Source organism: Sceloporus occidentalis, unplaced genomic scaffold (assembly GCF_023333645.1).
Source record: "Sceloporus occidentalis isolate IW3139 unplaced genomic scaffold, rSceOcc1.0.p SCAF_3, whole genome shotgun sequence".
NCBI classification, from domain to species: Eukaryota; Metazoa; Chordata; class Lepidosauria; order Squamata; family Phrynosomatidae; genus Sceloporus; species Sceloporus occidentalis.
In genome coordinates this window covers 93,966,753-94,482,954 of record NW_028316983.1, presented here as the reverse complement: position 1 = coordinate 94,482,954, position 516,202 = coordinate 93,966,753, and the positions used below count along the sequence as shown (strand labels likewise).

The following is a 516,202-nucleotide window of genomic DNA, read 5'->3' as shown; positions in this document are numbered from 1 at the left end:
CGGAAGTGGCGCTGCGAGGGGCGAAGCGCGCCCTCGGAGCGTCACTTCCGCCACAACACGTCTAGACGCTATGTGTCCAAGACGTCAAAATGGCAGTGCCCATGTGGATGGGCGCCGCCATTTACGATACGCTCCGCGCGTGTTGGGGCCAGGGCCGGTTAGGAAGGGGCAACTGTTCCTAACCGTACCACACCCCTTCCTAACCCTAGCACGCACGGAGCGCGTCGTAAGTGGCGGTTTGTAACCCGCCTTAGTTTCCTTTTCTGTCTGGAAATGGAAACATTCTGTCAGTCTACAAGTCCTTTCTAGTGAGTCAAAAATTTCAGTTTCTCTAAAAATCATTATTTGTATATGTGAAGAGCAGTATATGGATACTTTTGCTTTCTATCAACAAGGCTAAGGGTTGAATGAAGATAATATTGATGCTCAAATCTCAACACTTTAGGAGCTCTCTGTCAAAGCTATATGAGTTGTGTATCTATGCTCTTTGGTATAGCAGTGATGGGGGACTCTTTATCTCCAGCTACATATTCAGCTCTGGTGAAGTTATAGGAAGCATATATGGACAGCCCTCTTCCACCTCATTGTCGTTAGAACCAAATTCTGTAATTATAAAAGCAACTTCATTTTTGGAGATGATACATTATTTTTTTTTTCAATTGCACGTGACCTGCAGTGAGACAACAAGCATTTCTGACAGAGGTTACACGTGTTTACAATGAAGCTGCCTGTTAGATGTTACAAACTGCTGATCAAGCTTCTAGACAAACATATGTTAGTTCATATCAAAGAGAGACAGTTTCCTAATCCAACCATCCGTCAAAGTTATTTTACAGTGGACCCTTCCCTTACGTGGGGGATCTGTTCTATAACCGCCCCCCCCCCCCCCATGTAAGGGGAAAAGTGCATATGTTCACACTCGATTGAAAATAATGGGGCATGAGCCTGCAATGCATTGCGTGTAGTGCAAGCATGCATACCATTGTTTCCCCCTGTGCAGCCTCCGCATAAGCTGGAAGAAAATATTTTGTAGCTTCACAGTGTTGAGTATCTTCTGTGCATCAAGTGATAACACAGACAGTTAACTTCATTTCAGTTCCAGGCTGTAACACAACAAACAGTAGGAAAATCAAAGGTGTGTGTATGTGAATTCTTTTGCAAGGCACTGTAATGGTTGTACTTGAATAGGAGAAAATAGGATTTATTCTTTGTCTGTCAAAAGAGTGACAATGAAGCCTGCTTCTCTCTACATTTCTTCATTTCCATAGTTCTGCCTTCATTGTGTCTGTTGGTCATGCTATACTGTTGATGAATTAGCTTTTTATAGGGAACGTATTTTGCACTTGGAAACACTGTTAATATTTTTCCTTTAGACCTCTCAGGATGTTTTGTGTAAAAGGTAGCACATATAAGTGACAATGCTGTGTTAAAAGAAATCTTTTAAAAGCTTCAGAATGCAGAGTATAATATCTTTTCCTTTAAGGTGTTGAAGAAAATTGTAGCATTTGCCAGATAAAAACAGTAAAAAAATTCCATAGAGTATGTTTCAAGTATGCTAAAGAAAGCTGGCTATATACTCTGTTTTGCTTGTAAGCTACCCATGCAGCCAAGCATCTTTGCTGAAATAATTAATATCTTGATACATATTTAAACCAGAATATTAAATTATTTGACCCTGGAATATGTATAAGTGGCAAAACAATCAGCAGATTTTTGTATGGTCAGTGTGGAAAAGGAAATTTGTTTCTGTTATATAGTCCCTCTTTATGCATTATCTTTCAAAACAAGTTTTGAATGGCAGGTCAGTTTCTATGGGAAATTAATCCATTTGTTGCTTTAACTGTGTTGCATGTATTTATCTGTGCACCTTTCTGTAATATACTGTTTTGAGCCAGGATGTCCTGGTCCCCATAGCAACTGATCCCTCTCTTCTCTCCACCTCCCTGCCTTTCAAATGATAGATCAAAAAGAATCAAAATGCTGCATAAACTGACATTTTTACATCTTTGGGTCCTTCATCCCAACCAGAGCAGCAAATCTTCAAAAGCAAGCGCAAGCTTTTTGATGAGATTTTTCAACTCTATTAGTCAAACCTCCTCTTTGCCAGAATTCTAATTGCTCTTAATTCTGTAGATTAAATGTCAAAAATGAATCAAAACCACTAATTAAAACTTTGGTGGTGTTCAAGTTATGGGCTAAATCCTATGCTTCACTGGTAGATGTAGCAGAATTTTCTTCCAGTCTCTGCTTCAACTCCCGATACAGTCTGAAAACCAGTACCAGGGAGGTTTCCACCTCCTGGTCAAAGAGATTTTTAGGAAGGTGTTGAGGTTGTTGTGCAGAGATGGGAGGGACTGATTGCCTGCCTGTTGGATGGACTAAATCCTCCTTCTCTACAAGCAGTAATCATTACTACGTACTGCACTCTCTTTAGAGTGTATAGGATAACATCTCATATTAAGTCAACTTCCTTCTTATCCACAAAAAAAAAGGTAAAACAGTATTCAGTAAAAGTAATGCATCCGCTCTACCATGAATTTAATTTAAAGTAGAAGTGTTCTAGGGGGATGTTATTACTGAAATAGAAAACAGAAGCTCAAATAAAGGAGGCTGAAATTAAATCAGAGTACAGTTCATTGTCAGAATTGTGTGACCCAAGCTTTAATCAGAATGTAATTTTAATTTACATCATGCAGTTAATTGTGTGGAACTCAATATGTGTTTGAAAGAATGGAATCATGAGTTCATGTAAAAGCACCTTCACTGTCACAGTAACATTCCTGCAGTTCTGAAGGCCAGCTTTTCAAACAAATCAACCACTTCCGACTATGAAACCTTGCATATAAAAACGAATCAGAAAGATAGTTCTGAACTGGAAACAGAAGTTCTAACTAAATATTACAGCAAATGTGATGACTTGTTCTTCCACTGCCCAGACGTACAAAATGTGTGATGGGATATCTTATTGTCTGTTGATGGATTGCTACCTGTATTTTGGATTAGTATTTAAACTACTACAACAGAACATATGAAGAGCTTTACTGAACCACACTTGAGGCTTCTTCAGTTCCATCATTTATTTGCAAAGTGATCAATCAGCTATTTATGGGAAGCCTACCATAAGGACATGACGGCAACTATATCCTCTTATGTTCTGGAGTGCAGCCTCCAGAAAAAGCACTCCAGCTTAAGGCTTAAAAGATGGACCATTTCCAATGAAGAGAGTAATTCAAGGAAACTTTGGCTCACAGATGCCACATTGCATCTTCACAGTAGTGCTAAACGTAACAAGGCCAGAGTCTGCCTTTGAGGACAAGATACAGAATACAAGGTTGGAAGAAAGCCATGGAAAATGAATCATCCTGTGCAGATGGACTAATGGAGAATGTTAAAACATAAGACAACATCTGCATTATTCTGAATTAAGAGACGCTATCTCTTAATTGTCTCCCTTGGTATGAAATAGTACAGAAAAAAATAGCAGTCAATAAAAGTTCTAAAATATTTCGTGTCAAAGAAATTATGGTATATTTAAGTGTATTGTGATTCTTTTTACACAACAATGTTGTAACTCCACAGAAGGAATAATTATTATTTTAGAACAGTTCTTAATTTAAATTAACTGTTTATTTTTATTTTTACATTCATGTCAGTCAGTACTGGTGTTGTTATGTGTGTCTCTAATAAGATCCTATACCATGTTTCATTTTTAAACATAAAACTACTTTTAAAAAATCCATGGTCTCTGCTTTAATTAAAAGTTGGATGCAGATTAATGGTCACATGGCTGGGCAGTCAGTAGATTATTTGAACTCCCAGTGCTTTATGTCTTTTGAATTTTAAAACTTCACAAAACCAACTAATACTGTAAATTTTGGTATATTAATTCTGTATATACTCATGTATAAGTCTAGAAATTTAGGTTTTAAAAAGTGACTCAAAAAACCTGAGTCGACTTATCCACCGGTCAATGTAAGCACTGTACTTTAAATCATATATATACTTGTCCCTTCATATTCACTAGGGTTAGGGGCACAAAACCCCCATGAATATGGAAAAACCGCAAATAACAAAAACACCAAGAGAGAACACCTCTCTAGGAATCTCTAGGTCCTCCAGGGCAACTCTGTGGTCAACATCCGACAGACACTGACCAAAGAACTGCACTGGAGGAGCTACAGAGGCCTAGTAGAGTATTCTCTCTAGGAATCTCTAGGTCTTTCAGTGCAACGTTTCATTAAAATTGACCATAAAGTTGCACTGGAGGACCTAGATATTCCTAGGGAGAACGTATTAATCAAATCCGCAAATATGGAGGGATGAGTGTGTATATTAAACCATTCCCTGATGAAAGACAAGAGTTTAATCTGCCCTGGAAGTACTGATACCTTTCTACTCTTTCATCCTGCCAGCCTTTAGTATGAGCACAAATAGTTATGACTGCTGGGATTTTGTTAGTTTGCTGGCATTGTTTTCCTTTGCTTTATCATTTACATCCTTCATTACATGCCACTAAGTTTTACCCCGACTTATCTATGGGTCATATAAAAATCCATAATTTTGGCCCCAAAATCTGCCCTCAACTTACACATGAGGCTGACTTATAGTCGAGTATATATGGTATAGAGATTTAGTGGGTGTAATGTAATAAGGATTAAAAAACAGTTTTAGGGGTGTTACCAGAAACAAACCATCTGGTGAATCTTTGCTTGGAACAAAGGATGGGCTGCTGTTGAAATCTCTCTGCTCAGATTTGATGCTTTCAGCCCCAAGGTCAAGATGGAGAGACAAACCACATTTTTAAAAAAAGATACTGTTGCCTCCCCCCACCCATACACACACACTACAATTTTCTTTCTTAGTTTAAAGCCTGACATGTACTTGCATTTAAGGTTGTTTTATTTTTAACTTTATCTTTGTTTATTTTTGGACATTTTTAAAACATTTTCCTTTGAAAATATTTTGAGTGCTTTTAGGACTTTGAATTTTATTTTATTTTATATTGCTGGAACAGTTTAAAAACCCTAGACAGTCCATGAGAGTAGGACATTTACCTTTATTTCACAGCTGGAATTTAAATATTCTTACGTTTGTTACACTAGAGTGGATGGACGATTAAACAGGTTCAATATTTAATAATCTATTTTTTTTTAATACTATTTGACATCTGTTATATTTGATAAAAATTTACTATTTGTTTACATGCTAGTCAGTCTTAACTGCTTAATTACTAATACTATTATGTTAGCTACATATCTATTGCTTTAGTTGTTGCGCTTGTTCCAGAGTTTCAATTAATGATATTCAAAAAATGCATATTGCAATATGTCAAAGGTAGTGGTAAGATTTTGAGATGTTTAATTGATTATATAATGTTGCGTTATACATAGGGTTGCCATAACCCGGCGGGCCCCGTGCCATTCACGGTTTCGGGGGGCCCCTCCCGGTCCCGGTCCGGTTTGGGCCCCCACCCGTGCCTTGTTCCCGGTTTGGGGGCCCGCTCCGGCCATTGCCGCTGCTGCTAATGCGGCTGCTGCAGCGCCAACCCACCTCCTCCTCCGGCTCCGCCTTCCTCCCCTTCCTCGGCAGGCGGCAGAAGCGCCGCCGCCACCGCACCCCCACTGGGAGGGCTTGCGCGCCGCCCAGGCCTCAGCAGGGGCCAGTGGCAGCGCGCGCCCTGCCCCATTCCCTCCGCACGCGCGCGCGCCTGCCCTGCTTGCCTCCCCCCCGCGCGCGCGCCTGCCTCACTTTCCTCCCCCCCGCGCCAGCCATCAAAAGGAGGAGGAGGGGGGAGAGGAGGAAGAGGAGGAGGAAGGAGCTGGAGTAAGGGTGCCTGAAGGCCAGGGCAGAATTGGGCCGGAGGAGGAGGAGGAAAGCTGAGTCAGTGGCCATTAGGTCTGCCTTGGTTTTTTGGGGTTTTTAAATTATATTTAAAAATATAAAATACTTATTTTATTTAATTTTTTAATTTTTATTATTGCTTTTTATTTTTTATTTTATTAATTTTTATTATTGCTTGTTTTTGTTTTATTTAATTAATTTTTATTATTGCTTGTTTTTGTTTTATTTAATTAATTTTTATTATTGCTTGTTTTTGTTTTATTTAATTAATTTTTATTATTGCTTGTTTTTGTTTTATTTTATTAATTTTTATTATTGCTTGTTTTTGTTTTATTTCATTAATTTTTATTATTGCTTGTTTTTGTTTTATTTCATTAATTTTTATTATTGCTTGTTTTTGTTTTATTTCATTAATTTTTATTATTGCTTGTTTTTGTTTTATTTCATTAATTTTTATTATTGCTTGTTTTTGTTTTATTTCATTAATTTTTATTATTGCTTGTTTTTGTTTTATTTTATTAATTTTTATTATTGCTTGTTTTTGTTTTATTTTATTAATTTTTATTATTGCTTGTTTTTGTTTTATTTTATTAATTTTTATTATTGCTTGTTTTTGTTTTATTTCATTAATTTTTATTATTGCTTGTTTTTGTTTTATTTCATTAATTTTTATTATTGCTTGTTTTTGTTTTATTTCATTAATTTTTATTATTGCTTGTTTTTGTTTTATTTTATTAATTTTTATTATTGCTTGTTTTTGTTTTATTTTATTAATTTTTATTATTGCTTGTTTTTGTTTTATTTTATTAATTTTTATTATTGCTTGTTTTTGTTTTATTTTATTAATTTTTATTATTGCTTGTTTCATTTTATTAATTTTTATTATTGCTTGTTTTATTTCATTAATTTTTATTATTGCTTGTTTTTATTTTATTTCATTAATTTTTATTATTGCTTGTTTTTATTTTATTTCATTTTTATTATTGCTTGTTTTTATTTTATTTCATTAATTTTTATTATTGCTTGTTTTTGTTTTATTTCATTAATTTTTATTATTGCTTGTTTTTGTTTTATTTCATTTTTATTATTGCTTGTTTTTGTTTTATTTCATTAATTTTTATTATTGCTTGTTTTTGTTTTATTTCATTAATTTTTATTATTGCTTGTTTTTGTTTTATTACATTAATTTTTATTATTAAATATATACACCCCTGCCTTGTTTTTATTTATTTTTTCATTATTTTTTATCATTAAATATATGCAAGTGCATTTTCTGTGTATTTATGGCGCTTTGAATGCTAACAAGTCTGCCTTTCTTGCACAATTATAGTGGTGGTGGTGGTGGTGGTGATGATGATGATGATGATGATGATGATGATGATGGTGGTGATATTGATATCAACAAGCCTCTGAGGCATGGCCAATGTAACTTGCTGTGATTTTTACAAACTCATGCGCAGTGAAGAAAAACCACAGTCCCTTGACCAAGTACACACTTCTGAGAAGTACAGTTGAACCCGAGGGCAAATACATTTCTGCCATCTGTCTACGAATAATGCCAAAATGTCCTCCATTTTGATCATGCCTAAAAACATACATTTATATTAACATTTTTAAAAAAAAACCTCAATTTTTTGCGCGTCCTCCATTTTTATAAAAATGTGTCCTACATTTGAAAATGTTGTCCTACATTTGTCCCGGTTTGGAGGTCCTCACTTATGGCAACCCTAGTTATACACTGTCATCTGTTGTTTCTCACCATTTTGTCCATCATTTCAATACATTTATTTATTTTGGTGTGTGTTCCTGCCTCCACTATCATTTTCCAGTGTGATCTCTTCATATGGTTATCAGTCTGCTAGGCTACATGACACTAATTTGGAAACACCACTTACACCACTTCTTAAAGTAAATAAGAAAGGATACAGAAATGTTCCTTTTGCATCAAAGACAAGGGTCCAGAATACACTGCAGAATTAATCCAGTTTAAGACTGTTGTAAATGCCTTGGCTCTGTGCTAGGGAATCTTGGGAATTGTAGTTTTGTGAGACATTTAGCCTTCTTGGTCAGAGGACTCAGGTCTCACAATAAACTACAATTCCCAGGATTCCCTAGCACTGAGCCAGGACAGTTAAAGCAGTCTCAAGACGGAATATTTCTGCAGTGAGTTTTGGAGTAAGGTGGTCTACTTACATCTTCTTACCCTAAGCTGATGTCTCCCTAATGAGGTGAGCTACTGAGAGTTTTAGTCTAGCACATTTGAATAGCACAAGGTTGGGGAAGGCAAATTTATGTAATTCAGCACTATTTCCAGGTTGTCAGTCATGTCTCAACTCAGAGGACAAAATGGAAACAGCTGCACCCAGTTCATCAGACCTATACTTAGTCGTACTGCCTGTATTAAGTTAGGCCTGTCCTCCCAAATCACATGTTTCTTCTTGTTGTTAACTACCTTTGAGTCAATCTCGACTCAAATGGATGAGACATCTCCTAGACCCTCTGTCCTCCCCTGTTCTGCTTAATTCCTGCAACCCCATAAAACCCATGACCACTTTAATAGAGCCCATCCATCTGGCATGTGGCCTTCCTATCTTCCTACTTCCCTCCACCTTTCCCAGCATTATTGCCTTTTCCAAGGAGTCCTTCCTTCTCAGAGGTGTCTGAAGTACAGCAGCCTCAGTTTGAACATCTTGGCTTCCAGGGAGGTTTCCGGATTTATCTGCTCTAGCTAGGACACATTTGTTTGTTCTTTTAGCTGTCCATGGGACCCTCAGCACTCTTCTCCAGCACCACATCTCACATGAATCGATTTTCTTCCTATCATCCTTCTTAACTGTCCAGCTCTCACATCCATACATGGTAATAGGGAGTACAATGGCTTGTATGATTCTAACTTTTGTGCTGAGTTGTATATCTGCATTTTAGAATGTTTTCTAGTTCTTTCATAGCCACCTTCCCCTTAATCTGATTTCCTGACTACAGTCCCCATTTCTGTCAATGTTTGATCCCAGGTATAGGAATTCTTTTACTATTTCTATTTCTTTGTTGTCTGGGTTGAACTTGTGAAGGTCCTCGGTGGTCGTTATTTTTGTTTTCCTTATGTTCAACATTAATCCTGCCTTTGCACTTTCTTCTTTGATCGTCCTTAGTAGGTGTTCCAGGAATGTGAGGTTTTCTGCTAGTACGATGGTGTCATCTGCGTATCTTAAATTTTTTCTATTCCTTCCTCCTATTTTTACTCCTCCTCCTTCTGTGTCCAAGCCTGCTTTCTTTACAATATGTTCTGCATACAGGTTGAACAGATAGGGTGAAACAATGTAGCCTTGTCTGACCCCTTTGCCAATTGGGAACCATTCTGTTTCTCTGTGTTCTCTTCTGATGGTAACCTCTTGTCCTGAGTACAGATTCCTCATCAGGACTATCAGATGTGTTGGCACTCCCATGTCTTTAAGGGCATTCCATAGCCTTTCAGTCAAAGGCTTTGCTATAGTCTATAAATGATATTGCGAGGTTGCATTCCAGCTCCTGCCTCCTAAACGGAACTTGGAGTAATGTTTTCCCAGGATGAATAATTGCCAGGACAAATAATGTATTACCAGGATAGTTAATATACAATTGCAGTCACAACATAAATCATTCAAGACTTTTCATCAAGAATGGTGTAATTGAACTTAAGAGTAATTGGTTTGGCAAACTACCTCTGAGTATTCCTTGCCTAAAAAAACATGAAATGCACAGGGCTGCCATAGGTCAACAGGTGACTTGAGGGTTCATAGGCAAACACAAATTGTTTGGCAATCCATTCAAGGTGACTTGCTGTGTGTATATGTGTCTGTGAACTGACTTCAGGTTGGACTCAACCTATGGTGACCCTATGAACTAGACATCTCCAAGACACCCTATGCTCAATAGTGCTATTCAGGTCTTGCAGAGTTAGGGCTCTGCTGAGGGAGATACGTGGCTCCTGTAATGCTTTAAAAGCAGTTTCTGACCCAAAGAGTCCCACTTTCACAGCCTCAGAAGATGGCTATAGCAAAACCTCTCTGAAGAAACCAGCCTCGAGAGGGTTGCCACAAATCGGAAAGATGCCAAGAAAGCTCCATGATAGGGTTGCCTTCTTCTCGAAGGAGGCACACAACAGCAGAGGTAGTCTCTCAGCCTCAGAGGAAGGCAAAGGCAACCCTTCCTTCTCTGAAGAACTGTGCCAAGAAAACCCTGTGATAGGGTTCACCTTTATTGTTGCGTTCAGGCCCAAAGAGGCCAAAGTAAGACTACTTTGGGTCACTTTGGAGGTATGCTGTTTTGTATATGCATCTTAAGAGGCCAGAAGCTGCGCTCTTGTCCCTAGGACTGGAGAGTGGCTTTGACGTGGCTTCCGACCTCAGGACGCACACATCATTTAAACAGCATGCCTCCAAAGGGACCCAAAGCAGCCTTATTTTGGTCTGTCTGGGCCCTTCCCCCTTCAAGAAGAAGGTGACTCTACCATGGAGTTTTCTTGCCATGTTTACCTTTGCCTCCTTCCTCTGAGGCTGAAAGAGCGTGACTCACCCACAAGGGTGTCATAACCAAGCAGGGATTTGAACCCAGCTCTCTTAGTCCAACATTGAAGCCATTCCAAGGCTGGCTCATTTTAAGTAATAATAATTTTATCACACAAAACCCACAACCCGGTGTCCCTACTCCAAAGTCACAACCATTCCAACGCTGTACACAATAATAATTTTAATGCCTTTTATATACGAAATTGAGTGCTTTTAATGGGTCGGGGATGATGGATTGTCATGATTTTACTGTATTATGTACCGTATTATGTATTGTATTTGTACATTTGTTTTTGGGAACCCGCCTCGATCCGAAGGGAGAGGCAGGCTAATAATAGGAGACAACCAGCAGGCGGAGCTGCGCAGAGGGAAGGGGAAGGGGAAGGGAACGGAAGAGCAGCCTCCGCCGTCGACGCTGCTCTCTGTGAGGGGAACTGAGAGCGGGCTCTGTTTGGTCGGCGTGGGGGAGGGGCTGCAGGCGGTGACGTCACTGACTGAGGTTTGAGAGGAAGCTGAGGGAAGAGCAGCGCGCGCTCGAGAGCCCAGCGGGACCAATTCGTCGTCCCTCAGCAACCAGGTCAGGCCTCTTCTTTTAGGGACGATAGATAGGTGGGGAGGGTTGAGGACCCGGATGATGATGAAGTGAGCTGGAGAGGATGAAGAAAAGGAGGCGTGGTTTGTGTGGTGACGTCGCGTTCAGTTTAAGCAGCTGGGATTCGAACAGGCCGCGCGAGCTCCCCCGCCTCCCGACACTGACGTCACCCCGACCCCTCCTCTGATCTTCTCAGCCAATCGCCGCCTTTCCCGTCTGAGCGCTGTTGGACAACGTGCCGCGCGCCAGTTCTCGCGCCATGTTGGTTCCCACAGAGGGAGGGAGGCGAGTTCTCGCGAGGTCAGGCGCTTTTGTTCCCGCGGGAGCTTGGGATCCCGAGGCTTGGGATGGCGGCGGCGGCGGCGGCGGCGCTGAGAGTGATGGGTAATAATAACAAGAACCAGGGGAACGGGCGACCGGGAGGGAAAGGAAGGAGGAGGCGCTGTAGCGGAGAGGAAGGGAAGGGAAGGGAAGGGAGGAGGGCGGGGAGGGGGAGAGGCCCAGGAGGAGGCGGCTGGGGCAGGGCTTGAGGGCCCTGATCGTGGCGCCCCCTGCAGCTGCCTGGCCACTTCCCCCTCTCTCATGCCAGTCTCTCTGCAGGGCTCAGCCCAGGAGGAGCCAAGGGAAGTTCAGCAGACCCCGAAGTAGTCATAGTCACAACAACAATGATGATGGTACTCTTGGCAGACTCTGCGTATAAGTGGAGTGGCAGTTGCTCCTGACTGTTCAGGAGGGGCCAGAACTTAGGCTCAGGAGGAGGTTGAGGTCGCATGTAATTGGCTTTTTGCCTGCTTCCTTCCCTTGCAGCAGCAGCAGCAGCAGCAGCAGCAGCAGCAGGTAGCCTTGTATATTATGCCATGCTGGAGGTACTTCCCTCCCATGTGTGCCTCATGCATCTAGTAGAGTGGGCTTTTGCCTCCTTCCTTCCCTTACAGCAGGCACCATGCTTGAAGTGCTTCCCTTCCATTCGTGCCTCATGCCTCTAAAGGAACTTCATTACATTACAGCAGCTAGTTTTGTATATTATACCATCTGTGAAGTAGTCCCCTTCCATTCGTGTCTCATGCATCTAATATAAGTACTTTTGCCTACTTTTTTCCCTTACAGCAGGTAGTCCTGTATATTATGCCATGCTTGAGGTAGTTCCCTTCCACGTGTGCCTCATGCATCTCATGCAGTTGCCTTTTGCCTCCTTCATCCCTTTACAGCTGGTATTATTGTTTATTGTACCACGGTTGAAGTGGTTCCCTTCCATGTGTGTCTCATACATCTAACGAAGCGGGCAAAAGCCTCCTCCATTCCCTTACAGCAGGCATTACTCTGTCTTTTTCCATGCTTGAGGCAGTTCCACTCCACGTGTGCCTCATTCCTCTAATGAAGTAGCCTTTTCCCAGCCGAGGAGAAAGCAGAACTATATGGAAATCTTGCTCTTAGGTGGGCGTTAGAGTGGCTCTGGACTCTGAGCCTTTCTTTGGCCGTCTGTCCATACAGAGTTTCCAGGAAAAGAAAAACAGTGGGCCCAAACATTGTAAGGCCCTGAATATGCAGAAAGCAATTGCTGGCCCTTCATGTCAGATAGTTTGTGACGGTACACCTTGGCAAAGTGTGGTGCATAGAGTAAAGCAATAGTCCACTGTAAAGTTGTTTGAATACCTGTTGTTCTTCTGCCACAATGACTCAGCAGATTAAAGAACTCATCATGCATTTAGATTTTGACAAAATCTCTCTTTCCTTACAATTTACATCACTTTGGAAGTGCAGCTGCCAGAACTGACACGCCAAAGAAAACACTGCAGGCCTTGTGTGTTAATGGCAGACAATATGAAAGAAAGTATTTCCTTTTACCATTTTCAGGAGGGATGGGTGCCATATTAGTCTGTTGCAGTAAAAACAACAAAGCCTTTGTGGCACCAGAAAGACTTTACATCCTATTAAACATACTGCATACTAGTTGCAAATGCCTTTTCCTTAGAAAAAAACTATGTTTCAATCAGTCCTGTGCATGACTGTCAAGAAATTCCTTTTAGTTCAATAGGATTTATTCCCCAGGATGCGTATGCAAGATTGTTTTTCTTGTGTTCCTTCAAGTAGTTTCCAGCTGAGGACAACTCTAAGGGTTTTCTTGACAGGTTTCTTCAGAGGGGGCTTGCCATTACGCTGTCCAGATTTTAGTTATTTATAAGGATAATTATAGCAGTGAGGATTTGTAAGGAGAATTATAGCAGTCCCACGTGGAAACACTTGGCAAATATTGTAAACATTGTTGAAGCAACTGTTCAAGAGAGAGGCCAGTTGTATGTTAGAATACAGATCAGTTGAATTTTGGTTTTAGGAATTTGAAAGCTAGCAAACATCTCAGTAGGCTTTTCCCACACCCAAAGAGTTCCAGAGCCTGGTTTTGGAAACAAGTAGTGAATTTTTCTCACTATGTTATATAGTAAATAATCATTTCATTGATTTTCCTCTAGTCATTTTGTTGTGTTATGCTTAAATGGGACTGAATAATGTGTTAATCAAATGAGCTTTTCCCCTCCTTTTCCTTTTAGTTCTAGTGAAGACTTATACTAGCTTTGAAACCAGGGAGGCCAATGTCACGTTACTTCAGCACTGTACTCAAATTATGCCGTGTGCTAATGTGCTGAGAAAGCAGTTGCTTTGCTCCATCTAAGTAGGTATTTCCTGGTTTCACACATCTAGGATTGGGTTGCTGTTGTGTTTCTTCTTCAGCTTTTTTTATAGGGGTTTGCTGTACCCTTTCCCTCAGGCCTAAGGTTCCCTTAATTTAGCAGCTCATTCCTAAATGCTGTAAAGGTACCAGGCCTCTGCTCTTGGAAGCTAAGCTTTGTTAGGATTTGGATGGGAGACCACCAGTGAATACCAGGTGCTCTGGGCTGTATTTTGGAGAAACTGTCAGAGTATCCCTTGTCTAAGAAAACCCTATAAAATTCATGATGTCACATAAGTCAACAGGCAACTTGAAAACACACACACAAGAACGCCTAAAATTGCCAGCCTTCCTTCCAAGTAAACTTGCCTTGCCATCCATCCACCAGAGTTTCAATTAATGATATTCAGAAAATGCATATTGCAATATGTCAAAGGTAGTGGTAAGATTTTGAGATGTTTAATTGATTATGTTTACTATTTGCCACATGATGGAAATATTTTCCAGGGTTTAAACAATCTAAATCTATCACAGGCAAAAAAGAATAGTAAAGCTTCACTCTAAAATGCCAGAGTACAAATCAGCTGTATAATGGGGCTGCTCTAGTGTGTGTGTGATTTTTCCCCCTGAGAGAAAGGAGCAACTATTTAGACTTTTCTTAGGGTCCTGTTCTGATCACACAGACAAAATAACTTCTTTATCTCTCTTGAGTTACTCATACCTCTGTATGCTTTATTCACACACGCATGTTTAATGTAACAAATTTTGTGAAACAGTTGTTGCAGTGCCGTTTGACCATCATACCTTCGTACTTTTATTTTCTTACAAGTTACTATTTGTGCAAATAGTAGGATACTGTGAAAGGTCTTTATAATTTCCTAATTTCAGTAGCAAATACTTTCTTTCACAAGGCTCATATTTCCAGAAGTAACATTTTAATTCTATGTGCAAAGTAATTTATAATTCTTTCAATAGCTTTCAGTATTTCCACTATTCTATCAGAGAGGCTTTCACATTTGTTTATCAATATTTTATTTACTTAAACAGTTTAGAACTACATTTTATGCAGTATTCCATTTTAAGTTTTATTTCTTTGTCCTTTTTGGAACATGTGAGGGAGTCTTAATGCTGAAAAATGAATTTTTTCATTCTGAAAAATTTAAGACTGGTTTGGAAATTTTGGGAAATCCAATGATAACTATAGTTTGGGGAGTCTTCTGATTTTTGATTTAGTACAGATTATGTTGCTATCCTTCTTTTATCATGTATAAGATCTAGAATAGGTTAAAGGAAGAATAAGATTCTCAGTTCACTAAAGTGTTGTGGTGGTGTGCCTTCCCGTTGTTTCTAACTTATGGCTATCGGGTGGGGGGGCTTCATGGAGTTTTCTGGGGCTGAGAGTATGTGACTTGTCCAAGGTCACCCAGTAGATTTCCATGGGTAATCAAAACCTGGTTTTCATAGTTGTAGTCCAACTCTGATGCCACTATACCGCACTGGCTCTAATTTAAAACACTAAAGTTAATCTATGGTGGGTTACAGACCGCCATAAAGGACGTCCTTAGGACGTCCCATTTTGAAAAAGGGGCATCTCTTCCAGACGCCCCTTACCCTATCACGGGCAGAATCCGTGACAGATGGCAGTGGCCATTCCACACGGCCGCCGCCATTTTGATGTAGCAGACGCTCTGCGTCCGCACGCCGCGCAGCGGAAGTGACGCCGCGAGTGCACCCTTTGGCACTCGCGGCGCCTCTTCCAGGGCCTGAGAAGGAGCGCGATTTCTGCGCTCCTTCTCTGCAGCGTCCGGGAGCCGCACCGTTTAAAGGCTGCGGTTCCCGGACGCTGCAAGTGGAGGCGGAACCAGACCGCCGCTTTTTGGCAGTCTGTAACCTGCCCTAGTATATTTTTATAATAGGCTTTGTCCTTGCATTTTAGAACTTGGTTTCTGTTGTAAGTGCAGAAACCTCACTCCTTTCTTACCACCACCACCACCCATAAAATTTAGTAACACATGCTTGAAATGTGTTAAATTTGGTATAAAATGGTGCAAACGGTATTTGGTCCTCTTTTTTTCTCATCCTATATACTTACCCTTGGATTTCTAATTTCAGAAGTGGGTTTTCAATATCACATCTACACAGATGACATAGTACCATATGGAAGTCAATGACAGACTGCCTGTTGAGTGTGTCTCTATAGATGACAACAAACTGTCTTAAGGTGAAGATGGGTAAATCATAGATCCTGGTGTTTCAGCCTGATCGCCCAGTAGCCCCACTTTTGTGCCCTTCACTATGTTTACAAGGTTACACACTGGCCTGTCTCAGTTGCAAGAAACCCTTATAGGTTCCCCCCCACCCAACACACACTGGCTAGCAGTTTGGTCCAGGGCTCATTACAAGCTTTTGGTCCTGGTATTTAAGGCCCTGCTCTTTAATGCCCAATATCCCTTAGTATCTGGCAGCTTGGCTGGCATGGAATGTATCATCTAGGAATCTAAGATCTAGAGGCAAAGGATTATTGCAGCTCCACCAACATATACAGCTCTATCAAGCCTTTCAGGATGTGGCTCTGCATTGGTGGATTGGTCTTCTTTTGCACCTCTGGCTGGAGAAGGATCTTACCAGTTTTTGCATAGGGCTGAAGACCTTCCCCCGATTTGCCAGATTAAGCTGCTGAGCGTGCCAAAGGTGGCCAAGATGGGTAGTGACATGAGAATTTTGTCTTTAGTACATTAGTACTGTTGTCCCTCCATTTTCGTGGAGGATCTGTACCAGACACCCTCCCCCCCACACACAAACAAAAATGGAGGCTCACACATGTTCAAGGCCCATATGCTTGAATGGGGTATGCGTACTGGGTGCTTGCACCATTGAAAATAGCGGAGGTTCACCCTCTGCTGATATTCAAGGTCACGAATTTCAGATCCACAAGTTAAGAGGGGTGACTGTATATTATTTTAGTATATTACAGTATTGTGTTTTATTGTTTTTTGCTTGACTATATATGTCTGGTGTTCCATCCTTTGGTAGAAAGGGTGTTGTAATCAAACATCATCATTAAAAGTCATTTTAGAAATCTTAATAGACTGTACTGCAAATTTTCTTGTAGTCAAAAGTAAAATTCAGAAAATAGGGCTGTAGCCAATATTTTTCCTTGAATCTGATTAGCCAGGGTGCACCAGAATAGTTTTCATCCACATCAAGCCAGAATTAATTTGAATTCTAACTTGTGGTGATGTCTGTTTGGAGGCAGTATGTTGCCAACTGACATAGTGGCAAAAGTGTTTTTTCCTCTCTCTCTCACACAGTAATAGACTAGCAAGGTATTGCTCTTCTATGGTTGCATTATTGTGCCACAAATTTGTTTGGTGATAAGAGATGTTGAAATAGGGTTATGAAATAAATAGTTGTTCTGATCTAGAAAATGGCTTTCTGTGACTTTCTTCACTCTTTGAAGCTAATCCTGAGAGATGGTGGCTGAGCAATGAATCATAATACCTATAATGCCACCTCTTCTTGTCAACCATTGCTTTCTCAGTGTGTTTCTAATGATGGTCATTCCAGATTTGTAGAACATGGTTCAATACCAGATCACCTTGAGATCCTTTCTGTTCCCAAAAAGTGTGATGTATAATGTATTGTATTGAAAACTGGTCATGGTTGTGTTTTCCTTGTGTACCTCAAACTCACATAGGATAAGGGTTTCTGGTGTGTTTGGCCCAGCATAGTGGTGTATAAGAGAGAGGAAGAGGAAGAAAACTATATGACAAGATAGATGAGTTAGGGGGTATTTGCTTACTTTTGAATATAGAGGGATGGCATTTCTGTCTTTCATGTTGCAAACTAGAAGCCCATATTTTTCTCTTTGATATATTACTTTATTTATATCCTGCATCTTTATTATATATTTCTGTTCTGAAATTGCTAATAGAAGTACAAGTTGAGTCTCGCTTATTTGAAATTCTGAAATGTTTCAAAATCTGTAATTTTTCTAAAATCAACATGACAAGGCAGCAGTAGGGGCAGTGACAAGCTGCAGCCATGCATTTTTCAGTTGGAAGGTAGAAAGATAGCACAGCTGAATTCACAGTAAAACTTTGCACAAGCAGCAGCCATAGAAGCTGCTGTTGTTCCTCCCCCATCACCACCATTTGGTCAAAGAAGTCTAGAGTGGGATGCAGCAGTGGCTGCTGCTGGCAACCATCCCTTGGCCTAGAGGAGAACCCCATGCCCCCCCAAAAAACCCTCCTTGCCTTTCCACCACTGAATTCTGGATACCAGTCAAAAAAAAAGAATATTGCTTTGTGTCGAAATCAGAGATTCTCAAACTTTGGTCTTCCAGATATTTTGGACTTCTACTCTCAGAAGCCCCAGCCAGGTTGGCCAGTAGTCAGGAATTCTGGGAGCTGAAGTCCAAAACATCTAGAGGACCAGAGTTTGGGAACTGCTGACCTAGATGAAAGTAGCAAGGGTATCAGATGCTATTTCCTTGGGAAATACATTCTATAAAGGTAAGAGGCATCAATGAAAAGGCTTTAACACCTAAGAACAGATGGGAAAGGGTCCTCAATGGCAATTTTATTTATTTACATATTTAAGGTGTCTTTTTAAAATTACAGTCGCCCCTCAAAGTCTGCAGACTTGAGATCTGTGGGCTTGAAAATCCATGGAGGGGCAACCACCATTAACGTCAGTGGGGTACACACCCGCTTGCATGCACCCCATCCAAGCCTATGGTGCTTGATTATGCAAACATTTTGCAGATTCCCCCATTGGTTCCAAGGGCCAATTGCATACTTTCCAAATGCTCCTTGGTAGTGTGGTGAGCAATTTTGCCACATTTATACCCCCAGGCCACTTTAGGTCCAGGAGAGGCCTTCAAAAAAGTTTTCAAGTTTTATTTTCAGGGGTGTGTGTCCCCTCCCCCCAACCAGCATAATTGAAGATCTGCTTTAGTAAATGAAGACAATTTAGGACTCAGGTGTTTATTCAATATCTGAACAACCTTATTCAGTATCTTGCAGAAATCCAGCCACTTGCTTGGATTGTCTATCTGAGGCCTTCATATCTGAGTCCTAAATTTCTTTGAGTTGTTTCAATACATTAGAGTTGTTTCAATACAGACAGGATGAGTACCTTTCCAGTCCTTAGCAGTCTTGCTACATTGTTCTGGATTGGCAATGGCAAGAGATTTCATTGGACTTCACAATCTTGAGCTTTTTAATGCTTTGTTGTGAGAAAATGTGCAGCTTACCTTGAGATTTACAGGATATTTCTGAAGACGCTTACAGGATATTGTGCATTAAAAAATACACACAAAATGCTGCGTATTTTACACTTTGAGTGGTCAAAATGGATATAATTGTCAAAAGTTTGAAAAACTATTAGTAGTCAGAAGTTATATTAGTTACTTAAATTTTTCAGTAAGTGCACGGATGTGGAAGGAATGGGAAGAACATGCAGGCAGAAAACATAGGCAGTGGTTTTTACATCTCTGTTCTGGACTAATTTCATTGGCAGCCCCATGTAAAATGCATTGCAGTAATCCAATCTGAGAGTTAACAGGCTATACATAACTGACCAGCCTGATTAAAATCAGGCATTCTTGGCACTACATGAACATGCTTCATCCCTTGACTTATTTTGAGGAATAGAAAGTCACCAGATTAATAATTTATCTGAGCATTGCTTCCCAAAGCAAGTGCGGTTGCATATGGGTTCTCTAAACAAAGCACTTTGTGCCCTTGCAGTTTCTGAGGGGTTGTTTCCCACCCTTCCCCCTTCTTTGAGGAGGAAGAGACAAGATCGCATGTGAACTCAGAATGAACTTCTCTGCTTGTTTGAATAGTAAAGGTTGCCTGCTTCATGGTATGGAGTAAGGGGTCTGTTGTGGTTGTGGGTGAGATATGGGAGATTATTGCTAATGGTTGTGTGATGCACACATTTGTGTTGTGGAAAGAAACTTCCAAGAATAATTCATTTATCATGATAACCTGTAGAAACTGAAAATCTGAAATGTAATTTTAAAAATCTGTAAATGTTGGCTGGATATCACATGAAAGCATGAATATGTAATTTAAAAGTTGCCTGTTTGATATATACATGTGAATGCATTGTAACTTCATCTTTGCTGAAAAGGACAGAAATAGTTCAGCTTTGGTTTGTCTGTTCAAAGTGTGGCAATTGATTATTTGTGATGGTCTTGGCACAAGTTACGTTCAGTCCTTCCGCATTTGCAGGTTAAGCATTCTCAGATTTGATTATTCACAGATGATTGTAGTTGCAGCAACTTCTGTTGCTTCCCCTGACTGGAAATATATGCTCTCTCTAGGCATTCCTAGGTCCTCCAGCATGATTCTGCAGTCAGTGTCTAATGAGATTTTCTTCCAGGATGGGAGTTTTCATTTCTTCTTCTGTGCAGCTTTCTCTCGTGCTCAGTTTCATGCTTTGATTTTGCTTGAGTCCTGATGTATACAATTTCTTCTAAAGCATCTTGGATTTTTCTTTGCTACTTGAATCAGTTGGGAGGCCAGGAATGGGCGGGACTTTTGGCTGCCTACAAGTCCCAGCAGGCTTTACGGCCAGAAGTCCCGCCCCTTCCCGGCCTCCCAACCAACTAGGGAGGCCGCTGAGGGAAAAGGGGCAGGACTTCTGGCCGCAAAGCCCTCTGGGGCTTGCAGTCCCGTCCCCATCTCCCCGCAATTGCCTGGCAGCCACGGGGAGAAGAGGAGGAGGCGGCCCCCACCTGTCCCTTCCTCCTTGTGGGTGTCTGCACCTGCGGGAGGGAAGGCAGAAGAGGAGGTGGCCCCCAATGTCCCTTCCTCCTTGTGGGTGTCAGCGCCAGCACACGCAGGGAGAAGGGAAAGGAGGGAGCCCCGCCCCTTTCCCCGCACGGTGCTTGCTCCAGCGCCAGCAACCACGGGGAGAAGGGGAGGGGGGAGGCAGGGGGATTCCCAACCTGGTGACCCCTGCTCTAGAGGGTTCCAACAATACACTGTACAGGCATGGATAATCCTGTTTGTGTTTGTTCACAGATGACTACTCTGAAGAACAATGGTTACAGTTAAGCATCCTGTCCTTTTGGCTAGATTTTAAAAAGTTGTCAATCAATTTGTTGACCAATAGCGCAGAAAAGCACTTTATTAACACTTGTTATAAAATCCAAACTGGCCCAAGAAATTTCAGAAGTACTCTCCAACCCTATCCTTTTTTTTAAAGCAGCTGTAACATTACTGGGTGAAAGTGATACAAAGGTGAAATACAACTTGGAACAAAGTTTGAGGATTTCTGTCTAAATATTTTCCAGTCACAGGAAAGTAAACATGTTTTAAGTTCTGTAGAATGTAGTCCTAACTTAATCCTTTTGTATGTGAGAAAGATAAGGCTTGTTAAGAACGCCAACAAACTTGGTAAGAAAAGGAATCTATGTGTCATTGTTGTTTCTATTACTATAATTACATTTTTCTGGGAGAGTTAGAATTAAGCCTTTTTAATGCACTTTTACAGAATACTTTCAGAACTGGCGGCCTTTTCTACACTGAGAAATGAAAGGGTGTTTATCAATTTACATGCACTTTAACTTTCATTTGTATTATAGTCTTATCCTGAATAGGTTGGCTGAGCTGTGTCTAGTAACCACTTTGGAAATGGAGTTGGTGCTGACTTGTCCTGATTGTGTCAGCCTGTGGTGAGCTGCTGATTGCTACTTCTGTCCTTAACTGGATGGTTTTATATTCCCTAACACCCTACTTTTTAACCAAGTTTCTGTGAAATGTATTTGGAAGAACACTGCAGAATTACTGCAGTCTTCTCTTTAACAGGGAACATTTCAGTAGTTATCTTGATTTGTTTCCCATGCTTTAAACTTTGGAAGATGGTACAAAGGCCCTGATGAGTTACTTGTTTGTTTTCATTACTACTGTATAAGGAAGCAGTATTCATGTTACATTTTTTAAATTGTGCACTGGTTTAGTGACTGGGATTTTTCAATCAATTTTATATTTCTGGCACATAGTGCAGTTTCATATTGAGAGAATATTTTAGTGTGGGTAATAACCTCATTAAAGTATAGAAGCTGAAATTGGGTGCTGCGACTGTGTTTATATGTTGTGCTAAATAAAACTTTCTCAAGATGGTGCCATCACTATGTATTGGAACACAGCACTATGAGCCCAGCCAGAATGCCAATTATAATACTGTTTTGCATAAAAAGAATGAGTAGCAGTGAGTCTTCTCCCCCTGAGCAACTAGGATGAAGAGTTCAGAAGCATTTGATTCAATTTAACATAGTTTATGTCATCTGGAGCAAGACATTTTAGATAATGTTATCTAGCGTTACTTAACATTTGTGTGCTGTGAACTACAATACAGAAGTGACCCCATATGATTTAGCGTGTGTGGCTTCTGCCTCTCAAACTAGAGAGTAGCAAGTGGAGAGAGAAGAGATAAATGCTGGTCCAACTCTAGGTGGCCCCATATTTATGTCCTTCGGTGTCTGACCAAGTGTGGCACGAATCTCTATTGCTTACAGTACTATCAGTTCTCTGGAATGATTTTTTTCCAGTGTCATTTTTTTTACTTTTTTAAAAAAATTAAATGTCCCAACAGTGACATAATTTTAACTGAGACTTTTAATTAGAGTTAATTAAGTATCCTGTGGAATGGCCTGCTGGACAAGATCCGTCAAATTACCCATCTAGATAGCTTCAAGAAACCTGTTAAGATGGATCTCTTCTGGCAGGCCTTCCCAGAATAAACTACTCGGCCATGTAATGACCCCCCCACATAAATGTGATGACTCTGCCCACCTTTATTGTTTAATTGTTTTTATGTAATACAGTGCGTCCTTCTTTTATGCAGGGAATCCATTCCGGATCCCCTGCGTAAAAGAAATAGAGCATATGCTCGAGCCTCATTACAAGTAATGGGGCTCGTGCTTGTGGTGGTGTGTCAGAAGTTCTTTCGACATGGGTTGATGTAGTTAGTGATTCCTTTCACTATCATTTGAAATACTAGGGAATTCAGGGTCCCGTCTCACTAATCCACGCTTTGTCTGCTTAGCTAATTGGCCCGACAATTAGTTGCCCCTTCAGGTACTCTGCCCTGATTGACTGAATGTAAGTTCCCTGCCTCACTGATGAGAGCACACAACTTGTTTGCCCGTTTATTTGGGCTTTGGTGGTCATCCTGCCTGTCCAGATCATTACATGTTTGCCCTGAACTTCCAACTGTAGATTAAAAAGTACCAAACACACTATCCATGGCTCTACCCAGTTGATACTGTGTGTCCTCTTGCTGGGAGATCACAGGCTCTGCACCACCTGTCTATTGCAGTGTGCTCCCAAAGCCCACAAACTGGCATTGGGTATGGCACCCACTCTTCTTGGACTCTGAATTGTTATCCCTTCCTACCTCAGCTACCAGTGTTGAGAAACCTCACTGATGAAACCGTCAGATCTAGTTGACACTTCGAGAAGCTTTCGGGGCTGACAGTTGCTTGTTTAGATTCAGTCCCTTGGGCCAGATTCCATCTGAGAGAACTACCATGGTTTCTTCTGCTCTGTTAGGACAAGATTGCTCAGAAGTGTCAACTAGGTTTGACAGTTTCCCCATCAGTGAAGGCAGAACTGGGTAAAGGTGGGGCTGACTCTCCCCTGTAGGGTGATGGTTTTTGATTGACTGATAACCAAGTTGTGAAGCATTAGAAAGGACCCATACCCCAATTGAAGGCTTACCTTTCCACACTCCTGAAAAAGAAATTATTCTTAAAGAGATACTATAAATTGAAATATTTAAATATTAGTATTAAATAAGTTGGTTCCATTTGAAATACAGTGGTCCCTTGTCTTACGCGGGGATCCTTTCCAAACCCTGGCGCGTAAAGCAAGTTCCACCTATGCTTGAGTCCCATTGAGGATAATGGGGTTCGTGCATGTGGTGGTGTGAGTGCAGCGAGCGTGTGCACCATTCATTGAATGGCACGGCACTTCCAGCATAAGCTGGAAGCTGCATAAAAGGCGCCCACGTATGACGCGGGTGCACTGTAGTCATTACCATCATTGTTTGCAAACTAGATTAAAAGGCTTGTAAGTATATTTCATACTGTATGTAACATATAGTAAATACTCAAACTTCTTTTTATAAATAAGATGTGTCTTTTCTTTAGTTTCCTCATGAAAAGAAATGTAAATTGCTCAAACAAGGGCCTGGATTGCATCATGGACATTAGGAATGGTGACTAATACTAGTGGAGCTACATTGAAATTCCTCAGAACCAAGAAAATGAATTTTCTATTCATTTTTGCAATGGCAGGACGATTTAAGTTACTTAAAATATTTCTTGTATCATCACATCTTTTTAAAATAAAAGGGATCACTGTAATGGCCATTTTAAGACCAAAACTATTCACTCATAGGATGAATTGTCTTTCATCTGAGGTACACGTAACTGAATATATTTGATACTTTGAATCATTTCCTTCAATTTTGAACTTGGGTACCATTATCGCAAGTAAATTGTACGTCACCTAGTAAATCTGGACTATGATCTTGCATTGAACTTTAATCCTAACCCAAGGAATTATAAAAAAGGAATGCTACAGCACTCTTTTCAGAACAATTGTGTGAGTGAATGAGAGAGATGCATGCATATATTGTAGGACTGGCTACTCTGTGATATCGTACACTCTTTCTTTGCTTGAGCAGTTGGCTTGTATCTTAAAAGAATTGAATCTTTAGCCCATATATATGCATATATATACAGTATAGAAAAGCTAGTCAGTAAGAGATCAGTCTGTTAACTGGGGCTAAGCAAAAGGATCATATAACTGTTTTTTCCATGTCTCATTGGGTGACTGTTAGCTTTTGGACCAAATTCATGATGCTGTCTTGCTTTTAAACATCTAAGAAATTGATTGATTATACCTACACCAGTGTTTTATTTCTCATGAACCTACACATTTGCTGAATTTAGAGGTCCTGTTTATATTCTGTCTACTTAGGCAGTTACTTGAGTTGGTTGCTAAGTCATTGGTTCATCCTCCCTTAGATATGTTCTTATGATAATTTTTCTGGTATCACCTAGCCCAAGGTTCACAAATATTTTGGTACTGTGGACACATTTGGAAACTTGAGACACTGTTGTGAGACCTGCAAAAAAATGCTGCCACTGAAGATTTTGGTTGTCCTGAACTTACTAATTATAAACTATTTGAGGAGTGGATTTGACCTATAGAAAATTATTTTGAATAAAATAAAAACAAACCACTCTGATTTTAATCAGTATTACTCTCTGTCATGGCAAACATGAGAATTAGTCATATATTTTTTGATATGTGTTGATTATTAATTTTCTATAGTTCCTTGGCTTGACAAGTGCAAGAGTGATATTGCTAAGAACAGTATGCTGGCACATTTTGCTAATTTGAACCCTTTAACAAGTAGTTGGCACTTAGTGTATATACCAGTGATAGCAAACCTTTTGGAGACCAAGTGCCCAAACTCAGAGACGTTCTTGCACCGGTTGTTACCCAGTGTTACCCAATGGGACTTCTGGGGGATGAGACTTCTGGGAGCAGGACTTCCCCGGAGACAGCTAAAGGCCTGGGAAGGTGGGGCGGGGGGGAAGAAGAGGAACAGGTGCATGCCTCTTCCTACTCTTCCCTCCCCCCCCCCCCCCGTCTTCCCAGGCCTTCAACTGCCTCCCCGGAGATAGCTAAGGACATGGGAGGGCAAGGGAAAGAGGAGAGACATGCGTGCACCCGTTCCCCCTCTTCCCCGCCCTCCAGCTGTCCCTGGAGAGGCAGCTAAAGGCACCTGTTTCTCTTCTCCATCTGCCCTTCTGCCTCTCTGTGTGCCCTAAAAATGACTTTGCATGTCATAGGTTCACTACCACTTGCATATATTTGTGTATAAGTTAGAAATTTTAGTCAAAAATTTGAGCCCCCCCCCCCCCAAATGATCAAGTTATCCATGGATCAAAGTACTGTACTTCTTATCAAAGTACTGTAATTCTTATCAAAAAAGTAACCATCCCCTGATGGAAAGTGAGAGCTTAATCCATCCTGGGAGCACCTAATAGAAGCACTGGCCCTTCTACTTTCTCATCCATGCAGCCTTTAAGGTGAGCACAGTTATGCATGGTGGCATTTTGTAAGTTTGGCATTATTTTCCTTTGCTCCATCCTTTGTTACATGGCCCCCAAGTTTTACCCTCAGTTTATCCATGGGTTATATCAGAATCCATAATTTTTGTCCCCAAAAGCTGCCATTGATTTATACATGAGGTCAACCTATAGTTGAATATATACAGTTATAGCTTCTTGTTTTTTACTTTTTTGTTTTTAGTTAAAGGTTTTCAGAAATGCCAATACATGGAGGCCATGATGAACAGCTTCAGACATTTTGGTTAACTTTCTAAAGCAATAGTGTTCAAAATCTGTGACACTTTAATTTGTTGCCATATGTTTATTAGCAGGAAAGTATTGTTTTAAGATAACAGCACATTGGAAGTTTCTTTCTTATGAAAACATGCCATGCCAAGATTTTATCTGTTTTTCTTTTATCTGCTAATTTATTACCATCTCTTGTCTTCTTATTCCTCGTCCTCTTCTTTTTCTTTTGGGATCTGGTTTGCAACTACAGTCATCCCTCCATATTTGTGGATTTGATATTTGCGGATTTGTTTATTCACGGATTTCATTAATATGTTCTCTCTAGGACTGTCTAGGTCCTCCAGTGCAACTCTGTGGTCAACTTTAACTAAATGTTGCACTGAAAGACCATTTGTAGCTACTCCAGTGCCATTCTATGGTCAGTGTAAGTTGGACATTGACCTCAGAGTTGCACCGGAGGACCTAGAGATTCCTAGAGAGGTGTCCTCTCAGGTAAAAACACTGTTTTTGTTATTTGCGTTTTTTCCATATTCACGGGGGTCTTGTTTCCCTAACCCTAGCGAATATGGAGGGACAACTGTAGTAAGTTTATCCTTGAGTCACTTTTTAAAAGGGGTTGGAAGTTAAGGGCCAGGTATGTATTTTCAACATGGATAAATGCCAATATTGTCTTTGGCTCTTTTTAACAGGCAGCAGGAATACAAGCAACTTGGATGGAGGAATATGAAATTAATGTGGCATTTTTAGGATGTACCACATTGTATAGGGTGTATATTCGTTATACAATGCAACTGAGCTGAAAACAACATGCCTTACTCTTCTCTTTTTGGACTGGTTGGTGCTATCCACCTGCCCATGATTGAGGTATACACTTAATGTTTTTTATGCAACTTCTTACATAGTATTACATTGTGATACATGCCAGCTTTCCTTGAATTCAAGATTAAATATCCTGATGTGGTTGCAGTCACCTCCCTCTGATGTGGGGAACAAAGTTCCCAGGAATGTCCAATGGGGCAGCACCTTAGAGTTAGTCAATCTTGTTCATACCTGCTTCTTTATTAATTAGGCTAAGCTTATCTTGTTTCTCCAGACAAGGAGATAAAGGGTGCATACTTGCAGGCATGAAATATAGCTGAAGCTAGATGGCATCCATCAGGGAATCAGATTTTGTCCCTAATTAGCCAACTGTTGAACTTTGTGTTATCTTTGTTCATAGCAAACTGCTACAAGTAGTTCCCATTATTTAGCTTCTTCTATTCTGGCCTCCTTCTGCGAAAATGTATGTACATGATAGTTGTTGGGTGTTTTTTTTTATGTTCTCTGTATTGTTATGCATAAAACCTTTTACTCCTTTGTGTTGTGTCAAACCCTTGTTCTGACATCTGATGATGTGCATGCTTAGTAGTCACAGAATTGAGTATACTTACTGTCTGAAGAATATTATTACGGTAGTTAAAAAAAGAAAACTGCTTGTTAGTGGAATGCTCTGCTTCTCAACTGTGTGCTCTCCGGACTCTCTTCTTTCAGAATAGAAATGGAAGCTCTTTTCGTTGCCCTTCATCTTCATCCTCTTTCTTTGACCTTCTTCACACTACAAAATTACAACAATTCTGATACTACATTGAAGTGCCATGGCAGCAATTTATAAAATCCTGGGATTTGTAGTTTCATGAAGGACTAGAGTTCTTTGGCTGACAGTTCCAAATATTTTGTGAAACTATAGATTCCAGTCCTGGAGCCATGCCTGTTAAAGTGGTATGAAACTGCTATAATTACATGGTGTGAAAGTCTTTTATGTAGGATATTCACTGTGTAAACATTATTTCATTTGAGTTGTTATAATCAATGTTGCCTCTGTGTTTCCAGTCCTTCAGACTTTGGAATTAAAAAAACAGCATGTCAATCTAGCTTTAAAATAATCATTCTTTAGAAAGTCGCTCTTTTGTCTCCCTTATTAGGTTTGTGCTTGGAATGAAAACAAAATGTATAGTTCATGCCTTATACTTTTGTAAGGCTACACCTTTGAGCTTTATAAACAAGTTCTAATTTCTGCAGTTGTCTGCCCTGCTGTGTTTTATAATTCTGGAAGGTAGCACTGGCTGTGCAAAGCTGATGATACTCCTGGGAACTGGGAATTGTTGGATGTGGTGGCTGCTGCTTTCTCAGCATTATTGTGTCACACGTTTTTGCTTTTGTCTTTGTTAATAAGGAGATAGGGACAGAAATTGCTATTCATATTGCTATTTCTGTGTGTACATGCCAGACATTAACTGCTTTTACTTTTTAATGCACAGATGTGCAACTTGTAACATAAACAACTGTGCAGCAGAAGGATGTGCAACAGAACTGTTTGTAAAACAGATTTATTTATTTATGTGACAGTTCCAGTTTTCTGCTGGTAACTTTTCTACATAAGGTACTTGTCCAAGGAAAATAAAAAGCTTCTTTGTATGCAGAACAGGCTCTCTAGTTTGCACCCCTAGTGCTAAATGTAATTGGGTCATAAATAAAAAATGTGTTTTAGATTCTTAGTCGCAGGGACCTGAAACTTTGTCACCACTGATTTTAACACTTATGTGTGTCAAACTTACAGCACTCAAATATTTTAGCCTAGCTTTTCATTTATGCTTACATTTAATTCCAAAATTAAATTGTTTATTTCTCTGCTTCCAAGTAGTTGAGGAGCCTTTTCTTTTGGACAATGGGGTTTATAAATGGGTGGCTTCTTGAGAAGGGCAGCATTGAGATCAATGTAAATGATAGAGCACTCCAACAAACATGGCTGGTTTAATATGAACTGTTGTTTCTGATCAGTAAAGCTGGATTTCGGTTTGGCCATGTATCTCCATGATTATGATAGCTTCAAAAAGTCTTCATCAATCATGGGAAGTGAAGCAAATGCATGTAATTCAGTCAGTTCACATAATGTTAGTCCTTCTGGATGTTCTGTGCATATGCATGGAGATAGTTACTATATGTCCAAATTGTGTGAACTTGCCCTGTATATAGTCCAGTGAACCCTGTGGAATATGAATGGTTAGTTTTTCATTATAGCATTTAAATATATTTAAGTATACGTAGCTTTAAGATCCTTACTAGTTTCTTTGTGTCAAGAGAATTTTAGTGTGGTCAAGAACAAAGGGCTTTATCACACACTGCTTTTAAACCACGATTCCCTTGGGAAGGAGGCGGCATTAGCAAGGATGATCACATAACATAACTTCCCTCCTGTAGCTGCCTTGTCCCTGACTCATCCGTTTTCATTCAATGGGGAAACACATGAATAAATTGCCAGTCATGCAATTCCCGGGGCATTTGCACAATTGGCAGTCACGTGGTATCATTGTCCCCTCCTCCGCCTCACTTTAATTCTCTCTCTCTCTCTCTCTGCATGATTTTGGAGCGCCGCAGCCTTGCAATTTATAAAACGGATTTAAAAAGCTTAAATTGGGACTTCAGAGCTCTGTAATTGGTATTGTGCTGTTTTACTTTGGGTTGCGGGTTGGTTTATTTTGTAAAAGGAGCTGGTGTAATAATTCTCAACATAAAAAGGTAAAGGTATTTCCCTGTTGACAGTGTTGTCAAGTTGTGTCAGACCATGGGGATGGTGGTCATCTCCGTTACTAAGCCAAAGAGCCAGCGTTGTCAGAGACTACTCTGTGATCATGTGGCCAGCATGATTGTACAGAACACTGTTTACTTTCCCACCGAAGTTGTAGCTATTTATCTACTTCCATTTACATACTTTCGAACTGCTAGGTTGGCAGAAGCTGGGACTAGTGATGGGAGCTAACCGCATCATACAGTACTCTGGCCTCAAACTGCCAACCTGCCGATCTTGCAATCAACAGTCAGCCAGCCTATCACCCTTGTGGCCTCTTGCAGGGAGAGCACAGCAATTTCACAAGGAATATAGCAAACAAATACAGTGCACCCGTGCTATAGACGGGCGCCCCATATGTGGTTTCCTGCTGACACGGAAGCCACGTGATGGGAGAGTGAATGGTGCACAAGCCTGCGGCGCACATGCTCTCCCGCGCCGTGAGCACAAGCCCTGTTCAATTGAATGGGACTCAAGCTTATGCGTTTTTTGGCTTACACGGGGGCTCCAGAATGGATCCCCTGCGTAAGCCAAGGGACCACTGTATTTGAGCTTAGCATGGCTTATTTTGTTTTAGTACATTCTCCTGTTAACATACATTTTCTGTCTGAAGTCCTATTTGTTTTCTTGCCTTTCATGTTTTGGAACCTAGTCAACAAAAGTGACTAGAGCTGAATTCTTTGGATCTTGCTTAATTGCTGCTTATCCGCAAATATTTCTTTGCACAACTTTTGATTACTTTTGATTACTATGTCCAAAAACTGCCAGTGAAGTAAACAAGAATGCTAACTTTTAAAAGTGTATGTTTATGATATTTTTCCAAATTATAACTTTGGTTTAGCTGAGGGAGAAGTTCATATTTTTCTGTCTTCAAAATTAATCTTTTGTCATGCTTCAAGTGTAATAATTGAGGATAGCTTTGATCCAACAGCTATTACTTCCTTATACAATTACTTGCTTATACAATACAAATGGATTTCATTTTACACAACCAAAAGTTCTCATGGTCTTTGTGAACTCATATACAGTATACAGATCTTCCTGTGCAGAATGCTCAGTAGTCTAGATCAGAGCAAGTATCTTTTGGCATGCCAGGAATATTCCCTTCAATTTTTCCCCCAGTTTGTTTATAGTCACCTTTCACATAGCAGTATTTCAGAAACATTCTGTTGGTTTGCCAAGTGTTCCTTCATTTTCTTTTTATCTAGTTTTTTTAAATAAGAGATTACCAGATAAGAGTTTACTATTTATTCCTTGTGATGTTTTTACTTTGACGGAGTTGCTGCATCCAGCCAGCGTAGCATTTATGGTGCCAAAGTTTTTAAGACATGTTTTGACTGCAGAGCTAAAGTGGCTCTGACTGACAATCGCTCTAAATGTTGTCTTTATAAAAACTCCACATCATTGAGCATTTCTAGCCTTCATACCATAGAATAGAAATAATCAAGTGGTTAGATTACTCATACAAATTTGCAGTAATTTGGTCTTTCTCGCTGAAATATTTGTTCAAAATCAACTGCCAAACCCTCTTTCTATCTGTTAAAGGCATCTCTATACATAACCTCAGCTATTGGATGACTCTCAAAGATCACATCTTTCTGTTGTATCTGAAACAGAGCACAACACAGTATCAAAAAATTCCTTTCACATGTCTGAGATGGTACTCAGCTATCATCTGTAGGATTCCCAGCAACATGCTGTATCAAGGATCTTCTGCTTCAAAAACATCTAAGCCAAAATATTGTGCTGTGTTGATGTCAACAGTTTGTCAGTGAGTTCAGCTGGCTTTATCAGATCATTATATATATAGATCAAAACAGCATAAAATTCAGGTAGAGAGATAATTTGTAACAGATAGGCAAAATGTGACCCTCCAGATGTTGGGACTGCAGCCATCAGCACTCTTCACTTTTGGTTGGGCTAGTTAGGGCTGATGGGAATTGCATTCCAGCAATTCTTTCTACATTGAGGAAAATATAATTATCTTTATAGGATGCAAAATGAAGACTGTGCTTTTCTGTTCCAGGATCCTCCACTAAATTCTATCATTGTAGATGTAGTTCAGGAAAGAGCTAATAATAGATGACACTTTACTCCTTCTGTCAAGAAAAGGAAAGAATTGAACACTCTATTATTGTTAATTGCCATCAAAGGGACTTAATACAACCTTGTGAATGAGAGACCTCCAAGTCAACTGTTATCAACAACCTGCTCAGGTCTCGCAAACCCGGCCATGGCTTAGCTGATTGAGTTTATCCATCTGTAATGTGGGCTTTCTCTTTTTCTACTGCTTTCCATCTTACCACACATCTTTTTTTTATGAGTCACTTTTTTATGATATGTCCAAAGTACAATAGTCTCAGTTTAGCCATCATACTAAGGAGAGTTCAGGCTTGATTTGCTCTGTGACCCATTTATTTGTCTTTTTAGCAGTTCATGGGATCTGTAGAAAACTCTTCAAGCACCACATTTCAAATTAATAGATTATCTTTCTTCACTGATTCCCCTTCCCCAAAGTTGTTCCAAGCATTTGTTGTTATCTGCTAGTAGTATGGTGCCATCTTCCAATTGTCCAGGTTGCATTTTATCACTCTGTCTAACTTGTATGTTCCAAAATATAATATGTAACACAGGATTAGACTCGAAGGAAGGGGCATGAAAATTGGAGGAAGGAGCAGCGACAATTAAAGATATCTAGATAACACCATACAGTGTGTCCGCATCATACATGATGTGTCATACACAGCTTTCAGCATACACTGAAAGTCATGCTGGGAAAAGGGGCGGTGCGCCCCATGATGGGCGCATGTGCCCGTGGTGCACACGTGCCACAGCGTACATGAACCCCATTAATTTAAATGGGGCTCGAGCATACGTGGAATTCCCCTTATGTTGGGGGGGGGGGGTCTGGAACGGATCCCCCGCATAAGGGAAGGACAGACTGTACTAAAAAAACTTGGAATAATCAGTGATGAAAGTCAAGGAAGAAAGTACAAAGGCAGGTTTGCTGTTGAACATAATAAAACAAAAATAGCCACAGACAATTTGCAGAACTGTAAAGTTGACAGTGGAGACATTAAAATAGTTCAGTCATTAATCAGAATGGTGCCTGTGGTCAAGAAACCAAAATAAGACCTGGAAGGACAACATTTGAGATGTGGTGTTGGAGAAGAGGTCTGTGGCTACTGTGAACTGCTAAAATAAATAAATAAATGAGTCCTAGAGCAAATCAAGCCTGAACTCTCCCCTAGAAGGCAAAATGACTAAATCAAGGCTGTCATACTTTGGTTATATCATGAGAAGAAAACATGATTCACTAGAAATGATAGTAAAGATGGAAGGCAGCAGGAAAAGAGGAAGACCATGGATGAACTCGATCAAGGAAGCAACAGCTCAGAGTGTGCAAAACCTGAACAGTGTGGTTAATAATGGGACTTATAGGGCTCTCACTCATAGGGTTGCCATAAACTGAAGTCAACTTGACAGCAGTTAACAATTGGCCTGCCATTATAGAGTAAACTTTGACTTTATATGTTCAGCATTAATCCAATCTTTAAAGTGGATTAATCTTATCAAAACTATAGAAGTTATGAAGCATCGAAGAAAGGATGCTTTTTTCAACCTCTTGAACTTACTATCAGTTAAATCTTCATAGCTACTTCTTCCTCAAAAGTTCCTTGGTATAGTTTTTAATATAGACTGTAGCAATACAAAACAAATCTCAACTGGATGAATAGAAAGAGAGTCCTGTTTCTTTTATTTGCCAAGGATTACATTAGCTGGTTTTTGATGTCATTGTTTTCTTTGGACACATATGGCAGATTGCTTTATTGTGTCCACAATGTTCTGTATAATATATAATGAAACAATATATCAAATTTTGACTCTTGAAATGCCTGTATTAAAGTTATTATATCACATAGGTCAAAAACATTCTTCAACTTCTGTTTCCCCAATATTTCATTCAGTTAATGGAAAAACTGAGAAATGGTTTTAAAGCTGCCTGCCAATTGTCCCCATATTGATGTCAGTAGACTTTATTTTACATTTGTGTTCACCACTGTTTGTGTCAGTGTGGAGACAAATAATTTAATTCTCACTAAATTTATAAATGTCTGTTATTACAAATTACCCATAATATCTAGAGTTGACTTAATAGTGATCTGGTCTGTTGCCCAGAATGGTATATTTCTTTGGCCATTAAAATTTCTTAAGTAGAGGCTTACATTCTGTTCTTGAAGACATTTTAAATGCCAAATAATATTTTTAAACAATGAATGAGGTTCTGGGTTCTTACAAGGTTTTTTGTGTTTTTTTCCCCCTGCTTCAAATATTCCATTGCAACTTTGTGCAAAGAAAAATGAAGAAAAGTCCTCCTAATCACCAGCCTATAAAGTACTATGTTTAGGTTCTTACACATTACAATCCTATAATGTAAAAACACTACAATGTAAAAACTTTCAAAACAGACCATTCCTCAAGTGGTTTGACTGTTTCACCAGTTGTGTAGGGGGATATCTAATACCTCCCTTTACAAGGGGAAGTCTTGCAATGGCAATAGACCTCCATAAGTGATAACCTTTCTTTAAATGTGTCAGCTCAGAGGACCCTAAATGCATTGATGAAACTGGTAGCTCTTGAAAGAGCCAGCCCCTTGCTGGAGGTATGCGCCAGGCAGTCCAGTTTAGCCTTCTGTGGGCATTCTGTGCTACTAGTAGTTCTTTCATAGGCTCTTGGTCCAAATTTTTGCCCTTTTCAACCTAAATTGGGAACTGAAGTATAAAAAAAAATAGTTGTGGTGCAGTTCTGTGCATTTCTTACTAAGAGATAAGCCATGCTCAGATCATTGGGACTTACTTGCCGCTCAGCATTATAGCCTCATTTGTTTCTTAGACAAGATCACAGTATTTCTGAGTTCAGGATGCTTCTACTTCTGATGTTTTTGAAACTGATATTTTGGGGTTTTAGGCCATCTCCACTTTTAATCTACAGCTCCCCTTGATACCAATGCAGTTTTCCAAAGGTTCTTGGTTTTTGATATCAATCCAGTTTTCCAAAGCTTCTTGGAATTAAATGTGGGGTGTAGTCCCTCACATGGTCATGGTCTTGGTTTTCTCATGATATCCTGATCACTTAGGAAAGAGCCAAGCTGCTGTGATTCCTGAGTATGAAAACACAGCTTAAGAGAGATGACTGTGAGATTCAGCATCAAGAAGTTACCTTCATAACGTTAGACAAATATCTGTAAGGCATGTCTTAACACAGCTCTACAGAAGCCTGGCATTAGCAGTGAATTGAAATGGTCTGTGACTACATAGTGGCATGCAATCTATCTCTAGGTTATTTGCTTTACACCTCCATCTATCTGAATTGCTGCTGAGCCATAAGTTTTAAAAAAACACTATTTGTTGTCAGCATACTGTATTAGTTGCTTGAGGTGAACAAATTGTGTTATGTCAAATAGAAAATAATCATTTTTTTGTCTGTATCATTTGCTAGTTATCTCAGGGGAGGTGTATGTGCAGATCACTGCTTTACTCTTAGACTGATGTATCTTTGGATTCTGAAGCTTGAATCTCCAGATGTTGCTGGATTGCAACTCCCAGAAGCCCCAGCCAGTATGACCAACAATCAGAAATTGTGGGAATTATAGGCCAACAACATCTTAGACTCAAGTCTGGAAACCACTGTGGTGAATAATGGTTTCATTGCTTCATATATTTTTCTCTACAAATGTTAGGTGCTGTTTCTGAATCATAAGTTTAAAATAGCTGTTAAAAGCTGATAAGAATTTTGTTATCTTCTTAAATGCATGAGAAATCCTTCTTTTGCTTATTCTATGGTAGAAATAATGATTTATGTTAATATTTCAGAAAAGCCTTGTCTTTACTGTTAAAAATTGTTTTCATTTTAGATTTCTGAGTTAGTGTCAATATATATATTCTGATCTTTTGATGTGTATGTAAGTAATGTTGTTAATATTAAGCATCTAGTTCTATGATAAGAATAATTAGATGACTGTCTTGATATCAAAACAAGGAAACTAGAGCAGTAGAAATATTATTTTAGTAGTATAATTAAAATGTTAGCTTAAGTGATCCTGTAGGCCATGCCTTTTCTCATTGTTTTGTCTACCTTTCTTTGAAGGTCTCCGAATGAGTGGATCATGAGGAACATACTTTAGGGACTTGCCATAGTATGGCTGCTTCTCGATCTACTCGTGTCACAAGATCAACAGTGGGTTTAAATGGTTTGGATGAAAATTTTTGTGGCCGAACTTTAAGAAACCGTAGCATCGCTCATCCAGAGGAAGTTTCTTCTCTTCCACAAGTAAGATCAAAATCACCAAAGAAGAAACCAGACTCTCTGCAGACACAGAAGGGAAACAACAGTGGGCGAACAAATGATGTGAAACAGCAGAATTCTAGAGAATCATGGATAAGCCCTAGAAAGAGAGGACTATCAGCTTCAGAAAAGGATGTTGTTGAGAGACAAACTGTGGAGAGTTGTGAAAAGAAACAAGTGGAACCTGTCTCACCAGTTGTAAAGAGAAATAAGCGTTGCCTACGTTCAGAGACACAAAATAGTTCAGAAGAAGTGCTGCCTTCTAAAACCGGGAAAGAACGATTGGAACACAAAAGCTCAGTATCTGACAATGTTGCGGTCACTCCAGGGCCTAAACGAGCTTGTCGATGTCTTCTATTGGACGATAGTGATAAAAGGGAAGTTAAAAAGGTGAATGCTTGTGCAGAAAGATTTAACAGTTCCTCAGTATCAGAAGAACTTTTAGGTTGTAAGTCTGTCAATGGGGTTGATGGGAGAAATTCAGATGCTTCAAGATGTGATGACTGTCAGTCTGATGGGAGTACTACACGGAACAATGCTGATTTCTGTTCATCAAAGGAAAAAAATGTAACAGAAAATGGAAACACATTGGCTCGTTCATCGTTTGGTCTCAATAGGAGTAAGGAGGACAGTTTTGTAGACCACAGTGTGCCTTGCACAAATTCACAAGAACAGGTAAAATTGGAGGACCACAACCAGTTGAACAACTGTTTGCCTGAGGAAACTGCTAATCAGGCACATGGGTCAGGTACGGGTACAGGGTCCTTTTCTGAAATCCAGTCATCTTTATTAAGGGATTCTGAGGAGGAAGTAGATGTGGTAGGGGATTGCAGTGCCTCAAAGAAACAGTCTGAAAATACCAACAATAACCTGGCCAGTTGCCAAGACGGCACATTAGTCTCAGGTGAACCTGAACCATCAGTATTGGACTGCATTCCATCCCAAATTATATCGGCACCAGAATCTCAAGAACACAGATACACACTGAGAACATCACCATGGAGGGTGTGCCCTACAAAAGGTAGCCCTACAAAACATAACTCCCCATATAGAGAAAATGGACACATTGAAGAGAGCAATCATAGTGTACCTGAAAAGAATGTGGAATCAGGTATTACGATTATCAATCAATCTACTATAAAGACAGACATTATTTCAAATGAAAAAGAGAGAGGTTGTGATTCTGGGGACAATATAGATGAAGGACTAAGTAGACCACCCTCAGAAGCTAGATTTGTTATTGGATCGCTACCATCTGCCAAAGAGAGTGCCAATCTTCATGCTATAGAGGATGAGGAGGAAGAGCCTGATGTGTATTTCTTTGAATCAGATCATGTGGCATTGAAACACAACAAAGAGTATGTGTAACTATGGTAACCATGGATTCTGCTTTTTGTTTGTTAATCGTATCCCTGATTTTTCCAAAATTCTATTACCTGCTCTAGAATAATTCCATATGAATAATATTTCTTTTGGGATGAATCTTACATTTATTCTGTTTTGGAAAGTAAAACTAATGTCATCTGTATGTTATAATTAGGGAACGTTACTTAATCATATAATTTTAGGGCAAAAATGGAATTTAAACACTTTTTTCTTTTGAAAGCTAGTGCTGAAGTAAATTTTTCACAATTTAGTTTTCTTGTTAAAATTTTAGTGAGGGCTTTTTGTTTAATTAGTATGCCAAATGTGTTCTGTTACATTGTGATGCTAGTGTACATAGCGGAGTGTGTAAACTGTTAATTTGCTATTATGGCAGTTCTGTATGGTATTGCAAAAGAGATTAATGCAGGGTTGGCTTGTTTAAACCAGGTTGGTTAAACCATGGTTTAAACATTGGTTTAAATCAAATGACTTTTAAAAAATCATTCATTTTTTAAAAATCGATTATGTATATATGCATATTTACAAATCTGACTATTTTAGTTATTTTCTAATCTCTTACTGGAACAACAATGACTGCTTGAATTTAAACACTTTAAACATTTTAACTTGAACAGTTTATTGTCAGTTGTTCATTGTCAGAGCAGTATCCAGTGTCAGTTGCTTCTTTTTAATCACATTATTTTATAGTGGAAGAAATGCTGTTCAGAAACAAGTCCTTCAATTAACATAGGTTTGACCAAAACAGCTGACTTTAAAAGAGCAGGATTGGTTGTTTTTGTTTAGAATTATTGCTATGGTCATAACATTTGAATTGCATTTTGCTTAATTTTCTGATTTAGTCTTACATTGGTGTAGTCTACCCTATACAGGCTACCAACTTGTCAATATAATTCCCAAAGTTTTACTGAAAGATGTAAATCATATCAAATCCTAGCACCTTTGGATTGATAGTTAGAAAGCATTAAAAAGTTTGATCAAGCTTTCTAATACATAAAATAGTGTTTCACAGTATTAATATAATAGGCTGAATTCAGTTTTTAAAATTAAGACATTAATGCAAAAAGCAAACAAAACCTAGTTTAATCAAAAAGAGCAATTGATTTTTTATGTTCATTCCGTCTCCCCCCACAACCCTGGATTAATGTACATACGTTTCCAATTAACATGGCCCATGTTACTAAATTTTAAATTTCTTCTAAAGTTGTTATCTACAACTCATATTTTTGTGTTACTTGAACGCTAAAAACCCTTAATGATCATAAATTAAAGTTTATATGTATTAGTTGTACAACTATGATACTTGTCATTTTGAGAGATGGAAGCTGCAAAGTTTGGGACTGCAAAAAAACCCTTAGATGTCCATCCTTTGGCATGAGAATCCATAATGGGTAGCAGAAATAGTACAGTGTGTCTGCTCCATCCATGGACCTGCCATCTGCGGATTTGAGCTTCCACAGACTGCAACACCCAGCTTTTTAAATGGGTGTGCATGCCACTGAAAACAGTACATTTGAGTATCTGCATTTTTTGCTATCCGTGAGAGTGGGGTGGGGTCCGGAACAGATCCCCCACTGATAGCAAGCGACTACTGTATTGTCTTCACCCTGTCTCAGCCTCTTCCTACATTGATCCCTTGTTGTGCACAGAGTAGGGTGATAATGCAGTAGTTAGAGATAATGGGTGCATCTACACTATAGAAATAATGCAGGTTGATGCCACTTTTGACTGCCATGGCTCCATCTTACAGAATCCTGGGATTTGTAGCTTTGTGAGGCACCAGCAGCCTTTGGTAGAGAAGGATAAATATTTTGTAAAACTACAAATCTCAGGATTTCATAGGATGGAGTTACAGCGCTTAAAGTGATATTTTTTCTACAGTGTAGATGTGTCCAGTAAGTCCCATGATCTTTATGAACAGCACATATACAGAGATTTCAGTTTGAGTTAGAAAGTGAAAAGCAAGAAAAACAGAGACACAGGATTAATATAGCAGTAAATTTCAACAGAAATAATTGGCCTTATACATTCCACTGAATTCACGTAGCATTGTGAAGCAAAACTTGTAGATGGTTTCATTGAACATTGAATGTAACATTGCTTTTGAAGCCACATGATTTCCACTGAATTTGTTCATTACTGGTTATGAAAATGTGCTTTGCATAAAAGCAGTTTGAGTAGGAAAGTGTTTTTCCTGGTAACAATTTTGTGAAAATCACTGTTGTATAGTAACAATAACCCAGTAATCCATTTTTTGATTCCTAAGAATGTGAATCGTTTCCCCAGTTTGCCCATATTTTTTAACATTCCATTTTCTGTTGATGTATATACTATTAGTCCATGACATTTTCTTTATTTATGCAGAATGCCTGTATTAAGATTTATAAATCTTTGAAATTCAAATTCACTGTACTGAGTCAGAGGTGGACCAAAGAACATGTGCTGTACCTCTTGTAGTTAGAGCTTTGCTTACTGTTTGTGTGTTTTTAAACATTGTTTTTTAAAACTGCTGTTGACAAACTGCACTAACTATCTCTGATACATGTTTAAGATTAGAAGTTTCCTTTCCTTTTTTAAAGAAGAGAGAGACTTGGTCCTCAACAGTTTTTATGTACATCACTGTTCAGTGAACCCCCTAAAAGCTGAATGCTTGTTTCAAGCCAAAACATTTGAAAAGAATATCTTGAGTGGAGCTGCTGCTTTCATATTTGATTACTGTGATATCGCTAAGAATCTACATGCTTTTCCATCACATCTAAAAAAAGGATGGGTGTGGGTGAGTGCCATGATGTGGTAATGTGGGGTTCTGTCAAATGGATTTATGCATGGTCTATTATCCCCTGCCTCCTGAATCACTTACGTAGAATGTAATGTTTGAAATGTTTATATTGTGAGGTTTCTGTATTGAATCTTACTTCATCAGTGGAACATGTTCTCAGTGTTGTGTTCGGTGTGCACTAGATGTATGTGTGTCTAAGAATCGCTGCCATTTTAACACATTGATGTGCTCTTGATTAAAATAACATCTGATTAAGCTTTTCAAAGTTACACAACTAACGACACTCAACAAAGTTTGTAACCAAAGCACATCAGTAACACCTCTGTAACTCTTGTCTGGTTATTTCTTGAATGATATATTTTAATTAATTACAACAATTACTGATATTGTTTACTTGGTTCTTATACAATGCTGGATGGATCTTGTATGCCCAATTGCCCATAGATATGAATATCAGCTTACTTTTATATGTCATGGAGAATTGTAGGTTTAAAAAACGTTAGTAGTTCTGTTCTTAACCAGCTTACCATATAAGGAAATCAAATGATGGGGACAGGGGGAAAAAGACAAATTAGAATAAAATTGGCAGTTAAAAAATTCAACTCTAAATAGCCATCCAGAGATCAATACATTTTACAGACAATTGCCTGCTAAATTCATGTTTGTTAAAGAGATGTTGCAGTTGATTGGCTGATGACAGAAAAGAGATCAGTCTAGGTGCCTCTGGAATCCTGCCCAGAAAAATCACTATGTAGCTGGTAAATTTCTTAGTCTGCTTTCACAATTAGTGTTCTGAGATATTCTGACTCTATCTGGAAGGTATTGGGTTTTACAGTTATTTATAAAGTAAATATTATAGACCCAGTATAGGTACTATTTGTAGATGCTTATATGGTCAGTGACATTCTTTTTATAGGAAAAGGGGGGAAAGATTCTGGTAAATCAGGGACAGGGGACATGTTTCCTAATATATGTTATTGTAGTTCAACTCTCATCTTCCCCAGCCAATATGGTCAGTGATCTGAGAGTATGAGAATTCTTCATTCCACTTCAGAAATCCCATAGTACATTGTGGGCTGGGGTAAGTAAGTGCCAGAAGTTGGGGTTCATTGCCCACCAAGGACCCCCACGGACCATCCTATCGGCTGCCTATCCAACCCAAAAACATCCCCAACAACCTTATTTGCACCCAAAACCCTCAGTCCCTCTTGTGGGGCAGTTTCACCACATGTTGGTTCTCTTACTTCTGTCCCCGAAAAGGGAGTGAGGGTTTGGGTGCATAACAGAAAGTGATGAATAGGGCAGTTTCCAATTAGAAAAAATACAGTTCCTAAGCTTATAATTGCGTATGAACCATGAATACTTAAACACCACTTAAGAATCTTTGTATTATCTACTAAACGAATGCCTAGGGAGGAAATGTTGGTAAAGAGTAGAATTTTAAATAATATTGTAAATTGTAAATGATACAATAAATGAAACCATTTAAGAATATAAGTGGAAGACCTAATACTTTAATAAAAATTTTAATATGGCTATGTACATTTATATAACTAAGCATCATAACATGTCCTGTTTAACTGAACAGAGAATGTAGCTTCACTTTGAATCTCAGAAAGTAAAGCTCAGAGTTTAGATTTGCTGCTGCTGTAACTGAGGTCTTCTCAGTTCATGCACAGATTTTCTGGTAGCCCTTGCAGTATGTGGTGGTGGTTGTATTTTAAATGCTTGGATTCTAATTTTTCATGCTGGCAAGATCTTGTTGTGTTTATGAAAGAAAAGCATTAGTAAATTTTAGATGCTGATGTTATTCTGTGTAATATATGCTGCCTTTTCCCAAGATGGGATTCAAGATTTTAATTTGATTGCTTTGTAATTATTACATGAGATGCCATAGCTCCATATATGCTAAAAAAATTTAAGAGTTTATTGTGAGATTTGGTTGACAGTTGTACTGAAAAACAGTTTTATTATGTCATAGATATTTATTTTAGTATTTTTAACCACCCTTCACCTATATTTCCAAGTTAATACAGTTGCTGTTGTCAAACAAAGTGCAGGAAGAATTACTGTTTGTACTCGTGTATAAGTTGGCCTCATGTATAAGTGAACGGCAGGTTTTGGGGCCAGAATTATGGATTTTGCTATAATCTCTAAATAAATCACAGGTAAAACTTAAGGGTATGTAACAAACAAGTATTTTCCTCTCCTTTTAAAAATGTATAGAGGTAACATACTTTGGAAGAGCTAAAGAGAAGGAGAGGATCTATTTATTGTGGTGGTGGTGGTGGGGGGGGGGGGGGTTAAAAGGTATTGGTGGTTTTAAAATGCCAACAAATACAGATAGGAAAAGGAATATAAATGTGGCCCAAAAATGGGGGTGGGATTAAGGAAAGCAACCTGCCTCTATTACGAACCCAGCATGAAGGCAATGACAAGAGGCAGAGGAGAGATGCCTCTCTAGCCATGGAAGCAGAGCCCCAGCTTCATTACTTCTCTCTTGCAATCAGAATGGCATTCAGCAGCAATGTGGGGGACCCCAAGAATGCAACATGACCACCATTTTGTCCACTGAATGTGAAGCATAGCTGCAGCAGTGATTTTTAATTGTGGCTTACTTTATAAGCCTCTCTGTAAAGATATTGTCAAGCTTCATGAGGCTTATACAGTAAGCTCATATTAAAAATGGTCTCAGCAGAGAGGCATATACAGTAAGCCACAATTAAAAATGGCCACCTCAAATCCACCTCAAGGGACCCAAATAGCTGGCACACTGCATTCCTTGGGCTCCTCTGCGTTGCTGCTGAATGCCACATGGGCCACAAAAAGTGAGGAAGGAGGGAGGACTATCTTTCTCTGGTTTGGGCAAGGAAGGAGTAATGGGGTGGGAGCACTGCTTCCCTGCCCCATTGTGATATGAGGGGCTTCTCACCTCTGCCTCTTGTCACTACCTTAGTACTGGCTCCCTTTTCCAGCACTGACCCATCTATAAGTTGACCCATTATTTGGGTCAATTTTTTGTCAAAAATGTTCAGTATATACTTGTGTGTATATGGTATCAATATTGTTACAGGTGATTGTCCTTAAAAGATTTTGTATTGTAAGGAGTTTTATCCAAAGCATTTAAGCTGTCAATGAAAAAAATATAATTTGAGAATGATAGCTGTTAGCAGATAATTCAGTGTCATGATTAATAAAATGTTGCTCTGCCAATCTGTGATGGAGTAGTAAGCTATTGGCAGTCAAAGGTGGTATAACACTGTTGGATAAGAAACCCTACTATGTCATCAGGGCAAGTTGGTGTAAAGAAAACTGGAAAGAAGCGAGCTTGAGGAAGAAATTGGAAAACAGTAGAATAGAAACCAGCCAGGAGGCAGTTCCAATAGAAGTTGAACTGTCATTGAAATGTTCCTTGTTTTTCTGGTTAGATGGTACATAATGACTAAAGCATCATGCATGTGTGCACGTAATATGATTGGTTTATGTATTTTGCTTGATAAAGTTTTATCAATAGTTGTCTAGGATATTAGCAGCCCAAAATATTTGTTTTAAACTTGATAGTATTATCTGTGATTGCTTAGACATTATCTGCTTCAGGAATCTGCCTGAAACTTCTGGCTGAGATGAGATGACCTATCTCATGGCCTGCATATATGGTATCAGTATATAGACGTCACATATAGAGAAAGGAATGTTGCACAAACAATGATTGTTGAAATGAATTCCATTTTGGGACAAATGTGGGATTCAAATCTCATAAATGAGTTAAAGTTTTTACCTCTGTTAAAGTTATTAACTGTGTGTTTTTATTAATTTTATATGATTTTAACTAGCTAATTTTAATTGTCTTTTAAATTTTTCAAGTTTTACTGTGATGTTTTATTACTTTTTTATTTTGTGAGCTGCCTTGGGTCCTTTTTTTTGGGAGAAAGACAGCATAGAAGTGAAACAAATAAATAAATAGATTGTTGCTTCTGCAACGCATGGATTTTCACCACCATGGCGAAACAAATATTCTGATAACAAAAGCCGAAAACGTTGAAGACTGGTTAATACCATTTTAGATAACACACATTTAATTTGAAAGCATAACTCATTGTCTTATTCCCAGTTGAGTGTGCCACAGGCATATGAGAAAAGAACACCACTGGTGTCACTGCCCATTAAGATGGATAGTTGATTTTTTGTTGAAGATGAAGAAAACATTTTTCCTCTGCTCGGGATTACTGAAGATCTCCTATTTATTTAGTAATGGCAATTTTTAAATAAAGATATCCTCCAGAAGAATGTGTGTACATTTTGGTGTGTGTTTTGGTTCCACATTTTGATATGGAATAGCCTGATACATTTAAGAGAATAGGCACAACTGTGACTGCTTTCAGCCCATAGTGCCAGTGATCCTAGGACATACAATATCTACTCTAATTCTGTTTGTAGGTAAAGCAAATCAGGAAAATGGTTGTTTACTTCAAATGAGTTCTGGAATTCTCACTTTCTAAGCAGAGGCTACTTATCTGAAGGCACTGAATATAAACTAGTGTGTACATGCACACTCTTGAAATGCTTTAAATAATGACCATATACTCCAGTCATTTTAGTTATTTGCAGTTTATCGTATGCAAGATAGACTCTTGTCACTTCAGGAACCAGTTTTCATTTTAAGACAGTGATTTTTGTTCTATCTACTATGAAAATCTTGTGAATAACAATTAGTGTGGTAAGCCCTGGTGTAAGACTGAAATTGCTAATAGTTCTGAGACTGATGAAATTAATTTTAAAAAGATAATTAGATCTTGTGTATTTTTAACAGCTTTGGCAGAAATACAAGAAATGTATTTCCTTTTGCGTTGCAGTCAATTCCCATTCTGATTCCTGTTAGAAATGGTGTGAAGGCACCTCTTTCTCAGTTTGGTCTTTTAAATTGTTTTGGTTATTAAAATGATTTTAATGGCTTTCGTGTTTTAAAACTGTTTTTAGAAAAGTTTGTTAGCTGGTTTTAACCTTGTCCTTAGTGGAAAGTTGAGATAAAAATGTAATAGATAATAAAGTGGTGGTTGAAGCCCAGTTATCATCTTCAGACAGAGATTTATACAGTCAACCCTCCATAGCTACAGATTTTCCCCCATGGATTTAAGCATCCGTGGTTTGTAAATATTATATACATATATTTCTTCTTCGTGGTCTCAGCGTTGGCCATGAGGATTTTAACCCCGCACTTTGTGCTCCTCCTAAAGGAGGCCATGGCAAGAGAAGTCCGTTAGGTCAGAGAAGTGGTCAAGCCGAAGGAGAGTCCAAATGAATGGACAAAGAGATTCCAATGTAAGAGCAAGCGAAATGCTAGTGAAGTTCCTCGAGCTGCTTAGCGCGGCGGAATGAAGGAACTGAAGAGGAGCGGGCCACCAGGGGCCTTATATATGGGTGGGCGGGGCTACCGCCAAAAAGTTGCAGAAAGATACATTGCTTTCTGCCTGGAGATTCCAGAAGTTTCCGAGGATTGCTGCGCAGGCGCAGAATAAACCCATTTGTGTGAATTTGCAGATGACCACTCGAAGAAACACAGTTACAGGTGAGCAACCTGTAAAGCAAAACTTGATTTTGCAATTTTATATAAGGGACTCCATTTTACTATGCCATTACATTCATTGGGACTTGAGCATTCACGGATTTTGGTATCCATGGGGGATCAAGTGGATACCAAGGGCCCACTCTAGTACTGTCTGCTGTAATTTTTCCAGTCTTTGGACTAAATTAGTAGAGTCTTTGGACTAGATTATGTTCCACATAAACTCTTTTGGGGTTATGGCTCCCTTTAAGCAGAAAGTTGACTCTTTTTATTCATATTGTGTGCCTTCAAGTTATTTTTTATTTATTGTGACCCTAAGGTGACCCTGTTCCCGGGTTTTCTTGACAAGATTTGTTCAGAGGGGGGTGGCTTTCCCCCCCTCTGAGGCTGAGAGTGTGTGACTTGCCCAGGGTCATCCAGTGGGTTTCCATGACTGAGTGGAGATTCAAACCTTAGTCTACAGAGAAGTGGTCCAACACTCAAACCACTACACAACCTCTCTATAACACTCAAACCACTGCACAACCATTCTGTAAACATTGTCATTCTTAATATACCGCAGGCAGCTTATGAAAGAATGGTGTCAGCATTTACTTCTCAATGAGACTGGCCAGGTTGCCTGTTGTGATTTCTTAGGAACCAAGAAAAAACGTAGCTGCTTTCTTAGTCGAATGGTTGCCATTGTTTTAAACGGTTCTCATGTGTGCTAGTCCTGATATATTATGCTTGTTATGATTTTGTTTTTGTTACTTGTTATTGTCCCATCACTGGGAGTAATACCTTTTGTGAGGATGTGGGAAAGGGCCTTCCCTCTTGTAGTGTGGTGGTCGTGATAGACCTGTGTGGTAACAACGTGGACTTTATTTTGGTGCCAAGTTGACATGACTTTACATTAACGGCTTTGGAAACTAATGATTCTATCCAGTTTTTACAAGAACATGATTTAAATGGGTTCAAATTGTTTTAGTGAATGATGGATACTGTAATGTGTTTGACTCAGTTGATAAAAAGGTTTAAATAGTTGAGATGATGAATTTTTGTTGTTGTTAAATTACCACCTCACACTTGATCTCACACTTGATCTTGTGTCTCCACATTGCCCCTTAATGGTAATTGTCCTTTAGAGACATAATTCTGTAATGCCTCTACCTTCTAGCCTTTCACTTGATTTCATGTACTGCAAGAACAGAAATTATTCTGGGACAGGCATATGTAACCCAAGCTGAATAACAGTGCCTCACTATCCTTTTGTAAGAAGAGGAGAACAGGAAGTGAGCTCCCAGGTATAAAACTGGGAGTAAAGCTTCAAAATGTGTCTCAAGGACAAGGTTTTAGAAGAGACAGATCTTTTCCCTCCCTGTGTGATAGTATTAGCTCTGCTGCATTCCAGAGGCACAGAGAAGCAGTAGAATAAGACTTTTCTGTTGAAAATAACTCTTTAAAAAAATTCCAGAGATCTGCAAAAGATATTTCTCAGAGGTCAAAGAGAAACTAGAGTATAATTTCATATCCCATCCTTATCAGGGATGGCCTTTCTCTAAACACTTCATTATGACATGATTGCCATTTTCATAATAATCCATGAAAAATCTAGTGGATTGGTATTGGAAGGCGAGATTTTACTAATCTCGGTTTTAAAGTAAGGATGAGGAAGCAGCCCCCATCCCCACTCCTGGAGTTCAGGGGAAGTAGATCCTGAGAAAAATTCTGATTTTCTAACAAAAGAAACTAGAAGTGTGCTAAAGAAGTGCCACAGGGGCTGTCAAGAAGTTGTGGGGGGCCCTGCAAAATTACCCACTGGTATGTACCCACTTCTGAGAACGTGTTCAGAAATTCAGCTTTTTAAAATGCGCTAGAGTGCTAGAGACACACTGTAAGTTTTCTTCTCCTTTTTTAAAAATATGCCAACCATTGGATTCTCTTTCCATAAAATGTAAGCCTGCTACCTACATCTGTTACTGGTTGTATTATTTTAGGGGTAAAGGTGGTAATATTTGATCAGTTACTTCTGTAGATGTAAGGGGGAAGATACTTTTTGTAAATCTGTGCAGGCTAGCCTTATGAATTCTTTCGGAGCAAAACAGCTGTTCTGCAGTTGTTGGTTATAGAAGTCAATCACCAAAATATTAAAATCAGCAGAACTATGTCATAGTAATTAGAGGGTTTGTATTTTTCTTTTAGTGTGAAACTATTATCTTTCCATCTATCTAAAAAAAAGGTGCAATCCATAAAACAGTAGTTAAGAGACAACTGTTATTGCTTATGTAGTAGCAGACACTGTTTGCACAGCAGCAAACTGTTTCAAAAATGTCTCGTTCCCCTGTAGGTTATGAGGATAATTCCAGTATCCGGAGGTCTGATAATATCGTATATGTGATACGGTCCTTTAGGGCTGAGCATTGTGGCCATTGGTACCCGCAGTGCTGAAAATGGTTAATTGGCCTTTGGGGCAATATGAAATTATCAGTGCAATGAAACGAGTTTATGGCATAGTTGGGCTGTTGGCTTTTTTGGCAGAAGGATTACTGTTGTAAAAAGCAAAGTTGCATGATGGAATACTAAAACTACAATAGTGCAGCAGAAATTACTGGAACTACTGAGAAATTGATTTTCTGATTCTGATTCTCATTTTGAAAACCACTGTAGAAATTTGAATGCAAGGTAGAAGTTGTATAATGTTTTTAATTTTAAGACAAGATAAAAATCTAAAAGATTTCCAATCATTTTTAATGCATCATACATGTCTCGGAGCAGGGTGAATGTTATAGTGAGTACTCTGACAAAAGATATGCAGTTGCCTCAAGAGGTGGCTTCAACAAATTCTGTGCTCAGAGCCCTCTGTGTAAGCATTAATATGGAACTTCTGTCATGCTGTATGCTGTACCAGATGGATAGCAGTCGTAGACTTTTGTTCTCTGTTCCTGACCAGTCCCTCTTCCCAGGTTTTCTGTCCCTCTCTCAGAAATGTCTTACAGTCAAAAACTGAACATGTTTTCCAATCTCCTAGGTTGCTCCTCTCACTTTGGAGGGAATGACTGATCAAACTAGGGAGTTTCTAGTTATTGATTGTAAATATCTCGCTGAATTTTCTGAATTAAATCAAGTGCAAATTTGCAGGTTTATAACCAAATTAGACATGATCTTACATACGTTTCAGTCCTGAGAGAGGTTTTTGTAAAGACATGGGAGTCCCAGTGCAGAACCCAAGTGGGAGAGCAGTAATCTTTTCTTGCTACAATACAGTGTTGCCTCTCCATTTTCGCAGACTTCAGATCTGCAACCCTTGCTTATTTGCGAGGCGCAAACAGAGGGGGCTAAAATAGGGCATGCACCCCCCATTCAAGCCTGTGGGGCTTGAATATCTGTGAGTTTCCATTTTCGGTGTGGGTGTGTCTAAAATGGATCCCCTGTGAAAACGGAGGGCTGAGTGTAGTTCTGATGTGAATCACCCTTGTGTGCCTTTGCAAAGTGTGAGGAAAGCTTCCTATTGTAAAGAGCATAGGAGTCCCTGTTTCAGATGAGGCTTGTGCTATGGGGCAAATGATTGGTTTTCTTTTTTAAAAAATTAATTACTGTTGCAATTCGGTCAATATGACAAGTTTGTTGAGAACAGAAACAAAAGTCGCCCACACAAAGGACAGAGAATTTAATAATGTCTTGTCTATTTTATAGCCAGTTATTTAGCAATAGCATTTACATTTCTCTACCACTTATCAGTGAACTGAGCACTCTCTAAGCCACTGGTTTTCAACCTGTGGGTCGTAGCCCCTTTGACACATATTTCCGATGGTCTTAGGAACCGCAATTTTATGGTTGGGGGTCACCACAACATGAGGAACTATATTAAAGGCTCATGGCATTAGAAAGGTTGAGAACCACTACTCTGAGTGGTTTACAATCTGTAAGCCAATTGTCCCCAACAAGCTAGGTACTCTTTTTACTGACCCATGAAAGGCTAGAAGGCTGAGTCAACCTTGGGACCCTGGGATTGAACTCACAACCTTGTGGCTGCAGTACCAACATTTAACCACTGAACCACAAGGCCTCCTAAATCAGGGGTTCCCAACCTTTTTGACTCATGGAGCCCTTTTTAGAATTAATTTCTGTGGTGGAGCCCCTAAGAGGTCTACCCTATATCTTACAAGTTAATGGTGTTTAGAGGTAGTGTTACTTTTTGTTTCTTATTCTTTAATTTAATTCAACTTTATTTCTTTCATTTTCCTGGGAAGTATGTGTGGAGCCATAAGAGCTTCTCAGAGCATAGGTTGAGAACTGCTGTCCTAAGTAGTTACTTACTACTGCTTGGAATGAGAAGTTGATGCATGTGATGCTTGACTCCATTGTTATGTTTCCTAACTACAGGGGTGAGCTAAGTGTGTCCCATGGATTGCACATAACCCTTAGGTCTTTCTTTTTCTTTTTTTGCAACCCATAATCTAATATCAGAACCCTTCCCATAGGCCTTGCAGCGATAAGACAATGATTATGATTTGCAGTAGATATTAGGCAGTACATATTGACTCAAGGTTTACTTTTGCGACAGAAATCAGTTAATTAATTTTAACTATATGTGATAAACTAATTTAAAATTTAAAACATCAGTTCTGCTGTGGTAGTTGCTACAGTGAATTGCCTAAGCACAAAAATATCTGTTGTGTTCCATGGCATAAAAATCTTACCGTACCACAAAAGGATATATAAGAAAATTTCACTCGATTCTTGTACTCTTTCCTTCTTGAATCTGGTTATTTAAGTCAGTCTCCCATAATTTGTAATTTTACTGTGGTGAGTAGCAGTTCCTGTTGAATGATTTCATCTGGCAAGATCTGCAGTACTGTGGGGAGAAACTGTGTCTTTTTTGTTCTTAAAAAGCAGTTTAATACCAGACTGGAGACATGAGGCTGATTAATATATTAGGTGATATAAGCAACTGCCACTGCTTCTCTCCTTCTCCTGTGAAGATTGTCATCAGAAAAAAGGAGAATTCAAAGCTGTAGTAGCACGATGGTTTCTGCCATTAGTCCTCTTTGGGTAGCAGGAAAGGTGTATAGGAATCTGCTGGTACCTCGCCTCTGGAAAACATGTAGTTTGTCAGCATATTTCTCTTTCCCTCCTCCAGTACAAGATTGAAACAAAATTGCACCATAAACCATTTTGAGATGGAAGTATTTCATGTCTCTAGTCACAAAAGAAACTGAGTATTTCCCTTGTGATACACTTAGCATCTTTAATTTTTAATTAGTAACTTCAAAAGATAGTTCTTTTCACTGGCATTTAATCCCTGTTGAGATTGAGTTATCCTGCATTTAAGAGTTGGTTGTACAGAATTCATTCTCCATTTAAATTCATTCTTCTGTTGCTTCAGTGTTGTAACTGTTCAGTTTGTGCTAGCTATAAAAAGCTTTTGCTCTCTATGACTGTTTGCTAGTATTGTCTTTTAAGTTATTGTTAAAACATATTAATCCTTGTGTTAGTATATTAACACAAGTGCAGGGGTTTTGGACTTGTGGGTTTGTTGTTGTTGTTGTTGTTATTTGTTTGTTTTGGCTAAATCACATAGTGTAGCTAATAATGTTGTCCTTTAGATAGCCAGGCTACTCTTTAGTGCTTCAAAGGTTTAAACCAACATCTTGAATTGACTCCACAAAATAATTGTTAGTGCAGGTCTTTCATGACCTGAGAAGTATGATCCCAGTATTATGTATCACTGCTTTATTTTGCACCAATGCAAAAATTGTCTGGGTTCTTTTTCAAGGCTAACTCGACATAAAGCACATTGCAGTGTTACCAAATTAGATCAGCTGAGGAAAAATGATGGCCGGCATAGGAAACATGGTGCAAGTTTATTATACTGGAAGAGGGGAAGGAGGCCCTGGTGGCGCAATGGTTAAATGCTGGTATTGCAGCCACAACATTGTAAGTTTAATACTAGAAGAGGGCTCCAAGGTCCACTCAGGCTTCCATCCTGTCATAGGTTGGTAAAATGAGCAATCAGCTTGTTGGGGGAAATTGGCTTACACATTGTAAACTGTTTAGGGAGTGCTAGTTCACTGATAAGTGATATAGAAATGTACTTTCTATTGCTTTTGTTACTCTCATGTGAGAATCTACAAATAACATCGGATTACAGAGCACTCAAGAATTACCAAAAAAAATACTTTAGTGGGAGTATAAACCCTTTCACAATTGGTGGAATCCAACCTCTAAGCTTGAATCCCATTGTGGGAGAAAGGTAGGATATAAATCCTTGAAATACATAAATACTGACACAAGTGCACCTTATTTTTTGCTGGCATTTAATTTCAGCTCATTCAGCCTTACCAGAGTCATTATTGAAACTGGGCAGTATTCAGGGTCATTAACTATTTTCTTGTTGTTAAGTAACAAAGAGCAGTAGTACTAATCATCAGCTGCATTTTGGTGGCACTTCATCCTCATACTCCAAATAACCTTTTCTGGTTGTTTTCATGGAAATGAACAATAGCAGGAGACAAAACCCTGTGGGACACAGTCAGCCAATGGTCATGGTGCCAAACATTGGTCCCTGAGCACTATATCACACAGACCACTGCAATACCTTGTTCCAAATTACCAATCTTGCCAAATGTTCCAGAAGAACATTATCTTCCATAATAGAAGTTGCTGGTTTAACAGTATAATCAGTTGATGTGGGGAACCTACATAGCCTTCTCTTAGTGTCTGGTTGGGCTGAGAATCTTATGATTTACATTATTGTGGAATTTTCACTTAGACTTTCTCTGAGTTTTTTTTTTAAACTAAAATCTAGTTTTGGATCTGTAGGCTCTTTCTTTCTTCATTTTATTTTAAATGGTATACCACTCGTCAAGAGTAGTAGGTATACTTACAGAAAAAAGAAGATATTTTTTCTTAATACAAATAAGAAAATAACAAGTGACAATGTATGCATTTGTATATGTGAGAACAGTTATGTTCAAAGTCAGATTAAGGTGGGTAATGGAAATAGTAGCCTGTAGGTCACATGCTAACCCCCCCAACTCTTTTTGTGCTGCCTCTTCCTCCAAGAGCCAGACCCCCAAATTTTCAAAGAAAAAATGCCTAAAAATGTCAGCTACTGTTCTTGGAGCCTTCCAGCACCAGTGGATTTGTTTAAAACATATCCAGCTGGTCAACATTGAAGAGAAACTCTGGAAGATGCAAAAGATACATACAGGTGGAATTGGTCCCCACCCCACTTTGCCCATCTTAAAGAGAAAACAGTACTGTTAGGAAGGAATTTTGTCTGAAGAATAGAATAGGGCTATGTTTTTGCATGCAGAGTAAAGAGGGCAACTTTCTTCATAAAGAATGTAACCATATTCAGGCAGCTTAAGGCATTCATGCATTTTCATTTATCCAGGTGTCATAGTGATACTGATCGAGTATGTTAGAACTATATTAACTGTGGCTGGTAGATAGAAACATATCTTGAAGCAAGAACAAAAGTCGTGGCTTTGTGGCATATACAGCATCCAGTTTCTTGTGATTCTGTTTTTAAAATTAAATTGTCAGTTTTCCAAAATAGCAGTCAATGCTACCGCCAGTTAAGATGAAAGGAACTCCTGGCACATGTTATATTGTTCTTTTAAAATTATTTTTCATATATGCATTCCTGCTAAAATAAAATGCTTTGCTTGACTCTTTCAGATGAGTGTGCTGGATGCTGAGGTTTTATTTTGTTTGCACTGGTTATTGTGAATAGAAAACTATAGTGAGTTGTTTCCCTTTGTCTCTGTATAGTTATCAGAGACTGTTACAGACGATTGCGGTACTCGAGGCTCAGCGTACTCAAGCAGTGCAAGATCTTGAGAGTTTAGGCAGACACCAGAGAGAAGCACTGAAAGATCCCATTGGATTTGTGGAAAGTCTTCAAAAGAAGGTATTGCAGTGGAAATTCTTAAGCACTCCTGAGAGATGTGTGATAACTAATAATTCATCTCCTGTACACAATGAGTGTAGATGGTAGAGTTAGGGAAGCAAGAGGTCTCTCTCAAGGGCCCAAGCCATTACACATGCTTAAGTCTGTCAACTTGTCATTTTGTCTTTCAAATCTATTTTTGTCTTTTGTTAAAACCTGTGTTTATACAGATAGAGCTAAGGGCCTGTCAAATCTGGTGGGTTAACGATAGATACAAAGAAATCAATTTCTTTTCTCCCCTTAATATCCCCTTCATGTCCCCATTTGGGTCTGGGTCTTATGATGTAACTTAGGGCCCGAAAAGACAGGCCAAATAAAGCTGCTTTGGGTCACTTTGGAGGTATGCTATTTAAAGGACACATGCATTTTAAGAGGCCAGAAGCTACACCAAAGCTGTGCTCCAGTCCTTAGGATTGGAGCATGGCTTTGGTGCGGCTTCTGGTCTCTTAGGATGCATGCATCATTTAAAAGGCATAATTCCAAAGTGACCCGAAGCAGCTTTATTTTGGTCTGTCTGTTCAGGCCCTTAGTTTCTCTTGTTGGAATGGTTTTCCAGACCCTGCCCTAATCTTAATTTGCTTCACAGCTTCTGTTATTAGTATAAACCCATGCTGACTATGGAAGGCACCACTGTATGAGTGAGAGACAGAGTAAGCCAGTTTTCCAGAGTTGATCCTATTCTATTCAACAGTGGCACCTTCAATGCTTACTAGACATCTTCACACAGTACACAGTCAGTGTTCAGAAAGAAAATGTTGATCAGAGTCCTTGAAAACCCTAACCCTTTTCATACATTTTTCTGGGATGACACTGAAAAAATGTGGAAGATCAATGTAAGTGTATACCTTCTCATGCACCCATTTATCTTTTGTACCAACATTGTCGCTGTTGGTAGCTTGCATTGTGAACTGGGTCCTTCCTTTGAACTTGATCATAGATAACTAGATTGAACAATTCCTGGAGAGAAATAACACACACTGAGACTCTATATTATCAGATGCTCATTAATTCTCACTAAAAGCTCTCTGTCAGTAAGAAATGGGTCACATACTTATACAGATATTTTACCATGTTTCAGTGTCATTCCAACAGAGTATACAAACTGGGGTCTGCAACTATTACTAGATGTCACTGAGGATGAAGTTGCTTGTGAATTTTGCTGAGTGAAGTGGATGCTGCTGCTCTGAGAACTAGCAACTGAGTGTGTTATCCAGTCATGGGAAAGCAGCAGCACCTGAGTTTGTCCATAGATGTGTTTGTAGAATTTAATGTATTATTAAGTCTATTAAGTATGATTTTGAAGGGTAGCTACACATTCTGACCATTTCTTTAGTTGAAGATGTTTTTGTTCAGCTATGATGTGTTCTGTAATTTCTATTTTCTGGGGTCCTCTTAGTTTCTTTTATTATGATATACTTATTATCTTGTTAAGTTTGATGGAAAACATTCTTTTAAAATAGTTAACAAAGGACAGCATGAGGACATGACATTATGAAAATATGGTTGTAATTTATATCCAATAAGGAATCATTCTCTGTTCCCTTACATAATGTATATGCTGTGCTGTGTATTATTCTTGGATGAGATCCTTAAAAATGTGTAGGCAATATATTAAGACATGACTTGAGACTGCCTTTAAATAGCCCCAAAGTTATGTGATTTAGTATCATTTGAGATGGTTCTGTCTGTATATTAATTTTTCTTCTTAATTTCAATTCTTCCAGGTTGATGTAGGGCTACCAAATCCACAGAGAGTTGTCAAGCTGCCAGAAATATCATGGGACCAATATACAACAAGTCTTGGGAATTTTGAAAGAGAATTCAAAAACCGAAAACGTAACAGTAGACGAGCTAAGCTTATTTTTGATAAAGGTAAGTAAGTGGATATATTGGTTAGGAGGGAAATTAGCCAACTGCATTTCAGTAATTATTTTCCATTACATTTAATAGGTTTGCCTACAAGACCAAAAAGCCCTTTAGATCCCAGAAAGGATGGAGAGCCTACTTCTTATTCTGTGTTGCCTTTTAGTGATTGTCTAGAAGCTTCAGCAAATAACCGTCCACAGGTAAATGTTATCAAAAACAAAAAAGAGGCCACATCTGTGTGGATTTCTTAGAATTCTTGGAGAACAGGAAAAATCTCCACAGATTGGGGGAGGGTGAATGTTGTCCCCATCTTCAAAAAGGGGACCCAAGTACTCATCCTAACATCAGTAAAAGCAGGTAACTAAATAGACGGTTTGTAATTACTTAGAAAACAATGATGTCATTATTAAGAGTCAACATGGGTTTCTTAAAAGCAAGTCATGCCAGACTACTCTGATCTCTTTTTTTTTTATAGAGTCACAGGCTTGATAGATGAAGGGAATGCTGTAGATGTAGCATATCTTGATTTCAGTAAGGCTTTTGTCAAAGTTCACCATGATATTCTTGCAAAGAAGCTAGTAAAATGTGGCCTAGACAGTGCTATTGTTAGGTGGATTTGTAATTGGCTGATTGGCCGAACCCAAAGGGTGCTCACCAATGGCTTCTCTTCATCCTGGAGAGAGGTGACTAATGGAGTGCCACAGGGATCAGTACTGGACCAGTGCTGTTCAACATATTTATTGGATGAAGGAATTAAATTTGCAGATGATGCCAAACTGGAAGGGAGGGGTTACTAATTCCCCAGAGGGCAGGATTAAAATTCAAAATGACCTTGACAGATTAGAGGGCTGGGCTAAAGATAACAAGTTGAATTTCAACAGGAAGAAATGTAGGGTCCTACATCTAGACAGAAAAAAGTGAAATGCACATATATAGGATGGGAGACACCTGGCTAGACAACAGTTCATGGACAGGGATCTAGGAGTCTTTGTAGACTGCAAGCTGAACATGAATCAGCAATGTGATGTGGCAGCCAAGAAAGCCAACGTGATTCTTGGTTGTATCAATAGAAGTATAGTGTCTAGATAGTTCCACTGTATTCTGCTTTGGTCAGGCCTCACCTGGAATACTTGTGCCCAGTTCTGGGCACCTTAATTCAAGAAGGTTGTTGACAAGTAAGACCATGTCCATGTCCAGAGGACAGAATGGAGAAAGGTCTGGAAGCCATGCCCTATGAGGAGCGGCTTAGGGATCTGGGAATGTTTAGCCTGATGAAAAGAAGGTTAAGAGGGGACATGATAGTCATGTTTAAATATTTGAAGGGATGTCATATGAAAGAGGTAAGAGGCTTGTTTTACATGGCTCCAAAGACTAGGACAACAAGCAATGGATTCAAACTATAGGAAAGGCAATTTCACTTCAACATTAGGAAGAACTTCCTGACAACAAGAGCTGTTCAACAGTGAAACACAGTCCCTCAGAGAGTGGTGGAATCTCCTTCTTTGGAGATTTTTAAACAAAGCTGGATGGCAATCTGCTGGGGGCGGGGGTTGATTGTGTATTCCTGCATGGCAGAGTGTTGGACTCGGTGGCTCCTGTGGAATTTTCCAACTGTATGATTCTGTGATTAGAAAACCACTGCAGCAATTTGAAGATATATCGTATTGTGTATCTAAAAGGTTTATATCATACCTTTTTGAACTGATGATCCCCAAAAAGGCTTATTACATTCATGCATGCTTCCCACACCCAGCAGTCCTTGGTTCTATAGCCCAGTGGCGATCAATATTCCTAGTTGCTCTATCCAAAAACTGGGTCACAATATGATATGTAAAGAAATTACTTCTTTTTCTTAAATGGATAATTATATATATATATATATCTGTTATTATTTATCATCTACAGTAAGTTGTAAGAACATTACTAACTCCAATAGTATTATTGGAAGTAAATGCAAAAACAATAATTTGTAGTAGACAGATAAATACAAACCCGAAATAGTATTATTGGGAATAAATGTTACTGCTATGATGATATATTTTGCAGTCTGTATAAACATTGTGTATTTTTTCTTAACTATGGTAAGCTGTTTTATGATGTATGAGTATGTATATAATTATCTTAGGTAATTTAAAGTACATGATCTGTCTCCAGAGGGAGAAAGTGCTAGTTGATTGGTGATTTGCTGGATGTTGGAAAAAGTGTTTGAAAACTAGTGGGTGACAGTTGAGATACAGTTTGTTGTAGCTGTTGCGGTTGTTAGGGTGTGGATATTAGATAGAGTTGGGTCTGTTTGTTTACTGTTTTAGATTATAAAAATGGACTTAGAATAGGTAGATTTAGGTGGGTAGATTAGGCAGGTAGTTGTATATATGAGCAACAGTTGTATATATGAGCAACATAAGAAAACGGTTATCTAAAACAATTTACTTATGTTCACTAAATAACTATAGAACGTTTATTTAACTTCTATTAATCATAAAAGTAAAGCAGGGGTAGGCAATCTTTTTGAGCCGGGGGCCGGGTTGCTGTCCCTCAGACAACTGGGGGGCCGAAGCCAAAAAATAAATAATTAAATAATTTTTTAAAAAATTAAATATATAAATAAACCAGGACAAATGTAGGACAAAATTTTCAAATGGAAGACACTTTTTTTAAAAAAATGGAGGACACGCGAAAAAATTTGCTGATTTTTAAAAAAATGTTAATATAAATACATGTTTCTGAGGCTTCTATAGACAATTGCCCCCCAAAGGCCCCGGTGGCAATCGGCGGCAGGACTGGGCTGGGGCCGGTCCCAAGGCCTCGCCGGGCCGCATCCGGCCCGCGGGCCGCAGGTTGCCTACCCCTGAAGTAAAGGTTCACATATACATGTCATTATTCTGACCACACAGTGTAAATGTTTTCAGATCCAGTATTATCTGTAGTGGCAGTGGTGCAGAAGGAGTGTACAAATCATATAGAAGGAACCCAGTTCATAGTTGTAAAGCATGTGTGTGAGGAAGAGCATAATTACAAGAGAACTGGTATTATTTCTGAGGTTTGTAGCAAAGTAACTCCACTGGCTGCCTGTTAGTTTTTGAGCACAGTACAAGATGTTGGTTATTACCTTTAAAGCCCTACATGGCTTGGGCCCAACCTATATAAGGGATCGCCTATTTCCATATAATCTGCCCCATACTCTCAGGTCCTCTGGGAAGAATTTATTGCAACCTATAAAAACTAGATTGACTGCAACTTCCCAGAAGGCCTTTTCTGCAACCGCTCCCAGACTGTGGAATGGCCTGCCAGACGAGATCCATCAAATCACCAACTTAGCTTCAAGAAAGCTATCAAGACGGATCTCTTTCGACAAGCCTTTCCAGAATAAACTACTTGGCCATGTGGTGATTGCCCCCCCCCCCATATATATATATATATATATATTATGACTCTGCCACTTTTATTGGTTTTAATTGTTATGTAATTGTAACATTCTATACTGTTTAATTGTCTTTTAAGGATGGATATTTTGTATATATGGATGTATTTTAACTCTTGTAAGCCGCTTTGATTGTTTTTAACAAAAAGCGGGATAAAAATAAAAGTTGTATTATTTATAGATAAAATGTTGTAGTTTGTAAATACCCACCTGTATTGGCATTTATAGTATTGCCAAATCTTAGCATGATGGGATATTAGATTATTTTCTTTGTCCTTCTTTGATAAAAATGTTGTAAAACATTTAAATTGTTCTTAGTATTTATTTGAATGACATCCACTAAATACTACCTCATCTAAATTTGTTTCCCATGTTATATTTAAGCAGATGATAAGAGGACGACTTTGTGATGAGACCAAACCTGAAAGCTTTAACCAGCTGTGGACTGTGGAAGAACAGGTAATGAAGAAAGCTAGACTACTAATACATATAGCACTTCAAAATTATAAAATCTGAATCACAATGATACAGTTCTATAATGTTCATTTGGATTTTGCACTGTACCTTTAATGGCTGGTAGAAATTGAAATATGAATTGGTTTTTTTGACTTCGTTTTAGAAAAAACTTGAACAATTACTTTTGAAGTATCCACCGGAAGAAGTAGAATCTCGGCGATGGCAGAAAATTGCTGATGAACTGGGAAACAGAACTGCAAAGCAGGTAGAAGGTTTACTGTGTTCTGTTTGTTTCTAGAACAGTCCAGCAGATGAGTTCTCCTCCAGAGTATAGGAAGCCTTGGAACATTCTAGCTGGAGAACTGGTCGTCGTCGTCCATTCATGCTTAGTCGGACCTCTTATTTTACTTGTTGTTTCTGGAAAGAGATTTGGTTAGTAGTTATGTAGGAAGCAAGATGTTTTGAGGCTCCTGACTTTTTAATTTTGTTTTGAATCAACAACAACGTTCAGGCTGAAATCCTGCATAGAAGATGTTGCTATGATGGCAAAGCTAAGACCCATCTCCCAATCTGACCTCTCCCCTTAAAATCCACCCTATGATCAGACAGCCACACCAACCCAAAGGAGTTCTGTGGGATTGGTAAGCAGAACACTGAAGAATGATGCAGCCCTTCCCACCATCAGGTCATGGTGCAGTGAGCTAATTAAATGGGATGAGGGAAGAATAGGCTGAAAACTAGACAAATAGTACACCTTCAAAAGGCATTTGTAATGAAATTGTTCATAATATCGGATTTAAATAGGAGAGTAAAATGTTCTCATAAACAGAGAAGAAAGTAAATAACATCTGTTAAATGTCTATTAAAGGTTTAGAGTACCATTATCAAATGTCATCCTTGCATATGTACACCTTTATAATGGAAATCATAGTATATAGATTGCTTCTTTACATTCAGAAATTATAGCTACCTTTTTTTTTTTCTTTCCAGGTTGCCAGCAGAGTGCAGAAGTATTTCATAAAACTGACTAAAGCTGGTATTCCTGTTCCAGGCAGAACTCCAAACTTGTATTTGTACTCCAAAAAGGTAAATTGCGATGCTTCATATTTATTCTGGCATTTAAATACAGACATATTTATGGAACAAATGAATAGTACTCCACCAGTGTTGCACCAAGTCACATTTTTATTTGTGACATCTGCATCAACATAGCTACGGTGACATTGCATAGTTAAATGAGAACTTGTATGTTAGTTTCATTTTTACCAAAACAAAATACCTTAATTCATCTACTTGAAAAAGTTAATTTAATGACTTTATTGATTGTGATAATAGTATCTGCAAATAATAAATCTGAACAAAAGAGCTAGCTTGTAAGAAAAAATCTGAATCTGCAGACTCAGTCTGTGAAGCTTCTTCATCTCCCTCGCTGTCTAGAAATTAATTGAGGTTGGTGGTTTCTGCCCCTAATAGCAACAAAGAAGTTGTGATCTAGATAGGACTTTAATCCAGAAGGAGGCCAAAGCAACTCTTTTTTTCTCAGCAACCAAAAGCATCTGCCTTGCTCTCACTCAAGCAGTCCTTTGTATGGTTGCTAGAGTGAGGACAGGATGAAAGGCCATCATCACCAATATTGCAAAAGATCACTGGCATGGGGATTAAGCTAATGCCTCTTCCCCATGTGTTGTATTCACATGCCTGTAGCGCCTGACCCCACCCGGAAGTCAGATGAGGGTCTAGGAGCTGAAAAGATTGTATTCTGCTCTCTTGGATTATCAAAATCAATAGCTAAAAATGTTGTTATTGAATGGGGGTTGGGTGGGGGGAGAATTGGAAGTTCTCCTTATTTCTTTGTATCACTTCCTCCAAGTACAAATCACTAGAGATGTGCAAACATTTTAGAGACATCATGAGGCATTTAAGACTTCTCAGAGATTTGGGTTGCCTTTGAAACAAGGTGGTTGTCTTTCAAAGAGATATAAAATGAGACAGTCTTGTGCAAAATTTATTGTTTATTATTTATTTATTTCATTTGGGATCCAAGGTGGCTCACCGATTAAAAAAAATTTTTTTAAGAACACTACAGTAAAAATTCAGAACAGTTAAAATAATCTAAAAACAATATAAAAACCACATAAAAATACACAAAAGCTAAAAGGCACAACCAAAACCCACCCCACACAAATGCCAAATTTTCATTTTGTTTAAAGTTCATAATGTTTTATGAGGCCTACTGTTGCAAAAACATAAAACATTAAGGCAGGGATCGCAACCTTTTAGGGCCATTGGGGCATTTGATAGTGTTGTGGGCATCATCACAGAATATGAGAAATAAGAAGAGTATTTGGTTGTTTGGTTGGAGAAAGCATCAGGTTATAGATTGTTTCCTACCTCTGTCCTGGATAGGCAGTGATTTTATGATCAAGATTTTTCAGCACAAGGTTTGGTATTTTCTTCCTTTGTTTGCTCCTAATTAATCGATTCCTTCTTCCTGATCTAATTCCTTCATGCTTTGTTCCTATGTGTGTCACTTTTTAAAAAAATCCTCTGATGACAGAACAGTCAGTTAAGGAGTCATGCAGTTCAAGGAAGGTGAAATAAAACAGGAGTATAGTTCGCCCTCTGTTTTTGCACAGGATCCATTCTGGACCCCCCCCCTCCCCGGCATAAAAACAAAGGCTTGCACATATTCAAGCCTCATAGGCTTGAATGGGGTGCACCCCAGCTCGTAGTTTGGGCACGCACACCATTGGAAATAGCGGAGGTTGTCCCTCCGCTGATATTTGAGGGCGCAGGTCCCAGATCCGTGACTTAGGAGGGGCGATTGTACAATGCAGAAGTGGAGGAGAACAAGAGTGCCCCAAATTTTCTGACTTTCTTACTAAAATAAAGTACAGTATTGAGAGGGTGATGTTTAGTGCCTTAATGGATTTGTCCACCAGATGGCAATGCAAACCAAATAATATGGTACTAACATTTTCCAAACTTCTCGAAGGGACAGAGACCTATTTAATAGCAGTTAATCAGAAAATCAGAATGACCTGTCCCTCTCCATAGCTGGAAAAGAATCCAGCAATGACAGAAAAAACAGAGATTCTGTTCTTTCCTACACAGTGGTGAATCTTGAAAGTACCTCTTGGGGATGCTCATCCAGCAGCCTTTTTGTTATGAATCATCATACCTAAAGGTAGCAGAACTCCACTGCAAGATTCAGGAGAAAGATGGCCAGATGTAATCTTAAATACCTACAAGGCAACAGCCCTGGCCTAAGGCTATCCTCCAATCCAGCTGAAGATTCTCTGCTGTGGGCAGAGAATCTATAGAGGCCATCCATAGCATCAGCTGGTTTGATCCCACATTCCCTAGAGAAAGCTAGAATATAAATAAATAAACAAATAGCTGGAGCGAGATGTGGTCAGCCTCAAGTAATTCACCACTTTAATTAGTCATCCTAGGGAAGGCCAGCCATACTTTAACACATTAACAGACAGAGACAGGACCAAGTCACACATACACACACCCATTGTAGTTGTGTGCCTTCACGTCATTTCTGACTTATAGTGACCCTATTACTTGCCAACACATCTTGACAAGATTTGTTCAAGACGGTTTGGCTTTGGATTCCTCTGAAATTGATAGAGTTATGACTTGCCCAATATTGTCAGTAGGTTTCATGGCTGAGCGGGCATTCAGACCCCGGTCTCTAGAGCCATAATCCTACACTCAAGCCACTACACCATGGTGGCTTTGCTACCATAGGTGGCAGCAACTTTATGTTACTGTAGATCAGGGATAAGCAACTGTTGAAGGGTAGGGGAGATGTATCAGTCCCTCAGACCTTGAAGGGCCACACCACTGCTGCACCCACAAAAACAAAGAATTCTTGCCTCTCTAAACACCCTCTAAGAATCAGGGGAAACATTTTACCATGTTTTGGGGCCTTCCCGGGCCCTTTTAGGCCCAGGAGAGTCCTTTTTTAAAACCAGAAAGTGAGCAGAAGTCAATTCCTGCTTGCTTCCTGGTTTTGTTTTGTTTTTAAGTCTCTTCTGGGCCTAAATTGACTGGTGGGGTGCAAAAGGTGGTGGAATGCTCTCAAAGAGGTATTTTGGGACAAAAAAACTTGTTTGAAAAGTTTTACAAACATTTTGTTTGATCCTCAGAGGGCAGGGGGCGCCATACAGGGTGGAAATGCTCTCCACGCCCAGTCTATAGAGTACTTGGGGATAATTTTAAGGAAATTAAAAAAGTAAACTATCATAGTAATAAATATTATTATTATTATTATTATTATTTATATCCTGCCTCTTCCTTTGTGAGGATCGAGGCTGGTAACAACATACCAAATGCAAATGCATAAATAATAACAAAAACATTCTTTATTCTGAGGGGCCTCACAAACAGCCGGGGGGGGGGGGCAGGGGGCTGCACTTTGCCCACTCCAGTTGTGGATAGTCAGTGGATTAGTGCTATGCAAGTTTGCAATCGCTTCTGTCTTGTATTGGAGGAAAACTGCATCCAGTTTTCTGATCATGCATGACTCAGTTTAAAAGCTCCAATGTTGTGTTAGTTTTCTTCATCCTGTATGCTATCTGGGATCCAGATTTTTTTTTTGGAGGGGGGGGTTATAGAGGCCCAGAGTTGTCCATTTATATCTAAGAAGATTTTGCAGCAGACACTATAACACTCTGGGCTAGTTAGGAATAGGGACCGTCAATCAGCTAATGAGGATTCCAAGGAAACTACCATCAGACGTTCCTGTTGGCCTTCCTAAGTGTGATGTTTGATGTAGCAGAACCAAAGTAGCTTCTGCTGTGTTTCTCCTACTGTAACCATGCCACAGGTGAGATGAGGACTGTGGGAGGGGGGGTCTGTTTCTCCTTCTTTCTGCTCTCATAATACATGACTATGTCCTTGTCTGAAGTTCTGTGAGGATCAGCTGGTTTCTAACTCTGCAAGCAGCCCCTGATGGGAGTTGTTTGCAGAGGTGCACTGGAGAGAATGTCAGAACTCCACACCAAAGAAACAAACCTTTCTCCTACCCATTTGGTAGTCGGACACGATTTGACAACCTTGTCAAAGAGAAACCTTTACCTTTAGGGGAGATACATTGTGCTCTGGTGTTCTGGTGTTCTCCCTTCTCCTACCCATTTGACCATATCAAAGAGTTTTCTTTGAAAGATTTAATCCAAGGTGGTTTGCCATTGCTTTCCTTAGCCTAAAGCTTATGGTATTCACTGGTAGTGTCTCTTCCAAGTAGTTACAGGGCTTGATTTTTGCTTAGCTTTTGAGGTCAGATAGGAACTGTTGGTTTGATGACTTATTTTTTTCAGCAGTGGATGGAGAGTATTCTTTCCTACACTTTGAGATGGTTAATGAAGGTTCAGATTGGGTCCTTCTTCAGAGTTCTTTGTTTTTGGTATTATGGCATATGCAACCAGAAAACTGAGTGGAGTATTCTCTTATACAAGGTAGAACTGGGTAGTAATTTGTATAGTACTGTTTCTGGATATGTGGGAAGAAATAAACCTGTTTAAGCTACATTCCATTTGCTGCTGAAAAGGAATTTCTCCTGTTTTAGCTGGAGATCTCATGAGTTTCTGGGGGAGATACCCATCTTCCCTGCCAATTCTTCCAATTTTTGAGAACAAGATGGAATAGGGAAATCACATTATGGTGAACAAAAGTGACAGAAGGCATAATTGTTCACAGATAACATGGATGATTTCTTTTATCTTCCCGGTGGGGATGACAAATGGGCAATAGAAGGGAGTCTCCTCCAGAGATACTGTATGCCAGTATTGGACGTTCATGCTGAAGGTTTTCCTCCATTAAAATAGCTCTTTGGTCTGATGCAGCATGGTTTTTCTTATAACTCTTTCTATTGCCATGAAATAAAAATACATACCTAAGCCAGTCCAGATCACTTAGAGCATCAGCATTTTCAAGTAGTGTATCTGTCTCAGAAACTTGTAGAGACACCATGAATACAGCATCATACACATTTTCACTATGATACATTGTTTTGCCTCTTGGTGGCAGACTTTGGGGGAAGAGGTACAACACATTCTTTGTTTATAGTCTCAACCACTTTGTCCCTTCCTACAAATGGTGTTAGTGTATGCACTTCCCACTTTTGAATTCCATCTTTGCTCTGAATAGACAGAGGATTGGTCATTTACAATAAGAAAGTTCCTTTTAGTTTGATGTGATGGAGGGATCCAAACCAGACCCTAGCTGTCCCATCATGTGGCCCAGTCTGAGATTCTAGACTGTGGGGATGCTTGATCTATCATATTCCACTATGTGCTGTGCCCCTTGTGTGGTTGGAGACAGAGAATCCCAGTTTATGTTCTGTCTTGATCTTGTGGCTACAAAATGCACGTAGAGAAGTCTATCCATTTCAGATATACTCTAGTTTGAAACTTACTCCTACTCTAGAAAAACAGGATTATGTGACCTTCATCTTTTCTTGGTAGTAAGGGGAGCTAGCCCACTATTGGAATACTCCATTTTATCAAAGCAGAAAGAATCTTTGCTATACATGTCCCATGTTCAAGTTTCTTTTAATTATTTAATCACATTTCCTGAGTGAATCAAGTTTCCTGATTAGAAGGGAAAATAGTTTTTCTTTATGTAATTAAAATATCTTGTCTTAGAATTCATTGTATTTCAAGTATAAGAATGAGAATATCCTTAAATTACAGATTAGGCTTCCTTTGGATATAAAAAGAGGTAAAAGAAAATATATGTACTCTCCCCTGGGGTGATATAAAAATGATATAACACTGACTTTTCATTGATACAATTTCACTAATAGACTCTTTATTCTATTATAGTCCTCTAATAGACGGCAGCATCCTCTGAATAAACATCTCTTCAAGCCCTCAACTTTCATGACATCCCATGAACCTCCTGTATATATGGATGAAGATGATGACAGATCCAGTTTTCACAGTCATATGGCCACTGCAGCAGAGGAGGAACCATCGGTCTGTTTTCCTTTGCAACTAGATATTGAAAATAAGTTACATATGATAACAGCACAATGTGGAGCTTTTAAGTTATATGAAGTGGGCTTATACTGTGATGAAGCAAAGCACTGGTTCATATAGCTGTATCTTCATGCAGAAGTCTCTTTTAAACTGTTAAAATCCTCTCCCAGAATCAGATGGTCCTTTGAGGCAGCATCCCATAAAGAAATTGCCATCAAAGTAACATTTGCACATTTTGCTCTGGAAACAAACCATTCTTCCCAAAATTGTAGCAGATAAAATTTGTTGTAATATATATCTAAGGTGTTTTTCACAAGCAGTTCTTTCATTGTTCTTCAGCAAGCTGCATTGATTTGGATCACATCCGTAGGATAGTAACAACAATTGTTTTTTCTTGCCAGTTCCAAAACCAGACCAACAGCATTACCAGATCAGGGTTTTTCTGTCTGTTAGCAAAGCATTGTTTCAGAAGAAAAGCTCAGTCCAAACAAAGCAATTGTAGCAGTCCCATTTTAGCTGAAAAGGTGAAAATCTCTGATATGTTAGAGACTAAGGCGGGTTACAGACTGCCTGTTTGGGCGGCCTGCACCCGCCCCTTTCCCCGGTGTATCGGGGCCTCAGCTGCCAGACCGGCAGCCTCCGAGGCCCCGATCCGCCACTTTGCAGGCTGTGGGGAAGCGGCAAAAGGCAGCTTCCCCGCAGCCTGGAAAGGAGTGTCCTTGGGGCTTCAAGCCCCAAGGACACCCCGCGGTGGCGGGGAGGAGGAGAAAGGGGCCGCTTGGCCCCTTTCTCCCTTGCGTCGCTGGGCGCAGCCATCTGAAGGCTGCGCCCAGCGACACAAAGCAGGAAGGAGCTCCGAAACAGAGCTCTGAAACGGAGCTCTTTCCGGGGTCGTGCGAAGGGCGCCATAGGCGCCATGGTGCGGCCCCAATATGTCACAACCGCACCACTTCGTTTGGAGGTGGCGCGGTTGTGACGTATTGATGGCGGCGGCCGTGTGGAATGGCCGCCGCCATTTTGTGCGTGCAGAGAGCGTACTAGGGTTAGGGGGATGCGGAAGCACCGCCCCTTCCTAACCCTAGTACGCACTCCGCGTGCACTATATGGCCCGTTTGTAACAGGCCAGACTTTTCTAGTAATCCTATTTCTTCTTTGTGGTCTCTGTGCCTCTCACAGATGGGCTACCCTGCCCCTGCCCCTGCACTGTTTGTAACCTTTTAGAATCTTGTAGCCCCGCCTACCTCCAGCAACCCTATGTAAGGGATTTTCTGCCAAAACCATTAGTCACCTGTTACAGCAGTATTGTGAAGAACTACTCTGTTGAGCTCCTTTAACTGTTCATTGTTCAGTGCTGACTTTACTAGTATCTTCAGATTCAGGTGAGCTCTGGTGGTGCAGTGGTTAAATGTCAGTACTGCTGCCACTCACTCACAAACCACAAAGTTATGAGTTCCGTCCCAGCCAGCAGCTCACAATCGACAGCCTAGCATCCTTCCAAGGTCACTAAAATGAGTACCCAGCTTGTTGGGGGCAATTAGCTTACAGTTGTAAGCCGCTTAGAGACTGCTTAATACAGTATGAAGTAGTATATAAATGAACTGCTATTGCTATTCAGACCTGCATGGTCTAGCATTTGATGGTCAAAGCCACACTTGTCTTTGGGGCTATACTTATTACTGGCATCATTCAAAAAGTGCATCCTTTGTAGCACCAAAATTCCTGGACAGGATAGACACTTGAAGTGCCTAAGCTGTTTAGGCAAGGTTTGTGCGATTGCTGCTTGCATCCGTTGTACAGCTTTCATTCCACAAGTGAGAAGAAACAGGGAATTGCAGCTGAAACACTCATTTATGAGCAAGCCCTCAGACCTCCTATCACTAACACTGAGATCATCCACTCTAAGGAGATGAATACCCAGATAATTCGTCTTGACCATCAACATCAGCCTTTGTCAGTATCGATGACACAGAGATACCCAAAGTCACTTTCCATCCTGTTGGCGAGTTCCTCCACTCAGCTCCTCTCTGAACTAAGCCATATATTTAAATGGAGGTGGAATCTAACATGAGATAGAAATAAATTATAATTTCAAATTTTTTGAGAACTATCAAGATTTTCAGTTATTATTTAGGCATTATCAAAACAGTCTTGTACAACCAGAGGAATCTATAGTTGTAAACTGAATCTTTGCATAGCATCTCATATTTGTTGAATGACTTGATAATCTCCCAGATTTGTCCATAAAATTACTTTTGTCCTATTTAATTGGTAAGTACGGAAGTCCATGTCAGAGACTTCCGTTTATGTCCTTCAGACAGAGATATAGTTCTTTTTCCTACAACTCTCTGTCCATTTGAATTAATCTGTGAAATGTTCTCTTATTCTGTACCCCAGACTGGGAAAACGTATTGAAGGATTAATCTTCCTGAAAACAGGCCTGCTCTTTATCACATTTTAAAGAACAAATAAGAACACTTACTGTAGATTTTGCCTTGGTTGGGTCTTTGCCTTCAGGGTGTGTTCTGCTTTTTCAAGTCTCAGTCATTCTTCTACCTTTTCTAACCATATTTCCTTCTTTTTTCCCAGCTATGTGATTTTAGATTATGTCTAGTGAACACACACAATATTTGCTGCAGTTGTGCAATTGGAAAAATAATACAGCCAAGGTGTGAGATGGAGCACTGAAAACCTTTTAGTCTTCCAGGATGCCATGTCACTGATTTCACACTGTTTACTGTGGAGGGCCACATGCATTTCAAAGGGAGATACATTGTGCTCACAACACAAGTCTTCAAAATGACTTGCTTGTTTTTCATTAACTGCATACAGGCAAACTGGGGCCTCTCAATTGTTTACAATTGGATGAGACTTTGAGGAAGGGAAAGTGAGAAATAGTATTCACCACAGACCAAGATAAACTCCTACTGAAAAAGATACCTAGAAAATGTAAAGGGATATGTACATTTCAGCATGTATGTAGCACTGTCTCATATGGTATTTCCACATATTTTCTGTTTATTTTACAAACAGTGGAGTGGAACAGGGAAAAATAATTTAAAAGTATAGAAAAGAAAGGAGTGGATGTCAATACTTCTTTTATGGAAGATGCACAAGGAAGATTACAATTGATTTGTACATCACTGATTGTTAGAACTCTGGAAGCACTTTTGTTTGACCACATACTATAGCTGCATATAGGTAGTGGTGGGCACATTTGTTGACATCTGGTGATTGTATTATTTATAAATTAGAAGTCTGGAAACAGAAATGATGTAGAAGCAAAAATATGCTCATATATTTTCATTGGTATCTCGTAAGGAGGCCATACAGATGCTTATGGATTTTTCGCTACAATTTTAAGGCTATGAACTTTGTGGATCTATTTACATAGTTTGGCTTTTTCAGTGTGAATCTTCCTTAATGTAACTTTCAGAGTGAGAATTCTTCCCCTTCTGTCTTTAACAGGATGACGAAAGTATACCTGTAGCATATCGAGAATTACCAGAATATAAAGAGCTGCTCAAACTGAAAAAGCTGAAAAAGCAGAAGTTGCAGCTGATGCATGCAGAAAGTGGCTTCATTCAGCATGTAGGCTTTAAGGTACTAAAGATATAGGAAGACCATGTCTTTGGTGAGCTGGCTGGTGATTTCATTGGAAGCTAAGGTCCTTGGCAGTGGGTGTACCTCACAGTTTCCAAAGCAACTTAAATAAAACACAAGAAATCAAAACTACTATAGCTCTTTTTCCAGTGGTGAAATAGCCTCTGTTTCCATAGGTACTTCTGTTAGACCGAAGAAGACAGAGAATAAATGCCATTTTAAATTCCAAGGGTTTCTCAACAAACAGAAACCTGTTTCCCCCGTATATAAAGTTTTGTTTGCACACATTCAGACTGCACTCCTATTCCTCTTTGGCAGCAAGAACTATGAAACTTTGTGGGCCTTACTTTTGAGTAGTCTTGTGTAGGATTTTACTATTACTGATACTTCAAAACAGGATAATTTGAAGAATATGAGAAGTTTATTCTCTTGATCGTTATAAGAGAATATTACTAAATCATTATAAGCCATTCCCACAGATGCTAATGATAGTGAAAATTATACCTGTACTGGAATCTATTCTGCACAGTGAAAATATGTGTTAGATTTGAACACCAGTATTAGGAAACCAAGCTAGCTCATATAAGAAACTTGGGAGTCACTTTTCCCCACTCTGGACTAAAACTCAATAATCATCTCTGGTCCTTGGCCATGCTGGATGGGACTGAAGTAGTTCAAATTATTTTAATGGCTCCATGCTTGGGAAAGCGGTTTTGAACATTTTAATACTCACTTGGACTAACAAAAACTTTTCATTTTCACCTCAGCAGTATTTATATTGAAAGGATGGAACAAAATGGTACACAAGTGTTCGCCTCTTCGTTACATCACAGGGATGGCTACACTTTGGCCTAAAACACATATAGCTTCCAGGAAGTTCAGGATAGACTCCAGGATAATAGACTTATCTACATAGAGAGATCTTCTAACACCTTTGAGGTCTCTCTGTGTACTGATTCTATAGACTAATGGCTATATCTTTGAATCCTAAACTTAATTACAGTTGGACATTGGTATCTGTGGGTGATACATTCTGAGCCCCGCCCCCCGCAAATACCAAAAACTTCAAGTCCGATTCTTCCTAATGGTGGTGCGACGTGCGTGCGGCCATTAGTGTGACCATGTGTACATGCCATCATTGGGGACAATGGGGGCTTGCCGTCTACAGATGGTTAAATCAGCAGATGGCAAGCCAATGAATAAGGAGGGCACATTGTATTCCTTTTCTCTTGAGTCACCAAACCATGGAGAAGGGAATAGAATACGAAAAGACTATGGTCCTCCATGTAGTGTTGCCCAGCAGCTCCCATCCTTCTTAACCCAGAAAGATAGTGGTGGGAGATTCTGGGAGTTACAGTCCAACAACATCTGGAGGGCTACTGTTGCACACCCATCCTATAGTGACCACGTCACTGAAGTAAGGAAAAAGTGACACCTATGAGATTAAAACTAGAAACAAAAGTAATGAAATTAAACTTTGGCCTAAATACAGTCATCAGTCTCAATTAGAGTAGACCCACTGACAATATGTTGTCAACACTAGTACATTCCCTTGATTCATTGGGCCTACTTTAATTGGATTTTGGTCTCTGTGTGGAAGAATTATTGGGAAAACCAAAAGATGGAATGATTTGGATGATAAAATTGGGAGCATATTTATCAAATTTGCAGATGACACCAAATTAGGAGGTGTAGCTAATACCCCAGAGGACAGGATCAAAATTCAAAATGATTTGAATAAACTAGAAAGCTGAGCCAAAGCTAACAAAATGAAATTCACTATGGAGACATGAAAAGTACTGCACTTCAGGGTGGAAAAATGAAATGCATAAATATAGGATAGGGGACACTTGGCTGAACGAGATTACATGTGAAAGGGATCTGGGAGTCTAAGTGGACCACAAGTTGAACATGAGTCACCAGTGCAATATGGCAGCTAAAAAGGCCAATGCGATTTTAGGCTGCATCAATAGAAGTATAGCATCTAGATCAAGGAAAGTAATAGTGCCACTCTATTCTGCTTTGGTCAGGCCCCACTTGAAATACCACAATTCAGAAAGGACATTGACAAACTGGAGTGTGTCCAAAGGACAACTAAAATGGTGAAGGGTCTGGAAACCATGCCCTATGAGGAACGAATTAGGGAGCTGGGGGTGTTTAGCCTGGAGAAGAGAAGGTTAAGAGCCCTGTTTAAGTATTTGAAGGGATGTCATATTGAGGAGGGAGCAAGCTTGTTTTCTGCTGCTCCAGAGAACAGGACCTGGAACAATGGATGCAAGCTCCAGGAGAGGAGATCCCACCTCAACCTTAGGAGGAACATCCTGACAGTAAGGGCTGTTTGACAGTGGAACACTCTCCCTCAATGGAGAGTGGTGGTCTCCCTCCTTGGAGACCTTTAAACAGAGGCTGTATGGCCATCTGTCAAGTATGCTTAAATTGAGAGTTCCTGCATGGCAGGGGTTGGACTGGATGGCCCTTGTGGTCTCTTCCAACTCTATCTGCTTTATGACACTAGGGGGCAAACAGGATTTAAACGAGAGTTAAACTAGAGAAAACCAGGAAATGTCCTGTGATAAACATCAGGCATTTGCTGGTTTTCTTTCATTTAAATCTTGCTTGCCCCCTAGTGTGATAAAGCAGATTCTATGATTTGTAGAGCTGTTAGGAAGATAAATTTAAGAGAAATAGGGCCATGTTCTTGGGCTTAGAAACATCTTTGCATATCTTTCGCCTCCCTCAGTCCCTGGTTACATGGCTTTGTCTGTCTTTAATGTTTAGAATGTGGGGCGAACATTCCTTCAAGAGGAATGATTTAATTTTGCATTTTTTTGAAGATTACTTTTGTATATCTCTTTACTGAGTGCTCTTTCCTGGTTTGTTTTCAGTGTGATAATTGTGGAACCGATCCAATTCAAGGCATTCGATGGCATTGTCAAGATTGCCCTCCAGAAATGTCGTTGGATTTTTGTGATTCTTGTTCTGACTGGTAAGCAGTGTGCATTCATGACAGTTGTTCACAATGTATATTTGTGTATCTCTTTGTGTTTACTGAATAACTAATCCATAGGTGAATTTGTTTTGCAACCTTTATGATATTTTGGCATAATGGGTGGTTATGCTAGCATATGTTACCAACAGCTTTGGGCCTCTGTGCCTAAAAGAAAATACTTTTGATGAATTAGTTACTCATGTATATGTTTATACAAAAAGTAGTTAAATGTTTAAGTTTGTTTTCCAAAATGTAATCCCTTTTCGGAAAACAAACGTAAGCATTTAACTACTTTTGACATGTGGAATTAACTGCTTGTGTATTAAAAAATTACTGTGAATTATTGACTAATTTATGAAGAATGTTATGCTTTTTCCTTGTCTTTCAGTCTCCATGAAACAGAAATTCACAAGGAGAATCACCGGTTGGAGCCTGTGTACAGAGCAGAGATGTTCTTAGATAGAGACTATTGCATGTCTCAAGGCCCCAGTTATAATTATCTTGATCCCAACTACTTTCCTGCAAATAGATGACATGGGAAGCATACCTGCGGCCTGAAGCTTAGTATCCTCTTTGAAAACCCAACAGTGATGGCACTGTCATTGATTTTGTGCCCACGTTGGAATGGCATTGACTTTCCCAGAAATGTCATCCACAGCATGAGAGCTTCCCAGGTGCTCTCGTCAAAATATCGCTCTCAGATGTATCATGATATCAGATCACTGAACAGAGGTTGAACATTCCTAGTGTGCAGGAAGCTTTACTGGGAAGATTTCGTTTTCACCATATTGGTCATATTGTTTTTTGAGATGGTGAATCTAAAGAGAGGAGTTACAAAAGTGTGGCCAGAAATGAAAGCACACATTAAAGATAGTCGATTCCAAAGGCATAAAGAAGTTGGCTATTATGAAATGTGGAGGTGATGAAGTACTTACATTAAAAACAGTTTAGTAGTTTGCAGTTTTGTTGTGAAATAGTTTTCAGTACAGAAACTGACTTCTTTAGGCAAAGTTTTAACCTATGACAGTGTTTGCTTCTAGAATATACTTTCAAAACAATCACTGTCCCCATGATGGTCAGTCATAGGCCTTGGAGCTGCTTAATCTAATTGATGTTTCTTTACCTTTTTATTTCTTTTTCCTTTTCACCACAACAGACCTTTTAATTTAGCAACAGTGAAGCACTACAGGAGGCAATTGTGGCATTGTTTCCTTAACCAGCTCATGGTGTGTGAATATTATAAAATTGTCACGCAAATATATTTTTAAATGTAATGTTATATAAGATGACCATGTGATGTGTACAAAAATATGGTGAAAAGTGCCAGTGGTAGTAACTGTGTAAAGTCTCTAATACCCAACATTAACTCCTATAAAGTAAAATACACAGCCTTCTGCCTCTGTATTTGGAGTTGTTATTGCAACTCATCAAAGAAAACTGCCTAATATAAATCATATATGGTAATAATTTTCCTCTTTTGTAGTATGCACAAGATCCATGAAAGATTGTATTTTTATTACTATTTAAACAAGTAATTAAATTTAGCCTGAGCAGTGAGCAAAGGTTCACATGCATTCTTTTATACTGCTGGATTTTGTTGTGCATCATTTAAAACATTTTGTATGTTTTTTCTTATCTGTGTATACAGTATGTTCTTAAATAATGTTCATTTGTCAGGAGAACTGTGAGAAATAAACTATGTGGATACAGTCTGTTTATATATAGAATGCTTACTGTGACTTTTTTCTGAGGAGGTTTGACATTAGAACCAGCAAGTTGAGAATGGCACTTTGCCCATCTATGAAAAGGATACCTGATTCTCTTAAGAGGATTCAGTGTGTTTTGGTAGTCATCATCCAGATGTCTTATTCAACCTCTTCTAGGATAATACCCCAACAATCTGATGTTAACACACCAGTTCACAATCCTGTGTGCACTCTTGACTGGCAGAGAGATGACTTGTGCATCTGCTATTCTGTTCAATTTGATGGAGGAAGCAAATTAGTTCAGCTAGAAGACTGCTCACTCAGAAATTCTTCCTCCTTTGAAATGAATGGTTCTGCACATCTGAATTTCTAGGTCTTTAAGAAACCCCTGGATCAGTTATGTTGAAGATATCAAGTAAGGCTTTCATGTAACTTGTTTATCACTATGATGTACATTAATCTTTTTTTTAACAGTCCCCCTCCCATTAAAAAAGAAAGGCATTTGGTACACTTTCTTAGCCTGAAATGAGCAATGATTGAAAAAGCTTTGTAATATCTGCTATATATTTTTAGCTAATATATCATTTTGATATGTATAACCTGTGATTCAAAAATGTGGTTTATTTTAATTGTAATAGATTTCCACTTGCTTAAAAAACTTGAATTTTCATAGTGACTTAGAATATATGTTTACCTTAAACTCTGGCAGTTAATTAAATAACGAAGAATTAGCTGGTGCATTCGATAACAACATTAATTTCAGTTTAATCACAGTGTTAATTTTCACAGTTTGTTCAGGTGTAATCAATTTTTGTTAAAGGAGTTTCTGCATTTTAAAAAATATATTGAGTAGATGATGCAGTACCGTTTCTAAATGACTGAGCAGTATAATACATCGTCTGTAAGCATATCTCATTCTTTGAGAAATTTAATAAACCAAAATATATATAATGTTAAAGAATACACCTGATGTATTTCACTTTTCTCTTCAATTAAGGCAGAGTCATACTGATTTGAGAAGAAAAAGAACTAATCATGCAAATATAAGAGAAGTTCATTTTTATTTTACTCAGATTTTATATTTCCTCTGTCCAGATAATTCTTTCACATGCAGGTTATAACCATCCTCCTTTGTTTCTGATGTGGGCATGGTCTACCTGTTTTCTTGCTGTAACATTGGGAGAAGGGATTGGCTTTGAATGCCACCATATCTGAGTTAGCACTTCCATAAGCAGTGCATCCAGTTAGATGTTGGGTCCACTCTAGCGTTGTCACCTCTGATGGATCTCTTAGTGTGGCAAACACACAAATTCATCCCATGGTGAAGAAAACTGTCTAGTTTCACTTTATAAATAAATGTTTGATGTATAGTCAGCCCTCTGTATTGGTGGGCTAGTTATCTGCAGTTTGGTGCATCCATGGCTAGCCCAACCCCACACCAATGTGGATGCACAAATGTTGTCATCCACAGACCTATATGGACTTGAGATCCCATGATATTTTGTATCTACTAAGTATAGGGCAGGAACCAAACCCCCACTGATACAGAGGGCTGGCTGTATTCACAATTTTCTTATCCCATCTCTTACTAAGGAGTCTAGGTCATGCTTCAAGCCCCCTGATACACATGTGTGTCACAGAATTTGTGAAGATGGGCAATGTTGTATACAGTGTGCTGTATGGATCTCTACAGGTATTTGAAAATCTGATTTTGAGGACTTTGATGGAGATCGCACATCCTGTTCCTGTCTGGAAGTAACAAAGTGCGCGTACATTTAAATAGGCAAAGGCAGTTTATCACTAGATTGTAAAATCATGGGATTGTTTATGCAAATCTTTAATTAGCAGCAAAATTGTCAGTTTTAGATCAAAGTGCAAACCAAGGTTTTTAGTGTATATGGCTTTCTATTTTGTTTTCAAGATGTTTTGATAAACTACTTACATGTGCCTGACCTGCTTGTCAAGCTGTACAGCCATAATGTTTCATAAGTAATTATTCAGGAAAATACCAAAAGGGAAAGAACTGAAACCACCAGAAATCCATAGTTCTAAATAAATAAATAAATAATCTCGTTATAGGAAATGCTGTTTACAAAGCAAATTGTATGCAAAATGAGAAACATAGATGTGTCAGTAAGGATACAAAAAATATTAAAATCTCATTGTTAAAATTGGTATTTTATTGGGCTTAATTGAGACTAAAAGCGTGGAGTAAAAATCAGTACTCTTTTATTTGTTCATACGTTTTATTTGTATTACATCTTCATTACAAGAAAAGTAACCTGAAAAATACAAATCTGTCTGAAGTACTCATTGATAATGCAACTCACAGAAATATCAATCATGCAAGCAGAAATAGTGGATAGTCCAGAAGAAGAGTGCAGCCCCTTCCTAAGAATACAATATGCTTTTGCCTGCTCACAGTCATACAGAAAATCCCCAGTATTTTAACTCATGTGTAAAATCTCTATCATATTATTTTGTACAAAGTGTATGAGAATATAATGTAATAGGCTGTGCGAATGCTAGCTCCATACATTTTCTCCTAGCATAAACTTGAAGTAATGAAAGTTAGTTTAGAATTTACAACTGCCCTGTTTATTTGTAGGGCAGGTAGTAACTATATAAACTGGTTACCTCCTGCCCTCTCAAGTGCATGTATCTTAGGTATCTCACCATACATAATTTTGCACTCACCTACAGTTAGACCTTCATATCTATGCATGCTCAAGTCCCATTTTTCTTATTGGCAGCATGGCCATGTGCACATGCCACCATTAAGAAAAAGGGGGGCTTGTACTATCATAATTTGGTTAGGTGTTCACACATCTCAGGTACACCAGCATTATTTGGCACTGGACTGGTTTTTTTTTATCAGACAACGATATTCATATGTTTTCATTGTAATATTTTTAAACAAATTATCCCTTGCATTTGTTCAAGCTTTGCTAAACAACTAATCTCATAATCACATTTGTTAACGAATTCACATTCAACTTTACTGTATAAAGTATTTACACTACACTTTGAGAATTTTCAGATTTCCACTAGTTTGCATAATGGATTGCAACTTGAGTATTGATGAGGTCCACCAATAAGATAAGATGGCAGAAACAGATTTTTCAAACACTATAGAGAAAGAGCAAGCTTTAGTAGCCTCAAAAATGAACTGTTTACGAAACAAATAAATACATGGTTATGTCAATTCTCTCGACTGGGATTTCAATGCTTGACAGTATAATATATCAAGTAATAGTTTAGTGCAAGGCATGATCAGAGCTGCTGTTTATCATGCTGCATCTTAACCTGTGAAGTGCAAACAGTATGACAGACAACCTACAGTACAAGTGTGTCATAACTGTACCGTATGAGTTATGGAGTTTTTTGCAATGTTTACAACATGCACTGATCTTTCAAGGCAGCAGCTATTGCTTTGAACAGCATTTCTGAGGACCACTGGGACTGCACATGTGGAGGAGAGAATGGCAGTTACACTGTGTCCACTGAAAGAGGAGATGCTGATCCTTCCTTTTTCAGAAAAGCATCAATCGAAGTACATGCTTCAAGAAAAACTTCTTCTGGTGTTCCTTCTGCATTTATCTGTTTTAAGAAAAGAGAATTGGTATCACTAACATCAACAGGGAAACCATTCTGACAATTTAGTAATTCCCTCCTAACTGCAAACAGTGAGGAGTACCTACAGCAACATGCTAGCCAATGGCCATACTGGGCAGAATGACCAGATGTCCTCCTCTTCCAGGACATGTCCTACGTTTCAACCTTCTGCCCAAGAGGCTTTTCAAAATGTCCTCCATTTTGAGCATAATGAAGAAGCATGAATTTACATTTATGTGAGTGTTTTTAGCTTTTAGTTTAACTTGTATGTTTTTCTTGAATGCCCTACATTTTAGAGTGCCTTGTCCTCCTTTGGGGTTGTGATGTCTAGTCACTCTGATACCTGATTGATGGTGTTTTACTCTACTTCTGGAGGGCACCAAGTTGGGGGAATATTGACTTATGGGACTCAAGAGCAAATGGAGCCAATGAGCATTCCTGAGGGAATGCTCAAGGTTTACAAAAGCAAATTAAAGAGGGGTCAGAGGATAAAACAGTACAATTGAGACTAAGCATGTTGGATAGTAATGGGACACATGAGCAGGAAAAGAAAATCAGCAGGGAAGGGCATCGAGAACGAAATGCCCTGCCTGGAAGTAATATCATAGATGATGCTTTTCATGTTTTCTTGCAGGTCAAAGATTAGTTGGTCTATAGTTGAGTGAATAGTCTATCAATAGTCAATAAGTCTTGTATGATAATAAACTTGAAAGTGTAACAAGGCAGATGTGGTCCAGGTTGCTGCAGACTAAAGGTATCCTGTTCAGCAGCTCTTCATTGGGATTTTTAAAATTATGCCTGCCAGATTCTGGATAAAATCTCTCATACAGCTTTTGGAACATGATGTTTAGACATTAAGTAGTGCAATAGGCTGTAAAGGCCTGCCAATGAGTAAAGCTTCCTCCCAATATAGTATTTATAGAATTTAATTTATTTTACCTGGGAATACAAAATCAGGATAACTGAACATCAATGTGAAAAAAATACTGGAAATAGGAAGGAGGTTTATCACTGTGCTGATAAACCCTTTTCTCTTCAGCTGAGCATTTTGAGGTTTGAAACCTCACACATTTGTACAGAAAGGTCTCCCAATATTCAGAGCATAATTTATGCTTTCCAAAGTAGCTGAGTTAACAGTCATAATAGCAATGGCAAAAAGGGTGGGATGAAGGAGGGGAATTAATATTTTCCCCTGTTTTCTCATTTTGAAGTATTAGCATAAGGTCACCTAAGGATTTTTCAATCTCAGTGTTGTAGGGATTTTTGTCTTGCAGACCAGATGTTCGAACTCATTTTTATTCATTTCCAGAGTGGAATTTTGAGTGGCACTTGCAGAGTACTACAGTGGGTTATTCAATGCTTTTAGTTAAATGAAGAATAAAAAGAAGGGAATTCCTATTACAAGTTGCAAAAGTGGTGTGCTTATTCGTGAGTTCAAGAAGCCCCATCATTTTTGTACTTCAGAAAAGGAATATTTATTTTAAATGTTTTAAGCATTGTATCTTTCAGTTTTTGGTTTACTCTTCTTATCCTCTCCTACAGTTACTGCTCAATTGAATTAAGCGTTTTTCATCTTAGGCTTTTCATAAATAGACAGTCTCTCCATATAAAGTGGAAGTGGGTTATTATAAAAACTGTGTATTGGAGAGAAAGAGATGCAGTAAATATCAGTCAAGAGCCAAAGAATCCCTATATGGACATTCAAATGTTTTGAGCCCCACTGCTTCATACCACTGTAGCCTGTGTTATTCCTTGAAAATCTGGTCCTGAGGTCTGGGGGTAGCTTGCAGTGGCATAAATAAAGAAACGTGATGGAGCATGAAAGACAGCAGGCAGAAAATAATGGATAAAACCTTTCATGTGTGTGCAAAGCACTTTCCAAAGCAGGCGCTTTGACAGTTTAGAATATGCAAATCTTTTTTCCTGGTTCTCTGCCAGTTACTATGAAATGAAATGCCTTCATTGACAAAGAGAATCCTTATGAACTCTACATCAGATTTGGTCATATTTCTTTCTGTTTACTTGGATATTTTCTATGGCTCTACTACATCAACTTGAACCTCAAAGTTGTTAATTGTTTTCAGTTTTAGTAGTGATAAGAAAGTGAAAGTTGGGTGGTGGATTGCATGTGCATGAGAGAGAGAGAAACGAACAGCTGCAAAAACATATCTGGAGCACAGATTTTCTCAGTATGGTTCATAGTAGGATTACTATGTAGCTGTAATGCAGGGGTAGGCAACCTGCGGCCCACGGGCCACATCCGGCCCGGCAAGGGGATAGGACCGGCCTCCGCCCTGTCCTGCTGCTGCCGCCGCTGCTGCAACCTTTGGGCCATCCGGCAGCCTCCTCCTCCTTTTCCTGCGCCTCTATGTGCTTTTTCTCCGGGGTCGGAGTCAGCTCGCAAAGAGCAGCTCCTTCTCTTGAGGGAGCCTGGCAGGGGCTGGCCAATAGCAAAATGGCGGGGACGGGGCTGTTTCCAGCTCCACTCTGCCACTGGACAGCCTCAATGAGGAAGAGAAACTTGGGAAGAGCAGGAGGATACGGAGGAGGAGGACCTCTGGCCCAGAGGGAAGGGAAAGAAAGGGCCATTTCCCAAACCCTTTGGCTCTGAAAATGAGCAACAAGAGGAGGAAGAGGAGAAGAAAGGAGGAAGGTGCCATTTCCAATATGCATTTCCCCCTGGATTAATTTTCCCATGTACGTTTCCCTCTGGATTAATTTTCCCATGTACATTTCCCTCTGGATTAATTTCCCCATGCTCCTTTCCCCCTGGATTAATTTCCCCATGCTCCTTTCCCCCTGGATTAATTTCCCCATGCTCCTTTCCCCCTGGATTAATTTCCCCATGCTCCTTTCCCCCTGGATTAATTTCCCCATGCTCCTTTCCCCCTGGATTAATTTCCCCATGCTCCTTTCCCCCTGGATTAATTTCCCCATGCTCCTTTCCCCCTGGATTAATTTTCCCATGCTCCTTTCCCTCTGGATTTAATTTTCCCATGCTCCTTTCCCCCGGGATTAATTTTCCCATGCTCCTTTCCCTCTGGATTTAATTTTCCCATGCTCCTTTCCCCCTGGATTAATTTTCCCTTGTACATTTCCCTCTGGATTAATTTTCCCATGTACATTTCCCTCTGGATTAATTTTCCCTTGTACATTTCCCTCTGGATTAATTTTCCCATGTACATTTCCCTCTGGATTAATTTTCCCTTGTACATTTCCCTCTGGATTAATTTTCCCATGTACATTTCCCTCTGGATTAATTTTCCCTTGTACATTTCCCTCTGGATTAATTTTCCCTTGTACATTTCCCTCTGGATTAATTTTCCCATGCTCCTTTCCCCCTGGATTAATTTTCCCTTGTACATTTCCCTCTGGATTAATTTTCCCATGTACATTTCCCTCTGGATTAATTTTCCCATGTACATTTCCCTCTGGATTAATTTTCCCATGTACATTTCCCTCTGGATTAATTTTCCCATGCTCCTTTCCCCCTGGATTAATTTTCCCTTGTACATTTCCCTCTGGATTAATTTTCCCATGTACATTTCCCTCTGGATTAATTTTCCCTTGTACATTTCCCTCTGGATTAAATTTCCCATGTACATTTCCCTCTGGATTAATTTTCCCATGTACATTTCCCTCTGGATTAATTTCCCCATGCTCCTTTCCCCCTGGATTAATTTTCCCATGCTCCTTTCCCCCTGGATTAATTTTCCCATGCTCCTTTCCCTCTGGATTTAATTTTCCCATGTACATTTCCCCCTGGATTAATTTCCCCATGCTCCTTTCCCCCTGGATTAATTTCCCCATGCTCCTTTCCCCCTGGATTAATTTTCCCATGCTCCTTTCCCCCTGGATTAATTTTCCCATGCTCCTTTCCCCCTGGATTTAATTTTCCCATGCTCCTTTCCCCCTGGATTAATTTTCCCATGCTCCTTTCCCTCTGGATTTAATTTTCCCTTGTACATTTCCCTCTGGATTAATTTTCCCATGTACATTTCCCTCTGGATTAATTTTCCCTTGTACATTTCCCTCTGGATTAAATTTCCCATGTACATTTCCCTCTGGATTAATTTTCCCATGTACATTTCCCTCTGGATTAATTTTCCCATGCTCCTTTCCCTCTGGATTAATTTTCCCTTGTACATTTCCCTCTGGATTAATTTTCCCATGTACATTTCCCTCTGGATTAATTTTCCCATGCTCCTTTCCCTCTGGATTAATTTTCCCTTGTACATTTCCCTCTGGATTAATTTTCCCATGTACATTTCCCCCTGGATTAATTTTCCCATGCTCCTTTCCCCCTGGATTAATTTTCCCTTGTACATTTCCCTCTGGATTAATTTTCCCATGTACATTTCCCTCTGGATTAAATTTCCCATGTACATTTCCCTCTGGATTAATTTTCCCATGTACATTTCCCTCTGGATTAATTTCCCCATGCTCCTTTCCCCCTGGATTAATTTTCCCATGCTCCTTTCCCCCTGGATTAATTTTCCCATGCTCCTTTCCCTCTGGATTTAATTTTCCCATGTACATTTCCCCCTGGATTAATTTCCCCATGCTCCTTTCCCCCTGGATTAATTTCCCCATGCTCCTTTCCCCCTGGATTAATTTTCCCATGCTCCTTTCCCTCTGGATTTAATTTTCCCATGCTCCTTTCCCCCTGGATTAATTTTCCCTTGTACATTTCCCTCTGGATTAATTTTCCCATGTACATTTCCCTCTGGATTAATTTTCCCATGTACATTTCCCTCTGGATTAATTTTCCCATGTACATTTCCCTCTGGATTAATTTTCCCTTGTACATTTCCCTCTGGATTAATTTTCCCATGTACATTTCCCTCTGGATTAATTTTCCCTTGTACATTTCCCTCTGGATTAATTTTCCCATGCTCCTTTCCCTCTGGATTAATTTTCCCACGTACATTTCCCCCTGGATTAATTTTCCCATGCTCCTTTCCCTCTGGATTAATTTTCCCACGTACATTTCCCTCTGGATTAATTTTCCCATGCTCCTTTCCCTCTGGATTAATTTTCCCATGTACATTTCCCTCTGGATTAATTTTCCCTTGTACATTTCCCTCTGGATTAATTTTCCCATGTACATTTCCCTCTGGATTAATTTTCCCTTGTACATTTCCCTCTGGATTAATTTCCCCATGCTCCTTTCCCCCTGGATTAATTTTCCCATGCTCCTTTCCCTCTGGATTTAATTTTCCCATGCTCCTTTCCCCCTGGATTAATTTTCCCTTGTACATTTCCCTCTGGATTAATTTTCCCATGTACATTTCCCTCTGGATTAATTTTCCCATGTACATTTCCCTCTGGATTAATTTTCCCATGTACATTTCCCTCTGGATTAATTTTCCCTTGTACATTTCCCTCTGGATTAATTTTCCCATGCTCCTTTCCCTCTGGATTAATTTTCCCACGTACATTTCCCCCTGGATTAATTTCCCCATGCTCCTTTCCCCCTGGATTAATTTCCCCATGCTCCTTTCCCCCTGGATTAATTTCCCCATGCTCCTTTCCCCCTGGATTAATTTCCCCATGCTCCTTTCCCTCTGGATTAATTTTCCCACGTACATTTCCCTCTGGATTAATTTTCCCATGTACATTTCCCTCTGGATTAATTTTCCCATGTACATTTCCCTCTGGATTAATTTTCCCATGCTCCTTTCCCTCTGGATTAATTTTCCCATGTACATTTCCCTCTGGATTAATTTCCCCATGCTCCTTTCCCCCTGGATTAATTTTCCCTTGTACATTTCCCCCTGGATTAATTTTCCCATGTACATTTCCCCCTTATTTATATATTTCCCCCTTATTTATTGATATCTGTCAGCTTTTGAGATATGGGCCTGAAGCCGAGAGAGTGTGACTTTCCAAAGTGTCTTTCTGTGCGTTTTTTGTCCTTTTAATGCTGCCTTGTTGTGACAATGATGGTGGTGGTGATGATGGTGATATTGATATCAGCCAGCTTCTGAGGCACAGCCAATGCAAGTTGCTCTGATTTTTACAAACTCATGCCCAGTGAAGAAAAACCAAAGTCCCTTGACCAAGTACACACTTCTGAGAAGTACAGTTGAACCCAAGAGCAAATCACTTCTTGTTAAACCAGCTTGACATGTTAAATATGCATAGGGACCCATGTTCAGTGTGAAACCCAAAGAGTTTGGTTATGCAGTAAGCCTCTGAAATATGCAAGAGGCCATCTTGAGTAAAGCCATGTTCAGTGCCCAAATGTGCTGTTTGGAATGGGGGGAGGGGGGTTGGCCAAAAGGAAAGTACATTTCTGTCTGGGAATAATGCCCAAATGTCCTCCATTTTGATCATGCCTAAGAAACATGCATTTATATTAACATTTTTTAAAAAGCATCAATTTTTTTGGCATGTCCTCCATTTAAAAATGTGTCCTACATTTGAAAATGTTGTCCTATTTTATTTATTTATTTATTTATTTATTTATTTATTTATTTATTTCGCTTCGGACCCCCCCAGTTGTCTGAGGGACAGCAAGCCGGCCCCCGGCTCAAAAAGGTTGCCTACCCCTGCTGTAATGAGTTCAAAATGAGAAATATGTACCATTCTACCTAGAAGTTAGCTTTTCAAAATGTAGCTGTGAAAAAGATATGACAGTGGGTACATTATTGCTTTGCTTTGTAGGGTGATCTTTAAAAAGCTATTGATCGATACATGGAAGTAAAAGTTATTTCACTGGTTTATGTAAAGTCCTGTATCTGTATTCTTCAAAACTGTTTAACTCTGTTTCTCTTATCCAAATATTTTCTTTTGTGCTGCTCAAAATTAGGGCCACAACTTTTATTTGATTGGTTGATTAATTTAAAATATTTAGAGTTCTCAAAATGCCACGCACACCTCTGGTCAGTTAATTGGTCAACAGATTGTATTTTTAAAAATTACAAGTACTTGTTAAATACGTGTACTTTTGTACTTACAATAAGCTTAAGTCAAATGCTAACATTAAAGAGGCATTTTCTAACAACAAAGGGTTGGATCTGGACCAAGTTGCATTTGGTTCAAAGTAGTATATTGCTTCTCCCATTCATTTCAGTGGAACCTATGTTCAACCAACAGTGTGAATTGATGGGGACTGGAATACAGAGGTGAGAAGTGTCAGGTCATGCACTCTTTCCATACTCTGACACCATGAACCAGCTAATGTGGGTGGTAGGAAGAGAGACTGGCTTTTTCTTGTGCTGCACTGCTTCATTTTCTATTCCTGTACCGATGTGACATGACCAGGTTGGTACAGAGGGATAACTCAATTCATGGGCATTGACAGGAGAAGGGCTGCTTGGGAGCCTACTGATCCCTGATACTGGCAGATACAAAAATAATTGGCAATCCTAGGTGAATGCCCCTAATAGCACCACCTCTCCACTTGCAGAAGATGACCTCCATTCCATCCCAAACTAAATCTGTTCTTTTTTTCCCTTTACAAGTATTTCCCCCCCTCTCAGACCAAATTTATATACAGTTGGCCCTTAGGATCTGCAGATTTTGAATCCATGGATGCCGATGCAATAATATATTAATCATCCTGCTCCATATTATTAAATTGTGGTAAAGTGAACACAGAAATGCTAAAGCGTGCACATTCACATCACTGCCATATGAGGTGCAATAATCCACATTTTTTTTGCATTTGTGGGAGGTCCCGGATCTGAACCATCATGGATCCAAAGGGTCAACTGTAGATCTAAATGTGTGACAAGAATACTGTTAGCCCTATATATCCACAGATTCTGCATCCATGGATTCAATGGCTTGAAAATATATTTTAAATCAAAAAAGCAAACCTTGATTTTGTCATTTCATATTAGGGACATAATTTTATTATGCCGTTGTACATAATGGGACATACCAAGGGAACATAAAATTGACTTCAGAGTTCTTCAGTTAGGTGATGGACCTACTTGCATCACAGAAGGGTTAACATCTATTTCAAACTGTTAGATCTAACCTTGTTCTGCTTGTGACTATTTGTGGTATTCTGCCTTAAATAACTCCATGTGCATGCTGACAAATGTATGAGAAAAACATACCTGAAATAACTGTCAGCTTCTTGAACAGAATTTGTAAGGGAAGGAAACAAAAACGGTCCAGTTCTGAAGCTTGGACAACTTACTTTAAACACTGGGATTCTGTTTTCATAATACATCATCACTGGCTCAGCTGATTGGTAGTACGTTTCAATGAGCTTCACGATAGCTTCAGAATTATCATCAAGGCACTGGCTGCTTTGACTTCTTTTCAGAAGGCGACTGCTCATTGTCTTTGAGGAACAGTCCATGCAGAGCAAGAGGGATGGGTCCCCAACCTGAAGGAATTAAGAACAGGAATTGTGTCAGAGGTTTCCAAGGCTAGATGCTCCCCCATTTTACTAAATATAATAGCTGATTACAACACAGTGCTTGTCCTTCATGGGTTCATTTCGGTATGTAAAACATAACACAGATTTTTTCCAGACGTGATTCAGACACATGGCTTACTGCCTGCATCTGTGTATAAATCTTCCCCCAAGGCAAGTTTGTCGTTTTGTCCCAAGATGATGGTAGTGTGCTCATGTTCACCCTCAAATATCTGAACTCTCCTTCCACATTTTGTCTTCACAATAACACTGTCAATCAAGTTGAGAGAAGTGACTGAGCCAAGATCACCTAGTTAACTTTATGGCTCTGCATGGATTTGGAAAAGTGGATTTCCCAAATTCTCTGCTGACACAGTACTCTACTAGCTTTCGATATATGTACCTGGTATCTTGTGTGTATGCCTTCTCTTGTGTAACAGCACACAACAGAACTGTGACTCAGTAGTAGTGTGATTATACATGTGAAGTGCTAGAGAATGGGATATCTCTATTAAGGTAGTTTGCACATTTAACCACAGTCTCCAAAATACAATCAAAGATGGCTTCAGAAATTCATGCTTTATTAACATTACTTGCCAAGCCACCTGAGCAATGTGTAGCAGGCTACAGCTCTCAAATGAAGAAACCAGTTTTCCTGTGAAAACCTTCCCTATCTTTTTAAGTAAGTATGAAGAAAATAAAGGAGAAAAAGTATATCGTGACACAATTGTAGCTGTTGGTGGCACTGCTTCAATTTGATAGTAAATCTGGTTCAGGAAAATAGCTGCAAGAAGTTTTTTGTTAATTCAAAAGGCAGATAAGAGAATAAGGGTTCAATCTGTGCATTCCCCTTCAATGGACTGGGTTTACTCCTGGACTTAGCCCTGAACTTGGATACTCAGGTGTCTGCAAAACCCATTCCTAGAGAGTGCATGCCTTGGTTTCATTCTGATTGGCCTACTGTAAAGCCCTCTATGGCAAGCTGACTTTTAAAACTTCTGTTTCAAAATTAACTATCCCAAACTGATGAGGACACAAGCAAAAACAAAAAAGTATTTTTTATTCAAAACCACTTGGGAATGGCTCTTAAGCAGGAAGCTCACAATATATATGGAGTGGCCACAAAAATGTCAGGCTGAACAATATGAGGCCAGTTTTGAAAGCTGTCTTGAGGAAGGGGTACTGGAAGAATTTATAGAAAAGAGAGTAATGATAGCTGAATCTGACCAATGATCTTTGATTTCTGCTATGGGCAAGACAAAAAGGGAACTCGGTGGAAAAGAGTAGTCGTAAAAAGTGATATAATCTAAGCTGAATGCAACTCTAAGGAAGTTGAATATAAATTGGGCACACTTTTAGCACAGTAAGTCAGAGAATCTCAAAAGGGCAAGTGCACCCAGCTGAAATTGCACCATCAAACAGCAGATATGACTGAACTGTATCCCAAAAAAAAAAAAAGGCTTTGTTATCAAACTTTTGAATACATCCAGCTGCGTGAGCATTTACTCTGTTCATTTTTAAAGAAAAACATTTTTAGACTTGCCTTTCATTCCACCAAAGTTAGTGCCTTCCTAAACTAAAATTTTATGTGCTTCGACTGTTCATCTCCTACCATCCTCCTGTGCAATGAAGCAATATAAGCGTTTAACTAGAAATTCAACAAGTGGAGCTTTTCATGTTGAGGATCTGCATGCTGAGAAAAACATCATTTTGTGATTTTCTATTTTTCACATGGCAGTTAAAAAGACATAGAAGCCCTGCCAGGGGGGAAAAAATAACTGTATATCCTACTGTAGACTGATAATTCCAAGACAGCTAAAAACCAAGTTCTTAATTGACTTTTTAAATTTGTTGCCTGCTTTACTTTATTGTACTCTTTCCTGTATTGTTATGTATTATGTATATATATTATGCTATTATTTCTTATATTGTACGCCATGGGCAGGTTTACTTTATTTTATTGTTTGTATATACAGCGCTGTGTAAATCTACAGCGCTATATAAATAAAGCATAATAATAATAATAATAATAATAATAATAATAATAATAAATTGGAAGATAGGAAACTGCCTTAACAGAGTCAGACCACTGGTTTACCTAGTTTGGTATTATCTATATCACAGGCAGGCAAACCTTTGCTTTCTAAATGTTTTGAAGTACAACTCCCATAACCCCACCAGTATGGCCAGTGCTTATGAGTTTTGTTGTTCAAAACATCTGAAGGGCACCAGCTTGATCGACAGTCAGAATGTCAAACAGGAATATTTTCCAAGCTCTTGGTAGAGAAGCCAAAGAATCAAACCTGAGATCTCTCACAGCTCTTCTCCATTATATGTGTGCTTACCTGGTTCTCAAACTCTTCTGCTTGCTTCATCTCCTGGGGAAAACCATCAACCAGGAATCCTGTTGTATCTCCCATATTGGGAAGTATAGCTTCTTTCAGGAGCTCCATAACAATATCCTTAATTGAAAAATGTTTGTTTAGGGCCCTCTCTGAAAGGTGACATGTCTTAGTATGAAACACAGACCCCATATCCTCATCCCCACCTATTCCAGCATTATCTCTTCAAACACATACTGTGTGCCCATCTTAATCTTCTGAAGCTGCTCCAAAGTCCTCCAAACTACTACTACTCAGCCCAAACATTTTTACAGACAGAAACATACTAAAAGGCGATAGTCCCTAAAGCGCTACTGTATGATTAAAAATTTAGATCTGAGGCAAGCAACAACCCATGGTCTGGAAAATGCATAGGCCCCTCACTGGACATCACAGAACCACATCCCTCCACGCCCACAATTACTTTTGAGAAAAAGTTTACAAATTTTCTTTTTACTCACAATGCCTCTGCCTTATCTGCATGGAAGCAACTTTACCATATCCTCCCAGGTTATTTTAGTCCAAGAGGGGCCCCTTTCAACACCAGAAAATGTACTTGAAGTTTTGAAGAAAGGTCTCCATCAACTTAACATAACCTAGTAGGCCCCAAATGTACCATCCCCCCTCACATTCCATGGGGGATGGAGGTATTTTAATAATTGTTTAAAGCTTAAAAGAGGAGGACTTGGGTGGCATAAAAATAGTCTTGGCATTTCTTATAGCCTGCAATATACACTTTCCTTCCCTATGATATAATAGGCTAACATTACAGGATCCAATAAAATAATGCTACAGAGAACCTCTTAAGTAACCTTTGTGATTACAACAAAGAATCCTATTATGCCTTAAGGGCTGCTATACTTATTTTAACATATCATGAAGGTGCCCAAGGTATCTTTCCCTATTTGAGATTAAACTTCTGAAACATGTTGTGGAGACAGACATATCATTTCCCTGAGATATGGTCATTCAAAAATGTGGCAAAAGCAGCTGAACTATCTTTCCCAACTTTTCCCATCTGCATCTTCTCTGCTTCCATGTTCATTTGTGATGAACAGGTTCTCTATCACAACCATCTCATCTCTGGAATCACAGCTTACCCCTGGTACCAGCTTGCCAGTTTCCATGGAATCTCGGATGATCTTACTCCTTTCTGTTAATGATGACATTTCACGCTGGATGAGCTCTTCCGTGGACAGATATGTGAATCCATATTTCTGTGCTAATTTCTCACACTGTGTTCCTTTGCCAGAGCCTGGGCCACCTTCACAGGTAAGGACAAATAGAATCAGATCACTACAAGGCCAAACAATGGCATGTAAATCAGTGAGACTGATGATGGGAATCCCTTGTGGATTCACCAAGCCTTCAATGTTTTGCTGAATTATTAAAGCATTTGCAAACTGTTTTTCTTTTTTCCTTCTTTGGAGGAAAGTGAGGAAATAAGGATAGGAGTTGTTTAGAACAGCTGGGAATGGTGAGGGGTGGCAATTTTTGTGTAGGGGATACAGAGGTGTTGAGTTCATAGTCTTACTTTGCCATAAGAGGACCTATGAAGAGAGCAGGTAAGAGGAAGGGCAGGGTGACTACCATAGCACACTACACACATTTCAATGCTAACTAACCCCCATCCTCATGAGGGAGCCCTTGAGCCGTCCATCACATCCTTCTCTGTTTCCCACACTATATTTCAATGTTCAATCACATGATTATCTATTCTCCTGCTGTACCAACTTCTTTCTTTCAGTTAGTCTCAAAGGTGCTACAAGATCCCTTTGCATACCGATCTTCTAGGCCAACAAGGCTATGTTTTTTTAATTCCATCACAGCAATAGTTAAGGCAAAATTAATCAGATCATTTTCCTACTTTTAAAAAATAATCTAGAGCTTGGAAAAGTTATATTTTAGGACTACAATTCTCAGAATTCCTGAAGGATCCTGAGATATAAAGTCCAAAGAAAATCTTGGCTGGCATTCTGTTCAATAATTACATTTACTGACACTATAATTATATAAATTCATTTTTACAACCATTGCACTATTGAAATGACCTAAAGCACACACCCCAAACTACCTTTTAAACCACACACTTACCCAACGATAGAGGAATTTCTGAGGTACTGTAGAGTTGGGTAGTAAGCAATGGCATGTCCAGCCCTCTCACAGTAGTAAGGGATGGTGTGACAAGCAGCTATGGCAGGACCTTGTAGCAGTCCTACAATGCCAGGGGTAGGCCACCTTTTTGAGCCGGGGGCTGGGTTGCTGTCCCTCAGACAACTGGGGGGCCGAAGCCAAAAAATAAATAATTAATTTTTTTTTTTAAAAAAAATTAGATATATAAATAAACCAGGACAAATGTAGGACAAAATTTTCAAATGGAGGACACGCGAAAAATTTTTGCTGATTTTTAAAAAAATGTTAATATAAATGCATGTTTCTGAGGCTTCTATACACAATTGCCCCCAAAGGCCCCGGCGGCAATCAGCAGCAGGACCAGGCTGGGGCTGGTCCCAAGGCCTCGCCGGGCCGCATCCGGCCCGCGGGCCACAGGTTGCCTACCCCTGTACAATGCTCTCCAGTGCTTCAGAATTTCCACCGTTGCATGACTTAAAAGGTAGATTTTTGAGGAATAGCATTGGGAGACATCATAGTTACATGCATCACCCCCATCAGAAACCTTAACATAAGCTTTCAAATAGCAACCTCCTTGTGGCAAAGAAGAACTGTTTCTAGGCAAGCAGTTTTGCAAACTGGATAACTGAGAGACCATTATCTTTTTCTGTTTTTTCCAACCTTAGGCCTGAATCCAATTGCTATTCCTAACTAGAGTAGACCCACTGAATGAATGGAACTTAGGAAGTCACCACTCGTGTAAGTTCTATTAATTCAATGAGTCTACATTAGTTAGGACTAACCACTGGACTTGTCCCGGAGTGATTGACCCTGGTATGCATGGACAAGAGGGAACTTTCCTCAACATATCTCACATTAAAACATGGTTGTACAATCTGCCATGCTTAGAGATGCCATTAGTGAGTTCAGGTAGCACTGTAGCAAATGTGTCACAAGAGGCCATTGCTGACAGACTGTTTAGGAGCAGAAGCAGAGGAAGAGAAGCATAGCATGCATTTAGAACAGAATAGGATTTTTTAAAACAATAAACCAAATTGATTGCAGTGGAATGGAGATTGTTGGCTGTAGACCAGCGTGGGAATGGCGACGCACTGCAGATGTTGTTGGACTGAAACTCTCAGCAGCATTAGCATAGCTAATGGTGAGGAATGCTGGAAGATGCAGTTCAACAACATCTGGAGGCCACAGAATTCCAGCCCAGCTGGAAACAATGGCTCAGTGTAGTACCTTTCAAACCAACAAAACACTTGTCCATTGGGTTTGTAAACCTCTCTACAATAGCCTTCATACTCGTCCCTGGAAACAAATCTACTTAATAATTTATCCTGATGGCAACTATTTCATATGGCAGTTAGCAAAAGGATAGATTATTATCTTTTGTGCATTTATTTGTGACCAATAAGATACTCATTCTTTAACTACCAAACACTTGCAGAGAAATGACTGTATAGGATTGATGGTGGCAGGTATTGTCCACTACTGTCTTGGACACCTATATTGTAATGGAAAGCCAGAAACTTGCAAGCATTTGAACAAGAAATGGAGAACAACAGAGAGGAGATGGTTAATTCTCACCTACTGCATGTCTTTATGATTGTAAAAAAAATGTCTCTTTTATAGAAATAAGGAACCTGATATAAAGCAAGATCTAACAGGTTTTTTAATGCTTCTTTCATATTTTTCACAATAATGACAACTTGCATTTTACAAAAAAGGAAGCACAAAATACGTCTGCTGAGTGATAAAAAGCTCCAGAGCCCAACCAGTGCTGTAGTATTATCTTCTCCTTCTAATTCCTTTCTTATTCCTCAATGTAACTTTTCTGTTAGAGAATACATTTCCTATTGTTTCAAGAAGAAACAAAAGATGGAAACCAAGGACAAAGTGAAAAGGCTTTCATGTTCCAGTATATAAAGTTGGACCCCAAGGTGTGTTGACACTGATGTCCATAAGACAACTGATGTATTCCTGAGGCCCACTCAATTCTGTCATCCTTTGCTGTTTTACTCTGCCTTGTTGCTAAAGGATCAATAGGACATCCCTTTTCTTTCAGGGAGCATCTTGAATGAATGAAATGAAATTTTATTTCTATACTGCTATTCCTTGCAGATCACAGCGGTTTACAAAAATCACCATCAAAAAACACTTCACACATCAACCCATAACCCAATAAATACAAAAACCCACCACATCAATTTAAAAACAATACAAAGTATCCTAAAACATTTCATACAATCATTAGCAATCTAAAACCAATTAAAACAATACAACAAATTAGCTGGATCAAACAATATGCACAAGGGAGAGAAAGGATAACATCAAGGTACATGGGGGAAGGCTTGACAGAAAAGAAAGGTCTTCAGATTTTTCCTAAAGAGATCTAGGGAGGTTGCTGAGCGGAGCTTGTCGGGCAAAGAGTTCCAGGTCTGGGGGGCCACGATGGAAAATGCCCTTTGTGAAGAAGACACAAACCTTGCCTTAGGAACTCTTAATAGATGTTTTCCGCCCGATCTGAGAGTGTGGGACGGACTGTATGGGGAGAGGCGGTCCTCCAAGTACCCTGGGCCCAAGCCATTTAGGGCTTTATATCTTAACATGGAATGACATTTGAGTGCAATCTACATATACAGTTCCACTGATACCCAGCAGGACCTACTTCCAAGCATTCATTCAAAAGAAATGAGTATAAATAAAACCTGGCCAATATTCTGCTTCAGAACAACACCTACATTTAGGCGGAATGAGATTATTGCCTTAGGCTACAGATGCTTGGGATGGGCCCAATCTGCTGCTAATGTGATGGAAGCCGCCTAGCTGTTCCTCCTTAGCTCTCTATATCTTCCCCCCTTTTGTTGAACAGGACTCAGTATGCTGTTCAGTTTGTCTGTGCATTCTATACTAGTCTGCTGCCTCAAGTATGGTGGAGGACACCAGCATTGAAGTAGTATGTGCATAATGTAAGTATATTTCAATATAGCTATGTGCTTTCATGTCATTTCTATCTTATGGCAACCCCATTATAGCCTGCTGTTGCTGCTTTTGCCTTTAAGTCATTTCCAACTATGGTGACCCTATCATGGCTTTCGTTGTTGTTGTTGATATTGTTGTTTTGGTTGTTGTTGTGAGATTTATTCAGAGGTGGTTTGCTCTTGCCTTCCTCTCAGGCTGAGAGATTACCTGTGGGTTTCCATGGCCAATGGGGATTTGAACCCTGCTGGCTCATAGTCAATTATTCACCCCCTACCCCACACCTGCCAGGTTATGCATATCCATATAAGCTCTACAAAGCCAGGAAAGTGAAAGCTAAGGCTATGTGTATTTTGCCTCTGTTTTTCAAGCCCACATTCAAACAAGGAAGAGTGAGCAATATTTCAATATCATTATCATTATGTCCCCCACATGGATTGTGATCCCCAGATAACTGCATGCAGCAAATTAAGCGCTCTTCCTTCTCAATAAGAGAACCATCCTTGACGTCGCTAATAAAAATTTCATTTTGGAAGCTAAGCAAGGTTGAACATTCTTGTTACATGGATGGAAGCTCACCAGGGAAGCAAGGACTCTTCAGGTAGGGCCAGTAAAATAATTATATGCCTGAAGCCCTGGAGAGCCACTGTTGCCAATCAGAGTTAACAACACTGACCCAGGTGGACCTTGGTCTCACTTGGCATAAAACAGTTTTCTATGTGTCTCTGTTCACTGCTGTGCACCTGGTTCTCAATATAGTTTCAAAACTACATGTGCTTCTTCTTCATAGTCTCTGTGAATCACATTATGGCTTGTTTTTTTTAGCTAGGCAAGATTTTTGGTGGTAGCTCTGCCCACCCTATATAGACTGAAGATTCATGCTCATTTACCTCAGTTCCTTCTTGTCCACCGTGTTAGCAGTATCTTGGAACCTTCACTTCAATCTTATCTACATTCAGTTTTGAGATCTCATGCAATACTCACTTGTATGCATATGCACTTGTTGCATTGTAATAATCCCCTATAAAAATGGCTTGCATTTCAATAGGATATATGAAGTTTCTAAATGTAAAAATATAAAACTGACCATATTGTTCAGCATACATCTGATAGCTGCAAAGCATGAGGAATCCCATAAGACCATGTTTCCTTTGCAAGTATCAGACATATCTACAGAGAATACTAAATGTAGAAGCTTATACAAGAGCAACAGGTTAGTGGAGGTAATTGTATGAACTCATACTAGGAATGCTGCTGCTGGGAGACTAGTCCTGAAGCATGAATAGGGCTACCAGTTGTCTGCAATTTAACTCTTCAGAATATAACTCGTTTGCACTAAGCCTGGCACAGTGGAGCCTCCAACTGCTCCTAAAGCCTGAACAATAAATAGCATACAAATGTTCTGAAGATTTAACTCAGCTGGCGCACATCTCCACATGAAGGAATGGGAAATATCCTTTCTTAAATGAGGAAAAGGCAAATATTTATTGCAGCATATAGATTATTATCCCAGCTAATCCAACAGCTCTGAGTGGAAATTATTCATTGAAACCCAGTTGACTAAAGATTTAACACACACATCAACAGTAGGAAATTACAAATGGGATATCAAATTCAGTCCTGTGTTTAACATGATTTAATGTTGTCACCTATAGTATTATGTTGTGGGTTTTGTGCTGTTTAATAGTTTTAGGTTGATGTTTTAACTGAACTGGGTTTTCAGTTCCTATTGTAAACCACCTTTTAGGCCAAAAGTCAGCATAAATGTGCTTTTAATTTGATTTAATCAGCCCTCACTCTCCGCTTTCATCATCTTCTTCTTGGACAAAACCTAGTCTACAGACACAAGAAAAGGTGTCATTTATAAAGATAATTGCTCCTTTGGCTGCTTTTCAGAGCAAACATTGTGAAGCAGTAATCAAGAACTTGTGGCCCTCCCAATGCTGTTATACAGCAATTCCAACCAACCCTCTCCACTGGTCATAGTCAGAGTTGATAATCTAACAACTGGAAAACCATATATGCCCATTTCTGTTTTTCGATACTTTCCTTATCTTCTCTCCTATGGTGTCTAGTTAATACATTGCACTTTGGCCCTTACGAAGCTGTAAATCTGGGGCGGGGGGGAGGGTGTCCTATGGCCCTCCAGGTTCTGACGAACTACCATCATGCCTTACCATCAACCAAGCTGAAACAAGTTTTAGCCAGGCTGAGAGCTTGGTTGTAGTTCTTCTCCTTATAGTGATGCTACAACCACATTAATTGAATCAAGACCCCATTAATTTCATAGGGTTTCCTTAGGCAAGGAGTACTCAGAGGTGGTTTTGCCAGTTCCTTCCTCTGAAACAGCCTACAGCGCATTGGTGGTCTGCCATTCAAGTACTAATCAGGGTTGGCCCTGCTTAGCTTCCATGATCATAGAGGATCTGGTGACTTAAGGCTCCTTTAGGCGCTTCAACAACATATACACATTCCATCACCTCTGACACATCTGCCTCCTAACACTATGCAAAATTGCTTACAAGCAACAGCTGCTGAAATCCCTTCTTCTACACAAGAATTAAAGGGATTAGACCCTTTCCCCTTATTTCACCTGGCAACCTGCCCTCAGCTGCTTTTTTTAAGTGGGGAGCTGCTAAAACATGTTTGTGTATCATGTCTAATTCTACTCTCAGTCAGTTCTCCATGTCTAAAGACAGTCCAGAGTCTAGAGCCCTATGCTGTTTTAAATCCAAAACCATCCTTCAAAACATATGCATGTGATCAATAAAGCAAACATGAAAATATGCTCCCAGGAAGATCTCTCTGCATTGCAAACAGGGACAGCTTTCCTGTAGCTCAGTTAACTAGATGATATTCTATTTATTTATCATCCATCTGTGCTCAAAATCTGAGTCTCCTTTCATAGAAGGATGGAGATGCTGCAATGAATGTATCTCCATAGTGCATAATGCTCAAGATTGATTTTCCTAATAACACAGCCTTGTGCCTCTGGCAGCAAAAAGGAAGCAATAGACTATAAATGACCCCACCTGGAATACTTACAGATCTTCATGGAGTATAATAGTGCCGTCCTAGCATTTAGTAACTTAAGGTCCCTTTCACATTATTTTAGAATTATCAAATCACTTACAGCAACTTATGAAGTTGATTTAGATTTCCTGCATGGCAGGGGGTTGGACTGGATGGCCCTTGCAGTCTCTTCCAACTCTATGATTCTATGAGTCATAGGCCCCATACAGACAGGCCAAAATAAAGCTGCTTCGGGTACTTTGGAAGGACTGGAGCATGCCTTTGGCACGCCTTTCAGACTCTTAGGATGCATACATCATTTAAACAGCATATTTCCAAAGTGACCCGAAGCAGCTTTATTTTGGCCTGTCTGTACAGGCCCTAAATTATGGACACTCACACTTTTGAAGTTGCTGTCAAGAACAAGGTTCAACACCAGCTTTCTCCACTGTGGTACCCTAATGTTGGAATACACCCCCCATCATCCTCTAGTCAGCATGTCAGAAATGATGGGAACTGCAGTCAGGACACTAGTTTAAGGAAAGGTGTTGCACGTTGTGTCCTAAATCCTGCCCGTATCTAGAATCTGTTTTGCAGATAAATTAACCATATTGACTGCATCTCAAATGCCAGGTTCAAAGGGTTGGAACCTTTTGACTAGCAAGGATGCTGACACACTCTCCCTCACCCCCAGATTTCCCAGGTTTCACTGAGCTATTGTCTTACAATAGGTTGGGGGAAAATGTTCACAGCAACAACATATTTTTTCAGCTATCCCAGCTTATTCAAAGTATCTGGGGATGACTTTGTCAGGGTATGCCAGTTTGCATAGTAAGTTGTGACTGAATGAGGGTGTAGCAGAGTGACAGGTGAAATCCATGATGGTAAGTCTGCACTAGCAATTAGTGATGCAATCAGGCCATTGGGCCAGCTGGTTATGATAGCCACTTAGCAGAGTTTTGTGTTTTGTGAATCTGCTTGGTCTTTTGAAAGTGTACTGCTCTCCATGCTGGCCAGGAGCCTGTTGCTCTCCATGTTACTGGGAAGTATGTTTTTTTTCCTTCCTCCTTGCTAGGAAGTTGTAGTACTGCTAGCATGTAGGAAATTATGGTATGCTGATTTATTTTTGCATTGTGTATATTTGTACTTAGCCATGTTGGTATATTTTTGCTTTGCTTATTTTGTTCTATGCTTTGCTGAATAAAGCTCTATTTTTGTTGATATTCCTCCACGACTCTGCTGTGATCTCTTTCAACACACCCCAACAGACTTGGTCTTCCATGGGCAATTAAGACTGACTAGCTATATATTTTGTTGGGAGGTTGTGGCTCAGTTAAGATGCTGACTCTGACGATTGCAAGATCAACAGGTTGGCAGTTCCAAGGCTCTGCATGATGGAGTGAGTTCCTGGTACTGGTCCCAGCTTCTGTCAACCTAGCAGTTTGAAAGCATGGAAATGTTCAAGTAGATAAATAAGTGTCGCTTTGGTGAGAAGGTAACAGTGTTCTATGCAATCATGCTGGCCACATGATCACAGAGTTGTCTTTGACAAGGATGGCTCTTCGGCTTAGTAATGGAAATTATCACCACTCCCTACAGTCAGACATGACTTGGCAACCTTGTTAAAAGGGAAACCTTTACCTTTAGCTATATAAAAGAATTCCTCCTGGTGTAAATGAAAATTGCTAGAACTGGTTTGCTGATATAGATCAGTATAGCTTCCTGCATGTTTGGACTCCCTCATGCCTATAGCTATGGGGACTGTCATGATGAGAACCTGGATCTCAAAGGGCCTGAACAACCAGACCAAAATAAAGCTGCTTTGGGTCACTTTGGTGATATGCTGTTTAAATGACACATGCATCTTAAGAAGCCAGAAGCCGCACCAAAGCTAAGCTCCTGTCCTTAGGGCTGGAGCGTGGATTTGGCACAGCTTCCAGCCTCTTAGGACGCATGCATCATTTAAACAGCATACCTCCAAAGTGACCCGAAGCAGCTTTATTTTGGCCTGTCTGTACAGGGCCAAAATTTATCTCTACACTGTTGACAATGGTGCTAGCTTTGCACTTTGATTTGCTTTGGACAATGCAGAAAATCTTTGATCCTAACTGAAAAGAAAGCATGTAAAACCCCTATCAGTTCGAGATAGTTAGAAATATTTCTTGTTTGGTTCAGTCATCTCTAGCCTTTTCAGAGCTTTAAATACCATACTTAAATTGTAGTTTGTATATCCAGGGGCTGGAAATAACTGGGAACCTACAAAATATAAATGAAATTTCCACTGCTACATAATAAAGTGGTCTTCATAGTGATGTGCTTTCAGCCCTGGTATTCCAGGGCCCAAACTGGTTACCCGATTGCTTCTGAATTCACTTCAATGTGCTACCTATTAATGAAATCATGTAGAACTTCTGTTTTAAACTCACTGCTAGTTTGCCAGATTATTGTATCATTGGCCAGCAACCTGGTGTTCTTGCCACCAGACATCTGCCTAGTGTCAAGAAGGGTAACCAGATCTTCTTTATAATTTTGTATAGAACACTCCTATACAACAGAAAACTGACACAAGGTGAAGGCTCCAAGAATGGTTGCTTTTGTGTGCCTTCAAGTTATTTCTGATTTATGGCACCCCTAAGGCGAACTATCACAGAGTTTTCTTGCAGGATTTTTTCAAGGAGGTTTACCTTTGCCTTTCTCTGAGGCTGAGAGAGTGTCACCCAAGTGGGTTTCTATGGCTGAGTGGGGATTCAAATGCTCACTTGAAATCAAATAGGGGATGGTATCTCTCTGCTCTATGATATTAACATTTTTAGAGTAGTTATGACAACTAATTTCATTTCAAATATTCTCTTTTTCACAACCTAACCTTGAATATGTCCATCACTTTACTAACTCTCCTAAAATACTTTTTTGCTAACCTCCTAAAACCTCAACTGATGCCCCTGACTGAAGCTTATTCCATTTATAAGTGTTAATGATAAGAGTCTGTTATGAACATGGTGATAAAGCAGAGCTTGGAAAAACCGTGGCAAATTATTGATGTTGGTGAATTATGATGGCATGAGTCTGCATTAATGCCTTCACAGCTCACTTTTTTGATACCGGTAGTTTCAGAAGTCAGAATTCATTACTGGTCATTCAATGACCAAAATCCCCACCCTCATCCTATCTTTTCTCACTTTTAGATCAGTGGAGAGGGAGAAGTAGACAAGCATCCAGCTCTATTCCTACAACTGAATGTAGAGCAGTGATATCATCTGCAGGACCACTGGAGGACCCTGTTGGTGCCTGTTGCTGCAGTTCATACTGCAGGAAAATCCCCAGATGTCTGTCTGCTGCTTCCCCACATTCTCTATAACCAGGAAAGGATGAGTTCAGGAGGCTGTAGCTAGAAAAAGGTGAGTGATGGGGGTTGGACAGGAGACTTAGCTGTCTCCTGATGCAGGATTGTGGCTATTACATTTCTGAACTACAGCTCCCAAAATCCATCAGCACGAATATGCATGCTGGTTGGGAAAGTTGCAGACCAAATTGGTAGCTTTTCTAAACTCTGAAGCCACAGATGCATGTGTGTAGTTTTTCCCCACTCTAGTCCTTGGCACAGTGCCTTCTCTGCATATATACACAAAGTGTCAGAAGTCTGCATGCGATACTTAGCAATATGCTGAGCTTAGTCTTTAATTGACTTATTAACAAGCTGAACAGCTGACAGTGAGTCACTACTGACTGCTTGATTCAGCTTCTGATCATTTAGATATAGAAAGGCAGTGGCAGCAACTGCAAGAGGACCAGCAGATGGAATTTTTCTGAACAAAATTATCCTCAAACAGCCTGTTCTCTAACAAAAAGCCAGTCTTGACAGATTGCCCCCAATGCAAGTTTTAAACAAGGATATTTCAAATGACTTTGTAACAGAGCTTGGAAAAGTTAATTTATGGTTTACAACTTCCAGACCATTTCAAGATGGTCTTAATGATCCCACCAGCAGTAACCCCAAAAGGCAGTTTTCCCAAGCTCTATTTTTTAAGGCTGTTTCTAAAGAAGAATTGCCTATTACCTAAAGTGAGTGGGGCTAAGCACCAACTGAGTCCAGTATCTGCCCCACAGCTGAGCAACAACACATAGAGGACCATCAGAGAGGCAAAGAGACCGGGGCAAAACACCAACTGAGCCACCAGAGGACCAGGCAAGCAAGTGAGGGAAGAAAGAAGGCAACCAGTCATCTCTGTCCTCCCTCAACCAGAAAGAAGCGAAGAAACTAAAGGAAGGAGGGGGCGGGGATGAGGATGGGCTAAAAGAGGGAGGACACAAGGGAAGGGAAGGAGGGAAAACCAGGGAGGCATAAGGGGATGAGTAGGAAAGTAAATAAACAAGAACAGGAGGAATAATATAGGGAGCAGTAGTGGTGGATGGGCAGGAGCAGTAGTGGTGGGTGTCACTGAGAGGAATGAATTGTGATGCCATAGCTAGTACTGGTTGGCACTGCGTGCAGAGAGGTGTAGGTGGCCCTCCTTGTGTAACCCCAGCACCTAATAAACCCTATGATTAGACACCCCAAGTTAGGCACAAGCAGGAACAGAGCATAAACAGAAAGGGAAGGAGGGAGAGATAAAGGGATATCACATTTGCAAAATTAGCCAAGGGCACAAGAAAGATGCCAAGACAAATAGCAGACACCCTTAGGAAGGCAAATGGCATCCAGAGCAGCATTACACATAAAATAAGGACGTGGAATGTGAGGAGCATGAGCCAAGGGAAACTGGACATAGTAAAAATAAAAATGGAATGCATGAACAGAGCAGTACTGGAAGTGAGTGAGTTAAAATGGACAGGAATGGGCCATTTTGGATGAGACAACCACACAGTGTTCTACTCAGTGAATAAAAAGACAAGAAGAAAGGGGATGGCTTTCATACTAAGAAAAGGTGTGGCAAAAGCAGTCAAGAGAATACAATGCAAAATCAGACTGAATCATTTCAGTAAGGCTCCATGGTAAACATATTCAAGTATATGCATCAACCTCAGAGGCAGTACAGGAAGAAATTGATACATTCTATGAAGGAGTATAGGAAGAAATTGACAGCACACCAACACAGGATGTCAAGCTGATCATTGGAGACTGGAACGCAAAAGTTGGTGGCTGATGAATTAATATGAAAGCATTTGTTATCAACTTTCCCATGACAACAGTAAAAACATCTGAAAGTTTCATTCATGTTTTTAAAAAGGCTCTTCACCCAAAATGCAGAATCTCAAAATCTCAATGGCCTGTGAGCCAAGATAGCTAATGTGGCAGTTCAATATTTTAGTGCCTAGAGATTTTTAATTCCCAGCACAGCCCAATACAGTTACCCCTCTATTTTCATGGTCTTCAAATCAGTGTCCCTCACCAGTTTGTGGGCAGCAAACTGAGGGGAACAAAATGGGGTGCACGCCCATGGGTGCACACTGCCATTCAAGCCAATCGGTCTTGAACACCAGTGATTTTCTGTTTTCATGGGGGGGGGGGGTCCAGAACCAATCCCCCGCTGTATTAGGGATTATGAGAGTTGTAATCCAAAATATCTGGAAGACACCAGATTGCCCCTTCCTGGCCCTGAGTGTGCGTCTTACACTATATTTAAAATCTCCAAAATGTGATAAGCAACTGTTACTAAAATTAAATGCATGCTAGTATTATTCACAGAATTAACAGTGCACCTAGGCACTAAAGAACAACTTAAAAAGGGCAGGATTAGCATTCATTAATAGATCCACTGGCATAATTGCTTGTTACAGTGGGCCTTTGGTATCCAATGGGGGTCCAAAATCCATGGATGATCAAGCCCCATTATATACAACGGACTACTAAAATGTTGTCCCTTATCTAAAATGGCAAAATCAAGGTTTGCTTTTTTGAATTTTTTTAAAAAAACATTATCAAGCCATGGATGGTTCAACCCATGGATGAAGAATTTGTGGATACAGGGGGCTGATTGCACTTACTGAAGACATGTTTGTTCAACTTTACGGTCAAGAGTTTATGCTTGGATATGAAGTGTGAATGAAGTGATGATTCTGAGAAAGAAATGGTGTTATAAGTCTTTGATAACACTGTTAGCGCTTAAATGTTGGGAGTTAATTTTTTTAAAAGCCCTAAACTGCACACTCTTGTGATTTGTTGCTGATTGCCATAGCAACTTCATTGTCTTTTCAGGATTTCATATACAGCAAAGTATTACATTAGGAAGAGGAAAAGGCTGAAAGTTGGGGGAGCTTCAGTATTGATGCCAAGCCATGTCTTTGGAACATAATGTTACCAGACTTCTTAGGAATGAACAACTGGAACTGGACTATCATTTTAGTCCATGAGGATGGACTAAAAGAGGGAGGACACAGATCACGTGGCAGATCACAGCTGAAAATAGTTCTTGGAAGTGACAGGAAGCCTACTTCTATTTTTTTTTAACCTTGGGGTGGCAGTGGCCAATGTTCAGCCAGCTTTTGATGTTATGTGGTGGGGTTGGTCATGCTCCACCTTTTGGCAGAGTGGGTCAATGATTTAAGGCAGCAAATGTTTGCAGGAAGGAGTAGGCACAAACTCCCACGTATTCTCCTTCACTGCAAGGCAAAGTTATGTCTGTCACACAGCCTCACTCATTCCCCTAGACTGCACTACTGCCACTGTTATGGTAGAGGATGCTACATCTTCATTAGCACGGACATAACATCCAGCTGCCAATTCAGTTTCCTATGCATGTGGCATGAACTGGTGCTGAGGTGTACCACTGTTCTTTTTTGCTTTAGACAGTAAGATGAGCAACCACAGATCAAATACTCCAAGACAGAGTTACAGTAGCATCTACCATATGTGCCTATGAGATGTTGAGTAACAGGTTGCTTACCTGTTAACATTAGTTGAGTGGACATCTATGACCTCACACAACTGGGTCATTCTATGCTTGTGTGGAGATCTTCAGAAGCTTCTAGAGCTTCATTTTGGCAGTACCCCACCCCTTGTCCACACACATATAAGCCATGCACTCCTGCTAAAACCCAGTTCCAAGTCCCCCATTGAGAAACCTGGAAAAAGGAATGGCATAAAGAGGTTAGGAGAGTGAGTCGTGTAATGTGCAGTGTGAAAGGGTCTCTAGCTTCTTTAGCCAAACTGAACCATTTCCTCTAGAGTTTCTTTCCATGAATGGATGCAGGAAACAAAGAGGGGACACAGGGGAGATCAGTATGCTCCTGAGTGGAAGGATCCAACAAGACCAAAACTTTTGGAGGAGGGAGGTTGGAGGCTGGACCTTATCATCCTTTTCTTCCTCCTCCTCTGGCTCTGCCAAGTCTCCTTCTTTGGAGGTTTTTAAACAGAGGCTGGATGGCCATCTGCCAGTGGTGCTTTGACTCTGCTTGGTAGAGGGTTGGACTGAATGGCGCTTGTGGTCTCTTCCAGCTCTATTATTCTATCTGAGGCTTACATTTCTAAAATATACCCTCTATCAAACACCCTAGGTTCCTTCACTAAAGATTTTCAGAAACTGGTTTGCTATTAACTGTCGTCAAGACAACTTCAACTCATAGTGATCCTATACATGAGAGACCTCCAAGTTACCCTATATTTAGGGTTGCCATAAGTAAAGACCTCCAAACCGGGACAAATATAGGACAACATTTTCAAATGTAGGACACATTTTTTTTAAATGGAGGACACGCAAAAATGTGATGATTTTTTTAAAAAAATTCATATAAATGCATGTTTCTTAGGCATGATCAAAATGGAGGACATTTGGCATTATTCCTAGACAGATGGCAGAAATGTGCTTCCCTTTCTGGCCAAAAACCAGAAGAGGAGGAAGAGTGGAAGAAGCAGAGGAGGAGGAAGAGGAGAAGAAGAAAAGGAGAAAGAAGAGGGGAAAAGGAGGAGGAGGAAGAAGAAGAAGTAGAGAGGAAGAAAAAGGGGAGGAAGAGGGGAAGGATGAGGTGGAGAAGAAGAGGTGGAGAAGAAGAGGAGGAGGAAGAAGATGAAGAAGAAGGGGAAGAAGAGGAGGAGGAGGAGAGTAAGAAGAAGAGGAGGAGGAGAAAGAAGAGTAAAGGCTCTTTCCCCTGCCTGGCCGGCGGAGGACGCGGCAAGGCAGGGGAAAAGGGCCTCGCTGAGGCGAAGCCCTTTTCCCCTGTCAGGCCGCCTCCGTCGCCAGCGGAGGAGGCCAAGCAGGGAACAGGCCTCGCTGAGGCGAGACTCCTTTCCCTGCCTAGCGTCCGTCGTGGGGGGGGGATCCCGGGCCGGGGCCAAACTGGGGTGGGACCGTGCGGACCCGCCCCAAACCGGGAAAGTCCCGCCCCCCCGGCGGGATATGGCAACCCTACCTATATTCAACTACCTTGCTCAGGTTTTGTAGACTTGGAGCCATGATGGACTTGATTGAATCTATCCAACTGGAATATGGTCTTCCTCTTTCCTTGCTGCCCTCTACTTTACCAAGTATTATCATCTTTCTAGTGAGCCCTGTTTTTTCATGACAAGTCTCTAGGGACTTGTCCAGTGTAAGTAGTACATCTCTAAATTTCTGGACCATGGAAGAAGGCTTAGGAGCTTCCTTCTGTGTTCGAACCAATGGCTCCAATTTGTTCTCAATTTGAGAGGGGCTGAAGGAATCTGGCTCAGCAAGCATTCCAGCTCCATGGCTGAAAATAGGCGCAAGCAGATAGCCATGGAATCTGTATGTAGAGGATTATTCTGGGCTGCAATCATAAAGGCCCTTTCCCACTGAATTACTTTAAGATGGGAAGCTTTGTTAGGCTTTGCTTGCTGCATAAATGTTTGCCAAAACAGGCATGAGTCAACTGCATGTTCCTCATCCAGGCAGAGGAGACAGTACACATGACCATCAGAAAAAAGGATCTTTGTCCCACAATCTGGCTACTTTGGGGGTGTGGCATTTAGATGATGCATGCCCCCAAAGCATTTGAAAACTGCTCCAAGGCCACCAAAGATGGCCTGAAACTGCCAAAAAAGGGAACAGATATAATCTGCTCCCGAGTCATTGCAGTCCTGGGCCAACTGCAGCCCAATCACAGCTGGTCTTGCCACTCGCCTGCTTGGGGCCAAAGAGCACTATGTGCTCTACGTGCATATATGACTTAGGTGCATTACAGACGGCCCAGAAGGGGCCATCTCGCGCTGCCGCCGATTGCAGCGTCTGGGAACCGCAGCAGCCAAACGGCGCGGTTCCCGGACACTGCCAAGAAGGAGCATGAAAATCACGCTCCTTCTCGCTCCCCGTAAGAGATGCTAGTCGCGCACTCGCGGCGTCATTTCCGGGGCGCGACGTGCGGAGGTAGAGCGTCCGTTACGTCAAGATGGCGGCGGCCGTGTGGAATGGCCGCCGCCATTTGTTACAGACTAAGTCCGTGCTAGGGTTAGGGGCATCTGGAAGAGATACCCCTTTCTAACCCTAGCACGGACTGAGTCCGTCCTAGGGTCCCTGTTTATAACGGGCCTTAAACTTCATTCTGTGAGTCTGAAACAGCAACGTTCTTTATAAAAAACCTGACCTTCTTGCTCTTCTTTAGCTTCAATTTAAAGTTCATGATCCTTTTGGTACAGAAACAACAGACTTCATTCTTATGTAACAGAGTGGTTTGAAGAGAATTGGCTTTCCTCCCTCCTTCTCACTTTATCTCATGTACAGTTATATTTATTTTCTTTTATGATTAATGAGCAAAGTGTATGCAATCTTTCTTTAAAACCCAAGAAACAGCATGCTGAAAAACAATATGTTTTGTTTTTAAGATAGTTTTGAAATGACAGAAATCTGTTGTAAACTTAACTAATGAAACTATTATCTTCTGTCACATCAACAATTTCTCTTTACAGTTTAATACAATAGAAGGTTGGAACAGAACGGCATAAAAAGCCAGCTTCAAGCCACCTGGCCATTTACATGTGAGCAGGCTTTCAGGTGCTTCAGCAGCATGGCATTTATATGCTGCATGCCACGATGGGGCAAAAAAGCTGGCTTTTTGCCAGCACAAAAAGAAGTGGCTGTTTGCCGCTCCTTTTTCAGTCAGCAAAAAGGTTGCAGTTGCCATGACCCCAATCCAGCTTTGTCAGGGGCAGCTTGAAGCCGCCCCCTTCGAGGTGGTCTGTTTCACTCCAGTTACATTTTGCTCGACAATTTTCAGTAGGTTTAGGTATGTTTAAGTTGAATAGGATAGTTTAGGGCCAATGATTTTAAACCTGAAAAAAAATGCAGATTTAACTTTAATTACCTATGCAAAATTTTGTAGATGCTACCGGGAAACATTTTTTATGTGGTTGAAGCTGAACATTATTTTCTTTCTAGCGCAACATAACAGAAGAATCCCAGCTAAAGTCGTCTGTAGTTCTTACTTACCGACTACAAAAATGATGTGTGATTTCTTCAGGTCTTCTACAAAATCTAAATTGAATTTAAAATATTTTTGAATACTATTAGCAATAACCTTTAACACTTACATAACAGTGTGAACTATACTATATAATCATGTTACACTATGATCTCATACATATTGATTAAGCAATAAACATCACAAAGTTTAGTGGAATTTACTCCCATGCAGTGAAAGGACAGGATTACATTTAAGTCATTACAAAAAGTATCCCTGAGTCTTCAGCTGAAACATTCTTATTTTGATGCAGCATTTATAGGCAAGGTAGCTATCCAACATACAGCTATTAATATATTCATAATAAATACATGCCAGAATCTTGTTGGAGAGTTACAAATGCATTAAGTACTAGAGTACTCCTGTCCTGATCCCCCAACCCACTTACTGGGTAGCAGCCATCATGGTCAATAAGAATCTGTTCTTCTGTCAATTGTATGGTCCCATTCATTCCCATGAGCAATCATGAGTGTGACCCCATTACAATTCTCCCTTGGGACTGGAGATCACTTTCCTAATAGGTTGGGACCATTTCCCAAACAACAGGGGGACAGACCCCAACTGATTGTACTGGTTGCTGTTCAGTATGTGAGGCTTGGAAGACTCTTACAGACCCCATTTATCCCCTAAATTAGGGATTATGTAGAGATCGTGAATATGCAATGTGATGACCGCATAACTTCAGGTTATACATTTGCAGCTGCTGAACAGATTTTGGACAATGTATTTAAGGTAAAGGAGTGTGTGTGTGTGTGTGTGTGTGTGTGTGTGTGTGTATGTGTATGTATTAAACTCTTCTGTCTCTGAACTAAATATGAAAAATTATAATAATGTTGTTTGAGCAAAGTATCTTTCAAGAAAAAATATTCTGCATTGTATGCCTCATAAAAACACATAAACAATCTCACTTAAAATTGTCAAAATCATTTACAACATTTAAGCACATTCGTATTTGCATGTGTGGGTATGTACATACTTCAAGTTCAATCTGAAACCCAGGTCCCATTATGCAGTCCGTGCATGTAACAGCAGTGTAGGGGCAATGACCCAGACAGAACAGGAATTTGCTTTCCTAAGCAGGAAATCCTCCACTCAACCAAAACAGCAGCAACAACAGCTGTTCAGTAGAAAAACAAGTCCAACTGAAAGCAAGCCTATCCATATGTTGTTGTTGTTGGGGCTTATTTTAACACAGGAGTGGGGAGGTTTTGGCCTTCCAGTTGTTTTTGCCTACAACCCATATCAGACCTGTACAGTATAGCTAACATGAAGGAACTGTGGGTGTTGTAGACCAGAACATCTTGATACCAAATGTTATGAACTAGGTTATTTTTAAACACAGACCACTTTAACAAAGACCTGAATGCTGAATGGAGCCATGATTTTACTTTTAGGACCCTTTCATACTACATAATGTTAACAGTATGATTCCACTTCAACTGCCATGGCAACATCCTATGAAATCATGGTATTTGTAGTTTGGTGAGGTACTAGAGTTCTCTGGATGAGAATTCTAAATATCCTCCCCTAAACTGCCAGTCCCAGGATTAAATACGATGCTCCCATGGCAGCTAAAGTGAAACCACAGTGCCATAATTGGTTAGTGTGGAAGAGCTTCTAGTCCCTTTAGTCAAATTGGAACCTTCTCAGATGATTCAAAACATATTTTACTGCTGCATTATTTCCTGCACTAAAGCTGTGAATGCTGGGCTCCATTACTACATATTCCTCAAGCTGCCTTCTCATTTTATGAGTGGTGGGATAGGACAGGTTGCTAACTTAAGTATACTTTTAGAGTAGGGTTGCCATTCATCAGGACCTCCAAACCGGGACAAATGTAGGACAAAATGTTCAAATGTAGGACACATTTTTTTTGTGTGTCCTACATTTGAATAGGAGCCTCCGAGGCTTTCCCTCTGGGCCTGGGCCCCGCCCTCGGTGCGGGTGGAGCCCAGGAGGGGAGGGACTCATCCCCTTCAGGGAGGCTTTCCCTATGGGCCTGGGCCCCGCCCTCGGTGGGGGCGGAGCCCAAGCATAGAGGGACTCCTCCCCTTCAGGGAGGCTTTCCCTGCAGGCCTGGGCCCCGCCCTCAGCGGGGGCGGAGCCCAAGCGGAGAAGGCCTCCTCCCTTTCAGGGAGGCTTTCCCTGTGGGCCTAGGCCCCGCCCTCATCAGGGGCGGAGCCCAAGCAGAGAGGGACTACTCCCTTTCAGGGAGGCTTTCCCTATGGGCCTGGGCCCTGCCCTCGGCAGGGGCGGAGCCCAAGCGGAGAAGGCCTCCTCCCTTTCAGGGAGGCTTTCCCTCTGGGCCTGGGCCCCACCCTTGGCAGGGGCAGAGCCCAGGTGGAGAGGGACTCCTCCCCTTCAGGGAGGCTTTCTCTCTGGGCCTGGGCCCCGCCCTTGGCGGGGGCGGAGCCCAGGCGGAGAGGGACTCCTCCCCTTCAGGGAGGCTTTCTCTCTGGGCCTGGGCCCCGCCCTTGGCGGGGGCGGAGCCCAGGCGGAGAGGGACTCCTCCCCTCCAGGGAGGCTTTCCTTGCAAGCCTGGGCCCAAGCGGCAAGGGAAAGCCTCCCTCAGCTTGCTATATCTCGCCCAGGAGCAGGGGCAATCCCGGGGGCGGGGCCAAACCGGGCCGTGACCGTGCAGCCCCGCCCCAAACCGGGAAAGTCCCGCCCCCAGGCGGGATATGGCAAGCCTATTTTAGAGAGGCCTTTAGAGTATTTTGGATCTTAGTTAAATAAATTTCATACAGAATATTTTACTCAATACACCTGATACAGAATACTGGCCATTTTTTTTTAAAAAAACACACACAGTTAAAACACAAAAAAGGTCCAAAATACCCCAAAGTCCCCTCCAAAAGAAGCTATTTGGGAGTATCAAATAAATACTACTCATTCTGCTAAAAATATAACATTACTATTGGTTTTTATATTCTTTTATAAAAGGAATATCATTATGCCCAGGTTACCTCAAAAGGTAACGTGTAACATGTTGCTTTCAAACCTTTCTTCTTTTATATATGAAGGAACTGCCCAGTTCATGTTAATCCAGGTAACATAGCTGTAACAGAGCCAGCAGGCCTATCCAGTTGATTTTTAAACTGTGAATTTTAAACTGTGGGTTGATTATTTTGGTATGTACTGGTTTTATATCTTCTTTTAAACCATGGGTCGGCAACCTGCGGCCCGTGGGCTACATCCGGCCCCCGGAGGCGCCAGAACCGGCCCCCGCTCGCTCCTGCCGCCGATTGCCGCCGCTCCGACCGCCATTTTGTTTTTTAAAATGGCGGCGAACTCTCGCGCGACCTTTCTCGTCGCACGAGACTTCGCCGCCATTTTAAAAAACAAAATGGCGGCGCCCATCTAGGAGGCCCGGTGTGCTCCCTGGAGCCCTGTTCGAGGGCTCCAGGGCCGTGCCAGGCCTCTGAATGGGCGACGCCCTCCTCCCTCCTCCTCCTTCGCCCTCCGCCCTCCTGGCCCCGCCCTTTGCCCTTCAGGCTCCGCTCTCCTGGCTCTCCCCTCCTCCCTTCTCTCTCCGCCCTCCTGGCCCTGCCCTTCACCTTCTGGCTCTGCTCTCCTGGCTCTGCCCTCAGCCCTCCCCCCATGGAAGAGCGGGGAGGGGGGAAGGAGGAGGCAGAGAACGAAAGAGAGAGAAAGAAAGAAAGAAAGAAAGAAAGAAAGAAAGAGTCAGAGCCACTACCACGCAAGAGAAGAGGTTGGTTCATTGGGGGAGGGGGGTTATCGGAAGCTAAACCTACTACCTGTGCCTTTGTGGTTTGGGACACAGTGTGCATGCATTTTCCCCTGTTCTGTGGCCTTCAGGTAGCTTCCACATGCTAACAAATATTGTTATTCTTATGCTTACATCCCTTGGTATTCCCTTTGCAAAATCCCTCCACATGGGCTGGCTGTTTGGGTTGAGACATTGTGCATGCATTTGATCTGGATTTCCTGCATGGCAGGGGGTTGGACTGGATGGCCCTTGCAGTCTCTTCCAACTCTATGCTTTCCCTCTGCTTTCTGACTTTCAGGTAGCTTGCATGCTGCAAATATTGTTATTCTTATGCTTACATCCCTTGGTATTCTCTTTGCAAAATCCCTCCACATGGGCTGGCTTGCCCCTTTCTGGATTGAGACAGTGTGCATGCATTTGATCTGGATTTCCTAATTTTTATTTAACTTTACTTGTTCTTGTTCTTCATTTTGAATATTGTATATGTTCCCATTTTGTTTTTTACTTCATATAATGTTTGCAGTGTGTGTAGGAATTATTTATTTATTTATTTATTTATTTATTTTTAAAAATATTTAATTATTAATTTTTGGGCTTTGGCCGAAGGATGGGACCGAGGAGGAGAGGCCAGGCACATGCCTACTTCTCCTTGCGGGACGTCGATGGAAGCTCTGCCCCTGACATGTGGCTCCGCCCCAGAGGGAGGAAGCTCTGCCCCAGCATGCGGCTCCACCCCCAGAGGGTGGAAGCTCCACCCCTGGTGTGCGGCTCTGCCCCCAGAGGGTGGAAGCTCCACCCCCCAGCTTCGGCCCCCCAGTTGTCTGAGGGACAGCAACCCGGCCCCCGGCTCAAAAAGGTTGCCTACCCCTGTTTTAAACTGATGTTATGTGTTTTAACTAGTTCATATGTTTTTGACTGATGCTATGTTTTTGTTATACACTATGTGTTGTGTTGATCTGTTGTTTTCATCACCTTGATCCATGGGGAGAGGCAGGTAGGAAATAAACATTATTAATTATTAACTGCTGCTGCTGCTGCTGTTACTACTACTCTTAGTACTAATATTACTCTGTGCACATGAACTAGTGGAAGAACCCACAAACATTTCACATGTGTGCATATCAGTGCTCATGGGATTCTGGATTTGGCTGAATGGGCTACAAACTGCATATTCCATATACCCACAAAGAGGATGGTTATAATAGTCTGCACCAAAGCTGGTAAAAGAGGCAGTCTCTGTTGTAGCTCCCACTATGTAGAATAGTCTCCCCATTAAAATCCTGCTGATTGTTTATGTCATCAATGGAAGACCTACCTGTTTATCCAGGTAGTCTGTAGTTGTTAACTCTACCAGTTCTCATTGTTTTTATGAATTTTACTTTTCTATTGTTTTATATTTTTATCCTTTTAAACAATGTTTGATTGTATCTGTTTCTATTGTGAACCACTTTGGAATTTTCAAAACAAAAAGGGTATTATACATGCTAGAAATAAACAAACCAGAAAAAAAAAACCCTTACCTTCTATATTCTCAGGTCTGCAAAGACACGACTGGTCATATGCCTGTTAACAAAGTGATCAACATATAGAGAAAGAATTACAGTCGGCCCTTCTTATACACGAATTTTTTTATACACTGATTCAAGCATCCATGGTTTGAAAATGTTAAAAAAAGGTATAAATTTCAAATATCAAACCTTGATTTTCCATTTTTTATAAGGGACACCATTTTGCTATGTCATTATATTTAATGGGACTTGAGCATACACAGACTTTGTTATACACAAGGGATCTTGGAACCAAACCCCAGCGTATAACAAGGGTCCATTGTATTAACAATTTGGTGCATTTTCACATATTCCCATCAATATTACTGCTGGCTGTGTGAAAGACAGACACTTGAAAAAAACTTCTGCCCAAAAATCTAATCCTGTGCAACTGTCTCCTGAGTCGTGATTTTTGTTTTTATTTTTTTGGGAGGCTGGTGGTGTGAGTACACTTGAGAAGCTCCCTCAGAGGAACTCAGACTGACAGCATACATTCATAGGTTTCTGCAGAGCAATGAATGCTGTGTGTCTCATGTTGGAAATTTCAGCATACCAATTAAAGTGCAGCTGACTGGCACTGAGGCAGCCAGTGTAAATATTGAGACAGGTCCCTGAAAATGTTAAGAAAAAGCTGTTTCCAGGTCAAATGTTCTATATGGAAGAGCAAAGCGTGTGTTATGAAGTTGAACACTATACCATTCATTCACAAGACTTCACAAGACTAACTTTGATCTCTTCCCCCTTTAATAACTAATTGAGAACCTATTTTCTAACGGACTGCTCTTGTTAATCACAACATGGAAAGAAAACCCCAAAGAGCTACCAACAGGATTCTTGATACATATGGTAAAATTAAATTCATTGCAATATGATATGCAGTCTATGCCAATTAAGAAGATAATGCAAACAAACCCACAGCAGTAAGTAGTTACTGATGATAAACATGGCATGTGATGACAGAATAACAACAAGACAGAAGATAAAGGCAATGTAATGGTGAAATACAGAAAGCAACAGGTTAGGTTTTGTGAAATTATCTCATTTCAGCTAAAAGCTCTGGATTCAGCTATTTTACACAATTTCAACATTTATTTCTAAACTTTTAAAAAATCATAAACCCTCAAAAGTTATAATATAATTTGATTCTGGTTACCACTTAGAAATTAAGCTTGTTTAGAGATATTGGCCAAGATCTAGCCTCACATTTGTAGTGAGACAAATGTAGCTATCAGTGTCTAAAGCAATCAAACCCCGAGACCCACCTTAAACAACAGGGAGCTGCTTCAACCAATGGAAGCCTGCAGCACAGTTGAATGTAGTGCTTCAGGATGGTATGGTCAGTTTTCCTCCTGCCCCAAGTCACAGTGCAAAGGCTCCCCATTACACCGCAACTCAGGGGCAGGTGAGGGTTGGCTGCATGCTCTTCAAATACCCCTCTCAACTGTGCCACACACCTTCATAGCTCCCTGAGGGAGTTGTAAGGAACTCCTTACAGGGCACTTACAAACTGGAAAAGAGAGGAAGGTGTTGAGGCTTTGACTCTATGTAGGCATGGTAATGTGTAACTACCAGTGAAAAACAGCATTCTCAAAGCTCACATTGTATAAAGCTGAAGAGATGTGGAATAAGTAGGGTCTGAGATTTTTTAAAAATCTTCTTGTTTTTCAGGAGTAAACTTAGCTGAGGAGTCTACAACAGAGTTCTCTTGCTTAAGTCACCAAAACAGCATTACTGATGCACAAAAGGGAGCTATTCGCAAGGAAGAAGAAATGGAAAAGGAAAAAAATATTTTTAAGGGGGAGGAAGAGCATATCATTGAAGCCTGAGTACTTTGGAGTAGGTAGGATGGAAAGTGGGTGGGAAGGTGGGGATGAGGAGGATACAGCTGACTATGAGTGGAGCAGTGAACAGAAATATTTGTGCTGCGATATGTTGTTGAAGACCCCTCTGTCTCTCCATTTACAATACAAATACAATACAAATCAAGTACCCATGCCATAACACTATAATTCCCATGCCTGATCATTTAGTGAAAATAGACAAAACTCTCTGGGGAATACTATACATTTCATCTCAGACATTACTGCTAATCACCTTGGAAGTTTTCGCTGAAAGGTGAGGTTTACATCTGAAAAATATTTGTCTAAATAAGCATAGGAAGATGACACTAATAATAATGGGACAGAGGAGGCTACTTGCATAATGAAGAAGCAGATCTCTTGTAAAAGCTTGTTTCAGTTATCTGCAACAGCTGTGTTATTGCTACAGACACATCTAGAAAATGTTTCTGCTATTTTTTTATATTACTTTCCAGATTTGGTCCAACTAAAGAAAAATGCATTAAGCAACACACACTAAGCCTACAGAGTGCCCACTCATGACAATTACACACAGTTGTCAACCAATTCAAAACAGTAATAATCACAGCTAGCAGATCTGGGAAGGTGGTAAGCAGAAAGCATTGAAAACATCATAAGATCAATTTTTTCCATAAATGCTTAAACAGACAAAGTTTATTTTGCTGTTTTATTATTTTGCAGTATAACTGACTGTAGATTGCCCTCAAATCCTAAAAGAGTGAAGGGTAACATACGGATGTTTGAAACAAATAAAAAATCAGACAGCACAGTAAGCCAGAAAATGTTTTTAAAACACGAGCCGTGCATTGACTTTATAATGTTTATTTTTTCTTAATAATATTATTTCTAGTAATACCATTGTAGGCAAAGATCCTACACATGAATGGCTTTATGCAGCTCATGATTCCTTAAGGCAGCTGTCAAACCCTGGAGTAGATTGCTATGACTATTTACTGGAAACATTGGAGTGGGGGGAGGAAACCAGACAACACTGCAACAACCAGGGAAGAAAAATGTTCTCCGAGATCTAGGACAGTGAACTAATTTTTCCTCTTCCCACCAGCTACAAATGTAGCCAGGATTGGCACTGCCTGGGCCCACTCCCACCCCATGACCAGTAAATGGCTTCAACAGGGCTTAACAGTTAGTTGACTAGGGGTGGGGAGACTGAATGCTGCACAGCTAGTGAATATGAAGTTGAAGGCTTTCATGGTGGGCATCCATGGTTTTTTTGCAGGTTTTTCAGGCTATGTGGCCATGTTCTGGAAGAATTTATTCCTGATGTTTCACCTCCCTCTGTGGCTGGCATCTTCAGAGGCTAATGGCATGGAAATGAGTAGGATACACACACACATGCGCGTGCACACAGAGTGTGACCCTTGGTTGAGAGGAAATGATTTACATGTTAATCTGTATGTTGGGTCTGTTGTGGAATGGCAAGGCCTCAGAGTGGGAGGATATACGGAAGGATATGTGTGTCTATCAACTAGCACCCCCCCCCCCCCCCCGATCCTAGATGATGTTCATTTGCATGTACTGAGTCTTGATTTTGGTGTTTTTCAGGACTGGTAATCAAACTCCTGTTCACTTTCAGGGTCCATTACCACAGTGGACATTATGCCACTCATCCAACAAATTCTTCTGGAAGACATCACAGCTCTGTTTGAACATTGCCTTACCACAACTTACTTCCAGTGGGACAATGGATTCTATGAGCAGAGAGATGGGGTAGCCATGGGAAGCCCTCTAACACCTGATGCGTTCCAATTTGTGCAGCTTGATGATGTGGACAGGTTTCTTGGAGAGGTGAGAGCCACCACATGTGTGTAAGACCCTTGTCCTTCTTGGCTTATCAAACAGGCCAGAGGCGGAGTGGCAAAATGGGTAAAAGGGGTAGTCAATGCCTCCCTACAACAAGGCAGCATTCCAACTTACCTAAAGGAGGCAATTCAAAGGCCTTTGTTGAAGAAGCCATCCGTGAATCTCACTATAATGTATAATTATTGGCCAGTGTCCAACCTACTATTTTTTGGGCAAGGTATTGGAACGTGTGGTGGCTTCCCAACTCCAGGGGTTTCTAGACGAAATGGATTATCTAGATCCATTTCAATCTGGTTTCAGGCCTGGATATGGAACAGAGACAGCCTTGGTCACCTTGGTGGATGACCTATGCAGAGAACTGGACGGGGGAGTATGTCCCTGTTATTTCTGCTGGACCTCTCAGTGGCTTTTGATACCATTGACCATTGTATACTTCTGGGCTGCCTCTCTGGGATGGGGCTTGGAGGTACTTTTTACAGTGGCTCTGTTCCTTCCTGGAGGGGTGAACTCAGAAGATGGTGCTGGGGCACTCCTGCTCGACCCCCTGGCTATTGACCTGTGGGGTCCCTCAGGATTCTGTATTGTCTCTTACACTGTTTAACATACACATGAAACTGCTGGGACAGGTCATCCTGAGTTTTGGGATGAAATGTCATCAATATGCAGATGACACCCAACTCTATTACTACTTTCCACCTCAAACCAAGGAGGCTGTCCTGGTTTTAAACCAGCGACTGTCATCAGTAATGGACTGGATGAGGGCAAACAAACTGAAACTTATTCCAGACAAGACAGAGATGCTCCTGGTGAGATGGAAAGCAGATCAGGGAATGGGATCCAGCCTGTGTTAAATGGGCTTACATTCCCCATGAAGACACAGGTTCACAGGTTCTGAGTACTCTTGGACTCAGCTCTGGACCTGGAGGCCCAAGTCTCTGCAGTGACCAAACTTATGTGTCAGCTACACCCATTCCTTGAAATGTCGGATCTGACCTTGGTGGTACATACCTTGGTTACATCCCATTTGGACTACTGTAACACACTCTACTTGGGGTTGCCTTTGAAGTGTTTGAAAACTTCAGCTGGTGTAAAGAGCTGCAGCCAGGCTACTGACAGGGGCAGGTTACAGAGACCACACAATGCCCCTCTTGAAACAGTTCCACTGGCTGCCAGTTTGTTTTTGGACATAATTCAAAGTGCTGGTTATGACCTATAAAGCCTCATATAGCTCAGATCCAGGCTATCCGGCAGACTGTATCTCCCTGTATGAACCAGCCTGGGCTCTGTGATCCTCAGGAGTGGCTCTTCTCTCCATCCCACCACGATCACAAGCATGGTTGGTGGGGACATGAGAGAGGGCCTTTTCTGCGGCTGCCCCTAGACTGTGAAACTGCCTTCCCAGGGAGACCAGAAATAGCCCCTTCCACCCGTAGGCTAAGATCTACCTGTTTAGACAGGCAGTTAAAACAGAAAGTTTTTAAAGGATGGGCTGGGGTGTTGTATTGTTTTAAAATATTTTTAACATTTCTAATTTTTTAATTGTATTTTATTCTTTTAACATGTAACTTGCTTTAATATTGTAATAATTTAATTCTATTGTAATGTACTATTTTTGTACCCTTTTTATGATACTGTTTTTTAAGTTGTGAGCCACCCTGAGTCCCAGTTTTAGTGAAAGGGTGGGGTATAAATAAATAATGAAGATGATGACGACGATGTCATGCTGTCCCCACTTGCCTCTCTGTCCATCACTTCTGTACCTTTCAAGTTCACTTCCAAAGGCAGTTTGTTAAACTCAACCCCCTTTGCATTTAAGAACATAAGAGGAGCCATGCTGGATCACACCAACATTCTATCTCATTGGTATTTTGTTCACATAGTGGCCAATAGGTAGTCTCCAGGAAGCCCAAAAGCATGATACACATGCAACAGGACTCTCCTGCCTACGTTCCAAACAACTGGCATGAAAAGGCATATGCGGATAAGTCATGATTAGCACCTACTGACATGCCCCAAGCTCTATGAATTTGTCCAATAACTTTTTAAAATAATAAAAGTTGGCAGTCATTGTAACATCTTATTGAATTATATTGTTGGAGAGTCTCTGAACATGTTTTTTCCAGCTATGATCAACCTTCCCATCCCTTCATTAAACTCCTTTGTTAATTTTAGTAATCTGTCTACAGATTTCTCCTTGATATCACCTTGCTGTGCTTTATACATTCCAATAAAAACCAATATGGCCTTAGATTTACCTGCATTTGACTTCATATCAGTACACATCTGTGGGAGATTGACCCTAGCAGCTGTTATAAGTTTGTTTCCAACACAGCAATTTTATCCTTCTTCTGAGGATAATTACGCAACTTGGAGGATATTCAAAAAACCCTGTGTCAAATATATAACTCCTGCCTCTTTTCTCCAGATACCTTTCAGTTAGAGCAACCACAGTTTTATCTTGCTACTTCACTGTTTATCTGCCTATTTGACCTTTCAAAAGAGAAAAATCCTGGAGGGGTGGGAGGACCAAGTATAGTCCACTGATTCTGCTCTGTTCTTTGCTCTTCCATTTGTTTGACTCCTAATGTTCTCCTTCAGTATCTCTTGCCACCTGTCTAGAAGAAATATGGAGAAGCAGCATTTGTTCAACAACCATAGTTTTTCATAAGTAAATGTTAACATTACTTATGCAGCAGAGTTGTTATCCTCTCCAGCTTCTATATTATATCACATATAAATTATTGAATTATGTGAAATTTCCTGGATCACAAGGGTGCTACTCCATCTCAATCCTGCTGCAGTTGAGGTGATGCTATGGAGGTCTCCATGTGATCTCCTTTCCTCTACATCATCAAAACCATCAATATATTATTCCATTGCTTCTGAATGTATGTATGCTCTACTCTAAATGCAACCAACAGCAAAGGCACCCCTAGATTGCCACAATATCCTAAAAGCAATGCAAAAATTCAAACACATCAAAGGCACTCCCTTCCCCCACAAATCCACCCAACTCTCTGAATAACATTAAAGGCAACACATTCTTCAGGCAAACTACAGATCTTTGCATCTATAACAGATTTTTTTTAAAGCTTTTAATATACCAGTTCCCATGGTAACTTAAGATGAACAGATTGTTTGCAGGCTTGAAAAGATTTCTGTTAACCATCTTTTAACATTCCAGGGCATGGACTGTTTAAAAAAAATCCTGATGATATATTTATAACATTACTTCATCTTGACTGTCCCTGAGGATATATATATCTGTTATAAATATTTGTGAAAAATAAACACTTGTGAAATCTAGAGAGCTTTACCTTTACATATGCCTAAAATCATTGCAGCTGCAATGGAACACAACCAAAAAGGCTTAGAAGATGTGTATGTATGGCTACAGACCAAAAGACTGTGCAACAGACTTCCATGTACAGTGTGGCTTCTAAGCACTTTACTTGACACTTGGGGGGATTTTGAGAAAGGCATCCAGTGCATGCCAAGAAGGTGTGGTCTGAAAAGCAAGCCTAAATCTGGGCACAAAAACATATATTTGTATGTATTACTGGGCTTTGGGTAATCAAAATCTAGAATGTCTGTCTCTATGTACTAGTACTTTTACCACATAGTATATGTTTACAAGATCATGCATTCTATGAAATGCAAACATCTGTTATGGTATATACTCTTTATAGTTTACCACACATGCCCCCATTCTTGACACGATTACACTAATGAAGGAAAGTACATATATATTGATTTGAGCAGAGCTATAGAATACAGTTTAAGAAAGAAAGAAAGAAAGAAAGAGACAACAAAAACAAAAACAAAAGTTCTGCTATAGTGAAGTGAAGGAGAGGGAGGAGTAGATATTGACACTACATGACTACATAATCCCAGAACTGCTGTGGGAGTAACTTAATTCATCTGAAGACTAGCACTATACCCTCACTATTGGGATCTTATTGATGAGTGTTTCCATCAACAGCAAGGTGTAGGCTAATCATATTTCAAAGAAAAAGGAGTAAACAGAGGAAGATGGTGTTGTGTGATAGTATGGCTAAAGGTGCTATTATCTAACTTGTATGGCAATTTAAATGCCATGTGTGATAAAGTCATCTGAAGACTAGCACTATACTGAGGGGTAGGGGTCTTGAGCCATGGGTTCCAGATCCTGTACCTTGTTTCCTGTAGCACCCCTATCCTGGATCCACAGGAGCCCAGGCACACCTTAGGTTTAGGTTTAGGAGAAAAGGTGCTTTCTAAACTACCAAAAAGTCAGCTGAGTCTCCAGCCTGAACAAGAATGGCTAAATCTCCACACTAATCAGAATACCTCTGCAGCGAAGCCAGGTATGCTACTAGTCTGAGTAACTTGTCTTGACTGGAGGGTTTCATTTATTAGTCTGCATCCTTTTCTTGAATGCTCCTTGGACTTTACCCCAGCCTGCCTTTGATCCCACATTGGGCTCTGACCTCATTAGTGATCCTTGGAAACTGGCTTTGCCTTTCTCTAAACTAGCTTCTGGCTGCCTGTTGGTTATCTGAGAGCTCTGGTTTCCAGCTGTCTCTGCCCATGTTCTATTCCCTTTCTGTCTACACTTGAACTGGATCCCAGCTACAGCCCATTCTGGGGCTAAGCCAAGACTGCTGTCACTGGCCAAGAGAAATAGCTCATGACATGGCAGGATCCTATTTAAGCCTTCAGTGAACTTTTTCATTATCAATTCTGTTGTATCCTTCTCTGGAAGGATTCCGTCAGTGAAAGATGATTTATACATTCAAAAGTCTTTGAAGAAGAAAAGCCTACTTCCATTGCCTGTGATGAAAACACCATCCAATCAATTTAGTTCTATAGCTTAGTCTAATACGTAGAATACACACGTAACTTGTATGGAGTTATGTTGGCTCTCAATTGATGATAAGTTGCATCATGCCATGTGCTTTGATTCAACATTTTTAGAACGGTCTTCCAGGATATCATGCATCCTGTCAGTCAAAATATGTTTCACACTATTTAAAGGAATATTATATTATAGAGTATCCAAAGACTGTAGGTTGGCGAACAATCTGTATTTAGACAAAATTCAAATGAAAATTATTTTAACTTCATTGATGTCTTTTGTACTTCATGGCTTTTATAACTACTACCTCTTGTCATTTCTTTTTCTATATTTAGAAAAACAGTTATGTTTTTAGATTGTAAAGGAAATGTTCTCATCTTTAAGTCTCATCTTTATTCTTCAGTAATCTACTTTTCAGTAACCATAGCACGACATTAATACATCTTTCTGTCTATGTATTACTTTCCCCTAAAAACTTATCTTTCATGCTTCCTTTAGGAAGACAAAATGGAGCTAGGGTTTCTTTGAAGAATGTTCCTAGGGAATAATACATTTTAATCAACAATTTATTTTTTTCTATCTAGCAGTGTGAAATACTCAGTAGGAATCCTTCATTTCTCTTTTTCGATCTTTTCCTTTATGTATTGCCTTTTAAAAAAAGTAATCTTGGACATTCTTGAATATCAACCCTTATGTTTTCTTTAGGCGCGCGCGCACACACACACACACACACACACACACCAAGTCCTGTATTGCCTGTGTTTTAGAGAATATGTTCGACTACATTATAGCCTTTAACCTCCTCTTACTTACTGGAGTCCCACTCTCTCCTTAAACTGCAGATTTATTTCTAAAAATGAGAAATCTGACACAATACTAGTCATGCAGAGGGCTTCTCACATGCCTAGGTCTGGCAGGATGTGCATTTGGGATGGAATTGATATATGCATTCAAAAATAATCCTTCTGAACTAATGCAGGAGGAAGAAACTAAATCCATACTTGAATGTGCATTTCAGGGCACATTATGATGTATATCAGTTTATGCCTGTGGTGCTTGGTCTGGCATGGGACATGCATGCAGCAATCCAGATATCTATGTCCATCTCCTTTGATGCATCAGAGTGGCTGGCTGTATTTACTCTAAAGGTTAGGATTACAGAATTCAGCTTAGGTAGCTCAATGTGGAAAAATACTTCTAAGCGCACTGAAGATATTCCTGAAATACTGTATTAGTCACCTTTACTCCAACTAAATAGTAAACAATAACACCATTGACATTTATTATTATTATTATTATTATTATTATTATTATTATTATTAATTTCTTACCCACCTCTCCCCATGGATCAAGGCAGGGAACAACAACAATTAACAGACAAACAACATCAGCTAAAATGATGTCAGTTAAAACAAACATCCATTTAAAAGGACAAATAAGACACATATTGAAACAATCCACATTTAAAATTCATCATTTAAAATTCAGAATTGAAAAATCATCTGGATAAGCCTGCTGGAAGAGCCTGGTCTTTAATGCTCTTTTAAATTCAGGCAATGTATTCAGCTATCAAATCTATTCCGGCAGATCATTCTATAGTCTAGGGCCAACTGAAGAAAATTTCCTGATGTTACTTAGAATTTGGACTGTAATTGTAACCTGTGACTTCCTATCTCATATTCAAACCCTGGAAAAAAGCAATAGTATATGCGCACATGGGTGTAAAAAAAAAAAAAGAAAATTAAAAGGCTTAAGATTTTGTAACATAGAAGCAAAACATATCAGCAGTTTGGAGCAGCCTCTGGCTGCTTCAGCCCTGGTCAGCCCCAATTGTCCTGGGACCTCAGTGACTGAATGCTGTGATCCCAACGCAGGCAACTGCTGTAGTCCTCAATGGGCTGCCAGCAAGGAGCTTCTTTTTGATGCTCCTTTTCTGACTGGCTTTGGGCTGCCTTAGGGGGCTTCAGAATAGCATCCGGCCACATCGGAGGCATGAGCCATCTGCACACCTTGCCCCCAAGGTGGCCAGAAGCCACATTTTTTGGCCCATCTATTTTGGGCCTTAGCTGACTTTTAGGTGAAAACCAGTTTTGCACAAACTGAAGGTAAACTTGTTCAACAGATCCCCCCCCCCTTCTTTCCAATCTCCCTACACACCTTGAAAATTTCTCCAGGACGTAAGGAGAAGCTACTGAAAACTGTGGTCTGTGAAGCCGCAACAGAAGGAAGGAATGTTGGGCAGAGTGAGCAAGGTTCCTGATTTGGACATTTCATGTAGATGGCAGAGGAGAAGGAAAAAAACAAGTGTGTCTAATGCTTGCTCAGTGTTAAATTTCACCCTAGTGTTTAAATAAGATCAGCAACCCAAAAGAAAATCTTCACTCCACAAGGAAGGATAATATCCCAAGAAGGCCTACTACAAAATAGCTTTTTATACCCCACACTTAGCGCGGGAATAAAAGCCAGTGCAATAAAATCATAGAGTTGGAAGAGACTGCAAGGGCCATCCAGTCCAACCCCCTGCTATGCAGGAACTCTCAATCAAAGTATCCCCAACAGATGGCCATCCAGCCTCCATTTAAAGACCTCCAAGGAAGGAGACTCCACTACACTCCGAGGGACATGGTTTCCCGACCCTTCACTATTTTAGTCGCCCTCTTTTGGACACGCTCCAGTTTCTCAATGTCCTTTTTGAATTGTGGTGCCCAGAAGAGGGCATAGTATTCCAGGTGAGGCCTGACCAAAGCAGAATAGAGTGGCACTATTACTTCCCTTGATCTAGACACTATACTTCTATTGATGCAGCTTAAAATTGCATTGGAGTGAGTGCATTTCTGCTAAATTTTGCTCCTTGAACCTAAGGTCACTTGATTCAGTTTCCTACACTGTGCAATGTTGAAAATAGACACCTTAAAGGAGTCCTCTTGCATGACTATCATCAATGTTATTACAAGCAGTGTGCACTCTGAACATGCTGTACTGCCAGTTTTTCCACAGTAGTAGTCTTCCTACTTCTCAGTAGACCTGCATAAATGCAATTTTTGTACTGTTCTGCTTCTTACTTTTACTTCTGAGCAGACATGCTACAAAAGGTATAATTTAGGGTGGCCTTATAAATTCTCTTAGTACTTGCTGCTGTGTTCCAAATACGTACTTCTTTTCTGTGTGGCTCTAAGGTATCATTTTCACATTTCTACATACTTAGTTTTGCAGGTATACATTCTGCCTCATTTTCCAACAGACGGTTGTTTTTGTTTTCAACATTTTGTGCATTACTTGACTAAGAAAGAAATGCATGGAATCAAGCTGTTAGTTTCACTAAAGTTACAGGACTAAAAATGGCTCCTATATTGGGATTTGTGCACTTCTGTGCTTTAAGTTCTATGCCAAAAATCCTAGAGTAATTAGTACATGCTCAAAGGTGGAATTATTTTAAGTTGTCTTTCCAGGGCCCCAGTCACCTCAATTAATCCAGGTGTTCATCCCAACACCCCCATTTTATGCCCAAATGATAACTGTTGTCCCCAGAAGCCTCTTGGGGTGTAATTTGCTATCCCTGAGACACTTTTAGGTCTTCAAAAGTTTTCTATAGACTTATTTGAGGCCACTGGTAAATTTACATATAATAAGATGTAAAGACTTGGTTCACAGTATTTAGAAGCTTATTTGAAAGATACTGTGTATAGGTTTAGAGACCACATCTAAAAAAAAAAGGATGGATCTGTAATTAGAAGCATATATTGTGTCCCTTTCTTGTAGACTGGCACAATACTAGATTGCCACCCTGAGGGAAAGTTTCCAGTTGAGTTAATATACATAAATAATTTTGTAGGATTTGGTGACTACCACTCAATGTTTATTGTGAACATCTCAGGGGAAATCATATCTTCTCCAGGAGCCTTGACACTTTGGAGTGAGGAAATCAGATTTTTCCCTATATCAGCAGGAGACACAGGTGGACATTCAGGAAATTTATCTGAACTCTGGGTCATAATATGCTGTATTGTTGCTCACAAAGATGTGCCTTATAAGAGAAGCCTCTCTGTATCAAATTCTAGAATTTGGTTTCCTTGCCTTCAGGCAGAGCCAGACCCAAAGATCTCCAGTTGTTATAAAACAAGCTTTTTCCCCCTAAGAAAGCTTCTATTGTCTCTCTACTGTTGTTTTAGAAAAGAAGTGGCATTAGCAGTGCCTATATGTTTCATCTGCCTTGTTTTCTCAACTCCTTTTCTTGGACTTGCATTCTCTACCTAACCAGGACTGAAGGACCACAGATATTTTTCCTGGCATGGCAGCAACCACATAAGGTCTAAAAGCATTAATTATGTCCTGATAAATCTCCCTGATATTGCAAGACCCCACAAGAGCATATTGAAATTTCTCTGTTCCTAGCATCTGCCTGAGGTAGGCATCAAGTGTAAGAGACTGTTAAAGCCATTTTTCACTTTCCAAGTGGTCTGACATTTTAAGATCTGTCAGAGCCCCAGAGTGAGTTTCTTGAAATCTGAGGGACAGCCTAAGAGGAAAGTGAAGACTTTCAGTTTAATCGTCAATTTCAAATGACTGTACATAAGGAATAATAGCATCTGACCCTAAGATATAATCAACCATATTGGCCTCTTTGTCAGTTAAATATGGTCTAAATAAGTATAGTTAAGGCTGATGAGATGAAAATTACAAATTAAAGAGACAAGAGCTTGACCATTCTTATTAATTCTTTTTAAAAGGCTTTAAAAAACAGGTAGAGGGGCAAATCATAAATCACATACAGGTCATGCTTCTGGGGGTGTCCTTTCCAGTGGGGATGTGTGTGAAATTTTGAGTAGAGGGGACTGGAGACAGGGGTGCACTTGAGATACTGGGATTTTCTGCAGCCCACAAGCCACAATTTGATCACACCTGGTTTGAACAGTGTGGCTTTACCATGTGCAGCTTTTTATGCAACAGAAGTACAAGTGACCATTTCTGTTGGTGGTGACAGCACACACTACATATTTGTACTGTGTCTTATATATAAAGGAGAAAATTTCTAAGGTAACAACAGAAGTGTGCTGTGAATACATAATGCATTGTAGCTCCAACAAAATTAACTTTCCATCAAATAATACAATCCCCCAAAGGAAATATTTCTCAGTGGATGAAAATGGCACAAAAAGCCAAGTTGCTGTATAACAGCTTCCTGAAGATGTATTTTAGAATTATAAATTTTACTGACTTGAGGTCTTTCTTCTGGTTCAGGAGACTTATGCAGGGAGACAGGTTTTTAAAACCTTTTCCCCTCCAGTGATTTTCTGCTAAAAATCTCTCTCCTTCCTTTAGCTGTTTTCTTCCCCAGGAAGATAAAGGTATACAGACTGATGTGTATTTCCCTGTATTGAAGAAAAATAGCTTGTGCATGTGAATGTGTGTTGTGCATAGCAAAAACCTCCCACAGGGAAATATATATCTTCTGAGGCAGAGTGCAATCTCGGTGTATGTTTTTTAAGTAAAATAACACTTCTTAGAAAATATGACCCAATTTGCATGTTCCAAAATATCTGAGTAAATGATTCTTTCATGCACCTTTCTGATGGAATTCTTCTCTCTTGTTAAAGGCAAAAGTTGCAGTTTTCTGAAAGAGTGTCATAGGAAGAACTCATGATGGGTGTTTTAAGGGACAAAACAGTAACCATGACAGTGTAAATTCAAGAGGTATTTATTTTTAATGATAGTTTCCCCTCCAAAGAAGGAAGTCATGAGGCTTAGGTCCATTTTGACAGTTACAGATTCTTATCTCTTACCAGATTAAATGAACCCGAAATATGCAGCTGGTTACATCCGACTGTTATTCCTACACAGACCAGAAAATTGCCAGGTTGGCAGTAAAAGGGTTTTGTTGTCTATGTGGGGGAGAAGAAGCTTGACAGAGAAGGAGCATCTGTCCCAGCTTTATGCAGCTTATTGATAAAAACTAATTATAAACGTCTCAAAGCTAGCTGGAATCTCTAAAGGAGGTACTGATCCAATAAAGATGCTCTCCATTCTGACGTTTTACAACAAGACATTCTGCTTTCCTTGGGGAGGGAGGAGAAAATATTGCTTCTTAGATATTGCTCCACATGACTTTCAGAGACCCCCCCCCCCCTTTCCTTGCCTTGCCATGGTTCATACCCTACATGCCCCAGCTTTCTGTGTGGTATTTTCCAAGCCTAGGGAGGCTGCTCACTGCCTGCAAGATTATTTACTTATATTTTTTCCAAGCAAAGAAAAAGTTTTTTTTAAAAAAAATCAAAAATGCTTACTGCAGAGATGGAGAAAGTCATTTTGTGCCCTGTGCATCCAGTTTGTTTTTTTAAGAGCTATATCTTCTAGGAAGCATGAGGGACATTTTTGCTATGTTTGGGGGAAGATGCTGTGCCATTCTAGGCACAGAATAGAACTTTTTAAAAATAGGAAGTGAATAGAAATGTGGGACAGAAATGTGGGCACCCGATTTATTCGGCTCAGTAGGAGAAAGTGTGGAAGAAGAGAATTAAATATTCAGTTTCACAAAACTGAAAAAGAACATTTCTATAAAATGTTCTATCATTAGTACATGACACCAGAAAAAATTTCTATGATATATAAAAAAAACTGATAACAAGCGTTGGAAGTGAGTTGATACTTTGGGAATTTTCTTCCACTGGTGGACTTGCACAATGGCTAACAGATATTGGAAAAGAGTAAACGAAATTACAAGTTCTATTCTAAATGTAAATATACAAACGTCAGCAGGATGCTACCTATTAGAAATCTTTGATGAAAAAACAGAAAATAAATACAGTAAAATATTACATTACTTAATAACTACAGCTAGAATGACTTATGCTCCAAAATGGAAGGCTAAAGATATCCCTAAGGAAGAAGAGCAGTTTCTAAAATTATATGAAACTATAGAATTGGATAAACTAACCCAGTTGTTAAAGGAAAAGCTAGGAGATTTAATTTATGATGAATGGAAATCTGTTTTAAAAAAATTTCAAAAGATGTAGGATCCGATATCAATTATAAATTTCCCAACATAGATAGTAATATAAGATGATCAGTTAGATTAAAAATGAAATTTCTGATGTAAAAGATTTGGATGATCAAAAGATATGAATACTGGGTAAATTTTTAAAGTGGTAGATTAGGAAGTCTTGAATAATTAAAGAAAGAACCAGAGAAGGCAAGGGAGGAAGTCAAGGTGTGAATGGTAAAGTAATGTGAAGTGAAGTGTAGGAAAGTAGATGAAGGTCTGAGCAAAGTGAAGAAAGGTAAGGAGGATGTGGGAATGAAGGAGAAGAAGACAATGACATAATGAGGAGGTAGAAGGATGAATGAGAAATGTGCAAGAAAGATAGAAGTGTAGGGAGTACTAGAAGGTATCTGCATTGGAAGAGAGAGTTGATAAAGATGAAGAAGACATAGATGGCTTAGGAAGGGTTTGAAAAGGAGGTAATTTGAAGATGAATTGTGGATGTGACTGTATGTAATTTTCTCTTTTCTAGCTGAAAGATATAGTTTATATGTAACTGGAGGATTGGATAATTTGATGTTAAGTATTTGATATGAATTGTGTGATATTTATAGAGATAACTGCATGTATGGTGTATGTATGGTAGGTTTTATATATGTGAAATTTCCTTATTTTAATAAAGATATTTAAAAACAAAAAGGGAAGTGAACATAAGTGTCCCCCATGTCTTCTAGAGGGCCTTTGCAGACATTGGGGGCAAAAAAAAAAAAAAAGATATCTATTTTGGGTGAGAGTTTGTTTTTCTGAGAGCCAGTGCAGCCACCTAACTTTTGACAGTTGCCCATCCCAAGTGTACTAGCTGAGATGATGCATGGTTGGACAAAACTGGACAACAGTTAAAATTGGGAGAGGGGAGTATGGGCCAGTTATGTCTTTTAAAAACCCTTGCATTTCTTTTTTTGCACAATAAAAACTAGAGTAAACTCAAATGTCCCCTGAGAATGTAAGAAAATGGAAGTACTTTAAGCTTAAAAGCTTGCTTACAATACCTGAGAATATTTTGAGGGTGACAAAAGCTTAATGCTTCATTGACTTTTTTTTCTGACACATGCAGTCTTCGAACTGTGAACTTCTCCCAAGCACTTCTCTGCTGTGAATATCAAGTAAGGAGAAGATGTGTATCTAGGTATCAGTGTGTCATATGGAGCTGAAAGTAGATAAAGTGCCTGTCAGAGAAATGGGGCCAGAAGGGTTAGGTTTCCAAGCAACCATATGCAGCTAGGAATCAAGAGCTAGCACATATTTTGCAGAACACTTTGATAGCCTGCTGGAGGTATCCATGAGTTAAACTCATGATGTTTTGAAAGATCAGTGAATGGTCTAAAGGTCAGAAATGTCTAGTCTATGAATGATTCCTAAACTGAACTGAAAGATGCAGGTTTATCTCCCACTAAGACTGCATCCACATTGCAGAAATAATCCAGTTTGACATCACTTACGACCATGGTTTAATACTATGGAATTCAGAAATTGTAGTTTGGTTAGACATTTAGCCTTCTCTGTCACAGAGTTCTGGTGCCACAATAAACTACAATTCCCAGAATTCCATAGTACTGAGCTATGACAGTTAAAATTGTGTCAAACTGGATTATTTCTGCAGTGCGGATGCACCCTAAGTCTGGGCAGTGGAGCAAAGCCTCTCTGAAAGAATTAGGGCCCAGGTTTATGATCAGCAAGATGTCTGCATAGGTTGAGCCTGCTGAGCAACTACCAATCTGAATGTTCTAGTTTATAGCCATTATTGCATTTGCATAATAGTGTCCTCTATATATTTTTCTTTCCTTGACATATCAATTTTATGCAGAAACAATTTTATAATGTTTCACTTATTATTTTGTCACTGCCTTCATGGTATTCACACTGTTAACTGCTTTAGCTGATGGTACTATTATTATTCACAGTGTTCTGTGTGTCTATTGTTTTGTAAAAGCACACATGCAAATAATGTATACAAAATTCACAATGATCTGCTTGCCAGTCTTGAGGCACTTCTCACCTTTTAAAAATCTTAGAGTCCCTTACTGCAATGTAGAGCACAATTTTAGGGTTATTGATAGTACACTGCATGTTCTTGTTGAAAGGCAACCAGCTTAGAGATCCCTTGAAAGACTTCCAAACTAAAAGCATCCACAGATTGAACAAATGATTAAAGCAACCTCCTACATAGAGAGGACAACACATTTTTCATGGCTTACTGGACAGCCATTAATTGTAGTCCCTTGAAAGGTCACAGAGAAACTGAATGAATGATTTGAAGGGCATCCGAAGTCCTTCTGGATAATGATTTGACATTAATGGCTTATATAATTTTCCCTGAAATGTACATCAGACAAATGTGTTCTGTTTAGAGAAGAGATCCCATACATTACAACTACCACATAAGCAGGGCTCCCCATATCTACTTAGCAGACAATCAGTGGTAACAGTCCACTCTCAGGCAAACATCTCAGACCTCCATGATTGCAGAGAAAGACTGTAGGTTTTTGCTTTCTATAGACTTTGCAAAAGCAGAAGACACAGATAATGTTACAAATGGGAGATGGATCACAACTTAATGGTAAAACCATTCAGAAAACCTCCTTGGTTGGAACACCTCAGAATACCCTCAGAAAGGCTGCTACTTTATAGTATTTTGGGGTGGTGGAGTGGGCTTAGATTAAAAAAAATCACATAAGCATTTTAGATACATTTAGATAATATTGGCTGGCTTTCTGAACATGTGGCTTTTAATTACTTCATTTGGGTTTTTTAAATATTTATGTTTTGATTTATTCTTATGAAGAAAAATATACATACATACATACATACATACAGCTTTCTTACAAAGAAGAATGTGTGGACTGATTTATTCATTCTTATAAAAAAACATTAAGAATTTGACTGAAGAGCAAGATATAACATAGTCCCTGCCCCCAAGCCCTCTACAACCTGTGTAAAAGACTCCACAGAAGTCCTTCACATCAGGCTTATGTGACTTAGCCTAAACTGGTACAAACTGAGTATCCCTTATCAGAAATGCCTGGGAGCAGAAGTGTTCTGGATTCTGGAATATTTGCATATGAATAATAAGGTATATTGGAGATGTGACCCAAGTCTAAACACAAAATCCATTTATGTTTTATTTACACCTTATACACATACCCTCAAGCTATTTTGCTACTTTCCTCTCCCCATTACTAAAAGCACAGGGAAAAGATGAGACTGTGAGAGAAATTCATGGTATTTCTTTTTGTGCTCCAGAGTCCAGTACATAATGAACACATGCTTGCCTTTCATAGAAGACAGCTTGGAGTATGTTTTCCTTTGTTCTTGGCTTTGTAGAAGACAAAAAAGACATAGCATGTGCCATTTCAATCTGTACAGCATTTCTGGGTGGCAGTTTTGATAGAAGGAATGGCTCTGCATAGTAGAGCCTTAACTGGTAAAAGATGAGTATCCCTTATCCAAAATGCCTGAACACAAAATCCATTTATATTTTATTTACACTGTATACCCATAACCTGAAGGTAATTTCATACAATATTTTAAAATAGTTTGGGGCATGAAACAAAATTTGTGTACACTGAATTGTCAGAATGCATAAAGGTCACTGTCTCAGCCACCCATGAAAATGGCTTTTTTGTTGAGAATTTTGGAATTCCAGATAAGGGAGACTCAACCTATACTAACTGCCCCCCTCCTTCTCTGTCTCTCACTGTACTAGGAACACTGGCCACTCTATCTGCTTCCCTAGTGGCCTGCAATATAGGGCAGCTAGGTCCATAATGGCTATGGGCAGCCTCAATGTGCCTGTTTCACAAAACAAAAATCTAGGTCTTGTACTGATGCAGAAGACTTCTAGCACATCCATTTCTGAAATCCTTCTAGATGGAATCCTTTTACCTCCCCTGCCCCCCTTTCTGTCTTTGGCTGTTAACCTGGGGTTTTGAGCACACCCAGCCACTGGACATTCTCAGTAGTCCCCCAGCTAGGAACAGAGGGATCTTATGAGCATGCCCAACTCCCAGTAATTCTCAAACAGCAATGGTGAAATTGGTGACTGAGGAAGGGACTGCAGAAGAAGAAGGTCCAAACTACACTTGCCTGCTACAGGAGTGGTTTAGGAGGGACCTGGAGCAAATACACCAACTATTGATAATTTAGTCCTGGGGGATATTGGAAGAGGGGTTGTTCAAAACGATAGGAAACTGTTCAACCCACTCTAAATAAAGTATACTATACTTCACTTTTCTCATAAATAAATGAAGGCATAGTAAACAGATTTTTTTCAATGCCCTGAAGGGTAATGATAGATGTGAAAGCAACGTATTTATATGCCCATTCTTAAGAATTGTTTCCCAAATACACTCTTGCTATCAAACCACAGCAATTTCTTAAATGAATGTAAAGCCCAATACATAAAGCTGAATACTAACAAAACAACAGATCAAAAGTTAGGCTTTGAGGCTTTAACAAGTTTTCCACCATTAACAAAGCTTTTTATTCTCTGAAGCCAGTAATTGGGCACAGCTCTAGTAATTTCATGTTCTCACCCACTGATTATTGACCTTGCACTGTTCAAAACTAAAATTACAGTCTGAAGATTTAGCAACTTGTTTCAGTTTGATGTTAACACATTTGTTTGAAGAGTAGAAAAATCTATGCTGCTTCCTGTTTTCACTACCAAACAATAGCAATAACAATAGGAAGCACATTTCTATACCAATTATCAGTGAACATAAGCACTCCCTAAGCAGTTTACAATGTGTAGCCTAATTGCCCCCAACAAGCTGGGTACTCATTTTAGCAACCTCAGAAGGATGCATCCAACTGCAAACAAGAGGAATTTTAAAGGATCTACTGTTGAAAAACCCAACGTCTAGACATCTGGGTTAATGAGAAAGAGCAGGTGAATACTTGAAAAAGTCATACAATTGTGAGTAGTGTCAGTTGGCATTTTAAGGAGAAAAGAGCAACCCTGGAGATGAGAACATGCAGGAGTCTGAATGCAAGAATTAAGGAAGAAAGCAAATTTTAAAGAGGAATATTGCGGAAGAAATCTAACAACGATCTTAACTGAAGGAAAAGCCTGCTTGTATTTAATTTACATCAGTTGGAATAGTTTTTGGGGAGTAGTGCAATATGTCCTTAATGGACCTCAGAATAAATGTTGTTGTTGTTGTTGTTGTTACCTACTGGGGATGTTACTGTGGAGGGGGACCCACAGACTGTTCTGATACAAACTGACAAGAAAGCTCTTCCGTACAGGATATGAGGTTCAAATGAAACACAAGCAAATAAAAGAGAAGAAAACACAGTGGCTGAAGGGGGAAAATCTTGCTTAAGGAGTATGTTCACACATTCAAAAATTAATTGGATAATTCTGAGTACAGATCTATATATAATGAGATGTTTGCTCAAAATTAAAACTAATTTCAGTGTAGTGCTATTGAAGCCGCCAAACAAATCATTTTGGATTATATCTGTGTGTGCTTCACATTAAACTTATCTTGCTATTTACTATCAGAAGAGGAAGGGATAACTCACAACTATCTAGGAGCAAGTGTAATCTGCAATAAAATGTTGCAGCAGGGAAGGCTTCCAGGGTTCAGATTTTACAAGAGACTCCATTCCATCCCTCTGCATCCTTTATTGATTATTTTTGGACAGAAGATGTTGCTTCCAGGAGCCGCCTTCCTGCCCTCATTTTTGGTACTTCTGCAATCCTTGTGAAATCCCTGAGCCTGCTGATACCTTCCACTTGTTCCAGTAGTGCAATTTTGGTTACTTAAGAATCAGAACTTGCACCATGATGTTGACAAAGGAGAGAATGATGACAAGACAGACTTATCTGCCATGACTTCTAGTGCTATTCTATGCACACAGAAGCAAGTATTCCTGAACTGATTGGGATTCAGGTAAATATATCTAGGATTAAAGCCTGAATGAGACTGTTTGCAATGCTTTGCAGATTTTTTTTTAAATGACTGTTACGGAGAAACATTTAATGTGAACCTGCTTTCAGTACTGTTGATAGTACTCCCCCCCCCCCCCCGATACTAAAACAATTTGTGTAATACAAATTTGAAATTTCTCTGGAAATGAAGGAAGCCTACAACTGAAAAAGATAGACAAGAAGGTAACACCTAGGCACCAATAGTATGTTTAGCCTGGACCAAAAAAAAAAAAATCCAAGAATTGCCATAAAAGCCATCTTTAAAAATCTTAATGGCTTTTATGGAGAAGGAACAAGCTTATTTTCTGCTGCTTCAGAGAACAGGAATGAAGCCAATGGATTAAAGTTACAAGAAAAAAGATTTCAGATTAACATCAGGAGCATCATCTGTAACGCACACAACTACGTTTTATGGATGACAGCACCCTGGGCCTATTTATCCCACTGCTGCCACCAATGTATGTGACGTCCAGCCACAAGTCTCTCCTCTGATGGACAACACCACTCTGTCTACTGTTTGGGTAGCAAAGTTTGATTGTAAAACACCGGCCACATATTTCTTAAATAATAACAAAAGTTTATTGTAAAGCAAGAAAGTAAACTGTAACTTGGTTTCAAAGTTGTTACTGTTGACTTCTTACTTTAGACTTGGTTATTTAGTTACAAGTTGCTATTTGACTCTTAATATTATCTCAGCCACAAAGGCACTATTATCTTTCAGAATACAAACTGACCAAACTCTTATTTCAGAGTCCAGCTTATACCTAACACCGTCCCACTTATCAGACCTTTCCGTGGTCTATCAACAACTCTAATCTGTTCCCTCAGGAACTCCCGGAACACACCCCTCTCTCAGGCTTAACTGTTCCCCTACAACTCTCAGAATCCTCACCCTCAGAATTCTCAACCCTAACTGATGTTTTTAAACCAAAACTGGATGCCTACCTGCCATAGATGCTTTTGTTGGGAACTCCTGCCCTGGTAGGGGTTGGACTAAAAGACCCTTGGAATGCTTCATTTGATTCTATCCCAGAAGCCTTTAGATATGTCTTGAATAATTAAATGCAATTACATGGGGGGTAAAGAAAAACATTATCTCAAGTGTAGTGGAAGCACACTGAACAGAAATTTTCTGTGTTTCATTTGCATTTGTCTTGAGACAGAGAATGTCTGTGTCCAAGCTATTTTCACAACACTCAGAACAACTTCTTTCCCCCCTTGAACTGAGATGTTTCATTAAAAATATTTGCCTGTAGCGACAAGTACTGACCAAGAAAATCCCATAATATAGTCATATTGATCTTAGAAAAAAAAAGGAAGAGAAAGCAATTGACTTAAAAAATAGTTAATAAACTTATTAAACGAGACATTCATTTTACTCTGTTTAAACCATTACCTGGTCTTCAAAGTCGAAATCATTATCAGCAAGATCTCTGGTATCAACAATGAGATTAAGGTCAAGTTCACGTGGCCCTAAAAGAGTAAAGGAACATGAATTAAAACTAATAGGTTTCACTCTATGTCTCTGTTTGTGTGCGCACACTGCCATCCAAGGGAAGCATTTTTGCCTACATATTCCCCAGAGGGATGTTTTAAAAGATGGAAAGCATATTTCTGTTCATTCTTTCAGGTTAGCAGTCATCTCCAAAACTGAAAATGATTGAACCCAAAAGACAGAGAAAGTACAGGGAGGAGGAAGAGGAGTGTTTCTATAATTACTGAAAGGAATGTGAATAGTTGTGGATGGTCCTATATGACAAAAATTCTAATTTTAAACAAGCACTGAGTCATATTCAAACAGTCCTTTAGTTATGAATCCCAGTGAAAGCTTTTGCTCCCTAACAGTGTACGGCTGCAGCATCATATCATAAAGGGTGCGCCTACACTGTAGAAATAGTGCAGTTTGACACCACTTTAAGTGCTGTAGCTCCATCCTATGGCAGTTAAAGTGATGTCAACTGCATTACTTCTACAGTGTAGATGCACCCTTCAGTGACAGTTAGGTCCATTGAACCTTGAGAGAATTGCATCGGAGGAGGCAGGTGTAGGCTTATACTTTGTGGCCTGTATTCAATGAACTCACAGCACTACAAATCCTATGGTATTGTAGGATTGTATTGTATCCAGCAAACACTGTACACTTTCAGAGTCAGTGCCAGGGCACAACACAGTTGCACAACTGTTTATGCAGTCCACCACATCAGATTTTCACTTTGCTAGCATGATTAACAGTGTGGATTTGGATGTAAGTCTACTATGGTTATACTCCTGAGCACAATAGCTTGCACTGCAAGACAGGTGAAATCAGGCACACCAATCAAGTATTCCAAAGATATTAAAAGCAGCTATTGCCACTTTGTATTGTACAAGAGTACAATACAAAGCACTCTAAAGCCAGACTTCTGAGCAGGTTGCCCAAATAGAATTTTACCAAAATGTCTAGCAACAAAAATACAGCATTTTTCATTTTGAGTTGAGTTTCAGACAGCTGCATAATAATAAAAGGATATGGAACTGCTATTTCCCAAATTACGTCACTCTCTTGAGCTTGATATTTTGAAGGAGGCACTGCAACAATCCTGGTTTAAAAGAACTGTTATAGCGCAATTGGACTGTAATAGTGTTATTTTTAAAAAAAGGTAGGAGGAAATTTAACAGAATATCTAGCTACAGTAGTTGAAATAATTTCACCTGTTTTATATACACTTACATAACAAGCATATTTTTAATTTGTCCATTATAATGGGTATTTGAATATTTTGCAGTGACTCAGCTCTTGGAGGGGGAAAATGCACTGTATTCTACTACTGGGGTGAAGATATGTGGGTTAAGAAAGAACACATTCCTATTGGGGTATACTAGAAAAGAGTAGTAGAAATCTGAATCCAGAATAGATTATCCCAAATTTGGAAGTATGGACTAAATGTAATGTTAACTTCAGCTAGAGAAAACCTGTTGAAACCAATGGGACTTAGGCAAATGATGACAAACCATGCCATTCACTTAAATATTTGATGAGACTATCACCGGATTCAGCTGTGTGGTTCTACTGCTCTTGGCAACTCAGATGTTAGCACCTTAGTACAAAAAAGTTTTTCACATCAGGTTGGACTGACATCCTGAATGGACAAGGGAACCTACAAAATGTTTCTAACTTATGTTGTAATCTCTCATATCTGATTTAAAAAAATGTTATTGGAGATGTTAGGAATGAGAATGAGAAAGAGACATTAGGTAAGTGGGAAGGAGGGAAAACAAAGGAGTTGGGGAAGGAGTATAAGAAGGAAAAGGAAAATGTGTTGTGTGGTATGTGGGTATAGGTAGATATTAAAAATTGGAAAAGAAATATATTAATACTGGTATGTCAACATGTATGGGTCAGTGTATTTTGTTTGTTTTAATATAAATCGAATAAAATATAAATTAAAAATCTACTGGAAAAAATGTGAGTTCAACAAAAGTTGAATGTTGTAATGCTATCATATCTGAATTTTGCTCAGTCTTTTTGAATAACTTCTCATAGCTGCTTCTGGAGGTGTAGGATAGAAAGGGGAGGTGAGGAAGATAATTTTGGATTTGAGAGACTTTATACAGTTTTTCAGACATTAAATGTTTCTGCAGTTTCTGTAACACTTAAGATATTGTATTGTCAGGGGCTGGAATATATATTCAAATATATATGGATGATGTGTGCCATTCTGCATTAGGGTGAAGAGCAAAACATGTGTTTGATAGTGTATGTGTGTTTATACAGTGGACCTTCCACATCTGCTGGGATTAGTGGCATAAGGCTCCCATGAAAATTGGGGGGGGGGGGGGGCAAATGAAAAACTACTCTTTTTTCACCTGAGAGAACTGATTTCTAGGAATCTCTAGGTCCTGCATCACATTTCTATGGCCAACAATGGTAGAGGTTGACCACAGAATTGCACTGGAAGACCTACAAATGCCTAAAGAAGTGTTTTCTCGATACATCTCTAGTCCTCCAGTGTGACTCTATAGTCAACCCCTGGCAGAGTTGTGCTGGAGGACCTAGAGATTCCTAGGGAGAACATAATAATCAAATCCATGAATAATCAAATCCTGAAATGTCAAATCCACAAATGTGGAGGGCCAACTGTATATGCATATCTACAGTGACAAAGCAAATGCATTTAGTTATTGTTATTCATATTTTTATTTTTTTCATTTGAGCTTTCTGCTAGAAGTAGAGCTCAATGGCTAATAAGCACAATTAAAACAAATACATATTGTGTCTGGTCTCATTATTTCATGGTTGGCCAACAATCAGGTGCAGTAGCCATGTTGTTAACACCTAAAGGAAATATGTTTCTGATTTCAAGACACATGCAACGAAGCAGGAAAACTAAATGTGGGTAGCTATTGCCACTGTTAAATCTAGTTGCATGTTGTGGCTGCAATTCTTACCTTACTCTTCCTTAGTTAAGAAGAAGTCCAGTTGACAGACTGAGATAACACAATCTCATGCTAGCTCATTCAATCACATGCTTTCTTATTCAGACTGTATGTGCATTTTATAACTGGAGTGCTTCAAATTACTATCACAAAAAGTTAAGCAAAACCAAGAGTTTTATAGGCCATTCCTTTTAAAAAGCCTTTTCATTTGCCTGTCAATATTATCCAGAAGAAAATAGTTCCAAATGTAGTGAAGCACAAAAAGTTGCTCTTTAGCATTTCCATTGGTTTCAAAGGAGAACAGTACATATCTTTGAAAGAAGGGGCACAATAGAATTGTGATTCAAAGTGAAAAGCAGAGGCTCTACCAGTAAATGCATCCATAGCCTCAGGAATGTTATTCTCTAGGTAGGATATCTTTCAATACTGATTCTTCTTTCTATTTATTAAGAACTGATTTAAATTTTTTTCCTTCAAAGGAAAAGAAGGCATAAAGAGTAATTTCAAGAAGAATGGTTTGCATAAGATATGTCATTTTTATTTCTTCTTCTATGCTTGTGAATCCTTATGTTGTTATATTGTTAAATTTACTGATTGTGTTGATAAACTGCCTTTCCTCCTGTTTCATTAAAGCGGTGTATAGGGCTCTGTTCCTCTCCGTTTTATTCTTAGAACAACACCATGAGGTAGGTCAAGCTGACAGAAAGTCACCCAATATTTTTTGCTTCACTCTGCCTCCTCCCACAACTTGGTTCCAAAAACAGAACCCCACCTGGGAGTAAAACACACACATACAGCCAGCCTCAGCGAAATGGCGGGTTGCTGAGGGGAAAACAGGAAGCATGCAAAAAATGAACCATTCCTATTTCACAATCATCCTTCCTCTGCAAGTCTTTTCAGATTCACCTTGAAAAACACAGAAGAATGCAACATTTGCTGACATTACAAGAATTTCTGTCTACAGCAAGGAGAGTTTAATTTTGTGAAGTTGAAAGCTTTCATGACCAGCATCCATAGTTTTTTTTTTATTTTTCGGGCTATGTGGCCATGTTCCAGAAGAGTTTATTCCTGACGTTTCGTCAGCATCTGAAGATGGCAGCCACAGATGTGGTGAAACATGAGGAATAAAATCTTCTAGAACATGGCCACATAGCCCAAAAAACCCACAAAAAATTATAGAGTTTAATTATTTTCCCGTAGACCACAACAACATTTTGTGTGTGTAGTTTACTCTGGTTCCCATGGAAGTAGAGTTTTCAACTCTATCTAATTTGTCCATGGTGAATCAGAAACAATATCATAATCTGTGAGAGCAACTCTCACACTGATATGTATTTTTCATTTATGAGATATGATTTGATGAGATCCATAGAAAGTTTCTAAGCTATCTGTTATTTGAACAAAGCATGCTAGAAAAAGGGTTTTGAAATTAAGGATCAAGCAAAATAGTTTCTTAAGATAAAATGATTAAGGACTGGGTTTGGAATGAAAAACAAACTGTTTCATTTTCATCCTCAGGTATTTCTAACAGAAAAAAACCTACTGAATCCTTCAAGTGCAAAAATTTATATCAAGCTGTTGCCCTTAGCAACAACCTTATTATTACATGGTAGGCAGCAACAATGAATAAGAATATTTTGTTGTCTATGGAACCTGGAAATAGTTCTTTTTAATTTCAATTTTCTGCCTATTAGTTACTGGAGTGTAAGTTGCAATGACTGTTGCAGGAATAGGTCAAAGTCTGACATGCTATATACAGATTGTGTTGGATACACAGAGGAGATACACTGAAAGGAGAAATTACATAGGAAGTGGAAGTGACCGTGAAGAGTGATTTAAAATGCTACTTTGCCAAAGTCTTTGAGTAAACAAACAAAAATTGTGACTCTTCATCCTTTCATTCAGGTTTTGAAAATTTTATCCATTCTAACATTTTTTTAAAAAAATATGATCAAGGATTTTACTGTTATCTGCTTTCCCATATTTAGAGATAGATAGATAGATGATAGATAGATAGATAGATAGATAGATAGATAGATAGATAGAAGCACAAAAAAGAAGGTAGGGGATGAAACAATAGCTGACCACCTTCTGGAACAGCTTTTAATTACTTTCTTTCACATTCCACATTTCACATTTCACATTTCAGGTTTACAAAACTGAATACCAGTCCGGCCATGCATATTCAAATTTCAATACAGTTGGCTCTGGTTCTCCACCTTGAGATCTGCAAGAGAGACTCTTGTCTCAGATGCACCATCTTCACAGACATATCTTGTGGGCATGTGAGACAGGTCCTTATCAGTGGCAGCCCCTAGGCTCTGGAACTCCCTTCCTAGGGAGATTGTCTTTCCATTGGTAGGCAAAGACTTTTTCATTCCAAAAAATGTTTGAGAACTGAAAGTTCTTGAAGGAAGGACTTTCAATTGTACTTTTTTTTTAAAAAAAAAAAAATCTGTTTTCAATCATCTTTAATTGTAATTGCTACAACAACAACAAATTTTAACATCCTTAGAGCTTGAAGATTTGTAATATTCTGGAACAAAAATTGAGCCTGTTTTGCAAAACAACACACAAACAATTTAAATCTCACCTGCTACAGATTCCTGGGGAGGAAATAGTTTGCTGTCAACTGCCATGCTTATGTCATGGAATACTTCTTCTTCATCTCTGTCGGCATCAAACTGATAACAAAAGAGAGGACAATCAGACATCAGGAGACACAAACAATATTTATGTAAATAGCAAATGTCACTGAAGCATGACACTGAGGACTTTTATTCCAATATTAACTATCTGTAGATTAATATATTGATTTTTCAAATATACATGCTGAAATATTATTACTATTTATATTTGTAACATGTCCTGTCTACAGGTCACTATAGGTGACAATCGCATACTCTAGTATTATGTGATTTTATTCTTACACCAATACTATGAGGTAGGTTAGGTTGTGAGACAATAAATGTACAAAATTGGGACCATGTATAAAGCGTCAAATATTCCCTCATTCTTACCTGCACTAAACCCTTCCTTTGTCACCTTCCATTATAATGAATATTTATGGATGATTCCACACATTTATTTTTTGTGCTTTGAAACTAATTAAATAATTGTTTAGCCGTTCTCTTGATGAGGCTAAATGCTGGTTAGTGGCACTCACCATCAGAGCTTGAACATAACTAGTTAATTTTGACTAGTTGCAGTGCCTTCCAGAAGTATTCCCTGCCCCCTGGACTTTCCCACATTTTGTTGTGTTACAGCCTGGAAATGGAGTGGATATAACGGTTATTATTACCACATGATGTACACAGAATGTTCAACATTGTGACAGTGCAAAATATTTTTAAACTTTGTGGAAAGCCTAGAAATGGGGAGGTGAGGTGGAGGAGGTGCTTGATGGGAGGTGATTGAATTTCCTGTTTAGACATAGGTCTCATCTCAAAGATATCCCATTATGTATATGCAAATATTCCAAAATCTGAAAACTCTGAAATCCAAAACACTTCTGGTCCCAAGCATTTTGGATGAGGGAGATTCATCCTGTAGAATCTAACTCTCTCTCGCTCCTTTTGCCAGGCAACAAATACAAAATGCACAAGTAATTGTCCATAGGAACAAAGAGAACAAGGAGCTGATACATATGCTTGTCCCCTGAACAACTTCAATATTTTTTTACCTTGAGCTACAATCATATGTGTATTGATTTGATAATAGGTTCACTGAACAAAAGTAGCAAAATTCTAGCAACACTGGAGATTATCACATGAGGGATGGGGCATCATTGTCCTGTCGCTGTCCAGTCCTTCCCACCTGATAGTGGGAAGGACTTTCACACATGACCAGGCATTGACCTGACAGGGAAGTGCCAATGAAGGTGATCACGCAAATCACTTTCACTCGCAAGTGTGCTGAACCCATCATTCAGCTGCCTGGGAACCGCAAGTGAAAGTGATTGTGTGAATCACTTTCACAGGAAAGCGGTCTGAAAAGCATTTTCAGCCATCAGCTGAAAGTACTTTCTCCTTTGCAGTCTTTTGTATTAACGGAAGAACCTGTTAATACCATGATGGCAGAAAGCACTTTTCATCTCGCTTTTATATGAAAGTGATTTGCACTATCACTATCTCTTGGGTCAAGACAGGTCACGGATGGGATAAGGATAGGAGAGTGATCCCATCCCTATCCCATCCCCGTGTGATAATCTCCTATGCATTGGACTGGGCTGTTAATCTTGCATATCCTTCATTGTTGATAATGCTTTCTCTCTCCTTAGATGAGGCAAACAAAAATTACTTAGTTTTAAAGCAATGATGAAAACTTGTCTAGAGTTCATATGTTCATAAAACCTCTATCCGATGCCAAGCTTGTAGTGGTTAAATTTAGAGTTGGCTCAATTTGACAGAACATCCCACAATCTGGGATTATCATTCATTTGGGAGTAACATTCCTTCCTATAAACAGTTAATCCAAAGCGCAAACACCTCAAAACTCACACTTTTAGCAGATTTTTAGCATTCCATAGAACACTTGACCCAAACTCAGTGTCACCCCATGAAGCCTGGCTTTGTTCAAAATAGCAGAATGTGCAATCTAGAACAATGGCTCATTCTTCTTTCTAAAAAAAAAATGCCCCAGCTATAGTTAATGAAAGCAACAATATATCAACTGGGGGTTATCACTACAGGCCAGCTGCTGTATCTACATCAAATGTGGGACTCATGCAAGCCTCCATATATTGTTGAACTGAAACTCTCATCATTCTTCACCATGGGTTATATTGACTAGCATTGCTGGAAAGTGAAATCCAAAAATATCCAGAAACCACAGGATTTCACTCCTGATCTACATACACATCTCTAAGTCAAGGACCTATGTTCCAACACTTCTTGAATTAAGACAGGAAATGTCTTGTCCACTGTCATCTAGTCTCTTATTACAGACCACTGCTTTAGCCACAACATTCCAATTGTACGTAGAAGGAGAATCTCTGGCATTCATAGCATGTATTCTGCCACTCCCTGTCCTTCATTGTTTTAAAAATAAAGGCATATGTGTTCTTTTGGCTTGACACAATACAATAATATGCCTCTGCAAAGTTCACAACCAGGACCTGAAGTACCCTATCCCACTGTTCCTCAACAATAAAAGAAAACTTATGTTTGGGGGCTATTAACTTCTAGAATTCCCCAGCTAGCATGGCTCCTGGCAGTGCTGTCTAAGAGATTCTAGGTGTTACAATCCAAGAAAGTAACTTGGAAAAGTAATTTTTCAAACCAGGCCAATATTCAGTCACATTTGGCCTCTAAACTAGCAAGTTTCATTTGGATATCACAAATAATATCAATTAATCAAACTGTGATGTCCTGCCAGGACTATTTGAATCTCCCCCTGCATTTTCTTTCATGTTGGTTCAGGCCATAGAATATTTTAGTGTAGGAAAATTCATTGTGTTAGTTGTGGGAGGAGCTGTAGGATCCCCTGCATTTTTCCAGGTTTGGTTTGCCCTTTCCCAACATGCTCTGTTGTAGCTAGAGGCTTTTAGTTTGAGGCAGTCTTTGCTGTGAGCAGGCAGAGAGCTGTCTTTTGGTGGCAAACAGGCCCAGGCAGCCGGAAAGGGCATTTCTTACACCAGTTAGCCATTTTAGTTACCAGTAATTAGTTAGCCAAATCAGTTATCAAGAACAAGTTAGCCAAATCACTTAGCCATTTTAGTTACCAACAGCAAGTGAATAAAGGAATTCAGGAGCTGAAAGACCCTGCACCAGCTCCATTGAGAGAGGAAAGCAAACCAAGATCAGACCCAGAAAGATGACACCCTGAAGATTGCTGAAACTGTAAAGTATCTTTTATCTAGAGCTGGGGAGGAGAAAACTCTTTATTTTTGTCCTTTAAATTAAACTTTCCCCTTTTTGAACTTTACACTCAGCTTCTGAGCTTTTTTGGGTAGAAGAGTTTGATCTCACCAGGGTACCAGCGTTGCACACCCAAACCTGCCACCACCTTTAGTTGGGTGTGTCTTCACACAAACTATCATCCATGATTATGTCTATAGAAGCATAATTGGAGCTATATGCAGCTCCAATTTACAGCCACTCCAGTCAGTAACCATCTCCATATCTCACAGCAGAAAATTCTATAAATTTAGTATGCATCGTGTCAAGATGTCCTTTCAAAACGGAGCTAACATAAAACTGCACGCAGCTTCTGATAATTATGCTGTCTGCATATAGCTCCAATTGTGTCTGTGGCGAGTTATAATTATCCTCTATAGTTCCTATGGAGATGTTTTGCTTTAAAATCACCATGAAAGGTGATTGTCTACACAGCACAAAAGACTAATGGGCAGACTGTACAAACTGTCTATGCACGTGAACCCAATGGCGTCACTAGGAGGGTGTGGGGGGGGGGGATGCAGACTACATCAGATGACACCTAAGGGAGGTGACACCACTGCTCCTCAAACACCTACCTTTTGGCAGAACCAGGCTGCGGCATTCACCTGCTTCTCTTTAAATTGCTTTAAGAGATGGTAAGAGTGGGGTGAAGCTCAGTGGGAGGAGAAAGAAGTCCCAGAATTTGTTAAAAGTAAAACTTCAAATTTCAAAATTTTAATTTTCTTTTCAAAAAATGTTTTTTGAATTGTTGTTAAAAAAAACATTCTTTTAAAATTTTCTGTAAAAACATCCCATTTCAACCAAATCGTCTATGTATATGTGGAGCTCTTCTAGAACATGGCCACATAGTTCAAAAAACCCACAAAAAATTAAGTACATTTAGGTTGTGCATATGATACTTTAACTGGAAGGTAGAATTTTAATTTTGCTAGTTGTTTATGTCACAACATTACATTCAGTGATATATGGCAATTACGATTTATGAGCAACATTAGTGCAAAAAAGCTTTACTAAGGATTCAGTATGGGATGAAATGGGAGGTGGTTAGGGGGGGTTATCATGAGTTATCGCACTGGGTGACACCAACCCTAGGGATGCCACTGTGTGAACCCAGACGTATAACATGAGATGTTGCATGTAAAATGCCCTTATGACTTGCCTATACATCTAGTTTTTATGCTATTGCAATCAAACTGCAAATATAAAGAGAAAAACTATAAAACACAGCATTCTAAGGTATGTGACCTTTGCAGTCCACATACATACTGAGTGACCGTATAAATCATCTGTTCCTTGAGCCTTTAATGCATAGTAGGCAATTTGGGGGTGGGGGGGGGCAGTCCTTGAACACCATCAGGAGCTATATCCACACCACCTAATCTGCCACTACAGCAGAAAAAACTTCAACATTCCCGCCCTTAAAAACAATTTTTCCTTCTTTGAAACAAGGTGCATGCTCCACATATGCCATATTTATAAGCAGATTCATGTTCCCAGGATGCTTCCTTGTTTTTAAAGAGAAACAACATTTTTCAAGGGCAAGGAAAGCACCACCTTCTTTTGATACCACCATGGTGGTAAATTCAGTGGCAGGGCATTCTTTTCTCAGAGGACCAAAAAATAAACACAGTACGTCAAATGTGACACATGTTGCCCATCCCTGCTTCAATGTGCCCAGTGAAAAGCTAGTTAGAATTACTATTTGAATTCTGCTCAAGGTGACATCATTTTCAAATGCTGCAAAGCACGTTGCTTCCACTATGTCAGATTGATTTATCTCTTATTCCCCTTAGAACTTTACACATAACCTAGCCAAGCAAAAGGGTTCTACGGGAATTATTTATAACATCTCCATTAGCTAAGCTAAAAAAAAATCCATTTGACGTAGTACAACTGAACAAAAAACTATAACAGTTATTTTAAATGGCGGGAGGGAGGTAAAAGAGAGTACCTCTCCCCCATTAAGCCCCAAATGAGTAGGCATACTGTTGTACTCTAGCATGATGTCCTATGCACACATACTTCAAGGAAGAACCAACTAATTGTGAAACTAAGGGCTGTACAAACAGATGCAAAGGGACGACCTCCAGCTGCCCCTTCTTCAGCTGGATTGGGCCGCAGCAACCACACGCTACAGCTATCGAAAAGGAACCGCAAAAAGTGGCTTCTTTTTGTGCCCCGGAAGGGGCACAATAGCTGTGGCGCCGTGGCTATATGGCGCTCCTTTGCCTGCTGCGTTGTATGGATGCAGCGTTGGAGGAGCACCATGATGCTGCGCGCCATGTGGAGCTGAGCCCTGTCATAGCACCCTGGGGCAGAACTGGGGTGTGAGTTGTGGAGGCGCTACATTCTGACTCCATCCGCCAGCTGGCCCAAAGTGTTGGTCTGTACAGGGCCTAACTTGTACAGACTGTCTTCCTACATACACTAAAAAATTTAATGGTCATTGTTACCAACAAATACTTATTTTTTCCTAACTACCTTTTAACAAACAAATGCATCTGAGGAAGTAGGCTCAAAGTCTATGAAAGCTGTTGCTACCAACTTCTGTCTTTCAGTTAGTCTAAAAGGTGCATCAAAATCTCTTTGTATACTAATTTTCCAGACTAACATGGCTATGTCTTTGAACAAGTTTGCTGTAGTTCACTGACCAAAATTTTGGACTTCTTCATGTGTTCCCTTCTCTGTCCTTTATAATTTATCCTACCTATCCTTGCTGAGGATTTCTGCTAAACGTAAAAACCTAGCATACTTCTGTGAAATTTTAGTTAGTCCTAATAAACATATGGCCTACCTGTGGATTTTACTTTCACCTGTACTTTTCCCTTTTCTCTTTTTTATTTTTTCTGTCATCCCCTTTTCCTGTATGTGTTGTTTGATTTTATTTATATCTTGTCCTTCCTTCACATTATAATTTTCTAATTTACCAATCTTACTCATTTGATTAATCTAGTGATTAAAGTGAACATAAAATGTGTGGCTGCATAATGAAACTGAGCACAGAATGAAATCTACTTTTTAAACCAAAATGAAAAAACACAAAACTGCCATGTGTAATTGGAAGTTCTCTTGCTGTAGGCTTAACATGTGACTAATGAGAAGGTTTACATTGTGATGAGTGGGTGATTACTTAGTATAAGATGCTGAAATGAGGGAGGAGAGTCAGGGTGTCAATCTGGCTTATTACTGCATTTTAACTGCCTTTCAGAATTTAATGACAGTTGTGCTGATCATCTCTGACAGATGAAATCTATTTACTCCTCTCACTTTCTCCTCCCTGAATGAATTCCTAGCCAAATACGTTCTTTTTTTTAAAGTATGCCTGGCATTTCTTTCCCACTACTGCAATGCAGAAATTGTTTGTTACCAGAAACCATAATAGAAATGGACATTTGATACAGAAATCTCTTGAGTAAGACTGTCAGATGGAATAAAATAGCAGATGTACTAAAACTCACCAGTTTGTCTGTTTATTTTGGATTCTCAACATGCTGATAATTAGTAAGTAAACTTTTTTGGATGATATACTATACACACTGAATTTGCACAGGACATGGCAGCACTCAGCAATGCTCTCTGGAGAATTTTGGGGGCTGTCATCCAAAATAGTGACTTATCCAAGCTCAGGAAAATTTCCTCACATTGAACCAGACTAATGGCTCATCTAGGTTAACAGTCTGTCAGCAGGTTGGGTTCTCATGAAAGGTTCCTTCTCAAGTTGTTTTACTCAAGTTGTTTTACGTGAAGATGGCATCCTTGAAAGGCAAGTATTCTGCTGAGTTACCCCCATTAAAGGTTTTGCTCCCTCTGTCTACCTTTTAAAGGAAATTGGCAATTGACAACCTGCAGAACAACATTTTTCCAATCCCTAATAGCATCCTGTAAGATTTGCCCTTTGTTATCCCAGTTGCTTCAGCACACCCAGGATGTGTATCCAGGCCATGGTACAAAGTATATTTCATACACATTAATGAAATAAAACTCTGTAATTTACGGACTTTAAAGATGTTTCCACTGCTACTTTGTAGATCAATCTACAACTCCCTCTTACCATTGCTGCCAAATAGCATCCCAGAGAGACACACTTCCAAGATGGTATCAGACACACCAATTAAGAGCAGCTGGGGCTTCCCTATCAATCTGCTCACCATTGACGTAGAAGTCACTGGCTGTCCCAATATCTTACTGAAGTTTACTGTTATACTGTTCCAGAAAAGAACTATTTGCTAGGAGTTGTTTATGGAAACCTTGCTAATATAATTACCCTCTTACTTGCTACTTTTAAATTTAATTTATGGAGGCATTGGGGATTAGGAGGAAGAGCAATGGTACATATGAGAACTAATTGCCTGAGACAGGAAACAAAGGCCACAATTTTTTTACTTATATTATTATGGAAGTATACATTCATTATTCTGGAAGACTATTACGGCTGAATGTATGTGTAAAATTAGCTACTGCATTAAATTCTATGGAGGGTAAACAAAATACAGGATTGGATCTTCCAGAACTTTATATTTGCTTAAAAACATCCATGTTGGGAGGAGGGTTTGTTGGGGGAAAGAAAGGAAGGTACCCATTATTCTACAAAAATTAATTTACCCCTGCTTCACCAAGAGAAACTGGTGATACCTTGACTGTAGTTGGCAATATAAGCATATACATATATTGTATATATATATTGTATAAGTAAGCTTACAAGGGGAGCAACATCTTGCTATACAAAACGGTATCACCATGCAGTTGCATCGTAAAACATATATACATTTGTACACTGTTATTCAATGCATAAACTGACCTTGAATAAATTGACCATATTTTCATTTTTTTTTCTTCCTTCAAGCAAAATGTTCCTCTGCTAAAAATGAAGGTTTTGCTCATGGGAAGTGTTAACCTTTCTGCTATAAACTATTATTATTTGTTTCTTCTTGCAATGCATTCCTCTAAATGTTCATATGTTCAAATTAAAATAAAATAAAACCTATCTGTCAAATTATATATTAGGTTACCTGAAGAATATATAATTTGACAGATAGGTTTTATTTTATTTTAATTTGAACATATGAACATTTACCAAATGTTAATTAAAAAACATGAAAAGCAAACTATAATTTTAAAATCAAACTATATATAATTAATTCTGCAAGCCTGACTGCAGGTTAATAACTCCTGTCTAGACCATTTCATCAGCTCCCTAGTGTCTTGTTTTATATCCCTGAATTTATTAGACATAATACAGTTAGTTCAAGCTTAACTTTATGTTTCCTGGATCAAATACACCATTTAAATCATTTACCAGTTTCTTTTTTTGGTTCATAAATATAATAAAGACAATGGGAATTTTGAAAGTTTATGGGTTTATTTTCAATCCTGGATTAGTTTTCCTATAGACAGATTGATTTGTTTTCCTATAGGAAAATTTGAACCTAACACATTTTTATTCAAATACTAGTTTGTGAGACAATGAAATACAACGATATCAACACAGTTTCATGGAGGAAGTACCATGAGAAAGTCACTTTCCTATACACACCAACACCAACAACAAGAACCCTGGATCTTTCTAATTTTCCACAATCTAGAGTTTACTAATTTTTTGTTTTTTGAATTCTAGTTTTACAATGCTGCTCTCGTAATTCCAGTACTCCTGATAAAGAATCCAAAAATATGCAGAGAAGTGCATGGTACAATCCTTAGTTTTAAAATACAGTATGAGGCACCCATTTCTACTCTTAAAACATTAAATCAGGACTAAACTAATAGTTATGTTTACAAATATGTGGTTGCAAGTTTATACTTGACAGTATGACTAGTGGATGGGAAGAGAGCTTAAAGGGCCCTGCAACTGTTGATTCTCATCTGTAAAAGCCCCCTGTCAGCTCTTGCCTCACTCTGTTTCTGAAATTAAATGGGAGTGGCATTAAGAAGTATTGGAGTCAACATCTCATATAGAGAGGAAGACAGTAATGTTTCTCCTTTAACTCACATTTCCACGCTGAGTTTAGAGTATAAAGCAAAACCATCTCCTGAAAAAACAACAATCTCTGAAATTCCTAATGCAAGGTGACAATATACATCAACAACATTCTTTTCTTTAATAAACTCATATTGAAATAATGTAATTGTTAAAATTCTACATTCTACAACAACAATAAAATGCATACTAGAAACCATCAAGCAAAATTGAATGCACTTTGAAGTCCCACTGATTTTGATTTAAATGGAAAAGTAAAATGTCTTTTTAAAGTGCTCTGAATAAACTCTACAAGAATTCAAGGTACTCACTTTGCCTGGCTCATGTACCTTGTCTTTTCACCACTTTTTATTTTATTTTATTTATTTTAAAATAACTCAATAGCCCAAGTATTCTGACTAGTGCAGAAATGTAAAACATAGCATCCAAAGTAGCACCAAAACAATGGGCATTGAACTGTTGCTCCAAGATTGGGTGGATGGAACACACTGTTTCCCTCTGTGTTGGTCAAAAACTGACTTAAAGACATTGTTTAGGGTTACACAGAAGTCGGAGGGCAAGGCAGAGCAGGGCAGATCAACACTCTAAGTAAGCCCTGCAAGTTAGGGTTTATAACTGGCATATCAGTCTAAGGCAGTGCTTCTCAATTATTTTCTGTCATGCCCCCCCAGGAAGAAGAAAACATTTCGCGCCCCCCGTGCGACTGTAAATAGTATCATTTGTCTATAAAATTGTTATAAGTACACCTCTGCATAACAGAGCCTCGCGCCCCCCTGGGGGGCCTGCCCCACTATTTGAGAAAGGCTGGTCTAAGGGATAAAAGTGCCTGTGTCACTTGGGATATGATGGATCCACAGTCCACACCTGTGTTAGAGCAGAGATGGGGAGCTAAAGCATTTGAGCTGAATTCCTCCTGTTACACATCCCACAAGTCCTCTCCTTTTGGCTGAACTCTCTACACTTCTGAACTCTTCCAAACCTGCAACCTGTTCTCTTGATCCAATTCCTACTCATCTTCTAATCTCTATAGCTCCCTCCTTTCTGCCCTCGCTTCTCCATATCTTCAATCTCTCTCTCTCTACAGGCTCCTTCCCGTCGGACTTCAAACATGTTCTCATTTCCCCAATTCTGAAAAAACCTTCTCTCGACCCCTCCTCTTTGTCTAGCTATCATCCGATTTATCTTCTTTCTTTTCTTTCTAAGGTTTTGGAACGGGTTGTTTATTCTCGCTGTCTTGAGTTTCTTGAAGCCAACTCTATCCTCGATCCCTTTCAGTCTGGTTTCCGCCGAAGGCATTCTACTGAGACAGCTCTCACTAAGATTTTGAATGACCTTTTACAGGCCAAGGCTAATGGCCTTTACTCTGTTCTCATCCTTCTTGATTTGTCTGCTGCCTTTGACACTGTTGATCACTGTCTTCTAGTTGATATACTTTCTGACCTTGGGTTCTCAGACTCTGTTCTTGACTGGTTTAGATCTTACTTGTCTGGCAGATCTTTTGCAGTAGTTGCAGGGGGCCAGACTTCTTCTCCTGTTCCCTTATCTGTTGGAGTTCCCCAGGGCTCTGTTCTGGGTCCCCTTCTGTTTTCTCTCTACACACTGTCCTTAGGAAAACTCATTAGCGCTCTTGGCTTTTCCTACCATCTGTATGCCGATGACACCCAGCTGTATCCTTCCACCCCTGACCTTTCTCCAAGGCTTGAACAGCAAGTTTCGTCTTGCCTCACAGCTGTCTCTCAGTGGATGCGGCATCGGTGTTTGAAGCTCAACATGTCCAAGACGGAGCTTCTTGTCTTTCCTCCTAAGTCCACCCTTCAACACTCCTTTTCTGTCTCTGTGGACAACATTTCTATTCAACCCATCCAGCAAGCCCGCAGTCTTGGTTTTATCTTTGACTCTTCTCTGTCGTGTATCCCTCAGATCCAGACCACAGCCAAGGCTTGTAGATTCTTTTTGTACAATATTGCCAAAATCCAACCATTTCTCTCTGACTCTACTGCCAAGATCCTGGTCCATGCCTTAGTGATCTCACGACTTGATTACTGTAACGTCCTCCTGGCTGGGCTTCCTCTTTCTCACCTCCATCCTTTAATCTCTGTTCAGCATTCAGCTGCACGCATTATCACTTCCACCCACCGCTCTGACCACGGATGTTTATCACACTATACTCTTAAAGTGCTACTATTCCACTTTGACTCCTCTAGCTGCCTCCTGTTGCATTCTGGTATTGGCAGTTTTAAGGAGGGGTATTTAGAATTCTCAGGCAGAGAAGTTCTCTGCCTGAGAATTCTAAATACCCCTCCTTAAAACTGCAAATCCCACAATGCAACAGGAGGCAGCTAGAGGAGTCAAAGTGGAATAGTAGCACTTTAAGAGCATAGTGTGATAAACATACACATCTCTCCTGTGTTGGCATCCCTTCACTGGCTCCCCCTCCCTTTCCGCATTCAGTATAAGCTCCTGCTGTCGACATTTAAAGCCCTCCATGGGCTGGCCCCTCCCTACTTATCAGACCTTCTTTCTCCTCACCTTCCCACCAGGGCCCTCCGTTCTGGTAGTCAAGGTCTGCTGTCCCAGCCCAGGATTTCCTCTGCCCCATCCCGGATTCGCTCCTTTTCACTTGCTGCCCCTCACTCCTGGAACCTTCTTCCCCCACAAGCAAGATCCATCACTTCTTTAACCAGCTTCAAAACGGAGTTGAAAACCATCCTGTTCAGAGAAGCCTTCCCAGGCATTGCATAATTGTTGCTTACTATTTGATGTTCTTTTGGTGCCTGTTTATCAAACCATTTCCTGTATTGCTATGTACTGTATATGCATTACCCTACTTGAGAGTATGTATTTTCCCTGGAAGATTAACCATCCATTATGAAACCAAGCCCTCCCTCCAGTCCATCTGCCTTGGTCCAGGCCTCGGAGGTAGAGAGGAACTGCTGGACCTCTTACCCTTTCCCTCCACCACTCCCTTCTCCTTCTGTGTCATGTCTTTTTAGATTGTAAGCCCGAGGGCAGGGATCCGTCTAGCTAAAAAGATTGCATGTACAGCGCTGTGTAAATTTACAGCGCTTCATAAATAAAGGTTAATAATAATAAATAATGAAACATCACCCATTCCCCAAAGCCCCCACTCCCTTAGAGAAGGAGTCAAGAAAGCAGATGCAGCCCTCCCAAGTCTGACATGAACTTAAGTATTGAAAAGAGGAGTACTGCGATTGGATTAAGTCACTACATTCCTTATAATTGTTACTGTGGAGGTGGGAAACTATAATTTTTCAGTAGCTTGACAGCCACGCTGTAGCTCTTAATAAAGCTTAGAAGTCAAAACCAATGCATTTGTTATTGGAACTGACAGAAAATGGAGGCTGTCAAGAACTGATTTATAAAATGCATACAGAATATACAACTAGTTATTTATGTATATATTAGCTTAACCAAGCTTTTTGTTTTTGCTAAACAATGTATGGCCTTCCAGATTTTTCTGGACTGCATTTCCCATAGTTAGCACTGCTAATGGTAAAGAATTCTAGGGCTTGCAGTCCAATAAAATCAGTTGGAGGGCCACATGTTACCTACCCCTATGCTGCTCACTCTCGTTTCAAGGATATGGTGACTGAAATAGATAAGTCGTTCCCAAAACTGGGTCTCCAGATACTAGACTACAACTTCAAGAATCCTGAATGTAGGACATGCTAGCTGGAGCATCTGGAAGATGAAATGCAACAATATCTAGATATCCAAATTTGGGAACCGTTGGCTAAGTATTTATAGTGCAGCTGCATGGTAAAGTTTTTTCTTTCATTGTATTAATGGCCCACTATCCTGATATAAAGTAACATACTAGGATGAACACTGAGAACAACATAATGAACTGCTACAGATGTGATTGTTGCGAAGTACTAACTGTAAGTACTAACTGGCAAGTGTAAGTACTAACTGGCAAGACCCTACATGCCATTTAACAGGTGGTTTGTGGACCTTGGGTCAGCTATATCAGCTGCAAACCAAAATCTGACTAGTGAAAAAGTGATGACCCTGAAACATTCCATGCAAGAAAAGAGGCTTAAAAACAGAAACTTGTGAGCTGTGCAGAAAGGAAGTAGACAGTCAGTCATAAAGACACAGACTGCCACAAGGCATGAGTTCAATACAAACTGAAGTCGTAAGAAATGGTAGATAAAAATGTTTAGCTTGGCAGCAGACACACAGGGGAGAGAACGAAGGAATCAAAGAGAAGTAACCTTGTCAAACTATCAGCCAAAGATGGTAATATTAGCAATTGTCTGTGTGCAGAATAGAATGGGGGAATGAACAGCCTACCAATGAAGAAAATTGCTACCTTGCTGTCTGCATTTTACAGTAACTGGGAAGAATGATAGTGTGGTAGTAGGCAGAAATAAATAAAATAAAATAAATTTTGTAACTATCAAACATTTCAATTAAAAAAAGGGATCAAAATGAAGCAGAAAAGTTAGAGAGTTGGTTCCTATTTCAGCATTGCATTATTCAGATGATGGCCAGGAGAGCAGGGCTGGCCTTAAGTGTAAGAGCCCTGGCTGGTAACCCTGGGCACAAACATTCAGAAGATGCTACAAAGAGTTTAGAGGCTTAATGTTTGCTAGCTTAATGTTTGTTGCATTGTCTGTACTGAGACAGGGCATTTTAAAAAAAAATAGAACAAAACAAAACAACAACAGTATCTCCCCCAGTTCTAAAGGTTTTTCAGACACTGATAAAATGAGTCATCTGCAAAAATAAATTTCTATCAATTAGATTTTAAGGAGGAATCCCCCCTTTTCTTTTTCTTTTTGATATCTAGTTTGATGCCATTTGAGTATTTAAAACAAACAAACAAACAAAAACACAAAGCAGCAAAACAAGGTTACTTTTTGGACCACAAATCCTATGTTACATGGGGCATTATGACAGTTGCTATCCTAAAAAGTAACTTTCCTGAGCTCTGCCTTAAGGTAATATCAGCAAACACTAAAAAGGTACAACCACTATATACACAATAAGCAAAACAGAAGGCTAGGAGCCAAAGCTTTCCTTTGCCTAGGAACCTATTTATCCTAAGTCTCCTCTGGAGAAGAGGAAGGATAAGTTTACTGGTCTGCCTCAGGGTTTTGGAGGGAAAGTATTCATTCTGAGGGTTCAAAACTGCACAGGAAGCAGGGGGTTTTTTTGTATTTTGAAGTGCCATCACCCCACTTCAAAATACACCCCCCATCCTGTGGAAAGGAGCAGGACAGTGTCACTGTGGAACACAATGGAGAGGTCAGGAATGGCAATAAAGACAAATATAATTGAACAGGACATATATGAGCTGGAAAATGTGAGAAACAGTATTAGATCTCTCAAGTAGGTTAATCAATTGACAAGGCTGAAGCGAATAACAGCTCCTGCCCCCTCAATACACATACATTGGGCCTAGCAGATAAAATTGGCTGTTGTTACTTGCCCTCAAGTTATTCTCAACTCATGGCAACCCTGTGGATGAGACACCTCCAAGAACCCTTATCCTCCATTTCTCTACTTAGTTCCTGCAAGACCATGCCTGTTTCCCTCCTGATTGAGTCCATTTATCCGGCATACAGTCTTTCTCTCCTTCTTCTACCCTCTACCTTTCCTTGCATTACTGTTTTTCCCAGTGATACATGCCTTCTTCCTTTACTATATCCTGCTTGCACTTCTGGAATTTTCCTTTCCATGTATGGTTGGATTCTGTGTTGCATAATTTTGAGCATAATTTTGCTTGTGAGAGAGATTAATTCTATGGTCCTATAACTGCTGCATTCTTTTGTATCTCCTTTCTTCTGTATTGGAATATATACAGGGGACCCTTGTTATACGCTGGGGTTTGGTTCCAAGATCCCCCATAGATAACAAAATCTGTGGATGCTCAAGTCCCATTAAATATAATGACATAGCAAAATGGTGTCCTTTATAAAAAAAATCTGTGTATAAGAAGGGCCAGCTGTACATTGATAATTTCCAGTCTGTTAAGCAGCTCTATGTTTTCCATATTTGTTGGCATATTTTAGTTAACACTAGAGTACTGGTCCTCTTTGCATAACATGGAAAATGTCCTTACTTACACTGTCTTATGGAAGTATTGGGGGAGAAGAAAATGGCTGTAGGTTAAAGTGATACAGGAAGGGGGGTGCAGTAAAGCAAGAAATCAGTAAATCACTATAATGCAAATTAGCAATTAATGACCATAGGCATGGATAAGTTGCTATTTCTAACAAGGTGAGGATCTGTTGGGTGACTACAGAAAAGTTATGAATGACTTGGGTCTAATCTGTACTGCAGAAATGATACTGTTTGATACCACTGTTAAATTGTCATGGCTCAATTCTATGGGATCTTGGAACTTGTAGTTTTGTGAGACATTTAGCCTTCTCTGTCAGAGAGCTCTGTTGCCAAAACAAACTACAAATCCTAGAATTCCACAGTATGGAAGCATGACAGTTAAAGCTGTGTCAAAGTGCTTTATTTCTACAATGCAGATAAACCTTGGTCATTAAAACAATATTTCACATTAGACAGAAGAGCTAAAACAATGTACTGTTGTAGTTTTGTGCTTTCAAGTTGTTTCAAACTTGTGGCAATCCTAACGCAACTCTATCATGGGGTTTTATGAGGCTCAGAGTGTTGACTTGCCCAAGGTCACCCAGTGGGTACCCATGGCAGAGCTAGGATTCAAACCCTGGTCTCTAGAGTCCAAGTCCAGTGCTCAAACCATTACACCATATTATTTCAGACTTATGTAGGACTGTCACACATACACATATCAGACAACATAGAATGGAAGTTACAACACTGACACAACAAGATCACTGCAGAAGATTCACTATACTAAGAGTGTGACGTTAAATTAATGTCTACTCAGAAGTAATTCCCACAGAGCCTACAGTGATTCTTTCCAGGTAAGTGCATGCAGAATTACAGTAACCATAAACGTAGTGCTGAGGACACCATAAAAAGAAGCTGCAAGGGCAGCCAGTTGACACTGAGGTTGAGATGAATCTAGATAATGAAAGATCAGACTGAGAGATGAATCTGCATTGTTATTACAGCCTAGGACACATTCTCATAATGTGAAAATTCTCAACAATTCTCCTGTGATAAGATGTTAGCTCCCAATGCCTAATTTCAGCATTTGATGACATACTGGGTATAACACAACCTCACTAAGAAACTACTATATGAATTGTATGAATCATCCACTTAACATGAGAAATATTCACAGTTGTTTATGTGACTGTGGTAACTTGAAAAAGGGCAACTATGATGATGGAAACAGAGGCAGCTGCACTGTGCTATTCATACACACAGTTACCTGGAAGGAAACTCAGCTGACAACAATATAAGTTACTCTTCAGTAAACATATACTGTACAGTTCACACTATTGTTCACACTACTGCTTTTAAGTACAGCTGTATACCAAGCACACCATCAAATGGTGATAAGAAACACTGCTTATGGTAGCTAGAGATCCAATTAATTGGATATTGTATGTTGCAAACTTAGAAATGTAAGATTCAGTCCAGAGTGGGCATGATAACACTGTGCCAATGAAATATAACTTATGTAGGCAAAAAGAAATTGAGGATTTAATGCATTATATTTTAATCTGCCTGCTGTGCATGTTGTCAACAAAGAATTTCTTAAGTGTTTCTCCAACAGTGAATATGGGTATTCTAGCAGAAATATTATTCTTTTTTTTTTGTCTTGAGTGATACAATGACTTAGGCAGAACACTAAGTAGTTGCTCTTGCCTTCATAACAAGCAAAGATCTGAAAGAGAGTATTAGATAAAATTGTTGCAAATTGCTTCTAAAACACAGACATATAATCTGAGCAGACATTTGTTTCTTATATATGCCTACTAAAATAGAGACCTTTACGTCTGAAATTAAGTAATAGTGTTATTGTTCTGGTGCCATCCCACACTTGTCATGACCTATTGGTAGAAAACTGAAATTTACTACTAATTTTTTTAAAAAACATACTACTGCCAAATGCAAGATTGTATAAGCATCAGAGGTCTTTCTGTCTTCAGCACAGCTAGCTAAAATGAAGTTGCAGAAGGAAGCATATTAACAAAGCTTACCGGAAATTAAAACACTGCTTGACAAGTTGGCTGCCTAACAAGCAATTTAGCAACTGGGATGTACACAGTCGGGCAAACAACAACTCAAAGTATTAAGTAAATAACCTGAATTTATCTAAGTATTACCAGGCAGAAACATGTATCATTCCATAACTAGATATGAAGATATGGCACAAATACTTACAACACAAATGATGTGTGTTCTTGAACCATAAATGTTTCTTCCTAAAGAACAACTCTTGCAACAGATGATGATAATTCAACTTGTAGAGCATTTTTCTGCCTTTTAAAACATTTTAGTTTGAGTTCTGTCCAAATGCTCATTAATGCTAGAATATTTAAAAAAGCTAGTTATTGACATTTTTGTCACTTCAGTAGTATGACACAACTCCACAGCCACAGGACATTACAGAAGTGAGTAAATGTCAAAACAACTATCTCCCCTCATTTCTGGGATACATACAATTACAAGAAATACAAGAGTAGTAGTAGCAGTAGTAGTAGTAGCAAAGTTTTGTTATATTATATGTAAACTCCGATCGCAAATCGTAAACGGGAAATAATATATTTAAGTCTGTTAATTTGTTTGATTGAAACACCTAGGAAAAGAACCCGGGAGGTCTCTGAAGCTCGGCCTTGGATTTGCCTGAGCTAAATTATTGTTAACCAAGATGGGGAACATAATATTTCAGACCTTGGCTATACTCGTCGTCTACTAACAAGATTGCTATTTTATTGTTTATGTCTTAAAACCAGTATGTATTAAAGACATAAATATTAATCCAAGAGTACTGGAAACTAACGATTTTAATCGTGTGTAGCTGTATGCCTTTAGGGGAATTCTAGGAGAGATGGTGACTAGCACCAGATCTGCCTGAATTAATCGAAGTGACAAGGATTTTATTATGATTTTAAATGACTGCATAAGGGTGCATGGCACCATTTATAACTGTGTTCAGAAACCCACAAATTTCTACTGTAATTTTCTGTAACTATGTGTTGTTATAATTCTGTGACTATTGGTCAATGACCGAATAAAGTTTTACTACTACTACAATTACAAGAAATACAAGAGGGCTCCATTATTCTGAACAAGCTCCCGAGTGTATCGCCATGTATCTAGCACAGAGGTGACTAATGTGTAATGACGTATTCAGATGTGGTTTGGACTACAGCTCCCAGCATCCCTTACAACTGGGTATAGTAAGATTGATGGAACTGTAATCCAGAAAGAACTGGACAACTGGTGACCTGTCCACTCAAACAAGAAGAAATTTACACTCCACCAGTCAGTTTTAGTCTGAGATAATTTTGCTGCTTGTCCTTTGCATTTCCAAAGCACACTCATTTATATTGGTATAACAAGTGCTTGATGACTCCATCAGCTATGCTTCTAGCTTGGGTGAAAATGAGGAAGAGCTTATCTTGCCTGCCTATTCTAGCTTATTGGAAATAAATATATGTAATACTAAAGCAGGCAAAATAACTACTATACAGTGGAACCTCGCCATACGCTGGCGCGCACCATACGCGGCTTTGAGCATATGCGCTCAAGCCGCGGTGCGCGCGCAGGGTGGAAGGGGCGGCACGTCCCATTCAATTGAATGGGCGCACGCGCTCGTTGCGTCCCGTGCCACCGCACACAAGCCCCATTGTTTCCAATGGGGCTCGAGCATAGGCGGAATTCGCCTTACGCGGAGGGATCCGGAACGGATCCCCCGTGTAAGGCGAGGACGGACTGTATTTTCCTTTGAGGAAAAAAATCAAGGAATTTGTTTAAGTGGAGTAAGGAGTCATCAACATCTGCTAACATCTGCTACAAAGCTCTGCTAATTAATTGGAACAATTTAGACTCTATAAAGACTTTATTGCTCCTAAGAGGGCTGCAAAGAGGAAACTGACACTGCTCAAAAGAAAATGTGATAGCCTGTTCAAAAACACAAAAGTGAAACAGCTTACATAAGTGTGCTCTGTTGCAAATTCTCTTGTGAAAGTTGACAGAATGAGTGAGTGTTATGCTAATTAGTGATGAAAGTTATGATGGTTCCTTTTCTTGCTAAAAAAACCCAAACTATCCTTCTGTACAGTGAGACAATTATTTAATTGTCCATCTTTGGTGGTTTTGCTGCCCTGGACAATCCTATGCTCACTGTATGTTTAGTTCATTGAAGGGACTGGGAAGATCAGTCTCACAATGACCCCTGTATCCAATGCATGGTCAGCCCAGGCGAAGAGGGAAAATACTGCCAGAAAACATTAAAAAGCCAACAGAAGGGCAGACAGACCCATAGCATCCATACAAACTCCATCAGTGTGATGGAAGGAATCAGTTAACTTACAACAGTTACTTCAAAATGTCCCCTTGTACTCCTCAGAACCAAAGTTTTGGAGCATAAGGTCTGTATCTAATTGTTTGTCCCAACTGGAGTAGACATACTGAATAAATGGAACTTAGATAAATGTTAACTTTCCAAGTTCCCAGTGAGTCAATGAACCTACTGTATGTTTCTATGCCAATTTATGGTAACCCTTTCATAGAGGTTTCTTGGTAAGATTTGTTCAGAGGAAATTCACCATTGATTTCCTCCAAGGCTGAGAGTGTCTGATTTGCCCAAGATCACCCAGTGGGTTTCTATGGTTGATCTGTGATACAAAGCCCAGTCTTCAGAGCCCTAGTCCAACACTCAAACCACTATACTACCACACTGGCTCTCTAGATCTACCATAGGTAGGACTAATAACTGGATTCCAGCCTAAATTACAAAGGAGAAGAAGGAGGCACTGCAAAATACTCTAGGAATTCTATAGAAAATATATACAAGCCCTCCTTTAGACAGGAATTTGACTCCCACCTAGAAAGGGACCCTTTGCTGAGCAGCTAGAGGGAATAGCCAGAACATGCAACAAGAGGCAGCCAAAGATATATGGAGATCAACTGCCTCCTATGTTTTTTTAACCAATTCCTGTATTTGTGTGTGTGTCTGTGTCTGTCTGTCTGTCCATCTGTCTGTGTATTGCACAACACCATGTACGGATGCAAGAGCTGGACAGTGAAGAAAGCACAAAAGAAAAAAAAACTCATTTGAGATGTGGTGGTGGTGAAGAGTGCTGAGGATACCATGGACAGCCAAAAAGACAAACAAGTGGGTCCTTGAACAGATCAAGTTTGAAAACTCCCCAGAAACCAAGATGATCAAATTGAGGCTGTCATACTTTGGTCACATCATGAGAAGGTATGACTCATTAGAAAAGACAATAAGGTAGAGGATAGTAGAAAGACATGAAGACCACCCACCAGATGGATGGACTCAATTAGAGAGGTCATGAATTTAGGTCCTGAATTTACAGGACCTAATCAGAACAGTGGATGATAGGGGTTCTTGGAGGTGTCCCATCCACAGAGTTGTCAGCGCAACTGCTGGGGTCCAACAACCACTGTCAGCAACTCCAACGAGTCCTGGGGTTAAATCAGACCCTTGTAGCAGAGCTGGCAATTTCCAGAAGCTGAAGCATGGCTCCAAAGTCCAATTGGGATGACAGCAACTGGATGTCTTCCAGGAACTGCAGCAATGCAGGATCCTCCGGGAACACACAGCAAACCGATGCTGTAGCTTCTTCTGATAAACCACCAGAGAAACAAAGTCCCCAAAGTGCTCTTTATTAACAGTGCTATAATACAAAACCAGATCTCTAAAACTCCAAAACATACCAATCCAACTCCTACTCCAAACCCACAAGCTATCCCTTGCAACCCCAGGGTTTATATAGTCTCCAGACCATGTGGTCTCCCAAACCCAGTGAGTTCAGGTGTGTAACCATGTCATGTGTCTCCTGTGCAATCCAGACACATTGTTTCATCATCCATGGCTACGTGCACTTGGACACTGAAGTGTCCTTGAGCCAATGAGCTTCAGCTGTGCTGATCAGCCTTGCCACTCTGCTGAATGCTCATGGCCAAACACACACACATCAAGCATTTCCCTGTGTGCTGTGTTTTAACCCTTCAGATCCCTGACAAGAGTCACCATAAGTTGGGGTTGACTTGAAGGGAGTTAACAACAACAAGAACAAATGGAAACACAGGGTTAACTCTAAAATCTGAGGAGTCCTTAAACATAGTTACTTGCTAATTAGCTTACTTGCTGTTCACCGCTATGATCTTTGGAATAGCGGTATATAAATAAAACAAATTAAAATTAAATTATAGCATGCATTATCAGCATATTGATTAGAAAGGTCAAGGGAATACTGAGAATGAGAATCCATAAACTAATTTTTCTGAGCTCTGCTCTCCACAACCTGAAAGAGATAGGATGTACGCAGTGAGAATTGCATTAGTCTGTCTCTGATCTTCTTGACTGCTTTGTGTAGGGTAGAAGTGATAGCACTATTATGGCAAGGGGGACAAATCCTTTGTGAGTCTGTTAAATACCTGACCTTGTCAATCTAGGAAACTAGCCCTGATCACAAAGAACAATACCAAAAAGAAAACAAACAAAGAAAAAAAATGAGAATATTCTGAGAAACTGAAATCTGGGGCAAACCCAAATCTAACATATTGAACTCTAAAATCAAGAAATGCTTGATAACATTTTGTAAGTGATTAAAATAAGTAAAATAAGTAAGTCAGCCTCCAGAATATGAACACATATACAGTTATCTTCCAGTTTAATATTCATGATAAATTAGTAAAAAAAGAAAAGAAAAGAAGACATCATAAGTGAACGATTCCAGAGTATAGGCAGAAAATGAAATTCTTCAACTCTCAATGAATAAGGGCAAGAGCTCAATAATGAAAGAGCAACTTTGAATAAATTTTGTTCACATTATGTTTAAAAGAATCATATTAAAATGGACACCTGAAATAAAAAAGGAAGCAATCCAATTTTCCTGACAGATTGGTTTGCTTTTCTTTAAACAATTATACTGCAGAAATGATGTTTTAACCTTAAAAATATTTTTCAATTGCTCCAGAGTTTTTCAGCACATTGACTCATTCAACATCTACTTTTTGATGACTGGAGTGACATACATTCTGCAGCTGGTTTAAATCATCATAGAAAGTAAGTTTTGCTTAAAGATGCAAAATTTCCAAACACTTTGAAACCATGGCATAAAAGACCAAAAAATCTGATGAAAGCAGAACATACGGAGTACTTAATAGCATATCACACTTAAAATTATGTAACTATGCAATATAAAATATTTCATTCATAACTGAACATATAAAATTGTACCATATGACATATTTATGCAATTTTAAAATATGAAAGCCTTAAGCTTGTACAAGCAATTTATCATTATTCCCTATGATAAAGAGTGAGCTGCAAACTGCTGCACTCTATTCTACCTAAGCACTTGTATTTTAATTTTTACCACCTAAGAAGGGGAGAGAGAAAAAATGAAAACAGTAATCCCAAATATTATAAGATAAAGTCTATTTGAACAGAAATAGTGTACACGGCGCTGCCATTGTTATGTAAGCGCTGTGAGGCATCCGTACATTGCCACACACTGCTTACATCAACATCAAGAGTGCGCCATTGGCGCACTCACAACCTCATTGCGGCGCCGGAAAAAGAACCCGTTTTTCCAGGTTCTTTTTCCTCCACAGTGACGGCACGCCATTTGGGGGCTGTGCCGTCCCTGCAGAGGAAACTAGGCCATCGGCAGGCCGTCGTCTCTCGGCGGTCTGTCCCAAGCCAACACTCACTACGAAGAAGCTTTTCCAATATTACTTTCAATAAGCAGCATTTTCATCCAAACAAATGAAAAACTAACTTTATTATCTATATCTCAAAACCTAAATTAGTAACATCCCCTCTTTGCTGTTTTATGTGATCTATAAAAAGTCACCACATAGCTAAGAAGACCTCCAATGTGTTCTTCCTGTTTAAATTAGTTAATTTGTCCATTTCTACAATTTCCATCATTTTCTCTACCCATTCTGGTTTCTATTCAGATCGTATAAATCTCTACCCATTCTGAACAATTTGTTAATTTATTGGTTTTCCAATGACTCCTAAATACCACTTTAGCCACTGTTACCATATTCCTAATTAAATCACAATGTTTCCTTTCTCTTTTACCTTCTACATTTATCATATTTCACAAATATAACTCAGGGCCCGTACAGACAGGTCAAAATAAAGCTGCTTTGGGTCACTTTGGAGGTATGCTGTTTAAATGATGCATGCATGCTAAGAAGCCAGAAGCCGCGCCAAAGCCATGCTCCAGTCCTAAAGATTGGAGTGCAGCTTTGGCACAGCTTCTGGCCTCTTATGATGTGTGTGTCATTTAAACAGCACATCTCCAAAGAGACCCGAAGCAGCTTTATTTTGGCTTGTCTGTACGGGTCCTCAGTTAGCAAAAAGTAATTTAAATTCCAGTCCTCTGTAACCATTTCCTTATTTTAAATCAATATTTCTTAACCTTTTTACAACTTTACCAGATATGGGGGAAAAGATCCAGTTTGTTTTTATATTTCCAGCAGATACAACTAGCTCTTTTGGATATCGGTTTGGGCCCAGGGGTACTTGGAGGACTGCCTCCCCCCATATAATTCGCCCCGCACACTCAGGTCAGCCAGGAAGAATCTGCTGAAGGACCCAACTGTGCAATATGCAGTGACCTCACAAAGGGCCTTTTCCATCTCGGCCCCAAAAATGTGGAACAACCTTCCCGACGAGCTCCGTTCCACCACCTCCCTGGATCTTTTCAGAAAGAACCTTAAGACCTTTTTCTTTCTTTCACCAAGCTTTCCCCCCCATGAGATGTGATATTATGCCCTCTCCCCCTATTGTGTAATGATTTTCGCAATGTTTTTGGATCAATTCAACCAAGCTGGCTGTGTAATAGTTTTTAATATGATATTTTTTACATTGTTTTTATTGATACGTATGTATTTTTATGTTGAATTTTAATCTGTAAACTGCTTTGATCATCGTGGAAAAGCGGGATAAAAATAAAATCTATTATTATTATTATTATTATTATTATTATTATTATATTTTGGCCAATTTATCTGGGAAAATATACTATTTGTACATCATTCTGTAAAGATTTTCTTTGAGGATGTAAGAACAAATAATTTTTAATTCCTTAATCCAAATATCCTCCCATTGATTCATTTGTATATTGTGTCCCACATTTTTGGCTTAATCATATTCTCTTTAATGTGTTCTTCTTCAGTTTCAAATCTAAGTAATCTTTTTTCGTGTCTGTTAAACAACTGTACATATAATTTGTCATAAAAAGCATTTTGAAAGAAAAAAGGGGGAGAATATGTCATCAGAGATATCATACATTCTTCAAAGATTCCAGCTTTTCCACTGGAAAAACTGTCCTAAAAATGGAAAAAATGGGAAGAAAATGGCAGAGGAGATGTTCTCTCCCCTCAATTCCCTCCCCCCAGAATTACCAATCTTTACAGATATTATACACTTTATGTAAGAAAAACAGACTTTAGGTCTGGAAGATGATGGTGTAATTTGACTGTCCCCAAACAGTGGTCAGGAGCTGCTATTTCACTGCAGAATTAATGCAGTTTGACACTGCTTTGTCATAGCTTAATCCTTTGGAATCCTGGGATCTGTATTTGTTGTGGCACCAAAGCTCTCTGACAGAGAAGGCCAAGTATCTCACAAAATTACACATGCCAGAATTCCATAGCATACTAGCCACCTTGAGCAAATAAATAAATAAAACACTAAAAATTATAGCCTTGGCTGAATTTGAATATAAAGTTTCCTTCCCTTAAATTGTATAGGAACATTTAGTTGCTATTGTTGTCATGTCCCTCTATGTCAACTCTCACTTACAGAGACACTATCTTGGGGATTTCTTGGGAAATTTTATTCAGAGGTGGTTTGCCATTGTCTTTCCTTTAAGACTGAGAGAGTGCAACCTGCTCAAAGTCACACAGTGGATTCCTATGGGTAACGAGGAATTTGAATTCTTGTCTTCTGTGGGCCAAACTCAAATTGCCATGGTAAAGTATACCAGGCTTTACTATTACTTAATGGATAAATAATATTCATAAAATTCACAAAGCTGAAACACTGAATTTCAAATGAATAAAAAATCTTTTATAGAATTTAACTGAACAGCAGGGAGGGAGAATTGGATGAGAATTATCCATAAAAGATGGGGGGGGGGGGGGGGGACTCATGAGCCTAATACCCTCTTGTGTACCCTGATATGGCAACAAAGAAGCCACAAAATACATTCTTATTCAAAGGCATTAAAGATTTCTGAGTGATCTAATTTTCTCATCTTTCCAAATGATGCTCACAAAGAAAGCTTAGAGAGAAGTGCAAATCCTTGGAGAAGTCTAACAACATCACCCTGGCTTTTACTTGGCAGATTGAAATGTTTAACTGCTAGAAATAAATTCTTAGAAGCAATGTCTACCAAATCTAGTTTGCAATTTAAATGTTTTAGGGTTTTTGTTTTTTTTTTTGCTTTTACAAGCATAATTGGTATATTTGCTATGGGAAAAAAAATCATTTTTTAAAAAAAATGTAGTCCAAAAATGTGGAGGTACTAGGGTAGGGATGGCAGCTTTAAACAGAGGTCTTGTTCTTGTCCCAGATGGTAGTCAGACATCTGGATGAAAAGCAAAAGTGTATATTGGTAGAACAAAATCCCAGAGTTGGAACCAGGCTCGGCCTTCTACTCAAATTATTTTGGTGGATACTCTTTTCCCCCTTTGGCAGGGTCCCCTGCTCCTAAGTATAGTATTGTTAGGAGTCTAGAGAGCTAAAAAGGGAAGAAGGGATGAATTCTGCTTCTGCTAACCCAATTACAGACAACCCTCCTTATACATGGATTTTTCTATCCACAAATTCAAGCATCCACAACTTGAAAATATATTTTTTTAAAGTATGAATTCCTGATAGCAAACCTTGATTTTCCATTTTATATAAGGGACATCATTTTGCTCTGCCACTGTATTTAATGGGACTTAGGCATCCATGGATTTTGTTATTTATGGGAGATCTGTTTAAACATGCAGGATAAATAAAGCAGCTGGCAGAGGCAAGGAATTTCAAATGGGAAAAGTGTGCAGGAGGGAATTCTCTTCCCAAAGACCTGTGGTCAAAGTTTAATTTAGGGATCCAGCACCTGGTATTATTATTCTTTCTTTAAACCACAAGAAATTCTAATCACAGATCTTCTATGCCAGGTCTACATTTGTCCAGAAGATCATTTTTATTGCTGAAATCTTTCTCTCTCTGACATGGTTCCAGCTTATTTTTCAAATGATTTTTCATCTAGTTCAGTTTACTTGCTTACCATACACTTCTGAAGTTTCTGTTAAAAATAAACATTGTTGAGCAACAGCCAGAACATTAATCTTAAACCCATTTCATTTTTACACCTGGAGTTGACACTATTCTTTCCTTCCTGTCTCAGAATGATGGATATTTTTACTTCTCACAAGATTATTCTAATTAAACGAGTACCACATTAAAGTCCCAATGCTCTGTCTTATTTGTGATGCTGTAGCTGCCAAATATGAGGCAGTACCTTTTCAAGAGTTGTTGGTGATTGCTTTTGCATTCCTGGCTGTGGTTGATAATATTTCAATTGTTGCAGAAAAAGGTATGGCTTGGCATGCAGAGTTTGAAAGTTTCATTAGTAAATAAGCTGTGTCATCCTTTCAAATTCAATGAATCAAGAAAATGATTCACACCAATTAGTAAAGTGGGCCCATTTACTCCAATTTATTCTGCCACCCAAACTGCATTCCAAACCACAGCACCCTAGATATATTATTTTCCCCCTATTGATCCCAGAGAGGGAAGATAGCTTCATGTTATAGCAGTTGCAGTGGGACAGCTTTGAAGAATGTGCAGGAGCACACCAAGTTGTCAGGGAGGTACTGTCTTGTGTGAAATTCCATGTGTGTGCATTTCCACATTCTTGTACCTCCACATGTGTGTACAACTCCTCTGACTAGTGTGCACCACCATATGGATGTTTCACCCATGGCTACTATGAGTCCAGCTATGATGGCAACTCAAAAACACCCTCACTGTAATGGGAATAGCAGAAATCAGGCAAATCATATCCACAGGCTTAAAAAATGGCACATTCAGGTGAGGCCTGCCTACACAATTTCAAATTCATTACGCAGGAGTCTCCATCCTATTTTGAAATTTCAGAAATAATTGCCTGTAAAGACAGCCAACCACAGTTCAGAGAGATTATGATGGAAGGGTGTAGGGGACCAAAAAGTATAAAAAGCAGGCATATGTGTCTGAGGAGATTGACGAGTCAGTTAGGGAGTGCATGCATATTGGTTGCCTGACTTGACTGAAGGATGAGGTCTGATATAACTCCAATTGAATACTGTTATATGTTTGGAACTAAGACTGGCAGTTGTTAAAGCATTTACTTTTCTACAGGATATAATAAAACACATTAATTTTCTTGTTATTTTGTTATAAAAACTCAGACTATCTTTAACCCTAAATCAAGGGGTGGTCACACTTACCATAAAGAACACAAAACTAACACACACTACACTCTGCAGTGACATTACCTGGAGACCTAGTTACCCCAAATCAAAGGAGGGATTCTGATGGGGGACCCTGGGGTATGGTACGAATAGCAGGCATCCAAGGCTAGGTGAGAGTAGCAGACATCCAAGGTTAGAAACTATGGGACCAGTCTTAGGAAGGTGAACATCACACTGCCCTTCAAGACTTAGAATTTCTGAGAAAAGCATGGCTCCCTGACTATGTTCCAGCAGCTACTGCTAACAATGTGAATTTGTTTCAAAACTGAGTTGGAATTCTGAACTGCTTTTCTACGAAAGAAAGAGTTTGCAATGGTCTTTGGACTACGCAATAAATAAATAAATAACAATCAATTATTTATACAAAAGAAAGCACTTCTTTTGTTCACAGAAGGAAATCCACTTCCATGAAAATTCTCACTGTTGCAAGGGAAAGAAAAGTAATTCCAGTTATTCCCTATTCCTTTGTGGTTCTGGAGGGCCCCACAACTTGAGCATGTTAAACACATGTGTTTGGGAGTCTACAAGAGAGCCTGCAACTGTAATGTAATTCTTACACTGCCAAGTTTTCCTTCTTTCCATTCTTTCTACAAAAAACTTTTAATTTCAAAAAGGACAGGTATATTTGTTCATTGCAATAAGCTTTTGTTAGTCTTAAAAGTGTCACAGGATGCTCTAAAGATGTTTTTGTAAGCCTGGAATTTTCACAAAAGATTATTTCATACATGGTTAAGATAAAGTGTCATCCTTTAAAAACAAATAAGATATAAGCATGTTTAACTGTGTACCGAATTCTGTGTACTGAGCCATTTTTTGAATCACACAAAAAAGGGTACACAGATGGCACTGTATCTTCAGAGCAGGGTATATCTTGGTAGAATTATCTGAAATGGTTTTGTACACATTGTGAATGACTCAACAGGAAATTTCTTGATTTATATTAAGTATCAATGAATCACTAGCTTCAATATGGATGGAAAGTTTTTATGAAATTTTGAAGGATTGCTTTACCAAAAGATTTCTCTATTGTTAAATAAAATGACACAATTGCCTTGAAACAAACTCATTGGTTTCCATCGTCACTTCCTCTGACCTTGATTACATAGCTCACATGTGGATGACTAGCATAGCCTGGAATTTGAAATGAAAATGGACAAGAAAGGTTAAACTGAGAACCCTGTCCATTCTCTTGAACTCTGTCCATTCTAAGTCCTCTGTATCCATGGATTCTTTATCCAAGAAATCAAGCATCCATGGCGCACACACACACACACACACACACACATATATAGTATAAATTCCAATTATTATTATTATTATTATTATTATTATTATTATTCTTTATATATATAGCGCTGTAGATTTAGTAGCAAACCTTGATTCTGCCATCTGATATCAGGGACAGCATTTAATATGCCATTGTATTTAATGGGACCTGAGCATCCATAGATTTTGGTATCCACATGAGGTCCTGGAACCAAACCCGAATGGATAACAAGGGCCCACTGTGTGTGATTCAGCTTACAAGCATTATCATCACATTATTATTGTTATTGTTGTTGCTGCTGCATACTTTTTTAAGTGTATGCATCTGGGCTGTCTGAAGCAGCTCTTGTGTGCCCCCTCTTTCCCACAGCTGCCCCCTAGACTCCTGAAAGGCTACCCAAAGACCCTACTGAATGGAATGAGCTGTGACTTGTAGGGGAGGGAAGAATCCTTCAAAATCAGGCAGTGGGACCTTCTGCACACGGAGCCTTCTTGCTTACACGAAGGAGATCCTTAGGTCAGAATCAATTGTTAAACTACACACAGGTAAATCCCATTGATTCAATGAATCTACACTTCTTAAAACTAACAACAGGATTCAAGTCCTAGATTCTGCAATACTTTTGATATACACACACACACGGCCCAACATATGCCAATCCAGGTTTTAGACTTTATAGTTCTCAAATGTATCTATACTGAATAATTACAGCACTTTGGTCTGACTGCCATGATTCCATTCCAGTGACTCTAGGATTTGTAGTCTTAGCTAGCCAAGAGGTGTTTAGAAGTCTCTGCTAGAGAGCTGTAGTCCATTTCTCTGAGCTACAGCACTATTAGAGGTCTCTTGCAGAGAATTCAAATACCTTGCCAGAGTTAGGCAACCTTTTTGAGCTGGGGGCCGGGTTGCTGTCCCTCAGACAACTGGGGGGCCGAAGCCAAAAAATAAATAATTAAATAATTTTTAAAAAATGGCCTCCCTCCGGAAAGAGAGGTCTGGCGGAGGAAAGGCCGCCAGGGAGGCTAGGGGGGCGGCCCCCCAGGCCCTGGGCTCCCTCAGAGGCCCTTCCTCTGCCAGACCTCCCTCCGGAGAGAGAGGTCTGGCGGAGGAAAGGCCGCCAGGGAGGCGGCCCGCCAATCGGTGGCAATTGGCGGCAGGACCAGGCTGGGGCCGGTGCCAAGGCCTCGGTAGGCTGGATGCGGCCCACGGGCCATAGGTTGCCGACCCCTGACCTTGCCAAACAATACATTTCAGGATTCTGTAAGGCAGAACTATACCAGTTAAAGCAATCCTATTGTGTTATATCTGTGTAGTGTGAATATACATCAGTCCTTATAGACTGCCAAACTGTAGGTTCCATGTAGTCCTGTCATTACTTCTCAATGATTACCTTAAAACCACAGTACAAGCCACATTCCTTCCCAAAGAAATAAAGATACTATAATATGTTCCATTTGGGTTTCCTTAGACAGATGTCTAGTATATAAGTTTATAATACATAATATACAGTGGGCCCTTGGTATCCATTGGAGTTTGGTTTCAGGACTCCCCATGGACACCAAGTCCCATTAAATACAATGGCACAATAAGATGGTGTTGCTTGTATAAAACCTCAACATCAAGGTTTGATTTTTGGAATTTAGATATTTTAAAAATATTTTCAAACCATGGATACTTGAATCTGTGGATAAAAAGTTCATGGATATGGAGGTCTGACTGTAGTACAAAACGTCTATTTCAACATCGAGAGAGACAGAAAGAACATCCCAATAAATTTACACATATGGAGTCGCAACAGTATTTAGAACACCCCGAATATGATGAAACCCAGACTACTTACATATGGCACAGAAAGATACTATGTTCTTTAAGTAAATATACAGGAATTCTACCCCCCCCCCATTTTTTCGTCTTTAAATGTAAAACAAAGGTATATGATTGCAGAATGTAAAACAAAGGAACATGGTTCTGTATGCGCAGAAGTAAATAATTTCATATATGAATATATAGGTATAAGAATTCCACCACAGTTGTACTCAGTGTACTGTAAACTTACTGTCATGATCAGTCCCTTTTCCTGGAAATATTTGACCAGTGGAACAGTATTTTGCTTGAAGTTTGTTAGGCGTCTCTGTGTAGCTTTGAGATTATCATCTGGCCTCCCTTGCTGTTCAGCACGTTTCATTAGCCGTTCTTTCAGCCGTTGATTTGAGCAAGACAAAAACACCACCAAATCGGGAGTGCAAATCTGCAGGGATGATAGAGCACAGATATCCAAAAATTACAAATGGGGAATTTATTCATGTCTGGTGAATTTATTCATATTCAGGCATCATGCTTGAATTTCTATGAACAATGAGAACTATTTACCTTTAAGAATTTCTTGTAAACATTAAAAGCCTATTTTTTTCACATGGAAATACTTGTAACACCATAAGTGTATTCTTTCCCTTCAGGAATATAAAATATGCTAGAGTCATTAATACATTCATAGAGGTGAATATTAGGTGCAGGCAAACAAAAGGAAGAGGAGCCTGTTTTTCCACAACTAAAGGTTCATAGCCTTCCCCAACACAGTGCGCCTCCAGAAGTTTAGTGCCAGCTACTATGGCTAATAGTCAAAGATGATGGGAACTGTAGAACAAAACATCTGAAGGACATGATGGTGAAGAAAGAAATGCCAGATTGCTCATTCCATCTTTTAATCATACAACTTCAGGACCTGCTAATAAGAAAACCACAGAAAACAATAGATCTTAGTGTTCATGAGCATTGTTGTTGTTAACTACTATAGACTTCAACTTATGGCAAACTTGTGAATGAGACATCTCCAAGTCACTCTGTCATCAATAGCCATGCTCATATTTTGCAGACTCAGGCCCTGGCTTTCTTGATTGAGTCTATCCATTTGTAAACAGGTCTTCCTCTTTTTCTACTACCTTTTTTACCTTACCAAATATTGTCTTTTTAAGTGAGGCATGTTTTCTCATTATATGGCCAAAGTACAGTCTCAGTTTAGTCATCCTGGGTTCTAGGGTGAGTTCAGGCTTGATTTGCTGTAGGACCTATTGATTTGTCTTTTTAAAAGTCCACAGTATCCGTAGGACTCTTCTCCAGCACCAACCCCATCACCACCCCTGGTGTCACCTTCAAGTGGGGTGTCAGCAGCCAAAAAGGCATGCCTGGCCCTCTTCCTTGCTGGCATGGCAGTGATCTTCTTATGAGGAGGCTTCCACTGCTGTGGCAAAGCCAGGAAGGGTGCGCTCAGCCCTCTCTTTCACTGTTGTGGAGGTCTACTCATGAGGAGGCATCCGCCACTGCAGCAAAGCTGGGAGAGGTGCACTCACTCCTCTCCTTCTCCACTGCAAAGAAGCTGGGAGGAGTGCAGTGGGGAGAGAGCCTGATCAGGTGTCACCCCTCTTCCCGCATCTCCCATTCCCCCCTTGTGACACCACTATCCAGCACCACATTTCAAATGAGTTGATTTTCTTCCTACTGTCCAGCTTTCACAACCTTATATAGAAATTGGAAATATGATGGTATGAACAATCCTAATTTAGTATTCAACTATACACATTTTTACTTAGGATCTTGTCTTGTTCCTTCATAGCTGCTCTTCCAAATCCTAGTCTACTTCTGATTAGTTGACTGCATTCTCCATTTTGAACAATGACTGAGTCATGGTATGGAAAATCTTGAACTGTTTCAATGTCTTTAGCGTCTTGTTTGACATGGGAGATCCTACCTGCAGCACTGCTACTGTCAGCATAGCCTATTGTCATACAGGAGCACACAATCCCACCACCACAGAAAGGTAGTGCCACATTTTGATGGGCATACAGTTTGATGGGCATAATATTCTTATGGCCTGGGCCCCATGAAGTGACATAAAAGAACTCTGGAACTTTGTCACTGTGTATTCACAATAGTAAGAACTTTTTATAATAATACATTGAACACAAAAGTAATTCTAATTTATGTGAGCTTCTTTTACCAGACAGATTGTTGTGTTAAAGTCTTAATACAGATATTAACTTTTCACTATCCGTGATGGGAATAATTACGCTCTTTGAAAATATTAAAATAGCAACCAAATTAAGTTGTCACAAATGATTTGCCTGATGATTAGAGTGTAAATGAAAGGGACAGAAAAACGTAGTTAACTACATAATTAAAACACACTGGAAAAAAGCTGGAATTGTGTTTCAAATTATTTACTGGACAAGAGGAGTATACAGAACAGACAGTCATTTCCTATGGAGAGCCACATCAATATCATTAGCAGTCAGAAAGGAAGTATTTAAAATGGGGTGGATTGCTTATTAAATGCTGGTAAAAGTTACTTAATATTATAAAATGGAGTATATTCAGAATTGATGTGTGCAATTAACTGGAGAGACATTGGTATCACATTTGAACTTCCTCCTTGTTTAGTATTATTTCCCTGTCTACCACTCATATGTAAGAATTCTAACTTAAATTTATACAGCTGTGTCCCAAATAACTTGTGCTTATAAGGTTAACACAGTATCAGCTCACAAAAGAGAAAAGTTAGTAATAAAGGGGATGAGAATGATAAAATGGAGCAGGGAACTTTCTTTCCATGAACATATTCTATGAGTCCAACTAATTTAAGGATTCAAATCCAATCTGTGGTGATCCCAGCATACAGAAATTTCCCTGCATCTCATCCTACCCTGCTCAAGAGGTAAGAGCCTTTTATGCTCTGCAGTTACAGTGCTATAATTCCACTTTAACTGCTCTGGCTGCATCTTGTGGCATTCCTGGATCTGTACCTTGGTTAGAGGCACAAGAGGAGCTCTTTGGGTGAGAATTCTAAATAGCCATCCATAAACTGTAAATCCTAGTATTTATTTTGGGAATTTTGAGAATATGTTAATGGGAAGATTAAAGGATTTTTATTTGGCTGTGATAGGAAAGAAGGACTGAGCATCTGAAATAAAAGAGGAGAGTGGCTGGGACAAGGAAAAGAGTAATACCATGGAAGGGAGGTTAAAACAGAGAACAAACGATAGGTAACCTTTGTCGGAAAAGACACAGACTTGTTCTTTTGGCTGGTAGCCCAGCTGCCAGGTATCTTGTAGACTGGAGCAGAACTTGCCTAGAAATAGCTCCTCGTTCTCTTCAGCTCAGTCTATCAAAACAAAGCAGGAGAAGCCTGCTTATGATCTCCCTCAGTTACCTACATCCATTACAGCTGAGGGTATTAGTCTAATTTGTGGCACACCTGGTTTCTTCTTACCCTGGTTGTAATATTATTATGATTTTTCTATACTGGTTATTCTTCACTTATATTTTGTGCATGAGTGAAACAGAAGTGTTACTGGTGGTTGCCTGGAAACAAACGGGAACCAAGTAAATGTATAGATGTATATATTTTTTAACATGAGCCCTGTCAGGTAAAATGAAATGTAGGCTATCCTGTGCTGAGACATCAAACATCCCTGAAGTAAGCATAATATCTGGAATTTTAATTCTGCTTCATATTATGGGCAAATATACCCATTTGAGTTTCAACTGCAGAATGGATTTCAAAGGGGGTTAATTCTCCCAGGAAGACAAATGGAAACATATTCAAAAATAGGCACCTCTTTTTTAAAAAAGGGATGATACAAAGAAATAATACTTAAAAAAAAACCAACTCTGAATTCTTTTGTCATCTTTTCATTTCCTTCAGAAAGCGAGAATAATGCCCTATGGAATTAGGCAAGAACACCCTCAAGGCTCATGATTCATCTGAATCCATTAATGTTTGTTAGACATTTCCAAAGTATCATCAATTTGTTTTCTATTGCACATAAAGTATTCATGGGACATTAAGAAGAACTATTTTAATTTGATTTGACCAGTCTTTGTAACTTTTTAAAAACACCTCCTTTGTTCTCAGGAGGTAAAGCTAAACTTTACTTTGATAAAGAAGACTATAAAATGCAACAGGATGTTATGTTGTTGAGTATCTGCCATCAAAAGACATGCTATATTTTTTTTATCTTTTGTGACAGCTAAGATATATATAATAAAAGAAAATACACAACACTGTGAAGATTTTCAAAGATATAGCTGTATTAGTCTGTAGGATCTGTATGTAGAGAGATTTTGTAGCACCTTTGAGACTAACTGAAAGAAAGAAGTTGGCAGCATGAACTTCTATAGACTTCAGTCTACTTCCTCAAAAAGCATCTGAGGAAGTAGACTGAAATCTACGAAAGCTCATGCTACCAACTTCTTTCTTTCAGGTGCTACAAGATTGCTCTATATACTGTGAAGATATAACACATATGAAACTAAAGTTTGGTTCATTATTTTAAAAGCTGAATGTAGAAGATAGTGGCCCATTTTCAGACATAACTAGTTCAGATGAATAGAACATGTTTTGTTCGAGAATAGAGCATTTTGGTTGTGAAATGGTATGGTTCTAATCCAAATTATTTTCCATCCCATCTTTTTTAAAAAAACCTGAAAGAAACACACATTTCACCCATAGTCCTCCACTGACTTGTCTAATCTGTGACTTAAAAATACTGACTGGAGGATTTCTGGATGTTGTAGTTTAAATAAATAATTTTTCCAAGCTCTATGAAATAATAACCCTAATAACCAGAGGAAGAGCCACTGTTCAGTGACCAAGCGCATGAGCTGCATACATAAGGTTCCAGGCTGATTCCCTGCACAATTTCAAGTACAGCTAGGAATAATTTCTGTCCAAAATCTTGGAAAACTACTGCCTGTCAATACAGATAATACTGAGCTAGACAGATCAATTGTCTGACTGGTACGGCAGCTGCATATGTTCCTAAACACAATGTCAGTTATATTACCTTTCTGGTATATGTTAGAGCCCCTTCACAACTGATTGACATTCATCTGTACGTAATACACAGACAATGTTTCAACCGCACTGTTTCTCTCCTAGTTGCCTTGAAAATGTTATATGAATCTATTATTAATAGTATAAGAATAACCCAAGGTAAATGAAGGATGATGTTTACTTGCATCTTGGGCCAGATAAAGTCGCTAACCAAGCCAAAATCATGTTACCAGTACATTGCCAACATCCTTTAGTGAAAAACACATAACATTTTTAAACATCTGATTAAGTGCTCTTTTCTTAGCAGTGATTTTTTCTTAAATCCCACAAAAAAAAATCTGCTTGACTCTTTCTCCTATCTTCTCCTCTTATTCAGAAACTATCCATCACCACATGAAAAAAATGTACAATAAATCATTTTCAATATATAGTCCTATAGATATATCATTGTAAACTGTTCACAGATCACATTATACCCAGAGTGAACTGCTGTGTTCTTTCTTTAGATGTATGTCCTTGAGGTTTCCCTATGCTCCATGTGTGTGTGGAAGAACACACAGATGTCTAGACCAAAGTGTGCCAAACCTTCTGTTCATAAAGTGTTTTGTTCCTAGCTTTTACTATTTCTAACCCTGTCTTTGAGATATTGTCCTTTTTGGAAAGGAGACTATTTACAATGAAGGAACTGCAGTAACAATCCTACTGCAGTACATTTACTGAAGCAAGTATAATTCTGATCATTTATATTCCTGTTCCACCTGTAAAAGTGACATTAATGGACTCATTACAAAAAGTAGAATCTGTTTTGTATTCACACAGCACAGTTAACATTTAATATACCACTGAATCACTTTCTCCCTAATTTTAAAAAAGAAGCTTTAGTCACTGGTTTTAAAATAAACTCCATGTCTTCAGTGTTTTGAACTGTTGATATTTTTCCTTAGAAGGACCAAAGCATGAAAAGTGAAGCATCACAATAAGAAGCTACAGCTCTGAGGGCTCCTAGAGAGGGTTATGTCATAAAGCATATTGCTGAATTTACATGCAATTATAACTGTTATTTAGCATTATGAGAATCAGTCTCTGCACATTTTCGGTTTCCATTTTTTACTAACCACAGTTTGGCATTACAGCCAGCCCTGGACCTTAGCTTTGATTTACTAAAATCAAGCACAATAACAATTTCAAACTGTGTTTTGAAGCAACTCTGATTTGCCTTAATTCAGGTTAACCACAGTTTAGGTACACATGTTAACACTATACTGTGGTTAATAAAAAGCAAAAGTGAAAGTGTTTCACCTCCACCTCACAGATGCACCAGGGAAGGATAGGGAGTACACAAGCTCTTGTCTTAAAAAAGCTTGCCTTTATAACACTAAATCTCCATGATTCAATGCTATATGCAAATAGAGCCCCTATGCTATGATTAGTCAATACATTAATTTAAGCAACACTCAAGCAATTACATAGCTTTTACATTTTAATGTCTTGTGTGCAATCAGTTACTTCTAATTAGCAAATAATTACAACTCCCACTTGTTTTAAAACTGAATGACAATACAACAGCAATAAAAAACAAACACCTTTAAAAATGTTTGTTCTACTCAGTTACTCAGAAAGGCTATGCTAGAATACAATGACCTGTTATGGAGGTGATGTGAAAAGTACTGTATATACACGACTATAAGTCAACCTCATGTATAAGTCAAGGTCAACTTTTGGGGACAAAAGTAAGGATTTTGGTATACCCCGTGGATAAGTCAAGGGTCAAATTTCCCAAGGCAGCCCGGCTGCAGACAAGCTGCAGGGCAATCACTCACCCTGCCCAGTCTTTCTGCAGCGGGGCTGAGTGATCGCCTTGCCCAGCATCTCCCCAGCCAGACTCTCTCCCTGGGGAAAAAGCCTGGCTCCGGAGAAGCTTTTGGGCGAGCGATCCCCCTGCTCAGCCTCTCCACAGCAGGGCTGAGTGATCGCCCTGCCCAGCATCTCCCCAGCCAGGCACTCTCCCTGGGGAAAAAGCCTGGCTCCAGAGAGGCTTTTGGGCATGCAATCGCCCTGCCCAGCATCTCCCCAGCCAGGCACTCTCCCTGGGGAAAAAGCCTGGCTCCGAAGAGGCTTTTGGGCAAGCAATCGCCCTTCATAGCCTCTCCCCAGCCAGGCTGTCCCTTGTGAAGGCAGCCCAGCTGGGCAGAGGGTCGGGTCAACTACCTATGGACCTGTTTGGGTCAATTTTTTGACTTAAATTTCTCAACTTATACACGAGTATATACAGTGTATCTCAGGTGCAAAGGCTGAACAAATGATCTTTTGTTTAGCTACTCGATGCTGTATAGGCATCAGTTAATTAAGGGGAAGGAGTCAAAGTATGGTACAGTGCACCTGTGTCATACACAGGCACGCTTTACGTGTCTTTCACTATATGCTGAAAGCCACATGGGGAGAATGGGCAGTGTGTCCCATAGGGAATAATGGGGTGTGCGCCAATGGTGCACACGCACCACCACGTGCATAAGCCCCATTCATTTAAATAGGGCTTGAGCATAGGCGGTATTTGTTTTATGCTGGGGAGTCCAGAATGGATCCCCCACGTAAACAAAGGGCGAACTGTATGTCAACATCCAGAGCTGAATCCTTTTGTTAGTCCTACACCAAGCAGATCCACCAAATCAATGGCACTTCATTAGATCAATGGGTCTACTCTAATTGGGACTAACAATAGGATTTAGGCACAGGGCATCCTGTTCCATATGTAGGTCCAGATAGATAAGCAAAATAGAGGGCTGCTAATAATTCTGCTTTTATGCTCTCGCCTATATTTGTACATCTTACTCCTTAACCATATGTACTATATCCCTACTTGAAGGTTCAAGGTAGCACTCCATACATCTGTCAAGATGGACCGTGTGTCCATAAAAGCTTATCCTATAATACATCTGTAAGGCTTAAAGGTGCCACACTGCTCTTTGTTATTTTGCTAGATGAGACAAAGTCTGAAAACTGGTATCATGTCAAAATTGCATCCTGAATGACCTCAACATAGGAACATACTGCAAGTATCTGCTTTGCAATGTACTCATTTTCCTTGCACAAGCTACTTTTAATATTTTTGCAAGATGACATGCAATATAAATCAATATCAAGAACTATTTACAGATCAGTCCTACCCAGGTTTATTGAGAAGTTTCTGAATTCATTGCTAGTCCTAACTAGAGTTAACCCACTGAATCTATGGAAACTTGGTAAATCAGCACATAGGTAAGACCCATGGAGCTGTTGTTCTTTGGACTGAGAATTGGATGTAGGCCACTGAGTATGACAGAGTTTACTCTTAGGTAAATGAGTACAGAATTACACCATTAATTTCTAAGAAAGAAAATTCTTAAATATACAAAAATACACTGTTTAATATAGCGTATTTGCTTTGTGAGTTCAAAAATCTTTAAATTATTATGATTTTTGTTATACTTTAATTGTGCTTGAAAAAGAGCTTTGTCATATTTAAAGATTTGCCATGTCTTTCAACAAAAAAGTTGAGTGAATAAAAGGTATTTCAGTAATACCTACCTTGTGCATTTTACAAAAGATACGTTTCAGTGCTATATTCTAGATTTGCAAGAACCATGAGCAGCCTCTTTAATTATGAAAAAATAGGCTGCTAAAATTGTACTCTTCCTAATGAGTACTGAAAATGTGCAATTAAGGAATAACCTTTTCTCTTCATTTTTAACATCATCAATGTATGAAAAAATATGAGTCGTTAAATTGGATCTTTTCTTTCCCTTTGGAACAATTTAATTCCATTTGGAAGAAAGTACTATCATTGTTGGCTACATGACAAAATTCTGGTGGCATTATAGTCCTGAAATGTATGTCAAGAAACTGACCTTTTATCAGTTTATCAACATATAATTAGGTATTTACTAAGATAAATTCCTAATTTATCTTTATCCTTGATTTATATTAAGGTAATGCTCACTGATCATAAAACAACACCATTTAGGCTTTCTGGAGTTTAGCTTCTTATTTATGTTAAGACCTTATCAGATTCAAGGTAGTGAAAGATTCTAAAAAAAAATAACAATCTCTTACTTGGTCTTCAAAGGAAAGAGCCTGGGCAACATCTCTCGGAAATCCATCAATAACAATACCCTCTTCGTCAGGAATCTGCATTAATTTTTGCTTTATTTCAGTAATAGTCGTTTCCTTAAACAGATGAAAGAAATTCAATAAGAATTATGTATTTGTGCAGTACAGTGGATATTAATAGTGCTTGTTCAAATCTTGCTGGTGGCAGAGGGATAATGGCAGTGCTTAGAAACCAGTGCATGGAGACTGTAATAGACTAGATGAAGGGCAATAAACCAAAGTTGAATCAGTGGAAACCCATGGGATGACCTACACACTCTCTGCCCCAGAACACCCTGTGATAGGTTTGCTTAATGGTTGCCATATGTCAGAAACAACTTGAAGGCACACAGCAACAACAACTTCTAATAAAATGGCAACTCTGTGGAATGGTGGTTTCTGAGTCCAGGAATTGGGTGAACGACCTGCCATGGATGGGGTTGTACTCTTTGTAAGGAACAGGCTCATAGCATGGGAGTACGCCTAGATCTGGAGACCTAAATTGACTTTTTGTTTGAAGTGCCTGGGACAACTTTCAACTGATCCTTCCCAGTTCATGCACTCAGAATCTCTGGCAAACTACTGCAATACACTTTGTGTAGAACTGGCCTTGAAGATAACTCAAAAGCTGCAGCCAGTGCTAAATGCTAGGGCAAAATTACAGAATCCTGGGGTTTGTAATTTGGTTAGGCTAGACTACTGACAGGAACAGGTTATACAAACCATATCACACCAATTCTAAAGGAACTGCACCTGCTGTTAGTATGTCCCCAGTTTCAGTTCAAGGTGCTGGTCCTGACACTTACAGCGCTAAATGATTTGTGACCACAATATCTGAAGGATCGCTTCTCTCTCTCTCTCTCTCTCTCTGTGTGTGTATGTGTGCATGCGCGTGTATGTATACATGTATATGCCTGCCTGAGGATTCTTATGAGCTGGAAGGGCACTCTTCTGTGTTCTACAAACAGGAGCAATACAGTGTGTGATGACATGGGAAAGGACCTTCTCTGCTGTGGAATACCCTTCCCTTGGATGCCCAACTGGTTCCTGCACTGGCTTCATTCCAGCACCAACTTAAAACTTGCCTTTTCATAAAAGCCTTTTGAGCCTAATGACCTTATCCAATGTATTTAAATATATGTTGTTTTACCTTTTATATCATGCTCTGGTTTAGTACACTTTTAGAATGTTTAAATTATTTTTATTAGTTTTAATATTTTCACTGGGTACATATATGCTGTAGAAATAATGCAATTTGACATCACTTTAAGAGCTGTAGCTCCATCCTATGGAATCCTGGGATTTGTAGTTTTACAAGGTTTTTGGTTTCTCTGTCAAAGAGTGATCTCTCACAAAACTACAAATCTCAGGATTTTGTAGGGTGGGGCCATGACAGTTAAAGTGGTATCAAACTGCATTCTTTTCAGCGTACATAGATCGTCTCACATTTTAAATTGTTCTAAAGTATTTTATTTTAAGCCACACAGAGATCTTGCAATATGAGGCAGGGTAGAAATATAATAATTATAAGGATAAAGATAATCAAAACAAAGTTTCACCTGTGGGGCTAATTCTCCAGTGGTGATTATCTTGGCAATCAGGCTCCACTTTCGATTACTACTCGTGTTATGGATCTTTTTTCTCAACAGTTCACCAACAGAGATGTATTCAAATCCATAACGTTCTGCTATTTTCAAACTCTGAGTTCCCTTTCCACTCCCTGGACCACCTAGTATGAAAGAAAGAAAAAGAACAAAAAACAAAAGCCCTGGGTTTTTGATGATTCACTGAGGGCTATTCACCATCTGATGCCAAAATATTTCCCCAAACTATGGAATGTGACTTTCTTTAAACCATTAACAGCCTGATACCATGCTGTAGCATAGGCATCTCCAATCTGGTACTCATGTATCTTGAACTGCAACCTCCATGATCCACACCCATCATGGCCAACTCACAGAATAAAGTTTAGTAGTAAAAAATGTGGTAACATAACTGAAGCAAGCTCTCAGGCCACAGCATAAGGGTGAGTCCCAGCATTTTTCAACTACTATGGTACTTTTAATTCTAAATGTTAATGTTAAACACTGAAATCATTGTTGCTGCCTTTCCATTTCTTTCCATTGCCTTCCATTCCATAGCTATCCTTCTAGCATCAGTAATGACCCTAATCCAGTTGTAAGGAATTTTGCTGCAAATGTTAAGAGCTCACATAGGCACAGCAGCACTACACTCCATCTAACAGTAAGGGCAAGGATAAGAGATTGTCTGACAAGCAGAGCCAAGCTAGATTTGAGACTCTGCTTTACTAAAATGCCAGACCAACACACTGCATACATAAAGAATAAGTGTCGTATACAAAACTGATGACACAGCAACGTTGGCAGTGTTGTGAGTCTAAGTCCTCCTCTGCTTAGTTCTGGTTACGGTTGCCCAGCTTGGTTTACTATGGTACAGTTAAGCTTGATTTCAAACCAGCATATTTGAGTTGCCTACAACATTCTTTTTATGGCAAGCTATCATCCTGACTAGCCAAACTAATCTAATTAAATAAACATGGGATGCTTTTATATTCAGGCTAGTTAGAATGTTTTTTCATTCTGGTGAATCTTCTTTAAACACATACACATACCTTTCCCCATGTAAATATAACTTAAATTACTGGGGAATGTTTCAATTTTAATGAACAGAAGCAAAAACTTGCAAAACTATTTTTCTTTTAATAAAATATATGTAGACGTCTATCTGAATCTATTCTGAATATATAGTCTGCTCATGGTTGGGATGATTGAGACAGAAATATCAAATGCCTCCCCCCCCCTCCAGTCTTTGAAGAAAGAGAGAAAATCCTAAATCTATCTTCTAGTCTTAACTGTAATGGAATAATAGAACCTAGGAAAGCTTTGGAAAGAAAGTTCATGTGGTTCATGCTTTCCATTTCCATTTCTTAAAAAGAGTCCCTAATGAAAGTTCCTTAGCAGGAAGATGCTAACCTAGAGAATTTGAGAATTCTTTTAAAAACATGAAGACAAGACACCATGAGATTTTCCTCAGGATTATATTTTCCAAAGCCTGCAACACTGACAGAATAAATTTTAATTTAAACATTTTGCTTATGTATATTAAACATGAAAGAAAGTATTGTTTAATGATCTCACAAAATTAACATATTAGTTACTAGTTTGAAATTAAAAGTATGAAAAAGGTTATCTGCCCTGAACAGGACAGAAGTGATTTTTTTCTTTCTGGCCTAGATGAAAACTAATGTTGTGGCTTTCCCGCACACATCTTTTTCATGCAGAGCAGTTGACTATATTTTCTTTTATATCTTTTCCAGGTGACGCAAGAAAAGGAAAGAGATTAAAACCTGGAAAGTGGAGAAAGGCATAAACACTCTCCCTTTCAATGCCCAGAAGAATGATATCCCTTCTCCCCCAGTATTAAAACTGAAGCCTTTTACCTTCAAGTAAAACAATATGCAGCATATACTTCTGTTCACGGATTGGAAAGGCCATTCTAAAATAATTTGTGACAGATAGGGTCACCAGAGTGAAAACAGAAGAGGTCTCCTGTACATTTAGTGATTGTACAGAAGAGGGAATTTCAGCAGATGTTGTTTGTTACCTGCTTGAGTGACAAGCAACACCTGCTGAGATACCCTAATTATAGACACAATTCCAAGATCCCAAAATGGTAAATTTATGCTAACATAGTCACAACATTTTAAAAGTAAAGAAACACTTTTCCTACTTTTATAAAAAGTAAAAAAAGTTTACTTTAATAATTTTTTTAACAAGACATTTGCAAATACTACAAGCTTCCGGTGTGCAGTACATACTCTTTTTTCCCCCACCAGAGTGCAAAGGCACAAGGCACACACACCCCTAACTGAAAAAGTGATTATTATTACACTGCAAAAGGAGTGATTTTTGCCTCACTGAATTACAATTATATTGGTTCCTACCTATGACAAGGATGATTTTAGGCCGTGGTCTTGCAGGATCAAACACATCATATTCCTCAATAAGTTCAGCTGTTTCTGAGAGATCTGTGTCACTTTCTATGGAGAACTGGTGGATTGGAGGGAGTCGGTCATATCGCCGATAAGGAAAATTGGGATTATCTGGCATTACTGTGGTAAGAAAAGAAATATAAAAAGTACAACTCTTTTTACATCCATAAATAATAAAATACATAAATGTTTATTGCATTAAAAACACAGAGCCATTGGCATGAAATTCTCTGTTGTATTGTATGTAATATCTGAAGGAAAGCTTTGTTTTGACTAAAATAATCATTTGACATTTTCAACCAATCTATATTAGAATATAGTAAGAAATTCAGATAGCAGTCAAACCAAGCCTTGTCCTAATGTCTTAATGTCACTGCAATATCACTGAGGCTGTTGGCAAAATAACTGGTTTGCTTACAGAACTGTTCTAGCCAGTCTTAGGTAGTACCAGAATATAAACCTGGTTTAGAAAAGACTGACAACTTTGTAATTTCATTAAAACCAGTTTAAATTTAAAACTGTCTCTAGATTATGAAACTGGCATGCCTAGATGTTGGGGCGAAAAAGGGGCAGGATAGACTAGATAAAGAAAGGTAGAGAAAGAAGATTGTGAGCTGTGGAAGTCTATATAGGCAATGTTCAGTGAGGGTGTCTTGGGCAATATGTCCTTCTCTGGGCAGCCCCAAATCCCCATCAGTGCTGTTGTGACTTCCCAGTTGCTTGTCCACACATTTCAGCCTCAGTCCACATACAAGAGAGCAAGATCACTTCTGATTGCCTTACAAAAGGCAGGTAAAGGCAAGAATGGGGGGGGGGGGGGGAGAGAAGCTGCTGGGCTAAAAGTGTCAGGGGCTGACAGTAGACCCCCATCTAGGCCATATTCATCATTATTCTGGTCTTAAGCACAGAAAGTGGTTATCAGAGGGTGAAGTCTTGCTTAATGAAGAAATCAGAACAGGTACTTCTGTCAAAGAAGGAAAACTGGCAGAAAGTTCAAAGTGGCAAGAAACTGCAGAGGTGAGGGATCCATCTTGTCCAAGTTAACTAGCCAGATGTTTAGTTGCAAACCTCTAATATACACTTTGTTGTGTTGTGTTCTGTTGTGTTGTGTGAATCCAGGAGACACAGGAATACTGATTGACTTGATGCATGCTGTGGTTATAACAAAGTTAATCAAAAAGACTTTTTAAAGAAACCAGCAGGAAATGGAAAATAAAACTTTGCCCAGATATAAAACAGAGCTTCCATACATTTATGAATTTGACAGTTTAGTACGCAAAGTCATGAATTGTGCATTAGCAACTCCCCTCAGTTTAAAATGAAGTTCTTTTCCTCTTCCATAAATATGTGCCTTAAGCAAGACTAAACAAGGTGTGAGAAACCTGAGGTTCCCATCTCTCAACATTAGCAATAGTGCTAGGGCTGATGGGAAGTGCAATCCAGCAATAGCTGGAAGATCACAGATTGTCCATTCCCGCCTTGTGGTGCAAATTCTTGCCTTAATTAATCTTTTCTCCAACCTATTTGTGCACTAGAGTATGACATAATTGTTACATTTTGTAGTCAAGGTTTGCAATTTAGTCACTTCTCAACAGCAAAAAAAGGTGTTTACTAAATTTGTTATTCAACTTCTTGAATGACATGTAGTACATACTGGCAGGCAAGCAATTAAGACCTCTTGCTAAGTAGCAAATTTCTTGCAGTTATTTACAAGTTTGATTTTAAATTTGTTTTAAGGCAGTGTTCAGAATTATTTTATCAGACTGCAGATGTATGGTTAGATCTAATGACTGTGTAGAGCACACACAAAACATGGAACATTTCTATCGCTAAGGGAAAAAACACCCTGAGAATTCCATAGAACCCCAGGAGTTGTATGGAACATTAACAATACCAAAAGCAATAGGTACTTGTAGGTATTCTTTATTCTCATACGCTGTATGCCGCCACAAGCTTTTTGGCATGGTTTAAAACACTAGCTGAATTATAGGCTGCTTTCTGGGGGTTCTAACTAATCTATATTAATTATATTGGCCTTGCCAATCAGGGTATTATGTAAAAGGATTAGGCACTGCGTATTTCTAAGAAATTATATTTCTTATTGTTTGGCCCTAGTGTTTACAGCACTAATATTCCTGCATTTTTGCCCATTCTAAATAAGATAGCCATTACAGAGGTTTGGCAAACTTTACTGTACATCATAACATTATATGTTATTTAATGACAATCAATTAAAGATAAACTGATCACACCCTGGTAAATATTCTCAATTTCTTCAAAAATCAAAGCATGCTTCATTTAGTGAAATTAAAACATTTACTAATGCAGACTTTATACAGTTCACTCTATATAACATGAAGCATGAATCTGTCCACATTTAGATAAGTTCCAGTATGTTCAGTGAAGCTTAATCTTAAATTAGTATGAATAAAACTTGTTTTATGTACATAAGCATTCTTGGGTACCAAATCTGAATTGAAATACAAATTAAAATTAGGATGAATGCTCAAACAGTTGATGCCACTACAGAGATTTATAGAAATATAGTTAGTATTTATTAAATGACATCACCCATCTCTAACATAAGACAGTGAGCCATGAACACACCACATTTTATTAATATACTACCATTGCATTGAACACCAACATTCAAATAGTGGTTTCCCCATTCCACTTACCTCCTTTGAATTCCAGATGAAATATGTAATGATAACTTTAAAATATCTTACCATTTCTGAAAAATGCTCTCCTTGACTGGCTGCCATTAAGTGGTGGTAGTGTTCTTTTCTCTGGACTAACAAAAGTGTCCCATTTTACTTTTTCTGCTCCTCCCAATTCCTTCACTTTTTGCAAACAGCCTTCCAGGTACTCAACTGGATCATCAGGTTTGTAGCACATTAATCCATTCAGCAAACTCTGAAACAAAACACCCAGAAGTGATGTAAAATCACTTGCAGGCTACTAAGGTTGCAAACAAGATTGTAATCAGCTTATCTCTTGTCATATATGCCCATTTCTATATCTTCTGTATTTTTAGAATTCTACATTATGCAAAGCTTGAGACAAATCAAATACACATGTTTGATTATGATTTTCATTAATTGCTTGAGTGGATGCCTTCCTCATTATTAACAGACCTACTCTGGTGTTTAAGCACTTATGTTGACTCCTTCTGGTGACAAATATTATTCTCTCTTTCTCTCTTGATCAATTCTATTGTTTTATTATATAACATGTTTTAAAGTGATTTCCCTTTATTACTTATTTATTTTGACTGTTTTGCACACTACATTTAGACTCAATCAGCAACTTATAAATAAACTTTCCTGGTATAATCACACAAAGGAGAGAAACTAATAAATGGATCACCATGACCCTGCCTGATGCTTGGAACCATGACTATTTAATATAGAAGTTAAAGAATGCAGGAAGTTTTTCCTTTGTTTAGCTTAGTTTTACAGTAATCAAGGACATGGTGAAATTTATACATTTTATAGAGCATCTCCCCACTAGACAATATATCAGGGATGTTCTGTGGGCACTTTTGAGATGTGCTTGTACCTCTTTCTGGGCCCTATGAGGCCAACTATAATCAAATATTGCAAACTCAATTATGAATGAATGAATGAATGAAATTTTATTTTTATACCGCTATTCCTATACAGATCAAAGCGGTTTACAACAAAGGATAATACAATACGACAAACATATCCCAACAGTGCGAACAAAGCCACCCATACCAATTAAAAACTGTACATAATACTCTAAAACCATTCCATTCCAACTATTAAACAATTTAAAACCATATTAAAACCAACAATAGCTGGATCGAACAATATGCAACAAGGGAGAAAAAGATAGTATTAAGGCACATGGGGGAAAGCTTGATGGAAAAGAAAGGTCTTCAAATTTTTCCTAAATAGATCTAGAGTGGTGACTGAGCGGAGCTCGTCGGGCAAGGAGTTCGAAATCTGCGGGGCCGAGATGGAGAATGCCCTTTGTGAAGAAGAAATATATCTTGATTTTGGAACTCTTAACAGATGTTTTCTGCCCGATCTGAGAGTGCATGGCGGACTGTATGGGGAGAGGCGGTCCTCCAAGTACCCCGGGCCCAAGCCATTTATAATTATAATTTAAATCCATATACAGTATACTCTGTGTGTGTGTGTGTGTGTGCGCGCGCGCATGCACACGCACGCAAAACAACAAAGTACACCTGCCCCTTGGAACTCGCAAGGGATCTCTTCTGGAACCCACTCACCCCCTGGTGAGTTCCAAAACTCATGCATATTCAAGCCCCCACAGGTTTGAATGAGGTGTGAGCATGTGGAGGCGCACTATGGGAATGCGCCCCATTGAAGTTAACGGCTGTTGCCCTTCTGTGGATTTTCAAGTCCGTGGATCTCAAGTCCATGGACTTGGAGGGGTGACCGTATATATAAAATCAGACACATATGCACTGTTCCCAAACTTCCAAGCATCCAGTATGGTTCCAGTGCAGGACTCTTCTTTCTATTTTGCTTAGTTAAAAAATACAAAATGGAAGCAAATGCAATATAGAAATTACACTACAAAGAATTTATCCCATTGTTTCTTCCTAAATACACAAGTGGAAATGCCACCACATTATTCAAAGTGAAAAGGGTCTACTCCTTAGCCCAGATAACTGTAATTCCTCTCCAGCTCCAGCTGTTCCTCTCCCTCTGAACTCAACAGCAAGTACAACTCATTCCTTAGGGTTTCCCCACCCACTGGGCCAAACTAGCATTCATAGGGGGTTACATGCATACATGGACTATATCCCAAGTGTGATTGCTACTAAAAGTACACCACCATACCACCCTGAACACATCTGGATCAGGTCTGGTTCATGTTTCGAGGAACAATGCCTGTGAATACCAAGGATCGTCAGATTCAACTAGGAAAGCCTCTTGTCTGGAACCCTGGAGAACTTCTAACAGAGTTTATAACACTGGGTTATATGGACCAATGGTATGACTAAGTATCAGACAGTGTCCTATGTTCCTATGCTGCTTGGTGGGAAACATCACTGCATTGCCTTTAAATAAATGCATGCATACCCCTTTATTTACTGGAAGAGCTATGCTCTATAAGCCTCCCAGACACGTTTCCAACTGTAAAATAGACAAATTTGGTGGTTACATGATTTCTCATTTGGATGCAGTGATGATATAGTGCTAGAAGAACAGTGAGACATGCTTTTTCGAAACGTGCAAATAGTCATTCAGTTTGTTTAAAATTACAATCTAAGTATATTTTCAGAAGATCAGAAGGTTGGCACTTTGAGGCCCAAGTGCTACATAATGAGCACCTGTCACTAGTCCAAGCTTCTGCCAACCTAGAGTTCGAAAGCATGCAAAGGCAATTAGATAAATAGGGACCACTTCAGTGGAAAGGTAACAGTGCATGACCACCAGAACGGTCCTCGGGCAACACTGGCAACACTGGCTCTTCGGCTTAGTAATGAAGATGAGCACCACCCACTGCAGTCAGTTACGACTAGACATTCATGTCAAGGGGCTACCTTTACCTTTTATGTTGTTGGAAGATAAAACTTTTATATGTATCCTAGGGGCTGTCCATATGGCCAAAAGGTCCGTGTTCCTCCTGGCCTCACGTAGTCCTGTTTAGATGATGCAAATTAAAACCCTGGGGTCAGGATCGGGTCAGATCCTGCCAAACAGGATGTGGATCCGGTGGATTTGGTCTGATCCCAGGGTGAAAGGGCCTTAAAGCTGGTCCAAATGGCCTACCATTGGCCATGGAGTTTGTCTGAAACTCTGTGGCAAACCCCATGCAGACCAGATGACCCAGACGCCCTTTATCTTACTCCTCCGTTGCAACTAGTGAGAACCCCCTCCCTATCACTGCCTCTGATGTCAAAACAGGGCACCTGCTGCACCCACGTGGCTAGTCAGAGGCACGAAGGAGGGGCGTTTCACTAGCCTTAGTGGAGGAGCAAGGTAAGGGGCGTACAATGGTAGCACGTCTGTGGCATGGGGACAAAACTAAGTTGGGCCCCAGGCCAGGAATGCACAGGCCCATGCTTTCCTGGCCCATGTGCTCAGCCCCTTCCTGATTAGTGCCTATTTTTATAAACCATTTTATTGATTTTATTGATCACAATCTCACTCAAGGCCAGTTTGGTCCAGTCAAATGTGCCCAAATAGGTCAATTCAATTACTCTGGAGATAACTCTGTTAGCTATCATTACCATCATGGTAAGTCAATATACTATGCAATACACAGAGAATAGAAATAGTAAGTACATTTCTATATCACTTATCAGTGAATAGCACTCCCTACACGGTTTACAATGTATAGGCCAATTGCCCCCAACAAGCTGGGTACTCATATTAAAGATTAAAGAAGAACATATTCAAGATAGCACAACTGAATATGTCAACCAGAATTCTATTTAAAATATTGCATATGAATATAGCTTATCAACTATTGCTTTTAACATGCAAGTGCATTTTACAGTACTAATTCATATTCAAGTTGGAATACAGAGACATGAAAATGTTTATTTTAATAATATGAACATGTTTGTGAAACAACCACTTTATATAATTGCTGTTTGCTACTCTTGACGCCACTAGCAGTTTGTCTTTGTTTCACCTACAAAGATTGTATGCCACAGGCAGGCTTTTTATATATTCTGGATTTTACTTGGTTTTGTACAGCGCCATGTACATCTACGGCGCTTAATAAATAAAGCTAATATTAATACTAATACTAATACTAATAATAATAATAAAGCTGAAGCTGACACCTACATGGTATATACCATATGTACTCATGTATACATTGACCTCATGTATAAAGTCGAGGGCAGGTTTTGGGGTCAAAATTGTAGATTTTGATAAGACTTGTGTGGATAAGTTAAGGGTAAAACCTAGAGAATGCAAAGATGAAGCAAAGGAAAACAAGGCCAAACAATTTACAAAATTCTGGCAGGCAGAACTGTTTATGCTCACCCTAGAGGATAGATGGATGACGTGCAGACTACAGTAAATGGTGGCTGTGTGGGTGTGGATGGAGCAAAAAGAAATAAAGGCAAGAGTTAATACAGTATTACCTCATATCAAAAAAGGAACCATCCCTTTCTCTGAGTAAAGTGGCAAAAAACAAGAGCTCAACCCATCATGAGAGAACCTAAAAGAAGTACTGACCTCCTTTACTCTCTCGGCACTCCTTTGAAGAGACATGCCAAAGAGCTGCCACCACTGTCATCTTCCCACCTAGGCATTCAAACAGGCCAGAAGCAGCACCACAGGGGGAAAGTAAAGGGGGTTGGTACTTCTTTTTGGTGCTCCTGGGATGGACTAAGCTCTTTCCTTTCACCACTTTACTTACAGAAGGGAATGGATCCTTTTTATAAGAGTTAAGGTACTTACATTGATTCATGGATAAGTCAACCCATGTTTTTTGGGTTGATTTTTTGACTAAATTTCTAGAGTTATACATGAGTATATACAGTATGTACAGTGCAGTAAAGATTTTCCTTTAGAAAGATTCAAAGAAAGGTTTTCATTGTAATTAAAAGTTCTTATGTAAAAAGAGTTGCTTGTAACCAATACAAAAGATAAAAGTATGACATATTGTGTTTATAACATAAAACATGTTAACAGCGGCCATGATTTTGCAGGACCACAGGTTGGTTCATTTAGTTGTTTGGATAGCCTCTAACATTTCTCTTCCTGTGTCTCATGTATGTACTAAAAGGTTTCTACTATAATGCAGCCAAAGCACAAATGTCAGATAATGGTGGAGGAGCAAATTATATACTTCCTGGATGGAAATGAATGAAGGTTGTGATTTCACTCTTGTCCTGCAAAAGAATTTGCTCATCTCAAGCACAACATCTGGGGAAAGACGATGGTGGCTCCTTGTTGTGTTGCCTTGCAACCCTGCAAACCAGCTGCTTCAGGAAAGTGTAAATTGCAGATCAGTTAGTCTTAAAGGTCCCCCTTGATTTCTTCACCACTACCCTCAGGGACACAGGAAGCTGCTTTATGCCAAGACAGAGCTCAGCTCTGTCTAATTTAATATTATCAACACCAGCTGACAGTTCATCAGGGTTCAGATATGAGGCCTTTCACAGGTATAGATTGAGATATTGGAATATTCCACATGCAAACATGTCTTCCGCCACTGTTCCCAACGAGTTTGGAAAAGTTATTTTTAGACCATGATGGTTGAGGAACTGTGGAAGTTTCCCCTGCCCAACAAAAGCAAAACCCTTTTCCAAACGATGATTATTGCTTAGCTACAGTTCTTCCTTCTGATAACCTTCTGATTCTTTGAGTTTAAATAATGCTAATCAAAGAAAAACTACACATATGATAACAATTTGAATTGTGCTACAAATTAACCTCCTTTCAACTACACTAGGAAGCCTAGCCTATATCAAACATTTTATTTTATTTTTTAAAATATTTTCTTCTTGCCTTTCCTCTGGCATGAGACCTAAGGCAACTCAGCACAGACAATATATACTTTATTTACTATATAAAATGAGATCAACTATCCCATTAAAACAGCACAAATTTACCATACAATAATTTAAAAGCATTTAACACCTAAAAATGTAAATAAAGCTACAACATACACACCCCATTAAATGGCCCTCCTTCAACAACCAGTTATTTGTCCAAAGCCTGTCAACATAAAAAGGTATTTGCCTGCCAATGGAGGGAGCACAGAGAGAGGATCCATCTAGCCTCTGATGGGAGAGAGAAAAATGTACACAAACATTTGCCAAGCAAAAGTACTTGACTGCTAAAATACAACTTTTCACATAATTACATCAGGCAACTGTAACAAATGTTGTAACTATTAAATTGAGACATGTGAGAGTGAATTGTATTCTGTGATTCCCTGCAAAAATCAACATGTTTAAAATCCAGGTATTCATTTATTAATAGTTTCTTTATAACATATACAGCTTGGGAAACCGTCCTGAAAATGAGTGAACAACGTGTAGTGAAATGACAGTAGCTGTGATATAGGATACTGACAGAGGCTGATTCTACACTGCAAAATTAATGCAGTTTGACACCACTTTAACTGCCATGGCTCAATGCTATGTAATTTTGGAATATGGTCAGATACTTAGCCTTCTCTGTCAGAGAGTTCCAGTGCCACAACAAATAACAAACTCTAGGATTCTATAGGATAGAGCCATAACAGTTAAAGTGGTATCAAATTGCATTAATTCTACGGTATTGTAACAGAGGCCTTTAAGGAGTGAAGACAGGAAGAAGGAATATCAACCATCTAAGATATGCAGATGACACCATACTACTAGCAGAAAACATTGTAGACTTGGAACAATTATTTGAAGGGCAAAGAAGAAATGGAAAAGGCAGGCTTACTGCTGAAGATAAAGAAAACAAAAATAATGACCATGGAGGATCTACAGAAATTCAACCGAGATATTGAGGAAATAGAAATTTTCCATACCTTGGATCCAACATGGATCAAAACGGAGACTGTAGTCAAGAAATAAGAACACTAGAAATGGGCCAACATCTGAGGAAGTAGACATTAGTCTACAAAAGCTCATGCTGCCAACTTCTTTCTTTCAGTTACTCTCAAAGGTGGTACAAGATCTCTCTACATAGAAATGGGAAGGGCAGCTGTGAAGGAACTACATGAGATCCTGAGGTGTGAAGACACACAGTTGAGCACTAAAGTTAGTATTATCTAAGCCATTGTATTCTTTTTCTCTGTGTATGGATGGGACAGCTGGACAGTGAAGAAAGCCCTTAAGAAGAAAATCAACTCATTTGAAATGTGGTGCTGGAGAAAAGTGCTGAGGATACCATAGACAGCCAAAAAGACAAACAAATGGATCTTTGAACAGATCAAGCTTGAAATCTCCCTGGAAGCCAAGATTATCAAATTGAGTCTGGCATACTTTGGCCACATCACGAGAAGGAATGACTCATTAGAAAAGTCAATAATGCTAGGGAAGGTAGAAGAGAGAAAGACTGCATGCAAGATGGATAGACTTGGGCGGGTTACAGACCGCCCGTTTGGGGCGGGCTGCACCCGCCCCTTTCCCCGGTGTATCGGGGCCTCAGCGGCCAGACCGGTAGGCTCCGAGGCTCCGATCCGCCGCTTTCCAGGCTGCGTGGAAGCGGCAAAAGGCCGCTTCCCCGCAGCCTGAAAAGGGGTGTCCTTGGGGCTTCAAGCCCCAAGGACACCCCGCGGCGGCGGGGAGGAGGAGAAAGGGGCCGCTTGGCCCCTTTCTCCCTTGCTTTGCTGGGCGCAGCCGTCTGAAGGCTGCGCCCAGCGATGCAAAGCGGCACCGCAAACCAGGAAGGAGCTCCGAAACGGAGCTCCTTCCTGGTCCGCGCAAAGGGCGCACTAAGGGCCCTGGCGCGGACCGACGACGTCACGTCCGCGCTGCCCCGTATAGAGGTGGCGCGGTCGTGACGTTGTCATGGCGGCCCCCATGTGGAAGGGGAGCTGCCATTTTGTATGGACTCAGTCTGTACTAGGGTTAGGGGGGCGCGGAAGCACCGCACCTTCCTAACCCTAGTACGGACTGACTCCGTACTTTCATGGCGGTTTTTAACCCACCTCAGTCAGGGAGGTCACAGGCTTGAGTTTTCAGGACTTAAGCATAGAAGTAGATGACAAGGAATCTTGGATGTTTCATCCACAAGGAGGCCATGAGTCGGAGTTGACTCAAAGGCAGTTAACAGCAACAGAAGCATACACCATGAGAGGATCTTCACTGCTGGAGTGCCCTGATTGTGAAATGCCCTGACTGGTGCTGATAGGTTTCATTCCAGTGCCAAGTTCAAACAAGCTTTTTATTTAAAGCTATGAGGGCTACTGATATTAACTCAAATCTGCACCTGATTTTAAATTGTTTTAAACTGTTAAAATTTAAAACAGTTTAAAACCAGGTGCATATCCAATCTGATAAAAACCTTTGTTCGAATTTGGTACTAGAATGAAACCTATATCAGCCAAACAAGCTTTTAACATATCTTTATTTTATTTATTTATTGTTGAAATTTTTAAATGATTTTAAATTGTTTAAACTGATTTTACTGCAAACCACCCAGAGAACTAGGATGGGATGGGAAGGAAAGAGTGTGGTTTTCTGGTCTATGACCAGAAAGTGAATAAATTATGAGCATGTATTTGCAGAAAAAGCTATTTTAAACACATTTGTTTACCTTGCATAAATCAATGGGCATAGCAGAGTTCATGCTCTGATGGCAAACCTAACAGTACTTGTGTTGCTCTGGCAAATAATTTGTTAAAAGCTCAAATGTAACCTAACTGCCTCAGGTCCCCATTCTTAAAACAGGAGTAAGAGTGTCCTATCATAATCACCTTGAAATGATTTATAATATTAACTATGCAGTCCTATATACGTCTATCGGTTAGCAAGCTTCACTGAGTTCAAAAGGACTTATCCCCAGGTAAGTAGATGTGGGACTGGGATTTATTTCCAGTTAGATTTGTATAGCTTTCCACTGTTAGACTGCAGTCATATATGCAATCTCCTGAGACTACGCCCGACAAATTCAGTATGGCTTATTAATGAGTAGACATAATGTATACTTGTATATGATCATAATCAATAACAGTAAAACCTTTGTATTGCTGTAACACTTTCATCTATTCATACACCATTTGTAATTTCCTAAGATTTTCAAATATTACACAAGGATTACAACTAAATTGTTTAAACCCTTCAGACATTTAAACACAAATCACAATGGAGTCTTCACCTTATAAATGCATTTTAAGGCACCCTTAAAAAAAAAGATGTTGCTTGGAATCTTCCATAAGGTAATACTTTCTTGAAATAAATAGGAAAAAAGATATGATGAAGAAGGGATGTTATATTTAAAGACCTCGCTCAACAATCTGACAGAAAAGGGCAGTTCAAATAATCATTGGAATTGAGACTGTTATCCTAAGTGTGGCAATGCTTTCACACCACTGGTTTCAAACCAAGTGCCTTTTAGTTTTAAGTAGCCCAAGCAGAGGATTTCATATTGCCACTTTAAAATATCAAAGACAACATGATTAAATGGGAGCCACTCTGATCAGGGGTCATACAGTCTTTCAAACACCTTTTTTTTCAACTTGGATAATGAAACAACAGAAAGAGTGTCTCTATTTGAACCCATCAGGGAAGTGAAATGTGCACATCATATCATGTGCAGTGGCACATGTTTGCACCTTCCTCTCTGATCACCAATTCCACATACATCCCCAGCTCAAAGTGCCTGAGAAAAACTGCTGAGCTACAAAGTAAATGGTAGGTACCAAGGCAACCAGAAGCAAAAAAGAACATTCTCAGGTCCATGAAAAGTAGTGTAGGGACTCAGCCTCAGAGGATGACATAGCAAAGCTATCTGGAAAAAACTGCCAAGAAAATCTGGTGATAGGGTCGCCCTAGGGTTGCCATAAGTCAGAAACGACTAGAAGGCAGACGACAACAACAGGGGAGGCCAATAGTTCGACACAACAGGCAAGGGCCCTGAAGGAGGAACTCAGAAAAGAGGAGGCAGGGCTGTGGAGAAGACATCTGGAAGAGAAGAGCCATCTGTTAGCCTGGGGCAAGGGCATCTATTTGGGGACCCAAAGCTAGTAGACAGGAGAGGAAGAGGAGCAGGTCTTCTTGGCTGCCCCAACTATGCCAGTCCTGCCTGCAGGGGCCAGTAGGAAGCAACCATCAGAGGCTCCCAGGATGGTCCAGAGAGGAATGCCAAACAGGAGTTCAATCCAACAAAATGCAGCCATCTTACTAACACCTCTAATTTTTCTCCTGTTTGGCATGTAACATCTTGCCTGATGAAGAAGCCAGTGGGGCTTTGATAGCTTGCAACAAGTATATTGTGCATTTTGTTTGGCCAATAAAAGTATCGCTGCTTGGGGGATTTTCCTAGAATTCAGGTCTTTCTACAACTTGGAGAATGGTGTGGCCACAATGATGTTCAACACCTTCCTCTCAGGAAAGCATCAAGTGAGGGCCCTTCAAAACCAGACCGTAACCACTATTAATGGTTATTTATGCATAATCCCACTCCGTGAGAGCCAGCATGGCATAGTACTCTGAGCACTGGGCTATGATTTTGGAGACCAGGGTTCAATGTCACTCTTTCTCAGTCCCTAAGAGGCTGAGACTCAGTCTTAGAGACTGTGAGAGAATGTGACATTAAACCCTGGCCTCCCAAATCGCAGTCCAGTGCTCAGTCTCCCTCTCTCCTTTCAAGAAGGCAAAGGCAAACCTCCTCTGAAGAAACCTTGCCAAAAACACCTCATCATAGGTCTTCCCTTAGGGTCGCCATGGCCCCAAATGACTTGGAGACCCAGCAAGAACAAGAACAACACCAGGCTGCCATGAGGCCAGAGGGGTAGAGTGAGTCTTGGACTACGACTCTGGAGACCAGGGTTTTAGGTCACATTCTCTCAGCCTCAGAGGACGGCAAGGATGTCATTCCTCCTCTGAAAAAAAGCTTGCCATGAAAACCTTATGACAGGTCCTGCCGCTTGAGGGTCGTCATCAGTCCAAAATGCCCACAAAGGCAGCAGCAGGCAGCAATAAGGCCAGCTTGGGATGGTGAGCCTTGGACTATGACTCTAGAGACCAGGGTTCGAGGTCACACACTCTCAGCCTCAGAGAATGGCAAGAGCAAAGAGCCCTCTGAAGCAGCTTGCCAAAAAAACCTTAAGTCGGAAAGGACTAGAAGGCACCCCGCAAAACCCCACCCTCCTCCCCAGCCTTGCCCTCCTTCCCCAAGCCTCCCTTTCCTCCCTCTCCTCTGGGCTGCATCCACACTGGAGAGAGAACCCGGTTTGGCTCCGCTCTGGGCCCCACAACAAACTCCAACTCCTAGCATTCCATAGCCTTGAGCCAGGGCAGTTAAAACGGTGCCAAACCAGGTTCTCTCTCCAGTGAGGATGGAGCACCCTGGAGCCTCTCCCCGCCCGAAGGAACCTCAGCAGAGTACCTCGAAGAGCTGGGGGATCTCCCTCTTGGCCAGGTACTCCTTGGCCTCGCAGGTGCTCATGCTGGCTCTCCTGGCTCGCCTTGCGCCTTCTTCCCCAGCAGCCCCCCTCCTCCTCTTCCTCCTGAGGCAGTCGCCTTGGCCAGCCCTTGGCGCCTCCCGCCCAGCGAGGAGGAGAGAAAGAAGAGAGGGAAGGAGAAAGAGGAGAAGGACGGAGGAGGAGAAGAGCAGCCCGCGCTTTCCTCTCCTCGCCTCAGCTGCATCTGTCCTTTTCCTCCTCCTCCTCTTCTTCTTCCTCCTCCTCAGTCTCACAGCCTCCAGGAGGAGGAGGAGGAGGAGGATAGAAAGAAATGTGGGGCTGGGTTTTAGAAACAAGGGCGAGCGCGCCCTTCTTTACGCACGTTCCTCCTTGCTGGGGAACATAAGCCTGAGGGCTCTCCGGTGGGGTTTTGCACGTGTGAATAATGCGTGTCCACCTCAGGTGCCCTTGGCTGGCTTAGAGAGAGAGAGAGAGAGAGAGAGAGAGAGGGCAGACAGGTCCTCCTTCTTCTCCAGCAGGAAGAAGAGTTTTTTCTCCATCCTTTCCACCTTCGCGCCAGTTTCCCAAAGGTTTCCCTCCATCCAGTTGGAGTTCCAGAAACGTCCTCCATTGGGACACAGGCGACGTCCTCCCTTCCCAGGACCTGCTCTCCTCCATCATGTCCACCTTCCTCTCTCCAGGAGGAGTCCCCACATGCCCCTAGTCCTTTCTAAGCAGGGTTTTGTGTATTTATGTCTGTGTGAGTGTTTTGAGGCATGCATGACCTATATTGGAAGGTCCTCCATTTTGTGGGGACCCCTCTGGGCACCCAAGAGGAGACGTTTCAGTGCCCTCAAGGCTCCTTCTCCTCCTCCTCCTCTTCTTCGCCCACGGAGAAGGAGCTGACTGCTGAGGGAAAGGGAAGGTGTGTGGAGGAGCTGTGTGTGGGAGTCGCCCTCTCATGCTGCTCATCCTCACATAGTACTCTCTCTCTCCTTCTGAGGAGGCCTCCTCACCCACCAGGAGGACAGGGCACCCCACAATGGAGGACCCTTCCAGGAAAAAAAAGAGAGGGCATGACCAAAACAAAAGCTACAAAACACTCCTCATGCTTCTCAGTCATGCCCAGAATGGGAGACTTTGGGGGCAGAAGGTTAGGGAAGGACAGAAGGGCATAGTTCCAGGCTCCAAATTCCTCCTGGACAGAAGGTTGAAAGATGTCCTGGAAAAGGAGGACACCTGGTCACCCTGGTCAAACACCAAATGGAGGACGTTTTGGGATTCCTCCTGGGCAGAAGTGTGAAAGGCAGGACATGTCCTGGAACAGGAGGAAAAGTTTGGTCACCCTAGGGGTTCATGGTGCCAGTCAAGGGGAAAGAGAAAGAGGAATTGGTGGCCAGAGGGAAAGGCCATGGATCCTAGAGGCTCCTAGGAATGATCTCTCCCTCCCCCTCCCCCCGCATCTACAGTGCAGAAATAATCCCATTTGACCCCACTTTAACTGCCATGGCTCAGTGCTATGGGATTCTGGGAAGGAATACCTACCAAGAAAACCCTATGATAGTTTTATTAATGTCACCATAAGTCAGAAAGGACTTGAAGGCCCACAACAACAGCAACCTATATTTGTGTGGGAATTAAGTCCTTGTGGTTCAATTGGACTTCCATTTGAGTAGACATGGAGGTCTGCCCTGTCAGCCTTTTGCTCCCACACGGATGTCACATCTGAATTCCAACCCCGCCAAAAATACCTTTATAGTGAGCTTTTTAAAAGAGCTAACTACACTTATATGAAAGAAATATGAATTAATTGACTTCCAACAGCTCTGTTATCACCCCTCTCCCCACCTGCCATTCACTTGTATGTTGTGAAAGTCATTAGGAAGTAAGTCATAAGAGATCTATGAAGATTATTATTATTATTATTATTATTAACCTTTATTTATAAAGTGCTGTACATACATTTTTTAGTCAGACGGTTCCCTACCCTCAGGCTTACAATCTAAAAGACACAACACAAAAGGAGAAGGGAGTGGTGGTGGGAAATAGGATCAGGTCCAGCAGATCTTCTCCACCTCCGAGGCCTGGACCAAGGCAGATGGACTGGAGGAAGGGCTTGGCTTCTTGATGGATGGTTAGAAGGAGGCTTCCTGGGTCAGAGAGGGGCTCACCTCTGGGAATGCTTCTCTAAACAATATAGTCTTTAATTCAGTTTTGAAACTGGGTAGAGAAGTGATGAGGTGTGCATGTGGGGGAAGAAGGTTCCAGGAGTAAGGGGCAGCAAGCGAGAAGGGACGAATTCGGGAGGGGGCAGTGGTAGTTCTACACTGTGACAGGAGACCCTGACTACCAGAGTGGAGGGTGTGAGTAGGAATGTAAGGAGAAAGAAGTTCCGATAAGTAAGGAGGGGCCAACCCATGGAGGGTTTTGAAAGTCAGTAACAAAAGCTTGTACCGGATGCGGAAGGGGAAGGGGAGCCAATGAAGGGAGGATAAAAGAGGAGAAACATGGTCAAAGCGGCGAGTGGATGTGACAATACGGGCAGCTGAATACTGGACAGAGTTTAAAGGATGGAGGTGTGAAAGAGGAAGCCCTGTTAGAAGGAGGTTACAATAATCTAGTCGCGAAACCACTAGGGCATGGACCAGAGTCTTGGCAGTAGAGATTGAGAGGAATGGACGGATCTTGGCAATGTTGTGGAGAAAGAATCTACAGGTCTTGGCAGTGGCTTGGATCTGGGGAATAAATGACAGAAGAGTTAAAAATGAAGCCAAGACTGCGGGCTTGATGAACCGGTTGAATAGAAGTGTCGTCGACAGAAACAGAAAAGGAATAATGAAGGGTGGGTTTAGGTGGAAAGACGAGAAGCTCAGTCTTAGACATGTTGAGCTTCAAGCGCCGAAGCCACATCCACTGAGAGATGGCAGGCAGACAAGAAGAAACTTGCTGTTCAAGCCCCATCGAAAGGTCAGGGGTGGAGAGATACAGCTGAGTGTCGTCGGCATACAGATGATAGGAGAAACCAAAAGAACTGATGAGTTTACCTAGAGACAGTGTGTATAGAGAGAACAGAAGGGGACCCAAGACAGAGCCCTGGGGAACTCCAACAGATAGGGGAACAGAGGACGAAGTCTGACCACCCATGACCACTGCAAAAGATCTATCTGACAAGTAAGATTTAAACCAGTCGAGAGCAGAGTCGGTGAACCCAAGGTCAGAAAGTAAATCAACCAGGAGACAGTGATCAACAGTGTCAAATACTGCAGACAAATCAAGAAGAATGAGAATAGAGTAGAGGCCGTTTGCCTTGGCCCGCAAGAGATCATTTGAGATCTTGGTGAGGGCTGTCTCTATAGAGTGCTGTGGGCGGAAGCCAGATTGGAAAGGGTCCAGGATGGAGTTGGCGTCAAGAAACTTAATACAGCGAGAATGAACGACCCGTTCTAGGACTTTAGAAAGAAAAGGAAGAAGAGAAATTGGACGATAGCTAGACAAAGAAGAGGGGTCGAGAGAGGGTTTCTTCAGAATTGGGGAAACGAGAGCATGTTTGAAGTCAGAAGGGAAGGAACCCAAAGAGAGAGAGAGATTAAAGATATAGAGGAGCGAGGGCAGAAGAGAAGGGGCTATAGAGATTAGGAGACGGGAGGGAATAGGATCAAGAGAACAGGTAGTAGGTTTGGAAGAATTTAGCAGCTTAGAGAGTTCATCCAGAGAAACAGGGGGAAACACAGAGAGTTTATTAGTAGAAGGTACCAGGAGGTTAGTGGTAGGGGGCAAGTCGGGAGGAACTATTTCAGATCGAATAGTAGTGACTTTTGTGATGAAGTAGTTGGAGAAGTCAGTGGGGGAAAATGATGAGAAGACAGCGGGAGAGGAAGGTTTTAGTAGTGTATTGAAGCAGGAGAACAAACACTGTGGACGCCTCTCATTAGCGCAGATCAGCGATTTAAAATAGTTCTGTTTTGCCATAGACAGAGCGTGTGAAAAAGATAAAAGGATGAATTTATAATGAATGAAATCGGCCGGTTCCCTAGACTTTTTCCAAAGACGTTCAGCTGCTCGAGAGCAGGACCGGAGGTACCTGATAGTGGGAGTAAGCCAGGGCTGAGGCCTAGTCAAGGGGGAAGACACACGTACAGATACAGGAGCAAAGCTGTCGAGAGTTGAAGAAAGAGTGGAATTAAATAAAGACATTGCTGAATCAGCAGAGTCCCCAAGATCAAGAGAAGAGAGAGATGAATTCAAAGTCTGACTGAGATGGTCAGAGTTAACAGACTGAAGGTCGCGGAAATGGCGCTGGACAGTACGACGAGGAGGTGGGATATAAGTAAGAGTAAAAGAAATTAAATGATGGTCAGACAATGGAAAATCAGATGCCAGGTAGTCGGAAATGATGCACTTAGCGGCGAGAATTAGGTCGAGACAGTGACCAGAGGAATGGGTTGAGGAGTTAGAATGAGGCTGAAGGCCAAAAGAAGCAAACAGGGATCTAAGGCGAGATGAAGAAGGATTGTTGGGATTGTCAAGGTGAATATTAAAGTCACCTAGGATTAGAGAAGGCACTGTATCAGATAGAAAAAACGTCAGCCAAGATTCAAAGTCAGATAGGAATTGGGTAGCAGAACCAGAAGAAGATCTGAGAAGAATCTGTTCATGCAGCAGTCAGAAGTAGATTACACACTAGGGAGTTTATCACACGGGAGGAATTTCTCTTAATTTCGAATGAAAAGAAAGTGGGGCCGTTAGTTCAGCGAATTTACGTGAATTTGAATTGCATTTGAACTAATTTCCCATTGCCTGAAAATAGCTTGCCATTGCCAGAAACTGCATGTGATCACTTCTCACACAATAATGTGAATCTACATGATTGAGTTTGGACTGACTTCCCATTGCCCGAAATTGCGTGTGGTAGTCTGTCATACAATAACATTAAACCCCATGATTGCATTCAGATTGCCATTGGTTTATACTTCCAATTTCCCTTGTTTGATAACGTCCTTGGGAAGGCAGGAAGGACCCAGGGAGGGGGCACTAACCTACACACAGAGAGACATATAGACATAGACATACACAGCCTCTGGAAGGGTTGGAAAGGAAGACCCCCACGCCCCGCCTGACTTTTAACTAAATCCCAGCCCGGCTTCCTTGAAAGTCAAGTTCCTAGAGTTTACAAGGGCACCCTTATATTCTTTTAAGGTTTGTTCAGAGGAAATTTGCCATTGCCTGCCTTCCCCTGAGAGTGTGTGACTTGTCCAAGGTCACCCAGTGGGTTTCATGGCCATTCTGAGAATCGAACCCTGCTCTTGAGAGTCATAGTTCAACACTCCAACCACTACACCATGCTGGCTCTCATAGCCAGCAGCTCTGGTGATTATAAAGAAAACAAAAATAAGCACCCCCAAGGAGCTATGTGCATTCAATCAGAAAATGAGGACACTAAAATAGTTTAAGATTTCCCATTTGTTAGTGTTGTGTGCCTTCAAGTCGTCTCCAACTTAAGGCAACCCTAAGGAGAACCTATCATGGGGTTTTCTTGTCAAATGTCTTCAGAGGGGGTTTGCCACAACCATCCTCTGAGGCTGAGAGAGTATGATCTATTTGCCCAAGGTCATCCAGTGAGTTTTTATGCTCAAGTTGGGATTCGGACCCTGTTCTCCATAGTCTAATGCTCAGATCACTACACCACACTGGTTCCTTGCTGAACATAAAGAAAACAAAAATAATGACCGCTGAGGACCTTCAAGCTAGAAAATGAGGAAATTGAAATAAAGATTTCCCAGACCTCAGATCAAATATTGATAAAAATGGATACTGCAGACAAGAAATCAGAAGAAGACTAGGAAGGAGAAGGCCAGCTATGAAAGAACTGGACAAGATTTTGAAGTGTAAAGATATACAGCTGAGCACTAAAGTTAGAATTATGCAAGTCATTGTATTCCCCATCACCATGTATGGATGGGAGAACAGGAAAGTGGAGAAAGCAGCAGAAAGAAAATATGTGCACCTTGGTATCTCTTGTGGTTTGGTTCAAAGACCCCTGTGGATACCAAAATCCATGGATGCTCAGGTCCATTTGTTTGTCCTTTTGGCTGTCTACAGTATCCAAAGCCCTCTTCTCCAGACCAGATCTCAAAGGAGTTTACAGTTTTTTAATCCATGGAGTCAAGCATCCACGACTTGAAAATATTATATTTTGGGAATATATATATATATATATATATATATATATATATTCCAAAAAGCAAATCTTGATTTATATAAAATGGCAAAATCAAGGTTTGCTTTTTGGGATTTAAATATTTTCATATTTTCAAGCCATGGATGCTAATCTTTGGATACAGAGGACTGACCATAAACTCATTTGAAATGTGGTGCTGGAGAAAAGCACTGTGGATACTGTGGACAGCCAAAAGGACACACAAATGGGTCCTAGGAAGGGGGTGTAGCTGACTTCAAAATAATTGACAGTTGTCAAAATGACTTAAACCCTCCCAGTGGTCCGAACCATCCAACTGTTCACTTTTCCAGTGAGTGGTCCAATTGGCCTCAGTGGGGTTATGTGACCTCTCCCTGTATCTTGCCCTGCAACCCCTGACCAGTACCCCTGTCAATCCATCCAATGGGGGTAGATCTGCAACACATGGTCCAATTTGCTAGACAAGGGTCATACGACTCTTCCTGAAACTCGCCCCACCAGACCTGACCTTTAGGAATTGACTTTAGACCTCTCAGAATCACATAGGAGATCCCACTGGCAAAAAAGCAGACCTGAGCCCAAAAATCTCAGCCCCCTCTCAGGCAGGGGTCAGGCCAGCCAATTTGCTGGTGTGTGATAATTTCCATAGTCCAGAGCATCTGACAGGAAGACAGGCCTTAGACCGATATACTGCAAAGACAATCATGCCAAAACATGTTCTGTGGAGGCATCTTTGGATATTCAACATAAAAAGATCTTGATTAAGGACTGGATAAATTTAAAAGAAAAAAGATTACTTGCCCTAGAAAGTGATGGCCTGGAGAGAGGGTGGCACGCTTATCTGTGTTACAAACTATATGGGAATTTGGGGAGTGGCTGGATTGAAGATCAATATTTTAAAAAATCAATGATTGTAAAAAACAACAACATGATAACAAAGGAGAAACAAGCGGTAGGCAGCGGTGGTTTTCGGACTTCAGAGCATTGCATGGTAGGCAGCGGTGTTGTGGTTTGAACTTGGGAGCTATAGTTTTGGCTAGATGCTTTGAAGAAAGTGTTGGATTCTTGGATTCACATTTCTTCTCCTTAAGATGGCAGTCCCATGGGGTTTTCTAATCCCACCTCTGCCACCCGTGTTTTGTAATGTGAGTAGCATGGTATTAACAGGATGGATGACTAAGGAACTTTCAACCGAGTTAAGTTTGAAACGGAACATGTATAAGAAATGGAAAAAGGGCGAAATCACAAAAAAGGAATTCAAAGGAATAGCAGAATTCAAAGGAATAGCAGGCATTTGTAGGGGTAAAGTCAGAAAAACTAAAGCACAGAATGAACTCAGGCTTGCTAGAGAGGTTAAGAACAATAAAAAGGGCTTTTTTTGGATATGTCCACAGCAAAAGGAAGAAGAAGGAAACGGTAGGGCCACTGCGTGGAGAAGATGGCAAAATGCTAACAGAAGACAGAGAAAAGGCAGAATTACTCAACACCTTCTTTGCCTCAGTCTTCTCAGAAAAGGCAAAGGGTGCTCAACCTGAGGATAATGGAGCAGAGGACAGAATAGGGGAATTTCAGCACAGAATAAGTAAAGAGATAGTAGAGGAAAACCTTGTTAATCTAAATGAATTTAAGTCTCCAGGACCAGATGAACTACATCCAAGGGTACTAAAGGAACTGGCAAATGTAATATCGGAGCCATTGGCAATCATATTTGAAAACTCCTGGAAAACAGGAGAGATCCCAGCCGACTGGAGGAGGGCAAACGTTGTCCCCATCTTCAAAAAGGGGAAAAAAGAGGATCCCAACAATTATCATCCAGTCAGTCTGACATCAATACCAGGAAAGATTCTGGAGCAGATCATTAAAGAGAGAGTCTGTGAACATCTAGAAGGCAATGCCATAATCACAAAAAGTCAACACAGGTTTCAGAGAAACAAGTCATGCCAGTCAAATCTGATCTCTTTCTTTGATAAAATTACCAGCTTGGTAGATGAAGGGAATGCTGTGGATATAGTATATCTTGATTTCAGTAAGGCCTTTGACAAGGTTTCCCATGACATTCTTGCAAACAAGCTTGTAAAATGTGGGCTAGACAAAGTAACTGTTAAATGGATCTGTAATTGGTTGACCGGCCGAACCCAAAGGGAGCTCAATGTAAGGTACTGCACTTAGGGCGGAAAAATGAAATGCACAGATATAGGATGGGAGACACATTGCTGAATGAAAGTACATGTGAAAGGGATCTAGGAGTCCAAGTAGACGATAAGTTGAACATGAGTCAACAGTGCGATGCAGCAGCTAAAAAGGCCAATGCAATTTTAGGCTGCATCAATAGAAGTATAGTGTCTAGATCAAGGGAATTAATAGTGCCACTATATTCTGCTCTGGTCAGGCCCCACCTGGAATATTGTGTCCAGTTCTGGGCGCCACAATTCAAAAAGGACATTGAGAAACTGGAGCGTGTCCAAAGGAGGGCGACTAAAATGGTGAAAGGTCTGGAAACCTTGCCCTATGAGGAACGACTCAGGGAGCTGGGGATGTTTAGCCTGGAGAAGAGAAGGTTAAGAGGTGATATGATAGCCCTGTTTAAATATTTGAAAGGATGTCACATTGAGGAGGGAGCAAGCTTGTTTTCTGCTGCTCCAGAGAACAGGACCCGGAACAATGGATGCAAGCTACAGGAAAAGAGATTCCACTTCAACATTAGGAAGAACTTCCTGACAGTAAGGGCTGTTCGACAGTGGAATGCACTCCCTCGGAGTGTAGTGGAGTCTCCTTCTTTGGAGGTCTTTAAACAGAGGCTAGATGGCCATCTGTTGGGGATGCTTTGATTTGGATTTCCTGCATGGCAGGGGGTTGGACTGGATGGCCCTTGCGGTCTCTTCCAACTCTATGATTCTATGATTCTAACTCAAGTCCAGGCGTGTCCTTGAATCAAGCAAATAAAACTTTATTTACAAGAAGGTTTAACAGCGTTGTTTCTGATATGATTTTTTATATAATTGTTACCTTCACTTTGTTATAGTTACCTTTGGTTTTATAACTCTCTAGCTAAATCACTATTTACTCAGTCCTTCTATTAAGTTCCTCTTTTAAACTTAGTCCTAACAGTCAGCATAGTTAACAGTATCCTGCAGGATATCACACTCCAGCCAATTCCTTTCCTAGAGTCTTGGAAGTATAACGGTAGGGAGCCCTTTTCCACTCAGACTCGACCCCTAACCATCCTTCTCTATCCCTGGAACCCTCACTCTCAGGATTCCAAGCCCTAACTGACTATTCCCTCAGGAACTCCTGGAACTCAGGACTTAACTGTTCCCTCAACTGTCAAATCGCAACTGTCTCTCTCCTCTACCAGCCTGAAATTTTCAAAGGTCCCAGCCCACATTCTGTAGGCTGATCTTCAGCTGCCTTCTGATTGGTCAGCCGGGTGTCCTATGCACCACACCGACAGGTCCCCACATTAAGCTTTCAGTTTTGTATCATCACTGCATCAGTAATGCCCTGATTTCCATTACTTTAAGGGTAATTTCTCAGTGGGGAGGAATAACTAATGGTTTTTGCAAGATAGCCAGATGCAAATATGCTGCCCAAACTGAAAATACTATGAAAAGTGCATGAGGCTTCTTCTGTTTACCTTGTTGGTCAGTTTCAGGTCGTGGACAGATTTGATGAGCTCCAAATTCCTGTTGCCTTGCTTGTCCATTGCAAGCAACAAATGGGAGTCTTCCTCCAAGCCCCGTTGGACATCAAAAAGAACTGATTTGATTCGGCATGTCAGACAAAACCTGTCCGTTCAACCAAGGAGGAGACAGATGAGGTGGTGCCCGTTTTCCATATTGCAGCTTTCCTCCTAAGCCCAAGTGTCCCAGGCTCACTTGGATCACCACCTCTTCTTCATTTAGCTTGATGTTTTTGCCATTGATGCCAGACAGTTTTTGGGCGGGGCCTTTCTTTTTCCCCAGTCCTTTTTTTGGAGGACAATTTAAAAAAGAATCCCAAAAACAGCCTAAGAAAGAAATACAATTTTACCTCAGCAAAAAGAAGTGAAACTCTTGATATAGGATATATCAGTTAAAACTATCTTCATGCATGTTCGGCATGTCAGACTAGGTTCTTTTACTAGGTTCCCTAGTGGTCAAGTTGATGGCAGTTATTATCTGCTACTTTGGGGCAAATCATGGCCCTAGGCAGCCCTCCTGTGCTCAATGCAGCCCTCCATCTGTTTAAAAATGGAAGCTGCCCTTCCCCAGAGGCTTTTGGAGAACACAATTTGCCATTTTACTTCCTTCCCAAAATTTTAAGGTGGTCAGAGGAGCATTTGTGGTTTGCAATCCTCCATGGTCTACAGAAGAGCATCCCCAGGCATTGTGGGCCCGTGGTTTAGCAGAGATGGTGTCAATTGTGAAAACACAGGTACATATTTTGCATAATTTCTGCCAGTTAAAGAATTCCAACTAAAATGGCCCAGAAACACCACTGTGGAACCTCAAAGCTCAGCCAAGGAACGAACCTGGAAATTGAAAAAGTTATTGGGGAGGTTGCTCCGAACCTCTGTCCCATAGACCTTCAAAGCCTAATATGCCAGCAGGCTAAGGGAGCACAGGTTGTTTAGTTACCTTCTCCTGAGTCATCATTCATCTGGTCTTCATAGTCCTTCTTGTTCAACGCAGACATGTTCTAAAGAAGCTCAATCAAATGTTTTTGTTCAGCCTTCAACTTTTCCACCAACTTGGCATCTTGGATGATGGACTCGAGACTGGAGATGGGAAAGGAAACAAGCAGGAGATTTAGTGTCTTGGGATGGGGCACTGAGGAGTCCTACCACCTGCAGCCTGTCCATGCAGGCTTATCTGCCTGTAAATAATTCCTAAGTAAATAACAACCATTGCAAGAGAGTCAAAAATCCCACCCTGGATGCTTGGATGTTGCACCTCTGGTTTCCGAACCTGCCACTAATATCTTCTAAAATTCTTTGGGAGAACTAAAGACTCAATGATCAGCTGACTTTCCATGCTCTCCTTTAACATATCATGCTGAAAAGGTAAAAAGAAAACTATCTTTCTCACTACAGTGGTTTTCTACCACTTATGCTTTCTTTCAGACATTTCTAAAACTTTTTTTTTATTACTCTTACCTGTCGTGCGCTGACTTTTTCCTGATGTTCTCAATAGTTTCATGTCATTTCATCTGATATGTTTCAATCATATTGGGTTTTCCTCCCTCCATTTGAAAATTGCCCCTTTTATTTTTTTATTACTTTTTTGGGGGGGGGGGGTTGAAGGGGAATGGAAGTAAAGGTTACAATCACAACAGTAGGTTCAATAGCAGGAGTAGTTCCTAATGAAACCAGATTCCCATGAAGCCATGGCTATTCAAGATAGATGGACCCATCAGTTGACTCATGATCCATCTACCTCTCTTCTCAGACAGATAGGGCAAACTGTGGCCCTGAAGAGGTTGTTGGACTACCAGTCCTAGCTAATATTACAGTGGCTGTGTTATATCTGCCAGGAATACACTATTTGTGAATGTGCGAATCCTGTAGAATTTTATCACATCACACTCCGCAAGGTGTTTTGAGACGTCTTGTGAGCATTATTATATTTTTAATTAAATGGATGATTTAATAATAATAATAATAATAATAATAATAATAATAATAATACTTATTTAATTATACTCCGCTTTTCAGCCAAGGCTATCAGAGCAGCTTATAATGGGTGTAAATGGGTGGGAGGATGTGAGAGAGGGCACCTATGGGGATCCAATTGGCACCAACACCAGTTTTATTGGATGTCAAATAAAACATGGCATTTTGCTTCCCCATGCCATTGGAGTTAATCCACATTTGTGCATGTGTTTGGTCCCAAATTGTTTTACAAGGATGTGGGCTCGTCTCTTTTAATTTGTCATTTTTTTTGAATATAGGTTTAGCTCAATTAAACCACTCTTGTTTAAATTTGCAAAGAGAACTTGTGGCACTTGTGAGCCAAAGAAGTCTAAGTATAAACTTTTGAAGACTTGGTTTCCTTCCTCAGATGCATGGAGTCAATGGGTGCCCAGGAAGGACCTTAGATCCCTCCTGAGCACCCTCTCACTCCTTGCATCTGCTGAAGGAGATCAAGTCTACTGCATCAGTAATGCCCTGACTTCCATTACTTTAAGAGTAATTTTTCAGTGGGGAGGAATAACTAACTGTTTTTGCAAGATAGCCAGATGCAAACATGCTGCCCAAACTGAAAATACTATGAAAAGTGCATGAGGCTTCTCCTATACCTTGTTGGTCAGTTTCAGGTCGTGGACAGATTTGATTAGCTCCAAGTTCCTGTTGCCTTGCTTGTCCGTTCCAAGCAACAAATGGGAGTCTTCCTCCAAGCCCTGTTGCACATCAAGAAGAGCTGATTTGATTCGGCATGTCAGACAAAACCTGTCCATTTACCCAAGGAGGAGACAGATGAGGCGGTGTCCCTTTTCCATATTGCAACTTTTCTCCTAAGCCCAAGTGTAATGACTCACTGGGCTCTTTCCTCTGGGACTGAAGGAATTGTCGACTTTTCCACCAACTCGGCATCTTGGATGATGGACTCGAGACTGGAGAAGGGAACGGAAACAAGCAGGAGATTTAGTGTCCTGGGATGGGGCACTGAGGAGTCCTACCACCTGCAGCCTGTCCATGCAGGCTTATCTGCCTCTAAATAATTCCTAAGTAAATAACAACCATTGCAAGAGAGTCAAAAATCCCACCCTGGATGCTTGGATGTTGCACCTCTGGTTTCCGAACCTGCCACTAAAATCTTCTAAAATTCTTTGGGAGAACTAAAGACTCAATGATCAGCTGACCTTCCATGCTCTCCTTTAACATTTCATGCCCAAAAGGTAAAAAGAAAACTATCTTTCTCACTACAGTGGTTCTCTTCTACTTATTCTTTCTTTCAGACATTTCTAAAACTTTTTTTATTATTCTTACCTGTTGTGCTCTGACTTTTTCCTGATGTTCTCAATAGTTTCCTGTCATTTCATCTGATATGTTTCAATCATATTGGGTTTTCCTCCCTCCATTTGAAAATTGCCCAGAGTCCTGCTTTTTTTAATTTATTTTTTAGGGGGGGGGGGTCGAAGGGGAATGGAAGTAAAGGTTACAATCACAACAGTAGGTTCAATAACAGGAGCGGTCCCTAATGAAATCAGATTCCCAGCATCTCCCCCCCCCCAAAAAAAAAAAAAAAACACCCCAAAGGCACTTGCTGCTCCAAGGGAATCCTAAACATCATATAGGACTTAATAAACCCGAGGGATTAAAAAAGGGTGGCAAGAGCTATTAGAGTTTCCACCAAATCCATGCCTATTTGATTAAATGGGTCACCCAGTTGGTTTCATGGCTGAAGCGGGAATTCAACCTTGTTCTCCAGAGTCATAGTCCAACATTCAAACGCTACACCACATTGGCTTTAGGGCTGGGACAGAATGAAGCCATGGCTATTCAAGATAGATGGACCCATCAGTTGACTCATGATCCATCTACCTCTCTTCTCAGACAGATAGGGCAAACTGTGGCCCTGAAGAAGTTGTTGGACTACCAGTCACAGCTAATATTACAATGGCTGTGTTATATCTGCCAGGAATACACTATTTGTGAATGTGCAAATCCTGTAGAATTTTATCACTTCACACTCTGCAAGGTGTTTTGAGACGTCTTGTGAGCATTATTATATTTTTAATTAAATGGATGAGTTAATAATAATAATAATAATAATAATACTTATTTATTTATACTCCGCTTTTCAGCCAAGGCTATCAGAGCGGCTTATAATTTGTTAATTAGACATTCAGGATACATTAGATCTTGACAGAGATGCTGGAATAGGGGAGAAATAAAGAAAGAAACCGGCATCTCTGCCTCGGGTCCTTGGATTAAGTACCAACCTCTTGATTTTGGTTTTTGTGTATCCTTCCAGAGGGTCCTCCTGGATGGTCTGGGACTTCCATTGGAACTTTGGAGCTTTAAGATAATTCTTGTATTTGGTCTTGCTCTCAGAAGCAGACAATGTCTCCAGCTTACTCTCCATTCTGAGTCGCTATCACTGGCCTCAACCTGTAGAAATTAAGAAGGTTCAGCAAAATGGCTTGCAGAAGGTGCTACTCCACTGCTTATTTTCTCAGGCATCACTTGCTCCATGGCATAAGAGAAATACCTGCGCTCATAGAATTGTGATATTCTTACAGTGTTATTGGAGTGTGCATTCAAGTCTTTTTCTACTCAAGGTGGCCCAAAGGTGAACCTCTCCTATGTTTTCTTGGCAAGATTTGTTCAGAGGAAGTTTGTCATTAAGTTCCTCTGAGGCTGAGAGAGCGTGATTTGCCCAAGGTTACCCACAGAGTTTCCATGTTGTGCTCTGACTTTTTCCTGATGTTCTCAATAGTTTCCTGTCATTTCATCTGATATGTTTCAATCATATTGGGTTTTCCTCCCTCCATTTGAAAATTGCCCAGAGTCCTGCTTTTTTTAATTTATTTTTTAGGGGGGGGGGGGTCGAAGGGGAATGGAAGTAAAGGTTACAATCACAACAGTAGGTTCAATAACAGGAGCGGTCCCTAATGAAATCAGATTCCCAGCATCTCCCCCCCCCCCCAAAAAAAAAAAACACCCCAAAGGCACTTGCTGCTCCAAGGGAATCCTAAACATCATATAGGACTTAATAAACCCGAGGGATTAAAAAAGGGTGGCAAGAGCTATTAGAGTTTCCACCAAATCCATGCCTATTTGATTAAATGGGTCACCCAGTTGGTTTCATGGCTGAAGTGGGAATTCAACCTTGTTCTCCAGAGTCATAGTCCAACATTCAAACGCTACACCACATTGGCTTTAGGGCTGGGACAGAATGAAGCCATGGCTATTCAAGATAGATGGACCCATCAGTTGACTCATGATCCATCTACCTCTCTTCTCAGACAGATAGGGCAAACTGTGGCCCTGAAGAAGTTGTTGGACTACCAGTCACAGCTAATATTACAATGGCTGTGTTATATCTGCCAGGAATACACTATTTGTGAATGTGCGAATCCTGTAGAATTTTATCACTTCACACTCCGCAAGGTGTTTTGAGACGTCGTGTGAGCATTATTATATTTTTAATTAAATGGATGAGTTAATAATAATAATAATAATAATAATAATAATATTTATTTAGACTCCGCTTTTCAGCCAAGGCTATCAGAGCGGCTTATAATTTGTTAATTAGACATTCAGGATACATTAGATCTTGACAGAGATGCTGGAATAGGGGAGAAATAAAGAAAGAAACCGGCATCTCTGCCTCGGGTCCTTGGATTAAGTACCAACCTCTTGATTTTGGTTTTTGTGTATCCTTCCAGAGGGTCCTCCTGGATGGTCTGGGACTTCAATTGGAACTTTGGAGCTTTAAGATAATTCTTGTATTTGGTCTTGCTCTCAGAAGCAGACAATGTCTCCAGCTTACTCTCCATTCTGAGTCGCTATCACTGGCCTCAACCTGTAGAAATTAAGAAGGTTGAGCAAAATGGCTTGCAGAAGGTGCTACTCCACTGCTTATTTTCTCAGGTATCACTTGCTCCATGGCATAAGAGAAATACCTGCGCTCATAGAATTGTGATATTCTTACAGTGTTATTGGAGTGTGCATTCAAGTCTTTTTCTACTCAAGGTGGCCCAAAGGTGAACCTCTCCTATGTTTTCTTGGCAAGATTTGTTCAGAGGAAGTTTGTCATTAAGTTCCTCTGAGGCTGAGAGAGCGTGATTTGCCCAAGGTTACCCACAGAGTTTCCATGGCTAAGTGCAAATTTGATGACTTAAAAGGCCAATCCGGGATAAACTGGTTTGATTGCAGAAAACACAGCCGAAAGTCTCCTTGGGTGATGTTTCCGGGTTGTGTTTCTTTCTGCATTGTCGTTTCTCTTCGAGACTCGTTCAGCGTGAGCTTTCGAAAAAGGCTGTCGCACCATGGATAGTGCGTCTCCATGCCTCCCGATGTGACGCCAGGGTGGACCATTGTTGGTGATCAATTTGGCTGAGCCTGAGATGTTGTTTCAGGGAGTCCTTGTATCTCTTCTTTGGGACCGTAGAATACTATAGAATACATAGAATATATAGAGTAATAATAATAATGATAATAATAATAATATTTTTTATACTCCGCTTTTCAGCCAAGGCTATCAGAGCGGCTTACAATTTGTTAATTAGACATTCAGGATACATTAGATCTTGACAGAGATGCTGGAATAGGGGAGAAATAAAGAAAGAAACCGGCATCTCTGCCTCGGGTCCTTGGATTAAGTACCAACCTCTTGATTTTGGTTTTTGTGTATCCTTCCAGAGGGTCCTCCTGGATGGTCTGGGACTTCCATTGGAACTTTGGAGCTTTAAGATATTTCTTGTATTTGGTCTTGCTCTCAGAAGCAGACAATGTCTCCAGCTTACTCTCCATTCTGAGTCGCTATCACTGGCCTCAACCTGTAGAAATTAAGAAGGTTGAGCAAAATGGCTTGCAGAAGGTGCTACTCCACTGCTTATTTTCCCAGGTATCACTTGCTCCATGGCATAAGAGAAATACCTGCACTTATAGAATTGTGATATTCTTACAGTGTTGTTGGGGTGTGCATTCGAGTCTTTTTCTACTCAAGGTGGCCCAAAGGTGAACCTATCCTATGTTTTCTTGGCAAGATTTGTTCATAGAAGGTTTGTCATAGGCCATCTCCACCATATAACTGTGGATGAAAAAAACCACCAGCCTATATGCCTAGAAAAACAAATTTAGGGCACCTTCCTGTTAGGATTTTTCTTGAACTGCCTCCCAAATAATATGTCTTCTGTGAAAATTTACAACCATTGTGTTTTTTAAGGAGCAAAACTGTGAATAAACATGGCCATGAAAGAGGTGCATACATTTCTGCATGGGGTGGAGAAAGTGGAAGGAGATAAAGTTTTCTCCTTCTCTGTTATTGCTTGATCTTGGGGTCATTCAGTGGAGCTGGGAAATTCAGGACAGACAAAAGCAAATCAAAAATCACATTTCACCGCGTTCATGTACACTGTGACAGACTGTGACTTCCATGTTATTGGGGCATTGAATTTCCTCTAGGTTTTCATTCATTGTGCTGGAGCCCAGTTCCAAGATAGAGTCAGCACCATAGAGAGTTCAGACTAAAAGACAGAGCAGATTCACCAACCTATTAACATGGAAATCACTATCTACTACTGTCAGTGTGATATAACTGCAAGCCCTTGGCCTCCAATTTCCACTTTCCCTCCCAGTTAACATTTGTAGATTATCCTTTGGAGATGTTTGACATCCAACTGAAGGAACAGCACCATCCTTTTCTTCTACTAGCATGTTTACATTTTTAAAAATGCTTTTTGTTCATTCTATATTTTTGTTTTCTAAACCACCTTGAGACCCACTCATGGGAGAAAGGTGAGACGAAATTTAAGAAATAACGCAACCATACAGTTCAATGAACATAACTAATGAATGAATGAATAAGAAGAGTGCTATCAGGTGAGATCAAGAAGTCCACCTCATTTAAAGTGATGCCTTCACAAAGCATTTAAACAAAGGCAGGATTGAAAGCACTTACAATGAATAGGCAATAGGTAACAGGCAGAGAAGCCAAAAGAACTGTGCAAATGATGAATGAGACTGAAACCACATTAATGGTGTAGCTCCAGTCTGTTGAGGTCTGTCCACTCTCAAGCTCCTCTCTACCTCAACTGACCCAACTTTCACCTTGGCCAAGATTCTCAATGATCTCCTTGGAAACCAATCAAACACCTTCCATTCTACTTGGTCCCATCTGATCACTTCTCCATGAGATCCAATTACATGGGATAGGATGATTTCAACTGCTTTTTAAAATTTCACTGTTTTTACCTGCCTCTTTTGGTGAGCCACCTTGGATCCCACTCCACATAGAAATGAAATGAAATAATTATTTGTATCAGAAACTGGAAAAGCTGGCTCCCACACCACAAGAAAGGCAGCATAGAAATAAAACTATGGTTAACTTTGTGATTATTACAAGTTGAGTCTCCCTTATCCAAAATGCTTGGGACTAGAATTGTTTTGAATTTTGGGGTTGTTTGGATTTTGACATGATTGCTTCAACATAATAAGTTATTTTGGAAATGGGGCTCAAGTCTAAACATGATATTCATTTATGTTTTATATACACTTTCTACTCATAGCCTGAAGGTAATTTTATATACGTACATCACATTTGTTAGTTAGTTTAGATGCTGCTTTTATCCCAGACTAGGAGCCAAGATGGCTAATAATTTTGAGCATGAAATAAAGTTTGCTTACATTGAACTATCTTAAAACTAAGTGTCATTTTCTCAGTCACCCATATGGACAATTTTGGATTTTGGAATATTTTGGGTTTTGGTACTCCAGATAAAAAGTGCTCAACCTGTTTTATACTAACAACTGAATTAAAACTATTTAAAAACTTAAGTTAAAACAGTAAAGCACTATAAAACCCCTTCTTTCATTAATTTCCAAAGGCTTTCTGGAATAGAAAGGTAGCTCTCCAACATCCTTTGCAGAACAGCACCATCCTTTTCTTTTAAAAGCATGCTTACTTATTAAAAAAAATGCTTATGTTCATTCTATATTTTGTATTCTAAGCCACCTCGAGACCCATTCATGTGAGAAAGGTGGGATGAAATGTAATAAATAGCACAACCATATAGTTCAGTGAATGTAACAAATGAAGGAATAAGAAAAAGGATGCATTTATAAGAAGGGGGGAGAACTGAGGTATCAGGCACCGCAACCACCCTTAGTCTATGTGGATTGTGGATCAATCCTGAATCTGTGTGGAAAGAAAGTTATCCTTGATCAAGGGACTTCCCTTCCTTCCCAAACAGAACAGCTTGCCAGTCTGTGTAGGAGCAAAGAAAGAGCAACTTTATTGCTAGGATTCAAACATTTCTAAACTTGCAAGGTGACATTATAGATGACTAGAAATTTGCATGTACATTATTGAGATTCCCATGACTTCATTTAGTATATATTTTAACAATCAACCATAGAGCATTTAACTGACTTCTCTTTAGTCAACCCTGTACATAAAATCATACTGGGAACTGCAGTCTCCAACAGTCCTGCAGCTGTAACTGTAACATTTGGTGCCTTCAAGTGTTTTGGACTACAATGCCCATAACCTCTGGCTAGGGCTTATAGGAGATGTAGACCATGCACCTGGTGGGCACCAGCCTGCCTATACCTGGGAAAGAGCATGGTTGTTCACTGGGGCTCCTTTTGAAGACTGTCGAATAACTGTGCCTGGCTTATAGCACTGCAGCCAAGCTATTTGGAGGGTTTGCTGTTTGAAGGATATGATTCTGTGATATGATCTGCATTGGCTTCTGGTCTGCTTCCGAGCCTTTGCTATATATATTTTAAAAAAGAATCACTCAGCTCAGTAGCAGATAATTTCCAGACTGGCTTGGTTAACCACAGAGAAGGAAGGCAATCTAAAGGAGCACTTTTTTAGAGACAGAAAATACGCCTTCCATTATCCACTGCATTGTTGGAAGCTCTTCAAAAAGCTACTTAGGCCATAATCCCATCAGTGTTTTAAAAATAATAACAATTCAGCCTAAAAGCTGTAATGCCCAGATAATTCTACCAGCTTACCAATGAAACCTAAATCAAACCATATTTTAGAGTGGTACCATTTAAATCTACTTACATTGAGATAGCATTTCTTAGTGTCACTGGCATCAGAAGAATGATGGTTTCTGTCCCAAGAGCTCATCGCTTGGAATCCATAATTGCATGCCATGCAGGAGATCAACTATCATAACTTTTCTGACTTGGAGAAGCAATGAAAGGAAAAGCTACATGAAAAGAATTTAAGAAAAGACCCCAAAAGTTTAGTTCAAACAGGGATAGTTAACCTAATGTCCGCTAGATACTTTACAATACATTTCCCATCACCTCTAGCGAACATGGCCAGTGGCTGGAAATTATGATAACTGAAGTCCCAGACATCTAGAGGGCACTATATTTAAATACTGCATGTCCCATCATCCAAACAGATTAGGTTGACAGGACCAGACTTTGTAGCTGCATCTTGATTGTCAAATCCCCTCCCATAGGAAAGAAGACTAGCTCCATACTTAGGAGTTTATCACACGGGAGGAATTTCTCATCATTTTGAAGGAAAAGAAAGTGGGGCCAGAACGCATTCAGCGAATTAAATGAATTCGAATTGCATTTGAAATGACTTTCCATTGCTCGAAAATAGCTTGCCATTGCCCAAAATTGCATGTAGTAGTCTGTCACGCAATAATGTGAAACCCCATGATTGCGTTCAGGCTGACTTCCCATTGCCCGAAATTGCGTGTGGTAGTCTATCACGCAATAATGTTAAACCCCAAGATTGCGTTCAGATTGCCATTGGTTTATACTTCCAATTTCCCTTGTCTGAGCACATAATTGTTCACAACTAAAGTGTGCTTTCCTCCTTGGTGAGAGCATGCATAATAAAAAGTAACTATGGGCTTGAACAGACAGAACAAAATAAAGCTGCTTCAGGTCACTTTGGAGGTATGCTGTTTAAATTATACATGTGTCTTAAGAGGCCAGAAGCTGTGCCAAAGCCATGCTCCAGTCCTAAGGACTGGAACACAGCTTTGGGGCAGCTTCTGACCTCTTAAGATGTGTGTGTCATTTAAACAGCATACCTCCAAAGTGACCCGAAGCAGCTTTATTTAGGCATGTCTGTTCAGGCCCCTTATTTCCTTCAAATTGCCTGTGTTAGCTTCATCTCTTGCTATTGTTAATTTATATGTAAGTTTTTTATTTAGTGCAGTGGACCACACTCTATCCAGCTAATGTTCCCAAAATCAGTTAAGCTATTTAACCCCTTATTTGTGGTGTTGTTGTGTGTCTTCAAGTCTTTTCCAACTCATGACAATCCTAAGGCGAACCTATCAAAGGGTTTTCTTGGCAAACATTCTTCAGGGCAGGTTTGCCTTTCTCTTCCTTTGAGGGTGAGGGAGTGTGACTTGCTCAAGGGCACTCACCTGCCCAAGGGCACTTAATTTGCCAAGGTCACTCAAAAACAAGAGTGATTGGACTCTTAAATTAGAAATGTTTATCAAATCTGACCAGAGCTGAAACTCCCATACAGCAGCAGACACCCCTTGAGTGACCTTGGACAAGTCACACTCTCTCAGCCTCAGAAGAAGGGAAAAGCAAACCCCCTCTAAACACATCTTGCCAGGCAAATTCTGTAATAGATCCGCCTTAGGGTTGCCATAAGCCGGAAATGACTTGAAGGCACACAGCAGCAACAATAAAATGTGATCAACCACTAAGTTCACAGCCAAAAATCATCTCATACAAAGGATTTGTCAATTCTCTCCAGACTGGAGCCACTGATGGTTACCAAGCAGCAGGCATGGTGGTGTTTGTACTGAACTGCATATTGAAGTTTCACAGTCTCTCTCTTCCAAATTGTACTTTGTTCTCTGCCAGAACTCTCATGCTAAGTAAGCATGTGGTATATGCTTGGTTTATGCATACAGGTTGATATTGAGCTCATCATTCATTCCCTGCTTACTATAGACAACTGGTTGGCTAACATGTGAGTAGAATGGGTCAAGACTTTGGTCTAATCTAGCACGGCTGGCCTTATGTTCTTACATTGTACACATATAAACACCTTCTTCATGCCTGTCAATATGCCTGCTGAACAGTTTCCTCCCTTGATACTAAACCCATCGATCCTCTGCCTAATGATAAAGAAATGACTGCCATGCACACAGTCTTCCTGTAATAAATGCCACAGTGCTGTGAGCCCTGGTTTTTAAAATATGCATGATAATTTCAATAAATTACAAAGGCCAAAGTTAATTACTGAGAAACAACAGAAAATTTCAAATTTGATTTTAAAAGTACCATCAATTGAGTGGAAGCCATTTTAGAGATTAATGAAGTCCCAAACCTTGCTTATACATGATTTACTTTACTTTACTCTCTCTCTCTCTCTCTCTCGTGTGTGTGTGTGTGTGTGTGTGTGTGTGTGTATTTAAAACAAATGAAAGACACCTGTACCTGTACTAGATAACAGATACCTGTAACTTCCTCAAAACTAGATCTGAAGGAATATGTTAATACTTAGTATTAAACTCCTGCCTTTACTGGATTTCGACCTTTAGAATTTAAACAGCTTCAGTTCTCTTGTTTTGGACATGTATTGATGTGACTTTTCTCCTTTCTTTGCAATCTGCATGCACACACCTTAGGTGAAGAATACATCTGCATTCTTAGTAGCAGTCACTTGAATTATTTAATCTTCTGGTCACATAATGTGATCTTTTCTTGTTTGCAAGAGACACTGAGACTTGAAGGGCTTGTCCAGCAATGCAAAAGCTTTTTGTAGGCCAACCCAGAACTATCAGAAACAGCAGCTAGGAAAAAAACTGAAAGCATCTGGCAAGATCAAAATACCAACTGGCATGTTGGATCAGATCATCTAGCAACACAGTATTGTTGCCAGGGGAGCAGAATTCCATTACCGTTTCTGTGTTCCCCGGCACCTTGGCTCTCAAAAGATTTAATTTTGCTTGAAAAAGGTAAGCTAAAATGACTCTGTAAATTCCCAACCTTCTTCTAGTTTCAGCCTAATCAAAGCTGCACCTTACATATAACCTCATTGAGAACTCTACCAAGTATAAAATGGTGTATGGTAAGCACTGTAAATTCCATTGCAGTTCCAGATTCCACACATTCCATTCCTTTGTTAGACAAGCACAAGAAAACTGCGTTCCTTTTGTATGTTTGGGGGTTACATTTCCAAGATCAACACCTTTCCTTGCAAAGTGTTTTGTCATCTACACCTCTAGTCTTCTGTCCATTCTTGTATCTGCACCACAGAGTTATATTAGTGTCATACACCTTTGGCTATCATAAAGAATTCTGGGATTTGTAGTTTAGTGAGGCACACAGATCTACAATACAGGGGTTCTCAAATTTTGGTCCTCCTAAGTGTTTTGGACTTTGACTCTCAGAAGCCCTAGCCAATATGGACAAAAGTCAGGGATTCTACAAGAAGAAGTCCAAAACTTCTGGAAGACCAGAGGCTGTGAAATGCTGCTCTACTATATTCCCCTGAATTACTAAGGTACCCTGAGAAAAGAAACTGAGAATTAAATCATGGTACTTGGAAATTGTAGTTTACAGGAGTACATTAGAATTCTCTAGCACAAAATTCTAGATATTGTACAAAATGACAAATTTCAGGAGCCCTTAGGGTGGAGACATGATAGTTAAAGTGGTATCACACTGATATAACTGTGTAGTGCAGATAACCTTTTCAATTATTGCTCCCCCCTCTCCATCTGGCACACTGGTCCCCAACTTCTTTGGTCTGCCACCTCCTTTTCCTCTTGAGTGATAACCCTAGTTCCCCCAATACCTATTTCTTGATATTAGGCAAATGTAAAACAACCAATCTGGGTCACTGCTCCTTTTGCACCCAGTCACCCTGGAGCAGCAACTGAGCAGCTGGCTGAACAGCGATCAAGAAGCCGCTAACCTCTGCTGTCCAGTGCGGGCAGCCTCTTGGCTGCTTGGTGGCTGCTCTCAAGGTGACCAGATACAAAGGGAGAAGCTTCTTTCTAGAGAGGAGGAACTCTCAATCCTTCTTCAATTGGGTGGAGAGGGTGCACCTGGTGTGTGTATAGGTGGTTTACAGAGGCCATATGCTTGGACTGGAGCTTGGCAAGGACAGGGAAAAGGAGATATTTTAACTACAGTAGCTGCTCCAAGGGGATGGACTCTTTTCAAGCAACAACCCTAGATACTCCTCCCTCTCCTTCCCCACAGATACATCTTCCCCACACAGCTTCAAGTGTCCCCACTCACCAACACAAACATTGTTTCTTCTACTACCACTTCTCTCAGCCTGTCCAATGAAGGAAAACAGGAGCAGCAGCACAGCTGCAACCTGCCAGCCAAATCTTAGCAAAGCTCACAAAACTTAGAATCATAGAATAATAGAGTTGGAAGAGACCGCAAGGGCCATCCAGCCCAACCCCCTGCCATGCAGGAAATCCAAATCAAAGTGTCCCCGGCTGATGGCCATCCAGCCTCTGTTTAAAGACCTCCAAGGAGGGAGATTCCATTACACTCCGAGGGAGTATGTTCCACTGTTGAACAGCCCTTACTGTCAGGAAGTTCCTCCTAATGTGGAGGTGGAATCTCTTTTCCTGCAGTTTGCATCCATTGCTCTGGGTCCTAGTCTCTGGAGCAGCAGAAAACAAGCGTGCTCCCTCCTCAATATGACATCCCTTCAAATATTTAAACAGAGCTATCACTTAAACTTAAGCAGGGTCCCAAATTTGAAAGCTCCTTTTTGCCACCACTTCTCTCCCATTGCCACATGCTCCACCTTCTTGCTCCAGTGAGTCAGTCTGTCCCAAAATGGCACTACTCCAAGCCAAAGAAAAGATGCCCTGTTCCCAAGAGTTTCCCACCACTACTAGCAAAAGATGCAACTAGAGAATGAGCTCACACGTGTAAGCAAAGATCAGGAGACACCACCACATGAAGCAATCAGTGAGGCTTCATGGTGGCTTTAGGGACCCTGAAAAGAAGTTTCATGCAACCTTCATCCCACCATGGTCCTAAAGGCTGCTGGTTCCCCTTGTCTTTCTTGTGCACCAGTACTTTGATTGAAGCCCCTTCCCCCCACCCTCCTATTCTGTGACCACCTTCTACTGCCCCCTTTCCCCTCACCATCCCCCTGGAACTTTCCACTGCCCCCAAGTGGGTCATACTGTCTACTTTGGGAATCACTAAATTAGAATCTGCCCATTGTTGGGAGTTTCCATCAGTCTTCCTTGCATTCTTTAATAACTTCTTCCTCTCCTGTTTTCAGACATAACAATAAGGAAGAAGATGGAAATGATAATTTTTATTCTCTTTTGCTCCTTCTCTTTCACTCCGTCTGCTTTCTCTTGCATCCCACTGATACTCTGCCTTTCCTTGACCTCCTCGGAAGCAGAAAACCACACTGTGCAGCCACACCAGTCACCCCATGACTCTTTCCTTTCATTTTCTCACTCTCTTTCTGGAAAGCCTTTCATAATTAAGTATGTAATTGCTATGTATATTCTTCTTAATAAAACTTCCTTTTTCTGAAAAGCTGTGATCTCATCTGCATTGCGTCCCTGTGGATATTTTACAAGGATGTGCCATTTCCCAGACTAACCTTACCCTAGTTCTGTTCTTTATGTTTTGCTTAAAAGGTGCCAGCTTGGACTAGCTTTAATGAACAAATAGTATGCTTGCAGAATAAAACCCAGGTCATATTGGAAAATAATTTTCCTCATACAGATTTGGGCTGAATTAATCCAATGTTGTGTTCCAGAAGTGCTTCTTTCATGAACATGGTCACTTGTTCATCTTCATGTGTCCAAACATGGATACTCTTTCATACTGAAAGACATGTATGCCAGACAAGTATAGTAACCATGTCCTATTTTCAACAATAACTAGCAGGAAACATCATCATTGGGAAAAATGAAGCTGTTGGCCTTTCTTTAAAATCTTGGCCTCATAATCACATATGTATAGACAGCTTGGCTATTGTCCTGAAACATTCTAAAATATCTTTCTGAAAAGAATGGAATAATAGTTATGGCCATCTGTCCTATTAATCTGCACACTATGCATGCCAATTTCTGTCTGGTTTTGCTCTCAGGATTTTTCAGTCCCTCTTCAGCATTTTAATTTAGCTTTAGTTTTGGTCTTTACCTTCTCTTACCTTTTCTAGATTAGCATATGGGCAAAACAGATTTTGGAAAAGTTACTTTTTGGACTACAGCTCCCAGAATCCACAAATCAATTGAGGATTTGGGTAGTTATAGCCTGAAAATGTAACTTTTCCATACTCTGGGCCTAACTATTATAATTTCTTTGTCCAAACTTCTAATTTCTAAACAAAATCCATAGTAAATTAACTTCATAATAATGTAATTAACAATGTCATCTGATGATTTTTAGAATCTTGCACAGCCAAGTCATTTTCTAGGGGCTCATCTGGAAAGGTGCCTATACCATTAAATTCTCTATGAAAGAATACAGAGACGATTCCATTCATCCTGTCCTTTAACCTTCGCTCTACTCTGTGTGTTGTGTCCAAGGATGAAGGAAACTTGGGTGTGTAGTGCTTCATTCCCTCAGTCAAGTGAAAAATTTAAAATGTCATGGGCACCTTCAGTGAATACCAGATAACCCTAAAACAGTAGCTCATCCCCCACTTAATTTTTTCACTGTGCACCACAGTACAGCAGTACAAAGTTGTGAATATTTTACTTCTGTTTATTATTGTTGATTATCATATTTTTTTTCCTAATTCCCATTGACTTCCATGCTGCCAGGCCATCTGGGTGTATGAACTTATAAGCTTGTGCCATGCATTTTTTAATCACTGTATTTCCACAATATCCCCTTTTGGCTCAAGCTGAAAGTTGCACATGTTTTGATGGAGGAGAGACAAGAGCATGGATATTTGCAAAGTCAGAGGAGGAATTAAATAGAAATGTATAAACAAATATTCATCACCTTGAAACACAAAGAACACACACACACACACCTGTGCCTGCAATTATCTGTACATTCTCTGGTTTATTTGCAGTAAGCTAGAATTTAACCTTGCCTGGGAGAAGTGATCTTCATCTACTGGCACTCAAGGTTAAGGAGAAAGATGGATTAAAACAGAAATTGGTATCTAAATTATGTGAAAAGAACAGAGCTTGGAAAAGTTTTGTTTTTGGACACAGACAGGGGTGGCAGATGGTTTCCATGACAGTGGGACACTGAATCCACTCAGAATATCAGTAAGAAGATAAAATGAGCTATCCATGGCGATGAATTTATTTTTGGCTGTTGGGGTCAGCACACTGGCTAGCTATTTTAAAACTCAGATGAAAAGACAGGCTGCACCTGCACTGCAGAATTAATACAGTTTGACAGCAGTTCAACTTCCATGGCTCAATGCTATAGAATTCTGGTGGTTTATAGTTTGATGGTGCGCCAGAGATCTCTGACAAGGTAGTCCAAATATCTCACAAAACTACAAATTCCAGAATTCCATAGCACTGAGCCATGGCAGTTAAAGCAGTGTCAAATTGCATTAATTCTACAGTATAGATGCACCCAAAGTGAATTCTCTACCCCTTTTAATGGGAGCCACTGGCTGTCACTTACTGTGGCTGATAGATTTTGCAATTTGTGGTGCAAAACCCAACTGTTTCAGGCTCAGAGCAAGACTTATTAAAGGATTCATCTTAGCAGGATAGAGGTGGAGGTAGACATTCAGCTTTGCCACCAGCCAGGAAAACATCTTGATTGGATATTGCAGAAATAATCCATTCCTTTTATTTGGCAATCAACTGACCCTGCAATGTCCCCCGACAGTGTTCCTTGTCCCTTAGAGAGATTAACTCCCCCAGTGATATAACTTCCTATGAGCCCTTGTAGCACACAGATCCATGTTTCCAACTGGGGAAACAATAAGGCAGGGGAGACTGACAGACATTTCCTTTACTAAAGCTTTGTCAAATGTTTTTCCCATACTCAGACACATAACATGATATGAGGAGCTGGTTGGATCCTCAGTGCATAGCGTGTGGGTAGATGAAGAAAAATAAGCAAGGCATATAAAGGGAACTTTAAAAAACATGATTGCACTTTGTTCAATTACATGTCTAAATTTATGCGTAAAGAACACAGAGATCAAAATGTAGCACTTTACTGCTGATAAGAATTTGAAATGTTTCAGCTCATCTGTTGGGTATAATCTGGAGGCAAAATAACATGAATCTTCCTTCCCTATACTGGGAAAAAACACAGCTCCTCATTAATGTATTGGTAAGAATAGTTAAAACTGCAGTTAACATGTTATCTCACCTCCATTGTTTTCAGCCTCCAGGCCGACTACAGTTCTCTGTTTCCCCCCCATTAACATGAAAACTAGTATCCAACTGCAGAGGTACTTATTTTCCTGCTATATTTTGGGGAGTGAATGTAATATAATATTATGTGAATTTATTGCCATCCTCACATTCATCTGCTATCACTATCACTTTACTTTTCCTAATTGTTAAGTTCAATTTGTATTCATTCACTGCTTCCCTATAAATACGTACTTTATTGACCCCTGCCTTTGTTTTCTTGGGAAGTATGGCTAAGGGGTTATTCCAAGCCCTCAGATTGATTTTCTGATCATGTGCTTGTGCCCTAATGTTCTTCTCTCTTACCTTTGTTTGAATACCATATAGGAATTAGTGGTATTCATGGGCCGCATTCCCACTTATAAATAAATTGCTTTGCAATCCAAATCGATGGATCGATTCGGCAGCGGAACATGGTTCACACTACATTTTCCCCAATCGCATTTTCTTGCTGCAAAATAAAATAAAATAACCCATTTGTGGTTCACATTGATGAATGAATTGATTCAATTTAATCTGTTTCCTGTGGGAGTCTCTCAAAATAAACCACATGTAGTTCACACTGACAAATGAATCAGTTCAATTTGAAGCTTTACGGCGGGATTTCCCCCCCTGTCCATCACTGAAATCTCATTTAAGTACTTCCATATGAAGATTGAAGAGTGGGTGAACACAGGTTGTTAATTCCCGCTTCCCCACCCAACGACCCCTTATCATGTCAAAAGCCCGTTACAGACGGGCCATATAGTATGCACAGAGCGCGTACTAGGGTTAGGAAGGGGCGGTGCTTCCGCACCCCCCTAACCCTAGTGCACGCTGTACGCGCACATGGCAGCAGCCGTTCCACACGGCCGCCGCCATGACGACGTCACGACCACGCTGCCTCTATATGGAGCGGCGCGGACGTGACGTCGTCGCTCCGCGCCAGGGCGCTTAGTGCGCCCTTAGTGCGGAGCAGGAAGGAGCTCCATTTCGGAGCACCTTCCTGGTTTGCGTCGCTGGGCGCAGCCTTCACACAGCTGCACCCAGCGGCGCAAAGGAGAAAGGGGCCAAGTGGTCCCTTTCTCCTCCTCCCCACCGCCACAGAGTGTCCTTGGGGCTTGAAGCCCCAAGGATACCCCTTCCAGGCTGCTGGGAAGCGGCCTTTTGCCGCTTCCCCGCAGCCCAGAAAGCGGCGGATCGGGGCCTCAGCGGCTGCCGTTCTGACCACTGAGGCCCCAATACACTGGGGAAAGGGGCGGGTGCAGACTGCCCCAAACGGGCAGTCTGTAACCCGCCATAGTAAATCGATTCCGATCCGCATCTCGTTCACACTGACACTGAATCAATTTGTGAATTTAATTGTTGAAATCGTTTCTTGAAATCAGTTCCAATCTGCATCTGGTTCACACTTGTGCGGAATCGATTTATCCAAAAAGACATGGAGAAAATCAGTGTTAAAAAAGGTGCAGGTTAAATGGGTCTAGCACATGCCCCCCCTCTCTGAATCCCTTCAGCAATTTGGTTCAAGTGTGAACCCAGGTCACTTAAACTGGCTCAAACCAATTTGCGAACCGGTTTAAAACGTAGTGGGAATGAGGCCATGATCAGTTGTTCTTAACTGCCATCAAGTTGACTTTGATTTATGCAGGGACGTAGCCAAGGGGGGGGGGGGTGTTGGGGTCCAGACCCCCCTTCCATTAGAAAAACGAATGGCGTGTGCTGCTGTGCCGTCGCACTCAAGCCCCATTATAATGGTGGCACTTAGTCTGGACCCCCCCTTCCTAAAATCCTGACTACATCCCTGATTTATGGCAAACCTATGAATGAGAAACCTCCAAGTTATCCTATCTTCAATTGCCCTGCTCATATCTTGCACATTCAGGGCCATGGGTTTCTTGACTGAGTCTATCCATCTGAGATGTGGTCTCCTTCTTTTCCTGCTGCCACATACCTTACCAGGTATTGCTGTCTTTTCTAGTGAATTGTGTCTTCTCATGATGTGTCCAAAGATGTGTCCATTTAGTTAACTTAGCTTTAAGATAGCATCCAGGCTTGATTTGCTCTAGGACCCATTTATTTGTCTTTATAAGCAATCCACAGTATCCACGGAGCTCTTCTCCAGCATCACACTTTAAAAGAGTTGATTTTCATCCTATCAGTTTTCTTTACTGTCCAGCTTTCATAATCATACATAGAAACTGGAAATATGATAGCATGAACAATCCTAACAGTATTCAATGATATATCCTTGACCTTTACATTTCATGATCTTGTCTAGTTCCTTAGCAGCTGCCCTTTATTATGCCATTATTACTATTACTGCCATTCCAGGTTCTAGACTTTCCAATGTTATATTTCTGATTAATGACTGAGCAAAGGTATAGAAAATCATTATCTATTTCAGTTTCCTAATTGTCTCCTGTAAAGTGTCACTTTCTTCCTTTACAATCTCCAGTAATTGTTCCATTCCAGTAACATGAAATCTTACATTTTTCACTGTGCATCAATTGTGACAAAGGGAAATGATGTTGGGGAAAGGACTGAAAGGAAAATCAAAATACCAATGTTATATTTCATAAATCCACAGTGTGCCCAGACTTATATATAGCTCTGTCTTCCAAGATGTGAGAATGACTGGGGAGTTCAGGAGAAATAGATGGAGCTATTGGTATCTGCTGCGTGATGGGATTGTGTCTTTCTGTCCGCCTATATTTCAGGAGCTCCTTAATCTTCATTCCCAGCAATTTCTATTGTGGTGAAATATGACATCCCATTGGCTGAATTAAACCACTTTTAAAGGGAATTAAAAGAGGAGGGTAGCAGTAGGGGATGTGACATCAGTATTAAGGTTTGGGTGCAAAAATGTGGCAATTAGATATCAAACTTGGCAATTAAGTATCAAGCATTTCCCACACATTTATTGCTCAAATAGCACAGGTCAGTATTATACAATTATACAAGGCTATGGAATTTTTCACTTAAGTGTAAGTGTTTTTCTGGCAGATGAAATGATGAGGGTACTACTAAATCAAGTTATTTGGAAATTTTGTTTCAGACTTTTTAAAAGAAAAATTTACAATACATCATATTACGAGTAGAAAGAACATGAAAATTTAAAAATGTAAGTATAAGAGAAGCTGAAACTGATTTATCCATCCAGGTGAATCTGAATGTTTAACTCTTAGACATCTGGGTTGAGATCCTTGTTTATTCAGTCATTTTGGTGCCATCATTTTTATTTCTGAGGTCCCTCATTTTAAACCACTAGATAAGAGTTAAATACAGCATGGGCAACTTCATGGTGGAGACAGCTGTATCTATTGAATTTGCTAGGAGAAAATAATAATAATAATAATAATTTGTTTTATTTATATACCGCTATTCCAAAGATCATAGCGGTGAACAGCAAGTAAGCTAATTAGCAAGTAAGCTAATTTGCCCCCAACAGTCTGGGTACTCACTTTAGCGACCTCGGAAGGATGCAAGCCTGAGTCGAGCTTGGGCCCTTTTGCTGGTCTTGAACTCACAACCTTGTGGTTTCGAGTGAATAGCTGCAGTACAGGCATTTAACCACTGCGCCACCAGGGCTCCTTATGTCAGTTCAATGAATTTTTTAAGAACTTCTACACACCCATACATTTCTTCATATCCAGGATGGAAAGAACCAGAGGTTAAGAAAATTAGAAAGCTAGTAGGGTTCCTGGGTTTTCTGTTTTATACAGGACATCCTGTATTTGGAGTCTTAACATTTGGTCCCACATCGATGTGATACAGGATGCCCCAAATACCATAGCACTTAATCTAGTAAGAGTGGACATTAACCATGCTCACAAGAGACAGACTCTTAGCATTTGGCACAAGCAAAACACTGGTTTGTTATGTAACAAATGCTAAGAGTCTGTGTTTTTTAGTTGAAGCTCATGTGATGTGGGCACCCTCTCTTTCTCCTTTCCAGCAAGGCCAAGCAGTGCTCTCATTAAATAATTTTCTTATTTTGAGATGGCTGGCAGTAGCTGCTGTTATTAGATTTTTGGATTCCTACATCTCAGAGTAGTCTTCAGATCTTGTGACAGGTTTTTCCCTCACAAGACTTGAGGAGCCCTTCTGTAGGCCTGCCCCAGGTGTTTCCAGCCAGTCTTGAATTGTCCTATTCGCTTTTTGGAAAACCTGAAAATCCTAACTATGGGAGAATGCAAAACAGATTTTCCCATCCCTTGATGAAACACAATCTGCTTTTATAAAAAGGATTTCCATTGCATGCATAGGGCTTTCTCCTTAAATGAAAAATCTCTCAACCAATATAATCCCTTTGGAGGTTATATCCCTTGGTTCCAGTTGTTAGAATCTTGGGCACTGAGATAATATCAGGGAAAGGACAGTGTCTTCACAACGAGAAAAGATCTTTTGAATTTTGGTCACCCATAGAGACTGCTTTGATGTACAATGAAATAAAAAGTTTAGAAAACAGCACTCCAAACAATAATGTCTGATCACATATGAAGGCAGCACACAATCACAAAAACTACAAAATCACTCCCTGTCAGCTCTTGTCACTCTTGTCAACTCTTCTCTATTCAGGCACTAGTAGACTGAATATTAAATATTAAAGAAGGGATGGGAAGTAAACAAGATGTCTCTGAAGAATACAAACAGGGGGTTGTGGATGCATTTATTAGTTGTTCACACATGACTAGACTTTATGTTTAATTATATCTTGTGCCACCTTGAAGTCTAAAGCACCTGAAAAACAACAGGGAAAAAGAAGGTGGCCCTACAGTTTACTGGTTATATACTGACTGGAGGAATCCACATTTCCACTTTGGTAGAAAAGTTTGATGGATAATCCTTTTCTTAGACCAAATAATACCATAGAGTAGATTTGTGGCTACAGGAGAGTAATTCCATCCATGCACAGCACACCAAGTTTCTTCCTCTTGATAGATGTGTGGGGCATTAATGTAGTTGTGGCAAAAAAAGGAAAAGGTAAAGGAGCAGACTATGAATACAGAGTTCTATATGATTTGCCTACACACAGAGACACACACACAGTGAACTTTGGAGTTTGGGGAGCTGTATGCCACCACTTAATTTTTCCAAGTTCTGATCTGATTCAGTCACATACATGTGAAATGTTTATACGTTTGGATTCTTTAAAAATATAATTGTGTGAAACCATCTCTGAAAAACCTTCTGAATCATATCTTTCTGGTCCAAATGCGATGTCTTTGAATGCAGACTGCACTATGTGTCCAATCCATTAGCAACCAGCAAATTAATCAAATAGTTTAGAATGGCTAAGATGAAATCTGCCTATTTTTTCCTCAAAAAAAGCATGCTGTCTTGCACAGGTTGCAGTGTTCCAGATTTACCACATGGACACATAACATTCATTTATTACCCACCCCTTTGGGCATGGATCTGGCAATTCATATGAATCAGATTATTAAAGATGAGTGAAATAACTCAAGACTTATGTTTAGATTCAGCATTGCAAAAAGGGATGCCCCAGTGGTTTCAAGGCCCATATCCAGGCTCAGGCTCTCCACTGAGACAATGGGAACCCTATGGGAGTGTGCCTTATCAGACTGGCTCCCCTGATAGATACCGATTACATAAAGAGTCAGAGCAAATCTATAGCAGAGAAGAGGAAGTCACAACCCATGGGCATAAACCAGCATGCCAGTGTCCCTTACAACCTATGGATGTTCCCTGGCAACCCTCTCATTCCCCGAAACAGCACTCTCTCAGAAGGGGGATGGTGCATGAGGATAGGGGAAGGTGCTAAAGATCTCCATGGTTTGGGAAAGGGCAAGGGAAGTACATCCAACAATTCTTGAATTTACAGCTCAGTGTGACCAGCTTTGGTCTTCCTCCTACCTCCACCAGCTGGCCTGTCCCAGCTCTTGCCCTACTCCCGCTAACCATGAGTTTCATCTGAGAGGAAAGCAAAGCTGGCTCCCCAGTTGAATCAACAGCTGGAAATGTTCTGGCTGATCATTTGGCAGGGGAGCCTGTCATATCAGTATTGTCAGGAATCAGTGTGTTGTAGTGGCTTTGCACGTTGGATTAGGATTCTGATAGATGAGTGTTCAAATCCATACTCAGCCATAAGAACCCACTGGATTACTCTGGACAAGTCATGCTCTCTTAGCTGTAAAGGAAGGCAGTGGTAAACCTCTTTTGAATAAAGATTGTCAAGAAAACCCTATGACAGAGCCACCATATCAGAATCAACTTGAACAACAACTGCTGCTGCTGCTGCAGTAATGTCAGAGAAACTGTCCCCCCCCCCCCCCCCCGCAATCTGGCCCATGAGGATAGGAGACAGTTGGATCAGTATGTAAAGATAATAATCTAATTGAGATAATATCTCATTATCCTTTTTTCTGCAGTTGATGTAGAATGTGACTGGCCAACTATTTACTGCATCATTTTTTTAAAAAGCATAGCATCTTTGCTGCCAGTATGCTATTGGGCCAAGTTTAAGATTTCATTATTGGTACATAAAGTCTAAACTTGAGACCAACTTGAGACCTAAACAATAGTCTGAACACACTCACTCAGTGCTTGGAACAGTTTAATTTTTGGATTACAACTCATAGTCAACATGGCTTTTAGCTCAGCTGGTCAGAGGATTCAAAACTTTGTGGAACAAAAAGTAGCTTTCCCTGCCTCCCTGTGTATCCCTGCTTGGTTGCTGTGATTTGATTCAATTTTGTTTTAATATTATAATCTGCTCAGCTACATTTTAGGATTACAATTATTACGATTTTATCTGTGCCTTCTTCTTCCTGTGAACCTGCTTAAGTCTCAGTTTGGAGAAAGAAGAAGGATAATTAAGGCAGCCAGGAAAACAGCAACTATCTTAAGAGGAACTTTGGGCTGTTCACCCACCAAAATCAGCCTTTTTCATTTCCTCCAGTGTAATACAGTATGTCTTAGAGGAAGGCAATAGCAACTCTAACCTGAATAAATCTTGCCCGGCACATAAGAACACTGTTGTTGAAGGCACATACCAACTTCAAAATATGTTGTATCACCAGCCCTGTGTTCTCCTGACATCATTTTAATTTGCATGTTTGTCTTTCCCCTTCTACCAGCTACCAGTGATGTGATACATGGGAAGCACAGGTAACAACCTAGTTGAAGGAGAACTTTACTGTACATGCTGATGAGGGAGGCTCACGTTTTGAGCATCGGTACAAACCTAATGTATTAATTAATTTGGCTGACAAGCAGAAACTGAAGAAAGAAAAATGCTTTCTCTGTTGCTTTTTCTCAGTGGCAGGAAATGTTTTATGCGTTTAATTTGACTCATAGCCATGATTGCTATATGAAGCCTCTAAGGGTGCTTCTAGACAAGAATATTTCTTTGCAACCATATTACCTCATTAATGGAAATTCACAGGGACTCCAGGTTATGATTTGTCTTCTCTCTGTAGTAGCCCCTGTGTGTTTTTCCCTTTGCTGCTTCCATCTGTCTTTCTCACTATAAAGGGGGAAAAGATAGAATGGTTATCCCGTGCTTTTAGGTGTGAAGATTAAGAATCTTTTTTTCTAAAAGTACACTAGGCCATGAATAGGCAACTTGTGGCCTTTTATTTTCTCTGGGATTCCCATCATACCTCACCATTAGCAATGCTGGCAAGTCCAACAACATCTGGAAGGCCAGAAGTAGGCCACCTCTGCTCTGTATTCAAAGGCTGTTAGCAACTGCTGAAAGGAGGACAGTGAAAGAGGAACATTGATGCTCATATCCTGCCTGTGGTGTTCCTGGAGTGGGAAGCATCTAGTTAATCACATTGGGGAGTATGTTGTAGGAGTAGATAGACATTTGGCCTGAGATCAGTAGCTCTCTTTCTTATGTTTTTACATTTTTATAAGTTTATTGCATGGGGCTTGGAGAACAGGAATGGAGCGGACCAGAAGGGAATGGGAAGGGAACAGAATGGGGGGAAACACATATTATCTCATGAGAGAATGCTGCTGATGCTGCCAAGAGTCCCGGATTCGTTCTCCATCTGTCTGACAGGAGCCAATTTTAAAGAACAATTCTGGACAGTTCTTCAAAATCAGCTGCTGTGGGATGGATGGGAAACAGATTGGGGACTCCCGGCAGCATCGGCAATGTTTTCCCATTCGATAATATGGGTCCCCCCCCCGTTCTGTTCTCTTCCCATTCCCTTCTGGTCCGCTCCATTCCTGTTCTCCAAGCCCTGTGCGATAAACGTATTAGTTTCTGCATGACCAGATACACAAGAAGAGTGTAAATAAAAATGGAGACAGTCTAATACTTATCCCAGCACAGAGCTTGGAAAAGTTATTTTTGGACAACAAATCCCAGAAATTCACTAGCTGAGGAACTCGGGGATGTACAGTCTGATAAAATACCATATTCATGATATATATCATCCAAATGCCTGTGATGGTGGGGAGATGGCAACTCTAGTCTAAACAAAATGGAATTAAAATGATCTGTTTTAGAAGACAATTCTAGCTTGTTAAAATATTTTTACAAATGACAGCAGCTGAGGAACCAGGCCAAAGTAAACTCAGAAAGAATTCATGAGAGATATCTGTACCTCACTGAAGGAATTTCACTGAAAAAATAATTTTCTCATAAAATAGAACTTGCAAGAGTTTCCCCCTTTATCAACGAAATGATAAATCATAATTACATAGATCAAATTGCACATATTTTTATATAATTTTGTGGGAACATCAGTTCATTACAAAAACAGCTCTGTGGGTAAATACTTCTTCTACACTATATTCAGTATTTATATAAATATATGGCTGCAAGGAGGAGGATGTATGTTTATGCATTTTTTCTTAGAGAATGTGGTTTTCTAGATGCTGGATTGCAACATCCATCACTCTTCACCAGAGCGCGGGGAAAATTAATCAAATTAATTTGTTAAATCAGTAGTACCTTAGATCTCCCCCAGCATGTCTAAATTATATAGATTATCTGGTTAACATTGCAGTTGTCCCTATATTTCTACAAAATTATTATTAAGAGCCGCTCCTTTTTTCGGATGGCAAAAAGCTGGCTTTATACCCACAACATGGCCAGATGCTGGCTTCTTTTTTAAAAATAATTTTTATTGATTAAAAACAAAACAAAATATAAAAACAAGGAATCATACATAATGACCTAACAAACAAAAACAGTCACCTCAACACATACCAACCTACAGTCACCAAAACAATAAAAAGAGACATAGGGGCTTGACAGATGGGTGGCTAAATGCTGCCCCTTTTAGCCCCGGATCATTGCCGCAGCAACCAGACACTGCGGCAACAATCTGCTCCCTCTCGGGAGCAAAAAGAAGCTGCTATAAGCAGCTTCCTAGAAGGGGTGCCATAGTGGCACTTGCACACCATGATGAAGCCCCTTCCAGCCAGCGCTGTTTGGGTGCTGCGCCACCCATGCATCATCATGGCACTCCCTGTGTAAATGGGTGCATGCCATGATGGTGCCCAGGTAGCAGACTAGGGTTCTCAGCCGTGTGGACGCTGAATCCTAGTTCGCATATAGGCCAGCTTAAACTGCCAGTCTGTATGGGGTTTAATTATCTTTTCATGTCTTCTGTTATTTGTTAAATCTTTTCTTACTTCAGAAAAGTGTGCTTTATATAATCCCATCATATTTATTTACCATACCTCTTTATGTTTCATTTATGCCATTTATTTTTATCAGTTTCTCGATTAGTATCCATATATCTTTGTTTATATTTAAACGTCCATTTACTGCAAACCAAACATCAATCTTTGACCCCATTCTTTTCAAAAGAAGAATATCAATGGTTCCCATCCTTTTTAAAATTCATCTAAGCGTTTCTTCTTTATCAGATGGTTAAATTTATCAGTCTCCATATAATCATATAATTTATTAAACAGTTTCTTACATTGGGACATTCTTTACTCTTCCATTTGGGTGCATATACTATTGTTGCCGCTGCCATCATATAAAATAGCAATTTACTGTATTTTCTGGAGTATAAGACTACTTTTTAACCCAGGAAAATCTTCTCAAAAGTCGGGGGTCGTCTTATACGCCGGGTGTTGTCTTATAGGGCAGGTGCTGAAACTTCTGAGCTGGACTGGAGAATCTGCGGTCGCCGCATATGGTGGGGGGAGCTCAAAAACGGCTGCGGCCACATCCCCACCATATGCGACGATCGTATGAAAGCAGCCACCACTCTGATAGTCTTGGAGACAGGAAAGGCTGGGCAGGCAGGGAGAGCTGACCAATCCAAGCAGGCTTTGTATACAACAAGGTTTCCTGCTAAGTACCTTCATGTCATTTGAATTAAAATTACCATATTGAAATCAAATCTGATGTTTTTTTTAAATTTTTTTGGTGTGCATTGGAAGAGGGGTAGTCTTATACGGTGAGTATATCCCAAACTCTGTATTTTAACTGGAAAAGTTGAGGGTCGTCTTATACGCCCAGTCATCTTATACGCTGGAAAATACGGTACCATATTTTTGTTCCAGTTTCTTATTTTAAATCATTCTTAATAAGTACATTTTTGGCTTTATCTGAACCCCAACTTCCCAAATTTCCCTTACTTTAACATGAATAGCATTCCAATATTCTTTCACATTCTTACAGGCCCACTATAAGTGATAAAAGGTACCCCCCCTTTTTTTTTCACATTTCTAACATATATTCTTTAAATTCTTATTCATTTTCATTAATTTATATGGGGTAAGATACTAACCAAATTGCATTTTATAAAAAAAAATCTTCTCTTGAGTCATAGTTTAAGGTAAATTTTAATCTCTTCTTCCAAGTCTTATCCCATTGATCAAGATTTATATTTTGATCAATATCTTGAGCCCATTTTATCATATTTGATTTTATTACTTCATCTTCCATTTCTGTTTTCAGAAACATTTTGTAAAACTTTAATGGTTACTTTCTAAAATCAGTATTTTTTTCAAAATCTTGATCAATTTCTCCAATCCCTTTCATTTTTATATCAGAAAATGAATCTCTCTCATAATTGTTGATATAAGCTGGCTTCATGATGCTCCAGCGGTGTGCGGTGTGTAAACACCATGACGCAGGAGCATCATGAAGCCGCCCCCATGTAAACGGCTGGGGGCTTCCAGGTGGCTTGGGAGTATGCGGTGTGTAAACACCGCACTCCCAAGCCACCCGGAAGGCGCCGCAAAAGTGCCATCTGTTTCAGCCCTTAGTTAAATGAAGCTTACTCTCAGATAAGTTGATAGGAGTACAGTATCCATTTCTAATAAGACAATTTTTCATTGGTGACAAGATTCAGGTTTTAGGGTTTGGCTACAAAGAACAAGCAAGACCTGGCTGCCAGAGCAGATGTTTCAGCATATATGTTCACAATCATGTATACACCAGTTCCTGGGCTTTGATTTCATTGTGAACCTTTGCTGCAAACATTTCACATATATCAAGTGAAAAGAGCGATAACAAAATGCATGTGTCTAAATATTGGTTCATTTTATTAGTATCACCATGCAAGGGTAAGAGATTTAAACAAATGAGTGGAGGTAGGATGGATATGGAGAATAATGGGCTTTTACTCAGCATGTTTATGACCTAACATTGAAAAACTGGATCCCTTGGGAATCTGATAGGTATGTTTTTAATAGTTTTCAGATTCGATTCAGGGTTGGTTGTACCTATAGCCATGCTCATGTATTAATGACCAGTTTCTTTAACTGAGCAGGAGAGCAGTGAAGCCTCCCCATGTCTGCATCATTGCTTTCCACATGAGAAAAGTGACATGTCTGAAGTGAAAAATATTCTGTCCCCATGGAGGTTGGGGAAGGTTTTGGATGCTCCCAATGGGAAGGAAATCGTTTTTTAAAGAATAAGGAGGCTTAGGATAAGGTTGTTACTGTACATTTCAATTTTGAGCAAGACTGTTTTATTAATGGTTGCTATAGGACTATAGGTGCATTCTCAGCCTGGGCTTTAGAAAGCTTTCTGTGAGGATAAAACAGGTGTGTACAGTGTGTGTGTGTCTGTGTATGCATGCCAACCTGACCTCAGTGAAAGAAGGATATAATAATATATAATAAATATTATTTATTTATTTATTTATTACATTTCATCATTTGTTATACCTCAGTATGGAAAGCTAGTATATAGTGTGATAAATTGATACAGTGCAGAAAAAGGTTTAACAGACTTGCACGAGATTTAAAATTTTTAAAGATTTGTCACTTAAGATATTTCTGGGAAGTTTGTTTTGGTTCTATGTATTGTTCCAATTTTTTCAGTTCTAGGTTTTAATCATTTTTAAAGAAATAGTTTGGTATAGGTTTTTCCCCTTACAGAAAGTAAAGTGTTCCAAAGATTTAAATTAAATGCAGTCATTTTCATTAGGATTATAGTCTTCAAGAACACTACTTGACTGAATCCTTTAATTGATTCATTTATTTTGGCTGTTGTAAATCTATTTCCAATCAGTTTTATTGGAATCTAGTATTTTTTTGGGAGGGGGGGTAATTTTTTCCACTTTCTGCAAACTACTTGAAATTTTATAAGTAGTGGCATCACTGCAAGAATGCAGAGGGTTTGGACTTTACTGGGTGACACCATCAGATGGGGGTGACACTGGGCAAAGAAAGAAAGGGGAGACACTTTTTAGCATGATGCTCCCCTTTGGGGGTGTGGGGATGAGGGTGAAGCCATAGACCTTTCTCTCTGCCCCCTCCTCTGCAGCCTTTCCCTCCTGATCTGTTTGGCTCCTTTCTGCTATTGTTCTTGGGCTGTTTGTTGTGGCTTCCTCCTTCTTTGAGGATAAGATCTTTTGCAATTAAAAAACTGTTTTTGTTTGAGATGGTGGTTTCCCATCTTTGCTGTCTCAGCTGGAGGAGATGGTGGTGGCAGCAGGATGCTGGGCTCCGAGACGCATCCACACTCCCATCCCAGGAGGTCTATGGGATTGACATCTTGAGTTATGGCACTGGGTGACACCAACCTAGTGACACCACTATTGATCACCCTGTCCTATACCCCTGGCCTTTGTCTTCTATTCCAGGGGGCTTCTCTGCCACCAGAAATCCAGCTCCAAAGGGCTCCCTAATAATTTGTTTTATTTTTATTTTTATTTATATACCGCTATTCCAAAGATCATAGCGGTGAACAGCAAGTAAGCTAATTAGCAAGTAAGCTAATTTGCCCCCAACAGTCTGGGTACTCATTTTAGCGACCTCGGAAGGATGCAAGCCTGAGTCGAGCTTGGGCCCTTTTGCTGGTCTTGAACTCGCAACCTTGTGGTTTTGAGTGAATGGCTGCAGTACAGGCATTTAACCACTGCGCCACCAGGGCTCCCTAGCTCTTCAAAGCCTTGTTTTGATGGAATGAATGGTGGTGGATCCCCACTTACTGATTCCATTGACTTCCCATTTCCATTAGATGTCATTTCAGCTTTTTCTGGTACTCATTAATTTTCCCTGGGGAGTGAAATCATTGCTGTGGAATAGTCATTTATGATATTATTATTATTGTTGTTGCTGGCAGTTTTGTATGTCTCTTTCTCATTTCTTTTCTCTGTCATTATGTGCTGGCTGCACTCTTAAATCTTAATGGTTGACATTAACAATTTTTGAAGCACTTCATTTTTTCTGTGAATAATAGAGTTAATGGCCCTGAAGAAGACACATTTTATAGCAATAAGTGTGGAGTGAATATAAAAAAATAGTGTGGAATCATAGTTCCTTGGTTTTTCCAATAAAAGGATTTGAAGGACACTTGTATTTTAATACTCTTTTATGCCATTGTTAGTAATTAAAAGGAATACTGAATTCAGTTTTCAGTGATGAATCACCTTTAACATGAGATGAATCAACGCTGAAATGATTAGTAAGAAGAACAGAAATCTTGTCAATGCTTTTGAAAGATTTTCTTTTTATGTGCCCTTGTAAATTGCATTCCACAAAATTTAAGTAATTTAATATTTTTTAACGTTACTGGGATTTAGCTGACAAACTGTCAATTTCCTCAATAGACACACAACAAGACCAGCTAGAAAGGAAGGATGCATACTACTCTCTGGTTTTTTTTTTTTTTTTAAGAAATATGATTTTATTAGTTTTTCAAGGCTTTATCAGTACTTACTTTAGGTGACATGATTATTCCCTGGACCATACAGGTGGGAAGGAGCATCCTGAGGATGTTTCGTCTGCAAGGGGATTGCGTTCGCAGTGCCCGTGTGGCCCCTACCCACATCACCAGGAGCCAGATGATCCTGTCTCCTTTTTGCTCTGGTCTAAAGGACCAAAGTGTGGCCTCAGTGCAGCTTCCGGCTGCATTAGAAGCGTGCGTCACATAAATGACATGCCCCCAACACGTCCAGAAGCTGCTTCTTTTGGCCCATGTGTTTCTGGCCTATGTCACAGAGTACAAAATAGCATTGCTCTCCAGGCAACTCTCATTTTTTTCTTCCCTGCAAACAGTTTCATTGAAACATTTGTTTACTACAGTATTTCTGACTATTTTTTCAAGGATGGTCCACAATATTAATTAAATATGATGGCTGGAATTCTGTATGAAAGTTGTATCTTTGTAAGTGGACATACCTATGGAGGAATTAGAATTGGTCAGTTTTGTAACATATTTTTTAGATTGATAGATAGACAGACAGATATTTCTAAATTAATCAATCTTGGTGGCTCATTAAGAATACCTGTTCTTCTAGTTCAGGGGTGGGAATCAAATTAGAAAAAAACAACAGATTTTTTTTTAAAAAATGAAGTGATTTTCCGATAATTTTCAGTGTAATTTCAAGGGACAGGTTCAGCCTTCAAAAGGTCCTAGAGTTCAAAGAATGGCTCTAAGTCCCCCAGAATTTGACTTCCCCTGCTCTACAGACTACTTTGCTTTTTGGAAATAGGTTATTTAAATCACCTAACATTCTCCCACTCTGTCGAAGTTCTTTCCTCTCTGTTTTATACTTCTTCATTAAAATGAAAATTAGTCTCACAGGAATATCTCTATGTTTGCTTTCTTCAAGGGTATTTCCATACCCAAAGTGATCAGTGGCTTCAATTAAAATATTTATGAATTGCAGAAGCAATTACAGCAGGAAATCTACTTTAAAGATTATGGTTGTAATTGCTGATTGTATGCATGGTTGCATGTATGTATGATAAAACTGCTTAAGCTGTGTTTTAGAATGTCTCTTTAAAAATAATAGATATTTTCTAAATAAAGTACAGTATTAATTTATGGAAACCTTAAAATAACTCAGTTTCTAAATGATTTTTTTTTAAAAAAATACTGTTGGCTCTTTCAATGTCCTTGTGCCCTTAACTTAGCCTCAGCTGAACCCATAAATACATTAGCTTTGGCCTAGTGGCATGGATAATTTCTAGTGATACCCACTGATCCAACGACTCCGTTTAGACCCCAAAATCAGATGCTTCAGAAAATGACCTGAAGCATGGTTCAGACTGATTTAGAGCTAGTCTGCTTCCACTCAGGTCCCCAAGCAGAGTGAAGAGTGGAAATCCAAAAATTCATCCCTTCCCCTGAATATCATTTGAAATCCAACACAGTTACAGCCTTTTTCCCCTCTTTGCCACAGCTGGATTAAATTTGCACTCATAGTAACCCTTTGGATGGGTATTACAACTGCTGGATTGTGAAGAAATAGCTACAGGGCTTTTGTGTGTCAGTGTGTGATATACACTTTTCAATTTTGATTTTTTTTAAAAAAATAACATTGTTATTTCTTGGTGACCATGAAGAAAGTGTGCAGATTCCATCGTCTCTTTTGAATGAAGCAAGCATGTTGAGTTTCACATGAAACAGGGCAGAGATTTTTGTACAAGAGCAGCCTTTTCATTTGGAGAGCATCCAGACAAGTAGGTGGTTATCTCACTAACTTTCTTGTGGACTACTATGTGGACAGCACAGAGGTGGCTCTAAGTAACAAAATCTCAGCGTTTCAGAAGAACTGATGGAGCAATTGATCTAGACAGGAGTCCTAAAGTTTTGGCTGTAGGAAAAGGTGATCCATTTAGCGCCCTATAGTGTTTGCCAGTTTATATGCTAGTTATGTCCCAAGGTAAGAAAGCTGCAGAACCTAAGAAGGATCAGTCTGGGAGCTAGGACGTTAAGATGCTTGAAAACAAGTTTAAGGCTATTTATAGATAAGTGTTGTGGCATTAGAAGAATGGCTGTCTCACAATCCTTTCCTTATCCTACCCTATCTCATCTAAACTTGACAGGACACTTATCATATCCTGTCTGTATTCCACACAGCAATGCCACTCTTTAAAGAAGGAATAAGAGTGACCAATGTTCCAATTCACCTAGTTTTAATTTCTAAAAAATTACAGACGGGAACAACACAAAAACAACATACTTTGATGGTTTAGAATAGAGGTGGCAGAGTGCGGCCATGGTATGCGGCCACCCTTCAAGAGCTATTTTTGCAGCTATCTCCAAGACTCCTGTTGACATCAAAGTTTTTGGTTCAAAAAGATGAATTTCTTTTCCTGGTACATCCCAGGGTAGGCAACTTACCTTTTGAACTGGTGTGCTGTTTAACTTTATCTGTTTTTCAAAACCAGAAAATTAGATTTCCTGTTTTTCTTTTGGGGTGTATTTGGCAGTCTGTGGAGCCCCTGAATGGGCCAATAATTGAGTCTCAGACCCAATGCAGTTGCCCAGCTGTCATTTACTATTACCATTTTACTTGGGTCAGGAACAATGCAAAGGCAGCATGAAAGTGGCTATAGCAGTAAGCAGAGGTGTGAAGGATATTAGAAAGTACAAGACTACATAGATGGTCAATAAGCAAAGGAAGGCAGGTATATGGAGTGGAGAAAGCAAACTCAGAGGCAGTGGGTAGTTCTTCAGGCCTAAGCATCATCCTTGCCTAGGTTGGCATGGTCTCCGTGATTATAAGTTATCCACTCAGCCCCATGCTTATTGGAAAAAGTAACCTGCTCAAGATATAGGCATTTGCACCAAGAGAGGAGCAAGATGGATGACAGCAGGTAGAAAAAGGAGTGAAGGTGGTGGAGGAGACCTCGGCTTAGAGGCAAGCAGGCAGGCACCTACAAACAGAGCCTGGTGATGGTGAAGTCCCTTTTTTGGGTTGCTGTTCCCAAAATTCCCCAGCCAGGATGACCAGAAGGGTTGGTTTAATTAATTAATTAATTAATTAATATGCCACCTTTCTCCTAAATTGGACCCAAGGCAGCTCACAAAAGACCTTGCCAAATCGTACAAAATAGTACAATTTTCAAAAGCAGAATTAAAAACATCAGATTAATATAACAGGTTAAAAATATACAATCATTAAAAACATTGTTGTTGTTGTTGTTTTTCTTGTTGTGTGTGCCTTCAAGTTGTTTCCAACTTATGGAGACCCTAATGCAAACCTATCATGGGTGGTTTTTGTTTTTTTGTTTTTTGGCAAGTTTCTCAGAGGGTGTTTGCCATTGCCACCCCTGAGACTGAGGACGATATCACACAGGAGGAATGCCTCCCAGTTTTGAAAAAAAAGAAAGTAGGGCCAATTCGAAAATGAGCCCTATTGGAAATCCAGAATTGTACCTATTGAACATGACATGTAAAATAGGAAAAGAAATTGAGAAAAAGTATTGGAAAATTATGTTATACATGATTACTACAGCGAGAGTGCTATATGCTCAAAAGTGGAAAGTGGATCAGATACCCTCTCTGGAGGAATGGTTTAAAAGAATACTGGACATGAGAGAATCAGATAAATTATCTAGAAAGTTGAAAGAAGATAGAGAAAAAGAAGTTGAAGAGGAAGATGAAGAAGAAGATTGGAATTTAATTGTACAATATTGGAAGAGTATAGAAGTAGAGTGAATGAATAAGAAAATACACAGGTGTAGAGATAGTAGTATATAAGAGAGAGTAAAGTAGACATATTAGGATTGGGGGGAGGGGGAGGGGGAGGGGGAAAGGAGAGGGATATGATGTGGTAAGAGATAAAATTGCATGTAATATGGAATGTCTTTTTTATATTTTTTTTCTCTCCTTTGATTGTAAAAAACTCATAATCAAAATTAAAAAAAATTAAAAAAAAAAAAAAAGAAAATGAGCCCTATTACGCGAATGGTTGTCAAACGCACAGATAAACTCAGTGCACATCCCAAAGCCAAAGTAGTGCGAATGCAAAAGAAGTTATCATATGAGTACGTACCCTTTGTAGTCTAGAGTTCAAATTAGCATCCCTGCACATACGCAGAGAGGGCAGAATTGGATCGTGAACTTTTTACACTTCTGGCGGGGCTTGCTTCCGGTTCCCGTGGTTTTGCCTTATTTCACGTTATTTGTTCATTCATTACCCTTTATTTCACGTTATTATGCAATTCACATTTCTTGTTCATTCATTGCCCCTTATGTCACGTTATTTAGGCAATTCACATTATTTAGGCATTCATTACCCTTTATTTTACATTATTTAGGCAATTCACCAATTCAAGATCAATCCAAAGCAACCTTGTGCTTGGTTTCAGTATTGGACTATGACTCTAGAAGGCAGCGATGGAATCCCACTGAGTGACCTGGTGCAAATCACACTCTCTCAGCCTCCTCAGAAAATGGCAATGACAAACCCCCACCAGAATAAACCTGCCAAGAAAACGCAAAAAGTGGGGTGGGGGTCTCCAGATGGTTTGTGTGTGTGTGTGAGACTGTGTCTGTCTCTTTAAGCCTCCAGCTATGGGGCGAATGGGAGGAGAGGAGTCCCTCCCATTTGGGAGAGCTTTGCTGCAGCTTTGGTTGTAGGGGGCCTGGGTCCTCTCTGGTTCTAACCTGGCCCATTGGGAGTCCCATTGAAGATAATGGCACTGTCGTAGGAGGGGGAAAGGGGAGGGGAAGCTGTGCAGGAACTGGAGCTGGCGACTAAGGCTACATCCACACTGGAGAAATAACCTGGTTTGGCACCGCTTTAACTCTTTGTCGCTGAACAGGGACATAGCCAAGGGGGGGGGTTCTTGGGGTCCGGACCCCCCCCCCTTCCATTAGAAAAATGAATGGTGTGTGCTGCTGCACCGCCGCATCCAAGCCCCATTATAATGGTGGCACTTAGTCTGGACCCCCCCTTCCTAAAATCCTAGCTACGTCCCTGCGCTGAAGGCTATGGAATTCTGGGAGTTGGAGTTTTTAGTAAGCCTAGAGTGATGCCCCTGAGCAGAGAAAAAGAGACCCCCATTCCCTAGGCTTCTTCACTCCTTCCTCCCCAAAGTAGGAGGTAGGAGGAATGAAGGAAGAAGAACTCCTCTTTGGGGCTAATAAAAAAGGGGTGATTTTTCTCTCTTTTTGAAGCCCCCTGGCCCTGGAGGAAGGCAGGAAGGGAGGGAGGCAAAAAGGTCCCTGAGGGGCACAAGGAGCCAAGAGCAGGGCAAGCCCCAAGCCCACCGTTTTGGGCCGAGAGAGAGCTTGCAGGGCGCCTCATGGAGAGCCACTCTTTCCTGTCAAAAACAGCTGCTTTTCCTCCCGGCTGCCGGGGAAGACCTAGGAACCCCGGAAGTCAAAACAAAACGGAGGATCATGGGAACTGATGCGGGGGAATACCAGGGCCACAGCAGACATACATATCATACCAAACGACATCGTATTGAATGTGAAGTAGCCTGGGAATAGGATTTGTGAATTCCCTAGTTCACTGAATTTACTTAAGTGTGGATTGATGCGTGATTGCATCTGGTAACCTTTCGCGCAATAATGTGAATACCCATGATTGCGTTTGAGATGACACTGAATTATACTTCCAATTTCAGTAGTGTGATAATGACCTGAGAGAGTGACTTGTTCAAAGTCACTTAGTGGGTTTAAATGGCTGAACTGGGATTCGAATCCTGGTCTCCAGAGTCATAGTCCCACGCTCATTAAAAACATACTAAATTGAAAAGATAAAACCAATCAAAATATACAAAAGCCATAAGCCCACTACAAGGCAGTAAATCCATCCTTGTTTTTCTGGCCAATCCTCCATCATCTCTTGTGGGCTGTATGGAAGTGATCCACTTGCTAGACTTAACCTCTGACAGGCTCAGCATCTGGAGAACTTCACTAAAACCCAGAGAACTGGTCATAAAACCAAAAGTGGATTTGCCTCCTGCACAGAAACAACAGATCCACCAGCCACCCCAAGGAGGATAACAAAAATCTGAGAAATAATATAAAAATAACAAACAACAGAAAAGGAGTGAAGAAGCAGGGTTTGTCTTGAAACCCAGTTTTCTCTGAGTTATAAGCCAATGATTTCTAAAACAGCTAGATTTTATCACCCTTGTTGTTTTCAGCTGCTTCTTCACGTTTGCATCCTGTGTTTTCATCATCAGCCCATGAGTCAGTGTGGCGGCCCTGTCAAGATTATTCCTATCACTCCCCCATGAAAACAACTTGGCCATTAAGAGACCGGCATAGAAAACTTCATGTATGTTCCTACTAGACAGGCTTTTTAATGGTGTGTGTGTGCGTGTGTGCGCGTGTGTGCGCGCGTGTGTGTGTGTGTGTTGTGTGCCTTCAAGTCGTTTCTGACTTATGGCAATCCTAAAAAGAACCCGTCATGAGGTTTGCTTGGCAAGATTTGTTCAGAGGAGGTTTGCCATTGCCTTCCACTGAAGTTGAAAGTGGTGACTTGCCCAAGTTCACCCAGTGGGTTTCATGGCCAAGCTGGCAATCAAACTCTGGTCTCAAGAGCTGTAGTCCAACACTCAAACCACTGCACCATGCTGGCTCTCTCTTTTAATAGGATAGTTTGTTTAATTGTTTTTACATTTTTATTACGTACCATATTTTTAGCTGTTTTAATCTATGTTTTTTGTTTTAATCTGTGTTATGAGCCCCCATGTGTCTTATGTTGAGAGAAAGACAGGAAATAACAAAATAAAATAATAGATGAGGTTCAAATCTTATGTTTCTTGATTTGTTCTTTAGGCACAACCTGATTGTGAAAGCAAAAGGGAGACAAGATTCCCCTCTTTCCCCATGCTCCATGTTTTTTTTCTCCACAAACTGCCTGTGTTTATGCCAATTGCATTGGCCATTGTACATGTCTTGATGTGTGGAGTCTTGCACTTTGTATGAACTACAATTCGCACAATTAAGCCGTGATCAAATCTACCCATTTCAATTTAATCCACTTTGCGTTCACATTCAGCAATGGATCGATTCAACATGGAGTCGCCTCACAGGGGTGACTGCATCACAGGAACCAAATTAAATAGACAGTATGTTCACACTTGTGGTAAACCAATTCATTTCAAAAGAAGTGGGGAATGCTGTGGATCCGGAAGAACTGGTTTAAATGGGTTTAGTGCTGCATTCCCCTCAGCAAACTGCATCAGAAGTTTGGCGCAAGTGTGAACAAGGGCCATTTAAACCAGTTCAGATCATTTTAAAAACCAGCTTATTATGTAGTGGGGGTGAGGTTCTCTTGACCTTTTATGAACAGACATACAGAAGGATAGTTAGTTGCAGTCTATCTAGCTGAGTCAGTTGCAGGGACTGGTAGGTTGTCAGAAGACACAGGTTGGAGGTAGAATCAGAGAACCCCAGTATCAGATTGGATCTTCAACTGATGAAAGCAAGTTTGGTTGGGGCTGGGGGGCTGAAGGGAAATAAGGGAAAAGAGAAAGTCAAGTTGGGCGCGTTCTGCTGCTGCTGCCGGTTGCAGCGCAAAGGAGCTGCAGCAGCCAAACCGCACGGCTCCTCCGTGCTGCAAATAAGAAGTGCCAAAATGGCGCTTCTCTTTGCGGTGCAATTATGATGCCGTGAGGCACCAATGGCACACTAGTGGCATCATATATGCCGCGAGACGTGTGGACGCAACGCGTCTGCTATGTCAAGATGGCAGCGCCCATGTGGAACGGGCACCACCATTTTGTACGGACTCGGTCCGTATTAGGGTTAGGGGCATCTGGAAGGGACGCCCCTTCTCAACCCTAATACGCACCGAGTCAACCCTACTACGCCGCTTTGGCGCATCTGTAACGCGCCTAAGAAAGAACTACAGAGAACAAAAATTTAAAGCAATTAAAGCAAGTGACAGAACATGATATCCAAAGTCCCCTAAATTTTAATTGAAAACAAAGCTCCCTCAATCTCCAACAGACAGCTCTGTTCAACAAAGACAACGGAAGCAGCAATAATAATTTCATCAAAGACACAATTTCTCTTGCAAAGCAAGGTCATGAGGAAACCTCAGCTATAGTGCCTAGGATTAGAACATGAGCCTGGCATTCAATTGGTTTCCTTCCATCATGGATGCTTTTCTCAAAATGCAAACTCTTGTTTCCCACTGCTCTCCCCCCCCCCCCCCCCAGATGTTCAGACTGCTAACAAAACTTCACTGGAGGTCCAGCTTCAGTTCTAGTCACCTTAGGGAAGTCTGGTTCACCTCAGGAAACCACACAAACTAGTCCAATGGGGCCAGGGACGTAGCCAGGATTTTAGGAAGGGGGGGTCCAGACTAAGTGCCACCATTATAATGGGGCTTGGGCGCGGCGGCACAGCAGCACATACCATTCATTTTTATAATGGAAGGGGGGGGGTCCGGACCCCAAGAACCCTCCCCCCTTGGCAACGTCCCTGATGGGGCCTGATTTGGCTATGGCTCAAGCTTGACTCAGGATTGCATCCGTCTGAGGTTGCTAAAATGAGTACTTAGCTTGTTGGGGGCAATCAGCTTACACTTTGTAAACCACTTAGGGAGTGTTTAAGTGCACTGATAAGCAGTATAGAAATGTACTTGCTATGACTCTGAGCTTTGTTTAAATTACATCACTAGCTTTCCTGCCTTCCCATGGTTCAGTTGTAAGATACAGAAAGAGAAAAAAAAAATCCAGTGGGTAAATAAAAAGGAAAGGAGATTGCCCCTTGCACTTTCCATCCTGTCCAAAGTGAGCTAGCATGCTTTTGAGTACTGTTCAACACTTAGCTTTCTTCTACCCCATTTAAGATTGCTCTGAAAGGGTGCAATTACCTGAAAATCTATGTACAATTATCCCAAAATAAGCCCCACTGAATGCTGTGAAACATACTTCTGAGCAGGCATTCAAAAAATTACATTGCATAGCCATGTTCTAGGACAAACTTGAACTCTAATAAAGAAATAGAAAAGTTAATGAAATTTTGATTGTGCAACAAATACAACTGATTATCTAGACATATATCAATCAAAATGAACATATTTATACAGGAATGACATTTTTTATACATTGCTTAGGAAGTTCTAGTTTCTATTTATACTACTTCAGTGGGTGCCGGCTAAATTGCAGGAACACTACAGAAAGCTTTTATTGTCATTGATTCCCATCTATCCTTCCGTTTCCCCCCATTATCTTTCAAGAGGTTAAGATAGACCCTTTTATTTCTTTTAATGGAAGATGAAAAGAAGCAGGCTGCAATTGTTAGCTTGAAAGCATGCAATAAAAATATAAAAGAAAGGGATCCAGAAAAAGGATCCAGGATGAATACAGTACGAGGATAGTAGTGCGTTCTTCATTAGATAAAGGTCACAAAATCAAAATAGACCTCTTAAGATAATTGACTCTTAAGAGTGTTTGGAAGACCCAAAACATTAAACACATTTGCAGAATGCACAAACCTTATCTGGCTGTTATTTACCATGTTTGTACCCACTCCCAAACAAAGGAGTAGCTAGTCCTGCCCCATCGACTGCCACTTTCTTCACAAAGTGACATGTGCAAAGACGAGCCGTCCCTGTCAATATGGACAGTTTCCACACAAGCAAAAACCTTAATTTTCCAACAACTTCACTCACAGTGTAACTTTTTCCTCCTTAGGTTTGTCACTTTGCATATGTGGAATGCAACATAGAAAGGGTGGGCTAACCGCTCTCTCTTCATGTGTTGATGCAAAACAGGTAAGTTGCATGGACATTCATTGTCCCTCAAAACTGCCTGTCCAGTAAAAATGCTCTTTCCTGAGCAGTGAGGAGTCCTACTTATAGTGCTACTGCGTTTAGTTTGCTCATTCACACTATGAAATAATCTGGTTTGTAAACTGGGTTATTTCTCTGTTGTTTAGACTTGATTGTATTCAGTGCAGTTGGGGGGTGGGCGAAAATCTCATTTAAACCTGTGCATTTGGCACCAGATCCCTTAGTGGTTCTTTTTAAAGAACTGTAATCATCAGCATCTCCGATAGTGTGATTGATTCGGATCACACAGCCACAGTTCAGGAAATGGAGGTGCCTCCATTTTGATCTGAAATGTTGGCAAATGGGAACTTCAAATCTGATTTAAATGCCACAGAGAGATTTGCTGCCTTAAAATGTGGTGGGAACGGTGAACTGATTTTGAATCGCTTCACAGATGGGAATCTCTCCATGCAAAAAACGTAAGTGTGACTGACCCATAAAGAGAGCTAAAGAAATTGAATGTCACAAGTTCGATTTTCAAATATACAAGTGGAGTCTACTATTAGGAACAAATAGGTCAGAGCCCTATAATGTCAAATCACTCACACACTGGGATATTAATTCAAATTCTTTTACAGTTTTGATGTTATAGGACTCTGATCTATTTGGAGTGGAAGAACAGTGTTCATGATGAACAGCAGCAGGAAAAGCATTGTCAATAATGAACAGAACCCAGTCCCCCACTGCATTTGTACAAGATCATCAGAGGAAGGAGTGTCTACCCAGTGTTTACCTCTTGACTGAAGCTAACTAATCCAGTGCCTGGCTGAAGTTTTCTTGAAAAGGCACAGGTGATTTCACAAGCCACTCCTTCAAAAGAGTCCTGGCTCTGAGAATCTCCCAGAGGCAGGCACTGAAAAGATAGACAGCTTTGGACAGAGCCAGTCTCTGCTAGGAGGAGCACATCAGGCAATTGGTGAAACAGTATTGGTGGGACATTCTGATCCACCAGAAGTGAATATGATCTCAGCCATAGGCGGCTTTATTAGTAGGGAGGAGTACTGAGAAGTTCCCACCATGACCACTCCGAATGTGCATGGGTTGTGGTTCAGACCCTCAATCTGTATGGAAAGATTGTTATCTTTGATTAAAGAGATTCCCCTCCCCTTCTGACAGGGGCAAACTGTACCAGGAGCAAAGAAGAACTATTTTATTGACATAAACTAGGAAATTTATAAGCTCACATTGTGATAATACAGAAAGCTGTAAACCCACGTGTACGGTAAAGATTTTCTCATGACTTAGGCAAAAAATATCAGTTCAGAATTACTTTTAGCAATCAACAACAGGGCATTAATTTCAACAACACTGGTTAGTCCATGTTGCCCAAATGTAACATTAAATTATTCAATGAGCAGAGGGGGTCATAGTTCCTAGTAGCTTCCCAGCAGCTGCCAGGCTGGCCAAGGCCAGTTCCTGTCCTCATCTCCATCATCAATATGTTTGAACTATAGTTTGCTAATGACAATTGACTCTGGGACTATAACTGTGAAAATTTCTTCATCTATAGAAAATCAGAGCATCTAGTTTGACCCCAACTAAAAGGGAATTTGGGAATCTTGGACTGAACTTTTAGATAAATAATTGAATTACTGGTGTCAGAATTCTGTTTACAATTTCTCCAGGTTAGAAGTGTTTCTCTAACCCTTAGATAATTCTGTTCCATCATCCACAAGCACAAGGCCATGTTGTTTTTTAAAATAAATTCTGAAAGGCATAAAACCGAATTTGATGCTGACTAATCTTCTTGGTACAGGTAGCACAACTACTAACCGTACCTGAGATACTCAGATTCAAAACACACTGCAGAAATAATCCAGTTTGAGACAGCTTTAACTGCCCTGGCTCAGTGTTAGGGAATCCTGGGATTTGTAGTATATTGTGGCACCAGAGCTCTCTGACAGAGCAGGCTAAATGTCTCACAAAACTACAGTTCCCAGAATTCCCTAGCATTGAGCCAGGGCTGTTAAAGCAGTCCCAAACTGGATAATTTCTGTAGTGTGATTTGGACCTCAGATACATTTCAGCCAGGTCCAGCTATACCTTTTTGCTCTTTGGCTATCTCTCTTAACTGCATGTGGTATCACCATTTGTCCCCATTTTGTCTATTTTCTAACAAATTCCTCTTTTGTCTTCAGAAGCAAGTGACATATGAATATAAATGCATGCCTGCATACATACTTTCATGTACACAGAGAGAACCCCTCTGGGGAGCCTGACCAGACAACGTGAAATGTCAGCTCATTTAAACGAGACACCACCAGTTTAAACTTTTATTTCAGAAGTGGCTGGTAAATATGTAAAAATGTGCTTGCTAAAAAAAAAGTCTCCTTATAAATTTGGAACGGTGCTCACTTAAACACACTGACTTGAAAATACCAAATTAACATAGTTTGGCTCTACTGCGTCTCTCAAGAGTTTCAAAAAATTAAAAAAATTGAGCAGACTGCTAAAAAATGTCTTATGCTCCATACTTTAAATAAACAAAAAAACTTAATTTTTTTGGATCTGTTTATTTATCATCTACCTTCGGATATACATGTAGATATGAGTGTAGACAAACAATGTGATCAATCTGGCTGTACAAAGTACAGTACGTAAATTATTGGAGACCTGACAGAAGACTCTTAATGTTTATTAATAAGTTCATACAGTTTCTTGAATGCAGAATTAGCTTACAGGGAAGAAGGCTTGGAGTTTATCAGGCAAGGGAATTATAATCCAATGGCAGTCTGAACGCAATCATGGGGTTTCACGTTATTGCATGATAAACTACCACACGCAATTTCGGGCAATGGCAAGCTATTTTCAAGCAATGGGAAGTCAGTTCAAATGCAATTTAAATTCACGTAAATTCTCTGAACTAGCAAATTCACATGAATGCGTTCTGGCCCTACTTTCTTTTCATTTGAAATTAAGAGAAATTTCTCCCGTGTGATAAACTCCTTGGAAACCTTTGCTTTGTAGGCTTGAATGAAAAGCAACAGTTTTCTTTCTAAAATTTGACAGAGAACTGTGTGCGCAGTCTTGGAGATGGGAAGCTACACAAATGGTCTTGAGGAGATTTGCTATTTTTCAGTGGGCCTTTGGTATCTGTTGGGGTTTGTCTCCAAGTTGCCCCAGGGATACAAAAATCTGTGGACACTCAGGTCCCATTAAATACAATGGCATGGTAAAATGGTATCCCATATGTAAAATGGCAAAATCAAGGCTTGCTTTTGGGGATTTATATTTTTTAAAAATACTTTCAAGTCGTGATTACTTGAATCCATGGATAAAGAATATGTGGATATGGAGGGCTTCTGATAGATTCTGCTTATGTATCTGTAAATAAAGAATATGTTACAAAGACCAAGTTAATCTTCTGTTTCTCTAGCATTCAGAAGAAACAAAAAGCAGGCATGCTATTTGTTAATCTTCCCACTTTTAATAACAGTAAATTTAAAAGTCACTCCAGGTTTGGTGTTGAAGAATTCAGCGAAATCCTTCTTCTATATCTGTGTTCAGATCTGTTTTTGCAAGCATCTTGCTGCATAGTCATTTTCATTTGGATCAGTAAAGAGTACCATACCTTCTAACTTTTATGAGTAGGAACTGGATTAGGTCTTTAAAACAATGGGGAAGGCAGAAATCAACAAATAAAGTATATCCCTTCACTGTGTGTATAGGTGAAGAAAAGCTATTTCTGATTTTCGTGACATTTCAAGCTTTGTCTACACAAACAGAATTCTAATATTGCACATTTGAGCACATATTCCTCATCATATTGCACCAAAGCCTCATTGCACACAGATGGGAGCTATTTTTGTGTACACACAAATATGACTCAGTAGCCCAATATTTCTCTTGTGCCAGGTCTAGTAGTGAGTCTGTCTATTGCATGTTTTAAAGTATTCTTTTAACATTTTTGTCTTTTTAATTGTCTTTTAGTCTTTTAACATGAAACTTGTTTTAATATTGTAATAATTTAATTCTGTATTGATGCACTATTTTTGTATGCTTTTAATTGTACTGTTTTTTTTTAATGCTGTGAGCCATCCTGAGTCCCAGTTTTGGGGAAAGGGTGGGATATAAATAAATATAATAAACAATAATAATAAATAATAAGAAGTAAAGAGGATTTATTATGAAGTCCTGTTCTTGCACATTTATTCTGAAATGAAATTAATTTGCACTGAAAGCAACTTATTCCCTAGTAAGTGTATACGCATCTACACTGTAGAAATTATGCAATTTGACACGACATTAACTGCCATGGCTCCATCCTACAGAATCCTGGGATTTATAGTTTGGTGAGGCACCACTATGAGTCAGTGTGAGGAGTGTCAGTGTGGCACAGTGGTTTGACTGTTGGACTATGACTCTAGAGACCAGAGTTAGATTCCCAGCTTGGCCATGAAACCCACTCGGTGACCTTGGGCATGTCACACTCTCTCAGCCTCAGGGGAAGGCAATGGCAAACCTCCTCTCAACAAATCTTGCTGAGAAAACCCCATGCTGTCAAAAATGACCTGGCAACAATAACAGGACCGAGGCACCAACACTCTTTGGCATAGAAGGCTACCCAGGGTTACATAGCATGATGTTACAGCACTTAAAGTGGCGTCAAACTGCATTATTCCTATAGTGTAGATGCACCCTGCATTTGATGCGCAGCAGGAGCGGGCAACCTGGGCTCACTGTTGGATTCCCATTCCCATCTGCTCCAGCCAGCATGGGCCAAAGGTCAAGGATGATGAGAGCTGCAGTCCACTAAGGACCGGAATTCCACAGGTTCCACGCCTCTGATGTGCAGAATATATGTAAAAGACAAGGCAGCTAGACTGCCTCACCGCAAAGGAGGCTGAGGCACCGCAACATGTAGGACCTCCAAGGAAAAAAATGGAGGACATGAGTAAATAAGAGCTAAAAACACTCATATAAATGTAAAATCATGTTCCGTAAACAGGCTCAAAATGGAGGACATTTTGGAATTCCTCCTGGATAGAAGGTTGAAATGTAGGGCATGTCCTGGAAAATGAGGACGCCTGGTGGCTTTGTACCTGGCTGCATGTGCACTGCAGAAATAATCCGTCTTGACCCCCACTTTAACTGCCGTGGCTCAATGCTATGGAATCCTGGGATTTATAGTTTGTTGTGGCATTGGAGCTCTCTGACAGAAATGGCTCAATGTCTCACAAAACTACAACCCCCAGAATTCCATAGAACCGAGCCAGGGAAGTTAAAGAAGAGTCAAACCGGATTATTTGATACAGTATTGGACCGCGAGGACTAGCAAAATAGGTCCTATCCACATGGCCGGAATAATCCACTTTGAGACTGCTTTAACTGCCTTGGCTCAATACTAGGGAATGCTGGGAACTGTAGTTTTGTGAGACACTGAGCTTTCTCTGTCAGAAAGAGCTCTGGTGCCACAACAAACTATGAATCCCAGGATTCCATAGCATGGAGCCAGGGCAGTTAAAAGTGTGTGTGGGGGAGTCAAACCAGATTATTTCTGCAATGCACATGCAGCCAGCTACAAAGTACAGTAACACCCCAAATTCCCCCAACACAGGCGTCCTCCTTTTCCAGGACATGTCCTACATTTCAACCTTCTGTCCAGGAGGAATTCCGAAATGTGTGCCAGCCTAGGGAATGCTGGGAACTGTAGTTTTGTGAGACACTGAGCCTTCTGTGTCAGAAAGAGCTCTGGTGGCACAGTAAACTATAAATCCCAGGATTCCATAGCATGGAGCCGTGGAAGTTAAAAGTGGGGGTCAAACTGGATTGTTTCTGCAGTGTGTGTTTTGGACCCTAGTGCTGAAGAGAGGCGGGGAAGAAGGTCTCAGGAGAAAGGAGACCCTACACCACTTGGACCCCTTCCTTCAGCATCAGCCTTTCTGGAGCTTTAAGGAAAGGCGGAGTTAGGAGGAAGCAGGCTGCCCTAAGCGCCGCTCCTCCTCTTTCCTTCTGGTCATGAGGGAGGCTTAAGATGGCGGCCTCCATGGCGCTTCCGCATTCTGCCTCTGCAGCAGCAGCAGCAGCAGCAGCAGCAGCAGTCCTTGTTTTGCTCAGCTGCTGTGCTTCAGCCCTTGGCGCTGGAGGAGCCCAGGTAGGCCCTGGAGCAGGGAAAGGGACGCCTCCCTCAGGAGGGGCTGCTTCGCCTCTGGGATATTATTGTTATTGTTATTATTATTATTATTATTATTACTATTTTAGCATTATTATTATTATTATCATCATCACATAATATTATGTTATATTATATTATATATAAATGCAGAAGCGCCAATAATTATTTTAATTATAATAATTATATAATAATAATAATAATAATAATATAATTATACATTATATATAAATATGGAAGCACCAATAATTATTTTAATTATTATTATAATTATTATAGTAAAATAATAATAATAATAATAATATATTATATATAAATGCAGAAGCGCCAATAATTATTACATTTATAAGAATTATATAGTAATGATAATAATAATATAATAATATAAGTATACATTATATATAAATGCGGAAGCACCAATAATTATTATAATTATAATTATTATAATTCTGATACTAAAATAGTAATAATAATAATAATAATAATAATATAATTATTTTAAAAATCCCCTCCTCAGAATGGCGCCCATTGACCATCGCTAAGAATCATGAATTTATAATTATTTGTTATAATAATTATTTATTATAATTGTTATTAAAACAATACAATTAATTGTTATTAATAATAATAACAATAATAACTATTCTTGTTATTATTGCTATTATTACCACTTGCAAGCCACTCTGAGAGCTTTTGTGGCGGCATATAAATACTCTGAATATTATATTATATTATATTATATTATATTATATTATTTATTTGTATCTCGCTCTTTTCCCAGAACTTTGTGGCATGGTATAAATACTCTAAATGAAGAAATAAATAAATATTATTATATTATAGATTATATATAATATAGATTATTTTATTTATTTGTGTCCCGCTCCTTTCCCAGAACTGAGTGCTAGCTTCACAATATTAAAACAACAACAACACAATTAAAAACATAGGAAAGAGGTATGTTAAAAAAGAATTAAATTACTATATTGTTAAAATGAGATAGGTATTAAAAGAATAAAATACATTTTAATACGATAATATAACTGTATAAAAGAACACTTTAAAAAGAAGCAAACATCCCAATCCCAAGATTTCCCCTTCCTTCTCACTGACTCAGGTCCAAAACACAACACAACACAAAGTGGTAAAGAGAATGTAAGGTCTGCAGAAATAACCCAGTTTGAGACCGCTTTAACTGCCCTGGCTCAGTCCTGGGAAACCCTGGGGATTGTAGTTTGTTGTGTCACCAGAGGTCTCTGACAAAAGAAGGCTAAATGTCTCACAGAACTACAGTTCACATCCCCTAGCATTGAGCCAGAGCAGTTAAAGTGGTGTCAAACCAGATTATTTCTGCAGTGTGTTTTGGTGCCATAATAAACTACAATTCTCAGGATCCCCTAACACTCAGCCAGGACAGTCAAAGCGGTCTCAAACTGGATTATTTCTGCAGACTTTACGTTCCCTTTGCCAGTTTGGACTTCAACAGGAGTGAGTCCAAGTGGATAATAATAATAATAACAACAATAATAATAATCATGGAATCATAGAGTTGGAAGAGACTGCAAGGGCCATCCAGTCCAACCCCCTGCTATTCAGGAAATCACAATCACTGCTTTAAGTGCTATGGCTCAATGCCAGGGGATTCTGGAAACTAGCTCTGGTGCTGCAACAAACTACAGTTCCCAGAATCCCATAACATAATTCCATGGCAGTTAAAGTGGTGTCAAACCTGCTTATTTCTGCAGTGCACATGCAGCCAATAACGAAGTCCCAAGTATAATAACACCCTAAATCCTCTAAACACAGGGTTACCAGAAGTCCTCCTTTTTGAAACATGCCCTACATCTCAGCATTTTTGTCCAGGAGGAATTCCATAATCTCCTTCATTTTGACCATGGCTAAGAAGCATGAATTTATATTTATATTAGTGTTTTTAGCTTTTATTGGGTCATGTCTTCCCATTTTTCTCGAATGTCCGACACTTTGGCAGTGCCTTGTCCTCCTTTGTAGTGAGGACATTTGGCCCGAACAGTGATACCTATATTGTTGTTTGTTGATGGGTGCCTTCAAGTCGACCCACTGTGACCCTAAGGCGAACATATCATGGGTTTTTCTTGGCAAGTTTCTTAGGAGTTTTGCTATTGCCATTCTTTGAAGCTGAGAGAGTGTGATTTGCCCAAGGTTTCCATGTGGGTTTCCATGGATGAACCAGGATTTGAACCCTAGTCCCCAGAATCCAACACTCAGCACTATACCACGCTGGCTTGCATCAGTATTTTGTGCATTTTGGTTGGTCCAATAAAGGGATTAATGGAATATTTAATTTTAGCATGCGTCAGGTCAAAACATGGGCACAAATAGTTTTTTTCCATGGGCCTTCACATCCTTACTCAGAAATAATAAGTACAGTGGGCATTTTTTACAACATCGCTGAAAGGTTAGAACACAAATGTGATGGATATGAACCCGCAAAATAAGGTCTCATCTGCATGACCTATACAGCCACTTGCAGAGCCAGGAATATGGTCTTTTTGGGGAGGGGGGTCTCCCTTATCCCCTTTTCGCCTTCTCCCTCCCGCCACATCCAGTCCTGGCAATGGAGGGCATAGGATGCCCTTGGGCACGGCCACCCCAACAGCTTTTGCTGCATCTCTCTTCACTATTAATGTCATGCCATTTCTTCATAGATTTTCGTTTCCTAGGTAAAATGCTGTGTAATTGTTTGTGTTGTGTGCCTCCAAGTTGTGTGCCTCCAAGCGCTGCCCATTAAAACAAATGGGCAGGGGTGGTCCGCAATGGATCCCCTGCATATGGGGAGGGCCCACTGTATTTACTGTATGAAAACTATTTTGGGATGGCTTCTCTTGAATAGGCAATTAAGACCTATTAACTTTACAATAGACCTGTTCCTGGTGTTGATTAATACTGTTAGGATTGGCGTGTTTATATGGATCAATACCTATATCTTTGGATTCTGCTTGTGAATATGTCTTTGGGAACTATCAGAATGAGCGCCAGCACTCAAAAATTCTTCTTCATCATCATCATCATCATCTTCATATTTATTTATATACCGCCTTTCCAAGGGTCAAGGCAGTTTACAAATTAGATAAACAAATACATAAAAGAAACAATTTACATAGGCAAATAAATCAAATACATGAACAAAACCTAACGTAATGCACTATGTGCAGACATCTGTACATTCATATACTGTACTTTCTGATGAGAAGGGAGTCTTTTCTGCAATGCTTTTCTCTGCATGATGTTGTTGTCGGGTCCTCCAAGTTGTTTCCAACCCACGGCAACCCCATCATGGGGTTTTCCCTGCATGTCTCTCCAGAAGGGATTCGCCACCACCATCCCCTGAGGCTGAAAGCATGCAACCCGTCCAAGGTCACCCAGCGGGCCTCCATGGCCGAGCCGGGATTCGAACTCTGGTCTCAAGGTCGCAGTCCAACGCTCAAACCACTACACCACAAAATAAGAAGCACTTAAAGCGACTGTATTCCCCCCCTCCCTGCTTAGCAAGATATAATGTCAAGAAGCTTTAGAATTAACTATCCACAGCAGTGAAGCATGCAGTAGATTGCCACGGCATCCACAACCCAGGAGAAAACACTTCTCTGAAATCCCTTCCAAGGATTTTATAAACATCTGAACATAGTTGCATTTTCCCTTCCAATCTTCCCAGTAAACACATAGCTGCCTCTCCTCGCTTTGGGCAATAGATATCTTAGAGCCTTCATGAAACTGACTGTAATGACAAACTACCACAGCATACCGTAAATCCCTCTGAATGCAATTCTGGTGAGCAACAGTATTTTTGCTTGTTTGTTTTTCCCTGCAGTTATTTTATACATTTTCCTTTCAGGAGCAGGCAGAACAATTTTTCAGAAGTGGGCATACTAACAACTGGGCGGTTCTGGTAAGTTTCTAAATTTTCTTTCTATGCCCTTGCCAAAATACCACTTTCCTAAGGTTGAGGTGCACAAATAGCTGCCACAAGAAGGAAATATTACTTGTCCCACAGTACATTAATTGCTTTTAACTTTCATTGGATGGGACAGATTGGATTGGATCCCAACAGTTGGATCTACATTGGAGCAGAGCATTGTGAACAGTTTTAAGTAACACATTACAAAGAGTGTATTAAAAAGAATAAATCTAATCAGAAAAAATCATTCTGAATATTAATAGAGACCAAAATCTAGTGATGCTGTACATGTTATTTTATTGTTGTCTGTATGTATATGTTGAAAATTTTCAGATAAATCAGAGAATTTTGACATCTTTACAGCAGGCATTTACTCTACTGAAGGAAAAAGCTGTTCTTCTCTGTAAAATAAAGCTTGCTCCTTAATCATAAGAAGCATTTATTGAAAGTTCAAAGAAATCTGCCTGCTTGAACATTTCTTTGCTGTACACCCTTGTAGCACTTGTGGGCTGTTTTTTCTTACATTTTTCTTAATTCTTTTAGGTATGCACATCACGATTCTGGTTTAACTACCGGCATGTGGCCAATACTCTTTCAGTTTACAGGAGTGTCAAGAGACTGGGAATTCCTGATAGGTAAGAGTTGACCCTTGATATAAAGTACTAAGTTAAGCACTTGTAATCTGTCAGCTCCTCAGGATGAACTTGCAGTGGCAAAGCTAAGCAATTTTAGATCTCGTACCTAATCATCTTACGGGGGCTTCCTTTGGACAGTCATGTGTATGAAATCAATTGTGAGGTAAACAACTAATATTTTCTACCCTTCTGAGCCACCATTGCTACTCTATGCTTTACATTCCTGTTATATTAGATATATTCAAGCTAAAACCAGAAACAAAACAAAAGCAAAATCATAACCCTAAAAGAAAGAATGAATACTGTGAGCACATGTATTTCTGCATTTAAACTCAATTAAACCTACAGTACTGTAATGACTGTGAGCCATCATGCTGTAGCACGTAGTACAGGTGGGCCTTCTCTTACGCGGGGGATCCGTTCCAGACCCCCCACATAAAAGTCGCGCGCCCTATTCTTCCAGGGTGCATGTATGCTGGAAACAGTGTATGATGCGGGCACACTGTATGCTGTAGTACGAGTGTTGAACTAGGACTCTTGGAGTTTGCATCCCAGCTCAACTGTGGGAGCCCACTGCGTGACATTGGATAAGTGACACTTTCCTAGTCTTTCAGAAAGATGACTCTGTATAAATCTTGCTAAGAAAGCCATATGATACTGTCACCATAACAGAGTTGACTTGAAGACATATAACAACAAAAAGTAGGCACATTAAATTAGCGGAAACATGCATTAGGAGTACATCCACAGTGTAGAAATAATGCATTTTGACACCACTTAAGTGCTGTAGCTCCATCCTGACGTTTGCAGTTTTCCGTGATTTTAGCCTTCTCTGTCAAAGAGTGGTGGTGCCTCACAAAACTACAAATCCCAGGATTCTGTAGGATGGAGCCATGGCAGTTAAAGTGATGTCAAACTACAGAGCAGAGGTACTCCTAGTTCCATTTATTCAGTAGGTGTAATCGAGTTGGGAATAACTATTGAACGTAGATCTTGTGCTCCAAAACATTGGCTGTGATCAGCACAAGAAAGTTTGTTGGAGCCAAAAAAATCATCATCATCATCATCATCATGAATTCATTGATTCTCTTCATTACCGTGGTGAAGTTCGTACAGTTGCTGTGTACGTGTCTGCTCATTTACTGTTTTTTAAAGGATGTTCTGACTGTATTTTCCCTCATCTCCTGGGCTGAACATGCAAGGGTGACTGCTGAGCATGAAGGCTGAACATACAAGGGTGACCTTGGGCAAATCACACTCTCTTAGCCTTAGAAAAGGCAATGTCAAATGTCCTCTAAAGTTATCTTGCCAAGAAAACTCTGTAATAGGTTTACCCTAGGGTCGCCATAAGTTGGGAACAACTTGAAGATAAACATCATAATAAATCTTCATGACATCAGGAACAAAATGGAATTTGGTGCTGTCATTCCTCTGATGCTAAAATACTTGTGAATAATCACAATTTTATGTTGAAGGTGTTTCAAAAACAAAAGTAATAAAATGGACATTGTAACTGCATACTGTATTTGCCAGATACTTCTCCCCTGTCTAAGAAGAAAGGATATGGGAGCAAGGAGTGTTAGCTCTGACATGTTCTTGCTGGCATAGATGTAGACGTGAGTGCTGATTGTTACTGCCCCCATTATCTGCAATCAACTTTTGGTGATAATTTGTGGGGTCCTCTTGCCCTAGGTAGGAATCAGTGTGATGTAGTTGTATGAACAGTGGCCTGTGACTCTGTGGCACCAGAGGTCAAATCTCCGATTGGCCATGGAAACCGACACAGTAGCCTTGGACAAGTTGCACTCTCTCAGTCTCAGAGGCAGCAATGGCAAACTCTCTCTGAACCATCTTGCCAAGAAAGCCCCATAAAAGGTTTGCTATAAATCAGACATGACTTGAAGGCACACAGCAACAACAACCCACCATAGAGCCCTTTATTTCCACCCTGAGATCCAGCCCTAGTTGTATCATTGGAAACATGTGCCAAATCAAGTAAGACCTCTCTCAAATGAGCAGCTCTCATATAGGCAACTTATTCTACACAAATGGCACTCATGTAGGATAAATTAGCATCAGGTGTATTTTTTAAAACTCTGAAATAAGACAGATGTACTGCATTTTTAAAATAAATGCTTCTTTTAAAAAGTGTAGGAACAGTACAGCTAAAGGATTGTAGAACTACGTGTTATGATTCTGGATGAAAGTATTTCCTTTGTGTAGCTCTACTCTACTAATGAATAGCCTGCAAAATTTTGCTTCCCTCTTATGTTCACATATCAGCTCCTCTTACAAGTAAAAAGCTGGCTAATAAAAATAATAATAATAATAACAATAATTGCAGGATAGTAGTGTGGTGGGATGGGAAAGCTAAACGGAGTGCTCTTCTCCTCCTTTGCCAGCCCACAGCCCTATTTCCTCTGCAGCCAGCATGGGAGCTAAGCATCTGGCAAAAGAAGGACAGATTGCTCTGATTCTTCTTCTCCTGCCCACTCACTCACCTATTTGATTTGTACAGAATTCTTGGTCACCAGTGGCAACCAGGCAAGTGGTCAAACTATTAATTTTCTTAAGTAGATGGATGCAAGAATGGCCTCCCCCCCCCCCCTTTGGATTTGACTCCACTTGCTGAGTTGCATTGTTCTTTCTGTGTAATGTGGGCATGGTATCCTTGCATCTAGCCTGGGGAGACATTTTACTAAATGTATTCTTTATTAAATCACCCATTTTATTCCTTTATATTTGTGGCAGGCAGTTATCTGTGTCCTGTGGATAAATCGTTTACAATCTTTTATTTTGAGACTGCTGGCTTACCAGCCATTAAATCCTTAGTTCTATTTCTGGAAAACAGGTAGTGGTCAATGCCATTCTCCTTTTCCAGTGTTACATTTCTATGCGCCATTGCAGCAGCACAGAATGTTAGATGAGCCTGATGTCCAGACTTCTTGCCTGTCAGAATAGCAGCAAATTCCTTCATCTCAAACAGATTCTTCTTTGACTGTTTATTTGGAATATCCTATATAAAATGTATCCATGCTTTGTTGTTTTTAACTGCAAGACATGGCTATTCCAACCACCACCACCCATCCTCCACTGCCTTACTTAAGTCTTGTAGATTCGTACCCATGATCTCCCTAATTGAATCCGGCAATTGGTGTGTGGTCTTCCTGTCTTTCTACTGCCCTCCACTTTTCCTGGCATTATTTTATTTTCAAGTGAGTCATGACTTCGCATGATGTGGCCAGAATAACACAGCCTCAGTTGCGTCATTTGGCTTTTAGGGAGAGATCTGGCTTGTTTGAGATATAGAGCTCATTTAAGTAATTTGTAGGATAGCTAGCTTTTCTTTTCTTTTTTAAAAAATTGTCAATATTCTAATTTAATTAACAGACCTTTACCCCAAGTTATTATTGATCATTATATGATTACTAATTCTCATTCTACCAAATATAATTTGCTAACCATTTTCCATTTATATTACCAAATCCATACAATTTTATATTGTATTCCTATTGCTGTTTTTTATGTAACGAAAGATTGGAATTCTGCTCTTTTTTTTCATTCAATTTAAGTGAAGTTCTAGGTGTTCCAGATTACTTACAATGAATTTCCAGCTGTTTTATATTATCCAACAACTTGAGCTGTTTAGCAACCTGACTGTTTTTATGGAGCTTGTGATCCTCCTTGTAGTTGTCTCCCATTTGGTATTCTTCCATGTAGCTCACCATTATCTGCTTAACCTTATATATTAAAGGTTTAACTTATCTTTAGAGTCTTGTATATGTTAAAAAAAATAGATGTAAGGACAGTCACAGTGACCTTGGCCCACTTGATAACTGGGGTTTTGTATTCCTTGAAAAGTGATCTGAGGCTATAATCAAGTCTATATTTGGCTCACTAGTTTTGTATGTTCAGGTCTCGACCTAGAATTACGGTGCTTTCTTTGAATGAGGTTAAAAAGGTGTTTCCTGGGGAAATTCTGTTTGTTCAATGAAGAAGGAGCTATAAAGTGATCTTAGGTATTTTTATCCTTTCCTAGCATCCTTTTTACAGAAATGAACATTCACAGGCAAACTTCTAAAATATCATGTCATATAAAATTAAATCCCAAGGATATGGCTATAATTAACCCGCGTCTGCTTTAGAAAAGCTGATAAAAATAGTCACTTAGTGGCAGTTGAAAGTCACATAGGGTTTCAGTTAAGTCCAGAGAGGGACAATTTTAGTGAAGGTTCCAGAGAGGAACGGGGTTAAAGTCCAGAAGTGAGGGACTTAAAACCCATAAAGAACTCCAAGTGTGGGAGTTAATGTAGAGAAATATCCTGAGGGATAAATATAGCCAGAGGGGCTGGTTTATTAATAGAGTTTTAAGGAAAAAAACCAAAAGAAGGACAGTGTGTGAGTCCTGAGCAACAGCAACCATTGTTCTCTGAGGAGAGTGGAGTAAGAGGAACTGTAACTAAAACAAATAAAGAGTAAGAAAGGAAAGTCAAAAAATGAAACAAGTAACACCATTATATGAAGTAACAATTGTCTAATCCATCATCTACTAGTGAAATATTGTTTAAGTCATCTTATAAATAAAGTTCTATGTTCATTTTAACAGAAGCTTTGCAGTTTGAGCATATATCCACACTACTAATATAAAGCATTTTAAAACAAAGTCTAGAGAAATTGTTAAAAGGGTCTGTAACAAAATGGTGGCAGCGAGGGAATAGAGAAACTCCTTTGGGCTGCCACAGTAGAAACAGTAAAAGTGCTCTTGAGAATTTGGTGGCAGCGGTGGGATGACAAAACCCATGGGGCTGTCACAATAGGAAAATAGTCTCATCTGTACATGGTAATTGGGAATACAATGGCCTGGACAATTCTGACTTTAGTGTTCAGTTGTATGTCTTTGCTCTTCAGTGGTTATACACACATATAATATAATCATACCTCTCTCTAAAAACTTATTGTACACTTCTTCCAAGAGCTCATCCATGCATATTTAGAACTTCTTTATGTATTCTGTACAACTACTCTGGCAATCCCTTTGCAAGCAACTCCTTATTAGTTTTAATTGCATATTCTCATTGGCAATTTCCCAACATATCTTGGTACCTTAACCAATTTTCTTTGCCCGTTGTTTCTCTTCTATAAAAAGCTTTTTGTGTTAAGATCCGTAAAGTAATTTTCAGGTACAGCCTGAGTTTGTATCTATTCCATATTCTCAGTGGGGCACATTTCACATAATGATCATTGAAACCTACATTTATTGTACCATAAATATCCATGCCACCCAAATCTCTGTTAATGCCCTTTCAGTTACTTCCAGCTCTTTTTATTGTCTAGGTTAGTGTTGTCAGTCTCAGGTTACTGGTTTGATAAGGGATTTGCTGTACTCCTCTGAGTCTTCAGATGAGAAGACAAATATAGAGCAAGAGGATCTGGAGGAGAATAAAGTTTGATTTTATTGTGTGAAATGCCTTTAAAGCCTTTTTCCTATTCATAACAGGCATGCGTTTTATAACAAAAAAGGTGGAGGACTGAAAAGACAGTGGGTGGGTGTTTGTGCTTGGTTGCTTTTGCCATTTGGACCAAGTGAAGAAGTACAATGCCAACATTGCAATTTTGGATTATTATCCCTTGTGCCCATTTCCACAGATTACCACAAATCCTCTCAATCTTTTGATGCCTCAACCTTGTAACATTACAGGGACTGCTCCCAGTCTCAGGTTTTGTTTCTGAATTTACAAGAAATGGGATGCTGCTGACTTGGTAACCCTAGATCAGGTTGAACAGGGCTACTGGAAATTGGAGTTGAACAACATCTGAAAGTTTCCCAGCTTTGCTTGACATGCTCTTTGAGTAGAAATGTAGTCTGCTTGATTGTTATCTGATGTGTGGTACAATATTGATGCCATGACACCATTGAATTTATACAGTTGGTCCTTTGGATCTGTGGGGGTTTGGTTCTGAGACCTCCCCCCCCCCCCCAAAATAAACGAGAAAGACATGGATAACCATGCCCCATATTAGTAAATGGCAGCAAGGCCAGTATGCAGATTTCAGCATTCATGCTGCTCCCATTTAACAACATGAATGTGATGATCTCCAAATTATGGAACTTGATACAAAGGGCCAACTATCCTCATATTTATTTAGCTTACCTGCTATAGTGCTATAGCTTGTGGTGCTGTTCAACTGAAAGGAGATGGTTCAAAATTGATACTGGAGGCAAAAACACAGAGCAAGAAGGGCCTCAGTTCCTCATGTTCCTTTCTGAGTGGTAGGAAAAGAATATGCAAGCCAAGAATTGATTCTCATAATAAGAGTGTCCACAGAGCTCAGCTCCACTTTCTCATTATTTGTATTGGAAAACTCAGGGCCTCCATATGTTGTTTGACTTCAGCTGCCATTATTCCTCATCATTTGCTCTGCTAGTAAGATGCAGTCCAGTGTCTGGAGAGCTACACGCTGCTTGATTTCTGCTAGTGGTGACAGAGACCCTTGTTGCATGCTCAGATGTGTGCACATTCGTGCATGTGTTGACACACATACCTTTCCACTGTGGAATATCTTGCCAGAAAGGATGTGCTCTGCAGGATTAAAGGAATGCTATGAAGGTGTTCCAATTTCAAAAAAGCCTTTCATTTGTTTGGCTGAGCATTGATTTTTACTGCTCTTTTAGCAGCAGATTCCTGATTTTATGTTGCATCTCATTTGTAAAGTGTCTTGGGAGCTGCCTTTGAGGCCAAGTGATGGGATAAAATATTTAAAATAATATAAACGAAGCTGCCAAGCTTTGAGGAAAGAACCCAATTACATGTTATGTGAGGCTGAAACAAGTAATTGGATTAGGTAGTAAAGCCGTATATTGACCTGTTTTAAAATCTGGATTAATTGGAACTGTCCCTGTAAATGGACATTTATTAATTATTATGAAGCTTAGACTAGAATACCAGGGTATTGTCCAAAATGCGAACGTTAAAGAGATGATAGTCCAAGAAATATCAAGTGAGCTAGCAATGTGGTCCTTGCCCATATCTCTGGAACCACTTTAACTGCCAAGATTACATCCACAGATTCAACCATCAATGGCTTGAAATATATATATATATATATATATATATGTATATGTATATGTATATATATATATTTAAAAATTCAAAAACCAAACCTTGATTTTGCCATTTTATATAAGGGACACTGTTTCCTCATACTTTTGTATATAATGGAACATGAACATCCATGGATTTTGGTATCCAAGGAGAGCCCTGGAACCAAACCCCAGTGGATACCAAGAGCTTACTGTATAGTTTGGTGAGGCACTAGAGCTCTCTGTCAGAGAATTATAAGCACCCCTCCCTAAATTGCAAATACCATGATTTCATAGGGTGTAATCATGACAGTTAAAATGGAATCATAGTGGTATAAATAGTCATGTGAAAAGGCACCAGGCTATGTAGCTTCACCTATCCAGTGTATATAGGTTTGTAAGTGTAGTGCATTCTACCTGGATCAAAATTTTGTATATAATGGAAGTATCTTCATTATCTTCATTACCTCCAGTTAACAGGCCCCTTCTCAGATAGCAGCTACTATGTTTGAGGCCTCCAAAGACAAAGGAAGCAGTAGCTCTCCACTGTGTTTAGATCCATTTCCATGATTTGCTAAATTATTACCTACAAAAAGTACTGCCGTCTAAAGCCAGATCCTGTTTCATATCCCTGCAGGCGAACACAGTTGGATTAATAAATCATAAAAGGGTATGTGAGGGCTCTGTAGATTGCTCCATCAGGACTAGCTACCATAACTGATACACTTAGCTACTCCTGGTGTAGTTAAACTATATAGAGCACTATTGGAGAAAACAGCATCTGGCAATTTTAACCTGCTGCTACTGTTCAAGTTCCAGCATTTTTATTGTCATTACTGATAAGGTGAATGTATCTATTGGTAGACACTATTAGTTTATATTGGGTTGAGAATCATAAGATCCTCCAGATTAGGACTGCAACTCCCATTTGCCTAGCAAATGGTCAGCAGTGCTGGGAGTTGCAGTCCAACAACATCTGGAGAGCTGCAGGATTCCTTTTCTTAATCTACATGTTGCAAACCTGCCATTGATGTGAGAAAATATGGATTGGCAGCCTATAAATAGAAAAGAAGCCTGTATAAAATGTTTTCCTGAGTTTTTGCCTGGATTATACCCTTTCCTTCGCACCTTCATGCTTCATAGCACAGAATCCTATTAGTAAGCAAGGTTAATAACGTGAAGGCTATGCTTTTAAAGAGGAAATACCAAATCTCTGGCAAATGCACATATTGGAGGTTTATTTCATGATTAATGTTTCAGACTGGAAAGCTCTGTCACAATTTGTTATTGTTTTTCAGAATCTGAAAATACTGTAGATTATTTTTCCTAAATGGTTATGTCCTGATAGAGGGAATATCCTAAACATCAAGATAGGTTGCAGTGGAAAGTTTTTAGGAATTAATAACTGTGATAGTATTAATTGCCTTTATGTTTTTGAGATCTGAATAGAAAGGGTCTTCTTAGAAGTAGTAAGCAGCTGCTTGATTTGATGTTCCATTTTGCTCAAATTCTAACCTTACATAGGGAATGAAGACGGTGGCGTAGATCCAGCAGTGTCTAGCACATTTCCATGTGTGAAGTAGACATCCAGTTTCTTTTGATTTCCCCTCATTTTCTCCTTCTGCATGCTCCATTCTCCTTCCATTGTATCTTTTTTGGGGCAGGCACCTGTAGAGGAGAGAAGAAGGTAAGAATGTTATTTCCAGCGAACAGTATTCCACTCACATCTTTTGAAATTAAAGCCTATTGATTGTGATTATGAACATGTAGGAGTCTCTGTTCTGTAGCCAGGGGTATATTTTTGATTGGCCAAGGGCAGAAGGGTCACTTACTGGTTGTTGCTTCAGCATAAGCAACAAAGGGTCTAACTTCTTCAATGTGGCTAGTAGAGACATTGGTGGAAGTCAAACATCATTCATCTCAGTGGGTGACTCCTGTTAGTTTGTGATTAGATTCTTTCACAGGAGTATGCTGTTAAGGACTCAGACCAAATCTCTATTTCTTGTCACATACAAAGAAAGGCGTAAAAAGGAAAAGGCTGTTGCAAAGATACAGAATAAAGGAAACTTTTTTTCAAAGTTTGTTGCTGTTTAAAAAAACCAGTGTAAGGCATCTATCAATGTTAATGAGAACATAGGTAAACTTTATAATGAGGGGGATATTGGGATTATGGGCTGTACAAGGTCCTGATGAAAACTTCCAGGATTAAATATGATTAAATATGTACCTTGTCTGTTGTTTGCCAGTTGGGTGATGCTGGTGATGATGATAATGATAACACCAACAACACCAACAGTAGCTGCAACAACAATAATAATATTCTGTACTTACAAAATGAGGATTTCTGTTGCTGGAGTTTATGCAAAAATCACATCATATGACCTAGTGATTTTGCTCCATCATTCAAGCTACTGATCCTGGTGACTCAGGAATGGAAATGTCATATCTAAATTTGTATCACAAACCAGGATGTGTGTTCAAAGAACACATTTGATAATAGGAAGGCTTATTAACTACCCACATATTTCTGGTATCATGGTATGGTGGCTATTCTTCTGTTCATCCTGTTTCTGATTGTCAAATGAATAGTAACGTTCCCATATCCTATGTTAAGTTGTGTTTTAATAGTAGGGGGTAGGGAAGGGAACGGTTTGGTTCCCTATGCAAGGTATTAACCGGGGGTGGGGAGATTCACTTCCTCTGTACAAGCCAATATTACCAGTGTGAAATAACATGTTGACCTGAATCTCGCCAATCAGTGGATTCATTTACACCGTAGAAACAATTCATTTTGACACGATTTTAAGTGTTCCAGACTATGGAATGCTGGGATTTATAATTTTACAAGGTCTTTAGCCTTCTTTGGTGAGGAGTGCTGGTGACTCACAAAACTATAAATGCCAGGAGCTGTAGAAGTCATGGCACATAAAGTGGTGGTAAATGGCATTATTTCAACAGTGTAGATGCACTCACAGTCTTAATAGCTTTGGTTAATCTTCTTTCTTTCAGACATCATCTTCCATATCTTAGGCAGAAAAGGCAGATAGTTTCTGTCAGGGGCTGTTGACTTAGTACCATAGTTTTACAGATATATAAAGAAACTGAATATAACATCACAGAGTTGAGGCAAATCCATATATAGATAGAGCGTCAGAAAATGATGCTAGGTTGCGAGGCAGATCATGCTCTTTGACACTATTGACCCAGAGGTACACAATGATCTGTTATGTACAAAAACATGTGTTGCTTTTGTAGACTGTCCTAAAGATAGGATACATGTGGTCCTCTAGATGCTCTTTGATGTCAACTTCCATCACACCTAGCCAGTGGTAAGGGACCATGGAATGTGCTGACTAACAAACATTTGGAGAGTCACTTGTTTCTCATCCCTGGTTTAGGACATGTCTGTTAAACAACAGCATTTCTTGGTGTGCCAATTCCCTGTATTATTACATGCTATTGTAATATGATTGTGATCATTTGCTGGCTAAGCAGTAAAATAATTTACCAATATTGTCTATTGCTGTTCTCTTATTGACTATTCCTATAGCAATTGTGAGATACAGTGCCTATTTACTGGGACTAGATCCTATAAATTGGGGATATTAGAATTTAATTTTGTGGTTATTTTACTACCATGGCTATATTGATACAGAAAAGTGGGATGAAAATGCTGTATGCATATCATAATCCTATTCGTTCATACAATTTCTACAGATGAAAACTATTATGGAAGGAAGATGGATTACTGTTACTCAGTAATGTAATGATGTTCCTCTTTTCTCGTCTGCTACTATCCCATAAAGTATTCCATAAAGAAAATATATGTTGTCATGTCACTGTGCTACACTTTCCCCAACTTCAGTTGTGCCCAAATGCTATTTCATTGGCTACCACTTTTTAATTATGTATCTCAGTCAGTATTGATGCCATGTCATATGCTTTGTATTTCTAGGAACAGAAGAAAATGAGGTGCTAGACTTCTTCTTTGGAATAATACCTAGTTGTGAGATAATGGGATTGGGCCATGAATCATTTTCAGTTGCCACTCCGTATGCATTTTGAACATATCAAAAAAGAATGGGTGTCAAACAATAACAATGCTGTTCTTCAATGGTATAATTTATTAGGATCATTTAAAGTTTTTTTTCAAAATTAAAAAAAAGATTTTCTATATAAATGCAGGTTTCCTTCAATACATCAAAGAAAAGTTGTCTTATCTAACAATAAAAGCAATTAGGAGAATGCTTTTTAGTTCCATGTATAACCGCCTATGCTTCTTGTTGACACATTGCATTGTGCTCCTACTTTCCAGTGTGCACATTATTCTCCCTCCACCTGAAAAACTTCTGTTATAAAGCAGAACAAGATAAAATTAGGTCACTTCTATTTATTGAGAATATATCCAATATAATGATATTCACTCTTTGGGAGATGACAGGATAAAACAAACATGGACATGTTTCAGCCAGATAAATTCAGGTTATCAACTTTAAATTATTTTCCTAAATGCAAAGTGTCTAGTATGTTTAGCAATTTCATCCTTCAGGAACAATTCCACTCCGATTTCATAGTTTGTGTCTCTGGTTTTGTGAGGATCATGAACATACTAGGGTTGTAAAAAAACTGCAAGCTGTCAGGTGTGTCAATGCCCAACACTCTCAATAATCATCATTTAAGTCAAAGGATATCCCAGATTGTCAACATGTCATGAACTGTTACCTGACAACAAGTAAAAATTTCATTTATAGATGGGTGGCTCCCCAAGTATAATCAAATGAAGAGAAATAAAGCTGAACTGGTTTGGTTTACTTTTTATCATGGTAATGGCTGGATGTGTCAAAAGCAAAAATGAAGCTTTCAGTAGCTGCGGGGGGGGGGGGGATGTTTGTGTATAGGTTGGGAATACATTTTTACTGGTCAGTTTTCTGTATGATCTATTTTGAAAAAAATATGTAGTATTTTTAACAGCATTGTTTTTCTCTTCTAACAATGTGGAGAGATCTGCTCTCCTTTCCTGTTCTTTCTTATTTTGAGATGCATTGGTCAGGGGTTAGTGCTGTTATGATTTTAAATATGTATTTAAGTTTCACTTTTGTTGCCATTGTAGTTGCCAGAGTGGGAAGTGCCAGTGGCCTTTTCATGCTACACAGTTATAGTACTATGATTGCACTTTAACTGTCATGGCAACATCATGTAGAATCCTGAGATTTACAGTTTAGGGAGTGGTCTTTATAATGCTCAGCCTGAGAGTTCCAGTGCTCCCTAAACTACGAATCCCAGGATAACATAGGAATTAACCATGGCAGTTAAAGGGGGGAAACATAGTGCTGTAATTGTGTAGAATGAATGGCTACTCTGTCCTGCCTCATTATTTTAACTATTTCTGGAAGCTGCCTTGGATCCTTCTCTGGGAGAAAGGCAACAAATAAATGAAGTAAATAAAATAAATATATAGAATAAAATAACTAGAGATGTTCAGTACAGAGCCTTCCATATTCAAAGCATATTTTGTACCACTGAATTACGTTCCTTCCCCATAGTAGTATGGGAGTAATGGCATCTGGGTCCAAACCTGCTTTGGGGAAAGGGGGTCAATATATTTGCTAGCTCCTTCAAAAACTGGACTTTAATATTTGGAATTTCTGTGTCAGTGGGGGTATCCCATTGACATGGAAGCCACCGGCCACCATTGCAAGCAATGTGATGGAGATGAACAAACACAATTGGCTGATATCATAGATTTATTCTCTGGGTGACCTAACTGCATATTGGTTCTTGCAATAATTTCTAAACTAAGCTATTTTTAGTGCTGTATACTGTTTTAAACTGATTTACATTTCCTTTGTTGTCCAAATACACTCTCCTGATTAAATCTTAAAGGTTATTCTTGTTTTTGTGTGCATGTCAGCTTAGTCACAAAAAGCCTTGTATATACAATGGTGAAAGCACTTTTCAACATAAGCAGATGTTTTATGTTTGCTGTTTGGGTCTGTGGGGTGTGGTGGTTGTATTAAAAATCTTATACAATACATTATTTTTCTCTCCAACAGTCATATAGTTTTGATGCTGGCAGATGATATGGCCTGTAACCCGCGAAATCCAAGCCCAGCTACTGTTTTTAGTCACAAAAACATGGAACTGAATGTCTATGGAGATGACGTAGAAGTGGATTACAGAAGCTATGAGGTTAAGTAATGATAAAATTCTGAATACAACTTTGCCACTTGGTAGGAAAAGTTATTATTGATAGGCTGCCCACTCAGCATGTAGTTTCTGCAGCCACTTCCTCTTGTCAAGGGATGGATATTCTACCCAAATTCTACCGGCTGGTCCTCCCAACTCTTAAATTATTGGCTCAATAATTATATCAGCATATTTTTATGATATGAACTTTGAAAGAAGCTATTACCTTACAATAAGAGTTTTCTTGATTGTGTGTTGTAGGATTGTTGTATTGAAAATCTTTATAACTTTGTAGTAATTATTTTCGAGTTTCCAGAATAAGTAGCATTTGTATATATTCATCCAATCATGTCTAGGTTAACCTCATATATAAGACAAGGGCAGGTTTTTGGGGCCAAAATTATGAATTTTGATATGAGATGTTGTTAGAGTGTATGAAAATATTCAGATGTAACATTTTGGTTATTCACTTTGCAGAAGCCTAGAATTGGCTGCCTCTGGGACTCAAACCAGCAGGTGATGTCCAAGGTCACAGTGTGTGCCAGAGAGCACGTAGCAAGTTGTAAATATACTGTGTCATCTTTGCAAAGGGGAAGATATTCCAAAATGCACAGGAAATTGTCAGGGATGATGGGAGTTGTAGCTCTTCACCTCTGGCTCAAACTCACCACCTTGTTACGCACCGGCGCTGACCAGTTTTGGCCAGTGGTTAAAGCTTTGCTCTAAAGCAGCAGAGTTACAGAGAATAGGCTGAAGACCCTGACAAACTCTTCAAGCCTTCTCATTCTTGCTTCCACAGAAGTCTTCACACTTCTTCAGGATCCAGCTGGCTCTTGTCTCTTGACTCAAGACACCAGACAACTCAGTAGTCTTATATAAAAGATCTACTTTATTCTACTATATACAGCTCCAAAACTATCCAACACTTCTCCAATAATACTCCTCACTACTACTACCCACAAAATACATTGGGATTCATAGCCATTATTATAGTTATTGGAAAACACCACCCACTCTTGTCAGTTTCCACCCAGTGGGCGTGTACAACCATTTTCATTGGTTCTCTTGGTTCATCCCACAATTAATGATTTCATCATCTCACCTTGTCCACTTAACAATTCTCAGGTGTGTTCAATTATTCACTTTGCATTTCTGTCCTTGGCATTTAGGACTTGCTAATTACATTACCTTTTACACCTGTGTGGCTTCTAATTGCTTTTGCTGAGTCATCCTGACTCTCACATACATGTTTTATTTCAGTCACTGTATATCCCATGTTGCATTTTCCTTAACAGAAATTGTACAGGAAGGGGTTGAGCTAGATTGCCAGATGGCAAATGTGTGTATAAGCTCAGATGTCCGTTTGTACATTTTATGGGTTTGTAGTTGGTGGATGGTGTTGGTGATTGTTCTTGCGTGTGTCTTTGGCAACAAATAAGCAAAGTGACTCTACGGAGATAAGCCAGGAGTCGGTGTGCCTTTCTTCTAGCAGCTGTTTTCCTGGCATGCTCTGGCAGCTAACAGTTGTATATATTCAACACAAGGTGTCCAGGTTTACTTTGCACGCTCACGTTTGCATCAACAGATGTGGCTAAATTGAGAGTCATGTCGCAGAGAGGTGAAAGTGCCAGCACTGCCACCACCACCACCATTTTCCTGACAAAGCATTAAAAAAGACCTTTTGCCTCTCTACTCGGAGAAAGGGATGGACTCTTTTTTTTTATCAGAGTTAATACTGTACCATCACTTTTATTGAAAAAGGAACCATCCCCTTCTCTGTATAGAGCAGTGAGAGCTTAGTCTACCCTGGGAGAACCCAAAAGAAGCACCAACACTCTATACTTTCTTGGTGCTCCTTTGAGGGAAAGGGCCCAGACAGCTGTCATTGCCACCATTTTCCTGCCCATGCACTCAAAAAGTCCAGAAGTCGTGTTGTGGCAGAGACTGTAGAGAGTGGTCAGTGCTTCTTTTAGGTTCTTTGGATAGACTCAGCTCTCACCTTTTGCCACTCAACTATAGAAGGGGGGCTTTCCTTTTTCAGCAAGAGTTAAGGTACAGTACTTACTTTGACCCATGGATAAGTCAGCCCACATTTTTTAAGTTGATTTTTAACCTAAATTTCTAGAATGTAGAGTATATACAGTACAGAGGCATTTGAAGTATTCTTTATTAAACTTCCTTCAAATTTCATAACAATGAGTGAGAATAATAGTATCAAAAACCAGTCTCTTAAGACCATATTATATTAACCTTGAAAATAAGTCATAAGAATTCCTAGCCCACATGTACATCAGGTAATAAGGACATTATCATTTGGAAGAAGAGGAAGCAGAACAAGCAGCAGCTCTCTGTCAATTAACATTTTTCTGTGCTTGTTTGAGAAACTTGATTCTCTTTCTTTCTAAGCAATATGGCAAAGGGTTATTTGATAAGCTTGAAAAGCTTGAATTATATTATATTTTAAATAATATAAACTTAAAGGGTTCAAAGTACAGTTTACTTTTTTATAAGATATCTGGCCTCAGTTATTATTTTATCACACAAGTAATTCGTAACTTATGTAAAATCTTAAGTGTCTGCATTGGTTTCAGATAACGATGGAAATTTGGAGGTGATAACTCTTAGGTTAATTGACTTCTCTTGAAGCAAGAGTCAGAGTTATTATTCAGTATAAGGCAAAAGCAGGAGCTCATTCAAAATTACATACAGCATGAAGAAGTAATTTGGTAATGAGAGCATTTTAAGCATTGCAAGCGCTCTGATAATAGCATTTACTCTGCTAAATGATTCTGGACAAACGGAAAGTTAATCAGTGAGGTGTGTGTGTCTTGCATATCATAGAGTTACCTAAGACATTTCATAAGAAAGTAGTTGTTCTTTCTGTTGCTTATAATGGGCACAGTTATAACGTTTTGGTATGCCTTGGAGATATTGTACAGGTATTTGCAGTCCATGAGCAAACATCTTCTTGGTCTGTGAATTAGAAAATGTTCTTCTATAGCAGTGCTTCTCAATTATTTTCTGTCATGCCCCCCCCCCCCCCCCGGAAGAAGAAAACATTTCACGCCCCCCGCACAACAGTAAATAGTATCATTTGTCTATAAAATTGTTATTTGCCGAGGTCAAACGAACCCCCCTTTATGGAGCCTCGCACCTCCCCTGGGGGGCGCGCCCCACTATTTGAGAAGTACTGTTTTATAGGAAGATATTTTCAGGAGAATTGATCTGTAATGATACGCGTGTGGAGATTTTGTTTTCTGCTAATAGCTGCCATGAGCCTGATGATGCGAGCACTTTTTGAACCTTATAAATCTGTATTCAGAATTAGCAGATGTGGCGTTTCATAGACGTTTTTATTCTCACTTGCTGTCCAGATGGACACTCTCTGATCAAATGTTTCAGTCACCAGAATCTTAATTTCCCAGAGTCTCTCAAATTCTTTTAAGCCTTAAAATATATTTATTAACATTTTGCCATGGTAACGCATAGTGATGTTTCTGGGTAAGCAAATGCGTAGATCAGTTCACATAGATAAAGCCACAGAATGTGACAGGTGTTCAGATTAATGAACGCATATTAGGAGAACTGGAATGGTGGTAGTCATATGCCAGATATTGTAGGCTTCTCTAATAATTGTTACTACTCGGTAACAAAAAGTATGTAAATTATTGGATGAACCCTCCTCTCCCCAGCATGCTTGGTGACACAGAAATCTTGCAGTGCAGTCCAATATATCAGTCTTTTAATGAACTGCACTAGGAATTTGTGCATGTTAGAATGGTTCTTTTCAAGATCTCTGTCTGAAGGTATTAAATATACAGATGGTATGATAAGAAAGTTGTTATTTCTCTGTCCTTAGGTTACTGTGGAAAATTTTTTGAGAGTATTAACAGGCAGAATCCCAGCAAGTGCACCTCGCTCAAAGCGTCTTCTTTCTGATGACAGAAGCAATATTCTGATATATATGACAGGTAATTGTATTTTTCTCAGCATGCTGCATGGTAATCACTACAATACATTCAAACACTGTCTGTCACATTGCCCTATTACTTTATGAGCTATATATTTAATCTTACTGCATGGCTTCACTTCCAAATAGTGTTTGCTAGGCTGAAGAAGGCAAAGGGCAAAGTTGCACTACAAAAAACAGATAAACATACCCAAACCTATTTCTTTGTATCATGTCAAATTATTGGTTGAACATATAAAAAATCTAGAAAAAAGCATTTAGAAAAACATTACCAAAATTCTGATTTTGTTACGCACAGAAGATTTAATGTAGCATGTATCAATGAACTGGAAATCTCTTGTTCATCTGCATAGGTATCTGTCAGCAACGTTAACAACAACCATGCATATGATGTGTGTCAGAGCCCATTGCTTGCTGTCAGGGCCTACTGCTTGTCTAAACTTTCTGTCAAAAATTTAATAAATGTAAAATAAACATTTCTTTAAAGCACACCAATTTGTTTTTCCTCACAAGGTCATGGTGGGAATGGCTTCTTGAAATTTCAGGATTCTGAAGAAATCACAAATGTAGAACTTGCAGATGCCTTTGAACAAATGTGGCAGAAAAGGAGGTACTCTTTTATCCCTGCCTCTCTGTGACTAAGTATATGGAAATTATAGGCACACATACACACCTTTGTCTCCCCTGGTTTACTTAAAAATGATTACAAATGGCTATTTGCAGTTCTCCTACTTCAAACCATAGTGGACCCTATGAAAAAAATGGGCATATGAATTTTCAGTGAATGGAGTTGTTATTCTCTTATAGTTCCTTTTCTTTGATTTAATTGGACTAGGAATGCACTCTCAAGTCTTAATTAATAACATTCATTAATACACTATGGTGCTATGTATGAAACTCTAATTTTACTAGTTTTTTTTCATAATAACATTAAATTGCATTGTTATTGTTCAAGAGTTGGGATTTTCCCCACACACTTTATGAAGAAAAATGTTAATATTAAAAACATTGATTACATTTAAAAAGCACAACACACTTTAAAAAAAATCTAATATTTAACAAAGATGATTAGTGAAGGTAGTTTCCCATAAAAATTAATTGGAATCATTGACATCAAATAAAAGGGAGAGTTTGAATTCTTCAGGCTGCAGTCCTGCACATACTTGTTTATTTCTGATAAGATATGTGTCACAGGATTATTTTTTAAACCACCTTGCATTTGTTAATTTCAGTCTGGAAAGTCATGTGATTGTAAAGGTGGGTGCTTTGTATTATGGTCCTCTCAATGATCAAATTTCTATAACTTTTTAATATTATACACACATACACAGAGAGAGATTTATGCCATAAAATTCATTATATTATGTATTTTGCCATGTAGAAACCTTACTGTATTGTATTCTGCTTTGCTGACCTGCAGTGCCCTATGGCTATAAGCAATAAAATTTTGAGTGAATGATATTGCTACTCTGAGTCTACACGGGTCATTGTCTCCCATTGTGGGCTTTGCTGCCTAGGATTCATGGGAGCTGCAGTCCAACAATGTGTGGAGAGCTGCACTTTGCCCACACCTGCTTTAGAGGGACTTAGAGCTTGTCTACATGGGTGATTTACCCCTAATTCCCCCTGGCCTTCTTGTATGCTACTTACATGACACAGGGTTAAAACGCCAACTCCGGTCTGGTCTGTCTTCACAACAGCCGTATCCAGTTTGGGGCTTCCTCCCCCTAACCTGCATTTAAATAATTAATCTTTTGCTGTGGGTTTTTGGCTCTCTTCACAGCGATGATATCTTTTCACTTGTGGTCCCTGTGAGCTGCTTGGCACTGCTGCTGTGGGCACAAATCACTCTAAGGTCAGAATGAGGTGCTCCGCATTGATAGTGTGGCTGGGCATCTTGTTCTGACCTCAGCAGCTGTGCTGGGTGACAAACAGGAGCTGTGTAGGAATGCAGTCCCCTGTTGTCCACTATGAAAGCTGAAAACCCACAGTAAAAAAGAGAAGGTAAGCGGTGAATTCAGGGTGAATTCATTGCCAGGATACTCCAGGGGCAACCTGGAATATTCTGGCAATTGTAGACCTGTCCTGGGATCGTTTGTAATACTTGTTAGTTGTAAAATGATTAAAATGTTCAGCATTAAGAATAGGCCCAGAATGGAAAAAAAAATCTTATTTCTTACCAGGTACAATGAGTTACTATTTATCATTGACACGTGCCAAGGTGCATCCATGTATGAACGGTTTTATTCTCCCAATATAATGGCTTTGGCAAGTAGCCAAGTTGGAGAAGACTCACTTTCGGTGAGTATATATCTTTTGTTATCTTCAGTAATGATATCCAGGGCTTCATCTGCACTTCTGAAATAATCCAGTTTGATACCACTTTAACTGTCATGTCTCAGTGCAACAGAATTTTGGAAACTGTAGTTTTGTGAGATATTTACCCTTCTCTGTAAGAGAGCTCTGGTGACATAACAGGCTACAATTCATGAAAGTTAAAGTGGTGTCAGACTGGATTATTTCTGCAGTGTGGATGTACCCAAGATGAAGGGAGAGCTTGGGCAACTAACGTTTTTTATGCCAACAGGGGGACTCTGAGAGGCTTAATCCAAAAAGTAATATTTCCCATGTTCTGCTTTTAAGGATCAAACTAAACAGGATGATAAAAGTACTGGTTTTTCTTCTAGGTTTAAACACTTTCGGGCTGTACAGACAGCCCAAAAAGAGCTGCTCTGTGCCGCCCCTGGATGCTACGCTCCTAACCTGCTTGGAAAAGAACCCCGAAAAGGTCGCATAGCACCCTCATGATGCCCTTGTACGTGGCGCTGTTTGTGTGCCACGCACAAGCAACATCGTGTCACACCTCATGTAAATGGCAGCGTGCCAAGATGGTGCCCACGGTGTGCAGTAGGGCTCTGGAGCATGCAAACGCTCTGCTCTACCTTTGGCCACAGTTACATTAGCAAATAATAAACACACACACACTTGTCCCTTCCTTGTTTGTGGACTTGGCGCCTGCGGCTTTCATCCTTCATGGACAGCAAGCCAGGAAGGACAAAATGGTGTGCGTGTCTGAAGTGTGCATGCAGGACCGTATGTGGGATCACACAGCCATTATAATAAATGTGGAATTGAGTATATGCGATTTTTCCTGATTCATGGGATGGGTGGGTCAGGAATGGATCTGGATTGGGATGACTCTGTGTGTGTGTGTGTGTGTGTGTGTATGCAACATATTGCTACTGCAGAACAGTGGAGGATAGATTGCTGGGAGATAAGGCTATACAGAAAGCATGACTCTGTCATGGATAGTGGAAGAGATTGGTGGGAATTGTAATGGGTGAGGTCATTTCTTTGATTGGTGGAAGTATTCCCAGACGCTTGTCTTGCCCAATTTAGCAGAAGCCAAGTAATGTCAAATTTCTGTAATTGCAAGAACTATGCTTGTGTTTGTTTGCAACTGTATGTTGTGTAACATGTAAATGTCTGCATATGTGTGTATAAAAGGTAAAGGTATTCCCCGTTGACAAGGTTGTCAAGTTGTGTCTGACCATAGGGGGCGGTGCTTATCTCTGTTACTAAGCTGAAAAACCAGCATTGTCAGTGACTACTTTGTGATCATGTGGCCAGCATGATTGCACAGAATGCTGTTTACCTTCCCACCAGAGTGGTACCTATTTACTTACTTGCATTTGCATGCTTTTGAACTGCTAGGTTGGCAGAAGCTGGGACTAGTGATGGGAACTCACCCCATCAGGTGGCACCCGGGCCTCGAACTGCCAAGTTGCCAGTCTTGCAATCAACAGAGTCAACACCTTAACCACTTGAGCCACCATGTATTATGTAATGTGTGTATATACACTGTGTAACATATCTATACATTAATAGAAAATAATAGGAGAGCTTCATAAAAACATAAAGCTCTGCTAAAAGGACTGTGTTTCACTTGGAGTTGCCTCTGGGAACATAGATACATTTGATTTCTACTTCTGGATTGTGCAAAATCCTAAAATAACAATATTTAAAAAAAGGGAGAAATATTTGTTAGATATTTCAGTCTCCCGGGAGCTTGACCTATCTAACAGATCTTTCTCCCTTTCTTAGGAGCTTAAAGTTTTTGTGTAAAGAGAGCTTTTTCTTCCTTTCTTCATCTAGAACAGTAGGCTTCTTCTTTTTCAATCTGGGAATGCATATATTGCTAGCAGCTGCACAAAAGAGACTCTGTTCAGCATGCAGGGGGAGAAGTTCAGGTCATTATTAGTATTAATTTCTATCCTGTATTCCTCCCAAAGTTGGATCTCAAGGTGGCTTACAATTTTAAAAAACAGTCACAGGGGTTAGGGGTGCAAGACCCCTGCAAATGTGGAAAAACCATGAAAAACCTCACCCCCAGGAAGCCAGTTAAAGGGATGGATGGGTGGTGCAAGAGGAGCAGGAACATGTGTGCTATTTTCCCTGCACTCCCATCTCTTTAACTGGCTCCTCGCCTCTTTCCAGTAGGGAGAGCTGCCAGGTTCACCAGGCATCTCTCAGTCCTGGAAAGGGGTGGAGGATTGCCCCCCCCCCCCAAGTCTGTTCTCAGGAAGGAGAGCTGCCTGTGGAACTGGGCAGCTCTCGGTCCTGGAAAGGGGTGGAGGATCAGCCCCCCAAACCCCTTTTCAGGAGCGAGAGCTGCCTGGGGAACAGGCAGCTCTCGGTCCTGGAAGGGGTGGAAGAACACCCCCCATGCCCCATTCCAGGATGGAGAGCTGCCTGGAAAGGGCAGTCCTGGAAAGGGGCAGGATTGGTGCACGCACCCTTCCTGGCTACTCCCTCTGTCCTGGGCTTTTTACCTCTGAAGGAGAAAAGCTCGAGAGGGAGGAGGAGGAGAAGTGCACATGTGCATGCACATGGTGACCTTGACCTCGCAAATCATCAAAACTGTGAGTGTTCAAGCTGTGAATGTTGGGGGACGACTGTACAGCCAAACCATACAAAAAAGTTAACATTAAACAGGCATTAACTGTTGACAATGTTAACATTATTTAAATTAATACTTAAAAAGATTAAATACCCTTAAAAGAGCAAAAACAGTTAAAGAGTTCCGTCGAAAAACAATACAGCACCCTCGGCCCATTCTTTAAAAATTATCCATTTTAAAAGCTTATCAGAAGAAGAAAAGAATAAAATAAGTCTTTGCCTGGTGATGGAAGGACTGCTGTGGAGAAGTTCCAGAATCTAGGGACAAGCACCAAGGAGGCCCTCTCTTGCATCCCCACCAACTGTGCTTGTGATGATGGTAAGACTGAGAGAAGGGCCTCTTTTGAGGATCTCAAGGCCTGGGCAGGCTAAGAGGCCAAACACTACTCCCTCCTTACATTGAAATGATATATGGAAAGGACTGTGGGACTATATGGGTTAGGCCTGCTTCCCCTGGTAGCTATAGCCCTCCCCATCCACACATTCGAAGCCTGTTGGAATGAGTGGCACATACAGACTAATGTATTTACACAGAACTCTTAGTGCAAGAGTGGAATCCCAGGTAAGTCAGGTCATGCTGTCATGTGGAAGTGTTTTCTGTGTGTATATGATAACTATGGAGAGTCTGTTCTGACATGCTTTGAACATGCAGAGGGTGTATGAGGAGGGGAATATGGCTACTGGCGTTGCTGCTGAACCTCTGATTCAAACCTCCCTATCATCTTCATCCTCAAACAAACAAATCCTAAATAACAAAAAGGAGTGGAGCTTTCTTCATGCAACAAACGTGGTAATTGCTTACCAGACAAAAGATATGAGGCCCTATAGTACACCTTTGATGACCGACTGATGCACACATATTGCTCAGTGTATGTGTTTATGCTTCCTTCCCATGCTACACAATGGGTGCCGAAGTACCTAAGGCTGCCAGAACCTGCTACATCTCCATCTGAGTGCCAAAACTGTGACAGTTCATATCCAGGCTGCTCTTATCCCCGGGTGGGGGATGATTTAAATATCAAAATAATTGATTACAGACTTCACAGAGAGTGTGATGTATATATGTTTTATATATAGCCAAACAGCCCATTTTACATTCAAGAAGATATCCTCAGAATTGCAGGGAGGTTGGGTCGGTTAGATTCAAGAGAAGACCTGGCAGTATCTGCTGGACTTAAGCCCTCTTCCACTGTCACTCTTTTTCCCTTGAGTGTTTTATTTTATTTAGATTGTAAACCTGTGATTGGGAACAGTCAAATTAACAATTTGTAAACCACTCACTCTTGTTCTTTGGCCAGTCTTTGTATAATTAGAGCCTTTGTGGCTAAAGAGTGTGGGGTATAAATAATCTAAACAAACAAACAATCAATAAATTGTGCACAAGTAGGAAAATATTTTACTTTCTCCAACGTAACCATAAAGATGGGTCTTCCAAAAGCCAATCACGACAGAGGAAAGTGGAGAATGGGGAGCAGGCAAGAATGTGGCGAATTGTACTGCCAGAATGTCTGGAAACCTCAACAGTAGCACTTTCTGTGGCATCATTTTGTAGGCACTGGCATGTTTTAAGCAGTGGGGAAATTAAGAAATATTCTGTGCAAACAGTTCAACAGGCACATCATTATGTATGAAGCTGATTGGTTTATATTTCACTTTTCATGATGGCCTTTTAATTATTAGCCATTTCTCTCTCATTCTTTGGCCAGTCTTTGTATAATTAGGTTGTCTACAAAGTATAATTAACAAGCTTTGTATTTACATAGTGCACTCTTGCTCATTGTTAAACAACATTGTTTTTTAATTGCTTTTTCATTAATGTAGCATATTTAGTAATGCTTGGGGTGGTGGTTTTCTTTTTTCAGCATCAACCAGATCTTGGAATTGGTGTACATTTGATGGACAGGTATACATTTTATGTCTTGGAGTTCTTGGAAGAGATTCATCCAGCTAGCCAGACCAATATGAATGACCTTGTAAGTACTAACTCATTTGGTTTATCAAGTGTTTGCTTAACCATGTCTGTAAAGCTGTTACATTTAACTTATAGTCCTTTAAACAGTCATGCACAGTTTCCACTCCCTTCAGCACTTCAGAAGCCGGAGGATATGCAATTAAGTATGTCTTCTGACAGAACTGGTCCCATCAGCAGAAAAGCTGAAAGAAGTGATTCTCTTCCTTTCAGCCTCTACCCTGTGTGTTCTTGAAGTTTTGTCCAGAAGGTTGGCCATGTTGTGCAGCAGATTCGAAGTCATGTATAGTGGATAATGTCTTGGTACTTAGATAAATATCTGCTGATACAACAATGAATTTTGCCACCTGGGAGGTTTGTGTTATTCACATTATTCCGCCCCTGCGCAACCCTAGTACATAGCCAGGCCAGTGCAAAGTGCCGGTCTGGACCAGGCTTAAGTCAGTGGTTCTGAATCTTTGGTCCTCCTTATATTTCAGACCTTTGCTCCGAGAAGCCTAGCCATTTAGGGCCAATATTCAGGTATTCTAGAGTTTGGTGTTCAAAACATATAGACAGGTTCATATGTTCGGCTTGTACAAACAATTTTTGCTTCAGAAGGTAGCAAGGAGAGTTCCTGAATGTGAGCCACATAAATAATTTGAAACTGTAACAGTGCAATCCTATGTATTATTGCCTGAGTTCAGTAGAACGTAGTTTAGTAAGTATCCTTAGGATTATAGCCTAGGTGTACACCAGTCACTGATACTTAGATTAACAGAGAAACATGGCTGCCTAGCAGACCTGAATCCTATGCTTCTTTGCTAGAAGCCTCCTTACTGATCTATTTATGGAGTCTTATTTATTTATGCTATCAGGGGGACTTGTTAGGGATACCCTTTGCAATGCACAGAATGCAATTATTGCACAACTTAAAATCAGCATGGAAGAAATTACTTTACAGTTAACTTAGGCAGCCCTGTCCCCCCAGTTGTTCGCTTTATTGTGAAATTTTAGGAGATCAGAACATGTGATCACCAACTTTCTTGTGATAATATCACAGCCAGTATTCCCCTGACCTTCTGTCCAAAGTGTGAGAGTTGTGTGAATAATTTTCCCAGAGCCACTTGATTTTTCTGTCCTCAGAACTTTTAGAAGGAGGAATAGCCTGTTTCTGCAAAGCAGAGATTTCTTTCTCTACATTTCTGTTATATTTTGCTACCAGCCTGTGGAGGTTGGCTGGATTTTGGGACAATGTACTGTTGCTCCACAGGGACCCAGTACATCACTGGTCGATGCTTTTCCTCAGCTAGTATATGGATAATTGTTTTTTCTGCAATGAAACACTTGCTGTGTTCATTAATCCCTAATAAAATCTTACTTTACACCATAGTTTCTTGCTAATCTTGATAGGAATCTCTTAGAAAAGCTTTAGTCCTTGTTCAGAACAAACTCTTTGCTATATTCTGCATATATTCAGAGGTGTTCATTTCATTAGCTAGCTTGCATATCCTGATTTTTTTTACCTGATGACTAGCTGGAAACTCCCTAAACAATTCACATCTTTCTAGCTCTGGTTATTGGAGACTGATTTTATCACCTAAGCAAATGCTCAAAAAGAAGCAGTGGAACTAAAAGTTTACCTTACGTGAAAATAGCAGAAGGTACCTCCCTTTAAATGAGACATTTGCAAGTCTGGAAAGTGTTTTTTTTTTCCTAAGCAAGAGATTTCTATGCACGTTGACGTGCACAGTGCATTCATATCTTATTTTGCAGATTCCAGATATGGACCTTAGCCTTGCTGTGATGCAGTTCAGATAGTATGAGCAGTACCTCTCTTTCTCTCTCTCTCTGTGTAAAACATTAAATATCCAATTGTAATTTTTAAGAGGGCACAAAGAACTATGTAATAGCATCTATCAGTATTTTGCCTAAGGAGACTGGTGCAACCTTATTGCTAGATAAGATGGCATTAATTTTGCAATAAGCAGCCTACACTGACAGATTGGTAGTGACACAGAACAGGATCAGCGACTAACGTTCAGCCTTCTTACTACCAAGAGAATGAAGCTTTTATTTTTAAATTGCAATCAAATGTTGGCTTAACAGAGTTCAAGTCTGGGAAATGACTATGAGAGCAAGATGTGTACCAGGATAAGAAACTGATCTTGCCATTTTGAATGAATTTGGCTGGTACATTTTGTAGTCTGTGCAATTTGTTGGCTTACTTGGAATCAACAGCAGTTATAAGTATGTGAACAACCATCTGGGAAATTGGATTAAATGGATCAATCAGTTAGAAATTCTACTTTAGAATCTGCTAAAGGACCAACAGATTTCAAAGCAATTAGCTTCAAATTGCTCCAGACTCTACTTTAAAAAAAGATTTAGTAGAATTTAGTAGGAGGGTATCTGGTTGAATTTAAATCTGCATAGGATTGGTAGGCTATTGTAGTTGACTCCACGTCATTTGGATTCTAGAACTCCATACCATACCATACCATAACCTTTATTAGGCATCTCAATAAAAAAACATCATACAAAGTTAAAATTTTAAACTAAAATTATTAACATAAATACTATAAAATTCCGTCCGTATAACATGTAATTCTATGGATTACAGTTGTTCAATTTATACCAAATTTTTGTTGCCTCCATTAGAAAATTTGCCATCACTCGTGTAATCTGCTCATTGCAATCCTCCAATAAATGCACTAAAGTTATATCCATTACACAGAAGTTCATTTCCATTAGTTTCTTTATCAAATTCTTTCTCGGTTTTTGATATAATGGGCAAAGAAAAACAATATGTTGGAGGGTGTCTGGAACTGCCTCACATATACAAAGACGATTGACAAATGGGATTTTCATATATCTCCCCTTAGTAACACATGACGGATGGATGTTCAGCCTTGCAAAAAGGAAGGCTTTCCTCGCAGCCTGAAGGGACAACGATTGAAAATATTTTGGTATCTCACCACAACAGGGGGGAATGCCAAATACAAAAGGGGAGCATACTCTGGGAGAGGTAGAATAAATTTCCTTATGTTCCCAACTCAGCAAACAATCCTTAATTGTCTTGAAGCACTCGTGCTCCGTCAAAAGGAGTAAAGAGTCCAGATTTAAACCCTTTAATTTTAGATTGACTTCAAAGGCTTTTGACCAACTAGTATAATAATTATCAGATAAAAGAAACCCAATTAAACTAGATCTATTTGGTCTATAATGAATTTTAAGCCAATATTTATATGCCATCAACCAGGCAGTGGTCTCAAGTGTAACCAAACCAAGCTCGTCATATAGCGTTAAATATTGAACACATGGCGGAATAGATAGCAATTTCCTACAAAACTGAGATTGTAAATTTTCAACCTCCTTATTGAAAGCTGTTACCCATACAGATATACTATATAATATTTGAGCTCTAATTTTGGTTTTATAGATTTTCAAGGCTGCAAGGACATCTTGATTTCCCTTCTTATAATAAAAGGATTGTAACATTGCCAACGCTCTTTTCCCAGAATGTATAACCTTTTCTCTCTGCTTTACCCAAAGACCATTGTAATGGAATAGAACTCCCAAATATGTATACATTTTTACCTGTTCTATAGATTGATTATTCATCTTCCATTTCCTTGGAGTGAATCCTTTTGAAAATACCAAGACCTTTGATTTGTTAACATTAATCTGTAGATGAAACCTATCACAATATTCACTAAATCTATTCAGGGCTCTCTTTAAGCCCACCTGAGTCCGCGACAATAATACAGTGTCATCAGCATATTGTAACACTAAAAGTGGGCGATTTCCTAACATAGGAGGATGGGTGTCAACCGATGACATGAAATTTGGAAGATCTGCTACAAATAAATTAAATAGATGAGGAGCTAGGACACAACCTTGCCTTACTCCTATTCCTGAATAGATTGGGTCCGTTAAATGACCACTTTCAGTAAATTTTACCCTACAGCGATTGTTGGAATGAATTTGGCTCAACAAAAACAGGAGTCTTGAATCTATACTTAAACTATCCAATTTACTCCAAAGTGTAGGTCGATGAATAAGATCAAATGCCGCTTTTAGATCAATAAACGCAGCATATAATTTCCCTTTAGGACGGGAAATATATTTATTAATTAGAAATGAAATAACAGTAATATGATCAGTGGTAGACATGTGACCTCTAAAGCCCGCTTGTTCAGGTCCCAGGATGGCTTGAGTGGTCATCCAGCTTTGCAGTTTCTTTGCCAAATAGCTGTCATATAGTTTACCTACAATAGAAAGCAAGCTTATCGGGCGATAATTTGCTGGCTCATGCTTATCGCCTTTTTTAAAGATAGGAATAATTATTGAATCCTTCCAGCTTGTTGGAATCACCCCCGTGTTGTTTACCAGGGTGAATAAATTTGCCAAAGCTTTGGACCATAATTCTGGACAATGTTTCAAAACCTCTGCCGTAATAGTATCATAACCCGGCGATTTAGCAGATTTTAGTTTAAGAATTAATTGATATACTTCATCTGGTGAAACAGGACTCCAAATAATAGAGGGGTTTGCAATCACTACAATATTATCAATTGATTTAGTTTGCATCTTATTAGTAAAATACGATACCCATATTTGGGGCTGAATGCCAGGACTAGATAAATTCAGGTTGTTATTCAAATGCCTCCTTACTGCTATCCAGAATGTTTTGGTATCATTTGAATTCAGATCTCTATCTAGATCGGCCCAATTTTGCTGATAAAAAGCTTTCTTTTTATCTTCGATATACTTATAGAATTCTGCCCGGGCCTTTAGGTAAGGTCTGAAATTTTCCTCAGGGCTGTCTAAAGCAAGTTGGAAAATTTGTCTAAGGTTCTTTTTCTCTATAAGGCAACTTTTGTCAAACCACGAGCTCCTCCCTCTAATTGGATTTATATAAGTAGCTGTTTTATTACTCACAATAGATATTACTTTCCCATAATTTACCAGTGCATTTTCTATTGTAGTACTATTAGCTAGGTCATTTATTACCGTTAAGGCACAGGCTTCTTTAAGGATTTCACTGACTGCCTCTATTGTTCTAGAGTTCCAATAAATTCGTTCTAGAACTCTATCCTGTGCTTCCATATTTACTTCACTGATTTGAAAATTTGAATTTTCTTTCTCATTACCTTAGCTATGTATTAAAACCATAGTTTATGATTCATTCTGAACCTGTTTCAAACCATAGTATCTGATTTGGGTTAGTTTAGAAACCATGATTTCCTTAGTTTCAACAAAACAGCAGATTGTGATTTCTTCAAACTGTTACCTAAGAGAAGCATTGAAAATCTTCAGTTTGGGGAGGTGGGTGGAAGTGTTCTTCAAGTTGATATATAGTCCTAGTGGCTAAAACATATCTAAATTGGGCTAGAGAGTAATACCAGTAGCTTGCATACTAAGAAACATTTATGTGCAACTGTTCTTCTAAGCTGGAAATGGCAAATCACTCCAAAAGGACCAGTGTCGGCTTTTCATAATTTCCCTTTGACTGTTGTAGAGGACTCCAAATGAGAGAAGGAACAACTGAGCTCAGTTAGGGGATCCAGGGTGACTTGAACCAGAAGTTTGGAAGTAATGGGGCTGAATTTGGAGATAGGCTTGATTTATGTACCATTGTCTCCTTTATAGTTTCAGGTGTGTCCTAAAAGTTTGTGTGTGTCTACACCTGGACACCGGACAGACCTTTTTCAGAGAGATCCTGAAAATGTCCTGATTACTGACTTCTTTGGGAGTGTACGTAAAGTGGAGATTACAACTGAGAAGATTTCTCTGGATCCTAATTTAGCTCCTGAGGAGATCAGGTATTTTTTGTTTGTTTGTTCAAATTCTCATTTTCACAGTTGAATTAATCACAAATAAGGATAAATATTTTTATGTGTATGACTTTATCTATCTAAGGGAAGACTAAGAATGTTAGTGTGTCTATAAATTGGGTTGTCATTGGTACAAAGCACTTGTAGGAAATGGTACAGTATGGTAGTGTGGTGTAATGGTTTGAGTATTGGACTGTGACTCTGGAGACCAGGGTTCAATTCCCAGCTTGGGCATGAAACCCACTGGCTGACCTTGGACACATGCTCTCAGCCTCAGGGGAAGGCAGTGGCAAACCTCCTCTGAACAAATCTTGCCAAATAAATTCCATGATAGGTTTGTCTTAGAGTTGACATAAACCAGAAACAGCTTGAAGGCACACAACACACAGACAGACAGACACACACACACAGAGTATGGCACTTTGAATAATTACATGCTTTTTTAATGAGTGATTTCCTCCTGTTTAATATTTCTTTGGCATTAATATCTCTGGTGCTCAGGGCTTACAGGGAGGTTGGGGTTGTGAAAATATCGAAGATTTGATGCTGTATGGATACTACAAAGAAGTGTTGTACAAGTAATGGAATGCTGTGGGATCAGAAGCAAGTATTAGAAGACACCAGAAGGCCCAGGACTGAAGTTGAATGATAAATTGCTGACGACTAGCAGTTCATTGGAACTGGTCATAGAGTTCTTGAAGAAATGTCGTGAAAAGGGATTAAATTGGCAGACAGTGTTTGAACTATGTGACTGAGGTGTTAATGTAATGATTGAGGTACTCTTCGGTAAGCCCACAAGGGCTTTCAGGATATATGAAAAGGAGTGCCAAGAACTTACTATGCAGAGTAAGAAAGTGTAGTAATTTTACACTTGGAGATCAATATGCATACAGAGTTGGAAAGATTGTGGACTGAGGTCACATTTTTATACTCAGTGCTTGGAGTTTGAAGAGGTGACATGCATGCATGAATCAGGGATCAAACCAAATAAGATCTTTCAGATGTGTTGCCATCCCTGTGGAGTCATTATTTTCAGGGGAGGCTAGTCTCATATGAAGCTGAATGGGATGGTGTGAACTGATCAGATACTGCAGAAAATGTACGTATGTATGTATGAGTCATGCCCTAGGTTTTGCTTCACCATGAGGCTGATTTCCTGATTCTCAGACATATAGAATCAGCATACGTGAACACAGATACAGTATGTGTGCAGTATTATGTGAACTGAAGTTTTAATCTTTTTTTCTTACCTCTTACAATGAATGGTATGAGGGTAAAATAAGTTCCTCTAAAGTACTTATCATCTAGAATGTAGACTTTCAGCAGCAGCTAGATTGTACTGTATTTATGGTGTTGTGTTGCCATCTGCCGGATAATCTTGGGATAAACAAGAATTTGATAGTATGGATACTGCAACCCTGTGCTATCTGCAAATAGCTATGCTAGATGTTGCAAAAATCTGCCTTATTTTTACAAAAATGTCTTACAAAAATCATTTTATGGTCTAGAATTTTTGCAATAATGTGCTGCTCTTTTTCAAAATGTTAATTCAAATTTTGTTGATACTGTGGCTACTGCTCCTAATGTTGTATTTATTCTTAGGAATATGTTAGAGACTTCTTCATAATGTGTATGTTCTGTATTTAATGATTGGACTTTTATCCCTGCTTTTCTTCAAAGAGTTAATGTACATTAGACCTGTACAACTTGGCAGATGGTAGTGGCCAAAATTAAATTGGCTAAACTTCTTTGGATTGCAGATAGGTTTTAATTAAATATTAATCAGCATTAATTAATATTAATTCCATCTTCCTCATTCTCCTGTGCCTGTTCCTCTCCTCTGGACAAAACCAGGCAATGGAGGAGCCTTGAGAAGTGAATGTTCACCTTTCCTCGTGCCCCTCTCCTTCACGTGCCCCTCTCCTTATGAGAGTGCCAAGTGGCAGAGGAGCCTTGAAGTTATTCCACATCCTTGTGGGTCACCCAAATCCTTTGGTGGGCCACATGCGGTCCACGGGCCCTGTGTTGTGCAGGCCTGATGTACGTAAGCTTAACTATATATTCAGCATTATTAATCATAAATATATTGTTTACACTCTAAAGCATAAAAGTATAAAGTATATAAATTTTAAGGAACATATATGTCAAAATTTAATCAATTTAAACAACATGAAAAGTAAGAAACAATTTAAAAAGTCCTAAAGCATATCCAACAGTTTGACAAATGAAGAGAATTAAAACCAGTTAAAGAAATTTAAAACCATAAATCATGTGCAAATTTGGATAAAATCAATAAGAGCCTAAAGTTTGTCTTATGACAGACATAAGACATACTGTATATACTCATGTACAAGTCTAGAAATTTTAGTAAAAAATGGACCCAAAAATTTGGGTCGACTTATCCACGGGTCAGTGTAAGTACTGGACTTTAACTCATGGAGCAATTCCCTTTCTCTGAATAGAGTGGTAAAAGGCAAGAGCTTAGTCCATCCTGGGAGCACCAAAAAGAAGCATGGATCCCTTCTAGTCTCTCATCCATCCAGCCTTTAGGATGAGCACAAAGAACTTTGACTGCCAGAATTTTCTAAGTTCTTTGGCATAATTTTCCTTTGCATCATCCTTTGTTACATGCCCTGAAGTTTTACCCTCGACTTATCCATGGGTCATTGTAACAGAAATTTCAGGAAACTGAAAGTTCTAGGCTTGGCAGAGCAAAGAATTAACAAGAGGACCTAGTAAATTGAAAATCCATAAATTTATTTCCAATTTGTTGACAAAGGAAACATGAACTCAATGGAATTCAAAGTTCCAAAAAGCTGAGGCCCTGAACAAGACAAGATGGCCTAATCTTATAGTCAATTACACAAAGAAAGGTTTTCATCACTCCTCATTGGTCAATTACAATTTAAACATACAGAAATCTTACAATCAAGACAGAGATACAGGCATATATTAAAACTGCATTTCTTACTCTTTACCCCTCCCTCAGGAATTCAGTGGCCTTCAGTAGCCTTCAACAGTTGTACTTTCTTATCTAAGTTGTTTATGTTATGTCTTCCTTGCTGGTGCCAGCTCCTTGCAGGTCACGATGCAGTCTCCACGCCTTTGCTCTAGTTCTTCTCTAACTTTCAAACCTCAATTTAAACTATTTTTCTTCTTCTAACCAAAGTGACTCCATCTTTCTATAGCTTTCTATTATAACAGGAAAATTCCACCACTACATCATATCAAAATCCATAATTTTGGCCCCAAAACCTGCCCTCGACTTATACATGAGGTCGACTTACAGTCGAGTATATACGGTATGAATATTTTCCAGCTACAGATACCAAGAGATGCTCCTTACATCCTTTGAGTAACCATAAATACTCATTCATAGTCCATTGATCGTCTCTTCTGCCAGTCAATTTTAATGGGTGATCCTAAGCACAGATATTCTGAGAGAAGAAAAACATGTAAAAACTTCATCTTCCCTATACATAGTACATGATAATATATCTCAGTTCTAAGCATTTCCTCTCAAACTGGAATAAGAAATTTGGTGCACTTGGAAGACACGCAATGGGCTGATTCTTACATCATAATAAACCAGTGTGCTGAAGAATCCTTGTTTATTATGATCATGCAAATATGCTGGTTCATGGTATTTGATTGTTTCTCCTTATCTCCTTACAGTGTATCTAAACAAACCAGAGACCCTTCGGATAAAAAACAGGAATTTTCACTGCCTGTTCCAAACAAGCTCAAGTCTTAAATCATTGTCTGTTGGTAGCTAAGGACTCTGGCTTTTGGGAACTGTTGGATTATGACTGTTGCTGGTTTACAAGTATATGGGATCTGGTTCTGCTTCTATTTTTGGATGTTATGATTAACAAAACATCAGTGTCAAATTTGTAGTTTCTTCATGTTTACCTGCTTCCACAAAAACTGGGAACTTTATATCAGTTAGGTATAAATGAGCAGTTAGGTACTTTATACTAGTACTTCCTTGACTCCAATAAGCCAGTATTCTCCAGAGCCCTGGCATATTGCAGCTTGCTAAGAGGACCAGTATAACAGTGTTATTATTGTTATTTTATTTTCTTATATCCCTCCTTTTTCCCAATATAGGGATTCAAGGCAGTGAACAAGTATAAAACAATACAATTTAAAAACAATACAAAATATTAAAATACATAAATATAAAATTAAAAAACCCAATTAAACAATTTTAAGGATTAAAACACGTATAAATTAAAATATAATATATTGAAATACAAACCATTAAAATTTTGGTAGCCCAGCATTAAAAACCCAGTCCTTCTCTGCTTAATAGGCCTGCTTGCACAGGAACGTCTTTACCTGGCGTTGGAAGGCTAGTAAGGATGATACCATCTTGACTTCCTAGGGAGTGACTTCCAAAGCTTGGGAGCAGCCACAGAGAAGCCCCTCTCTCTTGTTCCTACCAAACTCACCTGAGAGGGTGGTGGGACAGAGAGATCTCAGTACTCATGTTGCTAAAGCTAAGTACTTGTAAGAGACATGGAATTACTGTCCAAAGTATAAGCATGCTCAAAGGATACAACTCATACTTTTGTATTGTGTTATTTTCAGTTTATACCCAGTATGGAAGACTTTTAATTCTAACAAATTAAATTAGAGCAGTTCTTTCCCTTCTGTTGCCTTTTAGTAAATTTCCCTAACACTTGGATATATATCTCCAATATGCATGCACACACAAGCAAGAATTTGTTCTCCAACAGAAGGAAGAAAAGCAATAATAAAATTGTTATCTTAAAGTTATTGCAGATTCTTCTCAGACCTCCTCCTTCTGCACTACCAGGTTTAAGGTCAATCTGCTGAGCTATTATTTTGAGCATTGTTGTTGTACGCCTTCAAGTTGTTTTCAATTTTATGCTGACCATAAGGTGAACTTATCATGGGGTTTTCTTGGCTAGATTTGTTCAGAAGAGGTTAGCCATTGCCTTCCCCTGAGATTGAGAGCATGTGACTTGCCCAAGATCACCCAGTGGGTTTCATGGCTGAGCTGGAAATCGAACCCTGGTCTCCAGAGTTGTAGTCCAACATTCAAACTACTATGCCACACTGGCACATAAGCCATAGCAACAGTTGTCCCCATCTCTCTTTCTGATTATACAGTAGGAGCTAGGTATCTGCAGGGGATATGTTCTAGCCCCCTCTGAGGATACCAAAAAATGTGGAACCTCAAGTCCTGCTTTCCCTAATAATGGTGCTGTGCACTCCTGCTTGTTGCACATGCTGCCATTGGGATAATGGGGGGCTTACTGTCCATAGATGTCGAAATCTGTGGGGGCAAGTCCGCAGATATGGGGGCAAGTCCACAGATATGGAGGGTCCACTGTAATTGTGGAATATAGTTCTTTGGTCCCCACTCTGTAATCAGTAACTGCAGATTCATTACTATCCTTTGTTTGTTCCATTTTGCAACAAGGTTCTGGTAATAATGGGGCACATGGGAGAGAATACATCAGTCCAGTCCAATGCATGTCTATTGAGAATAGATCCCATTGAGTCCAGTAAGGGTTTCTCCCAGGTAAATGTATATAAATTTGTAGTGTAGAGCTATATATGCATTTTGGGCAGACCAGCCAGTCTCTGTTAAAAGCAATTCTGGGATTGTTTACAACTGTAGTTCGAACTCATTAAAGCCCAAAAATTCTGTCTTGGGACTCTAGTAGCTTTCTTAATGTTACATCTTTGCACCTTCTTGCTACAGTCCATAAATTGTATAACCTCTGGAGAAAGAATGTATTACACTACATGATGTTATACTGGATGAGGAGAGCTGTTCTTCATTAAGCTGCACTGTTGATATCAATATTTCATCACTGATGTGAGCCTCTGTGGGTGAATATAAAGATTGCCTGAAGGCATATGAATGTCTACAGTGTTATGCGGTATAATAAACACGTAGACATATAATAAATGAGATTCTGATAGGTTGGTGTAATTCTTCCGAGAGAGCTAACTTGCCACTGTGGTTAGTGTTTTTGCAAATAATTTGCTCATTTAATTTTGAATATATGTGGAGTTTGATCATTTTTCAGACTTCGTATTTCCCCTTAACTTTTAGTGGTTTTACTGAAATTCTGACCAGATGTTTCTTGAATCCATAAAATACTTCATCCTTCTATAATATCAGTTAATACTATAGAGGATAGCTTATTCCTGAGAGCCAGTGTGGTGTAGAGATTTGACAGTTGGATTATGACTTTGGAAACTTGAGTTTGAGTCCCTGCCCAGCCATGGAAACGCAGTGGGTGACCTTGGGTGATTCACACACTCCCAGCCCTAGAAAATCCTGTGATAGCTTCACTTTAGGGATGCCATAAGTCAGAAGTGACTTGAAGGCACAAAACAACAACAGCTTATTCCTATAGTAGTTATCTCACTATAATAGTATCACTTTGGGCCCGAACAGACAGGCCTAAATAAAGCTGCTTCGGGCCGCTTTGGAAGTGTGCTGTTTAAATGACACATGCAGCCTCTAAACAAATCTTGCCATAAATTGGAGAGCATTTGGAGGCACACAACAACAAGGTCCTCCTGAAACAATGTTCTGGCATATGTTATTCTTCCCACTTGTGCCAGCCTTTGTGGAAAATACTTCTGGGGAAAAATATTTAAGGCATAAAACCAAATCATTTGTGTCAATTTCTATAGCCCTGCCTAGAGTACGTGTGGCATAGAAAAGAAGAAGAGGCAATCAAACTTTGGAGCAAAGTGGAAATGAGAGTTCTCTGTAGCAGAAAAGCTCTCACTAAAAGATATATCATTTTCTGAATTGTACATTTTACAAAAAGCTACACAATGATATCTAGACCGCATTTTGTTTCTGTGCAGAATTAGCAACAATTTCAAGATCTCTGAGCTACACATTTGCCTTGCTGAGCTGTGAATTCTATTCATATGGTATATATCATTTCTCTCGGATCTAATTTTTTTGTGTTCAAGTCTTGAAAGGAGTCTGTGGGGAATAACATATTTTAATGCTTGTCTTAGATAACTTTTTCAAAAACTTTTTAAATGAAAAGGGATTATTTGATCTCTGTAGGAAAAGAGCTGTAGCTTTGTAATAATTTCAAACACATTATTGTAGAATTTTAAAAATAGGCTTCAAAGATTATCTTCTGATAAAGTAACTCTTCATAGCACAGCTTGAAGGCATATATTGGTGGAAGGACTTAGAATGTCTCAGCCTTCATTGGCCACTTAAAAATACAGGCTTAGTGACAGCAGCCAAGTGGCTGAAATAATCTGAAATCATCAAGGAAGGCTATTCTAATAGTGGCATCCTGTGCAAATCCCGTGTCTTCAGTGGGATTTATTATTTAGTTGGTGCGTTACAGGATTGCAATATGTACCTTTATTTCATGTATTAAAATCTTTGTTATTTATTTATTTATTTATTTTAGGCCACTTCATTTCCCTTCAATGTCACTTACAAACATGAAGACAAGGCAGGGGTTTTAAAAAGAGCACAAAATGCAGTAATTCAGTATTTGTGATATGGAGGTGGGGGTGGGGAATTAAAAACCAGTCATATAAAAGATAAAAATCCCAGCATAAAAAACCCCAATAAAACCTCTTCTTAACCATATGTGGACCCAAATAAAAGTGTATCCTTTTTTTCTTTTGATATGGTTTAATTTTTTACAAGCTTGGTCTGGTGGAATGAGTTTAAGATTATTATTTTTTTAATGTTGTGAATCAGGGATTGACTGTTTCATTTTAGAAATGTTGAATCTGCTGTTCCACAAAAAGTGCTCAAGAACATTTTAAAACTTACAGCTAATACCATATGTGCTCAACTATAAGTTGAGAAATTTATGCCCCAAAATTGACCCTAAAATTTTGGGTAGACTTATATAAGGGTCAATACATCAACAATGCTTAGAAAGTCCCTAAGGCAAGCAAGCCTGATGCTCCAATGTCCATTCAACACCAATTCCTCCCCCCTCCAGTCCATTTTGTAAGCCTTTGCTTCCTATCGGAAAAACTCCCCATTTAAATCCACTTGCTTCTCTCTCTGGTCCACTTTGTAAGCCCTGGCTTCCTATGGAAAAACCTCTCCATTTAAATCCACTTGCTTCTCTCTTTGATCCCTTTTGCCAGACCTGGCTTCCTATAAAAAAAGCTCTCAGTTTAAAACCATGTCTCCAGTCCCTTTTGCAAGACCTTGCTTCCTATGGGAAAAAAACTTTCCATTTAAACCCACTTGCTTCCTTTCTCAATTCGATGTTAAGACTTCTCCTCCAGCACTTGGGAATTGACTGGGAGAGGTCCAGAGAAGGAGAAGGAGGGACGGAAGCGGTATTTCCCCCTTTCTTTCCTTCCTTATAGCCCCCTAAGTTTTATCCTTGACTTATCCATGTGTCATGTCAAAATCCAGGATTTTGACCCTGAAACCTTTCCTTGACTTATACATGAGGTTGACTTGTACACAAGTATATACAGTAATTGCATTTGGACAAGTAGAGGTAAGAGAGAAGGTCAATAAAGTTCATGTCTCAAAGAGACTCTCTTAGATTTTTTTTAAAGAAGCCAAGCTAGATGCATATTTGTATGTTGTTTTTGAATCCAGATTGGTGCTTGGCTGAGGCCTTTCTAAGTTTAAGCTGCAAGGAATAAGGCTTTGTTGGCCACATACTATGGGGGTTACATTTCTCTGTCTCATAATGAAGGGGAAATATACACATTTCTCATAGGTGCTTTGACAGCTTTAAGTTAGAAAAAGATGCCTGCTTTTTACCAGAAGATGGCAGTTGTGCCAAGCATAACATTTCAGTTTGCACTTTATCTCAAGCACACGTTTGATGTGTCTGTGAATGTAGTATGAAGTACTGTACTTCCAAAAAGGGAGGGGGGAGAAATGAGTATTTTTTAGAAATTCAAAATAATTGTTGTACCTGTATTATCCCATCACACCCCTTTAACACAAGTAGAAGTTTTGTTATAAATGGGTGTTAACATTGGAAACTAGTCACATTTTTTTAAAGGCACACGCTGCAGACACCCCAGTTTTTTTCAGGTCCGTAATATTGAAATAAATATTGTGGCTGCCCTATTCTATCTGTGCTGTTATGAAGTGGAGAGAGGATGGGCAGGGCAGGGCATTTTGCCTACATTCAGCATCCAAAGAAATACCCTCTTCTGTTTTTTTGAAATCTACATTCAGCATCCAAAGAAATACCCTCTTCTGTTTTTTTGAAATCGTGGTCACCACATCCTGGGTTGATTGATGAAATTCCAGTGCCTTTCAAATATATAGATGCTGCTTTGCAAAGGCCTTAAAGGGAGATCTTGCCACTTCAAGCTCAGGGTGACACCTCTAGTATTGGCATAAATAGAAAAAATGTACCCCTATGTTGTATCTTTTAGATCCCTTGTTCACAGTAGCAGCCGCAGAGCTAGACCATTGGAAGAATTAAAATATTGTGCTGTAGTACAGCTTCCTACAATCTGGTGTCTTCCAGATTCATCCAAGTTATCATCTTGCTGGGAAGTTTGTATAAATATATTAGAAAAGGTCTATATCTCTGCTGGTTAGTGAATCCACAAGTAATAGATAGGTTCTCTTATTTTTGTTGCTGCTCAGATACGTTGTTAAAATGAAACACTATGTTGTTGTGGTGTTTGAGTTTACCATTTGATAATCTTTGCTACACCTGTGGTTGCCCTATTCCATTGCCTTAAACATAGAAAGTTGTCTTATAGTGCATAAGGCCAGTGCTCTATCTAGCCCAGTATTATCAGCCCTGATTAGAATGTTTTAGATAGGATTACTTCCTAGGATTACCATACTTATTCTTTATTTGTATCTCACCCAACTTCTAACCATGCCTGATCCTGCTTAGTGTCTGAAATCTGTTGAGATCGAATGTGTTCAGGGTGGCATAGTGGTAATAATTATTAGTTACAACAAACTCCTAAAGAATGTGATATCTTTGATGGTGCAGTATTTAGAGAATTCAGCTGCAAATGTTTGTTCAGCAAAGTGTTAACAAAAACCTTCAAATTTTAAACATTGATAATATTTCTTGGCTGTCCTGTAATCAGTCACAGAATTTGTCTTTCTTGTTTGCCTGATTAGCAGTTAATTGGCTTCAGAAGCCATCTGTATGCAGCACTATATGTATAATGGCAAATGGGGAGACATTCATTGGGGACCAATAATTTTATCTATAGAACAAATACAATTGCAAAACTAATTCTGTAGAGTGGAATTTGCATAGCAAAAAGTCAAGAGAACTAAAGTGACAGGGATGACAGAAAACATCCTCAAGAGCTTTCATAAAGGCACTGGTTGGATTTTGAATGCTTCTTTGATGTTGAAGATAACTATGATAACACTTAATTTTGTCAAGAAGATAATTTACATTGTGGTATTATGTTGAAATGAAGAACAATCTGACGATAATCAGAAGTATAGTTAGATTCTTTTTCTTTCTTTTTTTAAAGATAGCCTTGCTTTGTTTCTGAAGTGACATTGGTTTAATGTTCATAGCTGCAGAACAAGTATTGGCTGTTAATTGTTTATTTATTTTATATTTCCGCTTTCCCCTTAAAAGACTCAGGGTGGCTTTCAACACAATTTAAAACACAATTTTCAAAATCTTTTCTGGATTGGGAGGAGTGTGTTATCTCCCTGTTGAAGTGAAAAAGAGCCAGCTTTCCTCTGTCTCAGTGAGGCACACTTTTCAAAGCTCCAGCTGGGTTGATCCAGCTGGGAGCAGTGCTTTCAGTGCATGCAGTGAGGGGAGGTTTAAGCATCAGTGCATGTTCAGATTGTGGTGTGTGGGTGACAAAGTGTGTGTGTGCATTCGTTTATAGGCCTGCTGAGTTTGAATAACTGAAGCATTGAAAGGCTTTACCCAATCCACAGTCTTCTCTGCATGGCTATCTCTCATTTTCTTGAGACCACTGTAGAACAAAGCACATGTAGATTTGGGTGTGCGCACACATTTTTCATGTTCCCAGATTCATAGAATTGGAAGGGGCCTCATGGGACACTAAATCCAATCTTTTCCTGTAGTTTGCACCCATTGTTCCGGGTCTTGTTCTCTGGAGCAGTAGAAAACCAGCTTGTTCCCTCCTCAATATGACATCCCTTCAAATATTTAAACAGGGCTATCATATCACCTCTTAAATTTCTCTTCTCCAGGCTAAACATCCCCATAGGCGTTCTTCATAGGGCAGTGATGGTGAACCTATGGCACGCATGCCAGGGGTGGCAGTCAGAGCCCTCTCTGTGGGCACATGTGCTGTCACCCCAGCATAGAGTTTGCCAGAGTTTGTTATTAGAAAGCCAGAGGGACATGGCACTTTGCAATAAATAAGTGGGTTTTGGGTTGCAGTTTGGGCACTCGGCCTCTAAAAGGTTCACCATCACTGTCATAGGGCATGGTTTCCAGACCTTTCACCATTTTAGTCACCCTTCATGGGACACACTCCAGTTTCTCAACATCCTTTTTGAATTGTGGTGCCCAGAACTGGACACAATATTCCAGGTGGGGCCTGACCAAAGCAGAATAGAGTGGCACTATTACTTCCCTTGATCTAGAGACCATATTTCTATTGATGCAGCCTAAAATTGCATTGGCCTTTTTAGCTGCCGCATCGCACTATTGACTCATGTTCAACTTGTGGTCTACTTGGACTCCTAGACCTATTTCACCTGTTCAGCCAGGTGTCCCCCATCCTATATCTGTGCATTTCATTTTGCCTCCCTGTGCAGTACCTTACATTTTTCTGTGTTGAATTTCATTTTGTTAGCTTTGGCCCGGATTTCTTGTTTATTCAGGTCATTTTGAATTATGATCCTGTCCTCTGGGGTATTAGCTACTCCTCCTAATTTGGTGTCATCTGCAAATTTGATAACTAAGCCCCCAATACTGTCATCCAAGTCATCTTCTCTTCACCTAGTTGAAAAGGTCCAACTCCTTCAAACTTTCTTCATATATTTTGCTCCCCATGCCTTTTATCATCCTTGTTTCTCTTCTCTGAATTTGTTCCAACCTGTCTGTCTTTTTAAAATAAGGAACCTAGAACTGAATTGCAATCCACATGAGGCCTGACCAGAAGAGAATATATTAGGACTATTACTTCTCTTGACTTGGAAACTATACTTCTATTAATTCATGCTAAAGTAGCATTTGCTTTCTTTGCTGCAACATCATACTGCTGGCTCATGTTCAATTTACAATCAATAATAATCCCAAGGTCTTTTTCCACATGTTGTACTGCTGACCCATGTATCTCCAAACCTATACTTATGCATTTGGTTTTTTTGCCCTAAATATATAATTTTACATTTGTCCCTATTGAATTTCATTTTATTAATTTCTGCCCAATTTTCTGGTTTATTTAGGTCTTTTTGAATTCTCTTTTAGTCTTCCAAAATGTTAGACACTTCTTCCAGTTTTGTGTCATCCGCTGATTTGATAAGGATTCCCTTCTTCCCATCATCTAAGTCACTGATAGAAATGTTTACTAGGAATGGATTTTTAACTCTCATTTTATTGCCTTTTTGGGATAACTCTTTATTGAAGGGTATAAACTTTAAAAATAAGCAAAAGCTGGCTGCTCCTCATAATGGCTATTCAAAGATAACTTGAAAAATAGTTTCATGCAAACACCCAGGATAATTGATGTATTCATTTTGCTACATTGTGATTATCTTTTCTTTAACTAGCAACACTTTTTATAGGGACAAGGGAAAGCATAGATGATTACACAAGATTGTGTTCAAGATTTAATAACCCTCTGTTCACTAGAGAAATATTCAATTAAGTGTGTTAGGATTTGCAAATTTGTTAATCTAGCTGATAAAGTAGTGTTTGTATAAGCTCTATATTTATACTGTGTTGAGAAACCAGTATGTATGATTTTTGTGCAGTGTTGTTCCATTAAGTGTCCCATGTTTGCATTCGCCATACAACAAAGCAGATCACTAAAAATGAAAGCTTCTATTCTTTGGTCCCCCCCTTTCTTTAGTGCTGCATTTCTTTTCCTGACCCCATTGTTTTTTATCACATGTTCCTCTAAAAATACCATTAGCTGTGCAACATTAGGCCTTTGGTTTACCTTACTCATTTGGCTTTCCATTTGTAATCTGTCAGTTTGTTTTATAATGTGTTAACTCTAATAACATTGAGATTATTGAAGGGAAGCTTGATGTACAGTCGCCCCTCCTAATGCACGGATCTGGGATCTGCGGTCTTGAATACTCACAGAGGGGTGACCTCCGTTGTTTCCAATGGGGCGCACCCCCGTGGTGCATGCCTATGGGGCTTGGATATGCGCAAGCCTCCATTTTTGTGCGTGGGGGGGGGGTCGGTCTGGAATGGATCCCCCATGACAACGAAAGGCCAACTGTATATGTTTTGGATGCAAATCTCTGGTTTATATATGAGCTGTTATTTGATTTCCACATTCATTTCCTAGGAAGATAAGAAAGTGGAGAAATCCAGTGTTTCAGCTTGCACATAACTTTATTCCAGGATTTAGCACAACCTGTACAAACCTTTCTAAGACTGAGTGAACCTTGGGACTCTTGGACTCCATTCATCTTCCTCCTTCTCTTACATAGTGAGTGGGAAGACTCCTACCAAGTCTAATTTCACTTCCTCTTAGTTCAGAGTTCGTTGTTTTCTTGTTTAGTAACAACATGGCGTAGTGACTTGAATTTGGATTGAGACTCTGAACACTGATGCAAACCTCCTCTGAACAAATCTTGCCAAGAAAACCCTATGATAGGTTTGCCATAATTTGGAAATGACTTGAAGGCACATAAAAACAATAGCAGCATCAGCAGCAACAACAACAAGAATTCTTTTAAAACCATGATTCTGGGTTTATGTGTCATTGCAAATTAGGAATTATGGGATATGAAAATGAAGTTGTAAAACACCCAGCTGTATAGGAGGGAATATGGAAGCACAGTTTGCCATCTAAGCAAGAAACACATTGACCCCACACTAACTTTAAAGAGGGCTACCTAGAAGGAGATGAGTTTCTTAAATATTGTGTTTTACCATTTTTGTATGTATTTTGTACTTTGGGTTCTCTGGTTCATATATTGTAGAAAGCTGGGCCAAAGCTAACAAAATGAAATTCAACACAGAGAAATGTAAGTTACTACACTTAGGCCGGAAAAATGAAATGCACTGATATAGGATGGGTGACACCTGGATGAATGAGACTACATGTGAAAGGGATCTAGGAGTCCAAGTAGACTACAAATTGAACATGAATCAACAGTTTGATGCTCCAGCTAAAAAGCCCAATGCGATTTTAGGCTGCATCAATAAAAGTAAAGTGTCTAGATCAAGGGAAGTAATAGTGCCACTGTATTCTGCTTTGGTCACTTGGAATATTGTGTCCAGTTTTGGGCACCACATTTCATACAGGATGTTGAGAAACTGGAGCATGTCCAGCTTGAAAAAACGCCTTAGTGCTTATATGGGTTTTCCACCCTAAACTAATAAGGAGTGGGAGTTTCAGCTTGACATTCTCAACCTTTCCTAAAGATATATATGCCACTCCAATAACAACAACAGCAACAACAACAACAACAACAACAACTTTATTACAGCCATTTGGCCAGCACAATTACAAAATTCCAATTTAAAACATAACTTAGTTTTATACCATAGGTTCATATACAGGCAGATTGGAGAATATAAACAAATGATAGTTTATAAAAAGTAAGGATAAAAAGTAAGGATAGGACTGCACGATCAGGTAAACACACAACAATGAGTAGGCTGCCATCACTCCAAAAAAACCCCACACAAAACCAAACAACCAAAAAACAATACACTGTATTTAAAAGGGGTTCTTTTAAATTCCTCTTTTTTTCTCCTTTTTTCCCCCTGCACGGTCTGTTCTTCCAAATTCTATGTAGCAGAATTCAGGGTCCAATAACACCTTTGAAGTTTAACACATAATTTTAGCTACCGTAGTTTCTCCCCTGGATGAATGAAGCTATAGGCAAAGAGTTCTTTAAACCTTTCCCCCCCAGTGTAGACTGCAGCACAGACTTTGGCAGAGCCTCATCCCTCTGCACATCTCAGTTCCTTATTCTTCCAAGAAACAGCAGAGGTTCAATATGAGGTAGGAATCTCTTGGAAACTGAGGAAATACTGCAGGATACTAGTTGCCTATCCCTGTTTTGGTGATGTTAGTAGGAGTAAGCTGTTTGTACCGGAACTCTTGGCAAGAGTACCAGAATGATGAGTATTTGCATTGTGGAGTTAAAAGCAAAGAGGCTGATCACTTAATTCTTTCCTTCTTAGGCTTTTTAGCAATCAGCATGTGTAATGCTATTCCTTTCTGCCTGAAGAAAATGGAGCTAAGCACATAACTATAAATTGTAGAGAGCTCCAGGGTGCAGGCAACCTTAATATTTTCTGTTTGGCATTAAACTATATGCAAGTGCTCTCAGTCTTTACTTTTCTCAATTTTGTGGGAAAGCTTATGCTCTGGTTTTTGAGTGCCTAAAGGATTACCTTCTAGTGAGTCAGAAATTTCTTGCACTGAAGAGACTGTAAAGTTAGACTGTGCACTAATGTACCACATAAGTATCCTTACTGTGATTGTGGTTTTTGAAGCTGAAAATGAAATTTTAAGAACAGATTAATGAATAAAATCTTAATTTATGCCTTGGACTTTGTACATTGCTCAGTTCTTCAATTATTATGTCCTGTCTCTCTGCCAAAAAATGGTGCTCAAGGGAACTCAAGAGTAATAAAATTCAAATAAATACCAAACACAATTGTAACATGAAAAGGAATTCAAAACATAACTAAAAATATCTAATTAATAATGGCAGTAGGAGTACCCAAACATTTAAAAGCCCTTTAGCAGCAACTTAATTTAAAGGTCAAAAGCCTGTTTGAATAAAAGGTTATTTTCCTGCCTGCAGGAGGATAGCTGGAAGGTGTGTGCATCAATCTATTCTTTCCTGGCAGGAGGTTCAGGAGTCTGAGACTGTCCAGTGAGAAAATGTTCACTTCTTCCCTCTGCCCAGTAGTGGCAGGGCTAGTTGATGGATTTGAGACTGAAGGACATTCATGCATATGATGAACTAATTTCTTCTTCCATTCCTCAAGATTTTATGAAAAAACTCAAAGATGGTTTTCAGCCTAGTTTGTATTCCAAGGAGAAAGATAATTTAAATTTCATTGTGAAAACATAGTGACTTAGATGCTCTGAGATTTTTCTTTTAAAAATTGAAAGAGAAGTATAGATGTAGATGTAAAAAAGCAGTAAAAGGAAACCGAAGAGAGGCTGCAATGTCAAGGTATCTCTCAGTTCTAGATCTTTTGCTGTACTGATGGGATTGGCAATCACAAGTATTCTGTTCTCAAATTCCAAAATGAATGAAAGAGTAAATACTCGATACAGATTCACTTAAACAAAACCCATTTGTCGAGGTTTGATGATTGCTACCTTGGTTTAATTAAAAGGAATGTACCCACATAAAAATCCTTGGGCAGTTTATAGTTCTTGCAAGTGTCTGCAGGATTTCTTTGAAGTAGGCAGAGAAAGCCCTGTAGTGAGTTCTCTCTCACTTGGTCTGAACAGGCAGGCTCTTGAACAATGAGGAAAGGCCTGCTCATCCCCCTTAGTTGGAAAGACAATCCCATGGTCTTCCAGATATAACAGTTACTGCTTATATCTCCAGATGTAACAATTATTGGGTTATGTTGTCAGAGTGTGGCTTGCAAAAAAAGAGTGTTTTGTTCCATTTCCAAATGTGCAGGGTAACAATATCTCCAATAACAGTTCTTTGTCAGAATAAGGCAGATTCTTCAGATGTAGCTTCATCCAAGTATCCTGCTCTTGTAACCTGAACATTTTCTGTTTTGTTAAGCTGTAGATCTGAAATTCCTGTGGGGCTATGAGACAGTGTAATAACCTAAAAATTTAGCCTGAAGTTGCATGATGGAGTTTTAGGAATGGACAGTTGGTGTGCCGTGATCTGTAACCTGACCTCTACCTGCTTGTATAAAGTCAGAAGATGTGCAAATTCTTCATCTTCCTTTTGCAGCTACCATAGGGGTCTTGTCTTATTTTAATTTGTGACAAGAAGTGATGTTAATTTACATGCTCTTGCTGTATTACCAATAATAATATTACCAACAGACATTAAAAAACTTAAACATGAAAAAGTACCTTAATCTGTACCAGGGGTAGGCAACCTTTTGGAGCCGGGGGCCGGGTTGGTGTCCCTCAGACAAGTCGGGGGGCCGAAGCCGGGGGGTGGAGCTTCCACCCTCTGGGGCGGAGCCACCCTCTGGGGCGGAGCCTCCACCGAAGCCCTGCAAGGAGGAGGAGGCGTGTGCCCGCTCTCTCCTCCTCGGTCCCTTTCTGGGCAAACACCCCCAACCTGCATTCCAAAACACACACAACAGCACAGTTGTGCATTTCACATGGCTTTACTTAACATGGCCTCTTGCATATTTCAGAGGCTTATTCCATAACCAAACCCCTTGGGTTTAACATGGCTATGCATATTGAACATGTCAAGGTGGTTTCACCGTTCTTGGACCAAGTGTACTTCTCAGAAGTGTGTACTTGGTCAAGGGACTTTGGTTTTTCTTCACTGTGCATGAGTTTGTAAAAATCACAGCAACTTACATTGGCCTTGCCTCAGAGGCTTTCTGATATCAATATCACCATTAAAGAACCAAAAACACACAGAAAAGGCACTTTGGAAAGTCACACTCTCTTGGCTTTAGAAACAGTGCGTGCATGCCTCTCAAGCTGACTCATATCATTATCATCATCATCATCAACATCATCATCATCACCACACTATCATTGTCAAAGCAAGGGAGACTTGTTAGCATTAAAAGCACACAAAACACACTTTGCAAGGTCACACTCTCTCAGCTTCTGAAACAGTAGTTGCATGCTTCTCAAGCTGACTCATCATCATCATCACCACACTATCATTGTCAAAGCAGGGAGACTTGTTAGCAATTAAAAAGAATGCAAAATAAAACAACAACAAAAAACCCCCTGTGGCCTCTGGCCACTCACCACCTTCTCCTCTTCCTCCTCCTGCTGCCCCCATCTCCTCTTCCTCCTCCTGCTCTTCCCCCTCCTCTTCCTCCTCCTGCTGCCCCATCTCCTCTTCCTCCTCCTGCCTCCATCTCCTCTTCCTCCTCCTGCTGCCGCCTCCTGCTCTTCTTCCCTCCTCTTCCTCCTCCTCCTCCTCTTCTTTCTTCTCCTCCCCCTCCTCCATGCGCCGCACGGCCTGGGGGCAGGACGGAGGAGACAGAGGAGGAGGTGGGCAGCGCAGGGCCGCACGGAGCCCTGCAGGGAGGCGGGGAGGGCCGCGCAGGGCCGCGCAGGGAGGCGGGGATGGCCGCGCCGGTCTTCATCCTTTGCCTCCTCCACCCCAGGCCGCGCGGCCCTCCTCTTCCTCCTCCGCTGCCATTTTGGTTTTTAAAATGGCGGCGAAGTCTCGCGCGACCTTTCCCGTCCTGGGAAAGGTCACGCGAGACTTCGGCCGCCATTTTGAAAAATAAAATGGCGCCCGGAGCGGCACGGAAACGGCGGCAATCGGCGGCAGGACTGCGCGGGGGCCGGCAGAAAGGCCTCGGCGGGCCGGATCCGGCCCGCGGGCCGTAGGTTGCCGACCCCTGATCTGTACACTTCTTTTGTAAAACAATCTCCTTTGGATTATCTTGGCAATACGGGGGTTCCTATATTAGGTTCAGAATATCATGGCCTAGAAATGCCCCACATCTCCAGTATCATATAGTGAGACAGAATTTTCTAAGCCCCAGTACATCTAATGGAATGACCCCAAAGACAAAGGAAACATGCACCAGAGAAAAAGAACAGGAAAACACAACAGACTTTTGCTTACTGTGTTAGCTAGCTGAGAAGACAGCTCCTCAAAGAAATGAAACCCCCCCCCCCCCAAATATACATTTTGTTGGCGTACTTGTACATTTAGGAACTCAACAGACCGCCCCTAAGGGGCAGCTCTGTGCCGCCCCTTTCCTCTCCGTGGCCCTGATCTAGCCTTTCCGTGGTGCAAAATGAAGCTGCAAAAAGCAGCTCCTTTTTGCTCTATGGAAAGAGCAGCCTTACTGCTTTGGCAGTGGCTGTTTGCTGTTTCTTTGGCACAGCACATGTAAATACTGTGTTGAAGATGTGGCGTGATGCCACCCGCCATCTGGTCAGGCGGGCAGTGTGGGGGTGGAGTTGGGGTGGCTCCTGTGTGTATGCCACGCCCTCACGCTGCTCCCACGCCAGTGTATAATGCCCTTCTGTCGAGTCCCTTAGTCATCTGGCACAGGAAAGAACATTGTCTATCTTTATTACAGCTGATAGTAGCACATTGTGCACTGCAGCAGATCCAAATGATGAAAGCAATTCCCATTGGGACACAATTCCCATTGTGACTTTCCAAGTTATGGACATAACCCATGTAGTAGCTAGCTCTTGCAATACTGAGTCACTGTTTCCATTTGTTGATTCCAACTGTAGAACCAAATCTGAAAGGTGAACAGGACTGGAGAATGGTTTTCCTTAGTAGCAAGTCACTATAAAACTTAGAGCTTTGAAAGTTATATTCCAGAATACTGACTATAATGTCATGTTGAAGCCACTGGTCAATTATGGAGGACTTTATGATGTCATATTTATTATTGCAAAAGGAACTTTCCAAGTTCTGAGTAACCCAGAAGAGAATGGTCTTCTAAGATTAATCCTGAACTTTGATACCAAATAACATTGCCTCACCTTCAACAAAATGAATCTGATTGAGTTCTGGATGACTGTTCCACAGAGAACCTCTATGAACACTTCAGAGCAGAGGTGCCATTCATATTGTACCCAGTTTGATCATCACATTCTGTAGCCTAATTGGGTCATGTAGCATACACAGCTCATGAGCAAGGGCATGCAGTCGCAGCTAGGCTGACCACATTTAAAAGTATTAGCATTTATGCTAAAGTAAGTTTGACTGTCTCTGTAGGGGCTAATTGCATCTTTAAAGGGACTGGCTAAATTACCCAGCAATTCACTTAATCGTTGAGTAGGCTCCATTAATAACCCTTTGAAATTCAACTCAAAATGCTACAGATTGGGCAAAGCATTTTACACTCTCAGATCAAAGGCCAAAGTTAATCTGAGGATCATATATCCTAGGTGGGATTTTGTATTAAATGTTAAATATTATAAATGGGTGATGACTGCAGTTCACACCTGACCAAAAATCTCTGATGCAGTAGTCATAAATCAGTAGTCATAAATCTGCACTACACATAGAATAAGTTACTTATTCTCTAGTTATATTTCTCCACAAGTTTAGCAGAAAAACTTCTTTTGACCATCCTGCAAGAGAAAATTACTATAAGTACAAAAATTACTCATGTCGACTAATTGATATTACTTTCTGCATTTTATTTAATTGGCAAGGTAGTCTAGGGTACCTGTAATGTTGGATGTTCCTAAATGTGCATACTTGATATTGATTTAGCCTGAGCCTGCAAAAATGTGCTGCTGGTCCACACAGTTTGATGCACTGTATAGGCAATATGCTAATAAACTTTTTCATTTATGCACAATGTCTATGTGAAAATTTAATGTCTCTTGTGTTTTGCCAGTTCGGGACTGAAAATGATGCCCAAATGCCTTTTCTTAAGATCAGATCTTGAGTTACCTTCCTTGACCTAAAAGCTAAAATAATTGATCCAAGCAAACAGTCTCTAGTATAGTGCTATGAAACCTTCGACTTCACATTTGACTTCACAGTCTCTGCTATGTTTTGCAGAAATGAAACTGTTCCCCTGCTTCAAGGTAACATAGGTTCTTTTACTCTCCTTAAACAATAGTTGGTAAATTCCGGTGGGTCAGGAGTGTACTCATATGGACTGCAATAAAATCCTTGAGTGGCTGTTCAGGATCAGAGCTGGGTGAAATCATTCTGTTTACCACAGAAACCCATTTCTCTCTCTCTTTCTCCTGATCACCAGCACTATCAGAATTGGTGGAGGGCTTGGTTAAAACATTTCTCCTTCCCAAGGATTAATAATGCAAATCTCTTCTTTACATTATTTTTAAATTCTATGGAGATGTTCTTCAGATTATATTTTGGCGCAATAGTTGGTTTAGTGTTGTTCTTTATCTTTATTCTAATTTTTGTTATAAGTAGTTCATGGTCTGTGTCACAATCTGCTCCTGGTCTTGTTTTTGTAGAGAGAATAGAGCTTCTTCATCTTCTATTTCTAATTGTGTAGTCTATTTGAATTCTGTATTGGCCATCTGGTGATGTCCGTATATACAGTCACCTCTTTGGCTGCTTAAAGAATGTGTTGACAACGAACAAACCGTTGGCCTTGCAAAATTTGGTCAGTTGCTTCCCTGTTTCATTTCTTGATCCTGGGCCAAATTTTCTTAAGATCTTTGATTCTGCTCTATTTCCTGTTTTGCATTCCAATTGGTTATGATTAACAAGAAGTCCTGTTTTGGAGTGTGGTCAATTTCCTCCTGAACTCCTGCACAGAATCTTTCAATTTCTTTTTCTTTTACTTCTGTAGTTGTTGTATAAACTTCTGGTTATATTGATGGGTTTTCCTAGAGGGGTTTTAAAAATATTTTTGGTCAGACTTTGCAATATATCCCTTTGACTACTTTTACTGCACCTCTCCTAACTATTAATGCCACCCCATTTCTTGTTAGATTTTCATTTCTTGAATAAAACACTGTGAAATTATCTGACACCAAATGTCATATTCATGCCCACTTTAGCTTGTTCACATCAAGTACTGCAATGTTTATATTTTCCATTTCTTGTTTTACTCTTTCTGCCTTCTCCTGATTCATGCTTCTCACATTCCATGTTCTTATAGTATGTGTTGTGTAGCTTTGGGTTTTCCTTTCACCTCTGAATATATCAACAGCTGAACATCCTTTTGTGCTTGAGTACAATTGCATCATCACAAGAAACGTGTTTACTGTGCTAGAGGCATTGTTTTCTGTGCAGAAACAAATCTTTTGTGCAAAAAAAGTTTTAGGAAAAGAAGGAGGTGTTTTACCACCAGAGGAAGAGTTACAATTCTGGAGATAGAGTAATAACAAGACAGGCTCGGGTGATGGGGAGCACTTGGGGGAAGGGGGGAATTATGAAAAATATATGATGAAAAGAAATATGAATTAAAGTTAGATAAAGTAGTAAAGAATGGAATATAAAGGGATATATTATATGTATGGGGAATATAATGTAAAAGTCTTTTTTATATATTATTGTAAGGTGAATTTAATCAATATTTTATCAATTTATTATAATAACATGTATTAATTTCATTCTACCAATAAAATAATTAAAAAAACCACAAATCTTTTGTGCAGGAAATGTGTGTGTGTTGGGGGGGGGTTGTTGTTGTTTGGGGTCAGAAATTCCTCTGGAACGCTTTGGGATGGTCAAATACAAGGAGAATACTGCACATAAATGTTCATTTTCTCTGCAGCCAGGAAAAACCTGCAGTAATGATTCATCCTTGTGTTTACTGACATGATAATCAAGGACTGACATCGCTGCTGGAGGTTATATGTTTATCATAGTGGCATAGATGCAGAGGTGGCTCTACCACTTGGCAGAATGATGTGGTTGCTTCAGACAAAAAATATTGGTGGTCATTCTCCCATGTTAGCAGGAAGAGCTGAATTTTCCAAGCAGCCTGCCGTGCATCCAGTAAGCTAGCGCTGCTGCTCTCACCTGTGTTGGGTTTGTGTCCCTTCACCTGTGTTGAGGAAACCTTCATCTCTCAGCCCAATTACCTTCTGTAGGTAGAATGGGGCACATGCACCATTTTGTCTTTTTCCTGAGGCAGCAACATGTCTTGAGCTTGGTTTTGCATAGGTGCTCTTTTCTTTCAGGGAAGTGAATTTGTTCCATATTGAAAGTGAGGACTCAAAATTACATGAAGAATGGGCCACTTCTATTACCCATTTACCTTAATTTAGTCAACTGTTAAAAACATGGCATCTGTGTGTTTGAGTGGTGGGTTCAGTGGTGCTTACTTCCATGTAAGTGTGCATGGATTTGCACAGTAAGTCTCACTTAAATTGAGTCTAGTGTTTTGAAATCAATTTTTTCTTATTGTCATTCACTACGAACTCATTGTGTATTCTGCTAAACATGGAAATTAGTGGAGATGCTCTTGTAGGTAGGCAAACTTTATATTCATGAAGTTCTTCTTCGTGGTCTCTGCAAATCACACAAATGGGTTATTCTGCACCTGTGCAGCAACTTTGGAAATTTCTGGAATCACTAGGGAAAATTTTCCTTGCAATGTTTTGGCAGAAGCTCCGCCCAGGGCCACAAGGCCCTTTGGGAGGGCAGTGTTGCTTTCTGGGTTGCTTTAAAGTTTTATTGCACTGCATGTTTGTACGTTTTAAAGCCAAACCAAGCTAAAACAAATGACACTGACAATGCTCTTACCGTTTCAATGCTTTTTATTGTTGTTAATAAAATACAACTTGTTTGCACTTTACAATTTATGTCATGACACTCCCTCCTCCACTGACCGAAGCTTGTCAGTCTAACTCATTTGTGTGATTAACAGAGACCATGAAGAAGAAGAACAAGTTGTTTACCAGTAAATGTAGTTCTTCAAGTGGTCATCTGCGAATTCACACAAATCCTGTTTCCTCTCCTCAGTCGTGTACTTATTGCATATCTCCTTTCTATCACTGCTACGTGACATACTTTATGGAACTGAGAAAAGAGCGGGAATGCTAGGGGGTTTATAGAGGTGGGTGGAGCTATCGCCAAAAAGTGCAAAGATGTGGTTCCAGATGTTTCCGAAGTTATGCGCAGGCACAGAATAACATTTGTGTGAATTCGCAGTTGACCACTTGAAGAACTACAGTTACAGTAATCTGTCCTTATTCTTATGCTATGTTCAAAGGTTAAAATCCAGTGAAACATAACCAATTTAAAATGTAAATCATAGAATCATAGAATTGTAGAGTTGGAAGAGACCACAAGGGCCATCCAGTCCAACTCCCTGCCATGCAGGAAATCCATATCAAAGCATCCCCAACAGATGGCCATCCAGCCTCTACTTAAAGACCTCCAAGGAGGGAGATTCCACTACACTCTGAGGAAGTGTGTTCCACTGTCAAACAGCGCTTACTCTCAGGAAGTTCCTGCTAATGTTGAGGTAGAATCTCTTTTCCTGTAGTTTGCATCCATTGTTCTGAGTCCGGTTCTCTGGAGCAGCAGAAAACAAGCTTGTTCCCTCCTCGATATGCCATCCCTTCAAATATTTAAACAGGGCTATCATATCACCTCCTAACCTTCTCCTCTTCAGGCTAAACATACCCCGCTCCCTAAGTCGTTCCTCATAGGACATGGTTTCCAGACCCTTCACCATTTTAGTCGCCTGGGGCCTGACCAAAGCAGAATACAGTGGCACTATTACTTCTCTTGATCTAGACACTATACTTTTGTGTATAGTGTTTTGTTTTAGCCATGTCATCATCTCAAATGCTTGTACTTCCACAGGTTTTTCATATAACTATGTGTTAGTGTTTCAGAGTAAAACCATATTTATGAAGCAATGGACAAAGCTTATATGTAAGTTGTATGAAAAGTGCGGGGAAGATGTGTGAGTTACAGTGTCACACTGCGCTTAATCAGATTAAACTGGACTATGAGAATCATACATTAATTTAATAAATATAACTGCATAAAAGCAGCCTGAATAGCAAATGGAAAATTCTGGGATCAAAATGCAATGCACAGCTGACTAGATTTTGTTCCTGTCTTGCATACAAAGCTACCGCTGCTGCATTTCAAAAGCTCTTTGAAGTCTAAGTAATATTGTTTTCTATTCAAATTTGTTGGAGACAATTTTCTGTCTTCATGCATCTAGCAATTTATGGATTATGTTTAGTTTGCTGAGGAACTTGGTAATAACATCTATATAAATGTATGGTTTATCTCAATTTAGGTGTAACGTAACGCGTAGGCTTTGTGGCTCCCCACTGAACATTTTCTGTTAGTTACTTAAGTATCTGTACTGTGAGTATTTTCTGCTAGAGCAGAATAGGAATGAAGACTGCTGCCTTCAGGTCTAAATTTTATCTAGGGAATTGGAGCAGAACAGTTATCCACTGAGACAGAGTCTCAGTCTTTCAAGGCATAACTTTAAGGTTTTTTTTTTTTGTTGCTGTCAAACAGAGGCCTAGTTTTCACAGAGGTGGTAAACTGGGGTCTCAAATGTATTACTTCCAGTCTGTGGGCACTACATGAGGGAACATTTTTTCATGAAGAAAGCATAAAGATACTAATAAACTGAATTGTCAGGAAGAAAGCTAATCTCAGTATTTTCCCCCTATTATTCAGTGTTCAATATGCAGGATGTTCATCTTATTTTATTTGTACGGAGGAATATTTGATAAGATGACTGCTCCTTATTGCTGGCTGACTACCTTGGATATAGATTGACCATTCCGGTGAGAAGTACGATAGAAAGAAGTTGATTTTAGGGTCAGTAGTTTGACTAAAATTTCTAGATGTATACAGTGGTCTAAATAAGAATACCTTCATGTGTATGGGACTAAAATGGAGTTTGCTTTGGCTAAATTTCAAAAAAAGCAACATTTTGGTATAGAGAATAATTAATTTTAAGGAAAAATAATACAAGGAGCATGGACTGGAGTGTGGCTTTGGTGTGGCTTCCGGACTCTTAGGACACATGCATAATTTAAACAGCATATCTCAAAGTGACTCGAAGCAGCTTTATTTTAGCCTGTCTGTATGGACCCTCAGTTAACTTGAATAGGTCAGGCCAGGTGCTGATACTAGGACCTCTTGCCACTGTTCCATTGCCTGCTGTTCTCTACTGGTCCTTTCACACGACACAATTATAGCTTTACTTTGGTTTTATTTGCCTGGTGAACATTTGGTGGAATCCTGGGTTTGGCAGTTTAGGGAGCGATGCTTAGAATTCTTAGTGAGAAAGCTCAGTGCTTTAGCAAACTATGTACCCCATGATTTCATAGAAGGCAGCCATGCAGTTAAAGTAGAATGTAGTTCTGTAACTGTGTAATGTGAAATGTTCTTCGGAGTAAATTTATGGAACCCTTGGAATCCAAAGTTCAGTCCTAGTTGCACCGTTGGTTGCTTCCAAACACAGCTAATTGGGCAAGGAATCCTCTTTATGGGGAAGAGAGCCAAACGCTTTTTTTCTCTTTACTGCTCTTCTTCTTTTCTAGTGAAGGAATGGAAAATGCAAGAGCAAAATAGGTACAAGCCATGAGAACCATTTCACAGATGTACACTTCTGAGATCTGTCCATATGACTGATAGAATTAGAAATGCATGGATAGATTGTATAAAAATATTGCCTAGCAGAAGATGTTTTAATATTCTAAGGCTGTGGTTAATATGAGAAGCAAAAGTAAAAGGTGGCAGTAATAGTATCAGAACCTTGAATGAAACTGGCCAGTGACTTGTGCATAGAGAATAGAGGACTAATATAGTAATCAATGCAGAGAAATAGAAGTTAACAGAACAGGAAGAACTAGAGATCTCTTCCACAAGATCCAAGAAATCAAGGGGAAATTTAAGCCAAGAATGGGGATGCTATATGATCAGCAGAGGAACACATTACAAGACCAAATAGAAAGAAAATTTTTGCCCAGAAACAGAAAAGCAGTCAGTGGAACTGTTGCAGCAAGGACATTATGTGTTGGGTTCTTTGTAGCTAGTGCCAGTTTGCAATCTGGCTGCAGCTCTTTGTGTCGATTAACTAAAAGGAGGTTATTGTACTTTGGATGTATTATGAGACAGCACGATGAAATAGAAAGTACAGTAATGCTAGGAAAAGTGGAAGTAAGTAGGAAAAGAGGAAGACTACATTATAATTGAATTGGTTCAATAAAGGAAGCTGTGGTCTTGAGTTGGCAAAACCTGAGGAGGTGATTTCTGGGCTCTTGGCAATCTCTCATGGGTTGCCATAAATTGCATTGACAGACATTAATGACAACAGTAAAGACATATATTTCGAGTTAAGGGACAGGGCTAAGAACAGGTTTCCTCTATATTTTCTTATAGCCCCTTTTCACATGTACTCTCATTGTACATGTGCCATGTACTCTCATTGTCAATTTTGCTACTACACTTTCCTTGATTAGAAAGGGGGAGGGGAGAACATTTTATTTTTCCCTGTTGAAAAAATAGGGAGATTGTTAAAGTATAACAATCAAAGATCTGCCAGTAGATTTGGATCTGCCTCATACCCAAACCTGCAATAATGCACAGAGGCATGGAAAGGTAGTAATCCTGTATTCTTAATTTTTTACAACTTATGGTAGGCAAGAGTGGAAGGCTTCCAGCACTGATAATACACATTAAGCACAATTAACTCCTTTTTGACGTTATTACATCACAGTAGGAAATTAAATACATGCTTCAAAGTGGTAAGGAATAGAAAAAGGGGCTGTGTGATTCCCTAGGAAGAAAAGCAAAACTGAGATGCTATTACCATAGAAATCGCTCTACCAAAACTCCCGAATAAAGCTTTTAGGGCAAACATATGAGGGTGAGGGAATATGGATGTGCACAGTACTTTTACCCTAGCTTTGCTGAACATGTTGGCTCTGTGTTCCAACTTTCATAGCCATCCTGAGCCCCAGTCTTGGGAGAAAGGTGGGATGATGATGATGATGCGCAAGTAATCCTGAAGGGACTCATATTTGGTGAAACACACTTAGAATCCTCCTTAAAGAACCCTTTTCTTCCTTGTGGAGAGGATTCTAAGTGAGTTCAAGCCAAATGTTCTGTATTATCCCTGCAAGATGGTCAAGGGTGAAGTTCACCTGTGGACACAAGCAGGGGAGGAATAATAGTGTGAGAAAATTACATCTTACTCCATTAATGTGGAATGTAGGTGGCTGGCTGTATTTTTATTTCAATACAGAACAGTCTCTTATTCCAGCATAAATGAGCTCCAGAAATTCATTTTTAGCCACATGTGAGGGATAATCTAAATTATGTATAAACATAATTATTCATGCAGTGTTGAAGATGAGAAGTTATGGCTGGTTTTGTCACATATATTAGTAAAAAATAGAGCTACTAAAATTGTGTTTTTTTGGAATGATTACTCTTAATGCTGTCTTGAGCCTTATGTACAGCTACATTTGTTTTCTGACACAGTATAATAAATGTAGGGAATGTCTTAATCATCTCGATTAGAAGTACAAAACCAGCTTTGAACAATACATTCCATTTCACTTTCTTAAATGCTTTAGTCCTTAGGTAATAACAATGCTTAGCATTTGGTAGACCACTTTAGTATATTCAAAGCATTTCACATTCAATACTTTTTTTGTTTTGAGGGCAATTCCGGTTTTACTAGGTGAGAAGAAAGTACTGTGGCTGTCCTTTGTTTGTAACAAAGCTTTCTTCAATCATATTCTTTCATAAGATTAATTAATTTAAACTAGAAGACACCAACAAATCTCACAAGCTGTTACATTATGAATAAATCTCTCAGAATTATTTTTTAATGAGCCCATGGAGCAGATGATAGGTGATGCTCACTGGTGACACAGATAACAAGTGACTGGCTTATTTCTGGCATGCAGTGAGAATTAGGCAGTATGACAGATTACATTTCTGTATTTGGCTGGTACACTGCATCATCTGTCACATTATGTTGGGTGCTGTTCCCTGTGGACTAGACCCAAGAACCTTTGGGCCCAGAGATGGCACACTTATCCAGATGTCCAGGATGGGTTCTTTCAGAAGCACCAGCCTTTGAGCAACGTGTTCTGGAGGGTCATTCTGTATTGCCTCTCCGCCTTGCCAACTCAAGTTCATATGGGCTTCCAAACTGACATTCATGCTCTTCTAATTGAGGTCCACACTGATTTTGGAATACAGTGGACCCTTGTTATATGCTGGGATTTGGTTCCAAGATCCACCGTGGATAAGAAAATCAGTGGATGCTCAAGTCACATTCAATATTATGACATAGCAAAATGGTGTCCCTTATAAAAAATGGAAAATCAAGGTTTGATATTTGAAATTTATACTTTTGGGAACATTTTCAAACTGTGGATGCTTGAATCCATGTATAAGAAATCCATGTATAAGAAGGGTCGACTGTACTGTTTAGCAGGAATTCAGGATCAGTTGTGTGGAAGATTATTTTTTTCAGTTGTAGGATGTGAAAGAAGTATCTTTTCTATCTCTATTATGCTTAAGAGTGTTTTCAGTTGTCATGTTTCTCTATTTTATTTTGGCAGACTGTTTTTCTCATTTCACCCCAACTGATTCAGTGCCTTTATATATGAAGAACTATTAACTTCCTTAAGATTATGACTCAGCTCCACATGCCAGATAATCTCTCAAACTCTGTTGAAACTAGATGTGCTGTATAATATCTTCTTTATGATATTTTCATTTAAGAAAGTTTAATTACACTGGAGTATTACCTCTTACAGGCTTCTTGCATATGTAGAAGCCATTGCATGTCGTGACCATGCTGACTTGTTGTACTTCTGCAATTCATGAAAATAGGCATTTGCCATCAGCCTCATCTGTATGATACTTTTGTTCGCATATGTGCTATTGGTTGTGTAAGTTATTCCCACACAGCTGGAAGCACTTATGAAGGAGTCTTATTTGCTGGATCTTAAAGTGAAGAAGCAATAAGCTTCATTGGTCAGCAGTAAAATAAAGATTTATTCTGGCAAATAGAATGTTAATGGTACTGAAGCTGGAGAGAATAAAATGTAGTGATCAAGGACATTCATTTTCTTCCTTCAAATCCAGATCTCCCTGGCAGCTTGATGCTATGATCTGAAACACAAAGGCATTAAATGGTAAAAGACACAACCTAGGACTCTTGTATTGGTTTAGCAAATTTATTGGTTCAGAAAATCTCCCAGAATGTTTCACCAGTGTGTAAGTTCACTATGTGTTAATGGTTGCACACTGAACTGTAGTGTGTGCAAGATCTTATGCAGGTCGGAGGAAAAGGGGCAGTGTAGGAATAGAGGTGAGGATGCAAGATTAAGTGTCATCATGTAGTCAACAAGACCAAGGATTCTGCTTATTATTATTATTAATAATAATAATAATAATATTTTTATATAGCACTATAAATTTACTCAGCTTGTGCACAAAGCATAAGTAATGTATATACTTGTGTATGAGTCAAGCTCATGTATAAGGAGCCCTGGTGGCGCAGTGGTTAAATGCCTGTACTGCAGCCATTCATTCACAACCACAAGGTTGCGAGTTCAAGACCAGCAAAGGGCCCAAGCTCGACTCAGGCTTGCATCCTTCTGAGGTCGCTAAAATGAGTACCCAGACTGTTGGGGGCAAATTAGCTTACTTGCTAATTAGCTTACTTGCTGTTCACCGCTATGATCTTTGGAATAGCGGTATATAAATAAAACAAATTATTATTATTATTATTATTATTATTAGTTGAGGGCAGTTTTGGGGGCCAAAATCATGGATTTTTATATGACTTGTGGGTAAATTGAGGGTCAAACACTGGAGCATATTACAAAAGATCTAAAGAGGGAAACAAAGCACCACTTCCCTCCCTACATCTCCCCCTCTGGACCTCTCCCAAGAGTCACAGTCTCAGTATGGAAAATGGGGAAACACAAATCTCAGCACACACACACTCTCTCTCTCTCTTCCCTTTGCCACCAGTATTTCCAAGGCTCATGGCTTCAAAACGGGGTAGAAACTCCCCTCTCTCTTCCCTTTACCAAAAGCATCTCCAAAGCTCATGGCTTGCAAAATGGGGTAGAACCCCACCCCCCACCGCCCTTCACCTCCAGGATTTCCAAGGCTCATGGCTTGCAAAAGGGGCTAGAAACCTCCCTCCCCCCCTCTCTCTGCCCTTCACCCCCAAGATTTCCAAAACGTATGGTTTGCAAAAGAAGGGACAGACCAATCTCTCTCTCTCTCTTTCCCCCTTCACCCCCAGGATTTCCAAGGCTCATGGCTTGCAAAACAGGGTACAGGTCTTTCTCTCTCTCTCTCTCTCTCTCCCCTTCACTCATGGCTTGCAAAAAGGAGGACAGCCCCCCCTCTCTCTCCCCCCTTCACCCCCAGGATTTCCATGGCTCATAGCTTGCAAAAGGGGGTACAAGCCTGGGCATTCTCTCTCTCTCTCTGACCCTTGCCTCAGCAGCTGTTTGTTAGCTCTGGCTGCAAGAGAAAATTGAGAGATAACACACACACACACACATACAGAAAGAGAGAGTGGGGACTCAAATGGGGAGCTGTTTAAAGATCCCTGGCTACAGAGGAAAGTGGGCACTTCTTTTAGGAACTTTATAAGCAGTATTAACTTACTGCCCTGTATGTAAGTCTACCCATGACTTTGGAGTCCATTTTGGGGCAGAAATTTCTTGACTTATCGTTGAGTATATACGGTATTATATACGGTAGGGGATGTCTCTATCTGGTGAGTTGCATTTGTATTTGTATTTGCCTATGTATTTGAGCATCTAGAGAACTACCAATCTGATATCAGATTGCTCTATCTAGTCTAGTCAAGATACTTAGTTGTAATGTTTTGAGTAAATAGGCCATTGAATAATGTTTTGAGTAAATAGGCCATTTTTAAAAGTGTTCTAAAGCCCATTTCTCACATACTGGGAAAATTGTCAATAAGTGCAACATTTTATTTTTAAAAAGTCATTCATTGCAGTGTACTCTTTGCTGTTGTCCTTATAAAATGCTGCAATTGACAAGAATGAACTCTGATTTTTTTTTTGTTCTGTAAGGCGAGGAAAACATGAACACTATCCATTTATCTGCAGGGATAACTGAAGGATTAAACATTTGCACTTGGCAGCTACTGAGGAATACCATTAATCCCTACCTCATTGTTTCTCATCTTTTCTGTAGTGGACTGAATGAGGCTGATAAGATTTCAGATGTTACTCCTTTTTTGTAAAATTGCTGTTGAATAACCAAGGTCCCCTATTTGTAGCCTTTACAAAGTCCTCCACCAGGTGCCATTATGTGATTGTGACATTCTTTGAATGACACAAGTAATACAATTATATCTGGTTCCCTGTATGAAGAACATTGCTGAACTGAATAGCGCCCAAGGCTATGTTGCCCCACATTAATCACCAAAATATTTCCGTCAGTGAAGATGAAGGAAAGTCAGTTGTGGGGAAAGAGGTTATATTCTCTTTTTATAGGGATAGTAGTGCATCCCAGATGCATACTGTATTTTGTTGTTATGTTCCTTTCAAGTCATTTCTGACTTATGACATCTCTAAGGAAAACCTATCATGAGGTTTTCTGGGGCACAGAGTATATGACTCACCCAAGGTCATTCAGTGGGTTTCCCCACTGAGCAGGGAATCGAATCCTGGTCTCCATGATTGTAGTCCAACACTCTACCACCACACCACACTGATATTGTTGTCTGTACTCCACATGTATTGTTTGGTAATCCAAAGGATGGAGTTCCATGTTATTAATTTCTATGCCTGTGAATGGAAACCTGGGCTATACATAGTGTTTGGGATCATTTTCAATTGTTGTGGCTGAGGATGCAGCGTCCAGGGGATGTTTCTATCTGGTGAGTTGTCAGAAGCACCCTTACACATTTGGTTCCAAGTGGTACAAGGCAACTGAACAGGGCTCTTGATCAACTACGAAAGTTCAGGTATTCACAAGGATCTCTATCATGGTTGAAAATGAAGTTATTCAAGTTATCCATTCATTTGGTAGTGATATATTGAGTTACCAAAACTAAATTAAGCAATACACCATCTATTCTTTTGGGTAGGCAGGATGCATTCTGTTCCTTATTTTTAACATCATAATCTCCCTTTCATCAGAGCGAATCAGTGGGATTCTGATAGATAATGTACTTTCTTCAAAGAACAACTGTACTGAACTAGTTGAAACTTTGCAAAAAATAAAAGTTACTGGATTTGATGGAAATCTGTGTGAACATGGGGAAAAGGAAGAGGGCTACAGTTACCATAGCAACTACTGCCAGTGCTTCGGGTAAAAAGGTCTGAGAGTAGGAAAAAGTGTCTGCAGAACACATATAAGCAAAGTGATTGTTTCACAGAGTAAAACCTGCAATTATTACCACCTTGACTTTATTATTATTTCTTTTAGATATTTAATTAGGATGTTGGTCAGTGCAGGGAGAACAGTCAAGTTCCTATTGTAAATTAGTACAAAGTTTCTGCATTACCTGCCAAATAAGAGGGAGTGCATATACAGCTGAGCTGTATTTTCATATGTTTTGATTTCCTATTGACATTTTGCATTGCTGGCTGAGTTTGCACCTTCTCTTGGCTGGTTAGACAAAGTACACAAAAACACAAAAGACTTGTTCTACACTAGTAACCAGATTTGGAAAATTAGTTTTTTACAGTAATTTATTATATACTAGGTGTGGAGGATTGTTATTGTTATAGCTGCAGTTTTAAAATTGTAAATCTTTTCTTTCTCATTTGTCAAAAGTAATGAAAATGGGTACTGTACTGTACATTTATGTTACTAAATCACTATCTGAATGCTACAAGTTACTGGCTTTGGGTATAAAACCCACTATCTTCCCATCTACATCACATCTACCTCATAGAGGTGCATCTAAGTCAGCACATGAACTATGCGATATTCCTCCTCCATGATAGAGGGAGGATACATCCCTTTATCTGAAAAGGTAATACTGTATTAAAAAGTTAAGTCACATTGCAAAAATAAGGATGTTCTCACTCATAATTACATTGGATGGTATTCAGAGCTTGGAAAAGTCATTTTTTAAACCATTGGCTATGCTGGCTTGGATATTGTTCTAGTCCAAAGAAGCACTTCTCATCCCTCCCCCTCAGTTACTCTTTAGTTCAAGCTCTGCTAACTTCAGTGCAGAGAAAGATGCTCACCTTATGGGCAGGATGTGTACCATGGGCCTGCCAGTCTTTTGGCTTACTGTCTTGCACCTGCAAGATAACTGTGTCTCACATTTGGTGATGGTGTGATTAATCATTAATTAATGATTCTTAATGAATTAATGATTAATAAGTTATCATTTATCATTAATTTATTAATAGCAATTTGTGTTTTGGTGGACAAGCTGGAAACCTGAGGCATTTTGCTGAGCCAAGTCCAGCTTTTACATTTACTGTGGCACTCCGAGATCCCTGATAATTGTTGAGCCAGTTGTGCAATCTCCCCAATCACACCGGTGGCCAAGAGTCACAGTGTCTTCAGATATAAGCCATTGTGTGAGTTGTGTGACACATTGTGTTCCTCAGTGTGATCCAAATCAAGGTAAAAACTAATGGCTGAAGGCTGATAAAAGCCAACTGAAGATTTCTAAATTATTGTAATAGCCAGAAAATGATGTTTTGTCAGTCAAAGAAAATATACTCTCAGAAATATTTTGTTCTGGAATCAGTTTAAATCTATCAGTTCTGCTCCTCAGTTTGCCCACCCTTTGTTACTTATACCCACAGTTAGCCTCTTCAAAGAGCATTTCATCATTTCCTTAGCATTCTCCATGTGCTTTATTTGGTTAACCAAACTCCCTGTCTCTGTTTCTTCTTGCTCTGTTCTTTTTTATTGTTGTTGTGTGCCTTCAAGTCATTTTCAGCTTATGGTGACCCTACGGCAAAGCTATCATGGCGTTTTCTTGGTAAGAATTTTTTTGCCTTTGCTTTCCTCTGAGACTGAGAGAGTGTGATTTGCCCAAGGTCACCCAGTGGGTTTCCATGGCTGAGCAGGGATTCAAACACTGATCTCCTGAGTCCTAGTTCAGTGCTCAAACTGCTGCACTACGTTCTCACTGTTCTTACCGGGATCATTTACTGCTTAGGACAGTCATTTTCTTTCTGCAAACATTTGAAGTAAAATAATATTTCTGTGTTTTCAACCGTCAGTTTCCACAAACTAATTTTCTTGTTCTATTGGAGAAGAGTTTACAATCTACTGTGGGCACACCATGTCTCCAATATTTCTGGGTTCATTGGGTATACGTATATTAATATGGATTTGCATACAGGCACAAAATAAGGAAATTTAGTAATACTGCTTGCTTAGCCGCATGGCTGAGAGAGTGGAGTAGTGGAGTTGCATCTGTTCATTCTAAGAACTTCCTTTATATTAGTCTATGTATGTGACATCTTCTGCACAAGGGCTGATGATTGTTCTCTAATTTATTCATTGCACGGGTTTAAGAAGCTTTAGTGCTGAATTTGCTTAGAAAATACACCTGCAGAACTTGCTTTCTGCACTCAGGCATAGGAGAACATGCAGGATGTGCTTTGCCTTTTGAACCTTTTGCTTAATCAGAGAATGCAAAATGTGAGTTTGTTGCTGTACTGTCAGCTGCTCTGATCTTTTGTGTATCTAAAATACTGAAATCCTACAGGCACTTTCAGGATTGTAGGTGACAGCATTATAGATGAAGTGACAAAACTCATTTGTCATCCCTCCCCCCCAAAATCACACTGGCAATTTCTGTTCCAGCATTTTAGTACCACATAATTAAGGAGAAAAATCATGTGGAAAATTATCTGATATATAAAAATGTTAAAATAATGAAACAGAATTACCACCGGACTTGACCACTGTGAGGCAGGATTGGAAAAATATAGAGTGGGTTAAGGTTACTGGAGACTAAATATATTACCTGTGCTGTTCTACAGTGTTGGCTCATAATTAGCTATGTGTGCAGAAAACCCAAAAACCTATTGGCTGCTTTTATCCTTTTGGTTGCAGCTGTCTGTCTGTTTATATCACTGTAGATTTGCTTGATTGTGGCTTTAATATCTTGTCCACTTAGCTATAAATAAGCATCTGATAATATTTGTGCAGATGCATAGGATGAGCCAAAAGCAAATGTGGTTAATGAAGGCCTTATCATTGTCACATAGACTTCAGGGCATTGAAAATTTCTTCTTTGACTCATTGGAGGAGGGCCAGGATGGAACTTTTGTCTGAAACATGGGATTTACAAATGTTCCAGGGACCCATTTACTGTACACAGTTATAGTACTATGATTCCACTTCAGCAGCCACAGCTGCATCCTGTGGAATCCTGGGATTTGTAGTTTAGTGATGCACTAAAGTGCTCAGGCAGATAATTCAAAGGATCCCTGCCTAAACAGCAAATCTTCAGATTCCATATAATGTTGCCATGCTAGTTCAAGTGGAATATAGTGCTATAATCATGTAGTGTAACAGGGCCTGGCTCAAGTGGAAGAGAACAAAAATGATGCAGGCACAGAACAATGTGACTGGACTCTCAGTTCTGCTTGAATCCTCCCAGCTGTCTTTCCTTCTCCTTTTCCCAAACCTTGCCTTGTACTAGGAAGGAGCAGTAGCAGGCAGCAGATGGCTCCATTATACAAAAAAGAAAGAGCTCAGATTGTCCTACTGGCTGAAAAAGATATACTTTGGCCTGTTGGGTCTCTCTTGTGTGTTACAAAACTATTTCCTCCTCATTGCCTTCATTCCCAAGATGAGACTATCTTTGGGGGCAAGGAGAAAGACAGGAATTTGAAGGGCAGTTATGGAAGAGCCAGCGAAGATCCTAAAGAGTAAAGATATACAACTGAGCATTAAGGTTAGAATTGTCCACGTCATGGTATTCCCAATCATTATTATGGATGTGAGGGCTGGACAGTGAAAGAAGCAGATAAAAAGAAAATAAACTCATTTGAGATGTGGTGCTGTGAAGAGTTTTGAGAATATCATGGACACCCAAAAAGACAAACAAATGGGTCTTTGAACAGATCCAGCCAGAAATATCACTAGAAGCCAAGATGACTAAATTGAGGTTGTTGTACTTTGGCCATATCAGGTTGAAGGCAGAAGAAAGAGAAGAAGACTGCATGCCAGATGGCTAGACTCAATTAGGGAGGCCAGGAGCATGAGTCTGTAGGACTTGAGCAGAACTGTGGAGGACAGAGAGTCTTGGAGATGTCTCATCCACAGGGTTGCCATGTATTGAGGCTGACTTGAGGACAGTTAACAACAGGAAGGATAGAACACAGCACAGCATTTGCAAACATTTGCTCCCTGTTGTCAAACCCCCCAGGGATATTTGATAGCAAAGCATGCTGGAGGTAGTTGGTCTTTGGTTGCAGAACTGTTGTGTTCACTCATCATGGGCTGGAAGGCCATGGCGACATGTGTTTTAATACCACAGGTCACATGAAACTGATTCGTTTCTGGAGCTTGGAAAAGTAAAATTTTTGAACTGCAGTGCCTAAAATCCACTCACAAGAATGGCCACTGGAAGAATCCAGGAGTTGTAATCATAATAGAAAAAAGTTTCCTAGCTCTGCATTGTTTTTTATATGCATATTCATCCTCAGGGTGCATCTCCAGAGCACTGCCAGCTGCTATAGAAACTGCTTGCAGTGGTATATTTTCTCATGGACTTTTCAAACTCTCAGTTGCCGCTGTCTTGTTAACAGTGCCAACTTTTCAAGGGATAAATGAGGCTTAGCCAGATCTGAGACACCATCATGATATGTGACACTTATTGAAATATGATTATGTTTTATAGGAATTTTGCCAGGATTATGTTATGAAATATTGCTTTGTATACAAATGTAATAAACCCAGCCACTCTGATGAAGTCATTTTGCTCCTATTCTATTGAACTTCACTGGGTTTTAAAATTAGATCTTTTAAATGATTTGTTAATTGCATATACAGTTGGTTCTCCGTATCCATGGTTTCTAGATACATGAATTCATCCATGGCTTGAATTAAAAAAAATCCAGAACGCTATCTTGATTTTGCCATTTTAAATAAGGCATACCATTTTAGTATCCCATTGTATATAATGGGACTTAAGCATCTTTGGATTTTGGTATCCATGGTGGGTCCTGGAACCAAACCCCATTGAACATTTCTGGGCACCACAATTTAAAAAGGATGTTGAGAAACTGGAGCATGTCCAAAGGAAGGTGACTAAAATGGCGAAGGGTCTGGAAACCATGACTGAGGGAGCTGGAGATGTTTAGCCTGGAGAAGAGAAGGTTAAGGGGTGATATGAAAGCCCTGTTTAAATACTTGAAGGGATGTCATATTAAGGAGGGAGCTAACTTGTTTTCTGCTGCTCCAGAGACTAGGACCCAAGCAAGCTACAGGAGAAAAGATTCCACCTCAACATTAGAAGGAACTTCCTGACAGTAAGGGCTGTTCGACAGTGGAACAAACTCCCTCAGAGTGTAGTGGAGTCTCCCTCCTCAGAGGTCTTTAAACAGAGGCTGGATGGCCATCTGTCGGGGATGCTTTGATTGAGAGGGGGGTTGACTGGATGGCCCTTGCGGTCTCTTCCAACTCTATGATTCTTTGATTCTATGATTCTAACACCAAGGGCCCACTGTATAGTATTATCAAACTTTTGTTTGTTTATTTGAAATAATGATTTTAGTATTCAAACCACCTGTGTTTATGGATTTATACTGTCATGCAATGCTGGAATTGTTCCTTATAGTTTGTTATACTTCTCCCCCCAAAATTTCTTTGAACAGAAGCAATTTCACTTGCTGACAATAATAATAGCCGTAGCTTCTTCTCCTCCTCCTCCTCCTCCTCCTCCTCCTCCTCCTCCTCTTCTTCTTCTTCTTCTTCTTCTTCTTCTTCTTCTTCTTCTTCTTCTTCTTCTTCTTCCATGGCCATACTTTGCTGGCAATTATAATATTTGAGGAAACAAGTGAGTTTGCCAAAGGAGAACTGTTCTCCACTTTCAATCATTATCAACAAGTTAGTGCAAACAAACATTCACATTTTCCTTTTTTCCTCTGTAGAGTCTGTCCCTCAAACCTATCAAGCCTGTTGTGTATACATCACATTTGTTTTTCTTTGAATTTAAAACCCTGATGACTATCATTAGAACAGCAGCTCACTCAAGGAAGAAACTCAGTTGGATACTTACTGTGGTCTTTTAGACTAAAAATGGGCAGTGTCTTTTCAATGAAGGTCCATTAACTCATTCACTGTTAGGAACCAGAGCCAGTGGTAGGCATAACCAGCCTTCTCACTATTTAGAGGCAGTCCTACTGTGCACTCTGGCAGGATCAGCAAGTTGATTTAGTCTCTGTGCTTTTTTCTCTGTACTGCATTTTCCCAGCTGACTAGTGTCCCTTTAGCCATTCCCTCCCCACACACCCCTCCAAGGAAACGTGGCGTTGACTGAATGGGGCCTTTTCAAACCTCCCTTTCTTCATCTCTCAGGATGTCCCTTCCTACTTTTTGTCATACCATCAGTGTTGTGCAAACTTCCTTAAGAGGAGTGAAAGCAGGGTAGTATATGGGACTAGTATTATTTTATACTTATACATTTCATTTATATTCTGCCTTTCACCTGGAGTGGACCCAAGGAATAAATGAAACCCAACAATAAAAATGTAAAAAAAATTAAAATCATCACATTAAAACAGTATAACATTATTTTAAAATGATACAAAAGTTAAAAAAATACAAAGCACACTCCCAATAAGAAGTCTCCGTGCAAGTGTTTATGTATTAAAAACTTGTTTAAATGAAAGGTCTTTTTCTCCTGGCAGAAAGAGAGTAGGGAGGCAGCTGCCTAACCATCCACAGAAGAGAATTTCAGAGAATGGGAGCAGCCACTAAGAAGCTTCTCTTTCATGTCCTCACCAAACAAACCTGTGAAAGTGGTGGAACCAAGAAAAAGCCTCCTGAGTAGAGACTGGTAGGTTAGGGACTTATGGATCTAAGCTATATAGTGCTTTATAGGTCATGATCAACACTTTGAATTGTGCCCAGAAATGAATTGGGAAGCAGCAAAGCTGTTTTAATAAGGGAGTTACAAACAGTTCCCAAATGCAGTCCCACTTAGAGTCTGTTTCAGTAGTCTAAGTAGGATGTAATCAAATCATGTGTCTCTGTAGCCAGATCTGATGTCTCAAAGAGCAGACCAGCTGGAGCATTAGTTTTAACTGCAGACGCACTGCCAAAACCTGGGCATCCCGGCTCAGAGTTGACTCAAGAAGAACACCCAAGCTGCGAACCTAAGATTTCAGGGGGAATGTCATGCCATCCAGCACAGGCAGAGTCCCTATTCTTTGATCTGCCTTTCAAGTGACCACAAATTATTTTGTCTTCTCTGGATTAAGTTTCAATTTGTTTGTCTTCATCCAGTCCAGTACTGAAAACAGACGTTGGTCCAGTACCAAAGCTGCTTCCCTGGAATTAGATGGAAAAGCGTGGGGTTTTATCAGCATATTGTTGACACTGAACTCCAAAACTCCAGATGACCTTTCCCAGGGGTTTCACAGATACAGTATGTTAAATAGTATGGGGATTAAACTGACCGATAAGGGACCTCATAGGCCAATGAGCTGGGAGCTGAGCAGAAGTCCCCAAGCACCACTTTCTGAGTTTGCTCCTCCAAAAAGGAGGAGTGCAGGAAAATGTCCCCAAGTCGCATCCTAAAGCCCAGTAGCCAAAAAATAAAATATTAAAAAAAAAAAAAAAAAGGATGGATCTGGCACTGGGATGCAAAATTGATGTTTTGGGTTGAAAGGATGTAATACAATTATTCCACTCTTGTAAAATAAACTACATTCATACTACATACGATAACCTATGAGAAATAAGCAGCATGCCCTTTATGCATAACTTTTCCATAGTGGCATGTGTGGTATGTATATATGTTGTATGGTGTAGAAAGCATGATATGAATTCTTGTACTAGTATGCATACATACAAGAGCGCATGTAGTGGTATGTATGATCATGTATGAACTTGTATAATGGTACATATGGCTCCATAGCATACAGTATATGTGTACTATGTAATGCACATACACTGTATGACAACATACTATGAATAAAGGGTAAGCTGCTATTTTTATATTGGACCTCCCCTGCAAAAAAGGGCATTATATTGGAGCAGCTCCCAGATGCTTTCTTATCACTGTAAGAAATACTTCCATCTGCTGTAATCTTTTGCTATGTGTCAATAATATAAGTCAACCATATTTCTGTCACTAAGTCATTCTGTCCTCTCCCAGCAGGTTGTCATCTACTGTGTATCTAGTCTGAGCCTGAGTCTCCCTTCCCTCTCCTTCCCAGGGCTGGCTGCAGGAGATTGGAAGTATTTGATTATATTTTCAGCTCTCCACCATTTGTCACCATGTTGAAATCAGGAACTGTGCTTTTAGCAATGATTAAGCTAAACAACACAGAATCAAAAACCCACAGTTTGAGGTTCAGTTGTGCGAATGAACTTTAGTTTAATGTAATCACAGTTTTCCCCATTTGAAGCATTCAGTTTAGTTTAGCCTTTTGAGAGTGAATGTCATCTACATACTGGGGGAACAGTTTTATGCTCCTTCCGTGGACTGACAGGAGACTTCTGGTGCCAGTGTTTGCTGGGAAGAACCCATCCCTGTCTAACCCAGATTAGTTGCTCTTCCTTCCCAAAGCTCACAAATACTACACAGCCTGTTGGGAAGAGGGCATATCCAGAGAAAAGGTACCCCATTGTGCCCCCTTTACATCTTCAGAGGGCAAAAATGGGATCCCAGGGTGAGTTCAAGCAACCTAGTTCACCCCTCATCTCTCTCGCTCTCTCACACACAAAGTACAAATAAAGCACATAATGGGGTATATGTTATTTTTCTAGGCATTTCTAGCTTAGTGTTCATGTTGGTCTTGTGGTTGGCTCTAGAATCCATCCATGTGCAGTGTCGTAATTCAAGTCTACTAATGTACTTCTCTGTGGGTAATAATCATATTAGGAAGAGAGCAGGGGATGCTGTCAGAAAAAAGATAAATGTTTAGTACTAATTGCACAGGAGGCAGGAACAGTTATAGTGAAGTGCTTGTCCACAGTTCTCATTTGGGATGAAATGTTCTGTATTTTTACTGTTCTTGAAATATATTTGATCACCAAATGGGTCTAAGTTTCAGGAAATAAACAGTCAAGCTGTTTTCTGAGTGAGGGCAATACCAGAAAATGGTTCCCTTGCCTTCTCTCTCTCTCCCTCCCTCCCTCTCTCAAAAATGCCTTTTTGTTCGAAGAGGCTGCTGCCTGGAAAGACTGAAGTCTGAATGTATATAATTTGGTCTGATCACTGTATTTAAGCAGAGTGTTTGGCTTTGTTCTTGAGGTGACTGCTTTTGATTTTGCTGAGTCTGAATGTTCGGAAATTGCACACTGTGGCTTTATGGGTAGGTATTCTTTAGATTGCTAAATGTTGTTTGTGCCTTTTAAAAAAGTAATTTCCTCTCCTATATATCGAAGATGTACATTCCAGAAAGGAAAGCACTTAAGCACAAAGACCACACCAATGAGTTCTGTAAACTTTTTGTCCATGTACTAATTTGTGCACTAGCACAGTATTTGTTCTCGCTTGTAATCTTCTCTTTATTGATTTATATGACCGCACATTTCTCATTCACCACATAAACTGGAACTTTCACCATGCACTTAGGTTGCTTATTTGTCTGGAGAGCCTAAAGAATTTCTAAAACTCAGTGAGTTTATGACTTATCATTTTGGTGGTTGTATTCAGATCTGTTTCACAACTGGCTGAACATACTAGCTTTCTTCTGTTAGATTTCACACAATCAAACTCACATGCAGGCAGGCTGTGGAGTGCAGGGGAACACTTGGAGGTGGGATTCTCATTTTTTAAAAAAACAAAAAAAAATTTTTTTTTTTGCCATTATGGCTGTAGGGTAGAGGGTTCTTTTGCTTGCAAAAAGAAAGAAAAACAAACAATCCCTCCCCCCATGAATGATGATGTGGCTCACTGGCTATTTTATTTCTGACTCTTAAAATACTGCACATCTTTGACAGTTACAGAATGGGAGCTTGATTAGGTAACTGTGGAACATTCAAAAACTGGTGATTGTTAAGCTGGTAATGCTGATATATTCACTACACTGACATGAAGGGCAGCTTCTACCATATATACCTGATTATACATCGATGTCATGTCTAAATTGAGGGCAGATTTTGGGGCCAAAATTACAGATTTTGATATGACCGACGGATATGTTGAGGGTAAAACTTAGGGACATGTAACAAAGAATCTAAAGAATGGCACAAAGGAAAACAATGACAAAAAACTTACAAAATTCCAGCAGGGATAACTGTGCTCACCCTAAAGCAGTGGTCCCCAAACTGTGCTCTTTAAGAGATTTTGGACTTCAGCTCCCAATAGTCTGGGATTCTGGGAGCTGAAGTCCAAAATCCCTTAAAGAGCACAGTTTGGGGACCACTGCCATAAAGGATGGGTGGATGAGGGAGTAAAAGGGTGTCAGTGCTTCCAGGACAGTTACACTCTTGCCTTTAATCAGGGGATGGTTCATTTTTTAAGTAAGAGTTAAAGTACAGTACTTACATTGATCTGTGGATAAGTTGACTAAGATTTTTTGGGTCTATTTTTTGACTAAAAATTCTAGACTTATGCATGAGTATATACAGTAGTTTTTGAACATTTTAATTATATTATAGTCATTTTCATTTGCAAGCTGCCTTGAGATACAATTGTGTGGTAAAGATACCAATAAACCAATGAAGTTCACAATCATCACTGCAACACCATTTGTAATGGAGGAATAGCCCTCCCCCCCAATCTAATATTGGTAAAATACCCCTATGTTTCCAATTAATGCTCTTTATGCTAATTGAAGGCAAAAACTGTAAGCTGTTTTGCATTGAGCAGTCATTGTTTTCATATTCAAGTGAATTTAACTGACTGTGACATGTCTAGACAGCAGGGGTGGGAAATCAGTTGGTTCATATATTTAGGATTTTTTTTTAAAGGAGCTTAAATTATATTCTGAAAGAAAAAAAGATCAGATAAGTAGTTATTCACATTTGTGTATCAGGAGGTAGTTAAAAATAATTTGAATTCTTACGTAGGACTCTGTTGAAAGCAGGGATCGGTTTACTCTTTAACCTTAATGAATCAATGAGGATGCCCATTGCAGTGTGTGTGAGAGCATGAATTGAACAGGAACCATTGGCCTGTTACAGACTGCCAAAATAAAGCTGCTTCGGGTCTCTTTGGAGGTATGCTGTTTAAATGATGCATGCATCCTAAGAATCCAGAAGCTGCACCAAAGCTGCACTCCAGTGCTTAGGAATGGAGTGTGGCTTTGGCGCGACCTCCGGACTCTTAGGACCCATGCATCATTTAAACAGCATACCTCCAAAGAGACCCAAAGCAGCTTTATTTTGGCAGTCTGTAACAGGCCTTTGTTACTGAAAATTGAGCCCCACCAATTTAGATTGAGCTTCCTCAAATAAATTTAGAAAGAATGGAAGTCTGAGTTAGTGGTCTGAGCAATCTTCCCTTCCATTTTTAATGGGGGATTTTTTCTTGTGCACATGCATCATATTCTGTTATTGTTGTTGTGTACCTTCAAGACCTTTCCAACTTACAGTGACCATAAGGTGACCCTATCATATGGTTTTCTTGGCAAGATTTCTTCAGAGGAGGTTTGCCATTGCCTTCCCCTGAGTCTGAGAGAATGTGAATCCTCTCAGTTATTATAAAGATGTGCTGAAGTAGGGAAACATACTTTTCATATCTATCATGTAGCTTGCAAGTGTGCTAGGGCACATCTGGGCAAGCAGGCTGGCAACTGTACAGAGAAACAGATAGCCATGCTCTGTTTGCTGCTGTTGGTCATGAATAACCCATCCTGATCATTTGAACTGGGCCCAGACTGGACCCTGTTTGTGAAGTCGAAGGATTTCACGGTTGGCATCCAAAGTTTTTTTATTGTTTTTCTTGCCACAGATGCTGGTGAAACATCAAGAACAAACTCTTCCAGAACATGACCACAAAGATTAAAAAAAACACACAGAAAACTATAGACCTTGTTTGCTTTTTTGATAGCCAGAATAACAGAAAGAGAGTAGCATATAATGATAATTAGAATTACAATTACAACAATAATTTTAACTCTCCCCCATGGATTGAGATGGGGAACAACAACAATTAACAAATAACATTAGTTAAAACACACATCAGTTTAAAAGGACAAATGAGATACACACATATTAAAACAATCCACATTTAAATTCATCATATAAAATTCACAATTTAAATTTAAAAATAATCTGGATAAAGCTGCCAGAAGAGACTGGTGTTTAATGTTCTTTTAAATTCGGATGGCGTACTCAGCTCTCAAATCTCTTCCAGCATGTCATTCCACAGTCTAGGGGTGGTGAAGACAAGAGTTAGGAAGCCATAGAAGAAAGTCGGTGGTAATACGTGAAAACTCTTGTTGTTGGATTTACTTCAGCCCTCCACCCTAACCCAAGGCACTGGAGTATCTATCATCTTCAGTGACTGACATAATGTTCAGCTTCAGTGGCACTTTAGTCAGCTACAGGTACTCAGGCTGCAAGACCAAGGAGCTCATAGCATTTGGGCAGTGAAGCAGTAAATGAAGTGGAGCTAGTAGTATTTTCCAGTATCCTAGGCCTGTTACAGACTGCCAAAATAAAGCTGCTTTGGGTCTCTTTGGAGGTATGCTGTTTAAATGATGCATGCATCCTAAGAATCCGGAAGCTGCACCAAAGCTGCACTCCAGTGCTTAGGAATGGAGTGTGGCTTTGGCGCGACCTCCGGACTCTTAGGACCCATGCATCATTTAAATAGCATACCTCCAAAGAGACCCGAAGCAGCTTTATTTTGGCAGTCTGTAACAGGCCCATATATGGGGATGCTTACTTGTGTGGGAGGCTGCTGATGGTTGGGCAACAAAGGTACTTTTACCAGTGCATTTCTTTGAAAGCATGGCTTTCACCTATAAAAGCATGGGGGATAGTTGAGGCAGTTATACTTTAGAGCCTCTTCTCCTTGCTTATCTATGTGGGGAGGCATCAGGTGTGTGAGTAGAATGGGGGGTGCAGTTGCAATTGAGACCTGGCTTGGAATACTATCATCAGAAGGTGAGGGCCAGAGCAGGTGGCATTTCTGTTGTCTCCCTTTGATATTATGTGATTCATATTTATGCCTGGTGTGGGGCTAGGGTAAATCTATGCTCTCATCTGGAATAGGAATGGATTCTGAAGGGTGTTGGATGTTCTGTAAGCCCTCTCCTCTCCCCGCTTCTCTGACCATGCCCCATTATCAGCCTTACACTGGTGGAACTCCATCAAGAGGAGACAAAACACTGCAGAGATTAATTGGAGTTTCTTCACCAATGTGTGCCTTCCCCCATATTCTGTAGTTCTTATTTGAACTTTAAAAAAATGTCAAATAAAAATTGGATATTGTTGGCATGGAAAAACACTCCCCTCCATTCCAACAGCAAGATTCTTCTCTTTGTTTAATCAGTGGTGGTGATGGTGGGATATAAATTACTGATTATTACACTGACTTTCTTGCATGGCCCTTGACAATAAAGATTATGCATATAATTTTGCAGAATTTGTGTGTAGAAACCCTGAGGAATGGCAACTGCAGGTGAATTTATTTTTTATTGATGAAAGCTTATTGTGGGATTTCATAGTTTTCCACCCTCTCTTGGTAGTTTGAGCTTGTTCAGGATAAATGGATTGGCAGAAATTAATCACTTGCAGTTCTCCAGGTAAGAAATTACTAGGGGATTACAGAACAGGAATTGCATGCTCTGTCAGTCAGATTACTCAGGAAAGATTCTGAAAGGTCCTGCTTTATCCAGATTACAAAACCAGAGATTAGAGCTTTCAGCTTGTAAAAACATTAATAAATCCACTTTCAGTGCTCCTTGTGAAAATTCTGGTAAGCGTTCCATTGCTTGGGTAATAAGAAATGCCTAACTTCTGTACATATGCAAATACCAAGAGGAAATGGGACGAAATTAATTCCCAGTTTTCAAAGAGCTGTTCACAGGATGGGTGGTTTGTACCTGTGTCCTAAGGGAGCAGGAGATTTGTCTCTTGCAAAAGATGTTCATCCTGTTCATCTATTCAGGCCAGGCTTTTTGAAATTGAGTAGTTGTTTACTGTATTTTTCTTAATGGTATGTTTTTTAAATGTGTTTTGGTTGTATTTAATTCTGTTTTGTTTAATTCTGTTTTAATATTTGCTCTCATAGAATCATAGAATCATAAGTTGGAAGAGACCACAAGGGCCATCCAATCCAACCCCCTGCCATGCAGGAAATCACAATCTAAGCATACCCAGCAGATGGCCATCAAGCATCTGTTTAAAGACCTCCAGGGAAGGAGACTCCACTATACTCCAAGGGAGTGTGTTCCACTGTTGAACAGGCCTTATTGTCAGGAAGTTCCTCCTAATGTTGAGGAGGAATCTCTTTTCCTGTAGCTTGCATCCATTGTTCCGTGTCTGCTGTTCTCTGGAGCAGCAGAAAACAAGCTTACTCCCTCAATATGACATCCCTTCAAATATTTAAACAGAGCCATCATATCACCTCTTAACCCTCTCTCTTCCAGGCTAAACATCCCCAGCTCCCTGAGTCTTTGCTCATAGGGCATGTTTTCCAGAACCTTCACCATTTTAGTCGCCCCCCTTTGGACACGCTCTAGTTTCTCAATGTCCTTTTTGAATTGTGGTGCCCAGAACTGGACACAGTATTCCAGGTGGGGCCTGACCAAAGCAGAATAGAGTGGCACTATTACTTCCCTTGATCTAGTCACTATACTTTTATTGATGCAACCTAAAATTGCATTGGCTTTTTTAGCTGCTGCATCACACTGTTGACTCATGTTCAACTTGTGGTCTACTTGGACTCCTAGATCCCTTTCACATGTAGTCTCGTTCAGCGAGGTGTCCCCCATCCTATATCTGTGCATTTCATTTTTCCACCCTAAGTGCAGTACCTTACATTTCTCCCTGTTGAAGTTCATTTTGTTAGCTTTGACCAGCTTTCTAGTTTATTCAGGTCACTTTGAATTTTGATCCTGCCCTCAGGGGTATTAGCTACTCCTCCTAATTTGGTGTCATCTGCAAATTTGATAAGTATGCTCCCAATTCTGTCATCCAAGTCATTAATAAAGATGTTGGTCACTTCTCTCCAGGATGAAAAGAAGCCATTACTGAACATCCTTTGGATTCGGCCAGTCAACCAATTACAAATCCATGTAACAGTTACCTTGTCTAGCCCACATTTTACTAGCTTGTTTGCAAGAATGTCGTGGGGAACCTTGTCAAAGGCCTTGCTGAAAGCAAGGTATACTATGTATATCCACAGCATTCCTGTCATCTACCAGGCTGGTAATTTTATTTAAAAAAGAAATAAGATTTGTCTGGCATGACTTGTTTCTCTGAAACCCATGTTGACTTCTTGTGATAATGGAGTTTCCTTCTAGATGTTCACAGACTCTCTGTTTAATGATTTGCTCTAGAATCTTTCCTGGTATAGATGTCAGACTAACTGGATGAAAATTGTTGGGATCCTCATTTTACCCCTTTTTGAAGATGGGGACAATGTTTGCCCTCCTCCAGTCTGCTGGGACTTCTCCTGTTCTCCAGGAGTTCTCAAAGATTATTGCCAATGGCTCCGATATTACATTAGCCAGCTCTTTTAATACTCTTGGATGTAGTTCATCAGGTCCTGGAAGCTTACATTCATTTAGATTATCCTGGTATTCTTGTGCTATCTCTTTACTTCTGTGCTGAATTTCCCCAATCCTGTCCTCTGTTCCATTTTCCTCAGGTTGAGCATCCTTTGCCTTTTCTGTGAGTAATTCGGCCTTTTCTCTGTCCACTATTAACATTTTGCCATCTTCTCCACGCAGTGGCCCTGCCATTTCCTTCTTCTTTCTTTTGCTGCGGACATATCAAAAAAGCCCTTTTTATTGTTCTTAACCTCTCTAGCAAGCCTTAGTTCATTCTGTGCTTTAGTTTTTCTGACTTTACCCCTACATGTGCTTGCTATTTGTTTGAATTTCTCTTTGGTGATTTCCTCATTTTTCCATTTCCTATACATATTCCGTTTAAAACTTAGCTCAGTTGAAAGTTCCTTAGTCATCCATGCTCTCGATTTGTGTTTTAATTGTAATTGTTATTTCATACTACTAGACTAGAGACTAACTTGAATCCCACTTTTGAAGAAAAGTGAGAGAGTAAGCCAATAGATAAATCCCATCCTGTCAAACATCTTTTTAAAAAGCTTTGTGGGGGAAGTGTTTATACCACCCTCTTCCCATTATAGCAAAGGAAGGGAGCAGAAGCAGATTACAGAAAAATAAAAGGACACAGTCAAAATGTAATGCTTTCTCTTTCAGTAGATTTTGGAGGAGGGCATTCCCTCACTTTCCAAACCTTGTGGATTTCTGACTTCAGATCAGCATTCAGCACACAAATAGTTTGTAACAGTAACTCTATTGACTAAGAGGAGGACAAAACACATTGAGTAACATAACCTACGAATGCAGAAGTAGAACATCTCCAAATTCCTTCCATAGACAAAACCAGTACAGGAAGCCCCTGCTTTTTGACACCCTGCTATCTGATTTAATCTTTTGATGCTTGCAAATTCAGGACAAGGTCCATTAACCTAATGAAAGGTCAGCTCTTTAGTCAGTTCTTTTGTCAGAGAAAAGCTAAAGCTCAAAATGAACTAAGGCTTGCTAGAGAAGTTAACAAAACATTATGCATTATTCATGAATGAAAGTCTTTAGGGCAGGAACACAAGAACTGAGTGGGTGCCACACCAGAAGGAGCCCTATCTGATCTCCACACAAAGGTAACTTCAAAGACAAAGGACAACCTGGAGGGTCTCACTACATGTTTTCAGATGGTGGACAGATACATTATATTACTTATACTCTAACAGAATTTATTTTCCTTTATATCCATTTCCCCCCTAAAAATTAGTATGCAAAGAGTGTCTACCTGTTTATATTGAAGTGATTTTAAACACCCTTCAGGGCCAGTCTTGATGAGTGTTTGGAGAATGGTTTATTGCACACCATCCTACAAACAGCAATTGGTATGCTTGGCTGTATTTATGGATTCCTGAAAAGCCTGCCTCTCTCTCTCTCTCTCTCTCTCTCTCTATATATATATATATATATATATATAAAATCATATCAACCATACCTCCAGTCTCTCTTCCTTTTTGAATATGCATTAATTGTTTGCCCATTAAGATATGACTTTCAGGCTCCTCCATAATGATCTGCAGAACATTCACATTAGCATTCTACTAGATAGTGATCCAAGGTCACCTGAGGTAAGCTGCCAGCTGTCCTGTTTGTCATTCTACAGTGCCAGAAAGAGGCTAAAATAATCATCCCACATAGATGCAGCAGATTTCAAATTTCAAATTCTTAACCACCTTGGGAGCAATTGTGATTTTTCCAATATGGGTCTTTTTTTATTTATCATTGTTGAACACCTTCTTTTCCTGTGAAGTACACTGATTTTCAAATATCTGTTAAACGTAATTTTTATGATGGAATGTTCCTCTTAGTTTTGTCATGAGTAAAGTTAACAAGCAGATTGTATTTAAAACTTAATACATCTTTTGATATGGATGAGAATGGAGATTGGTAAGTGTCTTTGACTGACTTTTCTCAATATGCATTTTTCAGAGCTAAGAATTTATGTTTATTTTTGTAATCTTAACACCTAGTTCTTTACTTTACATGTATTTATAGCAATACATTAAAGCCTAATTCCTCATTCTCTGTATGTTTATTGGTGGTCAGTTTTTAGTTTTTGCTTTATGGGAAAACCTGATGGCCTTTTATTATTTAGTGCTGTCATTCTGTTGTTATTTATAATAGGTGAGAAAGTGGCATGAGTTGATTTATTAAAGTAATAATTTCAATATTCCCTTTCCCTATATACTCTGAAAACTCTGAATCTTGTCATAAACAATCTCATTTCACCTACAACTATATCACTTTAACAGTCTTCCCTGTGTTTTACTGGAGAGAGCAGTTTTCCATTATAGCCAAACAAATAGGATATATAAAAACTGATTATAATATGACAGATTCTGGCCTATCTTCTTTTGTTAGTCTTGATTAGAGTTGATTTATTAATTCATTGGGATTTACCTACTTGTTAACTCACTGTTCAACAATTGATTGAATAGGGCTATTATAGTTGAAACTAACCAACAGGAAGTCAGTCTCTGTTTTGGAAAATCTTATTTATTGGCCTACGTAATCCATTGGAAATATGTGCTTTAGTCTGCTTTTGACACATGGGATCAGTGCTCACATTAACATTCCTAAAAGCTTAATCATGACTAAATAGCTGTGAGTAAATTGTGCCATGTATTTGATGTGTCTCCTTGTGTCTTGAAAGATCCACTGGCCTTTACATCTCTTTCTTTTTAATTTTTGGAGCAAAATGTGGTTTATTACTATATTTTGTTGTTTGCTTATTGCTTTTTAAACAATCAAAGGTTCTCTATGTTTCATTATAATGATTAGAACTGAAGCCATTCAAACCAACAATTATTATAAAATCATAATAATATAATAAAACAATGACTGAAGCAGAACCTAAAACCAATATGGAACTGGCAGAAGAGAATAAAACATGTCAGCATGTGAAACAGGAACAGGTCTAAAGGTGTAGAAGCGCTAAAACAGTTCTTGAAATGCCTGAGAAAATGAAAAGATCTTCTCTTAGTACTGAAAAGATGGTAATATATGACTTGTGTATCAGTGTTTCTGACTCGTATCATTAGCCTAAGCCATAGTTTGCAGTCCTACCCCTCTAAATACAGTTTGTTACTTGGTTACTCAGTGTTCTACTTTTACGAGGAAAGACTACTGTTTGAAGGGCTGTCTGAGAATATGATTCTGCAGATGTTAATATTTGAAAGAACATCCAGCCCAAGACCAGTTTGTATACAAGAAACCATTACAAGGGAGAGCTGGAGCCTTTAAGTTACCCATAATCATCTGAACACTGCACAGGTTACCTGCTTACAGTCCTCCCCCAATGTAATGAGCAATCTTGTTTTGCCATTCAAATGATAACAATTATTCCCAAATCTGAAACTAGACTTATAAATTCACAGTCCATCCCTCCACTTTTTCTCCAGATAGATCTTGCACTAGCAAAATAACAGCCATATAAAAATAGCCATAGAATCAGAAGTTGTGTCAAAGGCATTTTGTTTAAATTAAGACAGTTAAATCAACTGGAAATCCCTTAATAGGTTAACACTTCTAATTTTGACAATAAAGTGTCAAAATGCATCAGACAATGCCTATTTACCAGTGGTTACCTTCTGTTATAATGCAAAAGGGGGGTTTCGTATTCTCGAATTTCCAGAGATGCTTGACTTTATGTAAAAACTCATTTTCTTCATCTTGCATTACACACATTCTGTAAAGAATGATATTAGCTGTAAATTCCTTGTAAGTCAGGGAAAAATGGAGCCCAACAGTCATGAGCTGAGAAGGGGAAGCATATTTCCGGGGGTGGGGGTGGGGGAAGCAATAGACATTGTTTAAAAACTAATTCCCTTCTTTACCAATGTAATTTAAATAGCAAACTAGAAAGTAGCAATCCTCAGGCAAAATCTAATAGTTGCAGAAAGCTGATAACAACTTCTGCTACTAATAATTCATTAAGGCTTTATATTGTTTTTGCAGAAGCTTAAAGTAAACAAGCATTAATTTGACAAAATGCTATGCAGATTATTCACTAAGATATGGATGAGTGTAGATCCTAAATAATTAAAATCAGTTATACGTGCCCAAATGAACAGCTTTAATGGTTCATCCAGTCACTTGGAGTCCTTAAATTTCATAAACTCTCTGTGGGTCCCTTGGTTATTAGTGAGCATTTGTTACGCTGAAATGAACCTCTAGTGTGTTTTCAAACAGCACAATGAATGTTTGGGTTGTGGCTCTCTTTCAAGATTCACGGACATGTCTTTCATGCAGTTTTTAGGCAACAGATGCTTCTCTGAATTGGAAGTCTTGTGAGCTAGAAAGCAGAATAAAACGGTCACTAATCAATGCAGTGTTGCAGGTACTTGTGCTACGAGAATGACAACAAAAATTTAAATAAGTTTCTGTGGACCTCACATTAGAATGCATTTTGTTTTTCTCCAAGGCAGTCGTATGTATTAGTTCATGTTGAAATTGAATTGACTAGCTAAGTTTCATGATGATGAGCAAAGATATGAACAGTAATAGCTGCATCTAATGAATACATGAAGTGCTCTTATCGTACTGTTTAAAAGCTTGATTAAAATCTTCATTCTGATACAGTTCTTTATAAATATGGCTCTGTTTTGAAACTGAAACTTTTTAAAAATAAATATCCCCCCACTTCCACATCTTAATAAGGATTATATTGCCAGCAGGTAAAAAGTGATTGACAACGCAGGGAGAAGGGGAAATGGGCTATGCTCCCGAATGCTGGCAATTCTACAAAGTAAATTGAAAGAAAGAAAGAAAGAAAGAAAATTTTCCCATTATGTTTCAGTTTATAGCAATTTTATGTGTTGCAGGCAACTGCAGCCAAGTGCAATTTTCAGAATGAGTTGTGATTCTCCCCCATCCGCCACTCCTAGTTTGTAGAGAAAACCTTTTAAAGATCACAGGAACATTATTTGAGAGATTGTTTTGCATATTCTCCCCAAGCACAGTGAGTGAAAATACGGGATTTAAAAAAGGAATGTACATATCTCCTGTTCTTGGGTAACTGATCCCCTATTGACTAGTAGTCATTTTAGGGGCTATTCAGATGGTGAAAATAACCAAGGATCAATCCGGCTTGAATAGCCATTGTTCATATGCATCCCGAATGCACCCAGTTCAGTTTTGGAAGGGGTTGCCAAAAAGCCCACTTAATGCAGGATAACTAATAGAAAGGGGAGCAATTCTGGAATAGAAGCGCAGCATGGAGACCCTGACAAAGGCTTTTGCCCGGAAGGGAGGCAGGCAGCCTTGGGGTCAAGGGCTGAGGATGGGAGGCTAAAGGACTCCCTCCAGGGTTAGAGGAGTCTCAATTGCAGCAAGAGGCAGAACTGGGACAGAAGTGCGGCATCCAAAGATACAAACTTCAGGGTGATCTTGTCTCTTTTTCTCTCACGCTCCTTCCTTTCTAGGAGGAAACCCTTGGGGTGTTATTAGGGGTGGGGTGGGGGATGCACACCAGATGTTCACCATCCCTTGGTGGCAGCAGCAATAGCATTTTGGGGGGGGGGCAGTTTGCATCTGCCTTTATAAGGGGCAGACCAGGAGCTGTGACCCACCATCCATGCCCACTGCCAAGGACCCCCCCAAGAGAGCCGCCAATGTCCTTGGTCGTTGAAAGAAAAAGCCTTGACCCCCCCCCCCCTTATCCCCCCTTCAGCCCTCCCTGCTGCTTGGGACCATTCCCTAGCTGACTCCAACTTTTCCCTTGACCCCTTCCTCTTAGGCTGGGATCAAGGTGACCAGACACCCTCCTTTTCTAGGCTGTGTCTTCCATTTCAGTCTTCAGGCCAGGGAGAATTCTAAAACAACCTCCATTTGAAGCAGGACTAAGACACATGGATTTCTTTCCATTCTTGTGGTGGGACAGGAGGACTATCCCTCTCTCGTTTCTCCATCCCCCACCATCTCTTGGCATCCAGTAGCTCCAGGGATGCCTGGTTGGGGACAGTTTGGCATACGGAATGCCACCAGCACCCTGGGGGGAGGTGCAGGGCTGGCAAGCACATGTGAGCAACAGAACATGGGGAAATGTGAATAGATATGGTTCTCATAAAAAATAGAGTGAATAACAAATCCAGAATTGTTGGCTTATTTGCATAATCTCGCTAAAAAAAAAAGACATCTGAATGACCCCTTAGGATCAGGCATGATCAGGTAGAAAAGTTTTATCTTTATAGTCTTACCAATCTATATGAATGAAACATAAGCAGAAACTGTTGTTCTGCTATTGCAACAGTTTGTGCTCATGTTTCATTCATATACAGTAGATTGCTATTGCAACATTTCTAATTGTACCTATAACTCCTTTGAGAGTTGTGCATTGGAGTTTGCCAAAGGACTACATCCACACTGCAGAAATAATCCAGTTTGATACTACTTTAACTGCCATGGCTCAGTGCTATGGTATTCTGGGAATTGTAGTTTGTTGTGATACCAGAGCTCTTTAATAGAGAAGACTAAATATTTCACAGAACTACAATTTCCCATAATTTCATTGCATTCAGCCATGGCAGTTAAAGTAGTGTCAAACTGGATTAATTTTGCAGTGTGGATGCAGCCCTGGCCATTTTAAGAGTAAAGGTAAAGGTAGTCCTTTGACATAAATGTCTAGTCATAACCAACTGTAGGGGGCAGTATTTATCTCTGTTTCTAAGCCGAAGAGCCAGCGTTGTCCAAGGACTGCTCTGGTGGTCATGTGGCCAGCATGACTCCACTGAATGCTGTTACCTTTCCACTGAGAAGTGAGAAGTGGTATCTATTTATCTACTTGCATTTGCATGTTATCGAACTGCTAGGTTGGCAGAAGCTGGGACTAGTGATAGGAGCTCACTCCATCATGCATCACCCAGGCCTCAAACTGCCAACCTGTCGATCTTGCAATCAACAGAGTCAGCATTTTAGAGTACATCCATCTTATTTAAATGAAAAGGGCAGAGCTCAACTATGGAAACTCACGGGGTGATCTTGAGCAAGTCACATTCTCTCATCCTCAGAGGAAAATGATGGCAATTCCCCTCTGAACAAATCTTGCCAGGAAAACTCAATGATAGATGCACCTAAAGGTCACCATAAGCTGGAAATGACTTGAAGGCACACAACAACAGCAAGGGTAGTGGTGACCTACTAAATGTCAGACTACAATTTCCACCATTGTTGCCGATTGACAATGCTAGCTAGGAATGGTGGGAGTTAGAGTCTAACAGTATGTAGTGATCCAAAGTTTCCCTGCCTTGGGATAGTGCATACTGGGGATGGGGAGGCTTCTCTTTGATCTCCACCATATACATATTAATGATTTGTACATCTGCCTTGTGAGAGGATTGTGGCTTTCATCTAGATGTTCTGGTTATTTTCAAATTACTTTAGCAAATGGACGCAGTATGTTGTGAGAGCAGCATTATTGTTGTAAGGATATAGCAGGTCTCCAAGACTGAGGTACATCCAATTGTGGCATTGAAATGATCTTAAGACCCTGTAATTGGGTGTAATTGGATATAATGGCAGACATTGTTGGCCTCTTCCTGATAATAAGTAAGCATATGACTCTGAAAGGAACAAAAAGATGGTTTCTTTCAGTTAAATGGCACAGTATTATATCCCTTATATACAACCAGATGTTTTGGTCTTGCAAATCCAGCTGCTGGTAGGAATTAATCTGAATATCTGTACCTCCTTTTAAACTTAGTTCGAGTTGTCTGAAGAGCTTTCCTTGATCTTAAACATAGGAGGTTAGCCCATATCACTGTCTTGTAAGAATGTGCCCCCCTTCCTAATCATAATCTTAATTTTTCATTTGTAAATACTTCTAAGGCTATAAATCAATGTCTCCCTTTTCTTAATTTTCTTCATTTTAAATATGCGTGTTAGAAAGGGGAAGTTTAACTATTCTTTGTTACATTTTTCTGTGTTGTGTCGCACTAACATGACTAAAACTGGATTTATCTTTTGAATGGATTACTTCAGTTCAAATGTTGGAGCAAACCACAATTCAGTTGTGATGTTTGGGTATTTTTATTAAATGAGTTGCTAATGGTCTGTGTCATAGGTTAATTTAATGATATCACTGCAGGGCTCTATTTGGTTTTTGCTATGTGCAGCCTACTTTTTCAAGCATTGAAACATTGGCGGGTTATAGACCGCCATTTCGGACGTCCTCAGGACGTCCCATTTTAAAAAAGGGGCGTCTCTTCTAGACGCCCCTTTCCCTATCACGGACTCAGTCCGTGACAAATGGCAGTGGCTGTTCCACATGGCCGCTGCCATGTTTACGTCTTGGACGCACAGCGTCCAGACGGGTCGCGGCGGTTATGACGTCGCGGGTGTGCCATGGGCGCCTCGTGACGTCATAACGGTGCCGCAGGAAGAAGCTCCATTTTGGAGCTTCTTTTTTGCTCCGCGAGGAAGTCGCGCGGTTTGTATGCTGCGACTCCCTCGCAGAGCAAAGAGCAGCGCCGGCAGACCGCCGCAAAGCGGAGGTCTGTAAAACGCCATTATGTGGAAAGCCTTATTGAATTTGGCTTCCTCTTGGAGGCAAGATCACTTCCAATGCATTGGTAATATTTATAAATTTACCAGTAGGGAGCTAAGAAGCCGCTCAAGTATGTGAAAACAGATAAAAATGTCCTCACCCCACAGGCACCCCAGAACCTTGTACTATTCCAAAATATATCTGCAGTTCCTTTCAAAATGGTGACAAGACAGCACCCAAATGGCTGCAGTGCCTCTCACAATGCCAGTTGTGGGTGCAAATTAGGTATTTAGGCTTGCTAGGGGATGCTGCCTGTGGAGGTACCCACACAATTCCCACCCTGTCTTAGGTGTAAGGATGTAATAGTAATAGCGTGTCAGTCCCCCTACCCCACCACTGTGAAACTGACCATATGTTTTGAACAGTTAGATCATGAGCTTTCAGACAGAATGTCTGAAATTATAGATATTCTCAGATTATAGAAATTACAGAGGTTACAAAAATTATGTCAGACAGAATGTGTGAGATGTTTGACTTTAGGCTTAAAATATTGGTTGTCCAGAATGTACTGTATCTTTACCACTTTTCCCTACTACCTACAGCTGTGGAAATTCACCATTCTCATGTTGAGAATGACTGATTTACATAATTACACTGCTGTTGTTTCTAAATAACTAAGCAAAATGCAGATCTTCTTACTTTGGCAGGACAATAATGGTTGGCATCCAATCAGCATTGCAAGAATTTCTATAATGACTAAAGTTATTACCCCCAAATCACACAGTGGGTTAGTCATATTATTCTGATTACTTCAATTCCTAAATCCTGGTTGGCTTTTGCATATAAAATCTGTAGCTGGTCCTGATGAAGAAAATACCTTGGTGTCTCTTTTCTGAGAAAGCAGGGATGTTCAAGACTCTGCATGAGGAAAAGATGAAAATACCACCCAAAGCATTGAAGTTTGAGTGGTAAATGACTGGCTAGAGAAATGCTCCACATTTTGGAAGAATTCAAAGTGTGTGTTTCCTGTCTCCTGTATCTGAGAGGCCATGTCTCTTAGAAAATGAAGAAACTTTCAGAATGTTTCTACAATTTAGAATTGTTCCTGACCATTTCAGCTGAAGAAGGAAAGAGAATGAACTGACCTTTTCTTTTTTTGAGCTATTATGTTATGGAGAGGTTTATGTTTTTGTTTCAGATACTTCAGTTCTTCAGTAGATAAACTCGACATGTCATCAGGCATTTTTATTCAAAGAATGCTTAACTTGCTTACTTCTATTTGGAGAGAAAGCAGGCATAGAACCTGTTTGGAAACCTACATCCTCACCTTTAAAGCTTGTGTGCCAAATGCACACATTCCTTGAAATGCTGGATCTGGCCACAGTGGTATATGCCTTAGGCCTGGTACTCACGGGCTGTTTGTGCTGATACTAGGGCTCGATGTGGCTCAGTATCCACATTCGCCAAGCCCTAGTATCAGTGCCGTTATGTCACAAGGCTGTGGCCCCGTCCACACGGGGTGCAGCCTCGTGACGTAAGGGCACCCAAGTGCCCATACGACTGTGGGCGGAAGAGGCACTGGAGGGCTGCATCGCAGCCATGCGGATGCTGCAGCACAGACGGGGCCCTAGCCGGCCGTCTGTACTGCCCCCTAGTTACATCCTGTTTGGACACATTCAAGTTGGGACTGCCTTTGAAGAGCGTTCAAAAACTTCAGTGATTCAAAGAGCTGCAAGCAGACTGTTAATAGAGGCAGGTTACAGAGATAATAGAGCTTCACTGGCTGCCAGTTTGTTTCCAGGCACGATTCAAAGTGCTGGTTATGACTATAAAGTCCTATATGGTTCTGGCCCAAGCTGTTTGGCAGACCATATCTCCCTTTATGAAGTGGCCCAGGCTTTGAGATCATCAGGAGAGGCCCTTTTCTCCACCCCACCACCATTGCAAGCATGGATGATGGGGACACAAGAGGGAGCCTTCTTGATAGTTGCCTCTAGACTCTGGAACACCCTTCCCATGGGGACCAAAATGTCCCCATCCTTGTTGATTTTGCAGTGGCAGGGCAAAATCATCTTTTAATGCAAAGTTCTAAAAGAAAGGGCTAGGGAATGCTATAATGTTTTAACAACTGTTTTGAAGAATTTTTATCTTTTTAAATTGCATTTTATTATTTTATTGTTTTCATAATATAATAGCTTGGTTTTACTTTAACGGTCACTTTTTGTATGGTTTTAATTGAATTATTCTTTTAAGCTGCAAAGCAGGAATATATTATTATTGTTATTGTTATTATTATCTCAGAAAAGTTCCTGATTGCTTTTTGCTAATTAAACAGTTGATTACTGTAAATAGCATCCTTAGCAGAAAATAGCATCATTAGTAGCTGCTTTCAGAAGAAAACCAGCACAGAGGTCTGATTGAAAGTACGTGTCAGACTGGAGGTCTTAACTGTCTTTTCTTCAATATAATAGCAGCCAGACAGAGGAAATTTTAAACATGTGATTAAAGTCACATGTGGTTCAATCCCAATAATTCAGTCCTGAGGGTATTTTAAGGCAGACATGTTTACCAATCAATCTTTTCTTATTTTCTCTAATTGCCATACCTAGTAAACATCTCTAATACATTTGTTCTCTCTTAGATCACTTCTTCAGCAGTCTTAGTAAAAAGGCAATTTTGAGTGTATATGCACAGCTTCTCTGGAAGAAAGAAACTCTTGATATAGTGTTTAGTATTGGAACACAAAACACAACTCCTTGAATTTCAGATACAGCCATATAAGTGTGTGCTTGTGTGTAAATAATATAAATTTATGATAAAACCTTTTTATGCCATTTCTTTCATCACCTTTCCCCAAACATCTGAACCATTCAGAAGTCCTGGTGTCTGCAGTTTTTCATAGACAGAAAGAATGAAAAAGCTGGTATTTTAAACATGTTTAACAGAGGTATTATTGGCGTAAGGAACTAAAAACATTGTCTGATATAAAAGCTCACAAAGTTGATGGCATATAATTGAGCACATGAGTCATTTAAAAATATTGTAATGCAAAAAAGTGAGGATTTAAGGTTGGTTGGGGACTTCTACATTTAAAGGCCAGTGGTAAATAATACTGATGTGTGGTTTTGTCCTGTCCAATTTTTTCTCAGTTTCTTGTTAAATTTTATTCTTTTTCAGGCATGTGGAGGAGGAAATAGCAGTAGAGCCATTGAAATATGCAGAACAGCTTCCGGTAGCACAAATAATACACCAGGTATTCTTTTACAACTTTTTTTTCATATTTGTGTAAAGTATAAGTAAGCAGTTCAGTCTTGGAAATAAAATACTTCTGGTAGCTTTTATTGCCTGATAAAGGTTTACATAGTTGTAATTTATATTCTGAAATAGTACAAGGTAACATGTATGTCTAGGTTGCAACACTGCTGAAAGCATTACGACAGGAAGATCTTTCAGAAGTAATGGCCTGTTACAGACAGCCAAAATAAAGCTGCTTTGAGTCACAGTGGAAGTATGGTGTTTCAATGATGCATGCATCCTAAGAGTCCAGAAGCCGCACCAAAGCCACGCTCCAGTCCTTAGGGCTGGAGCGTGGCTTTGGTGCGACTTCTGGACTCTTAGGACGCATGCATCATTGAAACACCATACCTCCACTGTGACTTGAAGCAGCTTTATTTTGGCTGTCTGTAACAGGCCAATGTTGTGTTATTCAGATTAGAGTTTCCACTGTTGTTAAGCACCATAGCAATCTTGTTACTGTAGCAAAGATAAAAGAAGATTTGGTCTCTGACCTCAAGCATGTAAACTGTTTGTATCAGGAGTCAACGTGTGGGTATTTATGAAGTGGCAGAGTTTGTGGCATACCTGGACAGGAATAGGGAGGCATGGCACAGAACAGTGGTTTCAAAACTTTGTCCCTTCAGGTGGTTTGGACTTCAGCCCCCAGAAGGTCCAACCAACTTGGCCAGTAGTCAGGAATTCTAGGAGCTAAAGTCCAAAACATCTGGAGGAGCAGCATTTTTGGAATTGCTGGAATAGTATTTTGCAGAACTAGCATTTTGTGTCTCTTGTAAGTGTTGCTATTCAAGAGACACCACTCCCTTCCAGGCACAGTTGGCTTTGCATAGTGCATGGACTATAATGTCAGTAGTTCTTAATTCTATGGCTCATTTGCCTTGTTAATCTACCATTTGCATCTTTAGTTCCATATTTTAGAGAGGAAGAGAGTTTTTCAGTCCTGACCCAGATGTATTCCAAGCTAGATCACAGCATTTGGGTGCTTTTTAAAAAATTTCATTTAAGCAAAGCCAGCCTCTATTAAAAAAAAAAAAAAAACAAGATTAAAAAGCAAGAGCGGAATGCCACAGGGGGCAGCATATCCATATCCTACACAGCTGGATGGAGGAAATGAGATAGATTAATGATTGTCACAAATATCAGCCAACCAGGCTCAACCCAGCCTCTGTTGGAAACCTAAAGGACTGGTTTATTTATTATTTAAAACACTTTATACTCACCCTTTGTCAAGTCCAATCCCAGGATGGTGTACAACATAGATAGGTAATCAATTATTTAAAATCTAATGCAATATAACAGAATACTAAAATACTAACATCTGACAACCACAACAGAAGACAGCAAATAAAAGTTATGAGACACACTGGGGCACCATACAAGCTAAAAGGTCCAGACAGATAAAAATATTTTGCCTTGGCATGGAACAGGGTCTAAAGAAGGCAGCATCATCTTTAGGGAAGACATTCCAAAATTGGAACCTTGAACTAAAAGAATTCATGGTTTCTGAACAATTATTTGAGAAGGCCTCTAGGTAGTGCCAAAAAGCAGGGAGAACAGATCCACAGAAGGCTCACAGGGGAAACCAGTAGTATTCTCAGTAAGGTGCAAGCAGTTTTTAACATCACCAGTTCTAATTTCTTTTCGGCACAGTTGTTCTCACTACAAAAAGTAAGGTTTTGTGTGTAGGTATTTCATCCTAATTGTGACCACATTTAACTGCTGGCATACTAGGCAGGATGCTGCTGCTGTTGTTTAAATGGTCCATTATCTACAGCTGCGGCCATTAGATGCAGCTGCCTTTGAACAAGGGTAGAGCAACAGGAAAAATGGAAGTATACCAAGTGACAAAGTTGCTAGGAATATCCTCTGGGCATTAATTGTTATTGTAAGTCTGTTTCCAAATATCTTTGTCAATCAAAGTGGCTTCCTGCAGTTGAATTTGCTTGCTGGAGGCAATGCCAGCTTTGGCTTAAAGGAAACATAGGGTTTATTTTAAAACTTTCAAGTGTACAGGCCTTTCCTGCAAGATGTTAAACCCAGAGGAAATTTAAAACTTTAGGCTGAAATCTGCACCTCCGGGAAGAATATCTGATGTGTTCAGAACATGGAAGATTGGAAATCAGGACCAGTTTGTATGTCAGGAGCTCCCTTGGTGTTGTCAGAGCTTCAAATGACCCAGCAGCCTGCAAATGTCACATTTAAAATTCTGTCTTCATGCCTGACTCTCAGCATAAATGAATTAAACAGCAGAGCAGGCAGTAAGTCAATATGTTCTTAACAGTGAGAGAGTGAGCAATGAAACAGTTTGAGGATTGTTTGGAATAGGTAAATAGGAACTACACAGAATGGCTCATCTAAAGGAATATGTGCTATAGGAAACAGAATTAACCTTTAAGATGGTTGACCAGATGAAATGTCACAGTAATATTTTTATAGCACAAAGAAAGTAATCTAACCCTGCTGGGTTCATTTGGTTGCTTTGTGCTGTATTTCAATGGAATACTTCATTGAACAGAATCCGAATGGTTTTTTTTGTGTGTTTTTTGACTATTTCATAGAGTAAATGCTTACTCATATTATATACTTCCTTGGCTATACACCTAACTGGACCTCAGTATTTCAGTATTCTGGCCCAGTTCAGTGCACAATTAATTTGAGCCTGTTGTAAATGGTGTTAAGAGCTTTGTTTTGTGTCAGATGTGGATTCTGAGCTTTGACTGGAAAAAAGTAGATTCATTACCAGGTTTTCTGTTTAGAGACCATCTACTGTCCTTTAAAAAAAAACACTAACATTTATTTTGTGATGAAAATCTACACAAGCCAATGTCCTTTAGTGGATCTATTATGTTCTTTGCTGTTTCATCTATATTGACATGGCAGTTGATGGTATGGTGGACACGAGAACAATTTTTACATGGTTTTTACATGTACATTGTGTGGCTGCCAGATAGTCAACCTGTTTTTGGACATATATTTCATGCATATACTAATATCAAGTGCTTTTTTATCTCGAAGAATGGAGCATGAAATTGAGGGTTTTAAAATATATTTGGGAAATATATGGTAAAGTATTATCACTCAGTGATTTATATGTGCCATGAATTCTCCTCCTTCTTTTTTGTCTTCTTCATTATATTTTCTGGCATTACATTAGATTTCAGTAGTAGCTAGCTGGCACTTGACAGGATCTCCTGTGATATTCCCTTTCTATTACTATTTATTAATAGCAGCCTTGCAAGAGAGGTTTGATGTGGGAAGACTGTGGGACTGAGTTGGGATTCTGGTACTAAAGGAGATTGTGACACTTTGGTCCAATAATTTCTGATTTAAGGTTGCCCATTCCAAACTGATATTTTCTTTCTAGTAAAGCACTTTTTATTTTGTTTTATTTATGTCTTCCCTTCCTCATAGTATAGAACCCAAGACAGCTCACAATATATTAAAATAAAATGCAATTAAAACCATAGGTAATACCAAAGTTTATTTCAAACAACTGAACAATTATATTAAAAACCATGCTGTTCAAGTGGTAAAAATAGAACACATCCTGGTTAACTGCATCAGACAGAGTTAACATTCAAAGGCCTGAGATGACTTTGCCTGCAGTTGGAAAGAGAAGGAGGGGGGATGGACAAATGCACAGGCAATGGGACAGCATTAAAGCCCATATCTCCTTCCCTCAAGGATATGATTTTAATCTTATTTGCACACACATATCCTGTGGTTGCTATTCATTTTAAATAGCAGGATGTCCAGATTACAAACCACCTAGATTTTCATTTTAAATCAGTTTTTCCCTCCATATCTTTACATTAATTTATCTATTAATAACTTTAGCAACCATTTTTTTTTCTTCATCAGTTGTAGATTCTGTCCTTTTCTCTTTGTTCTTCTAGTACAGTGGCTTCCAAGCTTGGATCACCAGATGTTAATGGACTTCAGATCTCAGAAGCACCATGCAGCATTGTTAGTGGTCAGGAACCGTGTGAATTATAGTCCAACAACATATGTGAACCCAAAGTTAGGAACCACTATTATAGTACATTTCTTATTGTTAAGCAATATTTTGCTAACACTCACTTTTTGCTCTTTAGAATTCTTTTTATACATATATTTGTTATTTTGGTTCTTTGCATGCTCAACAACATTTTAAGGCTCCAATTTCCCCCAATATTTGGCTTGCTGATACCTTCTTCCGTTTTCATTTCTTATTCCTTTCATTGAACTTTTAAATACCCTCTTCCTTTCTAGCCCTCACTAGTTTTGTCATGTTTTATACTACGAAGCCACAGCCCAGAGTTTGCAAGACCTCAGTAAGGCCATTGGCAGAATAGATGGGCAGGAAGGAGAGGCCAAAGGCCAATCCAGTGCAGAGCACTACGGGACCACGGCAACCACACGCTACGGTCCCAATGCTGGCCCCTGCCAGAGTCCCAAATGGTCTGTGGCAAGGAATGAAACAGATCCACCCCTTTTGGGGATGGGTTTGGGGCACCTTAGACAGCCCAGGAGCAATCCCAGCATGGCTTCCTCATGGGTTGGGAATGTGCATCATCTAAACGCCACACCCCAAATTGCAAGGAAGCCAGATTTTTAAGCCTGTCTATTTTGGGCCAGGATGACTTGGAGGTCTCTCATTCATAAAGTTGCCATAAGGTGACGTTAACTTGATAGCAAATAACAACAGCACTATAGGTTGAGCCTCCCTAATTTGAAATGCTTGGGACCAGACGTGTTTTGAATTTTGAATTTTAAAAAACTTTTGGAATATTTGTATATACTATACAGAATGAGATATCTTGGAGATGGGACCCAAGTCTATACATGAAATTCATTTATGTTTTGTAGACAGCTTATACACGTACCCTGGAAATAATTTTATACATAATACTTTTTAATTCTTGTGTTCATGAAACAAAGTTTGTGTATACTGAACTATTAGAAAGCAATTATGTCACTATTTCATCCACTCATGTGGACAATTTTGGATTTTGGAGTGTTTGGGATTTTGAAATTCTGATAAGGGATATTCAACCGAATTCTAAAATACCTAGATATTCTTTATTTATTTAATTTGTATTCTGCTTTTCCTTCCATATAGGACCGAAGAGTAGTATTTATGTTGGTTTTCCTGCTGCTGCTGCTGCTGCTGCTGCTGCTAAGATAGTTGGCATGACTGACTAGTAGCCATTGGCATGTATCCAGCACAATATGTGCAGAGTGAAAATCTCCACAGACTCAGTAACACTGGATTACACTGTTACACAGTAATGGTTGAGGAAGATGTACAAGGAGTAGTGCAATGATTTACACAGTCTCGTGCACAATTGCTTGGACAACAAAAACTATTGTATCCTCCACTTACTCTTGCTTTGAGCAAATTGCACACAGGCCTTAAAAGCCTTATTGGATAACTGCTCACAGTGTAGCAGCCATAGACTAAGCACCCCATTCCTTCTCCTGATTCCCTCTCTTTGAATAAATCAGGTATAATGACAAAGATTTCAAATGTTATAGATAAAATGTAAGCAAATTTATTCAGCTTTATATTCCAGAGGAGGACATTCTCTGTGTTTCTGGCTTCAGGATATATCTTTCTTTGGAACACACAAGTCAACTTTTAGATTATTTATTAATTTTAATATGTGCCCTGTATTTCCTCGGGGTTAGCAGCAAACCATGTGCAGAATGGTTTCTGGTTTCAGCAGAATACAAATTATCGATTAATATATAGAACATGATCTGCCTATGTTTGGATTCCTAAAAGTAAAGCAACATTTAACCTAATTCAAAAATCCTTTAGCAAGCTTTTTCTTGCAGAGTTCAGAAAACAGCTTAATCATATACCAAGTTCTTTCACCAGAACTGGATAAGCAATTCTAGCATAAGAGCTGAAGGCTGACAAGGTTCCGGATGACAAATACTGTTACATTAACTTTGAACAAAACCAAACTGCATTGAACGAATAATGCTTTCTTACTAGTAAGCTGTTTCTGTAGCTTCACTTCCAAGACCCATGACACATTTTAATACAAATGTCATGAATCTATGGCAAGACATCTCATGTATTTTTAAAGTTTATGTTCCACACTTTCAGTGTTGATTGGCCTTTGCAGGTCAGCTCACAACTGAAGAAATTAAAAGGACAGAATTATGCAGTGTCAGTCCAAATTTACTCGTCTATCTGTCTGCCTGTATCTCTCATTTTTCCTTCAAGTATCTCAGGGCACTGTAGTTTGGATCCAAACAAATCCCTAATGTTGGAAAAATGTAGTTCTGTGTAAAGTAGCAACTACACAGGGAATACGTTAGTATAAGTATAAAAACAAATGTGGTTTGTATATAAAAATGTTCCTTTATTGTGGGAGTATGAGGAAAGTAGTTGTTGGGAGTAGGGAGAGAATGGACTGTTGAAGTGGATGCTGATCGATGGTATGTACGAGGAGATTTGAATGGGAAAATTAGTGAATGGCAATTGGAGTTTGAGGGTTTAGTTTAGCCTAGTGTTTGAGAAGAGTGCAACTGGAAAAGAGTTTGAGAGGGGTTTGAGTTAGACAAGGATGGGAGTGAGACAAAGGAGTTTGAATTGGGCGATTGGTAAAGGTCTGGTTTAGCCTAAGAGGAGAGAGAGAGAGTTGTATATAAATCTGTTGTGTTATGTTTGTTTTTATACACGTTTTGACCTCCAGAATCACTATTACTGTGTAGTATAAATCCTCAGAGGAACTTTGGAGTCTTTTAGACTGACTCTACAGTTGATGTCACTCAATTACAAGAGGAAGTCCTTACATGTGGTAGAGGCAGGGATCAGAGAAAGCCTTTTCACACTGCATGTTTGCAGTGAACACTGTGGAAGGCTCTGTTTTTGATGGGTTAAGGATTAAAACACCCCACATTTGGTAGTGGAATTACCAGAGGGGAGTCCTCACAGTTGGTGGCACTAGTGTGGAAAACCCTACACTTGATGTATGCAGTGATGGGATAACCCTCACATAAAAGGTGCAAATTGCACATTTGGTGTAGGCAGTGGTGGGATATAAGCAGGAATCCCCACAAACACCTTTTCCTACATAGAGAGGGAGTTGATCCACTTCTTACTCCATATTTATTGGGTTAAGCATGGAACACTCCTCTTGATGTGGCCATTAAAACACATGTGAAACCACTACTCCATTTCAGAGTAAAAAATAGATATATATTCATATTTTCATACACATCTCTCTCCATTCAACAGGTGTGGTTATGTTTGTCTGTGATGCATATTGATACCATGAACATGCAAAGAATTTACTTTCAATAGTTTAAGTGGGTTACTTTTGACACATACGTGTGAGTGCACGTGCACACACATACTTACTTACTTTCTCAGTGATACTAGAGAGGATTACTATGTTCAGAAACCTTTCTCTCAAGGATGAAGTACATGAATGGGAAGTGATGCCCATCAGTTTTGCATGAACGCATTAGTGCTTACCATTTAACCTTGTCAGCATTTACTAGGTTTCTCTGCTGGGAAGGCAATGTCAGCAGTGCAGTATTGTGATGGAATGGACTCAGCGTGGGACTGAGTATGAAAGGAGAAACAGATTTCTAAAGAAATTCTATCTTGCAATTTCTTAACAGATGTTAATTTACATTAAAGATAATCCGCCTCTGATACCAGAATCAAGATTTTTGGCCTTCTGTGGGAGAAAAATACTTATGCTTCCTACCATTTTGTTAAACGACAACACACAGATGGGTCAGAATACATTTGTTTACACATTAACAGGTTCATTTCACTTTAATTTGTTGAAAATAAAATGGTGATTAGCAGGCTATAGATTTTTATTCATCTGTTATAAAATCAGTTAACGGTGTTTAAAACTTTAATCAAGCATACAAAGAGCTTAATAAGTGAACAAAAGCACTACAGGTTTCAGCTAGATGGAAGCATTGATATGTCTGGCTTAGAATACTTATCCTGTAGGTAAAAATGTACTAGAAAAACTCTTAAACATGCTAAATAACTGACATATTTCAAATCAATGACTGTATTGTAACTTAGATTTATCGTGTATTTTTAAAAAACTAACTCTCTTCATATGAGTATAACGATTAATAATTAGTATTTTTAAAAGAACCAAACCTCTCTTTCTAGAAATAACAGAAACTTTTCTAGTCTGAGATATATAATTAAAAATACTGTTACGCCACTGTATAAAAATTAAAGTCATAATAAATATAACTGAAGCAAATAGTAGGTAAAAGTTCAATTAAGAATCGGAATTAGAAATATTTAAGACAGTAAAAAATGCTTTAAAATTTCTGGTTTTGTTTGTTTGTTTTTAAATTGCAAGGTTTGTAAAGGAGACCAAGTTTGGCCAGGTCTACCTCCCTGGGGAAAAGCATACTGAGGTACCATCATCCAGAAGTCCTGTCCTGCATTGTAATAACTTTCTGGTGGAGCAGGGCAATGACACTTTCTTGTATAGGCAGCTCCCCTTGGTTACGGATCTCAGAAGAAGCTAATGACGTCCTATTTTGCTTGGCAAATTATCTTCAAACGAAGCAGTACATGTTAAAATACTTTCTGTTGTTTTCTTCACTAACTAAAGTTTCTGAATAGTTTTCAGAGGCAGACTATTTATAACATGTATCCAGTAGCAGAGCATGGGTGGCCAGTGGTGTCACTCAATATAACAAAAATCCAGTCCCTGTCTGAGCTCTCCCACTGGCTCGACTCTTTAGGATCTAGTGTTTGAGAGAGAAAGACTCTGGTGCCACAACAAAATACAAATCCCAGAATTCCCTATCATTGAGCCATGGCAGTTAAAGTGGTGTCTACCTGGGTTATTTCTGCAGTGCAGATGTAGCCACAGACACTTTACTTCAGATCCCAGGATGACATTGCCTAACAGAGTCATATGGGGTGGGGGGAGTGCATGGCACAAAATGGAACAGAAATGCCAAGGAAAAAGCAGGATTTCTACACAGAAGCACTGGAAATAATCCTGCAAGTAGGGATGGAATCTCTGGAACACCGTGCCTTTAACTTCCATTACAGAGAAGTAATCTAGGCAGATGCTGTGGTGAATGGTATGAAGAACCGTCAGAAGCTCAAGGAAAATCCACAAAGTGGATGATTTCTTTTATATGTCTCTGTGCAGAAACCTAGTCTAAAGCCGGACTTGAAAAGATCTAGAGAGGTGGTGGGCAGAGAGTGGTGGGTGCAGGGCTAATTTTTGTCCCTATGGTGGATTCTACCACCATGTTTTACCAGTGATGGTCGACCTTTTAGAGACCGAGTGCCTAAATTCAAAGGTGTTCCCACACTGAGTGTTACCTGGTGCCAATAGGTGGGATGTCTGGGGGAACGAGACTTTGGGGGGGGGGCAGGACTGCTGCCTTATGGGGGCAGGATCTCCGGGGGGGCAGGACTTCCCCAGAGACAGCTGAAGGATTGGGAGGGTGGGCGAGGGAAGAAGAGGAACAGGTGTGTGTTGGAGAGACAGCTAAAGGCACAGGAGGATGGGGGAAGAAGAGGAATAGATGCCTTCTGTTCCTCCACCCTCCCGTTTCTTTGCGTGCCCTCAGAAATGGCTTCATGTGCCAGAGAGGGCACACATGCCACATGTCACCACCATGGTGACTTTTTCTAAAAACAAACATAACAGTCACTTCCTAGTTGTGGTAGGGCATACAGTATTTGAGCTGGGAGGGATTTGATAGTGTGCGTATATAGGTGAACTGATGTTGGTTTCCTACTATTCTGGGGTGGGAAATCACCTTAAATGTTCTTTCTTTGTAGGGGCATTTGTGACGTGTTAGGGGAAAACTGGGGGACTGCAAAACACACACACACACACACACACACACACAGACAGAGAGAGAGAGACAGAGAGAGAGAGAGAGAGACAGAGAGAGAGAGAGAGAGAGGAGTTATTACATGGGAGGAATTTCTCTTAATTTCGAATGAAAAGAAAGTGGGGCCAGAACGCATTCACTTGAATTTGCTAGTTCAGCGAATTTACGTGAATTCGAATTGCATTCGAACTGACTTCCCATTGCCCCAAAATAGCTTGCCATTGCCCGAAATTGTGTGTGGTAGTCTATCACGCAATAACGTGAAACCCCATGATTGCATTCAGACTGACTTCCCATTGTCCGAAATTGCGTGTGGTAGTCTATCATGCAATAACGTTAAACCCCATGATTGCGTTCAGATTGCCATTGGATTATACTTCCAATTTCCCTTGTTTGATAAACTACACACACACACACTCAGAAAGAGAGCACTATAGGCTTCTTCTTGCTGGCTGTGCAACATTTTAAAGTCACATGGTTCACATATGACCTTAAGCTATGATTTTGTCATGGAACAAGGCCCTGTATAATGTGCTCCAGATATCCTCTCTTCTTCCCTTATGGTGCCAATTAATCAGTTGTTTCTTGGTTTGTCCCAGTTATCTGAACTGAGAAACTGAGCAAGTTGGGATCAAGTACTCATTTACAGAACAAGTAGAAATAATGCACTATTGACTCAATTATACTGGCACACAATGATTTGATGTAATCTACTGAAGCCTTGAGAGAACCAGAACCAACACTCTAATAGTGGTTCAAATGTAGGCCAAAGATTCTAGGAGACCAGGGTTTGAATTCCCACTAAGAAACCCAATAAGCAGCTTTGGCAAATTGCACTTTTTCATCCTAAGAAGAAGGTAGTGTCAAACATCCTCTGAACCAATCTTGTCAAGAAAACTGTATGATAGGGTCATCATAAGTTCGAGTTGACTTGATGGCCTCCTAGTACAACAAAAACAAATGGAGGTCTTGGCATCAGCACCCTGTATGTATGACCAATTCTTTGCTTTGCTCTCTTTGTTTGGATCTTCCTTGCTTTGCATATCATTAACTGTTCTCAGCACTGCCCATTAACTGCCTAATTTAGTTTACCAAGCTGTGCAGGCAACAGGAGGAGGGCAGCAGAAGGAATAGCTTGGGGTGCCCATTTGAAAAGAAAATGCCAAGCAACACAACTGCAGCTTGTTGCCACTATCTTTATTTTCAACATGTTAATTTGATACTATTCGTTTTCTTGTGGGGGCAGCTGGGACAGGTTGTCCAGGCCTATCTAATACCTGGCATCAAGGTGTATCTTATTAAGCAGTGCTCACAATAGGAGTATACATATATCCAAAAAGCTCATCCTATAGCACCAAACCATGTTATGGCATTATATGAGAAAAAAGTGTATGTTTGGAAAAGTACAGTAGTACTTGGTATCTGCTGGGCTTTGGTTCCAGGCCCCCTACATGGATACCAACATCTGTGAATGCTCAAGTCCCATTAAAAACAGTAACATAGTCAAATGTTACCCCTTATATAAAATGGCCAAGTCAAGGTTTGCCTTTTTGGATATTTTTTTAAAAATCAAGTCGTGAATGGTTGAATCTGTGGGTGCAGAATCTGTGGATATGGGGGGGGGGGGGCTGACTGTGTGTGTGTTATGTCCCTTCAAGTCATTCTGACTCATGGCAACCCTAAGATGAACCTTTCAATGGGTTTTCTTGGCAAGATTTGTTCAGAGCAGGTTTGCCACTGCCTTCCCCTGAGGCAGAGAGCATGTGACTTGCTCAAGATCACACTGTAGGTTTCATGGCCAAGCTGGGAATCAAACCCTGGTCTCCACAGCTGAAGTCCAGTTTGAAGATGAAAGAGTTTTAGGGAGAACATAATTACAGAAAAGTTAGTTCAGTCCTAACAAACCATGGTTTACAATTTAAGTCATCACAGAATGAAGAATTATAATGTTATGAAAGTGGGACTTATTTTACAAGCAGGGAAAGAAAATATGCAGGATGGGGCAGCATGGGAGATCAAAATGATCTATAAATAGGTATAGAAAATGTAAATACAATAATATCAACAAGAGTCAGTTTACTTGCCACAAAAACAAGATACCAAGCTAGATTTCTAAAGGCTAGATGCATGGTGGTCAGTAAACCTGAATTTCTTTTAGCTATGTGTCTGAAGCTAGATGTAAGCAGATCTATGTCAGATTGTTTTAGCTTTTAGACTTGGATGTGCAAAAATTGAGATGCTCTTGGTCTTGGGCTGAATGCAGATGGACAGACAGCCATCTGCTGTCTTGCTTAATTCTATCTATCACTTAAGTATGCCACCACTTTTTCTCAAATCGTATCTGTGATCTCTTTCTCTAGAGAATTGGTTCCAGCTATATGCCTGAAGGGTGACTTTTGGAAATAGCCACTCAAGTGAATGGTCTGGTCATGTCAAATTTGTACATTCAAGCAGAGTTGGAGCTTCATTCCTGTAACAGGCAGTTGGCTGTTGTCAGAAGTGCTGGGACTTCAGTCAGTGTAGGTTTCTGAGCAGTGTCCTTGCTATCAAGGTGGTGTCCTTATTATCCCTGAATCCTTGTCTCCTTTCATGAAATTATCCTATCCATCCTCAGGAGCTTTTGATTGCTCCAGTGTGAATCATAACCTGATTGGCTGCAATCCAGCCTCCAATTACAGTGCCGAATTATTGCTTAGATTTTGCTTTTTGGAATAGCCTAGATTTTTTGTTTTTGCCCTGTTATATTTCATTTTGTTTTCTTCAGTCATATTATATGTATCTGTTCCTTCCCTGGATGTAATTCTGGTTTGTTTCTGGGTGATATTTTCTTCTTATGACATTCACACCCATCTTTGACCCTCCAGTATGAACCACACATTGTTTGCTATCTTATCTTGTTTGAAATGATCTGTGACTTTTAATATTTTTTATTAATTTGCTTTTGGTGGCCCTTTCTGACCTCTAGCCTCTTTGCTAGACTTTCTGTACCATTTAAAGTTTTGGTCTGAAAGGAATGTCTTGTATTCCATGTCTCATTTTTTTAAAGTCCTACATATCTGCTCTTGAAGCATTTCAGAAAGTCTGCTATGAAATGTACATCATCCTCAGTGTGTACGCGTCTTTCCCACGGTTAATCATTCGTAGTTGCTCACAGCATCAGAAAGATACATGGTAACATATTACCATAATAAATCTCTGACAATTATAAAATTTAAATAGTCATCACAAATACATGTATTAGTAGACAAGTCAAAACATCTTACAATCAATAAATATACACCAAGTTTAAAGATATACATATATATAAAATAATTCATAGTAAGAGCTGACAGTAGAAATATAAACACCTACTGAAATAGCAGCAAAAATAATAAAACCAAATAGCTAAATGTAGCTTCTAGCAAGACTGTACTCTGGTTGTTTAAGACCCCTTCATCAAAAGGGGTAGTTTTATAACTGGAATCAGTCAGGGTCCTGTCCTTTCAGGCCAGTTGGAAATGAGTCAATCAGAGAGCACAAATGAGGTATTTCAGGACAGGTTTTTCAAATTCAATGGTCTGTAAGAATTTACAGCATCAGGAACAGCTTTTGTAGCTAAATGCCTAATTCAACTGCTAGTCTCAATTTGCTTAAATCCACAAAATGAGTAGGAAATTAGTGGCAACACTTTTGTAAATCGCATTGATTCATTGAGTTTGTTCTAGTTGGAGCCAGCTTGGATTTAGGCCAAAGAGAAATTTTCAGCACAGAACCTTATATGAGATTATCTCCAGAGGTGTTTTCACACATTAGAGTGTGTCTAGATATTTGGATAATATTGAGGCCCTTCTAGTCAGTCCAAAAGGTGGTGGGTAGTCAAATGGGATAGAGCTTTTTCTTACAGTGACACTAAAATCATGGAGCTCTTCATTTAGAATGCCCAATCCTGTCTTTTTGTGTTTCTAACTCAGAAGATCTTGCTGCTTCAGAGAGCGTTTGGGCTATGAAATACAGTGCATTCTATTTTGTTATCTTTTGCGATCCATCCTCTTTTTCCCCCCTGTAGGCAGTCGCCCAAGTATTGTGTGGTTTCTTGTATTTTATATTTTCACTCAGTTGTATACCATCCAGTGAGACCACAGTGAATGAAAGAATGGTATACTAATACTCTACATAAATGCATTACACTGAATATGTAAAGGAGAACAGGTTTCAAGGACGGATATGGTTCAAAAAGGACGTGACTTCTACTCTTTTTGTGTTTATTTTAAGATGATGCAAAGCAAGCCTCAGGAGCATCTGAGCCGGAAAAATTGTGGAAAAGTTACCTGATAAATGAAAGGTTATATTTTAAAATGTGCCTTATACTTGATTTTTGTTCAAATTATTTTAAATTGTTATTATTGTTAGCTGCCCTCTGGGCCTATTGGAGAAAAGGGTAGTGTAGAAAAGAAGAAAAATCCAGTTTGTCTGTAATTGCAGGAACACAACAGAAAAGCAGGCAACATAATATTTTCCTGAATGATGCTTTTATAACGTTTTTGTTTCTGCTTCAGCTTGAGCTGTATTTTTTTTGCTTTTATTGATGTGTTTTATGTGACAATTTTTGTGACTTTTCCATCTACCCGACTTCTCAATTGCCTTGAAGCCTAATGTCTATTTATGTGTCCAAGAGCGTCAAAACAAACTTCTTGTCAAAAATAAAAAGCCAGTTCCATTTTTGGGGATGTGGAGAATGGAAGAGATTCTGTGAATGAGTGGGAGGTGCCTGCATAGGAATGAGTGAACAAGAAAAATGATATCTGAGTAGATAATTAAGCAAATACATTTGATAAGAAAGCTCCTAGCATATTTTGAAGCACCACAAATGATGACATTGTGAATACAATGTGAATACAATTTTCCTGAGTTGGCTGTGCTACAGCTCTGTTATGCTTAGCATGGAAAGTAGAAGGTTGGATGTGGTTTTGCACCTCACTTATTCCGGTTATTTATGACTAGAACCTGGTACTACCAATGACACCAAAAGTTGATAAAAGCCTTTGCTAATAGGCAGGAACATTTCCTAAATATTGGGGTGAGTGTGAAAGCCTTGAGTTCTAGAAAATCAATACTTTTAAGAGAATTGATTAGCTAATTTTGATATTCGGGGCTATGGTCCACTTCCTTCTATAAAATGGAACACGGTTCTTTTGTTCAGTGTTTCAAGCTTGGTAATGACCATGCATTGAGTTACCCTCATGTTTGTTTCCATACTGGTTTCAGAATCCAACACTTCCCAAAATGAAATATGCGATTAGGTTTTAAGTGTTTTGGAAAGTCAAGCTTTTATATTGCATTTTGCTTTAAAGTTGATTCCTGCTTGTGACCCTCTCATAGGGTTTTCTAGGCAAGCATGACTTGCCCATGATCATCCAGTCAGACTTTATGGCTGAACAAGGATTGGAACCCTAATTTTCTTATTTTTCCCCCTTCGTTGTACATTTTTAGTAAATTGATTCTCTAATTGACAGTATTCTTTTCATTTGCATTTATGTTCTTATTTTAATAATTTTTCCTCTTAGTAAATGATTTGTGTATATGTGTGTGTGAATCAGTAGGACAGCCTAGCTCTAAAGCCAACACCTTACCCCTGTTGTCATACTGTGGAGAACAGATTTAGAGTTGTGGCTTGCATCTTTTAACAACAGAGAACTGCTGAATTGCTTTCAAGCATTTCCAAGGGCACCAAGTTCAGACTTGGAATTGGGATGGGTATGTGGTGGTGGTGGCTGCAAAATAAGGTTGATTTTTGTGGAAACCCAGTCTTTCAGCTAAGATGGTTTAGTGGAATTGTGAAGGTGGGCATTAAAAGGATGGGGAGTCTCTGCTAGCAACCAGTGAGACTTGGCCTGGGCAGTAAAAGTGGTGAGCAGAACACGGCCTGTTCTTCATAGATATGATGACTCCAGTTTCATAGATATTACAGTCGACCCCCTCCTTATGTGGGGGATCCATTCTGGATTCCCCTGTGTAAGGGGAATTGAGCATATGCTCAAATCCCATTGAGGATAACGGGGCATGCTCCCGTGGTGCACCATGGTGTGCATGCCCCACTGTTTCTATTTGGGCTTGCCTTCCACGTGAGCTCAAGTCTGTGGAAGGCAACCCTGCGTAAGGGGCGGGCCAACTGTAATACAGTATGATCCTCGTATCTGTGAGGGATACATTCCTGGGCTTACCATGAAAACTGAAACCATGGATAATAGTGAACCCACTATTCAAATGATTGACTTCCAGATGAAGTTGGCTATAGAGTCACCTGGAAGAGCTAGCGATTCCTAGAGAAAACACCTCTCTAGGCATTTCTATGTCCTCCAGCCTAACTCTGTGGTCAACATCTGCTGGAAGCATACCATGGAATCAACCCAGAGCCCTAGAAAATGCCTAGAGAGAACATTTTTTTGGACATGGGTAAGTGAAACCATGAGTACCAGTTCTGCAGATATGACAGTCGTACTGCATGGAATCTTAGAAGTGTAGATTGCTAGCAGCAGCTTGATCCATTGTAACCTACAAACAGGATCCTATGTTTTTATAGCAGCTTGCTATGGTAGAAGCAGTTCTGATTTCTTGTTCTCTCAGTAAGATACATTCCAGACAGATACATATTCCTGATTATAATAATTCAATGAAGAACATTTTCTCCTTCTGCTTTGTTCCATATAAGCAATAAAGTTAAATAACTTTATCTCTGTCTTTATCTTTATCTAGATAGGGGGGGGGGGGGAGAGAGAGAGAGTGTCATTGCTGCACTAGAGGGTTTTTGGAATGGTTGATCTCTGAAATCCTAGTCTTTCCACTCAGGATAAGGAGTTCTCAAGAGTCTCTTTAAAATGTTCATGGTCTCTCTCCGTCTCCCCACCACCACCACCACCACCATGTATCTGTAAGAGTCTGGGCAGATTTGGCAATTTCCATTCTGTTTAAGCAATTAATATTATTTATATGCCACCATATAACTAAAGTTTTCTGGGTGGCTTGTCAGTGTGACATGATAGATGAGCAATTACTTGGGAACATGTAAGGAGCAACAAGCATTAAACTCACAAAGTATCTACTTCTCCTTTTGCTTTTAGTGTGCTGCTCTCTTTCAGCCTAAGCTTAAGCAAAAACCTCAAGATGGAGCAAGCAGAGGAATGAGGCCCTCTTACCCTGATAAATGCTAAAACCTGCTCTGTATTGTTGTTTAGTACATTAATTCAAGGGGTACTTCAGTCATCATAGCAAGCATATACAATCTGATACCTGTACTATACATAGATGGCCAGGATCACATTAACCTTTTTTTCTCCCCTGAATCAGAGTTACTTAACACTGATGATTTCCTCCTTTGCTCTGTTCAGACACAATTTTTCAAAGAGGAAGCTGTTTCAGACATTAGCCACATATGGAATAAAAGTCCATAAAGGTAGCTGGTATCAAAGGAGCAGGTTCTGCCCTAACCTATGAGTAATGATTGACTGCTAAAATGACATACATACTCATATACATAGCTTCTAATCAAATATTCAGTGAATGTATGTACAGTGCGCCCTTTCCTTTCACGGGGGATCCATTCTGGACCCCCCACATAAGGAAAAAATGCATATGCTGGAGCCCCATTAGAAGTAATGGGGCTCATGCCTGCGGTGTGCTGTGAGGCATGCGCTGCAGGCGCGTGCCCCATTACTTCTTCCAGGCGCGCCAAGGCTTCTTCCAGTGCAGGCTTCCAGTGTATGTTGGAAGCTGTGTATGGCATGCCTGCGTATAATGCAGGCGCACAGTCGGCACACGGTATAATTGAAAGTTGTTTCAGCATTTAATCATTTTACATGTATGTTGAACATGTACCTCACTTTGACAACAACAACAACAGAGGGTTGTTCCATCTACATGTGTAGTAATCCCTGGGTTTAGAAATTGTGGTAAATTAGAATTCCTTTTTACTGTGAATACACGGTAGTAGTTCAAGAAAACATGCATCCCTGGTTTGTTTGCTGTGGAATCCAAATCTGCCATGTTTCTCTTTTGACAAGTCAGGAATAAATCCTGGGATATTTCTCTGTATTTTTGAGCCACATTGCTACTTTTTGATATCACGAGAAATGAACTACAGACAGAAGAGCCTTGGTTTGTTTAGTCCAGGGGTAGGCAACCTACGGCCCGCGGGCCGGATCTGGCCCAGCGAGGCCTTGGGACCAGCCCCAGCCTGGTCCTGCCGCTGATTGCCGCCGGGGCCTTTGGCCTATCAGGAGGAGGTGGGCAAGCGGCGGGCAAGGGGCAGCAAGCGGGGGCAAGGGGGGCAATTGTCTATAGAAGCCTCAGAAACATGCATTTATATTAACATTTTTTTAAAAATCGGCAAATGTTTTCGCATGTCCTCCATTTTTAAAAGTGTCCTCCATTTGAAAATTTTGGTATATATATATATATATATATATATATATATATATTGGCTTCGGCCCCCCAGTTGTCTGAGGGACAGCAGCCCGGCCCCCGGGTCAAAAAGGTTGCCTACCCCTGGTTTAGTCGATCCTGCTTGCATAACACCCAAGAATTCTGGTTTACCATAATCTTTAAATGCTCCCAATGTGTGAAATGATGTGTAATCAATTGCCTTAGGCTTTTCTTTTGAAGAATTTGCAAGCAAATTCTTGAATGCCTTGCTTTGTCACTGCTTAAATTGAGGTCTTTTGTTTAGAAAATATAGTCTCAAGTAGCTTTACAGCTGAAGCTGGGATGACTTTGCTTTGACTTACTCCAGCTTTCTAAGGAGTTTAGAAGAGCAAGAAATGTTGGATGCACTTCTCATCCATCATTCCCAGGTCGTGCACTCACAAGTTATATTGTTGTCTTTGCTCCTGTTTTGTTGTCTTCATCAGTGCCAAAAAAAACCTGGAGTGTACATTGAAGATGACAAGCTAAACCTTCGATATAGCATATACTGTAGGCATTGATCAGTGTCAGTCACCAGTTGTTACACTTTATGTGAAAGGGCAAGTGTGTTAATGTTAGAGAAGAAAATTGAAATGCTTGTCCTTATAAGCTTTATTATATAGTCATTGTTAGGTGGTTAAAACTTGTACGTTACATGAATTCCTAGGCATATAACAAGGGGTTTATCCTAAATCTTTTACAGGTACTGGTTCAATATTCAATGCTATTGTATGTCTATTTCTAAAATGTACTTTCTGAAAGGTATTTGATCTTTCTTCTACAGTTCATGTAGAATCTCAGGGCATGCGAATATTTAACAATGGTTTAATAGAATTTCTAGGCTGTTATGGAAGAACTTGAGACAAACTTAAAGCAGTTTTCCTTGCCAAGGGATTATCTTTAAAAAATGAAAGATGATCCTTCTTATGGGAGTAGTATGCACCTTACTGATGAAAATTTTAGGTCTCTGTTGTTCACCTGTGAAGTAAGCAATGGCTAAAGCATTTTCCATCCTTGTAACAGGTGACAGTCTTTGGACCTAGTGCTGGAAAAGTCTACCTGAGTCTACATAGAGTCTACCTCTATGTTTCTGTCTGTCTGTCTGTCTTAATGTTTGAGTTAAATGCTTCATATATAAGGGTGTGGGTCGGTGTGGCTTTTGGAAGAGCTGAAGTGTATGTGTGACTAATCCTTTCACTGTTAGCAATATTACATTCAAAATTCCCCCATCCCATTTTCTTTCTCTGGAAGGACAGATATAAATCTTTGCTCTTCTGAGCAAAATGAAATCTTGATGGCAGGTAGGAAGAGGGTTAAATGTGGCTTCACCACAGCTGGCACATTTCAAATTAAGTTCACAGCTTTCCAAAATTCATTTTAATTTAAGAGAGAAAGAAAGAAACTTGCAGGCGTTTTCATTTAATATTTAGTTCATCTCTCAATTACATATCCTGAGATTTCCCTATTTCCCAAGATATGGTCTCTGAGCTTCATTTTCTGTCCTGTATCCCTCTGGGAGCTATCTTCTAGTGTTTATCTGCTCTCCAACTAGGGCCAAGGCTACAGGCTCAGTCTAAATTCCCCTGTTTGTTCATACCCAAGCTTTTTATGTGTTCACAAACCAATCCATTGCAAGTTCCCAAAAACTGTTTTTAGAGAAAGGCAGAATCTAGATACAGAACACGTTGGACTGAGCCTATTAAAACATGTGGTATTTCAGTTTATTTTTATATAACATGCAAGTTTATAAAAATCTGTGTGAACTGAAACCCCTTGAGTTTGAAAAGCCTAGCAGGATTTTTAAAAGAAAGCTTGAGCTGGCTTATTGTCCTGCATAGCTTTATCAGTAATTCTCCTTTTTGGATTCATTTTGGAATTCTGTTAATCACACAAAAGTTACATGATAAAGACACATTATAGTTGATGTGACTCTATTAGAAAACAGAAATGCCTCATGGAATAATTTTAAGGAAACCCGCTATATTTAATTATAAAATTGGACTTAAAATAAGTTTATTTAAACAAAAAATAATTGTTTTGCTACTAAGAGACATTATTAATGTTATAGTTGAATGACATTTTAGAAACAATGGCTCTCCTGTGTCTTATATCTTGTATCTTATAACTCAGGGGTCGGCAACCTCTGGCCCGTGGGCCGGATGCGGCCCGCGGAGGCCTGCCCACTGGCCCCTGGCTGCTGTTGCCGCTGCCGCCACAGCCGCGGTGGCCGCCCGTCACGTTTTTCGCCGCTCTGGGCGGCAAAATCTCACGCGACCTTCGCCGCCATTTTGCCACCCCAAATGGCGGTGCCCAGAGCGGTGAAAAGCTGCGGTGGGCGGTTGCGGCGGCAGCAGCGGTGGGGCTCTAGGAGGCCCGCTGCCATCGCTGGGGCCCTCCAGGAGGGCTCCGAGGGTGGCAGGGGGCCTCTGGGGGGCCAGCTGCCGTCGCTGGGGCACTCCAGGAGGCCTCCGAGGGCGGCAGGGGGCCTCTGGGGGGCCCGGTGCCGTCGCTGGGGCCCTCCAGGAGGGCTCCGAGGGCGGCAGGGGGCCTCTGGGGGGCCCTTTGCCATCGCTGGGGCCCTCCAGGAGGGCTCCGAGGGCGGCAGGGGGCCTCTGGGGGGCCCGGTGCCGTCTCTGGGGCCCTCCAGGAGGGCTCCGAGGGCGGCAGGGGGCCTCTGGGAAGCCCGGTGCCGTTGCTGGGGCCCTCCAGCGCTGGCGGCCCCCACCAGCTTTTTTGCCAGTCTCTGACGGGGCCTGGGGCCCCGTCAGGGGCCAGCAAAGATGGGGAGGCCTGGCCCCCGGAGGGTGGAAGCTCCACCCCCGGCATGCGGCCCTGCCCCTGGAGGGTGGAAGCTCCACCCCCCGGCACGCGGCCCCGCCCTGGAGGGTGGGAGCTCCACCCCCGGCACGCGGCCCCGCCCTGGAGGGTGGAAGCTCCACTCCCGGCACGTGGCCCTGTCCCGGAGGGTTGAAGCTCCACCCCCGGCTTCGGCCCCCAGTCGCCTGAGAGACAGCAACCCGGCCCCCGGCTCAAAAAGGTTGCCTACCCCTGTTATAACTCTTCTGATTACCTTTGACTCTATAAGTCCCAAACACTATGTGTCCCACAGGACACTACACCAGTTTAATTAAGGACACTCTTCATCTGTTTCTTGGGTACCTAAAACCCTTTCTAACTGTCTCTCACAGCAGCCTAACACTTAGCCTCAGAGCACACTAAACATCAACAACTCCTTTCAAACCTGCTCCTCCCTCTTATATACTCACTCCTGGGAGCAGCCTGCACCTTTTCGTGGCTTTACCCATTGGCTGGTGCCAAGGTTCTAATCTGCCTGTTGTTTCCTCAGTCAATATCTGTATTTAATAGGGCAATCCTATATATTCAGTGTGGTTTGCTTCAGGTTGCAGCCAGGCAGATCAGTTATTTCCATTTGCTCAGGGCATTCAATCCACAGCCTTCCCAGACTCTTGCCAGTAGTGTGGAAGGAAGGGAGGAAGGAATGTAAGTTGCTAGTCTTCTTCTGGAACTCAGCTCTCTGTTTGGTTTGGTTTTACACTCATCCGCTGCTCACAGTGGGAGGAAATCATCTAGAATAACTGCAGGGCTAGTTCAAGTGTTCCTTAATTTTGCGGGCCTGTACAGGAACTGTGATGATCCATAATTCATTGTACAGAAAGTGAGGAACCACATATAAATTATATTCTTGAAATCACCATTTCAAGGACTAGAATCATAGAATTATAGAGTTGGAAGAGACCCCAAGGATCATCCAGACCAGTCCCCTGCTATGCAGGAATACAGTCAAAGCACACCCAACAAATGGCCATCCAGCCTCTGTTTAAAAACCTCCAAAGAAGGAAACTCCACTACACTCTGAGGCAGCGTATTTCCACTGTCAAAGAGCTCTGACCATTAGGAAGTTCTTCCTAAGGTTTAGGTGGAATCTCTTTTCCTGTAATTGGCATCCATTGTACTATGCCCTAGTCTCTGGAGTATCAGAAAACAAATATGCTCTATCCTCAATATGACATTCCTTTAAATATTTAAAAATGGCTATTGTGTCACCTGTTAAACTTCTCCAGGCTAACCATATCCAGCTTCCTAAGCTCTCAGAAGGCATGGTTTCCAGACATTTCACTATTTTGGTTTCTCTCCTCTGAATACACTCCAGCTTCTCAATATTCTTCTTGAAATGTGGTGTGCAGAACTGTACAGAGTATTCCAGGTGAGATCTGACCAAAGCAGAATAGAGTGGTACTGTTACTTCCCTCAGTGTAAAGACTATACTCTTATTGATGTAGTGTAGAATCATATTAGCTTTTTTAGCTGCTGCATCACACTGTTGAGAAATGTTTGCAGCAGCAGAAATCTCTAGGAGTGACTTCATCAGAAATCACAGCTTCTAGTCAGATTTGGGTTCTAGCATCTCAATTACTAGAAATGAAACAATGTATATTGCCTAAGAAACTGCCAATGCTTTCAGATTCTCATCATACAATAAGATATAGCCAAAGTCAATATGAGCTTTTCAGATACTCCACCTTTTATGCAACTGAGTTTGGCTTTTCAGAGCTGTTGTAGGGGAGCCTATACATAACATTATCTGCCAGAACATTTAGGTCTTAACCCTTTTGCCCTGGGGGTTGTGGCACCACTCTGGTTTAATACCTCATAGGTTTGCCTTCTTCTTCTTCTCAGCTATAATTGAACTTTCCCATTAGGCATATAATTTATCCTCCCTCCCCCGATTTATTCTTTGTTCCTCTGAGACTCATTATACTACATTTGTCTGCATTCATCTGCATTTGTCATTTATTAGCCCGAGCTCTTGCTTAACAGTTCTCATAGTCACTGCATCTGTCCTGCATTTCTTCTCATTTATTTTGCTGCTGCTTCCTCTGTTGAATCAGAATAGTGAATACTATGTAGGTCGTTCCTGTGACTCGTTTCCTGTGGGAATATGAGGAATAGGTTTGCTGGTGCATAATAGTATGCAAATAATGTCCTATGAAATTGCACAGGAATACAGTCAAATATATGTGCAACTGTTAATGACCTTAATAGCTTTGATGGCGGCTTAGTATACAATTGACTGTTGTAAATGTGGCATTGGAGAGATATATGCCTACTATAGCTGAGGGCTCAAGAATCCATTTCAAAATGTTACTTTCACATTGAGAATTTAGTATGTCAGCAGCATACTGTACCCTGTACAGAAGTGTTAGCAGTAGGTCTGATTTATCTTGCCAGCTTAAGCTACAGGAATAACATTAGGCACCAGTGATAAAGCTGAAGACGCCTATCACCTTAGCTTTTAACACTTTAGTTGGCTTTTCTGGTGGTGTTACTCCTATGTGTAGAGAAGAAGATTAAACCTAAAAAACAAATTCCAATATGATAAATTCCATTTTGGATCATGCCAATAATTTCCTAGTGTTCAAAAGAAGGTGTTTTTTCCCCCTTTAAAAGATTATCCTTTTTATTCTTTAAATTGCTCCAGATTTCTAAACTTGTTTTTTGTCTATTGAAAAAAACATACCTCTGAAGTTCTGTTTGCAAAGGTTTGCTCTCAAGTGACCTCTTCTGAAATTTAATTTTTTTCAAATTACATCATATTTCTGATGAACTAGGATTATACTTAATTCAAAGACGTTTTGGTGATTTGGACAAGCTGTCAAATAAACCTGAATAAGTAAAATGAGCAAATTGACTTCCCACTGAGCCCTGCACTGGATGGACCAGATCAGAGATATATTTATTTTATTAACACAAAATGTTTGCTATTGCTTCCTCTTCTTTCCAAAAGGAGACTCAGAACAGCTAAAGTATAAAAGCAAGCACACAGATGAACAATAGCAATGATCCATCATTTCAACAAAATGATTTGGGCTGAAAGCAGTGCCAAGAGAAAACTAGACAAGGTCCCCCATTCTTAAATAATAAATTTAGTCCGTTGCTTTAACTTCTCGGTTTCTAATGTACTGTTTGAATATTTAAAAATAGTCATAGAACAAACTTAATTGATGTTGTTTTTCCCCCCACAGTTCGCCTAGACAAAAAAGTTTGGGTGTACTGGAGAGTTTTTCATGTTAAATAGGTGTGCTAATTAGCTGAAATTTTTCATATCATGGGGAGAAAATTTGCTTAATGGCCTTGAATAATACACTACAGAACAGATTTGTCCTGTTGTTAATTACAGATATTTACGAATACCGGTATGAGGGGGTACACAAATTAAACACGATCAGAGTGCTTTTAAAAGTATCTATTAGTTCTGGAGGTGTCACCTGTACTATTTCAGTTCGCTTCTGCAGTATCTGTTGATTGAGGAGCTGCGCTGAAAAGGGTATATGGAAACAATTTTTCTTTAGCTCTGCAAGCATTTCTCTGTAGAATAGAGAAAATGTTAAGTGAATGTCAAGAAAATTAAAGACTCGTGTTGATTGCATTTGCAGACAAGAGCTTTAATATTATAGATTTAAAGTTTTAAAAGAGGCTGAATTCAGATGTAACAGGAAACCATAGATTCCCACTATGAGAACTAATCATATTGAGCTTTGAGTTCATCCTTCTCTCTTTCGTCATGTGTAGAGGAAATTAAAGTTTTAGTTTCCAGTTTTAAACTGAGGTGGACAAAATTCTGTATACTGTGTGGCCCAAACATTGGTTTGATTTGCAGATGATCAGGACATCCAAGAATGGCAATGTTCCTTCTTTTTCAATCGTGATTTGGATGTTCAAGTGGATGTTGTTCAAATGGCTCAGAAACACAGTCAGATCTTCTTCTCCATGGCTCCAGATGGTGAAAGTGTCATCCACATATCAGAGCCATGTTGTGGGCTTTTTGGGTACTGTTTCCAGGGCTTGCTTCCAAAGTGTTCCTTGTTCTTGGCAAGAGTGTGTTTGCCTTTACCTTCCTCTGAGGCTGAAAGAGGGTGACTTCTCTCTGAGGGTGACTGAGGGTGGCATGGTTACCCAGTGAGTTTCCATAGCTGAGCTGGACAAAGTGTTGTCTTGATCCAACACTCAATCCACAATACCACACTGACTCCCCCTTTTGTCAGCAGCACCCAAATTTAGAGGAATTTCATTTGTGCTGTGTCTGACTTGTTTCAAGAAACCACAGTTTCCTGTGTTTTGACATCAGTGCTTCTGTTGTCCTTCTCTAATGTGCCTGTGGCACAGTGGGAAGAGAGTGAAGGGGTCAACACCAGCCCATGATGGTCATGAAGTTGATATTGTTGTCTTAACTGGTCCATTGTGTCAATATACTGACATTTTAAAAGCTAGCATTTCTTTCATACCATAGTTCATGGATTTTTCTTTAAAATTCCTTGCTACTGCATGACTACAACATCAGATGTCACTGTATAACAAACTGACAAGTTCAGGAAAATTCACATATTGTTTTTTCTGTGTACCTGGCCATATATGAAAATTGAGTAGTATCCTTTCCCCACAGGATTACATCACTTTGCAAGCCACAGACTCTCAATTGGCAAACATGAATGTTTGAGAGCATGGTAGCTTCCCCCATTTGGCAGTTTAGACAGGGAACTTCTTTGGTCTTTAAAAAGAAGAAGGAAGGGAGGAAAAGAAAATGTGGCAACACCTTTAAAACTAACATTAAAAAAAATTGTGTGAGCTTTTATGGATATAAACTTACTTCTTAGGACAAAGTACCAAGTGGTGTTAAGGCCTCAGGAATAAATGTGTGCATATAAATTTATTTATACAGTTATGAGGCATGGATAGGATGTAACATCGCCTTCATTTCCCTGCCATGTCTAGAATTTACATGGCAACTGAATGCATCCAGTTCTCACTTTCTCCAGGCAACTACTTCTTTTCAAAATGACCATAAATACATGCTGTACATGCATGAATAATCCCCATCTTCCCCCAGGAAATATTTGTTTTCAAGCTTGAAATACAGAATAATGTCCCAAATCTGACTACATGGCTAGAATCCTGTCAGGATACCAAGCCAGCATAAAAAGTGTTGCACAAGTAGTTGCACTTTCTTATAGGTAATGCAAGTGTAGTCCCTGGTGCAGGTAAGCATTCCCCAAGCATGCACATAGTGCATTCCCTTTCCCTCGCTCTCACTTTTGGCTTAGTGGGTGAACAGGAAATTGATCATTGCCCAGTTGGCTAAGCTTTTCTGTCATAATGTTTGGAATATGAGGTTCAAAATCTGATAATGAAATTTGATTTGATAATGATTTTAATAATTTGATTTACCATATATACTTGACTATACGCTCAAAAATTGACCGTAAAATCCTGGGTCAACTTATATAGAGTCCTGCTTAAAAATACTGTTTAGAAAGGTCCTGAAAGAAGCCCCACCTGATGTGCTTTGGCAGTGATTTCTGAAAGAGCTGCCCAGACAGGAGAGGGAGAGAGAGGTGATTCCCTTCTCAGTCCAATGAGATCCTCTTCCAGATCTATCTTCCCACCAAACACCCCATTTAACTCTACTTCCCTCCCTTCCCAATCTAGTGTTAAACCCGCTCTCCCCATCAAACACCCCATTTAACTCTACTTCCTTCCCTTCTCAATAGATGTTAAAACCTTCTCCTCTAGCCCAGGGTAATGGTATTAAGTGGTCTAGAGAGGTCCAGAGAAGGAGAAAGGAAGGAAGTGGTGTTTTCCCCTTTAGATCCTTTGCTACCTGCTCTTAAATTTTACCCACAACTTATCCACGGGACATATCAAAAGCCATGGTTTTTCCCCTAAAACCTTCCCTCAACTTATACATGAGGTTGACTTGTACATGAGTATATACAATAATTTGATAGTGTTAAATATTAGTAATTGGAAATTAATTCATCAAAATCAAAAGTGGTGACTGAAATTGGTCAGACTTGATCTGAGTTACTGAAAAAGGTCATAATTCAGACACTCTCCTTGGCACTTTCTTTCCATGGCCGTTAGGGGAGAAGTATACCTGCCTTTCAGGCCTAAAACTTCTGATGTTTTGAAGTATTCTGCAATTTATCATCCTATCTCCAAACAAATCACTCTCCCCCATTCCAGGACTCATTTCATTTTTCTTTTCCAATTCTTGGAGTATTGTTTCTTCTGCGTTTCAGAAAGTTCTCCCTTTCCTTTTTCTCTGCTGAACAACAGACCCACGTCATGCATTTCTTCCAGTTCTAAGCCTCCTCTTGAGGCAGCAGATCTTCCTGTGTTCCTGAATCTGAGAAAGGGAGAGGCATCTGCCATAATACAGTCTAATAAATTCTAACTACCACATTCATTGAAACATATTTAATGTAACATAAGCATTAATTGGGGAATCCAGTGAGTTTGGGGAATTGCTAGGGGAAAAAAACCAATTAATTAATACCTTAAGGAGTTAATTGACAAGTTATTTCCAAGGTCTGTTGTAAACAGAAAATACCAAGTGTTTGAGTATAATCAAATATTTCATTTTATTTAGCAAATTAGCTGCCTTCTTAGTCAGTATTACATAGCTGGTGTTGTCTAGCTGATTGGGCTTGTATTCATATTTAATTTGTTTCTAGGGGAGTGTCAGACATGAAGTTCAAGTAAGTTGGTATTCTCTTTCTAGTTCTGTCCAGCAAGATGTCCCATGTTATTTACAAACAAGGCATGCTATTTATAATGATACTTTCTTGCTTTGGTCTTTTCATTTGGTATTCACAGTATTCTGTCTCTGAACGTGTGTGACCATGGCTCTGTGTAAATGATAAATTATAGTACTAGAAAAACCTTTAGGAAGTCTGGTGTTTGTTAATGTTCTCTATATCATAAACACCTTCATTTGCTTGGAAGAACCAGAAAATAAAATGTAATTGTTATTTCCGGATCTGTATTGAAGAGAGAATGCTGGTGCTACATCCATACAGTGTGTACAATGCACCCTTTGGATCTGCAGGCTCCTGATCTGGGAATTTGACTGAATGTGGATCCTTGTGCCCAGGTGATGTGCAAATGGACATGCTGAAGTATCCACATGCATGTTGCTGCCATTTCATAATACAGGACATGATCATCTGCAAAGGATTGCGGAAATAAACCCCTATGGAACATACAGAGGGCTCACTGTATGTTGGTATTGGCCATATATTTAATTTGCAATTCACCAATTTAATTGAGGATTAGATTGCTGAGTTGGCACTTTACCATTTTCCATACTACTAACTGAAATGCACAACAGTCTAGTTCCAAGCAAATATGCACATTAATCACACTTTAACCATTGTGTGATCTTAATGAGACGATATACTGGTCAGTCCTTGTTTTTATTTATCCTCCTATAGCCTGCTGTTAGGCTGTGGCAATGCGACATAGAGGATCATCTTGACAGAGTTGATGAATAGAGAGGGAGAAAGATATTGGCAGGCTGTTCACTGGGACTGCTTCCTTTAGTATTGTTTTCTTAAATAATTCAAAGACTGGTATTTTCATCAAATTATTTCTGTTTTTGGAGTGAACAGGAAGGAATAAATGAAAAGAGGTGCCAGCAGTACAGTATATGCATTTGTGTTTTTGAATAGACAGAAAAATATTGCACTCTTGGTTGTATTAATGTCCTCATGTTTAAGCTATATTAACTTCATTTCTTCTTTTTCTTTTTTGTTTGGTGTATTTTGTTGATCCTGAGGGGATGATACCTAAGGAGAAGGTTACAGTAATTTATACTCCACTGAATACATAGTTGTTAGGCATTCCTTGTGGCATTTCAAAGACGCAGTCTTTTATTTCAGACATGAAGAGATGTAAATAATGTTAGCACACTAAGGAGGACAGGTTCTAATGAGTTTTCATGTCTTATTGGCAACTTTTAAACCTCATTATTTTCCAAAATGTATTTGTGTTTTTGTTGAAAGGACAGGGGAGTGGAATCAGGTACTGTATTCAGACTGGTGCTGGAGCAGCATGAAAAGGATATTTAGGAGTCAAGACAAATTGAATATTTGTCAGGATATGGGCTGAGTTGTAAGAAGTATAGAGGAAAAATAGGGTAGTTGGAGAATAACAGACTCCAGCAGTATAAAAGAATGGTGACAAGTATACCCAGTGAGGTTTTTCCTTTCTAATTTGGTAGTTATTTCCTAAAGTTTGAGGGACTTTGTGTTGGGACAGAATGTTGTAGATTGGCTGTAGATTTTATATCTTGTGCCTGAAACGCATGGGGATTATGGCTGCTTTAGGGGCATGGTGTTCACATGACTCATACCTCCAAAGTGACCAGAAGCCGTTACAGCACTGCAATCCATTATTTTGGACCAGATCAACAAGGAGAGGATTAAATCCAACTCCTGACGGCTCTGGTTCGGAACTGCAGTGGCAACCTGCTTTGGGAATGAGTCGTGCGATCACCTCACAGTCCTGGCCTGATTATGGCTGGAGTGTCCTCTGGCCACTTTTTACTGGCCGTGTGCATTGGCCCTTGTTCAGCCAGTGGCTTTCTATGTTGGTGCCATACTATGGACCAGTTTAATTCACATGCTTCGAGCACCTTGATCACATGTTATATTAATCCAAAGGCTGCCAACAAATACATGTGATGTCAGTCTTACTTAATGAATTTCTGCATTTACTAGTAGCCCCCTACGTTATGGACAGACAAGAAGTGAAAGTAAAAGTGACAGAAATAGAGTTAGAACCTTGAATGCAACTATTCAATAACTTGTGTGTAAGGAGAACTCCTATAATAATCAATACAGACAGATTAGAAGGTAATCACATAGAAAGCATAAGAAGAGACCTCTTCCACAAGATTGGAAAAACCAAAGGGAAATTTAAACCAAGAGTGGGAACGCTCTTAGTTTAGCAGGGGAACACCTTATATGACCACGTACAATACAAATAAAAAGATGGTGAAAACCATATATGGAATAACATTATAATACAGGTAAAGGGTGACAGATTCATCTGAGGAAGAACCATATGAAGAAGAACCTCCAGTTTTAGAAAGTGAAGTGCCAGCTGTGCCCAAAGCACTTGAGAGAAATAAATCAAATGAACAGACTGACATACCAAGAGAGCTGTTTCAAGCTACAGAGACAGAATCTATTCTAGTTCTAACTAAAATCTGTCATCAAATATGGAAAACAGAGTAGTGGCCCACAGATTTAAAATGCTCAATATGCATTCCAATTCCCAAGAAAGAGAACACGAGAGATTGCAGTAACCACAGAAATATTGCATTAATTTTCCATGTAAGCAAAGTGATGCCCAAAATTCTATAACAAAGATTTTTATCATGTATGGAGTGAGAAATTCCAGATGTCCAAGTTGTCATGGCCAGCCAAGATCACCTCTCGGAGGAGGATGAGCCTCCTCCAGAGCAAGGGCTGATTGAGGCAACACCAGGTGCTGATCCTGCTCTGCCAGGTCCCAGCTGTGCTCTTCCAGCCCCAGAGGAGGAGGTTCAACCAGGTCCTAGTGCTGAAGAGAGGCCTCCTATGGTACCACAGCCTAGTGGTGACTATGGAGACGAAGCTTGCCTGCAGGTGCCTTCTTACCAAGAGAGAAGGGCCGAGAGTGCTTGCAGGCGCAGATCAAAGAGGATTGCTGAGAGGCAATTAGCCAACCAGCCTCAGGTGGCACGAGGGAGAGTTTCCCTTACTTAAGTGGGAGAGGGACTGTTGCTGGTTGCTAGAGTTTATTGCATGATCCCTTGGCGTGATTGCTGCTGGCACTAGCTCCTCGCATCTTGATTCCTTGTTACCTTGACCTTGGACCGGACCTTCGTTATCTCCTGGCTGTTTTGACCTTGGACTGTTTGACCATGCTGTTTCCTGGTATCCTGACTTCGGCTTGACTCTCGGAACGTTCGGACTTCTGGAATCCTGACCTTGGCTTGTATTCTCGGACTGCTCTCAGTCTGCTTCCTTGCAAAGTCTGCTTTACTTTCACCGGGCTGAAGGTACTGTTATCAGCACTTGTCAGTGTTTGCTGGTAGCATTCCCGGACAGAAGTTCAGTTCTGGAAAGTCCATATTGCAAACATACATTGGATAATGGAGTGCATCAAAGAATTTCAGAAGAAAATCAGCCCTTATTGATTATAGCAAGGGTTTTGAATGTATAGATCATGGAAAAACCATGGATCATTCCACAACATTTGATTGTCATGATGCATAACCTGTATTGTGTTGGGACAGAATATGGAGAAATAGAATGCAGGCAAGGCTGCGTTTTATCACCCTATCTGTTTAACTTGTATGCTGAACATACGATACATAAAGTAGGGTAAGAATTGGAGGAAAAAGGTGTGAAAACTGGGAGAACGGACATCAACAATTTAAGATATGCAGATGACAGCAGGGAGATTACTGAGATTACTGAGGAAGTTTAAGAAAGAATATATAAATGTAGGTTTACAATTGAACATGCAGAAAATGAAAATAATAGTTAGATATGATTTGCATATCTTTAACAATAAAATGAAGACATTGAAATAGTTCCAGATTATACATATCTTGGCTCTGCTATTAATTAGAATGGGGACTGCAATAAAGAAATCAGAAGTCTAGGACTTCGAAGGGCAGCTGTGAAGGAATTATACAAGATCCTAAGGTGTCAAGATATATTATTGAATATTACAGTTAGGATTGTCCATGCCATTGTATTTCCCATTTTTATGTATGGTTGTGAAAGCTGGACAGTGAAGAAAGCTGAGAAAAAGAAAATCAAGTCATTTGAAATGTGGTGTTGAGAAGAGTTCTACAAATACTATAGTGTTCTAAAAACAAACAAAAAACAAATCAGTAGGTCCTAGACAAAATCAGGCCTGAAGCCAAGATGACTAAACTGGGACTGTTGTACTTTGTATATATCATGAGAAGATATGATCCACTTAAAAAAACAATAATATTTGGTAAGATAGAAGGCAGTAGGAGAAAAGGAAGACTGCATTACAGGTGAATAAACTCAATCAAGGAAGCTACAACCCTGAGTCTGCAAGATCTGGGCATAACTGTTGATGATAAGGTGACTTGAAAGTCTCTCATGCACAGGGTTGCCATAAGTCAAAGATGGCAGTTAACAAAATGAACATGTCTGACCATATGAGATGACACCCAAAGAAGGCTTTTCAACTAGAGCATAATGTGAAAGTAATCTAGTGATGACCTCTTCACAGTTATTACATTACAAAAATTATAAATCATTACATAAATTTACCCTAAATTATTCTAGTGCATATAGTTAGAAGCATGACTTCACATAAGGAAACTTGCTAAGAGATACAAAGAACTGCACCATACAAGGAATGCTACAAGCATTCCTGTACATGCAAATCTAAATGTTCATCTGATTACAGTATACAGTTATATGTGAGGGCCAGTAGGCAATCTCTCTTTGGCATCTCTCTCGGTTCTTATTCTTATAAATATACAAGACTCCCACAAATATGATGACAAAAACACATGCCATTAAGGCACTTCTACAAAAGTGGTATCAATCAAAATGAGAAAGGTTTTTAGGAACCACATTATAAACTCAAATCAGCATTCTATGAGCCAAGCAGCACCTCCACCATATGGCAGCATCAAATGAAGCTGCTATTAACCTTTCCAGGGAAATTTATAGAATTAATTTTGAAAGCAAAGCTCTCCTATTTTATTTCAAAATCTCACTAAGACTGACATCATAGTCCACACATTTTGATACCTGGTATCACTTTCTTAATGGAATATATTAATCCTCATTTTACCAAATGGGGCATTTTAGTTTTCTAAAGTCACATCTTGTTGAAGAGTTCACGCAGAGCTAAATCTACACATCAGGCATAGGCATTTTCCACATTATCACCTCAAGAATTTTATATAATGTCCCCAAGTTTTATGTACCTGTTATACGCAGATTTAAAAAAGAAGCAGTCAAAAATATCCCTATAAATGTTAGAATCATAGAGTTGGAAGAGACTGCAAGGGCCATCCAGTCCAACCCCTTGCCATGCAGGAAATCTAAATCAAAGCATCCCCGACAGATGGCCATCCAGCCTCTGTTTAAAGACCTCTAAGGAAGGAGACTCCACTACACTCCGAGGGAGTGTGTTCCACTGTCGTCAATGTGGTACTCTCTCGTCTCACACAGTGTAATGCATGAATAGACTCTGCAGCCCTTTAGATGTTTTTGGAGTTCCATAGGTGAATAGCCTAGCCAATACGACCAATGAAAAGGAATCCTGGGTTGCAGCTCAACAGCATCTGGAGGGTCACACAATTACCATCTCTGATGTGATACTTTGGGACACAAAATGTTCCATGCTATGTTGTCGTTGAAACACAATACAGAGAAGATGCTGAGAGTGTTTGGTGGTGGAACTCTCCTCCTGCCTAAAGTGTATGCTCACCAGATCCAGTACAGGAAGGATCCAGGAGAGATATTAATGTCATGAGAGGCACTTTTTTCCTTGACTTTCTTCAGTAATTGTTCCACATCTTTTCTGCTAGTAGCATGCTGTCATTTGCACATCTTAAATTGTTGATTTTCATTCTTCCAATGTTCACACTTCCTTTCTCTGAGTTTAATCCTGCATTGCCTTTGATATATTCAGCATATACGTTTAACAGATAGGATGATTAAATTGTCTGAGCCCCCCCTTTCCAGTTGGAAACCTTTCCATTTTCCATATTCTTTCCTGACAGTAGCCTCTTGTCCCGAGTACAGATTACACATCACAACAATCAAATGTTGTGGCACACCCATTTCTTTACGAGAATTCCATAATTTTTCATAAACTGCAAAATCAAAGGCTTTGCAATAATCAATAAAGCATAATCTTCTGAAATTCTTTGGTATGCTCCATTATTCAATGTATATTTGCAATATGTTCCCTAGTGCCTCTTCTTTTCCTGAATGAGCTTTGATATCTGGTATTTCTCTCTCCATATATAGTAAAAGCCTTAGTTGTGGATTTTAGCATTACTTTGGTTGCATGGGAGATTAACACAATAGTCCTGTGGTTAAGACAATCCACAGTGTCCCCTTTCTTGGAGATTGGAATGTATATTCTGTGTTTCCAATCTGTGGGCCACTGTTTTGTTTTGCTTATTTGCTCTAAGATTTTAGTTCGAATTAGAGTACATTCTTTCTCTGTAGCTTGAAGCAGTTCTGTTGGTATGCCATCTGTTTCTGATGATTTATTTTGCCCAAGTGCTCTTACAATTTCCATTTTACTTTCTAAAATGGGAGGTTCATCTTCAGTTGGTTCTTTCTGGAATGAACCTGTCATTTATTCAACTTTTTAATATAATTCCTTAGTGTATTGTTTTCATAGGCTTTTTATTTGTATGTATTTGGTCATGTAAGATGTTCCCCTCCTGGTCATTTAGTGAAATGAAATTCTTTATTACGGTCAAAGACCAGCATCTATATAAAATATAACATAAAAAATAAAATAATACATATAAAAAGATTGCTTGGGATAAAAATCTGCCAACTAGAAATGTAAATAATTCATTTCCATTACATTTAAGATAGCTTCATTTAAAATAAAATAAAATAAATGAAATAGAAATAAACCTTTATGGGTTTCCACCCTTAAGATAGAAATAGTAAAGGTAGATTAGCAATATCAGATTTTAACCAGACATGCAGTATCAGACATGACACAATATTATGTGTTTAACTTAGATCAGTTGTTCTTTTCCTACAAGTGATTGCTAGTGCACTTTATAAGTTGTATGCGAGTTCCAGTCTGATAATAGGTAATTTAAATAAAAAGCTTCATATCTCCCAGGTACGTTCAAGAGTATAGGAGTGATCAAATCTCTGTGAGCATTGTCATAAAAAGGGCAGTGAAACAATACATGTCCAACATTTTCTATATCTCCTGAGTTACAGGGGTATGTTTGCTCATGAACAGGAGTCTTACTAAATTGACCCTCCAGTATTGCTGATGGAAGAACGTTTAATCTAGCCAGTGCAAAAGCTATTCTATATCTGGGGATCGATAGGTTCGTGATATAGTTTGGCACAGTAAGCGGTCCTATACTGTCCCTTATTGGTCATTTAGTGTTCCCACTCTTGATTTAAATTTCTATTTGATTTCTCAGATCTTGTAGAAGAGGCATCTTGTTCTACTTTTTCTTGTTATCTTCTGTTTCTCTGCATTGCTTATAGTAGTTCTCCTTGTTACTGAATATAGTCATCCCTCCGGATTCGCAGTTATGGAACTTGTAGTTTTGATTATTTGCGAGGTTGCCTCCATGTGCACTCCCCTCCCCCCTCCTGCAAGCCCCTCTCCATTCCTTCCTTATTTCTCCCCTCCTAGTTTACTTTGGCCTCAGAGGCCAGGAGGGGGTCTTCCCTCAGTCCAGCGGGAGTGAGGCAAGGCATGGGGGCCACCTGGGTCTCTAATCCACACTAGCTGCCATGGGAATTAGCTTCTTGGTGGTGCTGTGGGCCTTGTGTGCACACACCACACCCCCTCCACTGCAGCCAATGGACACACTTGCTGAACATCTCCTCACTGCTGCCCTGTGATTGACTCAGCTGAACCGGCCACAGAAGGGCAGGGAGGTGATGGATAGCAAGCCCCATCCCCCTGGGACCCTTTGCCTGCCCCATTGCTCCCTCAGCTGTTTAGAGAGCGATGGGGAAGGCAAAGGGAGGATGACCCTCTATCCCCCATTTTGCCCCTGTTGCTCTGGAGCCAGCTCAGCTGAGCTAATCCCAGGGTGACAAGGGTGAGGTGGGAAGCGGGGGGGGGGGCACCCATTGGCTGCAGTGGAGGGTGTGTGCGCACGCCAGGCCCAGAGCGCCACTGGGAAGCAAGTCCCCATGGCGGCCGGCACAGAATTGAGGCCCTGGCGGCCCCCATGCCCTGCCTCACTCCCTCTGGACTGAGGGAAGGCCCCCTCCCGGCCCTGGAGGCTCAGCTAGGGCAGAAAAGAAGGAGGGAAGGGAGGGAGGGAATTGAATATTCATGAAATTTCAAACTTGTGCGGGGTCCCAGAATGGATCCCCCGTGAATATGGAGGGACAACTGTAGTTGCATTTAGGGCTATGACTATTTCTGTAACCTTTCATTTTTGCTTCTAGTCTGATTTAACTGCCCGAAGAATTTTATTTGCCCCTTTGATGGTGTTTTTTGTTTTTTGTTTTTTTTGGCCAAAAATCTACTTGGGGCCAAATTTTCAAGGAGGATTGCTGGAGAATGCAGGAGTAAAGGGTGTCCCTTGGACTGCATGATTTCAACTCATAATAGAAGAACTATTTCACCACAAACCTATTCAGCTTAGTATCCTTAGTATCTCTTAGTATTGGGCTTCTTACACTATATATATATATATAATAGCACTTAAGTAGCTCCCCCATCCTTGGTACACATGAAGCCTCTGTACTCCCTGACATTTATCTGTTGCTTTGGAAAAGGAAAGAGTAGAATCTCAGCCTTGAAGAGTAAATGGTAGGGCTAAGAGCATTTCCTGTCCTTATGTCAATTTTGTATATTTCTGCAGGCTTAGGCTGAGGTGAGCACCTATGCAGAAAGTGGAGTGAGGAAGTAGGCAGTGGCCATGTGCATGCAGCCACACTACCATTTGGGATAACAGGATTTCAGGTGAAGTCCCTTTGTACTTAATATTGGCTTGGTCACATGCATGCACCACCATTGGGGACAATACAGGCTTGTCGTCCATGGATACTTAAATCTGTGCATAGCAAGTCTGCGGATACCAAGGTCCCATTGTTATCACATGTATGGTAGTAACCCTAGTAGCCTTTTCTACCTGATGGCATTATAACATAAAACTTCCTTTTGCCATAATGGTTACTCCCTCAATCCTCCCTCCAATCTCTGTATCACCTCCAGATCCACATGTGTTTGATTTTACCACCCCCTCTTTGTTACAGTAAGGCAGGCATGTTGTGAGTGGCCATGCCCTCATAGCAGCCATTTTATGACAGAACCCCACAACATGCTCCCAAAATTACATAAATGCTCATGGGGCCAGACAAGGTTAGTCACCCTGGCCTAGGATAATATTGGATCTAGCAAGTTTGTGATAGACACTGTGCTGTTCTTATGTATATCTATAGAGTGACTGACAAAGACATCTGGTTTGGGAGATATCTACTTAGATACAGTTTGCTGGGCTTCTACAGACACACATGCAATACAGAGGACAAGGTGGGGAAGTGAGGGATCACCCCTTTCTTTTTTTATCCCTCCTCCACCTAGTCTGAATTATTCCAGGTCTTTGCATGCAGATTTTAATGGGAAAGCAATTTTAGTAATACTTAGGCATATCAAATGGATTAAACAGGCAGTACAACCAACAATATTTCACAACACATTCGCAGTCCCCAATCACTCAAAAAGTATTTTCATTCTCTTCCCTCCCCATAACATTCAGATGCCTATGGGTAGCATTTTTTAAAATTTAATTTTAATTTTTTAGTTCTGATGACAATATTTTAGACAATATACTGGTGAAATTTGTCTTGTCATTACCTCTCTCTACCTCAAGCAAATAAATAAATAAATAAATAAATAAAGCCAACAGATGTCAAACACACATTATGGTAATAAATGCAAGCTTACAATTTGTGTGGTTTTTGGGTCATGAGGGAAAAATTAATAATTCCAGCTATCTGCTAATAACTTAATCCTCTTTCATATCCATAGAAAGATGAGAGTCCTAACAGAATTCCAGCATAAAAGATGCCTGTTAATTTATGAAACAATTTGGAACACTTTTTTGTTTAATCCCTCTATTTCTGCATATTAACCAAAATGTCATAAAAATACCCTTTCGCTGAGGATATGTGCCGTACAGATTCACCTAACTACATTATATACAAATAGTGGGCATAATCCTCATAATTTGAAGTCCTAGCAATTTCCATGGGAACCTTTTATGTGTATGCTTGGCTTCCCAGTTTGTTTTTTTAAGTGGAAATAATAGTGCATTAAAACCTGTTTGGGATGTAAGATATGAGTTACAAACAGTTTTTATTTGTATTTTCATTGTATTTCTTCCCTCCTCCCCACCCTGAAGATGTTCCTATTGAAATTTGAACTTTTTTCTGCTCCAGATGTATAAACTCAGTTTTTTCATTTACTACACAAACTATTTGTCTGATGTTTCTTAACACCTGTTTCTGAATATGCACTATTCCCTTATCATTGGCATATGTCGTGTTCAGTAATTATACATTATTTATGTTGTACTTTGTAATTTAAATCCAAAGCTGGGACATTTTAAATTTTCATGAGACAGAAATTAATTTTTACCAAAATGTCTGATACAGGAGAAATGAATTGAACTTACATTTCAGATCAACCTAATGGATGCAGTATTTAATAAGCTTTTGTAAGCTGAATTGTTAATATCCCAAACATATCAAAGTTACATAGTTAATCAGAAATCATTGCTTCCCGATGACTACATTGATATATATGGAAAGCTTGTTGGTTTGATCCTGTAGGCAGCAATTACATACTTAAAACTTCAATAATTCTTCAAATTTCATATAATTCTACTTTGCTTTTGTGAAGACCTTGGCATTTGCTTGGCATATCTTATCTGCCATTAAATAAAATGTGAATTTTCCCTTGCAGCATATTATCTGTAACTGTGTAATTCTTGTCACTTCTTTTCAAAGAATTATTTCGATTTTGTAAATTATATTCCGGTGCCCAATAGAAACTTAGTCTGTAGTTCTAAAATGTAGCAGTGTAATTTACTGGTAGAGTACATACTACTCAGAGGTAAAGCCACTTATGTTCAGTAGGACTGAACTCCTAAGTTAGTACAGCAGACTCATGGTATCCAATGGGTTTGGTTTCAGGACCCTCCATGGATACAAAAGTACATGGATGCTCATGTCTCATCATATAAAATGGCAGAGTAGAATGGTGTCCATTATCTAAAATAGTAAAATCAAGCTTTGCGTTTTGGATTTTTAAAAAACATTTTCAAGCTGTGGATATTTGAACCCATGGATACAGAATCCATGAATACAGATGGCCAACTGTATGTATTGTATTGCAACCCTAAATTGTACTCTGATCTGGTATACCAACTTAAGTTAATAACCACACTGAGTCTATGGTGAGACAAGTAATCATAGAATCATAGAGTTGGAAGAGACCACAAGGGCCATCTAGTCAACCCCCTGCCATGCAGGACCTCACACTTAAAGCACCCTGGACCATCCAGCCTCTGTTTAAAAACCTCCAAAGAAGGAGATTCTACTGCATTCTGAGGGGATGTGGTCCACTGTCAAACAGTTCTCACCATCAGGAAGTTCTTCCTAATGTTGAGGTGGAATCTCTTGTAATGTAGTTCACATCGATTGCTCTGGGTCCTTGTTTCTAGAACTACAGAAAACGAGCTTGCTCCATCCTTAATATGACATCCCTTTAAATATTTAAACAGGGCTATCATATCACCTCTTAACCATCTCTTCTCCAGGCTAAACATACCCAGCTCTCTAAGTCTCCCTTTATGAGGCATGGTTTCTAGACCCTTCACCATGTTGGTGTCCCTCCTCTGGACATGCTCCAGCTTGTCAACATCTTTTTTGAATTGTTGTGCCCAGAACTGGACACAGTATTCCAGGTGAGGCCTGACCAAAACAGATCACCCTGATCCCCAGGGATCTTTTTCCAAGTCCCATTAATTGCAATGAGAAAGTTATTTATACACTTGACTAGATGGTGCTCTAAGTATTACGGATCATTATTGGTCTCCTTATCTGGTGCTGCATTAGCATAGCTGTATGGATTTTTTTATTAATTGCCCTCATTAACACCTTATTTTTAGTCTGTTTTAAGGCTATTTCTGTTAAATCATTGGAATAAAAATCTAAAGTGTTAGGACTCTATTATATGTACAGTACAGTCTTTTACGCTTGTGAAGTTTTAATGGAAAGGATTGTAATCTTAAACTTTTACTCTCAATTGCATTTTAAAAATTTAAGCAACTTAACTTGTTTAATTGCCATTGTCTCTAGCACATTTTCTTTCTTATTCTTCTCACACAATGCCTTTTTTACATGTGCTATGTGCTTTATACAAAGCCCTTGCTGGAAATCTTGGACATTTTCCATTGGGATCCCTACAGGCCCATCCAATTTGAAAATACTCTGTTTTATCCTCTCCTTAATTACAATACATAGAGCAGGGCTCTGCTTACTGTTTTGAAGTTCCACAGTATAATGATTCTATCCCAACTATAAAGACTATGGTAGAAAACTATTCACAGTTGGAAGCCAGCTGTTGCTTAGCTACCTAGCTTTTTAATTCAGAATCTCCTCCAATTTAATAATAACCAGCCCTTAAGCTGCTAAATGTATTTGTTCAGGACGCATTGTACAATTTTGTGCATGCTTTTTCACCTGTTAACAGCAATTATACTGGGACAAAGAGTGCCTTTACAAAAGTGTTAATGTGTGGTGTAAACCCAAATTCTATTTTTAAAAATGCACACAAAGCCCAATAAAGTTGCAACGTGGAAATCACACCAATGAAATTGTCTAACAGAAAATTAGAAGAAATAACAGTGAATCCCATCTAACAGATGTCAGTGGGGCTTTCTTTGTCTGCCTCAGTTTACCTAGTTTGTTTCAAGATCTAACATGTTCATTTAAAAAAAAGGGGGGGGGGTTGGTCACAGAGATTAAAACACCCTTCCCTGGTAAGGATATTTTGCAGACAAAGAAAAATGAAAGGGGTCTTATCAGTATACGTGGAAGCCATCTAGAATGTCATTACTTGTCTTAACCTTCCTAATGAGGGACATACCATAACAAATTAAAAGTGAAATAAATATGGAGGACTTTATTGTGATTACTAGGAAATAGTCATATCTAGATGGCTGCTTCATAAAATACAGTTTTGCTCCATTCAAGCACTCCTACCCTCCATTGGTAGGGTACTTAGCATCACTGTGACAATGTCACATTTTCAGCTTCTGATAAGGAAGCAGTTGCTGGCAATGATGTATTCATCTTTTACTCCAAGTCTCAAGTTCTTGCAAGATACATCCAAGTCAAGTGCTCTTTAGACTTGGCGAACATCCTCAGAGGGAAAGGTTTTTCTGATTGTGGTTTGCAAAGTTGGAGAAAACGCATGCTTATTTGCCAGTGGATGATGGCTAAGTAGAGACCAGCCAATCCATGTGTGCCATGAGCAACAAGTTCTGTAGCAATATATTAGCAAAGACAGTAGAAATCTAGCAAAATAGTGAAGAAGACATGGAATTTTATTCTCCCCAGATTGTAAATGGCTCAGGAAGGGCACTATTTATGATATAATGAAGCAGTTTAGATGTCTTCATGAAAGACCCTGCCCCACTTGTTTACATAGTTGAAAATGAAGACTGTTGTCTTAGAGTTTGAGAGAGCCTTATTTGTTCAGAAAGCATTTGGATATTTATGATGATAGCCATTGGTTAGCAGCTGTTGCTTCTTTTAAATTCAGCATGGCCTCAAAATAACCCAGATCCTTCCCAGACATCCAAGCAAAAAAGGTGTTTCCTTATGTAGATCTACCTTGATACATCTTATGTTCCCTTAACATTCAAATTTGATATCTATTGAAAAGTTTCTCTGCAAATAATAATGGTATGTATCTAGAAATGAAAGGAATATACATTAGGAATTCAAATAAAGCTTGTATAATCAAAACATTGGTGTTACTGGATGTCATTTTTTGTTATCCTTCAGCCGGCAGACTAAGACCTACTTGTTTAGACAGACTTTTAAAACAGAAGGTTTTTAAGGCATGTGCTGCGGTGTTGTTATATTGTTTTAATGTATTTTAAGCAGTTTAATATTTTAAAGTACTTGATTTTAGCATGGGATTTGTTTTAATTATTGTAGTAATTTAATTCTATTTTAATACACTATTTTTGTAATTTTTAAAAACTGTATGGTGTTTTTTAATGTTGTAAGCCACCCTGAGTCCCAGCCCTGGGAGAAGGGCAGGAGATAGATAGATATATATATATATATATATATATATATATATATATATATAATAAATAAATAAGTAAGCTAAGTAGCTCCAGAATCACTGTGGTTATAATATAATGGGGTTACCTCTGTCAAAATTAGAGCTCGACTTTGGATAATATATTGTATTAAAAATTAAATAGGTAGTTGAACATAGTTTAAAAAGCAACAGTCAGCATCTAATACAATCAAAATAGTGGTATATGTATAGGAGAATGAGTGGTTTACTGTAATCTCTCCTTTTCAAAAATGGAATACGTTTCTCTCGTTGATGGAACAGCTGCTGTCATTACAATGGAAGCAAGTTGACTCTTCCATGCAGTCCCACACCAGTGCCTTCAGAGTCTTTTGATGGGAACAGGCATCCACAGGGACTTCCAGCTATAAGAAAATATATTTGCCTCTCCCTCCACGTTATTCTTACCAGCTGAAGCAAGGGTGGGTGGTTGGATATAGGTTGTTCACTGTTGATAAAAAAACTCCAACCTCTGGAATGACAAAAAAATATGACTTGTGAAGGTGTAACTGTGAATTATGCCATAGTAATTCACCAAGATCATGTCATCCTACATAATCTTTAAGAAAATTCTCTTTCCCAGAACATTAGGAAAAGGAATCTCTTAAAAAATGGCAGTTATTTGGCAGGCGTTTAAACACATAATAAACCTTCTTGAAAATTATTGCTAGAGTTGATCAGAAAGATTAGAAGAGAAATCATATCTCTAATGTGACTTTTAAGACATTTTTTAAAGGAGCTACAGTACTTGGCAAACAATTTAGTGATCAGAGTCTGTATATGTTAATTCTTAAAATATTGAAAGTAACAATGATAGCTTCAATGGATGAATGGTTCTGAAGTGTTGGCAGACTTTGGTGATAGAGAAAATGACTTGTTATAAGTCTGTTATAACTCTTGTTATAAGACAAATTGTCTACACTTTGGAATAGAAGGAAATCTGTGTTGTCCTGGAATAGAACAGAAACTTGTGTATGATTATATCAAGAGGTGTTGAATACTGTTGCAGCCCTTTCCATGAAAGAGAAATACTAACCTTATATTACTTTGCAGCCAACTGTCTTAACATGCCAGACATTTAGAGATGCAGCTGGGCATAGCCTCAATAAATGCTTAAATGGCAGAACAGGAGATTTTACAAAACCACCCGAGATATTGCTCTGATGCACAGAGTGAACCTTTCATGGGATTTTCTTGGCAAGATTTGTTCAGAAGAGGTTTGTCATTGTCAACCTCTGAGGCTGAGAGCATGTGGCCTGCCCAAGGTCACCCAATAGGTTTCATGACTGAGCTGGGAATTGAACCCTGGTCCCCAGAGTTGCAGCCAAGGAACAGGAAGCATCGGGTTCCTTCAGTTGTGACCTGAAGGATGAAAATGAAGACATCACCAAAGTCCTTCTGAGAGAGTAGAAGAATAAGGGAAGAATTAAGGCCAGCTTCAGAGAGGATGTGTCAGAAGGAAATTCATGTGTCTTTTTAAATTAAAACATGTAGATTTTGACTTTGTGCTGAAAGCCCTTCAGGGTAACTGCTAAGATTGAACAATTAAGAACAGTAGAGTAAAATAGATAAGCACCGAAGCACTGTTAAAAACTGTAGAGAAAGAGAAAGCTCCATACAGTGGCTGAGGGATAGGGAGGAAAAATCCCTTAGACATTCAGAGAGTTCAAATGTGCTCTGTGAGAAGAAGACCTTTGCTCCGGTAAGATTGTGGCCCTCTGTGCAATTTTCCTTCTGTAAATCTCTGATCCCAAGTATCAAGACATACCTGTTTCTTAGAAGCCACTGTATTTACCTCTACCAATGATTTCCTTTCTTTTCATTGCTTTTGCCTTTTTTTCTTTTTCTTTCTTTATCTGTAATGTGCATTTGAAAGCTCCACTGCTGGGTTTTGAACAGATTACTTGCATGCTCTTGAATTCAAATCTAAAAAGCATTCCTTTAGCCAGGCCTCCCTTGGAATTTCAGCAGCTGGGAGAGGGCTGGAAGCTGTGGCGTGCTGTATGACAAGATGTAAAACCTTCCATCGAGGTCACCTTATAAATATTTATTCCTATAAATTTCTTTAAAGAAATTAAATTATGTGTTCTATAGAAAAGAGACGAGAAAGGCTTTTAGTGTCACTGACTGCAAATTGAAGTCATTTGTCTAGGCGGGTCAGGTGCCACTTTATGGTGAGGATTTACCCGAGATCTAAGTGAAGGAAGATTGATAGCACAAAGAGATGGATGAAATGAGCAAGCCAATATGCATATGAAGTTCTGGGTTAATTAGGAAAATTTAAACCAGAAAGTTTCCTTTGTGGGAAGTAGGGGCTGTTACTTTCAGTAGGGGGTTGTGCTGGCAGCCTTGTATATTTAGGCTTGATGCCTTGTGATATTTTAGTGGGAAGTGAGTATCTGTGAATACCAATGAGGCCAGTGATCAGTGCTGCATACATTTTATTGTTAATGAGAGTTCCTTAGCCATTTTTAAGGTGAATATACATTCTTTTGTTGTCAGCTCTGTGCTCATTAAAGTATACTACAAGCTATCTGCATTTTTCATTGCTTGAAATAATTGTTTTAACAGAAAGAGCATTTCACTAATTCACATTCCCCTTTGTGGGATTCCATCCCTTTCTCCCAGTAACAACTGGGTTTCTGACATACTCAGATTACCACCTGAAACTATGAACTATTGCCATTTATATTGCCTTCTATATAACAGAAAAAAGTAACAATTCTTACCCTTACTCTATAGAATTCTATGCAAGTTAATGTTTTTTATAAATGCATTTAAATCAAAATAGACAATAGTATTTATTTTGGATCTTGGAAGGATATGTTTTAGTTTTTACATTTGAAAGGGAACCATTGAAGAAATGTGAGAGTGCCCATACTGTTTGCAAACAAGATACCCAGAGGCCTTCCTCATTTTCTCAGAGCAGGACAGAAATAATGTTTTAAAATGGTACAATATGGCATTTAAACATGCTGCACTTGGAAAAGAAAATGAGAAACAATAGGTCAACAGAAGTAGTTGCACAGTACTGCCATGTTGCAACATGATTCAAAGAAGGAATAATCCTCATTGAATATTGTGGAATTTGCTTAAGAGTAAACATGCCTGAGTTTTCTTTTTTCTTCCTTTTTTGTGTGTGGAAACACAAAGACTTTCTCATAAGTTTTTTTTTTTTACTTGCAAGTTTTAATGAATGTTAACATTTTAAAATTTATTTTCATTTTGCAGAAACCAAAACAGAAGGACTGGCATCCTCCAGGTGGCTTTATTTTAGGCCTGTGGGCACTCATTATCATGGTCTTCTTTAAAACCTATGGAATCAAACACATGAAACATATCTTCTAGAACTTCAGAGCAACCAAAATGCCTCGACTGAACTGCATTCTTGAATGTAAAATACATTTTTAATGGATAAAGGGTGTTGAAATCTTCTACCTGAAAGCTCTTGTTTTGTCGCCTTTTGGGCTATTACAGTTTATGTCTTGTTTTTGTCTTGGTTAAGATAATTGTTTTAATACTTGTTTAGAAGACAATTTCTGAAGAATTCAGAGATGGAATGCTAAGATTCTGCCTAGGTGTCCCTTTCTCTTCATTGAAATGGACACTGAGGTACTGATGCAAGGGTAGACACAGCATGTCAGTAAAGGGAAAACTCTCTTTATATGTAGGTCTCTGGATCAGGCTATTTGAATGCACATTATTCTGTAGAAATAATGTTAAAAAAATCTTCTCAATTCCAAGAAAGAAAATCTCTGCTACTACTACTAACCATTACTACTTATAAAATTGTTTACCCCATCAGTGAAATGAAAGTCTAGGCAACATGCAGAACCTTATTTAAGATGCCATTTTATCAATATAAACTTAAGTCACTTTGTGGAATTTTGCTGTGACATATTGAACACTTGTTCAACAGAAACAAAAATACGGTAGGGAATATTGATCGCCTCTGTTAAATACAGCCCTTTAGATCAATCCTTTTACCTAGGGCAATTTTGCTTCTTGGATTCCATGAATCATTTAGAACTGAAAACAATGAAGGGCCCAAACACTGACCTACCTGAATTTGTATGATGGGCAAGCTCACCAGTACGCTGGAAATATGGCATCTTCATGTTCAGCCACACTTTTAATTTTTCTGAAATCACCCTATGTCCTGAAATGAGTCTGGTATGTGAGATTAGCAGTGTTCTAATATACTGGCTGTGTGCATAGAAGAACATGTTAATAATTTTAATAAATGCATTTTGTGTACTTAAAACTTGAACTGTACTTTTTGCTGTATAATTTATGTTCTTGTAGTTTGATTTTAGAGGAATTACATTTGTTCCCAGTGAAAATAAAGGTATGGGTAAGAATGACTTGCTTCAAAATAATTTTGGTTGACTATAATAAAGCCATGGCTATGTTTATCAGGCCTGAGCTTATGTGGAATGGTCACATTATAGAAGGTGGCCACATGTGCTGTTTATAGAACTGCTGTTGGGTTTGTTTGTTTGCTCTTGTGTTGAGGATATTGTAGATGATAGGCAAAAATACCTGAGGTGAATCACTTCACTACACACCTCAGGTGCATGTAAGGAGTACATTTCTGTACTCAGTAGGTGTTCCTGTTCCGGAAGTACAAGAAATAGGTACATAGCCTACCTATTTTGTGGGCTGAAATTGAAATACACAAAAAGGGCTTCACTTCAAACATTCTTACTTGTGGGTGCTTAATATGATAAGTGTTGAGCAAGCCAGAGGCACACAGCGTAGTTGGGGAGTTCTGTAGATAAAAGCAGACTTCCACATAGCAATTCATAGGGATCAGAGAATGGGCCAGGGAGAGAGGCAGTCAGATACTTATGTTCTTGTAGATGGTAGAAGGAAGAAGACATAAACATCCTAGACCTCTGAAGGACATCCAGGAGGATGTCTTGTTCTTTCTGCAGGAATGAAGCCAACTCATTCTCTTTCTTACTCCCCTAGCCTCTAAATAGTCATCTGGTTGACCCTCATTTTCTCATAGTATTCTCAGCTACTAAATAGTTATGGAGGTGTGTCCAGAAAAGTAAGTTGGTGGCTCAAGGAGGGCATTGCAATAGATGGAGATGCTGTGCTTCTCCATCCATGATGACCAAAAAGGTCACTTATACAGGTCTTAAGTTTCACTAATGGGATGACAGCTATAGGCTTTAATATTTCTTTGGTGTAAAATAATCCACCCCTTTATAGGTAGAAGCACCTGCAATGCTGTTAATTTTCTGCATGATGTATGTGGTCCCAAATTATATGAAAGCAATTTTCTCACACTTGAATGGTTTAAAAATGGAAAGGTAGCCAGAAGTGTTAAGTTTTAAAACAATATGTGTAATGTTTTAAAATATATCAGTATTCTATCCACTGTGCACTGAATTTCTCTTTAAAGAGACTTATATAAATTGTTCCTTGCTTCAAGTAACTGTGTTTTTTCTACTTTGCCTTCCCCCATCTTCTATCAAACTACCATGTTCTTCAATCTAACACTAAATCTGATTTATGGGCAGAAACTGTCACATTGAAAAAGATAGCTAAGGTAAAATTAGCAGATTCTGTTTCTGTTTCAATTGTTATTCTCACTTTGTAGACCTCATAAAGACTTCTTGTTTGACCTAAAAACTATCCATCTGAGTAAAAGGAGCAGACTTTGGATGGATTCTGAGGAGACAGAGAGATACAAGTCAAGACGCCCTTCTGAAAAGATAATCTGCTTAGGGAAAAGAGGCAATTAGGTGGGTTATTAAAATGCAATTTATGAAACGGAAAAAGCAGTAAGTATGCCGGCAAAGCTGATTAACAGAGGTGAGGAAAGCAATTAGATTAAAATGCAGCAATCCATGCTCAATGAATTTGAGGGTTAGATTTCTTTATGCACTAAGAATGAAAAGCAATTGGATTGTAACATCCACTTTCTCTTCAGATTCCAACAATGTCCAGAAGTATTTAATAGTGAGGGGCACCTTAGAACCTGTTCATGGGGGCTCTCTGTAATAAAGTATATGAAAGTACAGCCATGCAGCAGAGTGTGGTTGTTGTGGTTGTGGTGAAGGAACTTGGTTCAGACTTCCCTAAAAATCTTTTGTTCATTACTCATTTAAGAAAAGAGGACTGGAAAGGAGATTGGAGGAAATGCAAGGTTTAGTTGAATGCTCCATCTTGAAAATTTAAAAAATAACCTAATAAAAACAGTTACTGGTTAGTCTTCTTCTCCTCTGTGACTCACATGTAGAGAGTTCTTGTTTGCTTGGAGGCTAGTCATGAGATAATTCACAAGTTTACTTTAGGTCAGTAATTATAATGATGGACTACATCTCCTAGCCAGCATAAACAATGATAAGGCATACTTAGAGAGAAGTACAACATCATTCAGTGTATAAAACCAAGAAAGAAATTTGTGTCCTTTATTGTTTTTTTATTTCACAAGCGCTGCTCTCTAGTGTTATTTTCTTTGATATCAAAGAAACCCCAGAAAGTCATCATAGCATAGTTCTATCATTGCCATTCCAGAATATGTGGAATTAACAGCTGATGAATGAGTAAATCAGCCACCAGTACTTGAGAAAATGTGATTGAAATTTTGGAGACTATTTTGATTATGGTTAATTTTTTTTATGGAACTCATTTTGTGGTGAGGTTGCTTCACTGGAAATCTTTGAGTAGAGGCAGGACAGCCATCTGTTGGGAATATTCTTGCTCTGGAGTCCCTACTTTCAGCAGGAGCATGCACTGAATAGCCCATAAAGTCCTCTCCATTTCAGATTTTTTGATCTTCTGATAAAAAGTTTTTTTCATCTTATTCTCCAAACCTGTTTTTCATTCCATGTATCCTAAATGTCACACCAGAGCTTAGAATAGTAATTCTTTTGGACTGTAGCAGCCAAAACCATAGTTCAGAAAAGTAACATATGCAAACTGACTTAAATAGCTGTAAACTGGATAAACCCCAGCCATACACAAATACATACACACACACCCCTCCCACTCTTGTCTGTGCTTCTCTTATGCTTTAATACTTGTGAGATCAAAATTCCTGTAAAATGGAATTCACATAGAAAAATCTGAGCACAGCATGATGAGATTTCAGGGTTTTTGTTCTTGAAACTTTTATGTACTAGTAAGCACTTAAGGAAGCTAACTTCTTTTACAATGGACATAAATGCTGAGAAGTGTAATTGTGAATGGATCAAACCCCAGGAAAAACGCAGTACAGTGACCTTCAGTGTTTCAAGATACCTCTTTATGCTTACTTTTTCAAACCTCTTGCTTTTGTTCATCTAGATTCTAAAAGCTTACACTACATCTTTCCTGTGCTTTTACATTAATACATAAAGTAACACAAAAAGGTGTTTTCAAGGCTGTGCTGCAATGATTGTAAAACCTCAGGCTATCTATTTATAGAAGAAAGCATGCTTAACAATACAAACAGCAACAAAAGCTGAAGAAAGCAAAGTCCACATTGCAATGGAAATATGTGTCTTTCCCAGTATACAATCTTCTTTCCCCTTTTCTACTGTCATGTCCTTTACAGATCTCTGCCAATAAGCCAAGATCAATGAAAACAAAACAGTGTGACACTGTACTTCATAGGGATGAATACTGTCACCACCTTGTCTCCTTAGAGCATTTTGGTCTATCACAATCAAAAGTACAAGTTCATATCCTGAAGTCCATGCTTTCTGAAGATCACAATCACAAAAGACCCACAATCTGTTCATTTGTTTTTTTCTTTTGGAGAACAAAAAAGCAGAAAAATTGGAAATGCAAGGGAGCATATCCTAAATGAGTCCTGGAAGTATGGTTCCCCACTTTATTCCAGCAACTAGGTTTGTGCAGATAGAATCCTCTTCAGAAAGGAGTAATCCTTTGGATCCTTTTAACTAAAGGCAGAACATAAGATTTAGTCATCCTACTCCTAACTGTACCAAATAGATTACTCCTTTTTGAAGAGAAGCCTTTCTGTACAACCTGGACTGCTGTAACTAGATTCTTATTTTCTTAACTTTAAAAATACAGGTCTAGCCCTTTAACTAACAAATGAAACTACCATGGGACAGCTTAATAGGTCATTCTTGCTGTCAGTGTCATTTTCGTATTTAGTGCAGAGTCCCAGCAATCACGTCCTGCTGCTGAACATGCGTCATAATTCCTTGTATTAAACTAATGTCTGAAATGCTAAGAGCTAGGCCATTATGGAAGCAGTAGCACCACTGCAATCTATAATTAAATCTTGCCCAGTGATATTAAAAATGACCTGTAAATCAGCTTGACAAGGTTCATCAACTGTTGCTTTATGGTGCAGGCTGTGGCCCCAGCTGGTATGTTGAGGAATGCTTCCATTTACACTAAGTCCATCTTTTTATGCTTGAAATTCATCATTCTTAAAAAGCAAGGAAACCTTGTGTTGCTGGTTTTAAAGTGTGAAGGAGCTAATGCAATCTCCCAGAAGATTCCAGAGCAACACATTTGTACATTACTTTTACGCAAAATCCCTGTTAAAGGTGGTATCCTACTTCCTACAGCTCCCCATTTTCTTTCCAGTTCATAATATTCCATTCAGTAGTCAGGAGCAGACATCAGCATGAAAGATGTTTCCCCTCTAGATGTCCCAACCAAGGGCAGAAAGTGACCTGTTTTTCACAGGAGTGGATCAATATTTCCCATTTCTTCCACACAACCTTGAATACAATGGTTTCTACTGAGGTCAGCTTCGGAATCTTATAACAACAACATTCACTTGATTTCTATCAATTCTCAAGTTCAGCTTCCATAGAAAGAGAATATTCATATTAACTCATTTCTGGACTGTTGTATATTGTGGTTTTCCTCTATGATGAACAATTTTAAAATAACCTGTACTCCTAATGATGACTTAATTCTATTGATAGTGCCAGTGATGCAAAAAGGTTTTTTTTAAGTGAAATACTGATGTATGGCAATGTGCAACAGATCAAGTAATTCTTGACAAACACTTTGAACAAGTCATTTGTCTTCTAGCATTTGTGAGGTGAAAGGACAAATACTGCAAATGAAATCCTCTTTATTCACAAGCCAGGTATAATCCCACAAAAAACATAATGTGCAACTACCCATATACAGAACTATTAGTGCCATTCAGTCAACTTGGCAAGAACTAGATATCCTCAGTGCATCTCAAAGAAACTGGCACATTTTATGGTCAGAACCAACGTTAGAGCCATATGATTTGTTGGATGTGAGAACAGAACACTCAGTCTCGGCCTTTTAGTCTTCTTCCTACAATTCAAAACACACACATTGTTGATCTGTGGGACAGAAACTGCCTTTGCATTTGCCTGCCTGTTTTCAACTGTGACTTAATTATACATAAACCCTGTATTTACATGCGACTGGACTCTGCCATCCCCAGAAACGGCAGCAGTCAAGACTTCCTTAGTTTCATTGCTATTTGACTCCATCTCCATTGTGCTGGTCTATGACTGTAATAAAGATGAACTGAACCCCATCTTCCCAAGGCAGATCCATGTGCCTCATCCTCATATATTCATCTTTAAACAGTGCAGTCCCATGCATTTCTACATGAGGTAAACTGCCACTGAGTTCAATGGCATGTACTCTCATGTAATGCTTCAATAAATTTGTTAGTCTCTTAAGGTGCCACAGGACTCTTGATTCTTTTTGCTGCAACAGACTAACATTTTGGGAAATTGCCATATAAGTATGTATAGGATTGCAGCCTAATCTTTTGAAATCTAAAACTGGTGAACCAACAACTGTGCAGACAGCATGTGCAAAGCAACACACCAAAAACAACCTTGCAACTCACAGAAAGTCTGACTTGCCTAGGGCACATTTTGATGAGGTGAACCAAGGGCTGCCTGGCCAGCTCAAGGCCAGAATGCGCAGCCCTTATCAGTTACTCTGAATACCAAAAGACTAAAAACCATTGGGATATGGAAACTTCTCCATATTTCTGTTACCTGATGCCACAGACTACAGTTGTGGTCATCCTTCTCTGCTACAGCATCACATAAGGATGTGCTTGCTGTCAAATGGCTTGATGCTGGAACAGAGCCCAACAATAAAAAGTAAAAAAATAAAATACATCACTTCCAGATCAAATATTAATTACATGCTAGATAGAATCATCCTATATTTCAAAGAGAAAAATGTATAAATAAGAAGCTGGGCCTTAAACCAGCAGCAATATAAATCCTCAGTTTTGGAGGGATTATGAAAGATAAATAACCATATCATTGTGAAATAGAAAAATACTGGATTGCATTAAAAACCTTCACTAAGTAAGGAACTGTTAAATGTCACTATGAAAACCCAGTGGCAACGTGCCTTAAAAACACGATGAATTAAAATCTCTTGGAACTATGCTCATAATACCATAGGTTTCTTCATTGTTTTCATCTTCTTAACAAAATCACATACATATATATGTGTACAATAGACAGAAGTTAAAATATTTGCTTTAGATACAATTGGATACCAGGTGCCCTTTTAAGGTATTTCTTTGCAATAACTTCCTGAATATTGTAGCAATTTTCATCTCCAAACCCTGTTAACCTCTCTTCTTTAGGTTGGCGTGCTGCGATATGGGGTTCAATCCTCTGAAGCCTGCTACAGTAGGTGATTGTGGTTACAGCCTTGTGCAATCATTCCTCAGAATACCAGTTTAATCTTAGCATGATTCAGAGGAAGCGATTCTGGTTTCCAGTCTGGCTGAAAAAAATGAATATTGAATGTCCGGGCCCAGTTCTCAAATACTCGTTTCTCTGTGATAAAACGATGGTGGCTGCCCTTTCTTCCCCGTTCATGTGAAAGGTACATCGTACATTCATCAGGTCCCAAAGGTTCATAATAATGATAAGGTACTGAAGGATGCTTAGGATCCCTGCAAAAAGAAAGAGAAAATAGAGGGAAAGCATAGACATACTGATTTGACTGGCTATAGAGGAAGAACAAAGTCTTTTTGTTGTTTCACTGAAATATGAATTCAGACTATTTTAAAAAATAGTTTGGAATGCTCTTATCTATTCTAATTAAAACACTAGCAATCTACAAGGCAGCTGAACGCACTGAAGTGCACCACATTGCTCCATTGAGCGCATGAAGCTTGGTGCGTATGTATCTAGCTTGTGTTGAGAAAAGAACCTACAGAGACATTTAAGGGGATGAATAGGTTTGTCAAACAGGAAGCTGATCCCAGATATTTGTTGCTTTGCTTCACACATGAAAATCTTGCCAGCATGGCATACAGGATAAAAGCACACCCCTTTATAACCCCAAGCTATAGACTGTCAATCAGCCATTGTATCATTCTCAACTGAAATGGAAGGGAATCACAAAGAAAATAGTTTTATTTAACAATACTCACTTTAAATAATGTATTTAACATTTGAATATTAAAACAAAGAAAAACTGTAAAACTCAACCCATGTTATCCTGCAGAGTGTATATAATTTAGTATTCAGCACACAGAATGTTAATCCTAAATAGTGCTAATTTTAGCCACGATTTGACTCAAATACTCTCCCTCTCTGTATCATTTGTACTTGGTTAGACCGGGGGGGGGGGGGGGGGGAGTCTGCATTTAAATTCTGACAAATACTGAATGAATTGTGCTGAATCCTTATTATTTCTTTTTTAAGCCTGTGTTTTTGGAACAATGTGCCTGTGGTTCTGGAACAAAAGAGGAGTCAATCTGATAGAACTGAACATGGGCACATGACTACTGTGGAAAGGGAAACCAGTGAATCACAGTTTAAAAGTTCTAGGCATGTACTTTCTTATAAAACATAACATACACTTGTGTTTGTACCCATATGAAAATAGTGCAATTATGAAAACAGCAGTAGTAAAAGGAGGAATTGAGACTAAGAGACACAAAAGTCCATGGCTGGTATTCTAGATGCTGGCTATTTGCTGTAATAAATGGAAATGATGTGCTAGCTTAGTTGTGTAGCTAAGCAGTGCCTCCCAGCCCACCCCACCTGTAATCCTGACTTTTCTAGCGATTGGCATCTGTCCTCTTATTGATTGGGATGCAGCGGACTGACATTCCCCTCTTCGTTGACATCCACTGCAACAGTGGAAAACAAAATCCCTGTTGCAGTTCCTCTGGATACCGGAGATTGCTCGTGGGAGGAGAGTGGGAACAGCAGTCTGCTGCATCCAGATCAACAAGAGAACAGACTCCTGTTGCTTACATTGGCTGCTGCTTTGTAAGTCAGGAATTGGGGGGACTTTCATGATCCCTAATAGTTGTAGTAAGATTTATTCGGTCATTGACCAGTATACAAAATAGCTTGATAAAATAATAATTGCAAAATACAATTATTCATAATTGTTAAAAACAATTTCAGATACAAATTCAAGTTCATGGTATACACATATCAGTTTTCACCAACCAATTGGTAGCGTATTTTAGATACAACAAAATCATGATCCCTACATATTTGTTCCCTCCACTACTGAATACATGGGGATCATGATTATGCATCAGTTATGCATGCGTAACTTTAGTTTACACATTCATATCTACAATCATGAATTCCAGCCCATATTAATATGTCAATGTTACTTTCATTGATTACTGGTGTAAAACCCAATTGTGCTTTTCATTCCCTTGTATTACTTGGCCACTCTCAATATTCAATTATTATTTTTTAAGTCACTTTAAGACGAGAGTTAAGGCTATCTCAGGTTCAGGTTCATGCTCCTCAAGGCTTGCCTAATGGAAACTGAGATTGTTGCCTTAACAGATATCCTGTGGTTATGCATAAAGATGCACCATGCCAGGAAGCATGCTTGATTATGACTTATCGCCATTACACATCTATGCAGCACATTTTGTTGCAGTCTTTCAGGCCAGATGGGATAAATTGTGAGGTAACATCAACTACAGTTGGCCCTCCACGGATTTTTTTTTTAATTCATGGAATCAAACATCCACAGCTTGAAAATATTATATAAATAAATTATATATAAATTCCAAACAGCAAACCTTGATTTTATCATGTTATATAAAGGACACCATTTTAATGTCCATTGTATATAATGGGACTTGAGCATCCATGGATTTTGGTATCCACAGGGGTCCTGGAACCAAACCCCAGCAGATACCAAGGGCCCACTGTAAATTTAACTCTGGTTTTAAACTGGCAGGTGTTATATATATATTCTGGGTTTCTCAAAAGGAGGTCCACCATTACAGTTGGTTCCTGTCCTCAATGTACTTTAGTCTTTGTTTTCTTGGAGGTCAGAATATGAAACATGAGGTTATAAAGACTTAAGTAATTATAAGTCTGCGGGCTTATCTGTGGGGCTGCTGGCTGCTAAGGTGGGTTGAAACTTCATAGTGAATATGGAGCAGTTATGGATCTGTAACTCTAGGTTATGAATCTAGATCCCACATCCCATTATTTCCTTTCAAAGTGCATACTATGGCAAGATTCCTATTAAAAGCCAACCAAATTTCTTTCTCTTAACCTCACGAAAGCAAACAAATCAAAAATATTGGTTGGAATTCAATATGGGACTTGCATCTATATAAGTGGGGTTATGTCTGGGAAACAGAACTGAGTAGTTTTGCAACATATTCATCAAAGGACTGTTGTGACATGACATAAGGAAACCAGCAATGTGGCTGTTGTGCTTTGGGACTGTTGTGCATCAGCACCAATGTGCAATAGGCACTGATATAGATCAGGTGCTCCCAATGTTCATCCAGACAGTGACTAGGAACTGCCGATGCACACTGGTAGAGCCCAATGCTCACCATGTCCCTCTTGCTTGTGCTCTGAATCTTTGCAATGCATCTTTGTAGTTCCCTAGGAGAGTTCCCTACCTACCTATACATAGATTGCATAATGCTACAGAATGTAGACTGTGCTATAAAACCACAGCCACTAATTTTATAATGGGAAAATTATACCAGTATAATAAACATGATAGTTTCTTTAAAATACTAAAAATGGAAATTATCAAGTCAACAAGTGTAGTTTTTTGCTTCTCTTGTACTGGTCTTGACTGATTTCATGAGTTCCTAATCAGAACATTTTTCTACAAGCTAGCAGCATTTGAGCTTCTAGTGTAACATGACTGACATAACTTTGTCAGTAGTTGCTGCTGTGGGGTTTAATTAGGCATGATATTCTTAGTACCTTTTGAACGACTGCTGAGAACTTCACCAAACCAATGAAGGATTTCCTTCCTTGACAAGTCTGAATTAGGTTTAAAATGTGTGATGTGTCTTTTCCAAATCTGGAGAAAAGAGGCTACATGTGTTAACCTTCAGAATTCTTAAATTACTGTACATCTGTTTATCAGAATAGGCATTTTTGTAAATTTTTATAGGCAAAATGCAGATTCCATGTTTCAGTCCCCCCTCCCCCCCCAATCCAACGGCAATCACTGCATGGGCAGTTTTTAGAATTTGTTTTATTACATATCCTGTTTCAGGTTAATTCATTCAGCAGCTGAGCAGAGACTGATTCAGGAGACAGCACAGGCTCAGCTGGGTCAGTCTCCAGGTCAGGGGGCGGAATGGGTGAGTGGTTTACAAACCTGTCTCCACACAGACTCAGGTTCCACTACCAGTGCATGCTCCTTACCCTGCTGTGCCATTGCTGGTACTAAGAAGACCCCTGCCACTGTATCTGATATGAAAACTGGCTGTCTGGCTGCATACATATGCCCAGGTGCCCCATTTCCACATCAAATGCAGTGACGGTGGGTTGGGGGTTTCAATACCAGCAATCATGCAGCAAGGTAAAGAGCATGGAGGCAGTGGCATGCTTGCTACAGAGTTTCCAGGAAACTCCACAGCAAACCAGGGTCAACTTGATCCAGGGTTAAGTCTATTTAACCTGGATCGAGCCAGACCCATTGGATTTGTGTCTGGTCTGGCAGGACTGGGCCTGCCCTGCCCCTGAGATTTTGGCCTGTGTCTTCTCAACTGGACAACATGAGTCTGGGGGAAAAACACAGGCCATTTGGCCTACGCAGACAACTCCGCAGTCTAGTTTTAATATTTTAAAGAATAGTATATATAACTTTGCTGCAACATGTAGGACTTTATCTGTAAAAGTTATGTCTTGCTATGACCATGAATACACAGACAGACACACACACATGCACGCTGTAAACCATCAATATACAAAGGAAGTGCTTGGGAATCTCTATGTATGTGATCTGTCACATCTGGCAGGTAGATGTAACATGCCCAAAAGACAACATGTAAGAAGTGTGATTCTTCAACTCTGACAGTCTTGGTTATCTGGCTGCCCTATCTATGCTATCCTAGTTGATAATCAGCATCCACATCCCACACGGCATGGTACAGCACAGTGATGCCAGTCATACTAGAATGCCACTGGTTCATGTTTTTATCCTCTTCTTGCATCTTGGTGTCTAGTACAGCCAGGTGATTTAGACTTCACCTCCCATCAGTCCTAGCTAGCATAGCCAGTTGTCAAGAATCCTTGGAGTAATAGCCCCCAAACCAGAAACACAACAGTCGGGGAAGACTGGTCTAGTACAAAATCTCTGGCACAAAATATGTCATTCCACTGTGTTCATCCCTGTCTCCACTGGCAACAGTTAGTGATATGGAAATGCACTGTATTATATTGTACATTCCAAGGAAGAAAAAGTTGATTCAATCGATGTTGGTGGTTTCTATGAGTGAATCTTCTACAGGTTTTAGTCTAAACTTTAAAAGAGCTAACCAAGATGCTGAACTCTACCCCCCAAATGTGATGAGCACCCTTAGTTGTTGTTAATTGCCTTTGAGTCTACTTCGACCCATGCTGACCCATGGTATGAGAGACCTCCAAGTCACTCTATCCTCAGTTGCCCTGCTCAGCTCCCTGCAGACCCATTGCTGAGGATTCTCTGAGTCTACCCCTCTTGAATGCAGCCTTACTTTTTTCCTATTGCTGTAGTCTTTTCTAATGAATCCTTTCTTCTCCTGATGGGACCAAAGTCTCTGTTTAATCATCTTTGTTTCTAGGGAGATTTCTGACTTGATTTGTTCTAGGGTCCATTGATTTGTCCTTTTAGCAGTCCATGATGTCCGAGAACTCAACTCAACATTACATTTCAAATGTATTGATTTTCTTCCTATCACTTTCTTCACTGTCCAACTTTCACAGCCATGCATACAAATGGGAAATACAACGGCATGGACAATCCTAACTTTGGTATTTAATGATATATCTTTACACTTCAAGATCTTGTCTAGTTCCTTCATAGCTGTCCTTCCAGGTTCTAGACTTCTTTTGATTTCTAGTTGAGCAAAAAGGATGTTTCTAGAAGAGATCTAACTTGTACTGTTGACCCACTTTCACCCATCTTGGAAACATAAGACTTGACTCCTGTGTTTTGTGGACCAGGTGATAACTTTTTTCCTAAACACCTTCAAATACAGTTGGGATAAATTTAAGAATTTTTATCTCTCCAGTTTAAATAACCCAGATTAAGAATAGTGTATTAACTCCCTGCTTTGCAATTAAAATTTGATGTTAGCAAATGAAATGCATGAGCAATTTATATGAGGAAGTTGAAAGTCATCCTCATTTATTAATATTAAAACAGATGCTCTTTTACTACTCTGTGATACTGGACATTAATCAGTACTTTGTCAGAGTTAACGTACTTATTAATATCACAGCTGGGAGGCATTTATAGATGGCAGTTTGTAAAATACACTACAGTTTTCTGAAGTGGTGCCATGCAATAATCAGTGCTTCCGCTGAGAGTATACACATATACAGCCGTGTTTACAGTGCCAGTAATGGGGGCAGCACAAAAGGGCAACTCAAGTGTCTCTTTCATTTATCTGACTGAGCAGAGAATTTGTGCAGAAATGTATGCACCACTCCTGGGAGGAAGCAATTGTGTCACCTCTGTGGTGGAAATAAATTCTGCCTCCTTATTGTCATGATTAAATATGGGGATGGGGGTGGGAGGACAGCATAGTTCTAAAAGATTTAGGGTTTCTGTATTTCCCCCCAATTCTTCCAGCACAACAGCTCATTCCCAATATCTCTAAGAAAAAGCACAGGATAGATATAGGATCCAGATTAACAGGAGAATTAGTTGTTGACTATGGAGATCTAGTTCCCTTCTTATTGGGAAATATGACGGAGTTGCCAACAGCAGATGAGCTCTTCCATCATTGGACACTTTCACCTAATGTTGTGCTAATATGCTGAGGTCACCTGCCTGCAAGCTTCTGGATTTGTATGTGAGTATCTGATGATGGGTCATGAAGACATTACCTCTTAACCCAGCTCCGCTCACCCTGTGACTTGATTATCTCACTTCTGAGTTGATAGAGATGGTGCAGATTACTCCCAACTGACTGTGGTTGGAAAATATGAACATATATATCTTGAGGTCCCCTTAGCAGGATTTCATGGCTTCCATGACAAGGGCTTGTTTCATTTAATTTGAGCTTCTTGACACCCTGGCTTGCGACAAGAGGACTTGCACCAGGACATCCAAGGTCTATCCTTTTACAACATCCAAAAATACATGTGCAGGGATAAATGGGGAGTTTGCCATAATCAATAACATTTCTGGGGATTTTGAACCCATGAAGACAGGGGGCAGGGGTCATGTATCGTTCTACATTTTCTTGTGGGAAAATATTTAAGATTTTCAAAAAAGTTGAAATAAATGCAATGTTAATAAGCTTTATAGATTACAAATCACTTTTAAACTTTAGGGACAAAAAATAAATCCTTATGTATAACATGATTTGGCATACAGGTATCATGTCTGGGAAATTAAAAGTATGGTTTAAGCAGAAAATAATTATAAACTGAATTTTTTAAATTTTATTTTTTAAAATCTAGCTACAAGGTCAGTTGTCAGGAACACCTAAACTTCTTTGTTTTTACCAGTTTATAATGAATAGGCCAGATCGACAAGAGAACAAACCTCCATTGCTCCAGTGGCTGGTGCCCAGGAAGTCAGGATTGGGTTTTTTTATGATCCATATGTATTCCCTACACTATTGTCATAATCATGAATATGTAGGTACAGTATTGTGACTATGAATCAGTCATAGATGCATAACTCTAGATTACACATTCGTAACTGCAACTGTGAATTCCAGTCAATAAAAAAAGAAATCATCAATATTAAAATAGCAAATAATTTTATTTCCTCTAATCCTCCATTGTGCTTGAGAGATACAAAACATTTAGGGCCTGAAAAGAGAGGCCAAAATAAAACTGCGTCGGGTCACTTTGGAGGTATGCTGTTTAAGTGACACACACATCTTAAGAGGTCAGAAGCTGCACCAAAAGCTGCACTCTGGTCCTTACAATAGAGGAAATAAAACTAAGACCAGGAATTACAATGACATGAGATACTGTACATAGTCTTACCTAAAGGTCTACCTGCTACATGGTTTTTAGAAAAAATGTGGGGAGACATGAAAGAGAGAAAATCTACTCTTAGCCTCCTTGCCAAAACCTTTGGGGGTCTGCAAATCTTGCAGCCATTGAAGTTATGCTAAATATATTTTCAATTTTGTTTAATCTGCATTAGTACAAATCTAATGTGTATTTTAATATACTTTCAATGGTTCTAACCCGAATGTAGCCTCCATAATTGATGGAATGGGGGTGGGGAGAGATTTATTCCATAGAGCCTCATCTTTGATACCAGTAGTGGCTTATTGTGGAAATTAAAAAGTTATGCATGGAAAGCTGGAAAGACTGTCTTCATGAAGTGGTTCCCTCTCCTCTACTCCCCACATAGCAGTCTGATAATATGAACTATCCTAAAAGAGCAAAGAACCTTTTTATAAAATCATTTTAAATACTCCCCTCCCCAATGCTCCCCCCCCATCAGATTAATTTCATGGCCACTGCAGCATTTTGTTTCGGCTGATAAATATTCAGAGCCTAAAAGGAACTAACAAGATGTGGATTAATTCTTTCACAGCACAAACAAAAACTTTTAATAATTTATGCAACGTAATTAAATGCTGTTTGTTGTTTTCAGAACCCAATCAGGGGACCTGCTAATTAAGAGCTTCAGGAAAATCATAGACATGTTTTATGGACTGTATAAATAGATTCATGTATTTACTCGTAATGCTGAGTTTTGCCAGCTAATCATAAATCCAGATTAAAATTTACCTGCAGAAATCTGGTGGTACCATTCCATAGACGTCTATCCTGTCACAGAGTTCTAATGCGATACTCATTGTGAACCATCCGGTGCTAAGCCAAGTGTTGGATATCTTCCTGAAAGCAAAAAACCAATTCACTTCTAAGGGTGATAAATAATACTTCAGATAAGTTAATGTTGGAGCATGAGAGGTTTTTTTAAAGTTATTTATTAAAATTCATAGAAAAAGTTATAAACATTGGGCACCCAACATTTATTGTATTACATGGTGAGGGAATACAATAAATGTTGGCTTAGAATATTATGTCAAGTATCTTTTAGGTTCTTTCTGGACTGAAGTCAACAGCTGCATTTGTTACAGAGCCTTGGACTATATGCTGGAGTATTGTGGACCCTCCACATTCACTGTGGTTTGAGGCACAGAACCCCTGTGAAAGTGAAAAAAACACTAATAAGAAAACACATTTTTTAACTTAAAAGAACATCTCTCTAGGAATCTCTAGGTGCCACAGGGCAACTCTACGGTCAACATCAGCTGGAAGTTGACAATAAGTTGCACTGGAATAATTACAAATGCCTAGAAAAGTGTTCTCTCTAGGAATCTCTAGGTCCTCTCTCTGGCACAACTTTTGCAGAGCTTGACCACACAGTTGTACTGGGTGACCTAGAGATTCCTAGAGAGAACATATTAATCAAATCTGTGAATAATCAAATCTGCAAAAGTCAAAGCCGCAAATGTGGAGGGTCAATTGTATTACCAGAAGAGATATGAAGCCTTATTCTTGATTATTATCACACCACACTCTTATAATGCTGCCATTCCACTTTTACTCCTTGGACAGCCTCCTGTTGCATTCTGGGGTTTGTAGTTCAGGAAGCCTACGAGCTGTCTGGCTGAATATTCTAAATGCCCCTCCCTAAACTGTAAATCCCAGAATGTAACAGAGGGCAGCCAGAATAGTAACAATGCTATAAGACTCTATAAGACCATGTGATGGTCCCTGGGAGTCCAGCAGCCACACAGCCCCTCTGTCGTGGTTCTTACCCCCAGGGGATCCCTTAAACTTTCCCTTAGAGTCTCCTAGGTCTCCATTCCTGTTCCCCGCTGAGCTGAATGAGAACCCTTGAGATCATCAAGTCTCGCTGCCACCACCCAGTGAATCAATGAACTAAGTCTCCCTAAGCACACACTGGGACTTGCTAGGGACTTGCTAGAGGAATTTGGAGTTTTCTTTCCTTGCTAACTTAAAGCAATCAGTAACCAAGCTAAGGCATGCGTACAGGATCAGAGAGAGACAGCAGATACTTTTAGAGAAAGATATTTATTTTAAAGAAATAGAATATAATAAGAAGATATCATTCATGCAAAGCCTCCTTGCCTTGCAGGTACAGAAAGCATAGTTACAAAGTATTCATTTCAAGCAAGCTATTAGATAAACATAACAAAACCTAAACGCACTAGCTAACACATTTCCTAGCTACTCACACAGTGATGGGATTTGCAGTCCTTGTTGAGTTCTCGGATGCAAGGAGCTGGCCCTCATTGCCTAGCTCCACTTGCATCACTTCTGCCTGCCTCAGTGCAGGCACACAGCTGTTCCCACAGCAACATGCCAAGATGGAGAACAAAGAAAGCATAGGGTTCCCCCCAAGATGAGGAAGAGCAGAGTCTTCTAGTTGATATACTTTCTGACCTTGGGTTCTCAGACTCTGTTCTTGACTGGTTTAGATCTTATTTGTCAGGACAATCTTTTGCAGTGGTCACAGGTGGTCAAATTTCGTCCTCTGTTCCCTTATCTGTTGGAGTTCCCCAGGGCTCTGTTCTGGGTCCCCTTCTGTTTTCTCTCTACACATTGTCCTTAGGTAAACTCATTAGCTCTTTTGGTTTTTCCTACCACCTGTACGCTGATGACCCAGTTGTATCTTTCCACCCCTGACCTTTCTCCAAGGCTTGAACAGCAAGTTTCATCTTGTCTCACAGCTGTCTCGCAGTGGATGTGCCATCGACGTTTGAAGCTCAACATGTCCAAGACGGAGCTTCTTGTCTTTCCTCCTAAGTCCACCCTTCAACACTCCTTTTCTGTCTCTGTGGACAACATTTCTATTCAACCAGTCCAGCAAGCCCGCAGTCTTGGTTTTATCTTTGATTCTTCTCTGTCGTGTATCCCTCAGATCCAGACCACAGCGAAGGCTTGTAGATTCCTTTTGTACAATATTGCCAAAATCCAACCATTTCTCTCTGACTCTACTGCCAAGATCCTGGTCCATGCCTTAGTGATCTCACGACTTGATTACTGTAACATCTTTCTGGTAGGGCTTCCTCTTTTTCACCTCCGTCTTTTAATTTCTGTCCAGCATTCAGCTGCACGCATTATCACAACTGCCCACCGCTGTGACCATATCTCTCCTGTGTTGGCATCCCTTCACTGGCTCCCCCTCTCTTTCCGCATTCAGTATAAGCTCCTGCTGTCGACATTTAAAGCCCTCCATGGACTGGCCCCTCCTTACTTATCAGACCTTATTTCTCCTCACCTTCCCACTAGGGCCCTCCGTTCTGGTAGTCAAGGTCTGCTGTCCCAGCCCAGGATTTTCTCTGCCCCATCTCAGATTCACCTCTTTTCACTCGCTGCCCCTCACTCCTGGAACCTTCTTCCCCCGTGAGCAAGAGCCATCACTTCTTTAACCAGCTTCAAAACGGAGTTGAAGACCGTCCTGTTCAGGGCAGTGTTCCCAGGCCTTGCATAATTGTCGCTTGCCTCTCTGGACGAAGATTAACCATCCATTATGAAGCCAAGCCCTCCTTCCAGTCCATCTGCCTTGGTCCAGGCCTTGGAGATAGAGAGGAACTGCTGGACCTCATCCCCTTCCCCACCACTACTCCCTTCTCCTTTTGTGTGGTGTCTCTTTAGATTGTAAGCCTGAGGGCAGGGAACCGTCTAATTAAAAAGACTGTATGTACAGCGCTGTGTAAATTTACAGCGCTTTATAAATAAAGGTTAATAATAATAATAAGAGCATAGTGCGATAATCTATTTTGTATCAGTATTGAGCTATGCTATCAAATGAACAATCACAGCTATATGCAATATTTGCTGTTGTTGTTGTCATGAGCCTTCATTTCCAATTTATAGTGACTCTAAGGTGACCCTGTCACAGGGCTTTCTTAGCAAGATTTATCAGAGGGGGTTTGTCACTGCCTCCCTCTAAGGCTGAGAGAGTGTGACTTGTCCAAATAAATCCAATGGGTTTCCAGGTTTGAGTGGGGATTTGAACTGAGTAATGTCTATGCTACATATATATCCCGTCTTTCCTCCAGTTAGCTCAAGGCAGTGGTACATAGATTTCTTCCACCCCAATTTTATCCTTCCAGAAAGTACACCAAGATGCAGGAAGTGTGGAGTGAATAGCTGGGGTCATCCAGTGATTTTCATTGCTCTGTAGAACGTTGATCTGGATCTCTTAAACCCCATATCAACACACTGTCCACTGGCTGCCTTCTACAAAAAACCTTCTTAAGGAACCAATTCCATCCTGAGATTGGTTGTTTCAGGGTCTTGCCAAAGAATTCTACTTAAGTGAAGTCGAAGGCTTTCATGGCTGACATCCATAGTTTTCTGTGGGTTTTTTGAGCTATGTGGCCATATTCTAGAAGAGTTGATTCCTGATGTTTTGCCAGAATCTGGCTGGCATCTATAGAGAAATCTTCTGTGAAGATGCCAGCCACAGATGCTGGCAAAACATCAGGAATAAACTCTTCTAGAACATGGCCACATAGCCCGAAAAACCCACAGAAAACTAATTTTACCTAAGTCAGACTGAATTACTTTCTGTACAGCAATATATGCCCCTCACCAGTGTTTTTCCACAACACACTCATGCAATCCCACACAAGCCTTATCATAGTATAACTGTGGATGGCTGCGGAGGGAGGGAGTGCGTTAACAAGGACATGAAATGAAGATGAATCTTCTCTTCCTCTGCTCTGTTGTGACAAATGTAAACCTACTCTAACTTCTTATTCTCATTATCTTGCAACAATAAAGGGGTGATTCTAAGAGGTAAACTGTGGCGTAAATGTTACAAAGGTAACATAAAGCTAGATTTTATGTTCACAGCTGTCAAAATTTTCTGCAGTTGTAAACAGTGCTTTCAGTATTTTCAAAATACTACATAAGACATTTTCTGTCACCCTGTCAAGAGGATAAGCATGTACTCAAGAAGAAGAGACTTTTGTAAGATGCTGCCCAGAACAGAGAACATATTAATGGAATGATTAATTCCAACATTTATACCTATAAACAAAGGAAAGGGGTTACTACCAACACAAACAAAATGAATTTGAATAAATCAGTATCTTATCTAAACTCTGTATATTCCTGTATGATAGAATCAACCAAAGATATTACACCACCTGAGGCAAAGAACAAGATAGTGTTCCCTCATTTTATGTACAAAGGCTGATCAAACTGTACAGCTGAATCTTACCTCAACCCTCATGGTGGGACTGCATCCTCCACCAATACCTTGTGGTAGGATGGAGTGGAACATGTTGTATGGGATACACAACTTTCTTCTTCCAACACCTAACTGCTACTCATTGCTTCTCAGCATGTGTTGCTTGAGCCTTGCTAGTGATGGTTGGATTGGCCTTTATGTGCAAACACACAATATAGCTAACAAGCCTTAGATTCTACCTAATTTGCCCTAATTTGGGTCTAGTTTTCAGCAAAGTGGTAAGCTTTTTGTGGGTTTTTCGGGCTATGTGGCCATGTTGTTAAAGAGTTTCTTCCTGACGTTTTGCCAGCATCTGTGGCTGGTGAAACGTCAGGAAGAAACTCTTCTAGAACATGGCCACATAGCCTGAAAAACCGACAAAAAACTATGGATGGCTGCCATGAAAGCCTTTGAATTCACATTGGTAAGCTTTTCTTTGAGATATGCTTGGAAAAGCTTGCCTTTACTCTATACTTGGAAAAGTAACATTTTTGGACTGCAACTTTCAGCCAGGATCACCACTTATTTTCAGCTGACATCAATAAAGAAGCCATTATCATACTTTTTTCCTTTTTCTTTCTTACTTTCTTAGCCAGATATCTGCCTATTTTATTCCCATATTCAAAATGTCTCTGTTTTAACAATTTCATATTCTTGCTTATTTCCTCATTAGATTTACTATCCAGTTGTTTTTTCAGAATTGTCATTCTTTTCGTCAGCTTTTTATTTTCACCCTTAGATTCTATCAATTCTTTCTCAAGTTCTTGGATCTTTTCTGATATTGCGATAATTTCATTTTTCTTCTCTCTTTTCTTTTCTGAGCTTTTCTTTATTATAAATCCTCTTATCACCGCCTTCATCGCATCCCATATTACCTTTGTCTTCATATTTGGATCCAAGTTCTCTTTCAGATAAAATTTAATCTGCTCTCTAATCTGATTCTTAATTCTTTCATCTTTTAATAAGTTCCCATCTAATTTCCACGCAAATTCCATCCTCCTTTGTTTTAATTCTAATATAATTTGATTGTGGTCCGACATCTTATTAATCCTTATTTTAACATCCTTTATCTCATGAATTACCTTCTTTGATATGAAAAACATATCTATTCTCGAGGCCGAATTGTGTGGGTTTGAGTAAAATGTATAGTCCTTTAGTTTTTGGAATTTATGTCTCCAGGGGTCAATTAAAGAAAAATGTTCTTGTAATTCAAAAAACTTATTGGGAAGTTTCCCTTGTTGGTCTTGAATTTTCTTTTTAGATTGCCTGTCTAATTTAGGATCCAAAACACCATTCCAATCCCCCATATATATATGTTGGTCAAAATTCTCCATATTTTCTAATCGTTTAAGCAGTTTCTTGTAAAATTTTCCTTTATTTTGTAATGGTCCATAAACATTCAGTATCAGAGTCTTCTTTCCATTCCATTCAATTTCAATTCCAATATATCTTCCATTTTCATCATTTATTTTTTCCCTAGCCGGGATATTATTCTTCACGTAGATAGCTACTCCATTTTTCTTTTTCTTATCTGCACTTGTAAACGTTTGTCCCAATCTAGGATTTCTAATATATTTAACATCTTGTATTCTTATCCTAGTTTCTTGAATACTAATAATATCAAATTTTTCCTTTTCTAGTTTATGAAATATCTTCTTTCTCTTAAATTTTGAATTTGTGAAATAAATATGTATGATATGTGAAATAAAAGAAGAACAAGGGATATATACAGAGCTAAAAGACATTAAAAGAATTTTTTTGAAACACTTCCAACAGTTGTATAAAAAGCAACCAGAATGTAAAGAAATAGAGAAAAAGATCCAGACATATCTGGAAGATATTGAAAAATTAAATATAACGGAAGAAATGAAAAAACAGCTAAATAATAATATAACTAAGGCCGAAATTAAACAAGCAATTAACAAAATGAAAAATGGGAAATCGCCCGGTCCAGACGGCTTTCCAGCTGAGTTTTACAAAACCTTCAGTCAAGATTTAGAAGATCTTTTACAAAAAACGTTAAACAAGATAAGAGAGGAGGGAATTCCAGACACTTGGAAGGAGACTAATATAGTGTTACTCCCGAAAGAAGACAAGGACAAGACAAATAAACAAAACTATAGGCCAATATCCCTATTAAATTGTGACTACAAAATTTTTGCAAGTATACTAGCGGAACGAATTAAAAATATACTCAGAAATTGGATACATCAAAATCAATGTGGATTTCTCCCAAAAAGACATACAAAACAACATATGAGAACAATTATCAATTTGATTGAATTTATGAAAAAAATCCAGGGAAAGAAGCGACGATTCTGTTCGCAGATGCTGAAAAGGCCTTCGATAATTTAAATTGGACATTTCTATCAGAACTTTTCAAAAAATTAGATTGGGGAGAGAACATTTTGTCATGGATAAAACAAATATACAAGGATCAAAAAGCAAAAATAATAATAAATGGGAGTAAAACAGAGGAATTTAAAATTGAAAAAGGCACAAGACAAGGGTGCCCCCTCTCCCCCCTCCTCTTTATCACGTGCCTGGAGATCTTATGTAAGAAAATAAGGGTGGATAACCAAATAAGAGGCACGCGAATAAAAGGAAATGAAATTAAGATTCTGGCATATGCAGATGATATTGCCTTAGTTGTAGAGGAACCATCAAAGAATATACCAAAAGTAATAGAAATCATTGAACAATATGGAAGGTGGGCGGGGTTAAAGTTGAATAAAAGCAAATCGGCTATGTTAGTACTAAATATGGAGGAAAAGAAAAAGAAGAAGCTTCAAGAAGAGACTAATATACAAATACAGAAAAAGATAAAGTACCTTGGCATTGAATTGACTAGTAGAAATTCGGAACTCTTTGACAACAACTATAAAAAAACATGGCAACAGATTAGAACAAAACTTGTAAATTGGTCCAAACTAAAATTGTCAGTAATGGGGAAAATTTCAGTAATTAAGATGAATGTATTACCAAAATTGATGTTTTATTTTCAGAATCTGCCCGTTATACTAAGCGAAAAAATTTTCAATCAATGGAAAAAGGATATTCAAAAATTTATTTGGAATGGAAGAAAATCGAGGATAAAATGGAAGAATTTGACTGATTCAAGAGAGGGGGTGGACTGGCTGTACCTGATTTAAAATTGTATTTTCACGCAAACTGCCTGGAATGGATACTAGAATGGATTAAACTCAAAAATGAAGACTTATTAAATTTGGAGGGATTTAACATTGAATTTGGATGGCATGCATATTTATGTTATGGCAAATTAAAGCAAAATAGAATTTTTAATGATCACATAATTAGGAGAACATTATTAAAAATTTGGGCGAAATATAAAGGGAAATTATACAGACATCTACCAATATGGACTTCACCACATGAAGCTTTCATGAAAAGAAGTAAACTAAGAGAAAAGGGATGGTTGAGGTATGAGGAATTAACGAAAAATCTGAATGGGAAGATTGTCATGAAAAGCAAGGAACAACTAGAACAGGAAGACATAAACTTAGGATGGTTTACATATAGACAACTGTGGGAGAAATTTAACGAGGATATGAGACATACAGGAATATCAAGGGAAAGAACGGAGTTAGAAACAATAATACTAAGGAGTGATAAAGATAACAGGGGGATTATCTCAAAATTATATAAACTATGCCTAAAGATAGAGCTTGAAGAGGAGGTGATTAAAACAAACATGGTTGAATGGGCAAGAAATATCGGGAGAAACATAAAACTGGAAAATTGGGAAAGAGCGTGGGAGAAGGATCTGGATTTTACAGTGTGTATGGATATAAAAGAGAATTTTATTAAGATGTTACACAGATGGTACCTCCCACCGGCAAGAATAGCGAAAATTTATAATACGAATGAGATAATGTGTTGGAGATGCAAAAAGGAATATGGGTCCCTATTTCATATGTGGTGGACGTGCCCCATAATTAAAAAGTTTTGGTGGGAAGTATATAAAGTTATAAGAGAAATATATCACATAAAGGTTACATTAATACCAGAAACCTATCTTCTGAATATAATTGAGAATAAGAAAATAAGGAAATATTTAAAACCTGTATTGTATCTTATTACAACGGCAAGGATAATAATTGCTAAAAACTGGAAGAAGCAGGGAAATATTGAGGTAGATGAATGGCTAATAAAGGCTGTAGACGTAATTGAGATGGATATGATTACAATGAGATTAAGAGATGAAGATGAATATGAAAGTAGTATCGAAAAAACGTGGAAACCATTGTTAAAGTTTTGTGAAAAAAGATGGTTTTAGTAAGATACTTGAAAGATTAATAAGCCTGTACCTACTCCGTGTATATACTAAAATATCGATTTCATAGAGTAAACCGGGCAAAGGAAAATCGAAAAGAAAAGAAAGAAAATAAAAGAAATATAGGGTGAGGACAACTCAGTTAATAAATAGAAAAAAAGAGTAAGTTAAGATTTGATAATAGAGATCTAACACATAGTCTGGGATACATAAAGCAAAAGGCTTGGGGAAACATTGTGGAGAGATGAAGTCGGATAAACGGACATATGAAACGAGGAATGTATACAGAAGAGCCGTAAATAGATTAATCCGAATTGATAGACTAGTGGCAGGTAAGACCGGAAGACAAGGACTGTAGAAAAGATATATGTGTAAGATATTATTACATACAGTTCAATTTTTGTTGGTTAAGAAGAAGAAATATAGCATAGCATAAGAAATAAGGTAGCACTATGGGGGAGAGGAAAGAGGAATATAAGAATATGTGCAAGCTTCTTAGTTTGTTTCTTTTATTTGTTTATGAATGTATATATATTGTAAGATCTATTTTTGAAAAAGAAAAAAAAAAGAAGCCATTATATCCCCTTGTGAGGGCCAGTGGTTTGAACGTTGGGTCACAACTCTAGAGAACAGGGTTTGAATCCACACTCAGCCATGAAAAATCCACTGGGTGACCTTGGGCAAATCACACTTTCTTCACCTTAGAGGAAGGCAAACCTCTTCTGAACAAATCTTGCCAAGAAAACCCTGTCATAGGTTTGCCTTAGAGTTGCCATAAGTAGGAATCAGTTTGAAGGCACACAACAACAGCACTCACACTCACTCAGTACAGAGGCACCACTCAGGAGTCAACAAGGAGATAGGAAGGTGGAGTCTCATTGGACAACTTTCAATGTAATCCAAACAAATCATTTTTTAAAAGTCCACAAACATAATGAATCTCATGTGGAAGACAATTTAAGAACCTCTAAAAATCATTTCTTTCCAAAGATTCCCCCTCTTGAAGCAGAGGTTACAGTATTTTGTATTTCTTTCTAAAAGAGCGGAAGAACATCTAGTTTTATACTGTCTAGGCTGTAAAGAAATGAAGCCATGCCATGTACTTATTAGAGCATATCATATACTTTTTCATGTGACAAAGTAACACACTGTCCTGATAATTCTACGGAGCATACTAAATTACAATTAAAGGCCTTTCTGTGCCATCGCAATCTCATTTATAATCTCAATGGAAATGTTCTTCCTGCAAGTTATTTCATTTATGCCTCTTTTTATTTAATTACTGTAATATTGGTTCTGAATCATATTTTCTTAATGGACCTTTATTCAATTATAAACTTATCCTCAAGAACAGTTACTTTGCAATATGAAAGTATATTGTTCTGAAGCCTGTGGCATTCACTCTTCCGTTTAACTGTCAATAATTTCTAAATGGTACCACCACATTTTTAAAATAAACCTTTCTGACAGGATATAATGCATCAGTTAGTTCTTTCAGCCACAGTACTAAAGATTATTATAGAAACTGAGGTGTCAGCTATTGTACCTCTGCACCTTGATGTTCGTAACGTAAAGTGGCAATTAAGTACTTGGTAAATCTCATCCAGAAAGAACCTATTATATGTAGTATCGTATGTCACTAGCTTTTCTTCTTAATCTCACCTCCTTTAATTACCCTCAGATAATTCTGTCTCTCTTCATTGAAATACTTCATGTAGGCTACATACCCATTCCAAAGGCTTAGTTTCAATATAATTCATTGCTATCTTTATATCACAGAGGCTTCTTGTCCTAAAAATATAATTATGCTTCCAACACAAGAGTGGGAAAAGTATATCCCATTAGCCACAAGCAGCCCCCAAACTCCTTTTGTATGTCGTCCACTTTTCTTCACCAGACAACAAATGTCAGACTCTTAAGTGCTTATTCTGGTGCAGGGAAACACCTGAAAGTTTGTAAAGAAACAGGTGACTCAACAAGACCCTCAAAATCAATATCAAAGACCTTCATTGGGGTGGATGGTTGCTTGCTTTTGAGCCTAGTGCAGTCCACCATGGGCCCAAGAGACTGAAAATTGTCCCCCTACACCTTGTAAAGATGCCCACCCCAATCTAAAAGCTAAATTCACTGCAGATGGATACCTGTTCAGGACATAGGGATATGCTGGATATATAAACAATGCTATATCTGTCCATTTCCTAAATAAGACATACCACTGAGCATTTTAAAAAAAATGAAGATGATGGTTAGGGTGGCCCTGACTCTTTTCTGAAGGATGGGCAGAGAGAATTAGACTCAAACCATAGTGATGTTGATTAAAATAAAGATTCAGCCAGCACTCACTGGCTGTTCACCACTTTTCCAATCTGTCTAAAATGGGCATTTGGGTAATCAACACTGTAAAGAGATACTGCAAACAATTTAGAACTCGACACACAAAACATTACAGAAATATTTTGTTTGTTTGTTCATTCAGTGTTGGGCAGCACATCCTCTATCAGTCACTGTGTCACTGAAAGATAGAAAGTCTAGCCTGGGAGATAAAGATGCTTACCTAAAGGTTTGCTCAGCGGTCATCTATATGGACTCACAGCAGCCCACTTTCATCTTTTTCAACTCTCCACTTACAGCCCAAACAGTCTGTGTAGCTTGCTATGTGTACCTTTCCAAGTGCAGGGAGTATTACTGCTGCCTTGGCTCTAATTATTGCAGCTTCCTCATATTAGGTGCTATCCTGTGTTGCTGACTGACTGTAAGGATGCAGTACTTACAAAAATCCTTACAGAAAGTATGTAAGGATATAAAAAACATTCAGATTCAATACTCAGTTCATTAAGTGGAACAGGGACAGTACATTTGATTTTGAAAGGTGGCAGTCTGTGACTAAGCAATGGGCTTTGTAGACTAATAGGCAAAATCTATATGCCATCTAATTTCCATCTTGAGTTTTCATATGTGACATAAAATGCTTTACATGTATAGTAGATGTGTGTGGTAGTCAGAGGTAGAATGTATGGAAAGATGACAGAATGTATGCTATGAAATATACTCTCTATTCTAAAGAGTGCAGAAAATGTGATTGCTAAAGACATCTGTGTATCAGTTTATCGGGAAATGTCTAAATAGCTACTTCATCTTTATCAATTACTGGAAAAAATATGATAAGGATTATTTAGAGAGCCCTACACACCTTTTGTTCACACCTAATTCTGTGACATTCTTGCTCAGAAGTACCAAGAACATTGCACAGTTTAATTATTCCAGCTTTCATAAGCCTGGTTTGTTAACTGACATCTCATCAAAATGTCCAATTTTTAATATAATGGGGAACTTTGGCTGAATAGATTTTTGCACCTAAGCCAGAATATGACAGGAGGTAGCAAAGGAGAGCTTGTCACCAGGACTCATTTCTGGCTCCATAAACCATGGTTATTGTCCTTAATGAAGCCTCAAATGATTGTCCAAACTAACAGTATGCAGCAAGCTTAATATTGCAATGTCCATTGGCCACTGTTTTGGCTCTTGTGGTACTCTGCCTGGAATTCTTTAATGAAACAACAATAGGAAGATGCAATAACATTTAAAATAAAATGGTTTCCCCTGAGTTTTACTTATCAGCAATACTTCACAGAACTTCAATTGAGGATAATGGTGCACTGAGATGAAAAGAGCATGTAACTTTGTATCAGATTTATCCTTCCCCAAAGTGAGCTCTTAATTTATACATAAATGTGTTAAGTGGTACTTGTGCTGTCATCACGTTTTAGTATGAAACACCATAATGAATATATAAGAAATAAAAATAAATGCATATTTTTGGGAGGGGGTTGAAGGGGAAATCTCATTTCCAACATTGCCTGTAGAAACATGTTAGTCATATAGAGGGTCACTTATTAAAAACAAATTGATTTGAAGATCTGTTTATGAGCTGAAAATTGGCTCATAAAGAAGGTAAGTATCATAATAACTTGTCTTTTCCCACTTGGAAGTGGAAGAAGAGCACTTCAAAAGCACCTAATGTTTGAATAATGTGTATTTGTGTTACACGAAGGTTTACTGCTGCAATGTTCCAAGAATGCTTATATTCAATAAGTAGCCATTATAATTCACAGAATGGCAATGCTGGCTCCATAAAGCAAAGCCCATCAATTCTAATTTTTCAGAACCAGTAAAAATCTGCTTTCAGATGTGTTACATAAAGTGAAATTTAGATTTGATGTCTACCCTTTTTCTATTTGGCTCTAAAATTCTGTAAGCCGGATGTATTCAGCACATGCACCAGTTTTTGTTATTAAAAGCTGGCATGCAAATACATTATTTGATTGCCTGATTGTTACTTACTTTGTAAAAGACCTTGTAGCACCTTTGAGACTAACTAAAATAATGAAGTTGGCAGCATGAGCTTTCGTGGACTTCAGCCTACTTCCTCAGATGCATATAGTGGAGTGGAAACCAGAGACGGACATATATATGCCATTGGTATGTGAGAATATCAATTCAAATTCAAAATCCTTTGTGTATGGAAATGAAGTAGCAAGTCCAGTTTTAACCATGGTCCTTAGTGAACCAAGACACTGTGATCTGGTCAATGTGTATGGAAATGAAAAGGCAAGACCAGTTTGACAATGGAAACTAACCTGTAGATGAAGAGAAGAGTGTAGGATGCTCCCTTGAGGGTGGGGTCAGTGTTGAAATGTGAGTAATAAAGCTATTTCCCCTGTTCATTTCATTGCTGAAGGACTGCAGTTTATGGATGAATTCCAGTTCTGCTATTTCTCTTTCCAATCTACATTTGTAGTTCTTTTGTTCAAGGACCACTGTTCTGAGGTCTGAGATGGAATGCTCAGGGAGAGTGAAATGTTCTGCCACCATTTTTTGTGTATTCCCATTCCTAATATCTGATTTATGTCCATTTATCCTCTGGCGCAGGGATTGGCTTGTTTGACCAATGTAAACTGCTGATGGGCACTGATGACATAGTATGGCATAAATTACATAGGAGGATGACCACATCAAAGTCCCCCATATATTTTCGGTGATGCCATTTGGTCTTGTGATGACATTTCCTGAAAGAATGTGCAGGCAGAGTTGGCATCTTGGTTTGTGGCAAGAGTTAGTCTCAGAGGTGCTACAAGATCTTTCTATATTGATTCTACAGACCAACACACCTATATCTTTGAATTCTCTTACTTTGTAAAAGTTAATCATGAATATTTGACTAAAAAATGAAATAATATTACAAGACAGTAGAAATAGAAGCGAAATAAGTATGCAGGGTGATCCCCCTCAATGAATGTATAGTTTAGATATATTAAACATTCAACTGAACTGCTGGAAACAGAGCTTCAATATATTCACATACAGTTGTTTTCTTACCTGTCTTTTCCAGTTTCCCGTTTGAAAAGATCATCAAACTGAAGCATCTTGTGCCGTGATATCAAGTACACTTTCAACTGAGGTAGTATCTGGTTCATCAGTTGCAAATTATTATAAATTAATCCTTTGCCATCTCTTCGCATGTAGATGCTGGGACCCCAGAATATAAATACAGTCCCTTGGCTCATATTTAAAAGTTCATTGCGATTTCTCAAAATTCTCTGGATACTGGAGTGAGCTATGACTCGCAGACTTGTCTTGTTTCCAACATCTTTTCCAAAACCCCGTGTGGGTGCATCATTCATTCGAATTACGCACTCTGTCTGGTCGATCTTATTGCCTTGTTGGCTTCGCAAAAGGTGTCCAGAGCTTGTTACTAGGGCACAACGTGCACAATGCATTTTCAAAGGCTGCAGGAGAAAGAGATGTCTCAGTACAACATGCACCCAAATTCCCTGAGAGTTAAAACAAAACATGAGATAACTGAGAACAGATTATGAAGAGAAATGGTGGGATTCCAGTGTCATTATGAACAGTGAACCCTTCTTTACCCTCTCTTCCAAAGAATCAATGTAGCTTGTCAGATCACTCTCTGTCTTGTTAAACTAAGTTTGATTTGATCCAGGAATGACAATGGGAGGTCATGGGGGTTGGATATAATGTAGTGGCTGGTGTTCAATTCATGTTAGAGCAGAAATCATGTCGCCTACTGGTTACACACAGCCTCCTAAGCCTTTCTTTGTAGACCCCAAGTTATTCCCAAACCCCCAAATTTTGGCTGAAAAAGCAAAATTGTTGTTATTGAGCAAAATGCAGCCCTCTAGACTTTGGATAGGAAATCCCGCCAGCATAGTCACCATCACTGACAGTGAAAAAAATGAACTTATAATCACTTTTTGTTTTGGAAGAAAATGCAAATACATTGTGCTTGGAAGCGGCACAGTGCCTTCTGGAACCCTAAAGCTTGCCCCCACCCAATATTAGAAAGGGACCACCTTCTCCTGCAGCAACCTGTGTGTTTTGAACAGGCACTCTAAAATGTGAAAGAATAAAGGCAAAAATCTGCCTGCAATGTCAGAGAATGACACAGCACTGCCACCAGATATCACTCTAGGATCCACAAACAGCCTACCAGGGACACGAGGCTACGGTTGAGCCTTATTAGCTTGAAAGATCTGGGTTGTTCCATTTGTACTTTCATACTGCAAGTGCAATTCCTAGTGACACAAACTACTGTCCTGTGGGCACACGAGTGATAAGAAGGCCCCTGATGCACATCCAGAATTAAAAGCCTGGTCCTGCAAGGTACTGGTGATATTCAGTGTGTTACAGACGGTTCTTAATATCTTATGAAATTAGCTCCCATGATTTCCTGTAGCTTGAATTATCTATGTGTCATTAGACACAAAGCTAGCATGTCTCCATATATGAATTTCATGTGTCCCTCACAGTTCTTAACAGAAAAAGAGCTGAAGTCAGCATGATGACATATTATTTTATTTAGCATGAGAGACATATATGTACAAATCTATTTATAAAATCAGTGTCCATGGTGTAAATTAGCAATGATGGCTGGTTTTGCTTTATGGAGTAGAAAGCAAGGAGACTTATTCTCTTGGGACAATACATTTACTATTTTCTGATAGGGAACTTTTTTTTAAAATTTAAGCCAGGATTTTAAAAACCCACCTATCAATATATGCTACGTATAATATAATGGAATTCAAACTACAACTATAATTTAAACATAAGTTTAAAGACTGAACTACAATTTAATGAAAACTGTTATATAGAAATATTTAATATTTGTTCAACCGTTTTTTAAAAAGTCTTACACTGAATTAAATAAATCACGTGCTCACCGAGTAGGCTTTTAGTTTGAACATTCTCACTGATCCAGGCCAAAATGAATAAATAAGCATTCCTATATTCCTGAGGGATCTATTGCTAGGGATTGAAATATTCATGCCTTTGTGTACAGTATTTACATACTTTTTCCTTTATATCCTCACATGCCACACAGATAAATTACACACCAGAAGGTAGAAAGGTAAACTAGAAGCTTTATTATGATGCTTGGAAATGCAAGATGAAGTGCTCATCAGGTGAAGGAAAATTTAACTGGCACAACAATTAATGGGAGCAGACCTAATTATGGTACAACATTTTTTTTGTCCTGAACAACTCCCTCTATACTTCTTTGCCTACTCAGCTGTAATATAACTTTGTGGTGACTTCAAAGGACTGAAATTCACTAAGGCAGTTACAAATGCATAATCTACAGTTGCACATTCATTTGTGCAAATTAGTTTGTATTCACAATTCTTACATAGTCACCAATTTAGAAATACATAAGGATCATGAAAAAAACCCCGAACAGCAGGGCTCTGTTCCCGTCAATTGGGAAGCAGGTGAAAGATGTTTTCACACACGCACACACCCATGCAAGCAATCTTGGTGTGAGATAGAATAGTGATAGGACCACTGCTTCTGGCTGTCACACTGGAGACTGTTCATTGAAGGGAAGTGGAAATGCTAGTCAGCTGCTTCCCAATTGCCAGGGGAACAGACCCTTGTCATTATATCAGCTGCTGCCCAATAAGTGAGGGGGGTGGGATTGGGCCAGGACAATACACAGCTATGTAACTAATGTGGGTATGCATTCATAATTGCCCTAGTGAATTCCAGCCATCAGTTCTCTGATATGACCAATAAAAATCCAGGCACTAAGCAAGGGGTGTGGAACCTGATGCCCACCAGCTGTTTTGCGTGACAGTTCCCATAAACCCCAGCCAATGTAGCCAATGATTAGAGACTGTTAGAATTAGAATTGTGGTGTAAAACATCTTGATGACATAAAGTTCCTTACACTGGGAGCTATCAAGTAGAGTGAACACATTAGCTGCAAATTCACAAATACCAGAATTGCCTTCCAGTTAGTTTCCACCAGAACAAGTTGAAACAATCTTGGTTTTGATTTTTTAAACCGCTAAATTGTGAATGCACGAGCATCATGTTGCTAGCAGCTTATGCCTTTGAAAGCATTCCAAAGTGTAGGTCTATACCAACTTACCATATATAAGTGACTATAAATTGACCTCATGTATAAGTCAAGGGCAGGTTTTGGGGCCAAACTTATGGATTTTGATATGACCAATGGATAAGTCGAGGGTGAAACTTAAGGGCATATAATGAAGGATGTAAAGGATGAAGCAAAGGAAAACAATGCCAAAGAACTTACAAAATTCCAGCAGACATAACTATTTGCCCTCATAAGCTTGGATGGATAAGAGAGTAGAAGGGGGTCAGTGCTTCCAGGGCAGATTAAACTCTTGCCTTTCATCACAGGATGATATATGATTTAAAGTACAGTACTTACATTGACCCATGGATAAGGTGACAGGTTTTTTGGGGTCAATTTTTAACCTAAATTTCTTTGACTTATACATGAGTATATATAGTACTTATAAGAAATGGAGGAGGCGTATGCTCCACCTGGCTGCTTACCCCAGTGTACAGCAACAACTAGAGGGTAGGGCGGGCTACTGGGTGCAGTTCCATTTCCCTGGTCACTCCTGATCTTCACGGATATGGCTGCTGCTGAGCATATATGGAAGAAGGTGTGGCCTCTACCCTTAATGTAAGGCTGTTCCTTTATCCCTCATTGCTGAAGAGCAGCCAAAATGGTGGCCAGGGAGACGGAGGTACACTTTGTAGCTTACCTGGCTTTTAATGCACACCAGGTGAGGGGCTTGCTGAGGGAAATACAAGATACCTACTTCTGTCAGGTTTATACAAGTACACATGCATATGTATATATCATCAACACGATGATGGTCATTATTTACAACAGAGAGAAGAGCCCAGCTTACCACAGTCCAGTACAAAAGGGATAATACCAACCACTAAATAAGCAAACATATAATATAAGTGTTAATAAAAGCATGTTTGTGATTATTTCAAATACATTGCAAAATGGTGTGCTCATGCATTCACAGTTGGTGGTTTAAAAAGTCAAAACCAGGACTATTTCAACAACAAGAATATCCCCAGAGCATCATGGAAGTGCACCTTCAGAACATGGTTTGAAGATCATCAAACAGTAAAACAATCAAAGTCATAAAGATATTGGGCATAATTTGTATAAAGGCTTGGGGATGGAACTGATCAGAGTAGATTAGTTAATCAAGACTGATTGATCTTGCCTGATGTTTACCACTGAATGATGGATTGATGTGAGAAGCTGATGATTTCAGATAAATGCTGTTATCAGTATAAACAAACTAGACAATAACTTTGAACAAACCAACTTATTTTATAAAACAGAATGCCTGCTTTATGTTCTTAGTGCTTTATGGCAATAGGCTCTTCTCCCAGTACATTGTTTTGAAGGTGCAATGCAAGGGGGAATGCTCTTTTCCCTGTTACACATTTGGAAACTTCCTGGCATTGCAGCTTTCCTTCACACTGAAAACTTCTGCATACACTATTTGGCACTGCCCACCAAGTACTGCCCCCTTTCCTAGTTTGCATGCACATATACAGACCCCCCCACACACAATGTAAATAAGAATCATAAGAAGCGGAGGAGAAAAAAACCTGCCTCCATAAAAAATGGTAGAGGGTGAACTTTTCCCTTTCTTTCCCAAAATCTCCTTAATGTTCCAGGACCCACAGGAAAGGAGGTCAAGTCATCAAGCCAACCTATGAAAGTATCATAATTAGTCAGCTGGGGAAGGAAGGATACTTTGCAATTGTGAAATGAGTAAAGAAAGCAGGCATGGGATGAATTACTGTCACAAAATAAACTGACACTTTGAATCCAGCTGGTGTTTAAAATTGACACCCCTGGTTTGGCATTACTTCAGTCAAGGACACCTTTTCCCTTGCTTATTGGGCATCTCCTGTGCCACTTATGTCTTCTTGTATTAAGTTTCTGATTATGATTTTTAACAACCATATGGCTAAGTATGGATAAATGTGGCATCAAATGTGATGCATAACATTTTCTCCTTAGTAGTTGCACCCTCAGATTGTTTTAATCTTGATCTGATTTACTTGGTTCCTGAGTAAATTAATTTATGAACTTAATATCAAGCATTCAGTTCAAACCACCTAAATTCAAAAAAGAAAAGTGACTTTTGGAGGACCCAGCAACTGTTCCCATTATACAGGGAGTTTGTTAATTTTTTGTGGGTTTTTTAAATTATTAAACAAATCTGTAAAAGACATACATCCACAACAACACAAATAAACATTACATTACAAATATGACATATATGCATATACTATTGTGTTCAAAAGTAATATAATAAAGTTATATTGTTCGATCACTTCCGAAATAACCTTAAGTGACCTGATTTTTAATTTACCAATGTTCCTTCAAAGTGTCCTTGATACTTAAACCTCTGACGTTCACATAATAAATTTACTAGTTTCCATAGATATATCAAAAATTAAAGTTACAAAAACACTCTAAGCAAAACCAATCCTCTCTAGTTTTTTCAATTGATTTATCCTTCATCATTGCAGCTAAAATGTCCATTTTCCATGTCTCTCTAAGTTTAATTATCCAATCCTCTTTTTGGGGGGATTTGTATGTTTTTCCAGTACTGGAGCTTGTTAATTTTAATAACATCTGGAAATTCCCTGCTCGTAGATCATTCCTAGCCTTAGTCCTATATCCCTTCCTATGAAAGCAAGAGTTTTTTTGTGAATAAGTCATGATGTGCATTTCCTAAATTTTCAGTCTGCACTCTTATGGGCTGCAAATTGGCAAGCCTTTTAGAGAGGAGAAATTGCTTTGAAACACACTGAAGCAAACAGCAAACATTTCACATAAAATTCACTTCTGTTGCAAAATTGATCACTCAGAGGTTTTCTTTATGCCATAATGAAAAGACCAAAATAACCATCCTATGTCCTTCAAGTAAAAATATTCAGAGATGAATTTACTTCCCTTCAAGGAGTGATACCTGCTGATTGCCCAAGGTCATCTTTTTAAGCTATGGAGGTTTGGATCAATATGCAACCAGGGCTAAGTACTGAAGAAGACTGGATATGCTATTCTGTCAGTACTTGAGGAGAAGAAAAAGCATGAATTCTAAGATGATGGAATTTTGATAGTTCATGGTACCAAACAGCATTCAGCTCTAGGAAATTTCTGCTCTTGGGATCTATAAGGGAAAGTCATTCTTGAATAGTTGATGTGGAAATAGGTGAAGAGTAAACACAAGAGCTGGGTGACTTCTTGATATGTATGAGACTGTGAGAATTTCAGACTAGGATTGGAAAGACCTAAATTCACATCTCAACCTGAAAATACACTTGGTGATATTGCTCTATATTCCAATCTAATCCACCTTGCAGAATAGTGGTTTATTTGTCAGTGGTTTCATGTGGATGGAAAATGGCATGGAAATAAGAGGAACACAGATTAAGATGCATAATGGATTCTCCTAAGTAGTAGTAGTAGTAGTAGTAGTAATAATAATAATAATAATAATAATTTGTTTTATTTATATACCGCTATTCCAAAGATCATAGCGGTGAACAGCAAGTAAGCTAATTAGCAAGTAAGCTAATTTGCCCCCAACAATCTGGGTACTCATTTTAGCAACCTCGGAAGGATGCAAGCCTGAGTCGAGCTTGGGCCCTTTTGCTGGTCTAGAACTCGCAACCTTGTGGTTTTGACTGAATGGCTGCAGTAGAGGCATTTAACCACTGCACCACCAGGGCTCCAGGGCTACTACTAAGAACTATCTTTCTAAGCACCCAGGTCCAAATAAGTTGTACTCAATCCCACTTTATATTCATACTGCCTGTGAGGTGAGTTAGACTGACATATAGGCCAGTATCACTAAGTGCATTTTTGGGATCAAACTGAGATGTGAATTTAGGTCTTCCCAGTCCTAGTTTGATGCTCCTACTGTCTGATCCAGTGGTGATTAGAACATTTTTCAGTGTCATGTTTCAAACTCATCTGCTATTTTGTTCAAACAGTTTCATTTTATTGCTTTTGTTGAAAAATAGTTATTGCTAATTAGTACTAGCTTTCTTAGAACATGTTTTTATTGAAACAGGGAACAGAATATGTATATATTTATACGAATGATTTCTGTTCCCACATAATTGATGGCATATTCTATATATTTCCTACTATTTAATTCTCTCCCTTGAGAAAACTGATAATTGATAGCATTTTCTGGTAATGTTTCATGAGACACATGAAAATGAATCCCTTCTTAATAGGCTGCTACTTATTTTTCTTAAGATGCAATAATAAACCTTACTATGATCTTTACATAATGGCAGATAGGATTAAATGATTTAAAATCTAGTAAGTGTTCTTACTTTACGAAATATTCCATTGCATATTCTAAAGGGCACAGGCTTCTATGAGCAAAATATTCCATATATCAGTCAGTCATACTTCTCTTTGGTCATGTGGAACTGGAGTCTAAGCTCTTGCTATGGAGAGCTAACTGTACATGTCTCATTATTTTTATGGATTGTACATTACATTTGTCATCACTAGTAGACTAAACATAAAATGTTAAGAATGAATACTTTTTTACTAATACAGTACTTTCCCCCCCAATATATAAATGCAAGGCTTTCTTTAAAGCTCCACATCTGTTTTGAAGAGATAAAATATGTAGTTAAGTTCTCATGATTCCTTTGTGTTTTTGTAGCAGCAAATTAAGAATATGCAAATGCTAAAATAAGACCTGCTTCTCCTTTAGGGCTGAATGTCAATTAACACGACTGTACATTGATTTCATAATTTAACAATAAATGTGCTGATCACCTCCTAACTTGGCCCAGGACTAATCCGAGCCTAATATTTTCACTTTCTCCTTTCTATGAATTCCTTGAGGCACAGAGTCATTATTACTCCACCTTCTGAAGATATAGCTTATTATCCTGACCACTTTGAGCCAGTTATAAACTATGACCCTTATCCCAAAGAGATAAAGAAATGGGCATGCTTCATAAATCTTTCCATGGAATAATTTATTTATTTTAAAAGTATTGTTAAGCAAGGAAAAGTCATTCACTTAAAAGAGTGTTTTCCGCCACATTAACTGCTTTTTAAGGATTTGCTTGCTAGTTAAAGCTTCCATTAGAATAATTAAAATGCAGCTCCACTTCAGAAATACATGCACGAATCTGGTTTCTAGGAAAGGCCACTGTTACCAAATAGTTTGGAAAAATGTCATCAGAAACAAGAGGGGAAACAGCTGGTGGCCTAGTAGATCAGGTCAATATATCGATACACAGGTAGTCATATGTACCAATCATTGGCCCTGATCTGATTTCATGTTACTAGTCACATTTAGTCAGATTAGTAGGGCTGTGATGAAAATCACAGTGTAAATATACAAAATGCCAGTAGTGTGTTCAGGTTCCCCCTTACTGGTCCCAGACACATAGATTCACTTATGGGAAGGGGGAGTTAATTTACGAGACCCTTCGCATCAGACAATTATAGTACTTTATTCCACTTTATGCCATTGTAATATTCTAGGGAATTCTGAGGTTTGTAGACTGGTGAAGCACTAGAGTTCTTTGGCTGAAATTCTAAATGTCCCTCCTTAAACTGCAAATCCCAGGATTCCATAGGATGTGTCTAACTGCCATGGCAATTAGAGTGGAAGATAACACTATAATTATGTCGGGTGATAGAGCCCTATGTTTTATGAGAATGTTCTATTAAAATGAGCAGGTTGTCAAGGCAACACACAGCTTTTAAAAACATTTCAATAATTTCAAAATAACAATAATGAAGTAAAGAGTGAAAGTAGCAGGATGAAAGACAAAACAGTTGCAATAAGTAACAACAATTGATTAATATAGTAGAATGGGAATAAACAATACAGTATAATGCATCATTCCATAAATTAGCACTGCTGAACTGCATTGTAGAATATTCTTTTGACAAGTTCAGGGTGCTGCTGGGCATGTTTTTGATTTCTACTTTATTGTTTTACAAAATAATTCCCAAGTCCACCAAGCAGAAGCAAGTGTAAAATATTGGCAAGAAGGGGGCAATCAAAATGTCCTTCAGTTATGTGACTTAAAACCAGAGCCCTTATGGACAAAGGCTGGGAATCATGCTGACCTCCAGATTTTGTCAGATTACATAGCCAATTCCTCACCATTGGCTATCCAACAACATCTGTAAGGATGTCTGAATTCACACAATTTACACACACACACACACACACACACACACACAGCCTTTTGCCGTTCCCTTCAAGAATTCAACATTTTAACAGCCTAAGTGACAGAGGGAGCCTTTTTCTAGTTGCTGTGGTTAAACTACCCTTGCAGATCTATGGAAATAGTCTTGCAGGTCTGTTTCAAAACACCCAGAGATCCATCATTAGATTCCCAGGAAGAAGCTGGCTGATATACTCTTTGTGAATTTTAATGACTGAGCTCAGACTTAGCCCATTGCAACTCATTTTTATGATCATTGCATAGATTGGAATCCTGTTCTGGCCACTCATTGAACAAAATCCCTCTGAGAAAAACTCACTTTGTGAGCAGTACAATTGCCCCCCAACACAGCCACATTTCCAACAACATGTTGTTGGAAAACAGAGAGGTGAATGAGGATGTAGCTGCATGTGCTGCAGGGATGTCAACTGAAGAGGACAATGACTCCTGAAGGGCTCTACAGCTTCCTCTTTCAGTGTGTCCAGCTGCAGGGAAACAACTGGACATATCATTCACAAACACATACCCCACGCTCTCTGACAATACAAAAATGGTTGTGTTGGAGGGGATGTGCTATTTACAAGGTTACACCCTACACTATCATCAGGTGCTTGCATATTAAAGTTTGTTTCCTATGTCAAACTGTTGCCTTTTCAAAAGAGTGTTCTGTTCTACTTTATATTGCACTGTTGAGGTTTTTCTGCTGGGGATTAGAATCAGCAGGCATAGCTACGGAACTATAGCTAGGTGATAATGTGCACATAGCCCAATGCAAGATCTCAATTGCATTTGCATAAACAGTGCAATATAAAGTAGAATAGAGCACTCTTCTGAAAAGGCAACTGTTTGGCATAGGAAACAAACTTTTATACGCAAGCAGCATGATTGCCTCCCCCCACCTCGCCTGCAGCCACCTGATGATAGTGTAGGGTGTAACCTTGTAAATTGTCAGTAGATATAATGCAAAGATTTAGAGAGTAGTTTCCATCCAGCATCCTATAAATGTGTCCCACGAGGAAGATTAGTATCAATCATGAGCTTATTGGAGAGGGAGATAGGATGCAGTGATAACCTGAAGCTATCAACCAAGAGTAATGGTCTAAGGAGGAAAAGCAATCAGAGAAGAGAAAAGAATTCTTGCAATGAGCAAGAAAGAGAAGGGGGTGGATTCAGGGAGGAATGTATCATGCAGATGAAGATGAGTTGATATACAAGAGAGAGAATCATATGAACTGTATACAGGCTCTGAAGAAATGGTTATAGTCTAATGTTTATCTTTAAATGACTGGAAATAGACATTAATACTACATCAAAAACTGCACTATTTTTGTTCTGCAGCTCAAATAAATAGCACTGGTATGCAATAAAGCTAACAACTGTCACCTAAGTATTCAAAAATCTTACAGTTCAGTCCTCTCACCAAGATTGGGAAAGACAGTAACCTAAAGAAATGAAAAATATCAGAACTGCTTCTGGTTCAGCCCAAAAGGCTGTCTAGTCTAGGAACTGTTCCCAAAACAGCCAGATGGATGCCTATGAGAAGTCCATATGCGAGACATGAGTTCTATAGCAATCATTCACTTGTATTCCCAAGCAACCACTGCCTTTGATGCTGGAGGTAAAATATAGACAGCATGACTCCTGCTATTGATAGACTTTTCTCCCATAAATTTGTCTAATCCCCAACAAGATGCCTTGTGAATTCCAGAGTACAACTGTGTGAAGTATGAATTCCCCTTTGTGTGTCCTGAATTTTCCACCATTTATCAACATTAGATGGCACTTGCTTTTAGTATTATCACAGAGGAAAAACCTATCCATCCAGTTTCTTCACACCATGGATCATTTTATACACATATTCATAGGAATGTGTGTGTGTGTCTTTAAATCACCTGTTGACATATGGTGACCCAATGAATTTTATAAGGTTTTCAGAGGGATATTCAGAGATGGTTCTTCTGGTTACTTCCTCTGAAATGTAGCCTACAGTACCTGGTATTTTGAAGGCTCTATATGTCACTATTTACAAAACACTGCCTGAAACAGTGAGGTAGACAGTCTCCAATCAATTTACTATATCATAGAACTAGAAGAATTATCACTAATATAGTAGTATTTTATAAATATTGCATGCTCGTCATCAAAACTCTTTGAAGGGATTCAAATATACAGTGGGCCCCTAATATCCACTGGGGTTTGGTCCAGGACTCCCTGTGGATACCAAAATCTGTGGATGCTCGAGTCCCATTATATACAATGATATAGTAAAATGGCATCCTTTATATACAATGGCAAGATTTTCTTTTTGGAATTTTGTTGCTGTTGAATATTTTCAAGTTGTGGATGGTTAAATCCGTGAATGCAGAATCTGTGGATATGGGGGACCAATTGTAACTGCATACAATTTAGTCTCTATCGTCCTTTCAGGCAAGACCTTTAGAACTTGTCAGTTCAACAGGATATCTAGTATTTTGTTTTTGATGAAACTATTTTTTCTTATTATACTTCGGCGGGTTACAAACCGCCATTAGGGACGTCCTGAGAATGTCCCAGTTTGGAAAAGGGGCGTCTCTTCTAGACGACCCTTGCCCTATCACGGACTCAGTCCGTACAAAATGGCGGCACCCTGTTCATACGGGCGCCGCCATTTTGACGTAACGGACGCTTTGCGTCCGCACGTGGTGCCCCGGAAGTGACGCCACAAGTCCGCCCTTTGGCACTTGCGATGCCTCTTCCGGGGCCTGAGAAGGCGTGCGATTTCCGTGCTCCTTCTCTGCAGTGTCCGGGATCCGCGCCGTTTAAAGGCTGTGGCTCCCTGACGCTGCAAGCGGCGGCAGAGGGAGAGCGCTGCAACCCGGCAGTTTGTAACACGCCTTCCTTTTCTTTGTCCTGCAATTGATTTTATGCAATTTGAAAACCCTGTTGCTTCCACTGATGTGAACAAAGAATAAAACATCTTGTTCATCTTTCTGTCTTTCTTTCTTGCTGCTAAGATGTAGGGACACATTTTTCTTACTTGAATACATCTTCCTTTGTAATAGCATACTATATTTTTCCTAAAGTATTTTCTTCCATATATATATATATATATATATATATATATATATATTATATATATTGTCTTCAGAAAGTCTGTAAGGGGCACCAAAAGAAGAGATAGGATGGCTTCATGCTACTGATGAAGCAACTCTGATGACAAATCTTTCTGCTATTTAAAGTTACTGCTATTTTTACACAGATTTACCTATCATACTATGCAGCCTAAGCAGCATGCTTTTGTATTACTTTTTCTAGCAGCTGTTACCAGGCTAGTATAGGGCCACACTCCCCACTGTTTTACCTTCACTCTGGGCAACTTCCAATTATTCAGTAAGGATGGCAAACTTTTGACCCTCCATTTGTTTTGGCCTGAAACTCTCACAATCCTTTATAACTGGCCCCATTAGGTGGAGCTGATGGGTTGCAGAGGCTAAAATATCTAGAAGGCCGAAAGTTCTCCAAGTCTGAATTAATTTTAAAACTATGCAATGAAAGAGATAAAACAACATAAAAATGAATTGAATATGTTCTAAAATAATCTATTAGGCAAGACAAATGTTTGGACAGAAATGAAAAAGGAGGCACATTTATCAGAAGGGAACAAAATCATTTTCACAAGGCCCTATATGCTTTAATCCCTTCACCTCTTAGAAAGCAGGAGGATATTACAGGAGATACCTGGAAGTCAGTACAGGACAGTACATGTGGTATCTTCAGTGTTTTAAAGGTCATCAGTAACACTTTCAGTTGTGTCTGAAAATAAACTAGCAACCACTGCTAGTCTTGCAATAAGGTGTACTGTGATTCCCTGTGTAACAACCCAATAAGATCCTTAATGCTGCATCCTTGTATTAATGCTGCATCCTGGAATTATATTTAGAATGGGAATTATCCACCCTGCAGTAAAGGCAATAGGACTGTGAGGGTCTCAGCAACAAAGTTTACAATCTATGCCCCAGAAGGATTCTACTGTATGTATGCTGTGTCCATATCATCATTTTTCTAACACTTTTCTTTTAACTCTACTATATTGTCCATTCTCAAGGTACTATTAAACCAATAAATTATCTGATGTAGTATGAACTATTTTTGATTAATGAAAAAGCATAGGAAGAAAACCTGTTTTTAATATCATCATGTATTCTTTATTCATCACCCTTTGAAGGACTTTAATAAATCTGCCAAGTCCCTCTAACTAATTGCCAGTAAATCACCAAAAGGAACACATTCCACAAGATTATCCAAAAGGCAAGATCTGAAATATTCTCAAAAGTCTAAGTGAGAACTCCTGCTATATTATGGCTGATCCTCTAATAGATGGGAAAGTAAATTATCTGTAATGACCATCCAGTTTAAAAATCACATCACCGCTTGGGGACAGTCTGACAAGGTTAGGCAATTATAGCACTACTCAGAAGCATCAATTATGGAGTGAGGATTAGTTTCAACCTGTATTAAAAGATACAAATATTCATTCACCAACATGAAAGAACATGTTCTCTCACTGATGAGTATGGATTATACAACACAACAGAAGAAGCATCTACCTGATATGACTTGAAAAGATCCAAACATAATTCTACCTCCCAATAGGGCCAACTATTGACAGGAATGGTAGTGTGACCCATTTTTTATTTCTATATGTAGGATTTCTATTGACTGATCTGCCAAATCTTTAGACTGCATAGTTAGTTAAAGGTATGAGAATCAGGTAGCCTGTTCAACATCCTCAAGGCAAAAATGATAATCATTGTGAAGCTGTAGCTTTGATTGCTTCTTGTTCACTTATATGGTCATTATGCCTTATCCTCAAAATATAATTCTGCATGGAATGAAAAAGTAAAACCCAGAACACCCAAGTATGTTGCACTTGCAGCGTATATCTGATTTAAAAAGTGGAATGTATCTGTCTCTATAACTGCTGTCAGCAATTCCATTTGTTATATTAGCTATTCTATTTCTTGTATTTCATAAATGTCTTAGGCTGAGTTGTGATATAACACAGAATCATGGTTTGTTTTAACGAATGCATTTGCCTATAACACTATAAACTGTTGTTTAGCATTACATCCCCAAGCTTCAGGCTTGTCTGTTTCACCTTCCTCTACTACTCCAGCATGGCCATCAACAAACCAGAGCTGTCTTTCATTTTAACTAATCAGAGTTTAACATTATGTCTGAACCCCAGCAAACTGTGGTTAGTAGAACTGCCAGGTAATAAATATCCCAGTCCCTGAGATATTGGGCCAAGAGTTGAGACTTAGGGACAACTGCTGGTGATGTTACCAAGCATGATATTCAGCATCAAACATAGTTGCTTGGAATATGTAATTCAGACATAAACCAAGTCTAACAAAAATAAGAAAATACTTATCTGGTTAGAGGTTTTTTTTTTCTGAGCTCTTCATTCAACAGAAAAAACAACAACATACTTTTCCAATTTCTTCTTACCACTTTTCAAATCCTGCTTCTGAGAACACATGCAAGCTATAATCCATTTGAAAAGGATTTTCCAAGCTCTGCTTTGAACAGTCTACACTGGCCACTCCAAACAGCCTGCAACCTATGATCTCACAGTATAACATACATGTAATTTTCAATGCTTGCCCTGAAATTCCACTTCCTAAAAATCCTACAAACCAGTCATTTTGTGCTTCCTGTTATATCAGAATTCATGGATCATTGACACGCCACAGTTAACCAACACAGAAAAAACTCTGAACCAAGACATGGAGATGAGAGATAACATATGAATCTGAGTGCTCACTAGATGGGGAACAAAGAAAGAAACGAACAAAAAAAAGAATATGAACTTAAAGCCATGAAACTCCTGCAGTGCAGCCAAAGGCTCAAATCATGGTGTGGGTTCTTCAGTATACGTAGCACAAAACCATATTTATTAGACTTAGGATTAAAGCTTCAATGCAACAAAGAGGCAGAAAAGACTGACATCATAATGAGGAATAAGAAATGCAAAGTATCATTCCAAATAGATTATATTTTGGTTTTGTTTCAGCCAATAAGAGTACTATGATGTATGTATACACCATAATCCTATTATTATTATTATTATTATTATTATTATTATTATTATACACATTGTAAATAATTTAGGGAGTGCTTAAGTGCACTGATAAGTGGTATAGAAATGTACATTGCTGTTGCTACTGCATATGTCAGAAATAGCTGGCTATATTCCAACATAACACTAAATCAGAGTCTCTAGTCTTTAAATCAAGTAACGTATTTGAAATTATAAGAAACATCATGGACACTGCCACCAAATGATTTCCATCCAGCATGGAGAGCCACAAAATAACTGGTGTGGTCACTCACAAAAATATAATTTTTCCCAAAATGTGAAGTGATAGTGTTAGAAGATTAACAACTTCCTAAGAACCCCCCAAAAATCAGTTGTGTGTGACTGAGACAGAACATAAAATCATTCTTGTGGATCCACAGTTCTCTGCTTTAACAAAAGCCCATTTCACAGAAGAACAAGCAATTTTCATAACAGACTAAATAAAAGGCACAGATGGAGTTTGCACCCTACAGCACTAAACCTTTCTAGCAGCCCAGAAGTTGTGTTTGGCAACTCAGCACCACAGTATGATCTTCCATCCCTGGAATTTCTCAACCCTTGGGTTTTGGTACAGGAATGAACCTTGGGACTAGGCACTCCACACTCCATTTATGTAGCCACAACATTTTGTTTCTTTTGACAATAAATGATGTCCTATTTTATATCTGAATTGGGACAAACTGTTTTATCCACGGCTGGTATGATCCATGGCCATGATGAAAGTGTGTAAATATAACCTTAGCTTCTGGTTTGGACTGGTTCATTCAGTTGAAAATAGAAACAAATGCTTCAAATACCCTTTTTCCTGGTGAAACAGGAAGAATGGGCATATATAGTGCGCCCGCATCATATGCCTTTTATGCAGCTTTCAGCTTATGCTGAAAGCCGCGCGACAGGAGAGTGAATGGCACGTGCGCGCGTGGCATGCACGAGCCCCATTATATCCAATGGGGCTTGGGCATATGCGCTATTTGCCTTATGCGGGGGGAGTCTGGAACAGATCCCCCACATAAGGCAAGGGCGCACTGTATCTCATAACTATGGTTAGAAGTATACCATTACTTGGGTGTCACATGGGTGATTATTTTATCTTTGACAGAGATATGTTTTTTAGGATGTTTGTTAGAAGAAAGCATTTATCCAAGCAACCCATTTTAAATGGAAGTACGTACACAACTCCTTATTAATTTAAGGTTTTGCATGCTAGTTGATAGCATGCAAGATGTTAGAATTTCACTGATCCCTTCTAGTTATGTCATCTTAATATTTAATCCACATTAATTCAAAATCATACAAATACTGGACCATGCTTCACAGCATGGTCATAACAGAAAGGAAAGGATCAAGGCTAACATATATTGACTTCCAGTGAAAAGCATAACTGCTAATTCTATATTTCCTGAAGGCACACAAACAGTAAGTATTCTACACATAAGAGGCAGGAAAGATAACCTCTGTTCCACATACCCTTTTTCACCATAGCAATGCAGATTCCATCCATCAAGCCATATTTAAATAGTTCTGCATAATCTTGATTATGGCATTTGTGAAACAACACCATGTTATTGCTTTTGCCTGCAACTCTGTACCAAACAATGCAAATGGTCTGTCAATATTGTGTCAAGCAATATGAGGGTTATGACTCTGAAGTCCTGTTTAAAGCAACTATGTCCCCCCCCCCCCAACACACATTTTCCAGTCATTGATATGTCATGGATAAATGGCTCTTGCCCTGTGGATCATGGCTGTGCACTGTATACAAAGTTTAAAAAATAATGTCACAAATGTTGCCTATACTGAAGAACCTTTGGTCCTTGAGATGTGTGGGATTTTAACTTCCCGAATCACCTGTTGTAAGGGATGGTGGGAATTGTGGAGGGCTTCACCCCTTCAATAGTGGGCTTGTTGTTGTTGTTGCATGCTTTCAAGTCATTTCCAATTTATGGCAACCATAAGGGTAACCTAACATGGGATTTTCTTAACAAAATTTGTTCAGAGGAGGTTGGCCATTGTCTTCCCCCGAGTCTGAGAGCATGTGTATCGCAAATCAAAGTCTATAACACATATTCCTTAATGTGTGTAAAGCTATTCTGCACAATATCCAGGCACCCCTATGACAGACACATCTTGTTAAATACTCCAGACCTACTGAGTTCACTTGGAAGATGAAAAGGTATTCCTGAGTAAGCATCTGGCCACCCAGTGTGATAGATAACTGGTCAGCCAGAACAGCACCTTCTGTTGTCCCCACAGGGTCAGTATTTTTTGCCATCTAAAAACAAGTATCATTCATTCACTTGCATAACAGAAAATAATGTGTTGTGCTTGAAGGCATACTTGGGGTGAGATATAAATCTCCTTCTTGCTCATTATGGACCCAGCTATTAATATTCCTAGGAAAAGGATCATTAAGAGTCAAGCCTACTCATAATAAACATATTTTCAGGCCAGGTTTTGTTCCTTGGTCATACTAGACTGGAAAAGAATGTTATGAGTAGGGAAAAGGTTCATGAGCAATACAACCATGAGCAGCTACTACATCTTGGCTATTTATTACCTCCAGTATCAGAGACAATATGCTTTGATGTGATACACCATAGTTCTTCCTATGTTCTTATTGTTAAATACCACCTTTATGTTCACACTGGATATGAAAACCAGTAAGGCTGATGCCAGCTTTGATTATCCTTGACAGCAAAAGGTTTGAAAGCTTTTCCAGACCAAAATCTACATGAAGTTGTTGCTTTTGCTGATAGGAAAAAAAGTCTCTAAATATTATTCAACTTATTTCAAAGGAGCAAGCCTGCCAAGAATGTTACATTTAGAATGATTGATGGACATTCAATAGTGTTTATTAAGTAAAATGCAGACAAGTCTTCTAGCCACCAATATAGGAAAAAGCTGAGTTCTGTCATGTCTCAAATAGAGCATATACAAATACTTTATACATGCACAATTTCTTTATAAAACAATATATAAATATCTATAATAAATTTTATTCTTGAATAGTTTTACACATTAAATCCTTAGATGACTAGCACTGTTTTTCTTGTCTAATGGTTTTAATAACCACTGACAGTTTTTCATTTGGCTAAAGCTGCATATCATACGCTATAAAAATGACAACTGCTTAGCAGGATGATAAAATAGGATTCCGTGGATAAAGAAAAATCCAGGTATTTCACAAGATATCTATGGCTTAAGAAAAAATTTAAATGGATTTTCTTGAACATAGATTTTCTTTCAGTAGGAAATCAGTAAAATATGACAAGGTAATATTTTACAATTTTTGCATGTTAAAATTAACACAGGATAATCAGAGGTTACTTTTATTCAAGTACAGTAATATCGTTTTAAGCAGTGAAACAAAGACTGCACTTATTCATCTGTAGAACTTGTTACAGTCAACAACTCTTATGGTCCATCCTCCATCCTGTGCTTTCAGTATTTATGTATCACTTCCCTGTAGAAAATTATCCATCTTGTCTAAAATGTTCATAACTCCCTCTCATACTTTAATCAAAACAACAATGTCTACAAAGCACAGTTGAATAAAACAGGCACTAATGCATACAAATGTGTCTCCAGTTTGCAGAAGGGATGTTTTATATCTTGCTCTAGGGCACTGTGTAAGAAAAGTGAAACAGAATTTGAATATGCAAAAGCAGGCAGCATGAGAATGGGAATGGATTTGGAGACCTGTTATTTTCCTTCTACTTAAAATTCTTTGGATTGCGAGTAGAAGGGCATCTAAGAAAATTAGGGTGAGAAATATCACATGAAAGGAAGAAAAAGGTCACCAAGAAGGAAAGCAAAAGGCCAAAATTTGCACAAAATTTGTGTGATTTAATTTATATTAATATAAGCAAATATCAAAATAATTACAATTTAATTAATCAAACTGCTTTCTGTTATGAGTTTCATTCAGCCTGAAAGCCTGACACAAACCTGCAATGTCCCAGAGATGACTCCACAGACAGAAACTATAGAACAGAAGTTCTCAGATGGTGGGCATGGGACCTGGGGGGCAGGGGGGGGAACAAGGGCAGCTCAGGGACATGGAGGCCCTGATCCCCCTCCTCTTCCCAAACGTTTTATGTGTAAAATTTACACATACGTTGAGTTAAATGTTGAATTTACTTAAATAAAGCTGTTCTAATTTGAATGATGTTATTTCCTTATAAAATGTTAAAATATGAATATACATGAACGTGTGAATGAAAATACACACATTAAACTTTTTTAAAACAGATATACTATTGCAAGTGTGTGTGTGTGTGTGTTGGGGGTGGGGGGTGACTTCCGCATTTAGATGTAAAGGAGTTCACAAAGATAAAAGTTTTGAGAACCACTGCTCTAGAAGAATAAAGTCCCCCCCCCCCCCCCATTCTGGTCTACAAGTCTAAACAAATCTACATTGTGCCATAGCAATAATATTACATTGACCAAACTGGCATAAAATTCAGGATGCTTAATTTTAAATACCATGCCTTTGTTTTGCCTGTTTCATGCTTTTTACTTCCTTTCATGCTAATCTGAAATAAACCACCAAATAAGATCCATTTGCCTCACCCTAATCACTCAAGTTTCTAAATGTGACAGGGGTCCAGTGATATGTACTTTAGGACAGCTACTGTAACTTCGTTTAAGTTGATATTTCACCTTGGATAGCTCTGGGTTCTTGCCACGAAAGAACAGGAGTAAAATGGTAATGATGAAAAGGTTTTAAAATACTGATACAGTTGAATCTCCCTGATCCAGAATTTCAAAATCTGAAATATTCCAAAACCAAACCTTTTTTCATAGTGACATCTTTGCTTTCTGATGGTTCAATGTAGACAATATTTGTTTTATGTACAAAATTATTGAAAAATATTGTATAAAATTACCTCAAGGCTTTGAGCATAAGGTACATATGAAAGATAAATGAATTTTGTGTTTAGACTTGGGTCCCATCTCCAAAATATCTCATTATGTATGTGTTTGCAACTATGGATATTCCTGAATAACAACAATAACAACAACAACAACCTGAAATCCAAACCATTTCTGATCCCCTTGTGTGTGCATATATATAGGCCTTTAAAAGGGCAGTGGAGAGGATGAGGGCCACAAAAACACCTTTCAAGTGTTTTACCCTCAGTGGCAAAAACATCCCACTGTGAAAGAAAACCTAGGTGTCGTTCTGCTATAATTCTTCTTGGAAAAACTTCCAGATCAAGGATGTTAAATTTAGGATTTAGAGCCAGTGTGGTTTGAATGTGGGACTACGACTCTGGAGATCAGGAGCTGATTCATCACTCAGCCATAGAAACCCACTGGATGACCTTGGCTGAGTCACACTTTCTCAGTCCCAGATAACCCCATGAAAGGGTTATCATAAATCAGAAATAACTTGAAGACACACAACAATTTCTTTAATATCACTGTTACACAAATAAGCAATTATATCAGATGCTATATTTTTCTTTCAATGGCCATTTTTAAATTTTACTGGCTGGCAGTACTCCGAATGTCTCTTTCAGTTTACTCACACCTTAGAGCAGTTTTGTCTACTTATGGTGAAGTGAGTTAGTTTAGTTTGACTTCTGAACTACCTCTTAAAACTCCACACTTGAGTACATTTTATATAGGAAACACAGCAAGCCATGCATGTTATCAGGTTTCTAATCCAATTTCAATTTACTTAGAGCAAGGACCCAAATCTATAACAAAAATGTTTTCTAAGAAACACAGACAATACCATGGGGATATTCACATGCTTGAACTCTGGCAGCACTCACTATATATGGGAATTGGTCCAAGTTTGAAAAGCTTTATCCTGTTCTGAAAGAGGCTAAACTCTAAATTCAGACCCACCTCAACATTCACTCCACTGAATACATGCAGTGTAGAGATATATGCAAATTTACACTGAGCGTTATCATATCAGCATGGCACAGAAAACAAAGACATTGTTGAATGGGGAACAGATGTTGCACTAGACCGACTATTGCTGAATATAGTGGTGAACCATGATCTGCAAACTTTGCATTTGCACTATAGCTACATGAAACCAGTTTGTAGATTGTTTGGAAACTGCAGGTGGTCCAAAATACAGGGTAGACTGGTGGCTGAGAACAAGGAGACCCCCCTCTCCCAACACACCCCACTTGAATACTCTATATCCAGAATTTCGAAATCTGAAATACTCCAAAATCCAAAACCTTTTGAGCTACATGCCTTACTATACATCCATTCAATAGTTACACATTTGGGGTACAGGACTCTTTAGAGGGGAATCCTTTTATATGGTTAGTAACAACATATGATGCCGTCAGGTACCAAGTTAGGCTATTGGACAATTTCACAACATACAACTGTATAAGGTGTACATAATTCTTATCATGAGTGTGCAATTTTATGCATGCAGATCATGTGCACTAATATTGAGCCATGGGCACTTCCTAAAGGAAAGGGAGTGTTTCAACCACAAATTAAAATAACTTGATTGGACATTCCTAGGTGAAGACATTAATCTACTTCAGCTCCTGTTTTGCATAAATTCATTAAACTCTGTCATCAGGAGCCTGACCTAGAAAAGTAAATAAGTACTTGGCCATTCCTCTTTGATCCAAAGTTAGTAACAGGGAATTATAAATCTCCAGTCACTTTGGATATCAACCAAATGCATCACCAAGCAAAACATATCATCAACCACCTGTGTTTTATTTTGAATTTTTTTAAAAATGTGCCTGATTTAAATGCCAGCTGAAAATGGGATCTTGTTTCACAAACTGTGAATGATGTTTCAGCAATTACTGACTAAGGATACAACATATGGGTGAAGATGTGAACCACCATAATCCCTCACCCACCTGAAAATGAATTTGTTTAGATTCTACACCCACAGGCAGTGCTTTGCTATTTTCTTATTCTGCATGTTACACTGTAAAATGTAAACAATTTTTAAACACTATGAAATCATATTTATCATTATACAGTATTTGCACAAGTCTTCTTTCAAGGAGCTCAGGTCAGTATATATTGGATTTATTTTCTTTCTTCACGAGGTTGGCCTGACTAGGAGATTATGATTGGCTCATGATCACCTAATGAGCTTGCTGACTGAGCAAAACTATGAACCCTAATCTTCTAGTACAATATATTATCTGCTACATGCTTCCTGACTCTACTATGTATGGTAAAATCAATCTGTACAGTTTTATTTGCCCACTATATTAGGGCCAAGACTTGTATTACCCATAGAGTCCATAGAATTCTGCCCCCAGAGAGATCAAGAAGCAGTCAACAGCACTGACCCATTTCTAGCACTTTTATCTCCAACAGGACAGGTTCTGTTATATAGTTAAAAGGCCCTAAATATCCACTGAAAATCAAGCCACTGAAAACCATCAGGATTGTATTCCATCAGGAAAAGCTCCTAACAATTGGGAAAACCAATTACTATCCATCTTTTATAGTTGCAGCTAACGCGACAGGAGATTAGGAAGTTTGATACTATTTCTCTGCTAATCAAGAAGTCCTTGAGGATCTAGGAGTGGGTGGCAGGTGAGGGCACAGAGCAGCAAATACAGAGACAAGAGAAAATGAGGTCAGAATTGTATCAATTATTGTTGAATAGGCTTTGCCTAGCATGTGACAATGAATCAACATATTGGACAATCCATCTGCTGAAAATCACTGGACATCCACCGAATCCATGTGAACATCCACACAGTGTGGTCTCTTTATCACTTGGAGTAAAGTAAATCCAGCAGCCCCTGAGCCAGTGAACTAGACTTGAGTCAACTGACTCAAACTGAAGTCAGAGTGAAGTCACTTCAATGACTTGCCTTGGCCTTTACTTGGCAAAACTGACAAACTAACTTGACCTAACTTGAGACTTGTATGTTTGTAGTGACTGGCTTTCTAGTGCCATTCACTTCAAGCAACAGGCAAGACATGCCCCCAAGGTGTGGATGTATTTCTTGGAAGGGAACAGCAAATGCATCAGGCAATGGGTTTGAGGTAGAAGGCAACCCCCATCTCAAGCCCATTGCCTAATGTGCTTGCGGTTCCCTCTGAGAAATGCACCCCACCTTCTTTTTTCTGTTAAAAATTAGCTCCCACACGACTTGACAACCTTGTCAATGGGGAATACCTTTACCTTTTTTAGACTTCCTAACAGAGGAAGAAGCTGAATAAGTGCTCCCAAATGGTCCACAGTTTGTTATGACTGTCTTTGGATCTTATGGTTGGCACTGATTAATAATTCACTTTGTAGAGTCTCCAAGCAGGAGTTTAATTTGGGAGAGATCACACAGAGACAGTGATGATAGCTCCATATGACATGGTTACATTTTAGACACTTTGCATTCAGAACAGAAACAGGAAAAAATAGATTGTCAGACTGTTAGACCCTTTGTTAATTGTTTGCTCATTTGTTAGTTGCTCATAATTTTCCTCTTTCCCTACTCCTAAAATTTTCCAAGTGATATGCAAAGTTATAGATGATATAGAACCCAACTGCCTTAGTCACCTGATCCTTATAGTGCAGCAACAGCCCCTACCCCAATGTGACCATTGGTAAACCTCCTCTTCCCCCAGCCTATATCCATACATGCGGAACTATGTGGGCAGCAGGCAGGAAGTGAAACCTAGGAGTTTGCCGCACTGTTTCTCCTCAGTCCGTTCTCAGAACGGAACAGAAGGAACAGGAACGAGTGCAGAACGAGTGGGGGATGGATTTTACCGCACACACCAGTCCCTCACTCATTGCATTCCCCCTCTCTTCCATTCTTAATCCGTTCCAGAGGGGGCAATTTTTGAGAACTGTTCAAAACAGTTCTGAAAAACCGTTCCCTTCTGGAACAGAATGGGCACGGAAGAGAGGGGGAATGGAACGAGTGAGGGACTGGTGTGTGTGGTAAAATCCATCCCCCACTCGTTCTGTTCCCTCTTGTTCCATTCTGAGAACATCCCTCGAGCCCAGTGCGGTAAGCTTCCTAGTGACACAGAGGGAAGACACAGAGTAAGGAAACAGCTATCAGGAAGTGGCTCAGCACACACCAGTACGTAAACTGAGCTGGAGGGAAGGAAACAGTTAGGAACTGACTGCAGATTTGTTTAAATAAAGTTCCTTGGTTTTAGTTACCATGTGTACTTGACTGTAAGTCAACCTCATCTATAAGTCGAGGACAGGTTTTGGGGCCAAAACTATGGGTTTTGATATGACCCATGGATAAGTTGAGGATAACACGTAGGGGGATGTCATAAAGGATCTAAAGGATGAAGCAAAGGAAAAGAATGCCAAAGAACTTCCAGAATTCCAGCAGACATAACGGCTTGTGCTCACACTAAAGGCAGGATGAATGAGAGAAAAGAGCAGGACCAGTGCTTCCAGGACAGATTATACCCTTGCCTTTTACCAGGGGATGGGTCCCTTTTTAAAATAAGATTTAAAGTACAGTATTTACATTGACCCATGGATAAAGTGAACCAGGTTTTTTTGGGGTCAATTTTTTGACTAAAATTTCTAGACTTATACATCAGTATATACAGTATATGCTTCCTTGAGTCTTACTGATAATTAGAACTACAGTGTACCCTTGTTATACGCTGGGTTTGGTTCCAAGATCCCCCGTGGATAACAAAATCTGTAGATGCTCATTTCCCATTAAATATAATGACATAGCAAAATGGTGTCCATTATAAAAAATGGAAAATCAAGGTTTGATATTTGAAACGCATACTTTTTTAAAAACATTTTCAAACTGTGGATGCTTGAATCCGTGTAAAAAAAAAATCTGTGTATAAGAAGGGCCAACTGTATGTGAAAGCACTACCCTATGATTTAGCTTAACATAACTCTTAATAAGAGCCAGTGTGGCATAGTGATTTGAGTGCTGGGCTATGATTCTGGAGACCAGGTTTGATTCCCAGCTCAGCCATGAAACCCACTGGTAACCTTGGGCAAGTCACATGCTCTTAGCCTCAGGGAAAGGCAATGGCGAACCACCTCTGAACAAATCTTACCAATGTTATGTTAAGGAAAAAGCAACATGGGATATACAGTGATTGAAATAAAACTTGTATGTGAGAGTCAGGATGACTCAGCAGAAGCAATTAAGAGCCACACAGGTGTATAAGGTAATGGAATTAACAAGTCCTGAATGCCAAGGACAGAAATGCAAAGTGGATAATTGAACACACCTGAGAATTGTTAAGTGGTCAAGGCTGAGATGATGAAATCATTAATTCTGGGTAGAAACAAGAGAACCAATGAGAGTGGATGTACACGCCCACTGGGTGGATACTGACAAGAGTGGGTGGTATGATCCAAGGACTATAATAATGGCTATGATTCCTAATGTATTTTGTGGGTAGTAGCTGTGGGTAGTAGTGAGGAGTAGTATTGGAGTTGTGTTGGATAGTTTTGGAGCTGTATATAGTAGAATAAAGTAGATCTTTTATATAAGACTACTGAGTTGTCTGGTGTCTTGAGTGAAGATACAAGAGCCAGCTGGATTCTGAAGAAGTGGGAAGACTTCTGTGGAAGCAAGAGTGAGAAGGCTTGGAGAGTTTGTCAGGGTCTTCAGTCTATTCTCTGTAACTCTGCTGCTTTAGAGCAAAGCTTTAACCACTGGCCAAAACTGGTCAGCGCCGGTGCGTAACAAGGTGGTGAGTTCGAGCCAGAGGTGAAGAGCTACAACTCCCATCATTCCTGACATGTTAGGCTTGCCTTAGGGTCGCCATAAGTTGGAAATGACTTGTAGGCACACAACAACAAAAATTGTTAACAGAGCTGCTCAGTTGAAGAATTTTTTAAAAAGCTCCTTCAGCTTGTGGATTTTGCTGCTGATTTCCAGTGTCTCTTGGGGCTCCCCTGTCCCCTCACCTTGTTCTCATCTTTTCTCCTTCCCTCTGTGTCACTGTCACCCATTCCCCCTTCTGCTACCACCCCCTACATTCCACTGCTTCTCTTTTTCATTTATCTGTCTCAAGATCTTCTCAACCTACACACCATACACACAGTCAACTCTTGCTCTTTCATATCATCCTCCACTGGCCTCATCTGCCACTGATCCTCTTATTCTCATATTTGGCTCTTCTTTTGGTGAGGTAACCTAACACCAAATCCCAGCAAATACAAGAGGCTCATTTAAGTGTACCCCAGGCACTTACTCCAGAGGCCATGAAAACAAAAGCATGGTGGCCAAGAAGGAGATGTAGCCAGTACTGAGGGAAGATGGTCACCTCCTAGTCAGATCACCCACTGTACCTCAAATCTGCCATCACAGTAAGTCATATGGCTCATGCTTGCACATTGATCCTGTAAATTGAGGCTCCACTAGATCATGGTCACTCACGAAGTGGTAGTTTTGGAACCTGGGAATGCTATTTTTAAATGAAGTATTCTAGGTATATGCTGTTCTGCTGCTTACTATTCTTTATACAAGAAACTGATATACACTAGCTATATAACAATAAAACATCAGCTGTGCTTAATGCTCAAATGGCATGGTTACCTAAATATAAGGCATTACAAAAATTTTTGAGTACCTCAGAGGTATACCAAGAGCAGGTGCTAGGGATGGGGCAGTACAAAGGTGCAAAACTGAAATCAGTCCCAAATAAAGCAAGCCTAGCATAAAGATGCAATTATGTCACAATATAATTTGGGGGGGGGGGGTGTCCTGAATTCAGGGTTGGAAAGCACTGTGAGAGAGTTCATGGAGCCTAAACTGAAACAGAACAAGTGCTATAAACTGCTTGAATATAAAATGAAAATTCATGAACTGTTAATTAAGATATAAATTGGGGATCTCTTGCATCTTCTTACATCCCTGTTCAACAAAGCATTAATGTACATGTGAGGCTTTAGCCATAGAATAAAATGAATGAAAAACATTTGACCAATCAGAAATTCTCTTGGATCTCATCACTTGCTAAGCAGTTCTGAATGGCTGCCCCAGATTTGCAGGCATTATTTCTTTTGATTGAGTCCAGATACATCTTCCATGCTAATGTAATGATGGCTGTACAAGTCGCTATTACCTTGTGTGACTGAACCTGTGTCTGAACACAGAGCTCTGGCACAAACATTCAATTATGTTTCCTACCGCATTTTTTAAAGGGGGTGGAATATAGCATTATTGTAATTCCATAGCCTGTTTTCAGACCTTTTTACTGTTGCTCTAAAGCTTCTGAGGCTGAACAATGATTTACAATTTTCAGACTACATATTCTATTAAAGTGAATGTAAATATTAATATAAAAATACTGGGAAAGGAATTGGTTATTGGTGAATAGCATTGAAATGCCCTTGAGATTTAAAAGGGGCATTCAAAAATGAAGAAATAGCATATTGGATTGTGATTCTCAAAATGTGACAGACAGGCATATAAATAAATCCGTTCCTTTTTGAAAACAAAATTGTGTGAAAGAAAAAAAAATCAGCCAAAGGTAAACACATACTAAGTCTGATCAGTTTGAAAGAAATATTCTCAACTCTTTCCCACCAAAATAAAACAGACAAAATAAAATGTCATCACCTTCAACGAGCTTGTAGACTAATTTAAGGAAACGGTAGCATTCTAACATTCATGGAAATGTTGGTTTAGGAGTTATAAAAGTATCAGAGAAACATTTCCCCCCATGGGAAATAGATATAAAAGACTAGACACAGCAACAGAGGTAACTGCTTACACTGGTAAATGCTACACCAGCAAACATGATGTTGGAATGAATCATACTGAACACTGTGCAAAATAGGACTGATGTCAATTATTAATCAACAGGCTCAGGAACCTGTCAGGCCCACAACTCACAGGGAAGCCATGATCAAGAGACCCTGAATCTGCTGTTTCTCCTCAGCACTGCTACTTCTTTAACTCAGCTGTCTTCTTCCTCCAGCCCAGCAGGAGTGAAGCAATCAAACAATATTGGTGCTGATGACAAGGAGCAGCATGCATGACCACTTGCTTGCTGAGTCTCTGTTTAAGGAGGCAACCCATAACAACAGCAAGGAGCAGTGGCGAAGCAGTTGATGCCATTATACAAGGCATAATGGCAAAAGACCTTGAAAATTCAAAGTTGACAGTGAAGCAAATGTAGCATCTCAAATCATGACCTTATATGGGTGTAGCACCAGCCTGTTTTTTGACATTTAATGAATGGATGGAGTGGATGGGTGAATGAGGAATCTGCCTGGTGTCTCCTTCTCCAGATGTTCACATGAAGGTTTGAACAAGCCTGAAAAATCTGCTTTTGCAAAGTTTGAAACAGCTTGGAAGAACTGATTTGCAAATATAACCTTCAACAGGGCATTAGTGCATATAAACCTGACTCAACCCTCCACACATTTGTTAGAGGACTGTGTCCCAGCACAGAGGGATGTTTCATGTCACCATCTACCTTAGCTGGATAAATGTCATGAACTTTTAATACTTTCTCCTGGGATCTGATATGCTTTATAAAAAATCCAAGTGCAGTTATTCCCCAAAGGATTTATACATGCATTGCAAGCAATCCATTATTTCATTTTATGTGCATCTATGGCTATTCAGTAACTCACCACAAGCTAGTTTTCTAATGCTATAAAGTTTATTCTTCTTTTTCTTTTTAAAATGGTACTTAGTTTTGGGTGGTGACGGTGAGGAATGTGCTTTCCCAAAGCTAAGAATACAATATACAAGCTTTGTGACAACTGGAAATTATTCTTGGAATTAACAGTAGGATGTCCCATTTGAATGTTAGGGAGAGAGAAGGGAAGTTGGCATGATGACATTACAGATGATGTCAGGAATAATCAGAAAATCTTATTTGTTTTCGACGTTATAAGTCATTGCTGACCATTCTTTTTCCCATTTCACTAAATCTTTGTTGTTTAATATTGCTGTTAACCTATCTAATTCTTTCATTTCCAAAATTTTAAATTCCCAATCCTCCATGCATGGTGTTTCTGGAGATTTCCAGTGTTTTACCACAATGATTCTGGCTTCTGTTATCAAATATATACCTGTCCTCCAAAACCTCCTTTCTCCTTCCACACCAAAAACTGAAGTTATATTTAAAAGGTAAAGTTCAGGGTCCATATCATATTCTAGGTTTATTTTTTTCCCCATTTCCCTATGGATCTTTATCCAATCAGGAGACAAATAGATTATCTACTTAGCTCTGGAAAGGAGCGAACTAGGAGAAAGTTAGGAAAAGAATTTGAATTGATCGCTGCGTATTGGATTGGATTTCATGGCTTTATATGTATACAATTCAAACAATGATATGTGGGTTGTATTAAATAATAATAATAATAATAATAATAATAAATATAGTGTAAAATAAAACCATACAAGTAGACATTTTTAAACATTCCTGAAATTATGTGGGTTAAAAACAAAGAATCAGTAGCAACTATGTCAGCCATAGGCCAGGTCCTTTATGATGCACCAAAATGTTAAAGATTTAAGCCAAGACATTTTTACAGTTTACACATGATCATACTGTCCAACCCAAGCCTGGTTGTGCTGGTTATGACCTATACAGTCACACATGGCTTAGGTCTAGACTATTTGAGAAACCGTGTCTCCCATATGAACCTACCAGAGCCCTAAGGTCTTCTGGGGAAGGCTTGGTCTCAATGATGCCACCATCGTAGGCTTGCCTGGTGAGGACACAAGAAGGAGCCTTCTATGTGGCTGCTCCTGCCCTCTGGAACACCCTTCCATGGGATACTAGACTGGTCCCCTCCCTCCTTGCCTTTCACTGGCAAGTAAAAATGTTTTTATTTAGGCAAGCTTAAAAAAAAATCATGACAGGGTGGCTTATTTGGGGCGTGGTTTGTTTTTTTTACTTTTGTATCATTTTTAATTTAAACTGACATTGTTTTAAATAGATGATTTTAATTGTTTTTAAATTACTGTGATGTTTTGAAATATTTTTATCTTGTAATCTGCCTTCGGGCCCTTCCTGGGAGAAAGGTGGCATAGAAATTAAATAAATAAAACAATGAACCCACATACTTAGAATTTTGTCTAGTAATGATGGGTGGCTTTCAGTCCTTATCCTCTCCACATGTTAGAGACTAATGCCTTTGGTAGAACACAGAAATAACACATCTTTGAGGAATTGCCATTAACTCTTCACCTGCTCATCCCAACAGTGTGAGCTTTCAAATGTCTCAAACACTGAGTCTGTAGTTCAAGCCTATGCAAGTTTAGCTAGAAACAAGCCCCAATTATGTTTAAGGAGGTCTTATTTCAGGTACACAATCAAAGGACAGCAAGTACAGTTTGTCCATAAAACTCAACAGAAGCCAGTGAGAACAATCTAGAATTTACCTGCAGAAGAAAGCTAGGATTTAGCTGTTTAAGCACACAATGATGGAAGACACTGACAATAATACAGTCTACAGCTATTAGGCAATTTCCCCGTTTCAAGAGATAAATTGAAAGATAATAAATTTGGGCATCTGGATAATAGCAAATAAGAATACAGTGGGAAATTAATTACAATCTGATTTTAGGTGTTTATAAGGAGAGGTACAATCAAAACATTGACAATTTATCTGACTTTTCAAATAAAGCAGGTTTGCTCTAATCTAGTCACAAATCTGGCATGTCACAAAAATAAACATGTTTTGTAATTTCTGACACCTGTGTTAAAGTCGCTGAATCCTAGCCATTGAGAGAGGTTACTCTAGCTCATATAGAGCCTCAAGAAGGCATGTCACTCTGTTTGCAGTTCTGACAGAAAAAGACAGACATGGCTTTAGGCTGCAGGAGAGCCAAGTTTTTACTATTCTGCAGTGAAATAGCTACAAATCTCTCAATTATTTCATAAGCCAAAGAGTAATGTTAGTAACAGGATATGCTCCTTCTTCTCTTTAGGAAGTTTAATATCTACCAATGTTTTTTTTTAATTTTCTTTCACTATCTCTGTCCCATAGAAAACCAATAAATCCTTCTGTTCTTTAATCTAAATTTAATTGAGCTTTAGGCTGTTATCTTGGGAAATTATTTACTGGCACTCCTAAGGGAAACAGAACAGAATCTTGATCTCAGGAGAGTTGAACTTGATTGCTGCATTGGTCAAGGACAAGGAATAAAAAACTTACTAGTTTCCACTGTGGGAGTACCTTAGAGTAAGTTTATGATTCTGAAGATAAAGAAAAACAGAGAATCTAAGTGAGGTTCTTGACTGGTGTGGGGTGAATGCCAGAAAAATCATAACAGTTAAGAACTTGTTATGAAGTCTTTGATTTAGGTCAAAAGGACACTGGTGCTGTATGGAGTTTTTGCTTGCATAGATTAGAACTACCATATATACTTGACTATAAGTTGACCTCGTGTATAAGTCGAGGTCAACTTTTGGGGCCAAAATTGTGGGTTTTTATGTTATCCATGGATATGTTGAGGGTCAGACTTAGAAGGAAGCCCGGCTGGGGACAGGCTGCAGAGTAATTGGTCACTTTTCCCAGGGTTTCCCCAGCTGGGCTTTTCCCCATGGAGAGCACCCGGCTGGTGAAAGGCTAGGGATGAAGTATCATATTGACCTGTGTATAAATCAACCCAGGTTTTTTGAGGTCAATTTTTTGACTTAAATTTCTCCACAAAGATGATATACTACTATTCTTGAAAAGTTACATCAATGTACTGCACAAACACATATTACCACAGTTATCACTGTGTAGTAAAACTGTGAGACTGTGGCAATTATTGACATCTCTTTCCAGAAACCATTTAATGGACCTTCACAACCAGATAAAAATGAAACCCCAAATCCAACCTTAAATGTATATAGTATCTTAATCATTACCATTAATACTACAAAGGGACAAGCACAGAAAGGTAATTTAGTTTCCTCCTCAATAAAATACAAAACAAAACACAGTTGAAAGACTAACTATAGATTCATTTAACCATAGATATATTGCTTTAACACTTGCTGCATTTAATGCTCTGGCCATTATTTCTTTCAGCTGTAAGAGTTCAAATCCAAACTCTTAGGCAAGTAACCCATGGAGCCTTACCGTCCCTAAAAAGTGGCTAAATCATCCGTAAAGCATACGTGTGTGATAGCCAATCGTGCTTGGTCTGAATATTAGATATAAACAACTAGTTATTAGACACACCCCTAAGGTGTTGAATTAGTGTGTATGATGTGTGTATGGCGATTATCACATAGAGCCTTAACATCCCTGAAATGTGGCTAAATCATCCATAAAGGACACGGGTGTGATAGCCAGTTGTGCTTGCCTCTCGTGATTTAATCGTCACTGAGACATCTCGCTCCTCTCCCATCATCAAAGCGTTCATGAAGCAGTCATTTCTCCAATAATGGAAGTTCCCGTTGTTGAAAAATGGCTGCTCTTCAAACGCTTTGATGATATAGGAGAGAAGCGGGATGCCTGAATGACGATTAAATCATGGGAGGCATGCATAATTGGCTATCACACCAGTCAGCTTTATGGACGATTTAGCTACGTTTCAGGGACAGTAAGACTCTGTGTGATAATCACCATACACACGACAGTCATCCCCTTAGGGGCATGTCCAATAACCCGTTGTTCATATCTAATACTCAGACCATTTCCTTATACACTTAAGGATCATTGGCAACTGAAGAAATGCCACTCACAAGAAGCTAGCTTGAAAGTGAAATTCTGGAGTTAAATGTAATAAGAGATTCTAAAAACTGAAGTCATAAAATTGCATGAGTATAATTTAAAATAGCAAGAGTGAACAGAGTGATAAACAATATGATTATCCTGGTACAAAACTCACAGGTGAAAGGATCTTAAGATGGACTGTTGTATGATGGAATCTTAAGATAGGCTGTCATACAAGCTTATTAAATATATATTTTGGAGGTGTATACACAGAGAGAGGGGGGAAGGAGGGGGGATGAACAAATATTTTTAAAGAAGTATTCAGTGCATGTAACAGTAACTGGAATAACCTGTAGAAAGTGCAAAGCGTTTTAACCTGTAATAACTTGTAAAAGGAAGCACAAACTGATACCTTATTAATGGTTTCCAAGCACATTCCTACATGAACAGTTGTTACCAGTGTTCAGCTTGGGAAGTTCCATCCTGGGTCAAGCATCAGTAGAGATTCATGGGAAATAATAGAATATTAGACAAAGTAGGCTATATTTCAGAGGAGGAACTGGCAAACCACCTCTGAATATTCCTTGCCTAAGAAAACCCTATGAAATTCACAGGTCACCAGAAATTGACAGGTGACTTGAAGACAAATACACACTCACAGGAGGGGAGAGTCCCACTTCATTTAGTGGTACAAACAAATAATGAAAAGAAATGACATTTGAGGGAAATCTGAGTTTGGAGGTTCTTTGCTAGGACTTGGGCTATTATCTTGAGAAGCTTAACAGGAAGCTAAGGTATTCCCTGAAAATGCATTTAAAGGGAAGCGAGGAATATTTATACTTATTCATAACAGATTTCTACTAAAATTGTACACTCTAAGCCATTTCAATTTTTTAAAAATACTTATTTATACTAGTTCTGATAGCTTCATAAACAGTGGGGTCTCCTATGTTGCAACTGATTGTACTATTCAGCAGTCTCCTATGTTGCAACTGATTGTACTATTTAATTGTACAGGTTGGATATTCCTTATCTAGAATTCTGAAATCCTCCAAAATCCAAAATTGTCCACACAGATGACTGAAATAGTGACACCTTTGCTTTCTGATGGTTCAATGTACACAAACATATTAAAAACAGTTTGTATGAAATACCTTCAGGCTATGTTTACAAGGTGTATATGAAACATAAATGAATTTCACGTTTAGACTTGGGGCCCATCTCCAAGCTATCTCATTATGTACAGTGGATCCTTGTTATACGCTGGGGTTTGGTTCCAAGATCCCCCGTGTATAACAAAATCCGTGTATGCTCAAGTCCCATTAAGTATAATGACATAGCAAAATGGTGTCCCTTATAAAAATGGAACATCAAGGTAAATTTATACTTTTTTGGAACATTTTCAAACCGTGTATGCTTGAATCCGTGTATAAAAAATCCGTGTATAAGAAGGGCCGACTGTATATGCAAAATGTTCCAAAAAAATGAAATTCAAAACACTTCTGGTCCCAAACATTTCGGATAAGGGAGACTGATCCTGTATTATGCATTTAGAGTATATTATCAGAACATACGCATGAATTCCAAATGTAACTTCCTTCCAGAATGCAGGATTTATTGTACAAATACAGTAGCAGATAAAATTCCTTCATTGCTTATATGAACTGAAAGCCTGCAATGTAAAAACTCGGAGAATGTGACAGAAAAGGCTTCTAGACAACACTGTTTCAGCAGTGTATCTTCAGGGCTGAGCTAAAATGAAGTGCCCCTTTGTGAACATATTTCTTAGCACTAAAGAAGAGTTTCCTGTTTGCCATTTCTGGCAATTGCTGTAAAAGGGCTACAAAAGAGTTTGAATGGCTAGGATTGCCCATAGAGCCAGTGTAAGGAATGTTACTTGCACTTTAATATCAGCTTTGTATTCCTTTAGCGATATTGACATATAGCCCCATTTGGAGATGAGGCTACATGCCATCAGCATATCAACTATGTGATCTCTGACTGGCTAGGTCAAGGAGGAGTGTGAGGAGGGGAAATGTCACTACTGCTGCTGCAGAAAGTAGAAAAGAATGGCTGTGATCAGTTGTAGTCATGGAAAGAAATATATCAGATTAATGAGTTTTTTGACCTCTCAAAACAGCTATATTTACAGTAAAGGGCAAAGCAGATAATTCAACACTAGTGACTATTGAATTACCTTAGGTTTCTATACCTAGTAGCATTTCACGAGTATCTGGGTACAGAATTACAATTAACAATTTGTTTATTACAGTACTGTACAAGAAAGCCAGATAGTTCCATAACTGATGCTAAACAAGATGTCTTATTGCTAAAATATTGTTGTGGACTTGGAGTTTTCATAGCATAAATTCTCACAAGAATTACACTAGCCTTCAATTGATGTTTAGATAACATGCACACGTGCGCGCACACACACACACACACTTGTTAAAAGCTATTCAGAATAAATTAATGTGTTACGTACTGTCCTTAGCTGTTTATGTGTCCTTGGCATAGGGCTGCTTCTACTGTGAGCAATCCCCTAGATTCTTTGTTGTGTTTTCAGCCATACTAGATAAAAAAAAAATCCTAGAAAAAACACAGATTTGTTCACAATTCTTCTACTGCTATTTTAGAAGATTGCTTTTTGGGAAACAAATAGCCCTGAACCAAACTTTGCCCTTTGGATTATTTTGATGCAAATCAGGGCTCTAAAGCTTACTGCTTTGTGACAAAACAAAGAAGCATAAATAAAGGAAGGAACAGTTCTGCTTTTGGATTTATAAAATCTATTATGTTAAAAAAAGATTCAGATTCAATACTAGTTTAAAGAGCCATTCCAAAAGCAAAGGGATCACAAATCTTGAATCAATATACTTCTTTCAGAGCCAGAAATCAAAGGTGGGTCACAAACCGCTATAAAATACGTATTGACTACGTATTAGGGTTAGGAAGGTGCGGTGCTTCTGCACCCCCCTAACCCTAGTACGTAGTCAATACGTATAATATGGTGGTGGCCATTCCACACGGCCACCGCCATATTGACGTAGCGGACGCTGTGCATCCGCACGTCGCGCAGCGCTTATGACGTCACGAGTGCACCATTGGCGCTTTGCGGCGTCATAAGTGCGCCGCAGGAAGAAGCTCCATTTTGGAGCTTCTTTTTTGCTCCGTGAGGGAGCCGCGTGGTTTGGCTGCTGCGGCTCCCTCGCGGAGCAAACAGCAGCGCCAGCAGACCGCCGCAAAGCGGCGGTCTGTAACGCTCCACAGTCTTGACTGGCAACCAATTAATAGTTGTATTTATGGAAGAGGATTCGAATGTGTGCACTATTTCATAAAGTGAACTTGTTTCCCGAATTTGCTTAGCTGACTTTTCTTTCATAATATTAATTTATAATTCAAAATGTCAGCACCCATACCTGATAAAAAATACTGAAGGTCAATTAAAAAAATGTTCATTGGGGAACTCTCAAATTTTGTATTGATTTAGTAAAAAAGAATGAGAGGTTATTCCTAAAATACCCCTAAACAGTTTGGGAAGTGCTCTATTATAGATCTATTTCTGTAAAGAGCTACGGTAGATCGAAATGTTCTTGGAAAACAACTTGGATCTCTCATATCAGTTGTATAATATGATAAGAATTTAAACAAAATCACTACTTCAGTGTTTAACATAGTATTAGATTAACACTCAAACATTAACCTATTGAATCAAACCTGCTTTTCATAAGCTGGAATCATTTGTCATGCAAAGAGACTCCCTAATTTCTACTAATTCCCCTTTCCTGCTTTAGTCTTCCCAAAGCCTTATTCCAAGCCATTTAGGTTGGTCTCTGAATTTAAAGAAAAGAGCTAGAATTGGGGATGGAAGCCTACACTGTGGATGGACTGGACAAACAGTTCTACTGAATTCTACTTTTTTTCTTTTGGATGTATATTTATGGTTCCATGTTACTTTGGGTCTAACCTTTAGGTAGATCCACTGCAAAATCCAGGAGATTTACACATGAACTAGCTTATTCTTGTTCTTGTTGTGTGCCTTCAAGTTCTTTCTGACATATGGCACCCTAAGGCAAAACTAACATGAGGTTTTCTTGGCAAAATTTGTTTAAAGGAAGTTTGCCACTGCCTGCCTGTGAGGCTGAGAGCATGTAACTTGTCCAGGGTCACCTAGCGGGTTTCATGGCTGCACCTGGAATTGAACCTTCAATTCCAGAGTCGCAGTCCAATACTCAAATCACTATGCCATTTAGTAATTGATTTAATGGATATACTACTATCTAAAGCCTACCTATGCTGTATTTTGGCCCAGATTTAGAGACAGGGAGTTTATCACACGGGAGGCTTACCATGTGTAAATCACCATTAAATAGTGCAAAATCGTGCATGATCTGCAATCGGTGTTCACACCAACATGAGCTTCTCCCATCTGTAAAGTGTCATGGAAGTGTCTCCACTCACTTGTCCTATCAGTAAAGCATGCATGGAGATACCATTTGGCAATAAAGGAACGTTATTGCCAAATGGGGGCTCCATACATGCTTTACTGACGGGACAAGCAAGTGAGGATGCCTCTATGACACTTTACATATGGGAGAAGCATGCTTCGGTGTGAACGCCAATCACGGGTTTTGCATGATTTAATGGCAATTTACACTCAGTAAGCTTCCCGTGTGATAAACTCCTGACATTCAATGCCATTATTTTAGATTTCCAAGGAGTCCCAACATGAGAGAAGAATAAAACTTGGAAAACAAAACCAAAAACAAGACCACAAATGCAAACAGAAGCCAGCTGGCTGAGTTTTAAATTTGTATCCTGAACTAAAGAGATAAATTTGTATCCTGAACTAAAGAGACTCTTGCACCTCAATCAACCCTTCCTAAAAAAATTCAAAAGAAACCCAAATAAAACACCTTTATCACCACTGACATAAAGAACTAGTTTTGCAAAATCATTCTAGAACTTTTTACAGAGTGTGGTTTCCCCCTTCATTTCTTTCAAACCTAACTTTGCATTTATATATCAAACAAGTAGGCTGCATTAAATCTTCGTTCATTAAATCCAGTCTTGACCCCTATTTCATCCCAGCTGGAGATAATTGCTTGATATTAATGTGAAGTACTAAGGACATTCTTGAATTTCACTGAATGTTATTAGATACATTTTTGTTCAAGCATCCACAAACACTTTGGTTTCCTTTTAAGAAAACACACACACAGAGAGGCTGCATAAGGAACCGTCCCACACAAAATAACATATGCTGAAGATGACTTTAGTTTCACTGATTCAGGTAATCAATTACTCCCAAGTGGAAGTTCTAATGTATCACACTGAGTATGTCTGTACAGATGTTTCTGGATATTATACTATTATTGTTACTGGAATGTTGTATAAGATATAAATTTACAAGCAGTAAGATATACATTATATTATGTACTGTATAGCAGATTCTATGTATTTCAGTCAGGCAGAAACAGTCATTGCTTTGTTTAAATATATGTGCTGACATTAGAAATGAATAGCCAGTGATCAGTCACATGTGAGTATTTAACTATTCCATTTTGTGAAGGTTTAGGCTGAAAGTCTTAAACGAATATATATACACTTGAATCAATTATTTCTGTGCATTGTGCAATCACTCAGTGATTGCAAATTATGCTTTAAATGCTGTAATCTGAAGCATATTAAACTGGAGAACTTGCAGTTAAGTTTTCTGTGACACACTGAGGTCATACTATCTAAAGCAGAATACTATACTGAAATTAAGGCTGCTGCAGCTTCACCTGGAGAAGGTGTGTGGCTCTAAATTGCTGGGGAAGAAGCCACTCCTGGAGGGAGGGCAGGCCTAGGTTACCGTGGGTTCTTAGTATACCCTCCTGCTATGCTCATTGCAACAGAGGGATGCAAACTGGAGCAGGTAATGTAACTAGATGAAAGAAGGAACTCTTGCCCAACCAGGCCAACTAGAGCCACTAAACTTGGTCTCAGTGCTTTCTAATTCTTACAGCACAGGCTACACATATGGGTGAAAATCTGACATGTGCAGTAAAAATAGTTTGTGGTTTGCAGGCCTATAACACTCTACCATGAGTCCCCCATGTGCAAGCAACTATTCATCAGTTATCATCAAAAAGGTGTCTGTGACCTTTGAACATATGCTCACGAAGTCTATGTTGTGATGGTATGTGGATAATGATCAAGTAGTAAAATTTGTTCATTATTTTCGTATAAACAAAGTCTATAAAATGAACACTCTCTATCTTCTCTATATTATATATTTGCCACATATGTAAAATTAGGCTTATGACACATGATAAGTGGACACAAGGTGCCAGTCCCATCATAAACTGGAAATAAGCTAGGCAAGAGTATACTAGTATTTTGCAGGCATACTCTTAACTTCCACCCAGAAATTCTTTTATTAAGTTTTGAGACAATCACCTCTAAGAAATGCCGTGACTGGGGGAGATACACGCTAGAAAAATCATTTTGGCTGATTGATTAATTTGATTATCCAATCATGAACCAAGAACTTGAAAGAACTATTTTATGCTAGAGCTATCATGTGGTGCCAGTCTGATCATCAGAACAACCATCCTCACAAGTGAAATGTGTGTGTATTGCAGTCCATTATATGGCATCTCTCCCTTTCTCCTGGCATTACAAGTTTTTAAATGGTTTTATAGTGGGGTTTTTTTGGCTATGTGGCCATGTTCTGGAATAGTTTATTCCTGATGTTTCACTAACATCTGTGGCTGGCATCTTCAGAGAATGCTGGCATGGAGGTAAGTGGGGTATATATACTGTGTGACCCTTGCTTGAGAGGAAGCGATTTACATGTTAATCTGTGTGGTTGGTCTGTTGTTTAATGGTAAGGCCTCAGGATGGGAGCAGGGACGTAACTAGGATTTCAGGAAGGGTGGGGTCCAGACTAAGCCCCACCATTATAATGGGGCTTGTGTGCAGCAGTGCAGCAGCACACACCATTCATTTTTCGAATGGAAGGGGGGGGGTTCGGACCCCAAGAACCCCCTCCCCCTTGGCTATGTCCCTGATGGAAGAATATGCAATGAGGATTTGTGTCTATTTAATTAGTGGGACATTGTTTTAATGTGGTGATTTTAAATGGGTTTTAAAACTTTTTGTAAATGTTTTTAGTTTCACTGGCACAGAATTCAATCTGGGAAGGAAAATTTACAGCTACTTTTCCCATTCCAGATTAAATTTCCATGACATAGGACCCTATTTGGGAGGCAGGTGGGTCATACCACACAGAAATCACTGCTGAATCGCTGCCCGAGTACATCTTGGATGCAGCCTGGGTCGCCTTCCATGGCCAATTTTAGAAGTCAGAAGCTTCCGTGTTGAAAAAAAAATCTAAAAATAGCCATCGAAGCAGCTTAGATGCCCCAGGCTGCATCTGGGTTGGACCCGGGCAGCGATCTGGCGGCAATGATAGGACCCAGCTGTGTCCAGAATTAGCACTGAATTCAGGAAAGATAAGCTGCTGTTTTAGCCCCATGTGATAGGGTCCATAATGGTATTACTTATTAATTCAGTTTTCTGAATTTCCTTCAGTTGTGGAATGGTTATAGATACATTTTTTAAAAAAGGTGTTTTTAAATGTTGTAGGGTTTTTCTTTTAAAAAAAATGCTAACTTGAAAATCCTTTTAATTCTATCAGGTATGTTGGGGTTAATTCAGCTATTCCAGTATGATATTGTGTCAGGCAGGCATTTTCTGCCATTCTCTTCAAAATGCTAGATAGTCATTGCTGGCGCTACTGTTTTTTGTAAAATCATGTCACTTGTTGGCATATTTTGTTTGTTTATGGAACAGCACAGGCAAGTTCAAGCTTCAAAGCAGCAGATGCAAGAAGATATGTATATGAATGATTCTGTGTTGATTATGCTTGTCTAAGAAGTGGAAATTTTTCTTTGTCTTATTGGTTCTTAGCTCATTGCTCTGCAGAGCTTCCTTTTTCACTAGTAATCACAATATTCATTTTCCAAAACAGGAAAGGTCAATGATATTGTGCCCAAGAAGCTGAATTGAAATAAATAGATTTTAACCACCATTAAAATATATTTCGTACAGTCCACACTCATTTTATCAGTGCCTATGAAAAGCTCTTCTTCATTTTCTATAAACAAGAAGCAGCTATGGTTAAGACTGAATTGCTTCCTTTTCCTCCAAGCCTACAACAGCACTTCAAAACAAATTAGTTATTGCTAATCAGGATATATGAAGTACATTTGCATACTTGAAAGTGATGTTATTGTATGAAATGTAAAAATCAGGGAAAAGATGAGGAGTTTTTTAAAAAAAATGTTGAGCCTTCTCCATTTTCCTAGCTTCAGGCATTCATCATCCACCTTTTTCTGTATTTTATTGTGTGGAAAGAGTAAAATAATAACAGTTTGTGCATGTGTCGGTCTCAATAGTACCTTGTTCCAATGGAAAACCTGGATTCCTTTGAACTATTCTGAAATTGTCTAAAGCAATCTACACTCATGATGGGAAGATGAAACAATGGTTATATTATCCTAGCATAACAAACAGCTCATCACTCATCATTATAGTTCCCAAGCCAACAAGGTAATCAACCACACACATAATTTTAAGCAGAGGGAGTATTTCTATGCTCCAGGTTAGCCACATGCTTCTGCAGCTTTTGGGATTGGAGACTTTACTTGTAATTGTAGGCCATTCTTCAACCTGGCAACTATTCAATGCAACTGATGGTGCTGCTTGAACTGAGTCCAAAAATGTCTAGTCAGTTCATTCACTGAAGCCAATAATGGCTGATGGTGAGAAGGCACATTCCTGCTGGGAAATGAATACAATTACGGGTCAGTGTTCCCAACATCTTGCAGCATTCTGTCCTTCTTATACATGTTGAAGAAATACTCAATGGAATGCACAGCCACTGGGATGTTGGAAAAACACACACAAAGAAACAACAGCCCACTGTATAGTACTATTCCTACATAAAGACATGTAATGTTCCAGAAAGCATGGTGACCTTTTCTTTTTTACATCTGCTGCTGTTTTCAAAATCTCTAGCAGTTTACTCTCAGAAAGTTCACTATCTAACCAATATTTAATAAAAACATTTGATCCTTGGAATCTGAAGACAAACTAAATAGTAATCAAAACTTTTAGGATTCAGTCCTCAAATGGAAGGCAATAGACTTCTTTTGAGCACACGTGTGTGTGTGGACCCTCAAGTTGTCTGTCAATTTAAGGTGACCCCATGAATTTCATAGGGTTCTCTTAGGCAAGGAATACTCAGAGATGACTGTCAGTTCGTTTAACACCTGGTATTCACTGGTGTCTCCAATCCAAGAATTAACCAGGACTGACACTGTTTAGCTTACAAGATCAGACAAGATCTGGTGCCTTTAGAGTATTTAGGCTCCTTTAGGGTGTGTAATAGATTAATACAGTGGACCCTTGTTATATGCTGAGGTTTGGTTCCAAGATCCCCTGTGGATAACAAAATCCGTTGATGCTCAAGTCCAATTAAATATAATGACATAGCAAAATTGTGTCCCTAATAAAAAATGGAAAATCAAGGTTTGATATTTGAAATTTATATATTTTTTTGAACATTTTCAAACCATGGATGCTTGAATACATGTATAAGAAGGGCCGACTGTAATACCAAAACAGCACAGCTCTGGTATAATAAATATAGCAAGATAAAATCTGGTTGTGCTCACATATATAGTAACTATAAATGGGGATGGGATAATCAAAACAGTTTCATTTCTGCTACCTGAAATAAACAAAGAAATTGGATAAATATATTTTAGGCCATAGCAGCAAATACTGCTCTCTTCCTTGTAGTCTGTTGTTGAATCCCTTGTGATCGGGGCCAATCAGTTTCCTTCTCACTGGCTCTGTTATTGCATGGTTGTCTTGACTAGTTTTCTCCTTGAGTGAACCAAAGTATTTCCCATAACTGTTCAACACATTTTTTTCTATTTCTACACATTATTTCTACACATTATTAGGTCATCCTATCTTCCCATGAGAGCAGAGTCAGGACCTGGTTTAAAAAAAATACTCCAGACCCCCAAAATTCATACTTCAAGGTCACTTCAGCCTTCGTGGAGAGGAGGTGTTGTGCTGCCAATAACTAGTACTCTTCCCCAGATATTGTCCTAACTTCACTTTTGACCCACAGGCAGAAGATATCTCCCCACCTCCTTCAATGTCACATTCCCTTCAGTAGCCTATCTGAGCCATCCAGGAGATGTTCAGCAGTGGTTCTCAGGAACAGAGATGAAGAACTTGAAGAGCCATTCATTTGGGCCATGAAGGAGGAAGCTCTGATTCTCCTCTGGGAAGGTGAGGCCATAGTAGGCTGAGTGCCTCTGGGTCTCTGTTTGCAGTGACTGCCACTGTCATCTAATATCTTGCATTTTATCTGTGGCTCCTTCTGACACTGCCCACCCACCCCTTTAGTTCCTTTCCTCCTGCATATTGGTGCTACAACATCTGTTTTCTCACCCGTGGCTGCCTCCTTTCTCTTACTTGGGTTCCACTCCTGTTCTGTTTTGCAGCAATGACAGACTATGCAAGGATAGACCATTTGGTATTTTGTAACAGAATTTTGTATCTCATTATTATTTTCTTTAAAATTCATTTATTTTCCAATGGATGTCAAAAACAATTGACAAATAATGATACTACCAGGAAAGACAAAAACACACTCATTACAATGACATCCTGGGACCACTTCCATACTGCAGTCCCTGGTAATTTATACCAATTTCCCTTGCAATCAACACTGGCAATGTATAGACTGCCAAAACTGTTTACATTCGTCTTCCTATCTGAAGCTTAAATTTTTAAGATTTCTGCAACTGCTGCTCAACCTAAACAGTGAAGAAAGCAGTGGATTGCCATGGTAAAACAACAAAACAAAACAAAAGTAATTTGGCTCCACATCCAGAATTGCTCAGGTACTACAATGAGACTTGGCTGTTTCTTCATCTCCTGCTGGCTGGCAACCTCATTTGAATGGGACAGACAGGCAAAAAAGAGAGAGTAGTCAAACTCAGGCAACTTTTGCTAAATGCAGCAGAAACAGCACTGCCATTAACTTAAATGTTATTTAGATATGGTCTATCTAAGTTGTGTGTGTGTGTGTGTGTGTGTGTGTGTGTGTTAAAATTAGAGCATTTAGTGCTGAAACAGTTTTAGCTTTCTGCTACTTACTTGTTAAACCTCACCGTTTTTAATCTATTGTTTTACACAGTTGCATTATAAACAGGAAAATAATTCAACTATAATCTACAGCAATGTGATTCATAGAATCATAGAACTATAGAATCACAGAATTGTAGAGTTGGAAGAGACCACAAGGGCTATCCAGTCCAACCTCCTGCCATGCAGGAACTCTCAATGAAAGCATCCCCGACAGATGGCCATCAAGCCTCTGTTTAAAGACCTCCAGGGAAGGAGACTCCACTACACTCTGAGGGAGTTTGTTCCACTGTTGAACAGTTCTTACTGTCAGGAAGTTCTTCCTAATGTTGAGGTGGAATTTCTTTTCCTGTAGCTTGCATCCATTGCTCCAGGTCTTAGTCTCCGGAGCAGCAGAAAACAAGCTTGCTCCCTCCTCAATATGTCATCCCTTCAAATATTTAAACAGGGCCATCATATCACCTTTTAACCTTCTCTTCTCTAGGCTAAACTTACCCAGCACATTGTCGACAATGTGGTCAAGAGGGATAATTGTTGCCACTGTGATTATGGAAGGAGACTGATAGTAAGTCCTTGACTAAAAGGCCCTTTTAACCAGAAATTTTGTAAGCAAGTATTGAATACACAGTTTTTAGCCAATGTAATTGAGAAGACTGTGACAGGACAACATCAGACATTTGTGTTGAACACCATTTATCTGAACTCAGTTGGGTTTTTGATGGAGATATGTGAATGATACTACTTTGGTTACCTTGGTGGATGGCTTACACTAGCAACTGGCTAGGGGGAGTGCAGCCCTATTAATTCTACTAGCCCTTTCATCCAGTATTTGGTATCATTGGCTATAGTATCTTTCTTGATCACTTAGCTGGATCACTTGGTATGGGGGGAAGTCAAATTGTATCATTGGACTTGGACTATACTCAGAAGGAGTGCTGGGACATCACTCTTGGCTTTTGGTAAATGGTGTCCCATGATGTCTTGTCCTATACCACATGTTATCTATATGACATTACTGGTGGCAGTCTGATGTAGATATTGAATCATGCAGATATCAAACCTCAAATTCTTTATTAGTGCATAAAATCACTTCAGACTCATCACCAGGCACCTGAGCCTGGATGGACACTTCTTTCAAGACTTTATGTTGTCAGTGCTACCCTTCCAGGTGCAGGAGCCTAAAGAATCTGAGGTTTGACATCCTCTTCAGTGAAGTTAAACAGTTTCCATGCCTTGACTTTGCTAGGGCCTATCTTGTTCCATGCCCAGAATATATACTATGCTTTTCTATCTGTTATCACACAATAGAATGTGGCAAATAATGTTTTGTTTGAGGAATCACAAGTTTCCAGCACTACATCTTTGTTTTTAATCCTTCTTTGGCATAGATGGTTTCAAATGATGTATAAGTTTGCTCTACAGTGAAGTTTGCCATTGTCTGCACCATGTCCATCCTTACTTCTCATGACATCACTACTTCGACTGGTCCTTCCAGGATAATATCAAGTGAATGTGAACTTGCTGCCCTTCCACCTTTGAACAGGTGAATTGGTTGTATCTTACTCTATCAATCATACAAATTTATTTCCGTTTTTGTCCTGCTATATTCATGGCAAAATGCTTTATGTTTAGAAAAAAAAAAAGTAGCCCCATAGCATTTATAGATTTGTTGGAACAATTATCCCTACTGTTTTTGTCTATGAGGAAAAAAGTACTTGTTTGAAACTTGGAGGCATTGTTTAAAACTCTTGAAGTCACAAGGTTGTAAAATAAATTCTTGGTCTACTTCTTTGTGACTTCTGTTAACAGCCTTTGATTCTGGTATGCTAAGATGCCCCATTTGGTAAGATGTAGATCAAATTAAGCCTCAATAAACCATGCAGAATGTTGATCTGGAATTATTTTGTCTACAGATAAAATAAGCAACTTTACTGTATGTTGCATTTAATTATTAAACAAATGAAATGGTGCGTTTAGACAAACCAGGTATTTAAAGCCAAACATAACAAACAGATCTATTCAAGCCTGCTTTCTTGTGTGCTCCAATGAAAAGAATGGGGTTTGCATTAACATACTTCATCAACAAAAAGACTGTTCAAAAACAGGAATTATACATTCTGTTATGTACTACTTGTTGGCTCTCATGAAAAACTGAGAAAATACCAGCTGCTCATTTGTTCTGTTAATAGATAATACAGTACTAATTGTGCTCTCCATTTTTAAAAAATCTTCTATAGCATTGTTTTAAAAATGTATTATCTTACTGGAAATAACTACATGCATACAAAAATAGACAGTTCTTCTCAAAACTTTGTTAACAACAATGCATATCACTGAAACTAATGAATTTTCCTACTTAACTGAACAAGCTGTGCAGAATGGTTATTTGCATCCAAAGCTAAGAAAATTCCTTTGAGTAATTTGTTACAGCTATAGTTCCAAGTCCCCAAAGTAGCTTGTTACTATTTTAAAATGTTTTACGTCTTATTTTTCAGAAGCAATTACTGTATATACTCATGTATAAATCTAGACATTTAGGTTAAAGAATTGACCCCAAAAGATTGAGTCCACAGGTCAATGTAAATACTATACTCTAACACGTGTGTGTGTGTGTGTGTGTGTGTGTGTGTGCGTGCGTGCGTGCATGCACACACACACCCATCCATCCCCTGGTGAAAGGCAAGAGTTTAATTTGCCCTGGAAGCATTGATCCCCTTCTACTCTCTCATCCATTCAGCCTTTAGTATGAGTACCAATAGTTATGCCTGCTTTAATTTTGTAAGTTCTTGGGCATTGTTTTCCTTTGCTTCAACCTTTACATTTTTCATTACATGCCACTGAGTTTTACCCTTGACTTATACACGGGTCATATCAAAATCCATAATTTTGGCCCCAAAACCTGCCCTCGACTTATATATAAGGTTGACTTATAGTCAAGTATATACAGTAACTTACTTTTTAAGAAAAAATGTGGATGGTTCAATTTGCAGGCTCTCCTTCCAACCTTCCAACACAACAGAGCATCAGCTGGAACTTGAAGTATGCCATATTTCTTGTTTATTAATTAGTGACTCCACAGTCCTGTAGCTGTAAAAGTAACTAAGAGTAACAGTTACAGTTACATTACAAAAAGAGTGGTGTTATTCCTTATTGTTAAAACCACTATGCCATTATACCTTTGTTACTAGGAAATGGAATTACAGTTACAAGAAACTACCTATTTTCAGCTATTTTCTTCCAACTATTTATTCCCAATGTTTGCATCCACCATTCATTTCTGCAACAAAAACACCTGTTCATTTGATTTCCTCCTCTCCCACTGAAACCACAGAAGCAAAGGAAAAGGAATTTAGCTGGTTTTATATCTGGAATTTCTAAAGTACTTCATTTGCTAGAAACCATTAGGGGTGTCAAAGTAGAGGTTTTACATATGATATATATATTTGCCCTTTGATAATTAGGGCTCTTTATATTATCATAATCGATATGTCCCAAGTTCCCCAAACTAAATCAAATTTACAGCCATTTTAAAGTAACATGAGCTACACTTAACAATGCAATTCTATGCATATATTCAGAAGCAAGCCCCTCACATTTAATGGGACTTACTCTCATGTAAGTTCAGCACAAGCTGTAGACTCAATCATACAGAGAAGTATCAAGAAAGTTAGTCATGATCTGGTTTGTCCCATTTTTTAAAAAAGTTATTTTAATCATGTCTATGTGGTACAGTGATTTGAGCACTGAGCTATGATTCTGTAAACCAGGGTTTGAATCCCGGCTCCAGTGACTTTGGGCAAGTCATACTTTCTCAGTTTCAGAGGATGGCAATGGCAAACCCCCTCTGAAAAGACCTGTCAAGAAAACCCTGTGATAGGTTTGTCTTAGGGTCACCATATGTCAAAAATGACTTGAAGGCAGACAACAACTTTACAAAATAAACAGCCAGCATGGTCGTGTTTTGAGTGTTGGATTATGACTATGGAGACTAAATCTCCCTCAACCATGAAAACCCAGTGGGTGACCTTGGGCAAGTCACTCTCTCGCCCTCACAGAAAGGCAAAGGCAAGCTCCTCTGAATAAAACTTGCCAAGAAAACCTGTGATAGGTTTGCCTTAGGGGTGCCATAAGTCAGAAATGACTTGAAGGCACAAAACAACTTGTTTCAAACTTCATCTTACATTGCAACTGACTTTTGATATGTTGTAGTATACAGCTGTTGTTTTTCTCGAAAGTAAGCATCCTGGTTTTGACCACTGTGCAACAGACAAGGAAGTTTAAACTTCTCCATGCAGCTGTTTCCTTTGTGATTCCTCCACTCACCCACAAAGAGCAGTTATATACAGTCACCCCTCCTTTTTTGTGGAGGATCCGTTCTGGACCCCCTTGTGAAAATGGAGTTTTGCCTATATTCAAGCCCCATTGATTTGAATATAGGCGTGCATTTCTTTCTTTTGAAGTCAGGATTTTCTACTGAACAATCATAAGCTTAAAGTTAAAAATAAAGAGGTTCAGTTGTATTCTATGTAATGATCTGACAATGTAATTTTATCCTAACCTGGACTCTATTTGTAGGGAGCCTTGCATGTTGTGTTTATACAGGCCTACACAAGTGCAGCTCCTTATGTGCAGAAATGGGTCTTGGACAGGAGGAGGAGTGGAATCCCATATAATATCTCCCCCAATATACACAAGGAGAAGAAAGAAAGTGGGGAACACTAAACTTCCTTTGCTTTAGGGTGCCTCCCTGCATCATGTAAAAAACAAAAACAAAGCCACCACGGATAGGAGTCCCAAAGGACTCCAGAAGCATTCAGATCTAAGGAATAAATTGTAAAAAAAAAATAAAAAAAAATGCATCTTACTTGTACTTCAAAGTTATTACAAACATTGATGTGGAACTATTGCTGCCTCTAACTTCACATTTACTCAAATATAGGTCAGAGCCAATGTTTGTGCAGAGATCAATTTCAAAGCCCAACAGAAAGTAAAGAACCATTACTTTTAAGGTGTTGAACAGATAGCACCTAATCAAACAGAAAACTTCAAAAACTGCAAGTAAAATAATAATGGTTCAGAACAGCATGGGAGAGGGAGAAGCATATGTAAATTCAAGTATTTCTTTCCAGTATGTCTTAGAAAATTGTGAATATTTAAAGTACACAGGAAACCAAGATGACATTCTTCAGCTTATTTTTATGACTTACATCAAAAACAGGTTAAGACACAAGAGGGGATGATGAAAGGAAGTGCCCACCTTGCATTTCAGCATGGCAGAAAACAAACAAGGAAAGGCTTACTATTGAAAGAAAGCGCCGGAAGAGTGATCAGTTGTCACCCCATACAGTACAGAATGATCCCAAGGAATAATAACCTTTATAATCCTGTGTGCTCTTTCCTCCATCCTCCTGTGTACATCTATAAAGTTTATCATCTCATTTACCTCCTAGTGTATTTGTACTGCAAAGGGCATTTCACCTAAAAGCAACTTCATGTTAAGTGTTGTTTGAACCTGGGATACATGTCAGTTAATTGAAAAACAGCTTTATGGCTCATGTGATACAGAGGTAAATAATGCCACTGTCTTGCATTCTAGCTTGTTGGACCCTGAATTATTCTGAGGATTGTGAATTATTCTGAACTCCCAGACAAAGCAAAATAGTTTAAGAGGCTGACAGAAGATGTACCCCTATCTCCCCAAAAAACCAATTTCCACAAATTGATAAAATGCAGGCTTGTCAAGAAATGTAAAGCCCTTATCAGGCAAAGAAAGCAATTGATCTATCAAATCATGATAACCTTCTATTAATATTTTACAGTATTAGTAAATATTTTACAATATTTTACAATATTTAGAGCAGGGGTAGGCAAAGTGTAAAATAAATGGGTCCTAAAGCAAATTAAGCCTGAACTCTCTTTGAAGAGTTGAATTCCATCCAATTGCAAGTTTTAAGACCTTACTTTTTTATATGTAAAAAACCCACAAGGATCAAGAGAGTAAAAACATGGCAAGCAGAAAGGACTCAAGAAAGGGCATTTTTTATTTGAAGAAATCAACAAGATGACACATTTCAGTTTCGGAAGCTAATTAGACTGACAGTTGACCCTTATTTCAACACTGATAAGGGGACAGTGTTTTCTACTGCAGGGCTGCATGATGAATTCATGGGGCACAGTTGCAGACTGCATGGCACAACCACTATTACTCTGTCTTGGCTACAGCACTCTGTCTAATGGTAAAACTGGTGTATTTTGAGAATGCAGGCCTTGTTCTGGGGGTGGTGGGAGGAATGCTTTTAAAAATGTCTCAAGTAGGTCTCATTAAACTGCATGTTAACAACCGACTCAAAATCAAAAGTTTATCAGGTGCATGAACATTATGCATACAGTATATGATACCAGCCTTATGGGATGAGCATATCCTATAATTATTTAAGTATAAATGTAATTTAAAAAATTAAAAAATACTTAAATAATTTCATATATTATTTTATTTATATTTAGGGACATGTTCATGTCTAAAGGCACAGAAGTATATAAATAAATGCAGAATAAATATAAATAACTATCTATACCTATGTTTTCCTTTTACAGTATATTTTTTTGTTGTTGTTAACTGCTGTTCATTTTGACTTATGGTGATCCTATGAATGAGAGACCTCCAAGTCTACAAAAAAATCAGAACAAACAAGTATGTGATCTATTATGGTCAAAAACCAGTCAAGACTACAATATGAAATATGTACTACATTAGATTGTAATCCCAAACCTCTTTCATTCCCCCCCCCCCCCCCAATTTAATGAAAAACATTCATACAGTTAGATTCATTCTCCCTTCCAACAATACATGGCCTTTTTCTAAATAATCACAAAGACTGACATGCTTGTATTTATCTGCTGTGAATCTCATTTCATTTTTATTGTTTGTGTGTTCCTAAGTGTACTTTCCCATATAACTGAAGGTCAGTACCTTGATAGTGTAATCCTATCATGTCTATTCAGAAGTAAACCCTACTGAGTCCAATAGGAATTATTTCTATGGAAGTGTGAGTAGAATTGAAGCATAAAGATATTAAGCCAGCATGAGAACAAGACAATCCCAGGAGAACAAGGAACTACCTCTTGACATAGGGTTTTTTGGGTCCTGAGGGTTTCAACCTATGGTTTTCAGCCTAATTTTAGCTTAAGGATCTATTTACATAATCAGTTCTTATCATCTCAAGGGAACTGGCATGGGGGAGATTCCCATACAATTATGCTATTACAGGGTATGAATTACTCACTACTACTTTCAGAATATTCTATGTGCAGTATGCCAGTTGACAAACTTCCAATGCAGACTATTAGACAGGTTTATAAAACTAGCATGCAAAGGGCTCACAGGGGTCACATATTTGCTGTTCTGGGAAAAGAGGCAATAGGAGCTGGTGTGAGAATAACCAAAACAAACACAGCAGAGTATCTTGGCTCCTTCACTCTGATTATTAATGACTTCTTCAAGTCACGAAGTCCTGAAACAGGACACACACAAAAAGGAACAATAGGCTGCTATTAATGAATGAGGGAGAATGTGAGTTACTTTGTATTTTAATAAGAATACACCTAATTCACATTTTCCAAATCAATATACAAATTAGAACACAGTTGCCTTTGACACTGACACTTACAATTTTGTGAAGCAGACCTCCTTGGGAGGAAAAGTGTATAAAAATACATACAGTAGGGAAAAGAGCACAAAATTACATGTTTATGGGTAAAAGCACGCACACACACACACACACACACACACACACACACACACACAGCAATACAAAGGGTTTATCACCTGTTATTGTTTTGTGTGCATTGTTACTTGCAAAACAATATTATCAGGCAAACGTATATACCAGAAAAATTGAATGGAAACATAAATGAATTTTTGTCTTGATTGAGAAAAAGAACATTGTAGAAACAGCAGAATGAATGGTGGACTGGACAAGTGAGAAATGGAGCAAAAGCCAAAGTTGACAGATTTGTCAGCTTCAGGGGAAAGCAAAGGCAAATACACTCTGAACAAATCTTGCCAGGAAAATCCCCTGATAGGGTCACCTTAGGGTCCCCATGAGTCGGAAACAACTTGAATGCATACAGCAACAACTGCCATATAGAAATTTCTATCTGGGAAACAAAGCAGAGTAGCCTCATCAGCTGCATCTGCACTTAGGGCTCTCACATAGGAAGAGCATAAAGGGATTTGGTAACACCTTTGAGACTAACTGAAAAACAGCCTGTAGAATAAGCTTTCCTTAGATTTAGTCTATTCCAAGTATACTGATACAAATTAAGACAGCTATGTCTCTGACATACAAAGCAAGAATGAATACCAGGTCCCCTGAAGGAATTTTTATTCACCAAAGACTTTTGCTTAATTGCAAGTCAATGTGCGTTGTTCTATCTAGCAATATTTGACATGTGTCTTGAGATACGTTTTCAATAGCCTTTTCTTTGACTTTTTATAGGATGAAATGTTACACTTCTATGGTCTGTATATATCAACTTCCAATACCTGTGCAAGTTTATTTCAATCTACATTGAGACAAAAACCTCTCTGTCCAAGAAATCATCTCCTCTTTAATGAACATGATAACAATGCATACAAAAATAAGTAAATAAATAAAAATAACAAGTGATAAAGCTCCAGCACCTCACAACTCAAAGGAGCACAAAATGGCAACAAAATAAGCACAAAGAGCAGTCTTATACTCATTTCTCATTGATTTTAACAGGATTCAATGTACCATGTCTGATAAATTATATTAAACAGCCAATGCAATACATTCAGCATGACATGAATACTAATGAACAAACGTTCCTATTTTCCTGTTCTCTTTTTTAATTTTTAAAATTCTCTCTGGAATGGGTTCCTCCCCCCCACACACATTGATTTCCATGTATGTATTGTAAATCATACATTATAATCGCATTTTGTCAAGATTAACCATGAATGAAAACAAGATTATTGGAAACGATGCAAATTAAGATAAAGACAGTGCCCTTTTAGAACTCTTCCTTGCACACATTTTCAGTGTACTGCTAGTAAAGGCAATACTAGTTCTGACAAAAAGCATAACAGTTGCTTTTTTTCAATGGACTGAACATCTTTCTTCAGCAAGAGAAACAGAAATAAAACTCCATAAGAGTGTACAAATCTACACACCCTTTTCTTCTGAACTCCTGTATGGGCATAGCCACTTTAAGAGGATTATAAATCAAGGCTAAGAGGGATTTTACTCAGTTCTTGGAGACAGGCTGATGATTGAAACACTAGCTCAACAGCAAGGTTGCCACTGGGATTCCATGCCACATGAGCTCATAAAGTTGCCACTAACAAAGTGTTCCAGACAATGTTCAAATATGGCCAGATTTTGCTAAGGGATTTTGTAGCACCTTTGAGATTAACTGAGCGAAAGAAGTTGGTAGCATAAACTCCCATAGGCTTACGTCTACTTCATCAGATGCATGGAGTGAAGTGTCTAGGGAATAAAACTTGTATAGTTATGAATGAGCTGGTTGTATGTGTGAATAGCAACAGAAATGCAAAACCTGTGGGTATGGTGATAAAGTGACAAATGCAGTTTCAACAATGGTTGTTAGGGAATAAAGGCAGGAGGAAAGATGTTGCCTAAAGCCAAGGCGAGTAGATAACTACATGAATAGTGGAGAAAGTTCTTGGAATGTAGTGTGATTCTGGCTGGAAACCAGAAAGGAGACATGATGGACTGGCCAAGAGAGCCCTCATGAGGCTGGGGTGTTAACTAATATTATAATATGTTCATATACCATTCATGTATTATCCTGGCTTGTCATGTGGAGAGACCCCCATGTGGAGAGAGCCTTCTGTGTGTCTCAGTTGTCCAAAATGTTATGTTGACCATGTGGAGTGCAGGCATGAGCAATGCTCTTCCTACTCCCTTATGCCCAGATAGCAAAAAATAAGTTCTTATCATTTTCCCTAATGCTGCAAATGAGGAGCAACTTCAAGAGATTTCATGTTTTTTAAAGTTTGCACAGTCAAGCACATACACCATATTATAAAGTGGGATGAACAGACTAACTGATAGGGCTAATAAGTTTGATGGAAATAATTTTCTGGGGGGTGAGTGAGAATAATTCACTTGTATTAATTAACTATGCGTTAATTAAGTTATGAGGGGGAGAAAAAGGATGAACAGAATGCTGATTGAACTACATTGTTTTACACTGGAATGAGGAAGAAGGAAGAACTAATTGACTGGGCAATAAAGTAATGGAATAAAAATAATGAAAATCTATAGGAAAACAATGATGGCCTAAATACCCTGAAGGCACTAGTTCCTGTCTGATTTTGAAAACTAAGGAGAGTCAGCCTAAGACCCTGGGAGACCGCCAATGAATATGAGGTGCTGTAGGCTGTAAGTCAGAGAAGGACCTAGCAAAACGTCCTCTGAGTATTCCTTGCCCAAGGAAATCCTATAAAATTCATGGGGTTGCCATAAATTGACTGGCAACTTGAAGGCTCATACACATGCATAGATAACAACAGGATCATGGGAATGAAAAATACATAGAATTAATCTTTTTCAATCTGCAATCCATACAGGAAAAATATAATGAAAATACAAGATTGTACACCAAACCCTCTACTTTTGCATTAGCACTCATTCTTTCTCAACATATTATCAGTTATTCACCTAAAGGATTTTTTTTTTAAAAAAATTGCTCAATCTGGGGTGTATGTTTTTGGCACTATAAAACTGTACTGTAGTTCAGGCAACTGCACCTTGAAAATATATTTCTCGGTCAAAGCAAAGCATAGGATTTATTTAATCTAAGACATGTTAAAAATACAATGGCTTTACCTACAATAGGACTTTAACACTTTAGTTAATTAGCTTATCATGTGATTAAATTATACCTTTTTTCTTAGGGAAGACAAAGCCTCTTTCCAAGCGTCCCTTGTCTGGCTTCAGAGGATTTACTTTGCCTGATTTGCCTTCCTCCCTATGGCTGACTATCCAAGATAAACCAGAGCAGTTTTCTACAATCTGGTGTCCTCCAGATGTTTTGACTAGAAATTCCATCACTCTCAGAAAGCACAACTATGTGTGCTGAGAAAGAGGAGTGTTGCAGCCCAATCACATCTGGGGGTCACAATGAAGTTTTGGTTGGCTACTGCTTTTCTTACCTGAAGAAGAGTTTCAGCCGATCGGATTTTTTTTAAAGGGATTCAGATCAATAGCAAAGAAGATTTAGGTTTTACAGTGGGATTTGCTTTTGAACAAAAAAGGTTATGAAGAGAGCAATGTATAACAACTTGGTACCTTTCCTCTTCTCCATTGTCTTCTTCCTCATACATTCATTCAGTCCTTGAGATCATCTGAAGAAGCAAGTGCCATGTTTCTGACACCAATTTAGCAGTTACTGTATTTGAAGCAGGGCATTTAGAAAAGTGACACCCACTTCAAATAATGCTCTTTCATTAGTACTTTGACATGTTCCATCTATTCCTAATTTTCAACACATGCTAAAAATAGTCCACTTTGACATCTTTACTCAGAGCTCATAAAGAATAATTTGTATATCTGCTATTTGTGCATATTTTAAGTCTTATTTGTGTACAATATTTTGGAATTTCTTGGATCTAAGCAGTATATAAAAATAAATATAAATACTTCAAATGAATGATTGAATAAGAGATGACTTTATATGTATGCAGCTTTGACTAAAACATTTGTCCATGTCAATGTTTATGATGAAAATATAACTGCTGCTTATGGATACAAATGTCCCAATATAGTACAGTAAATATAATATCCAGTACATTTGACAAGGTTTAGCTAAGCTCTAGATAAGATCAATGGCTAAATCATCTATAAGCAGGAGGAGAAAATCACCAAAAAAACCCCAATTACACTGTTTTATAAAAGATATGAAAAAAAAATCAAGTAATATGAAAGTAATAATGTAGAGTCACTAACTATGAATGCCCAGGAAAAAGGCATTGACTTTTAAAAAAAGGTCACATTGTGGGTCCAGTTTCAAACTCAGCTCAGTTATGGAAATCACTATGTTTATTCATTATGGTGGGCATAATAAGAATGATCTTATTAAAATTGTGTTTTTTTAAAATAAAATTTTACATTTTATATTGGAGGTTCAATTTTTCAAAAAAGAAATGCTAAGTTTCTCTTAAACAATAAGAATAACTAGGTTAATATTAAATACTCCAGATATAAATCTGTCAACCCAAAACTTGATCTCAAACTGGATATATTAAGGAAGATATTTACATTAAAATGAAAGGGCCAATTTTATCATTTCTTTGATGCAAATGATTACCTTCTACTAACCAAATTACAGGTATTCATTTTTATCTCTTGTGAACAACTGGCTCTAGCCTACCCAAGAACTATCAGACCTTAGTTATACTTCACAGTCATGGATATTTCATTTTTGATTTCTACGTTGCTTCTCAGAGTGTGGAACTGAACCAAGGCAAAAAGGGAAAATACTGAATGCAAAGCATGGATTTCTATATTCTCATACTTAACTTCCTGAGTTGCAAATTATCATGGCTAAATGATCTGACTTACACCTTTGTTTAGGAAATATATAAATGTCAATAAATAAATAAATCAGCAAATGGGTCTGAGAACAAATGAAGGCGAGCTCTCATTGGAAGCCAAAATGACTATTGTGCTTTATATATATATATCTTGAGACAGCAAGGCCCAGTGGAAAAGACATTAATGCTCAATATAGTGGAAAGCTGTCTCTCAGGCTGAGAGAGAAAGTGACTAGTTCAGGGTTACCCAATGAGTTTCATAGCTCCATGGGAACCTGAACTTGTTTCTCCCAAGTCCCTGTCTAATCTTCTAAATAATCCACAGGGAAGTTAGCTTGACTGGAGAAAGAACAGTAAGGCTATACAATAATTCTGAGCAACATTCAAAGCATATAAACTATAGAATAAGTACTAAGACTGTTTTTGCATTGTTAAAATGCATAATTTTTTTATGTAGCAACATGAAGAATAACTGCAAAATTTCTTGATGTTAAATAATGAAGTGGCATGAGATTTTTTTCACATTTCTAGACTTTGAGGGGAGAATAATTAGTAGAAAAACTTGTGTGTGTGTAAAATCCAACATATCTACTCAAAAACAGTGCATCTGGGCAACATGTTGGGCTATATTCCTCCCCCTCCAGCATAGAACATAGCATAGTTTAGTAAATGATTTCTTTTTGCAAAAAAAAAAAAAAGTCCCAACATTGAAAACATGCAAAACTCTATATACTTGCTCCAAAAAAGTGCATCTGGGCAAAAGTATTGGATTGCATCCCCTCCCCCGAGAAAATACAAGTATTTTGGGAAATGATTAAAAGTCTTAAAAGTGAACAAAAACTGATTTATGTGAAGTGTAGAACACAAAATACATCCTATATGTTTGCTGTTGATACACATATCCAAACCTTAAGGGTAGATTGCTATATTTACCCTGACCTTAAAGTAATGAGTTATGTGGTTATCTGTTGTTGCTGCTATTGTGTGCCTTTAAATCATGGCAATCATCATTATTATGGGGTATTTTTAGCAAGATTTGTTCAGAGGGCCCTGCCATAGCCTTCCCCTTAGGATGAGAAAGTGCGACTTGCTCAAAGTCACCCCATGAGTTTCCATGGCTGAACTGGTATTCCAAACTATGCTCTATTGGCATCCTAATCCAACACACAAACCACTATACCATGCTGACTCTCGATTATCTGTTATGCACTCTCAAGCCAAATACAATTTATGGTGACTTTTTCATAGGGTCTTCTTGATAAAATCTATTCACTTACAATTGCCTTCTTCTAAGGTTGAGAGTGTAAGGGAAAACATCTTCCCAAGATCACAGGAAATTTGGGGGGCATCCTGCAGATTTTTGAATCTGCTATGGCTTCAGGGTTCACAAAACAGAGAATGAGGGAAGAAGGGTCACATGTGGATCGCCGGCTGCAGTTTTCCCATCCCTCATTTATATCTTGCCCTTTCTCTTAGAACTTGGACTGAATGCAATTGTTATGACATTCTGTTATCAATCCTAAGCTTTTTTAAAAAGGAGTAATGGAAAGTAATGGAAAAGGTAACAAGCCTAACAATAAGTAATGGCTAGTTATATTGTCAACACTGTAATGACAACCGGATGCTTTTCAAACACTGCAGTGCATTAATAATGAATTTCTCTTAAGAGGCACCTTTCTCAGTTCTACACTGAAGCTAGGAATTAGTACCACTGACTTCAACAAAACTTACCGAATATCATACAAGGGGTAGACCTGTAAGCACTTTACTGACAGATATATAACAGTTATATTTATAAATCAACTACTTTTTGACTGGCTGAGTTATCTCACTGTTTTCATTTGGATAACAATGGTTTACAAATGAGATTAAATTGTAACTTGGAATCACCAAAAAAAAAAAAAAGTTTATTCATTCTACAACAGAACAACTGTTTATCACAAATATTGCTTTGATAGAACTGTATCCTGTATTCAGTGCTGGTCCAATGCACATAAACATCCTCAGTGAGAGGTTAGAGAAATGCTTGAGCAAATTGCTTAAGACAGAGAAATAAGTATTCAGTATGGGAGCTGTTAAATTTCCCATAAGATGAAGGTGCTGATAGTATTCCATTTTCTATGGTTTCTCAACAGTCCCTTTAGGAATTTCATTTATTCGTTGGGACATTAAATGCAACTTATCCTGAGGACTTGAAGAAGAAGTTAAGTGCTGGGGGGAAAACAACTTGAAGGAAAGAGTAAATAGTATCAACAGCACCAAATACATGCATCCAATGGCCAATACATTTTGTTAATAATATAAGTGGGAGAATTTTATTTATTAATAATGAAATTAGCCTGTACAAATACTAATTAACTGAAAATGAAGGGAGGGATTTCATTAATAATTAGTGGGAGGAATTGTCTTACTATTTTCCTAATTAATGTATAACCCACCTTTCCCTAAGGCTGGGACATAAATCAGCTAACAATGTATGAAAATACAGTACCACAATAAAACACAGTTAAGTTATTATTACTGAATTCTGTCTCGACTTAAAGCACTTTAATAATGATGTTTACATTAAATAGAATACATAGATGGAAAGTAGTTCTGCTGTATGATTTTTTGTTTTATTTACCTACAGAAAACAAGGGACTCAGGACTAGAGGAACAGGCAGGCCCTACTGGCACTTTAAGGGGCAGGCTGTGAAGGGCTGGCTGTTCGTCCTATCCCTGGGGAACTTGACCAAACAAATCTGAAGCAGAAGAATTAAAGTTTCTCTAAAAGCCTGATAGGGTACCTGCACCAGAGCAAGGGACTTATTTAGACTTGGGTCTTTGGCCCAAAGCAGATGGGCAGCAAGGAGCAGCCAGAAGCCACTCCCAGCCTGATCTCCCAGGAGCTGCAGCGAAGACATGCCACAGCTGCGAGGGTGCCTCCTGCCATGGCCCCAATTAGGAGCAGAAAATATCCAATCCTTTTGGGGCTGGATTTGGGCCACCTTATGTGGACTCAGGGTGGCTTCTGGGTGCTCTGGGGCATGCGTCGTGTAAATGGAAGCCACCCTCGTCCGCCCATCTGTTTTGGGCCTTTTCTGTCTGCTGCAAATCTCTCAAATTTAAATGAAATGGTCTCTCTTTAAGAGCACAAAGAAATTCACACTACACTGTTATAGTGCTATTATTCCACTTTAACTGCTATGCCTGTCTCCTGTGGCATTCTGAGGTTTGTAGTTTAGTGAGGCTTAAGAGCTCTCTGGCTAAGAATTCTAAATGCCTCTCCCTAAATTGCAAATCCCAGGATTCTACTGGAGGCGGACATAGCCGTTAAAATGGAATAATAACACTATAGCACTGTGGTGTGATATTGTCTCATACTCTACAAAGTAAGGGTGTAAAAAATTTCAATTCTCAAATGCAAAAGTCCAAAAAATGAACACTACTCTATGAATATATAGAACACTTTGTCTACAAACCTGGGGACAGCATAAGGCAATCCCATTACACAATGATACTCACTACAAGAGGTTATGTTTATCACTGGCAAACTCTTAGAGAAGCTGGATACCTCTTGGCACAATGTTGTAAACCCCACTGAATTTCCAAGAGAGGGCTGTTATTGTTTATAGTCCCTTAATATTGATGCTGCTCTCTCTTCCCCTGTGTTTGTCACACATCTAACCAAACTGTCACCTCTACACCAGCTGCCCCCCACATCACCTCTTTGATTACTAAGTTCTATTATACCAAAGACAGCAGCAATTCACAAAGATAATCAAGAAGAAAGGTCAGTGGCTTATGAAGGAAAGCACTGACCTTTTAGTAAACCTCCAGGGTTGCAGCCCAGCACTAGGTTGAAGAATTAAAGTGCTGGGATTCTATAGTCCCTCAGTAGCCAGCTAGAAACCTGATATTACTCACTTTGTGTCTCAGCTATGTATCACTCCTGTAATGAAAGTCCCAGACTGAATGCAAGTAACCATGCATGAACTGTCAGTCTAGAAGGTGTGGGAAAATTTGAATGAGTATTGAGAGAAGACAATGCAAAACAGCCTGCATTATTAGGGCACCTCTGACATTTATCTAGGCTGTGACCTACTGCTTGTTTCCTCAAAAGGAGAATATGTGTATGACATGGAGGGGAGGAGGAGGAAAATGTCTATAGAACATCTGGGATTGGGAAGGGAGAAAACTTGCTACTGAGCAGACATTATTTTAATGTGCAGTTGGACACATTTTGTGTAGTAGGAAAATAAAATGTGAAGTAAGAAATAGTTTTTTGTTGGCAATATGGTCTTTAAACAGACCATAAACAGAAACTACGTTATTTACAAAAACAACACCAAAACAAATGGATGCATAAAAGATAAAGAAATGGAAGATTAAAATGGGTATGGTCACCTTTCAGTCTTCATAATATCAAATCAATATTATATTATTGGGACCAATCTGACTACTTCATCTGTGTCCAGAGAGAATATGGGCTTGAAGATATGACTTGCTGCACTGAATTCAGCTGTACTGGTGCAAGCATTGGCCTAAATCCTGTTGTTATTCATGTGCAGAGCATATATGTTGACTCTCCATTCAACAATTGATTCAATGGGTTTACTCTGCTTGGGAATAATCAATAGAATTCCATTGTCTGCAATGGATTCCCAGATCCCCTTTCTCTGGTCCTCAGGACAACAAAGAGATATCTCAGAGCAAAAGCACTGTCTCCCTGGAGTGTTGGTTCTGCTGGACTTCTCAATGGCTTTTGATACCATTGACCATCCAATCTTTCTGGGCCAACTCTCTAGGATTGGACTTGGGGACACTGTTATGCAGTGGTTCTAGTCTTTCTTGGAGGGCAAATTTAACATTAAAAGGGGCAAACGCTTTGTTTGTTACAGAGAGATTTCTCACCCCAGATTATGTATGGAGTTTTGAATGATGCCCAAAGTGTGCATGTCTAGAGATTTGGCCAGAAACTGAGGGTGAGAGTTATGAGGGCAGATCTGTGAAAATAAGATTTAATTATTTTGGTTTAAGATATTAAAATGGATGTTGTAAGACAGATGGTGTCTTAATTTAAAAGAACTGGTTGTTAAAATGAAATGGGTAGATTTATGGCTACTTGAGAGGAAAAGAATATAAATAAAAGGATTATTGAATACTGGAGTGGAATGTATAGAAAATTATAGATTCTGTCCATATTGCAAACAGGAAGATAGAATTGTTGATAGGATGGATGATAGCTAAGAGAATAAAGATGATAAATTGTTTACCCTAATTATAGTAGATATAGCTAAGAAGCAAAGTGATATGCTTTTATTTTAACTTGGGTTAGTGAAGGATTTATTACTTAATGAAAGTTATTAAGATTATTTATTAATTATTTTTTAAAGAATTTATTGAAATGTTTATTGAATTTCTATAAGACATGAATGTAGATTAATTGAATGATTATTAACAGCTGTAAATTATCTCAGCTTCAGAGGATGGCAATGGCAAACCCCTTTTGAGGAAATTTGTCAAGAAAATCCCATGATAGATTCACTTTAGGGTCACCATAAGTCAGAAATTATTCGAAGGCACATAACAACAATATTATAGAAAGGTGATAGATGAACTGTTGTATTAGAGAAGCATAAAGGGCTGATATAAAAGCAGTTTGACACCATTTTAACTGCCTTGGCTGAATGCTATAGAATTCTGGTATTTGTAGTTATGTGAGATATTTAATCTTCTCTTTCAGAGCACTTTGGTGCCACAATAAACTACAAATCTGAGGATTCCATAAGATGAAGCCATGCCAGTTAAAGCAGGGTCAAACTGCATTAAATCTGCAATGTGGCAACAACCTCAATGTACGGTATCTTTTTTTCTTTCTTTCTTCACTTGCCTATCTTTTTCCCTTTGTGTTTTTTCTTTCTTTCTGTTTTTTGTAGTCTTGGTGTTGTCTTTTATATATCTGAAAATTTAATAAAATTTTACATTAAAAAAGAGTGTATTTGCACACTTAAAGCAAGTGTTGCAACTGCACCTGTTGCTCTACATCAGTGGTCCCCAAATTGTGCTCTTTAAGGGATTTTGGACTTCAGCTCCCAGAATCCTAGACTATTAGCCAACATGGCTGTGGCTTCTGGTAGCTGAAGTCCAAAATCTCTTAAAGGGCACAGTTTGGGGACCACTATTCTATATGCTCAGCCACCATGAAACATCAATTAGTTACATCCTGTTTGGATTACTGTAACACACCTTCCATGGGACTGCTTCGAAGAGTGGTCAAAAGCATCAGCTGCTGCAAAGAGCAACAGCCAGATTGTTAACTTGGGTTGATTACATCAACCATAAAATTCCTTGGTACAACAGCTGCACTAACTGCCAATCTGCTTCCAGACAAAATTCAAAATGCTGATTATGATATATACAACTAAATAAATAAATCATATGAGTCTTATCCCCTCATCTCCTCATATGAGCTTCCTTGGACCCTCAGATCCCCCACTGAAGATGGTACCTGAGTCCCACCATAGGCACATATAGTGAGGATGGGAGACAGGCCCTTCTCAGTGACTACCCCTTCCTAGAGAGGGTAAAATGGTCTCCTCCTTACTGTCCTTCCATTGGTAGGCAAATGCTTTTTTATTCCAAGAAGAAGATTTTTTAAAGAAAAGGCTTTTTAAAGGGTTGGTACTGTTTTAATTGTACTTTTAAAAACTGCTTTTTATTATTTGTATATTGTATTTTTAAATAGTTTTTAGGTTATTGATAGCTTAATTCAATTTAATGATGATTTTTCATATGTTTCTGCTAGATTGTTTTTATTTTAATATAATCAGACAGTGCAGTAGATTATATTTTAACACTAGGAACATATACAATTTTTTCCTATCTGCCTTCTAATCTTCAATCCAGAACTTTTATTGGAATTGCATCTAACACGTCCACATCCCATGCTCCATCTCCCAGCAGTGTTTCCCAGCTATGCTTCTGCTATATAGTCTATTTCATCACTTCATTATTGCCTCATTCTGCTAAATGAGAAAATTAAGGGACAATCTTGATAGCTTTTAAAGATGTCATCCACTAGTACACTCGGGATATATTCCCACAACTAAACTAGAGTAATGTAAGCATAAGAACAGTTCTTATAAGATGATATTTTCCCTCTCTCTCCAGTCCAATGGGTGGAGGTAACTGAATATGCAAACTTTACATCCTTTCCCTTGCAGTGTTTTGTTTTATTTATTATTTGATGTATATCTTGCCTTTTTCCCAATAAGGGATGTCCTCCACATGGTTTACAATATCAGTTAAACAAAACAGCTATATGGTACAAAAATTACTATATGCTTATTCCTCCTTGTACATGTGATCAGGCATTTGCCTTTTGTGCACGTATAAATCACATCCAACCACACAATGGAATTCCTTAGGCTCCATTGTGATTTGTATGCATTGTGATTTTGGCACATGTTGAAGCCAATGATCCATCTCTGTATAGATAGAGGTGTGGGTGGGAAGAAACTGGATGTATTCTCTCTCTTCCATAGACTGATCCTCAGGAGAGAGTGACGATCATTAGAATTGTTCCTATGCTTCATTTATTCCAGTTCATTTGTAGGATTAGATCGCTGGTGCGCATGTAGATGTCATCTTTTAGAAAAGAAAAATCTCTCATAGGCATTTCTTCCAAGACATCAAAGCTACGGGCCATTACAAATAAGAACATTATATTTACCCACTTGAGCTTTAAATATGCAGTTTGCATAAGTCTATGAAGGCAAACCTTTAAATATCATTATATCATACCCAAGAAGTCTAAATACTAAAAGTTTAATGCTTAACTCTGTATATCAAACACTTTCTCACCGACTATTCCTGTAATTTGGGGAGAAAAGATTGCAAATATTTTAACATATTGCCTTGTTGAAATATACTGTAGAACTACAGCATGTTCTTCTTTAGTAACTTAATGTGCAATTTGGAAGAAAAAAAAAGGAAAGAGTAATTACTGATGTAATAAAACATGAACATACTGGAGACAACTCCATGGAATTTTAATTAGGAAAAGCAGAATGTGTTATGATTTTCCTTTCCCCAAGTGTATGTCTCATTTTCATGGATTCACCCCTGCAAATTTATCTTTCTCTTCCCAAACATGAAGACAGAAAGAGAATTGAAATGCAGCAAAAGATCAGCTCCAGCCTCCTTATAGAAGATATTTAATAAAGTGTTCACTTTTTATTCTTTACTATCTAAGAGTATGGTAAAATATAAATATCTAAGAGTTTCATCCCTTTTAATTTATTTGCACTTGCATCTGTTTAGACTAAACCACAGCAAGCCAAGCTGTGACAGCAGAAGATTAACACCCTAGCCATAGTAACATGGCTGAAAAAGAAGCTTAACTTTATCCTTAAAGGACATAAAACATCATTACAGAATAACTTAAAAAAAACCAGTACAATATAATGTTTGAAACATCCACTTCAGAAGACAGGGAGAAACAGTCTACAAACAAACCTACAGAACACAATGTAATTATTACACCCATTATAAAAATATTTTCCTTTAAAAAAATACTTGGAAAAGTTTGCTACAAAAGATAGTTCCAGTTATACAGAAATAAAGTAGTCTTTATCAGCATTTATTCTAAAAGTAGCAAACCATTTCATATTACTCTTGTTAAATGTCTTACCTTAAATAATGCTCTAACATTGTTACCTTTCCTTCTCAGATTTTACATCAGTGCACTGAACAATTTTTAAAAGTGTCTGTTAAGAGCTTCTGAGACAGTGTTTAATGCAACCTCCTTTACATCTAAGTCTGAGGCTTTCAAGTGGTATTAATCTTCCTTTCCCATCTGTTACTGGCTTTTCAAAGATTATCAAGGCAAAAGAAAGTTAAAATATGAATTATTCTTTGAAACATTGTTTTTCACTTACTTGAACATAAATAAGATATAACATGTTCATGGATAAAGTACAAAAAGCTGTGGAAGCTGCAGAAAATAAAGCCATATTCTTAAGCCAATGCAAAATATATTTTCTGAAAGCTTTAACAAGAGCCACCCATCTCCTCTTTTGTATTGTGACACAATAGAAATATCCATATGTGGCGCAGTGACATTCAAAGTTTATATTTCTGTCAGTCATCCATTCCATTTCAAAAGGTTTTAAATCTGGCAGTTTGTTACTTGTTACAATAAAGCTATCTTCTAAAATTCTTGCAAAAGCAAGAATATGAACCCTGATCTTCCTAGCTGCTACTAGCAGGCACTGTGTTATCAAGTATACATGATTCCTTCTATCAGTCGTCGAACAACCAGTTTTCATTATGGCTTCAATACTTTGTGAATTAGTTGGTTTGACACCTTAATTAAAACTGATAGAGTTCCTCAATTAGTGGAGAAGTAGATTACTTTTAAAAAAATATAACAATGTAAGCATTTACAAGTATTGACAAGCAACAACTTTGTCTTTGATTTTTTTTAAAAGCTAATCTGTCTTTTTAAAGCTAACATCATGTCTCCTACAATCCATTCATGCATCACCTCAAACAAAGTGTGTGTCCTTCCTTAAAAATATTGGCATTATTTGTAGTCAGGTTTAATTAACTAATCAAGTAAAACTCATACAATTATTCAAATGAGATCTCTTCAAGGGAGTAACAGAACAGGTTTCATCCACCTAGCCATAGCTTGAAACAGTTGGATGAGTACTGGGTACTTAGTTAAAGATACCCATGCTCAAACTGCCAGCAGAATGGATCTCCTTTTCTTCATGCAGGTAATGTGTGTGTGTGTGGGGGGGGGGATTAGAATTGCAGCAATAGTGTCACAATCATGATTAAATAGCAGCCATGAATATGAAGCTACTTAAGATTTTCTCTTCCAAAAGTAGTTCATATTCACAATCACTACTATCCAGCAACTGGAACATAGATTAATGATGTTTTTGTCAAGCGTGGGGATCAGGCCAGGAGATGTTATTTAGTGAGCATGGTGTAGTGGTTTGAGTGTTAGACTATGACTCTGGAGACCAGGGTTCAATTCCTCACTCAGTCATAAAACCCACTGGGCAAGTCACATGCTCTTAGCCTCAGGGTAAGGCCATGGCAAACCTCCTCTGAACAAATCTTGCCAAGAAAACCCCATAATAGCATTATCTTAGGGCTGCCATAAGTCAGAAATGACCTGTAGGTACACAACAACAACAACAACACTTAACTAAGTAGCTGATACAGGATTCTTCCCATTACTTTTTTGGACTACAGCTCCCAGAATCAGCCAAACAACAACACAGGTGGCCATGCTGGTTAGGAATAGATTACTGGACTTGTATTTCAAAAATAACTTTTCTGGATCTATATATGGGTATACAGTAGTCATCTTTTAAATATAACGCAGGTTTCACTCCATCATCAGTCTGCTGTGTCATAAACCATAGATGTGAGAATTAAGGGTTTCAAAATGTTTATGAAGTTGATATTCATAACATATGTGTGCCATTTGTAACCCATCTTGCAGGTCATTCCCACTTCCCATATAATTAGGTGCCTGACCCGAACTGATGAATCAGTTCAGCAGCAGACCTGGTTCACACTGCTGCTGAACCGATTCATGAATTCGGATCAGGTACCATCCCTACTTGCCCCGTTCTTGGCAGGCAGGAGCTCTGGGCTCAAGGGAAGGCTTGCCCATCAGGACTACCTTCTCTGCCCCCAGCCTTGCCTCTCCACTGCCCAGCCAGGCCTTCTCCGGAGTGCATTCCTCCTCCTCCTCCTCCTGGGGTCCTTACGGAGGCCTTGGGGGCAGCTTGGACTGCCTGTCCCATCATCCCCCCACTGCCCTGGCCGAAGCCCTCTTCTATGCTGCTTCTGGCAGAGAAGGCAGAGGCTGGGGGTGGAGAAGGCTCAGCCAGGCGGTGGAGAGGCAAGGCCGGGCGGCGGAGAAGTTAGGCTGGGGAAGAGAGGCCAGAGAATGAGGTGCCAACTGGCCAGGCCTTCTCCGTTCCCGACCCCTGCCTTATCCACTGCCACTGGCATAGAAGAGGGCTGCAGCCTGGGCCAGGATGATGGGGGATGATGGGACAGGCAGTTCAAGCTGTCCCCAGGGCCTCTGGAAGGACCCCAGGTGGAGTAGGAGGAGGAACATATTCTGGAGAAGTCCTGGCCGGGAGATGGAGAGGGAAGACCGGGGGCCGAGAAGATAGGCCGAGGACGGAGAGGCTGGGAAAACCAGGGAGCCAGGCGGATTTGAATCCGCCTGGTTCCCAATTGGGCTGAATCGATTTATTCCAAAATAAATCGATTCAGCCCAAAAGACCTGCAAAAAACCAGCATCTTTTTGACCCCCTTTCCTAATTGCTTCAGTGATTCGGATTAAGTGGGAACCATGCTCACTTAAACTGGATCGTGATCTGGTATGATCCAGTTTAAGCCATAATGGGAATGAGACCATGGTGCAACAGCAAAGTACACCTCCAGCTGTTGCTGAACTGAAACTCTCGACATTCCAAGTGTATACAGCCAAACGTAAGAAATGCTGGGAATTACTCCCCAGAAGCATCTGGCAAACAGAACCCATCAACCAGTTTCCTGGAGGCTACAGATTTGGGATAGTAGGCTATTGTCAGAAAAAACGGATTTCTGTGACTTTCTAGTAGCATCATTCCTCGACAAACTGAGACCCTTACCTACAATATCTTGGCTTGGCTTGGTTAAGGCCACAGTGAGGCATAGCAGCTGGCATATTTTTCCCCCAGTTAGGTTTTTTTGCATGGGAAAACAGACATCACCAAACTGCTCGAAAGTTCTGGGCATTAGCTGCTATGGTTATCATGACTTCCTGGTATAAAGGAATTGTTTGCTTCTTCCTCATTTGTCTCACTTTTAGTTTCAAGCCTCCATGGTTGTCTTAAATGCTTAGAGTTCTGTTCTTAGTTCATATTCTGGACGATATTAAACTGAAGGTAACAGTGATCCATAGACCAACTTTGTGTGTGCGTGTGTGCATGCACATGCTTTATCTTGCCTGCTGAGTTTAATTATGGCCAAAGATTCAGCAATTACATTATGCTGTATGTTGATGATGGCAGTATACATTTACAGAAATAGGAGGTGTATGCACAGAGAACAGAATTAAATTTAGGTAAGGGAGCTGGGAGGTGGCATTAAGAAAGACAGAGAGATTGAACAACAAGTTGAGAAATGCACCCTGGAGTTTCATGCAAGAGGGTAAAAAGTGTTTTATCACTGTTAGGACTACCAGAAAGGGAACATGTTCCTAATAACAAATGCCATCTCCAGAAGCACTGTGCCGTTTTATATCTGATTATTTCTCACTAAACAATTTCCCAAGTACAACACTTTCCCCTAAAGGTCCCTATGTACACTGTGCCTCACACACAGAAGTACATGTTCCAACTGTTCTTCAATGCTGAATTTTATTTTCCCCTAGAGAAAATGTGGGAACTAATGTGCTATCCAGTGTTATTACAACTGTTTCATCTACTCCTGACCTTCCTGTAACCAAAGGGCAAAATTTATTCAAATTTAACTTAAGTCAGACGGTGGTGTGTATTACGAAATATTTATTTTATGGGTACTAAAGCCATAGCGAATCTTAAATATACAATAACACAGTTGAATAGACTACAAACTGGAGGTTACATTGACATGGCTGGCAAAGCAAATTTTAGAATCTGAAAGAAAAAGAGAACAAGGCACATTCACAATTTATCATTTGTTGTAAGCCATTACCACCTTAGTCTTCAAGGCGATTTCTTGCAAAACAACCAACTTTGTAATATTGTTTTGGACGGTATCTTCAGTTGCTTTAGAGCTTTCAAAGTGCAACAAGAACGGCAAAAAATTCTAACCAATATGCTTAGCCTCCTATTAAAGAGAAGATGCTAAGTCTGTTTAACCCACCTTTACCATTTGTGTTCTGCATTTTCTCTTTACAGGTTCCTGTCACAAAGTATTATCAACATTACAACATTATCAGCAACATGCAAGTTCCAGAGAACTGGGTTGTACAGAAGATTTTCTGCTGTATATACATTGTTCTATATTGCTGGCATGAAAGTTCCCCTGCTAGAAGGAGAACTTCTCAATGCACTCCCATCCTCAGATCCCAAAGAAGAATGTCATCTATTCTGCCTAGGTGAAAGTAGGCTCCAATGACAAAAAAAGAATGGGAGTGATTCTGTTTTGCCAAATATTGTCCAGTGCCCCCAATATTACAGATAAATAGAATGCATTTTCAGATATTAAAACAACTTAGGACTGCTGGTGTTTACACCTAGTTTCTGTAAGAAGATTCTCTAATCAATCAGGCTTTACAACAAAAGGGAAAACAACAAACGTAGGGACCTATCTCAGGGCACAAGCAAAAGACAGTGCCAGTGTTCAGCCTCACCTTGAGAGTGACCTTTGTGCTGTCACATCAGCTTATATCAGCACCAAAGCTCAGCTGAGTTGATTACACTAATTAGGAGCTAAATTAATACACTATGGTCCTTAATATCAATGCCACCTTTGTTGCATGGATGCCATCCCATTATCTGTGTGTGTTACTGAGCAACACAGGGCAGATTCAGGTGGAAGGGTAGTCACAAAAAGAAACTCATAGCTAAAGCCCACATTTTCTTTAAGCAAAAAGCTGGTGTGCCAGGAGAATGCATTAAAAGACTGTCAATGCTCCTTTAATTTTATTTCAACTTTACCAGAGATATATGATATGAAAGAAAATACATTTACACCACACTGAGATAGAATATTCAGCTAATAATCATGCAAGTCACATTTGTGGCAATTCTGATGCATCTGTCAAGTTTTCAATTTTTTGAGGCAATTCAAACCTTTTGATCTTTATATTTCCAGTAACAAGCATGTTCTCAGACTTGTGGGCAGGTGTGGGCGATGAGTAAGCCTCACTACATATTATGAATTTATGTAGGATAACATTATGCCTTGGATGTATGATATGGCCAGAGGCTGAGTAGCTGTAACTACCCGATTAGTTCACACATATAGCATTGCTCTACTTTTTGATGATATAAGTTAATGCACTGCTGGAGGAGAAAGTGTAGAACTCTTCGCCCTAGCAGCTAGAGAAGAGATGAAAATTCTTTCCTCGTAGCAGGAAAAGAAATATGGCATCAGCTCTACATTATGTAGAACCTCTGGGATCACCTTGGCTCCTACGTTTGAGTAATCTGAGACTACTAGTTCAGCCTGCTGCTGTTAGTTATGAGTGCTTGCACCAAATTCCCATTTTGGTTTCTGAATGCCATATACTAGCTTGCTTTACAGACTCCTATCAATACATCCACTTACGTTTGAGAAATGGAAGCCGTATTTCTGACCATAGTAGTTGTACATACAATTTCAGCCACATCACTCAGCTATAATTAAGTGGCATAATCTCCTCTGAACAAATTCTGCCAAGAAAATCCCACCATAGGGTCTACATTAAGTCATAAATGTCTTGAAGGTACACAACAATAACGATCACACTCAAAACATTTTTTGCATGGACTCAGCCCCATCTTTAAAGTCATATCACAAACCAAATGAAAAACAAAGTTCATTAAGAGTAGCAGAGGATGGCACAATGCCCAAGAGCCAAAGGTGTACTATCTATACTCGACTGTAAATTGACCACATGTATAAGTCAAGGACAGGTTTTGAAGTCAAAAATATGGATTTGTTATGCCTACAAGTAAGAAAAGATGGAAAAGTAATGCAAATGAAATACCAACTATGTTAGCAGTGATTATAGTCTTTTGGTGTTTTGGTAGGTGGAATCCAGGAGAGGTACACTACTGGACCCTGGCCAGTGTTTTTCCAGAGTACTGTAAGATTTCAAACACATAGATAGTACTGTAAGATTTCGAATGCACAGCATGCTGAAATTATTCCTATATAGTTAACAGCAATAATGGATACATAACTTCAAGAGATTATAAACAGAGTAAGTGCCAAGTCAAGACTGACATCTGTTTGCAAAGAAAGCAGCAATCTGGCATGCAGCAAAAGGTACCATTTAAAATTGTTGTTCTGCTTCTTTGTAACATGCACAGAATGCCATCACTTAATGCATACTGAAAGTTTAAACCAGAACAATTGGAATAAAATGAACCAGTAATGCAATTTCTCCAGCTGAGAGAAATAGCTAATGTTGCTGTGAGAAAAAAGAACACACACCTATATGCAGTTAGCATCTGAGCAAGCATGGGTGAGCCTGGATCATGCAACTAAAGCATACCCACTCCCAATGTTATAGCAAGTGGGCTTCCACACTAAAGTAGATTTCGGGAGTTGTGGGGTGGGAAATGCATGGATTTGGGGGAATCCGCTCTGTCAGCAGTATCTTTTCTCCAGACTCACATGTAAACCTTCAATGGTAAACACATTTTAGTGTCTTTAGTAAATCAATCTTAACATATTTAAAAGTTTATTTTATGGTTTTGCTCGGTTTTATTGTCCAAGACAGAAAGAAACATAATGGTTATCCAATTGCCAATCCAAACTAGAATAACTATGAAGGAACAGTGGAATTCACTTAAGTGTTGCCTTATTCAGCATGGCGGTTTAACTCTAGCTGGGGAAAGTGGTAGCATTTAAACTCAAATGCCTTCATTTGTGAAAAGTCTATTTAGCCATCCAGTTCATGAGAATTTAAATGTATGAGTTTTGTATGTTTATAAAAAAATATAACCTTTTAGCAGGAATTTAAGACTTTTTTTATACTAATGACAATGACATCTATGCAGACCTGCCCACAAACAAAATATTTTTCTGTGCCATACCAGATCTAATAATTTACTGTTGGTATGCAGTCACATAGGGCAAAAATTCACAATCAGGAGTGGATATAAATTTGTAGCTGCCTGTAAAAGGATAACTGTAATTTCTCCCCAGTCTAAAGTCCTACTGTGCACTGTATACACATACAAAAAAGCAGAAAACCCATGTATTCAGCAAAATCTAGAATAAGTTTCTGGATATGCAGAGATCAATTACTAAACCATCAGTATTGCTGTGAGCTTCCTGTATACATGCCCTTCCTTTAAGCAACACAATTTCCCAACTCTTCCCTCTGCTATTTGATAAAAATAAAATGTCATATTAATTAAAGTACTCTCAAAATTTCATCTGAAGAGAAATAGGCCTGTTACAGACTGCCAAAATAAAGCTGCTTCGGGTCTCTTTGGAGGTATGCTATTTAAATGATGCATGGGTCCTAAGAGTCCGGAGGTCGCGCCAAAGCCACTCTCCATTCCTAAGCACTGGAGTGCAGCTTTGGTGCAGCTTCTGGATTCTTAGGATGCATGCATCATTTAAACAGCATACCTCCAAAGAGACCCGAAGCAGCTTTATTTTGGCAGTCTGTAACAGGCCATAGATACTTAAATTGCAGCCCAATGCACATATTCTATGGGAATAAATTCCATGAAATTAGGAGAACTGACCAAATAAATGCGTACAGGATTTTGCTGTTAATCTATCAAAGTTAACACATAATAATGAACCAGCCAAATTAATCCTTGATGATTTGACCTCCCTCACTCACTGGAACATTATATTAATTTCAAATCCTAATTGAATTGAGGTTTGTTAAAAAAAAAACCTAGGTATTTCATAATCAAAGAGCCATAAAAGTGAGATACTTAATATAGAAGAGAAATCTATAAACAAATTCTGTAAAAAAGTAAATAATATAAATTAGGCTATTGAAATCAAATTTGGAGATCACCTGGTTCTCCACATGTGTCAGTCTCGAATTCCATCGCCCAGCCAAGTATAGTAAATGGCAAAGTACTATTGGAGTTGTAGTCCAAAGTATCTGGAAAGCCAAACAGTCTTCAGTACTGCCTTACAACGCTCAGGTTGTTTGTGTTGGCAAAAAAAGAAAAGGAAAGTGGGGCATCTGATCATTTCTACAAGAAGCCAATGTTATGAGACTTTTCCTCTCCCTCAACTGTCAATGAGTAATGGGCTGTGGGAGGGGGAGGGAGAGGGAGAGCGAGAGAGAGAGAGAGAGAGAATGACCTCCTCTTCTGACTCCTCTTGTCCTTGACCTGTTCTGATTCCAAATGGTTATTATAAGTCTGTAATTAAAGACAAGAGGATAAATTAGCCTTTTTACCTCCTCTTACCAGTCTTTCACCTTTAGTTTTGGGTCTTTTAGACTGTAAATATGAAGGCAAGAACTGTATTGTTAATTATTTTTGTAAGGTGCTCTAGGAGCTATTTTGGGATAAAAGGCATTATAAAAATGGTTTCAATAAATTAATTGAACTGAACGGCAAGCAGATCTAGGACAAATAAATGATAATAATTATAGGCTGAATCCAATTGTTAGCCCCAACTAGAATGGCCAATTGAACCAATAGAACCTGATTAAGTTAATACAGATCTAAACCCCATTGATGCAACAGGCCTACTATAGTTGGGTCCTATCATTCCAACCACCAAAGACCCGCTTCCTTAACAATTGTTTTCTGAAGTAAAAACTCTCCCTTGTGTATCTCTTATATAAGCGTGTTCTGTAAATTTGTGTCAAGTTACCTGTCAACTCACAGTAATCCCATTAATTTCACAGTTTTCTTAGGCAAACAATATTCAGAGGTAGTTTGCCATTACTTTCCTCAGAATTATATCCTACACCATTCAGTATTCCTTGGTAGTTTCCCCATCCAATTACTAATCATGTCTTATCTTGTCTAGATTCCAAGTTCAGAAGTGATCTGGTGCCATATACAGATTCAACAAGGCAATGTCATTTATGCTTGTGAAAAACTTCACTTTCCAATAACATGACTGATGGAGTGGAAATTCCCAATAACTCCAACACACCAACATGAGGCATGGCTTAAGTGAAAGAAGTAAGATGTAAAAGGGAGGCAGGGCTTAGAGTTAACATAGGGCAAAAATACATTAGAGTAACCCCCATCATTGTATTACCTTTTAAAATACTGTAATGTTATTATATCCATTATAATTAGATCTACAAATCTATTAACTCTCCCAAATTATCAATCCTACTATATTAACTCTACTATATTAATAATCATAATTACTATAATTACATTTATTCTAATTTAAATGAAATTATTTTTAAAACTATTAAAATGTCATATTATTACCAATTTATAACTCCCACCCAATCCATTCAGAATACATTCTTTGAAAGTAGTTGTTTTCAGTCTGCTAAAGATTAATTTATCAGGAAAATCCCCTTCATCAATTAAAAGAAAATCCACTGTAAGTCATTTTTATTTAAATATTTGTTTAAATGAATGCAGTAATTTGCAGTTTAGGATTAAAACTCCCTGATGGCTAGTTCTCAGAGAAGCAACTAAGGCTGCATCTGAACTGTAGAATTAATGCAGTTTGACCCTGCTTTAACTGTTATGACTCCATCCTATGGAATCCTGGGATTTGTAGTTTGTTGTGACAGTAGAGCTCTGACATAGAGGGTTAAATAGTGCACAAACCTACAAATCCCAGAATTCCATGGTATTGAGCCATGACAGTTAAAGCAGTGTCAAACTGCATTAATTCTGCAGTGCAAATGCAGTGTAAATATCTCTGGATCTTACCGCACTGCCCCCAGGGATGTGATGGAGGCGTGATGAAAGGGAGTGGGATGAAAACAGAATGGGTGCTATTACCCATTTTACTGCACCCCAGAACGCCGCCACTGCCACCGGAAGTTCCCATTGTGTTCCTGATCTGTCCTAGAAGAGGTGATTTTCAGGAACTGTTCAGAAGTGTTCCTGTAAATCGCCTTCTCTGGGACGGATCAGGAATGCAATGGGAACTTCCGGTGGTGGCAGCCGCGTTCCGGCGTACAGTAAAATGGGTGATAGCACTCATTCTGTTCTCATCCCACTCCCTTTCGTCACGCCCCCATCACGTCCCGGGGGCAGTGCAGTAAAGTCCTCTGTGTAGCACCACCTCTACATTTAAGAATCATAGATATCTGGAGAACTTTGGCAAGAAGGTCCTCCAATAACAAGAGCCCTAAGATCACCTGGTGAGGACACGAGAAAGCCGTTTCGGTGGCAGCTCCCATCTTCTAGAAGGCCCTTCCTCGGGAGCCTAGGCTGGCTCCCTCCCTGCTGGCCTTTCGCCGGCAAGAAAAAACATTTTTATGCCAGCAGGCTTTCTGTACATAATACATAGCATGGTGGTTTTATGGAGCAGGTGGGTTTTTAGTCTGTTTTTAACCTGTGTTTATTTTATGTGGTTTTATATTATATTTTTATATTGTATATATTTTATGTGATTTTATATATAGATGGTTTAATTTCTTGAATTCTATAACAATTTTAAAGGTTTTATCTGTGAGCCATCCTAGGTCACTCTGGGAAGAAAGGTGGGATATAAATGAAATAAAACAAACAAACAAACAAACAGAGGTAGTGATGGGTACTAGGAAAGTGAGAAAACTGAGGTACAGAAAGAGTACTCTGGAGGCCACCAAAAATATGTCTGGTGCAATAAAAACACAGTCTGTGAAGCTAATACAGGTGTCTTCTTCATTTCTTGGCAACAGCTTGTCAAGATGAAATTTAGAAATTTAGAGCAGTTTTTCAAAGTTTGAATCTGGAGGCAGGGAGAAGATGGGGGATGGGGGATGCTGGAAGACAAAGCAGCAAAACGCAATAGATTTCCAACTATATATAAATGGGTCTCTATAAAACAGAATGAATGTTATGTTCCTTGTTCTGAAATTCCAGTAACATCACCCATTGGTTCACACAAGCTCATTCTGTTCCCAACCGTTTTACTATGTTGGTGATTATAGAGGTACAGAACTATTTGCAGAATGACTCTTCATCAAACGCTTGAGTGTACTATTTTCCATTTCTTTGCACATGTACATAGACACATACTTGCCTCATTATCATTCAATTAAATCTAATACACTGACCAAGATGTTCTCTAAAAGAATTTAGGAATATACTGTACGTATTCAGAATTTTTCTTAATATGGTTCTATTCTGAAAAATGAAGATGCATTTAAGTTTGGCAGTTTACCCCAATTATTTCTAGAGAAAAGCTACTTTTCACAGCACAATCCAGATGCTGAATCATTAACAGATAGATGGGTTTTAACAAGCATAAGCAATGTTTAGTGTAGAAAATTAGATTCTTTTCTTTATGCATGTTTTCAGTATAATGATATACCACCTTCTCCACCTGAGCTATGTACATGCTATTTACTTGCAAATTAACAGCATTATTTTTAGTTTTGTTGGCCAGACAGCATCATTTTTATTAAGTTACCCGTATGTTAAATTTACATTTTTTGAAAGAATCCTGCTTTTGTTGGATCAAGCAATGAAAATCAAGAGTATAGTATTTAATTAAAGAAATGGAGGCAAACCTCCTTTTGAAATATAGTTAGGACTCATGGAAACTACCCTTCATGTTATAATCAGAGTAACAATAATGTAAATAATCTGCAATCAGCTGAAATGGTAACGGAAACACTGAATCATTCCCCACATACTTCTGTTGGCCTACCTACCATACTGAACTACATACTGTACACATGCTTCCAAATACCTGTATTATTCAGATATTTCTACAGCTCCATTTCTCTTGAACTGCCACCCTTTCCTCACTAGCTTTTCACGGAGAATTGACATTGTGCCATTGTCATTGTTAGCCAATTGCACTTGGACGTTTTCTGAGCAAATTCTCTTATTTTTTTTAGGTCCATTTGTGGACAAAATGAAATTGCAGCACCAATACGAGTAGCAGGCAAAATGCTATTAAAGTTTTCAAGACTTCTGCACATTTATACTGAATCCTTCCTTTTCAGCTTCTCCTAGCTTTATTAGTTCCTGTTGGTCCCCTGCTGTGAGATTTGTGACAAATAGCTCTTCTTAGTGTCAGTTCATCTTGTAGTGGGATGTTGGGCATTAATTACCCATTGATTTGCCTTATTTAAAATATTATAAAATTGATATTTTACCATTTTAAAAGAAAACAAATTGTGAGAGAAAAATAAGCAATTGAAGTCTTCCCTCCAGGGGGAATAAAAACTGGCCCAAGGACATTTGCACAAGATTATTCCAAGCAATTAAATCCCAAACCTGGATCAACAAGAAGCAGCAAAGCTGAAAACATGAAGATTTAAACTAGCATTGAACTTTACTTTTGGTTTTAAACCTATGGGTTGTCAGTGAGAAGAATATTATTGAACAATGTACAGGTTGAGCCTCACTTAGCCAGAATTTTGAAATCCAAAATCCTCTAACAACCAATTTTTTTCATGGATGGCTGTGATAGTGCCACCTTTGCTTTCCAATGATTAGTTGCACACAGACTTTGATTCATGTACAAAATTATTTAAAATATTGTATGAAGTTACCTTCAGACTATGTGTATAAGGTGCTTATGAAATATCAATGAATTTAATGTTTACACTTGGGTCCCATTGCCAAGATATCTCATTATGTATGCACATGCAAATACAGGTTTTCCAAAATCCCAAATACGTCTGGTCCTAAGCATTTTAGATAATGGGTACTCAACCTGTAGCAACTTATTAGGCATGAACTGATTAGTCCTCAATAGTATAGACTCACTGAATCAATTGTTGAATGGTGACCCATTGATTCAACACGTCTACTTTAGTAAGGGGAACTTACCATAAATCAGAGCATAATGTTTTGCATTAGACTCCTCCTTCAATTCTATATGTCATTAATTACATAAAGGCAATGGTTACACAGTTCTAAAGGACTCTATTACTGGAATATTCTTAGTAAGTTTTGTTAATCTGAAAGTATTGCACATTCAGTTTGGCTACAATTTTACTGTAGAATCGTCTAAAGGTAAAGTAAAGGTTTTTGATTGACAGTCTTGACAAGATTGTCTAGTTGTGTCCAACTGTATGGGGCAGTGCTCATCTCTATTATTAAACCGAAGAGATAGCGTTGTCAAAGACTGCCCTGTGGTTATGTGGCCAGCATGACTACACAGAACGCCGTTACCTTCCCACTGAAGTGACACCTTTTTATCTACTTACACCAGGGGTAGGCAACCTTTTTGAGCCGGGGGCCGGGTTGCTGTCCCTCAGACAACTGGGGGGCCGAAGCTGGGGGTGGAGCTTCCACCCTCTGGGGGCGGAGCCGCACATGGGGGGTGGAGCTTCCACCCTCTGGTGCGGAGCTGCACGCCAGGGTGGAGCTTCCACTATCCGGGGGTGGAGCCACATGTCAGGGGCGGAGTTTCCACCCTCCGGGGGCGGAGCCACATAATAATAACAATATTTGCAAGAAGCTACTAGGCAATGTCATAACATAGGAAAAATGCATGCACACTGTCTCAACCCAGAAAAGAGCAAGCAAGTCCATGTGGGGGGATTTTGCAAAGAGAATACCAAAGGATAACAACAACAATAATAGCAATATTTGCAAGAATGGAAGCGACTAGGCAAGGCCACTAACAGCAAAAAATGCATGCACAGTCTCAACCCACAAAGGCACAGGTAGTATACCCCCCTCTCTCCTCTCCCTCCCACCCTTTCTCTTTCTCTCCTTCTCCCCTCCCTCCCTCTCTCTCCTCTCCCTCCCACCCTTTCTCTCTCTCTCCCCTCCTCCTCCTCTCTCTCCCTCCCCCTCCCTCCCTCGCTGCCTCCTCCTCCTTCCCCCGGCTCTCCATTTATAGGAGGGAGGAGGGAGGGAGGAGCCAGGAGGGAGGTGGGCGGAGCCAGGAGGGAGGTGGGTGGCGCCCATTGGGAGGCCCGGTGCGGCCGCCGGAGCCCCGTTTCAGGGCTCCGGCGGCCGCAGCGGGCCTTCCGGAGGCCACAGCGGGCCTCCTAATGGGCGCTGCCATTTTGTCCTTCAAAATGGCGGTGAAGTCTCGTGCGACCTTTATGGTTGCGCGAGACTTCACTGCCATTTTGAAGGACAAAATGGCGGCCGGAGCGGCTGAAATCGGCAGCAGGAGGGACCGGGGGCCGGCGGAAAGGCGCCCGCGGGCCAGATCTGGCCCGCAGGCCAGAGGTTGCCGACCCCTGACTTACACTTTTAAATGCTTTTGAACTGCTGGATTGGCAGAAGCTGGACTAGTGATGGGAGCTCACTCTGTCATGTGGCTCCTGGACCTTGACCTGCTGATCTTGCAATTGTCAGAGTCAGCATCTTAACCACCCAGCCACCGCATCTCCTTTTATAGTAGAATGTTTTATAGTAGAATGGCCGCAATCAATTACATCCAATAACCTTAAATATTTTTTTTTAAATCTGTTGTAATGTATACATGAACCAAAGTTCAGACAAAAGGCATTATTACTACAATGTTTAACTATCAAGTCAATCCCTTTGCCTATTATTCTTAAATAGCCAACTGAAACATGCAGAAAACATGATCTAATCCAGGAATTGACAATCACTATCCTTCTGGATGTTGTTATACTTGAATTCTCCATTTAACTCTTGCCAGCATCACCATTGGTGAGAGATGATAGGAAGAATGGTGATTGTGGTGGGATCTGTAGCCCAACAACTTCTGAAGGTCCACATGTTGCTGACATCAGCTCTAATCTTTCCTGAATGGAATGAACTTGCTTCAGACTGTTTGAATATGAAAAAGAAAAAAAAAATCGTTTTCTTTCAGTTAATATTTCAGAGAGAAGGCTGGATTAAAACTCTTCCCTCTGACATGCTAACTATTCATAGGCTGGAATCTTTTTCGGTGCAGGAGTTTGGAGTAGAACCCCTGGAAACCAGGGCTCAAATTCCTGCTCAGCCATGGAAACTCGCTGGGCAAGTTTCTCTCTCAGCCTCTGGAGAAGATAATGGCAAATCTCCCTCTGAACAAACCTTGCCAAGAAAACCCCATGATAATTTTGCCTTAGGGTCACCATAAGTCAGAAATGACTTGAAGGCACACAACAACAACAACAACAACAACAACCACTCCCAGGAGGTCTGTACTATGAGCTTCAGTACAAATATGCTATGCTGTTCTTTTTACAGAACAATTTACTTCACATCATACCGTGACAATTCAAAAATTCTCTCCACACCACTTCCTGAATTAATAAACAGCATCTTTCTACTCACCTTCTGTTCAAATGCTGCTACTGTGCCTTGAAAGTATCAGCCTAGCTAAACTAAATGTTATTAATGACAAGAATGATATTCTGAACTTATCCAGGCAATCAATTCTTCTTTCTGTTAGAGATTGCTGTTGTAAAGAGATGGTGTGTATGTAACATCACCTCTTCGGCATCATTCATTCAAGCCATTAGGGAGAAGTCTTAATCTGCACGCATATACAGTACTTTATAAAAGGACAGGAAAACAAAGTATCAGTTCTATCATTTCCCCTTGTGCCCTATGTGAATGGGTTATTCAGGCTCTAGAGAGCTCTAGGCAGGGACATCACTAGGGGTGTGTGGGCTGCATGAGGAGACACCTTAAGTGGGGATGACACTACTGCTCCCCAAACTTCTGCCTTTTGGCAGAAACAGGCTATGGCATTCATCTACGTCCCTTTAAAATGCTAAAGAGATGGTATGAGTGGGAGGAGAAAGGAGAGGCCCCAGGATTTTTTTAAAATTAAATGTTAATTTAATTTTTTAAAAATTAATTTTATATGTAAATACATTTAGAATGTATGATATTGTAATTTAAAGATATAATTTTAACTTTGCTAGTTGTTTATGTTGTTTACAACTATTACTGTTATATTCACTGATATATGGGATTTATGATTTATGAGTAACATTAGTACAAAAACATTACCGTACTGGGTAACACAACTGGCTCCAGGAACAAACAACACAGACTTTACTAAGAGGCAGAGGTTCTTCATCACAGTCAGGCTTACATTTAGCAGGTGAAGCTTATTTTAAATTAGCACTGCTTAAAGACGTGGTTCCTGGACCAGTGCTAGCCCCTGAGCCATTGACTGTCAGGTGCTGGCAACTTTCCAGGAAAGAAAGAAACAATTTGAGTCAATCCCCACAAATATGGTGATGCTTCCTGACTCACTGGATAAAAAATAATAATTGCCAGTTCTTTACCTCAGATAGCTTGAGAAGCACTGTTTCAAATTAAGGCATACCGTTAAATACCATCTCTCTTTTTACAGAATCCTTCTACAAAGACAACACATCTGTACAGAATATTTTAAACCTGCCTATGCTTTCCAGGTCCAGACCTTTAATGGAAGGACAAAGAGCAACACAACTTCTTGTAACACTCCTCCAAACAAACTAAGAAGGAAATATGATGTTTACTCTGTGAAATTCAACCAAGCAGTACACTGACGTAGAGTCACAAGATCCAGCATGTTGCAGTGGCTTGAGCATTGGACTGTGACTCTGGAGACCAGGGTTCAATTCCCAGCTCAGCCATGAAAATCTCTGGGTGTATTTGGGTAAGTCACACTCTCTCAGCCTCAGGGGAAGGCAATGGCAAACCTCCTCTGAACAAATCTTGCCAAGAAAACCCCATGATAGATTTGCCTTGGGGTCACCATAAATTGGAATGATTTGAAGACACACAACAATAACAACAACAGTGCAGTGATGATGATCCAATTTATTGTGCACAGAACAGTGAGAAAACCTTTAAAAGACGAACATCCCACTAAGCTACATCCAGTTTGCTGTCAACACTTTTGAGCACAGATTCATTGTTGTGTTCCTTCAATACATTTCTGACTTATGGCGACCATTAGGTCAACCTATCATGAGATTTTCTTGGCAAAATTTGTTCAGAAGAGGTTTGCTATTGCCTTCCACTAAGGTGGAAAAGCACAACTTACCCAAGGTTCCAGGGTGACTGGGGATTTGAACCCTTGTCTCCAGAGTCATAGTCCAACACTCAAATCACTGCATCATACTGGCTCTCTGAGAACAGACATAGCTTCATCATAATCCTCATCATAATTAAAGTCCTCTCCAATCCCCCTGGTTGCCCCTACACGCTACAGTCTTCTTATTTCCCTGCAACATGGCTTCATTTTCACACCATTTTATTTTATTTTTATACCTATAATTTTTATTGAATTTCACACAAAAAATCTACTAAAACAACAACAAAACACAACCCCATGACTCCTCCCTATAATTATATACAAGATTTCCCACAACCACGAACCTAAGACGTGGATTTTAGGCTGCATCAATAGAAGTATAGTGTCTAGATCAAGGGAAGTCATAGTGCCACTATATTCTGCTCTGGTCAGGCCCCACCTGGAATATTGTGTCCAGTTCTGGGCGCCACAATTCAAAAAGGACATTGAGAAACTGGAGCGTGTCCAAAGGAGAGCGACTAAAATGGTGAAGGATCTGGAAGCCATGCCCTATGAGGAACGACTGAGGGAGCTGGGGATGTTTAGCCTGGAGAAAAGAAGGTTAAGGGGTGATATGATAGCTCTGTTTAAATATTTGAAGGGATGTCATATTGAGGAGGGAGCCAGCTTGTTTTCTGCTGCTCCAGAGACTAGGACCCGGAGCAATGGATGCAAGCTGCAGGAAAAGAGATTCCACCTCAACATTAGGAGGAATTTCCTTACAGTAAGGGCTGTTCGACAGTGGAACACACTTCCTAGGAGTGTAGTGGAGTCTCCCTCCTTGGATGTCTTCAAACGGAGGTTGGATGGCCATCTGTCGGGGATGCTTTGATTGTGATTTCCTGTATGGCAGGGGGTTGGACTGGATGGCCCTTGTGGTCTCTTCCAACTCTATGATTCTATGATTCTAGGAGGAGGCGAACAGCTACGGCTGCATCCGTGCTGCAGAAATAGTCCAGTTTGACACCGCTTTAACTGCTATGGCTCAAGGCTATGGAATTCTGGGAACAGTAGTTTGTTGTGGCACCAAACAAACTTCAGTTTCTAGAATTCCATAGCCTTGATCCATGACAATTAAAGTGGTGTCAAGCCAGATTCTTCCTGCAATACAGATGTAGCCTATGTCCTCCGTCAAGCCTCAAAAGCTACTTGCATTGTTAGGTTTTTGTAGGTTTTTCGGGCAATGGGGCCATGTTCAAGAAGAGTTTCTTTTTGATGTTTCTCCAGCATCTTCTCTAAAGATGTCGGCCATGAAAGCTTTCTACTTGCATTACCTTCCCTCTATCCTGTTTGAGACAATAAATGAATGGATCCCAAGCCTTCAATAATATATTTTTGTTCGGGTGTTTTATTCTCGCATCCTACTTTTATTAGCAAACAAAGTGGTAATAGAGTGGTCAAGAGTAGGGTGTTGGTGAAGGGATGCTCCGTCCAACCATTTTCTGGGCTCACCTTGTGGTCCAAGACACTGATGTATCCTTCCAAGGGCCGGTCAGAGAGCCCAGGTAGACCTTGCTGGCTGGAGCTGCTCAGCTGAGGCTGGCTTGCAGGCTTCTTGCTGGCTGTCACTGCCACCTGCTGCTGTTGCTGCTGTTGCTGCTGGCTTTGCTCTTTCTGGCCTCCTCCTTCTCCTTCCCCTTCTGCTCTTCCTCCTCCTCCGATGCTGCTGTACAAGAGCAACAAGCTAGTGCACATGGTGGTGAGCGCAAAAGACACTGCCAGCCCATGTCGCTGCAAGGGGACAAGGAGACACACTGAGAGACCCATTGAAGGAAGGAAGAGGGGGGAAAGGACTGCCACCCAGAGAAGGGAAGTGATGGGGGGTGTCAAGCTGTGAGGGGTGCCCCTGGAAAAGGAGGAGGAGTGGCTGGAGGGTGCAGGCACCTTTCATCCAGGGTGGCCAGACATATCTCCTCCTTTCCCAGGACCTGGCCTCCACTTCAGCTTTCAGCCCAGGAGGAACTCCTAGTCCTCCCTAGCAATAGCAAGTACATCTCTATCCTGCTTATCAGTGAACCAACACTCTCTAAGCAGTTCACACTGTGTAAAAGCCACTTGCGCCCAATTGCTCCAGTTGAAGCATGACCAAAGCTCCTCCTTTGTCAGGACATGTGCTCCATTTCATGACCATGTCCAGGAGGCATCCCAAAACGTCCTCCACTTGAAGCATGACCAGGGTGAGCAGGGGTCCTCCCTTGCCAGGACATGAGCTCCATTTCAACCTTCTGTCCAGGAGGAATCCCAAAACGTCCTCCACTTGGAGCACGACTAAAAGAAGCATGGCTTTGCATTTACTTATATGAGTGTTTCCAGCTTTTACTTGGTTATGGCCAGCATGGTTGTGGAAGGGCTTCCATTCTGAGGTGGTGAGGAGGAGGTCAGCCTGCTTGGGTTGCTGCTTGGGGAACCTCCCCTTGTTTACAGACCCAGGAGCCCTGACCTTTTCCCCTCAGGAGGAGGAGGAGGAGGAGGAGGCCCCTCTCCTTCCCGCCTTTCCAAACCTCCCCTCCATGTCTCTTTCCCTCCTCTTTTGCTCCCCAAACCCTCCCTATTCCTCCCCAAAGCCCAGCCCTGGGGGGGGGGGGGTGAGGTGGTGGGTCCCCTCTCCTCCTGCAAATTCTCTGCTGCCACTCCATGTTTGTTTTGCCAATGCCTCCAAGTTTGGACAGGCTTCCCTCCCCTCCCTTTATTTTTAAAAACGAGTTTCCCCCTTTCTTTCTTTCTTTCTTTCTTTCTTTCTTTCTTTCTTCTTTCTTCCTGAGACATTCTTTCTATATAAGGCCACCGAATAAACACCTTAAATCCCTGGCTGGGCTGAGAGGAAGGCTTTCTTCTACAAAGCAGAGGAGCCCTAGGGGGAAATGGAGTTGGCAGCAGCAGCAGCAACAAACCCTCTCTCCTCCTTTTACGCCCCACTTTCTCACTCCAGTCCTCTCAGACTCGACTCTTCCCACATCCCCACCTCTTTCTTTCTCTCTCTCTTCCTTCCTTGCTTGCTTCTGCCTGCCATCCTCTCTGCTCCACTTTTGGGACATTCTCCCCTCTTTCCCTCCTTCTTCTTCTGCGTTTTAAAGGTTTGATGTAAACACATTTAAAAAAAAAATTAAATTGAATGTACTCTCAACATGCCTGATGAAAAAGCCCCCTGCAGCTTCCAAAGCCTGGGGGTATTCGCTTTGGGAGACCCCCTAAAAATGAGACATAAAATGAGGGGGAAACCTCCTCGGAGCAAGGTGCCAGCAGCTGCTTCCAGACTGCCTTGTGGATTTGGGGTGATACAGTACTTCAGCCTTGGAAAGGCAGTCACTGTCTGGCACAGAGGGCTATTCCTCCAGACATCCCCCCAGCCATTCCTAAAAAGAGCCCTGATTTCCCCAAACACCCCCCCCCCAAACACACACACACACAAACCCCAAAGCAAAGGATCCTGGAAAGTTCTTTGCCTCCTTCCTGGAGGGTTTCAGCTCCTTGGATGGCGAGGACTAAGCCTTGCATGCCCCTTTTTAGCCAGCCCCACACCTGCCTCCTTTCTCTCCTGCTTCAGGAAACCTTGGGCGATCTGTAGCCCCACTTTCTCCCCCCAGGATGCCATGCTTTTCGAAAAGCTTGGATTTCCCTCCGGATGCCAAGGAGCCCCTGCCCCTGACTTACCACCAGAGTCTTCATTTTCGGGCACCTTTCCTGGCTCACACCGCCAGCCTCCTTCTTCTGATGCCACTTTTCTTCCTCTCTAGGGTTTCCATTGCGAAGGAGCCGGGGACATGGTTTTTGGCCAGGGCTGTTGCAATAGAGATGGATAGATATTAAATAGTAGTAACAATGATTGAAACAAACCCAAGCCCCTCGGCCAGGCTGAGCCCAGCCTTGAGCTGCTCTGGGCAGCAGCGCGGCTGTTGCAGAGATTAGAGGCAGAATTAAATCTGGACCCTTTTAGAGAGTCTCCCAGTGATCTGCACAACGCCTGACAGGCTCTCTGGGTCCTAAACCACCCTGCTCCCTCGCCTGCTTCTCCTCCTCCAGCTGGAAGACAGACTGGCTTTGGGAGCTGGGTTTTTATTATTGTTGTTGTCGTTGTTATTATTATTATTATTATTCCTGGGAGCACAGTTGGCCAGGTGCCCTCTTTTCCCAGGACATGTCCTCCCCTTTCAAATTCCTGCCCAGGAGGGATGGCAACATGCCCTCCCTTTGGAGCGTAGCAGAGAACCAGGGCTTCAATGGGAGTCTTTTGACAGGAGAACCAGGGCTTTGACAGGGGTTTGATGGGAGTCTTTTGACAGGAGAACCAGGGCTTTGACAGGGGTTTGATGGGAGTCTTTTGACAGGAGAACCAGGGCTTTGACAGGGGTTTGACTGGAGTCTTTTGACAGGAGAACCAGGGCTTTGACAGGGGTTCAATCGGAGTCTTTTGACAGGAGAACCAGGGCTTTGACGGGTTAGACGGGAGTCTTTTGACAGGAGAACCAGGGCTTTGACAGGGGTTTGACGGGAGTCTTTTGACAGGAGAACCAGGGCTTTGACAGGGGTTTGACGGGAGTCTTTTGACAGGAGAACCAGGGCTTTGACAGGGGTTTGACGGGAGTCTTTTGACAGGAGAACCAGGGCTTTGACAGGGGTTCAATCGGAGTCTTTTGACAGGAGAACCAGGGCTTTGACGGGTTAGACGGGAGTCTTTTGACAGGAGAACCAGGGCTTTGACAGGGGTTTGATGGGAGTCTTTTGACAGGAGAACCAGGGCTTTGACAGGGGTTTGACTGGAGTCTTTTGACAGGAGAACCAGGGCTTTGACAGGGGTTCAATCGGAGTCTTTTGACAGGAGAACCAGGGCTTTGACGGGTTAGACGGGAGTCTTTTGACAGGAGAACCAGGGCTTTGACAGGGGTTTGACGGGAGTCTTTTGACAGGAGAACCAGGGCTTTGACAGGGGTTTGACGGGAGTCTTTTGACAGGAGAACCAGGGCTTTGACAGGGGTTTGACGGGAGTCTTTTGACAGGAGAACCAGGGCTTTGACAGGGGTTCAATCGGAGTCTTTTGACAGGAGAACCAGGGCTTTGACGGGTTAGACGGGAGTCTTTTGACAGGAGAACCAGGGCTTTGACAGGGGTTTGATGGGAGTCTTTTGACAGGAGAACCAGGGCTTTGACAGGGGTTTGACTGGAGTCTTTTGACAGGAGAACCAGGGCTTTGACAGGGGTTCAATCGGAGTCTTTTGACAGGAGAACCAGGGCTTTGACGGGTTAGACGGGAGTCTTTTGACAGGAGAACCAGGGCTTTGACAGGGGTTTGACGGGAGTCTTTTGACAGGAGAACCAGGGCTTTGACAGGGGTTTGAC

General features: G+C 39.5%; 4 protein-coding genes across 10 annotated transcripts; 2 read left to right on the top strand and 2 right to left on the bottom strand.

The window, feature by feature from the left end:
* Nucleotides 1-10,819: 10,819 nt before the first annotated feature.
* ZZZ3 (zinc finger ZZ-type containing 3) lies at nucleotides 10,820-74,697 on the top strand. 4 transcript variants are annotated; one of them, XM_089515472.1, is made up of 12 exons: nucleotides 10,820-10,962; nucleotides 35,788-37,343; nucleotides 53,469-53,607; nucleotides 55,371-55,518; nucleotides 55,597-55,712; nucleotides 59,318-59,392; nucleotides 59,553-59,654; nucleotides 60,380-60,475; nucleotides 66,226-66,378; nucleotides 69,847-69,981; nucleotides 72,867-72,967; nucleotides 73,359-74,697. In XM_089515472.1, the coding sequence occupies exons 2-12, from the start codon at nucleotides 35,839-35,841 to the stop codon at nucleotides 73,501-73,503; spliced, it is 2,715 nt and encodes a 904-aa protein (XP_089371598.1). In that variant the 5' UTR covers nucleotides 10,820-10,962; nucleotides 35,788-35,838; the 3' UTR covers nucleotides 73,504-74,697. The 4 variants fall into 4 exon arrangements, with proteins under 4 accessions (XP_089371598.1, XP_089371601.1, XP_089371599.1 ...); XM_089515475.1 differs by having other exon boundaries at nucleotides 10,821-10,962; nucleotides 59,321-59,392; XM_089515473.1 differs by lacking the exon at nucleotides 10,820-10,962 and adding an exon at nucleotides 11,312-11,361.
* Nucleotides 74,698-76,888: 2,191 nt separating this feature from the next.
* On the bottom strand, nucleotides 76,889-199,842 carry LOC149316437 (adenylate kinase isoenzyme 5-like). 2 transcript variants are annotated; one of them, XM_089515477.1, is made up of 15 exons: nucleotides 199,514-199,841; nucleotides 194,988-195,140; nucleotides 188,228-188,414; nucleotides 185,451-185,618; nucleotides 183,046-183,215; nucleotides 181,451-181,564; nucleotides 172,589-172,780; nucleotides 141,343-141,433; nucleotides 135,730-135,806; nucleotides 112,819-112,861; nucleotides 107,538-107,582; nucleotides 90,150-90,313; nucleotides 89,014-89,130; nucleotides 86,447-86,638; nucleotides 76,889-78,276 (listed from the first exon to the last, which is right to left on the bottom strand). In XM_089515477.1, exons 3-15 carry the CDS (start codon nucleotides 188,394-188,396, stop codon nucleotides 78,166-78,168), a joined length of 1,653 nt encoding a protein of 550 aa, XP_089371603.1. In that variant the 5' UTR covers nucleotides 188,397-188,414; nucleotides 194,988-195,140; nucleotides 199,514-199,841; the 3' UTR covers nucleotides 76,889-78,165. The 2 variants fall into 2 exon arrangements, with proteins under 2 accessions (XP_089371603.1, XP_089371602.1); XM_089515476.1 differs by lacking the exon at nucleotides 194,988-195,140 and having other exon boundaries at nucleotides 199,514-199,842.
* Nucleotides 199,843-257,484: 57,642 nt separating this feature from the next.
* LOC149316436 (GPI-anchor transamidase-like) lies at nucleotides 257,485-428,397 on the top strand. Of its 3 annotated transcripts, none has more exons than XM_089515469.1 (11): nucleotides 257,485-257,742; nucleotides 261,635-261,688; nucleotides 262,241-262,332; nucleotides 275,467-275,602; nucleotides 279,459-279,570; nucleotides 280,083-280,179; nucleotides 281,753-281,870; nucleotides 286,391-286,501; nucleotides 292,132-292,304; nucleotides 352,618-352,693; nucleotides 428,325-428,397. In XM_089515469.1, the coding sequence occupies exons 1-11, from the start codon at nucleotides 257,623-257,625 to the stop codon at nucleotides 428,334-428,336; spliced, it is 1,101 nt and encodes a 366-aa protein (XP_089371595.1). In that variant the 5' UTR covers nucleotides 257,485-257,622; the 3' UTR covers nucleotides 428,337-428,397. The 3 variants fall into 3 exon arrangements, with proteins under 3 accessions (XP_089371595.1, XP_089371596.1, XP_089371594.1); XM_089515470.1 differs by lacking the exon at nucleotides 428,325-428,397 and adding an exon at nucleotides 389,468-389,547; XM_089515468.1 differs by lacking the exon at nucleotides 428,325-428,397 and adding an exon at nucleotides 398,218-399,256 and having other exon boundaries at nucleotides 257,489-257,742.
* On the bottom strand, nucleotides 402,181-514,803 carry LOC149316435 (alpha-N-acetylgalactosaminide alpha-2,6-sialyltransferase 5-like). The gene is made up of 5 exons (XM_089515471.1): nucleotides 514,520-514,803; nucleotides 512,321-512,599; nucleotides 428,312-428,721; nucleotides 414,156-414,263; nucleotides 402,181-405,889 (listed from the first exon to the last, which is right to left on the bottom strand). The coding sequence occupies exons 1-5, from the start codon at nucleotides 514,532-514,534 to the stop codon at nucleotides 405,658-405,660; spliced, it is 1,044 nt and encodes a 347-aa protein (XP_089371597.1). The 5' UTR covers nucleotides 514,535-514,803; the 3' UTR covers nucleotides 402,181-405,657.
* Between the last annotated feature and the right edge of the window lie 1,399 nt (nucleotides 514,804-516,202).

Bases quoted from the DNA above. Each gene is read 5' to 3' on its own strand.
- ZZZ3 (XM_089515472.1), top strand. From the start codon at position 35,839: ATGGCTGCTTCTCGATCTACTCGTGTCACAAGATCAACAGTGGGTTTA. The intron at 37,344-53,468 runs GTATGTGTAACT...GTCTCTGTATAG, and splicing joins GCATTGAAACACAACAAAGA to TTATCAGAGACTGTTACAGA. The intron at 55,713-59,317 runs GTAAATGTTATC...GTTATATTTAAG, and splicing joins CAGCAAATAACCGTCCACAG to CAGATGATAAGAGGACGACT.
- LOC149316437 (XM_089515476.1), bottom strand. From the start codon at position 199,573: ATGAGCACCTGCGAGGCCAAGGAGTACCTGGCCAAGAGGGAGATCCCC. The intron at 183,216-185,450 runs GTAGGAACCAAT...CTTTCATACTAG, and splicing joins TAAAATCATCCTTGTCATAG to GTGGTCCAGGGAGTGGAAAG. The intron at 181,565-183,045 runs GTGAAACTTTGT...CATCTGTTTAAG, and splicing joins CTGGAGAATTAGCCCCACAG to GAAACGACTATTACTGAAAT.
- LOC149316436 (XM_089515468.1), top strand. From the start codon at position 257,623: ATGGCGGCCTCCATGGCGCTTCCGCATTCTGCCTCTGCAGCAGCAGCA. The intron at 275,603-279,458 runs GTTAAGTAATGA...CTCTGTCCTTAG, and splicing joins TGGATTACAGAAGCTATGAG to GTTACTGTGGAAAATTTTTT. The intron at 286,502-292,131 runs GTAAGTACTAAC...TCTCCTTTATAG, and splicing joins AGACCAATATGAATGACCTT to TTTCAGGTGTGTCCTAAAAG.
- LOC149316435 (XM_089515471.1), bottom strand. The intron at 414,264-428,311 runs GTAAGAAAACAA...TTTTGCTTTCAG, and splicing joins CGGGAAACTGGAAAAGACAG to GAAGATATCCAACACTTGGC. The intron at 405,890-414,155 runs GTAAATTTTAAT...TTCTTTTTGCAG, and splicing joins GTACCACCAGATTTCTGCAG to GGATCCTAAGCATCCTTCAG.